Genomic DNA, 411,121 nt, shown 5'->3' with positions numbered 1-411,121 from the left:
CCCCCATTCCCAGCCAAGGTCCCCGGTCTGTGTTTCCCACTGTGATTAACGCTAATTAGTACCAATTACAAGTCAGATTAGATACGGCTTTTCTGGGGCAGATCTCTAATGAATGGAGCCATTGCAAACCTGGGGAGGGGACCTGCATGTGCACACGCACACCTCTCCTCCCACCGCTGGTGAGAGAACCCAGGAGTTCTGTTTCCTAGCCCTCCTGCTCTAACCATTAGACCCCACTCCCCTCCCAGAGCTGGTGAGAGAACCTGAGTCCTGACTATCCAGCTCCTGGGAGAGAAAAGTATCTTATGGTCAGCGGTGGGATAAGTGAGAGCCAAGACTCCTAGGTTGTATCCTGGACTGTGGTCCAGTGGGCTAGAGCAGGGGGGATGGGCGTCAGGACCACTGGATTTTATCCCCACTCTGAGCGAGAAGTCAGGTCTTGTGGTTGGAAGGGGCCCTTTGAGTCATCCTGCACTCTGGGTGTATTTCTGCCACATCATTGTCATGGGGACACAGTGACTAGTGTGACTAGTGTGAACCCTGCCCCAAATGTTCATCCTGGGGTGGGTGGGGTGAAGAAGTGGGAGCTCTGTCCCATCTGAGTCCATTGTCTATTCTCCCTAATCCCGCCCCCCACCTTTGGTGGCGGGGCCACACAACCATGAGACCTAACACCCCCCCCCCACACACACACACACACACACCTGGACTCCTAGGTTCTAATCCTGGCTTTGCCAGCAACTCTGGGCAAGTGGTTCCCCTCTAGGGCTAACTCTCCCTCCAGGTGTGTGTTCATGGCTGGGGAGATGGACCGTAGTGAGAGCTTCAAAGCTCCCAGATGGCAGAAAACCCCAGCCCTCTCCCCCCTGCATTTATTAACCTCCCTGTCACATTGTGGGGGGCCAGCTCTCCCTGTCACCTCCACTCCATGGGGCATAGCTGCCCCGCTCCCCTGGCTCCACTTCCGCTTGCCAGCCCTGACTGGGCTCATTGTCGCGGATCCCCCAGCCAGGGAACACGGGGGGCATTGTCCCCCGGGACAGGATGAGGTCATCGCAGCCATGCTGACAAAAGGGGGATTGTTGCCAATGGTCTTGTACCCCCCCTCCTGGTCTCATTCCCACAACACCATTGAAGCTGACACAGAGCCCCAGATCTGCTTAGCTACTGCCTCCCCCTTAGAGTCCCTGTGTTGGTTTTGAGCTGCTTTGCCTGGGCATTTTGCCTCATGTCAGCCATTGAATGGGAACACGCTGGGCATGGCAGGTCCCTTGGGAACTCAGAGCAGGCCCTTCACAGCCATTAAAATCAGTTATCTATGTGGCTACTTCAAATGCAAATGAGAGGAATGACTGTGGTGTGGTTAAGGTGCTGCATTGGGGTACAGGACATTTGGGCTCAATATCCATCTCTGCCACAAACTACCTATGTGACTCTGGACAAATCATTTTGGTCAAGATCCACAAAGGGACTCAGGTGTCTGCCTCTGTAGGTGCCTAAGTTCAACATTTAAGTGCCACTGACATTCCCAAAATCCCCACTCAGCTGCCACCTAACTCTACAGACAGTCACTAAGTCCTTATGTCACCCCACAGCTACTGAGAGCCCTTGTTCGTTCCTCAACTGCAGTGGGATTCTCAAACTTTACTAGATATTCCCCTGAGCAGGGTCCCATCCAGCAGGCGTGCTCAGAGCACACCTATCAGGCAGAGTGTGTGTAAAATAGCCAGGAGCTCAGTGGTCAGTGCACACGCCTGAGACGTGGGACACTCAGGTTCAGCTCGGTCTCCCACAACCCAGCAGATCACCCTGACCACTGGGCAACAGGTAGGCTTGGAAGGACAAGATTTTGATCAGCAAATATGGCCAGACATCGATTTCACCTACACACACAAACTTACAAAAATATTTCTATTGATAATAACTGCAATGTACAGACAGGTGAAGTAAGAGAAATGTGGCTTGAGAACTTAGAAGAGTTTGATTTAAGTATATTTACTTGGTATATTTGGACATGTGATGTTGACAATTGGTGTTTTAACAGTTATAAAGCTTTAACTTTTTGAAACCCAACGTCTGTTGCCATTAAATAATTATTGTCTAACCCCCCCACCCATTGTCTGATCTCTACGCATAATTTCCTGCAACTGTGAACACTTACATTGATTTTAAAAAAGCTTACAAATAAACATGGATATTATCTGTCAAACTTATATAGGAATTAGGCAGCAGAAGATGTATATATACGCATGCAAAAATCACACTCTGCCAAGCCTAGCTCTAGGATACTCTCGGATGGGTCTCTCTCTATCATTCTCTTCTGTTAAAGCTATTTCACTTTGAATAAATATTAAATATTTCTTGGAGCAGGGACCCAAACCTGCCTCATCCCAGGGGAGTAGCCTAACCACTAGGCTATTAGGTATGATGGAGTTTCTGTGCTTTTATTCAAGAAAGGAATATCCTGGCTTAGTTGCCTGGCTGCAGGAGAGGATTCGTGGCTGAGAATCCCAAGCAGAGGGAGGTGCGTAGAGGGCCAGCTCAATGGGAGTTAGGTGCCTAAGTATCTTTGTGAATCTGGTCCCTAAGCTCCCCCCGTTTCCTGTGCACTTCACTCCTTGCTAACTTAGATGGGTCCCTGCTCACCCTGCTGGCTTCTGAGAATTCCTGTCCTCTGCGCTTAACTCTCCCCATATAGTGCATGGATTCCCAACTCAAGGTTCAGGATGCCACTAGGCAGCAAGAGTTAGGCACTGCAACACTCAGCATATGTCCCTTATTGGGTCTAGCCCTTCAGTCTCTCTGTGCTTCCATTTCCCCATCTGTAAAATGGGATAATAATCTGTCCTTTGGACTGTAAACTCTTTAGGGCAGGAACAGACTCTCGCTGTGTGTCTGTGCAGTGCCTGGCAGAATAAGGCACTAATGTTGGCCTGGTCCATGAAGCACCTGGCACAATGAGGGCCCTGATCTTAGTCAGGTTCTGTGCAGCACCCACCACAACAAGGGCTTGATCTCGGTCAGGGTTTGTGCAGCGCCCACAAGGCCATGGTCTCAGCTGAGGCCTCTAGCTGCTACAATCACACAGGCAGTAATAAAGATGTTTACTTTTAAATTGAAGCCAGGAACTTCAAAGAGCAATGGGGCATTTGCAGGGCTCACCACAACCTCCAGAGTTCTCGTAATGAACAGTTTTACAAGAGGATTGGAAGGGACATAAACACTTGTGTTTCAGGGTTTAAGCCAGTCTCTATTAGGGGTTGGATCAAACCTTCATGAGGGCAGATTACTCTGTATCTGCCCACTGTGTGATTCTCACACCTTCCTCTGAATCATCTGGTTCTGGTCTCTGTCAGAGACAGGACATTGGACTTAAATGGGCCATGACTCTGATCCAGTCTGATTCCGACTGTTATGGGTGAGGTGAAAGATTGTTCAAACCAGTGGGTGTAAACACTGCCCTTCATTTGGGACACATGTAAAAGCAATTACACTCCTTTTCAGGTGGCTGAAATGGGTCAGGAAGGAATTTTACCCCCAATGCACAATTGGCCTGGTGTGTTCTAGGTTTGTTTGGCTTTTTTTGCATTCCTCTGAAGCATCAGGGATTGGAGACTGGACACTAGAGAGGGTAGGCCAGGCTCTGAGGTGGTTCAGAATCCAGTTAATCCTCTGTCTAGCTGCCTGGCTGCTTGCTCAGGATCTAGCTGATCATCAGATTTGGGGTCAGGGAGAAATTTCCCTCTAGTCAGATTGGCAGGGACCTTTGTGTTTTTTCACCTTTCTCTGCAGCATGGGTCACTGTGTGTGTGTGGGTCATCTGTCTTACCTCATCAATTCCCTGCCATCACTGGGCCCTCGGGCATAGGTGGCCGTTTGGTTTCTCCTGTTCTTTGCCTGCAGCACACAACCGTTTAGTTTCCTGAGGAGGACCGAAATGCTCTGGGCAAACTGAAGTCATTGGGCTCAATATAGGGGTAAGTGAGCAAAACTAAGTAGGAGGACTGATGGTCCCTTCTGTCCTTAAAACTGTATGAAACAATAGGGACCTCCACCCCAACCACAGGCATATGTCACATTCCCAAAACAAGGTGCATGTGGGCAGAGGTGTTTGATGGGTATCATTTTAGCAGAGGTGTGCATGAGAGAGAGAAGCTGAGAAGGATCAGAAAGCCAGGGGCTCAGCCTGGACAAGCAGGGAGAAAAGTCCAGTGACAGTGAGAGCTTTTTGGGTTAAGTGCTACCTGAAAGAGGCTTGGGACTGTGAGCAAAGAAACTGTCTCCAGTTTGATTCCTCCTGCGCTCAGGGAAGCAGGACTTCGTGCAATCTTTTTAGACAAACAGAACTGCACCAAAGATACCTGACTCCACTATCAATTTTTCCTCCAAACAAGAGATGGGGAAACAATTGATTTTCCAGTTTGCTGACCATTCTGAAAAATTGAAGACAACTAGGGTTGACTCGAACTGAAAGTTTTTCAAATTTGTCAGTGAATCAAAAAGTTGGGGAAAAAAATCCTGTTTCAATCAAACCATTTGGTTTCCAAACTTTATGCGTTCTCTGAATGTTGTTAAAATAAAATCAAAGTAAAGTTTGAAAGGACAAGTCATTTTGAACTGGAAAACCTGAAATTTTTCCTTTCAAAAATTACAACATATTTTGGATTTTTTTAAAAAAACAAAACAATTTGGCAAATTTGACACACATTCACAAAATTTTTCGGTCAACCTAAATCTGCATTTTTGGGCGCAATGTTTTGGCTGAAAAATGTTGCCCAGCTTCAATCCTAACTGACATTACCCTGAATTTTGGCTAACTGTGGAGGTCAGAAGGGAGTAATGCTACACTACACTCTATGCATGGAGGCAGCAGCTGAATTCCCTGGCATCTGCCCATTGCTACTTCCAGCTGGTGCATAGTCATTGAGGCCAGAGCAGCGTAAGGGAACAAAGAGGTGCTCAGCTGCCCAGTGAATCCTAACACTGGAGGGAAGCAGCCATGCAGGGAAGGGGGCCAGGTGGGGAAACAGAGGTTGATTTAACAGTTGTTGCCATTAGTGTCTGTTCCGCGCTGGGGATCCTGAATGAAGGTGGCGAGGTGGAAGCGGCTGAGGGGAGAGCCTTGGAGGGCTCCAGCAGGCTAGAGAAGCGTGAGGGCAGCACTGGGGATCATGGGAACCGTATGTGTTAGCGCAGCCAGGGAGCTGAAGTCCGTGTTCCAGCCCCCACCCTCTCATAGCGGGTCCTGAAGATCTGTTTTGGGGGCTAGGCGGCAGAAGAGCCCGACCTCAGGGGTTTACAGGCTTGTGCTGCCTTACAATGGGCAGCAAGTCAGCGGTGGGCTGGCGATAGAACCCAGGCGTCCTGGCTCCCAGCCCCCACTGCCCTCCCAGCGCTGGGACGGAACCCAGGCGTCCTGGCTCCCAGCCCCCACTGCCCTCCCAGCGCTGGGACGGAACCCAGGCGTCCTGGCTCCCAGCCCCCACTGCCCTCCCAGCGCTGGGACGGAACCCAGGCGTCCTGGCTCCCAGCGCTGGGACGGAACCCAGGCGTCCTGGCTCCCAGCCCCCACTGCCCTCCCAGCGCTGGGACGGAACCCAGGCGTCCTGGCTCCCAGCCCCCACTGCCCTCCCAGCGCTGGGACGGAACCCAGGCGTCCTGGCTCCCAGCCCCCACTGCCCTCCCAGCGCTGGGACGGAACCCAGGCGTTCTGGCTCCCAGCGCGGGGCAGTGGCTAGGCCCCCGTCCCGCAGAGGCCCCGCTGTCCCGGCCTAGCGCCAGGCGGCAGCGCAGAGCTCCACCCTTCTCGGCCAGCCCGCCTCCGCCACGGCGCCCAATAGCCGTGGCTGGGGGCGGGGCCCGGCCGTCGCCCCGCCTCCCCGGCGGGCGGGGCCGGGCAGCTGCTGCAGGAGGAGGCTGGAAAATGGCGGCGGGGGCCCAGAGTGTGAGTCTCTATGGCAACCGGTCCCCCTCCCCCCGCCCCGTGCAGGCCCTGCGCCTCCAGGAAGCTCCTTTGTCCCCTGCCCTGAGCGCCCCCTTCCCCATCAGCCTGGCCCCCCTAGTTCGCCCCCTTTATATCCCTTGCAGCCTCCACTGTTGCCCACCCGCAGCAAGTGACCCCCACACTAATGCCCCCGCCCCCTGTAGTAACTGCCCCCCTGCAGTATCTGCCCCCTTCCCCGGCAGCAACTTTTTCCCCCCGTGACAACTCTGCCCCGCACACACCGTTGTACCCTCCCCTGTGGCACCTGCACCCCCCCACCTCTTCCCCCCTGTTCCCGCCCCCCCACTGTCACCCATTCCCCCTCCCGCATCATGTCCCCCACTGGTGAGTGTACCCCCAGCCGCAGAGCCCTTTCTCTGGCAGGGCGTGGCTCTTCCGGGGTGGGCAGAGCTGTTGGCTCACACGCTGTGATTTACCCCTGTTCCCAACTGGCTGGTGAAAGCTAAAGTGATTTAATGGAAAAGGCCCTTTCAAGTTAGGGGGCCAAGCTGGACACACCTGGGGGGCTGGGCTTGGGGCCTAATCAGCACCCAGAAGTCCAAGGAGCTGTGGGTGCTCAGCACCTCTGGGCCTCTTGAGTCAGGCACCAAAAATCTCCAGCCACCTTTTGAGATTTGATCTTTAATTCCCATCTGACTATTTATTATTATGTGTATTACAATAGCGCCTAGAGGCCCCAACACATTGTGCTGGGTGCCGGATGGCCGTGCTGGACAGAGATCAGCCCCCCATTGTACCAGGCACTGTACAGACCTGTCTGAGACTGGAGCCCCCACTGTGGTGCTGCACAGACCCTGACCAAGAGTAAGGCCCTTTCATTGTGCTAAGTGTCACACAGGGAAATACAGTCCCTACCTGCAAAGTGCTTACAGTCTAAACAGACAGGAAAGATCATCCCCTCTTTTATAGACAGGGAAACTGAGGCCCAGAGAGACTGAATTACTTTCCCACACGGGGAGTCCAATGGCAGAGCCAGGAACTGAGCCCAGATCTCCTGGGTCCCAGTTCAGTGCTTCAATCTTGGGTGACATTGGGCAAGTCACTTCCTCTCTCTGTGCCTCAGTTTCCCCATTTGTAAAAAGGGGATAATGATGCTGACCTTCTTTGTAAAGTGCTTTGAGATCTACTGTTGAAAAGTGCTAGATAAGAGCTAGGGATTATTATTTAACCACAAGACCATCCAATGTTTAAATGATTGAAATCTTTCCTTTAACAGTCTTCCCTCTTATAAATTATTTCTATTGTGACCTGAATCAGTATCAGAGCCATGTGAACAGCATTCTTTGTTCATATGGGTGGGAGGCTGATCGGGTGTGTGTGTGGATATTCACCCAAAGAATCTAATTCTATTTGATTGTGTTGTGGGGGTTTTTAACGTCACAAAGACATTTATTACTGTGTTTGGTAAAACTTAAAAAAAAATTAAACAACACTCTGAATTTGGGCCTTAAACTCAGGGAATATTAATTTATATCCAGGTGTGGAGCAGAGTTTGTCATTTGGTCAAAGTAGCTTTGGTTATGTTGCATGCAGAGAAGTGCTTCTAGGCTGATCAGGGGAATGGAGAGCCAATTTTATGAGAGGAGACTGAAAGAGTTGGGCTTGTTTAACCTGACAAGATGAAGGCTGAGAGGGGATCTGGTTGCTCTCTATAAATATATCCATTCCGGAAGGGATCCCAGGGAGGGAGGAAGAACTATTGAAGCTAAAGGACAATGTTGGCACAAGAACCAATGGGGATAAACTGGGTAGGAATAAATTTTAGCTGGAAATGAGAAGAGGGTTTCTGCCCGTCAGAGGAGGGAGTTCTGGAGCAGCTGAGGGCAAACAACAAAACTAGTTTGAGCATGGAATTTGATAAATTTATGTCCGGGATTATATGATGGTGTTGCCTGCAGTAGCTGAGACTAGACTCAGTGACCCCACAGGTCCCTTCCAGGACTATGTCCTAGGTGTAATTGACTGATGCTGATTTTGTTGGTCCAGACTGAAGGGCTAAGAATCAGATTTTAAAAGAGATTTAGGTGCCTAAAGATGCAGATAGGTCCCCTGGTAGGATAGTGAAATCTGTCTAGGTGGTAAAATTGGGAGCTAGGTTAGACGCTTTTAACATGTGAGCTAACACTTTCTAATGCCATCCCTTTTATTCTAGTCCAGCAAGGCTTTGGTGTGAGGGATTCCAGGAGGGCAGTGTGGTCTAGTGGCCAGAGCACTGGACTGGGGGCTTGGGATACCAATGTTCTATTCCCAGCTCTACTACTGGCCTGCAGAGTCACCTTGGGTAAGTCTCTTTACTTCTCTATGCCTCAGTTTCCCCATCTGTAAAATGGTGAGAATGATACTGACCTTTTGTAAAGCACTTTGAGCTTTACAGAAGAAAGGTGCTGTAGAAGAGCTAGGGTTTATTAGCAGTATCAGCTATTCTGTATAAAGCAGTGGTTCTCAAACTTTTTTTTCCACGGACCCCTTGAAAATTGCTGCGGGTCTTGGTGGACAACTTAATGATCTTTCTAAATGTTGTTTGTACCGTTAGCTATTATAAAGCGCTTTGGATAAAAGCGCTCTATAAAAAAACCCTTAATAATAATAATTATTTTTTGTTTTACAAATAAAAGCACACAACTCATATTTTAATATCAGTAGTCTTACCTTTCTAATGTGATGGATGTGCCCTCTTTCCCCCGTTGCGGCAGCCCCCAGGCTGGGGCTGGGAAGCAGGGGGGCTCTCCCTCTCTCCCCTGCCGCAGCAGCCCCCAAGCTGGGGCTGGGAAGGAGCGGGGTCTCTACCCGGCAGCCACAGCCCTGGAGCTGGGGAAAGTTGCCTTTTGCTCTGGCCGCTGCAGCCCTGCACATCCCAAATTCCCCCCATCCTTCTCGTGTAGAAGCAGTTTATACTGAAAAAAAAGTATTTTTGCCAATATAGTTTATACCAGTTCCCCAAGTGAAATAATCTATTACAGCAAAAACTGCATCTTCGCCAGGGTTTTCGCTGGCACAACTGCGTCAGCAAAAACTCACACCCCTAGGCGTAGCTATGCCAGCAAAACTTCTAAGCATAGACCAGGTCTAGATGACCTAAAGTTTCTCATGCCTTTAAAATCTATGGATCCATGTTGTAGCTATATCCCAGCAGGCCTCATGCAGTTTGGCTGTACTACTGGGTGTTATGTTTGCCACTCACCCTGCTGAGGGTGCTCGAAAGCAATGGGATTCAACTGCTGGGGAACTCATATCTGTGGGCCACGTAACATTCTCTGTAGCCTGGGTTCAGTGTTCCTGATCTCTGGAGCTTGCAGTAATAAATGTGAGATTTCTGAGGCTGGATAAGGTGGTGAGGGCTGGAGGGAAGGCCCCCGCTCTCACGAGCAGGAGGATTGGCAGTTGCTATGGCACTGCAATAATGGCTTTTTGCTGAGTGCCAGTGCAGCCAGTAGGCGACCCGAGGTGTAGGATGTAGCAAAGAGATCTCCATGTTGGCAAACAGCCTGTCTAAAGTGGGCATGTTTGGATTGATGTAGCTAAGTGGATGTAAACCCCCAATGCACTGCTGCAAAATGCAGTTTACACTGGTCCCACTTACTCAGCTTCCAACCCTGACGTTCCACTGGTGCAGTGGGCATCATGAGGCATAAAATCCCCATGATAGAGAGAGTGTGCACAGAGGAGGCCCTTATGCAAGTAGCTGCGGGCATGCTCCAACAGAACAAGCAATCTACCAGGTGGATCACTGAGCTGTGTTGGTATTTCCATCCAAGGGCCGCCGTAGCTCTTCCATTGCATGCCCCTGTGTTTGGTAGTAAGGGCGCTCAGAATGGATCCCTGCTGGGTGCAGGCCAGCTGTGTAAATGCTCTGCCCCTCCTTTATGAAATAGGCCACAGAAGGTCTAGTCTGGGATATATCTACACTGATGGGCGGGCCCTGTGGCTGGGCTCTGGGAAGGAGGGGGTGCAGGTATCTGGGTTGGGAGGGCACTGCGGCTGGAGTCTGGAGGGGAGGGGGTTCGGGTGTATTGGTTGTGGGGGGAGGGCTCTGATGGGAAGGGGTTATGAGTGTCTGGCCCCTCCAGCTGGGCTCGGGGTGGTGCAGAGAAACAGGAACTGGGTTGTAGTAGGGGTTTCTTTAACTCTCTACTCCTGGGGGAATTTTTGTGTGTGTTTGTAATATTACAGACATATTTTCTGACAGGTATTTTGAAATAAATTTCCAAATAATTGAAACTGGCATGATTATGTAGTGTTATGTTGACAAATAAAATTTGCAGAATTTTAAAATATTGTGCACTGAATTTTTATTTTTTTGGTGCAGAATTTTTATTTTTTGACACAGAATTCCCCCAGGAGTAACGGTTAGTGGATGAGAACCAGGAGTCCTGATGCAGTCCCCCTCCTATGTTAACCTCTAGAGCACATTCCCCACTCAGCTGGGAATAGAAGCCAAGAGTCCTAACTCCTAGACCCCCTTCCCACTAGACCTCACTCCTCTCCCAGATCTGGGAAGAGAGCCCAGGTGTTCTTTCCAAGTCTCCTATGCTAACCACTAGAACCCACTTTGTTCCCAGAACTGGGAACCGAACCCAGGAGTCCTGGCTCACAGCCACCCTGGTTTAACCACCAGACCACCTACATTTCCATCATGTGGTAAATGCAAAATTATGGTTCCTCGATACTATATGCTACACAATTCTGTGCCCTGATCTCCAGTCCCTGGAGCTATTTCAGTGCTGCTTGCTTTTAGCAGCTTTCCATTCAAGTTGCTTTTTGGTGTGAAATTTTTGCTGCCTCAGTCCCTTCTGTTCTAAATTCCTGCTTTCCGCTCAGCTGTGGCCATTCTCTCTGGGATGCAACTTGCGAGGTCCGGGCAAGGAATGGATTGATAGTCAGAGCACTCTGTATACTACAAGATTACTGAGAAAACAAATGGACTTGTGTTTTCCCACTGCTTTGTCTGCTGGTTAAAAAATAGTTTGAACAGTGAATTCATAGCTGGATTGAGTCTTGTGAGGGTGTTTTGGCTGAAAGGGACCAGGGTTTCAAAATCAGCTCTGTACTCACAAATCAGCATTGTAATATTATCTCTTATTGCTACTACAGTAGTGCATAGAGTTCCCAGCTGAGGTCACAGCCCCATTGGGTTAGGGTTGCATAAGGGCTTGTCTGTATGCAAAAGCTGCACCCGTGTAGTTAAAGCAATCCAGGCTCTCTAGAGTGACTGGAGCTATATTTGTGCTGATTTCCTTAAGCGAAGGGGAATAAGCTATACTGGTGTAAGGCACTTTTATCCCAGTGTAACTGTGTCCACCCTAGGGGTTGAACACCGGTATCACTATATCAGTAAAGAAATCACTGCCTTAACCAACAGTGATATTGGTACAAAATCAATGTGTAGATCAGGAGTCCCTGACTTTGCTCTGGACCCCATTGTGCTAGGTACTGTACACACACATATCAAGAGCTTATCTAAATGAGAAATTGCTCTGATTATATTTAAGGTATGATGTTAAACCGTAGCAAATATCCACATTGGCCCTTTTATTTTTGGTTTAAAAGAGGTGTATTTTGGTTTAGTGTAGGGATACAATTTTCAAAAATGCCTAAGTCCCATTTTCAAAAGTGACTTAGGAGCCAAAGCCACATTGAAAGTCACTGAGGACTTGTTTACTTAGGGAAATTGACCATTGTAGCTCTACAGAGCACTAGACAGAATTCCCTGTGAGGATAGTTTATTCTGGAATAAAATCCCTTTCATTCTAGAATAGAGTGTCCACTTGGGGGAGTTATATTGGCATAACCACTATAGTGAAATAATTATTCCTCTGTAACTATGCTGGGAAATTTCTCTGTGTAGCTGAGCCCTTAGTACCTTCGTAGGGAGAAAATCCCAGGTACAAAAGGGCTCTTTAACCTAGCAGAGAAAGGCAGAACAAGAACCAATGGCTGAAAGTTAAAACCAGACGCATTCCAATTAGAAATAAAACACCAGTGTTTCACAGTGCAAGTGATTAAACATTGGAACAAACTCCCAAGGGAAGTGGTGGAGTCTCCATTTTTTGATGTCTGCGAATCCAGACTGGCTGCCTTTCTGGAAGATGCTCTAGTCAAACCCAAGTTATTTGGCTCAGTACAGGAGTAACAGGATGAAATTCTCTGGTGATCAGACTGGGTGATCTAATGGTCCTTCTGGCCTTAAAAAGTATTAATCTTTTATTCTCCCCTCCCCTCTGATTTGTTGGGAATTCTGGTCCAAAACTGGGGATCCAACTGTACAGGCAACTGGATAGGGATGTAAAGAAGCACTTTACCCCAGTCTTGCAACAAAGGAGTTAGCCTGGGTTCCTGTCCCGTGCAAGCATGACTTCCACCCTCCTGGGTTACACACGCACTGAACTTGGAGCCTCCAGAGTTCAAAGTATGAGCTCCTACAACTTGAGCCGAAGAACCAAGGCTCTGTAGCTGGCATTGTAACAGACTCATGCCCACCCACTGACCAGTGGGTTATACAGGCGTCTGTGTCCCTGCCGTGGGCAGAGAGCAGTGGTCTTTTTGTTAGCCTTCTACCTGCTTTGCAGGGGTTTTGATGAATGGGATGGATTACCCACTAGCTTGTCGAAGTGCTGGCTGTGTCCTCTGCAAAAATGGTGCAGTGTTCTGTCTGACAGCAAGGCCTCATCTAAGCATGAGAGAGGTTTGTGCCACTCCTTCGGCTACCATACCATGCGGTGTGCTGCCAAGGCAGAGGGCTGCAGCTGTGTGCTTTTTATCTTGCATGGGAATGACGCCACTGCTCTTAAGCAGCATCTTGAGCTAGGCCTCCTGAATTCTGTTTCTGACCCTGAGAGGAAGTACTGCCTAGTGATTAAAGCAAGGGCCCGGGAGCCAGTTCTGTTCCTGGCTCTGATAGAAAGCAATCTCTTGAGGTTATAAAGGGGGCTGTGGGAGCCAGGACTTGGGGGTTCCCTTTCTTGGCTCTGGGGGTGGAGTATTGTCTAGTGAAGGGGTTCTGGGAGCCAGGACTCCTGCGTTCTCTTTTTGGCTGCAGTGGTTAGAACAGTTCTTTTCCCAGCTCTCTCCTTGACTTGCAGTTTGACATTTGTTTGAGACACTTATTGTTGTACAAATCTCTGATTCATATCGCACATTGGTGGAAAATGGCAAATACATGTCTATCCTTGGGAAGCAGTGTTGCCAAGTGGCTAAAGTTCTGGATTGGGTCTTGAGAGACTGGTTCTGTTCCTGCTCTGCCACTGCCTAGCTGGGTGTCCTTGGGCAAGTCACGGCCCCACTCTGTGCCTCAGTTTCCCCACCTGTAAAATTCGGATAATAATACTGCTCTCCTCAGTAAAGGGCTTTGAGATCTGCTGATGAAAAGCATTACTAGAGAAGGGCTAAGGACTATTTGAGATGGGTTGAATCCAGGTCCAAACTCCTTCCTAAATTAGATCCAGTGGCACTTTGCCTTTACAATGGCGTCTTAAAAATGCGACCGCTTCAGCATATGAAAGTTCCTGGTGGTGTGACACTGCTCTGTCCAAAGAGTGGGGAATTAACTTTGTGAATTTAGTGTCAAACCACATCTGTTGTCACCAGTCTTTGTTACCTTTGGCAGCAGTGCTATCATGATAGGAATAGCCACAGCGGATCAGACCGGGGTACGTCTGGACCAGTATCCTGTCCTCTGCAGTAGCCGGTACCGTAAGCTTCAGAGGAAGATGCAAGAAGTTGGGAATAATTCCCCCACCCCACAGAAAATTTCTTCCTAACCCTTGTCAGCTAGAAGTCAGTTTATGCCTGAAATGTGAGAGTGGGAAGGATGGTTTTGTGGGCTGAGATTCAGGAGCTCTGCCGCTGACTCCTCATTTGAACTTGGGCAAATCATAGCCCTGCTCTGTGCCTCAGTTTCTCCATCTGTAAAATGGGATAATGACCCTGATTTCCTTTGTAATCCACTTAGATAATGCTCCTGCCACTCTCAAAGACGTTGGTGTTGTAAACATTTCTAAAGGAAGGATGGCTTTTTGAAGTGAAATGGCACTTAGGACATTCTCACCTAACTCTGCCCCTGTGAAGAGCAGTGCTTTTGTAGCTAAGGCACTGGACTGGGATTCACGAGATCTGGGTTCGATTCCCGGTTTTACCACAGACTCCCCATGACCTAGGGCAAGTCACTCCCCCCCTCTCTTGCCTCAGTTTCCCCATGTGTAAGATAGGGAGGATGGTACTTTCCTATCTCATAGGCCAGGGGCAGTTGTGAGTGACTATGAGATGCCCAGATATGATGCCGATGTGAGTAAGTAGATAGAACCTGAAGGGAATGCCAGGTAATTGTAATTGTCCTCATTGTTATTTATTATGCGTATTGTGGTTGTGCTATGGGCCAGCACCTCATTGCACTAGGCACTGTACAGACACAGATCAAAAAGCCTCATCCCTCCTTTCTTTCCAATAGGTCCAGTAGCAGTCATCAGGCTCTTTACATGAGTGGACTGTGACGTCTTAAAGTCACAAGTACCTGCCCTTTGGAAACTTCGTGCCTGGCATCTTCCCTCTGTTTGTTTTTGACACGGCTAATGGTGCAGAATGATTTAGTGGTCTCTGTGCAGTAACCAGCCAGATGGTGTTTTTGCTAACTGCACAAATAAACACGCAGGCTGTTGAGTAGGCGAAAAGGGTAGTGACTCTCCCTCACCTCCCCGACATTTACCCAAGGGCTGGATTGCAGGCTCAGCGCTTCAGCAAACACGTCTGGAAACAAATGCCAAGTGCAGGTGTTCTGCCAGCCATGCAGCAAGAGGCAGGTTCAGTGGTGCCCGCTGGAGGGGACAAGGGATGGATATCACATGAAAGGCACTTGCTGTTTTCCAGGAGGATTCACGTATACACCATGCAGTTATTTACAGCAGGGCAAAGCAGGGTGTAAATCGCTACCCGCTCGGACTGGGAGCTTTTCTTGCTCTGATTTCATTGGGTACATCTACACAGCAATTAAACACCAGCAGCTGGCCTGGGTCAGCTGACTTGGGCTCGCAAAGCTCAGGCTGTGGGGCTGTAAAATTGCTGTGTTGATGTTCGGATTCATGCCGGAGCCTGAGAGGGGGAGGGTCCCAGAGCCCAGGCTCCAGCCAAACCTGAATGCCTACACCGCAGTTTTTAGCCCGCAAGCCCAAGTCAGCTGACCTGGGCCAGCCGTGGCCAGTGCCCTGGGTCTTTTATTCCAGTGTAGATGTACCCATAGATTCCAAGGTCAGAAGGGCCCACTCTGATCATCTGGTCTGACCTACTGTATAACACAGCCCATAGGATTAATTCCTGATTGAACAGGAACAGATCTAGAGCACAGTGTAAGGGAGTGTGCAAAGTGCAGGGTATTGTTTCTGTTCACTTCAAAGAAGCAAAGTCAGACAAATGGTGGGAGAAAGGGAGACAGCCTGCAGAGCAATTAGAGGGATCACCATGGCATGCAGTCTATTAGTTATTATGGGTATTCAAGTAGCATCTAAGAGTCCCAGGGCCTCTGTTGTGTCAGGCATTGCACGGAACCCCCCGACTGATGTTGAGAACCCCCCACTATGCTGGCCGCTACACTGATACCTCCAGCTAAGATTGGAGACCTTGTTTTGCTTGGCACTGCACAGACCCCCTAGAATTATCTGGGCCATCCTGTTTACCCTTTTTAAAAATTGGTCCAACATGAGGTTTCTTCTGGTTTTCTGAAACTTCCCCAGTGCTCCTAGACTTATTGAAAATCAACATTAATGGTGCGGCAGGCTCCTCAGCCAGCTCTTTTAAAACCTTTGGATGCAACTTATCTGGTTCTGCTGATCTAAAAATGTCTAACTTTAGTAGCTTCTGTTTAACATCCTCCAGAGATACTAGTGGAACAGAAGGAGTGTTATCATCACCATGTGATATGAGTATATAATCTGTTTTTCCCTCCAATACAGAACAGAAATATTTATTCGGAACCACAGCCAATGGGAGCTGCGGGGTCAACACCTGCTGGCAGAGCTGCGGCTAGGCGGCTCTGCACGCTGCCTCCACCCCCAGGATCTGCCCCTGCAGCTCCTATTGGCCACAATTCCCGGCCAACGCGAGCTGCGGAGCCAGCGGTCAGGGCGGGGTGGGGCAGCACGCAGAGCCGCCTAGCTGAGTCTCTGCCTAGGAGCAGCAGGGTTGGGTTGCCCCTTGCGAGGAGCTGCCCGAGGTGAGCACTGCCCAGATACGGCACCCTGCACCCCCTCCCACTCCACAACTCGCTGCCCTGAGCCCCCTCCCGCACCCAAACTCCCTCCCAGAGCCTGTGCCCCACACCACTCCCGCACTCCGAACCCCTTGTGGCTGTTCCTCCGCCTAGGAGCAGCAGAGACATGTTGCCGCTTCCGGGGAGCCACGTGGAGCCCGGTAGGGAGCCTGCTGGCCCCGCACCAACCGGACTGTAAACCGGACTTTCAATGAAGATCAAAAATGCCAGTTTATAGAGCTTTCCGGTTGGTAAAGTGTAGGATAACACAGCTTTTACTATATTTTATTTTTTATAGCTGCCTTCACTTCCCTCCTAAACCAGATTGGTTTTCTAACCACCACAGTTCTGCCTCAGTTGTGAGATTGTGGCTTTTTGGGCATCAAGTGAGGTGTTTTTAAATGATTCCCAATTATCATTCACATTTTTTTGATTGCATTCTTTACCCAGATGTTTTGGCTCATAATTGTTTTCAGCTTTGTGAAATTGGCCTTGTTAAAACACCAAGTATGTATATTTATTCTGCCTGCGCTTTATAAATGTACCTAAGCTTGTACCATTCATTTTTATTTCTGTGATCAGTTCTTTATCTGTTAGGACAAGGTCTAATAAGAATTCCCTCGTGTTGGTTGCAACACTTCATGTTAGGAAATTTTCCTCTATACTGTTTAGAAGTACTGCGGATGTTTTAGTACTGGTAGCCTGAGACCTTCAGCATGTGTCACTCAAACTGAAGTCCCCCATGATCATGCAAGTTTTTGCCTTACACATAGTAGATTGGTGAGTACTGAGGCAGTCATCCTGTTCCCTAGTATGATTTGGTGGTCTGTAGCAGATACCGACCAATATCCATCTTCTACTTTATCTGTTAGGACATTGATCCATAAGCATTCAAAATAATTTTCTTCCACATTTTCAGTGACTCAGAAACAGGCAAAGCCATTTGTGACATAGAGTGCCACTCCCCCTCCCTTTCTGCCCACTCGATCCTTCCTAAATAGGTTATAACCATTGATTTTAACATTCCAATTATGTGAATCATCCCATCAGGTTTCAGTAATAGCAACTAGATCGAATTTATACCCACAAATGAACCATTCCAATTCCTCGTTTGTTACCCAGGCTCCTAGCATTGGCATATAGCAGGGGTGGGCAAACTTTTTGGCTTGAGGGCCACATTGGGGTTGCGGAACGGTATGGAGGGCCGGGTAGGGAAGGCTGTGCCTCCTCAAACAGCCTGACCCCCTCCCACTTCCCGCCCCCTGACTGCCCCCCTCAGAACCCCCGACCCATCCAACTCCCCCTGTTCCTTGTCCCCTGACCACCCCTCCCCGGGACCCCACACCCTATCCAACCCCCCAGCTCCCTCTCCCCGACTGTCCCGACCCCTATCCACACCCCTGCCCCCTGACAGGCCCCGCTGGGACTCCCACGCCTATCCAACCCCCACTGCTCCCTGTCCCCTGACTCCCCCCCGGGACCCCCATCCCTAACTGCCCCCCCAGGACCCCACCCCCATCCAACCCTCCTGTTCCCTGTCTCCTGACCGCCCCCCCCCGAACCTCTGCCCCATCCAACTGCCCCCTGTCCCCTGACTGCCCCCCCGGGGCCTCCTGCCCCTTATCAACCCCCCCCCCGCCCCCTTACCGTTACCATGCCACTCAGAGCAGCAGGACAGGCTTATTTGAAAGCCTGGGCGGTGGGCAGGTGCAAGCTGCGCTACCCGTGTGAAGGCATTGCTGCGGGGGAGGGGGGACAGCTGGGGAGGGGCCGGGGGCTAGCCTCCCTGGCCGAGAGCTCAGGGGCTGGGCAGGATGGTCCAGTGGGCCGGATGTGGCCCGCAGGCCGTACTTTGTCCACCCCTGCTATAGAGGCAATTCAAAAATTTCTTCTCCATGTCCTTTGGTTCCTTTATTTATTTTGTTTCCCCCATCTTGATTTTGTGCTGGGTGCTTATATCTTCCCTCTTTTTACCCTCCCCTTTTGTTATTAGTTTAACCCTGTGCTGACTGCTCAAGCCAGCCTGTCCTCAAAGAGATTGGTCCTCCTCCTACTGAGGTGGAGGCCATCCAAACTATACAGCTTCTCTCCCATAAAAGTTTGACCAACGTTCCACAAAACCAAAACCCTCCACCACTTACCTAGCCAGCGGTTCACTTCCTGAATCTTCCGCCTTCCTTCATTCATGGGAAGGAAGGATCTCAGAGAAGATAGCTTAGATTTTCTTTTTCTTCAGCACACTTCTGAGTTCCCTGAAGTCATCTGCTATATGCGAGATACCCTGTGACACAGTGTAATTAGTGCCTATATGAACTATCGCCAGGGGAACCTTGCCCGTCAACTTCAGAAGCCTATCCAATCTTAGAGTGACATGCAGCACATTGTCCTATTGTCTTCCAGTGCCTTGCAGAATGTTCTTTCAGTTCTTCTGAAAGAAGATGGAGTTGGGGGAGGATTGGGGGAGCCTTATGCCAGGCACTGCACAGACTGCTCCCCAGGTGGAGATCGGGGCCTCCCATTATGCTGAGTGCTGCACAGATACAGAGAATATATAATCTAAATAGACAAAAGGTGTGGGGGGAAACTGAGGCACAGAGCGGGGCGGTGACTTGCCCAAGGTTACTGAGCAGGTCAATGCCAGAGCTGAGAATAACTCAGGTGTTCTGAGTCCCAACCCAGATTCAACCTTCTTCTCTTCCTTCCCACCTGACTGAAGAAGACTGTGTTCTCACAATCATATGTCTCATATATGAAATGCAATTGAACACTTTGAGATTTGTTCCCCAGGGCACAGGACCGGCCCCAAATATCCTCCATCTCTGAGCTCTGCTTGTTACAGGAAGGGGCTTGTGGGGAATGCACCTACCTGTTAGACTGGGTGTGAAAAATTCCCCTATGCATAGGGTTGGCACCAGGTCTAGGCGTCATCCCCTAGCGCAGAGTCCTGCAGAAACACCAAAGGTGTGAGGGGCTGTTTGCTGGAGATCTGTTTTGACTAACATTCACAGGAGATCTAATCTGACTGGTTTATGGATAGCCAAGGTTAAGAACCCATCATCCCAGATGGCACGAGCAACCAGGCTTTATGCCTGGCACAGCAGTGTTATGTACAGGAATCCCTTTAAATAGGTTGTGTCCCCTCTAGTGGCGCTTACTGTGTTCTGGGTCTCATAACCCAGCCAAAGCAGCAGTGTGTTTAGGCTTTGACCATTATATAGAGTGAGCAAATGTGATTACTCTGCTTGAGCCCCATGCTTACAGTACCATAGCTGCTTGCATTATAACCTTTCTCCTCCTCCCCTTCCTGCTCCCAGGGTTAATGCTGAATATCATTTTGCAGCATCCCACATCCTTGGCAGGTCCCCTTCTCCCTAGTACAAAGGAAACAGGTGAGGACGAAAGGGAAACATCAACGGGATCTATGCTGTGCTGGCGACCCACAGCTGTTTCCTGGTGCTGTCACTTTCTGATATCCTGTCTAAATTCCCCTCTTTTCTTTCCTGAGCTGCCAGTGTCCCACTGCTCATGGAGGTTATTTTTAACTTCACAAGACTCAGAATTAAATTCCAGCTATGGGGCTGCCTCAGACTTGTGATGGGGTGGGGTGAGGGTGGATAGAGCCTGCGTGACTCTAAGGAGCTTTGGAAAGTCAAACAGACGGCAGCTCTGCTTTTATCTGTAATGGCAAAGAAATGACACCATTCATAACCTCCTTGACAGGCGGGTCTCAGACTGTACAATCCATGCTGCTAGTTGGAGACTCTATGTTTGTTTGGTATAGAAATACATCTGCCAAAACAAACCAGGCAGATAAGTTTGTATTACGCCGTGCTAATTTTCTGTCTCTCCAACGAGTGGCTACAGCTAGCTGGCTTGCTTTCAGAACGGGAAATCGTTATAAAAAAAGGCAGGAAAGCATTGATTCCTTTTCAGAGTTGGATATATGATGAGAAAGGGTCCTGGCTCAGTTACCATGGTGATGAATTTAACTGTTTGATGGGGATGCATATTGAAAAATTAAATTATTGTTATTACGGTCGTGCTGCACAGGTCCCACAGCTGGGATCATGTTATGCCAGGTGGTGTACAGGCTTCTGGCCAGGATCGGGGTCTCCTGTTTGTGTGTTGGGCACTGGCCAGTGTTGGGGACCCACATCATGCCAAGCACTGCACAGACCCTCTGACAGATCGAGGCCCCCATCATGCTGGGCGCTGCACAGAGTAGGAGACAGTCGCTGCCCTGTAGAGCTTACTGTCTAAACAGGCAAAGGAAAACTTGACAGAAGGTCGCTCACTTTGTTGCTTCTGTCAGCCGAGCTGATTGCACATATCAGAAGCTCCTTGCCTTCCTTTATTTGCAGCTCCCAAGCTACCTGGGTGCCACCTTTTCATCCCCCTCTATTTCAGGGACTCCCCACAACTCCCTCCACCCTTTCCCCCATGCCAGGGGCTCTGTGTGCCCCCTTTTCATCTTCCTCTGTGCCAAGGAGTCTGTGGGCCCCCATTCCCCACTCTCCCCATATCAGGGTCCCCCATTCTCTCTGTGCCCTACCTTCTCCTCTCCAGGATTATTTATTGAACCCAGACCTCCTGAGTTCTTGTCCAGCTAGTTAACAATAAGATCCTTCTCTAGCCCAGTGACTATGCACCATTTAAGTTCTATAGAGACGGATTCCGTGGTGCATAAGCCACACTCTGGACCTTTGCACAAGGGTAAATTTCACCCAAAGTGCATGCTGGGACATGGTTACAGTCCACGGCTGGAGTCTGCTGCATGGGTCAGTCCAGTCCCTTGCCTAAAGGCTGCAGTGGGAGGTTCTGGAGGTGAGACCTGGCTAGGTGTGAAGCAGACAATTGTCTTTGTTGATGTCTCACAAGGTTGTGTCTTGCAAGCAAACTGCGTTCCCCAGAGTTTGCACAAGCCATCGATTCTCAGACCATAAGGCCAGAAGGGACCACTGACCATCTAGTCTGACCTTCTGTATAACACAGGCCATACGCCAGCCCTGAATTAGTTCCTGTTGGAACTAGAGCGGATCTTACAGAAAAACATCTAGTTTTGAATGGAAAATTGCCAGTGATGGAGAATCCACCACAGCCCTTGTGAATTTGTTCCAATAGTTAATGACTCTCTCTGTTAAAAATGTTTGCCCTGTTTCCAGCCTGAATTTGTCTAGCTTCAACTTCCAGCCCTTGGATCTTCTTAGACCTTTGGCTGCTAGACTGAAGAGACCTTCATCTAATTTCTGTTCCCCACATAAGTCTTTATAAACTTATAAGCTCTTGGAGTCTCTGACTAGCAGGCCTGTTTCCAGCCCTTTAAGTCATTCTCCTTCGCCAGACCTGCAGTCAGTGCAGGGTTAACACATGCACGGCAGCACTCAAAACATTTGAGCCCAGGAAAGCTGCTGATCCCTCATTTCACAAAGCCCAACTCCCTCATTTGAAGCGTTTCACAATTCTCCTTCATGTGCTGCTAGCTCGGGTGATTAACGGGGTTTTTTATTTAACACTGGGTGGCCCGGCCGCTGTTTTGTTGAACAGCTGAGTGGGGGTGGGGTGGAAAGCTACGCTTGTAGCCTTTCAAAGAACCAAGAAAGCAGGATTCCATAAGGTGTAATTCACTGCGCTACATTGTTGCCCCAAATCACAGTCTGGGGTTTTCACTATCTTACTATTTATAATTTGGTCTTATTATTTATGGTAGACCCCCACTGAAATTAGAGCCCCTATTGTACCAGTTGCTGCACAGCCACCTCTCCCAACCCCCCCAAACCTGACTCCCAGCCCCCCTGCCCTAAGCAGTAGACCCCACTCCCGTCCCAGAGCTGGGGATAGAAGCCAGAAGTCATGACTCTCCATCCTGGACACTTACTACGAGGCAGTCCTTCCCTGGGCTGTCAGATCCATGCCAAGCTGCGTTCACAGGAAATTTTGCCTGTGAGAGGGAGAGGGGTCACTGCTGGGCCAGGGTCACCAGCACATGTGGAGGGCTTGGCAGAATGGCACAAACTGCCCTCCACCCCATCCTTCCAGCAGCTGCCGCACGAGGGTCTGGAATGCGACCGTCGTGTTATTCTTGGCCACTTATGACGTGAATGCCTGCCTGTTTGTTCTGGTCGGCAGAGTCTCCTTAACAGAAGCCTCACCCCCCCATCCCCCCGCTCTCCCCATGCTCTGAACACTGATCTCCCTGCACACTCTCCAAACTCACACTCCCATTTCCCCCTGCTCTGCACACTCATATATTAGCTCAGTGCCGCTTATCTCTGTCAGGGCATGCAGGCTCTGGCATCCCACAGCGTGTACCTCTGCTTCCATCCCCATGAGCTTGTCTTATCCTTGGCAAATTTCATTTCCCTCCAACGTTGAGCTGCAGTGAAATTAGCTGTGGGCCTTTCAGGGTTAAACCTTGGGAGCATGGGGGACACCGCCTCACACAGAGGGGAGCTGCCACTCTCCCTACCTCCTTCTTCCAAATCCTTATCCACTGGGAGAATCTGTAGCTGATATCCTGTTCTGGGCTCTGTCTTGGAGATAGAGGTTGGATAGGATCCATAGCCCAGCGAGGGAGCAGAGATCCAGCTTACAGAGAATGGAAATGACTAACACAAGCTCACTGAGCTGGGGATAGGACCCAGGTATCCTAATTCACAACCCTCCACTCTAACTCATTAGACCCCACTCCCGCTCCACAGCTCGGAATAGACCCCTGGAGTCCAGACTTCCAGGCCCCTGTGAACTGTGCAACACCCAAAAGTGTGCACCCTAAAGGCTCAAAAACCAGAATGCAATTTTTTTAAACACTGTCATGATTGTGAAGTCAATCTTGTGATTTTTGGTGCCTGGCTCATTATCTCTGGACCGCTCAGTGTTGGATACACTATGAAGGCAGGTGTTTGGATGCAGCCCAAGCATCAGCGCCCGGGCTGTGCACCAGTTTGGCAAGCAACAGTGGCTTGTCCGGTGAACAACATGTTTCCCAGCACTGCTTCTGCTTGGCTCCTGTGCTGACGGGAAGCGAGGCTGTTCCCTTGGGGATGCATGTGGGCTCTGGGTTCTGTGATGAATGTTCCCATCTATTGTTATTTGTTGTTGATGATTGTAGGCATCTTTCCCCCAGTTTATTCAGGAGGGGCAGCTGGGGTTCATAGATTCCATAGAGTTCAAGGTCAGAAAGGATCATGTAGTCTGACCTCCTGCGTAGTACAGGTCATTAAATTTCATCCATTTACCCCTGTATTGAGCTCAATTACTTTAGAAGAGTAAAGCATTTCAGTCCTCAAGAGACTAAACTATTGTGTGCCACAGGTAGAGACTGAGGGTCCCCCATTGCCTGAGGCCCCTTCAGTGGCAGGGACTTGATGAGGCCCCCAGCAGGCGACCTGCTCCCCATCCTGCAGAGGAAGGTGAAAACCCCCCAAGGTCCCTTCTAATCTGACATGGGGTCAGGTTAGGAATTTTCCCCAGATCTGGCAATCAGTTGGACCCGAGCATGGGATCAAAACACACCAGCCAGGCATCCAAGGCAAAGGATTCCCTGAACCACCTCAGAGCGTTGGTCCATCCCAGTAAGGATCCCAGCACCAGCTGTGGCCAGTCCCTGATGCTTCCGCGGAAGACAAACATACCAACCCAGAAGACAGATGGACACCGGGGATAAAATTAACCCCTGCAGGTGACCAGCTGAAACCCTGAAGCATGAGATTAGATTTGAGTCATTGGCTTAATGCAGAGCTGCGATTGCTAGGAGCGTGTTGTGGGCAATGTGGGGTTTTAGGCCTGATGCTACAATTGGGTAAAAATCCCTGCTTGACATCAGTGGGAGTTTTGCCAGAGCAAGGCCCCCAGTGTTGTCTGTCCACAAGACCCCCTTCCGTTCTGTATTTAAAACTTTGGGTGGGGGTGCAGGAGACTTGGGTTCAGTTGCCAGCTCTGCCACAGACTCCGTGCATGACCTTGGGCAAGTTACTGCCTCAGTTTTCCCATCTGTAAAACGGGGGGCATAACCCTTTTTTCACCTAGTCAGACTGTGAGCTCTTTAGGGCAGGGACTTCCTCTTTCTGTGTGCCTCTGTGGTCAGGAGGCCCTTTATGGTGATGGCAGCTCCTGATCTTGATGTGGGGGTGGGGGGCTGGTGCAGTAATAAATGAAAGGTGACATGGAAAGTTTTACTTTTTTTTTAATAGAAAATTGGGGGCTTTATTAAAATGTTTCCTGAAAAGCATCTGCCTCCTGTCAAAATACCAGCTGCCAAAAAGCCAAAATATTTACATTTGGAGATGCTTATGCTTCAGGTGCATCACTCCCCATTCTCTTCTGTGGGCTGGGGTCCTTGGTCAGAGTACATCTCCCATGATGCACCTGACCAGGGACTCCCATAGTGCCTTTCCAGGAGGAGAGACCACCATGCATCCTGGGAGATGTAGTCTGACCAGGAAGTCCAGCCCACAGAGCGTGGGAACATGAGGCACCTGAAATATAACTGCCATGGGGCGCTGCAGCAGCTCAGCAAGAAGGAAGACCATGGTGCATTATGGGAGATGTAGTGTGACCAGGGACAATAGCTGGGGCCAATGCACATTTTGAGTGAAGGCAGAGAGCTAGCACAAAGCCCCCGACACCAGGGCCCTGATCCTGCATTAACTTACGAAAGTGCATAACTTTACTACCACATGTAGACCCAACATGTGCATAAGTGTATGGAGGGTTGGTTCCCAGGTAAGCAGGGCTTAATTGGTGCCTGACCTCTTATTTGCCCCTCTTGGAAGTTTATCCTAGGCTGATAAATGACTAATGGCTCATTTCAAAGAGCCAGCACTTCATCAGTTGTTTCCATATGCTTTTCCAATATCCGTCTTTTTCTCCCCATCCTTACAGATCTGAATCACCTCCAGCTCTCTGCGTGCTGCTTTCTGGCTCTGAAAATGCCTCTGTCCATCCCCCACCTAGTCTGCCAGTGCTGCTTTCGGTGCAGAAGTGCCACACTGCGGGCATTTTCTACCACACTTTCAAACTGGTGAGTGAGTATAACGTGGTGTTGGGGCACCATCTCCTACTGTGTCTCTCTTTGAGTATCTCTTTTTTGGGTTATGCTGCCTTACTCTGCTTTTGGTGGAGGGATGAGAGTAAAGTGACATGCAGCATAACACAAGTCCTTCCCAGGGGCTGCACCTGTTTAACTAAAACCTGATTGGCTTGCAAAGACCCCAGCTAAATTAACAAGATTTATATCACAAACAAAAGGGCAATGGGAGAAGACAGTAAAAACATCAGTGTTTCATCCCCCATTGCCTGTGCAACTAACAACAGAAAGGGGCTTATGTCTGCAAGTTTATGGAGATGACATATACACAGCTGGGTAATGTTAGACACACATGCACACACGCCTGGTTTAGCATGTTACTAATGAATTACTGTTCTAGAGAGAAAGAGACTCACACATACACTCTGGATTGTGTGTGCATACACTTGCTCTCTTGCACACTCACACTGGGTTACTAATAAGTCTCTTCTTCAAGGAGGACCATCAGATTCATTCTCTTACCCATGCACTCGCTTGCTCAAACTATTACACATTCACTCACTAACTCATTTGTTCAGTTTCTTACCCCTACACTCACTTGCTCTTGCACATGCCCACACATGCATTCGCTCGCTCAGACACATACTCATTCACTTACACGTGTGTTCCCTCACAAATATTCACACATGCATTGGCTCACTTACTCACGTTTGCTTGCATTTGCTTATTCTGACCCACACGCTTGTTTACTCACTCTGACACATGAACTCATTTGCTTACACACACACACATACACAGAGGCCCTGACCACTGGGTTATTAATGAATCTTCTGCATCTCAAGAAGAACCGGTACGCACGCACACACACTCTCTCTCTCTCTCTCTCTCTCTCTCTCTCTCTCAAGTAGCATGATCCAGTTAGTTTCCCTGCTCCCTCGGAATGACCTTGCTCAATACCTATCACTTTGGAAATCCCAGAGCTGTATTTCTTTTTCCACCCAATATCAGCTCCATCTGTAAATGCCTCACACCAGTAGCCATGGCCCTGTCTGCCAGCCTAGCAACAAATAGCCCTGGCACTTTCTGCCAGAAGACAGGCCATGCCCTCTCCCACTGCTGTGCCCTGGGTAGTGATGGTGTGAAGGTGGCAGGGTGTCCTGAGACCCACAGCAGCGTGGGACATAGCCAGGGATGGTTTGGGTGAGAGGTATGTATATTTAGGCTAGGGTTTATGTACCCCTGGAAATTCATGGATGTTGGGTGTCTAATTACCGTAGGTTCGCTGGTATTGTTGGCAGGCCAGAGCTAAGCCCTGTAGGCTGAAGGGGTTCCTGAGTTGCAAATGCAGGCACTGGGAGATCAGTTGCAGGCTGTGTGTGTCAGAGACAGGTAGCCAGGGGAAAGAGTCTTGAATGGGACCCTGAGAGGGAGCAGAGATACAGAGCTTCTTGGGCACAGAGTCCATGGGAGGGGCAGACGTGGGGATTTTGTGGCAAGGAGCCAGTCTACTGTTGGTTGTATCTGCTGCATTCAGGACTTTGTGCCCTTTCTTTGCAAATAAGCCAGATTGCATCAATTATTATAATAATAATAAATCCCTAGCTCTTATCTAACTTTTCTTCTATTCATCTCAAAGTGCTTTGCACAGTCGATCAGTAGCATTATCCTCATTTTGCAGATGAGGAAACAGGCACAGGGAGTGGAAGTAACCCCACGGTTACTCAGCAGGCCCAGGGCAGAGCAGGGAATAGAACCCAGGTGTCCTGAGTCCCCACTCCAGTACTCTGTCCACTAGAACACACTGCCTCAGGTTCCAGAACAGACCGGACTTGTAGCATTGACTTCTCCTAACAGAAACAGCCCTGTGTGGCTCTGGAGAGTGGAGAAGCATTCGGACTGAAGGGGCAAGAGCATCAATCTTTACTATCTCATTCCAGTGTCCCCATCACCAGCAGTCTGGGGGGTTCCTGGCAGAGAGCCGTGGGCTCTGACCTCCCCTGTCCTCCCCATACAGTCCCTCTAGCACAGATGTATGGCGGCTGAGGGAAGCTTGCCATTCCACTGTCCCTGTGCCCCGGAGCTGTCAGTCCAGCCCCGGTGGCAGGTCTGTAGCCCGGATCCTACACCCTGCTTTGGCTGAATGAGGAAGGAATTGGAACTGGCTCAGAGAGATGAGCGTACCTGTACCTTCTTTCACCTAGGTCTGGCCTCAGCAATTACTATGACCTGCTGGGAATCAAGAAAGATGCCACCATGGAAGAGATCAAACAAGCCTTCTTCGCCAAGTCAAAGAAGGTACGGGATGTGACTCTTGCTATGCCAGTGTTTGTCATTGTGGGCCTGGCCTGGATAACAGGGTGTGAGAGCTGGCAAAGGCTGGGGAACTGCATCCTGGCACAGCACATGGCTGTTTTAGTGGTTAAGCTTAAGGCCCAGGAGTCAGGATGCCTGGCTTGACAAGGGGAGTGCTGGGAGTCAGTTTCTGTTCTGGCTCTGGGAGGGAGTGGGTTAGAGTAGTAATAAGAAGAATGACAGTAAAACCTTATCTAGCACTTTTCATCAATAAATCGGAGCTGGAAGTCAGAACTCCTGGGTTCTCTTCCCAGCTATGGGAGGGGTGTGGGCTTAATACATGGTACTGGTAGACCCTGGCCAGTTAAACAAACGGGGTATGGGGCTTCCCCACGTCTCCATCCTTCATCTAGCCCTTGGCGTCTCTGCTGCCAGTTCCCGTCAGCCACCAGAGCAAATAAATGATGATCGATTCTGCTTGGGATATTTGACCATCTGTGACCTCCGCTCCCACTACTAATGGGGCCCCTGTGTTACGCAAGCAGCAAATGGTACTGGGAATGCGGGAGCCTGTGCTGAGCTGGGGGAGGATCCCAGCCCAGCCAAGGCAATTGTCAACACCCCATCTGTTTGGAAATCACATGGAACTTCCTAGCAAAAGGAGGCCTGAAAAAACATTCCTCCTACCATTAACTCTTTATATCCTGATGTCTTTGAGCGTTAGATACATTTTGCCATTCCCCTTCCTCCCTGAAGAGGGCACTGCTGGGAAGGAAGTGTTTAGAGCAGGAGAGGGACCCTGTGTTGCATTCCCAAAGGGAAGAGGCAACATTTGAGTTGGGTTTTCCAATCTGGTGTAGAGTGAGTGAGTGAGTGTGTGTGCGTGTGTGCGTGCGTGCGTGCGTGCGTGCGTGCGCGCATGCATGTGAGAGAGAGAGAGAGACACCAAGAGACACAGAATAAGACTGGAATTAAGATGTAAATTTTTACCAGTGAGGGTAGTTAACCACTGGAACAACTCCCTAAGGGCTGTGGTGGATTCTCCATCGCTAGGAAAGTTTAAATCAAGATTGATGTTTTTCTAAATGATCTGCTCTTATTCAAGCAGATATTAATTCTGGGCCATCCTATGGGGCCTGTATTATAGAGGAGGTCAGATTAGATGATCACAGTGGTACCTTTTTGCCTTAAAAATCCATGAGTCTGCCACTTCCCATGGAAGTTTGTTCCAGTGGTTCGTCACCCTCCCTGTTAAAAATTTGTGCCTTTCTTATTGGAAATTGTCTGGCTTTAACTTCCAGCCATTAGTTCTTGTCCTGCCTCTCGCTGCTATGTTAAACAGCCCTTTAGTACCCAGGATTTCCTCTCCGTAAAGGTCCTTATATGCTGTAATCAAGTCTAGTCTTGATCTTTTTGATAAGTTAAACACATGAATCTCCTTAAGTCTGTCACTGTATGTTTTTTTTCCCTGCCCTCCAATCATTTTTGTGGCTCTTCTCCTCCGCCCTGCTCTGACGTCAGCCCAGTTCATTGTTAAGCCCCTCAAAGCGCCTCTGACCTTTCCTGTTAGAGGATGTGCAGACACTGCTCTAAAATATCCTCCTGTTTTGGGCACCAGCTATGGCTTTAACATTTGATGCCTGCTCCACTGCTCCCAGCTGGCCTAGGAATTTCCTCCTTGGCTATCATTCCCACACACACCTTGTGAACACTCAGCCCAGTTGTTAGCCAGTTCATCAGAGGAAATCTGGCTGAACCTTATCACAGCCGCTTGCATGCATTGTGTGTCCAGACGACACTTACAGCAAGTGTGTAAAGATCCGGCTGTGTTGGAGGGGCGGCTGTGTCTCAGCTGGATGTTAGCTTGAGAGTGTAGGCTCAAGCCTGAAGGCAAACATACACAGAGAGTCTATTTGGTATGTCTCTCTATCTATGGTGCTTATCTGGCCCTCATCCCCATAGCACCTGAGCACCTCCCAATGTCTCTCTCCCTATACCCTCCTGTAAGGCACGGCAGTGCTGTTATTCCCATTGTACAGTTGGGGAACCAAGGCACAGAGAAGCTAAGTGACTTGCTCAGGGTCACTCAGGGAGTCTGGGGCAGAGCAAGAATTGAACACAAGTCTCCTGAGTCCTAAAGCAGCGACTTAACCACCAGGCCATCCTTCCTGTGCTTGCTGCTTGTAGGTATTTAGGTCTCAATCCTGCACATTACTGAGAACTCTGGGCCCAGGACCATACAGAACTTAAGCCTATGCTTGCCTTTAAGTCCTGTGGTGTCCATTGGAACCACTCGTATGCTTAAGGTTGAGCATATGGTGTGGAAGCTGTCTGGGACAAGGACTGTCTTTGTTCTGTGTTTGTACAGCACTTGGAACAGTGGGGTCCTGGTCCATGACTAGGGCTCCTGGGTAGTGGCATTTAACGGGACTTCTGCTCCTAAATCAATTAGTTGGTTTCATAACTCCCACCCCATGGGTTTAAGAGGAGGGCCAGAACCCGCATGCTCTCTTATTTCTGTCAAAGTAGCCCCTGGTGAAGATTGTGGCACCCTTCATGTTGGGTGCTGCACGGAGCACCAGCTGAGATCAGGACCGCAGTCATGCTGGGCACTGCATGGATCCCCAGCTGAGATCGGGACCCCACTTGAGCCAGGTGCTGCATCGATCCTCAGCTGAGATGCGGACCTCAATTGTGCTGAGTGCTTCAAAGACCCAGAGTCGAGATCAGGGCCCGCAGTGTACCAGATTCTGCATGGATCCCTAGCTGAGATCAGAGCCCCAGTAGTGCTGTGTGTTGCATGGATCCCCAGCTCAGAATGGAACCCCCCTCGTGTTGGATAGTGCACAGACCCTCAGCCAAGATTTGAGCCCCAGTCTTACCAGGTGCTGTGCAGACACACAGTGAGACAGTCCCTGCCGCAAAGAACTTGACATTTAATGATACAAACCCGTGGGGGTCGGGGTGGGGAACTGAGCCATAGAGCAGAGAAGGAATTTGCCCAAGGTCCCACATCAAGTCAGCAGCAGAACTGGGATAGAACCCATCTTCCCTACACCCCTAGAGATGTAGCCGCCTCTGGGGTGGTACACAGCAGCTGTTGAACAGCACCACTCCACAGTAGCTGGGAATAGGAAGCTGCCAATTCTGAGTTGTCTACATGGCAAGTCCAGAAGAGTGGAATCTTAATTAGAAGAGGATGAGGTGACTGGTTTGTTTAATGTGAAATAACTGAGAGAAGATGTTAAGAAATAATAATAATGTAGTCATGCTCCTACAGAAATATGCTCTGCTTTGCCTCTAGCTGGGTGCCTTGTGTATTGTCATCAGGGCTGCTTTAACTGGTTGTTTATGGCTTTATTTCCCCCCCCCCCCCGAAAACACTTTTCCCAAAATAGAAAGTTACAAGTATACAAAGTAGAGCAAATGTGAGCTAAGCAAACCCGGCCAAGTTTTGTATTACATCCAATCTCTTGCCAAGCCACTGGGAAGAGGGGAGAGGAGGTAACTCTACAGGAAATAACCTTACAGTATTTTGATGTCCCCATCATTGTTGTAGGTTAAGACATTGAAAAGCGGCTAGTGATTTTTTCAGCACCCCAATTTAAGACACCTGAAAGGTACTAATATTCTAAATAAGACTGAGAATTGGAACTCTGAAGTTGAGGCCTTTTAAAGGTGGGACAGGGTCTGTCTCTTTGCTCAGTGTTTGTACAGTGCCTAGCGCAGTGGGGTCCTGCACTGGGGCTGGAACTTCTGGGTGCTGACTTTTCACTTGTGCTTCTAAGTCAATTAGTTGATTTAAAAAATCTCACCCCATTGTCCAGGGGCTACTTTGATGCAAATAAATAAGAGAGCAGGCTGGTTCTGGCCCCTTCCTTGAACCTCTGGGGTGGGATTTTTGAAACCAGCTAATTGACTTAAGAGCATCAGTCCAGTTAAAAATCAGTACGCAGAAGTCATCTAGAAAATCATGCTTTAGAAAATCTTGAACTTACTGTTTAATGCTTTGCAAATTTGTTGCTATGTATATTAAAGTAGGAATTTCAGGCCTCAGCTGAGATTTGGGCCTCCATTGTGTCAGGCACTGCACAGACCCTGACCAAGATCGGGGCGCCCATTGTGCCGGGTGCAGCACAGGTACAGAGCAAGAGACAATTTGAGTCCCAAATTGCTTACAGTCTAAGTGGACAAAGGGTCGGAGGGGAAACAGAGGCACAGACCTGAAAAGGGACTTGCCCAAGGTCCGGGGGAGATTTGGGGATAGAACCCAGGTGTCCTGAGTCCTAGGCCATGTGCCTCCCAAAAATACCTAAAGCACAAGACAGAAATGTATTCAGGATATTATTATTTATTATTTGTATTACCGTAGTGCCTAGGAGCCCCAGTCATTGTGCTAGACCATGTACAAACAGAACAAAAAAACAGTCCTTGCCCAAAGAGCTGACTGTCAAAGTAGCAATTCACACACAACTAGGGAATCTAGCTTGACATCTCCTTAGCATCGTGGTGTGTGGATGGCAGACAAGAAGCAGGTGAGCTCAGAATGCTACTATATAGAAATATTAGTGGCATGAGAACTGTTTGGCTTGGTCCTACCTGATTCCCAGCATAAACCCTTGTGTTGTAAGCAAATATCATCTGCTTTCAAGAGCTCAATCTGTTCAGCTTCTCAGAAAGATCAACAGGTGACTTATTATTGTATGTTGTATGTAAGTGCCTTCATGTGCAGAACATATCAGGTACTAAAGGGTCTTTAGTCTAGCACAGAAAGGCCAAATGAGAGCCAGTGGCTGGGAGCTAAAGCCAGGCACATTCCAATAAGCCACAGATTTTTAACAGTGAATGTGATTAACCACTGGAACAAGCTGCCAAAGGAAGTGGTGGATTCTCTATCTCTTAGTGGCATCAAATCCAGCCTGGCTGCCTTTCTGGAAGAGGCTTTCATCATACACAAGTGACTGTGCTCAATACCAGGGGAAGTGGGTGAATTTCTCTGGCTTGTGCTATCCAGAGGTCAGGCTAGGTGCTCTAATAGTCCCTTCCAGCCTTTGAACCTATGAGGCAACGCAGGCCCTTTGATGTGGCTGGAAGATGTTCCCCAGACCATTCTATGCATCCGATGAAGTGGGCTGTCGCCCACGAAAGCTTATGCTCAAATAAATTGGTTAGTCTCTAAGGTGCCACAAGTACTCCTTTTCTTTTTGCGGATACAGACTAACACAGCTGCTACTCTGAAAACTAATTCCTATGTTGTTTCTTCCTGGGGCTTCCATGTTAACAAGATGAGAAGATCCTGTCTCTGCCAGTATCTGGGGATGTATGTTGATTTTTAGGGGAGAGGGGGTGTGTGGTGGTGGCTTCTGAAGCAAAATACTTGTTTTAAACCTCCTCCAGCTTAATAAATATCAGGTCAAGGCCAGAGAATCCCTCAGGGATTCCTGCCTGCAGCCCAGAGACTCTGTTGGAGCTAGAGCATCATTTAGAAAGAGCTGCCCAACCTCGATTTCAGGACGTTGTGTCCCTTGGTACTGTTGTCCCTTGGCTCAAGCAGAAATATGCAGGACCTTGCTGGCGTGTTCTTGATAGGGGGAGAAGCATCTTTCATGATAATGGAGTGACTGATCCAGTACTCAATAATTTAATGAAAGGAGGGGAATATAATTAATGCCAATTAACGTGGGTTATGGAAAATAGATTCTGTCAAACTAACTTGATGTCTTTTCCTGCTGAGATTACAAGTTTGATTAATAAAGGTCATAGTGCCGACGTTATAGATTTCTGTCTGGCATTTGACTTGGTCCGGCACGACATTTTGATTAAAAAGCTCAAATGATACAAAATCAACATGGCACATATTAAAGGGATTAAAAGATAGCTAACTGATAGGTCTCAAAATGTAATTGTAAATAGTCAATCCTCACTGAGCGGGTGCAATCTGATGGGGTTGCACAGGGATCAGTTCTTGGCCCTAATCTATATACCATTTATCAATGACCTAGAAGAAAACATAAAATCATCACTGGTAAGGTTGGCAGATGACTCAAAGATTGGGGAGTGTTAAATGGTGAAGAGGACTGGTCACTGATAGAGCAACCTGGATCTCTTGGTAAGCAAAAGCTTGGTAAACTGGGCACAAACAAAGAATATGTATTTTAATGTAAAGCTATACATCAAGGAACAAAGAATGTAGGCCATATTTACAGGATGCGGGACTCTATCCTGGGAAGCAGTGACGCTGAAAAAGATTTGGGGGGTTGTGGCGTATAATCAGCTAAACATGAACTCCCAGTGTGATGCTGTGTCCAAAAGGGCTTAAGCAATCCTTGAATGTATGAACAGTAGAATCTCAAATAGGAGTAGGGAGGTTATCTTACTTCTGCATTTGGCACTGGTGTGGCTGCTGCTGGAAATCTGTGTCCAGTTCTGGTGTCCACAATTCAAGAAGGATGTTTATTAACTGGAGGAGGTTCAGAGAAGAGCCACAAGCATGATTAAAAGGGTTGGTAACCATGTCTTGTATTGATTGACTCAAGAAGCTTAATCTGTTCAGTTTAACAGAGATGGTTACTTGATCCATCTGTAAGTACCTACATGTGGGACAGAAATTTGATAATAAAGGGTTCTTCAGTCTAGCAGACAAAGGTCCAACAAAATCCAATGGCTGAAAGCTGAAGCTTTGACAAGTTCAGACAGAAAATAAGGCTCAGTTTTTTGCCAGTAAGGGTAATAAACCATTGGAACAGCTTCCCAAGGGCTGGTTGATGCTTCCTCACTGACAATTTGTAAATCAAGATTAGATGTTTTTCTAAAACATCTGCTGTGGTTCAACCAGGAATTAATTCAGGGCCTCCTGTTCTATACAGGAGGTCAGATTAGATGATCACAGTGGTCCCTTCTGGCCTTATTATCTATGAAACTGTGAGTCAGATATTTCTTTAATGCAAACCTGTATATTTACAAAGAATGTCACCAAGTCCTGTTTCCCTGTAGTCAGTAGAAATAAACAGTAGGAGGCAGTTTTCAAGCCTACCATTCCAGCCAGTCCATGCCCAAAAGAAGCACTCTCTCTTGGCTTCCTTTCAGAGTCGTAAGAATGGCCATACTGGGTCCATCTAGCCCAGTATCCTGTCTTCTGACAGTCGCTGATGCCTGATGCTTCAATGGAAATGAACAGAACAGGGGAATTTATCAAGTGATCCATCCACTGTCATCCAGTCCCAGCTTCTGGCAGTCAGAGGTTTAGGGACACCCAGAGCATGGGATTGTGTCCCTGACCATGTTGGCTAATAGCCATTGATGGGCCTGTCCTCCATGAATTTAATTAATTCTTTTTTGAACCTAGTTAGATTTTTGGCCTTCACAACATCCCCTGGCAACAAGTGCCACAGGCTGACTGTGCGTTGTGTGAAGAAGTACTTCCTTATGTTTGTTTTAAACCTGCTGCCTATTAATTTCATTGGGTGACCCCTGGTTCTTGTGTTATGGGAAGGGGTAAATAACACTTCCCTATTCACTTTCTCCACACCAGTCATGATTTTATAGACCTCAATCATATCCCCCCTGAGTCGTCTCTTTTTCAAGCTGAACAGACGTAGTCTTTTTATTCTCTCCTCAGATGGAAACTGTTCCATATCCTACCCATTTTTGTTGCCCTTCTCTGTACCTTTTTCAATTCTATTATATCTTTTTTGAGCTAGGGCGACCAGAACTGCACGCAGCATTCAGTGTGTGGATGTACCATGGATTTATATTGTGGCATTATGATATTTTCTGTTTTATTATCTATCCCTTTCCCAATGGTTCCTAACATGGTTAGCTTTTTTTATTGCTGCTGCACATTCAACAGATGTTTTCAGACAACTATTCACAGAGACTCCAAGATCTCTTTTTTTTCAGTGGTAGCTAATTTAGACCCCATCATTTTGTATGTATAATTGGGGTTATTTTTTCCAGTGCTCATTACTTTGCATTTATCAACATTGAATTTCATCTGCCATTTTGTTGCCCAATCATCCAGTTTTCTGAGATCCCTTTGTAACTCTTCACAGTCTGCTTTGGACTTAACTATCTTGAGTAGTTTTATATCATCTGCAAACTTTGCTGCCTCACTGTTTACCCCTTTTTCCAAATAATTTATGAATAAACTGAACAGCACTGATCCCAGTGCAGATCCTTCGTAGACCTGGTATCTACCTCTCTTCATTGTGAAAACTGACCATTTATTCCTACCCTTGTTTCCTATCTTTTAACCAGTTCTTCATCAGATGCATGCAGTCGAAAATACAGTAGGAAGATAGATAGATAGATAGATTAGATTAGATAGAGAACATGAAAAAATGGGTGTTGCCATACCCACTATAACAAGACTGATCAATTAAGGTGAGCTATTATCAGCAGGAGAAAAAAAACCAAAAACCTTTTGTAGTGATAATCAGGATGGCCCATCTCCAACAGTTGACAAGAAGGTGTGAGTAGCAACAGGGGGAAAAAATAAGCATGGGGAAATAGTTTTACTTTGTGTAATGACCCATCCACCCCCAGTCTTTATTCAAGGCTAATTTAGTGGTGTCCAGTTTGCAAATTAATTCCAATTCAGCAGTTTCTCTTTGGAGTCTGTTTTTGAAGTTTTTTTGTTGTAATATTGCAACTTTTAGGTCTGTAGTGGAGTGACCAGGGAGATTGAAGTGTTCTCCGACTGGTTTTTGAATGTTGTAATTCTTGACGTCTGATTTGTGTCCACCACTGCAACCTACTCTGTCATTCCTGTATATTTTATACCCTGGTATCACCATTCCACCAAGTTTTTGTGTTGCCTCTAATAGCAATATTCTCATTTAATTTTCATTTAATCTCAAGTTCACCCATCTCAGTATTTGGACTTCTTGCATTTGTATACAAGCACTTATAAATTTGGTCAATGTTTAGTTATTTGCCTTCATATGATGTAATTGAATGGGACTCTTTTTTCATTTGACTGTTTCTCTTCAGTGCCTCCCTGTACTTTATCAACTTCTACCGTCTCCTCTTTCCTAGGATATAAAGTATACCCTTTAATAAATCCTCCCCTAAGGGATGTGCCTATCTGAATCGTGTGCTCCTTCGCACCTGTCAGATTTTCCCCATCCCTTAGTTTAAAAACTCCTCTACAACCTTTTTAATTGTACATGCCAGAAATTTGGTTCTCTTTTGGTTTAGGTCAGGGGTGGCCAACCTGAGCCTGAGAAGGAACCAGAATTTACCAGTGTACATTGCCAAAGAGGCACAGTAATACGTCAGCAGCCCCACATCAGCTTCCGCCCACCACCCCTTTCCCAGCACCTCCCATCCACTGGCAGCCCCACCAATCAGCGCCTCCCCCTCTCTCTCTGCACCTCACGATCAGCTGTTTTAGGGTGTGCAGGAGGCTCTGGGGGAGGAAGGGGGGAGGAGTGAGGGCACAGCAGGCTCAGGGGAGGGGGCGGGAAGAGGTGGAGTGGGGGCAGGGCCCTTGGCAGAGCCAAGGGGAGAGCAGTGAGCACCTCCCAGCACACTGGAAAGTTGTCTGTAGCTCCAGCCCTGGAGTCGGTGCCTAAACAAGGAGCCGCATATTAACTTCTGAAGAGCCACATGTGGCTCCGGAGCCATAGGTTGACCACCCCTGGTTTAGGTGGAGCCCATCCTTCCTGTATAGGCTCCTTCTTCCCCGAAAGATTCCCCAATTTCTAATAAACCTAAATCCCTCTTCCAAAAAACGTTCTCTCATTCATGCATCGAGACCCTGTAGTACTACATGTCTAAATGGCCCTGCATTTCAGGGAATGCTACCATGTGCTTCTCTCCCTTGCTTCCTTTCTGATTCCTTTCACACACACTCAGATAGCTGTAACCAAACCAAGGCTCCAGCCCCCCTGTTTGCAATCAGTCTCCAGGGAAACCCCTCAAGCCACATGACTCAGCTTCTTCTCAGGCCTTCCCATGATGGTCCATGCCTTGGACAGTGGCTTCTATTGTTTCAGCTATCACTATACAAAGGGGCATTTAATTGCTCCCTCATTTAGCCTGAGTGAAAGGTGCTGGAATGCCCATCAGCTTTACCAGGATCTGTGATTGCGCAGAGATCAAAGACACACTTGCTGGCAGCCACCAGCACCCTCCATCATAACAGCACATCTCTGCAATGGTTAATTGCTCTCTCTGTTAAAAAAGATTTGCCCCAGTCTGAATTTTTCCAGCTTCAGCTCCCAGCCCTTGTATCTCATTCTGCCTTTGTCTGCTGATTGAAGAGCCCTCTGCTCTCAGAAAGCTCCTCTCCATGGAGGTGCTTATAGACCAGGGTCAACTCACCTCTTTATCTTCTCTTCAATAAGCTAAATAGATCAAACTCCTTCAGTTTCACTTCAAGGCAGGTTCTCCAGACCTGGAATCATTTGTACCCATTTTGTTCATGTCTGAAGGACCTGTGGGGCTGATTTTAATGCCCTGTGCCAGAGGAGGAGAATGGCTCAGATGTTAGGGAGACCTGGTTTCAAGCCCCTGCTCAGCCACAGACTCCCTGTGTGACCTTGTGCAAGTCACTTAGTAGCTCTGCGCCTCAGTTTCCCCATCTGTAAAATGGGGATAACAATCCTTCCTTTGTCTGTTTAGACAGTGAGCTCTTCAGGGCAGGGACTATCTCACAGTGTGCAGCACCCAGTATGACGGGAAGCCCCAATTCCGGGCTGGAGCCCTGTTTCTGGGCAAGGGTCTATGCAGTGCCTGGCACAATGGCAGGCTCAGTTCTAGTCAGGGTGTCTTGTGCAGCAGCCAGCACTGTGTGGTGCCCTGATCCCAGGCATCTGTGCATCGCCTGACATGATGGGAGCATCACAGAGGATTACGAGGATCAATATATTAAAGACTATGAAGCATTGAGATACTACAATAATGGGGTCATATAAATAGCTAGATTGGAGTGGTGATGCACTCAGAATTGCACGTGGGGGTGTGGGAGGGTTGCATTTGGGCCACCCAGCCCAGTGTGTGTCAAGATCTGCTGGTGAGGGGAGATCTCGTAGAGCATCAGTGTCTGCCTGTGGGCTGGCTGCAGCATCAGTGGAAACTAGTCTGCAATTGGGAAGCAGAGCCTCCTGGGAGTCTGTCCCTGCTCCAATCACTCATGTCTCTCTCAGTGCAGTCTTGACGGGATTCCCAGGCTGGGAGGTCTCTGCGATATGCTCTGCATTTAAAATTACTAGGAGCAGGATGACAGCAGGGAAGTGGGCATGGGCTAGGACACTGAGATTTTAAATGTCTGGTTGAAATGCACCCGGGGAAATCTCTCTGCGCAAAACAGGAGAGATGTGGGCTTGTGGGCAAGGCAGTGGAGTGGGGCTTAGAACACCGGGATTCAGTTCCAAACTCTTCCACAGACTCCCTGAGTGACCTTGGGGAATTCACTTCATCTCCCTGGGAATCAGTTTCTCCATGTGTAAAGTGGGGATAATGATCCTTCCTTTGTTTCGATTGAGAGCTCTTTGGAGCAGGGACTTCCTGTCACCCTGTGTCTGCACAGTGCCTGGCACAATGGGGGCCCTGATCTCAGTGAGGGTCTGCACAGTGTCTGGCACAATGGGTCCCTAATCTCAGTGGGGGTCTGCGAGATGCCTGGCACAATGGGGCCCTGATCTCATTTGGAGTCTGTGCAGCGCCTAGCACAATGGGGGCTCTGATTTTGGTGGGAGTCTATGCAGCACCTGGAGTGATGGGCCTTGATATCAGCCTGGTTTCTATTACTGTAATCATAACAGTCAACACGTTAAGCCAAGTATCCCATTGGAGCAAGGAGTTATATCCTCAGTCACCCACGTCAAAGGAGCACGCACACTGACACATCCCTGACCATCTGTGTACAGCTGTTTCTGTCCCCTCCATGTGTGCAGGAAGCAAGAGTTCAACCCTGGGGCCCAGCCTTTAACAAACTGCTTCCAAGCAGCACACAACTCTCCGGCCAGCAAGCAGTTGGAAGAAGCTCCCAGCTTCTTGGCAGGGCCAGGAGCAGCAGCCAGGAGGTCTGTAGGAGGCACATGAGCTAGGGACATGGTTTCAGGGCTCAGCTCCCTCACTACATGAGGAACTTCCTGGGAGCAGAGGGCAAAACACTTGGAGACTGGCCTGGAAATGTGGGGACTGCTCCTCAGCTGAGTTCTGTCTCTAGAGCTCTAGCTGAGGATCTCGCCCAAATGCTGTTGGAGAGTCCCTTCCCTCTGCCCCAGAGGGGGGCCATTCCCAAAGATCCTGATTACCTCCTACCAAATTATTCCACCCCACCTGCGCCTAGCAGTGATCTCCCCTCCAGCAGCTGTTGGTTTGCAGGGAAACTATGCAGTTTAGAATGTCGAGCATGTCCTCTATTTCTGCCCATTTTCAAGTGAAATAAACGTTGGGGGAATTTTTCGGTGGCCATTTTCCAATGTGGAAAGGGCTCATCTGTGCTGGGCATGTTTTGGGCACATCCAGCAGGGACTGTCTCATTGTTATTTATATGACAGCAGTGTTTAGAGGCTCTGACTGAGAGTGGGCCCGCTGTTGTGCCAGACCCCAGCTGAGATGGGGACCCACATTGTGTTGGGCCTGCCCAGATACCTAGTGAGAGAGATTCACTGCTTCAGACAGTTCATAGTCTAAATACACAAAGAATTAGTCTCCCTATTTTACAAGTGGGGAAAGTAAGGCACAGAGGTGATGTGACTTGCCCAGGGTCATGGGGAGTCTGTGGCAGAGCCGGAAATTGAACCCTGATCTCTTTACTCCCAGCTCGGTGTCTTACCCACAAGGCCTTTCCCATCCCTCCTGTGTTTCAGTTCTTTAATCCCTGTTCCGTTAGCATCTGGTGTTGCTTGGGCCTATGCGACAGGCCCTACTCGTCTGGGTGGTGCTGGTGTGGGAGGGCTGCTCTTAGCTCAACCACTCCTGATCAAGGAAACCACTGATTCCTTCGCTTCCGGTAGGAAACCTAAGCTGCCTCTCTGCCCAGCCTCCTGCGCAGCTGGGCCAGGGAATCTTTTCACAGCAGCTGCCTTCCAAGGTCCAAGTTGTGAAATGGTTGGTCCCAAAAAAGTGTGCCTCCCCTTCCTAAGAACACAGTTTGCCAGGAAGGAATGCTGTGGGTGTGCATGGGGGGGGGTGTGTGTATGTGTGTGTAAAGGACAAGAATGCTGTGGGGCTGGGGGAGGCATTCAGAGCAGATTGCCTTGGCACATGCATTAGCTAATGGGAGCTCCAGTCTCTGATGCAATCTCTGGGTACTATAGTCTGGGTACTATAGTCTGTTTTAGGATTTTCTCCTGCTTCACCGTCACCATCACATCTGGGTGCCTTCCACCTAAAATCAGTGTTGATAGCAAAGTCATGTCCTGTGAGTGACAATACTAACCTCACGTCCTCTCTCTTGGAATCCCTTCTAGGAACAGCCACGTGCCTTGTGCTATCCAGGCCCCACCTCAGGGAAGAGTTACGTATGTGGCCAGCTCCCGCCAACCCCGTCTCTGGCCTCCAACGCCAGGCCTGAGCTATTTGTTTGCAATTGCTGAGAGTTTGGCTGGCCGGCAGGGCCGCGTGCCTGGAGTGTTCTCCCTCTAGCCAAGCAGGGCTCCATTCGCTTGTTGCTCTAACACCGGGGAGGGGCGTGTGTCATAAACTGGCAAGAGTGAACACAGCGATGTTGAAATGTCTCTGGAGACAGCCAGCCTTTGATCAATCTTTAACTGAGCCCTTTCCCACTCCCTGTTTGACTTGGCCGCGGAGATGGTTAACATTGTGTTAGTTATTGGGGGCACATTCCTCTGCTCTATTACCTGCCTTTCCCTGACCCCAGCTGGGTGCCAGGCGGCCGACCTGCGGGAGCTTGTGGACTCATGCACACACACTCACCCTCATGCACTCTCACATGGGCAGCTCACACCCTTGCACACACTCATCCTCACATGCTCCCATGGGCACCTTGAACAGGCACTCTTGTGCACTCACGCTCGCATGGACACCCTTGTGCACACTCACAGCCCACTCTCTGCAGCATAGCACCCCTTAAAGCTGCACTGTGGCATTGGGGCCAGCACTGACTGCAAAGGGAGAGCGCTCTTACCCCAAACTTTCCTTGCATTAAACCCCAGTCTCCCATCCTGATACCAAACTAGGGTGACCAGATGTCCCAATTTTATAGGGACAGTTCTGATATTCGGGCTTCGTCTTATATAGGTTCCTATTACCCCCCCCACCCCCTGTTCCAATTTTTCATACTTACTATCTGGTCACACTGTACCAAACAGGCCCTGTGCTTTTCAGCATGATTGGCTGATACCCCAGTGGCATGGCTGCAGGGTGTGGTGTTTGGGCCGGAGGCTTTAACACTGACTCTCCTGCTACAGCATAGTGAATGAGCGTTAAGTCTCTGGCAAGCCATAGTGAACACGAGGACTGTAATCCCGCTCCTTAGAGGTTACCTAACACAGGAAATCTCCCTCAGCCAGGAGGGGAGCAGCACCCACTAATGTCCTGCAGAGCCCCTTGGGTCTGAGTATCTGTCCCCAATTGTGCCCACACATCTGTGGGACAGTAACCAAGCAGCTCATTGTCAGTAATCAGATGCCTGGGAGGCAGGGAAATACAGGTGGGGAAACCGAGGCATGGCTTTTCAAAAGCAGCGCATGTGCAACAGAGGCCAGATTGTCAAAGGAGCACTGTGAGGGGCTGAGGTCTCCTGAAGATCTATGCCTTGTTTAGGTGCCAACCTGAAAAGCTTGGGTCCAATGGTAGGTGCCAAACCATTGGAAATCCACCTCCAGAAATCCCTGCACCTAACCCGGGCTACTGCAGCACCAGCGTGGACTAGTTCCATTGGTGTGGCTACTTGCAGGAGGGTGTGACTAACCTGGGTTCCCAGACCCAGGTGCACTCTGCAGTGGAGATACACCCACAGCAGATCACTCCACATGGAGGCTGGAGCAGGGAAAGGAACCCAGGACTTGCAAGTCCCAGTTAGTGCCCTGCCCACCAGGTTGTGCTGCAGCTGCTAGCTTGCTCTGTCCCGTGAAGGGGAAGCAGGGAGGAGTTTAACCTGCTGCTTAGGAAGTGGCACTTTTGCAACCTTGGATGTAATAACAGGGAAGTGGGTCAGCCCTGGACCTTGGCAGCCTGGCTGTCAGGGGCAGCCTGCACAGTGCCCAGACTGCAGGGTGCCCCCTGCAGCTTCTCAGTTGGGCTGTAGGGGGCAGCCTTCCAATGCCCAGACTGTGGGGTGTCTCCTGCACCTTGGCAGATGGGCTGTAGGGGGCAGCCTTCCCAGAACCCAGGCTGTGGGAGGTATGTTCCAACGCAGCAAAGGGGGGCTTTCCTGAGCCTGAGGGTTCCTTCCCAAGGACTACAGAGCCCCACATCTGATGTTAACCCCAAGAAGGCACTGGGGCTGCACCACAGATGGGCTGCAGAGATGGGAGCCATGATGGCTTCTCATACGCCAAGGCCTTAGACCTGTGCTCTGAAACCTCAGCTGGAGCCCAAGTTAGAGACAGTGATATAGAAAGGCCTCTTTATTTGCTGCTTATTCCTATTAAACTACCTCAGGACTCCTGGGTTCTGTTCCTGGCTTTGGAAGAGGATTGGGTGGCTGGGAATCAGGACTCCTGAGTTTTAGTCCCAGCTCTCTCACTGACTCCCTGTATGACTTGGGGAAGTCCCATGGCCACTCCATGCCTCAGTTTCTCTATCTGTGGATTAGTGATCTCCCTCTCCGCATGCACTGAGACCCCTTGAATGGAGTGAGAGCTCTCTGACTGCTGTTTCTCTGCCACAGTCTGGGGAGGCCCTGGGTGGGGGAAACTGATCAGCAGTAGAATGCGCCAGGGACTGGTCTGCAGCGGCTCAGATGCAGGCGAAAGGGGAACAGCTGGAAGCAAAGGGGAGGAGAGGGACTGGCACCAGCAAAGCAGGGGAAGGTTCAGCTGCAGGCATTCAAGAACTCCCACTGCTCTAACCCAGCTGCCAGCAGAGCCACCCGCTGGCATGGACAAGCAAGGTGCCAGGCACCTGACTGTCATTCAGAGAATTGCATGCTGGGAGTCCTCCTGTTAGAGACAAAATCACTGTTGAACTCTGTAGCTGCACCTTGACCCAGTTCAGGTCTGTGGGCCTAGCCACCCTGCTCCCCTCTGCCAGCTGAGTCTCCTTGACAACCAGCAGAGGGTGCTCCAGCCAAACCCAGCACTGTTGGCATGCCGGGATGGATTACAGGCTTGGCCAGCCTGGAGCTGCCCATTAGCTGCGGGTATAAACATAGAGCAGCCTCAGAGAGCCCAGGTAGGCTCTTTCTGCATGTTTCTGTGGCACAAGGGCATGCAGCCCTGGTGCCACTCACTTTTTTATGGCTGCAGCACACTTTCACCAGAAGCCTGGCTGCACTTGTGCACCTGCTCACATTGTGCAAAGTGCTTCCACTGTGGCTGGGGTGTAGGTCACGCTTGCAGCTGTGCAAAGGTGCTGGCAAATCAGGCAAACATGAAACATGCTGCACTGCTGTAAAATATGGCCAGCGCTGGCGTGGCTCATGCTGGGGAGAGTTGCTTGGTCCATGAGGGGTTTGCACTGGTGCAAAAGTGCAAGCTAGGACAGATGAGCCGTGTGTGTGTGTGTGTGTGTGAATGTTGTGAGTGCGCATGCTCAGCATCCAGTGTGAGTACACATGCAGTGTGGATGTGCTTGCAGTGCGGGTGTCAAGTTCTATGTATGGTATGTATGCAGTGTGTGTGTGGTATACAGGATCCCCTCCAAGGCCATTCCCCATAACTGCATTGTGAAATGTTCTCATGGCTGTTGTGAATTGCCCTCCTGGCGGTCCAGTGTATGGAGTGATTGTGGTGCGTCGGCTGAGGGAGTTTGGAGGGGGGACAAGAGAGGGAAAGGCTCCAAACACCAAAGAAGTGAAGGAGCGTTCCAGTCCCATCTGGATCTGGGGAGCTCAGCCCTGGGACTGGTGATGGGGCTGGGTGCTAGTGGACTCCGAATCTGATCCATCAAGAGGGAGCCGCCCTCTCCCTGCCTGCCTGCCTGCCTGCCTGCCTGGGACAGTTAATGAGATGGGAAGGTCCATCTGTCGGCTCTGACCTGTTGCTTTGAAACAACAACCTCAAGGCTCCATTTCTTGCATCAAATCGTTTAACTAGCGAAAAACCCCTTAATGAGGATTTATAGGCTTGTCAGGCGCGCAGGGGTGTCTTAACTCCTTAACGTCTGCCAAATCTTTCCTCCTCCGTGCTCTAATGAGGTGGGGCCACGTGCATCAACTGGGAGCGGGGGGTGGTTGGAGTGCCCTGAGATGTGGCAAATAGCCAGCAGTGCAGATCTGTCCCCTCTGTCACCTAGATGTCCCAGTGGGGAGAAAGCAAAATGCTGGAGATGCCTGTTCTGTTCCCAGCTCTCTAGGAGGGAAGTGGGGTCTGGTGGTTACTGCAGCCGGCCTCGGAGTCAGGACTCGAGGGTTGTGTCTCTGGCTGTGAGAGGGGAGCGGGGGTCTAATGGTCAGGGTGGTGGAGGTTTGGGATTTAGGACTCCTGGGTTCTGTCTCTAGCTCTGGGAGGGGAGTAATGTCTAATGGTTACAGTGGTGGGGGCTGGGAGCCAGGATTCCTGGGTTCTATCCTCAGCTCTCAGAAGTGCAAACATCAGCTCTCTGACTTACGCTGGGGAGTTTGTTCTCTTAGGAAATTGATGATGTGAAGAGCTGGGGAAGGCAGAGTTTCATGCCTTTCTGTGCCAGGCTCTTCAAATGGGGCTGGGCAGTGAGGGACACTCACCCGCCACAACAATGGGCAACACTAGGGCATGGAGATGCTGCCAAAGAGACTGCCGCCACATCCTGAGTGGAAAGGCAAGATGTGGGGCATTTCCCACTCAGAAACCCCCAAAGGAGGTTGAACAGAGTCCCAGGTCAAATGCACTCCCATCACAGTCATCCCTAGGAGCACATGGTGCATGGCAAGGTCAGCTGGGCTGTAGCCTACTCTGGGTGGAGAACAGTAGCAAGGCACTGAGGCAAAGTCCTGCTCTTCCAGGGGGTGCACCCACGCTCAGGGACTGATTCTGCAAGGTGCTGAGAGCACCTGTGACTCCCAAAGGAAGCAACTGATGGCAAACTGACCATGGGAGGGACCTTGGTGGCCATGGCATGGCTGTTGGCCTTGCGCCACACCTGCGCAATGGATGTACCAATGCATCCTGGAGCTCCATCCATGCTTGCACTAATGCCTCCCATAATGCCCAGCTGTAGGAGCAGGAATGAGCTAGCCACAAGTAGCAGCTACTGTGGCAGTGATTCCTATCTCCACCAGCTCAGCCAAAGCTACAGGCTTGGCCCCCAGCCACCGGCACCCTTGCTGTGGACAGCAGCCGAGTGTGCATGCAACTTACAAGCATTGCAAATGGAAGCCACTGCAGAAGCAAGAGTGAGCTGCGAGAGAGATGGCGTAGGACAGCGTCCTCGAGTATGCCCCTCTGCTGGCAGTTCTGGGGCCAAAAGAAAATCCATCCTGGACGAAGGAGCTGCATTCTGTGCAGGCTTCATCACCCACAGTTCTGTGACTCCCAAGACACGCCACTCAACTGGGTCAGAGGGGGTGGTAGCCTCGTGCTTCCATTCTCCTCTATGGGCTGGATTCCTCAGCTCAACCACATCTCCCAGGGCACAGTGGGGGCCCCAATCTCAGTCAAGGTCTAGTGCCAGGCACAACAGGGCCCTGATCTCAGTGGGAGCCTTTAGGTACTACCACAAAACCTACAATAAAGGGGCTGTTTTGTCACTGATTTCAGCTGAAGCCGGATCAAGCCCTTAGCTTTTAAACAATAAAGCAAGCCTTTGAATCACCAATGAAATTGTACAAAACACCATGTCCATGATAATATTTTTGTGCCTGCAGAGTGTCTGTGGCTCACTTACAAACCCGCTCTCCAGAGCGATGCTGGCATCACTCAAGGGCTCAAAGAAAGATGTTCAGGGTGATAAGGGTCTGAAAATTGATGCTGTTATTTTTTCCTTTCGGAAGAAAAAAGGCCTCGTATTAATTCCAGCTGCATTAGGAATGGAAAAGGAGCTGTAATTCAGGCTGGGCAAAGAGTGTATCCGCTTTCTATGTGGGATCTGATTCCCATTTCCACCAGTTTGTTCCTTATTCCTGATTGCCCTCACACATATAGTGGGGTTCAGGGAGAAGCCTCTGGACAGGCTATTCTGTAACTATCTACTTTATTGTTGTTCATATTACAGTAGTGTCTACAGGGTCAGACAGAGATCAGTTCCCTGTGATGCTGGGCACTCCGCAGTCATGTAGTAAGACAGCCTCTGTTCCAAAGTCATTTACAGGTGAGGGGAAATGAAGCACAGAAAAGGGGACTGTCATACAGGGAGTCAATGGCAGAGCCAAGGATTGAAGCCAGGAGCCCTGATTCCAAGCCATCCTGCTCTACCAGGAGTAGAATCCAGGACCAGGAGTCCTGACTCCCTGCTCTAACCACTAGACTCCACTTCTCTGCCCAGAGCTGGGACTAGAAGACAGGTGTCCTGGCTCCTGCGCAGTTAATCACTTATAGCAAGCTGGTTCTGTTGTGGGAGGATCAGAGGGGAGTAATATCTAATGGTTAATCAGAGGATCAGATGGGCCCCTGTGAAGTCGTAGCATTTGAAGGTCGTTCCAGCTTCGGTATTTCTGGAAGGCAAGCCAGCAGCCCCTGCTTTATTTGTGTTGCTCTTCCTACTGCAGCTACTGCTTAGCAAAGCTTCCCTTCTGGACCATTAAGAAACCGGCTAGAATATCAGTAGCAGGCGTGACGCATGCCAGCCAATGGGATAGGCACAGTAGGTCAGAACCTGAGCTGGCTGCCAGGCAATCGTAGAATCATAGAAATGCAGGGCTGCAAGGGACCTCAAGGGTTACCTCGTCCATCTCTTCGTGCTGGGGCAGGACTAAGTAAACCTAGACCATCCCTGTCCAGCCTGTTCTAAAAATCCTCCAAGGACACAACTTCCCTAGCTAAGCTCTGTTCCAGTGCTTCACTAGAGAAAGTTTCTCCTAATAGCTCCCTTGCCGCAAGGTAAGCTGATTCTTTCGTGTCTTGCCCTCAGTATTTGAAGACTTATCATGGCCACCCTCAGCCTTCTCTTCCGTAGACTAAACATGCCCAGTACTTTCAATCTTTCCTTATAGGTTTTCTAAACCACTGATCATTTTTTATGCTCTCCTCTGGACACTCTCCAGTTTATTCACATCTTTCTTAAAGTGCAGTGCTGAAAACTGAACACGGTACTCCAGCTGAGGCCTCCCCAGTGGGGAGTAAAGCGGGACAGTTATATCCCATGTCTTACGTGTGACACTCCTGTTGATACATCCCAAAACGACGTTTGCCTTTTTCGCAACAGCGTCACATTGTCAACACATATTCAATTTGTGATCTGCTAGAACCCTCAGATCCTTTGCTGCAGTACTGCTTCCTAGCCAGTTATTCCCCGGTTTGTATTTGGGCATTTCCTTTTTCCTTCCCAAGTGTAGTACTTTGCCCTTGTTTTTATTGAATTTCATCTTCTTGATTTCACACTTATTCTGCAATCTATGAGTCAGGAGGGGGCCCCAATCTTGGTTGTAGTCTGTGCAACACCCAGCACAATGAGCCATATTCTGTCCAGGTCTATGCAGTGCCTAGTACAATGGGGCCCCCTGTCTCAGTCAGGGTCTGTGCAGCACTGTGCACAATGAAGGTCCTGATCTGGGGCAGAGTCTGTGCAGCATCCAGCATGACTGTGCCACGATCTTGGTCAGGATATGGGCAGCATTGGACACAGTGGGGGCCCCAGTCTCGGTTGGGGTCTGTGCAGCACCCCGCACAACAATCTCAGTTGGTGTCTGTGTAGCACCTGATAAAATGAGAGACCCAGTGCCAGTCAGGGTCTGTGCACAATGGGGGCCCTGGCCTTGGCTGGGGTCTGTGCAACGCCCAGCGTAATGGGGCCCCAATTTCAGCTGAGGTCTGTGCAGCACCTAGCACAGTGGGATACACATAATTTTAATAGAGTCTGGCTGCAAACTCTGCCTCTGCTGGGTCCCACTTATTTGAGTCTCCCAGCCTGAAGTGCAGGGATCCAAATTAGCCAGGATCCTCCTCTCCCATCTGGCCCGCCCTATGGAGCAGCCAGGACAGCCTCTCACTCATCCCAGATGCCATTACCCAGCAGGGAGGAGGCTCACCTCATGCCCCCCCTTCCCCAAGGCTGGCTCTTGTCACATGAGTGGAGAGCTGGGCAGCTAAGCTGAGCTCCAACCCACCCACTCCCCTGGATTGCAGCTCTGCCTAAGGCTTCCCATTACTAACCCATGCTGGGGCTGGGCTGGCTCCAAGCTCCAGAGCCAAAGCGGAGAGCAGGAGCCCAGTGAGTCAGCAGGAGCCAGAGCCCAACATCTGTGCCCCAGCTGTCGGGGGTAGGAGTCCTCAGAGAAGGATCCCTGCAGCCCCTGCTGTCTGCAGCCTGGACTACTCCCTGTGGCTCTTTGCAGAAGGGCATTTTGGGACAGGGCCAGCTGGGCCCATGACTCCTCAGGCCGAACCCTCCCCCTGTCTGTGGGAGCAGGCTGCATCTCACCAGTTCTGCCCCACTGCTTGGGCAGGGGAATGGCACATAGGGGAGCATCCTGCACTGGGTCCTGCTGTGGTGTCTCTTTCTGTGCTGGGCAGGGGAATGGCGTGTAGGGGATGATTCTTCCCGGGGGGATGGGCCCTGCTGCTGCTGGGGTGTCTGTCTCTTACCTCCCATGCCTCTGTGATAAATATTCCAATTTAGCCCCCCATGGAGGGATTTACCTTTGGAGAGAGCCCTATAGAACTGAAGTGGGGATAAGAGCTTCTATCTACAGGGGTTCTCTCTTTTCCTATTCAGCCCCAGTGGGTGGTTCCCGACCCCCTGTAGAAAAGGTCTGCTTCTTCGTTGTATCCTATCAGGTTCTAAAGGACCCTCTTGGCTTCACTCACAAGGGTTTTTCCATGAGGGACTCAGAGCAGCTCTTCCCTGTGCTATCAGATGGGGGGACATCAGTGATGTCTGGGCTGCAGAATCACAGCTCTCACCCTTTTAAATAGGGAGATGGCGTGAGCATCTCACCCTGGGGTGCTGTCAGAGCGACGAGCCAGGTGGAGAGTGGCATCAGAACCCCCCTCCACACTGAACAATGAGTCTCCCTGAGGACAGCAGTTCAAAAGGAAATTGACTGGGTCTGTCTGGAAAACGAGGATTCTCCATCGTAAAAAATGTCGTTGTTTTGACATCTGTTTCCATTCCAATATGGAACTAAACCGAAACCCTTCTCTGGTTTGAGAATGAGTCACCCCGGCATAGGCTTTCGGCTGAGACATTGGAGATCCAGGTTCAAGTCCTTGCTATATCTGATTCGAATCAGGGATTGAACCTCTGTCTCCCACATCCCAGCTGAGTGCTATCCTGGGGTGTGGCAGGGGAATGGCATGCAGGGGTGATGCTGCCCAGGGAAATGGGCCATGCTGGCGCATCTCTCTCTCTCTAAGACGAGAAATCCCATCCTGAGCCTGGAAAATCTTCCTGACTAAAGCTTCCTCAAAACTGATGCATTCCTGTCAAACGGTTTGGTTTTGGCGAGCTGGTGTTTTCCACAGAAAAATTCCTGAGCATCTCGACAGCTGGCTTGGCTAAACAGCTGGAAGGGGGAGCATGTTGGGATGCCTGGGACACAGCCTCACTGCTCTGGATTTCTCCATTTCCTATTGCTTAGCTCCATAGCCAAGAGGAGTGATATCAGTGAGGTCTGGCCAGGCCTGACTTGGGTCGTTTTGGAACAAAGATGATTGCTGGTCCGTGCCAGGTGATAAAACCTCCAATGGGGCTTTGGCTAGCCCTGTCCATCCCATCCTCCCGCCCCACTGCTGGATCAGCATCACAGTGCTCTGTAAAAGCTTAGGCAGCTGACTTGGGCGGGGGCTGGGAATGGAAGACAGCTGGGAGGGAAAAGTTAATACCGCTTTCTTGAGTCAACAGAGCAACAGCTTTGGAAGACCTCTCCCGAGAGGTATAGAGAGTAACAGAGTCATTTCTAGTATGGATCTGCTGGGAAAGGGTGGAGAGATTAAATTAATGCAGTAAAGACACGTTCAAAGCTCTCCCTTAGGAAGGAAAAATCAATGCCCAAATACAAAATGGGGAATAACCGGCCAGGCTGCAGTAATGTGGCAAAGGATCTGGGGGCTAGAGCAGATCACAAATTGAATTTGAGTCAACAATTTGATGCTGTTGTGGAAAAAGGCAAATATCGTTCTGGGGTGTTGTGACAGAGTGCTGAGGGCTGGCACTTAAGCCTGCACTCTGGTCACTGTTAGTACTAATTAGGTTCTCCTGGAGAAGGCCTAATTGGACAGAGGTATACCTGACTACCAGGCCAGATTGGGGCTGCTGAGTAAATACGCTGAGCAATTTACCCGTTCCCCAGGACACTGTAGAAAAGAGCACTGGAAGGAGTGCTCGGGGAAAGAGAAGGAGAGAAAGAGAAGGCTAGGGGAGCCTGACAATGAAAGTCGTCTTCTTTGAATAGTCTCCTTGTGGGTGCTCTGCTTCAGGGGCACTCACTCCCTTGTCCTTTAGTTGGAGATTTTTGGTAGCTCGGCCCGGTATGCGTCCTATGTTCCTTCACGCCCTGCTCAGAGGCTGTATAGGGCTGTGTGGGTGAACCACCCTCAGTTCCTTCTCAACCATCTTGGCCTGAGATGGAGCAGTCGCTTAGCCTTGTTACCCTTTATTGAAGGATTTAGAAAGACTTTCTCTTGATCCTCTTCCCCTTTGGGGAGGGAGACTTTCCCCTGCTACATACTGTTGCCCTGAGTTATGCCAGGCTCTCTGGGCTTCAAGTAGTGCTTCTCTTGCCAGGAGGCCCTCCTGGTCAGTGACAGGTATTCCCACTGTATCCGCTGCTTGGGAGAGCATCATCTCCCGCAAAAGTGTTCCCATGTGCGCCACTTTTAAGGGCAGGGTCATTAAAAATCAGGAGCTAAAACTGAGACTTATAATGAGGACTATGTTCTCCCAATCTGGTTTGAGCACCAGTGAATGCCACCCCCAAAGCCTTTTGGACCTCCCCAGTGGCCAGACTGGGATCCTTGGGCTGTATATCATCAGCAATTTTCCCATGCCCCTAGTCTCTCTCGTTGGGAATACAGGGGGAGACACTCCCCTACTCCAACTGTTCCGCTGTTACCTCAGACGAAAGAATCCTTTGAGAGGAGGAGGCCTGGTCAGATACAGAGGTTACTCCCCAAATAGATATTTCTTCATCTTTCCCAGATGAAGTGGTTATGCCTCCCCCACTGACTGTGGCTGATGACGTCTGACACTTGCAAGAGTTAATGAAGCACACTGCCGATTCCCTCCAGATTCCTTTGGAAATGGTCAGGGAATCACAACTACTCAGGTTGCCCTGCCCATTAATGAGGCCCTGTTGGATCCTGCAAAATCCATCTGGCAGAGCCCTGCGACAATTCTGCCAACGTGTAAATGGGCCTATAAGAAATATTACACACTGGCTAAAGATTCTATTCACCCATCCAACCCATCCCTGGTTGTGGAGGCAGTGAACAAACATGGCACACAACATCATGCAAAACCCACACCGTATGATAAGGACCAAAAATGCCTTGATCTATTCAGCAAAAAGACCTACTCATCCTCCACTCTTAAGTTTAGGATCCCAAACTATCAAGCTCTCATGGCTAAATACAGTAACTCAAATTATGCCAAATTTACCACCTTTATTGAGCATCTGCCGGCTGACCAGCATGAGCAGATTCAGGCTATTATTAAGAGGGGTCACCTGGTAGGTAGAACATTGATCTGCCTAAGAGACGTGACTATACATCAGCCTCCTCAAAATGAGGGCAGTTAGGACTGTCTGTATCCACTTCCTGCCTCTAGCCAGGAAGAAGTCCATAAAAATTCTCACAGACAACATAGTTTGCATGTTCAATCTCAACCACCAGGGAGGACTCAGGTCCCTTTGCCTTTGTGCCCAAGTGGTGAAGTTCTGGAATTGGTACATAACCAGTTCCATCCTTATTTTGGCCACTTACCTTAGGTTTGGCCATTTCCATCCAGAGACTCTCCAGGTGGATCTCTGACTGTATCCTATTGTGCTATAAATCTTCAGATATGCAGCCTCCTTCTAGGATGTTGGCCCATTCCACAAGATCCCTATCAGCTTCTATGACATTACTCAAGAATGTCCCTATTCTGGATCATTTGTAATGCTGCCATTTTGCTCTTCCATACATACCTTCTCCAAGCATTATGCAGTGGTCCAGTTTTTAGATCAGATGCTGCCATTGGAAATGCTGTGTTGTCTTCGGTCTTGGTCTCAACTCCGAAGACTATCTTCAGCTGGGGGTGCTGCTGCTGACCTCACCTGAACTGGAGCATCCATAGAGACACTATTGGAAGAAGGAGAGGTTACTCACCATGTGCAGTAACTGGAGTTCTTTGAGATGTGTGTCCCCATGGGTGCTCCACTGTCTGCCCTCCACTTTGGAGTGTCCTCTGGGGACTTTGTGGTAGAGAAGGAATTGAGGGCGGATTGTCCACACAGCCCTAAATAGCCTCTGAGTGGGCATGAGGAAGCACTGGGCACATGTACGGGCCAAACAGGCATTATTACCAAAAATCTCAGATTAAAGGCACAAGGGGGCACACATCTCAAAGAACTCCAGTTATTGCACAAGGCGACTAACCTCTCCTTCTGAGTAGACACACCTCACACACACACACCCTTTTGGAGAAGGGGTCAGAAAGTTGAGATACAATGTGTAAATTTGTGGAGACACTGCTGTGCATTGATGGAGGGATTAAAACACTAATCAACTACACAATTTACAAGCAAAAAGGTCTCTGTGTTTGTGGAAGAGGTGTGTTAACAGGAGTGGTGTATATAAGACATGGGAGGTAATTGTTCCACTCCACTCGGCACAAGTGAGGCCTCAGCTGGAGTACTGGGTACCACAGTTCTGGGTACCACAGTTTAAGAAAGGTGTGGACAAATTGAAGAGAGTCCAGAGTAGAGCAACAAAAGTGATCAGAGGTTTAGAAAACCTGACCTGTGAGTAAAGGTTAAAAGAATTGGGCATGTCTAGTCTGAAAAAGAGAAGACTGAGGAAGCACATGATAACAGTCTTCAGATGTGTACAAGGTTGTTATAAAGAGGATGGGGATCAGTTATTCTCCACATCCACCAAGGGCAGGACAAGAAAGAATCATCTTAGTTTGCAACAAGGGAGATTTAGGTTTGACATTAGGGAAAATTTTCTAACTCTAATACTAGTTAAACTCTGGAACATTTTACGTAGGGAGGTTGTGGAATCCTCTTCCCTGGAGGTTTTTAAGAACAGGTTAGACAAACACCATCCAGGGATGGTCTAGATCAGGGGTGGGCAAACTTTTGGGCCCGAGGGCCACACTGGGGTTGCAAAACTGTATGGAGGGCTGGGTAGGGAAGGCTGTGCCTCCCCAAACAGCCTGGCCCCCACCCCCTATCTGCCCCCTCCCACTTCCCCTGACTGCCCCCCTCAGAACTCCTGACCCATCCAAACCCCCTGCTACTTGTCCCCTGACTGTCCCCCTGGGACTCCCCACCCTTAACCCCCCCCCCGGGACCGCCCCTCATCCAACCCCCCTGCTCCCAGTCCCCCTACCCCTATTCACACACCCCTGACAGGCCCCCCGGGACCCCACACCTATCCAACCCCGCCCTGTTCACTGTCCCCTGACCCCATCCACACCTCCGCCCACTGACAGGCCCCCCAGGATCCCCACGCCTATCCAACCCCCCCGTCCCCTGACCACCCCCAATCCCCCGCAGAACCACGGCCTCATCCAACTGCTCCCTGTCCCCTGACTGCCCCCGAGACCCCCCTCCCCTTATCCAACCCCCCAGCCTCGGCCCCCTTACCATGCCGCTCAGAGCACCATGTCTGGCAGCCGCAGCTAGACACACTGCCGCGGGCCAGAAGTGGCCTGCGGACTGTAGTGTGTCCACCTCTGTTCTAGATATACATGGTCCTGCCTCAGCCCAGGGGGATGCACTAAATGGCCTCCTGAAGTATCTGCCAGCTCTATATTTCTATGATAACCTCACCGCTCTCACCAGCCTGCAAGAGACAGCTGGGTCCTAGCAGAGTCATGGAGAGAAAGCAGCATGGGGGATCAAGGACTGGAGAGCAGAGAAGTTCTTGAGGTCCAGTAGTCCCACTGCACTGAGTGCTGCCCAGGGCCTGTCGTTGTGCAGACCCATGACCAAGATTGGATTCCTTGTTGTGCCAGATCTCAGTTCCAGATCAGTCCCCCTTTCATGCGGGGCACTGTACAGACCCCAGACCAAGGTTGGGGCCTCTGTCTTGGTGGGTGCTGCATGGGTCCCAGACCAAGATTGGGGCTCCCTATCTTTCTGGGCACTGCACAGATACGCAATCGAAATCGAGGATCCTTGTCATGCCAGGTGCTTCACCAGCTCATAGCAAGATACATTCCATGCCCTGAAGGGCTGCCAGTCTAAATAGACAAAGGGTAGGAGGGGAAGCAACCTTCCCAAATTCAGTAATGGAGCTGGGAATAGCAGTCGGGTCTCCTGATTCCCAGTCCAGTGCCCCAACCACTCCACCCTGCTGCCTAGGTACCCTGATACCTTTTGCAGCCATCCCTAGAGAGAGACTGACTAAGTCCCGGAGCTCCTACTTATGCTAAGCTGGGAGGGTTCTAGGTTTAGAACACAACAGGGGCTGGCAGGCATGGATTCTGATGTTTGCGGAGTCACCAGTCAGTCCCAGTCTGTCCTCAGGAATGCCAGGTAGGGGCCAGGGTCTCATTGAAAGCACCTGTAAACTCCTCCATGTGTCTAGGGCTGCTTGCACAGTGTCTGAGGCCAAGGTGTCCCCTGGCCTTTCAGAATTGGGGCAAAGGGACTAGCGTTGCGGGGAGACACTGGTAGATTTCCAGCCAAGGCAAAGAAGCTTAAATCAAGAGTTGGTTGGAAAACACAATTCCATTCGGTGGGAAATTTCAAAATGTTGGAAAAAAATCAGTTCCAAATTGTAACAAAAAGCCAAAATTTCCAAACAAAAATGTTGATTGGGCAACATCAAAGTGTTTAGTTTCAAGAAGGTCAACATGTTTGCTTTGGGCTTTTATAGTCTATTAAACTATTAAATAGATAAACATAAATCTAATACAAGAAAAGGAGTGTTTTGACCCCTAACTGCACAGGGCTTGGATTTTAGCATGAGGGGAGTAGGCATTAGCAGGGGTGGCTGGGCCTCTCCATACCTGGGTTCGGTCCTTGCTCCACCACCAACTTACAATGTGATCTTGGATGAGTCTCTTCCCCTGTCCATGTGTCTCAACTGAGGCAGGTTTGGGAGACTGGATTCCCTGTGCTCTGAGATCTTTGCATGCAGGCAAGCAAAAGGTTAACCCAAAGAGGTGGCCATAGGCCATTGGCACGCTCCTGGGTCCAGCCTGGCCTGGCTGCTTGTACAGAGCAGGACCAAATCACAGCTCCCAGAGCAGACTCCTGGCCAGTGGGTAGCCGCCTGGATCCTCCACCCCTTCTCCTCTTCATCCCAAGCATGAAGTCAGCTGCTCTGATGAGTAGAGCTGACACGCCCAGCTGGCTGGGAGCAGGTCCCTGCACACCTGGGGATGGAGGAGTCTGCAGGAACAAAGGAGTCATCATCTGCTGGGGACGGAAATCGTTGGCTGTTAACTTTGAAAGTATCCAGCGCCCTTTCTTCCATCCAGTTAAAGGCAATTGCAGCCCTAACCGGGAGCACTGGGGCCTATGAGTCAGGAGTGAAAGCATCTCCATCCGCAGGCAGTGAGCCCAGAGGAAGGACCTTGGCCAGCGATGCTTGGACTCAGCTGAAGCTAGAGCAATTCAGACTAGAACTCAGGTGCCAGTTTGTACCAGTGAGGTAATTAACCAATGGAAGAACTTCCCTGGGGCTGTGGTGGATTCTCTATCACGTGCTGTGTTAGATCTGCTCTAATTCAACCAGGTATTAAGAACATAAGAACGGCCATACCGGGTCAGACCAAAGGTCCATACTGCCCAGTATCCTGTCTTCCTACAGTGGCCAATGCCAGGTGCCCCAGAGGGAGTGAACCTAGCAGGTAATGATCAAGTGATCTCTCTCCTGACATCCATCTCCACACTCTGACAAACAGAGGCTAGGGACACCATTCCTTACCCATCCTGGCTAACCTCCATGAATTTATCGAGTTCTCTTTTAAACCCTGTTATAGTCCTAGCCTTCACAACCTCCTCAGGCAAGGAGTTCCACAGGTTGACTGTGCGCTGAGTGAAGAAGAACTTCCTTTTATTTGTTTTAAACCTGCTGCCCATTAATTTCATTTGGTGGCCCCTACTTCTTATATTATGGGAACAAGTAAATAACTTTTCCTTGTTCACTTTCTCCACACCCACTCATGATTTTATATATCTCTATCATATCCCCCCTTAGTCTCCTCTTTTCCAAGCTGAAAAGTCCTAGCCTCGTTAATCTCTCCTCATATGGGACCTGTTCCAAACCCCTAATCATTTATTTGCCCTTTTCTGAACCTGTTCTAATGCCAGTATATCTTTTTTGAGATGAGGGGACCACATCTGTATGCAGTATTCAAGATGTGGGCATACCATGGATTTATATAAGGGCAATAAGATATTCTCTGTCTTATTCTCTATCCCCTTTTTAATGATTCCTAACATCCCGTTTGCTTTTTTGACTGTCACTGCACACTGTGTGGACGTCTTCAGAGAACTATCCACGATGACTCCAACATCTTTCTCCTGATTAGTTGTAGCTAAATTAGCTCCCATCGTATTGTATGTATAGTTGGGGTTATTTTTTCCAATGTGCATTACTTTTCATTTATCCACATTAAATTTCATTTGCCATTCTGTTGCCTAATCACTTAGTTTTGTGAGATCTTTTTGAAGTTCTTCTCAATCTGCTTTGGTCTTAACTATCTTGAGCAGATTAGTATCATCTGCAAACTTTGCCACCTCACTGTTTACCCCTTTCTCCAGATCATTTATGAATAAGTTGAATAGGATTGGTCCTAGGACTGACCGCTGGGGAACATCACTAGTTGTCCCTCTCCATTCTGAAAATTTACCATTTATTCCTACCCTTGGTTCCCTGTCTTTTAACCAGTTCTCAATCCATGAAAGGATCTTCCCTCTTATCCCATGATAATTTATGGAAGAGCCTTTGGTGGGGGACCTTGTCAAAGGCTTTCTGGAAATCTAAGTACACTATGTCCACTGGATCCCCCTTGTCCACATGTTCGTTGACTCCCTCAAAGAACTCTAATAGATTAGTAAGACATGATCTCCCTTTACAGAAACCATGTTGACTTTTGTGCAACAATTCATGTTCTTCTATGTGTTTGACAATTTTATTCTTTACTATTGTTTCAACTAATTTGCTTGGTACTGACATTAAAACTTACCAGCCTGTAATTGCCAGGATCACCTCTAGAGCCCTTCTTAAATATTGGCGTTACATTAGCTATCTTCCAGTCATTGGGTACAGTAGCGGATTTAAAGGACAGGTTAAAACCATAGTTAATAGTTCTGCAATTTCACATTTGAGTTCTTTCAGAACTCTTGGGTGAATGCTATCTGGTCCCGGTGACTTGTTACTGTTCAGTTTCTCAATTAATTCCAAAACCGCCTCTAGTAACACTTCAATCTGTGACAATTCCTCAGATTTGTCACCTACAAAAGATGGCTCAGGTTTGGGAATCTCCCTAACATCCTCAGCTGTGAAGACTGAAGCAAAAAATTCATTTAGTTTCTCTGCGATGACTTTATTGTCTTTAAGTGCTCCTTTTGTATCTCGATCATCCAGGGGCCCCACTGGTTGTTTAGCAGCCTTACTGCTTCTGATGTACTTAAAAAACATTTTGTTATTACCTTTTGAGTTTTTGGCTAGCTGTTCTTCAAACTCCTTTTTTGGCTTTTCTTATTACATTTTTACATTTAATTTGCCAGTGTTTATGCTCCTTTCTAATTACCTCATTAGGATTTGACTTCCACTTTTTAAAAGATGCCTTTTTATCTCTCACTGCTTCTTTTACATGGTTGTTAAGCCACGGTGGCTCTTTTTTAGTTCTTTTACTGTGTTTTTTAATTTGGGGTATACATTTAAGTTGAGCCTCTATTACAGTGTCTTTGAAAAGTGTCCATGCAGCTTGCAGGGATTTCACTCTAGTCACTGTACCTTTTAATTTCTGTTTAACGAACCTCCTCCTTTTTGCATAGTTCCCCTTTCTGAAATTAAATGCCACAGTGTTGGGCTGTTGAGGTGTTCTTCCCCCCACAGGAATGTTAAATGTTTTTATATTATGGTCACTATTTTCAAGCAGTCCTGTTATAGTTACCTCTTGGACTAGATCCTGCGCTCCACTCAGGACTAGATCGAGAGTTGCCTCTCCCCTTGTGGGTTCCTGTACCAGCCGCTCCAAGAAGCAGTCATTTAAAGCATCGAGAAATTTTGTCTCTGCATTTTGTCCTGAGGTGACATGTACCCAGTCAATTTGGGGATAATTGAAATCCCCCACTATTATTGAGTTCTTTATTTTGATAGCCTCTCTAATCTCCCTTAGCATTTCATCATCACTATCACTGTCCTGGTCAGGTGGTCGATAATAGATCCCTACTGTTATATTCTTATTAGAGCATGGAATTACTATCCATAGAGATTCTATGGAACATGTGGATTCATTTAAGAATTGTATTTCATTTGATTCTACATTTTCTTTCACATATAGTCCCAACATCCCCTCCGCACGACATGTTCTGTCCTTCCGATATATTTTGTACCCCAGAATGATTGTGTCCCATTGATTGTCCTCACTCCACCAGGTTTCTGTGGTGCCTATTATATCAATATCCTCCTTTAACACGAGGCACTCTAGTTCACCCATCTTATTATTTAGACTTCTAGCATTTGTGTACAAGCACTTCAAAAACTTGTCACTGTTTATTTGTCTGCCCTTTTCTGATGTGTCAGATTCTTTATGTGAATGTTTCTTGTCCAATCTGTCCCATACTTTATTCTCTTCCATCCTCTCCTCCTGACTAAAACCTAGAGAATCTCTATCAATAGACTCTCCTCTAAGAGAAGTCTCTGTCCGATCCACGTGCGCCTCTGCAGCAATTGGCTTTCCTCCATCGCTTAGTTTAAAAACTGCTCTGCAACCTTTTTAATGTTAAGTGCCAGCCGTCTGGATCCACTTTGGTTTAGGTGGAGCCCATCCTTCCTGTGTAGGCTCCCCTATCCCAAACGTTTCCCCAGTTCCTAATAGTTCAGGGACGTCCTGTGGCCTGTGAGATACAGGAATCAGACTAGCCTCTAGGGCACTCTAGTCCAGGCCCTGCTATCTCAGCCAGCCTGGCACAGAATCCTGGTCGCTCGTGTGCATACGTGCACATACCCACATGGCACATACCCACCCTTCTGCACAAGCATGCGCACATTCTTCTGTTAACAATTGTATTTCCCCTCCCCGGCCTAGTAAAGTACCTGTGGAGAAAGGTAGGCATGAGAGGCAGGGCACTGGGGTTCTACGCCTAGCTCTGGAAGGGACCCCCTCGTCTAACGACTCCCCAGGAGTCCTGACACCTACTTCAGTGCCCTGGGCACAAGGCCAGGCTGTCACACACACTGTGTCTCCTGACTGGGCCAGTGATGTTTGAAATGTGGCCTGAGAAAGACCCAATGAAACTCCTGTCACCAAACAAGTGCCCCCTGCAGTTTGCTCCTGGAGGGGTGGGGTGAAATGGGCTCTCCCTCTCCAGTCACCCGGGACCAACACACAAGCTGGCAGGTATACAAGCCTCTAGCCAGGCCCTTTGTGTGACCTCATGGCAGCATGGCCCCCAGGGTACTTGCGTCAAGCGGGGGCAGTGCAGGTCTAAGAGCGAGCGGCGGGGTCTTAACCAGGAGCCTATTTACATTCCAGGGGGATTTGCACCCCATAAACGTGAGCCATGGGCCAGCTCTGACGAGAGTGGGGTAGGCACGCAGTGTTGGGGGCAGGTTCTGTAGCTCTGTGTTCTCCTGAGCCTGCCGGCCTGGGCCCTAGGATTGGTTGTGGGGGACGGGACGAGATGTGTGTTGTGCGGAAACGGGGCAAATGTATGAGTGTGCACGTTGGGGATGCATGTGCAGGTGTGGGGTGCTTGCATGTGGTAGGGGAGGGGGGCGTGGTATGGGGGTGCATGAGTGTGCATAGGGGGCAGTCAGGCCTACACTAGCACTGCTTTGCCGTTGTGGCTGCCCTGGTGTACTAGGGCTCGTGTATATGGCCAGTTAGTGGACAGCTAGTGGGCGTACTGTAGATTCACACCCTGGCTGGCCCTGCACTGGCTTGCTGTGTAAGCCCCTCTGCTGGCTCCCTTGGGCTGGTAGATCCTCAGTCCGATGCTGTTGCCCAGGCCCTCACCCTCCCCTCTGTCTCTGTGTCCCCCAGCTGCACCCTGACAGCGACCCCAAAAACCCCGACCTGCACAGCCAGTTCGTCCAGCTGAATGAGGCCTACCGGGTGCTGAGCAAGGAGGGCAGCAGGAGGCTCTATGACAGCCAGCGGGCTTGGCACGCAGCCAGGCCCACCGCGGGCAGCAGCCCCAAGCACAGCCCCTTTGACTTCACAGACCTGGGACCCAGGCCTAGTACCAGGTAAGGGCACCAGGGCCATGGCACAGGGCACAGAGGTGATGCTGGGGTAAGGGATCAGAACCTGGTATCCCCCCACCTGTCAACGTGATTGACTGACTCTTCTCAACCTTCAGCCCTCACTACCCAGCTGCCCCTCCCACCATGTCTGCACCCCCTGATCCCACACTGGTTCTGAGCCAGTGAGGAGACCCAGGCTGGCTCCAAAGCCCAGGCTGTGTTGAGCCCCTGCTAATCCTGTGCAGGTTTGAGCTGAGAAGGGCCAGCACAGGGACCTCAGGACAGCGCAGAGGTGCTGGGAGCTGCAGCTGAAACGTGAGCAGCTGCCACTGACAAGCTGTTGAGCATCAAGCTGTCAGGAAGCTGCTAAACAGGAAAAGGCCACTTGGCCCATCCTGCCCTGGCCGCCCCCTCGCCCCATAACAGCTCGCCACTCAGTCTAACGATCTGGCTCTGTAGCTTGCTCCATCTGGGCCGCTGTCTCCATAACACAATGGAGACCAGCCCCCCGCAAGACTTGTTTGAGATATGGTAGCTCACTGTCCTCCCAGTGCTGGCTTAGACCAAGGGGCCCATTCAGCTCCATAACCCCCACCCCACAGATCAGACAAGGGGGCCCATCCAGCCTGGTAACCCCCACCCCCCAGATCAGACCAGGGGGCCCATCCAGCCCGCTAGCCCCCACCTCCGGGTCAGACCAGGGGGCTCATCCAGCCCAGTCACCCCCATAACCCCCGGATCTGACCAAGGGGCCCCTCTAGACCGGTATCCTGCCTGCCACCCTGGATCAGACTAATGGGTCCATCTAGCCACGTATCTGCCCCACCCCAGATGGGGAAATGGGGTCTGTGGACTGCAAGGCTGGGTTGGCTGCATTGGCTGCTGAGTCCCCTGCAGCGGCCCCAGGCCCCCCAGAAGGGCTGGCAGCTTGCCAGGATAGGGCCATCCCCACAGCTCACATGCCATCACGTAGGCATTGCTGGGGGGAGGTGTCAGGGGAGTGAGTGAGTGTGACCCCAGCAGACACTGTGAGGCGAGTGCTCCCAGCTGGCGCAGGGGTCCCCAGGCTGGGACATCCCTCTCTGCATCTCCCAGCCCTGGGAAGAGACCGTTCCAGAGGGGCTGCGTGTGCTGGGGCAGGGCCATTCTCTGGGGCAGCCCAGAACACCCTGGGCTCGTGGACCCTGCATGGAGGGGCAGGACGGCTGTGCTGAGTCTCACAGACCGCCAGAGCAAGGCAGCCCTATCAGCACTGCAAGGGACATGTGGCCCTGATACTCTGGGAATTTCATAGGTGACTGGTCCAACGGGCAGATAGAAGCCAAGAGTCCTGATTCCCGGCCCCCTGCCCTGATCCTGAGGCTCGATCCTTGGGAGACACCCCAGGAGTCCTGTCCAGGGCCAGCAGTCCCCTAGGGTCAGACCCTTGCCCCCAACACAGCCCGCATCAGTGCCCCTTTGTCTCCCAGCAGCCGAGGGCCCAACAAGAACATGCGCTACTGGGAGCAGTTCCGCACTCACCGCGCCGAGGCCTTCTCAGGCACCCAGGCCAAGCAGAGGCAACACTGGAACCGGAAGCTCTTTGGCTACTGCCTCCTCCTCATGCTGGCCAGCGTGGCCGCCCACTACGTGGCCTACAGGTAGTGGGGGCAAGGGGTTGGTGGGGCACTGTGTGACAGCCTGCCTGGGAGAAGGCTCGGGGCCTTCAGAGTTCAATCCTCTGCCCGAGGGCAGGGTCATCCCATGCACTACACGGTGTCCCCCACCAGAGCAGAATCATTGCTTCCAGGCAATTCCCCCGCCCCAGGAGGAAGGCTCACCAGGTCCCCAGGACTCTGGTCTTAGCAGTTCACTCCTCCACCCTTGGAAGAGACTGTTGCTCAGGCTAGCGTGCTCTCACTGTTAGGGGTCGTTCCCCAAGAGCCAATAGAAATGCCCCTTTCCCCAGATCGCCCTTTGAACTTCCCGCACCACTCTCTCTCTCAGTGCCTGGAGATAGTCCCTGGGCCCATACAGGGGGGCATGGGATCCACAGTGGGATGGGAGGAATGGGCTTCAGGGAAGGGGCAGCTGGTATGAAGTGTCCTTCCCAGGACCAGGATAGCCCCACCCCTCCATCCCAGGAATCCCGCCTCCACTGACTCCTGGCCCCACTCTGTGCCTCAGTTTCTCTCTCTGTATAATGGGGGATAACACCACTTGGCACTTCCACCCATAACCCTGGCATGGCAGATCAGCACCAGCATGCACCCTCAAGGTCCTAGCACTGACAGGGTTATAGAAAACTCAGCTGGGGTGGGGGGTTGTCCTGACCCTTACTCTGGTTGTGGGGTGAAGTCTTATCTCATTGCGTTTCCTAGAAGCCATCCAGTGCTGTCCTGACTGGCCTCTGGCCTGCTCTGTGCCATCCCAGCATGCCTCTGCGAGGAGACCCAGAGTCAAAGGGTCTGGAGTTGTGCTGCGTGGAGTGTGGTTGGGGGCCTCCGTGCCATCCCTGCGCCATAGTGTCCCCACCCCCACCAGCCCAAGCCCCCTCTAATCTCAGTATCTCCCCACCCACGCCCATTAGTGCAAGCCCCCCATGATCTCGGCCTCCCACTCACATCCCCACGGGCCCCCATGCCTCTCTCCATGATCTCAGACTCCCACATGGCCAGTGTCACTCTTCACATCTCCTACACATACACCAGCCCATGTCCCTCCCCCCACAATCTCAGCAGGACCCCTGGCACCCCAGCCCAGCTTCCCACTGTCCAGCGCAGCTGGGTGCACATCTGTAAGGCATTATATGTCTGAGCAGCTATTGCAGCGTAGCAAGCCAAGGGGTGTGGGGGCTGACAATGTGGTTTGTCATAACCCGAACACCAGTCAGGGCCCAGTCCCCTGGAGGAGCCAATGTCCCAGGGCATCTGCTGACACTTGGAGCAGCTCTCCCCGCACCCTCAAGGCATGGAGCTTATGCCAGCTGCCCTAGGGAGGCATCGGGGTCACCCTTCCCAAGAATGTGTATCCTGCCAGAAGTATCAGCAGCTGCCCAGGGCTTCCATCGGGGCCTTTTGTTTCTTATTAATGTTTTAGCACATTAGCGATTCCCACAATTGAACAGTGAACAGCTGCCAGGCTGGGGGCATGGCCTAGATCACCGCACTGAGGGCGCTAGATAACTGTATGGAGGGGGGGCAGTCTGGGAATCCAGGTCACTGTGCTTAGAGGCAGTCTGGGAATCCAGATCACAGCACTGGAAGGGGGCCAGTCTGAGAGTCTAGATCACAGTGCTGGAGGAGGTGCCAGTCTGGCAGTCTAGATCATGGCATTGGAGGGGTGCCAGTCTCGGGTGGTCCAGATCACAGTACTGAAGGGGGTACCAATCTTGGGGGTCTAGATCATAATGTGGGACAGTATGCCACCCTGGGAGGGTCTAGAACATAGTATTAGAGGGGATGCCAGTCTTTGGGCATCTAGCTCACAGCCCTGGGGGATGCCAGTCTTGGGGGGTCTAGATCACTGTTATTCACAGCCACCACGATGGGCACCCTTACTCAAGGCAGCCCCTTGCTGTTGGGTGTGAATTTAGTGCTGGCGGGATGGTGCCCAGTTCATGGGTTGAATGCAATGAGGACAGCAGCTCCAGCACCAGTTTCCCACCCCTCCCCACAGCCCTTCCTGGGTGTGGGCAAAGGGGATTCAGTCTATGCGGGGCCTGATCCCAGGATTCACGGCAGGCAGTGTGGGGGAATCAGAGCCTGGTGTGGGCTTTGCTCAGGCCTACCACGCACTCACCGGACTCGAAAGGATGTGAGTCGCAGTGAATGGGAGCACATACGCAGATAGCCATACGTACACAGAGAAAGCCACAGACATACAGTCATGTGCACTCCACCCACAGACTCCCTGGCATCCTGTGCATGGCACAGACTCCCTGGCATCCTGACTTCCAGCCCCACCTGTGCTCTAAGCCAGAGGTGGGCAAACTTTTTGGCCCGAGGGCCACATCAGGAATAGACATTGTATGGCGGGCCATGAATTCTCACAAAATTGGGGTTGGGGTGTGGGAGGGGGTGTGGGCTCTGGGGATGAGGAGTTTGGGGTGTAGAAGGGTACTCTAAGCTAGGACTAAGGGGTTTGGAGAGTGGGAGGGCGATCAGGGCTGGGGCAGGAGTGCGGGAAGGGGTGCAGGTTCTGGCTGGGGGTGTGGGTTCTGGGATGAAGGTGGGGATGAGAGGTTTGGGGTGCAGGAGGGTGCTCCGGGCTGGGATCGAGGGGTTTGGAGAGCGGGAGGGGGATCAGGGCTGGGGCAGGGGGTTGGGGTGTGGGGAGAGGCTCAGGAGTGGAGGCTCTGAGCAGCGCTTACCTCAAGCGGCTCCCGGAAGCAGTGGCATGTCCCTTATCTGGCTCCTACCCTGAGGCGCAGCCAGGCAGCTCTGCATACTGCCCCATCTGCAGGCACTGCCCATGCAGCTCCCATTGGAGGATGTAGGAGCCAGAGCGAGGCCATGCCGCAGCTTCTGGGAGCCGTGTGGTGCGGCTCCCGACCCTGTACCCCGGAGCAGGGCTGAGCCGCGTGGTCCAGCCCCCGACCCAGCGCCCCAGCTGGAGCAGGGCCGAGCCGCGTTGTGCAGCTCATGGGCCAGCTTAAAACGGCTTGCGGCCCGGATGCAGCCCACAGGCCGTAGTTTGCCCACTCCTGCTCTAAGCGCTAGACACCACTCCTCTTCCAGAGCTAGGAACAGAATCCCTGCATCATGACTCCAAGCCCATTCTGCTCTAACCACTAGGCATCATAGAGATGTAGACAGGAAGGAAGCTCAAGAGGTCATCAAGTCAAGCCCCCTAGACTGAGGCAGGACCAAGTAAACCTTGACCATCCCTGACAGGTGTTTATCCAACCAGTTCCTAAAAACTTCCAAAGATGGGGATTCTGCAACCTCTCTTGGAAGCTTGTTCTAGCTTAACTACCCTTAGAGTTAGAAAGCTCTTCCTACTGCCTATCCTAAATCTCCCTTGCTACAGATCAAGCCCATTACAGCTTGTCCTGCCTTCATGGGCCATGGAGAACAATTGATCCCTGTCCTCTTTGGAGCAGCCCTTAACATATTGGAGGACTGTTAGCAGGTCCCCTCAGTCTTTTCTCATGACTAAACAAGCCCAGTGTTTTTAACCTTTCCTCCTAAGTCAGGATTTCTAAACCTCTTAGCATTTTCATTGCTCTGCTCTGGACTCTCTCCAGTTTGCCCACATCTTTCCTAAAGTGTGGTGCCCAGAACCGGACACAGTTCTCCAGCTCAGGCCTCCTCAGTGCCAAATAGAGCAAGACAGTTACCACTCTCCCCACCCCCGTATCTTACATACAACACTGCTGTTAATACACCCCAGAATGATATTCCCTTTTTTTGGCAACAGCATCACACTGTTGATTTATATTCTGTTTGTAATCCACTGTCACCCCCAGATACTTTGCTGCAGTATGACCACCATCCAGTTCTTCTTCATTTTGTAGCTGGGCATTTCATTTTTCCTTCGTCTGTGCAGTGTTTTGCACTTGTCTTCATTGAATTTCATTCTGTTGATTTCAGATCAATTCTCCAATTTGTCAATGTTGTTTTGAATTCTAATCCCCCTCCCAGTTTTGGGTCATCCACAAATTTTATAATCATACTCTCCACTCCACTATCCGAGTCCTCACTCCCCTCCCAGAGCCAGGAATGGAACCCAGGAGTCTTGACACCCAGTCCTGCCTGCTGTGACCCACTGGACCCCACTCCCCTTCCAGAGCCAGGTGTCCTGACTCCCAGCTCTGCATTCTTTCCTGCAGCCCATGATGCCCAAATTGGGCATAGGTAGGGGTGCGTGAATCCCTGTGGTGGCCCGCTATGTGTCAAGGTCTTTCAGACCTAAGCAAGTGTGTTTCATTGAATTAGGCCTGATTAGGGTGTTAATCCTCCCCTTGGCAACAGGGATCAGAGCTGGGGAGGGTGTGCAGGCAGAATCAAAGCTAGTAGGGCTGGCAGCAGCAGTGCCCAGACTGGGAACTGGCACAGCCAAGCACTGTTAGATAGTAGGCAGCAGCCAAGCAAGACCCCTCAGGCAAGGAGACAGACATGGTTCTGTCAGGGAGGGAGACTTAGGTACATGGCCCGTGACATGAACCCCAGCAGGGCCACCATTGGGTCTGCTCCTGCACTCAGTTACACACTTGTAACATCAGCCACTCCAGCTTCCCAGCTGAATCCTCCAGGGGGTGGGGGGATGGAGGTAATTGACTCCCTGCATGGAGCATTCAGGAAAGGGGGGAGGGTCAGAGGGTCAGAGCAGGGGGGCTGGGCATCAGGACTCCTGGGTTCTGTCCCAGCAGTCTCTCTGGCCTCAAGCACATCACTGCTCGTCTGTGCCTGTTGGTTCTGCTAACCCATCAGTAGCTCTGCACTGCAGTCCGTGTTTTACCAAGTGTGTGTGTGTGCCTACTGGAATCGGTCTCTGGAGCCCAGCTGCGGGAGACCCAGCTGGAGCCTACCTGTGCCATTGGGTTAATGCTCTGCCGGTGGGTGGAAGGCAGAGGTTTGCTTGGCCTGTGTGTGCTCTGCCACCATTGTTCTGTGTCGCTCTATGTCAAGTACCCGCCTGTCTGTTTTGACATATGCTCCTACAACACAGACTGTTATTAAGATACCATGAAAGGGAGCCGAGCTACAGGATCAGACCCTGAGAGACCAGGAAACGGAGAATCCCCCTCTTCAGACCTTCCTCCCTGCTTCACACTCCCCAAGAGACTAAGGCAGGACTGATCCCTGCAGAAGCTTTGTCAGGTTTGCTTTAGCCCTGTCCCAGCTCTCTGGAGCCCGGACTCCCCTGGGTGAAGGGACTGTGCTGAGTGCACGCTCAGCACCGATGGACAAAGCACCGTGTGTTTGCGGGGGAGCCAGGGCACAGGGGAAGGGGCTGCGGCCTGCCTGATCAGGAGCTGGAACATTTCCCCCACCCCCATTTCCCTGTGATCCCAGGCTCCTGGCAAACAAGATCTGGTGCCATGTGTTAGGGAAATGGCACAAGAGGCAAGAGAGACTCGTCAGCCTGTCCCTGCTCCGGGAACTCGCACAGCAATCAGTGATGTGACATGCAGGCTTGGTACAACTCCCCCAGCCTCTGTGGAGGGCTCGGAGACATGCCGTGCATGCCAAGTGACTAGGAGCAGGGGAGGCACAGCAAGGGAATTGGCAGGAGTTGTGTCCGGGGTTGTGACAAGCCTTCAAATGGCTCACTGGAATGGGCCTAGCAAAATCCTGCTCTGTCAAATGGGAGAGGCACAGTCCTGCAGTTAAGGAGCAGGGCTGTGGCTCAGGACACCAGGGTTCTGTTCCTGGCTCTGCCACTGTCTCCTGGGTGACCTTGGGCAAGTCACGTCCCCCCTCCGGGCCTCAGCTTCCCCATCTGTAGAATGGGGATAATGATCCTTCCTTTGTCTATTTAGATAGTGAGCTCCTCAGGGCAGGGACTGTGCCTGTGTCTGAACAGCACCTGGCACAATGGAACCCTGATCTTGGTCGAGGCCTCTAAGCACTATCGTAGTGCAGATCATATTAACAGAGGGTATGAAAAGCATGCTAGCACTCAAAGGCCCCAGCTGAGATCGGGCCCTTATTGTGCCAGGTGCTAAAGAGAGATCAGGGCCCTGCTATGCTGGGTACTGCACAGATACACCATGAAAGACAATCCCTGATCCAGACAACTCACAGTCTAAACAGCCAAAGGGTGGGAGGGAAAACGGAGGCACCGAGATGTCCCAGAGCCAGGAATAGAACTCAGGAGTTCTGACTCAGACCCCCCTTTGGGCTTTAAACTCTCTGAAATGTCCCTGTGACTGGGTGAGGAACCCTTTAAACACGATTCTATGTGGCACTGTCTTTGCATTGTCAGTAACACACCTGTGTCACAGCGGGGGCGCACTGTCCTGAGCTCCATCCATTAGCATCTCCACATGAAGACAAAGAGGCACCTAGGTCTGTATAAGTACCTTCACAGGCAGAAACCCCAGTTCTTCAGCTCAGCAGACTTAGGCCTGGTAAGAACCAATGGATGGAAGTTCGGTTCTTCCTCAAGTAGATGCAGCCATGTATTCGCACCCAGCGCACCAGAGCTGGAGAATTTTGCCTAGCAGTACCTGTAGGGGCGGTGCTCACACCTTGTGGTCGTAGCCCTGAGTCTGGCTATATAAGGTGGTTCTGCCCTGACCCTCCTCAGTTCTTTCTCAGTGCCCGTGGCTGGCATCGGAGCTCTGTGTGATTATCACATTTGTCTGAGTGTTTTTTCTCTGTGTATATAGTTGTTAGATAGTTAGCTAGATCGTATTACTTACGTTAGAGTTAGTTAGATACTTATTGTCCTGTGGAATGCCCTCACCAGGGTTCAAGCCCTGACCATCGTGGGGGGAGGGGACGAATCCTAACAGCGATCCCCACACAAGGGGCTTGTGATGAGGCAAGAGACACACGCTCAAGAGAGATGCTCTGTTTGTAAGCTGATTATCAAAAGAACTCCGATGGCTAGAGACTTACCTCTGAAGCAGCACCTTCTCAAGCAGGCCCTGAGGCCTGTTTCAGTACTGAGGCCCGCATCTGATGGCGGTGACCTTTGGACTCAGTGAACAAGGTCGCTCCACGTTCCAGTGCTGGTGTTTCCCCCAAGGAGGAGCTGTTAGCCCTCTTCAGGGGCGCTGAGGAAGAAGTCCCATAAAACTAATTGGGACCATCCCAGGGTTTGTGGAGACTCTTCCTCCTTCTCTAAAAAAAGTACAGATTGACTCTGTACCACTGCCAGCATGTAGGAGATCTATCAGATCACTCTCCTGTATCGTGCTGAGACCACCAAGAGTCAATAACATTGACGCCGGTTCCGGGAGTGGAGCATCTGCTAAGTCTGGTACTGATAACATTAACCCTGTCACAGACCATATGCCGGTGGCATACCAGGCAGCAGCAGATTCACTCTCCCTATCTGTTCCAGACTCTCCACTCAACCAGCACTTTGCCAGGGCCATGGCCTCCACCTCATTGTTGACGCCGTCTGGTCACGTTGTAGAGAGACAGTGTCTGTAGACACAGCAGCCTGGTCCTTCTGCTCTGCAGACTATGGAGTTGAGGTCAGTGCCAGGCCTGGCCCCAAGGAGCATTAGTGCACCCCTCAGCACCGACATTGTTTTGTCGGCAGATCCTGCCTTCTACTTCAGTTCCTCCGCTGACCGCAGTACCAATGCCTTCCCCAGCACTGGGGGTGGGTGCCACATATTTGGTATAGGCTATGCTGATTCCTCGTTCCTCATCGGCATAGGAACCGCTTCCCAGTTGGGCTACAGACAAGTCCGTGTGCCCATCGGGACTGGCTCCACTGCTGTCACAGCCACCAGGGACTCTTCGGGATCTGTGTTGGTGTCCTCCTCCCAGTCTTCATTGCCTGATTGGTGCCAGAGACTGTTCTCGTAGCAATATCGGTACCAAGATCAACACTCTCTGCATAGTCGGGACAGGGACTCCTGGCCCAGTGCTAACTGGCCACCAGGGCTTTATCTGGACACACTGTGGCCTCCTGGTCCCAGAGATCACATTCTCCATCCTGCTCCAGAGCAAGATCACCGGTCCGCTTAGTGGCTAATGTTGGTGACCAACCACAAGCTCAAACAATGGTTGAGCCTCCTCCCTAGGGGCCTCCAGACTTGTCTCATCTGGGCCCAGCGGTTCAGGAACAGGATTTGTTCCTGGTGCACTTGACAGCTTGTCTTCTCCTGATGATTTGATGGTACCAGGTTCCTCTTCTCCTTTGGTGCCCGAGGATTTCAAGGCATACCAGGATCTTTTGTGGCATATGGTTGCTTCCTTAGGCATCCAGGCAGAATTTTTACAAGAGAATACACAGAAGTTGCTTGACATTCTCCGACCATCTGCTCTGAGGAGAGTAACCCTCCCTATTAATGACACTCTCCTGGAGCCTGCAAAGGCCCTCTGTAACATTCTGGCTTCAGTGCTGTCCACAACAGAGCATTCAGAGAAGCACTATTTTGTCCCTCAGCAAAGTTTTGAGGGTTACTATTCTTACGCAGTCTCTAATTCTCTTATTGTGACTGCAGCGAATGACAAGGCTTGGCAGGGTAGGTATAAATCTGCTCTCAAGGAAATGAAGTCAAAGAAGATAGATTTGATGGGGAGAAAGATTTATACCTCCTCTTCCCTGCAAATGTGTATCACAAACCAACAGGTATTGCTATCCAAATATGACTTTGTTAATCCAACGGCCATATCTAAATTTGCAGACAAGTTGCCAGCAGCCTCTAGAGAAGAGTTTATAGTTTTTGTGGCTGAAGGCTGTTCTGTGGCCAAGACATCTTTTCATTCAGTGTTGGACGCGGCAGATTCATCGGCCAGAATTATGGCCTCAGCTGTGACCATGTCTAGTTGGCAGCCGGTATCAAGTGGAGTACCCCAAGGGTCGGTCCTCGGGCCGGTTTTGTTCAATATCTTCATAAATGATCTGGAGGATGGTGTGGATTGCACCCTCAGCAAGTTTGCAGATGACACTAAACTGGGAGGAGGGTAGATACGCTGAGGGTAGGGATAGGATACAGAGGGCCCTAGACAAATTAGGAGATTGGGCCAAAAGAAATCTGATAAGGTTCAACAAGGACAAGTGCAGAGTCCTGCACTTAGGACGGAAGAATCCCATACACCGCTACAGACTAGGGACCGAATGGCTCGGCAGCTGTTCATCAGAAAAGGACCTAGGGGTTACAGTGGACAAGAAGCTGGATATGGGTCAACAGTGTGCCCTTGTTGCCAAGAAGGCCAATGGCATTTTGGGATGTATATGTAGGGGCATTGCCAGCAGATCGAGGGACATGATCGTTCCCCTCTATTCGACATTGGTGAGGCCTCACCTGGAGTACTGTGTCCAGTTTTGGGCCCCACACTACAAGAGGATGTGGAAAAATTGGAAGGAGTCCAGCGGAGGGCAACAAAAATGATTAGGGGTCTGGAACACATGACTTATGAGGAGAGGCTGAGGGAACTGGGATTGTTTAGTCTGCAGAAGAGAAGAATGAGGGGGGATTTGATAGCTGCTTTCAACTACCTGAAAGGGGGTTCCAAACAGGATGGATCTAGACTGTTCTCAGTGGTAGCTGATGACAGAAGGAAGAGTAATGGTCTCAAGTTGCAGTGTGGGAGGTTTAGGTTGGATATTAGGAAAAACTTTTTCACTAAGAGGGTGGTGAAGCACTGGAATGCGTTACCTAGGGAGGTGGTGGAATCTCCTTTCTTAGAGGTTTTTAAGGTCAGGCTTGACAAAGCCCTGGCTGGGATGATTTAGTTGGGGATTGGTCCTGCTTTGAGCAGGGGGTTGGACTAGATGACCTCCTGAGGTCCCTTCCAACCTTTCTATTCTATGATTCTATGAGGGTGTCATGGCTGCAAAGCTCAGGCATTGCTCCTGATGTGCAACAGAGTATTGAGGACCTGCCCTTTGATGGTCGGGTACTATTCTCAGACTGGACTGACGAGACTTTGCATTCTTTTAAAGATTCAAAAGCCACACTGCGCTCTTTAGGGTTGTATACTCCAGCAATCCAGAGGCACCATTCTGGCAGTCAGCAGCAGCAGTACCTCTCACAGTGCTTCATTGGGAAGTCCTTCTTTCCCCCAAGGCAACAGGGGTATCCCAGAAAGGGTCATAGATCCTGGAGGCAAAGACCTTCTGGTTCTCGTCCCAGCCAGTCGACTTGTGTCCCTCCCATGCCAGGGGAGGGTGAGGCTCGGCGGGGAGGTCTGGGTATGGGGCGGTCCGGATGCACAGGAGTTGGGCAGACAGGGGAGCAGCTCCCCGTACAGTGACCCCTCTCCCTGCAGCTGAGGAGTGATGAGGGAGAGTGCAGAGCTTCCTATAGCCAGGGAGGTTTCTGGGGGTAAGTCTGACCTGGACCTAGCCACTCATTGCAGAAGAAGAGGAAGCTCTGTCCTCCCCCAACCCAGCTGGAACTAGCAGCTGAGCCCGGTGCAGGGTAGGAACCACCAGTGAGGTCGTCCCCAGCCGGGTCCTCCCCACAGTGATTTACCTCTCCATTGGCTGCTCCAGGCACCCAAAATGATGTGCCCACACTGCTGGGGAGGAGAACATGACTGCTCTTGCGGCTTCCCTGCAGAAAACGATGGGAAATCTGCAAGGGACATGAATTCTGCATGTGCGCGGTGGCGCAGAATTCCCCTAGGAATAATGCAGGTGGTCCATTTTGCCAGATTGTGTCTTCACCCTCTCCAAATGTGGCTGAAGTCAGTCTTTCATCTGACCCATCATCCCTTGGACAAACTGATCTGATTTCCTCCGCTGATCTTGGATTCCTTATGGTGGTGAATAGTTCAGGACAACATATGCCAGGGTGTTCCTTTCACTCGGGCCCTAGCAACCAGGATGGTTGTCACTGACATCTCCTGGTAGACTGGGGAGCACATCTGGGGTCGCTGAAAGTTCAGGGCCTGTGGTTGAAACAGGAAGCTTCACCACATATCAACATCTTGGAGCTTCAGGCCACCACACTTTCCAAAATTACATTAAGGACGCAGTGGTTCACACACTCGCCGACAATATCACGATGATGTACTATGAGAACAGACACTGGGGAGCACACTCAAAAGGCCTGGTTCAGGATCAGGCTCTGGCGGTTTTGCACTGGGAGGAGCATTATTCCGGTGGCCAGTCATTTACCCAGGGTCCAGAATCAACTCACAAATCACCTCAGCAGGAATTTTCCCCTGTGACACAAATGGTCCCTGAGGCTCAGTGTCCTGTGGTCTGTCTTTGTAGCGTGTGGCATCCCAGCAATCGACTTGTTCCCCACGAGAGACAAGAAGAATGCCAGCTGTTTTGATCTCGAGGGTGTCTCAGCCTGGGCTCCCTGGCCCACACTTTGTGCCTGAATTGGTATTTGCCATTCCTGTATGCTTTCCCTCTGATTCTGATCATCCCACAGGTCATCATCAAACTGAAATTGGACTGTGCCACGCTTATCCTCATTGCTCTGGCCTGGCTGAGGCAAACTTCATTCTCCAACCTTCTTGCATTATCAAGTTGGCCTTCCATATCCCTTCCTTTCCATCCCAACTGCTTGACTCAGCATCACAGTCAGATTTTCCATCCTACACTCAGATCTCTCCATCTCATTGCATGGCTGCTCTGTGGTTAAATGAGGAGGAAGAACGAGGTTTGGAGGCTGTTTCTACTCAATAGAAGGAAGCTCTCTCTGTATGACTGATTTAGCCAAACGGACGTGTTTTTTAATATGATCATTGGCCTGCAGAGTTCAACCAAAGGTGGCTGGTATCCAGGACATCTTGGAGTATTTGTTACATCTTCAGTTGTCAGGTCTCCTACTTAACTCATTGAGGGTGCATCTGGCTGTGACTTCAGCGTTTCATCCACCCGTCCATGGGAGGTTGGTATTTTCTAATACCATGGTAACAAGATTCTTGAAAGGATCCTTTGTCTCTACTCACCATTGAGAGAACCAGTTCCTTTGTGGTACCTTAATATGGTCTTAGTGGCTCTGATGGGACATCCATTCAAGCCTCTGGCATCATCTTCTTTTTCTCTTTTGTGTCAAAAAACTGCATTCTTGGTGGCAATAACATCTGTGAGGAGAGGGTGAGAGTCGCAGGCTTTGATGTCAGAGTCTCCTTACACACACTCCTCCAAAGACAAAGTGACCTCGCAGCCGCACCCTACATTTTTATCTAAAGAGGTTTCTCAGTTTCATTTCAAGCAGGTGGTGTATTTACTTGTGTTCTTTCTTATGCCACATTCAACCCTGGTGGAGCAGCGTCTTCACATGGATGTCAGGCGATGTCTAGCATTCTACCTGCACAGGGCTAAACCTTTTCGTGCTTCGCTTCACCTGTTTGTGTTGTATGCAGACGGAAGGAAGGGACAAGCAATCGCTTCGCAGACGATCTCTAGGAGATAACTTCCTGTATCAGGACAGCATACGGCTGGCTGACTATGCCTCCACAAGGCTGTGAGCTCATTGTACAAGAGCACAGGCTGTGGTGATGACATTTTTAAGTGATGTTTCAGTATTGGTCATCTGCAGGACTGCCACTTGGTCATCTGGACATTCGCCTATGAAACATTATGCCGCTACCGCAGCATCCAGAGTAGATGTAAGCTTTGGGAAGGCAGTTCTGCAATCCTTGTTTAAAATAGATTCCAACCCCCACCTCATGCAAATCCTACTTGAGAGTCACCTTCTTGGAATACATGGTTGCATCTACTCGAAGAAGAAAACATGGTTACTTACTTGTGTTGTGAGTGTCCTTCGAGATGTGACACAGACGTGTATTCCACAGCCCACCTCCATCCCTTCTGCCTCGAACTCTATGCTCCTGACGTTCAGCGTGAAGGAAATGAGGGGGATCGGGGCGGCATTGCCTTATATAGCCAGAGGTGGGCTGCAGACATGAGGTACGAGTGCCCCCCTCAGGTACTGCTAGGCAAAATTCTCCGGCTCCAGTGTACTGGGCGTGCACACACCTATGTGGAATACACGTCCACGTCACATCTTCAAGAACAACAGTAACAACACAGGTAAGTAACTGCTTTGTCTCAGTGGACAACCAGTTGAACATGAGCTCCTGGTGTGATGCTGTTGCCAGAAGGGCCAATGCAATCCTTGGCTGGATAAACAGGGGAGTAGCGAGTAGGAGCAGGGAGGTGATTTTACCCCCATAGATGGCATTGGTGAGACCCATAGTGGAATGGTGCATCCAATCGTGGAGTGCACATTTTAAAAAGGACGTTGAAAAACTGTAGGAGGTGCAGAAAAGAGCCAGAGAAATGATCCGAGGGCTGGAGAAAATGCCTGACCGCGAGAGATCTGGGAAGCTCAATCCGTTTAGCTTCTCCAAAAGAAGATCAAGAGGTGATTTGATCAGTGTGTGTAAGCAGCTTCACAGGGAGAAAACACCAAGAATTAAAGGGCTCTTGAGCCTAGTGGAGAGAGACAGAGCAAGAACCAGTGGCTGGAAGTTAAAGCCAGAGACATTCTAATGAGAAACAAGGCACCAAGTTTTCACAGTGAGGGTGATTAACCATTGGAACAAACTCCCAAGAGAAGTGGGAGGGTAGATTCTCCATCTCAGTGGCTTCAAATCCAGCCTGGTGCTTTTCTGGAAGATGCCATAATCAGTCACAAGTAACTGGGCATAATCCTGGGGTAACTGGGTGACAGGCTGGACACTCTATACAAGATGTCAGGCCAGATGATTTGATTGTCCCTTGTGGCCTTAAACTCTGTGGCTCTCTCTAACAGTACCGAGCAGACACAAAGCTGTGGGGCTGAGGTGATCATTCGTGTGGATTGGGGTTTCTTTTTGCCTTTCCAGCTGGTCCCAGTTCAGTGTTGCTGCCCCTGGGACTGGCTCCCCTCTCTGGTTTACTCTTGTGAAGTTGTTATTGGTACTGGAGTAGCAAAGAGGCCAGAGTTCCATTGTGCATATACAGATGGACGGTCCCTGCCTCAAATTGCTCACAACCTGAGAGCTGCTCTCCAGGGCAAGTCTTGGATCAGTAAAGAAACAGAAATAGTTATATTGGGAATGTCCCCTCCAGCGCAGGACGTGGATCGGGGGATACCCCCTCCAGCACAGGACGTTGATCGGGGGACGTCCCCTCCAGTGCAGGATGTGAATCGGGGGACGCCCCCTGCAGCAGAGGACATGGATCGGGGGACACCCCCTCCAGCATAGGATGTGGATCATCGGATGCATCATCTGGCGCAGGACGTGGATCGGGGATGGCCCCTGCAGCGAAGGATGTGGATCGCGGGATGCCTCCTCCAGCACAAGAGGTAGATTGGAGGACGCCCCCTCCAGCACAGGACATAGATCAGAGGACACCCCCTCCAGCACAGGACGTGGTTTGGAGGACACCCACTCCAATGCAGGATGTAGATTGGGGGACACCCCCTCCAGCGCAAGATGTGGATCAGGGGATGCCTCCTCCAACGCAGGACATAGATTGGGGGATGCCCTCCCCCAGGCAGGGGGCAGATCAGGGGAGCCCCCCCCACACCTTCCCAGGGCAGGATGCTGCTAGAGTCTCTTTGTTCAGAGGAAGGGCCTGCACTGGGGTCACAGTGATTTCCCTGCAATGGTGCCAGTACCAGTCAAGTTAAAATGGTCTCCAGTCTGTATGCAGAGTAGCCCATTAGTACATGACAGCCAGACAGGGGAGTGTGAGCATCCGGGGGAGGCAGCTCCTCAGCTCCTCTTTACCCTGCTAGATTTGTCATCAGCAGTGGTAAGGTCAGAAGCGACCATGAGATCATCCAGTTTGGTGCCTACGTCTCGCAGGCCAGAGAATCACACCCAGTTACCCCAGCACTACACCTAGTGACTTGTGTCTATCTAAAGCATCTTCCAGTTCCCCCAGCCTCCTGCCCCGCTCTAACCCACTCCTACTTCCCTCCTGGTGCTGAGGTGGGCTGGGAGCCAGGACTCCTGGGTTCAGTGCCTTCCACACCCCAGCTGGGGAGGTAAATCCCCCCTGTCACCTCTGGCAAAGCAGCTCTTGCAAGCAGTGCGGTGCAGGGGGAGCAGAGGCCTGGCTGGGGGTGGGTGTCCTGCCCATCCCTCACACTGGGCACCCTGGTGCTCGTGCTGCAGACTAGGGTTACCATATGTCCGTATTTTCCCAGACATGTCCAGCTTTTTAGTTCTTAAATCACCATCCGGGAGGAATTTTTAAATATCTAAAAACATCTGGGAAAGTAGGGACGTATGGTAACCCTAGATGGGAGCTGCCGGAGCCACGGAGCGGGGCTTGCAGGCGCCGGCAGCATGCAGAAAGCCCTCTGCCCCCTCAACCCGACCTGACCCTTAGAGCCAGAGGGACTTTGGCGGGGGGCGAGGTGGGGAGTCCTGGCAGTGCTTAACTGGGGCGGCTCCCAGGAAGCAACCGACAGGTCCCTCTGGCTCCTAGGGTAGGGGCGGGGCAGGGCGGGGAGGAGGGCTCTGTGCCCGCCGCCGGTGCCTGCAAGCCCCGCCCCCCCGACCCGACCCAACCCTAGGAGCCAGAGGGATTTGCCGGATGCTTCCCGGGAGCCGCCCCAGGTAAGTACCGCCGGGACTCCCCACCTCACCCCCCGGCAGGTCCCTCTGGCTCCTAGGGTAGGGTCAGGCTCGGTCGTGGGGGGGCAGAGGGCTTTCTGCGTGCTGCCGGCACCTGCAAGCCCCACTCTGCGGCTCCGGCAGCTCCCATTGGCGCTATTCCCAGCCAATGGGAGCACGGAGCTCACGCTTGTGGCAGACACAGCACGTGGAGACCCCTCGGCTGCCCCTGATCCTAGGAGCCGAGGGACCTGTGGCAGGAGGGCTGAGTAGGCGAGCGGGCGGGGGGGAGTGAATAGTCGAGCGGCAAGGGAGCCAGTGGCTGGCGGGCAGGCGGGTGAGGGGGCGGGTGGCAAGCCAGAGGCAGGCAGGGGGGTGAAGAGGCCAGCAGCGGGCAGCAGGGGTTGAAGAGGCGAGCGGCGAGGGAGCCAGCGGCAGGTAGGCGGGCGGGGGTGAGGAGGTAAGCAGTGAGCCAGCGGCAGGCAGGGGTTCTCAGGGCGGGCATGGGGGTTTCTGGCAGGGGAGTGAGGAGATGAGTGGCAGTGGGAGGAGGCGAGCGGTGGGTGGGGGACTGAGGAGGGACACAGCAAGCCAGCGGTAGGTGAGGAGGGGTGAGGGGGTGGGGCTGGGTGGGGAGGGGGCGGGACCTGGGGTAGAGTGGGGGCGGAGCATGGGAGGAGCAGCGGTGGACTGTGGGCGGGGCTGACAGCACCCCAATGTGGAGTGTCCTCTTTTTTGAATGTTCAAATATGGTAACTCTACTGCAGACCCTGTTACATAAGGAGATGGCAGCTTCTAGGGGAAGGTCGGGGCTGTCGCTGGCCCCAGAATCGCTGAGTCAGTCCATCCCTGGCTTTTCACCCACTCACACCCCTTGCCCAGCGCCCAGTGCATAGAATCATAGAATCATAGAATATCGGGGTTGGAAGGGACCTCAGGAGGTCATCTAGTCCAACCCCCTGCTCAAAGCAGGACCAATCCCCAATTAAATCATCCCAGCCAGGGCTTTGTCAAGCCTGACCTTAAAAACTTCTAAGGCAGGAGATTCTACCACCTCCCTAGGTAACGCATTCCAGTGTTTCACCACCCTCTTAGTGAAAAAGTTTTTCCTAATATCCAATCTAAACCTCCCCCACTGCAACTTGAGACCATTACTCCTTGTCCTGTCCTCTTCTACCACTGAGAATAGTCTAGAACCATCCTCTCTGGAACCACCTCTCAGGTAGTTGAAAGCAGCTATCAAATCCCCCCTCATTCTTCTCTTCTGCAGACTAAACAATCCCAGTTCCCTCAGCCTCTCCTCATAAGTCATGTGTTCTAGACCCCTAATCATTTTTGTTGCCCTTCGTTGGACTCTCTCCAATTTATCCACATCCTTCTTGTAGTGCGGGGCCCAAAACTGGACACAGTACTCCAGATGAGGCCTCACCAATGTCGAATAGAGGGGAAGATCACGTCCCTCGATCTGCTCGCTATGCCCCTACTTATACATCCCAAAACGCCGTTGGCCTTCTTGGCAACAAGGGCACACTGCTGACTCATATCCAGCTTCTCGTCCACTGTCACCCCTAGGTCCTTTTCCGCAGAACTGCTGCCTAGTCATTCGGCCCCTAGTCTGTAGCGGTGCATTGGGTTCTTCCGTCCTAAGTGCAGGACCCTGCACTTATCCTTATTGAATCTCATCAGATTTCTTTTGGCCCAATCCTCCAATTTGTCTAGGTCCCTCTGTATCCTATCCCTGCCCTCCAGCGTATCTACCTCTCCTCCTAGTTTAGTATCATCCGCAAATTTGCTGAGAGTGCAATCCACACCATCCTCCAGATCATTTATGAAGATATTGAACAAAACCGGCCCCAGGACCGACCCCTGGGGCACTCCACTTGACACCGGCTGCCAACTAGACATGGAGCCATTGATCGCTACCCGTTGAGCCGACAATCTAGCCAACTTTCTACCCACCTAATAGTGCATTCATCCAGCCCGTACTTCTTTAACTTGCTGACAAGAATACTGTGGGAGACTGTGTCAAAAGCTTTGCTAAAGTCAAGAAACAATACATCCACTGCTTTCCCTTCATCCTCAGAACCAGAACCAGCAGTCCGCACCTCCAGCTGGCTGGGCCCAGCAAAGGGGACAGTGCCCTGGGGCACCCTGTCAGCCGGCACTGGGCAGCCAGCCCCAGCTGCCACTTCGGGCCTGGTCTCATGCACTCAGGCTTCAGCCTGGTAGAGCGCGGCCCGGAGCAGAGGGAAGGCGGGAGCACACCACACACACACACACCACACAGAGACATACACACCACACGCACACACACCCTGTTCAGACACACACTGCACACACACATACGTGCGGCACAGAGACACATCCCACACATGCACACACACTGCACAGACACACACCTGGCACACACACATTCTGCACCACACATGCACACTCATGCTCCACAGACACATGGATACACATACACACTGCGAGGACACACACACACGCTGCACAGCAGCGCACACACACTGCACTGAATAGTCGCACCATACACCCCACTCCTTGGAGATACACACACATCGTACAGGTTTCAGAGTAGCAGCCGTGTTAGTCTGTATCCGCAAAAAGAAAAGGAGGACTTGTGGCACCTTAGAGACTAACAAATTTATTTTAGCATAAGCTTTCATTAGCTACAGCTCCCTTCATCGGATGCAGAGACTCCCACAACACATCCACCATGAACACACAACACAGAGACAGACACACACACTCAATCCATATAGACACAGACCACACACAGATCTAGCCATCCGTCCCCAGTCATGCGGTTGCATTCATCTTTTGAACTCTCCATCCCCACCCGCCCCCATCCATCTCTCCACCCCTCGACACAGGAGGGTGCAGGGAAAGGTGTGTAACCCTGCCTTGTGTTCTCGGCAGGAAGCTGGAGGAGGTGCACACCAGCTTCATGGACAAGAAAGACAAGCTCATAACCAGCATCTACAATGAATCCAAGGAGCGGGCCAGGTTTGTACAGCTCCCCAAGCCCCTGCCTCAGTTTCCCTCTCCATACCTGGGGACAAGGATTCCTCTCCCAGAAGGTTTGTTGGTTGGGCTGGGATAAAGTGCTGCTGCCAGAACCCCTGGGGACCCTTCCCTATGTTCACCCCATGCTGGGGCCCCCTGCTCTCTGGGGCCTCTCCCCTCTTCACCCCATGTTCCCCCCCCATTGTCAGGGGAGTCTGCCCCCTCATTTAGCCCATGCTTCCCCTCACCCTCTGGGAAATCCCATCCCCCTCCTTCACCTCGTGGGTGTCCCCTGCCTTCTGGGAATCCCTCCCCTCTGTTCACCCATGTTGCCCCCCACCCTCCGGGGATCCCTCCCACCCAGTTTACTCCTTGCCAGCTTCCACCAACCTCCATTGGTGGAATCTCTCCCTCCATTCACTGCCTGCTGGCCCTCAGTGCCCTCTGGGCATTCCCCTTTCCCCCACCCCACATGCGCCCCAGCCATAGCAAGGGGAGCGATGAGTCACTAGCCAGGGGCCATCAGCTTGAATGGGTGGGTGCACGCTCACAAGCGCAGTGGAGGGTGTGGATGAATGTGTGTTAGTGTCCAACACCAGGTGCACTAGTGTGTTAGCGTCCGTGTGTGCCAGAACATGGGCAGATGACACATTGTGTGTGTTCACCAGCATGGGTTGGAGTGTGCCTGTGCCCTGGGACATTTGAACGAATGTGTTAGAGAATGGGCATGTGCACTAGTCCATGTGGTACTGGGCATGTGAACACAGACACAAACCTGTTCCAAGGAATGGAAAACCTGTCCTATGAAAGGAGACTCAAGGAGCTTGGCTTGTTTAGCCTAACCAAAAGAAGGTTGAGGGGAGATATGATTGCTCTCTCTAAATATATCAGAGGGATAAATACCAGAGAGGAATCACTTAAGCTCAGTACCAATGTGGACACAAGAACAAATGGATATAAACTGGTCACTGGGAAGTTTAGACTTGAAGGTTTCTAACCATCAGAGGAGTGAAGTTTTGGAATAGTCTTCCAAGGGAAGCAGTGGGGACAAAAGACCTATCTGGCTTTAAGGCTAAACTTGATAAGTTTATGGAGGAGATAGTATGATGGGATAACATGATTTTGGTGATTAATTGATCTTTAAATGTTCATGGTAAATAGGCCCAATGGCCTGTGATGGGATATTAGATGGGGTGGGATCTGAGTTACTACAGAGAATTCTTTCCTGGGTATCTGGCTGGTGAATCTTGCCCATATGCTCAGGGTTTAGCTGATCACCATATCTGGGATCAGGAAGGAATTTTCCTCCAGGGCAGATTGGAAGAGGCCCTGGGGGTTTTTCGCCTTCCTCTGCAGCATGGGGCACGGGTCACTTGCTGGAGGATTCTCTGCTCCTTGAAGTCTTTAAACCACGATTTGAGGACTTCAGTAGCTCAGACATAGGTGAGAGGTTTTTCGCAGGAGTGGGTGGGTGAGATTCTGTGGCCTGTGTTGTGCAGGAGGTCGGACTAGATGATCATAATGGTCCCTTCTGTCCTTAGTATCTACGAATCTATGTCTGCAGCTGTACAATAGCATGTACCCCCATGTTCTGGCACGTGTTTGCAAGTTAGTGTGCGCTTCATGCACTAGCATGTGTTCCATGCTCCCATGCAGTAGGTTGTCTTAGCATGTTACCCTGTGTGCCCCCAGGAACTAGCGTGTTAGCATCCTAGTGCATACGCATACCCATGCTTGAATGTGTACCTGCGCTTGCGTTAACGTGTGCATGTATGCACACGTGCATCTTAGAGCATGTGCATTCACATAGGTTAGTGCATGATGCTGAGCATCGCTGCCCCCCTCCCCACTGTCCCAAGTGTGACCCGGCCCCTGTGCCTCTCCTCCCACAGGGCCAATGGCTTCCAGAAGCAGCAGGAGCTCCTGCGCCAGAAACACGCCGAGTTCACAGAGCGCTACCGCATCCGGCACAGCGGGGACAGCGCCCAGAAGTGACAAGTGCTCTGGACAATATATGGGGGGGACTGTGTGTCACGGATGCTGTATGGGGAACACCTCACACACACACTTGTCCCCTCCCTTCAATAAATCACTGCCCATGGCCTTGGTGCCGTTAGTCTTCCTGGAGGGCTCCCACCACCGCTTCGGAGAGGGGGGCATGGGATTCGTCTGAGCTCTCCAGCTCCCAGCCTGCACTACCCAGTGTCACCACACGGGCTCTTGGAGCAGGGATGAGCCCCGGGGACCTCTCCTGTCCCCACTGCCCCTCCCTGTGGAAGTAGGAGTGCAGCAACCCCTCTGAACCAGCCGGGATCCCAGCGCGCAAACTTCTCTGCAGCAGTGTCCGGGAGGGCACTCTGGTACTGAGAGCTTCCTCACCGCAATGCCATGCCAGGCACTAGTCTCCATCCCTATGAGCTGGGGCCAGGGGCAGACACTGGGAGAGAGAGACTGCCTGGCACATATCCAGCCGCCACCAGCAGGAGCAGGGACCAGAGGAGCCAGTGTAGCCAGGACAGGGATCAGAGAGTTGAGGGGAGCACCTCCCCCCCCACCCCGCAGAGGCAGTTGCTTGGCCAAGCCTCTACACAGCCAGGGCTCTCGGCTGAATCCCCCCATCTGAGTGGGGCACTGGGAGTGCCAGGTGAGAGCTGTGCTGGTGGATTTGGGAGGGGTGGAGACACCAGAACCTGGGGGGGGGCAGGTGAACCACCCCAATGATAATTAGCCATGATTCCAGACTCTGCTCCACGCTCCCCAGGAAACAGCTAAACCCACAGGGCATCCAAAAGCCCCAGTGCCGGGGCAGCAGATAGAGCCCCAAGGGCTCCTGCACACCCCTGAATTCCCTTCTACATCCCTTTTTGTGTTCTTATATCCATCGATCGCCACCACACTCCTCCCTCTATCTCTCCATCCACAACCATACACAGCTCCCCATAGACACCTCTCTGTATCTGTCCATCCATGAATCCCCACACATCCCTATCTCATCCATTCCCCTTTTTCTCTCTGCTACTTCCGATGCCCCTTTGTGACTATCTGAGCATGATACGCACCCCAGGTCCTTGTGTGGGGTGCATGCAAAGGGACGAGTGGGGGGAGGATTCGGGAAACACACACACACACCGTGCTGGGCAGGTGCCAGATGGGGAGTGCGGCTTTGTGGCCTGTGCGTGAAGGAGTAATTCTGGCATTTCACACATAGTTTCCGTCCAGCACTCTCCGCTAATCCCCCGCCCGCGTCACAGCTTTACCCGCCACAGCCCGCACTGTGCCTGCTGGGAGGTAGGCTGCTGCATGGAGCTCCCTGCTGGGAGGGAGAGCCCCTTGGGGCTGTGAACTTCCCCACAGCAGTGCCCAGCCAGGATCTAGGAATTAGCAGGGAATTAACCCTTCTGGGTACAATAAGTGCCCAGTAAGGAAGTGCTCCCAAGCCCATCTCATGCCAGGCAACACTGTGAGCTGTGTATCCTCCCCATCAGCATGCTGCAGCCCACCCCAGGCACTCTGCTCTGCCCCCCTGCCCAGGATGGAGTTGGCATCAAATCTGCTTCCCCTGCAGTTGTGTAGCTGAGGAGTTTAGCTCTGGTGGTGCTGGGGACCAGAGCCCGAGGAGGAAGAGGCATTGATGGCATTTTCCATGACCCCTCTCCCATCTCCCATCCCAGCAATTCCACCCTGTAGGGGTGGGTCGTGGAAACCCATCTAACCCATCCCTGCCCCCTCACTCTGCCCTATTAGTCTCCCCTGCCCCGGGACCCCAGGTCAGATTCCTGAATTTCCCCGCCAGTGCACCTCATGCTACAGCAGGTCCCAGCAGCATGTGCTGGCTTCTCCTAATGGCTGGCGTAGGGGGCAGCTGGCTACCCAGCTCAACTCCTGCTCCACTGGCCAGAGATGGAATGGGTCCAATCTAGATGGGTGACTCCCCCTGCAAGCTCCCCATGGCCAGCAGCTCAGCTGCTCCTGCACCCCTGCAGGGGGCACTTCCCCAGCTGGGCTCAGCAGCCTCCGCCAGCCCAGCACCCTGAGCTGCCCCTGCACAGTGCTGGGCATGGGCACGTGGGCCACAGCTCAGCAACTGCTCAATCCTTCCCCAGCTACTCCTCCATCCTTCGAACCATCCCCAGTCATCCGTCCTCATCCACCCCTCCAATCACCCATCCATCATAGAATCATAGAATATCAGGGTTAGAAGGGACCTCAGGAGATCATCTAGTCTAACCCCCTTGCTCAAAGCAGGACCAGTCCCCAATTTTTGCCCCAGATCCCTAAATGGCCCCCTCAAGGATTGAACTCACAACCCTGGGTTTAGCAGGCCAATGCTCAAACCACTGAGCTATCCCTCCCCCTCCCTCACCCCTCCATCCTTCCAACCATCCCCACCCACCCATCCTCACCCCTCCCTCCTCACCCACCCCTGCATCCTTCCAACCATCCCCTCATCTGTCCTCACCCACCCCTCTATTCTTCCAACCATCCCCACCTCTCCATCCATCCCTACTCATCCATTCTCACCCACCCACCCTTCCTTTCCTCTTCCATCCCCATACCCCTCCACCCATCCCTCCCCACACACCCATCTACCCCTCCACCCTTTCCCCACTATCACCACTATCACCACAAGGGCTGTTCCCAGCATCCTCCACCCCGGGTGGGAGGCCAAGTACCATCCATTCCCCCTGCCAGCTCCCTCCTGCCTCCCTTCCCCTTCTCGCTGCCCATCACCCCTCTCCTGCTCCGCCCTGCTGCCCCCCGATCCCCCCGCGCTCCCTCCTCCCGCTGCCTGCCGCCTCCCTCGGGGCCGGGCTGGGCCGGGCTATCAGTCACTCCCTGGAGCCAGCCCCGCTCCCTCTCCCTGGCCGACCGCGGCCGCCTGGCTCACTCGGAGCCGCTCGCTCCTGCAGGCGCGCTGGCCCCGCGGGCTCCGATGCACCTGTAGCCGCCCCCGGCAGCGGGGCCCCCTGGGGCCGGTCAGTGCCCGGCCTGATCCGCGCGGGCGGGGCCCGGTCCTTGGATTTACCTCCCCACGGACTGCGGAGCGGGGCTCCTGCGCTGCCTTCGGGGGACTCCCAGGGCCGAGGGGTCCGTGCCCCGCATCCCGCCAACCCAGCGCTCGGAGCTACCATGCGAGTGCCCCGGACTGCGGGCGCTGCCGGAGGTAGGGGGCAGCTGCCGGCCAGGCGCCCTGGGCACCAGCGCTAGGGGACCGCCACACTCCGGCTTGGCACCATGAGAGCCCCGCGGGAGACCCTGCACCTCCTGCTGGCTACAGCCCTGCAGCTGATCGGCTGCGCAGCTAAGGTAGGGGGGTTGGGGGGAGCGGGGCACTGGGGGGCGGGGAGGGCTGGGGGGAGCGGGGCACTGGGGGCTCGGGGCAGGAGGGCACTGGGGAGAGCCGGGCACTGGGTGAGTCGAGCACTGGGGCCTGGGAGAGCGGGAAACTGGGGGAGCTGACACTGGGGGAGCCGGGCACGGGGGGCTCAGGGAGCCGGGCACTGGGGAAGGGACCTGGCCCTTTCTCCCGTATCAGTGGAGGACGCACTGTGGGGATGCCGTATCCCGGCAGGGGGAGGCACAGGGGGTCTCGCTGGGTTAGCGCCTCGTACTGGGAGAGGGGTGGGGGGAGCGCACCGTCTGGCCTTGCTGGGGGCCCCGGGCGGGAGCCAGCGCGCAGGCTGGGGACTTGTAGCGCCGGGGCTGAGCTGCAGTGTCCGGGGTAGCGCCCAAGACAGGGCGAACCAGGACAGACAAGCGCCCCTCGCCCGCCTGGGATTCCCCCTCTCCAGGGTCTCCCTAGCGGCCCAGCCCCTCCGGTTCCTGCAGGGATCCACCCCCTCTGCCTGGCTCCTGCTGCCCTGACCTCTGGAGCTGCCAAGATTCCACTCACCCCTGCCCCACCGTGCCCCTCCCCGCCCCTGAGCACGGGGGGAGGGGCTGGGCGCCAGGACTCCTGGGTTCTATTCCCAGCTCTGGGAGGGCAGCGGGATCTAGTGGATTGGGGGTGCGGGGCTAAAAGCCAGGACGCCTGGGTTCTATTCCTGCTCGGCCAATGACTCCTTGTGAGTGAGCTGTGGGGGTGGGTCCCCTTTCTGCCCTGCCCAGGACGGGACAGTTCCTCAGGCTCATCCAACCAAAGATTGTTCCACTGCCCCTAATCCCACACACACCAGGGGGAACTGTCCCTCCCAACTTCTCCCCCAGCTGCTGATTTGTTATTGTAGGGTCTCTTGGGGGTGTACCTAGTCTGACTGCCTGCAGGTTAGTGGAGCTTCTCTGGGTATGGGGGGGCGACAGTTATAAGAGGGGAAGGGGGTCTCTGAGGCTGGTGTGTAATGGAGTAGGGAGAAGGGGGGAGTGGGGTGGGAGCTCCCCCAGAGCTGGATGAAGGGGGAATGGGGCTCAAGCGAGCCTGGGGAGCCAGCCTTCCCCCCTCCCCACATTTCCTAGGACTCTGAGCCTGATTGCCTACATCTCCTCCTTTCCAGGCACCACAGCCCCAGACGAAGGGGACCCACCCGCTGGGGGAAGGTAAGAGACTGGGGTTAGATGCGGATTGGGGGGCTGCTGCCACAAGGCAGGGAGACGTGTTCGAGGATAGCAGTGCTGAGGGGGCACATTTGGGGGTTGTTGGGGGTACAGCACCTCACCCCAGAGGTGGCTGCATCTCAGTACTGGGTGAAGGATCCCTATATAATCAGCCCTCACACCCCACCCCAGAGGTGGCTGCATTCCGGTACCTGGCAAGAGCCTGCTGTGTCTGTGTGTGCAGGATGTCAATGGGCACACTGCGGGGGGCGGGGGGGAATGCCTTGGCCATGTCAGTTGCCATTGTCAGGGCATGCTGAGTCCTGGCACTGGCCCCCTCTGACCCCCGCAGTGATGCAGTGGATGGAGGTTTATAACCGCAGCTTCTGCCAGCCGAAGGAGATGCTGGTGCCCGTGAGCGAGGAGCACCCGGCCGAGGTGGAGCACCTGCTGGCACCCTCCTGCGTGCCCCTGCGTCGCTGCGCCGGGTGCTGCGCCGATGAGGGGCTGCAGTGCGTGCCTACCCGCATGCATGTGGTGGTGATGGAGGTAATGGGAGGGAGGGCAGGGGAGAGAGGAAGGTGGGTGAAGACCCAGGCACTGGCAATAGGGGAATGCCAGGAGTGGGCAGACAGCTGGGGGAGGGGAATGCCAGGAGTGGCCAGGCACTGGGGGGAGGAGAAAGCTGGGGTGGGAGGGAGCTGGGCGTCCGGGGTAGGTGAATGCCATGGGGTGGCCTAGGAGCCAGACACCAGGAGGAGGGGAATGCCAGAGGGCAGGGGGTAGCCAGGCACTGAGGGTGGGGAATGCCAGGGGATGGAAAGAGCAGGTATCGGGGATAGGGGAATGCCAGGGGCTGGGAAGAGCAGGTATCAGGAGTAGGGGAATGCCAGAGGGCAGGGGGGAGCTGAGGGGAGGTGTATGCTGGGGAGTTGGGCCTTGGCATCACCCTACATAAGGTGTGCTGATCCCCAATCCCTTGGCACTTGGTGCCCCCCTCCACTCACCCTTTCTTTGCCCCCCAGGTGATGAAAACCCGTTACCTGCATAGCCACCTGGGCCAGCTGGCCTTCGAGGAGCACAGTGCCTGCGAGTGCAGGTGAGGGGGGTGTTCATTGTTGAGAGTATGGGGGGCCTTGAGGGGGGTCCCAAAGCATCTCTGCACCCACAAGACTCAGTCTTCCCCAAGTTGTGACCCCACTGGTCCCAAGCTTAGCCAAAGCTTGAACACCCCACTGCAGCCAGTGACCCCCCCACACCTCAGGCAGGTGGCCCCACAGAGGCACATGGAGGGGCCGTGAGCTCTCCGGTTCCTAGGGTGACTGCTGTGGTCTTTCCCCCTTGGCACTGTACCACCCCCCCATTTCAGGGGGCACCCCTCCCTCCTCCTAGGGCATCGCACTGCCCCCCATGGGTTGATCCCCATTCGGGGGCGGGGGCAGTTCTCAGCAGACCTCATTTCCCTATTAACCTGGCGTCCCCTTTTTTCTTTTGCAGACCAAAGACAAATAGAAAAGTAAATCCAGAAAGGTAAGGACCCCCAGCGCCTCACCCTGCTGCTGGGAAAGGCCAGGGCAGGAGCAGACCGGAGCTTCTCCCACAGCCAGCGCTCCCACCCCATTTCCTACAGCGCCCCCTGCTGGCTGAGAGGGGAGCTCAGTCTGATTCTCTCCACAGGCCTGAGCAGCCCAAGGGGAAAAACAGCATTGGACGCAAACACAAAAGGAAGAGACCCCCTGAACGAGACTCCCCCTACCTGTATGTCCAGGGACCCTCACGCACCCTCCAGTCCCTGCATGTCCTCCACTTCCTTACTAACTCTGCTTGCACTGGGGGCATTGAACTGGGGTGAGCAGGGGGGATCAGGTCAATGCTCCCCACACCTTATGGGGGTTCACTTCTAACTGGGGGAGCCACATGCCCCCCACTCCTGTACCTCATGGGGGATCAAAGGAGGAGTGGACTACCCAGCCCAGCAGCATCAAAGCCCCCTCCGGAACCATGAGGGTTGGGGCAAAGGGGCTCCCCCCTCCCCTATGTGGAGACCCTCTTGAATTGGGGTGAGAGGGGGTGCTGTTCTATAGGGGTTCCCTATACACTCTTTCCTCCCCCCCCAGGCCCTTCTGCCCACCCTGCCCAGACAAACGGAGGCGCCAGGATCCCCAGACATGCCAGTGCCGCTGCCGGCGCAGGTCCCAGCACTGCCAGGCCCGGGGCTTGGAGCTCAATGAGCACTCATGCAGGTGAGACCCCCTGGCTCCCCCCACCTCCCTCCAGGCCAGAGACACCCCAAACTCCCTCATGGACCAGACAGACCCACTGACCTCCCAGTGGGCCAGAGACCTACCCGAACTCCTTCACGGACCAGGCAGATCCCCCAACCTCTGCCTCAAACAGAGACACCCCAAACTCCCTCATGGACCAGACAGACCCACTGACCTCCCAGTGGGCCAGAGATCTACCCGAACTCCTTCACGGACCAGGCAGATCCCCCAACCTCTGCCTCAAACAGAGACACCCCAAACTCCCTCATGGACCAGACAAATCCCCCAACCTCCCCCTGGACCAGAGACCTACCCAAACTCCTTCACGGACCAGACAGATTCCCACCTACATCTCCCCATGGGCCAGAGGCAGCCATGACCCCCCCTCATACAGACAGACCCCATCTCCCCTGTGGGCTGGAGATACCCCCTGAACTCCCCTCACAGGCCAAACAGACCCTCCCCAATTAGTGCTGCAGGATAGAGCCCCCAACTCCTCTCCCATCAGGCTTTGAGACAAGGGAGGTGCTTCTGGCTGGGGGAGTTGGGGGTCCTGGGGTTGGTGTCCCTGAACCTGCGTGGCCCCTCCAAGTGCCCTGAGCCACTCTGTTCTCCCCTGAGGTGTGAGAAGCTGCGCAGATGATCTGACGGGGGAGGGGGGTGACCTGGGACCAGCCTCTCCCCCCCCCAAGCCCAGCTCTGCATTGGAACCAGGACAAGACTCTGGCCCTGAGCGCCCCCTGCTGGAGAGGAGCACAAGGAAGACAAGCAAGGCTGCCCAGGAATGGACCTGATGAGAGGACTCCTGAGACCATGTCGGGGGTCAGACCCCGTTATCCACTGCCTGGACAGGACCTGTCAGGAGGGGCTGCATCTTGCACGGCCTCTCCTGGACTGGGGCAGCCGGATCCTGGGCCCCTCCAGGACTAGGGCAGATGGATTTCAGGGCCCCTCCAGGATTGGGGACCAGATCCTGTGATCCCTCCAGGATTCGGGCCCCCAGATTCCTTCAATGCCCACCAAGGCCACCCCAGCTCTGCTGGCCAGACTTTCATCCCCTCATCGTTATTTAAAGTTCCACACACACCCCTCACTGCCCTGCTCATCCCCAAGACCCTTTAATTTAATGCTTGCCCTCACCTTCCTCTCCATCCCCCCAGATCAAACCCCGTTTCCCTGCCAGAGCCAAGGGAGGCTGGGCACCAGCTCGAGGACCCTCCCAGGGCACGTCCTGCTGCTGTAACTGCCCGCACATTGGTATCCGGCTCCAAAGCTATTAAATGGATAAGACACGCCGGCCCACAGAGCTGTGAGCGCACGACCCCCACAAACACCTATAGGAGGTTGAGGGAGCATGCCCCACTCTCAGGACTTGCCGGATTGGACGGGGCTGCTGTTCTGTGGGGTGCCCTATATACTGCACCGGCTGGGGAGTGCCTCGCTGGAGGGGGTCCTCTGTTGTGTAGGGGAGCAGGGGTGGAGAGGGAATCCTTGGGGATTATTGGCCTTTCACCTTTGAGCTGGTGCCTTTGTTTATGCTCCACAAAAGTGTGGCAGCCTTTACACCCACGAGCTCTTCACCCCAGGGCTGAGGGCTCCTTCATGCTTCGTGTGTGTGGAAAAATTACTGCTCCATCCTAGAGGCGGCTGCATCTCAGCGCCAGGCAAGGGATCCCTATATAAAGAGCCTCGCCGCGGCGCCCCAGTCTAGAGGTGGCTGCATCTCAGCACGAGGTGAGGGATCCCTCTATACACAGCCCCTGCACCCCACCCCAGAGGTGGCTTCATCTTTGTACTGGGCAGGGGATTCCTGTCTGTACAAGTGCCATATTATGGAATCCTTTGGAAACACAAGGTGCTGGAAAAGCATGAGATGCAGTTGATGTTCTGTGTGGGGATACTGGAAAAACAGGTGGGCTGGGCAACAAGGGGCTGTGGGTCAGGATTGAGGGGCCTGGGCAGAGCTGTGGGGGTGGGGAGCCCAGAGCTGGGCTAGCAAGGGGCTGAGGGGCAGGGGCAGAGCCGTGGTGAGCCCAGGGCTGGGATAGCAGGAGGCTGTAGGTCAGCATTGAGACCCATCAGAGAACTGGATGGAGGGAATATGTGGGGGATTTCCTTCCTGGCTCTGGGGCCTGTCCCCCTCCCTTGGGAGCACGCAGAGCTGTCACTCTAGTGCCCAGCACCAGTGAATGGGCCGGTGCTGGCATTGCCCACAGAGACGTGCTGCACTTCATGACCAGGCAGCAGCTCTGGGAAAAAGGGAGGGGTGGATCCTGGCAGAGCCAGCACCTGCCTGTGTGAACCACATGTAACACAGGGATTGGGGGCAGCTCAGGGATAGCCCAGCTCCACTTGCCCCACCCCCTCACATCTTGTGCCCAAGAGCAGGCTTCCTAGGTACCAGGGGGAGGGGCAGGGATCAGGGCACATCATGCATCTACAAGGGGGAAGAGTGCAAGGGTGAGAGCTCCTGGGCTCTATCCCCAGCTCTCGGAGGGGAGTGGGGTCTAGTGGGTTAGAGCAGGAGGGGCTGAGAGCCAGGACACCAGGTTCACAGCTCTGCCTGTGCCACCTTGGCCTGTTCTCCCACTATATGTGCCACTCGCCCAGCCTGCCTCATCTGCCCTGGGCTTCTTCAGGTGCTGAAATGGCTCCTATTTCAGCAAAATGTGGGTCTAAACCTGCTTCCTGCATATTTGCACAGAGGAGGCAGGGTGCCCTCGCCACCCAGCAGGGGAAAATGAGGCACCCAGCTGGGGGAAGGATGGCCCAAAGTCTCACATGGATGGAGCTAGGGCTAGAGTTCAGGAGTTCTGACTCCCAGTTCCCCTGCTCTAACCACTGGACCCCACTCTCTGGCTCTGATGTGTTGATTCCAGCTGGATAAACTCCCAGGATCCAGTGGCTGGTCAGGAGGGGGATCTGAGGGCAAGCCTCTGCCCTCCCGCACATGCCATGGCCTCAGGGAGCCTGGGGGTGGTGGGGGCATGGCCTCTGGCTGATAAGGAGCCACACAGCCTGGCAGAGGGCCCATAGCTGAGCGCTCGCTGCCAATCTCTTATCAGTCCATGGCTGTGGCCTCCTGCTCTGGTGCACGTAAGCTGCTTGGGATCGGGGAGTGGGGGAACAGGCAGGGCCATAGCGCAGGTGCCATGAGGACCTGGGGTCCGGGGGCAAGGGGTCAGGAATCCTCAACAGGTGGGGTCTGACTCCAGAAACAGTGCAGCCTGGATGCCAGGGTCCCAAGCCAGGCAGGGGGCAGGGTCCTGGATGCCAGGGGCTCATGCCAGGCCAGAGGGGTGCTGTTGCCCTGACATGGGCTTCAAGCCAGACGGGGGTTCCAAGCCAGTCTGGGGGCAGGGCAGCCTGGACGCCAGGGTCCCAAGGCAGGATGGGAAGGTGTGAGGCAGGGAGTTGGGGAGGCAGGACTGCTTGTTTGTCCTGCACCCGCTGCCTCCAGACTTTGTCCCCACCCAGAAGCTCCAGGAAATGGCAGGGGGAGGGGTGGAGGGGCGACTTTGACCCCAGAGGCACTAAGTGCAACCTGAGACATAAACATCCCCCAGCCCTCCCAGCATCCCATGAGCAAGGGGGCAGAGAGAGATGGCACCGTGCCCCATTGGGGGTGGACTGGGAGCCAGGACTCCTGAGTTTTATCCTGGCTCTGGGAGGGGAGGAGAGTCTAGTGGTTGGGGACTCAGGACTCCTGGGTTCTATCCAGGACTCTGGAAGGGGTTGAAAACTGCCAGGGCACTGGGCTTCCCCCCACGGCTTCTGCCCAACTGATTTCCATTCTGGCCGCACTTTGGTCCCAGTCAGAGCCCTCAGGAAAGTCAATATTTGGAGAGTCCTGTGGGGGGCTTGGCTGGCTCCCCAGGCAGCTCCCTCTGACGCCCCTGAGACACAACCCCCCAGCCCCTGGCCAAGGCCAGTGGGGAAATGAGCCAGGGCCTAGGCATTGGCACTGCTGCAGATTGTACTCCATGCTGGGCAAGCAGGGGTGCCATGCAGCTGCCAGGGCACAGAAATAGAGGGCTACCCTCCACCCCAGCTGTGCCAGTGTTTCTCAATCCTGACCCACAGCCCCTTGCTAACCCAGCCCTGCCCTGCCACCCAGCTCTGCTCGTGCCCCTTGATCTTGACTCACAGCCCCCTGCTAACCCAACCCTGGGCTCCCCAACCTACACATCACTTGCCTCCTGAGGCAAGATCCATGAGTGAGGGGGACAGGGCTCAAGAGCCTTGGGATCAGAAACAAAGGGGGCTGGGGCAACAGCCCTTGGCAAATGGAAGAGGTCGCAAGCCAAAGCAGCAGTGTCCAAAGCCAGGACAGAGGTGTCATGACCCAGATGCCAGGGTCCAAAGGCAGGATGGTGTCATGGCTTGGATGCCCCAAAGCCAGGACAGGGGTATCATGACCTGGATGCCAGGATCTGAATTCAGGTTGGGGGTGGTGCAGCCCAGACAGAATGCTCTCCAGTAATACCCAGGGCCAGGGGAGGGTTGTGTTTGGCTTACGTCAGCTATAATTACCACCACCCTAGTTTGCAACTGGCACATAGCCATAGCAGGATACCTCAGATCTCATCTAATCACCCCATCTTCTGGCAAAATGCCCCCTGGGATTCCAGGAGGGAGCACACAGCCCTGCAGGCCCCAACGATGCCAGGGACAGAGCTGGATGGTGATGTTAACCCCTTTGCATCAGGGACCTCTCAGGGCAATAATAGGACTCCCCCCATAAACCCCTTGCCATCCTCTTACCACCCCAGTCAGCCACCCCCAACTGCCGCCCTGGGCACTGAGTGAATGGTGCCAACAGCCTCCCTGAGGCAGGAGAAGCATCAGATCCAGCCCCGTCACACCTGTACAACTAGCAAGCCGGGTGAGCACTTGGCACTGGAAAAGCAAAGGGAAAGGAAAAGATAAAGGGGGGGAACCCTCCCCTCCCACCAAGCCTGCTCCCTCCAGCGCTGTCATGGGGCACTGGCACCCCCTAGTGGGGATAATGGGCATGGCCATGTGGGGAAGGTGCCATCTCTCCTCTGGCCCTGGGACAGACTGACAGGGGGAGCCCCAAGTGTGTGGGGTGAGGGGGTCAGGAAGGGGGCCTTGGGGGGTCGCAGGAGCTGGGGCAGATCCTGGGAGATACTGATGGATGCCAGGGGTCACTAGAGATGGGGGTGCAGAGCGGGGGAAGGGCTGGGCCAAGGCAGGGGAACAAGGGTGGTGGGGGAGCTCTAGGGCTGGGAGGGCAGGGGTCGCCATGAGCCATCGGGGTCCTGGGGTCAGAGGTGGGCACTGGGGGGTCACATGGGGTCAGGGGTCACAGAGGGTCAAAGGACCATATAAGGTTATCTGAGGTCACAGAGCGTGTCCCTGAGGGGTGAACCCCGCCCAGAGCAGAAAGGACCCGCCCCCCATGGACGCCATTTTGCGCCGCCAGCAGCCAGATCGGAAGTGCGGTTGCCCCTGGTCACGTGACACGGAGCCGCGCTGTTCACGTGATGAGGAAGATGGCGGCTTCCGGCCCCGGCCAATCGGGAAGTGGGAGCTGTCGGCGGCTGCGCAGAGGGGTTTGGAGCAGGGTCTGGCGAGGAGGTGAGAGCGGGGGATGGGGGGTCCCGAGGGAGCCCAGGGGCGGGGGGCCCCAGCAGGGGACGTGGAGCCCCAAGAAAGCGGGGGTCCAGCGAGAGGGGCGAGGGGCCCGGAGAGGGAAGGCCCAGGTCATGGGGGTGCAGGGAGGGGGGACTCCCAGGGTCACGGCGGATTGAGGGGGGGTGAGCTGGGGGCTGGGGGGTCCCAGGAGTCTGGGGGTGCAGGGAGGGGGGACTCCCAGGGTCACGGCGGATTGAGGGGGCCTGGGGGAAGCCAGGAGTCTGTGAGGCAAGTGGGGCCCAAGCGGGATCTACCCCTGAGGAAAGGGCCGCAGAGGGTCCCAGTGGGGGGTGGCCAGGGAGAGGCAATCTGGATCCATAGGGAGTGGAGGCAGGGGGCCCGGGCAGGGGAGCAGGGCCCTGTTGAGGTTTGGGTGCCCCGCAGGCATATCAAGGGTTCCCCAGTGACTGAGGTGCCTCCCTGGGGTGCCCAGGACAGGTGGGTATCGAGGGGAACCCGTGGTGGAAGAGGGGAGAGCCCCACAGATCCTGACCAAGTGTGGATCCCCAGGGAGAAGCCAGCTCCTGCAGGGGGGCCTGGGGACATCTGGGTGCACAAGGTGAGGGACCCTGCAGGAGCTGGGGAGATGTGGGTCTGGGCCTGGGAGGCCACAAAAGGCGAGGAGGACCAAGGGGAGGCACAGATGTGGACCCTCCAGAAAGCGGGGGACAGAAGAGTTGGGCAGGGAGAGGGGAGGCATGAGGCACCCTAAGTGGGCAAAGGCAATGTGCATCGCATGGGGCCTGATATTGGGGGGAACTGCAAACGCACACTGTTAGGGGAGCAGATATCACTGGGGGGTGGGAATGGGGGGCACAGGTAGGGAGACCCCACTGAGGCGCATTGGGTGGGTGGGAATGGGGGGCACAGGTAGGGAGACCCCACTGAGGCACACTGGGGAGTGGGAAGGGGGATACAGATGGGGAAATCACATTGAGGAGAGCTAGACTAGGGGATGCAGGTGGGGAGACTTGGTGGACTTAGGGAGACCCCATCGTCCACAAGATTCTCTGGCTGGCACACCAGAGGGCAGTGGTGCTACTAGGGAAGGGAGAGGAGGAGAGGCTCCTTCAGCTGGAGGACAGGTAAGTGGGGCATCCAGAGGCTCCCAGACCGGGACGGGGGGGATCCGGACGGATGGACAACGCACCGCTGCATGCCTAGGGTAGGATCTGGAGGGGCGGGTAGCAGTATGAAGGACCAGTGGAGGGCTTAAAATATTTACAGCATGTCACTGTGTGTTTGAGTCGGGGGGGAGGGGGCATGGGGTGTGCAGAGGATTGGTTCAGGCCCAGGGCATGGGATGACAGCACCTTCCTTTCTAGGGGATGCTGGCTCTGAATTGGTCCCAGGGCAAGGGTACTGGATGGCTCAGGGGGAGGGAATAGGATATGGGGACTTTCCTCTTTAGGGGGGCTGGCTCCAATCCAGCTCAGTGGGGGGGACACACTGGTTGGGATTGAGGGCAAGTCTCTTGGTTTACCCCCACTATCTGGGTTCTTGTTGCATGTCCTTCCAGGATGCAGTTGAGCCAGGCCACAGCGCTACTCACACTCTGCCTGTCGGCGCTTTGCCAGCCAGCGTTGGGCACTGAGGGCAAGAGAAAACTGCAGATTGGTGTCAAGAAGCGGGTGGAGAACTGCCCCATCAAATCCCGCAAGGGAGATGTGCTGCACATGCATTACACCGTGAGTGCTACCCCATGGTAGGGAAGGGGGCAGTGCCAACCAGCTAGGGCCAGGGGGTCTGTATGCCAGCAGGCACGGGAGGCACCAGCTAGCCCAAGGTTCTGGGGCCAAGGAGAGACCTAGCCAGCCGACGTCACTGGTGCGCCATTAGTGCAGGGGAAAGGAAGGGCACAAGTATTTGCCAGTAGCTCCTGGGGCAATGTTTGTGTGTTGCAAGAAGGGAGTGTCTAGCTGGGGGCAGGCCCCTCCATCTCACCCCCTCCTTTCCCACAGGGCAAGCTAGAAGACGGGACCGAGTTTGACAGCAGCATCCCACGTGACCAGCCCTTCATCTTCTCGCTGGGGACGGGCCAAGTCATCAAAGGCTGGGACCAAGGCCTGCTTGGGTAACGTCCTGCCCTGCAAGTTGGGGGAGGGGGTGTTGAGAGCAGTCCCCCCACATTGAGCCTGGCCTCAGCTCAAGCTGTGGCTGGAATCACAGAGTGAGGGACCCAGGCGTCCAGCTCGTGGAGGGGCATGTGGCACAGTCCCCTTTAGCCTCTCTCCATATGTCACTTGGCCTCCCCCTTCTCTGGTGTTAATCACGTTTATTACAGTAGCCCCTGAGGACCCTCTGCTGTCCCAGGCACTGCACAGTCAGGACCGGCTGCAGCCCTGCCCTCCCCACCCAGCTCCTACTTGACCAGCGGGAGCCTTGGCATGGTTGTGCAGAGCGATCCATGCCCCAGCCTTTGTACAATCTTGGAGCATCCATTGCACTGTGCTACAGCCTAGAACCACCCCCTTTGACAAAGGGTGAAACCCGCTGCTCTGAGACGGGGCCCTTGGGCTCCAGCACCACCTCTTTCCCTGTGGCTGCCCAGCTACTGCCTGGTAGACACTTCATCCCTTTAGGGCGTGATGCAACCAACAGGGATTTGCAGCGACCCGGCACAGCCTTTCCAAAACAGGCAGGTGTTTATTAGTCAATTGGCCTCCATCGTTAAAGGGGCCATCTTAGAATGGAAAACAAAGCTGAAATATGAGTCCATGCTGGCAGCATCACCTGCCACTCTGGTCCAAAGCCTGGAGTCCCTCTGTCTCCCTACACTGAGTGCTGGCAGCTGAAATCTGATCACAGTGACCTCAGCCTCTTGGTGCCCAGGTGCCGCCCTGCTGTGTCTGGGTCTCCTTCTCCCTTGGCTGGTAGTTGTGGCCAGCCAGCAGGACTCCCAGTGTTTCTCCAGGGCTCCCTGCCTAGGGACAGTTCTTGATGCATCAGCCCCCCGCTAGAGAGACCAGCAGCTGTCCCTTCTCCCCTGCACTAGAGGGGAAAGTAACCCCTTCCCACCAGGGGGTGGCAATCCCAAATGGGTGGGGAAACTGAGTCACGACTATGGTTCATACGGATATGACCACAATTCCCACACTCTCCACATGCCTCCTGATCCTTAATTCAGACTTCACTCCACCTGCCCTGTTGGCAGTGATCTTCCTGATGCTGCCAGCCAGCCATCGATCGCTGGGGCTGTCCATTCTGTGTGACTTCACAGCAAAGAGATTAACAGCTTCTTCTCTTTGAAAATGGATGCCGCCTAGTCCTACTCTGGGTCAGCGGCAGAGCTGTAGACAAAACAGGAGTCCTGGCTTCCAGCCTCCGCTGCTCTAACCCACTAGACCCCACTCCCCTCCCAGAGCTGGGGATAGAATCCAGAAGTCCTGGGTTAGAACAGCCCCTTCTGTTCTAACCTCTAGACACGCTGAATATTATGCCATGGTGCTCCAGTTACGTTATTCAACTGTCAGTGGCCATAGCCAAGCTAGTACCACACGCTGTCCATCCCTAGCAGTGGTTACAGGTGGATACCTGGATTTATTTTTTCCCCATGGGGGGCGGATACACCACATAGCCCAATGAGCAGCAGCTCTTCTGACACTACTGTCTTCCCCACTATGACTGTCTCCTATGCTTCTCAACCAATCTTGGTTTTTAAGCCTATTGTCGTTTTGGTTTGGGCTGCCCTGTTTGCTTTTGGAGCCAGCAGTGGTTCACGGGGTGGATGAGCTTATAACCAAGAGCTGACTGACAGTGTGTAGCAAGCAGAAAATGGATTCTCATGCATGTAAGCCACCCTGGGTCAAGCAACAGGGTTGGTAGGGATTCCAAACCTGCCAGGGGGTGGTCAAGTGCCCCAAAAGTGATCCCCACTGGGGGAGGGTGGTATAGTGGTTAGAGCTGCTTAGATCGCTAGTTCTCAGAATGGGGCTAGCTCCTAGGTGCTACTGTAAGACAAACAGGGCCCTAGCCTAGGGCTCTGGAAGCCCTGGTTTCATTCGCTGCATGGGCAGGTCACTAGGTTTCTCCATCTGCAGGTGAGGATAATAGCTCTGCCCAGCCTCAGACCTGTCCTAAAGATTGAGGTGCCCAGACCCTGTGGGGATGGGGGCCAGAGCAGTACCGAAGATAGGTCTAGAACTGAGTCTTTCCTGCGCACTCATCCATCCCAAGGCCAGAAGAGCCCACGGTAACCATCTGGCCTGACCTCCTGTCCCAGGCCATTGGACTCATTCTGGCCGAACTAGAGCAGAGCTGTTAGAAGAACATCCCATCTTGATTTAACAGTTGCCATGATAGAGAATCCACAGCAGCCCTTGGGAAAGATGAGTCCGAGCAAGGGAAATTGGAGACTGGCAATCCCACTGATGCTCACACTCCAATTCCTGGGCTTAGAGGTCCAAATGCAGCCATTACACCATACACCTTCCCTGGATCAGCAGCAGGCTTTGAGCCCCTTCACCTTCAGATCCCCATGAGGCCCTTATTGATTGAGGTACAATGGAGGTGGTTGAACTCTGCCAGATTTCAGCATGTGCAATACATTCATTCTGTTAAATTCCTGCTATTTGTGTTACTAGGGTTAGCCAGCACTCTGTGCCAGTGGGGGATTTCTAGCTGTCATGTGCAGTTGAAGGTAGATAGTCCATTGACAATTTTGGCCTCAGACATTAGGAATCTGGGCAATATTGACTCTCCCATAAACTTGCCCATGATTCATTTTACCTGCACAGACGATCAGCGGCAGAGGTGCCCTGAGCTCTTTGCCATTGTGAAGTGGAGTTTTCCTGATGGCAGAGAAGGGTGTGGGGGTGACTTCCCCAAGATCCATAGAGTGAGTCAGTGGCAGGACCAAGAGTGGAATTCAGGAGTCCTGCCTCCCAGGCCCCTGCTCTAGCCCGCGAGACCCATTCCCCTCCCCCAGGAGTCCTGACTTTCATTCCCACGGCCCCCACACCTTACGCTAGCCCACAGGGCCCCACTCCCCTCCCAGAGCTGGGGGTAGAACCCAGGAGTCCTGCCTTCCAGCCTTAGCTTTTTGCCCCCGGAGAGGGCTCTGAGTGGTGGCGTAACAGGGAAGCTGCAGGGGTGATGTTTGCTGCAGTTGGGCTACAATAAGCAGATGATCCTGTCTTTGCTTCCTTAAAGGGGCTTTGTGGAGGGGAGCAGGGGGGGTCTGATGGAGAAGTCTGGCGCTGTTGACTCAGCAAGTCTCACTGCTGTCTCCTTTCAGGATGTGCGAGGGTGAAAAGAGGAAACTGGTGATTCCCTCCGAGCTGGGTAGGTAGCCAGGGATTGGACTGACCCCCTCTGCAGGGGGAGCGGGGTACAAGGCCTTTCTCCTCTAAGGGACACCAGCTCTGATCCAGTCCTAGCAGGCAGGGACCAATGATCAAACTGTTGGGTCTCTCTCCAGTTTCCACGTCTTGCTAAAGTCACCTGCCCAGAACCACCACCAGAGGGGGCTGTGGGTGGGAATTGAGGGGCATCAGTAGAGGTGGGAGCCTGGGGCTGGGATAGCAGGGGGCTGTGGGTCAGGACTGAGAGGCATCAGGATGTTCACTCCTAGGCCAGTCCCCTGTGGGAAAGCAGGTGGGGGGGAAGGAGGGGCACTGCTTTGGGTGCCCAACAGACACTGACATTTAGGGGAGGGTGCTCTTTGTGCCAGTCTGGCCTCTTTCCCATTGCTCAGCCCCTGCCCGAAACCTCTCCTCCTCCCAGGAGTAGTTGTGTGTCCATCCCATCCCCTCCATGCCCTGCCGCATTGGGGTGGGGGGTGGTGTCAGTTTCTTGCTTTAATTTTTCTCTGTTTCCTCCCAAGGCTACGGGGACCGAGGGGCTCCACCCAAGATCCCAGGTAAGGCCACCGTGTCCCCAATGTGCTTGGTCCCTGCCTGTCCCTTGGGGCAGTGGTGCCATCTGTGTGAACTGCCAACCCCTCAGATCTCCACAGCTTCCCTCCAGTCTCTCACTAGGGCAGCCCCTCCCCTATTGCTCCCCAGGCAGCAGGGCCCCTATCTGGCCATCGGGCGGTGAGGTCCTCCCCTGTTCCCCTCCCCCACAGCAACATAGGGTCCCCGGTGTGCAGAATGGCTGGGGGGTTCCTGCCTGGGTGGGGGAGGAGTGGGGCAGGATTGCATGATGCCCCCCTGACTTTGCCCTGCCCCCCTCCAGGTGGTGCAACACTGATCTTCGAGGTGGAGCTGCTGAAGATTGAGCGGCGACCGGAGCTGTAGGCAGGCGGCGTTGGCTGTGGGTGGGTGGGGAAGAGGTCTGGGGGGCCTGGGCTTGGTGGGGGGAAGGATGGTGTGTGCACACAGCCACACGGGGGAGCAGAGGGGTGTTCAAAGGAAATCCTGGAAGATCAAAAATAAAAGCACAGACTGGAGCTGCCCAGTGTGTGAGGGGAGTGGGTGCGGGGCAGTGCAAGCCCAGACCAAAGGAAATGGAGAGCTGGGGCTCCTGGGCGCAATCTCGGAGGGAAGCGGGGGCTCGTCAGAGCAGGGAGTCCAGGCTTCTGGGTTCTCCCCTGCCTCCAGGCAGGTGCTGTGAACCGTCCTGCCATGGAGCAGCACTGCCTGCCTTTGCCACATGGTGGCACCAGGTGCCTGGCAAGAGCTGGCAGCCCCTCCGCCTGTGACCCGCTCTCCCAGACAGGGGTGGGCGGGGCTGTGCCTGGGACAGCATGGGCAGGGCAGAAGGGAGGCCTAGGGCACTGGCAGTGGCTCCCAGAGGGCATTGGCTTGGAGCCGAGGAGCTGAGCTGGGGGCAGGCCTTGACCTGCTGCAGGCCAGCTTCAAAGGCAGAGCGGGCAACACGTGGGAACCAGCAGCAGTGACTCAGCCTGCTCCCAGTTCCACCCTGTGACACAGCAGCCGCACCCTGTGCTCACAAGGGCCCCGGGACAGGACAGCAGGGGCTGTGGGTCAGGAGCGAGGGGCACTGGCAGACCTGGGGTGGATTGCCCAAGGAGAGGAGGGAGGGGCAGTGCCAGGCCCATCTGGTCAGCCCCATCCTCCATTACTCAGCAGGGTGGATCGGGGAGCCAGCTGGGTTGCTGCTGGAGGGCAGGGAGCCGGGCTGGGGTGTGGTGGAGTGGAGGCTGCCAGCACACTCGTCCCCACCACAGTGGGGTGCTGGCCCCAGCCCTGTCCTGCCGGCTCCCAGCCGCCCGGTGACCTCAGGCCGGAAGCACGAAGTGCGGCTGCCGCCCGATTTGTTCCAGGAGCCAGGGACATTCTTTCCGTGCTGAGCTCAGCCCTGCCACGAGCGGGGGAGGGGAGGGACTCAGGCTGGCCTGGACGGAGCCTAACTGGCCTCCTGGGGCATGGACGTCACAGGGCCAGGGAGCCCCCCCGAGCACAGCCAGCCTGTTGCCAGTGCTGGGACCCCCCTTGTCACCTGGTTGCCACAGCAGCTGCCTCCCACGGGAGGGAGGGCCTGGGGAGTGCAGAGCTGGCAGTGGCTGTGCATGGGGAAGGAGAAGGGCTGCTCTGGGGGTGCGAGGTGGTACCATTGGCTGGCGCTGGGCACCCCAATGCTTGGCCAAGCCCCTGCGTGGGGCTCAGTTGGCCCTTCCTCTGCCTGTCTTTCCCAGGTGATTTGCAGATGCTGAGGGCTTCCCTTAGTACTGATGACCCCCATTCCCCATTAGCATCTTGGCTGGGCCTGCTGGCAGGAACAGTGTTACCCTGCTAGGGATCCCACCACCCCTGCTGGGAAAATGGGGCCCAGGCTAGACCTGCCCCCCATTCCCTTCTTCAAATGGGGGTATCCACCCACAGTCCCCCTGCTCCCATCAAACAATGCTTGGGAAAGGGGGTGGTCATCCCAAGACGGAAGCCCTGCTGATTCCCCTCCCACATAATGCCCTTCAGCCCCCCCACACTTGGGAGTGTCCCCCACACATGCACCAGTGCCTACTTATACCAGTGGGTCCCACCCTCTGGCCCCCAACCTGCCTGCAGCAGTTTCCCCCCTTGGTCCTGCACCCCCCAAACCACTCACCTTACCCCACTCCAGCCCCCCCCCATGCAGAACAGCAGCCCCCCCAACTCTCAAACTTTTATTAAATTCATATAAAAACACAACAGAAAATTCATGTAATAATTAAAAAATCCTTAAAAATATCAAATCATAACCCCCCTAGGGCCCCCCACTACCAAAAAAGAGGGGGCTCACATGGGGGTATTGCTAAGGAGCTGTCCAGCTGGCTAGTGATTATCAATGCGCTGGGGAGGTTAAGGAGGGGGGGCCCCTCCCTCTACACCCCCAAACTTTAGAGGGGTTCCCCCACTCCAGCCTGGTGCCATTGGTTGCTTTCCCCACTCCCTCAGCTGGAGGAGGTGGGTCTGAGGAGGTGGGGGGGTCATTTCTTCTGGGGGGTGCTGAGCTTCTGCATGCCTCGGATCTTGTCGAGCAGGTCCCCCACAAAAGCCTGGTGGGGAGGAAGAGGAGAAGGGTTACAGGGGGCAGGAGGGGAATGCCCTTTTCCTTTCTGATAGAGCGCTGGAGGACTCCCACCTACCCTGCTCTAACCCACTTGACCTTGCTCCCCTTCATAGACAGCCCCCACCCCCTCCCAGGCTGGTTCCTTCCCCCAGCTGCCCAGGATCCTCTAAGGATACAGCCCCACCCAGAGGTAGGTTTCAGAGGGCCCCAGAAACCAGCTCTGGAGAGGAAGCCCACACCCCAAAATGACAGGTGTGCAGGGGGGAACTGGAGAGGGAATAGCAGCTGCTGACACCCCCCCACCCCAGACTGATCAGAACAACTGCCGGGGGGGCGGGCCCAGAGCCATCCACCTCCCCTCCCACTGTCCAGGGGGCGGGTCCCAGTGTTTCTGGCTCCTGTGTGAGATGGAGGGGGACTTGTCACTCACCTCTGTGGGCTTGTAACAGTCAACCAGGAGCTCCTGGGGAAGGGAAAGAGAGGAGGGTCAGGGCTGAGAGGGGGCCTCCCATGGGGATCCACCTCTAGGTCCAGTTGCCACCCCCAACATAACAGTTCTTGCAGTGCAGCTATCCTGCCCTCCCCCCCCATCCCTGCCTCATGGTTCACACCAGGATCTCCTACCCCAGCTCCTCACCTTATATCCCCCTTCCTTGTAACTCCCAGCCCTGCTTCCTCCCCTGCCAGCTCCTGCCCCATGGCTTCCAAGACCCCACCACACCCTGTCCCTCGGGTTCCCTGCCTCCTCAGGCTGCATGATCCCCAGCCCTGTATCACAATCCCTCCCCTCCTAGGCCAGCTCCCCCCTCATCTCAACAAGCTGGCATGAAACCTCACCCCATGGGTGGCTACTACAGGCCCCTCCCTGCAGCCAGGTCAGTGCTGTCCCAGATTCTACCCCCACCAGGCTGGCTACCATCCCCTACAGTGTGGTGCTTTGCTGCCCCAATCTTTCCCCTCTAGCCTGGCACTCCACCAACCCCCTGCCACCATCCTAGGCACCTCACTAGTCCCAGCCCCACCGTGCACTCCCCCCCCACCCCCTGGACTGCCAGCTGAGCCCCACGGGAATGACAGCGTGCCCACTGGCAGGGGGACCCTGCTGCACCCCCTACCTTCACCCTGGCTCCCCGGGCATCATCGCTGCCCATGTCCAGCAGCTCATCTACATCAATCTCCAGCTCTGGGATCTCCTCCTCCTGGGGAAGGGGTGGAAATGATGTGGGGGGTTAGTGCACTGGGGTAGCCCCCCAACTAGTTACCTCCCCACAGACACAGCAAAGAACAGACCAGCCCCCACCTTGGACTGAGACTGAGCAGTGCATGCTGGGAGCAGTCACACCTACCCCCATCACCCAGCTTCCCCCCACCCACACTAAACCAGACTGGGAACCTGGGGGGTGGGGGGGATTAGCAGTTGGAAGAGTTTTAGCAGCACAACAGAAACGGCCTAATCAGGTCACCCGCCACTCCAGAAGCCAGGCTCAGACCTCCTCTCCCCCGCAAAAGAACCCCGACTAATCAGCTCCCTGGCTAATTATATTCAGAAGTTGGGCTCTCCCCCGCGGGGGGGCACGGCAGACACCAGTCTGAACAATAGATTCAGCCCCTCAAGCAGCTCCAGCTACTTACAGCCCCATTAGCCATCTCAGAGACAAGCTCCATATGGCGCATGGGGCCCTGTACAAACAGCCCTGGCACCTCCCCCCAGAGGTGGCTGCATCTCAGCCCCTGGGAGGGATCCCTGCGTGCGCCCCTCCCCCCAGCGCTGTGTGCAAGCGGGAGTCACCGAAATCCCCACGGAGATTTGGAAACAGGAAGCAAGTCAGCTGGAAGCCAGGGAATAGTCAGGCCGCCCTTCCCCCCACCGCTGCCCCACCCCCTGTTCTTGGGGGGAGCGTCCACATACACTAGCCTGTGCCCCCCCGTGGGGGGATTCCCCCACCAACATCAAAAACTGATTAATTCCAGCAACCCGCCCCCAAAGCTTCCCAAATGCCCTGGACCCCTCACCAAAGAGGACAGAGGCAAACGGGCGGGGTAATTCCCCCCCCCCGACAATTTAGGAATTAACTGTTTAGATTCCATCCAGCCCCACTGACTTTGGAAACGGGGGCAGGGTTGCCAGGCTGCCTGTTTGCCCCCCCTGAGACTTTAAAGCGGTTACCGCCTGCAAAGGAAATCCTTGGAACTAAGCAGCGTGAGAAACTTGGGGGAAGTTGGAGGACCCCCTCCCGCCCGAATACGGGGGGTTAGCAGCTGTCCAACCCGACCCCCAAATCCACCGGCTACAGAGCGAATCTGGGGGAGGGGGCGCGCAGGGTGAAGGTCGGAGTGGGATGGCGGCTCCCAGCTGGGGGTCACAATCATGTGACCGGGCGAGATCTGGGTTTTGGGGCCTGGAAGGGGTGTCCTCGGGCGAATGGGAGAGGGGACTCCCCTAGTTTGGCTGTGGGGGTGATAGGGAAGCTGGGGGCTCGGGGGTCCCTGGCAGGCAGAGATGGGGCTGTTCCAGGACCCGGGGGGACGGGGTACCTGGCAGTCGTACAGCTGCGTGAGCTGCTCCAGGATCCACTCCTCCAGGTTGAGCCGCTTGCGAAGCTCCTTGCGATCGTATTTCACCGTGACCTTCCCCTGGCGCCGGCCCGGCCCCTCCTCCTCCTCCTGGCCCGGCTCCCCCGGGGGGCTCTGGAAATACACGCGGGGGCTTGTGGCCCCCGCCCGGCCGCTCTCCGGGCTGCAAGGCGCTGCCATCCGCCGGACCGGGGACCCGAACCGGGTCAGAACGGGCTGCCCCCCGAACCGGGCCCACGTGGGCTCAGAACCTCCGGCTGCTGATCCCGGGAGCGGCTCTCAGGTGGATCCTGCGGATGCTGCCTCAGCCCAGACCCCGGCCCACGTGGGTCCAGAACCGAAGCCGCCTTCAGCTGCCGATACCGCGATGGAAGGAACCAGGTCCGCCTCCTGCCCTCGCGGGAACCAGAACCGGATCCTGCTATTACCGGCTCGGGGCTCTGCCTCCAAGGAACCAGGACCACGTGCAGTCTGGGCCAGATCCTTCTACGGCACGGAACCGGGCCCAGGCCGGAACCAGAACCGCCTTCAGCCTAGAACTAGGTGCTGGGTCGAGATTCACTTCTTGTCTGCACCGAATCAGGACCAAACACACATCCGTCCTGCCTGTTCTGGGACCACGTGCAAACCGAACTGAGGCCGATCCTCCTCCCGGACCCTAATTCGCTTCTTGCCAGAACCTAGTACGACCAGAACCGGGTCATGCTGCTGCCTTGGCCCGAACTGGGTCCGGATCCCCTCTTCTTCCTGGTGTTTGCGGGCCGGGATCAGAACCAGAATATGGAAAAGCCCCGTCTCCTGCTGGTACAGGATCCGCCCGGTGCTACCGCTATCGGGTCTTCTCAGCCCCAGTTCCTAGTACCGGCTCCGGCCAGCGCTGTCCTGGGTGCTAGGGCCGGGACCTCTGGGACTCACTCGCGCCAGCCGCAGTACCGGTTCCTCCCGGCTCCGGTTCGGTTCCGATCCGCTCCCCCCGACGGCCCCTTTGTCCCGCTGCTGCTGCTATGGCTCGCTCCTCGTCTCCCTCCCCCGCCCCCTCCCCGCCCCCTTAAAGGGGCCGCGTGTCTGTCTGTCTGTCCGTCCCCTCCCCCCGTCCTTCTGTCCGTCAACACCCTCCTCACGAGATGGGAAGGGAGGTCAGGCTGCGCCCCCGCCACCCATTGCAGGGTCTGTCTGTCAGTCCGTCGTTCCCTCACCTCTTGTGTCCGCCTGTCTGTCCGTCATTCCCCCCCCACACTGCAGGGGGTGGAGTGAGGTCAGCCTGCTCGGCCCCAACCCAGCGACTTTTTGTCCCATCCATGGTCTATTCCCCCCCGCCCGCCCCGGTCCCTCCGTCAACCCTCCCCCACGGGACAGGGAGCTCGGCCTACCCCTCCCTCTAACCCAAGGTCGATCGGCCTGTCTCTCTGCCCCCCCCCGTCTGTCCATCCCGGAGGTATCCCGCCCCTAAACTCCCTCCCCCCCCATACCCAGGGGCTGTCTGCTCCTTCCCCATGGGGTTCTGCCTGTCTGTCACAGACCTGGGGGCGGCGGGGGGGGGGGCGGATTCTGCCCTTCCCCTGCACATGCTGTGTGTCCAGGCCACAGGGTTTATTCTTGGTGGTTTCTTCCCTCCGCCCCCCGTTTGTCCATCCATTCCCCCATCTAATTCCCCCACCATATCTTGCCCCTCTCTGGCCTCTCCAGGGCATGCCCATTTGTCCTTCTGTCTCACAATGGGGGGGAGGGGGCATGTCTGTCTGTCCATAACAAAGGAGCTGTCAATTTGTCCAACCCCCCTGCCCCCTCCCCTAGCTGTCCCCACAGACAGCCGAGCTTCCCCCCTCATGTCCGTCCCCGTCTATGTCTCCATCCTTCCTGTTCTGCTGTGGGAAATCAGCGATGGTTGGGGAGGAGCAGCTCCCTGCAGCCTGGGAGATAGCAAGGAAGGAACCCCCCTTCCCATCTGGCTCAGACTGCAGTTTGTGAGGGGGTAGGGGATGGGGGGGCATTTGGAGAGGGACTAGGGTAGAGACAGTGAGAGCTGAGTGGCTGGGAAATCTAGTGATGGCTCCTCATGCTGGTGGGGCAGGGGGGCTGTGTACCCAACCCAAGCATCCCTGGCTTGGTGCTGAGATGCAGCCACCTCTGGGGTGGGGCATGGAGCTGTTTATACAGGGATCCCTTGCCTGGTGCTGAGATGCAGCCACCTCTGGGGTGGGACATGGAGCTGTTTATACAGGGATCCCTTGCCTGGTGCTGAGATGCAGCAGTCCCTGGAGAGGGCTGCAGGACCAAGGATCCCTTTGCCCCTGCTGAGCTGCAGCTAGTGCCACCTCTGGGGTGGGGCACAGGGGCAGTACAGACCAGTATTATGCTCCCTGCAGAGAAGTTAGTAGAGCTAGAGGTAAGGGGGAGAGGGCGGCGGGGGCGGATTTACAGGGGTGGAATGGAAAGGCCTGGAGGCCTGGGTTCACATTCCCCTTCTCACATGGAAAACTCGAGGGCGGGAGGGTGGGCTGGGGCATGTTTTCCTGCTTGCTAGCAACCACGCTGGGGTGTAGCCCCCCACCTGCCCAGGGGGCGGAGGAGCGGGTCAGCAGAAGGAGGGGTGATGGTAGAGACGTTTCAGCAGGGTTGGGGGGAGGCTGCTGTGGAGAGGGGATGCGGGGGTTGGGGGATAACGGGATACAAAGGGACAGCAGGAGCAGCGCTTCAGTAGGTTCCATCGCCCCCGCCCCAGTCCATGCACACACCCCCCCTGACCCCATTGGCAATTTGCGGGGCGGGGCCCTGGGGGGTGGGGACCTGGGGGCCGCTGTCCCTTTAAGAGCTGGCTCCCTGCGGCCGGCCTGGCCCAAGGCGTCGGGAAAACACGTGGCCGGGACTGAGTAACAGAGCCGCGATTCAGACGCTTCCTGGCCTGGCCAGGGCCCCGGAGCAAGCGCGGCAGCTGCGCCCGGCTGTGACACCCTCCGTGGCCTGATCCGAGCCTACCTCTGTGCCTGCGCCCGCAAGCGACTCTGCCAAAGGCAGCCCCCCTTGCACTCCTGTGGCTGGCATCACCTTGGGTGGTCCCCACAAGTCCCCCAGCTATCTGCTTCCTACCACACTCCCCCAGCATGATGCAGATCATACCCTTCCGGGCACCACGCTGGCACTGCCCGTGTGCCCAGGATGCTGGGGCAAGGGCACCGGTTAAATGCCCCCCGGGGGGGGGTCCCCAGTGTGGGGAGCTGGAAGCCAGGACTCCTGGGTTCTATCCTTGGCTCTGGGAGGGGAGTGAGGGTATCTCCTTGCAGCCCTTCAGTTCTGTTGTGTTTCAGGAAGGGGAGACGAGTGGGTAGAACGGAGCAGGGGCCTGAAAATCAATGTCTCCCCAGAGACGTCCCAGCCACCATGGTAATGGCTGGGGATGGTGGGTGCTACCCCACAATCTGCATCACGCAGCATCCAGGGTGCTGTGGATGCAGCTGTATCATAATCCAGTCCCATGCGCTATCCCCATGGGACAGACAGGGGCGTGTGGGGGGTGACTGCAGCAGATGGGTGCCGCTTGTGAGCAGGCACTAGGGGTCAGTGCAGCCTGCGGTGGTCCGATGCACTATCCCCATGCAACTATGAGCATGCTGGGTGTGTGCAGCAGCAATGCAGCCTATATGCATGCATTGGAGTCATGCAGCCTGCATCATTCCCATGCTGTGACCACATGCAGCTAGCACAGAGTTTGGGGCACATTGATGCAGCTATAATCATGCACTAGGGTCAATGCAGCCTTGCACGAGTCCTATGCAGCTGAGAGCCACAGAACAATGCACCATTCCATTGGACTGCCGCTGTGCAACAGGCGGGGAGGCCGTGCAGCACACGGATGCAGCCTCTGGGCATTAGTGGCAGGGCCACCTCTACTCTTCCCATGGGCTGTCCCCATACAGCAGGCAGGTGTTCGGGGCTGCATCCAGCCCATTGCCACAGCCTGTGAGTATGCACTAGGGTCGGTGCACACTGTTCCGCTGGCTCGTAGGGCCCTTGGGTGCAGGAAGCGCCGCGTGGCACCTGCGACGGGCTGAGATCCATTCATGGAGCCCGGGGTAGGTTTCAGGAACGTAAAGACTCAGGCACACAAAGGCTGCTCCCTGCGCGGGTGCGACGGTCTGCGGGGACACTGCCACCTGCTGGCTACTCGTGGAGTGGTCGCAGCCAGGACAAAAGGGAAATGGTATTCGCCCATAGATGGAAGGGGTGGAGCTGCTAGTCTGGATTGAGGGCCACTGGGAGAGGTGGGGTGGGGAGCCCAGGCCTGGGATAGCAGGGAGCTGTGGGTTGTGGCTGAGGGGCACCAGCAAAGCACAGGGCTTGGTAGCAGGCAGAGAGGAGTATCCAGATAGATACCTTGTAATTTGAGACCCAAACACTCTCTTTAGCTTACATCAGTACTGTGCTCCCTGCCCCCCATGGCTCCCACTCTGCCCCAGACCCAGGCGCTGCCCTTGGTTCCAGAGCTGCCCCCACAGCCTGTTTGCTCTCATTGCAAATTCCCCCAGCTCCACCCCCACCAGGTTCCTCAAGGCACAGCCCTCTCCCCCTTTTCCCCCTCCCCACATTATTTATTCCCCAGAAAGGCTGGCATGGGGCCCAGGGGAAGGAGCAGAGGCAGATGGGGCCTGGCAACAGGAATAGCCCCAAAGGGGCTCCGTACAGACAGAAAAGTATTGCCCATTTGTGGAAACTGCAGGGGGGGGGCAGGTGAGGCATTGCTGGAGTGGGGGGTTAGAGAGGGGTGTGCAATAGGCCCCCCTCCTGCTGCTCCCCACACTAGGCACTAGATGGCTAGATTTCCCTCACAGCATCCCAAGGACCCCAAGTGGCAGGTGCACGGAGGCGGGGGCCCTGCTGCCTGGGTCTGATCCCATCTCTGGTGAATCCTGTTCTCTCCCCATGCCTCTTTGTTTGCCATGCTGGAAACTTCCTTGGGATCCCCTTGCCTGATCCGGTGCTGGGGGGCGCTGTGCTGCAGGCAGCAGGGTGGGTGGGCTCAGTAGAGGGCTCTCTCTCCTTTGCAGTCAGTGCTGGCCGCTCTCCCCACATAATCAGTATTGGCCCATATGGGGGCTTAGGGGTCTGGAACTGGCTTGGGTCAAAGGCCTAGTTGATGGCAGTAGTCAACATCTTCCAGCTCAGTTCCCCAGCCCAGCACTGCTTGTGTCCCAGTGGAGTTTAGAGACCCTGAAAGAGAAAGAGAGGAGAAATACGGGGAATAGGAAAGGTGAGGGGGATGGGGGTACATGGGGTCCCTGGCAAGAAGGGAATGGGGGACCCTGGCATGGGGGGGAGAATGGGGGATTCTGGTATGGGAATAGGGGGCAAACAGAGTCCCAGGGAAGAGGGATGGGGTGGTGGGAAATGCAGTGAGTTCCTGATATAGAGGAGGATGGGTGCGTGGTGCCCAGGGAGCTTTGGGGATGGAGGGATTTGAGAAGCCTTATTGCGCTACACAGTGTCTGACCCTTTAGTATTAGCTGAGATCTAAAGCCCAGCTCCTGAATCATTAACCCCGGCATCAGGGGCACATCCCCACACAGTTCCCCCATTAAATCCCAGACTTCCCTACACTTTTACACACATCCCCAAACACCCCCTTTGGGCTGAATCCCTAGAGGGGCTATTCCAGTAGGGGGAAGTTGTTGGCGGGGGTTAGTTTATATGGAGTGTAGCTCCCCATCCCATTCCAGTGGTTCCCTACCAATCCATGCCCCATAGAATTAAAAGTGTTGTTTACATAGGACCTACAGGAAGTAGGGCCCAGTACAACTGGCATGGGGAGGGAGGGTGCTATTGCAAAGGAATGGATTTGGGGGATTGCAAGCCTGGGCTGGATATGGAGGTGGGGGCAATAGGAACCCACTTCTTCCCTTGCTGCTCTTTACATGATCCCAGCCCTCAGGAAGTTGAAAGTGAAGGCTGTATCCTCTCTGGCAGCTGGCCAAGCTGTCTTATGCAATGATCATGTTAAATATCTGACACTCTGCGGGGTGGGTTGGGGCGGAGCTGGGATGTGGACAGGAGTCCTCTGGGGGTCTCGGTAGGAGGCACTCTCCCCTCTCAGGCAGTGGTGACCCCAATATCCCCGCACCGTGTTGGGGGCGCTGTGCAAGCTCAATAGGGGGGCACGTTCCCCACGCAGTCAGTGTTGGCCCCAATGCCCCAGTTTGGCACTAGAGGGTGCTGTGCTGCAGGGATGAGAGCTGTAGTCTCATTGGAGCACCAGATGGTTTGTTATTGTAGGGTCTCTCTCCAGGCCCCACCTCTGGAAGGAGGTGGGGGAGGGGGAAGCCTTTCTGGAGGCTGGTACTTCTGTGATGCGCTTCCAGTCAATGTTCCTGAGCTAATAACGCTGCAAAACCTTCCCTCTGTTCCGGGGCGGCTGTCCCTTTAAGAAGTTGCCCCTCCCTAGGGAGGAAGAGGATATTTCTTCTCTCCCCCCCCCGCTCCTCCGCCAATCTCTTAAAGGGCCTGTCGCTCAGTCCTCGCAGTCTCTTAAAGGGCCAGCGCCCCACCCACCCCCATTCTCTGCCCCCTCCCTTTTCTTAAAGTGGCAGCACCCCCTCCGGAGGGGTTGGGGGCGGTGGCTGTTTCTTTAAGGCTCTCTTCGGCCAGCCCCACCCCCGCGCCTGTGCCCGCCCCTCCCGCAGCCCTTGCAGGAGAGGCCGAAGTAGCTAGGCTGGGTGTCCCGGGGCGCTGGGTGCAGCCATGGCCGGGGCGCGCCCGGGGGTCCACGCGCTGCAACTGGAGCCGCTGCGGGTCCCCGAGACCCTGATCCGGGGCAGCAAGTTCATCAAATGGGACGAGGTGAGTCGGGGGAGAAAGACACCCTCGCCTGTCCCAGGAGAGTCCTGTCCTGTCCCTTCCCGGGAGATCCCTGCACCCGCCCTCCAGGCCGGGAGACCCTTGCAGCCGGGGATTTCCCCCGGAGAGACCGCCCCCCAGCCCGGGAAACTACCTGCACCTGATTCCCCCCCCCCCCCCGCGGGAGATAGCCACACACACCACCCACGTCCCTCCCTCCACCTCTTGCTCCTGACCAGGGAGAGAGGTTTCCCACAGCCCCTGTATTCCTCCCAGCATCCCTCTGGAGAGTTCCCCTAGGCACTTCCCTCTCTGGAGGACAGATCTCCCCCTATGTACCTAGATCCCCCTGCACTCCCTTCCCCTGAAGAGGAGAGCCCCCATGCACCTCCTGTCTCCTTCCTGGGAAGTCCCCTGCGAGGAGGGAGATCCTCAACATCACTCCCACCAGGAGAAAGCCCCTCAATATCCTGAGGACCCCATATAGCAGCCTGGCAGTAGTGAGGGACATAGAGTGGGAGGAAATTATACTGGGGAGACATTTTGGGGGAGACACTCCCATCCTCCCCAGCCCCCAACGCAGCTGGTCTTTCTTGCCTCCCTCCTGCATCCCCTTTGGGGACAGTGCATTGCCATGTACCCCAGATCTACAGAGGGATTCCTCTGTGCCCCTTGTTTAGCTTCCTAATGCCCTGCTCAGGCATCCCAGACTCTGCCCTGTGCCCCCCAAAAGCCTCACTCAGCTACCCAAAATTGCCATACCTGCCCTCTGAAGCCCCCCTGCATTGTACTCCAAACTATCCAGTCGGCTTGCAAGGAAAGGACTCTGTTGAGCCCCCCCAAACTTCCTATCACTGCTGCCCCCTGGACCTTCAGATTTCTCTGCTTGACCCCTACGGACAGCCCCACCATTCACTCCCAGCACATACCCCCACACTTTGTACACCAGTTCCTTCCTGCATCCCTCCAGAGGGGGTCCACCGAGCCCCTGCATCCTAGGAAAGGGGAGGAATTTTGGGGAAGACCCCAGGCATGGGTGTAGTTTGATTTCTAATTTTGGGGGAAACTTCAGTTAGGCCAATGGGACTGCATGTGTGGGGGAGAATTTTGTGCCTGTCCTGAGGCTTGCAGTTTGGGGGGACAACACCCACCTGCTCCCTGACCCCAGGGCAGTGATAGGATCTCACTGGCTCCTCCTCCCCACACCAGCTAGATTCGCAATCTCAGGCCCAGCAATTCCCCAGTGGCTTGGAGCTCAGCCCCCAAAACCAAAGAAGGAAGTGGGAGGTGGAAAAGAGAGGACCCCATCAGGGGATAAAGATGTGGGGGGTAAGAGACCCCCATCTAGTGAGGCATAGAAACAGTCCTGACTATCCCTCCATCCTGACCCTCCTCCCTTTGCTATCCCAGCCCTGGGCTCCACCCAGCTCTGCAGGAGCCCCTCAGTCCTGACCTGTAGTCATCCCCCCACGGGTTGGTTTGATTGAGTTGAGCACTGCTTTGGAACCCTTAGTGACGGCAGCAAAGGGTCCCAGACACCTGGGTTCACATCTCCATGTGCATCTGTCCTCGTTATTGGGAGGTGGAAGAACAGCAGAGGTTATGCAGTTGAAGGTTAACCTCCCCTGCCTTGAGCACCCCACCCCGTAGCAGGGTGTCCCATTCACCCCTGACATCCTGGGGTGCCCAGCTCACACTGTAATTGGGTGTTGCCAGGGCAGATTCGGATGGTGTGAAGGAGGCTGAGAGCTGGCCTTATCCAAGCCCCCCCCACGCACACACGTGGGCTTAGTACTGAGGTGCAGCCGCCTCTGGGCTGGGACATGGCAGCAGGTTAGAAGCCCTTAGAGCCAGGACTGAGAAACCCCTTTTCCCTGGAGGACCAGATTTAGGGATGGAGGTGGGGAGGTGTCTCCTGATCCCAGCCCTCTTGTTCTCTGACTCCCCCTCCCCCAGCACTGGCATCCCCCCTTCTTTTTCGCTCTGGGATGTGAAATCCTAACTGTGTTTGCGCAGCTCAGAGAAACAAGCTCCTAGGTCCTTGGCCAAGCACTGCTCCACCCCCCAGCCACTTCCCGACTAGCTGTGAGTGTGGCCAGGCCAAGTCCACAAGGTGCCTCCCAGGGCTCCTCCCTCCCAGTGCCCCAGCTCTGCTGGTACCCCTCAGCCCCGATTCTCATCCCCCTGCAATCCCAGCCCTGGGCTCCCCCACCAAGCTTTGCTGGTGCCCCTGACCCGCAGCCCCTGCTCTCTCAGATGTGCAGCTGTGTCAGATCATGCCTTGTAAGTTCAAAGCTAGGCAGGTGCCAGGCAGTGCCGGGGACGGGTGGTACTAGGAAGGCTGGGGGGTTGGGCACTCCCTTTGCACCACTCTGGGGCAAAGTCCTGGGGCATGAGCAGCTTTGTGATACTGTTTTATTGCAGCTGAATCTGGGGTCTAAGGTCTTTCCCTTGTGAACAGGTGCTGTCTGAGCCCCCATCCCCTCAGCAAATGCTCCCGGCTGCATCCTCCGCTGGGAGGGGCCGGGCTGGAGCAGCTGGGAGCTCCCCCCACAGCCACCTCCTGCCCTGCTTCCTACAGTGCCCCCTGCTGGATGATTTTGGCCTGGAGTAGCCAAGAGCTCCCATTGTGTCCCAGTCTCTCTCTAGTCTGTTTTGGCTCTTGACTCCCCCTCCCCCGACTCTCTGCATTTAAGCCAGCAGCACAGAGGGGCCATTGACCAAGAAGCACATCAGGTCTCCATTGATTTCCTACCCCCCTTCACACTTGAACAATGCACTGCCTAGGGGGAATCCTGGCTCCTGGGGAGCCAGGATGGGAGCCAAGGGGCCTCTCCAAGCGAGAGGAGTTAATAACACCCACCATGTCCTCCCAGTGTCTGATCCCTGGGGTAGGGCTATAAGATGCTCTCATGTGGGGGAGGGAGACCTAGTTAGGTCTGGGGGAGTGCCCTGCCTTGCTGGGGGAGGGGTGACCTGGGATAGGTAGTGCTCTCTGCTTAGGATGCATTCACAGCTCCATATGGGGGGTGCCTGGGCTTGGAGAGGCCCTCACTGTGGATTGCCACCAGCACTGCAGGTCCTGGACCCCCAGACCAGGGTTCACCCACCCCCTGCTCATGGCTAATTTCCCCCCTCCCCCCCACACACTCTAGAACTCCCAGGCCAGGGCTCCCCCACCCTCTGCCCATGGCTAATTCCCCCCCACTAGAGCTTCCAGGCCAGGGCTCCCCTGTCCCCTCACCCGGCTGATAATCCCCATGTGCCCACCCCTGCCAGAAATACCTGCATGTAATAAGATCTGGGACTCCACAGAGCTGAGGGGCACTAAGCATCCGGAGGGATAGGCATGTGCAGGAAAGTCACCAGAGTAAGCTTTGGCCTCAAACCAGCCAAACTACATGGGGGGCAGTGGGTAGGGATTGAGGGGCATCAGCAGAGCTGGGGCCAGGGAATGGGGGAACCAAGGCCTGGGATAGCAGGGGGCTGTGAGTTGGGATTGAGGTGCACTGGCAGAGCTGGGGGGTGGATAGAGCCCAGGCCTGGGGTAGTTGGGGGCCATGGGTTGGGGTTGAGGGGCACCGGCAGAGCTATTTGGGGGAGGGAAGAGCCCAGGGCTGGGCTGGCAGGGTGGGTGCGGGTCAGGATCAGGAACAGAGCCAGTTGCACTGACACTCCTTCCTCTCTCTGCCCCCAGGAGCCAACAACCCAGACCCTGGTGACGCTGCGGGTTGACCCCTTGGGATTCTTCCTCTACTGGAACGCACCCCACATGGTAGGGCCCTGGCAGCACTTGTATCGCATGGCCTGAGCTGAGGCTGGTTTCTGCCTCCTCCCCCCCGCCCCCCCCACGTCCTCATCGAGCCCTGCTGAGATGACAGAGCCCGGAAACACATGGCACTTTCCCTGCCCTTATCGAGGTCAGCCAGGGAGCAAGACGGGAAAGGCCCCATGGCCGGAAACGTCTGTCAGCCATCCCCCACTTCTTCCCAGCCAGTCCTTCCTATGGCGCCCCCTGCTGACAGAGGCCAGCACTGGATGGGAGCACCCCCCACAGCTGGTGGTCCCACCCCATACCCCACAGTGCCCCCTGCTGGGACACGCTGGGGTTGCAATATCCAAGAGTTCAGCCAGCTTGCTGCTGCTCTCCTGGAGCTGGCCTAGGAGGCTGGGTCACTTGCTCACCAGGCCTGTTTAGCAGGAATTTGCTGGGGTGGTGCCAAGGGGCGGTCACCTGCCTGCCCCCTCCCTCGCCAGGTTCAGTTTGGGGGTGAGCCCTCCTTCCCCCAGTCTTGTCTCCCCAGCGTGCCCCACCCCCACACTCTGATTTATGGTGTTGATACATTCTTAGAAGGGGGTGGTACTTGCGGAGGGGGGGAGGGAGGCAGAGGGTTGGGGGTAGTGGGATGGGGTGGGGGAGAGAGTAGAGGTGGGAAGGGCAGAACTGGGGGGTGCTGAGTGGTGGGAGAGTCTAATTTGATTCAGTCTGCATTCCAGGTTCCCCCCCACCCTGGCCCTTCACTCTTGCTGCTCTCCGGCCCCTGTGTTGAATTACGTTGGTTTCCCAAGGGCTGGTTTCCCAAGGGCGGCTAGTTTTGAGACACCTCCTGGTGGCTGGCTGGGGGGTGGGGGGGGCTGCAGTACGTCCCCTCTGAAGGGACTGTGTGGAAATTCTTGTACTTCTCTCAGCTACAAAGGGTGGGCAGGTTCCAAGCTTTGCTGTAGTTTCTCCCCCCCACCCCGCACGCACGCCATGGGAGGGGATGTGGGGGAGAGCGTTTCTGGCTTGGCCCCTCTCCCTCTCTGCCCTTTCCCATGACCCTCCAGCACAGCCACCCAGGCCTCACACAGGAAATGCCCCCCCACTGCCGCCCGCACACCCCAAGGGGTGGGGCTGTCTCCCTCCTCCAGGCCCCAGATGGTCCGTCTCCTAAGCTTTCCTTACTCCTGGATCCACATAGCCCCCTAGCCTGTGTCATCCCCCCATTTTCTGTCCTAGTGTCCCTGCCCTCCTGTGCCGAGGGTGCGTACAGGATCGTGGAGGGAGGAGGAGATGCAGCAGGGATTCCCCCAGCAGCAGTTCCTTGGCAGCTGCTTTACATGTGGCTGGGATTGGTGCCCAGAGCCTGGACCGTTAGGCAGGAACTCCTCCCCACCCCACCTCTGGCACTGCTCCAGCTCTAAGGGGCATCTCCCCCCACCCCCCTTTTTGTCCCTGGCAGGAAGTTGACATCTTGGACATCAGCTCCATTCGAGACACGCGGACTGGGCGCTATGCCAGAATTCCAAAGGTGAGGGAGAGGCTCTGCCAGGACCTGCTGAGAGTGGGGGTGAAGAGACCGTACAATCACAAACTGGTGCCTGTAGCCCACCCTCCTCACATGCAGGGAGATGCCCTACGACAACAAAAGAGAGGGGATGGAGGGAGACTCTTCAATAATAAACTGGTGCATGCCGCCCCCTGCAAGGGAGACCCTACAATAAGGAACCTTGTCCTCCATTCCAGCTTCCCCATGGCCAGTGTGGGTTGGCTGGGGAGCCGAGTGATCCCTACCAAGCTCCACCCCCTCCCTCTTTAGGTTCCGGCCCCACCCTGAGCCCCAGTTAGGGAGCATCTGCAAATTCCTTCTCATGGGAAGAGAGCTTCCAGGACGGAGCTGGGAGAGTGAGGGGCAGGGTTAGGTCTAACACTCCCCTCACTTCTGTGGGGGAGCCATGCCTGATGTGGGAGAGGAATAGGGTGCCTGGGAGATCCTACCATAATGCACTGGGGGCCTAATCCTGGCCTGCGCTGGGAGACCTTACAAAACACAGCGGGGGCACGGCAGGGGAGCCGGGCACTGGCTCATGATCCCAGAGATGGCCTGGAGTGGGGGGTGGTTTTAACCCTGATTGGCTGAGCTGCCCAGTGCTGCTCCTCATAGGGGGCGGGGGGGGGGTGATGTTACAGCACTCTCTGCTGGCAGGCAGAGCATTACTGGCTCACACCATCCCCCTCAACCTATGGCAGGACCCCAAGTTGCGGGAGATGCTGGGATTGGGGGGCTCAGAGCCGCGGCCTGAGGAGAACCTGCTGACTGTGGTGCATGGCCCGGACCTTGTCAACATCAGCTTCCTGAACTTCATGGCAGTCCAGGAGGACGTGGCCAAGGTGGGTGCGTGGTGGGTGAGTGGCAGCTGGCAGGGGACCAAGGTTGGCAATAGCGAGGGGGAATGAATGGGGAGTGTTGCCAACTGTGGCGTGGGGGATGTTGGAGTGGGGGCTGACAGGGGTGGGTGGAAAAGGAGATACTGGGAATGGGGGGGCAGTTGAGTGCCTGGGGGAATGGAGGGAGATGTGGGTGAGGAGGGGGACTGGCCAGTGAGGGAAGATGAGTGGGGAGTAAGCAACGAGGCATGGGGGGGGCAGGACACGGGGGACAGTACGGGGTAGGGGGGAATGGAGGGGAGTCCATGGGGGAGGGGGTTGGCCTTGGAGACCGAGCAGGGTAATCAGCAATGTGTGAGAGATCCTGGAAATGGAGAAGGGTAGGGTAGTGGATGGCTGGGGGTTGTTGAGACTGGAGGGTGCGTCTCAGATGGGGTCAGGGCAGGGTGGTGCCTAGAAACTGTCCCATGGGAGTGCACCCTGTTGGCTCACTGATGGGTGGGGGAGAGGGCATCCTTGACACAGGGAGGAAGGGGGCAGCAGCCCTACAGTCTCTCATCTCTTTTCCCCCACACTGTTCCTTCCAGGTCTGGACTGAGGAGCTGTTCAAACTGGCTATGAACATTCTGGCCCAAAATGCGTCTCGCAACACCTTCCTGCAGAAAACGTACGTCTTCGCATTGGGCAAGGGGTCCCTATATAAATAGCTTGTGTGCCCTACTCTAGAGGTGGCTGCATCCCAGTACCAGGAAGGGGATTCCCATACGCAGCCCCAGAAGCATGTGCATCCCAACACTGGGCAAGGGATCTCTGTATAAACAGCTCGTGCACCCCACCCCAGAGCTGACTATGGTGAGTGGTGTCTGGCCAGGCTTTGCTGCTCTGTAACCTCTGTCTTGTTTCCATCCCTCAGCTACACCCGGCTCAAACTCCAGGTGAACCAGGAGAGCCGGATCCCAGTGAAGAAGTAAGTTTCCCGCCCTACCTCCTGCTCCCTTTACTGTAGTAGGGAGCAGCCAGGGCCCCACCAGGCCCATGGGTGTTGTTTCCAAACTCCCTGACTGAAGATGAGCTCTGCTGGTGCCCCTCAGTCCCGACTCACAGCCCCACTCCAACTACTGCTCTGCTGGTGCCCCTCAATCCTGACCCACAGCACCCCCCCCAAACACAACTTGAGCGCTGCTGGTGTCCCTCAGTCCCACCCCACAGCCTGCCCCTCCAACCCTTGCTCTGCTGGTGCCCCTTAGTCCGAACCGCAGGATTCCCGCTCTCCTGTCTCCCCAGCATCCTGAAGATGTTCTCGGCCGATAAGAAGCGTGTGGAGACAGCTCTGGAGTCCTGTGGCCTTAACTTCAATCGGGTACGTCCCTCCCCACCAGCCACCCGCCCCAGCTGCCTTGTGTCCCCCAGTGACTGACGTGCACCCTTGTTATTCCCCTCAGAGCGAGTCAATCAAGCCAGACGAGTTCACCCTGGAGATCTTTGAGCGCTTCCTGAACAAGCTCTGTCTGCGGCCTGACATTGACAAAATCCTGCTGGAGATGTGAGTGCCAGCCCCCCGGGGGTGCTGCTGGGAGGGTGGGCCCGTGTCTGGGGCATGACCTTGGGGCTGCAGCAGAGGGTCCACTGTCAGGAGCAGGGGGAAGTCTGGGAATCGGGGGCAGGGTGGAACCTGCTGAGGGTATCTGGAGAGGGTTCATTGTCTGGCGGGGTGGCACTGGGGATGTTGCAGGGGGTGGGGTTATGTGTGTTTGTGGGGTGAAGAAGGAAGGGTCCCAGCCACCAGGGAGGTTGGAGGAGGGGGGTTCAGCAGCTAACTGGGATGGCAGTGATCTGCCAAATGGGGGGTGCTGTGGGGGTGAGGTTGCCTGTGGAGGGTGTTGCCTGGTGGGTAACATCTCTGCCTCCCACAGTGGGGCGAAGGGGAAACCCTACCTGAGCCTGGATCAGCTGATGGATTTCATCAACCAGCGGCAGCGGGACCCACGGCTGAATGAGGTGCTATACCCCCCCCTTAGCTGTGCCCAGGTGCGCCAGCTGATCGACAAGTACGAGCCCAACCGCCAGTTCCTGGAGCGTGGTGAGCCCCGCGGGGGCGGGGGCGGGGAGAGCTAGTGGGGAGTGGCAGGGTTGGCGGGGAACCCTGGCACAGAGCTGAGGGAGACTGGGGAGGGGAATGGCAGTAGGGGGGTGGGAAGGACTGGGCACCCTGCTGTGGGCTGGTCATCCTCACTAACCTCCTGCCCCCCAGACCAGATGTCCATGGAGGGGTTCGGGCGCTACCTCGGGGGGGAGGAGAACAGCATCGTCCCCCCTGAAAAGCTGGACCTGAGCGACGACATGAGCCAGCCACTGAGCAGCTACTTCATCAACTCCTCCCACAACACCTACCTCACAGGTACGCGCCCCCCCCCCCAAAGCACTCCCCATTGACCCCTCCCACAACACCTACCTCACAGGTACGCCCCCCCCCAAAGCACTCCCCATCGACTCCTCCCACAACACCTACCTCACAGGTACGCCCCCCCCCAAAGCACTCCCCATCGACTCCTCCCACAACACCTACCTCACAGGTACGGCCTCCGCCCCCCCCAAAGCACTCCCCATCGACTCCTCCCACAACACCTACCTCACAGGTACGCCCCCTCCCCAAAGCACTCCCCATCGACTCCTCCCACAACACCTACCTCACAGGTACGCCCCCCCCCAAAGCACTCCCCATTGACCCCTCCCACAACACCTACCTCACAGGTACGCCCCCCCCCCCAAAGCACTCCCCATTGACCCCTCCCACAACACCTACCTCACAGGTACGGCCTCCGCCCCCCCCAAAGCACTCCCCATCGACTCCTCCCACAACACCTACCTCATGGGTACCCCCCCCCAAAGCACTCCCCATTGACTCCTCCCACAACACCTACCTCACAGGTACGCCCCCCCCCAAAGCACTCCCCATCGACCCCTCCCACACCACCTACCTCACAGGTACGGCCTCCGCCCCCCCCAAAGCACTCCCCATCGACCCCTCCCACACCACCTACCTCACAGGTACCCCCCCCCAAAGCACTCCCCATTGACTCCTCCCACAACACCTACCTCACAGGTACGCCCCCCCCCCAAAGCACTCCCCATTGACCCCTCCCACAACACCTACCTCACAGGTATGGCCTCCGCCCCCCCCCAAAGCACTCCCCATCGACTCCTCCCACAACACCTACCTCACAGGTACGCCCCCCCCCCCAAGCACTCCCCATCGACTCCTCCCACAACACCTACCTCACAGGTACGCGCCCCCCCCAAAGCACTCCCCATTGACCCCTCCCACAACACCTACCTCACAGGTACGGCCTCCGCCCCCAAAACCACTTCCCATCGACCCCTCCCACAACACCTACCTCACAGGTACGCCCCCCCCCAAAGCACTTCCCATCGACCCCTCCCACAACACCTACCTCACAGGTACGCCCCCCCCCCAAAGCACTCCCCATTGACTCCTCCCACAACACCTACCTCACAGGTACGCCCCCCCCCCCCAAAGCACTTCCCATCGACCCCTCCCACAACACCTACCTCACAGGTACGCCCCCCCCAAAGCACTCCCCATTGACTCCTCCCACAACACCTACCTCACAGGTACCCCCCCCCCAAAACCACTTCCCATCGACCCCTCCCACAACACCTACCTCACAGGTACGCCCCCCCCCCAAAGCACTCCCCATTGACTCCTCCCACAACACCTACCTCACAGGTATGCCCCCCCCCCAAAAAAAACCACTCCCCAGCGACTCCTCCCACAACACCTACCTCACAGGTACGGCCTCCGCCCCCAAAACCACTTCCCATCGACTCCTCCCACAACACCTACCTCACAGGTACGCCCCCCCCCAAAAAAAAACCACTCCCCATCGACCCCTCCCACAACACCTACCTCACAGGTACGGCCTACCCCCTCTCCCCCCAAACCACTCCCCATCGACCCCTCCCACAACACCTACCTCACAGGTACGGCCTACCCCCTATCCCCCCAAACCACTCCCCATCGACCCCTCCCCCAATACCTACCTCACAGGTACGGCCTCCCCCCCCCCAAACCACTTTCCATCGACCCCTCCCACAACACCTACCTCACAGGTACGGGGCCCCCAGACTTCCCTCCATCGACCCCTCCTTCACAGGTACGGGCAACCCCCATCAACCCCTCCCTCACAGATAGGGGTGTGGGTCCCCGAACCACCCCTCCATCAACTCCTCCCACAAAACCTACCTCACAGGTGCGGGGGGGCCCAAACTGCCCCCCCATCAACCCCTTCCACAACACCTACCTTGCAGGTATTGGGGAGGCTATCCCTTAGCACGCTCTGAGCTCTGCAACTGCCAAGATGGTCTGGGGGACCCCCGGCGTCCCTAGGGATGGCCCTAGCACATCCCCCCTCATAGACCCCTGTTCCTCCTCCCTGTGGTGGTAGTTGGCGGGGGAGGGGGGACAAGCATGCGAGGTGGGTGTGCACGTGGAAGGGTCTGGGGGTTGGGGATCAATGGGTTTGTGTTTGTGTTGTTTGGGTGGGGTCAGGGCTGTGTGCTGGGGGGTCTGTATATATGGACAGGGCGGGGATCTGTAAATTGAGTATGGGGTTTGCAGGGTCAGGACTGTGCGCTGAGGGTCCGTATGGGCGGGCTGGGGGTCTGTGAGTTGAGTATGAGGGTTGGGTGGGGGTCTGTGGCATGGGTGGGTTTACGGGGTCAGGGCTGTGTGCCGGGGGTCTGTATGTATGGGCGGGGGTCTGTGCGTTTGGAGTCTGGGAGGGTCAGGGCGTCCATGGGGTGCTGATGGCTGACACCTGTCCCTCCCTGCCCCAGCGGGCCAGCTGACGGGGAACTCCTCGGTGGAGATGTATCGCCAGGTGCTGCTGAGTGGCTGCCGCTGCATCGAACTTGACTGCTGGAAGGGGCGGCCCCAGGACGAAGAGCCCTTCATCACGCACGGCTTCACCATGACAACCGAGATCCCTTTCAAGGTGCTGACTGACGCACCCCTGGGACCCTCCCCTGCTCCCAGAGTTGTGGGGCTGGAGGGGCCACAAGAGGCCACCAAGTCCGGCCCCTTGTGCTGAAGCAGGACCAATAAACATCGACCCTCCCTGGCAGGAGTTTGCCCAACCGGTTCTTAAATACCTCCAGTGAAGGGGAGTCCAACCTCCCTGGGAGGCCTGTCCCAGAGCTGAGGTACCCTTAGAGTCCGACAGTTCTGTCTCGCATCTGGCCTAAATGTCCCTTGCTGCAGATCAAGTCCATTAGGGTCCTGCCTTCAGGGGTGATAGAGAACAATTGATCCCCATTCTCTTTATAGCAGCCCTTAACATATTGGAAGACTGTTAGCAGGTCCCCTCAGTCTTCTTTTCTCATGACTAAACAAGCCCAGTGTTTTTAACCTTTCCTCCTAGGTCAGGGTTTCTAAACCTTTTAGCATTCTTGTTGCTCACCTCTGGACTCTCCAATTTGTCCACATCTTTCCTGAAGTGTGATGCCCAGAACCGGACAACTGGACACAGTACTGCAGCTGAGGCTTCCCCAGTGCTGAGTAGAGTAGGGCGGTTACCTCCCATGTCATACATACGACATACCTGTTAATACCCCCTCCCCCCAAATTATATTAGCCTTTGTCACAATAGCATCATGTTGTTGACTCATTCGAATTGTGATTCACTATCAGCCCCAGCTCCGTCTCAGCTATACAATCATCTAGCCAGGTCTTCCCCATTTTGTAATTGTACATCTGATTTTAGTTTCCTAAGTGCAATACTCTGCACTTGTCTTTATTGAATTTCATCTCATTGATTTCAGACCTCTTCTCTAATTTGGCAAGGTCGTTCTGATTTCGAAGCCTGCCCTACAAAGTGCTTGCAATCCCTCCCAGCTTGGGGTCATCCGCACATGTTATGAGCACACTCTCCACTCTACTATCCAAGTCATTACTGAAAATGTGGAATGGTACTGGACCCAGGACTGACCCTTGGGCGAGCTGTGGGACCCCACTGGATACTACTTTCCTCTTTCTCCGCCCCCTCCCCGGTTTGACAGCAAACCATTGATAACTGTCCTTTGAGTAGGGCCTTTCATCCAGTTTGGAACCCCTCTGATAGTAATATAATCGAGACCACGTCTCCCTAATTTGCTTATGACAGCTTCACCAGGATTGTGACAATTCCATTAAGATACTAGGCCCCCCCCCCCCCAGTCCTGAGCTCCTGACCCATGGTCCCCTGATGTTCCGGTTCTGGACTCCCCCAGGTCTGCTGGTGCACTAAGTCCCAACCAGCAGCCCCTTGTTATGCCAGCCCTGACTCTGATCTCCCCCGGCTCTAGGAGGTGATTGAGGCCATTGCTGAAAGCGCTTTCAAGACCTCCCCGTTCCCTGTCATCCTGTCCTTTGAAAACCATGTTGATTCGTGAGTAATCCCCATGGCCCCCCACCAGTATTCCCATCCTGCTCCCTGGGGCATGTCCTGCTGGGAGAGGCTGGGGCTCCATAGTTCTAATGGCCCCTTCACTCTGCCCTCAGGGCCAAGCAGCAGGCAAAGATGGCCGAGTACTGCCGCAGCATCTTTGGCGATGCACTACTGATCGATCCCCTGGAGAAATACCCGGTGAGGTGGCTGAAGTGGGGGGCAAGGAAGGGGGTATCAGGCATGGGGGCAAGAAAGATGCATATCTAGGCATGGGGGTGAGGTACCAGGGGGAGAGGAGGAGGAGAGGTATCCAGGAATGGGGGATGGGGGGCAAGGAAGGGGGTATCAGGCATGGGGGCAAGAAAGAGGCATATCTAGGCATGGGGGTGAGGTACCAGGGGGAGAGGAGGAGGAGAGGTATCCAGGAATGGGGGATAGGGGGCAAGTGTATCAAGAAGCTGGAGGTCAGGGTTGTGGGTATTCGGGAGAGTGTGGGGAAGTGGGGGGAGGATTGGGGGGTGGATAAATGGGTCATGAATATCTGGGCATGGAGGAGCAGACAGGGTGTCTGGAGGAGGGAGTTGGGTCAGTGGAGTCTGGGGGGAGAGAATGGAGGTGTCCATAGGGTCTCCATCCCCCATGGCTGACTGGCCTTGTTCTAACCCTTGTCCCCCCCAGCTGCAACCAGGCGTGGTGCTGCCCAGCCCCCAGGAGCTGATGGGCCGCATCCTGGTGAAGAATAAGAAGCGGCGGCAGCGGCGGGCAAGCAAGGGCCCCGAGGGGAGCAGCATCCGCAAGCGCCTGCTGGAGTCCACCGTGAGCGATGCGGGGCCAGGCCTTGTGGATTTGCCCTCGCCCCCGCCGGGTACGTACCACTCCCCAGCCAGTGCGCCCCACCCCGCACAGGGTATGTAACCTGGATCTCCCGTACCCCTCCCCAGCCAGTGCGCCCCACCCCGCACAGGGTATGTAACCTGGATCTCCCGTACCCCTCCCCAGCCAGTGCGCCCCACCCCCCACAGGGTATGTAACCTGGATATCCCCCCCCCCCCCCCCGGCCAGTGCCACCCTCCCACAGGGTGTGTACCCTGGATCTAAGTTCCCTCTAAGTTGTGTGGCTGCACAGCTGCCTATTAAGCACCTCTCCCCAAGCCCCAGACCTGCCATGGCGCCCGTCCACCGGCCCCAGCCCAGCCCAGCCCAGCCCCGGACCTGCTGCCGTTGGGGGACAGGAGCCCTTCGTCTGGACCTGCTGCGGACGGGGGACAGGTGTCTCTCCCCTTCAGCCCAGATACTGCTGCGGGGAGAGAGAGCTGTGGGGGGAGTCTTCTATCCCCACTGTATCCCGGGGGAGCCCCACCCCAGAGCCCGCACACCCAGCCAGAACCCTCACTTCCCCCACACCCCAACCCTCTGCCCCAGCTCTGAGCCCCCTCCCACACTCTGAACTGCTTGGCTGCACCACATGAATTTTGTTATATGCACCAGTATGGAGGTGATATGTCACACATCATCTCCATATTGGTGCACATAACAAAATTCATTCCGCACATGGATGTAAAAAATGAGGGAGAGAGAAAAGACTGTCCTGGATCTGCCTCCACCGGGTACGTACCCCTCCTCAGCCAGTGCGCCCCACCCCTGACAGGGTATGTACCTTGGATCCGCCCCCCATTGGGTACATACCCCAAATCCGCCCTGGCTCCCATGGGGTATGTACCCCTTCCCAGCTAGTGCCAGCCTCGGCCAGGTACTTACCCACTGGATCTGCGCTCACTGCCCCCATGTCCAGTGCCACCCTCATTCTCCCTCCTGCCAAGCACCCTGGGCTTTGTACTTCCTTTCCCCACCAACCTCAGGGACACCTTGGGCGTAGACAAGCCTGGCCCCCATCACAGCTGATGAGAGAGGAATCAGGCAGTGCTTCCCTTCCAGGCTCTGGCCACGATCTCCCCTCTCCCTGCAACCATGCAGCATGTTCCCCGCCCATGGAGCTTTCCCCTTGTGGGTGGGGCAGGAATACGATACCCCCCATGGGTGCTGTGGGCCTGCCGTGGGGTCTGCACAGCAAAACATCCCTTCTAGATGTGGGGTCTGCCCTCCATTTCCTGTGTCACTGGGGAGCTGGGGGACAAGGTGCCCCCCCTCCACTCTGTGGTGCTCACACCCCTCCCCCTCCAGGCTCCCCTTATGTCGAGCAGCACAAGGGGGCCACCCCTCCGGTCATTGCCAATGGGGAGGAGAAGGCGCCACCGGAGAGACTGGCCAAGCTGGCAGAGCCCCGTAAATCCATTGGTGAGTGGGGAGGGAGGGAGGGAGGCATGTCCCATCACTAACATCCCCTCCCACCACATCAGAGCCCAGGGGGGTGTTGAGAGAAAGGGTCTGAGCGACGGGGCGCCTGTGTATGGAAGGGGACTGTAGTGGGGTTTGGGGCTAGGGCATTGGAGTGACAATCCCATGCAAGGCAATGTGGGGAGGCTGGGGGGCAGCGAGGTTGGGTCTCCCTGGTGGGGGGCAGGGGGTGGAGTGACTCTTGGGGGGGTTAAGGGTGAGTGTGTCTGATGGTCTGGGATCTCTAACGCTTCTCTCCCCCACCCCACCCCCAGACCGGGAAGCTGACAGCGAAGAGGAGGAGGAGGAAGAGCAGCCAGATCCCAAGAAGCCCACAACAGATGAGGTAAAGGGGGGCCATGGGGCTCCATTTCCAGGGGTTGCCCTGAGGGGGGGATCTCCCCTCCTGGCCCCTGCTTTGTAACATGGGTGGGGGGTTACTAGGTGGGGGTGACTAGGATGTGAGCAGCACTGAAATGGCAGATGTGGGTGGTCGATAGCCAGGTGTGCCTGCCCAGCCCCTGAACCTTTGCAGAGAGGACTTTACTTCTTGGGAAAGTGGCCTTGGGACCTGCAAGTTGGCTGCCCTGACCCTTCACCCCCACCCCGCACAGGGCACGGCCAGCAGTGAGGTGAATGCCACCGAAGAGATGTCCACACTGGTGAATTACATTGAACCCGTCAAATTCAAATCCTTCCAGGCCGCCAGCAGTGAGTGTGGGGGGCTGTCTGGGGGGGCAGAGAGGTGCGGGGCGCTGAGATCTGAGAGCCTGGGGGGTAGGAGCTCTTTTTATGCAGTGGGCTTGGTTGGGGGCAGAATGCTTGGGGAGTTATGTGGGGATAGGATTTGAGCGGCAAGGGGAGCGAGAGTGGAGGAGTGGGCAGGGATATCTGTGAGGATGGATGGGGTGTGATGGTCTAGGGGGAGGGGAATTTGAGGAGGGCTATCTGGTGGGGCTGTGGGGGAGGCAGGGCTGTCTGGGTGGGCTCAGTGGAGGGATGGGTGTTGCTGACCATGGAGGTGTGGCTGGGGGCTGATGCTGCTGGAAGGGGTTTCTCCACAGGGGGGCACTAATGCACTCGCCTTACCGCCCATAGAGCGGGACAAGTCCTTCGAGATGTCGTCCTTCGTGGAGACCAAGGGGCTGGAGCAGCTCACCAAGAGCCCCATGGAATTTGTCGAGTATCCTGCCGGGGGCAGTACTGGGGAGCAGGGAGCTGTGGTGGGGGTGTCGGGGAAGGCAGAGGTAGATTTGGTGGGGGGGGCAGGGAGCGGTGGGGGGATAGTGGGGCAGGCAGGAAAAGGGAAGGTTGGTTCATAGGAGATGTTGAGCTGCAGGGTAGGAGCAGGTGCTCCTGGGGGGGCTGTTGGCCACTGTCTCCCACTACTACCTTGACACCCCGCCATGCGCCCAGATACAACAAGAAGCAGCTAAGCCGCATCTACCCCAAGGGCACACGGGTCGACTCCTCCAATTACATGCCCCAGCTTTTCTGGAACGCTGGCTGCCAGATGGTGGCACTCAACTTCCAGTCCCTCGGTGAGGATCCCCCTCAGTCATGACCCGTAGCCCCCAGCTATCCCGCAGCTCTGCCAGTGCCTCTCAATCCCTGGTGCAGGGGGACCCCAGTGCGATTGGAGTCCCTGGGAGTCGTTACTGTGTCATGTTCCCTCAGCACCTCTCTCTTAGTGCCATTAATTTGGCACCCCCTCCCCCACTGAGGCTGTGCCAGTGTGTCGGGGTGGGGGTGAATGAGGAGTTCCCCATCCCAACTCTCTAGGGCTCCCCACAGTCTTTCAGTGCCCTGCCCCTAATCTCCACCTCCTCATGAGGGTCCTGTTACGCTCCAGACCTGCCAATGCAGCTGAACCTGGGCATGTTTGAGTACAACCGGCGCAGTGGGTACCTGCTGAAGCCCGAGTTCATGCGGCGTGAGGACAAGCCCTTTGACCCCTTCACTGAGAACATCGTGGATGGCATTGTGGCCAACATGGTCAAGGTCAAGGTGAGAGCTGGGGAGCTGATGCCAACCCATCCTGGTGGGCATGACGGGGGGATGGGGTGTATTGTGGGCACATGGGTGTGTGGGGCATGGGGGCAAGTGGGGCTGGAGCTTGTTGGGGGCACGTGGGCGTGTCAGCTGGGATCAGAGGTATGTGGGCGGTCACTAGTGACTCTGACCCCTTCTCTCTCTCCCTCTTCCACCCCCCCTCCCACAGATAATTTCGGGGCAGTTCTTGTCAGACAAGCGGGTGGGCATCTACGTGGAAGTAGACATGTTCGGTCTCCCCGTCGACACCAAGCGCAAGTTCCGGACGCGCCCGTCCCAGGGGAACTCCTTCAACCCCGTCTGGGATGAGGAGCCCTTCGTTTTCCCCAAGGTAAGGCTGCTGGAGCAGCAGTGGGAAGAGATGGGGGCAGCTGATAACACTGGGTGGGCAGGGCCGGAAGTGTGTCCAGCCTCTGCCCCAGCCCAGGTGTGGGTGATCTCCCTTCCTGTGGGTCCCAGGGGCAGCATCTAACACCTGCTTTGCTCCCCCAGGTGGTGCTGCCCACGCTGGCGTCCCTGCGCATTGCTGTCTTTGAGGAGGGGGGTAAATTTGTCGGGCACCGGATCCTGCCTGTCTCAGCCATCCGGTCTGGTAAGCGGAGCCGCCTGAGGTCCCTGCCCCCATCCCACCTGTCGCCAAGGCAATGGGGGGATGGGGGACGTGCTGGTTACCCCACAACCTCCCCCCATGAGCGCTAGACCTGGTCCCATCAAGCATTACTCTAGGCCTGTCACTGAGGCAATGGGGAAGGGATTTGTGAGATGTGAATTACCCAGAACCCCCTGCAGTGGTCCCCATCATGCACTTTTCCCAGTGCAAGCAGGGTGCAGGAGGTGCTGCGTTCCCCTGCTGTGCCCCATGATGCATTGCTCTTGCCCCCTACAGTTATTTCTGCCCCTACCCCCACCCTACCCCCAGTTCTGTCAGCTCTCCCCTCCTTAGGACCCTGTGGGCAGCCTTGTCCCCGTACCCTGTGGATGGTGATCTTGTCATGGGGTACTCCCTACCCAGCCCCCAACAATGGGGTGGCACAGTTCCCCCATAAACCCCAGGTGCTCCCCCCCATTTGGTCTGGTCTGACCCCTCCTCCCCCCCGTCTCTGTGACCTCCCGACCAGGGTACCACTACATCTGCCTGCGCAGTGAGAGCAACCAGCCTCTGAGCCTGCCCGCCCTGCTGGTCTACACAGAAGCCAATGACTATATCCCAGATGACCACCAGGGTATGGGGGACAGATGGGAGGGTGTTCTGCTGTGGGGCTGGCTGGAGGGGAGCTGGGGCTGATGAGGTGTCTCTGGAAGAGGGTGTCTATTTGGAGGGATGAAGGAGTGTGGCCTGGGATGTGGTGGGGGCGAGAGGGTAAACGGGGGGGGCTGTGGTGGGGACTTGGGTGGGAATTTCCCTCCCATGCATCTTTCAGCCTCCTATTTCTACCTCTTAGACTATGCAGAGGCCCTGATCAACCCCATTAAACACGTCAGCCTCATGGACCAGCGGGCAAAACAGCTGGTGGCACTGATTGGAGACAGTGAAGTGAGTGGGGGATGGGGGCCAATGGATCTGGGAGAGAGAGGGTGTGTGCAGTAGTGGCTCTGAGGGAGAAGCGGAATGGGGTAGCAGATGGGGGGTGCTTAGGGCTAGTTGGGGGGCAGTGGATCTGAGTCTGAGGATAATGGGGTACTGGTGAGGGGCGGGATCTCACTCCGTCTAGAGGTGTGGCTTGGTGGGGGCTCTAGGAAGGAGTCAACAAGCGTTTTGGTGGGCGGTGGATCTTGAGGACAGGTTGAGGGGAGCCCTCTGTCTCCCTCACTGAACCCATCCTCGAACCCCTCTCTTCCCCAGGAGAATTCAGAGAAGCCGCGGGAAACGTCTGGGAAGCAGCGAGCTGATGTGGTGGCCGAGCCCCCCACGGATTCCCGACAGCCGCCCACTGTCCTGCTGCCCCCTGCCGGCAGCCCTAGTGTCGCCAGCCCAGGCAAGGGGGATCCCTGAGTCCTGTCCCCATTGGAGGGCCGGGGTTATAAGCTGGGGGAGGCACCCTCTGCTGGGTAGGGCTTTCCTTTAATGTGGGGGAGGGAGCGTCCCCTATAAAGGGAGGGGTTCTCATAGGCTGCATGAGGATGGGGGGTTCTCCTGTGATGGGGAGTACAGAGTCATGGTGCAATGGAGCCAATCCCTGTGGCATGTGTGGGGTGCATAATGGGAGAGACCCCTGAGATCCAGTCCAGTCTTCAGAACTGTAGCCCTTTGTGGGGGCTGAAAGAGATTGGGATGAGTTTTCTCCTCATGCCTCCCCCTAACCACTGCCTCCTCCTCCCTGCAGGGCAAAGGGATGACCTCATTGCTAGCGTCCTCGCAGGTAAGGACTGCGCCCAAGCATGGGACACTGCCTCCCACTGACCCCACATCCCTCCGCTTGGGGGTGGTGGGAGGAGGCAGCTTTGTTGTTACCAGCCCCCTGTGCCCCTCCCCAGAGGCAGCTGCATCTCAGCACTGGCTTCCTGTGTATGCAGGGATTGGGGGATGCTGAGACCCTCCTTCCCTCACTCTGTTCCAGAGGTGGCTCCCCAGTCCCTGGAGGAGCTGCGGCAGCAAAAGGGCTACATCAAGCTGCTGAAGAAGCAGTACCGGGAGCTGAAGGAGCTACGCAAGAAGCACATGAAGAACATCTCCAGCCTCAACAAGAAGCAGAGCACCCAGGCTCACCAGCTGCACAGCGACAGCCTCCGGCGCCGCTCCCAAGTGGAACGGAGCCTGCGCCGTGGGCACCAGGAGTGAGTGGCTCCTCATGGCTCTGCTGGTGCCCTTCAGTCCTGACCTTCAGCCCTTACTACTGCCTCTCCCACAACCCCCTGTTATTCCAGCCCTAGGATTGCCCCCCGCAACTCTGCCCCTCAGTCCCCATCCGCAGCCCCCATTATCCCAGCTCTGCTGGTGCCCCTCAGTCCGACCCACAGCACCCACCGTGCTGACAGTCTCTGTCCCTTGCAGTGCCAACGGCTCACTGGAGGCACTGGAGCAGGACGTGTCTCGGCAGAAGCTGGAGCTGCAGGAGGGGCAGCTGCGGGGACTGCTGCAGCTGCGGGAAACCCAGCACCAGGTGGAGAGAGCCCGCAAAAAGGAGCACCTGCAACAGGTACCTAGGAGGACGGGCAGAGGAGCATCAGAATAAGGGGCAGCTGAAACAGGTGCCCTTCCGGAGGAGGGCACAGGGCAGCTCCCAAAGATCCCCTGCAACCGCGGGGGAACTACACATGGGTATCTGAGGAAGGGGCTCTGGAGCTGGGAGGGGAGGGGATGGGGGCGTGGAATGCAAGGGCAGCACTTTGGTGGGGGGCAGCGCAGGATTGCTAGCTGGGAGGAGAGTTTGGGGGAAGGGAGGGTGCCAGGGTCACGGATCTAACAGCAAATGCCCTGACACTGCTCGTGTCTGTCCCCACCCGACCTCCCACCCACAAGGCCCAGCAGCGGCTGCGGGAAATTGCCCAGGACTGCCAGGCTGCCCAGCTGAAGAGAGTCAAGGAGACCAGTGAGAGGTGGGTGCTGGGGGTGGGGGCAGGTGATGGCAGTTTCCCCAGGACACTGCTCCCCACAAGTCTGATAGATCTGTGCCCCTCCCCAGGGAGAAGAAGGAGCTGCAGAAAATCCTGGACCGCAAGCGGCACAACAGCATCACAGAGGCCAAATCCCGGGAGAAGCAGAAGAAAGATGTGTGAGTGGCAGGGGCAGGTGGGAGCTAGCGGCGTTGGGCTAGTGTGGACAGGAGGGGAGTGAGCTGCTGGGGGGGGGAAGGGGTTAGTGGGGGGCAGGGGCTAGGGGTGGAACAGGGAAGGAGGGAGCTAGCAGGGGTGGGGCCAGTGCTGGGGGAGGTCACATGTCTTGCCACTCCTGGGGCTGGGGCTGGGCTAGGGCTTTGGACCGCAGTGCACATGGGGGCAGTGGGGACGGGAGGCAATATGAATCCTGGGTCAGGGATCCCTGTGTCACTGGGGGATAGATGGGGCATACAGATCCCTGTGCTGGGAGGGCAGGGGGTATGTCCCAGCCAGTTCTGAGCGTGGTCAGGCTGGAGTTGACCCTTTGTGGGAAGGGGCTGTCCTGCTTGATGGTCTGTCTCTTCCTCCCCCATATCCCTGCAGGGAGCTGACCGAGATTAACAGGAGACACATCAACGAATCAGTGAATTCCATCCGCAGGGTGAGTGCCCCCCACGTTGCCTCGCTCTGCCTCCCACATTGACCATTCCGGGGGGAGAGAACAGCCAGCTGCCCCACTTGTGCTTCCGCAGACACATGGGATCCCTGTAAGATCTGGGCATTAGTGGGGGCAGCTCTCCTGCTAGTCCTGCCCCTCATTCGTTCCTCGGGCACTGACAGGCTCGCAGCACCCCTTTCCCTTGGTCTGCTCCCCCAGAAACGCTCTCTTGCCCCCTCTCTGCAGCTGGAGGAAGCCCAGAAGCGGCGCCAGGAGAAGCTTGTGGCAGGGCACCAGGAAATCCTACAGCAAATTGAAGAGGAGGAGCCCAGGGTGAGTGTGGAGGGGGTGGGACTGGTCATGCCAGGGGGTGTCTCCCATGGGCCCAGTTGCCCTAGCAGGGGAAACCCTGCGGGAGTGAGTGCCACAGGTGGGGGGCTGGTGCTGTTCTAGGGTCATCCCCCGGAGAGCCCTGGGTGCCTGCAGTGTGGGCCCATCATGCAGTGTAGAGGAGAGATTGTGCAGCTTCAGGCCCTAGTACAGTCGGGGGGGGGGTCTTTCCCACGGTGTCCCCCACCAACCCCCCTCTCCCCTCCCCTGCAGCTGGTGGAGGAGTTGCAGCGGGAGTGCGAGCTGGAGGCGCAGGCACTGCCCCAGGAGATCCGCTGCTTCCTCCAAGCTGAGCTGGAGGTGGGGGAGAGAAATGGGCACCCCCGGGCTGCCCCTCAGGAAGAGGAGGATGAGAGCACTGTGCTGTGAAGCAGCCGGGGGCCTGGCCCGGAGCTCCTGCTGCGGAGAACACCATGCTGGTTGACACGGCCTCCCCAGCCACTCCACGAGGGAGACCACTGCTGAGTCGTGGGGTCGCCCTGGCGCCTCCACATCCTCTGCAACCAGCATGTGCTGTGGGGGGAGAGGGAGGTGGCACTGTGCCCCCTCCGTGCACTGGGCCAGTGGGGCACACAGTTTCTGCTTTTGGCATGTTCTAAGAGGTGGGGGTGCAGGGGTGGGGGCTACATGGGGTGGGGCCACTGCAAATACACTAAGACACACACTTTTTTATACATTTTTACTTTTTTAATCAGCAACCCCCACCTTGATGCCTCTGGAGAGGCTGCCCCACAGATTATTCAGGGGGCTTGATGCTGCCAGGGGGCTGCCTCATTGTGAAGTGGGGGCTGTTCCCTGCCCTGACAACCCCCACCCAAAGATGAGATTGTGGGGGGGTAACCTGTTGTGCCCCCCCCCATGACCTGGGGCTGATCCTTGGGGGAACCTCAGAGCAGGATAAAAAGGGTTATTTTTATATAAAATCTTTTTTAATCCTATTTTTTACTGATTTGTATCTTTGTAGTTTTTTTGTGGGGTGGGGGGGGCAGCTGGGTGTGACACTACCTCCTTCCCCAGGGACAGATGTAACATAAGAGCCTTTTATTCTTCTACAGATTATTTTGTATTGGGGGAGTGGATAGGGGGTAAAATGCCCCTGACTAACTTTTTTCCTGGCTGTCTGTAATGTGGAATTTCAATAAATCTGCCTGCAGGGAGTGACTAGCCTCTTCTCTGGTGGGGGGAGTCCTGCCCACAGAGCAGCTCCCCCTGTGAACCCAAGGTGCAGTGTACCTGCTGTGGGCTGGGCTAAATCCCCCCCCACACACACAGCCCAGCAATGGGGGCGGGGGACCTGGGAAGGTTCTGTGGGTGGGAGGAGGTGTCATCCCCCTACACAGCTGCTGCTCTGCGACTCCCAGCTGGCACTTGGGAGTTTGAGAGGAGGGTCCCTCCCTGTTCAACTCCCCCACCCCCTTCACCAGGTTCACAGCCCACTGTAGTGCAGAGGTAAACACTGGTGCCTGGGTTGTCCCCCCAGCTAAGGGGCATGTCCCCGCTGGGCCAGCCCGTAGAGCTCTGCCAAAGGCCAAGGAATGTTGGTGCCTGTTGAAGCCAAAAGAAATGGCCCTCAGACCTGGTGAAGTGGCGGGAAAGGCCCCGTATCCCATCCCATGCTCCCCCAGCCAGTCCCCCCTGCCCTGAAGCACAAAGACACAACACTTTTAGTACAAAGTTTTATGTTTCTCTTTTTTTTTTTTTTTTCCCAAACAAATGAAAGATGCAGGCACTGGGGGTGTGACGGGGAAGGGGGAACTACTAGGAGCAGGAAACATTGGGGGTCTAACCAGCCAGCAACAGGCAGACACAGACGGACAGATGGACAAGTGCAAACACATATATTGACTCACAAATGCTAACAAAAGGCAGACGCCAGGACAAGAGACCATGCACCGGAAGGGGGGTATGGCTGCATCAGTTATCTCCACAGCCCAGTTCTCCGGGGAGGAATCTGGAGCGTGGGGCTCTGTTGTTGTTGTTAAATACAAAATAAAATATTCTTTTCTATCTTTTTAAATAAAATCAACAGAATAGAAATCTGGGCTCTGTATGGGATGGAATGGACAGGAGGGAATGAACCCCAATTTGTTGCTATTTTCATTAGCAAGACTTTGTGCTGTTTTGGAGGGCAATGGGGGTGACCCTAATATTGAATTTGGAGCCTTTTCCCCCACTGAGATCCCGGGGGTTGTCCCTTGTCCCAGTGAGAGTCCATTAATAATGGTGCTTTTGGGGGGGACACAAGATTCCCTGTGCTTGGGAGCAGGGAGGTTTAAAAACAAAGTGGACGAGAGAGAGACTGACCCTCTTTCCCCTGCCCCCTCTCCAATTTGTGTGCTGACCCTTGCAGCCCTGCGGGTGGGGCTGCTGCTGTGTGCCAGCCCCCGCTAACACAACCCCCCCCAACTATCCTGCCACCTACAGGCATAGTTACCCTCTCTTGTGTCCTTGCTACCTCATGGCATAAGTGGGGAAACAGCTGGTGGCAGGGGCTTGGGGCAGGAGGGGCTCTTGGGTGTGGATGGAATGACCTTTGACCCCAGCTAAATCCAAAATGCACTGGAGGGGACAGTCTACACTTGGAATGTCCTTTGTCCCCTTTTGAACTGAGTGGGGGCTGGGGATTTCCCCAGAGCTGGAAGGGTGTCAGGGTGGGGAAAGGGGACTACAGTTTGAGGGGGGGCAGGCAATGGGGGAGGTTGGAATGTCCTTTGCTCCTGCAGCAGCTGTAATGTCCCCTCACCCCCGAGCACTGAGCCGGGGGCATAGCCTCCCAGGGGTTGTGAGGGGCTTTCCCCAGAGCTGGTGGGTACTTCCCACCCCCAGCCAGAGGCCTCGCCTCCCAAGAACTGGGGCAGGACAGTTCTCCCCACCCAGAACTGAGGCTGGAGGGGGTCCCACCAGCCAGAGAATGGGGGTCTCCCCACCCCTCAGAAGCCCTGGATGTGGCAGTAAGCCTCCAGAGCAGCCAGCAGGATGTAGAGGAGCCAGAAACAGAAGAAGAGCAGGGCAGTGAGAATTTTGGGGGTGCGGGGACCCCCCAGCTCGCCCCCCACAGGTGCTCGGCGCCGGTACAGCAGTACAGCGATGCTCAGCAGGGCAAAGATAGTGAAAAGCGTGACGGAGAAGGCCAGCGTGCCCGGCGACACCACAAAGCGCTGGCCCTGGCTGGCCCAGTACCCGGCCGCAATGGTCCAGGCCACCCCTATGCCTAGGAAGACGTTGACTGCATTACTGCCCGTCACGTTGCCGATAGAGGCATCCGCGTATTGGTCCTGGATTGCCGCTGCCCGACTGGCAAAGGTGTCTGCAATGGAAGAGGGCAGGTTAGTGGGGAGGGGGACAGGCCAGAGTGAAGTGTTAATGGCGGGAGAGGAGCTGATGGGGGAGGACAGGGTGAAGCGTTAATGGGGGGAGGGGTTAATGGAGGCAAGACAGAGGGACAGCGATTAATAGGGTCAGGGGAAATAGAGTCAGTGAGGGTGCAGGGGGAGGGTTTGAGTGAGGCATGGGGGGTTACTGGGGCAGAGTTCAGTTAGATCATTGGAGGAGTGAGCAGAGGGGAAGAGAAAAGTTAGTGGGGGGGGTGATGCAGGGGGTGACATGGGGAAGGGAATTAGTACAGCACCCCACCCAATGCCTCATTCCCTACCACCCCCTGCTAACCAAGCATAGAACCCCCCGTCTGCCCCACTCCACCCCAAAACAGAGACCCCACCCCGCATGCAACACCCCCCTCCCACCACACATAACAAAATGGGGATTTTCTGTATTATTTTTATGAAGCCTATGTGTGCCTCAGTTTCCCTCTGCACTTTGCATTGTAACAAATAAGTGTAAGTCTCCTGCGAAGATAGTGCAGGAGGCATGAGATGTGGGTGTTGCCTGGCTAGATGGGTGGAACAAACAGGGCCATTAAACAGGCTGAAACCGACCCAAATCCATGAGCATCCCACAAGACAAAAAGATGCCCAAGGACTGAACCATCAACACCTAACACTCCGGGAAGACAGACAAGGGGGAGAGGGAGAGAGAGAGAGCGCCAGAGCTGCAGTCCAGCACAGCTTGGCTGTCCCATCAGATTTGACATGGGTAAGCTATGGCTTAACCCCTCCTCTGTGCTAACCTAGGTACTTTTAGCTGCTGTAGCAGCCAGGTGACTCATCGATGGGAACCCCATTTAGAAAAGGCTGCCTTTTCAGTGCCCGGGGAGCATTGCAACTGGAAAGGGGCACAGTCCAAGCCTCCTGCTGGCTTGCCTGGACCTGCTGCAGGAAGTCCCAGAGAGATACAGGGAAAGCTCTTGCCGAAAGGCCCAATCTCGGAGGCCACAGGCCTGCCCCGGTGGAGCTGTGGGTCCCTGGGGCCCAGCCTGCTAAAGAGGTCACTCCCAGGAGACTGGTTATAGGCTTGGGCCATAGCCCTGACTCCGTGACACCAGGCACAGAGCCCCTCGCCCCATGGAGCCCCTGTGTGGAGTCCCCCTGCCCCACTCACCAGGCACGGAGGTGCCAAGGGCCACGAAGACCACGGCAGTGACTGAGTCCTTGAGGCCGACGGTGCAGCCGAAGTGCGAGGCCAGGTCACCAGTGAGCGCAGTGAGCACCCCAATGAGCGCGATGGAGACAAGGAAGCAGGCCCAGCCCCCCCAGTACTCGGTGGGGGGCACGAAGGCAAAGAGAACCTTCCAGAACACCGTCAGGAAGTGCATGATGTAGTCGAAGCAGGACGGGAGCCGCTCCTCGCCTGTCTCGTCCTCGTCCTCATCCCCTGGCCGGGGGGGGAGAAGAGGTAAGAGTGGGATAACCCCCTGTACCCATTCCCACTGCCTCCCTGTAGCCCCCCAGTGCTCCTCACCCACCTCCTCATTGTGCCCTGGGGCAGGAGAGAATAGGGTCCCCCCAAGTCCTGCCCATCCCTGGGTGGGGTGCACTCCCCCAGCCTCTCCTCCTCCAGCCCCACCTCTTCGTACCAGCGCTGACCGTCACGGCACTGACGAATTGCTCCCTCCAGCTGCTGCTCCCCACAACCAGTGCCAAGTTGGTTTTCTTGATCAGTTTGTCCACAGTACTCTGTGTGTGGGGGGGAATAAAGAGGGCTGAGATGGTGGCAGGGCCATCTCTAGGGGGTGTGGGGCCTGGGACAAATCAGCCCCCGCCAGCTTGGGGGACCCGCTGTGCATCAGTGGCAGCCCCCACGCCCCTAGTTCCTGCGCTATGTCTTCCAGAATCGACCGCACTCGCCAATTGCACCAGCCCACAGGACCCCCCAAAGCGCGGGGCCCGGAGCAGTCGCCCTGGTTTGCCCTACCCAAGGGACAGCTCTGGCCCCAAGGCCCATTGTGGGAGCTATGGCAATATAGGGGCAGAGCGGAGCAAAGCCCAGAGCCGAGATGCTCAATGGGGGGAGGCTGGGAGCTGCAGGAAGATGTTGGGGGCTGGTGGTGTACCTAGGGAACCGCCCCCTCACACCTGGGCTCTATGTGTGCCCCTCAATGGCCTCCTGACTTGGGCAGCCTTGTGTGAGGTATGTGGGGGGCGGAAGGACTCCTGGGGTAAGAGAGCAACTGTCCCTGAGTCTGGTGCATCATCCCTCTGCGCCCCATTCTGCTGTGCCAGAAAGGGCACTGGAGCAGATAGCACGTGGGGGGCAGGTATGGAGTGTGGGAGATGTCCTCTGGGGAGGCTGGTGGACTTGGTCTCTGGCCCAGCTAAGCAGGGGAAGGGAGGCTGGTGGGGTGCCTGAGTGAGGGGGGCAGGAAAGGTTGCACGGGATGCTGTGGGGTCTGGGGGAATGGGGCAACTGGGACATTGGGGAGGGGTGGTGTAGGGTGGGGGGGGCAGAAGGGGCACATGGGGAGCCAGAGGGATGGGGCAGAGGGGGCACAGGTAGTGCATGGGGGAGGAGGGAAGGGACACACTTGGGCACTTACCTTGAACTCATAGGACTCCTCAATCACCACCTCAAGTTTGGGGTGTTCCCCAAGGCTGGGACACCCCATCTTGGCGATGGCGGTCCCCTCCTCCCCCTCAGTGGGGCGGTTCTCATTAGAGTCACCTGTGGTGAGAAGAGGCAGAGGGACTGTTAGTCTCTGGCTTCCCCCACCCCACTTCCCTGTGCTGCCCAGCGCCCCATCCACATTGCACCCCCCAGTACCATGGACTGTGCCCTCCCCCCCCGCCCCCCGTACCATGCCGCAGCCCCATCTCCAGCAGTTCAGGGGGCCCCAGCTCCAGGTGGAAATTCTTGTTTTTCTCATATTCCTCGTCATCGATTATTTTAATCTCGATGAATTTCCTAGAGGGAAAAATTGGGAGGCGAGGTGAGATGGGGGTGCTGGCTGTGGGGTACAGGGTGAGATTGGGGTGCTGGTTGTGGGGCACAGGGTGATAAGGCCACTGCATGTGAGGAGCAGGGGGTGCTCATCCTGGGCTGTCTGCTCCAACTGGAGCAGGTGAGGGTCTGGGGCCCCTGATTTGGGGTGGGTGACCTTGCCCCATAAGGAGGGGGTTGTGCTACCATCTTAGCTTGTACACAATCAGCCCGCTACCCAGGCTGCCCCCCCCCACTATCCCCTGCCCGCAGCTGGCATCAACTCAAAGCTAATTTGGGGCAGGTAATTACAAAAGGGAACAGCTGGGAACACCGCCCCTCTGCTCCCTTCCCCCAACCACCCACTGAGCCCCTCCACTGCGACACCTCCCTGCCCACCCATCACCCGCCCCTCAAACAGATCTCTGTCCCCCCTCATCGCTCCCCTCCCTTCCCACAAATGTCAAGCAGCAGGTTGGGGGTTAATGGATGCTGCAGAGCTGAGTGCGGGAGAGGGGGATCAGCCAATAGGCTTGGGCCATTTGGGGAGGCGGCTCCAGGCCCCACAATCCCATTGGCCTTTAACAGAGCACAGGGGAATCGGCTGCTTCACCCCATTATTGAACCGGGGAGTCCCCCCAGCTCTGCAGGTGCCCCTCGATCCCACCCTTCTTGCTCACCCAGCCCTAGGCTCCCCCCACAGCTCTGTGGTGCCCCTCAATCCCAGTCCCATGCTATCCCAGCTGCGGGCTCCCCCACACAGCTCTGTCTGTGCCCCTCAGTTCTACCCCACAGTCCACTGCCCTCCCAGCTCCGCTAGTCCCCCTCAGTCCTGATCCCCAGCCCCCTGCTATCCCAGCTGTGGGCTCCCTGCAAACCCCACCCCCCCGGATGTGGTCACTTGGGGATCAGGCCCTGGCAGCGCAGTCACTGGCTGTACCCGCCCCCCCACGCGCCATCTGTTCTGCTCTCTAATTATGAGCACAAAGGGCCCTTCGCTCTGGCGGTGCTGGGAGCAGCTGGGGCGGTGTGGGGGGAGAAGAGCAGAGGGGGAGCAAGGGAGGTTTATCTGCCAGCTGTAGGGATCTCAGCACAGAGCGTCTCACATCCTCAGCACAGCCTGTGCCCTCCCCATACACCCCAGCTGGCCCTAATGTTCTCCCTGATCTCCACTATCACTGACCCCCAATACAGAGCCCTAATATCCCCCACTCCGCACCCTTGGCCTGAGCTACCCCGCTGCAGGCCGGCGAGCTCCTGGGGCAGCCCATGGCTGCGCCCCATTGATTTGCACCCACCTCACCTGAGTGCTGGTGTGCTGGGCTCTGCTCCTGCCTGGGGGGCATGACCGCTTTCCCACCTGCTCACACTCACTGGTTCACCACCATCACATGCACGCCCCTCCCCCCTAATTGCACTGGTGAACAGGAGATCGAGGGCTCCCCCAACCCCTTGTCTGGGCTCATGTCTGGGGGGAAAGCTCACTGTTGCCATGGAGACACCGGGAGGGGTGAAGGGGGGGGGGAATTTATCCTTCTCTGAAATTAGTTTTCCATTTTCAGTGCAGTTGACTGAATTGGGGAGTGGGGTCGGGGGCAAGGGATGGAGGAGGGGAGCCCATGTACAGTGTGGGGAAGGGGACTCGGTGCCCCCTGCTTTCCATTTCACCTACCAGTTGCCCAAGGAGGTTGGGGTTGAACCCCTGGTATCTGGAGCTGCAAAGTAGCTGCAACAAACATCCCCTGCTCCCAGCTCTGCTGAAGTGAAGATGCTCACGCACCCCGCATGGGCTCCAGGCTCAGCCATTGGGGAGAATGGCTGCTCCAGCAATTGCCTCGTTCAGCCCCCTGCCAGTGCCCCTCCACACTGATGTGCAGCCCCCGGCTAGCCCAGCCTTGGGCTCTGCCCTCCAGCTCTGCTGGTGCTCCTCAGTCCCCATCCATGGCCCTCCTGTTATCCTTGGTTCCCTGCCAGATACCTGCTCCTCTGACCACCCCACACGCACCTTGTCCTTGACCCTCCTTTCCCTGGCCATTGTCCCCCTCACATACACATCAGGTGCCCTTCTCCCTGCTATCCAGCACCCTGATTGCCCCCTCAGCAGCTGTCCCCTCCTCCCACTGCTCCCCCAAAGCCCTGCTGCCTGATCCTTGTAACCTTCCCCAGCCCCGTTCTCCCTCACCTTGCTGTCCCTGCCCTTCCCGACCTTGCCCCTTTGTACCTGCTCCCCTTCGGCGCTCCCCCATCTCCCCCCTCCATGTCTCTCACGTGATCTCGTCGTTGAGGAACTCCACCTTGCCCTCGGCCTCCTCATAGTCCTCCCCAGCCTTTGCGGTACCCTCCACGGTGCGGTAGGGCAGGGCCACGCAGCCCCGGGCCCCTGAGGTGCGCAGCACCCGCACCCGCACGGCCCCCACGCTCTCGCTGACCCGCACCGAGGCGCCCTCAAAGGTGAAGATGCCGGCATGATCGTCGTCGAAGATGGTGACGGTGGCAGTGGCGGCGGGGCCCAGGCAGGCCTTGGGGGGCGGCTCAGCGCCCGGCTCGGCCCAGGCAGCCTGCACGTTGCTGAGGTGCACGCGGAAGTACTCGTCCTCCTCGAAGATGTCATCGTCGATGATGCCCACGCGGATCTCGCGCTGCGTCTCTCCCGGCTGGAAGAGCAGCGTGCCCTCGGCGTACTCGTAGTCCGAGCCGGCATTGGCCGTGCCGTCCTCGGTGCGGAAATCCACGCGCACGGCCATGCGGGCCACGTCGCCACCGCGCCGCTCCACCGTCAGCACCACGGCGCCGCAGTTCTCAAAGCACTGGTACAGCGCCGGCTCGAAGGTCACCCTGGTGAGCGAGTCGTCGTCCTCGGGGCGCACCTCCGGCAGACTCAGCGCCTTGCGCGCCTGGTCGGCTGCGTGCTTCTTCAGGATGTTGCCCGCTCCGATCATCATGCGGGTAGCCTGGATGCGGTAGAAGGCCCGGCTCTTTTGCTGCTGCACCAGCACATGGTAGTTCGCCATCTCAATCAGCTGCTCCATGTCCTTCTCTGGGTGCTTCTGCCGCAGGTCCCTCAGGGTGCGCGCCATGTCACGCCGGGCCTCCTCGTCCCCGTCCTTACCTGCCTCGCCCATTCCGCTGGCCTGGGCGCTGTCCAACTCCACCTCCAGCTTGGGGAGGGCTGCGTCGCCTTCTGTCTCAATGATCAGGCCCCGGGCCTTGTCGGCGCGGTACTTCTTCTGTATGTACCTGTAGAAGAGGAGGCGGCGGTCAGCCAGCCAGGCCTGCACCACGCAGATGGGGAAGAAGAGGAAAGTGAGCAGGCCTTCCCACACCTCCACCTCACCGGGGGAGAAGCAGGCCAGGATGAGGTAGAGCCAGATGTAGGCGAAGATGCTCCAGGCAGCCGTAACAAAGAAGACGCGCAGGTGCTTGATCCTGCGCGTCTCGCCCTCGGGCACCACGTGCACGCACACAGCGATGATGACAAACATGTTGAAGGCGGCACTGCCCACGATGGTGCTGGGCCCCATGTCGCCTGCCTGGAAGTTGTGGCCCACGATCTCGATGATGGAGAGCATGATCTCGGGCGCTGAGGAACCCAGCGCCATGAGCGTCAGGTTGGAGACTGTCTCGTTCCAGATGCGGATAGTGGTGGTGCTGGTCTCACCATTGGCCTTCTTCACAGTGATCTCCTTCTCCTGCGAGGTGATGACCTCGATGGAGGCCATGAAGCGGTCGGCAATGATGGACATGCCCAGGAACATGTAGATCATTGCCACGAAGTACACGATGGCCCGGGCCACCTTGTCGCCCACCGAGGGGTTCTGGGGTAGCCACACGGGCAGGATCACTCCCTCCTGGCACTCTGAGGCCTCCTGGCACAAGGTGCTGACATTAGCCCCATCCAGCGATGATGCTCCCTGGGTTGGACTCCTCAGCCCCTCCTCCACCTTGGCCTGGTGCAGCGGGAGGCTCAAGGCCAGGAGGAGGAAGAAGGTAGAGGCCCCAAGGTGGGACAGGTGAGGCATGGTGGGAGTAGGGGTGGGCAGGCAGGACCTGCAAGAGAGGAGGGGGCATAGTGAGGAATGAGGAAGACACACGGTACCTAGTGGGGCTGGTGGGGAGGAGGGCTGGGAGGTCATCCCCTTCCTTGTGGGCTGGAAGGGGATGGGTGCGGCTGCTTCCTTGTGACGTTGGGAGGATCTGGGGTAGAACGGATCTGACCCTTTAACACGGGAGGCCGCAAAACATACTGCATCCAGCTCAGCCTCCATTGCCCACTGCGTCTCCCTCCCCTCCTGGAGACAGGGCGTTGGTTAAAAACCCAGGAGTCCTCAGCTACTGGACCCACTCCCCTCCCAGGCTGGAAATGGAACCCAGGAGTCCTGGTTCCCAGTCCTCTCTGCTCTTTGAGTGCGGGAGGCAGGAGAGGGAGAGGAGAATGCTGGGAGCCAGGACTCCTGGGTTCTCTGACTCTGTGCCCCATGATCCATGCCAGTGGTTCAAGGCAGTGCTGGTAGCTGGTTCACAGGACCCATCTGTGCTCTATGGGTCAAGAGACAGCACCAGTCAGACATAAATGATGCTTGGGCCCAGTTGGGCACCACAGGGCTGGTGCTTGCCCCAGATGGCTACTGAGAGGAGGGGGGCCCCTCGTGCCCTTTCCAAGCCCTGCTGAGCACCAGCTGCCCCATCAGGCTGCATTAGGGGGCTCTAACCTCCCCGCCATGGGGCAGCAGGATTGTCCCCATGGCAGGGTCAGGGGGAGCAGTTGGGAGTGACCCCCTCAGCCAGTTTAGTATACAGAGCCCAAACCCACACCAGTGCCCGTCCAACCAGGTGCTGGCAGAGCTTGTGAATGTGGTGTGTGCCCCAACTCCAGCCCCTCACTCGGCCTGTGTCCATGTGGGGGGGGGGTGACTCCTTGGTCTTGGGGCTGGAGATACTGCAGGGGTTGACCCTTCCTCTGCTGAGTTTAATGGATTTTTAGGAGTCCCCATTAATTTGCTGAGGTGGTGAGGTTTGGTGTGGACACTCCCCTCCATCCCGGTGGGTGCCCACAGCTCAAGAACCCCCCATGCTGGCCCCCTCCTCCCCCCAAACTCCCCTCAGCTCACACTCCTCCCCTGTGCTGGTTCCTCACCCCCACAACCACACACCCCCCTGCATCAGCACCAACTGGGGACCCCCCAGAGATGGGGCTGGGGACCAGTGACTGGAGGAGCCCTCCACCCCGGGCCCTCCCTACCCCACTGAATGTCCCAGAAGCCCCCACTCTTCCTTGACTTCCATTCCTCCCACCCTATCCCCAGGGAGTTTGTGCCCCTTGCAATCCCCCATCCCATCCCCAGAGTCCCCCCCATTCCCGAGCTGCCTTCCTGTCCCTGCAGCCTGTGCCAGGCTGAGCTATACCAGTGATCTCCCCATGACTTGGGATACAGGGCGGGTGGGGGGACTGGGAGCACTTTACACCCTGCAACTCTCCTCTCTCCCAGTTTGGAGGTAGGAGCCTCCTCCCCATGAGGAGAGATGCCCTTTGCCAAGCGGGCTGCAGTCCTGCAAAACAACACACAGTGGGAAGGGGTTGCAATTCTCCCCAGGGTAACATTCTGCAAGCTAAATGTGGCCGTGCGAGGGTTGCACTAAGGGACAGTAAGGTGAGCAAGGAGAAACTCAAGTGAGTGTAGCAGGGTTTCACTTGTAGAGGGGTAAGTGTGCAAAGACTGTGCTGGTGAACATGCACAGGACCATCTTCCCAGGACCATCTTCCACAGACCTGGGGGCTAGGATTGCAGGAGTGGGTGGGGCTGGCTGGGGGGGGGGCACATGAACTTCACCTCAGACCATGCCAGGTGCCTCCATACTGAACTCTTTGGCAGGGGGGTGTCTCACCAGAGTGTGAACAGGACTGTGGAAGAGTATGCAAGGCACTGCTCTGGGTGCACGGGGGCCACGGGTGAGCATGCGAGGCGATGCATGGAGACCATGAGTGTGTGTGCAAGGCACTGCTCTGGGTGCATGGGGGCCATGCATGAGCATGCAAGGCACTGCTCTGGATGTGCAGGGATGTGGGAGCGTGTGCAAGGCACTGCTCCAGGGACCATGGATGACCATGCAAGGTGCTGCTCCAGGTGTGCAAGAGCTGTGGGTGAGCATGCAAGGCACTGCTCCAGGTGGGTCGTGGCTGTGACTGTGGGTTGTCAGTGTGTGACCCCATGCACGGGTGTGCACCATTAGTACAGGCCCAGGGTCCCTGTACATGCAGGGCTGGGTGGATACATGCACCATACTGTTGTGTGTTGCACATACATCCCCCATGCAAAATGTTGCCCATGCATCCCCTCCTGTCCGCCCATGCAAGGCACTGCATGCATGCCCCCATCCCCTCAGTGCAAGGCACTTTCCGTTTGCTGTCCAGTTCTCATGCATGACCCTAGGCCACCCCAGTACTGGGGATGGCAGGGGAGCAGGGGGCGGCGATTACCCTGCCCTCCAAGGGAGGAGATCACCTCCCTCACCAAACAGAAGACAGCTGAGCCCAAGCTGTTTCAGGCAACAGAATTTCCTGGAGAGCTGGGGGAGGGGAGAGCCCCAGGGGCAAGATGACAGCAATGTGGGGGGCAGTGAGACCCGGAGTAGAGACTCAGTGCGCCAGGTTGGGGGAGATGTGGGATGGCTCTGTAGAGGGGGAAGAGCCCCAGGTGGGGGGTCTTTGGGGGGGTAGGGGGAGCTCCCCAAGGTTGGAGGGGGAAGTTTGGTGGGGGGGAGCATCAGCTTTGGGGGGCAGTTCTATAGGGCAGGGGAGGGGCAACCCCCTGCTGTCTGGAATATTTTTTTTAAATCCACAAAAGCCAGAGTCAGGCCCCTGCAGCCCAGTACCATCTCTCCAACCCCCACCCCTCTTGGGGCCAGGTCTCCTGTGCCCCCAGCCCCCCATACCAAGACACACACAACACATCCCAGCAATCTCACCCCGCCCCTTCCCTCCCCCCCGCCCTCCCCCATGTGGCTGCCCTGGTGTCTGGGTCCTCCCCTTCCAGCAAGACAGCCCAGGAATGCAGAATTGGACACATGCAGACCAGCTCCCTCCATCCCCCCCAAATTTTACCTCTCCCAAATCCCCCCCCTTTTTTTTCTGTGCACCTTTCCTCGATTGGGGAGGAGCTGCAAATAAATTCAGGGGGATTAAAGATGTAAACGAGGCAGGATTCCCCAACACCCCCCACCCGGAACCCCCGGGGGGGATCTTCCCTGGGCATCAGTCAGGCAGGGGGAGCGGTCGCTTCCCCCCTCCCCCCAAGGCAGAGTCCACACACCTCCCGGCTCAGATCCATGGGAGGCAGCTTTCCCCCGCAACCCCTCTCCCCAAGCTCCCGCTTACCGGACTGTGGGGTCAGGTGGCAGCACCACCTCCCCTCTGGGGCGGGCTGCACAGACGCTCCCCCCGCCGCTGCTCAGATCTGTGGGGAGCAAAGGAGCGGACCCCCGTTAGCTGGCGTTCGAGGGGGCACAGGGCTGCTCCTGGAGTCACTGGTCCATCCGCAGCTGGGAGAGGAGGGGGGGTCTGCACGATCCCCTCCACACCCTGTGCCTCCGCCCCTTCCCGCAGAGCCCCCCAGCCGAGCTCCCCCCCGATCTGGGGGGGGCCGGGGTCCCCTCTGCCGCCAGGCTGCGGGCACCAGCAAAACGGCGGAGCGAACCCGACTGCTGGGGACAGGCTGAGGATGCTCCCGCTGGCAGCTTCATGCTCCACCCTGGCGAGGGATGGCTGGCTGGGGAGGGCACCGTGTGCAGCCTGCAATGGGGATGGGGGGGTGGGGGCTCCTAGCACGGCCAGCTAAGCCAGGAGGGGGCCCCCACTGCAAAACAGCAGCACACCCTCACCCTGCCGCCGGAACCGAGATGGGGGGGGGAGCTCAGTGGGCGGGGGTCCTCATACGCTTCATTGCAAACTAGTAAACCCGCACCCACGCCTGCAAGTCAGACACTGACGAAGGGAGGAGGAAACCTTCCAGCTGCGCCTCTGCTGCTCCCCGACCCCAGCTCCCTCCCCCCCAATCCCTCTCTTCCAGACCCTGCCCCCCCCAAGCTCCATCCTACAAACGCTCTTCGGCATATGTCCTCAGCCGCCAGTTCCCCCTCCAAACGCTTCCCCACCTGCCCTCAACCCCCTCTTGTTCTCCGGGGGATCCCCGAAACCCCTCTCCCAGCAGGGGGCGCTGTAGGGAGTGGTGGGAGAGCCGGCTGTGGGAGGAACTCCTGGCTTCTCCAGACCCGCCTCTTCCAGCAGGGGGCGCTGTAGGGAGTGGTGGGAGCGCTGGCTGTGGGGGGAGCTCCCAGTCACCCCCTTCCCTCTCCTATTCTGTAGTCCTGTCTGGCTGTTCCCCTCGTCGCATTCTTCAGACACCCCCATTGTCTGCGGCTCCCAGACGGAAGGGGAAAGAGTCCGTGTTCTTATCTGATCCCTTCCCCCCTGCTACTCCCCCATCTAGCCAGCTCCATTGCAAACCACCCTGGAGCTCCCAGCCCTCGTCCCACCCCAGTGAGTGGGGTGGGGAGGAGGGGGCATCTTCCTTCCTCTCCCCACTGTGAGGGAGGGGTCCCGGGAGTCCCCCTCTTCAGTGGGCGTTTTCCAGGGCAGGATTATGCCCCCATACAGGTTTGTGGCGGTACCGGTTGCGGGGGTGCCTCAGGTATATTCCTCTGCTAGATCCGGCGGGGGGGGGGGGGAATTTGGCCGATGGGGGCAGGTCAGCATTGAAATCTGGGGTTGCAGCGGGGGGGGGGGACTGAGAGGGGGCACAGGGTGGGAGATACAAGGCTGGAAGGTGAGGGGGTTCCATTGGGGGGTGAGGGAGATGTGGAGTGTGGAGGGGCTCCCAGGTGGGGGCTCCTAGGCAGTGGGGGAGGCGCTGTGGGGATCGGTATGAAGAAAGCTTCCGAGAGGGGGAAGGGGTTGCTGGACTATGGTTTCAAGCGAGGGTGCCCTCCTTGTGCTTGAGGGGCGTCTATGGGGTTAGGGGTCAGGTGTTGCTTTGGGGGTCTGAGATGGGATCTGGGGGCCGAGGGGACACTCAGGGCTGAGGGGTGGTAATGGGGTCTGGAGCTGAGTCATGCGTGGGGGGTCTCCCTTGGAGCGGGAGGTGATTATGGAGTCTAGGAGCGGATCGGGGTGGGGGGCGAGGGGGAGCGCTGGCTCGGGATTCATTCACTCCTGCGCCGCCCCTCACCCCATGCTGCTACTTCCAAACCAGCGTCCAGGCAGCGATGCGGGGCGTCCTCTGCTGGTCGTTGGCTGGTTCTGCACCCTGCAGGTTCATTCAGACTCCGCACCAGGGAGTCCAGTCCTGGCCCCCTAAGGAGAGCGAGGGCAGCAGATTGGGGGGGGACGGGAGGGGAGGCTCCCTTGGGGTTGGCAGGATGAAGGGGTCGGCGGGAAAGGGGTTCCCCGGGGTTGGGCAGGGAGGTAATGTGATCGGGAGGAGAGGGGACTACCGAAGGCGGGGGGGGGCAACAGGGAATAAGGGGTCCACTAGGACAAGGAAGGAGCAAGGGGCAGGGGCTCTTCTAGAGGCGGGATGGTAACATGGTCGGGGGGAAGGTTTGGGCAGGGGAGGGGGTTCACCCAGGGTCAAGGGAGGAAGGGGAAATAAAGAGTGGGGGTTCCATCTTCCACAGAAGATGAGGGTTTAATGTGACAGTGCTGGGGAAGGGGCAGTTCCCCAGGGTGAGGGCTGGTGGCTAACAGGGTAGGGTGGGGGGAAGATGTTGCCCATGGGATTGGGAGGTTAGCATGGTTGTTGTTGGGTCCTGGGGCTGGGGAGATTCTGCCCAGGTGTGGGGCTGAGTGCTGTGCTAGGTGCCCCCAATAAGGCAGAAGCTCTACCACAGCAGATGCCCACAGCAGAATGCACATGTCACAAATATGTTGCCATGGGTTGTCTGTTGACCTATAAGAACAGAGACATAGCAGGTGGCATGCAGGTAGAAACCATGCAGCAGTAAAAGCTCATAGTGCACATACTGAGCATGCACCCTGAGGTGCAGGCATGCAGTATGGGTACATGCATGCTGTTGTGCACCCTGGTTTATAGCTGAAGCGCAGGGATGCAGTGTGGGGTTGGTGCATGCACCATGCTCTCTGATTTATTACTAAGATGCAGGAGTGTAACATGGGGGTACATGTGTGCACCAAGGATTTATACAGGGGTGGAATGTGGGGTACATGCATTCACCCTTCATTATTTGTATTACTGTGGCACCTAGGTTTCAGAGTAACAGCCGTGTTAATCTGTATTCGCAAAAAGAAAAGGAGGACTTGTGGCACCTTAGAGACTAACCAATTTATTTGAGCATAAGCTTTCGTGAGCTTGATGTGAAGCTCACTTCACCGATGAAGTGAGCTGTAGCTCAGGAAAGCTTATGCTCAAATAAATTGGTTAATCTCTAAGGTGCCACAAGTCCTCCTTTTCTTTTTGTGGCACCTAGGAACCCTAGTCATGGACCAGGACCTCATTGTGCTAGGCACTGTACAACTGGAACAAAGACAGTCCCTGCCAAAGCCCTTCCAATCTGAACAGATGAATATAAACAGATGAGGGAGTACAAAGAAACAGAGGCAATATTGGCCAGCATGATAGCAGCGGTCTCAGCAAACTCTGCGCTCTGAATTATGCCCATGGGGCATGCTCTGTGTGCCACAATTTATAGCTAAGCCTTAGATACAGTATGGGATATATTCATGCACCTTTATACCCGAGGGACAGGGGGTGCAGTGTGGGGTACGCACATGCAGCATGCACCCCAATTTATACCAGGGTACAGTGTAAGGTACATACATACACCCTGATGTGTACCCAAGGCACAGGGATACAGCGTGGATACATGCATGCACCATGCAAACTGATTTATAGCTAAAAGGCAGGGGTGCAGCGTGGTGCACCCCGATTTATGCCTGGCCCGGAGGGGTGAAAAGTGGAGTATTAGCACCCCACTTTATTCGTGAGGCGCAGAAGTGCAGCGTGGGGTACGTGCATGCACGATGCAGCCGGGCAGATCTAAAGCCCCAGGGTTGCATGTGTGCACCCGGGGAAGCTGCATGACTGCAGCAGCGGACCCCGCCCTGGCCCCGCTAGACAGCAGCCGGACAGCTCCCTAGTGCGAGCGGCGCGCGCTCCCTCTTTCACTTCTTCCAGCCCTCGCACCAGGAGCTCCGCCCCCCGACGGGGATTGGAAGGTCCCGGCTCCGCCCCCTGGTCACGTGGGGGAAGTTGCGCCGGAGCCATGGAGGAGGCGGAGGCGGGGGTGTCGCTCGGGTGAGTGAGTGTGTGTGTGTTGGGGCAGCGCCCCGGGGGTCGCCGCCGCCGGCGGGGCGGCGCCTGGGCCGTGGGCGGCCGGACTCTGGAGGTGGGTGCACTGGCTCCCCGGGGCGAGGGCGGGGCAGGGTCAATAAGCGCATCCTCTCCACCTCGCACGGTGCGGATCTGCGCTGGCATCTCGTGCACCCTCGCGGTGCAGGCTAGGGCGAGTCCCGCATCCCCCTCGCGCGCTTGCGGCGGGCAGGTTCGTACGCATATCCCCGTGGATGCTCGTGGCGCAGACGTGCATGGGCGTCCCCTCCCTCTCGTGCAGGGTTGTAGCTCGGCTTTGCATGCACACGCCTTCTCTCCAGTCACTGCCCCGAAAGCGGCGGTGGCGTCCCTAACACCTGCATTTATTCCTCCCGTAGGCCCACGGAGCAGACTGTGCAACTGAACAGTGGAACCCGAATGCCCCTGCTTGGCATGGGCACTTTCCGCCTGCAAGGGGCTGAGCTCGTGTCCCAGTGTGTGGACGCTGCCCTAGCCCATGGCTACCGCTCCTTTGACACAGCTGCTGTCTATGGCAATGAGGCAGCGATTGGGCAGGCACTGGGTGCCCTGCTGCCCCATCATAGCCTAGCACGCTCTGACGTCTTCCTCACCACCAAGCTGGGTCCACGGGACCAGGGCAAGGTCGAAGCCGAGGCCGCCTGCCTGCGCAGTCTGGAGCAGCTGGCCTGTGGCTACCTGGATCTCTATCTCATCCACTGGCCAGGCACACAGGGCAAGCCCCAAGGGGACAAGGGCAACCGGGAGCGGCGCTGGGAGAGCTGGCGGGTGCTGGAGCAGATGTACCACGCTGGGCACCTGCGGGCGATAGGCGTTTCCAACTACACCCTGGGACACCTGCAGGAGCTGCTGGCCCACTGTCGGGTGCCGCCAGCTGTGCTGCAGGTGGAGTGCCACCCAGAGCTGCCCCAGCGGGAGCTGTGGGACTTCTGCCAGCAGCATGGCATCCATCTCCAGGCCTATGCCTCACTGGGCTGTGGGCAGCTGTTGGGGCGGGCAGAGGTAGGGCGGGTGGCGGAGCGCCAGGGACGTACCCCTGCCCAGGTTCTTCTACGCTGGGCCCTGCACCAGGGTGTGGGGGTGATCCCCAAGTCTGTCAACCCCACCCGCCTGGCTGAGAATGCCCAACTTTGGGGCTGGGACCTCAGCCCGGAGGACATGGCTGAGCTGGGGGCGATGGACTGCAGTAGGCACTACTGCTGGGACCCCAGTGGAGTGACATAAAGTGGAAGGTGCATGTGTGTGGGGGGAGGCATGGTCAGGTGCGTTGTTGGGGGTAAGCATGCGTGGCAGGGGGCAGTGTTGCAGGGGGGAGGGAAGATGGAAGGAACTCGGATGTGGTGGCAGGCACATGTGGCTGGAGAGGGTGGTGCTGCTACAGAAAAGGGACAGGGTAGCAGTTGTGTGTGGCCAGGGGAGGCGGTGCTGCAGGCAGGGGACAGGGTGGCAGGCATGCTTGGCTGGGGGGGCAGTGGTGCAGGAGGGGAACAGGCTGGCAGATGCGTGTGGCTGTGGCCGGGGGGGCTGGGGACACTGCAGGAGGGGAACTGGTTGGTAGGTGCATGTGGCAGGGGGTGGTACTAAACAAGGGGAGTGGGTAACAGGCGCGTGTGGCTGGAGGGTAGTGCTGTGGATGGGGGAGGCAGTGCTGCCGTGGGGAAGCGCAGTGGCAGGCGTGCATGGTTGCGGGGACGGTGTGGCTGGGGCGGGGAAGGCAGTGGGGAGCATAGGTGTCTGTGCCTAGGATTTGGAAGGGGGGCACCTGTGACGGTGGCTGTACCACCACAACAGAGATGCAATAAAAACTAATAAAGGTAGCCATAGAAAATACCTGTTTTTTATGACAGCTTCCCCGGATAGTGTAAAAAACCCAGCCTCTTTCCCCCTGTCCCCCCAGAGATATATGTCAGGAGTCACCCTATGGAGAGACAGGCAACTGCCTACCCCCAGGGTTGGGTAGGGGGGAGTTTGGGGGAATATGCTCCATACAGAGCTCCCCCACATCGCCCTCCTCCCAGGAGACACTGGCATCCTGCAGAGTTCGGTTCCATCACCCCAGCAGGGAGGCTGCAGTCACTTGGAGCTCCTAGGGGGGGCATCACGGGCAGGTCTGTGCCCCAACCAGGCCTGGAGGGTCTCTTTCCAGCTGTTCCCCTGGTGCATCTGGGATGTCGTGCCTGCACTCTTGGGGCGTGGAAGCACCTGGAGGGGGAGGGTGACAGTGAGAGCCCAGTGGGGACACCCCCCTGCAAGTGCCTCCTCCCATTGCAGATGCTGACCCTACATAGCAAGCCCTCCCATGAACACCCCCCACTGCTCCTCTGGCAGCCCCCCACCTCTACTGCCCTCCCTGATGCTCCCCCACTTTCTCCCTGCTCCCTCTGCAGTGCTCCATGCCTGCCCCTCCCTTGTGTGGGTGAGCCAACTGGCTGCCTCTCTGATGGGCACTGCATGCTGATGGCCCTGGCCAGGTGAGCAATGCCACCCCACCTAATCTGTGTGTGGGGGAGAGAAGGATGGACCCACCTCCAGTGGGTGCTGGAAGGGTTCCTCTGAGGTGAGTGAGGAAGTCTTTTTAGCTTCCCAAATCCTCCCCACCCCTGCCCCTCGGTCCCCAGCATCTTATGGGTCCCTCCCAATGCCAGCCACAGGTCTCTGGCTTGAGACCGGGGAGCCCATTGGGTTGGCAGTTTGAGTGCAACTGCCCCCCAGGGATTGTGCCCTCCTTTCTCCCCTGTTTCATCTTCCCATGGGGGTCATCCCCTCTCCATGTGCCCCCTGCCCCTTCTAAACACATCTCACCTGCAGCGCCACGTCAAACTCATCACTCATCCTGCGCAGCTCCCGCCCATAACGCATGGCAGCCCAGAGGATAGGGGGGGCTGAGCGTGAGCGTGCCCGGAATGCCCCACCTGGCTCATCCTGCACTTCTGGCTCCAGAGATGGGGGGTCTGACCCTATCCGGTTTCGCAGCTCTGGAGGGGCAGGGGGAAGAAATTGAGGGGTTGGAGTTCAGGGACTGATACACCCAAACACACCCACAAACCTGGAGGGGAAGGCTGGAAGCCCTGGCATTGGTGGGGAAGGGGCAATGCTTTGTGAGGATGGGGAATTCCCCCAGAAAGGTCTGGAAGCCCCACGTAGGGGATAGCTAGGAGAGGGGGACTCCCCCGAGCTGTGTGTTACAAGGGGCAGAAGCTCCTCCCCATGGAAAGATCTGTGACCCCATTGTGGACAATGCTCGGGGGTGGGAGGATGAGCATGCTGAGACTAGGGCTGCCCTCTCCAGTCCGCACGCGGAGGGGTCTCACCAGCTGTGGGGGTGCCTGGCTGCTTGGAGCCGGGCGTGTGTGCCTGCTGCGACTCCGGGGGAGCAGCCGACTCCTTCCCGCGCCCCGGGAACACCTCGTCCGGGAACTCCTGGATGCGAAACATGCTCAGGGGCGGGGCATGGCGCCCGGGCGCCGCGCTGCAAGAGAAGGCGGGGATGTCAAGGGGTGCATAGCCCCGGGCCCCTCACTCGGGAAAAAGGGCTCCCCGACATTACCCCCGGGACTGCCTGATCTCCCTGGGCCCCTCCGCACCCCGGGATCTACCCCCCCTCAGCACCTGGGATTCCCCTCTCCCACCCTCCTGGGGTTGTATCCCGTCCCACCTCCAGCCCCCCCAGTCTCCCCCTCAGCTCCTGGGATTTCCCTTCCCTCACTCACCCGCGGGGGGGGGGGGGGATGCTATCAATCAATCAATCCTTCCTATTTACACCCGGGATCGCGGACCCAGCCACAGTCACCCGGGCAATAGGGACTGACACCACCCGTGCCCAATCACAGATTCCCTACATCACGGGGGGAAGCTCTGCCCCCTAGTGACCTCAGTCGGCCCCGTCTCCCGCCCCGAGTTCATGAGGCTGCCGGCGCCAACCACCCCGTCAATCTCCCCGCGAGCGGGGCGCTAGGGTGGGGGCGCAGGGAAGTGCAGAGGCGGTGGCGGGCACTGGGCTGGGGGGAGTGACATGGCGGGTGCAAGGGTTCTGGGGGGCTGTTCAGGGGTCACTAGGGTGGGGGCGCTTCATTTGCCCGTAGCTAAGATGGCGGCAGGAAGTGGCGCTCTCGCCGACCTCACGTCTCGTTCTCTATGGCCGGGGCTCTTTCCGATTTGCCTCACGCCGCTTGCGCGGGGGGTGGAGCCGTCTCCAGCGTGGGGGTGGGGAAGGTTACGCACTTCGCGTAGCTAGTCGCTGCCGGCTGCTGTCATCGCCGCTGCCCCTGCTGAGGCTGCGGAACCCAGGCGTCCGAGGACTCTAAGGCGGGGGTCTCTTAGTGGGAGGCGGTGAGGGACCCTGGCGTCCGAGGACCCGGGGGAGGGAAAAGGGAGTGGGGGAGCGTTAGGGGACCCCCAAATTGGGGGTACTTTGAGGAACCCTTTGAAGAGGATACGCCATTGGAGTGGGTCGGGGGACCCAGGAGTCCGGGCACCTTCGTGCTGGGGCGCAGCGGGAGGGGAGCCCCTAAGTGAGGGCCCCCAGGCTGGGGAGGAGGAGTGGGGGACTCTGTAACCTGGAGACCCTGGTGTCTAGTGAGGCTGGGGAGGGAGCAGAGAAGAGCCCCATAGAACAAGGGGAGTATTAGGGTTGGGGGCATTCCCCTCACGCCCGGCAGGCCCAAGTCCTCCCTATCGCCCTTTAACCTGGGCTGCCCCCTCTCCCCCCATGAAGCAGCCTGAGCCTGTCGGGCCCCCCCTGGCCTCTCTTGCCCGAGGACTTTGCCCCTTCCTGTGGAGGAGGCTGTGATGTCCACAGCCGGTGCTGCTGTTGGGGAACTGTCGTGGGGGGGGGGGTGTCCAGGGTGGGCTGGACCCCCCCCTCCACATACATCCGCGGGAGCTGGTTCTCCCTCCCTACATGCTGGACTCAACACTTCAGAAAGGGAATTGATCTCTTGACACGCTGTTGTCCCAGACAGCAGCGGTACCCCCAGCCCAGGACACATTGTGCCCCCCCATAGCACTGGCACCCCCTGCTCAAGACAGACAGATTTCCCCTAGGGAAATACCCCAGGACAAGCTGTGCCCCCAGCAATAGCACCCCTGAGCCCAGGATAAACTGTTTCTCGCTGTAGTAGGGCATCCCCCTTGGCCCCTCAAACCCACTCTGCTACAATCCACATCCCCCTGGCACCTTTCTTTCTCCATACCAGCCTTGCTATATCCTCCCCTGGCTCTCAGGGGATGCTTCCCCTCATAGCCCTCTTCTAGCTGGGGTCCGCGCGCCCTCCCCTCAGAGAGACGGCTGGGCATGGAGCAAGCTGCCAGCAATCTGACGGTGATTGTGCCAGCCCAGCGCCTGACGCCAGCTTTCCCCCCGGCCGTCAAGCTGGGGCTCACGGCGCTGTACACAGCGCTGTACGCCCTGCTCTTCCTCTCAGTCTATGCCCAGCTGTGGCTGGTGCTGCTCTACCGGCACAAGAAGCTCAGCTATCAGACCGTCTTCCTCTTCCTCTGCCTGCTCTGGGCCACCCTCCGCACCACGCTCTTCTCCTTCTACTTCAAGAACACTCTCAAGGCCAACCAGCTGGGCCCCTTCCTCTACTGGCTGCTGTACTGCTGCCCTGTCTGCCTCCAGTTCTTCACCTTGACGCTCATGAACCTCTACTTTGCCCAGGTAATCGGGGGGGGGGGGGAGGGCGCGCTGCACTGCTCAGCCCTGTGAGTAAAAGCCATCAACTAAGGTTTCCGCACAACTTCACTTTTCCTTGCCTGGCACTTCCCAGAGCTGGGGATGGAATTCAGGAGTGCTGGCTGCCAACCCTTTCTCTAACCACCAAAACCCCACTCCTCTGCCAAAGCTGCGGACAGAACCCAGGAGTCCTGGCTCCCGGCTCTAGCCCGCTAGACCTAATTCCCCTCTCAGAGCTGAGGACAGAACCCAGTAATCCTGACTCCCAACCCCCTACCTGCTGTCTAACCCACTAGTCCCCACTCCCTTCATATGCTGCTTGCGTAAATATATGTGGAGGTGCCCAGACACCCCAGTGATGGGGTCATAGGAGTGTCCAGACTCCAGAGAGTTGTGTCCTGCTATGCTGAGTGCCTGGTCCCTGCCCCATGGAGAGGACTTCAGCATGGGCCAGAAGATCAGTTGGGGGGTTAGGGGGAGGGAGTGGAATGGAGGGAGGGGACTATTTGGCTATGGGGTTGAGGAATGGGAAACAGGGTCTTTCCCCTCTAGGGTGCACTTGCGCCAGTCTGTCCTAGACAGGGCAGGGAGGGGAGGAGAGAGGGGGAACTGGCTTGTTGAGAGGTGTGAGGAATGAGATATGGGACCTTTTGCCTCTAATGAAATCCTGGCATTAGTGGTGAGTCTTGTGGGGGATGAACAGGCCTCAGAGACCCAGCCTCTCTCCCTTTGGAGTGGAGGGGCTGCACATGGGGGGGTTGCTGCCATGCCCCCAATTTTTCCTGCATCCCTGCTGGCTCTGGTGCGCTCTGACCACAGCTGGGTCTGGCTTGTTGGGAGCTAGGGGGGTATGTTCTGTTTGTTGATGTTTTGCAACTCATCTCCCTTGGACTCTGCCTCCTCAGCCATGCTGCGCGGGGCATGCACTGGTGGAGGGGTGCCGTTTAGGCTGTGACCCTAACTCTGCCCCCGCTTCCCTAGGTGGTGTTCAAGGCTAAAGCTAAGTACCACCCGAACATGACCAAAGGGCTGTGAGTATCTCCCCACACTCCCCCCCGCCCCATATCCATGCGGTCACTTACAGGCCCTCCACGTCCCAAGCTGGGAATAGAACTCAGATGTCCTGCCACCCCCTCTCCACACTGGAACCCACTACACCCCCTCCCCTTCCAGACCCAGGGATAAAACCCAGAAATCACTCAGCTGAAATGGGGCCATCCCACCCCCAGCCTGATTCCGTCTCCCACATTCCCTGGTGCTGGTGGTTTTGGCCTAATGGGCATAGAGGCTCTATGCTCACCCCCCTTCCCTGGGCAGGGCTGGAACAAAGGCTGGTGGGGGGAGTGGGATTGGGCTGGCTCCCTGTGTGGGCACTTCCCCCCGCCCCAGTAGCATCCTCTGAGCCCAGCAGCAAAGCTTCTTAGGGGATTGAGCTGGGGGGAAGGAGAGGGAAGCTGGAGAGATGAGGGAGGGGCAGGGATGGGAGACTGTGGTGAGGAGGGGATCTGGGGAGAGTGGGAGGGGCAGGGAATGGAGTAGGAGAGCTGCACTGAGTGGGGCAGAGGGATCTGGGGAGGAGGGAGAGCTGTGCAGAGGGATCGGGTAAGGACGGGGCAGGGGAGCTGGTGGGGAGTGGAAGGGACCTGGCGGAGTGGATCTGCCCCCCCAGGGCAGGAGGGGAGCAGTACGTCTCTAGGCTGGCCCTCCAGTCTCAGTTTCTCCTGCAGGCTGGCTGTGCGGGGGGCCTGCCTGGGTGCCAGCCTGCTGTTCCTGGCAGTGAATGTGGCCTGTGCTTTTGTGGTGCGGATGGGGCGGGCCGAGCCCTGGGCCGTGGTGCTGACCCGTGTCCTCATCAACGACTCACTCTTCGTGCTGGGTGCGATCACCCTGGCACTCTGCCTCTGCCTCGTGGCTCGCGGCTCACCAAGCACGAGCCTCTACCTGCAGGCCAAGGTGGGACACATCCTTCTCCTCTAGGGAGCGCTGGCTCCAATCCAGCCCCAGAGCCGGGGCACTGGCTGACTCAGGGTTAGGGATGGTATACGGGGCCCTTTACCTCTCGGAGGCGCTGACTCCAATCTGACCCCAGGGTTGGGGGGAATGGGACATGGAGCTTACCTCTAGGGGGTGCCATCTGGCACTGGCCAGAGACCATGCTACCTGGGTGGGTTGGGGGGGGCCCACAGGCCTGATAGGAATCCTGTGGGAATGGGTTGGGGAGGTTGGGTCCCAGGTATGGTGCCTGCATCTGTCTCCCTCCCTCCCCAGGGCACCACAGTGTGCCAGACAGCAGCCATGGGTGGCACCATGGTGCTGCTGCACGCCAGCCGTGCCTGCTACAACCTGGTGGCTCTGGCGTTGAGTTCCCACACCCGACTGGACTCCTTCGACTACGACTGGTACAATGTTTCAGACCAGGTCAGTGCAGACAGGGAGGGGGTGGCACCGATGGAGAGGCGGGGGGGGCCTGCAAGGTGTTGCGGGGTGGAGGTGGCGGAGCCAGGGGAGTGAGTGGCTCCAGAGGGCTGGGGGGATGGTGCATGTGGGGGATAGTTGGGGGGAGGCTCCAGGACTTGGTGGAGGGTGTGGTTCAGGAAGGTTAGGTGACTCGGTGGGGCTGCCCTTCCATGGAGACTGGTGTCTCTAGCTCTTTGTTTGGGGGAGTTGGGCACAATCTCTCCCCACTGTTTGCTCTCTGTCCTTGGGGGGCAGCACCTCAGCCTTTCTGCAGAGCCTCATTTTGGCTGGTGAGGATTTAGGGGGCACCCAGGGCTGGTGGCCAGACCCCCAAAGGAATCTGAACTGTCTCCCGCAACCCCTCCAGGCGGATCTGATTACTGACCTGGGGGACCAAGGATACCTGGTCTTTGGCCTCATCCTCTTTGTGTGGGAGCTGCTGCCAACTGCCCTGCTGGTGGGCTTCTTCCGGGTGCACCGCCCTCCCCAGGACCTGGTGAGTGGGGCAGCGGGAGCACAGGATTGTGGGAGTGGAGCAGGGCCTGCTGGGTTAATTTTGGAGGAATAACTGGACACAGAGAATCAAGGATGTTTGCGTGACCCTGGCACTGTCTAGCTCTAACCAAGGTTTAATGGGGGTTTGAGTACAGAGACCTTGGTCTGCTCAGCCCCATGGCAGCCACCCCATTAAACACCCTCTGAACCTTGGGTGCCAAATACAGATAAGGGAGGCGAATCAGTGAAAGTGTTTGAAATGTGAAGAAGCCAGACTTGTAACTGCAGCCCTTGTGCCCGTTCCCCTCACGGGGGAGTTTCTGGAAGGGCAAAACCCGTCTGGCGGCCTCTGAGGTGCCAGTAAAGGTGTAATAATGCCCCGTGGTGGGGAGCAGAAATTAGTTCAGACAGGTTGGGCTGGTGTCATTGCTAAGGTCCCACTCTGGTCCCTAGAAAACAAAACAAGACAAACACACAATAGGAAATTAAAACTCCCGGCCAAGTGAGAAACGTGCCCTTTGTGGAGCCGACTTTCACCTGCAGCCTCTCTGCTGGAGAAACACAGGCTGGGCACAGGGCCCCCCCAGCTGCTCCGGGCTCCTCAGGCTACTGCTTTGAACTGCCTCTTTGGTCATAGGTGTGTGGCAGAGTTGCAAAATATGCAGTGTGGGCTGGCTAAGCCAGCCACTCATTAGACAGGAGGCATAAGGAGAGGGAGGGGAAAGAGAAGAAATAATGGGGGAGGGGGAGAGGAGAAGGACGCATGGGGTGGGGTGACAGTCTGTCTCCCAGGAGGTGTTTGGATTTAATAAAGCTGGTGGAGATGTCATCTGGGTCCGTCTTTTTCCCGGTCTGATGAAAGTATCTCCTAGGGTCAGGATGACAAAGGCCCAACGGTGTCATGGTGGATCCAGAGGTCCCAGGAGATGGGGGAGCAGCCAGCCTCTTCCTGGTCTCCTGTCTCAGTCCCTCGGTGTTATCAGCCTGTTTCTTCCGTCCCCAAAGTCTTTTCTTTGAAGGGCCCCAGAAGGGAGTGAGGGTCAGGACAGCCCAGCCCCTCGGTATTTTGTCCACCAGTTAGGCCTAATTTCCAACACACCCATTTTGGTCCCTTGATTTCTGGGCCGACAAGTCTTCTGTTTAGCAGCCCTTGTGTTAAATCTGTTGGCCTACTGCTCCGTTTGCTCCTTTCCCGTCAGCATTTTCTGGCCCCAGCTCTTGTGACGTGTTCTGAGCTTGCGCTCCCTTCTTGCAGTCAGGGTGGGTTTGCAGGTCCACTTGTTATGCCAGGCTGGGGAGGAGGAGGCGTAGCCTGCTGAGATGTCAGTTAGCAGCTTCTGGGGTCAGGAAGGGCCCACCCCCCACAGTGTGCCGCCCAGCAATGGGGGATTCCCCAACCCACTCCTCATGGCACAGTGTGCTGGCGCAATATAGGGGATCCTCCTCCTCTGTGGGGCAGGACTGTTACAGCACAACAGGTGGGGGGCAGGTCTGATAGGAGTGGGGGACCCCCACAAGGTGTCGCAGGCCTCAACCTGGTAGGGGGGATCTACACAGACACACACACCCTCACAGAACAGCCTTTGTCCTGTGGATCAGCCTGGTGGGTTGCAACCACCTGGGGAAGGGGGAGGGCTGTGAAGAGAAACCTGGCCTCCCCCCTCCAGTAATAGCCTCTCTCTTCTCTCCTCCGCCCCCCCGGCAGAGCGCCAATCACATCATCAATGGGCAGCTCGGGGGCTCCCGGTCCTACTTCTTCGACCACCCCGGGCAGTATGAGAACGAGGGGCCCCCCCGCAGGAAGGGAAGCAGGTAACCCCCCCCCAACTTTCCAGTCCCCCAGGCAGTGCCAGAGCGAGCCCCTCCCCAGGGAGAGCAGCAGGTAACACCCCCTGGGGGGGAGACTAAATGGGTGGGAAGGGAGCCCCAGGGTGGTCCTCCCTCCAATGGGGTTTAAGGCCCGTGGAGGAGAACTGACCCCCAATGGGGTCTCACTGCTGGGGTGCTGGAGCACTGCATGCTGGGAGCTAACCCCTCTGGATTTGTGCCTGCTGGGGCTCTGCATGGGGTGGGGTGGGGCAGATGGGGGGGACCCTGTTCTGGGGAGTGGGATGGGGGGGATGGTACTTTGGGGGTGGATCCCCCACCCCATGTAACTCCCCCCCTCTGCCTTGCAGCCTGGCAGGCCGACTGGGCAGCGGCAGCTGGTATGGAGCCATTGGCCGGACTGGGAGGGATCCGGACTGGCTGGGGGGGCAGCCCCCCACAACCCCCCTGCTCTTCTCCCAGGTCACTGTGCAGGCCAGCCACCACCACAGCCTCTACTCCACCCCGCAAACATAGGTGCGCCCCCCACCCCGTGCGTCACAGGAGGACGTTGGTGAAATGCGGGCACGAGGACTCGACAGTGTGGAGGGCGGTGGGATGTGTAGGGATGAGTTCAGAGTGCAGGAAGTGGAGGGAACCCAGCTCTGTGCACCCTCCAGCTGAACATTCCCCAACCAAACCGCGCCCCCGCCATTGCACAGGGATGGCTCTGGCACCACCCCACACGCTGCAGCCTCTGAGGGCGCAGGCCAGTTTGGGCAGGGATCCCAGTGTCCCCCCGTGGGACAAAGGAAGAATGGACTGTTTCCTCCCTCTGCCGCTGAATGTGCTGCAGCATTGCATGTCAGGAGTTCCCCCTCTGGATTCATGCCTACAGCTGAAACATCCCTGGGGGGTCACGCTGTCGTGGGGTGCCAGACTGTGGCTCAGGTGCCAGCTCGTGCCCTCCAATGCACGCCAGCTCCTGGCTTCTCCGAGAGCTCTCCCCAGCGCTGCCCTCGCATCCCAAGGCTTTGGTGCTGTCCTGTCCCTCCACCCCAGGCTCAATAAAAGGTTTGTGTTTGTGGCACAGCCTCTGTGTGTGGCTTTTGTGGGTGCGGGGAGCCAGAACTCCTTGGTGGTTCCCAGCTTGGGGAGAGTGGAGTCTAGTGAATAGAGTGGGTTGGGGCTGAGAGCCAAGACTCCTGGGTTCTGTTCCAAGTTCTGGGAGGGGGAGTGGTGTCTAGTGGTTGGAGTAGGGTGGGGGCTGGGAGCCAGGACTCCTGGGTTCTGTTCCAAGCTCTGCTACAGACTGCATGAGCTGCAGCAGGTAGTTTTCCCCGGCACCCCACCCCCCGTTGGCTGGCACAAGCAATGTGTGTGACTGGGCTACATGGCTACCCTCACTCCTTGGACTTTAAACCCCCATCCTGATGGGGTTAATCAGCAACCTGTCCCCACATTGGCCCAGCATAGGTGGTTGGGGTGGGGAAGAGAGCCATGCCCTGGCAACCCTCCCCACGTGGCTGGAGCTGCCTGTTAGTCTGGGAGGAGCATTGCCCCCAGAGCTGCCCTGTATTTATTCCATCTCAGCCCCCCTTTATATTGCCCATCCTAATCCTTTCTGCCTCTCGCCCTGCAGGAGTGGCACTGTTCCTCCTCCACCGCAGGGCAGGTGCTGTTACCCTGCCTGCCCCTGCTAATCCCTCCATAAGCTGATCCAATGCTAGAGCCAGCTCAGCCAGGCGCAGGGGTTAGAGGTCACTGAGGACCAGCTCTTGCCCTAGTTTCTTGGGTTCCGAGGCAAGCCCTGTCCCGGATACCTGGGTTCTCTGCCTGACTGAGGCCTGCCCCTTTCTCCATGTTTACCCCACACATTTTGGCAACGCCTAGATTGATGCAGTTGCAGCACTTGCAATGGGGGCTGGAAGCCTGGGCTCCTGGTTTCTATCTTGGCTCTTGGAGGGGAGAGGGTCATAACAGGTGTGCCTGGCCTTGATGTCTCAGAAAGCCAGCTTCGCCCCAAGCCCTCTGGGCCTAGCTGAACAAACACAGGCAGAACTCCCTCAGCTTCCTTGACCTTGCCCGTTGTTCCAGCAGCCTCTATAAAACCAGCTCCTCCTTATAACTGCTCCGGGCTGGCTTGCAGGGAGGCTAACAAGGCCTAGCTGCTTCTGAGCAGGGGTGGGGAGTGTGCTCTGCTGGGTTCAAGCAGGGAGCACTGGGAGGCAGGATGCCTGGGTTCCATTCTCTGCTTTCGGATGGGGTGGGGCAGCTGGTTGGAGTCATGCAATAAAAGCACAAGAGTGAAGGACAGGATGGGAAGGAAATCTTGTTTGCAAGGAAAACTGCTGAAGGGAGGGGGCGGGCTGGGGGCCTGGAATGGAGTCACCCCTATGAAAAACAGCACTTCCTGTGGCCCAGGGACCTGCAGCCCAGAATCCCCTGCTGAACCCCCGCCCCACTTCTTGTGGCCCACCGTCCCCCATCCCGCTCCCTGTGGCCCCCTGCCCTGTTCCCCACAGCACGCACCCACCCACCCGCCCTGCCCTGCCCTCTGAGGCCCAGCACCCCCTGCTGAGTCTTGCCCCCCACACTAACCAAGCCCTGCACCCTGCTCCTTATGGCCCAGCACTCCTTGCTGAGCCCCTGCCCCACTCCCTGCAGCCCAGTGCCCCCTGCCAAGTCCTGCCCTGCTCCCTATGGCCCAGCACCCCCCCAACCTGCTCCCTGTGACCCAGCACCTCCTGCTGAGCCCTGCCCCGCTGTCTATGGCCCATCACCCCTTGCCAACCCTCCGGTCCCAACTCCCTGAGGTCCAGCACCCCCTGCTGAACCCTGCCCTGCTCTCTACTGCCCAGCACCCTGCTCCTTATGGCCCAGTGCTCCCTGCCAAGCCCTACCCCGCTCCCTGGGGCCCAGCACCCCCTGTTGAGCCCCTGCCCTGCTCCCTGGGGCCCAGCACCCCCTGCTGAGCCCCTGCCCTGCTCCTTGCAGCCCAGCGCCGCCTGTTGAGCTCCTGCTCCACTCCCTGTGGCCCAGTGCCCCCCGCCAAGCCCTGCCCCGCTCCCTGCAGCCCAGCGCTCCTGGTGAGCCCCTGCCCCACTCCCTGTGGCCCAGTGCCCCCCGCCAAGCCCTACCCCACTCCCTGCAACCCAGTGCCTCCCCCCGCCCCTCGAGGCCTGCCCCACTCCCTGTGGCCGAGTGCCCTCTGCTGAGTCCCCGCCCCGCTCCCTGGGGCCCAGCGCCACCATCCCACCTCAGGCCTTGTTCCCTGTGGCCCAGTGCCCCCCACTGAGCCTGCTTCCTGCGGCCCAGTGCCCCCTACTGAGCCCCTACCCCACTTCTTGTGGCCCAGTGCCTCCTGCTGAGTGCCCGCCCTGCTCCCTACAGCCCAGCGCCCCCCACCTCTCTCCCTGCGGCCTGGCTGTCCTAACGCATCCCCACCCCGCTTCCTGCAGCCCATTGCCCCCTGACGTGTCCCCGCCCTGCTTCCTAAGGCCCAGCGCCCCCCACCCTTCTCCCTGCAGCCCAGCGCCCCCTAGTGCTCTGGCTCTCTCTGGGCTGTGATGCCTAATCCCTGCTAATCCCTGCTGCATCCTGGCAGTGTCTGTCCTTGGAGCAAGCAGCAGGGGCTGGAGGGGCCTGGCCCTGGGCAGAGGAGAGGGCGCCATGAGCTGGCCGGGCGAGACTTGGCAGGAGGGGCTGCCGGCACGGGCACTGCAGGGGGTGAGGGAGCTGGAGCAGCGCCTGGAGTGGGCCCACAAGGAGCGGCTCCAGAAGCAGGCACAGCTGGACACACTGGAGGCCGCGCTACACAAGCAGAGGCAGAAGGTATATGGGTGGCACCCACACCCATTCTCACCCTGCTGGGGGGTGGCACTCAGGGAGGGCAGCCTGTGGCTCCCAGCAGGCCAAGCACCACTATGGCTGAGTCAATGGCTGTGCTGCAGGGCATTCGCCCATGCCCCCTGAGCCAGCCAGTTCTCCCTGCCCTGGGCCAGAGCAGAGTTCGTGTCTCCATGCCCAGTTCATGCCCCCAGCCGGTGCACACACCTCTGGGCTGTGCACTCTTGGGCCTCTCCTCCTGGCCTTGCACACTCACACCCCATCCCTTGTAGCATGAGGAGGAGCGTGGCACATGGGCGCTGCTGGCCCGGGAGCGGCGGGACCTGGCTGAGGCCTGCGAGCAGCAGGAGCGTGAGCACCAGCAACTGAGCCGGGAGCTCCAGGCCAAGGGGACGCAGCTGAGCCAGCTGGAGGGGCAGCTGGGCCGGGCCGCTCAGCGCATTGAGGAGCTGGAGGAGGAGCTGCGGAGGTACCAGCTGGGGAATGGGAATGCCAGCGAGACGATGGGGGGTGTTAGAGGGCTGTGGTGCCTGGCACTGAGGGAGGGCACTGCCTGAGACAGGTCGGGGGACAGCACTAAGTGGGGTGCTGCCCAGGAGCAGGTGGAGGAAGTACACAGGGGTATCTAAAGGTCAGGGTTGGGTGTTGCCCAAGGGAAGGCGAGGGGATGTGTGGGTGCAGTAGGTGATATTGTTGGGGTAGGGATGGTATGATGTGGGGGTGGGGTGCCTGGGGAAAGGTGAGGGAATCTGGGAGGTACAGTGTTGGGATAGTGGTGGCAGGGGGCAGAGTGAGAGTGGGGGAGGGTGCCCAGGGGATGACGAGGGGCACCACGGGGAGTGGTTTGTGGTGTTGGGGTCGGGGAACACTGTGCAGGGTGCAGGATGGGGTTGAGTGAAGTAGTGTTGGGGTGAGGGGCACCAGGAGAGCTATGGGGCTGAGGGCACTGAGGCTGGGTATGAGGGGCCACTGGGCAAGCAGCACTAATCTCTCTCTGGGGTCCCCCAGGTGCCAGGCAGAGCTGGATAACCTGCGGTCAAGCACCCACCTGACCCATTGCTGGGCCCCCCGGAAGGAAGGTAAGGAGGGCAGAAAGGAGGGGGGCTCATTCCCATCCCAGGCTGATGGGGAATTAGAGCTTGTGACAGACTGTTGAGGAGGGGGTGGGGGGGGACAGTCGGATCCCCTTGGGGAGTTGATCATCGGCCCTGCAGAGCTGACCAGGTCTGTCTCCCCACAGGGGCTGAGCTGGGCACTTGGGAGCAAAACCCCAGGCTAGAGAACAGACCCCGAACACCCAGCATGAGAGTGAGTACAGAGGGTGCCCCTCAACCCCAACCTCCAGCCCCCACCTCCAGCTCGGCCAGTGTCCCTCAGTCCTGACTCCCAGCCCCAGGCTCCCCCACACCAGCTCTGCCAATGTTCCTCAATCCCAACCTGCAGCCCCCTGGTATCCCAGGCCTGAGTTCTCCCACCTTGATCTGCTGGTGCCCCTCACTCCTGAGCTGCAGCCCCTGCCCCATTCAACTTGGGTGCATTTAGTAAAGGCCCGTATCCCTCACCCCCATATCGCCCCTTCTCCAGTTGCAGCCCAGCAGCCCCAAGTTGGGGGAGGAGCAGCTCGTACATCGAGGGGCTGCCTGGCACAGTGTCCCTCCTGGTGGCCCTGCCCCCACAGAAGACAGTCAGAGGATCCCATCCCATAGGGAGGAACCTAGAGAGGAGAATTCAGGTAAAACTGCAATGAGGTTGGGAGAGACTTTTCATGCCCAACCTAGCTATGGCAGTTTCTCCTTGTAAGCAGGTCACCAAGCCCGCCAACCTGACCCTGCCCTCCCTATAGTGGGGATCAGGATGGGTCCTGGGAAGGGCTGGGGCAGGGGAGGGGCATTAGGGGAAACCCCCCTGTTCTCACCCCTGAGATCCAGGCTGATCTCCAGGTCCTGAGAGTTAAGCATTCTGGGTAACTTGGTTACACAGGGGCTGATGTCCAGTCTGGGGGGAATGCAGAGAACTGGTTGAGGACTGCAGGAGGAGCTGGGCTCAAGTCATATACAGGGGTGGGGAGGGTGCCATGTCCAGGGTCTGCACAGGAGAGAACTGGGGCTGGTGTCCAGTAATGGCTGGGGAGGGGGATGAGCCAAGGGCTGCGGCGGGGGTGGAAGGAATTAGACTCAAAGACTATGGGGCCAAGGCAGTCCTTGGTGCCAGTGGTGGAAGCCCACACGGCTCATGATGGTGGAGGAGGGCAATGGCTCCAGGCCATTGAGGGCAGTAGTGCCATTTCTCACCCCACCCTCTCCCCCGCAGGGCCGGGGCGCGGACCCCCTGACGTGGAGGCCTGGGAGTTGAGGGGGGGACTGCAGTCAGTGCAGCAGGAGTTGGCCCAGTGCACAGAGCAGCGTGACCAGGCAGTCGCTAAGGTGAGCATGGGAGAGTCGAGAGGGAAAATGGGTTAGCCTCATACTGAGTAGGAAGGGCCACTTGGGGGCTCATGGAACGGCTGCAGGGTGCAGTACCGCCTGCTGCTCCTAGGGGGCATGGAACTGCTGCAGGGTGCGGTACCTCTTGCTGCCACGGGGGAGGGGGGGCGCATGGAGATGTTGCAGGGTGCGGTACTGACTGATGCCACGAGGTGGGGCTCTAGTCCTTGGAGCACAGGGGCTGCGGGGATCAGAGTGGGGAGGCCTAGAGCAGAGGATGCAGGTCTCAGTGGCACTGTGCAGGCCCTCTCAGAGGTCCAGAGGGGCCCGGGCCACTTCCAGCTTTTGAGGCCCCTAGCTGTAATAAAAATAAAAAATGATGACACATGGTCTAATCTTGTCTCATCAGAACTGATATATTTTTATTAATATTTATGAACATTTTTTATTCTTTGATATGACAAAATCCATATCAGTTAACAAAAACATTATGTCTTTTACCAAATCACATCTCTTATTTGCTTAAATCTGCAGCTCTAAGCGGAGAGAGTGTGTCACATTTTGGTCTGATAGGGATGCGCATAAAAACAAGTTGCGAAACTTATCAAATGCCAAAAAATTAACAAGTGTCTAAATTTGAGGCCCACTTTGAGCTTGGGGCCCAGGCCAAATGGCCCTCCTGGCCCCCTCTCTGATTGGTCCTGGCGCTATGAGGGAGCCCTACAGGGGAGGGATCATGCCCCCAGTCATATTCCTGCTGCAGGTCCCCCCCCCCCCCCCAGCTGTGGTGAACAAGCAGGACACTGGTACTTCTGGAGGGGCTAGGTGAGGGATGTAGTCCTTGGGGTGTGTGTTGGTTCTCCATGGGTGGCACAGAGCCATTCAAGGACTTGCCCAAGTCTGACACGTTGTTCCCCCCAGGTGAGTGCCCTGGAACGGCGGGTGCAGCAGCTGTTGGAGGAGTTGAGAGGCCAGAGGCAGAGAGCAGGGGCCGCGCAGCGCCGCCTGGAGCAGCAAGAAAGGGAGCACCGGCAGGTGGGAGAATCCCTGCTGCGTGGCCCACCCCCTGCTACCCCCTTCTGCAGCACAATCCCCCCAACTTGGCATAGGCCCCTTATCCCATCCCCACCTCACAGTCCCTCCCCTGCACCTGGCACAACCCCTCCTTCCTAACAGTACCCTGCCACCCTCCTCCCCTCCCTTTGGCCCCTGACCCTACTGCACCAATCCCCCTTCTGTGCTACAGCCCCCACACTGCTGTGGCCAGCCACCCCCCCCCACACCCAAGTGCTTCCCCAGCCCAGAACAGCCTTAAAAGGGGGCCCGAGGCTGAGACCCTACTCACCACAGGGGGGCCCCTTGGATCCCCTCCACCCCCACTTGGGGCTCCAGTGGTTGTGATGATGCATATCACCCCATCTGTTGCAGGAGCTGGCAGAGCTGGAGAGGCACCATCGGGAAGTGCTGGAGCAGCAGGGTACCCGGTCGGATATCCCTGCACCCCTCCACTGCCCACCAAATAAGGTGAGGGGGGTGTTGGTGCCAAGGGACAGAAGGGTCCCAGCATCCTGTGGCAGGGAAAGGTCCATATCCCATTTCTCACCCTGCCCTATCACAGCCCACGTCACTCACACACCTGTCTTCAGCAGGGCCTGGGGGGATCGGAACGGGAGCGGCGCCCCCCAGGCTGTGTCCGGCGCAGCCTCATCACCTCCCGGCTGGAGCGGGTGCCTGAGAAACGAGGGACAGCTGGGAAGGTCAGAGGTGAGATGGGGGAGTGGGGTAAGGGCGAGGCTGGGGAGCAGAAGACAGGGCCTGGGGAAAGCAGGGGTCAGAGGTGGGGGGAGGAGGGGATGCTGAAAGGGGGGCAGTGGACAAGGTTGGATGTTTGGCCTGAGGCTGTGGCGGGGGTGGGGGCCCTGCAGGGGAGTAGGTGTATGGATGGGAGGGGTGGTGTCTGTGAGTATGGGGATTTTGAAGGGGGCTGGGTGTGTGTCTCAGGGACCATAGGGGGCCTCAGGGGAGGTCTGGGGGTCTCTCTGTACCCTGCACCAGCCCAGTGTGGGCCCAGGGGAGCCCCCTGGCACCTTGTCCCCCTAACCGCTCCCTCTCTGCTCTGTTTGTCTTTCCCCCAGGTTCCTCAGCACAGGGTCCCCGAGCCGTGGGCAAGCTGGTGCCCGGTGGGGAGCGGGGCCGGGAGCCAGAGCCCCCCCCAGAGCTGCAGGCCCTGAGGGCTGAGGTGTTGGGGCTGCGCCGGCGCCTGGCTGCCTCTGAGAGCCTGCGCAAGGGGCTGCTGGAAACCTGCTGGCAGCTGCGCCAAGGCGCCTGGGACCTGGCTGGGGAGCGCCGGGCCCTGGCCGAGATGCTGCCGGCCCAGGATGCCACCATGCAGCGCAAGGAGGCGGCCCAGGAGCTGCATGGGGCACCAGGGCCCAGCCCGGCCAAAGGGGAGGGGAGGGAACTGCAGGCCCTGGCTGTGGAGTTGGAGGCTCAGGTCTGGGGGGCACCAGGGCCCGGCCTGCCTCAGGGGGATGCTCAGGAGGTGGGAGAGCTGCAGGTGCTGCGGGGGGAGTTGAGGGCCCTGGCCCTGGGCAAGGCTGAGGCAGAGGCCCAGGCGGCCCAGGCCCAGGAGCGGCTGCGGCGGCTCCAGGAGACATTGGGGTTGCAGACAGAGCGGCTGGCACTGGCCTGTGAGGCCCAGAGCCAGCATGTGGCAGAGCTGCTGACTGAGGGGTATGAGCGGGAGCGGGAGCTGGAGTGCCTGGGCCAGGCGCTGGGGGAAGCGGGCCGGGTCCGCGGGCTGCTGGAGGCTGAGGTGGGGCACCTGCGGGTGCTGCTGGGTGGGGAGACGCCTCCCACCCCTCTCCCTGAGCCACCCCCCACAGTCCCAGAGCCTGGCCCCATTGAGCCAACCCCCACAGTCCCAAAGCCCAGTCCCGCTGAGCCGCCCCCCACAGTCCCAGAGTCCAGCCCCCCTGAGCCACCTGCCACCAGCTCCGCTGAGCCACCCCCCACAGTCCCAGAGCCCAGCCCCGCTGAGCCGCCCCCCACAGTCCCAGAGCCCGGCCCCGCTGAGCCGCCCCCCACAGTCCCAGAGCCCGGCCCCATTGAGCCGCCCCCCACAGTCCCAGAGCCCGGCCCCGCTGAGCAGCCCCCCACAGTCCCAGAGCCCGGCCCCGCTGAGCCGCCCCCCACAGTCCCAGAGCCCGGCCCCGCTGAGCCGCCCCCCACAGTCCCAGAGCCCGGCCCCGCTGAGCAGCCCCCCACAGTCCCAGAGCCCGGCCCCGCTGAGCAGCCCCCCACAGTCCCAGAGCCCGGCCCCGCTGAGCCGCCCCCCACAGTCCCAGAGCCCGGCCCCGCTGAGCCGCCCCCCACAGTCCCAGAGCCCGGCCCCGCTGAGCCGCCCCCCACAGTCCCAGAGCCCGGCCCCGCTGAGCCGCCCCCCACAGTCCCAGAGCCCGGCCCCGCTGAGCCGCCCCCCACAGTCCCAGAGCCCGGCCCCGCTGAGCCGCCCCCCACAGTCCCAGAGCCTGGCGCTGCTGAGCCGCCCCCCACAGTCCCAGAGTCCGGCCATGCTGAGCCGCCTGCCACCAGCTCCGCTGAGCTGCTCCCCACAGTCCCAGAGTCCAACCCTCCTGAGCCACCCCCCACAGACCCAGAGCCCAGCCCCCCTGAGTCACTCCCCACAGTCCCAGAGCCCAGCCCCCATGAGCTGCCTCCCACAGTCCCAGAGCCACTTACTGCCATCCCCTCTAAGCTGTCTCCCACAGCCCCAGAGTCTGGCCCCCCAAGGTTGGCCACCCCCACCCCTGCTGAGCTGCCCCTTCCCCCGGAGTTGCCTCTCAGTGCCCTGGAGTTGGCTGTGTTTAGCAGGATGTGGGATCCCTCCACAGACCTGCCCCTGCTGGCGGGGAAGCAGGCCTGGCACAGTGAGCGGGCACAGCTGCAGAATATCCTGTGGGAACTACAGAAGTCGACAGGCCAGGCTGGAGTGCAGGAGCAGGTGAGTGAACTTGGGGGAGGGCAGTTCTCCAAATTCCCTCCCCCATGCACCCCTGCCTGACCCAGGGCTTCCTTGCCCCATACCCCCAGCTCCTGTCCCAGGGTTCCCCTGCCCCATTCTCCCCAAACTTGGGTTCCCATACCCCCAACACGTGGCTGCGCCACCCCTTCCACAACACCTTTACTCTTTCTATGCCACAGCCCACCCCACCCCTTCCACCTTCCCAATGAGCCATCTGTCATCAGTGTCCTCCATCTTGGACCAAACTGGTCTCGGTGTCACCCCCCTCACCCCTTTGCCCCAGGGTCAGGCTGGGGTTCTCTGGGGCTGAACCCTGCTTACTGGGATAACAGGATCCGTCTCCTTTCTCTTCCCCCACCCCCGTCTCTTCCCAGCTGGAGGAGGTGCTGTCCCATCTGCTGCAGGAGAACCGGGCCCTGCAGGCTGAGCTGGCGCTGTGGCAATCTCATGCCCGAGAGGAATGTACCATGCCTGCCACTGGAGACGGACAGCATCAGGGGACCTCAGCCACCCCCACTGCAGCACCTCTAGGGGACAGAGGCCAGGGGGACCTTGCTTATGGTAAGGGGGGGACATGGAGTGTTGGCTCGTTTTGGGGGCTGAGATCAGGGCTTTTGCCCCAACTCTGCAAGGGAAGGGGGCTGCGCATCAATGGGGTGCACTGCCTTTCGGGAGGAGGGGTGGCACCTGCCTGCAGGTCGGGGGCAGGGGCCTGGGCAGTTGTGGGAATCATGGGGGGAGAGAGCCCTGGGTATTTGGGGAGGGTCACTGGAGAAAGGGGGGTCATGGGTGGAGGCTCAGGCATCAGAGGGTCATGGGAGCAGACCCCTAATCTGTATCCCCATCTCGCTTTCTCAGTTCTCCGGACTGCCTGGCCGGGGGCACAGGATGCCCAGACCCAGACGGAGGGGCCGGTGCCGGGCCAGCAGCACAGGGAGCTCATCTCGGCAGCCTTCGACCACACTCAGTATGAGCCCTATGGGCTGCCTGAGGTCGTCATGAAAGGTGCGTGGTGGGCGGCTGGACCAGGCACATAGTGTAGGCACTGCCCATGTCTGGGGGTGCTGATGTGTGGGGGGCAGTTCAGGGAGTTATGGAATGGGCAGCATTTGAGGGGCACTATGGGGCAGGTTATGGAGCAGAGGGGTTCAGGGAGGAGGTATGGGACAAGGGGAGCAGCAGACTGTCAGGGGTATGGAGTGGAGGAGATACAGAGCAGAGGGGTACAGGGCAGGGGAAGCCCCAATTTGGAAGGGTTAGTGCTAGGGGAGTAGGGGGAGGCATCCCAGATTATGCCTACATGAGAGTCTTATACACCCCCCGCCACCTGCAGCCAGTGACCGTGCCCAGGCTCGGCTAGGAATTCTTCCCCCCGCCCCCTCGCCGCCCCAGTTGATTTTCCATCCTGCTCAGCAGCTCTAAGCTCTGCAAGGAGGGGCAGGGGTGCAGTACTGATTCTGGCTCTGATCCCTCCCCATGCAGCTGCCCTTCCCCCCAGCAGGACATTGGAGCGAAAGTGGAGGGAGGGGGGACCACTAGCAGTGCTCCCAGCCCCCAGGGAGTGAGAGATTGGGATGGGGGCTCACTCCTAGCAGAGCTCAGCCCCCACATTACTCAGCCCCAATCTCACTCTGTGCCCCACCCACAGGTTTTGCCGACATCCCCTCCGGCCCCTTCTGCCCCTATGTCCTTCGGAGGGGGCTCCTGGGCAGCACTCCCTTGGCCCAGCTGGCACCCAAAGCTGAGCCGGAGGAGGATCCCGCTGAATCTGATATGGGCACCAGTGTCTGAGAGCATCTGCTGGGTGAGCAACCCCTGTATGCACCCCTGAGCTCCACCCCAGAGGCAGCTGCATCTTTGCATTGGGGGTGCCAATATGATGATTTCTGTGTTTCACATTCTTTTCCATTCTCTTTCCAGCTTGGGTGGCAGAAATGTGCCCCCCCGTCCCCCTCCCCCTGCTACAAAGATTCCTGAACTTGCCTGGAGCTCCCAGCTGCTATGTGGCACCTTATGGCTGAGAAGGGGAGTCCTTCCCCCATTCCCTTCACAGGCTGGACATGCGTAACCCTCTGGGATTTATTTTACAACTTGGCTTCCTTAAGGTGCTAAAAATTGTGGATACTACAGCTCAATGGGCTCAGAGCTGCTCAGTGCCCCCTCCCTGCACACAAGGAATGGGGCAGCTCAATGAATGGGGTTAATTGGAATCTCTGTCACCTCCCCCCCCCCACGCACACAGTTTGAAGGGAGTTAAGCCCTCTCTTCATGGCTCAGGGAATCAAAGGGCGGGTTGTGTCCACCCACCCAAAGTTTGGAGGAGCTACTGTGTTGAGTCATCCCCCTTGAGAGGTCCACAGCAGAAGTGCCTCAGAAAGGGGGTGGTGCAGTGCAGGGAATTTCCCCCTAGCCCCCAGCTCTGGGGTTTGTATGTAACTCTGTCTCCCCCGGCCCCAATAAAGTTCCTTGCCTCAGCTCCAGGCAGCTCCTGCCTGCATCTTTCCACCTTCGGGGGGTCTGGCAGCTGCATTGCTCCCAAGCTAGTCTGGGCTGGAGACACCCCATTCCTGTACAGGTCTCCAGCACTTCAGGGTGAGAGAGTGTTACATCAGCCCCCACACAGAACCCAGACATCTGCAGGCAGAGGGACAGTAGTGCCCCCACCCCATTCTGCAGGGGGGAAATGGGCACAGAGAAGGGACATGGAGCAGCTGAGAATTGAACCCAGGAGTCCTGCCACCTCCTCTGGGGCCAGGGAGGGAGCAGTGCAGCGGGACTTGGGGGGCTGCACCATCCCAGGGAACCCCCAGCAAGGGGAACCCCTCTATCCTAAAAAATCATCCCAGAATCCCATGGCAAAGGGATGTGTCCCCACCTCTGTCCCCCTGGGTACCCTATGCTGGTACCAGCCTGTCCCCTCTCTGTGCACTGCCCCCCTCCATGCTCCCCCCCCAAGGGTTAACAACCCCCCCCCATGCTATCTGCAGTTCCTGCAGCCTGAGGCTCCGGCTCCCTCTGGCTGTGGCTGGGTGGAGGGGGGGAGGCTCCTGGCAGCTCTTGGGCCAAGGGGGGGTGGGGGGAAGGCAGGCCAGCAGCTGCCCCATCCTGGGGGGGGGGGGGGGAAGGAGTGAGGGAGGGAGGAGGCTTCACCTGTCTGCTGGATCCCAGTGCAGGGAGGAGCCGCTGCTGCTGCTGCTGCTAGCGAGTGAGTGAGTGATACAGGGGGAGGGGGGGTGCTGGGGCGGGTACCACTCCATCCATCCATCCCCTTCCCCCGGAACCCTGGGCCCCACTGCCCACGCTGGGCAGGGAGACGGGGGCTGAGGGACCAACTGGGCTGGGCGACAGTGGCTTTATCTGGCGTGTGTCAAATGTGCAAGAGACGTGTGTGTGGTAGCCTGTGACATGTCAGACAGCCGGGGATGTGTGTGAGATGGGGTGGGATAGTGTGCGTGTGATACAATGTGTGATGCTGTGTGAGGCAGTCCAAGTACGAGATACAGACAGGAGAGAGGGGATGTGTGTTAGATGGGCTGTGACAGTGTGTGAGCTACAGTGTGTGACAGGGTGCGTGAGACAGTTCGTGTATGAGACACAGACATGGGGATGCATGTGAGAAGGGGTGAAACAGTGTGTGTGTGTGAAAGTGTCCATGTACTGGAGACAGGCACGGGGATGCATATCAGATGAGGTGGGACAATGTGTGTGTGATACGTGTGATGCTGTGTGAGACAGTCCAAGTACGAAAGACAGACATGGGGATGCGTGTAAATGGGGTGGGACAGTGTGTGTGTGATACAATGTGTGACAGAGTGTGAGAGACACGTTGTGTATGAGACACAGACACAGGGATGTGTGTGAGATGGGGTGTGACAGTGTGTGTGTGATACAATGTGTGATACGGGGGTGCATGAGAGGCACCATGTGTGTCTGTCACCCCCTGCTGGAGAGAATGAACCCAGCTCTCTGTGTGAAACAAGTGTGTCTAGGTGTGTGTGTGTACACCATAGAGGGCAACAGAGGGCCGTGTACATCACCCCCTACTGGCAGAGGTCAGGAATGCAGCAGCTGGGTGCTCCCCCTGCAGCTGGTGCTCCTGCCCCGCTCCCGACAGCCGTCCGCTGGGAGAGGCCGGGCATGGACGCTGGCTGGCTGGCGGCCCTGTGCAGTGCCAAGCCTGCGGTGGCGGCACCAGGGTTTGGCGGGGCAGAGCTAATTGAAAGCTCCCGTTAATTGGGCTCTGGCTGACAGGTTGGATGGGGGAGGGCTGGCACAGAGCCAGCTGTGCACCAGGCAACTCCCCCCCACCCCCCCGCATCCAACCGGGACTGGGAGGGGCCGGGAGACTCAGCCCCCCTCCGTCGCTCCCTGGAGCCCAGCTACTGTAGGGTCTGGCTCTGCACGGCACCCAGGTGAGTGAATGGGGCAGCCTTTCCCCCGGGGGGGGGAGGAGACCCCCGCGCCCAATGCAAGGGGGGGTATACAGTCCCTATGTGTGGGAACCCTGGTCCCGGGGTTAACTCCCCCAAGACCCTCCCCACCTGGGACCCCTGGGATTGGGGTTAACCCCTCCCTCCGACCCACCGCATGGCCCCCGGGGACTGGGGTTAACCCCCGCCCCCTGTGGGGCCCTGGCCCGGGATGGGGGGGGGTTCCCCCCGCCGCCTCCATGGCCATCTGAGCACACACCCGGCTGCTCCTGCCCCTTTAAGCTCAGCTCCTCCAGCGACAGCATCTCCTGGCAGCAGCCCCGGCGCCGTCTCATTGCCCTGCCCGCCCCGCCGGGTGCGCACTGCGCGCTGCTGCCCAGCTGGGGCCCGGCCGGGGGAGGCAGCAGAGCGCCCCCCTCCGGAGCTCCTTGGCCCGCCCCTCTGTCCGTGGGGGAGCGGGACGGGCTGGGCTTGCGGGGGGGGGACCCACTGGGCAGAGGTTCCGGCTCCGAGCGGCGCTGGGGGGATCCCAAGGGGAGGGGGGCCGAGCCGGGGTGTCAGTGCAGCTGCCCTCCCGCCGAGCACCGTAAGGTATGGAGTGGGGGAGGGGGTCTCGGCGTGATGCCCCCACTCCCTGTCACCCCCTTGCAATGAGCAACCTACCCTCCCCCCCACATGGGCACGCTGGGGTCTGAGGCAGAGCGGGGGGGTGGGGTGGACGGGGCGGCAGAGGGAATGGGGGATGGGAGGGTATCACAGTGGGAATGGAGGGGGTATATCCCCACACCCCTCCTCCCGCAGTATCATGGGCATTGGGGGGTATTTGGGAGAACTGAGGTTGCTCTGTATTATGGGGGTGGGGAAAAGGGGTGTCTCTTCTCACCCTGCCAAGCTCCATGGGGTATTTGGGGGTGGAGGATGGTAGGTCTTTGTGTGGTGGGGGTTGTTGGAGGAAGATGGGTGTGGCGCTGGGGAGTGGTCTCCCCCTGCAGTGAGCTACCCCCAGCCACACCACATGGTATTGGGGGGTGGGAGATGGCATAGGGGGACGTCTGTGCAGTGGGGGATATGGGGAATTGGCAGAAGGAGGGTGTCTTTTCTGGACTCTGCCTCTGTCCCCTCCCCCCAGAGAGCTACCCCCAAAGCCCTCTATGCATGGGGTATTGGGGTGGGGGCATGGGGGATATTGGGGATATGCGGGTGTAATGGGTGTCTCTATGCAGTAGGGACTATGGAGGGTAGGCATTTTGCCATACTCCTCCCATCCCCCACCCCAGTGAGCCACTTGCCCCAGAGCACCATGGGCTACTGGGTGTGGCATATTGAGTTGGGGTTTTCTAAGTAGGGGGTTTATTGGAGGGGGCAAAGGGAGCATATCAGGGTGGAAGCTTTGAGCAGTATTGGGTATAGTGGAGGGTCTCTGTGTAGTGGGGTTATTGGAGATATGGATGGGGTGTATCAGGGTAGGGACTATGAGGGTCTCTAAGCAGTAGGAGTTATGGGGGGTATGGGTGGAGTGTATTGGAGTGGGACCTATGGGGATCTCTATGCAGTGCGGGTTATTGGGGGTATGAGTAGGGTATATAGTGATATCAGGGGTGTACGGGAGTGTAATGGGGTCTCCGCAGTGGAGGTTAATGGGGTATGGGTGGGGGGCTATGGGTGGTATTGGGATGTAATGGGTGGTCTCTGCAGTGGGGGTGAGTGGATTATGGGTGGGGCATATTGGATGGGGGTATGGGTAGGGTGTATCAGAATAAGGGGGCCATGGGTAGTATTGGGGGTCTCTGCAACAGGGGCTATTGGTGTATGGGTGGGGCTTATTGCAGTGAGGGGCTGTGGGTGGTATTGAGATGTAATGGGGGACTCTGTGCAGTGGGGCTATTGGGTTATGGGTGGGGTGTATTAGGATGGGTGGTATTAGGGTGCAGTGGGGGTCTCTGCACTGGAGGTTATTGGGGTATGGGTGGTAATAGTGTGGCCTCCCCCCACACTCATCCCTGTCTCCTCCCTGCAGTGAGCTCCCCCCTGACCCCTGCAGCCCCCCACCCTACCGAGAACCATGGGACACTGCCTCTCTGCTACTCGTCTAAGGAGTCAATCCTGAGTGGGGTGGGGGTGGGGCAGACACCCCTTAGTGAGCGGGGCAGCGTGATGCGACGGGCTACGGTGCTGGCCCTGCTGACCGTGGTGCTTGCCTACCTGGTGAGTGGCGCCTTCGTCTTCCGCCTGCTGGAGCAGCCGCATGAGAGCCGCCAGCAGGAGGCACTGCAAGCTGCCCGTGAGCAGTTCCTGCAGAGATACCGCTGTGTGCCCAGCCAGGAGCTGGACGCGCTCATCCTGGTGAGATGGTGGGAGAGGGGCATGGAGGGGGCAGGTGTGGGGCATGGATGGGGTGGGTGTATGGGGGAAAGAGGGGAGCAGGGGTAGGGCATGGGGGAGGGGGTAGCAGGCATTGGCGGGGGGGGGGGATGGGAAGTGCTGTGGCCACCACTGAAAGTCCCCTTAGTTACAGCGCTGCCAGTTCCTAGAGAGAAAGAGGCTCTCACTCGCTCAGGGATGGTGCAGAGCCTCCAGCTTTTCCTAAAATCCTAATGAATTAATTCTGAGTCCCCCAGTCCAGAAATTAATTCTCCCCCCCATACATCTGCCCCCCTCCTCTTGCAGCTCCAGGGGCTTGTCACCCTTCCTCAGTTTGGGGGGAGCAGGGCTGGGTTCTCTCTCCTCTCCTGGGAAATGCTGTCCACTGCTCCTTCTCTCTCTCTCTCCTGCCCCCCCCAGCTGATATCTCTTGTGGGGGAGGGAGAGCATTACCTGCCTCCTGCAGAAGCCCTGATTGGCTGCCTTCCCAGGAGGTGGAGAAAGTGGGAGAAGGGCAGCCAATCACAGGGGCTTTTCACCCTCACCTTTGGGCCAGGCTGGAAAACACCTGAGACTGGCCAAAATCAGAGTTGTCAATGTGGGGAGGGGACGGTTGCAAGGGGTAGGTGGGGAGGGACAGTGCTGGAGGCATGGGAAGGGTGTGGGGGGCAGGTATCATTGGGGTGGGGCAGAAGCAGATGCAGGTTGGGGTGATTTGGGGGGCAATGGGGTGGGATGAGCCTGATGAGGGATTTCCAGGGGGAGATGGGGAGAGGAAGGAGAAAGAGGGGAGAGGTGGGGGACAGTCAAGTGTCTGGGTCAACAGCCGTGGGGCAGTCGGGAAAGGGTTGGCAAATATGTACTGGGAAAGCCAAGTTTGGGGGTAAGGATGTGGGGAGGGGGCAGCAGGAGCTGGTATTGGGTCCCCCCCATCATGCACTAGCATTAACTCTTTCCCGTCTCCCCCAGCATGTCAGAGATGCCATGGGTGCTGGCGCTGACCCCACAGCCAACAGCACCAATAGCACCAACTGGGACATGGGCAGCGCCTTCTTCTTCGCTGGCACCATCATCACCACCATCGGTACTGGCCCGGGGGGGGGGTGCTGTGGGTAGGTATTGAGGGCAGAGCTGGTGGGGGTGCTCAGGGCTGCGATAGCAGGGAGCTGCAGTTCAGGATTAAGGGGCAGCAGTTCTGCCCCCTCCCTGCTGACTCCATGCCCCTCCCCCAGGGTTCGGTAACACATCCCCCAAGACAGACGGGGGGCGTCTCTTCTGCATCTTCTACGCTCTGGTTGGGATCCCGCTCTTTGGGATGCTGCTGGCTGGGGTGGGCGACCACCTGGGCTTCTCACTGCGCCAGGCCATCAGTAAGGTGGAGGATGTCTTCCTGGTGAGTGCCCTCTGCGTCTCCATCCCCCTGCCCCTGCAGAGCCAGGGCCCATGTACCCAGCAGTTCCAGGGTCCCCAGTGCTTCCTCCTTTCCAATCCCTTATGTCCAGCAGCTATAGTGTCTTCCACTGTCTCCCTTGGTCTCCCAGCCTCCTGTGCTCCCCCAGCAGTCCCCCCACGTGCCCCCTGCACTCACTCTCCGGACTGTGTGCAGAGCAGGGCTGCTGCAGAGGAGGGGTCAGACAGTGGGTCAGGGAGCCTGGCTCTGCTCCCCTGCACTAGATCTCTCCCATTTGTGGGGCCAGCTTGGTTGGGGGCTCCTGTCCCAAGGGGCTCCCCAGTCTGTTTCCTCCCCCAACACTCTCTGCCCCCACCCCATGGGTTCCAGGGATTCCCTTCCCAGAGGTGGGGGGAGGGTCCTTTCCCTAGTTCCCCTCCTGGGTAGGGTGGCCACTTCCAAGGTGCAGAAAACCCAGCCTTTGGCTGCTCCACCACCTAACAAATCACAGCCCCTGGCTGTCACCCCATCAACCAATAACAAAGTCCGGTCCACGGGTCACACCACCACCAGAACCTGGCCACTGGCCATGCCCCCCATTAAGAAAAAGGGTCCTAGTGCCCATTACAGGTATTACTAGAATGTGTTAGGGAACCGTTTTACAAATCAAACAAACAACCGCCCCACAATCTGTATATTTGTATGTTATTTTATCATTTTTCTTACCTCATTCTAACACGGGCCACAATCCAAACTACAAGGCATGGATTGTAGAGTGCTTTAACATCCCAAGTGAAAAAACCCAGCACAGAAAATCTTCTACCTGGCAAAGCAGTACAAAACCCATCCAGGTGGCACCTCTGCTGCCAGGGGGCTGTGTGAGGGGGTGCAAAGGAGTGTGTGTTGGGAGGAATCAGTGCATGAGAGGGGCAAAGGGGTTGGTGTGTGTGGTGGGGGGTTCCCCTCTCGGGGGTCAGAGTGTGCATCGGAGCGGGGAGGGGGCTTTCCCCTGGTCCTCCCTTGATGCTGTCTCGTCCCCCCCAGAAATGGCAGGTGAGTCCCACCATTGTGCGAGTTCTCTCTGCCCTGCTCTTCATCCTCATTGGCTGCATCCTCTTCGTCACCATCCCCACCATTGTGTTCCAGCGAGTGGAGGGCTGGACCCTGCTGGAGTCTGTCTACTTTGTGGTCGTCACGCTGACTACCATCGGCTTTGGGGACTATGTGGCAGGTAGGCATGGGGGGGAGCTACATGGGGGAGGCTGTTGGTGGTGGGCAGGAGGGGGGCTCAGTGAAAGCTGGGCTTCACGGGGGACAAGGGAAGGGGTGGGGAGCCTAGTGTGTGTGTGGGCTAGTGTGAGAGAGCCCCTGGTGGGACAAACTGTGGGAGGTGTGGGGAGCGGGAGACAGGGAAGGTGGGTGGTGGGGTGTGATGTCCTAAGTGGAGCAGAGGATGTGGTACAAAAGCTAATTATAGCACGACTGCTCAGTAATAGCGACCATAATGTAATTAAATTTAGCATCTCTGTAGGGAGATAGTACACACACACACAAAAATCCCACTACAGTAACATTTAATTTTAAAAAGTGGAGCTACACAAAATGAGGACACTTGTTAGATGCAAATTAAAAGAAGCTGTCACAAGGGTAAAATGCCTGCAAGCAGCATGGGGACTATTTAAATACCCCATAATACAGGGTCATAGTGAATGTATACCCCAAATCAGAAAAGACAATACGAGGACCAAAAGAATACCACCATGGCTAAACAGCAGAATAATGGAGGCTGTTAGAAACAAAAAAGCACGCTTTAAACTTTGGAGATCAAATTCCAATGAGTTCCAACAAACTCAGGTTGGTTAAGGGTACAAGTGTAATAAGACAGGACAAGAAAGAACTTGAGAAGCAACTTGCTAAAGACGCAAAAACTAAGAGCAAGAATTTTTTAAAACACATCAGAAGCAGGAAGCATGTCAGATAGGCAGTGGGGCCAGACCACAAAGGTGTTAAAGGAGTACTCAAGGAAGACAAGGCCATTGCAGAGAAGCTAAAAGGATTCTTTGCATCAGTCTTCACTCCAGAGGATGTGGGGGAGATACCCCCATCAGAGCTATTCTTTTTGGGTGATACATCTGAAGTACTATTACACAGATGTGTCAGTGGAAGAGATTTTAGAACAAATTGATAATTAAACTGTAATAAATCACCAGGACCAGCTGGTATTCACCCAAGAGTTCTGGAGGAACTCAAACATGAACTGGCAGAACTACTAACTGTGGTCTGTAATCCGTCACTGAAACAAGCCTCTGTACCAGATGGCTGGAGGATCACTTAATGTAATGCCAATTTTTAAAAAAAGGCTCCAGAGGTGATCGTGGCAATTACAGGCCAGTGAGCCTGACTTCAGTACTGGGCAAACTAATAGAAACTATGGTAAAAAAACCTGAATTATCAGTTAACTCTGATAAACCCACTTTGTTGGAGAAGAGTCAACACAGCTTTTGTAAAGGGAAGTTGTGGCTCATGACTCTAAGAATTCTTTGAGGGGGGGTCAACAAGCATGTGGATAAGGGCGATCTAGTTGAAATAGTGTACTTGGATTTTCAGAAAGCCTTTGACAAGGTCTCTCACCAAAGTCTCTTAAGCAAAAAGGAGTCATGGGATTAGAGGGAAGGCTCTCTCATGGATCAGTAACTGGTTGAAAGATAGGAAGCAAAGGGTAGGAATAAATGGTCAGTTTTCAGAATGGAGAAAGGTAAATAGTGGGGTCCCCTGCAGACTGGGACCTGTGCTATTTAACATATTCACTAATGATCTAGAAAAGGGAGTGAAAAGTGAAATGGCAAAGTTTGCAGATGATAAAAATTTACTTAAGATAGTTGAGTCGAAAGCAGACTGCAAAGAGTTACAAAGGGATCTCACGAAACTGCATGAGTGGGCAAGAAAATGGGAGATGAAATTCAGCGTTGGTAAGTGCAAGGTAATGCACGCTGGGAAACATAATCTTAGCTACACATCCAAAATGATGAGGTTTAAATTAGATGTTGCCACTCAAGAATGAGATTTTGGAGTTATTGTGAGTAGTCCTCTGAAAACTTCAGCTCAATGCGCAGCAGTAGTCAGAAAGGCTAACAGAATGCTAGGAACCATTAGAAGAAGGATAGAAAATAAGACAGAAAATATTATTATACCACTATATAAATCCATGATGTGCCCACACCTTGAATGCTGTGTCCAGTTCTGGTTGTCTCATCTCCAAAAGGGTATATAGTGAAACTGGAAAACATTCAGAAAAGGACAGCAGAGGTGACCAAGGGTGTGGAATTACTTCCATATGAGGAGAGTCTAAAAAGACTAGGACGGTTCAGCTTAGAAAAGAGACAATCAAGGGGGAGTATGATGGAGGTCTACAGACTCGTGACTGGTGTAGAAAAATAGAGAAGTCTTATTTACCCCTTCCCACACTACCAAAACCAGGGGGTCACGGATTGAAATGAACAGGGAGCAAGTTTAATACACACGGGAGGAAATACTTCTTTGCACAGGGCACAGTCAACCTCTCATGAGATGTTGTGAAGGACAAAAGTATAACTGGGTTCAAAAACGAATTAGGTAAGTTCATGGAAAATAGGTCCATTGCTGGCTGTTGGCCACAATGGTCAGGGATGGATGTACCCCATGCTCAGGGCGATCTTAACCCTCCAACTGCCAGAAGCCAGGCGGGGAAGATGGGTGGATCTCTCCAAAGTGCCCTGTTCTGTACACTCTCCCTGAAGCTCTGGTATGGGCTGCTGTCGGAAGACAGGATACTGGGCTAGATGGACCATTGGCTGTTCTTTTGTGGCCTGGGGGCCTGGTACAGGGAAAGGAGGATAGGGAGGGGGCAGAGGGAAGCAGGTGGAAAGGGGCTGGCAGGAGGATTGGGGCAGTGGAGTGATGGGGGAGCGGGGTAGAGAGGGCACAGCTGGTGCAGCGCGGAGGTTGTGTGTGTTGGGGAGATGCTGAGACACTGCCCCCTCCCAGGTGATGGTATGGGGGATGACCACCCCTGGTACAAGCCCCTGGTCTGGTTCTGGATCCTGCTGGGCCTGGCCTACTTCGCCTCCATCCTCACCATGATTGGCAACTGGCTGCGAGTGCTGTCCCGTCGCACAAGGGCCGAGGTTGGTACCCCACACTTCCCCCCACCCCACCTCTCTGATCCCCTCACCCCTCAGACCCCCACATTGCCCCCATCCTGCCCCTTACCTTCCCACAGAAACCCACTATCCTGCCCCTCTGACTGCCCCCTTTTGCATCCTCTCATGGACCTCTGACAGACTCCCCTCTGCTGTGCTCCTCTGCCCCCCGCTTCCCTAACCCCCCTACTTTCTGCTATCCTGCCCCCATCCCTCTAGCTCCCGCTACAGAACCCCCACACTGTCTTGCCTCTCCGTCCCCCTTACTGCCTCCCCTTTGTATCCCCCCATGGACTCCCACTGTCTCCTCCTGACCCAGCACACGTGGGCTGACATGCGTCCTCTGCACCTCGCAACTGACCCCTCCCTCTGACCCCTCCCACAGCCCCTGCATCCCCCTGTGGACCCTGTCACTGCTCCACCCCACCCCCACAAGATACACCCACTGGTGGGTGCTGTCCTGGCACACACAGGCCATGTTCCCACCCTGCACAAACCCCCTAGCATGCACCCCCTCCAAAAGAGCCTCAACCCACATCCTGTACACATACCCCAGGGTGTGCCTACAGGTGAGGGGGTGGATGGGGGGTCAGCCTGATACCCCACCCCCAATCTAGCAGAGTGTGTGGGTGGGGAAGGAGTTGGGAGGGGTGGCTCATGTGGAGAGGGGGCATGTCAGTGGGAAGGGATGGGATGGGGAGGAGTAAGCATGTGGGGGGTCAGCGTGGAAGTGGAGGGGGGTCGGTAGAAGTGGAGGGGGGTCAGTGGAAGGACTTGGACAGGTTCCCTGACCCCCCCCCACTCTCCCCACAGACGGGGGTCTCACCCTGCATGCTGATGGGGGCTGGGGTGTATGTTGGGGGGGATCAGTGGAGGGATGTGGGCAGGGAGGTCAGTGGGGAGGCTCGGTGATGTATGCAGTGGGATCAGTGGGAGGTTTCCTTGCCTGTCCCTGATTCCCCTCTCAACCTACAGATGGGGGGCCTCACCGCTCAGGCTGCCAGCTGGACAGGGAATGTGACCGCCCAGCTACGGGTGACAGGCATGGGGCTGCCCGAGAAGCTTCAGAAGGTGGGAACGCTGAAGGGACACCCGCCCTCCCCTATGCCCCCGGAGCTTCCACCCACCATGCCTTCTCCCTCGCCTCGCCCGGAGCCCCCCTCTCCCAGCACCGCCCTACAGGTGGCACAGCTCAACGCCCACAACATGGCTGCTTCAGCGGGGGGCGGCTTGTGCCCTATAGACTACATGGGGGAGAACCTGGCCTTCATCGATGAGAGCTCCGACACCCAAAGCGAAGCACCCAGCGAAGGGAGGCTGCAGGCCAAGCGCCCCCGCCAACTCCGCCGCCTGCGTACCCGCCACACCCACGGCCAGCCCCCCGGCCTGCCCATGGACCTGCTGAGCCGCACTCGCCACAAGGGCGAGGCGGTCTAGAGGGGAGTGGAGCAACCCCAGCACGGAGACTGCCCCCCTGCAGCATGGTGCTACCTGTCCCCCCCAACAGCACGGAGACTGCCCCCTGGCCGTCAGCTGGGCCTACCTGTGGTACCAACTGGGCCCCCCTACACTGCCAGTGGGGGCCCCCCAACACAGACCTCCCTTCCCTCCTGGTACCAACTGGGCCACCCAGCATGGAGACATCCCATCCCCTTTGATGCCAACTGCCCCCCTGCTGCCAACTGCCAACCAAGCACTGAGACTGCCCCTCTCCCCTGGTACCAGCTGAGCACCCCTGTCACAGAGACACTCCATTCTCCATGGTCTCCTCAAGGTGCCAACTATCCCTCCCCAGCACCAGACCCTACCTACACCCAGCAAAGGGATTTGCCCCCATCCCCTTCCTGGTACCAGGAGACCCCCCAGTACAGGGAATCCCACTACACAGACACCTACCACCCCAGCTCACAGACTAACTTCCTCCCCTGGAGTGTCTGCGGGGCAGCTTGTGGGGGACACCCCCACCTCCCCTTAAATCTGTGCCTCATTTGCCTTGCAGGATGGATCCTTAACCCCCCCCAAAAAGGGGGCGGAAGGATCAACCTGCCAAATGATATTCTGAACCCCCAAACTCCTGGGAGGTGACCCCTCCCCAAATCAACTAGGGGGAGTTTATTGAACCAAACAAGGGGCTATGCTGTTCCCTGCTGCCTTCCTCCGTGCCGTAGGGAGTGGAGGTTTTCCACCCAGCGATCCCCCTGTGTGTCTGTTCTGTTGCCGCCCCCCCAATCCACACACACAAAGGTGCCTGTTTGACTCAGTTCGATGGATGATTTTTTGTTTTTGTTTTTTATTTTCCAGATTAAACCAAAATCTGAATGAGAGACACCGCATCCATGTGTCTGTCCAGGGTGGGGTGGCTGGCACAGTGCCTCAAAGAGGGGGTGCTCAGAAGGCACTAGCCCAGGAGGGGTGGGGGAGCATGGAAGAGATGTAGTGGGGTTCAGAGGCAAGGGGTTTGATGGGGGACAGGAACTGGGGGGGCAGTGCAGAAGGGGTGCTGGGAGTGGAAGTAAGTGGAGCACGATGGAGGTGAGGTCACAGAGTGGGGGGTGTCACCCTTCCCAGGGGTCTTCCAACCCAGGGGACATGTGCAAGGTGTGGTGTAGGGGATTGGGGACCTTGGGGGGTGAGTCTCCTCCTCCCCCAGCTCTGCTGGGGGCAATGAGGGATTCTGGGGTCCCTGGGATGGGATGTGGGGGCCTGGAGACCGTTGCCCAGCAGGATTCTCCTGTTGCCATGGCATCACCTCAGGGCACCACGGCGTCCTGGTCTGAGTGGAGTGTCTGTGAGTCCATCCTTTCCTTTGGGGGGGAGTGTGCATGATCATTGTGGTCTCTAACCCCCCCAAACTCCAGCTTCTCTCTGTGCCCCATAGTGGAAGGGTATAGGGGGGCACAAAGTAGGTGGGGGTCATGAGAGAGGGGGAGTGGAGGAGTAAATGGGGGGCAAAGGTGTGTGGCTGGGTTTGGCGGGTTAGCAGGTGTGTGTGGAGGGGTAGGCAGATGTCGGGAGGAGTGACCGAGCCGCAAGGGGCATGAAGGATGTGGGGACTCAACAGGAGTGCTGGGGTGGGTATGATTGGGTACCAAGGGCATGGGGGGGCTAAAAAGGGGTGGATTGGGTGGGGGCCGCTGGCTCTGACACTTCCTCTCCCCTTGGTGTCTCAGGCACTGAGCTCACCCAAGTCCCTGGGGCATCATGAAGAGTGGAGATGAGCCGGACACAGAGCAGGTAACAGGACATGTGAGGTGACACCCCCAAAATCCCTCGGGGGTGTGTGCAATGGAGGATGCAACATGGATGGGAAGGCATTTGGGGACACTATGTCTCAGTTTGGGGGGGCCTGTCGGGGCACTGGATCCTGATTTCAATGGCAGGTGCATCTGGGGCACTGGTCCTGGTTTCAAGGGCAGGAATCTGGGGGCATGAGGTCCCCATTCAGGAAGGGGCTCTGGGTCTCAATTTCAAGGATGGTATCTGGGAGAGCTGGGCCCCAATTCACAGAGGGGTGGCAGTGGCATCTGGGAGAGCTCCAGTCCTCTGGGTAACCCCCTTCCAGCAAAGGGGCTGTGAGGGAGGGGTACCCCATTAATGGCTTCCTGGTGCATTGCAGGGCAAGGCAGGAATGGAACTGGATGGCGAGATGGAATTGCGCCGATGGTGAGCACAGAGGATGCTGGGAATATCACCCCGAAGGTGTGGGGTACAGGGCTGCATGGTTCCCTGGGGGAGCCAGGATACCAAGTTAGCAGGGGAGGATACCGGACTAAACCCGGGGTGTGTGTGTGTGTGTGTGGTATCACCCTGTGGAAAATGTGGGAATTGCTGCCATATTTGTAAGAATAATAGGTATGACTCAGTTTCCCCATGCCCTTGGGATTGCCGTCCCATGGGTGGGAAGGGTTACTTTCCCCTCCAGGGCAGGGGAGACAGGACAGCTGCAGCTCTCTCTGGCTGGGGGTGGGTGCACCAACAAGAACTCTCCCTAGGAACAGAGCCCTGGAGTGAACCCGGGAGCCCCGAGGGGTGCACGTGGGCACCAAAGCCTTGTCTACTCAGGAGCTATTCCTCATTAATGATTCCTAACTCCATTTGTGGACACCCTAATTTCAGAATCAGAGTGCCTTATCTCAAATTATCCTAATCCAGATTAAACTAATCTGGAACAAGGCACTCTGCTCCTGGTCCAAGAGCATCCACATATGGAGTTAATCAGGAATAGTTAATCCACTTAAAATTCTCACCCTGCCTTAATCTGGAGGACTGTTTCCATGTAGGCACAGGGGCAGCTATCAGGTAATAATGCCTTATCCTGATGCCTTACCGGCAGAATGCTGTACAGAGAGAGACTGCAGGATTTAGTTGCTGTCATTTAACCAAGAGAAAGTGAAGAGGTAACTTGCTCCTAGTCTCTAGGCACCTGCCTGGAGAACAGACATGATAACAGAAGGTTCTTCAGTCTAGCAAAGGGCCACCAAAGTCCAGATTTGCCCTAGTTCAAATGGGAATTAATTCAGGGCAGCCCTATGGCCCGTGGTGCCGGAGGTCAGACTGGACAATCACACTGGGGCCTTATGAGCAACGAATGTTCGTGTAAGAACAAATGGGGGATAACCTGGCCAGGAATCCACTGAGGCTGAATGTGAGGAGAAGGTTTGTGACCAGCAGAGGAGGGAGGGTCTGGAGCAACCTCCCAGTAGGAGGAATGGTTGGCAAATGCCCCAACCGGCCTGAGGATGGAGCTAGGTAAATTTCCAACCAAGATCCTATAACAGGTTGGCTGCAAGAGCAAGGCTGGGACTCAGTGGCCCAGCCCTATGTTCCTAAATTGCTGGATTAGGAATCTGGCTGCCCAGGCGGGGGGGCAGAGAGCGAGGCTCTGGTGGGGAAAGGAGGAGGAGGCAGAAGTAGAGTAGGTAGTTTCCAGCATGGACTCCGGGCTGAGCCTGGCTTTCTGTGCTGCGCTAAGGACCCTGCGATGCTGGAACCCAGGGGACTGGTAAACACTGGCTTGCTCTGAACAGGCTGCACTGGGTTGCTTGCAGGACGCTGAACTCAGGGGAACCACTGGGGAGATACAGAGACACATGGGGCGCTGGAGAGCCCAGGGCCCTGCCTAGGCATGCTGGAGTAGGGGTGCTCACTCTAACCCCATGGCCTGGCATTCCTGGACATGCTTGCCAGCACAGTGCACCCTGGTAAATCTGTGATGCTTCCGCTAAGCCCTGCCTCTCTCCTCAGTTCTGCGTGGAGCCTCTCCCGTGACCCCAGCACTGCCCAGGAGGTAGGGATGGGACTGGGGTGTGTGGAGGGGGGAGGAGTGGGCTTAGTTAGTGTCTCGGAGGCACCCAATCCCCTACAATGCCATCCCTGTATTAGGGGGAGGCTAATACTGGGGATCCCTGTATGGTGCCAATACTGATGTGGGGTGCTGGCAGGTGTCACTGCAGAGTGGGGGGACAGAGACTGGGGTTCTTGGGGGGTCACCACAGTGTTGGGAGAGGGACTGGGGCTCTCTGGGGTGTCACTGAAAGGGATGCAGCTGAATCCGCTTTAACCCACTCTGTTGTTGCAGGAGAAGGTGCTGGAACAGGGGCAACAGATGGTGGATGCTGCTGAGGGGTAAGAGTGGGGTGGTGGAGTTGGCATCTGGGCCTCTCCACCTCTAGTGACTGTGGGTGGAGGGACAGAGTTGGGGGGGGGTTAATATGTAATACTGGATCCATGGGGCAATTGTCCTCTGGGGGACATGGCTGGGTTGGGGGAGGTCACAACTAGACTGGGGCATGCCCAGGAGTCAGGGACCCATGGGGGGCAGACAGCTCAGCCCCATTGGGTGGGGGTTGATCTGCCATGTGGGGCAGCAGCAGCCTCTCCATCCTGGCTCTCTACCTGCCCCGGGGATGCTGCTTTCCCCATTCCATCCCCCCACTGGCTCCATGCCCCCACAGGGGACTCCGCTCTCATGCCCCTAATGGAATCCACCCCCCCTCACAGAAGCTTTTAGCTGATCAGTGCTAAAGGAATTTCCACTCCAGCCCCCGGCCCCGCCCCCGAACACAGCCTGGCCTGGAGCTGGGGGAGGGAGATACCGGATTGGACGGGCCCACAGGTCTGCTCCTGGGCAGGGAGAGGGGAAGACAGGATACTGCGCTAGATGGGCCCATTGGTCTGATGCGGGGAGGGGCGGGGGATACTATCCTCTCACCAGGATGCCCTCCCCACCCGCAGGTCACCTGGGGGCACTTCCCCTCCACCCCACAATGACCCAGAAGAACCAGACAGTGCCTGTCAGGAGGTAGGAGGGCTGGGGGGTAGTGGGATTTGGGCATCTGACCTGCACACTCCCCCACTCCAAGGAAGGGGCTGCCTGTGGGGGAGAGGGTGGGAAAGGAAGCCGCCTCTTAGATGCAAAGCCACAGGAGGAGGGGAAGGCCTGGAGACAGAGTTAGGAGGTATCTGGGCTCTAAAGGGATTCCTCCCACCAGGAACCCGGGCCTGTCGCTGAAGCCTTAGAGAGCTCAGACCATCTCTCCCAGCTGGAGTCACGCACCACCCTCTCAGGTGAGTCTCAGGGGGAGGAATCCCTGTGTAAACAGCCCCCACTCTCCACCCCAGAGGTGGCTGCATCTCAGCACCACACAAGGGATACCTGTGTGCTTTTGGATCTGTGGTGGGTTGGGGTTATAGACTGAGCCCCCCCTGCTACCTTCAGCTCAGCCACTCTGCCCCCTCAGGCATGGGCAGCACTGTGTGGACCATGGGGTGTCACATCAGCCACTGGAGACTGGCACACCAGCAGGGTTACCACGTTGACCAGCTGACACAGGTGGATACAGCCGGACTCCCCATCTTGGATCTGTAGGTACTCTTACTGTTCCTTTGGGAGGAGCCTTATTATTTGTCAGACCCTGGGCTCAGCATTTCACCAGGGCAAGTCCAGTGGCTCTACCCCCAGGGCTGGGCCTCTGGGCTCCAGCACCCTGTGAGGCTCCACGGCTGGTCCCAACAAGTTCAGACTCCTGGCAGAGCCTTTGCTCCTTGGGAGTGACACGGCTGGGAGGATCTGCAGGGACCCCGCGCAGCCTGCTCCGAGCAAGCCAGTGAGTCCCCTGGAATCCAGTATTACAAAGCCCCTGGTAGGATGTGGAAGCTAAGTTTAACCCAGAGAACCTGGGAACAGCTTGGCCTGGCCCTCCCGCAGGCCTCCTCCCCTTCACCTCTCAGCTCTCTCTGCATGGGGAGTATCATGGTTCCTTCCCCACTCTGAACTCTAGGGTACAGATGTGGGGACCTGCATGAAAACCCCCTAAGCTTATTTTTACCAGCTTAGGTTAAAACTTCTCCAAGGTACAAACTATTTTACCTTTTGCCCTTAGACTTTATTGCTGCCGCCACCAAGCATCTAACAAATATATAACAGGGAAAGAGCCCGCTTGGAAATGTCTTTTCCCCCCAAAATCCTCCCCAAACCCTACACCTCCTTTCCTGGGGAAGGCGTGATAAAAATCCTCACCAATTTGCATAGGTGAACACAGACCCAAACCCTTGGATCTTAAGAACAATGAAAAGCAATCAGGTTCTTAGAAGAAGAATTTTAGTTGAAGAAAAAAAGTAAAAGAATCACCTCTGTAAAATCAGGATGGTAAATAGCTTACAGGGTAATCAGATTCAAAACATAGAGACTCCCTCTAGGCAATACCTTAAGTTACAAAAAGACACAAAAACAGGAATATACATTCCCTTCAGCACAGCTTATTTTATCAGCCATTTAAACAAAACAGATCTAGCTAGATTGCTTACTAAGTTCTAAGACTCTATTCCTGTTCTGTCCCCGGCAAAAGCATCACACAGACAAAAAGAAAAGGAGTACTTATGGCACCTTAGAGACTAACCAATTTATTTAAGCATGAGCTTTCGTGAGCTACAGCTCACTTCATCAGATGCATGCCGTGGAAACTGCAGCAGACTTTATATATACACTAAGTCATTGTGCTAATGACTAATTGGCTAAGTCATTATGCAAGGTAGCCTATTTCCTCTTGTTTTTTCCTACCCCCCCCCCGATGTTCTGGTTTAACTTGGATTTAAACTTGGAGAGTGGTCAGTTTGGATGAGCTATTACCAGCAGGAGAGTGAGTTTGTGTGTGTGGTTTTTGGGAGGGGGGTGAGAGAACCTGGATTTGTGCAGGAAATGGCCCAACTTTATTATCATGCACATTGTGTAAAGAGTTGTCACTTTGGATGGGCTATCACCAGCAGGAGAGTGAATTTGTGTGGGGGGGTGGAGGGTGAGAGAACCTGGATTTGTGCTGGAAATGGCCCACCTGATGATCACTTTAGATAAGCTATTACCAGCTGGACAGTGGGGTGGGAGGAGGTATTTTTTCATATTCTCTGTGTGTATATATAAAGTCTGCTGCAGTTTCCACGGCATGCATCTGATGAAGTGAGCTGTAGCTCACGAAAGCTCATGCTCAAATAAATTGGTTAGTCTCTAAGGTGCCACAAGTACTCCTTTTCTTTTTGCGATTACAGACTAACACGGCTGTTACTCTGAAACCTATCACACAGACAGAGACCCCCTTTGTTTCTCCCCACCTCCAGCTTTGAAAGTATCTTGTCTCCTCATTGGTCATTTTGGTCAGGTGCCAGAGAGGTTATCCTAGCTTCTTAACCCTTTACAGGTGAAAGGGTTTTTCCTCTGGCCAGGAGGGATTTTAAAGGTGTTCACCCTTCCCTTTACATTTATGACAGGGAGGAAGCCCAGGATAGCTAGAGTGGGGCTAGCTAGGAAGCAGGGATGGGGGCATGGCATTGAATGGTCTTAGGCAGTCAGGGTGGATGCAGGGTGGGGGTGGGAAGCAGGGGGCATTGGGTGGTCCCAGGCAGTCAGGATGGGGTGCTGGGTGGGGGGCATTGGGTGGTCCCAGGCAGTCAGGATGGAGTGCAAGATGGATGTGGGGGGCAAGGGGGTATAGGGTGGTCCCAGGCAATCACGGTGGGGTGCAGGGGTAGGGACATTGGGTGATCCCAGACAGTCAGGGTCGGGGTGCCGGGTGGATGTGGGGGGCAGGGGGCATAGAATGGTCCTAGGCAATCACAGTGTGGTACAAGGTGGGGGTGGGCAGCAGGGGGCATTGGGTGGTCCCAGGCAGTCAGGGTGGGGTGCAGGGTGGGCATGACAGTGTTTGCTCCCATCTCACGCTCTCCTCTCCTCCTCAATGGTCCAGAATGAATCTTACAAGCACCGGCTGAGGAAACATGAGCAGGATTGCAAAGCAGCTGTGAGTCTGTCCCCCACACTCCATGGTTTATGGGGCCCTTCTCTCCCCTCCGATGGTATGCCCCCACCCTGCCCAGACCTGAGCCTCCTGCCAGCTCCCTCACATCTCACCTGAGCCCTGACCCACTCAGTGCACCTGCCCCCAGCCTCCTCTGACTACCTCTCAGTACCCCTACCCTGAGACCCTAGAGTGTCCCCCACAATCTCCCTGACCCCCCATGATGGCCTGTCTTCCAGCCTTGATTACCCCAGGCCCTCCTGATGCCCTCTTATGGGGCTCCCTCCCACTGAGTCAGTCCCCCCATGTGATCCCCCATCACCTCTGATGCTTCAGTTTGGGGCCCTCATGGGGAACTCCAGCCTAGGCATGTCTCATGATCCCCTGAGTTCCCTCCATTCACCCCCAGGGAACACACACAAAGTTAACTGCCCCACCCGAGTTCTATGTTAATGCGGAAGGGGCCTCTTTGCAGTGCCCTCCCCCAGTCTCAGGGCACCACTAAGAACTGAGACTCTCATCATGTGGATGAGTGCTTGGAAATCCCCCCAGAGAGGGTCAGGGCTGCAGGGAATCACCACCTGGACACTGAGTTCCCCCACTCCAAAGGGGGATACCCCCTCCCAGATCTGAGAGCCTCCAGTGGTAAAGCCAGCCCCTCCCACCACAGGTGCCCCTGCCCCTCCTGGGGCTGATGGAGGAGGAGGTGCTGGCGACCTTAACAGAGACCCTGAAAGGTGAGGGGGGCAAGGGTGACGGGCGGGGGGTAAAGCTGGGGATGTCAGCTCAGCGGGGAATGGGATCCCAACCCTAGCCAGCACAGTGTAATGCAGCAGGGTGACACCATGCAACCTACCAATGCAGCATGGCAGCCCAATGGAATCACCCAGTGCAACCCAATACAGCACTATGTGACCTCTCTGTGCCAGGTGGCACACCCCCAGCAACACCAAGCAACCATCCATGCCGTGTGACACCCCCCCCGCCCCACAGTGTAACACCACACAACCACGCTGCGTCGGGTCAAACAGTACGATCACACTGTGCTGCGTGAGCCCCCTGGCGCAACATAATGCGACTCAACAACGTTATACCACATGACCCACCCCTCCACGTGGCAATGCAACAACACTGGGCAGCACAACACAGTGCTGTGGAGTGACAATGTCCAGAATCCAAGCCTGTCCAACCCTCCCCCCAGTTCCAGGACCCTGACTCCTTCCCTTAGCCAATCAGCATATGATGTGCAATGCCAGCCGATAGATGGGAAACCCTGCCAAGAGCAGGCCCAAGGGTTACATAAAGCTTGCCATAAAACACTGGGGAGTGGGGGAGTGAAGGTGGCTTCCCAGCATGGGGCTAACTCCTTATAGGGCAGGGAGGGGGTGAGCCTGTGATGCAGCTACTTGTGCCCACTAGGTGGAGCCCTTGCACCTACAGTGCCCCCCTCCTTCCCTATGGCAGGTCCTTAGGGCAGGGTGGACTGTGAGCCAGTGTTGATCACCAGTTTTTTCTCCCAGATTACCGGCGGCATCTGGGAGCAAGGCACCCACTCACTCACCAGACGGAGCAGCGCATAGAGCAACTGAGGCAGCAGCTGGGCGCCAGGAGCCCTGGGTCAGGAGGGGTGGTTCAGACGGTCCACACCCCATGAGCCCCCAAACTCCCCTGCATCCCACCCCGTCACCCCCAATTCCTGACCTTGGCACTTCACTCTCTCACACCAATGCCTGACCTCTGACTATCCTAATGCATGACCCCATCTCTCTCCCAAGCACCTGACCGCCCCTCACCCCATCCCAGAATGAGATTTGGAACTTTGTAGACAAAATTAAAATGGATCTCTCCTTTGCTCGGACCCGTTGCCTCCTGGAGAGCAGAACGAGGTGGGCTGTGCTGTAGGGAGCGGGCTTGGAACTCAGGAGGGGACACTCCCTGGCAGCCAGTGCTAACCCCAATGCTGTAGGACAGCTCTAGGGAGTCGAGGGAGTCGTTGTATGGGGGGAGGTGTTTGGTAAGGGATGTTCTGCTTGGACCGCGGTCCCTATATAAATAACCCCACCCCAGAGGTAGCTGCCTCCTAGGCTCCTTCCCCTGGCTCTGTTATGAACAGGGTCAAGTCCACACACATACATACATGGGGGCTGCATGGGAGCTAGAGAGCTGGGATACTAGGGAGGGGGAAAGCAGGTCCAGTTATCAGGGGGGTAAGGGGACACTGTGGGTCAGGACTGAGGGGCACTAGCAGAGCTGGGGCAAGGAGACTGGGTCAGGATTGAGGGGCATTAACAGCTGTGGGGGAAGGGCTAGGACAGTGGAGCGGAAGCTGCAGGTGCTAGGCCATTCCCTAGCACCCACTCTGCTATGTTTGCAAGGTGTTTTTTAAATCCTCAGTCCCCTCCACACACCCCCACCTAGACACCAAAACTCTGCCACCTGTTGGCCTTAGGTGAGAAGGGCAACCTCACTCCCCCAGCTCCCTGTACCAGATAGGGCTTCCCCCAAATCAGACACAACAGACAAAGGCTTTCAAGTTGTGCCAGGGGCATAAGGGTTGCAATGGGCCTGCTAGTGAGTGGGGATGAAGGGCTGTGAGCAGCCCCTAAGCCTGTGGGGAACCCTGGCGCTCTCTTTTCTCGCATTCGTGTTCCATTGTAAAGCCCTCTGCAGAGGCTAGAATTTGCTCAGATTTTAGGAGTCCCCTGTGAACTGAGTTTGTTGCTTCTTGGCTTGGTCTCCTCTACCTTCCTTATCCCATAAACCCAGCAAAAATATGTCTGGGAGGGGGGCAGGTCAGGACTGAGGGGCATTAGCAGAGCTGGCTTGGGCCGGGCTGAGATGGCAGGCGTCTCTGGGGATGATGGGGCCCTGATCTCAGTTGTGGGTCTGTGCAGTGCCCAACAAGCTTGGTCCCTAGTATAACAATATTGTGATAACATTGCTATGGCAGGATGTGCTGTTCAAACAGTCTTACTGCAAGCAGTGTTCAGTCTTGAAGATTTGCTTCCTTGTTAGTTTTGTAATGTTCATTCATTTGGGACGTAGCTGTTGCAAGCAGCTAGAGTTTGCTTCCTGCCTTTCTCTCTCTAACTGGAGACCTCCCTGGGACCCAGGCATTAGTGTTCTGTCTGAGATCTCTGAGAGAAAAGATCATCCTCTGTGCAGTTTGCAACCACCTCTCTTTCAGGACTGGTGCATCTAGTGTAAATAAACAGCTGATACTAAGAAAATCTCCACATACATTATAAGGGACCCCTATGATTATCTAATCGGGCCTACTACATAACAGGCCATAGGATGGCCATGATTAATTCCCATTGGGACTAGAAAAGAGCTTAGAGAAGAAACATCCCATCTTGATTTAAAATTTGCCAGTGATGGAGAATCCATCACAATTCTTGGTAAGTTGTTCCAATGGTTAATTACTTCACTATTAAAAAATTGGTCCTTATTTCCTCTCTGAATTTGTCTAGCTTCAACTTCCAGCCCTTGGCTTGTGTTAGACCTTTGGCTGCTAGATGGAAGAGTGCATTATTAAAGGCTTTTTTCCCCATGTAGGTACTTATAGATTGGGATCAAGTCACCCCTTAACCTTCTCTTTCTTCAACTAAACAGATTAAGCTCCAGGAGTCTCTTGTTATAAGGCATGTTTCCTTTATGATTCTTCTGGCTGATAACTGTGTTTAGGCCCTTCTAAATCAGTTTATCATCCAGCAAAAATCCAGTTCTTTTAACGTTGTCTCTGCTTACTCTGCAGTCTGGTCCTTGTGTTGGGACCTTGCTTTAAGTGACAGCAACCAGGAGATGCTCTGCAGCTGTGTCCCATTGATCTGAGGCTCCTGAAAGCATTGATTGGCTTGCTGGTGAAATTCTCAGGCACTGCTAACCCTAGAGCTTTGTTGTTCACGTGTGCCAGCATCTTAATTAAAACTGGTTCCCTCTCCTTTTATATTCAATGGGCTAGTGGGAAGGGTTGGGGGAGCAGGCCATGGGATTGTGGGTGTGTGTAACTAATACAGTGATGCCTACCTGGGTTTGCAGAGGGCCTGACCAGTGCTCTGAGAGGGAGGAACTACTGACCAGGGGATGAATAGCAACACAAAGTTGTTGTGGTAGAGTTGTGATGGCAGGGGAGATGTTGGGAAGTGATCCTGGTTCCATGTATCTGTGGCTGCGATAGGTGTTGGGTCACTGGAGGGACCCTGAATCAGAGCTGAGAGAACACTTCACAGAATTTGACACACTACCATCTCTGGGCAGCTCCGACCATGGGACCAGGATGGCACCTGCTGGGGTACAGGGACAGTTACCTGGTTACCAGGAAGATACAGTCTTGGTTACTGGGGAGATGAGAGAATGGTTACCTAGTTACAGAGGGGATGGTTACAGCAGGCCACTGTTGTAGTTACCGGGGGGGTGGGGTGGGGGAATGATTACCTAGGTAGCAGGAGGGACACAGTTACCTGGTTACCAGGAGGATATCATGTTGGTCACAGGAATCACAGGGATGCCTGTCCTGCCTGGTTACAGTGTTAACAGGCAGTCCCCTGTGATGTCAGCGATGATACCCCAAACCTTTCACCAGATACTTGGGGGGAATTGCTGGAGCCCCATCCCAGAGGGAACATGGAGTAGGTATGGAGGGAGCATGGACCCCAAAGAGTGGAGGGGCTCTGTAACAGGTGTAAGAGGCAGCATGGTCTAGTGAGGAGTCAGGACTCCTAGGTTCTATCTCTGGCTCTGGGCAGGAGCAGCATCTAGTCAAGAGCAGGGGGACATTGTTGGAAATGCTTCTCCCAGTGGGTGTGGAGTGACTGCCCAGTCCCCGCACCTCTTTGTGAACCCTTTTCCTCATGCCCTGGTGTTTGCCTCACCACCAAGGGGCAGAGTTAATGGCCCCTTCCCTTGGGTTTGGGAGTGGTGGGTAGGTGGCAGTTCCCAGCACCATGAGAATGGCATTTTTTACCTTGGCAAAATGTATCTAGAGGGGAACAGGGTGGGGCCAGGACGTGGGGTGGGTGGGCAGAGCCAAGACATGAGGGCAGGAGGGAGCAAGGCCTGGACCAATGAGGAGGAGGCATGGCCTGGTCGGGCACCATCTGCCATTTAACTGGGTGTGTGTGGCTCTTCCTAAGCAGGGCACACGTATCAGTTCACTTGCTGTAGCTGCACTGAGTGGGCCCTAGGAGCTTGCCCACCTGGTGACCCCCACTGCTCAGTCCTGCACCAGTAGGTGCCACAGGGATCCCCAAGGCATCTCCCCTGTGCCCAGTATGGCCCAGTCCCAGCTGAGGGCATCATTAGTCCTGAGTTCTCTGACCTGACACACACACAGACCCAGGAGTCCTGATTCCCAGGAGCAATATAGGCAGGGACAAGGAGAGGGGAGTGGGTTCTCTAAACACCATTGTCAGAGCTGGGGATAGAACCCAGGAGTCCTGACTTGTAGCCCCCTGCTCTAACCTGCTGCTCACCCCCCACTCCCTGAAGTTCTGGGGACTTTCCAAACCAGTTTAGCACGGTGTGGACAAGGCTGAAGGTCAAAGAGAACCTCCCACTCCCCATCTGGCTGGGACAGTGCCTGTCTGCGGGTTCACCTTGTGATTAGCCAACTGTCCCTGCTCAGAGTCAGGGATGCTTCTACCAAACCAGGAGCCCCATACAGGCACAAAGGGCATGCCAGGGCTCCTGGGTTCTATCCCTAGCTCTGCCCCTGACCTTAGTCTATTTAGACTGGAATCTTTTCGGGGCTGTGTGTCTGTACAGTGTCCGGCATGAGGCGGGGCCCCCGTCTGGGTCAGGGTCTATGCAGCAGCACCCAGTGTAATGGCCCCAGGGGGCTGAGTGGGTGGGGTAGGCAGAGTGGGATGTGGAGTTCTGATGAGTACAGTCAGTCGCTAAGAGTCTGGGAAGGCCCCAGGCAACCTTCCAGTGCATGGGAAGTCAGGTCACACCTGTGTTTACAACTAACCTGCAGCCTTAACCTGCCAGCTGGGTTAGCAGGGGTGGCTGCTACACACACGCAGCACTGGCCCTCAATCCCAACCCACAGCCTGCTGCTATCCCAGCTGGAGCTCCCCTCCAGCACTGCCGGTGCCCCTCAGTCCTGACCCACAGCCCCCTGCTACCCTAGCCCTGGCCTCCTCCCCAACTTCCAGCCTCTCAATCCCAACCTGCAGCCACCTAGTGGGCTGGTTGGATCTGCCCTGGGGAATTAATACTAATGACACTTAATGAAGGGCCATTTGTTTGGCCATGTCAGGCAGAGGTGGGTAAATGAGTCCCATGTGACTTGGGGGTGGGAGTGACAGCTGGGCCCCCCTCAGGGGCTCAAAGTGACCTTCAAAGACCTTCAGTTGCTAAGGCCAGGAGGAGGCTAGTTTGGCTGGGCAGATACCAGGAATGCAAACTGTGGTGGGTTAGACCAGGAGGGCTAGGCAGTTAGGATGTTCCCCAGCTCTGCCTCTGACTTGCTGTGTAACCTTGGGGGCACATCTCTTCCCTACTCTGTGCCTCAGTTTCCCCCTTTGGCCACGGGAGATCATGCCCTGACCTGACTCTCACAGGGTGGACAGGGCTGGTTCCTGAAGATTCAGGGATAAATGTGTGGGCTTTTGAGATCATCAGGTGAGTAGGGCAGAGGGGGTCTCCTCAACTCTCAGGGTGTGCCCCCCAGCAGGACTCCCCCTTCCCCTAGTACATTCCCTGAATGGTTTGGCCTGGGCACAGAGTCTCCTTAGGGTCACTCCAATCTGGGGAAGTGTGGGAGACACTGTCCCATCTACCTGCTCCCAGGAGTCTCGCCACCTGCCCATTAAGTGAGAGCCCCCCCGCAGTGTGGTCTAAGCTGCCCCTTATTTATTTCCCCTTTCCTCCTGCTATATGCCACCCCATGAACCTCCCACCACCTAAAATCAACCCCATGATCCTACAGCCCCCCCAACTTGCTGCCCATGGAGATGCCTCAATCATTTCCACCCACAGCAGGCTGAATTGTCCCCCCAGGATTCCCCAGACCCCCCCCAGCACCAAATTAACAGCCCTTCATTGCGCCCCTCAGATCTGTAACCACTCTATGAGCCCACAGACCAGCCCCTTACCCACATTGACCCCCATGATCCCCCAGACCAGCCCCTTACCCCCATTGACCCCCATGATCCCCCTACCCCCATTGACCCCCATGATCCCCCAGACCAGCCCCCTACCCCCATTGACCCCCATGATCCCCCTACCCACATTGACCCCCATGATCCCCCAGACCAGCCCCCTACCCCCATTGACCCCCATGATCCCTCTACCCACATTGACCCCCATGATCTCCCAGACCAGCCCCTTACCCACATTGACCCCCATGATCCCCCAGACCAGCCCCTTACCCCCATTGACCCCCATGATCCCCCTACCCCCATTGACCCCCATGATCCCCCAGACCAGCCCCCTACCCCCATTGACCCCCATGATCCCCCTACCCACATTGACCCCCATGATCCCCCAGACCAGCCCCCTGTCCCCATAAGCCCCCCCGTTAATTCCCTGAATGCCCCCAACAGGTCCGTGCCCCGCCCCTCTGACTCCTCACAGCCCAGGCCCCCGGCCGGCGCTAGCTCGGTGGGGGCAGCGAGGTCGGAAGTGAAGGGCCGAGCGCGTGCAGCCCGGCCCCGCCCCACTGCTGCATATTCATGAGGCGCCGCCCCGCCCCTTCCATTTGTCAGCTGGGAGCCCAGGAGGAAGTGCGCCGCGATGTCCTTTTGTGTCCTACACTCGGAGCGCAGCGCAGCGAGCCGGGCTGAGCCCGCGCCCATGGCCCGGCCGGCCCCCCGCGTCCCGGGCCACTGAGCCCCGCCCGGCCCGGACACGCCACGCCGGGCCCCAAGGTCAGTGCGGGATCGGGGCAGGGGGGCCCCCACCCGGCCCATGTGACTCCCGCTCCGCAGCGGGGGCTTGGGCGCGCACGGAGACAGACGGACGCTGCAGGGACAGACAGTCACGGGGCGGGACTCGAGGGGACACAGTGGGAACAGGCGGACGGACAGACGGAGGCACAGACAGACTTGGGGACGTGGGCGCTCCTGGGACCAGACAGACATACAGGGGGCTGCCCAGTCGGACACGGACAGACTGACAGACGCGCACACATGGCCAGCGGGGACAGAGCTGACCAGCCAGGCACACATGGAGACTCAGGGGGTGGACCCCTGGGGAAACGCGGACACCTGGACAGACATGGAGACTTGCAGGGAGGTGAGCAGCTGTATCCTGGTGCCAGAGCGTGTGTCTGTGTCAGTGACCATGTGTCAGTCACACAATCTCCTGCCAGGACATGGCATCTCATGCCCCCCTGCTGCCTGGGGCCTGGTGTGTGGGTATGTGTGGAGTAACGGGAAGAGGGAGGGAAATGGTAGGTGTCAAACTGCCCCTGCCCCCCACACTCAGGGCTCCATGACCAGTCAAGCCAGAATCTTCCCGGGTCAAAGGTCACAGTCCTGAATTGGCCCAAGGCCTGACCCTGAAGGGGGGAGTGTGTGTACAGAAACAGTAGGGGTGAGCTAGTCTGGGATTAGAATGGGGAGGCTGGGGAATTCTCCCCCACACTATGAATCCAAAACCCCCCACCCACACTGCCCGTCCAGCACATGATGGGGCCAGAAACCATCCACCTAGATGATGGGTAATGTCATATACTGGGACTCCCTTTGACTGGGAGCAGGACGTGGTGTCACCCCTCCCATACACACCAGAATGCCTCCTGGTGTACGTTCCTATGGTCCATTGCATCCCCTGAGGGGCAGGAGGAAGAAAGTTTGACCAACTTTTCTATCTCTGTTCTGCTGATGGGAGGGAGGTTACTGGGGGAAGGGTATGCATGTGTGGGGTAGGATGTAGTGGCAGGGTAAGGATTGGAGTGCAGGGGGAAGGAGGGTGAATGGGTTGGGAGGGTGGGGTGAAATGGGGGTACTTGGAGGGGGTACCAGTCTTCCCCCAGTGGCTGTCCCAGATGTCTGGGTTCCAGTTCCCAGGGGCTGGGAGTGCCTTAGGGCTCCAGGTTAGTCCCGGGGCGGGGGGGTTGGGTCGGTATTGGGGGTGTGCAGGGAGAAGGGGAGTGCATGGATAGTGGGGTGCAGAGCAAGGGTGGAGGTTGGGGGACTGCAGAGGGGGAAGAGTGCAGGAGGATAGAGGACAGTCTTCTGTAAGCACAATGGGGCATGATGGAGGGTCCAGACCCCATTTCCCCTCCGCCTGCTCTTGCGTAACTCCCCCCCCGCCGTGGGACATTAGGAAAGAGACAAGACGGGACAAAGGTCGGGGGTGGGGAACATGGGGACAGACATAGTAACAGACACGGCTGACATGCCTAGAATGCTCTTGGGGACTGGGATGCCATGTATGGACACAGTGGGGAGCACACTGACATGGGGCTAACACACATGGACATGGCCCCTTCCTCCTCTGCCCCAGCTGGACTAAAGGTGGCCTCTAGCATTCATTCCTGGCCCAGTCCGTGCCATCCCGGACACCTGGGTTCCATTCCTGATCCCAATTTCTCCCCCTCCTCATGGGCTGGGAGTGCTGCCAGATAAGTCCCACTGTGAGGGAGGAGGGATGTGGGTGCTGGGCTTGCCTATGTGTGTTTGCAAGGGAGGGTACAGCCCTGCAGGGCTACGACCCCTCCCTGACCCAACTGGCTCCATCGGAAGAGTGCCCTGCCTGGGTCCGTAGGTGGGGAGCACAGGCAGTTCAGCCATGCCTCCCATCCCCCGAATCCCAGCGGATCCCGGCTCCTCAGAGGCCCCCTGCCCAGAAACTGCTCCAGAGCCTGGCTCTGAGTCAAGCAGGGTGGGTGGGGGAGTGCCCGGCGGGGTGAGCCCTGGAGAGTATCTTTGGGGTAGGGGTTCTGAGCCCTAGTGAGTGGGGGTGAGTGTGTTGGGGAGGGGGAGCTGTCTGAGCTGTGGCCTCCAGACTAATCCCTCTGCCATGACCCTTATCTGCCTCCTGCAGCCTGGGTTGACTTGAGCCCTGGAGAGGGGGTTAATTCCTGTACCAGAGCTGGGGAGAGAGCACAGAGCTAAGGCTATTTCTGCTTCTGGATTGTTGGTACCAACTTTTGCCATCCCAGAGACCCCCCCGCTTGCATGCCCCCTAACAGCTCCCCGCAAGCAAACACACACACAGCTCCCCGTACCCGCCCCCAGCCTGTGATCAGAGTCTCTCTCTGTGACCTTGAGCCTGTCACATGCCCGACCCTGAGATACTGGAGCTGGCATTGGGAGGGGGAGGGAGTGTGCTGAACATCTGGGAAGAGGCCCCTAGGTTGGGGGGGGGAATCCCGGGCAGGGGTACCCAGCTCTGGGGGTCACAGCTCTGACATCAGAGCCAGCAGTATGGGACTGAATCTCCCCCTGGCAGCTATCCCAGGGGAGTGACCGGGATGTGGAAATGAACCTGGGTGCCTGGGATGGCAGTGCAGGGCACTCGACCCTAGGGAGCTCCCACAGCGTCCTGGCAGAGTGTAAAAGGGCAGGGATTGGGCAGTCCAGATGTGGGGGAGGAGTGTCTGACTGCCCCCCCAACCTCTCCTCTCCCACATGGATCACCCCCTGCAGGCCACCCCAGCCATGTCGTCTCGGGATCACCGAGCCGAGTTCTTCATCAAGACTGAGCCGGCCTCCCCGGACAGCCTGGCCCAGCGCAGCCCCAGCGGCTCCTCCGATGCCAGTGGTCCTCCCCATGACCCCGAGCCGGGGGCACTGACCCGCCGGCGCCATGACAACAACCCTGATGAAGCCTTGCCCCGGGGCAAGTATGTGCTAAGCTCCCTGCCCAAGCGTCTGTGCCTGGTGTGCGGGGACGTGGCCTCGGGATATCACTATGGAGTGGCCTCCTGTGAGGCCTGCAAAGCCTTCTTCAAGCGCACTATACAAGGTAACCCCCTGCACCCCCCCAGCCTAGGGGGCCCCGCAGTCCTGATCCACAGGCCCTGCTGACCCAGCCCCAGGCCCCTCCTCCGCTGATCGTTGCTGCGTGGATGGGTGGTGGCTCCCTACCCTTCAGTGCACTTGGAATTGGGTCCCAGTTTCCCAAAGAGGGCCCGTCACGCACCCCTGCCCCTGTCTCAGCTTTCCAAATGCTGGGTGATTGGCTCAAGGGAGAGGAACAGCTCCAGGTGGCTGCCCCAGGGCTCCCTGCTCATGGCGTTTGGTGATTTTCCCTGGTGGGCAGGGGAATTTGATTTTGCTGAAATTGTTTTATTTTTCCCTTGGGAAAATTGAGATGAAATCTCTTGAGGTTGGGGGACTGCAGTGGAGCTTGAGTGGAGCCCAATTGACTCCACCACCCTCAGCTGCTGCAGTGCCTCTTGGGAGCTGTAATTCAGATGCCTTGCACTCCCCATTCTCCTGTAGGCTGGGTTTCCCAACAGGACTACATCTCCCATGATGCACCGTGGTCTCCCTTCCTGAGCCTCCCCAGTGCCTGCTAGGAGCTGTAGTGCAGGTGTTTCATGGGGTGGTTCTCCTCCCTGGGCTGGGCTACATTTCGCACGGTGCACAGCGGTCTTCCATCTCCTCCTAGCTGCATTGTGGGAGATGTAACCCAGGAGCTTGCAGCATTAATGGGGAGGGTTGCTTCTGCTTTGTGGGTGGGTGGCCCTGGCCTCCCACTTCCTTGGGACTACATCACCTCTCCCGTTTCTCCTCCAGCTCTCAGTGGTTTGGCCGCACCTCATTGCATGCCCCTACTTCCCCAACTCTCCTCCCAGCACAGGCTCAGCCCCATCTCCTCTCTCCCCCAGGATTTTCCCCACCACCACTTCAGCTCATCTCCTTCCTCCATGTTCCCCCACATCTTTGGTCTTGGCCCCTGTCTCCCCCCGAACCAGGTCTCAGCCCCGTCTCACCCTGCTCTTCCCCCAGGCAGTATCGAGTACAGCTGCCCGGCCAGTAACGAGTGCGAGATCACCAAGCGGCGCCGCAAAGCCTGCCAGGCCTGTCGGTTCACCAAGTGCCTGCGCGTCGGCATGCTCAAGGAAGGTACGGGGGGTGGAGGGACACGGTGGGGGCTGGGGGGAGAGCACAGTGGTTCTGGGGGGTTGCAGGGAAGGAGCTGGGGCGTTGGCAGGGGGAATTGGGTGGGAACTTGGGGAGGGGAAAAGAGCTGGGAGGGATTAGAGAGCTGCTGGGGGGGGCAGTGGTTGGTGAGCTGGGAGGCAGGTGTGGGAGGCAGGATATGGGAGGGTCAGGAAGCCAGGGTAATGTCAGGGGGAACCATCAGGAGAACCCTGGGGGGAAAACAGCCCCTCAGTTCCCCCCTGCTGTTATGAGAGCAAATTGGTCCCCTTGGAAATAGGGGAATGGGCAGGATGGGTGGGGAAAAAGGAGGGTTTTGGGGGTGCATTCTGACCCCACGTCTTCTGCTCTGCCCCCTAGGGGTGCGGCTGGACCGGGTGCGAGGGGGACGCCAGAAATACAAGCGCCGCCCTGAGGTGGATGGGGCCCCATTCCCCAACACCTTTGCCACCCCCCAGATTGCCACAGCGAACAGCAAGAAACCAGGTGAGTGGAGTGAGGCTGTGGGTCAGGATTAAGAGGCAGAGCCGGGGGGCGGAGGGGGAAGCCCAAGGCTGAGGTAGTAGGGGCCTATGGGTCAGGACTGTGGGGTATGGGCAGATCTGGGAGGGGGAGGAGCCCAGGTGTGATAGGGTGCGAGAGGGGGATGGGGTGCTGGGGGATCTCCTCTCACATTGCCCCCTCTCTGCAGCTCCCATTAACCCCATGGTGTCCCATCTGCTGGTGGCGGAGCCTGAGAAGCTGTACGCAATGCCCGACCCAGCGCTGCCCGATGGGCCCCTCCGTGCCACTAGCGCCCTGTGTGACCTGGCTGACCGCGAGATCGTCGTCATCATTGGCTGGGCCAAGAACATCCCAGGTGGGGCCTCACCCCCCCTGCAGCATTCTTTATGACCCCCATCTCCCACCCAGCCTGTCCCCTTGGCCCCATCCCCATGTGCTGCCCCTCCCACAGTGCTCCCCTCCTCACCCTTTCTCCCTCACCCCCCGCAGATTCCTGCTACAGGGTGCCCAGCCCTGCTCCCCCGTTCCCATCCCCAACCTTCAGCTCTGCTTCCTCATCCCTGTTCCCTTCCCAGCCCCCTAACTCCTGTCTCCCCCTTGCCCCCAGCCCTGCCCCCCTGCAGGGTTCCCAGCCCGCACTGCCCCCTAACTCCCGTCTCTCCCCCGCAGGGTTCCCGGCGCTGTCGCTGGCCGATCAGATGAGTGTGCTGCAGAGCGCCTGGCTGGAGGTGCTGGTGCTGGGTGTGGCCTGGCGTTCGCTCCCCTGCGAGGACGAGGTGGTCTTTGCCGAGGACTTTGCGCTGGACGAGGAGGGGGCACGTGCGGCAGGGCTCTGGGAGCTGAGCGCCGCCCTCCTGCAGCTGGTGCGCAAGTACCGCGCCCTGCGGCTGGAGCGCGAGGAGTATGTGCTGCTCAAGGCCCTGGCACTTGCCAACTCAGGTGGGTCCTGCCCTATGGGGGGCTTGGGGTGGGGGCAGTTCTCTGCACCTGGCTTTCATCTCCCCTGGGCTGGGATCGGCCCTCCTCCCCCCACAGCTGCCTGCTTCCCCCCAGGCTCTGCCTGCCACAGCTCCCTCCTTGACTCCCACCCCAGACTTCACTGAAGGACGTGGTGGCCTTGGCCCCACCATAGTTTCCCTGCCCCTCTGACTTGGTGCTCAGCAGTGACATGGCAGACTCCTGCTCTAACCCTGTATGATTCCCCCCCAAGTGCACATCAGCAACATCGGCCATACCCCCCCCCACCCCCCGGGTCTCCCCAGACTCGGTGCATAGTGTTCCCGCCCAGGCTGGGTGCACATCAGCAACATTGGCCACGCCGCCCCTCTAACCCCCATGGTCTCCCCTGGCCCCCAGACTCGGTGCACATCGAGGACATGGCCGCGGTGCAGCGGCTGCGGGACGTGCTGCACGAGGCCCTGCTGGAGTACGAGGGCAGCCGACGGCCAGAGGAGCCGCGCCGGGCGGGGAAGCTGCTGCTAACGCTACCCCTGCTGCGCCAGACGGCCGCCCGCGCCCTGCACCACTTCTATGGCATCAAGCTGGGAGGGAAGGTGCCCATGCACAAGCTCTTTCTCGAGATGCTGGAAGCCATGATGGACTGAGGACCCTCCCCGCCTTCCCCTCCCCGCCATGTGGGGGGGGCAGAGGCATGGACCGGGGTGAGGGGCTTGGGGACAGCCACACAGACCTGGGGCAGGGAGGCAGCCACATAGATGCGGAAGATGGGCAGGGTGGGAGGGGGACAGACACACTGGAGACACACAAACGAGAGGAGTAGGGATGGGCGGGGCTGGGGACAGACACACGGACATTGGGGTACCAGGTTGCTGGGGGGACAGACACAGACGCTCTGGCTGGGGGACAGGGGGGATGCATGGGGACAGTAAGGCAGATAGGGGAAGGGGAGGATTGGACTGATGTGGCTCAGGGGAGCTGCAGCATGGCCACAGGGCTGGGGAATGGGCATGCTGGAGACGGACCGGGGGACACTGGTGGGAGGGGACAGAGTGACACGGGGACCCAGCCCCCCATATGCACTGGAAGCCATATTCTAAGTTATTAGCTGGGGGGAGGGATTTAGTAGCAGGGGGAGAAGAACCAGGGCCTCCAGTGGAAGCCATAATGGACCTGAACAGCACAAAGCTGGACTGCAGGGGAGAGTGTGTTAACCCTACATGCGCAGACCTGGCCTGGGGGGGTCCCTGCTTGTCCCTGGCTCAGAGCAGGGGAAACCCCCAGCGGAGGGGTGCTTGCCCAGCAGCCAGTGTGTGCTGGGGCTGGAGGTAGCTTGGCACTGGAGGGGTCAGTTAGGTGGGGAGGGCAGTAGCAGGGGCAGCTGATTCTCACTGAAGGGGGGTGTCCCCCTCCTCACTGAGTCCATGGTGGGTGTCCCCCTCCTCACTGAGTCTCAGAACTCTCTGCTTAGAGGAGAAAGTATGTGTGGAGGAGAATAACCCCCCATCCCAAAGTGGGACGCCCTGAGGCCTCCCAGCCCCTGCCCCCGAGTGGGGTGAGGGGTTTACAATGTCCCTTCAAGCAATAAATGAACAAACTATGTTTGCACTTGGTGGGGGGAGGGGAACCCTATGAGGGTCCCTTGGCTCAGGTCTGGGAGATCCCTGTAGTTGGGATACCTTAGATAAGGAGGGTTGTGGGGGTCCCCTGTAATTCAGGGGAGGGGAGTGTGTGTGGGTCTCTTAGATTGGAGGGGGGTATATTCTTCTGTCCTGGGAAGAGAATTGAGTTTTGCGGGGTGATAAGCCCATACGTTGCCTTGAAACATGGGGGAGGGTGCTTGAGCCAGGGACTTCCAGTTGGGTTTTCCAAGGAACATCCAGTGGGGTGACATAAGTGGGGGTGAGGGGAACTTAGCAGCAGGGTCTGGGAACCTCCACTGAGTGCTGGTCTCTTCCCCCCCACCCCACCCCCCAAAAAACCCCTGGATGGTGGAAAGTCTGGAGGGGGTGGGAGTCTGACTAGGGGAGCCTCTGCTGGGGGGTGTGGGGGGGTGCTTAGACAGAAGCCTGGAATTGTGGGAGGGGGAGCACAGCACTGTGATAGGGTAGCTGTACAGATAGGAAGAGGGGTTTCAAAGGCATGGCCATATTGGGGGGTCCTAGGGATAGGAACAGAGGCCAGTATCCCCTCCACCCACCCTCAAATTTCCCTTGCCCTTCTGCTGCCCATAGCAATAAGCCCCCCCTTTCCCTTGGGGTGGGGGTGAAGATGCTGAGAAACATGTACATAGCAATATATCAGACTGTATATTTCTTGCAGGAGAATACGTGACCCCTTCATCTCTGCTCCCCTTGGAGGGGTGCACCCTCAGTCCCCCCATTTCTATAATGAGTGGGGTGACGTGGAGGAGGTTTGTATTAAATTATGTATGTGTATATATTATAAATACCTCTATTTTGTGTATAGGTGCTATACACACACATACATAGAGCTATATTCCAGAGCCAGAATAAACCATGGAGATCTCAGCCTGTGTCCATAGTCTTCCTTCCTAGCAGTTACGAAGGAGAAAGAGCATTGTCTACTTGTTCTGTGTTTGTTCAGCACCTGTCCCAATGGGGGCCTTGATCTTGCCTGGGAGTCTGAGCAGTGCCTGGCCCAATGGAGGACCTGCTTCAGGACTAAGTCTCCTAAGTACTACTTTCAGAGTAACAGCCGTGTTAGTCTGTATTTGCAAAAAGAAAAGGAGTACTTGTGGCACCTTAGAGACTAACCAATTTATTTGAGCATAAGCTTTCGTGAGCTACAGCTCACTTCACCTCACAAAGTTAAACCCTGGATTTGTGCTGGAAATGGCCCACCTTGATTATCATACACATTGTAAGGAGAGTGATCACTTTACATAAGCTATTATCAGCAGGAGAGTGGGGTGGGGGGAGAGAAAACCTTTTGTAGTGATAATCACCCATTTTTTCATGGTTTGTGTGTATAAAAACATCTTTTGTATTTTCCAAAGTATGCATCCGATGAAGTCAGCTGTAGCTCACGAAAGCTTATGCTCAAATAAATTGGTTAGTCTCTAAGGTGCCACAAGTACTCCTTTTTCTAAAAAGAAAAGGAGTACTTGTGGCACCTTAGAGACTAACCAATTTATTAGAGCATAAACTTTCATGAGCTACAGCTCACTTCCTCAGATGCATATCATGGAAACTGCAGCAGGCTTTATATATACACAGAGAATATGAAACAATACCTACTCCCACCCCACTGTCCTGCTGGTAATAGCGAATACAGACTAACACGGCTGTTACTCTGAATCCTTTTTCTAAGTACTACTGCAATCTAAATAACTGTACACAAGGAAAGTGAGTACGGTGCAAGGTGTGGCAGGCCAGTGTTCGGATAGACCAAGGGCTAACTAGGGATGGGGACTGGATTAGAATAAAAGGGCACCAGCACAAGTGTGGTTGGGGGTAGCCAAGGGCTAGGATGGCAGAGTGCTGCAGGTTGTGATTGAGGGGCACAAGCAGGTGAGGGGGAACAGGTAATGGATGACACGCCCCATGCTAGGCTCCACCTCACCGGTTTATTTATACGCAAACCAAAGGAGCACCGAATGTCTTCTACTCCCTGTAGAACCCTCCCTCCCCCGCCACACCCTCCCAGCTTAGGGACTCCCTCCCCCACCCCAACCTTCCCAGCTTGGCCATCCTGGCCCTTCACGTCTCCTCCTCGCTCAACAGCATGTTGGGGATGCCCTTGGTGATAGGGAACTCCCGGCCAGAATCAGGGCACTTCAGGATCCCCTCCATCACTTCCACCTATGCAGGGGAGGAAGAAACACAGGTCAGCTGCAGCCTAAAGACAGAGGGATGGGCTGTGCCCTGGCCCTGCCCCATAATGCTGTCAGGGAGGGATGGAACTTCCCCAGAGCACCAGCCCTCCCTTCTCGGTTTTATTTGTTTATTAGGGGTAGGGGTATTTTGCTGCAGTCACTCTTAGCAGCTGGGGAAAAGGCAGGATGAGCCACAGAAGCAAAAGGATCCTGTGAGCCCAGTGCCAGGGCATCTGCTGGACTCTCAGCCCCACAAGAGTGGATTCCAACTTGCAGCTAGAGCAAGGGGAGAATCCCCCACCATCAACACACTCTCACTGCTTGAGGGAGCCCCCGCAATGTCTACATTGGAACATGAGCAGCAACAGAGGTCCCCCACACTGGGGGATCCCCAATGTCTCTGTGGACTGATAAGTCCCTGGTGTCTTGTGGACCTGTGTGGATAAGGACCTGTGTTTGTAACATGGACCCCGTCATACAACCTCCGCCACAGGTTTGTGGTGCCTGGGAGACGGTGCCCAGCACCAGACAAGGAGCTGGTGGGGGGCTGTGGACATAGATGGGGGGGTTTCTCACCTCCAGCAGCACGTGATGCACCTTCCTCAGGAAGTCCTCATTGTTCTCGTACTCAGGGGGCAGCTGGTGGGGCAGGTCCGACAGATGGCCCAGCTGTAGGGAGAGGGAGATGAATGTCACAATGCTTGACCCCAGAAGAGAGACTTTGCTCTGATTGACCCAGACACTCCCTAAAGCCACTTCCCTCTCCAATCCCCACTGTGTCAATCCACGTTGCCCATCTCCTGCCATGACAGCACTCTGGCCCTATGCCTAGGGGCCCCAGCACCCAGGGTGAGCCCCTCCCCCTGCCAAACTCCACCCACCCATGCCCTGGACGCGGCCAGCCCCTCCCCCCATACTCACGCTCTCCGCAGCCTCCACCAGGGCCCCCCACTCCACCTTGGGGATCATCCGCGCCACGAACTCCTGGTTGAAATCCACGTTATTCACTTTCACCTCGGTGGCCTGCGGGGAGGGGGAGGGTCAGTCCGGCTAGACACGGCGGGGGCGGGACCCCCATGGCGGGAGGAAATCAGCCCTACGACGCCCAGACCCAGCGCGGGGGCAGCCCAGGGGGCAGGGTTATGTGGCCTTCTGGTTGCGGGGGGGGGGCGGGAATCGCTGTTACCTGGATACGGAGGGGGAAACCCCCCCCGGGCCGCACCCCCCGCACATGCGAGGTCAGCATGTTGTGCGTCAGCAGCTTCATCCTCGCGCCGCTCCCGGTGTCACAGCCCACCTGCGGAAGCGGTGGGAAGCCAATACTCAGCGACTTCCGGTTCAATTTCCCCCCCCCCCCCCACACACACACTATTTCCGGATGCGATGTGCCTACTCAAAGGCGGTTGACAGGGAAACACGGTCCCGAACCTGAGGGTTCCGGGGAGATCCGGAGACAGGGTGCCGGTGTCCGTTGCTCCCCTGGTGCCCCCGCCCCAATGAGGAGGAGAGGAGAATTAGACGCGAAACTAAGGAGTTGATACATGCCAATAGTAGGGAAATCACAAGCAGATTATATTTAAATTAAGAAAATATGTGCAAAAAGCAGGAGAAAAACACATTAATCACACCTTATATGTTAATTGTATGCAAATTCAGCGTGCAAACCGCTTGTAATGTCGCCCTGCCAATCAAAATCAAGCTGTATGTAAAGCTGTGTGCAAACCGGCCATGCCAATGAACCACCAATGATATGCAAATGTGATGCAAACCAACCTGTGGGTTGCGGCGCATGGGCGTTCCAGTCCACCCCAAGGTTGGGAGGTCCCCCAGGCCTTTTCCATGGCAACTGTCATTCAGGCGGTCTCCATGGTGACCGCGTGGCGGGGTGTGGCGGGGCTGGGGCTGTTGCGGGCGGGGCGCCCCCCCGGGCCTCCCAGCTCCGAGCCGAGAGGAACCCGGAGGCGCTTCGGTGTCCGAGCAGCTGCCATGGCGCCCGTCAAGGTGAGTCCGGGCGGGGCGGTGAGCGGGACCCCCCAGGGGCCCTCAACCATCCAACCTGCCCCGCCCCTAGCTGGGGACCCCCCCCCCACACACACACACTCAGCCCCAGCGAGCCCCGGCGCAGGGAGCTGGAGAGCCCGATCCCAGGGAGCCCCCTTAAATCAGCCCCCAGCTGGGCCCCGGGGCAGACAACAGGGGCCCCCGAATGGAGGCTCCTGGACAAGCCCCCCTCCAAAATCGGGGCCCCTAGCAGGGCTCCTCCTGGCAGCTCCCCTCTCCAGCTGGGGCCCTGGGCTAGAGAAGAGCCCCCGCCCCTTGGTTTAGCCCCCGATGCCTCCCCCCAACTGGGACCCTTGAAACCTGAGACCATGCCCCCGGTCCCTGAAGCTTGGAGGGTCACTACCCCCTTGTAGGGCCCCCCAGGGCTCTGCCTCACAAGGGAGGGAGTAAACTCAGAGGGGCGGGGGGATGGGGTTGGAACAAGGGAGGCACTGAGCTCCCAACTCCCTCCAAATCTAGAGGGGCAGGGAGAGGTTGGGAGTAGAAAGGGCTGATTTGGGGGGGTGAGTTTAAGGCAGGCTGGGGAAGGGTGAGCAGGGGTGGGGTTGAGAGTTGGAGGAGGAGTTAGGCTGTAGAGGGGGGAGCTAGGTTATGGGGTGAGATGGGAAGCAGGAGATGGGGGTTGGGAGGTAGGTGGGGTCAGAGGGAGCTGGATTGTGGGGGACGGGAAACGGGGTAGAGGCTGGGGGTGTGAGCTGGGGATGCTGGGTTAGTGGTAAGGGAGTAGTGGGAGGCAGGGGTAGGATGCAGGGAAGATGGGGATTGGTTGGGGTTGTGGGAGCTGGGTTGTGGGGGGAGGAGGAGCAGGCCGGGGAGGGAGGATGGTTGGTTGTGAAGGGGGGTACACAGCAGCCCAGAAAGTTGGGGCTGTGGGCATGGCAGGCAGGGAACTGCAGGAGGTGTCCAACTCATGGGCTTGAGTAATCAGTTTGGAAACTCCAAAGTAGGAGTGCTGAATCACTGAGTCTCTCTCCTGTGGAGCTCCCCTCACAGATTGTAGTTACAACACCCGCCCCAGACACAATTGAGGGGGGCACACAGGGCTCTCCTGCTCCCCAGCTATGCAGAGGCTCATCTCAGGCTTTATGCATCAGCTGGAGGCTTGTCTTTGCCCCCTCCTAGTGCTGGGGATGGGGGTTTCAAGGCAGGAAGCTGGCTAGGTGACTGGGAAGGGAGACCCCCCCCACTCATTAGTCAGCTGCTTGAGGCCCCCATCTGCATCTGTTCTGGTCATGCCCTGTTGGCACTGGGGCAGGGGTGGGGGGGTTGTAGCTGGGGCAAGAGGAACCAGCTCCCAGGTGGAATTCTAGAGCTGAGGTAGCCCCTCCCCCTGCATTGGGGGGGTGGGACAGAGGCCCTGTGGGGGTCTGGCATAGACTTGACCTGGGCAAGGGGACTTGGCTAGGCCTCCCCCAGCTCTCACCCCCTGTGCCCGCAGGTCGGAGACAAGCTGCCCAGTGTGGAGGTGTATGAGGGGGACCCCGGCACCAAGGTGGATGTGGCCGCACTCTTCAAGGGCAAGAAAGGGATTCTCTTCGGGGTGCCTGGTGCCTTCACCCCTGGCTGCTCCAAGGTGAGGCATGGAGACCTCCTCCCCTCTGCAGTGCGTCCTTCCTCTCCCCCCACTACCCTACCCATTTTAGAACACACACACCAACTCCAGAGCATCCCCCCCAACTTTGCAACCCCTATCCTAGAGCACCCTCCCCCATGCTAGAATGGCCCCTCACATGCCCTGTTCCCTGAAACCCCCCATCCCAGAGTTCACTCACTCCCCTCCTCAGAGTATCCCCCACCCCACCCAGCTCCCCAGAATTCATCCACCAGAGCATCCCTTCCACCATCCGATCCCTGGGGCAAGGGAGCCACAGTGTGGACTGGAAAAGGGACACATTTGTGAGCTCTGTGTGTCCTTGCATGCCGGGGCTGCCCAGCTCCCTCCTTGGATCCCTGGGCTGGTGTCTGATGCTCCACCTCCCCCACCCAGCATGTTAAGGAACTAATGCTCTTCCTACCCCCCTCAGACCCACTTGCCAGGCTACGTGGAGCAGGCGGGGGCGCTGAAGGCCAAGGGCGTGGAGCTGATCGCCTGCCTGGCTGTGAACGATGTCTTCGTCATGAGCGAGTGGGGCAAGGCCCATGGGGCCCAGGGCAAGGTGAGCCAGGGAGAGAGCGGGGCAAGGCCCCTGGGGCCCAGGGCAAGGGGAGTGAAGGGAGGGTAAGGCGGGGGAGTGTGTGTGTGTGTGTGTGTGTGTGTGTGGAGGGAGGGGGGTCGAGCTATTGCACCCAGGGTGAGGGGTCCACACAGCCCAGGGGAATGTGGAGAATCCCAGGGACCATAGGAAGGGGAATGCAGAAGGTGGGACTAGGGGACCCAGGGCAGGGGGAGTGAGCGGGGGTCGAGGCCCAGGGCAGTGTCCTTATAGGGGGTTTATGGTGCTGAGCCTTAGAGAAAGGGGAGGAGTCTTCTCTCCTCAACTCAGCAGCACCCTAACCCCAAGGCTGCAGGAGCCCTGCCCCCACCCCTGCAGGGAGTGGGTGACTTCCAGGCAGCAGTGAGCACTTCCCTTCCTCGTAGGAGCTGTTGGTTATGCAAGGGGGCATCTGTAGGTTGTGTAACTTCAGGAGTGGGTGTGGCCCTTGCCACTCCTACCCTGCTGCCACCTCACAGGTGCCTCGTCACTGGTTCCCTAACCCTTTCCCCCTCCCCCCTCAGGTGTCGATGCTGGCTGACCCCACCGGAGCCTTTGGAAAGGTAACGCCCCACCCCCCCAACCCATGCCCAGCTGGGGGTATCCTCCTCGTGGATCAGGATCAGTCCCAGTCTCTACCTACCCACATGTCTGTGTATCAGTCCTTGGTCCTTCCCCTCCTAACCAGCTCGACAGCCCAGAATCAGGGCCCCTACCCTCTGGCCAGTCCTCTTTCCCACCCCACCATGTGCCTGTCCCCTCCTCTGCTCCTCCCCTACCCACTGTGTCAGATCCAGCTCTGGGACAGTGGGGGATGGGGCAGTGGAACCCCATCCCCTATTAGAGGCATCCAGGATTCTGTCCCTCCAGTGCCACCTCCCTGACACCGACAACAGGGGCTGGGTTGGGGTCAAAGGGCATCTGAGGACCAGGCAGCTCCAGAGGTGAAGGGTCTTTTGTGGAGGGCAGTTCCTCGGCTGTGTCATCTGCCTTGGGGTGGGACCCTGTCTGACCCCCCCCCTTGCTTTCCCTTTCTCCCCTAGGCTACGGAGCTGCTGCTGGACAAGGAGCCCCTGCGTGACCTCTTTGGGACCAACCGCTGCAAAAGGTAAAGCAGTGGGCTCCCTACCCCCCCAGCAGCCTCTGGGGATACCCCCCCGGGGGAGAGCTGGGGTTCCCTGTCTGTACAGGCGAGGGATAGGCATGGGGATGAGTGTTAGGAGCTCAGAGGGGAGAGGATGCACCCCTGCAGCTACAACTATGGGCCTCTGGGGTATCCCCTTTGCTGGGGTGGGGAAGGAAATGAAGTCCTCCTCTCCATCTCCATGGGAAAACCTGGGAGAGGTAAAGCCCCCCTGGCTATATCCCCACATTGATACCCCCAACCCTCCCTTCTCCATGATGGGGGCAGGGGCCACTAGGAGATGTGGGAGGGAGCCCTGGCTCTGTCCTCACACTGAATCCCCAATCTCCCCCCTGGGTTCTCCATGGTGGTGGACGATAGGGTGGGGAGTCCTGGAGGGATGAGAGGGGAACCCCTGGAGGGCAGGGGAGGGGGAGCCCCCAATGTGTTCTCACCCTGACCCCTCCCAGGTTTTCTGTGGTGGAGGCTGGCACGGCGGGAGGGGAGCCTGGCACTCACACCCCCATCTATCTCAGGTTCTCCATGGTGCTGGAGGATGGCGTGGTGAAGGCTCTCAACGTGGAGGAGGATGGAACAGGGCTGACCTGCAGCCTGGCCAACCACATTCTGTCTCAGCTCTGAGCACCAGCATGCCAGGGTCCCTCCTGCTGCTGCTTCCCCCTGCCCCCCCCCTCGTCCCCCGCCCGCCCTAGGAGCGGGGCAGCGCAGCATCCTTTCCCAGCATGATATGATGGTCTCCCTCCTGCGGGAGGGGGGGCTGTGCTCTTGCTGCTACTCCTGCTGTCATGGGTTTGGCCTCTAGGGGGCACTCGTGCCCTGGTGGTGGTGTACTGCCCCACCATGCTGTGTATCAACCTGGAATAAATGGCTCTTGCCAGCCCTGCCTGCTGTGTCTCTGCTGGGGGTGTGGGGGAGGGGGAAGCTATAGACAGGGCGGGGGGAAAGCAAGGGAGTGATCCAGACCCCAGTTTTATCCTGCTCAGCCCTCCTGCCCATGCTTCCTGCACATCGTCTGTGTCCGCCCCCCCCCCCCCCGCATCTCATAATCCTCTCTTGAGTGCAGAATAAACAGCCGGGGGGGGGGGGGGTCAGGGGCTACACAAGCAGAGGTAGATTGCTCCAGTGTGTGGGGAGTGTCTGTGCCCTAGAGATGGGGTGGGGGAGATCTCTGGGAGCGTTGCTGAATCAAGAGGGGAGGGTTCCTGCTGCTGTGATTTCCCTGCCACGGGTGGGTGGTCATAGGACATCCCCCTCCCCTGGGGTGCCTCTCCCCAGGGTCTCTGATTTGCTGAGCTGGGGCTGGCACTGGGTCCCCCTGGAGTCTCGCTCTCCCCTAGCCCTGGGTCAGAGGGTCACAAGATCTAGGCTAGGCCCCCTGGACTTGAAGTGGGGAATGGGACTCAGCACCTCCCGCCCCTGCCCCAAAGCAGGACCCCACTGACCACTCCTAAGCAGGATCTCTGGTGTGGGCCCCAGCATGGCCACAAGGGGGCGCTTGTGCTCCAGCAAACCCCAAGCTGGTCCCATGTTTGGTGTGAGGGGGAAAGGGGCGGAGGGATCTTGGAAATTACCCGTCCTGTGCTAGAATTCTCTCCCTGCAATGCCCTGGCTCCACTCCCCTATGTCTACCCAGGCCAGGAACCCTGACTACTCCCAGCTCTCCACCTCCCCCAGAGTGAGAACACCGGCCTCTTTCCCCCTCAGGCCAGGAACCCCAACTTCCCCCACCCCTCTAGCCCATGAGATCCAGCCCCCTACTTTTCCCAGAGTGGGAGGCTTGAGATTCTTACCCCTGCCCCATGTTCAGGCCTCCCTACCTTCCGACCCCAAGGGCAGGAGCCCAGGTTTCTTCCCCCACCCATTGGCTGTGCAGGGGGTCCTGGCTCCTTCCCAGAAATGAAATCTGAGCCAGGACAATGCACAATGTTGGGGGCAGCTTTCCCACTGCTCACAGCAGCAGGGGGCACAGGTTGTTCACCTGCGGCTGCACTGCCACCAGCATGGGGAGCAGATTTGCCTCTGACCTAAAATAATTTATGAGGTGTATTATGGGTCCAAGTTCAGAGCCCTTGTCAGGCTGGGTGCTGCACAGACCCCTGCCCCCCAACCAAGAGTGGGCCCCCACCCATTGAGCCAGCCACTGCAGACATATAAGGAGCAGGATGTGAATCAGTTGGAGACCCATCCCCTTGAATTGGGGGTTCAGAGCAAGCCCCCCCAACCTAGCAGCATTGGGGTACTGGGAAATAGAGCAGAGAGACTCTTGGGGGGCTATTAAGTGGGGTTTAGGAGAAAGGGGCTCAGTGGTGGGATCTGAGAGCCATGTCCTGGAGGGCTGCTGTGTTGCTCCCCCCATCACAAGGATGTGGGGTGCTGAAAGGCAGTACAGCTGTCACCTACGGGGCACAGTGGGTCTCCCCACCACTGGATGATGGCAGGATCTGACCAGGAACGATGCCTATAGGTTTATACTGGGGAGAGGTGGTGGTGTCGAGGGGGTCCACCACACACACTCTCGATTAAGGAAAGGAGCCAGTCCTGCCCTGACATGGTTGGGAGAGTGGTGCCCATCACCTCCACTCTAGGTTTGCTCCATGGCTGTTGATTGTTGTGGCCCTTCCTCCAGGGCAGGGCCGCAGTTGGAATCAAGATGCTGGGCTAGATGGGCCCAAGGGGCTGATCTGGAGGGGGTGAAGCAGGATACTGATCTAGATGGGTCTGATCTCAGCAGGAGTCGGATGAGATACTGGCCAGATGGGCCTATGGATCTGATCTAGAGTAGGGGAAAGGTGGGATACTGGGGTAGATGGGCCAATTGGGAGAGGTCCCCAATTCCCCCCAAGCTGGGGGTGGGGAGAGACCTACCGGCAGCTTTCAGGGGGTTTCCCTCCTCCCACCCACAGCAGGTCTGCTGTGGGTGCTGGTTTCCTGGCGTCCGTGCAGGCCCCCCCCACTCCCCAGCCGCTCCCCACCCTCTGATTGCGGAAGTTCCTCTTTGCGCAGCGCAGAAAACCAGAGCAGGGGGAGCCTGGCTGGGGTGGGGGGGAGCGGACGCACCTGTGTGCAGGGGCCCTCTTTGTGGGACCCGCACCAACCACAGAGACCCAAGCAGAGGATGGATGGGGACGGGCGTGCCTTGGAGAGCCTGGGGGTCTTTGTCTCAGGTCCCCTTGTCACATGGGTGAGTGTTGCTGGGAGAGGGGCGCTGTGTCTCTCTGGGGAGGGATGGGAGCCGTTTCCTGGGCAGAGCTGTGCCCCTTGGGGGAGAGGGAGCAATGCCCTTGCGGGGAGCTGTGCCGAGGCAGGGATAGAACCGTACAGAATCCTGCCCTCCCACACCCTGCTGAGCCACCCGCAATTGGGACACTGTACCTGCCCCTCTAGCAATGGGGTGGAGAGGGGGCTGGGGTGAGGAGGGAGGGGATCAGGGGTTGGGGGTTAAATGAGATGAGGTGGAGGAAGCTGGAAAAGTTGGGGTGAATGGGCGCTTGGGGTGAGCTGGGGGGTTAGAAGTGAGTTGAGGGTTTGGGCTGAGGTGGGGGTGGTCTGTGGGGAGAGGGAGGAAGGACCCATCCCCAAGGCTGGTGTGGGGGAGGCACGAGCCCCAGAAGGGCTGGGGCCCTCCCCGACACCCTGGCCCTGACACCCTGGGCTGGGCCCGGCCTCCCACAGACAGCTTGGAAACGGGCGTGGGGGAGGGAAGCACATCCTGTGTGCACTGTGAGGGGCAGGGCAGGAGCCTCCATAGGACCCCTGGCTTGTAGGGGTGGGGACCTTGGGCCCGGGGGGAGAGTGAGCAGGGACCCCCTGGAGTGGGGGCACTGGTGTCAGGCCCTGCCAGGCCCAGGTCAGGGAGGGGCAATAACAGCGCTGCCTGTCTCTGCTCCCCAGGTGCGGACGCTGGAGAACCTGGTGCCCCTGGGGTGGATGCAGGACGAACCCCAAAGCCCCAGTGCCCCAGACAGGCAGGCGAGGGCCCGGGAGTATTTCCTGCACCTGGTAGATGGAGCCTTCCTCACCCAAGTCATGGGGCTGATGTGAGTGATGGGCAGTGAGGAAGGGGGAACGTAGGTGGGGCCCAGCTGGGAGGCAGTGGGGGGTTTGGGCTTTATTGTGGGGCTCAGCTGGGGGGCCATGAGGAGGGTCTGGGCTCTGTTGGTGGGACCAGCTGGGCAGGCAGTGGGGGACCTAGGCTGTGTTGGGAGGGCTTCTGGGCCGTGTTGGGGGGCCCAGCAGGGGAGCAGTGGGGGGACTCTCAACTGTGCTTGAGGGGCCCAAATGGGGGGCCCAGGCTGTGTTGTACGGCCCATTCCTTTTATTCCCCTCAGCAGAGACCCGACCTCTTGGCGTGCCCGGCCACCCCAGAGCCAGCAGGGTGACGAGAGGCTGCGACTCCAGACCCTACATGCCCTGCTGCAGCAGCTTCGTGCTTTCTACCAGGTGGGGGTGCTGAGATGGGGGGCAGCACGCCCAGGGAGTGAACCTCTGTCCCCTGGGGCGTGGAGTGGCTGGGGGTCTGAGGAGCACGCTTGGGTCTGCCTCACCCCCTTCTGCCTGCCTACACTTGTGCTCTCATATGTGCACGCTTGTGTCTCTGCCGGCAGTGCACTTTCACATGCTCGCATTTGCACACTTGTGTCTGTGCACACTCATGCTCTCGTGTTTGTGGGCCTGCTGCCCCAGCTACGTGCACAGGGAGCTGTTCCTCTCTCACCTCTGTAATGTGCAATCCACAGGGGCAGGCAGGAAGGGGAAGTGGTTAGCATCTGTGCAGCTCCTGACACACAGCTGAGGGAGTCACTCACCCAATAGTGACACTCAGGGAGCTCCTCCAGGGGGTATGGGGCAGACGCAGGGGGAATCCCCCTCCTGAACCCCTCCCAGTAGTCAAAGCTTCTTGACACCCAACCTCTGATCTTTGACCTTTGCAGGATGATCTGCAGCAGCTGATTCTAATGACTCCCCCTAATGTGCAGCTTCTCGCCAGAGACCCCCTGACAGGTAACTGTTTGGAGGGGCAGTACCGGACTCAATGGACCCATAGGTCTGGTCCTTTCTGAGGAGCTGGAGAGGTGGGATGCTGGGCGGGATGGGCCCAGGGTCTAATCCCCTGGAGGGGGGGAAGGGGTCTGTCTCTGGCCGTATTCAACCTTCCCTCCCACTGTCTTAGAGCAGGGCATCGAGGAGATGCGGAAGCTGCTGCTGCTGCTGCTGGGGGCTGCCGTGCAGGTACGTGGAGGGTATAGGGGTAGGGGAGGAGGGTCTGTGCAGCCAGCACTACCTGGTGTCTCCCTGTGCCCCCCAGTAGCGCCTCTGGCTGGCTGGGACGTAGAGCAGCCTTCAATGGGGACTATGGGTTAATGCAAATTTCCTCCCAGGGTTAGGGGTATCATGGATTTCAAGGCCAGAAGAGCCCACTGTGATCATTCAGTCTGGCCTCCTGTCTAGCACAGGCCAGAGGCTGGCCCTGAAACAATTCCTGGTTGAACTTACCGAGCAGATCTTACAGAACAACATCCAGTCATGGTCAGGGCCTACCCTCAACCAAATGTTGCCCCAGGCAAGGAGCAACTTCGCCCTTCTTTTGTTAAACTTTTGGGTGCCACTAGTCCTCCTTTTCTTTTTGCGAATACAGACTAACATGGCTGCTACTCTGAAACCTGTTATTTTTTACTGCATTTGTAGCCCATTTAATGACTTTGATGCATGATTTGCATGCATGATTTATCCCTGTCATATAAGAGGATCAGTTTGCACACTAGAATCTGTAAAGCTGTATTTATTCATGCCATATATAAGCAAATAAAAAATAATAATTTCTTCTAAATTTACAGTAGCTTTTTAATTTTAAGAATAACTGAAGTGTACTAACATCAAGAAATTGAACTGTGCCCCAACATTGGGAGGACCAGTATTAAATAGGGTTCCAGCAGGTGACAGGCTTAGAATTTTAACCCTCGCCCTTTAGTTCAAAAGGTCACTTCTCTTGCCTTCATTTGTCCAAACCTTTCTTTGATGGACACTCAAGTAGTGTCAACGAGTGAGCAAAAAAACCTCCCTCTTGAATTTTTCTTCTGAGTTTCCCATCACCTCATCTCTGCCCTCATAACCAGACTGTCACTTCTTCTAATGAATACGAGTTTTCTTGAAGACAGGCTCAACTCCTAAGTTTTCTGCCATTTCTTTGGCAGCAGTGATGGCATCTTCAAATCCATTGTCTCTGTCGACCACGACGAAATCAAGGAAGATTCTTGTCAAAGTAGTACCATTTCAATGTCCATCGACTGAGTTTGCAATGCCTTGCTTACAACGTTTGCTTGGAACAGGATATTGTGCCAAACTACAGTTGAGACCAGCAATTGGAAGTCAGTGATCTGGTTTGCCAGGCTTTGCTCCTCGTGTCAGATTCCAGCCTTGGCTTTACTCAACTGCACCAGCTCCATGAGGGTGTTGTAAACCTCAGTCACTTGGTACCTCACTGGCCTTACACTGTCAATGCGGCTCTCTCAGAGAATGTCACTTAGCAGCTTCACGGTCAGATTTGTAACATTGTCTGTGAGGATCTTCCACCTGATAGTTGGTGCTGAAAAGAGGACATATATCCTTTGCAGTGCTCCAAAGAGAGAGACTGAATCTAAAGAAGATGACACTGCATCTGACACAACCAGGTTGAGCCACAAGGCACAAAGAAAGCTCTTGGATTCAGTGCAAGGATCCTTGCGTGGACACCACAGTTTCTTCCCTTCACCTTCGTGCCGTTGTCACAATATCACAGCTGGGCTCTGACTTCACTTCAATTCCTTCTTATATTTCAGACTGACTGACTGGTAACACCCCGCCCCTTGTACGCCCACGAGGGCAGGGCTGACAGCATTCTTGGAGAGTCGAGGAAAATGAATCCACAGACAGAATATCTGAAACATTTTACTTCAAACATTCTATTTTCCCTTTTGTCGCTAACAACAAAAACAGCCCCCCAAGCCCGGTGCCCCCCAAGCCCAGCACCCTAGGCAGTCACCTGCCCCTAAATCAGGCCCTGGTTGTGGTTTAAACATTGTCAGTGATGGAGAATCCACCATAGCCCTTGGCAAGTTGTCCCCATAGTTAATTCCCCTCACTGGCACAAATTTACACCTTATTTCCAGTCTGAATTTGTCCAGCTTCAATTTCCTGCCACTGGACCATGCTAGACCTTTGGCTGCTAGGTTGAAGAGCCCTTTATTAAATATGTGTTCCCCATGTAGGAACCTCTAGACTGGGATCAAGTCACCCGTCAACCTTCTCTTTGTTAAGCTGAATAGATTGAGCTCCTTGAGTCTCTCACTATGGCACGTTTACTAGTCTCTTAATCGTTCTCGTGGCTCTTCTGTGAGCCCTCTCCAGTTTTTTAACATCCTTCTGGAATTTTTAGCACCCAATCTTGAGGCAGGAGTCCAGTAGCGGTCGTAACCAGGGCATCCCGGGGTGAGGGGGAACGGTGGGGCTCAGGTCCATAGCAGCCCTCAGAGGTACCCTGAGAAAGAGAGAGAGACTGACAGATACTGACAGCTGTTTCTTTGTCACCCCACATCCCTCCACTCTCTGTGCCTCCTCCCCTTCCTTGAACTCCTCCCACTCTATGCTGCCTCTCCTCCCCTGCACCTCATCTCTCCACCCCCCCATGCACCCCATTCTCTGCTCATCCCCCTGCACCTCACCCCCTGTGCTGCCCCATACCCGCTCCCTCCACAGTGTGAGCGGAAGGCAGAGATCATTGAACGGATCCAGGGGCTGGACATTGAGACCCAGACTGCGCTGGCCAGTGCCATCCAGGAGGTAAGAACACCCACTGTGGGCATGACCTTTTCTTCTGATCCTTGTGGCTAGGTCCCCCCACCTGATCCCCAAGGGACAGTCACCAGGTGGCACCCCATCGGGCAGCACCAGGCTGCACTTTCCCAGATGCAGGGGCTTGAGGGATAATGGGGGAGCTATAGACAGGGAGGCTGTAGCACTTGGGCAAGGGGCTGGCCTTGGCAAGACTGCTGTGCGAAGAGCTGCTGTGTAAGGGCTGTGAGGTGTTGGCCTTTGAGAACTGTGGGAAGGGGAGGCCATGTGAGGACATGAGGAATGTGCCGGGGCAGACGTGTGATGGGAGGCCGTGTGAGGAGCTGACGTGCAAGGGGAGGCCATGTGAGGAGCTGGCATGTGAGGGGAGGATGTGTGAGGAGATGGCGTGCGAGGGGAGGCCATGTTAGGAGCTGACATGCAAGGAGAGTCCATGTGAGGAGCTGGCGTGCAAGGGGAGGCCATGAGGCATATGCCGAGGCGGACATGTGAGGGGAGACCTGTGAGGGGAGGCTATGTGAGGAGCTGATGTGCGAGGGAATGCTGTATGAGGAGCTGACGTGCGAGGGAAGGCCATGAGGCATGTGCCAGGGGCAGGCGTGCAGGGCTTGTGACATGTTGCTCTTGTGTTGCAGGTGACACAGGACCCAGGGGTGGTGCTGAGCCTACAGTGGGGGGCGCTGGCTGAGCTGCACCCCCTGGAGCTGACACGGGTCCTGCAGGATCTGTCCTCCCGGCTGCGGGGCCTGGTGCAGGAGCGGGATGCAAGTGCGGAGGTGAGGGGGGCCCTCAGGCATATTCCTGCCACTCCCAGCCCTCCCTGTGCTCCTCCCCGCACTGCAGCCATCCACCTCTCTGTGGGTTTTCCCATCCACTGCTCCCTGGGTTCCCCTCACCCCCCGAGGCTCTGATACCCGTTCCCCCTCATGCAGTCTCCTTGAGCTCTCCCCTTCCCTCTGCCCCCCTCAAATTCCCCTTGTGCTGCCTCCCACTCTCCCCTCCCCCTTCCACTGTTCCCTGGACATTTCCCACCCCCACCCATTCTTCCTACCCCATCTAACCCAGCTGTCTTGCAGAGGCTGTGGGAGCTGCAGCAGGAGCGAGAGTTGTCGTCCCCCCATGGCCCGCTGCCCCCCGAGGGGCCCTGGGACAATCGCCAGCACCTCAGGGTGCAACTGGCTGACGCCCGGGGCCAGGCTCGGCGCCTGCGGCAGGAACTGTGAGTTGGGGGAGGGCACTGATGGGGTGGTTCTGGGATGGGAGGGCAGTGGGTGTAGGTCCTAGGGGCATTAGGGGGCACAGAGGACAAGAGGAGGATCCTGAGATGGGGGGGTTCTAGTGAGAAGGGGTCCTCAAGGGGATTGGGAATAGGTGTGAGGGATGTACCTGGGGATCTCCGTGTGTGTGTGTGGGGAGGCCGTGGGGGTATCCCTGATGTACCCTCCTGGGGGCTCTGATCTCCTTTCCCCTCCACCCAGGGAGGAGAAGGCCGAGGAGCTGCTGGATCAGCACCAGGAGCTGCAGGAGCTGGAGGCTGAGCTGAGGAGGCTGCGACAGGAGGTACCAACACCCCCACCGCCCCAGTGCCCTGGGCCCTGACCCTGTTCCCCCTGACTCTGTGCCCTGACCCTGTTCTCCCCACCCTCAATGCCCCAGGCTCTAACCTAGCGCCTCTTCCCCCCAGCACCGGGCGGTGGCGGGGGAGGCGCGCCTGGCGGGCCTGTACCGGGATGAGCTGGATGCCATGCGGGAGAAGGCGGCCCGGGCTGAGCGCCTGCAGGGGGAGCTCTCGGCCCTGAGGGAGCGACTGCCTGCCTTGGAGCGGTGCCGGGGGAAGCTGGAGGTGAGGGGGCATGGGGTGGAGGAGGCACAGGGGATGTGGGGAGTGTCATGGATCCACAGGATCAGGGCTATGCCCCCAGCTTTGGAACAGTCTCTTGGAGGAACCCCACTCCACTCTCCCTTCAGGGCAGGCTGCCTGCTGAGACTGACCCTCTGGGGCTCCAGCCGCTCTGCCCCATGCTGTGAAGAGTCCAGCTGAGGCAGGCTCCTGGTGGAGACTTGCCCACTGTGAAGGGGTTAATGCAGTGACACCAAACCACACAGAGAAAGGAAAGTAATGCCTAGTGCCATGTGGTCAGCCCAGAGCCCAGCCAGGCTGCAGCCACGCTCTCTGACTTCCTCCTTAGTCAGTCCCAGGGGAGAGCACCCAGCCCGTCTCCCCCATCCCCCCAGTCCTCTGGGCACCAGCTGGGGTCTCTAGAAATCCAGAGTCACGAGTTTGTCTTGTCTCTCTGGCCCCTCTGTTGATTGGGTGAGTTTCAACCAGTTCTTTAACAGCTCTTCACAGGGAGGTGAGACACGCCCCTCATCACCATGTCTCTAGTCTGCCCTGAGAGCAAACTTAATCCCTCCCCCGCCAACCCTGGAACAGAGAGGGGAAATTGAGGCACACATAGGATTCATAAAAAATACTACAAAATTCCTAGTTTGTCACAAAGGCAGTGGGGGGCTCTGGGTTAGTGGGGGTGATAGTGAGGGGCTAGTGGGGACCAGTGGGGGAGGGGAATGGGGCAGTACTTCTTGTCAGGAGGAGTCGGGGGATGGAGGGCTGTAAGGGGCTCAGGAGGCCAGTGTGGGTTTCTCAGCAGGAGGAGTGGGGGAGGGAAACAGAGGGGATCTGTGTGACAGTTCTTCGGGTACCCAGGACTGTGAATCACCTTGTTACCCCCTGCCTCTAGCGAGAGGGAATCTTGCCCAGTTGGGTGTCAGCTCCCTACCCCCACCAGCCTGTCAGCCCCCACGCACTCTCCTCTGGGCTGTGCCTGTCTTTGCCTTGCAGGGTAACTATAGGTGCACCCCAGTCCTTCCTCTGTGATACCCCACCCGATGCTGGCTACTCACAGAAATCCCAGCTCCTCTGCCCCCAAAGGAGCAGTGCACCCCAGCTGACTAGTTTTACTTTAAATCACTGCTCCTGTAAACCTCACACTTATAATAAAACCCAGGTAGGTTTTGTTAAGCAAGAGCAGAGATCCCACCAGAAATGAGAGGGAAGGAAACAAATAGTTACAATACAAAACAAAATCATAAAATGCTCACCAACCCTTTCCTAGCTAAAGAAGTAGGTCTCCCCCCTGACCCCCATCCCTCCACCCCCCAAAAAGGTTCAGTCTGTTGCAGAGCTGGCTGGCTTCACAGGAACCAGGATCCAAACTTTCATGAGAAACACCCCACTCCATCAGATGTTTCCTCTGTGAATAGAAAAGGAGTACTTGTGGCACCTTAGAGACTAACAAATATATTTGAACATAAGCTTTCGTGAGCTACAACTCACTTCATCAGATGCATGTAGTGGAAAATACAGTGGGTAGATTTGATAGACACAGAGAACATGAAACAATGGGTGTTACCATACAGACTGTAACAAGAGTGATCAGGTAAGGTGAGCTATTACCAGCAGGAGAGCAGGGAGGGACGGGATGGGGACCTTTTGTAGTGATAATCAAGGTGGGCCATTTCCAGCAGTTGACAAGAACGTGTGAGGAACAGTAGAGGGGGAAATAAATATGGGGAAATAGTTTTACTTTGTGTAATGACACATCCACTCCCAGTCTTTATTCAAGCCTAAGTTAATTGTATCCAGTTTGCAAATTAATTCCAATTCAGCAGTCTCTTGTTGGAGTCTGGTTTTGAAGTTTTTTTGTTGAAGAATTGCCACTTTTAGGTCTGTAATCGAGTGACCAAAGAGATTGAAGTGTTCTCCAACTGGTTTTTGAATGTTATAATTCTTGACGTCTGATTTGTGTCCATTTATTCTTTTATGTAGAGACTGTCCAGTCTGGCCAATGTACATGGCAGAGGGGCATTGCTGGCACATGATGGCATATATCACGTTGGTAGATGCGCAGGTGAATGAGCTTCTGATAGTGTTGCTGATGTGATTAGATCCTATGATGGTGTCTCCTGAACAGATATGTGGACACAGTTGGCAATGGGCTTTGTTGCAAAGATAGGTTCCTGGGTTAGTGGTTTTGTTGTGTGGTGAGTATTTGCTTCAGGTTGGGGGGCTGTCCGTAAGCAAGGACTGGCCTGTCTCCCAAGATCTGTGAGAGTGATGGGTCATCCTTCAGGATAGTTTGTAGATCCTTGATGATGCATTGGAGAGATTTTAGTTGGGGGCTGAAGGTGATGGCTAGTTCTGTTATTTTCTTTGTTGGGCCTGTCCTGTAGTAGGTAACTTCTGGGTACTCTTCTGGCTCTGGCAATCTGTTTTTTCACTTCAGCAGGTGGGTATTGTAGTTGTAAGAATGCTTGATAGAGATCTTGTAGGTGTTTGTCTCTGTCTGAGGGGTTGGAGGAAATGCGGTTGTATCGCAGAGCTTGGCTGTAGACGATGGATCGTGTGGTGTGGTCAGGGTGAAAGCTGGAGGCATGTAGGTAGGAATAGCGGTCAGTAGGTTTCCGGTATAGGGTGGTGTTTATGGGACCATTGTTTATTAGCACTGTAGTGTCCAGGAAGTGGATCTCTTGTGTGGACTGGACCAGGCTGAGGTTGATGGTGGGATGGAAATTGTTGAAATCATGGTGGAATTCCTCAAGGGTTTCTTTTCCATGGGTCCAGATGATGAAGATGTCATCAATATAGCGCAAGTAGAGTAGGGGTATTAGGGGACGAGAGCTGAGGAAGCGTTGTTCTAAGTCAGCCATAAAAATGTTGGCATACTGTGGGGCCATGAGGGTATTCATAGCAGTGCCGCTGATTTGAAGGTATACATTGTCCCCAAATGTGAAATAGTTATGGGTGAGGACAAAGTCACAAAGTTCAGCCACCAGGTTTGCTGTGACATTATCGGGGATACTGTTCCTGATGGCTTGTAGTCCATCTTTGTGTGGAATGTTGGTGTAGAGGGCTTCTACATCCATAGTGGCCGGGATGGTGTTTTCAGGAAGATCACCGATGGATTGTAGTTTCCTCAGGAAGTCAGTGGTGTCTCAAAGATAGCTGGGAGTGCTAGTAGTGTAGGGCCTGAGGAGGGAGTCTACATAGCCAGACAATCCTGCTGTCAGGGTGCCAATGCCTGAGATGATGGGGTGTCCAGGATTTCAAGGTTTATGGATCTTGGGTAGCAGATAGAATACCCCCAGTCGGAGTTGTAGGGGTGTGTCTGTGCGGATTTGTTCTTGTGCTTTTTCAGGGAGTTTCTTGAGCAGATGGTGTAGTTTCTTTTGGTAACCCTCAGTGGGATCAGAGGGTAATGGCTTGTAGAAAGTGGTGTTGGAGAGCTGCCGAGCAGCCTCTTGTTCATATTCCGACCTATTCATGATGACAACAGCACCTCCTTTGTCAGTCTTTTCGATTATGATGTCAGAGTTGTTTCTGAGGCTGTGGATGGCATTGTGTTCTGCACAGCTGAGGTTATGGGGCAAGTGATGCTGCTTTTCCAAAATTTCTGCCCGTGCACGTCGGCGGAAGCAATATATGTAGAAGTCCAGTCTGTTGTTTTGACCTTCAGGAGGAGTCCACCCAGAATCCTTCTTTTTGTAGTGTTGGTAGGAAGGTCTCTGTGGGTTAGTATGTTGTTCAGAGGTGTGTTGGAAATATTCCTTGAGTCAGAGACATCAAAAATAGGATTCTAGGTCATTATAGAACTGTATCATGTTCGTGGGGGTGGAGGGGCAGAAGGAGAGGCCCCGAGACAGGACAGATTCTTCTGCTGGGCTAAGAGTATAGTTGGATAGATTAACAATATTGCTGGGTGGGTTAAGGGAACCACTGTTGTGGACCCTTGTGGCATGTAGTAGTTTAGATAGTTTAGTGTCCTTTTTCTTTTGTAGAGAATCAAAGTGTGTGTTGTCTAGTTTTTGTAAAGTCCAACCACGAGGAAGTGTGTGTGGAAGGTTGTTTTTTTATGAGAGTATCCAGTTTTGAGAGCTCATTCTTAATCTTTCCCTGTTTGCTGTAGAGGATGTTGATTAGGTGGTTCTGCAGTTTCTTTGAGAGTGTGTGGCACAAGCTGTCAGCATGGTCTGTGTGGTATGTAGACTGTAAAGGATGGCTCCAGGGCACCTCTCCCTATTCTGTGTGATACTGAAACAGTCTTGTCTCTATTCCTAGATAGGGCCGTCCCTGTCTGTTGTAATGGTCTGTCTTTGCCTCCAAGTGGTTTCCGTTGTTTGCAGTTGGCTCTGATGGTTTTCTATTGCTAGACTTGGAGGAGCTGAGGGACGGAGGGGGACTGTGTGGTGGTCAGTGGGTCTCGAGGGGGGGGGGGGCTCTGATGGGGCCCTGTCCCTGACAGGAGGAGGTGTGGGCCAGGGGATCTCGGGAGCTCTGACCGGGCTCTCTCCCTGGCAGGAGGAGCGGGCCTTCTCCCAGGCCCTGCTGGACAGCAAGGCCCAGCTGGAGGGGCAGCTGGAATCTGCTCGCGCCCGAGCCCAGCACCTGTCCCAGTTCGAGAAGGAGAATCTACTGCTGCGGAGTCAGTTAGATCAAGTTGAGGAGGTGAGACCCCCAACGGGCCCCCTGCACCCTCTCCACAGTGCCCCTACGGTCCCCTGTGCACACAGCCTGTCCTGTTACCAGGCTAAATGCTCACTGCCCCTCGCTGGGCTTTCCCCAAGTGACCCCCACAGGTGCCAGCTGGGATCCCGTGATTCACCCCTCTCAGAGCAGCTCCTGGGGACAGCCACGGGTCAGCCAGCAGGTCTCTGTGTCTCAGTCAGGCCGTCAGCCTTGTCCCTGGCAGTCTGGCCGGCCTCTCCCAGCTCACCCAAACCTCTCCCTGCTCTAGAGACTTGTCAGGGGGGAGGTCAGGGCTCCTTTGACACCAGGCTTAGCCTTGGGAAGAGGAACACTCCCCGGGCCAGCCGAGGGAACTGGTCCCCATTGCCATTGTTCCCATCACTCCTTTGAAGCTGGTACCTGAGAGGCTCTTTTCTGTGGCTCAGTTTGCCCTGCGCTGCTCTGTTCTAGCTCTGTGCACTCGGGCAGGCAGCAAGACTCAAGAGAAACCCAGTGACCCAGAGCCCTCCGAATAAAGGCTACAGACCTTTTCCCCAGTCTGTCACACACCCCGTGGCACCCCTGCTGGGAGAGGCTGGGCTGGAGTAGCAGGGACCTTCCCCCACAAGCAGTGCTCCTGCCCTGCTCTTTACAGCACCTGCTGCTGGGAGAAGCCGGGCTGGAGTAGCTCTCCCCACAGCTAGTGCTCCTGACCCTCCCTATGGTGCCCCTTGTAGGACTCTCTCAGAAGTGTAGGGCAGCCCCTATGTTAACAGTCTCTGTGTCATGGATTCACAGGGTCTGGTCTATGTCCCAGCCTTTATCCTGTCTCCTGGGGTTACCCCTCTATTGTGCTGGACCCCAGGGATCTATACTGTTCTGCTGGGGCAGGCCTGTGGCCTCCATGACTCCAAAACTGGGCCTTTGGGCTCCAGCTACCCCTGTGTCCCTCCGTGGCTCCCTGCAGCGAGTCCAGCTGAGCTGTCCTCCCGCAAGAGACTTTTCCCCCATCAGGGCGCAATGCTCCTTAGGCTTGGCCTCCACTGAAAAGCTAACTCGACCCAGCAGCGTGGCTCAGGGCACCCCCTGAGAGACGCAGTGAAGCTGAGCTAACTCCTAGCGTAGACAGGAGAATTCTTTTGCTGACCTAGCTACCACCTCTTGGGGAGGTGAATTAACTAATGGGATGGGAGAGTCCCTCCGCTCGCTCGGCAGGGTCCGCTCTGAAGCGCTGCAGCTGTGCCACTGAAATGTGTCAAGTGTGGACAAGGCCTCAGTCAGCAACGGCAGCAACACCAGGCGACTGGTTCAAAACCTTTGTTCATCACCTGGTCAGAAGTCTTGGGGTTAGCGTGAGAGAGGCCGGCTCCGGGCAGAGTTCCTGCTTTGCTGGGCCCCGGCCCCTGCTTCCCCTGAGCTCCGTCCGCCCTCTCCCTGTCCTCTTTGTCTGCCAGGGCCAGGGGTGCCGCCATGTGGCTGTGAACCCCGCTCTTCCTCACCCTGCTTCCCGACACCTCTCGTCTTTGCTCTCCGACACAGCCCTGCCACGTTCCCTCAGCTGCCTCTGCAGCCTGGAGTCTGCTGATGCAGCCCAGCCTGGACCCAGACCCTCGTGCCTCCTGTTCCGTGCCAGGAGAAGCATTGTAGCCCCTCTGCAACCAGTGGGCAACAGTACCAAGGCTGAGGGGGAGACGTAATAAGGCTATTACAGAAAACTCCCGCATGGGTCTCTCTCTGCCCCCAGGAGCAGGAGCGGGAGCGTCAGCGGCTGGAGGAGCTGCAGCAGGAGAAGGTGTTGCTGGAGGGGGAGCTGAGGCAGAATCTGGGGGTGCCCCAGCACCTGTCCTGGGAAGAGGAGCAGGAGCCCAGTGAGGCTCCCAATGGTGAGTGCCTCCTTCTCCCCTTTCCCCCAGGCCCCCCAGCTGTCCCCTCCCGGCTCATTGATGTGACACTGTCTCCCCCCAGACCCTGCTGAGACTCCCAAGTCCCTGAGCTATGAGGTGACCGAGGTGACATCCAGCCGCCTACTAGCGCTGGAGCGGGAGAACCAGGAGCTGCGCCGGAGGCTGCAGGAGGCACTAGAGGCCCCGGGAGAACCCAGGAGTCCGGGCCTTGAGCAGAAGAATAAGGCCCTCAGCAAAGAGGTGAGGGAGATGGGGCTCCTAGAAGAGAATCCAAGGCCCTGTCTGTCCCACCTCTCAGCCAGCCAGTCCCCTGGCCCTGGGGCTGGATTGGAGCTGGCATCCCCCAGAAGGGAAAGACCCTGTGTCCCATTCCTTAACCAGGGGCTATCTGGTGAGGAGTCGAGTATGTGTCGGGGGGGTGTCTCCATGTTGTTTTTTGGGGATAGGAAGGGTTGTGTGTGCGGGGGAAGGCTGTATGTGGGGATTTGAAGGGTGGGATCTCTCTGTGGGGAAGCCTTGTGGAGGGGTCTGTGTGTTGGGGAAGGATAGAGAAGGGGAGTCTGCTAGGTTTTAGTGGAAGGGTGGTCTCTGGGGGGGGCTGTGTGTTGGAGAGGGTGGAGGAAGAGGCATCTGTGGAGGAGGCTGTGGTGCGGGGGACGGGGATAGGTTGTTTCTGTGAGGGAGTGATGGGAGATGGTGTGTTTCTGTGGAGGGGTCAGTGGAAGGGGGAGGGGTGCCTCGGCGGGGGGGGTCTCTGTGTGTTGGGGTACAGGGAGAGAGGGTGTCTCCATGGGAGGTGTCTGTGGGGTGAGGAGAGGGCTGTCTCCATACCGGCCCAGTCCTCCCTCAACCTCCAGTTGCCTGGCACAGGTGCAGCGGCTGGGGGCAGAGCTGGAAGCCCAGCGGGCCCGGAGCTGCCAGGAGCGGGAGGAGCTGAGTGCCGCCCTGCTGGGGGAGAAGGAGCAGCTGGAGCGGGAGCTGCGCAGCTTGCAGGAGCAGCGGCACTGCCAGGTGGGGCACGGTGCCCGGCGGGGAGGGCAGGGCATGGTGTGCAAGGGATTGTCATTTGGGGCAGTAGAGGGGCGCTGCAGGGAAGGCAACAGGCCCTGGCGTGCCCCTAGCGTGGTGCCCCCACATGGCTGCAGGCAGCATGAAGGGGTCAGTCCCATTGCCTGGTGCCTGAGTGGCTGGAGGAGTGGGTGGGCAGGGTGGGAATCCCGTCACCCTGCTGCCAGCCTGTCTCCCATTAGAGGAGACCAATGCCATGGCAGAGCACGGGGACAGGGGATTGGCTGCAGGTTGTCACAGATTGACAGGGCTGTTACACCCCAGCCTTTACGCAGTCTCCCAGCAGTGCCAGTGACCCCTTTAGTGCACCAGACCCCAGAGCAGCCATGCAGCCTCAGCAACTCCGGGTCTGGGCCTTTGGGTGCCAGCCCCCCTGCTCCGCCCGTGAGTTCCCCCCACCAGTGCACCTGCGACCAGACTGCCATGGAGACTCTTCCTTCTCCGGGAGTGACACGCCCAGAGAGGATCTGCAACGAGGTCGGGCAGCCTGGCCAGGTCAAGGGAGCATTGATTAGTCACCTGGGATCCAGCATCGCAGGGTCCTCAGGCCGGCCTGGGAGCCCAGGCTTCTGCCAGAGCCCATGTTAGTGGGAGCCAGGACCCCAGCATGTCCTGCTGTCCTGAGACCCAGCTTTGCTCTCTGCCCCTTCAGGGAACTGTGACACTGCAGTCATGGGGGGGTGATTGCTGCTCGTGCAGACCTAGTGGAGCTAGCTTCAATCTGGCTGGCTTGGACCCCAGAGCAGTGAAGCTGCAGGAGCATGGGCTAGCGCCTGAGTAATGACCAGGGTTTCAGGCAGATGTGGGCAGTTGTCTGGTCTGGAAGCAGAGAACACCAGCCATGCCTCGCCCCCTTTCCCCTCAGGAATAGCAACACCAAGCCTGTGGGAGCAGAGTCCTACACAGGGATCATAACCCTATTACCAAAACTGCCCTTCTTTGGGTGGGGCTGGCTCATATGGCTTAGGCCAGGAGGACACAATGGTAGGCAGGAGGCTCAAAGGCAGCCTGGACCCCTGGGATCAGCCTGGGGCAGGGCCCTCCTCTTGAGTTCCCACCACAAGGGGCAGGAGGCACCCTGGGCTGGTGGAGGCAATAGAGGGCATCCCTCAGTACATCCAGTTGCTATGCTATTGCTGGAGGCGGGCTAGGGCACAGGGCAGCTTGGGGGGCAGTGAATCCTGCTGAATTGTCCCTGGTACCAATGCCAGGTTTGTCTCTGTCCAGATCAGATGCAATCCTGCGTCATGTCTGGGGGCAGCATTTATGTGGGGGGTTGATTCCTGCCTTCCTAGGCATTGGGCAAGGGAACCAAGGGGGGCTCAGGCACGTGGCTGTGGATTTGGGAATCTAGGGTGCCCCTGACCAGCTCTGTTCCCCTTCCCCCCAGCAGGAGTCTCTGCAGAGCCAGGGGGACCCAGGCGCCTGGGCCCAGGAGCAGCAGGAGGCACTGGCAGAGAGTGGGCGCCGGCTGTGCCAGGTAGAGGAGCAGGCATCCAGCCTGCAGGAGGCCTTGCGCCGGCTGGAGGCCACTCACGCCAAGGCCCTGGAGGGGCTGACGGCCTCCCAGGAGGCCCGGGGGCGCCTGGAGCAGGAGTTGCTGAGGCTGCGGCAGGAGCTGGAGCAGCAGCGCCTGGAGGCCCTGCTTCTGGGGCAGCTGGAGGCCGAGGCCCAGGCGCTGGAGAAGGAGCGGGAGGCGTTACGGGCAGAGTTGAGCCAAGCCGAGCGGGAGCTGGTGGAGACCCGGGGCTATCTGGAGGCGGAGCGGCAGCGGGCTGGGCGCCAGGCTGAACAGGCGCGGGAGGCCGCGGAGGAGTTACGGGCGTCCGAGCGCGAGCTGGGCACCCTGCAGCGCGGGCTGGAGCAACACAAGGCGGCCCTGACCCAGCTGGAGGGCGAGCGAGGGGCGCTGGAGGCGGTGCTGAGCCAGGCCGAGAGAGAGCGCCGGGCACTGGACAAGGAGACCCGGCGTCTGCGGGCCCAGACCCAGGCCCAAGAGGAAGCACTGGCAGAACAGGGCCGCCGGGCCGCCCAGCTGGAGGCCCAGAGCCGGCTGCAGGCGCTGGAGTTGGGCGGGCTGAGAGAGAGAGTGCAGCGGCTGCGGGAGCTGGAGCAGGAGAGCAAGGGGCTGCGCGAGCAGCTGGCAGCTGAGCGCAAGGCCGCAGCCGCTCTGCGGGAGGTGATGGGGGCATCAGGGGCAGGGAGCGCCAGGGCTGTAAGGAGTGGGAGTGGGGGGAGCTCCTGGCTACTCCCCCCTGGCCTCTCCCAGCAGGGGGCGCTGTGGGGAGCAGGGCTGTGGGGGGCACCCTGCAGGTGACAGTGGGGACAGGGAATGGCGATGGAAGCCCACCCCAGTGGTCAGGGTCCTGGTTGGGGTAGTGGAGGCAGGAAGGGGGGGCCACGGGTGCCCCACTCAGTGCTCAGAGTTTTGCTTGTTCCTGCAGGAGCTGCTGGGCGAGAAGGTGAAGGGGCAGGAGCGGGAGGCTGACCTGGTGCGGCTGCGGGAGCAGCTGGAGCGGAGGGAGGAGGAGCAGCGCCTCCTGGAGGAGCAGCAGGGCACCCAGCAGAGGTAGGCATCTGCAGGAGGCCCATACCCACACTTGGGATCTTGGGAGACGAGAGACAAGATGGTTGGGGGGCAGGGATCTTGGGGGGATGGAGGGGGTGGGGGAATAGGTGTCTTGGGGGGATAGACAGGTGAGGTTTGGGGGATAAGGGTCTGGGGGGCTGGGTGGAGGGATTATGGGGAGAGGGCTGTATAGGGGGCAGGGGATCTGGACAGGGGAATGGGGGGCAGCGATCTCAGGGAGGGGGTGGCTGGTCATGGGGGCTAGGAGGCAAGGATTTCAGGGAGGGGGAGGCTGGTCATGGGGGAGGCTGCGGGGCAGGGATCTCAGGGAGGGGGCGACTGGTAGTGGGGCGTGGGGGGCAGGGATCTCAGGGATGGGGTGGCTAGTCATGGGGGCTGGGGGGCAGGGATCTCGGGGAGGGGGCGGCTGGTCATGGGGGAGCTAGAGGGCAGAGATCTGGGGAGGGGGAGGCTGGTTGTGTGGGTTGGGGGGCAGGGATCTTGGGGAGGGGGCAGCTGGTCGTGGGGCAGGGATCTTGGGGAGGGGGCGGCTGGTCGTGTGGGAGCTGGGGGGCAGGGATCCTAGGGAGGGGACAGCTGGTCATGGGGGAGCTGGGGGGCAGGGATCTCAGGGAGGGGCTGGCGCAGTTTCCAGGGGCTCCTGGGTGTAATGTGCCCCCCTCTCGTCCTAGCCAATACCAGAGCCTGGAGCAGCGGCTGGAGTCGTCCTTCAGGGAGATGCTGGCTCTGAAGGAGGAGAAGATCGGCGCCCTCCGCAGCCGGGTGGAGGAACTGCTCGCCCTCAATCAGCACCTGGGGAAAGAGCTGTGCCAGGTGAGACACCACCCCCAGCGCCCTCTGCTGGGAGAGGCCGGGGCTGCAGTAGTCATGAGCTCCCTCCTACTCCCTTTCATCCCCTCCCTTGTTCTCTATGTCCAGGTGAAGAGCAGCCCTGGGGCCCACCCACCCGAGGCTCTGGGGGCCGTGGAGCAGGGCCAGGGGGACCCCGAGCCGACGCTGGGGCTTCGGGCTGAGTTGGAGAGTGACACCCTGAGCAAGCATCTCATCGAGGTGGAGCGCAGCGTAAGTCCAGCACAGGGGGTGTTTTTGGGGGCCTTTCCTTTGGGGTGGGGCGGGATGGGGGCTGGAATCTGGTGCTCTCTGGTTCCCTCTGCCTTTGGGGTGAGGCAGGGAAGGGGGCTGAGATGGGAGGCCCCTCAGGGAGGCTGGGCAGGGCCGGGAGATGGAGGGAAGGGACTGTGCCCCTTGATAGACTCCGTGGGGCTACAGATTCCTGTCCCCTCCCCTTAGCAGGGGCAGAGATTGTGGGGCTGGAGGCCCCTGAGGGGAGCTGGGGACCCCCCATCACTTGCTGATGCTTCCCTCACAGAACGCGGCGCTGCTGGCAGAGAAAGAGGCTCTGATGGGGCGGCTGGGGCAGCTGGAGTCGCAGCTGGGTGCCCTGCAGGGGGAGCTGCTGAGCCTGCAGGGGCAGAGCGGAGGCCTGCGGGAGGAGACTGGGCGGCTGCAGGCCCAGTGTGGGGCCCTCCAGGTGAGACAGCCCGTCTGAACCTCCCAACCCCACGTTGTCCCTCTCACAGAGCCCAGTGTGGGGCCCTCCATTGAGTCAGAGTTTAAGGCCAGAAGGGACCCCCAGATCATCTAGTCTGACAAGTCATCCCAAATAAACCCAACCAGAGCCCTCAGGAGCCCTGCCTGTTGTGAGCCCCAGACAGAGAACAGGGGAGGCTGAGGGACCCCCAGTACCCTGCACTGGCAGGGAATCGCTTCAATGAGCCATGCCCAGCTGATCCCAGCAGGCGACCCACGCCCCATGCTGCATGGGGAGGTGAAAACATCCCAAGGTCCCTGCCAATCTGACCTGGGGGAAATTCCTTCACACCCCCCAGTCTGGTGATCAGTTGAACCCTGAGCATCTGGGCAAGACCCACCAGCCAGGCAGCTAGATAAAAGCTTCTCTGGACCAGCTCAGAGCCTGGCCCACCCTGCCTGGTGTCCCGTCTCAACTTGCGGCAGATCTCAGATATTTCAGAGGATAATGAAAAAAACAAACCAACCCAGAATTACTTTTGGTGAAAAAAACCCTTCCTGACCCTGCAGGTGCCCAGCTGAAGCCCTGAAGCATAATTAGGAACATAAGACATAAACCAGGAGTGACCCGCAGGGCTGCCGAGCCCTGCCCTCCTCCGCCATAAACAACCCCATCGTGTAATCCCACTCACAAATGTCTCAAGTTCTGTCTTAAGACTAGCTGGGTGTTTTGCCCCCCACAATTCCTCTGGGGAGGCTGTTCTAGAACCTCCCTCCTCTGATGGGTAGAAACCTTCTCATTGCCAGCCTCTGGGTATGGCTGTGCCACAGGCTATCCTAGCATAGCTCTGCCAGCAGCCTCCGAGGGCAGACTCAGCCTGCATTGACAGCAGGGGCTTTCTGTCGGAATAGGAACATCGCCTCCCCGAACGACGGAAGCTGTGTCAATGGAAGCCCTCTTCTGTCCCCAGAGCTGTCTGCACTGGGGGGAGGAAGGGAGGTGTCACATCTGACTGATGTTGATAGAACTTTTCTGTGTAGACCAGGCCTCCTTTGATTCCTGGCCAGTTTGTCCCCATTTGTTGTTGTGCCAATATTCTCCTTTAGCTTCAGTAGCTTTTCTCCCTCCCTGGGGTTAAACCCACCTGGTGTATTTATAGAGAGCAACCAGATCCCCTCTCAGCCTTCGCCTGGCCAGGCTAAACAGGCTGAGCTCGCTCAGACTCCTCTCGTAAGATCAGTTCTCCGCTCCCCTGATCAGCCTGAGAGCCCTTCTCTGCACCGGGCCGGTTTGGATCCCTTGTTCCTGAACACAGGTGACAAGAACTGCACACGGTGTTCCCGCTGAGCTCTTCCCAGTGCCCCACCCAGGGGCATTAATGCTTCCCTATCACCCCTGGAAATCCCTCACCGGATCCAGCCTAGGATTGCATTGGCCTTTTTTGTGGCTCATGGCATCCTGCGATCAACCCATACCCTAGGGCTTCTCTTGCCTTCTGTTGCTTTCAGGAGATGAGCCCCCAGTCTAGAGGAAATATTAGACCCTAGTGGCATGACCTTGCATTTTACACAATTTCATCCCATGTCTGTCACTCTGGCCCCCAAGGTTTATCCAGTTCTTTCTGTGTAATATTTCGCTCCTCTGTATGGCCGATGGCTCCCAACTCTGTTGTCCTCAGCAGACTTCGTTCACACCCGTCTTTTGGGCTAAGGTCATTAATGAAAATATTAAACGGGATCGGGATCAGGCCCAAGATTGATCCTTGATTCCCTGGCAATTTCCCTCCTGTCTGCAGCTCAGCCTTCTGTACAGCCTCTCATCTTCTCTCCTTTAGCCAGGTCCCTGGGGAGACATCGGCCCTCTGAATTCCCCTGTCCCCCACTCCCCTTACCCCCAGATCCAGTGTGGGCCCTCCAGGTAAGATACTAACCCTCTAAACGCCACTGCCCCACAAGCAGGCCCAGTGTGGAGCCCCCAGGTGAGACACTGCACCCCCTGGATGCCCCTTGCTCCCCCAAGCCCTCCTGCCCCAACCCCAGATCCAGTGCGGGACCCTCCAGGTGGCTCCCCCTCCCTCTCTCGCTCCCCTGCATGGTCTCTTTTGTCCTTCCCCACCCCGTGTCTCTCATTGCCCCCTCCCCTGGCAGGTGGAGCAAGCGGCGCTGCGCTCCCAGAAGGCAGCCCTGGAGGCCCGGGCGTCGGAGCTGCGGGAGCGACTGGCAGGGCTGGAGGCTGAGGGGCGGGCGGCCCGGCAGGAGAGGGATGAGTGGCGCGGGCGCCACGAAGGGCTGGTGCGCAACCATGACAAGCTGGCGCTGCTGCACGAGCGCCAGGGTGCTGAGCTGGAGGGGCTGCTGGGCAAGCAGGCCGGCCTCAAGGGGGCCCTGCGGGCTCTGGAGCAGGAGCACCGAGAGCTGCAGGACAGGTAACTGGAAGGGGCTGGGGGGCACCAGGCCAGGGAACCCCCAGGGCAGGAGTTGGGGGCACATGGCTGTGACAGGCCAGGTAACCCCAGGGGCAAGGGGAGCTGCAGGGCCAGGAAAGCCTGGGGAGGCGCGGCTGAGAGTGCACAAGGAGGCAGCAGGCCACTTAACCCTACGGGAGGCGTCTCAGATCTCTGGGGGGCCTGGACCCTCAGCCTATCTACAGCCCCTCTGGGAGGTTCTGTTATGTGCCAGATCCTGGGCTTAGCATTTCACCAGGCCGAGTCCATAGCTCGACATGCCCAGGGCTGGGGCTCCTGGCTCCAGCACCCCTCTGGCTCTCCAGCCAGTCCCACTAAGTTCTTGTCAGCAAGTTAAGGAAGTATGGGCTGGATGAATGCACTATTAGGTGGGTAGAAAGCTGGCTAGATTGTCGGGCTCAACAGGTAGCGATCAATGGCTCCATGTCTAGTTGGCAGCCGGTATCAAGTGGAGTGCCCCAAGGGTCGGTCCTGGGGCCGGTTTTGTTCAATATCTTCATAAATGATCTGGAGGATGGTGTGGATTGCACTCTCAGCAAATTTGCGGATGATACTAAACTGGGAGGAGTGGTAGATACGCTGGAGGGGAGGGATAGGATAGAGAAGGACCTAGACAAATTGGAGGATTGGGCCAAAAGAAATCTGATGAGATTCAATAAGGATAAGTGCAGGGTCCTGCACTTAGGACGGAAGAATCCAATGCACCGCTACAGACTAGGGCCGAATGGCTCGGCAGCAGTTCTGCGGAAAAGGACCTAGGGGTGACAGTGGACGAGAAGCTGGATATGAGTCAGCAGTGTGCCCTTGTTGCCAAGAAGGCCAATGGCATTTTGGGATGTATAAGTAGGGGCATAGCGAGCAGATCGAGGGACGTGATCGTTCCCCTCTATTCGACATTGGTGAGGCCTCATCTGGAGTACTATGTCCAGTTTTGGGCCCCACACTACAAGAAGGATGTGGATAAATTGGAGAGAGTCCAGCGAAGGGCAACAAAAATGATTAGGGGTCTAGAACACATGACTTATGAGGAGAGGCTGAGGGAGCTGGGATTGTTTAGTTTGCAGAAGAGAAGAATGAGGGGGGATTTGATAGCTGCTTTCAACTACCTGAAAGGGGGTTCCAAAGAGGATGGCTCTAGACTGTTCTCAATGGTAGCAGATGACAGAACGAGGAGTAATGGTCTCAAGTTGCAGTGGGGGAGGTTTAGTTTGGATATTAGGAAAAACTTTTTCACTAAGAGGGTGGTGAAACACTGGAATGCGTTACCTAGGGAGGTGGTAGAATCTCCTTCCTTAGAGGTTTTTAAGGTCAGGCTTGACAAAGCCCTGGCTGGGATGATTTAACTGGGAATTGGTCCTGCTTCGAGCAGGGGGTTGGACTAGATGACCTTCTGGGGTCCCTTCCAACCCTGATATTCTATGATTCTATGAGTTCAGAGGAGCTTTACTCTGCCAGGGAGCCAGGCACCCGGGGGGGATATGCAGCGACCCTGCTCAGCCTGTTACAAGCAAGGTTTATTAATCCCCTGGAATCCAGCATTACAGAGCCCCTGGTAGGATGGGGAAGCCCAGCTTAACCCAGAGAGCCCCGGAACAGCCTGGCTGGGCCCTCCCCTCTCAGCATGGGGAGGACTTGCTCGGGCGGATTAGCTGCTGAGACGTACTGGTGACTGCACTGATCGCAGATCTCTGCGACTGGGGGTGAAGTACGGAACTGTCAGGGGAGCTCCGCAGGGGTCCCCCACCGAACGCCAAAGGGGCTGGGAGCCCATCCAGGAGGTTTGGACTCGGGCTGCTCTACACTTAAAAATGAGATCGACCCAACTGCTAGGAAAAGTTCAGGTCTGTGAAAAATGTCATGCCCTGAGCACTGGAGTTAGGTCGCCCCCACCCCCGGCATAGACACGGCAAGTCAATGGAAGAAAGTTTCCGTTGGCCTAGCTACCGCCTCTTGGCGAGCTGGATTAATGACAGCATCGAAAAACCCTTCTGTGGATGTAGGAAGTACCACAGCCCAGCGCTGCAACAGCACAGCTGGAGTGTAGACGTGGCCTGAGCGAGGTCGGCCTGGTTAACCCCCTCTGCAGATGCAGCGGGGCTGAGAGAAGAAGTCTGTCGCTACCACCTCTTGAGGGGTGGACGTACTGCAGCGATGGAAACCCCCTTCCCAACTCCTGGTGTGCTCCCAGCTGGAGTGTGCAGCCTGCCCTGGCTCGCGGCGGTCCCCATTGCTTCTCTGGGGCCCTCCGGGTATCTGGGTCGATTACATCCGCTTTTGGATCACGTACCTGGCTTAGCCCAGACAGGCCTCGGTGGCTCACAACTGTCCCTTCTCCCTCTGCCTTAAAGAACTGGCCACTCACTAGGCGGGAAGGTTTGAATACCAAGTCAGTGGGGAAACCGAGTCACTCATGTGTCATACAACTCTAACAGTAATTCCTACATTTGTCACGGCAGGTAACCCTGGAAGAGGGATTGGGGGGCACAATGGGGGTGGCAAGCCAGTTAACCCCCACGGGGATGGGGCCCGGGGAGCTGCAGGGCAGGTGACTGCAGGGTGTCATGGGGGGCATCCTGTGGGGGTAAGCGAATGTGGGGGCAGCAGGGCAGGTGACTGTGGAGGGGACACCGGGCAGGGCTGCAAGGCAGGTAACCATGGTGGAGTAGCAGGGGTTAGTGAGGCAACCTCCTGGGGGGGTCTCTCACCCCTTTCTCTCCCCCTCCAGGCAGAGCCATCTGGTGGCACAGCAGGCCGGGCTGGAGCAGCGGGAGACAGCCCTGCGGGGGGAGCGGGAGCGGCTGGAGGGGGCTGAGCGGGAACACCGGCAGCTGGGGGAACAGCACGCCCGGCTGCAGGACGAGTATGCACGGTAACCACGGCGGGGACCGGGATATGGGAGACAGGGGAGGCCTGCACGTTGGGGTGGGGGGGTCCCTAGCATATGGGGGACTGGGACGTGGGGGGAGTGGGAAGTCTGTGGGTTGTGGGGGGAGCGGGAGATGGGGGCCAGCATCGGGGGCAGTGCGTGGGCTTCCCCTGGGAGTGCCCCACTGACCCCTCGCCCTGCGCAGGGTGCAGGCGGTGCTGGCAGCGGCCGAGCGAGCGCAGGAAGAGCAGCAAGGGGAGCTGCGGGGCCTGCGGGGCCGGCTGACGGGACTGCAGCTGGAGCAGGCTCGGCTGGAGGCCGAGGGCACCGCCCTGCGGGAGCAGAACCACCAGCTGGAGGTGGCGCTGGGCCGGCTCGGAGACCAGTGTGAGGTGCGCAACCCCCAAGCCTGCCTGCGGTACCCCCGCTCCCCAGCCTGAACCCCCCCCGTAGGCCCCCCCAGAAACCAGAGCGAGGTGTGCAGCCCCCAACCCTGCCCGCGGTATCCCTGCCCCCCTCATGGCATCCCTACTGGGGAGCAGAGTGAGGTGTAGAACCCACTACCCCCAATTCCACCCCTGGTACCTCCCAGCCCCATTCCGCCAGCCTGAACCCCACCATTGTATCCTACCCAGAGACTAGTGCAAGATGTGCAGCCCCTGACCTCCCCCAACCCCATCCCCCAGTCTGACCCCACCAAGAACACACACACTGCCCGATACCTTTCTCTTCCCAGCCCAGCTTTCCCCCACTACGCCCCCCGTTGGAGACCAATGCAGACCCCCTGATACCGCCAGACCTCTACCCCGGTAGCCACCTGCCACAGATCCACAGCCCCGGCGCTCTGAAACAGTCTCTGGGAGGACCCCTTCAGTGTGTCAGCTCCTGAGGGTCACACTCTCACTAGGGCAGGGCTCTTGGCTTCACCACCTCCTGGGGCCAAACCTTGGAGCCTTCAGCACCCCTGGGTCACGCTGCAAGCTCCCTTCAGCAAGTCCACCTGAACTGGGCACCTGAGGGAGACTTACACACCCGAAGGGAGCAGCGAACCCCCGACCTCCTTAACCTGGAGTCCCTCAGCCAGCGCGTCACAGCAGGAGGGTTTATTAGGTGCATGGAACACAGCCTAGAAAGTCCTTCGTTAACACAAAGAACAGAAAGTTACAACCAAGACCTTCTGGGACTGTCCAGAGCCCTCTGCCCCCCATCTTTAGTCACAATCACCCACACTTAACAACCCCACCTGGCCCCTCCCCAGTCCTTTGTCCTCTTTCCTGGCAATCACTGTCATCTGGCCCTCCTTAGTCCTTCTTCCTTCAGCTGGTCACACCTGCTGGCTTCCTAATGGGGGGGGGCATCCATGGTCGTTAGTCGCCAGGTGCCAAATGTCCAGCTAATTGGACTGGCCTTTGTCTGCTGGGACTCTCCATGGGCATTGGGCCCAGACCCCAGGCATCAGACACGCCTATATCTCTGGGTCTCTGCAAGGAGTAAACCATCTTTTCCTTCCATCTAGTTAACCAGGCACCACATAGGGGAAACTGAGGCATGCACACTATTCATCCCAATGATTGTGAAAAATTCGCACTCCATCACACCACCCACAGCCCAGCTCCCCCTGCTCCAAGCAAACAATGGGAGCTGGTCCTCCATTGAACCCCCTGATCAGAGAGTGCTTTCCCCATTCTGCACCTCCAGCCCCCACTCCCTCTGTGAGGGGGAGCCCAGAGGGGCATGGCCTGTCCTATTCATAACTCTGCTGCCCCCCAGCTCCTGGCCCAGCTGAAGGGGAACCAGGAGGAGGAGAACCGACACCTGCTGCAGGAGATCCAGAAACTGAGCCAGGAGAACCGCACCCTGCTGGAGCGCAGCATGGAGAGCCGGGAGCAGTATCACTCGGAGCAGCGCCAACACCTGTGAGTGCCCCCCTTGGGCCAGCGCGGGAGGTGTGCAGGGAGGGGGCAGATTGGTGAGGCTGGCTGGGGGTGTCGGGGGCACAGGGCAGTCCGGCTGTGGAGTACAGCGGGCAGGGAGGTCACCCCCAGATTCAGATGCTGTCCTGTGCTCACCCCCCAGGGATAAGCTGAACGAGCTGCGCCGGGAGAAACAGAAGCTGGTGGAGAAGATAATGGACCAGTACCGAGTACTGGAGCCAGCGCTGCCCAAGAGCAAGTGAGTGTGTCCACCCCCCAGGGCTGGCCCCAGCCACGGACCCCGCAGGGACCAGCCCTGGCCAAGGGAATCTCCTAGGGCTAGCCACGGACCCTCCAGCTGCCATGGACTTCCACACCTGCCCCCTCGCCTGGGAACCTTCTCTGCCACCCTGGGCCCCCCATCCCCTGAAACAGACTGAGCCACCAACCCTCCAAAGCTGGCCCCAGCCAGGGGACCCCCCCCTTTTTCCTCAAACTAGGGATATACCTCCCAGAGCCTAGGACTCCCCCCCGCCCCCCAGGGCCAGCCTGAGCCAGGGACCCTCCCTGACAGTTGACCTGAGTGCCCCTGCATGGGTCAGTGTTGGGGGGGTGGAATCTCCCAGGATGCGTGTGGGGGACTGGCCTAGGCCCCCCAGCTCCTGCCCGTAAGCATGAGACCCTCCCGCTTCCTCCACCCCGCAGGAAGAGCAGCAACTGGATCGCGGACAAGATGAAGAAGCTGATGAAGCCGCGGCGCGAGCCCTCGCGGGAACAGCAGCGCCCCCTGGCTGAGGGGGCCAATAGCATTGAGAACCTGCCGGGACTTGGACAGGATGGACGCGCACCTGATGGGGGTGAGTGTCCAGGACCCTCCACCTCGTGGGGTGTGGGGAGGAGAGATCAGGACAGGGGATGGGACCCAGGCATCCACGACGGCCATGCAGTGCTTGCAGCCCTCGGGATGAGAAGAGATTGGGACAGGGGATGGGACCCAGGCATCCGGGATGGCCCCTCAGTGCTCCCAGCCCCTAGGGATGGGGGAAAACCAGGCCAGGGATGGGACCCAGGCATCTGGGATGGCAGTGCAAGGTGCTCCCACGCAGGACTCACCATCCCCTGCCCCACTAAGCCCAGCTTTGCCCACAGACTCCAGCGCCCCTGCTTCACCTGTGCCCCTGCGCAAGGCCAGCAGCATGCTGAGCCTGCCCGACACCCAGAGGCTGAACCTGCGGCTAAATCGGCGCAAGCTGAGCTCCCGCGTCCTGGTCAGCGAGTCCTTCGGGCCTGGGGACGCCACCCCCCGGCAGCGCTTCCGCCAGCGCCAGCGCCCACTTGCCTTCCTGGGGGGCTCCCGCGAGGAGGCCGCTGTCTCCTGGGAGGCCCAGGAGGGGCAGAGACTCCCCAGTGCTGGCAGTGAGGAGAGAGGTGAGGTGTCATCCCCGGATGTGGGGATACAGAGAGAGATTGTGGGGGCAGGGACTGGGGAAGACTTTACTCCAGATATCGGGTGTTGTCCCTAAGTTATGGGGGCATCCCCCCAGATGGGGGCAGGGACTGGGGGGCATCATCTTTGGATAAGAGGGGACATTGGGGGTGTCACCCCCAGATGGGGGCAGGGACTGGTTGGGGGTGTCACTCCCAGAGAGAGAGATTCTCCCCCAACAACCAGAAGAGAGGCGGGAGGAAGAGTGGGGGTCAGGGAGGGGATCTCCTCTGGAGTGGGGGGGGGTCCAGTTGGAGCACGGCAGGGGATCCAGAGAGCTGAGATCGACTGGGGGCTTGGGGCAGGTGTAACTGGGGGTCCTGTCTCTGCCCAGGGCTACTGCAAGGGAAGGAGAAGGCACCGCTCTCGCCCCAGCTCAGTCAGTGAGCCCAGCACAGCCCCGCCTGGATGGCAGCGACGCAGGGAACTGAACCAGGAAGGGGTCTTGCTGCAACCCCAGCTCCCAGGATCCTCCTGCAACATGCCAGGGGCACAGAGAATTGGCTCTGCCTCCCCACCCCCCATCTCAGCCCCTTATCCCTTCCACCCCACAGGGACTCCTGCCCTGACACTGGCTCAGGATTTGTATTGTTTTTCTATAATTTATTAGAAATAAAATGTATTATTTATCGTCCCATCTGCTGCTGTCATTCCACCCCGCCCCACATCATGCCAGCTCCCACCCCTTCACTCGCCCCCATGCCCCCTCCATTTCCTCCCCTTGCCCCTCCCCACCGCCTTGCCCATTCTCCCCCGCCTCCCCCCAGGCACTGATGGGAGAGAAGGGGTTTCCTCCCAGCCCTCCCCCACATCGCTCTTGCGCCACCAGTTCCTTCCGCTCTCATGGTTACACCACTTTCACAACCACAGTCCAGGAGCCCTTTCTGCCCCCTTCAGCTCTGCCCTCCCCCCCGCTCTGCACCACCTCCCCACTACACCTCCTGCTCTGCACCACCTCCCCACTGCATCCTCCCACACCGCCACTGCACCCCCGCTCTGCACCACCTCCCCTCTGCACCACCTCTCCACTGCATCCTCCCACACCCCCACTGCACCCCCGCTCTGCACCACCTCCCCACTGCATCCTCCCACACCCCCACTGCACCCCCGCTCTGCACCACCTCCCCACTGCATCCTCCCTCCTCTCCACTGCACACCCTGCTCTGCACCACCTCCCCTCTGCACCACCTCCCCACTGCATCCTCCCTCCTCTCCACTGCACACCCTGCTCTGCACCACCTCCCCACTGCATCCTCCCACACCCCCACTGCACCCCCGCTCTGCACCACCTCCCCACTGCATCCTCCCACACCCCCACTGCACCCCCGCTCTGCACCACCTCCCCACTGCATCCTCCCACACCCCCACTGCACCCCCGCTCTGCACCACCTCCCCACTGCATCCTCCCTCCTCTCCACTGCACACCCTGCTCTGCACCACCTCCCCTCTGCACCACCTCCCCACTGCATCCTCCCTCCTCTCCACTGCACACCCTGCTCTGCACCACCTCCCCACTGCATCCTCCCACACCCCCACTGCACCCCCGCTCTGTACCACCTCCCCTCTGCACCACCTCCCCACTCCCCACTGCACCCCCTGCTCTGTACCACCTCCCCACTGCACCCCCTGCCTTGCACCATGTCCCCCACCTCCCCTCTGCACTTCAAGCTCTGCAGCACCTCCCCCACCTCCCAACTGCACCCCCCTTCTGCACTACATCTCCCCCACCAGCTCTGCACCTCCCACTCTGCACTACCTCCCCTTCCTCCCCACTCCATCTCCCGCTCTGCACCACCTCCCTCACCTCCCCACTGCACCCCAACCTGCTCTGCATCACCTCCCCACTACACCCCCCCACTCTGCACCACCTCCCCTGCCTCCCCACTGCATCCCTCCACCAGCTCCACCCCCCCCCGCCCCGCCCCGCTCTGTTCCACACCTCCACCCCCAACCGAATCCCTCTATGGGGCAGGCAGGTGGGGGAATCCAAGTTTGCGGGGGAGCTCACATTGGGACCCTACCCTTTTCAGGTTTGTCCGTGGGAGGGGGGTGCAGGAGGGTCCTCAGGAAGGTGTGTGTGGACCTTGGGGGGGTCTGTTGGTTCTGCCCTTGGTCAAGGGGTTTGGGATCATGGGGGGTTCCCTATGGAGGGTGCGGGGGGATCTGTCGGTCCCTCCCCAGGGCTGGGGGTGCAGGATCCTGGGGGGTTCCCTATAGGGAGTGTGGGGGGTCAGTTGGTCCCTCCCCAGGACAGGGAGTGTGGGATCCTAAGGGATTTCCTGGGGGGGGTGCAGGGAGCATGTCCTCAGGGGAGTGTATGGGGAGGTCTCTCTCTACCTTCTTGGGGCAGGGGGTATGGGAACCAAGGGGTTCCCTATAGGGGTTGGGAGGCCCACAGCAAGTGTGGGGTCGGTCTGTCCCTCCCCAGAGTTGAGCGGCATAGAGGGGCCTGTCAGTCCTTCCCTGGGGCGGGGCAGGATCCATAGGGGTTCCCTATGGGATGCAGGGGGGTCCACAGGAGTACAGGATCTGGGAGTTCCCTATGGCGGTGCAGGGGATCCCCTGTGGACCCGTGTGTCCGGTCCCTCCCCAGGGTCTGGGTGACAGGATGGGGGGGGGGGTGGTTATCACTGGGTCACCTGTGGGGTGATTTGTCTGGGGTGAGGGACCTGAGGGGGGGTCGTCTATTGGTCCCTCCCCGGGGAGGGGATGCGGGATCACTATGAGGGGTGAAGGGGGTCTGTCGGTCCCTCCCTGGGGCAGGATCAGGGGGGTTCCTTATGGGGATCTGGGGGTCCCGGGGGGTGTGGATCCTGGGGTGGGCGTCCTGTGGCGTGCGGGGGGGTCCGTCTGTTCCTTCCCCTGGCGAGGGTGCGGGACCGTGGGCCCCCGGAGGCGCGGGGGGTCTGTCGGTCCCTCCCCGGGGCGGTCCCTGCGCTCAGCTCCCCGCTCGCTGTCACATTCCTGCCGCCTGAGTCAGGCCCGGAGGCGGCGGTGGCACCAGGAAGCGCCGGGCCCGGGCCATGTAACCGAGCCGAGCCGAGCAGATCCCGGCCCGGCGCGGCTATGGGGGACGGGGCAGAGGAGGAGACGGTGGAGCTGCCGCTCACGGACGGTACTGGGCGGGGAGCGGGCCCGGCGGGGCGCAGGGGCCGGGAGGGGGGCATCGTGTCGGGGTGCCTGGAGGGCTTGGTGCGCAGGTTAGGGGCCGTTCCTGGTCTCGGGGGAAGGAGGGCAGGTCCCGGGAGTAGCGGAGGATGGGGGGGGGTGCTGCAGTTCCGGGGTGCAGGGAATCGGGTGCAGTGCCGGGGTGCAGGGAGAAGGCGGGGGTGGCGGGTGCAATGTGGCGGGTGCAGGGAGAAGGAGGAGGTGGCGGGTGCAGTGCCGGGAGAAGGAGGGGGTGGCGGGTGCAGTGCCGGGGTGCAGGGAGAAGGAGGGGGTGGCGGGTGCAATGTGGCGGGTGCGGTGCCGGGGTGCAGGGACAAGGGGGGGTGCAGTCCAGACGTGCAGAGAGTCAGGTTCAGTGCTAGAGTATAGGGAGAAAGAGGGGGTGGCGGGGTGCAGGGAGGAGAGTGCAGTGCTGGGGTGCAGGGAGAAGGAGGGGGTGGGGAGTGCAGTTCAGGGTCGCAGGGGGCCATTGGTTTGAACTGTGCATGTCCCCTGGGACCTTTGGGGGTGCAGGGCCCCTGGTGGCAGTTGTTGGGGGTAGGGTGGCTATTCGGGGAGAAGAAGTGCAGAGCCATGGGGAGGTGGCCCTGCCCCTCTTCTCCCTACAGACCTATCACACCCCCCATCAGTGCAGGCTCAGTCCCGTGGGTGGGCAGCAGCAACAGGGGAGCGGGGGTGGGGATTAGTCATTGCACCCCCCTTCCCCAGGGACTGGCAGCTTGGAGGGCTCACGAGCTGGAGGCGTATGAGACACAGCCTGCTGGGGGAGTGGGGGTGGCCAGGGACATGGGCAATAAGGCCGGGTGCTACCTGGGTGTGTGTGTGACATGGACAGAGGGATAGGGCCTGTGTGGGGGATGGATGCTAGCCGGGGTGTGTGTGACACAGGCAATGGGGTAGGGGCTGCATCAAGGGCAGGCTGCCTCACCCACCCAAAGCTGGGCACTGGGCTCTCATCCACCACTGGTTCCAGACTCATGCCTAACCTGCCCCGAGCTGGGTCCTGCTGCAAGAAAGCTCACACTGCCTGCCTGGGCACTAGGGTCTCTTGCATGGCAGCCCCGGGGTGGTGCCTGTTTAAACCCATGGGAAGCCCCTGTCCTGAGTGGGTGGGGGATGGACAGGGGGCACTCACCATTCTGGGCTCGGGCAGCCTCCCATCCGGAGTCCTGGAGCCTTTGCAATGGAGGAGAGAGCGAGAGTGGTGGTGCCAGGTGGCCATCCTGGTACCTGCCACTCGGTGCCAGCTGAGTAGGGTCGCATGGGTGGATTGGGACCTCCCAGGACATGTGAGGGGTTGAGGGGAAGGAGCAGAAGCCTCCTTCTAGCTGCCAGGAACTTGGAGGGGCAGAGTAGTACACCCGCAGCCCTGTGGGGAACCTGGGGGAGCGGGACAGGTATGGTGGGGGGACGTAGGGAGATATGGCCAGAGTTGGCGGGGTGTTGTTAAGCAGGTGATCTCACCCCAAGCTCCTCCCAGCTGCAAGCTTCCTGTTTCCCCACTGCACCCTGAACTCTGTGCCGCCCTTCATAGAAGGTTGTGGAGTGCCTCTCACCTTGCCATCCCTATGGACGGAAGGTGATGTCTCTCTGGGCACTTCATACCCCTGCCCTACACATTTGCCACCAGACCTAGATGCCCCCTCGATCCTGGGAACCCTCTTTGGGGCAGAGGAAAGTGGCATCTAGGATTCCCACTAGGCAGCACCACAGGGATGTGGGGGGATGAGTCAGTGTCTCCACCTGGAAATGGAGGGGTGATCCCTCCCAATTAACCCCACCCTGGCTTGGTCCCAGGGTGTCTGTGGGGATGGGAGTTGCTGGCCCAGCCCCTTGGCACCAAAACCTGCTGTGAGTCACCAGCAGGAAACGGGGGCTCCTCCTCACTGCACCCTGACCCCACCCATCCCTGGGGGAGAGGCTGAGGCAGGGGGTGGGGGCTGAGGTGCAGCAGGATGCGGGGGTAAGGCAGGGACATTTAGAGGGGGATGGGCCTGAGCTGGGTGTGGGCATAGGTGGGGGTTTGGGATGAGGTGAGAAGACAAGGCAGGGAGTATGGGCCTGCGGCATGGGATGAGGGAGTGAGGTGTGTGGACCTGTGGGCTGGGATAGTGTGGGAGGAGGTGAAGGGCAAGGTTTGTGGTGAGCCGGTGGGGAAGGGTGGCACGGGGCCCCAGGCTGGCTTTGACCCCCCATCCGCATAATCTTGTCTCTGTGGCAGCAAACCTGACTGGCCATGAAGAGAAGGTTGGCATGGAGAACTTTGAACTGCTCAAGGTGCTGGGAACTGGAGGTGAGTGGGGGACACTGGGGGGCTGTGCCATGGAGAGGGGCACTGGAGATGCACTGGGGGGCTGTGACCCCATTCCTCCTCCCAATGGGATGGCGCCCTCCCCATCAATCCCCTCTCCCCCCAGCCTGTAGGAAGGTCCCCTGCTTCCCTGAGCCTGCTGCTCCCATCCCCACTTCCTGGGTCCCATCGTCTCCCCAGTCTCCTGGGATCCTCCTGATGTCCCCCTCTGGGCTCCCAGCCTACAGGAAGATCCTCTGATGCCCCTTTGTATCCCCCAGCCTACGGAAAAGTGTTCCTGGTGCGCAAGATGACAGGCCACGACATGGGGAAGCTGTATGCAATGAAAGTGCTGCGCAAGGCTGCCATTGTGCAGAAGGCCAAGACCACGGAGCACACACGCACTGAGCGGGCCGTGCTGGAGCATGTGCGGGCATCGCCCTTCCTAGTGACTCTGCACTATGCCTTCCAGACTGGCTCCAAGCTGCACCTCATCCTGGGTATGGGGGACCCCTGGGAGGGGGCAGGGGAGGGTGGGACGCTGGGACCCAGGGGATGGGGTGTGGCAGATGCCAGGGTGCAGAGGTGGATCCAAAGGAATGGGGAGGGTAGGATAATGGGACCCAGCAGGTGGGGGAGCAGGGAGACTCTAGGGTGGGGCAGTAGGTGGAGCTGGAGAAAGACCAGTGTTGTTTTCCACAGCAATATTCGATGAAAACAGAGGGGGAAATGGTTTTTGCCTAACTTTTCCAGGGGAAAATTTTCAAGTTTTTCAGCAGGAATTAAAAAACAGAACTATTATGATAGAGAAGTACTGCTGCCATGTCTGATGGGAGTTGTAGTTCAGATACCTCGCACTCCTATCCTTTATGTACAGTGCAGCCTGGTTGGACTACATCTCCCATGGTGCACCAGGCCATGGGCTTCTGACACACCGCTTAGTGCCGCCAAATGGGGGGAAACTATGATGCATTATGGGAGATGTAGTCTGTCCAGGGAGCTTAGCCTATAGAGGAGAATGGGGTGTATGAGGCAGCTGACCTACAGCTCCCATGAGGCGCTCAAGCCACGCTGCAGGGGGAGGCTGTGGTGCATTGTGGGAGATGTGGTTCAACCAAGGAACTTGGTGTGCATCTCCCAGGATGCACCACAGCCAGGGGCTCATGACACTACCAGTGCTGGGGGGAGAGGGCCAGGACTATGGTGCATCATGGGAGATGTATGGTGGATCATTTGTTTTTTTGATAAAAAATCAAAAATTTCTGACAGACACAGGCTTTTGGGGAAAATTTCCCTTTTAACCCCACCACCTCCCCAAGTTTTCCTGGGGGAGAGGCAGTGAGGGTGGAGCGATAGGGGAGGCATATGGCACCCTCCCGTGCCATGGGGTGTGAGGGAATCCAGACCAAACTGAGAGGGGGAGGGGACCTGGCTGTGGGTGCTGGGTTCTCACTCCCTGTCCTCCCCCACCCCCCGGCCCTGCAGACTACGTGAGTGGGGGGGAGCTCTTCACCCATCTGTACCAGCGCGACCATTTCACGGAGGAGGAGGTGCGGATCTATGCCGGGGAGATCGTGCTGGCATTGGAGCATCTGCACAAGGTGGGGGGATATGCCTAGGGGATGGGGCAGGAGGGAGCAGAACGGGCATCCACTTTCCAGGGGGTGCATGTTCTGGGAGGATGGGAAATATCTGGAGAGGATACTCCAGAGACCAGGTAGACTGTTCTGCTATGGAGGGGCTCTGAGGGGCCGTGCCACAGGGAATATGGGGGGTGCTGTCCTGTAGGGAGTTCCTAGGGGGCTCTTGGACCATGCTGGAGGTGCTATGTGGGTGCTGTGCTGTAGGGGTTCCTGGGGGGCTCTCGGGCCGTGCTGCAGGGGCTATGGCGGTCCTGTCCTGTCGGAGTTCCTGGGGGATTGTCGGGCCGTGCCACAGGGGCTATGGGGGTGCTGTCCTGTAAGGGTTCCTGGGGGGCTCTTGGGCCATGCCGCAAGGGCTGTGGGGGTGCTGTTCTGTAGGGGTTCCTGGGGGCCTCTTGGTGCCATGGGGGTTCTGTACTGTTAGGGGTCTCTGGGGGGCTCTTGAGTCATGACATAGGTTCTACGGGGTTGCTGTCCTGCAGGGGTTCCTGGGAGGCTCTCCGTCCATGCCACAGGGTCTATGGGGGTGCTCTCCTGTAGGGGTTCCTGGGGCCTCTCGGTGCCGTGGGGGCTATGGGGGTACTGTCCTATAGGGGTTCCTGGGGGGCTCTTGGGCCATGCCATGGGGACTATGGGTGTGCTGTCCTGTAGGCGTTCTTGGAGGATGGCACTCCAGGTTGGAGGGGCACTGAGGAGCCATGTTGCGGGTGGATGTGGGGGATGCAGGCTTTGGGGAATGCCTGTTCTGAGCCTGTGCTCATTTGCAGCTGGGCATCATCTACCGGGATGTGAAGCTGGAGAACATCCTGCTGGACAGCGAAGGGCACGTGGTGCTCACTGACTTTGGCCTCAGCAAGGAGTTCCTCACCGAGGAGGTCAGACATCCACACCCTGCCCCCGATGATTCCCCCCCATAGCCACCCCTGGGGACCTCAATATCCTGCCCCGGGGACTCCTCCCCCATCCCCTCACCCTGCCCCCTGGGAATCCCCCAATATCCTTCCCCTAGAGAGCCCCCACATTCTGCCTCCAGAAATTTGCCCCTCCCCACAGGGATCTCCCTGCCTTCACTCTGTGCCCCTCTCCCATCTTTCTGATGAAAAGCAGGGAACAGAGAGTCTCTTTGCTTCCCAAGGGGGTGTCTCTTTGCTCTGCCCCCTCCACCAGTCACTGGTGTTTGGGGCCTGGGAGGAGGTGCAGCCTCTCTTCCTTGTGGGGGCTCCATAGCGGGGACCTTGGCACTGAGCCCCCACATTCTTCTCACCCCTCTCCCACAGAAAGATCGCACCTTCTCCTTCTGCGGCACCATCGAGTACATGGCCCCCGAGATCATCCGCAGCAAGTCAGGGCATGGCAAGGTGAGTTGGGGGAGGGTTGGGGGAAGGGCGTAATGAATGGGAGGGCATGGTGGGGGAGAGGAGTATGACGAGGGAGCCAGGGGTTCCATAGGGAGCATAGTGATGTGGGAGAAGGGGGTGGGAGAAGTGAGGGGCATGGCAAGATGAGGGGAATGGGAGGAAAGGCATGGCTGGGGGGGGGTACTGTAAGGTCGGAGGGAGTGGCAAAGAGCCATGAGGGAGCAGGAGGGGGGTGAATTGAGCGGGCGGGGGGAGCTGGGTTTGGCAGGCAAATGGGGGGCTGGCTGGCAGGGTGTATCAGCCTGTCACTCCCACCCCAGCAGCAGTGTCGGGAGGGTTGGGGGGGGCTGTCTACTGGGAGGAGGGTGTCATTCCAGGTTCACTGCCCCCTCCCTAGCAGTGGGAGGTGGGGTCAGTCTTGGGGGGTTCCTGGCTCATCACCACCCCTCTCCCACACAGTCTGTTGACTGGTGGAGCCTGGGGATCCTGATGTTTGAGCTGCTGACGGGGGCCTCGCCCTTTACACTGGAGGGGGAGAAGAACACGCAGGCCGAGGTGTCCAGGTGAGGAGGCTGCTGGGTAATGGGGTGCAGGGAGGGGGATTGTCAGGAGTCAGGGGGATAAAGTGGAGGGGGGTTTGGAGAGGCTGCTGGGTGATGGGGCGTGGGTAAGGGGGATTGGCAGGGGCAGCTGGGAAATGGGGGCGTAGAGGGGGCTTGGCAGGGGCTGCTGGGTAATGAGAGGTGGGGAGGGGGGATTGGCAGGGGCGGCTGGGTACCGGGGAGGGGGAATTGGCAGGGGCGGCTGGGTAATGGGAGGTGGGGAGGGGGGCTTGGCAGGGGCTGCTGGGTAACGGAGCTGTCTGTGCCACAGACGCATCCTCAAGTGCCAGCCCCCATTCCCAACTGTCATTGGCCCCGTGGCACGCGACCTGCTGCAGAAGCTGCTGTGCAAGGACCCCAAGAAACGCCTGGGCTCGGGGCCCAGTGGGGCCCAGGACATCAAGGAGCACCCCTTCTTCAAGGTGAGGGGAGAGAGGGACACCTTCACCCTGACCGCAGCCCACTCTCACGTGGCTCGAGACCCTCAGGAGGGCTCCCCACCACCTGGGCACAACCCCCTTTCCTAGCAGGGTCCCCCAAGTGCAGCCCCCTCAGGTAGGGATCCTTGCCTCCTCTCCACAGCTCCTACACCCCGGGCAGGGACCCCCTCACCTTTACCCCCTTGTCCCAGGAGAGGCCCTACATAGAGCCCCCTCACCTACTGCCCCTGTCACCAGGGCCCCCTGGCCATGCCCCCCCCCCCATCGCTTAGGTCGGCCAGGGATCCCCGCACAGCCCTCGCACACCTGGGAAAGAGCCTCGTGTGCACCCCCAGCCATGGTGCCCTCCAGTCCCCCCTGGCAGGTCTCCCCACCCACAACATGCAGCCCCCCCCAGCGATGTTCCTCCCTACCAGCCACACACACAGCTCCCCGTGGACATGGCTAGCGCCCCACATCCTAGAGGTGGTCTTGGGGGAGTGAGACCCAGTGCGCCCCCCCTCTCAGCTAGACTCTGGCCCTGTGCTGGACCCTCCCCCCCATTAGACCCCTTTCCCCACTCACCTCCCCCTCATGCTGACCCTCATGTTCCCCTAGGGCCTGGACTGGGTGGAATTGGCCGCGCGGCGGGTGAAGGCTCCGTTCAAACCCATCGTCCGCAGCGAGCTGGACGTGCGCAACTTTGCCGAGGAGTTCACCCGCCTGGAGCCCGTGTACTCGCCCGCCGGGACCCCACCCAACCTGGACCGCGTCTTCCAGGTGAGAGACACACGCCCCCTGCTGGGGTCCCCCAGCTTCCTGTGCGCTCGCCTGCTGGAACCCCCCCATCCTGGACTGACTCTTCCCAGGTTCCCCCAACCCCCCCGCTTCGGGTGTACTTGTCCATGGGAGGCCCCCACCCCAACCTGGACCACGTCTTCCAGATGAGCCCCCCGCTGACGTTTCCCCAACACCTGCCCTCTCACTTGCTCACCCATCAGCACCCCCCGTCCCAAACTTGGACCACGTCTTCCAGGTGAGTCCCTCACTGAGGTTCCCCCAACACCCGCCCTCTCGTATGCTCACCCATCACCACCCCCCAACCTAGACCAGGTCTTCCAGGTGAGACCCCTGCCCTGCTATCCCCTTCCCCTGCCAGCTTCGCGTGTGTGGCCGCTGAGCTCTGTGCCCTGGCAGAGGGCACTGGTTCCTGAATCCCCTGCTCTTGCTGACAAGAGTGGGGGTGCTCTCTGGTGTGTGTGTGTGTGGAATCTCCTGCACCCGCCAGACCCACGAGGGGCTGGGGGGGGGGGTCTCCATTGGGTGCTGTAGCCATGGAGATGTCTGCAGGCTCCCTGCCACCGCCTCAGTCTTATCTCTCCCTCCCACCTTCTTTCAGGGCTACTCCTTCATCGCTCCTTCCATCCTGTTCAACCACAATGCCATCACCACGGATGTGCTGGACCTGGCGCTGAGTGGGGAGCGCCCGGGCAGTGCTGCCGTGGCACGCAGTGCCATGATGAAGGTAGGGGAGCCCCCTGAGCGACTGGGGCTTGATGGGAGTGGCAGGGGCTGCTGGGTAATTGGTGAGGGAGGGGCCTTAGCGGGAGCAGGATTCCTCATCAGGGTCCCTGTGGGGAGAAGGGGGGATCCCTCCCCAGCAGTGGGCACCGCTGATGCTCCCCGCTTCCTTCCCCAGGACTCTCCGTTCTTCCAGCTCTATGACCTGGACCTGAAGGAGGCAGCCCTGGGCGAGGGGAGCTTCTCGGTGTGTCGCCAATGCCAGCAGCGCCAGAGTGGCACCGAGTTCGCCGTCAAGATCATCAGCAAGAGGTGGGGGTGCTCCCCTGGCAACCCCCCCATGCTCCAGCTGCTATGGCAACCAACCCCCCCACTCCCACGGGAACACCCCCACTCCTGCTCCTATAACAACTCTCGAGGTGCCTCCTCAGACTCACCCCTCGCTCCGGACTTTGCCCCCACCATCGCTGACCCCTCAGGCTCTCCATTGTCCTCCATCACCCTTTATGGGACCCTCCCAACACCTCCAGATTCCCCCCTTTAGCCACCAGACACCCCCCTCACAATCCCCTGCTGCCTTCCCCCCCCCCCCCATCATCTCCCTTCCCCGAACACTCCTCTCACCCCCTTGCTGTCCCCTTTCACCACAACTACCTCCTCCGGGTCCTTCCATTCCCCCATCCCGCAGTGCAGTTCTCCGGAGCCTCAGCTAACGTCTCTCTCCCTGCTGCCCCCAGGATGGAGGTGAACACCCAGAGGGAGGTGATGGCTTTGCAGCTGTGTGAGTCTCACCCGAACATCGTCAAACTACACGAGGTTCATCATGACAAGGTACCCCCTTCCCCGTCAGCACTCCCTGGGACTAGCACTCCCCTTCTTCCCTGGGCATCTACAGCCCCCATGCCCCACCACAGAGGTGGCTGCATCTCAGTGCTGGGCGAGGGATCCTTGTGAAACTAGCCCCTGTACCCCACCCGAGAGGCAGCTGCATCTTAGTGGTGGCAGTGTCTCTGTGTCGCGGGATCCCCCTCTGCTCAGTGACACCCCCCCCTTCTCCCCGGGCAGTATCATACGTACCTGGTGATGGAGCTGCTGCGGGGGGGTGAGCTCCTTGACCGCATCAAGAAGAAGCAGCATTTCAGTGAGTCAGAGGCCAGTCAGATCATGCGCAGCCTGGTGTCAGCTGTCAGCTTCATGCATGACGTCGGCGTGGTGCACCGGGACCTCAAACCTGAGGTATGGGGGGAATGGGAAGGCAGGGCCTCAGGAGGTTGGGTGCATGACTAGGGTAAAATGTTGGGGGATCAGGGCCTTGGGGGATTGGGGTGTAGGGCCTGGAGGACCATGGAATCAGGGTGCAGGGCCTTGGGTTTTGTGGTGTGGCGCTTGGGAGATTTGGGAATAGGGGTGTGGGGTCTGGGCGATCGGGATCCTGGGGTTTTGGGGTGCAGGTCCTGGGGGTGGGTGCTCTGCCCCAGGAGCTCAAGGCCCCATCCTCCTGCTGTTCCCCAGAACATCCTGTATGCTGATGAGTCAGAGGGTGCCCCAGTGAAGGTGATTGACTTCGGCTTTGCCCGCCTGCGCCCCTCGGGCTCACAGCCCATGCAGACGCCTTGCTTCACGCTGCAATATGCCGCTCCCGAACTCTTCACTGATGAGGGCTATGATGAGTCCTGCGACCTCTGGAGCCTCGGTGTCATCCTGGTATGCATAGGGGGGAGGCCAGCATTGAGTACAAAAGCACCCCAGATCCCTACAGGGAGGGAGCATTACGATCCCAGGGCTCTGGAAGGGTCCCAGTCTCCCCGCTGCCGCTGTATAAGCACTGTGCGCTCCACCCCAGAGGTGAATGATTTCAGCAGGACTGAACAATATAACCACATGGTGGCACTCCTCCCGCCCTGCCTGCCCATGGAGTCCTGTGGGGAGGAAGGGAAGTGTTGACAGCTTTGTTCCATGTCCTGCTACCTGAGCAAGTCTGACTTCCTGCCCTCCAGAGGAGAGGAAGGATAAAGGCGTTTGATTCCAGGGTCAGGGTGGGAGATCCTTTTGGGATCCAGGAAGTGGGCGGGCGAAGCCTGTCCACTGCTAAAGGATCCCCACCCAACCTAAGAGGGGGATACACAGGACCTGGATACCAAATAAATCCGGGGGACAAGTAATGAAATAACAGGGATAGGAGTGCGGTCAAAGGGTCAAACAAAGGGAACCGGACGGGAACACTGAGCAGAGAATCCCGGACAGCGTCCACTGCTCCTCGAAGGTGTCAAGGGAGTCAATGGACGCCGTCCAGAGGAACTCTGCCTGGATACGTGAACAGACCGAGGATTGGAAATAGGCCCCACAGTCACAGGAGACTCCATCGGCCAACCTTCTCACTCTGGTTTTATGGATGGCCATTTTAACTAGGGCCAGGAAGAGGTTGACCAGGAGATCCCGTGACTTTGTGGGGCCATAGATAGGTGAGAGGAGGAAATAAAGGGTTAATCCTCCCCTCCCACTAGGGTCAAAGAATAGGCTCCCAAGGCTTGACTTTGGCTCCGCCCACAATTATAATCCTGTCCACACATGGAGGCCCCCCTCTTCTCCCACCACTCCTGGGAACGGCATCAGGCCCCCCTGGGCTTCTCTGAGGAATTCCTTTGCTTGGGGGGGGGAGGGGGGTCCTGTGAGGGTTTTCCAGGTTTTCCCCCAAACCAGGATGCCTAGAAACTGATTTTTTTAGAACAGAAGCTGCCGCTCTGCTGCAGTCACGTGACTCCAAGAGCTGGTGCACCGCGCACTGGGCCGTTAGTGCCAAGCCCGACACCCACCCTGACTCTGGAGTAACAGTACTGTATCCTGAAGAGCTGTTGGGCCTTGAGGGGTGTTAGTGAGGGCGTGTTGCTGGTGGGGCTACTCCAGGGCAAGGGGAAGGGAAATGCCTGAAAGCAGAAGTCTCTACTGGGGAGTCCCTGTGTCTCAGCCACTTCCACAATCTCGGTTCCTCTCTGAGCCATTAGAATGGAAAAAGCAAATGCTTAGCCCTGTGCCATGCTTGTGGGTTGGCGGTGTCTGGGGCTGCGGGATCACCCCCTTCCCAGGGGAGCTGGGGGATCACTCCCCTTGGGGAAGCTTGCTGATATTTGCCCTGAGTCAGCTTCACCCAGACTGTCTGGTAACACCCCTACTCCACTGTCTCTCGCCCCACCCCCCAGTACACCATGCTGTCCGGACAGGTGCCTTTCCAGAGCAGCCAGGAGGGCGGCGCGTTAACCCATGCGGCTGAGATCATGCACAAGATCAAGGAGGGGCAGTTCTCACTGGAGGGTGAGGCCTGGAGGGGGGTCTCCGAGGAGGCCAAAGAGCTGGTCAGAGGTGAGGAGTGTGGCATGAAATAAAGGGTCAATATATAGGACTCTGTTCCAAGCGCTGGGGGAGTGGGAATCTGTGGGTCTGGTGTACCCCTCACCCCACCTCAGATGGAAGTGGTGCTGTTGGGCTTGGGAAACCCCTCTCCCAAGAGGTGGGGGAGGTGGCATGTGTGAATCTGGGAATTTCATGTAATAGCTTTGTATTAAGTTTCTGTATCATTGTGGGCCAGGGATTATGTAACTCCATGGGGGAGGGGGAACCACAGCCCTCCAGGATCAAAGAATAGGGGGGGCGGGGCAGGGGTCATTAGGCAAATTCACTCACCCTAGAAAGGTCCCTCCCCCTGGAGAGGCTGCAAAGATTGGTTCAGATGGGATTCTCCAGAGACCAACAGACCAAGAGGAGACATTTGGATAAACAGCCCGAGTTTAAATGGACTCGGAGCTGCTTTATGATCCAGCAAATGGGCAGACCTTTCTGTCCGAGGGGGGGCCCAATCCTTCCTGGGAAGGGTTGGAAGCACAGGTGCCAACTTTTCCCAGTGCTGGTGGGTGCTCGCGCCCCCTGACCCCGCCCTGACTCCACCCCTGCCCTGCCCCCATTCCAACCCCTTTCCCAAAGTCCCTGCCCCAACCCCGCCCCCTCCATGCCCCTATTGGACCCCTCCCAAATCCCCGCCTCCTCCCTTGAGTGTGCCACATTCCCCTTTCTCCCCCCTCCCTCCCTCCTTCCCTCGCCACCGCAAAACAGCTGTTTTGAGGTGCAAGCGCTGGGAGCCAGGAGGAGAAGCAGGACATGGCAGTGCGCTCAGAGGAGGAGCTGGAGCGGAGGTGGAGGTGAGCTGGGGCGGGGCGGGGAGCTGCCAGTGGGTGCAGAGCACCCACCAATTTTTCCCCATAGGTGTTCCAGCCCCGGAGCACCCACGGAGTCGGCGCCTGTGGTTGGAAGGACTTTAGCCTGCTGAGGCCCCGGTTAGACAGGCTCTCTGTGAAGCCTTTAGCAGGGGGTAGGAACTGTCATATGCTTTCACCTTTAGAATAAATGTGCTTGCTTAGAAAGAGCTGTGCCATAACTTGGGACTGCTGGCAATCGCAGTTGGTCACAGATATGGCCATCACTGTCACAGTATATGGGGCTGGGGTATTGCTCCCCCCAGGGGAAGGGCTGGTGAAGTGCCATCCTGCTCATGCCAACCCCCACATCACTAAGCCATGGGTGTGTTCTCCTTCCCCTGCTCCAGGGCTGCTGACTGTGGACCCTTCCAAGCGGCTGAAGATGTCGACATTGCGCTACAGCGAGTGGCTGCAGGACGGCAGTGCCCTCTCCTCCACCCCGCTCATGACCCCTGACATCCTGGAGTCCTCAGGGCCCGCCGTGCGCTCAGGGGTCAACGCTGCCTTCATGGTGAGGGGGGGGGGGGTCTGGCGCATGGCCATGAGAGAGCAAGGGTGGTGGTGGAGGAGGAGGCGGCCTTGGTTGGGGGCCGGGGGACTGGCTGAGTCTCCCTCATGTTGGGTCTGGCTCTTAGGCAGGGGCGTGGGGATGGGTTGAGGCTTTGCGGGAGGATAGTGTCAGGCAGGAAGAGGTGAGGGTCTGAATAGGTTGGGTGGGGATGGGAAATAGGCCATATGGGGTGGGGGTGGTGGTGGGGGGGGGGGGGAACAGACCAGGTCAGGGAGAAGTTTGGCGGGTGAATCTTGGGTCTCATCCTGTCCCCCACCCCCAATATCTTGCCCCCCAGGCCTTCAACAAGGGCAAGCGCGAGGGCTTCTTCCTGAAGAGTGTGGAGAACGCCCCTCTAGCCAAGCGCCGCAAGCTCAAGATGTCGAGCACAGGGGCCGAGGCCCGGCGCAGCTCCTCGTCGTCCTCCTCTGGCTCCTCCTCAGCACTCCCCGCCCGGCCCCCGCGTCCCAAACCACCTGGCCGCCGCCACAACCCCCCCTCGTAGCGCCTGTGGGGCAGGGATGGGGGGCTATTTATTGTCTCTGTTGCTTGTGGGGGAGAATGTGGGCGGGTATCTCATTTGGGTTTTTTTAGGGGGGGATGAGCCTCTTTTGGGGGCATTTTGCCCCCCCCCCATGTGGACACGTTTTTTCGTTCATCTTATTTTTGTTTTTTTCATTTTGATTTAAACCTGGAGGTTGCCCTGTGTATGTCTGGGGGTCATAGGGGGTTGTCTCAGTGTGACAGAAATGTGAAGTCCCCTAGGAGCTAAAGTGGGAATGGTTTTTGGGTTGACAGGAAAGTGGGGCAGCCCTGGGGTGATTATGGGTGGTGTTCTGTGGGGCAGGTGTGGGGGCCATAGGGCAAGGAGGTGTCTCTGGGGTGGATGCACATGTCTGTGGAGCAGTTCTAAGAGACATACTCTCCTTGGCTTCCAGGTCAGACTAGGGTCCATTTCTGCCACTGACAGTTCAGGGTTGCCCCACCCCACCCCGTGGAAGTCTGTACCCACTGTTGCAGAAGAAGGGGCAGCTGTTCCCTACAGGGGAGGGAGATCCTGTGAGTACTGCCTCCGCCACCCCTTAAGATCTGAGGGCAGGTCCCTTCAGCCAGGCTCTGGGGCTGGAATGAGAAGTGAGGGTCAGACGGGTAGGGTCACCTTAAAGAGAGGGTGGGGGGTGCTGGATCTATATTTTATTTCTTTTAATCCTTTCTTTGGGGGGGCGGGCAGGTGGCATAGGGCACCATCTCCTCTCAGGGCTGCATGGTGGGGGAGAGCCCCGAACAGGGGGCCAGACCCAGGTGATGTCTCCACCAATGTCTTCCCCCATCTCCCAGGGCCATTGTTAATCTGATACTCCTGCTGTGGGGCAATGGGGCAGGACCCCCATTGAGCAATGGCGCACATGGGAGGGAGGTGAACAGTACCCTATGTTTAGTCCCTGCAATGTGGGAGCTAGAATTGCACCTCCTGGATAAGATTGGGGTGGGGGGAGAGGGAGAAGGGAAGAGTTTTTTTATTGAGACAGAAATTTCTATCTATTTTTAAACTAAGAATGTTGGGGGTGGGTGTGTGGGGTGGTCTCAGAGTACGGGGGGTTGGACTAGATGACCTCCTGAGGTCCCTTCCAACCCTGATATTCTATGATTCTACAGCCCCCGCCCCTTCCCCAGCTGGGAGTGAGGCTAAAGAAAGCCACCACCCAAGCAAATTAAACCCTAGACCATCCCTTCAGAGCAAGCTGGGTGAAGGGGAAGCACGGCCATAAAAAGCTTAGGGAGAGGGGCTCGTTTAGACTTGGGGGTGAGGTGGGGGACTGAATCAGTCACTTTAAGGGGTGTTTGTGCAATCGGCTCCTCCAAAGATTGTGGGGGGTGGGGGAAAGGAGGACAGGCCCATGGGGGGTGGGGAGTCAGAGGCAAGAATGGGGAAGAGGGGGCTTGGGTTCATCCCACTTCCTGGGTGCTGCCATCCTTTGTGTTCCTCTCTCCCTCCACCCCCTTTTTAGGTGTGCGGGAAGGGCTGGCTAGTGTCTGTTCCCGCAGCTGCCCCCCCCCGTCTTTCCGACACCCCCACCCCCCGTGGGGGTTGGGTAGGACGTGGGGCTCTCTGAGCACCCCCCCCCTCGGTTGGGATCAGCTAAGAGTCGGGGCTGAGGGATTTCGGGATGCGAGCAGCTGCACGGAGACGGGAGGGGCGGGAGAGCATGACGTGAGATGGGGGGGGCAGCTCCTGTAGCCCCGCCCAGGGGGCCGTCTCTTATCCGTCTGAGCGAACCACCTGTATTTTGTATTTGAGAATAAAACGCCTCTGACGCCACCGAGTCTGTGCGGGTGCGGGAGCTCTACGCCTTGGGCTGCCGCTGGGCGTGACGGGAAACAGCGCCCACCTCAAGCCCCTGCAGGCGCCGGAGCGGCCCGCTCCCGGACCCGCTGCTGGACGGCGGGAAGCCACCCCGCCCGGCTGCGAACGTAGCCACGTGCCCGCCAGCCGCGGCGTTTCTGCGGGCGTCACCGCCTATTAGTACGTCCGTGGGGCGGGGTCGCTTCTCATTGGTTCCGACAGTGGCCAATGGGGTGAGAGAGGTCAGTACAAATGCAGCTGAAGGCCTCTCCGGGAAGGTTGGCGCGGAGCTCTGGAGTTGGGCGTGATTCGCCGGGCCAGCGCTGTTCCTTGCACCCAGGCATAGGTGTGCTACTCTCCTCAAGCCTTTGAAGAAGGCCTATGCTGGGGGAAAGGAGGAGCGTGCCAGCCCACTATCCACAGGCCAGCTTACTGGCTACTGCCTCTCATCTGGCATGGCAGAATCAACTGTTCCCTAGTGTAGTTACTGCAGGCAGCCTTAGCAGGGCTAGCTGCAGCTGTCCTTTAGGACAGTGACTGATTCTGGATAGTAGGCTATTGTGACACAGCAGGACTTCAACCGTGTAGCCTAACACTACCTGCAGTAACGAATGTGCCACCAAACTGGCCTGGGGATAGTGTATATTGAAGCTTCTATCGAGACAGTGCAATGTTGAGAACAGAATTAGGGGTACTGGTCTAAGAGGTGTACAGTCTAATATATAAATAGCCTATTTCACAAGTCTGAGAAGTTCTTTTCAGTAGTACCAGTGGGTCTCAACAGTACACCAGCTTCACTATACACTAGGCAGCGTTAGCAGGAGTTTAAGCTACACCTTGGAGAATCACTCGGCTAGATTCCTAAAAAGAATTGCATCAAGCCCCTATCACTGCACCATCTAGATAGGAACCTGTTTTAAACTGGGATGCAGGGGAACAAGACTCCTAAAAGGAGTACATTGTGGAGGGGGAAAAAAAAGCACAACCTTCTTTGCATAGCCTAATGGGTAGGATGTTCCCTTAGACTCTAGGAGACACCTGTTCAGGTCTTGACCCAGCAATTTACATGAGGTCATATTAACTTTTTACTGCTGCTGTACCTGCCTTGCCCTAGGGTGACCCTAGCACACACCACCCCCTTGCTTTATATAGCACCAAGCCCCCCAGGGTCCTCCAACTGAGTTGTGCACCGAACATGCTGAGGCAGCACGTGGAATAGGAACCACACAGAGAGACTTTATTGAAAATAAAACCTTACATCATCTGGAATGGAACCGAAGCATCCCCAGAAGCCAATATGGATGGGGGGGAGGAAGGGGAGAAGGAAAGGAATTGGAGATTAAGGGGGGGTGAATATTAAGCAGTTAAGAAATTAACAGTCAGTCACAATATCCAACATACGCAAACATGTCCAGGAAGGCAACAGTGGCTAGTCAAAGAGACAAGTCAGCTGCCCTGCCACAGTCCATGAGCATTCAGGTGAGATGCTGAATATGGGAGGGAAGGGGAAGAATTGCCAGATGCAAAACAGTTTGCAGAGCTAGCCAGCAGCCAGGGGCCTGCTCCACCAAGCCACTTAGGGGGAAGCAGGCCATAGGCCCTGCTGGGCTCCTGTCCCTGTGGTGCCCAGCATACAAGCACACATTGCAGAGGAGGTGAAAGCATGCACTGTCCTCAAAGGAGAGCAGCTGCTGCTGACAGGATGGCACCAGGGACAGGGCAGGGGTGACATGTGGCAGCAGTAGGAAGAGTCCATCCAGTCTGTACAGGTGAGGGGGATGTCCTACCAGAGCCTACTTAGCTGTCATCATCTGTACAAACTCTGCAAAACAAAGGCACAGGGTCAGAGAGCAGCTGACAAGCCTGATTCACCCCACTTCTGCCTTCTCTCAGGGAGAAACCATACCCCCACCAAGGCTGCAGTTGGAGGTGCCCTGTTGGGTCTCCCATTCCCTGGAGTTAACAGCATTTGTGACATTTCCAAGCCCCTTCACCAGGCTATGCCTGTCCCAATGCAAGAGTAAGAAAGCAGCAGACCCGGGAAGAGAACCCAGGGATCCTGACTCCCAGACCCATCCTACCCACTGCATTGGAGAGTCCTTAAGGGAGCAAGTGCCCTCTCCAAAGTGGTACTATCCTGAGCAGCAGCCGTGCCCTTTGGACAGTCAGTGCAAGCTGCCCTGCCTCCCTCACCTTCATAGTTGACCTGTCCATCACCATCGATGTCAGCTTCCCGGATCATCTCATCCACCTCCTCATCTGTCAGCTTCTCACCCAGATTGGTCATGACGTGGCGCAGCTCGGCCGCACTGATATACCCATTCCCATCCTGGGGGGCGGGGGGGCAGGCACCATGTCAGGCAAGGGAGCCACAGGGCTGCCCCCAGTTAGCACAAGCACCACAGGGACCCCACCCTGTCAGCCTCAGCACAGGCCCTGGGGAGGGGAAAGCAGGTAGACCGCACAGGTAGACCGCACAGGCAGTCCCCACCCCCAACCACCTATCTCAGGTAACTGATGACTCTCCAGCCCCCAACCCCATGTGGAAGGGGGAGGTATCCAGTTGTGAAGCACATGCACACAGGAAGGAGTACTGGACTCAGCTGTCCCTGCAGGGAGGAGTTTCACCCAGCTGCTATTTTGGAGCTCCTGGGGAGAAAACGGGGGGCACGCACAGCCACCAGGGATAAGGGGGATGAAGCCCCACTGCCTCACCTTGTCAAACACCCGGAAGGCCTCACGGATCTCCTCCTCGCTGTCTGTATCCTTCATCTTCCTTGCCATCATGGTTAGGAACTCAGGGAAGTCAATGGTGCCATTCCCTTGTGCAGGGGAAGAGGCCATTAATGCTGGGCCTAACTAACATTGGGTTGGGTGACCTGCACAGCCCCCACCCCCAGCATCCAATACCCTCCCTCCCACAAATCCAGACACCCAAATACTGGCAGGGAGCTCTGGAGAATTCACTGAAACACCCTCTTCTCTCCAATGATGGGCCTGTCTTGAGGGGATTCCTCTTCACCCCCTCTGCAGAGATGTGGGGAGCCTAGAAACAAACTCCAGAGCTCTGTAGTTTGGGCAGGGGACTGGCCTACAAACCTTGGGTTAACCCTCTGGGTTTAACTCAGGTACAACCACCACACTGGAACAGGGACAGGCAGCTCTCCATGGGGCCTGCATCTCTTTGGGATGCAGAAGTGACAGGCCCTAGGATGAGGCGATTCTCAGTTCAGTCATGAGTGACCTTCAGCTGTGTGAGCAGGGTAGTTAACAGCAGCACCCACACAGGAGGGATAGTGCCAGGGGTTGGGATTGGGTGTATCACACAGAGACATTGGGCTAGAAGGGGCCTCCTGAGTCATCAAGCCCAGGCCCTGCTATCACAGGCAGGCCCATCAAAATCTCAATCAGAAACATATCAATGTTTGCTCCTATTGGGAGGCTGTTCCAGAAATTCACTCTTAGCTTCAATAGCTCTTCGCCTTCCTTGGGGTTTCCTCTCTGATATATTTACAGAGAACAATCAGATCCACCCCCCCACTCTCCAAGCTTCATCTGGCCAAGCTATACAAACCCAGCTCTTCCGGTCTCCTCTCCATTCCCCTGATCAGCCTAGAAACCCTTCTCTCAGTCCCTAGCCCAGAGCTCATAATCTAAACAGACAAAGAATGGTAAGGGAAACTGAGGCACAGAGAAGGAAAAAGAATTCTCCAAGCTCATAGCCAAGAACAAAACACAGGAGTCCTGCCTCCCAGCTCTGATCACTCCCCCCCGCACCCCACTGCCGCCAGTGCAATGGCTGTGTTCCCACTCCCCACCCATCTCACAGTTCCCTCTCACCATCAGCATCCACCTCATTGATCATGTCCTGCAACTCTGCCTCAGTGGGGTTCTGCCCTAGGGACCTCATGACAGTACCCAGCTCCTTGGTGGTAATGGTGCCATCCCCATCCTTGTCGAAAAGAGAGAAGGCTTCCTTGAATTCTGCCGGGAGAGAGGAGAGAAATCAGTACCCAGGGGGGCCTGCCACAGGGTCCCTTCTCCCTGCAGTGCCCTCCCTCCCCCCAGCACCCTGGGCAAAGAGGCGCCTGGGCCTGACCATACTGTGAAGGACCAGGTCCCCCATATCAAGGAGAATTTGGGGGCAGCAGAATGAAGGGGTGTCTCACCTGCGATCTGTTCCTCCGTCAGCTGGTCTGCCTGCAAGAGGAGACAGAGAGTTATTGTTCTGACTGTCTGACACCCTCCCCCCAGCCATGCCCTATACCCCATTGCCCCCCGGGCCATCTGCCCCCCGGCACAGCCTCACCCCCCTCCCACCCAATCTCTTAGGGGAAGAGACGCTGCCCTTCCCCCCAGCCACCCCGGAGTCCCCACCCCGCCCACCTCCCGCAAGACGCAGCATGGCTGCTGTCTCCAACTGCCCCTCAACTGCCCGCTCCCGGCTGGCCAATGGGGAGGGACCCTACTAGCGCCAGTCTGAGGCCTAGACCCTTCCCCCCAGCAGTGCCCCCCGCCCCCCCAACACTCAGGGACAGGCTCCCCACCCCCCACTGCTCTCTCCTTGCACGCCCCCTGCCGCCCCCAGTTCCCAGCGCCCCCTTGCTCCGCCACCCGCGGCCAGGGAGCCCCAGCAGCGCCCCCCCACGAGCCCCCCTTCTTGCCATGGCGGCGGCGGCGGCGGCGGCGGGGGGCTGGTGCTACGACCGCTCAGTTCCCCGTGGTCTCCGGCTCCCTCCGCCCGGGCCGCGCCGCGCCACCCAGATCCCTCCGCCCGCAACCAGTCCCGGACCCAGCAGTGGCCTTCCGTTGCGTTTTGCGCCGACCCCTTTAAATACCGCCCGCGCGGCACGGCCACGTGACCCACCTGCCCCGAGCCCATTGGCCTGCTCCCACCTGCAATGCGTCAGGGAGGCCGCTTAAAGGGGAAGGCGGCGGCGGGGCCGGCGTTCGGCCGACAGAAAGCGGCCAGGGTGGGTTAAAGAGGACGGGTACTGAAGAGCAGGTGGATTTAAAGGCGAGGTGGTATATTAAAGGAGAAGGCGTAAACTGCCCCTAGGGAGCTGTGGGGCCTCACCACCCTGAAACACTAGCACCCAGCATTGCCCAGTGCCACTGCCTCTTCTTCCAAGCGCCTGGCGCTGGGGGGCAGCCCTTGAGAGGTGGGCCCAGCATACACCCCCCACTCCTTCCCAAAAAAACAGCTGCCCAGGCAGGACCCCAGGGGGCCTGGCACAACCCCTGGAGATGGAATCACCCCCCTTTTCACACCCGGGGGGCCTGGCACAGGGCTGCCAGCTCAGCTGCTCCTCCCCCCTGTAAAGGGAGCAATCTGGGATAGGTCTCCACACCTGGGGCACAGCCAAGGTTGGGGGGAACCCATCCCCACTAACAAACAGCACCAGGCAGCAGCCCCATGCTAGGCAGATTGCTCCAGGGCAGCACCCAGACCCATGAATTTCAGAGTCCAGAGATCTGCTCCCCAGCTACGCAGTGATCACTGCAGGGGGGAGAAAAGGGGTCCTCCCAGTGCAGGTAGGAACCTGGGGCAGTAGAAGAGATAGCCAGTGAGGATGAAGGGCAGGGGGTCCTCATCTCTCCCTCCGCCCCCCTTAAGGCATGATGCAGCCACAGGGAAAACAAGGAGGCAGTGGGGCACTTGAAGCATAGGGGGCAAGTGCCAGGACCACGCTAAAGGAAGAGACAAGCCCGAATCACTAAGCAGAGCCTTTTATTATTTCTATGCTGATCCCAGCAGCACTCAGGAGGAGCCCAGCACAAAGCCATCCATCCCGCGCCCAAACATCTGTCCCATTTCACACACAGCACTGGCCATTACAACATGGGAAGAGGTAGAGAGGAAGAGGAGGAGAGATAGAGACAGACCCTTGGTCCTGATCAGTCATCCCCACTTATCCCATCATACAGGGCACCCAAAGGAGAGGGTGACCCCAAGGGGGGGGGGGGGGAATGACAGCAGGGGAGGGCCAGCCCCTCAGGAGCTGGAATGACTTTGTGGGAGGGTGAAGCTGCAGCCAGTGGGGCCTGAACCCTTTGGTCCCTAAAACTAGTTGCTCCCCCACCATGGGGAAACATGCCATAGAGCCCAGTCCTCACCCCAGCTCAGATTTCCCCTAGCATCCCTGAGGATGGTGCCAAAGTGAGGCTAGCAGGAATTCGGGCACACTGAGCACCGGCCCCCCTCCCCCAGCCAGCCCTGTGGGGTATATCAGGACAGACATCTAGGACTCGGGAGAGCAGAACCTAAGGGCCTTCTTTACCTTATGGCTCCAGCTCCCCCCTCCTGCCCCAAGGCCTCAGTGCGGCCCCTGGGGGTGTTAGTAGGACTCACATGAGCAATACCCCTCCCTGGAACATGGGAGGCCCTGGCCTGCAGGGGAGGCCCTCTCCCCTAGGCTACATAGGGAAAATGCAGCAGCAACCCCTCAGAGGACTCCAATGTCAGGTCCTTCAGGGCCAGCTGCCCCTCCTGGCGCTGGGGGTCAGTGCTGAGCTCCACAGTGGCCTCGGGAGGCAGGAGAGAGTGGGAGATGGTGACAGTGCTTTGCGTGCCAGCAAAGTTGAGGACCACCAGAAAGCGTTTGTTCTGGTCCCAGCTGCGCAGGTAGACACAGACATCTGGCACCAGCCTGGGCAGCATCATGAATTCCCCATGCAGCAGTGAGCGCTCCTTGCCTCGCAGCTCGCTCAGGTGCCGGAACAGGGAGAGCAGTGAGGAGCTGTTCCCACTCTGTGCCTGGGGAGGGAGACATGGGATTAGTGCACAGGTTCTCAAAATAAAATTTTGGTGACCTCAGAGAGCAGCCACCAACTCTTGCAGGTGGCTGCTCTGTCAATTTTTCCTAAAATATGTAATTAACTTTAGGAAAAACAAATAAAAACAAATACATATGCACACAAACAAATGAGAGTGATTTGGACATGTCTATGTAGAGTGTTTTTGCAGACTCAAAAATACAAATAATGTTCAGTTGTGTCTATTCTTTACTAAACCTAAACAAAACAGAAATGCAAATAAAGGTGTTTGGCACATTCTTTTGATTGCCCAGCTAGCAAGTCTACTGCTGTGAAAAGTGATACTTGTATGTTTGTTAATATCACTTTTCACAGAAGACTTACTCAGCTCCCAGCAAGTCCGAGAACAAGTTAAGCCCTGGATAGGGTCCAGGGGAGGTGGTGGGGGACAGAGCCTAACGCTGCACAGCCGGGGGTCAGGGAAATGGGGGTGGGTGGCATGCCCGGGACTGGGGCCAGGGCCTGCCATTGTGCAGCCGGACACCAGAGAAGGCAGCAGGGGGCCAAGGGCAATGGGGGAGGGGTAGACCCAAGGTCAGAGCCTGAAGCCCTGCCCCCTCCATGGCTGGAGCTTGGGGGCCAGAGCAGAGCCTACCTCTGTGCAGCTGGAGCCAGTTGCCTGCCACCCCAGGGCTGAAGCCAGACCCTCTCCATCCCCAGAAGGTGGGGGGCTGTCTGCTCCTCCAGCATTTGCATCCTCAGAGTGGGGTAGAGTCCAAACCCTGCTGGTGGCCCCAGAGAAGGAGTCGCTGCTTTGTCTGCCCCCCACCCGCCAAAACAACAACACTGCCCAGGAGGCTGTGGCTGAAAGAAAAGCCCCTGGTGGCCAAAGTGGCAGCATTTGAAAAACGCTGGGTTAGCGCGAGGCAGACAGTGCCCTCCCCCAGCTCTGCGCCCATCTAAGCGCACCCTCTCACACCACCCAGGTTCCTCCCCAAAGCTCTACTTGCCCTCCTGCCCTCACCTCCACAGTGATGTTGCTGCCGCTGCTGTCCCCACCTTGAGGAGAAAACTTTGAGGAGAAGCCAAAGTTGGCTGAATTATTCCACTGCATGCGGGATACGCCGGACTGGGGAAGTGACGGACATGGTTACAGGGAGTTGCACAGCTGGCTGCCCATCCCTTCTTGCACCAACACACCCCACTCCTTCCCCACCCAGGAGCTGAACAAACTTCCCCATCCCCTCCCGCATCTGCACCAGCATCTTCGGGGACTTCACTCCCCCCCACCCCATCACCTTAACTAACCTTCCTAGGCCTCCCCCCCACACCTCCTCCAGAGGGATCCCCCAGCCCCACACTGCCCCTACCTGTCCAGGCAGCTCCTGCAGCCCGATTTCATCCCCGTAGTTAGTGAAGGGCGTCCCTGGCAGCGTGAAAAGTAGCATGTGATACAGCCGCAGCAACCGCTCCTTCACAAGAGAGGCCATGTGCCTCGTCCGTGGGCCCCCCACCTGCAGAGACAGCAAAGATGCAGTGTCGGCATGTCACAGGGGGCGGGAGGTGGACTTATCCCCAGCTCTGGGAGGGGATGGGGGCTAGTAGTCATATTCCTGGCCTATCCTTCTTGAGCAGCCAACACAGAATGGACCCACACACTTTGTGGCACACATCTGTTGGGGCTCAGCTCCTGCCCTTTCTCCAAAAGGGAGCCCACTCTGAGCACTGGGAGCTATGATACAGATGTGGGGGCTTAGCATGAGGATCCTGTGGGGGTAGGGGTGGGGTCCGTGCCCCTCCTCCAATTCCAAGAGCTGGGGAAACAGAGTGAGGTGCGGGGGGGAGGGCAGCACTCACACTCCAGCTGGGCCACTTCTCTCCAGCAGCCTGGATGTACGCTCTGATCGCGTTTTCCACCTTCTGCCCAGTGGGCTCCAGCTCTAGCCCCAGCAGATATGGGCTGACCAGAAGGTCAGCACTGGTCTCATTCAGCAGGGAGAAGATCTGCCGGGAATCCTGCTGGCCCGTCCAGGCGATCAGCACCCTGGGGAGAAGGGAGTCAGGGTACAGTGAGCGCCAGGGTCAGTAGTGAAGTGCTAGGAATGGGAAGTCGGGTGTGGGAGGCAGGGGTGGGGCAGGGTGCAGAGTCTGAAGATGGATAGGAATTTTCTAGAGGATGGGGGAGCTATGGGTGCTTGAGGGGGGGTTGGCACCAGGAGAGCAGAGAGATGTCCAAGGTAGGGAGCCTGGAAGGTGGGCCTATTCAAGAGGGCGGGCATCCCAGGGGGGCAGCCAGTCAACCACCATCACAAAAGGGTCAGAACCATTTGGTGGGGGCTTGGTACCCACCTGGCATTGCCATCAGAACTGTACTGGCTGGTGAGGTTCTTCCACTCCCCCAGAAGCTGAGAGTCCTACAGGAGAAAAAGACCTGTGATACAGTCACCCCCCCATATTACCTCCCACCCCACAACCCTCACCCCCAACACACAGACAAGCCAGTCACTTACATTGAGCTGCTCCACTCCCTCAATCTGGATCCCTGCCACGCCAAGCTCCAGCCAGAACTTCAGCGCCGCCTGCCCAGAGAGTGTGTGTGTGAAGCATCAGCACCTGGCATGCCCCACAGCCAACAACCCAGCATTTTCCCACCAACTGACAGTCCCCAGCCCCCAACACCAGTGTAGCCAACACCTCCTCCCTGCAGGTCTCCATACCCCTAGCCCCCCCACATGAGACACCCAGACAGTGGTCCCAGCTGCTTCCCCCAAAATAGTGAGGATTCAGGGGAAGTGGCAAACCAGGCCCAGACAGATCCCCATGGAGGATCTGAGAGAGAGCAGGACACCCTCTCCCCCAGAACATAGCCTTAAGGTTAGATTGCCTGCTCCCCAGGATGCCCCCTATTGGAGCACACCCTCACCTTCATTTTAGACTGGAAATCACTGTTGTGGGGGGTCTCCAGGCTGAACCAGGACATCTTGCCACGGTAATTGGGGGTCAGGTCCAGGATGACCTTGAGACCTAGGGAGAAAGGGAGGTCAAGTGTACATCCTGGGGCAGGGAGAGCTCGCCTCCCCAAACACCCCATATCCCATTCCCCACCACCCATCCTGGGGCCAGATCAGGTCCAGCACCCCCAGGGGAAAAGGCCCCATATGGGGACACTTTCTTACTCTTCTTCTTGGCGGCCTCCAGCAGCTTGGCAACGGTCTCCTTGGTGCCGAGCCTGGGGTCCACTGTCTGCAGGTCCGTGCTAGTCAGGTTGTCAGGGGTGTTAATATGTATGGGCCCAATTACCAGCCCCTTCACCTTCAGGGAGCTCAGGTAATCGATGCGCTGCTCCACTCCTGGGAGGAGAACAGACAAGGGGGGAGGGATCAGAGGTTGGCAGCTCCCCCAGTCCCACATAATCCCCTCCCCGTCCCAGGCAAAGGCTGTCCCCATAGCCCCTGCCTCTTGCCCACATTACCCCACCCCTTCAGGTGAAGGATACTCCCCCAATCCCCTTTCCTCCCCTACCCAGAATGAAACCTTTAACCCAGCCAATCCCCTCAGTTCACATTTCCCTCCATGCATTATGGGACCTTTAACCCCGGCGGCTCCCCACCCCATCTCAGGACCTTTAACCCCAACTCCCTTCCCCTCCCCCCCACGGGACCTTAACCCCAACTCCCCTCCCCCACCCTTCACTCAGCTTCCCCTCCCCCCCCAACAGCTGAGTCAGCTCAGGCTGGGCTGACGTCAAAGCTGATGAAACAAAGCCCACTGGTTGCTGCTGCCAACCGGCTAGAACTGGCTGGGAGCAACTCTGCCAACCCCTCTCATCAGGCGCGGGCAGGCAGCCAGCACCGGCTGCCAGTCACCTGCTAGGAGCACATGGGGGACAGATTGTATGGGACATCCTGTCCTGGGGGGGGGGGGGGGAGAAGTGTTCCCACCCCCATAAGCCCCCCCAGATAGGGAAAACTGGGGGAGGGGGTCACCCCAGCAACACCTGGGCTCCAGTTTGTGCCAAGGCAACCAAACCCCAATAGTCAACCGGATTTCTTGCCAACCCCCAGCCGCTACCCCCACCACTACCCCAAACCTCTCTCTTTTCCCACCCATAACACCCTCTTCTCCCCACACACCAGTGTCATCCCGTCCCAACCCCCTCCTGGTTTAATCCCCAGCTCTGGGAAGGAAGTGGGGTCTACTGGGTTATGAGGGGGGGGCAGAGGAGAAAGCCGGGTGAAGAGATGGCCAGGACTCCTGGGTTCTATCCCCAACTTAAAGGGGAGTGGGGTCTAGTGAGTTGGGGGGCTGAGAATCAGGACTCACCTGCTAAGTCCCCAACTCCATCGCCATTCGAGTCCTGGAAGGCCTCCAGTGCCTGGATGCGGTAAATACCCCCCTTGTGCCACCACTCTTGGGGAGGCAGCTCCTTGCAGCGGGGAGCCTGGACGATGATGACGATGGCCCCTGCCAGCATGCCCAGCCAACCCAGCCAGAAGAGGATGAGCAGTGCCCAGCGGGTGCGCACCCACCCTGGAGTGCTCGCTACCTGCAGCAGCTCCTCCTTGGAGAGCCCCGTGAACTTGGTGCCAGCATCTGCCTCGCCATCCTCCTTGGACACCTTCACCATCCCGTTCTTCTCGCCCAGGGTGCCCAAGGCCGGGGAGGAGGGGGAGCCTGTCATGGGCTGCTTCTCTGGCTCCATTTCGTTCAACTCCACCTCCTTCATATCCACCTCTGTGTCCTGGCTCATGATGCCTGGCTAGATGCCACCGGGTATCGCTAGGGCCTGCGGTTAAGGGAGAGACGCAGCGCTTTGTGCCCCGGGCAGAGCACTCTCCACCACCTGGCCCCTGAGCATAGCCCTCCCCACAGGCACAGATTCCCCCCCACACCTGCCTGAGCCCCCTTTCTTAGCCCTGTGCCGTGATTCAGCCGCAGCCATGCTGCCTTCTCACCTCGTGCCCCCCTGCTCGCCCCCTCCCCACAGCCCCGTGCGCGCTGGTAGGTACCCAGCCCGTGCGCCTAGGGTGCAGCGCTAGAGCACGCCGTCCCCATGCGCCCAGCACACCACGACGGATCATACCCAGCGTACCTGACTGACTCCTCTGGCTATGAGACGGGCGCTCCGCCTTAGCCGGCACTGATATATCCCGATCCGCCTCCGCGACCCGCCCCTCGCCTGGTTTAAGGTGGAGACAGTTAATTACTGCGTGTTACCATGAATTAACGGCCTGGAGAAGTGGAGAGAATCCTGCTTGCTACAGAGCTGGGGGGAGGGGGATTATGAGAAATTAGGGGCTATGGAGAGAGCAGTGCCCAAAGGAGTGAGGGGTCTGTACCTGCTACAAGGCCCTAGATGGCGAAGGATAGGACAAGGAGGAGTTACCACTCCATGGGAAGTTTGGTGAGGAGATGAGAATGGAAGAGTTTCCAACTGGGGATAAACAGAATGTAAGAGAGCGATTTGGACTGGGTGGTTCCCTATGGGGTGTGTGTGTAACTTGGCTTGAAGAGAATAGGCTCATGGGGGTGTCTAATAGTTAAAGCTGGGAGGCTGGGTGTCAGGACACCACTTTACCACCAGCATTCTATCCCCAACTCTGGCAGGAGTGGAATCTAGTGGTTAAAGCAGGGGAGTGGAGGCAAGATTCTGGGGGTCTAATCCCAGCTCTGCTGACTCACTGTGTGGCTGGACAAGTCCTTTTCCTTTAGTGTGCCTCAATTTCCCTGTCTACTCTTGGCTTAGTCTGTCCCTTGGAGCTGAGCCTTCTTGCTGAGAAATAACCCTGTCTCACTGGGATGGGAAGGGGACAGAGATCAGTGTTTGGGAAACCTTGTACATCAAAGGCCAGGAACCCGAGGAGCAGGGAAGGGATCACAGTTGGGAACCCTAAGGAGCAAGGGTTCCCAGACCTTGGGAGACAGGCCAGTCCTCGCTTACAGACAGTCCCCCAACCTGAAGCAAATACTCACCAGCAACTACACACCACACCACAGAAACACTAACCCAGGAACCAATCCTTGTAGCAAACCTCGTTGCCTACTCTGTCCCCATATCTACTCTAGCGACACCATCAGAGGACCCAACCACATCAGCCACACCATCAAAGGCTCATTCACCTGCACGTCTACTAATGTGATATATGCCATCATGTGCCAGCAATGCCCCTCTGCCGTGTACATTGGCCAAACCGGACAGTCCCTTCGTAAAAGAATAAATGGACACAAATCAGACATCAGGAATGGTAACATACAAAAGCCAGTGGGAGAACACTTCAATCTTCATGGACATTCTATAACAGATTTGAAAGTAGCTATACTTGAACAAAAGAAACTTCAGAAACAGACTTCAAAGAGAAACAGCAGAACTAAAATTCATTTGCAAATTTACCACCATTAATTTGGGCTTGAATAGGGACTGGGAGTGGCTGGCTCATTACAGAAGCAGCTTTGCCTCTCCTGGAATTCACACCTCCTCATCTATTGTTGGGAGTGGACTACATCCACCCTGATCAAATTGCCCCGATCAACACTGGTTCTCCACTTGTGAAGTAACGCCCTTCTCTTCAGGTTTCAGAGTAACAGCCGTGTTAGTCTGTATTCGCAAAAAGAAAAGGAGTACTTGTGGCACCTTAGAGACTAACCAATTTATTTGAGCATGAGCTTCCCTTCTCTTCAGGGGTCAGTACAGTATATTTATGTTTGCATCTGTAATTTTCACTCCATGCATCTGAAGAAGTGGGGTTTTTACTCACTAAAGCTTATGCTCAAATAAATCTGTTAGTCTTTAAGGTGCCACCGGACTCCTTGTTGTTTCTAAGGGGGAAGGATAGATCAAAGGCTAGGAAGTGGTGGAGACTGGGATCAGAGTCTGGGAACACCATGGGGGGGACCCACAATCAAAGGCTGGAAATCCAGCCCCTTCCCTCCGGCCCTGGCAATCACAAGAAACACTTGATTGTTCCCTGTTTCAGTTCTGTCACCAGTGAGGAAGCTCTGTGGTGGAAAACCACCCCCTCCACCACCTACACACAAGGGCCTAAGGGCTTCTTGAAGGGGCTGCAGCAGCCCGTCTCATTTTCTGACCCTCCTGAGAAGCCCCAAGGTCTGAATGGCCCCATGCACTGTTGGGAATATGTGACCAACTCCCCCACCCCAACCCTGGGGGGGGGGTGGGATCTGGGGGAGATGCACTCCTTTACCCCTCCCCCAAGCTAACAAGCCTCCTCCCCAAATAACCTCTCAGGGGCCAATGACCCCTAGTGCTCCCCGCTAACCTCCCAGCGCCATCCCAGCTAATCCAACCCCCTACCCAGCTAACACCACAAAAGGTTAAATACAGATCTGCTCTTATCTGTGGGCTTCCCACCCACCAGCAAATACTCCCAACTGCCTCCTGGTCCTGGAACACCCTACATGGAATCTAGTTGTCAGTTACATCTGAATGGCACTGGGCAGGGCTTCTGGGGCTGATCTGACCATGGAGAGACAGAGTGCCCCTGTCTCCCCATGGAAAGGGTCTCCCCAAAACACACACTGGGCAGGGGTGTTAGTGGGGAGCTTGCCAGGCCACTACTCTGTGCTGGGCACCCATAGAAGATACTGTATGTAGCAGCTGGCACCAAACTGCCCCCCACTCTAGCACTGAATTTGCCCGGGGGTGGAACAGGAATAGGTTCGAGCCCCAATGCCAGAGCTGAGGCACTGATCCCCACATACCTGGAGCTCCAGCTCTGTCACTGTAAGCAGGAATGCCTGACTCAGCAAAACAGACCAGGAGCCACACCCACCAAACATGGCCTATAGCCAGGCAAGGGCTGTAATCAAGTGCCAGTCACACAAGCTGTAACCAGAGACCAGTGCATCTACCTCCTTCCATGAGCAATCTCCCTGACCTGACCAGCCCCCTGCCTCTCTCAGCACCCCCTCAGCCTCCACACGCTATGTATATACCCCCTCATTTACCCCCACACTTGTGCCCCCTGGCCTCACCCCACTCTGTGCCCCCCCTTTTCTGCCATATTATGTGCTACCTGGCCTCCCCCATGCTGTATGTGCCCCCCAACATCTCCCACATTGTGCACACACCCCTTTGATGCTGCCATTCTGTATGCACCCCTGGCGTCCCCCATGTTGTATGTGCCCCCCAACATCTCCCACATTGTGCACACACCCCTTTGATACTGCCACTCTGTGTGCACCCCTGGCCTCCTCCATGCTGTACACACACAGTCCTTGCTCCTAATCTCCTCCCCCACCACACAACCCCCACTACCACCTATGCCCCTTGTCCTGCCATGTGCACGCACCTCCAGTTCTCCCCTCACACCCCAACACACACACACAGTCAAAACCTGGAGAAGGCTCCCACATTGTCATGTTGCGGCTTGAATTCTCCTGAAGCCTAGGGCATGGAAGGGACAGGGAGGAAAACAGCAGGCGCCAAGATGCTGCTCCAGAGCCACAAATGGATCCCACATGCTTCTTGCCCCATGTTGCCAGCCAGTCCGGGTGGCGCCAGGAATGGGAGAAGAATTCACAGCCCCAGGGAAAGTCTGGGCCCTGGCAGAGTCCTGGGATTCCAGCTCAGCCATCTTGGGAGAAGAATTACACAAAATGGCTGCCAGCAGCCTCTTTGTACCATTCCCGCCTTGGCAGCCATCTTTGTGTTTCCATCCATCCCCCAATAGGGTGACCAAATAGCAAATGTGAAATATTGGGACAGGGGGTTGGGGGGATAATAGGAACCTATATAAGAAAAAGACCCCAAAATCAGGACTATCCCTATAAAATCGGGACATCTGGTCATCCTACCCCCCAATAGCCATTGCATCCTGTCGGGCAGCCATCTTTGTGTCTCCCCTATCAGCAGCCCTCATCCTCCCTGGCAGCCATCATGTGCCAATCTCTCCTGGCAGCCATCTCTGTGTTATCACCCCAACAGCCATCACCCCTTGCCTGGCAGTCATCTTTGTTTTCGGCATCTTAGTGCTGCCCCCTGGGCCTGCGATGACTGAGAAAGGGGCACCCCCCACTCCTACACCAACCGGTGCCAGGGTTGCACTGTAGGGAAGCATCAGGATTGGGTGTCATTTCCTAAGAGGCCATGCCTGGGGGCCACAGGCAGAGCTAAGGGGGCACCTTCCCTGCGTGGGTCTCTGGGCTGGGGCAGAAGAAGCAGGCTTCATGGAAGCCCCAGCTCTGCTGACCTCAGCCCTGCTCAGACAAAGTGAAGGGGATACATCCCCCCTGACACACTGCATTTCCTCAGGGCGTCAGGGCTGGGGAGTCAGGACTGCAAAACCCTCAGCTTGGGGTTATGGGAGGCTCTTACGGGTCCTGCCCTAACCTGGGGGTTTCAGCCTGAATGACTAGAGTCTGTTCAGCCGCACACACCCCCACACTCCCCTTATTCCCAGTGCTCCAGCTTCTACTGCCCAGCTCCAGAATACTCCAGTGTCCACTGATCCCCAGTTCCCCCATACATCCAGCCTTCAGTGACCCCTACTGCCCATCCCAGCCACCAGTGACCTCCACTCTTCCACTCCCAGTATCCCCACATCACCCAGCCTCTGGTGTCCCCCATCATCCATTGCAGCCCTTGCTGATAGCACCCCCACTGCCTACAGTGTCTAGCCCCTATCACGCCTCCAGCCCCATTGGTCTCCATGTCCCTCTTCACCCATCGGTGCCCCATCACCCCATCAATCCCCAGTCTTCCCCTCACCAGCCCCCAGTCTCCTCTACTGACACTCTCTCCACCTATTGCCCCTCCTCCAACCCTGTTTATCCCACAGACCATGCGTGCTCCTGGCAGAAGCCTCTTCCCCCAGTTGTTGTTGCTGCTCGAACAGGAGCTGTTTGTGGTTATTTAATGAGGCCAGTCCAAGCCCTGGGCTCCTGCCAGGCCAGTTCAAGGGGAAGGGAGGGGCTCAGCTGTTTGTTGTTGTAGCATGTTTTGCAGCTGGAGTGTCCTTTCTGTGCCCTGCTGGAGAGACGCAGATAGAATTCCCTACACCCGACCTGCTCAGCCTTTCTCTCCTAGAGCCTAGGTTCTACACCCCCCTCCAGCCTAACTCCCCCAGTTTCCCCCTGCCCAACCCAGAACCCCACCTAGACTCACAATAACCCAGCCTCAGACCTCCAGGTCCACCTCCAGCCCTGGTCCCCACCACCAGCCCTAAGTCATGTCCCCCTCCTCTGGCCCAGACGGATTTCCCCCTCCACACACAATTCACACCCCCAACCCAGATCCAGGAAAATGCAGAGCCCCAAACCCACATGTAAATGACCCATATGGTGCAGGAAAGAGGGGTGAATTTAGGGGAGGCCATGCCCTGCTCCCCACCATCTCTTCCCCTCAAATTCTGCAGCTGGGCACCGAGGGATGGGATGGTTCAGGAACCCCCTGTCCTGCCAAAAGACAGGGAGTTCTAGGAATCAGAGGAAGGAGTGGGGAGCCCAGGAATCCCTTCTCCCCCTCTGCCTGGCTGGGCTCCAAAGCAGGGATGTAAACAAGGCTATAATCATAGGGAGCATGGCTGGGAACAAGCCATCCAGGGCTAGGGCCATCCCTACAGGGATTAGTGAGTCACTGCTGTCCCCAATGCCCCAGGTGACCAAAGGGCACGGTGCTGCAGAAAGCGGGATGGGAGCTCAGCAGGAGGAACTCTCCCCTCACTGTGGGCGCCCAAGGCCCCACGGTGGTGCTAGGAGCACTGTGCTCCTGGCAGCACCATCTTTAAGTTCTGCAATAAAATCCAGGTCCTTGTCTCTCATTTTTGTTGTTATTATTATTATTTATTTGCATTCTAGTAGGGCCCTAACTGAATTTGGTGCAAGGTTAGGGCACTGTCACATGGGGATCCTGGAGAAAACCTGACTGAGATCAGGGACTCCTGTTATACCGGTTGTTGCACAGATGATGACTAAGATTGGGGGCCCCATCACCTTGGGTGCAGCACAGCCACATGGTGACAGTCCCTGCTCTGAAGAGCTCACAGTCAAACTAGAGAAAGGGTGGGAGGGGAAACTAAGGCACAAAGTGCGGGAAGGGATTCTCTCAAAGTTAGTTGCAGAGCAAGGAATAGAAGCCAGCTATCCTGGGTCTCAGTACAGTGCCCCACCCTCTGGGCCGCCTGTGACCCTAGACACCTTGCTCCTCTCCTTCTCCCTCCCCATGGCAGGTACCTCCAGTATGTTGGAAGGGCCATGGCATTGTTCTGAATGCACAGGTGTTCCCCATGCAGTTCATGAATTGCACAATGTCCCTGAGACTTCTGCTGCCCCTCCCAAGCTCTCCCCTTCTTGGGGGTTTAATAGCAGGGTCTCTCTCAGAACACTGGGGCCACTAGCCTGGATCAGAGTCAAGGTCCATCTATCCCAGTATCCTGTCTTGGACAGTGGCTGGCATGAGATACTTCACAGGAGGGCGCAAGAAACCCAGCAGTTACAGACTCCACGCTCCTCCCAGAGCTAGGCATAGAATCATAGCATCATAGAATACCAGGGTTGGAAGGGACCTCAGGAGGTCATCTAGTCCAACCCCCTGCTCAAAGCAGGACCAATCCCCAACTAAATCATCCCAGCCAGGGCTTTGTCAAGCCTGACCTTAAAAACTTCTAAGGAAGGAGATTCCACCACCTCCCTAGGTAACGCATTCCAGTGCTTCACCACCCTCCTAGTGAAAAAAGCTTTTCCTAATATCCAACCTAAACCTCCCCCACTGCAACTTGAGACCATTACTCTTCCTTCTGTCATCTGCTACCACTGAGAACAGTCTAGATCCATCCTCTTTGGAACCCCCTGTCAGGTAGTTGAAAGCAACTATCAAATCCCCCCTCATTCTTCTCTTCCGCAGACTAAACAATCCCAGTTCCCTCAGCCTCTCCTCATAAGTCATGTGTTCCAGTCCCCTAATAATTTTTGTTGCCCTCCGCTGGACTCCTTCCAATTTTTCCACATCCTTCCTGTAGTGTGGGGCCCAAAACTGGACACAGTACGCCAGGTGAAGCCTCACCAATGTTGAATAGAGGGGAACGATCACATCCCTCGATCTGCTGGCAATGCCCCTACATGTACATCCCAAAATGCCACTAGCCTTCTTGGCAACAAGGGCACACTGTTGACTGATATTCAGCTTCTTGTCCACTGTAACCCCTAGGTCTTTTTCTGCAGAACCCAGGAGTCCTGACTCCCAGTCCCCTCAACTCACTAGATTACCTGCCGCTCCCAGAATAGTGAACAGAACCCAGGAGTCCTGCCTCTCAGCTGGGATCCCTGAACTCCCCTCAGTCCCATCTCTGCTGGGGCCCATACAAGTATCACATCTGTCCCACCCCCATCACAGTTACTACAGTGACTATATGGAGGGGGCAGGGCCTCACTCTGGAACCCCCCACCCTTGCCATGTTCTGGAACCGGGTTAGTCACCGCAGTAACAGATGGGGGCGGGGCAATCAGGTAGGCACCATGCTGGGGGCCCACCAGCGCTCCATGTTCACCAACGCCTGCATCAGCCCCTCCCTGGACCCCAGCGACCGGGCACCTGGCACCCTCTACCAGAAGAAGGGAAGGGTGCACCTGCTAGGGCTGCTCTCAGGTTCTCGTCCCCAAGAGGTAACTCCTGGTACCCCTCTTCCCCACTGTGTACTGGCTTCCCCCACTCTTGGGGGACCCAACATCTAAACTCTAACTTCATCATCCTGCTGTTGGGAACTCCCCCAAGGGGCAAACACCAGGGGGAAATTGTTGGGTTGGGGTTAGTTTTCTTAGGGTCTCCTTAACTGGCGCATCTCTCTCTCCCTCACTATCCTGGGTAGGTGTTTGTAGAGACACCACTGGCTAAGGAGCAAGGGAGTGGGAGTCAGGACACTCTACTCCCAGCTTTGGGAGGAGTGGGGGCTAGTGGAATAGGGAGCTTTGCGCCAGGACCTCCTAGAGGGGAAACGCCCCATGTCCCATTCCCTGCCGCCCTGAGCCAGCCAGTCTCCCTGGGGAAAAGCTGGGTCTCTCCTGCCTTTGCTCTGTGGTTTCAGGAGGAGGTTTTAAATTCTGGTGACGGAATCGTGGTCTTGATGAGGAAAGGGAAGAGGAAGGGGTCACCCAGAGGCCCCCCCTCAGGGAGAAGAGTCAGCCTAGCCCCACATTGCAAGATGCAGGAGCCATGTGTGAGTGACAGCTCTGACGGAGACCAGGACTCAGCCCCATCTGCAGGGAGGTGAGTAGGTTGCATGGGATCCTTATGGCCATTGGGACAAACTCATCCTTGCTGCAGCTCCACGGAGATTATATTAGTAGCACCTGGATGTGCTGACTGAGATCAGCACCTGTTTAGGGGAAGGTGCTGCACAGATCCCAAGACCAGGGCCACAGTTGTGCCGGGCGCTGCACAGACCCTGATCAATATCAGGGCTCCTATTCTGGTGAGTGCTGCACAGACCCCCCACCCATCCCAGATCAGGGGCCCTCACTGTCCCAGGTGCTGCACAGACCCTGACCAAGATTGGGGCTCCCACTGCACTGGACACTGCTCAGACACACAGTGAGAGACAGTCCCAGCTCCAAAGAGCTCACAGTCTAAACAGACAAAGGGAGCGGAGTGTGCTCTACTGGGTTAGAGTGGGGAGGGAGTGGCTAGGAGTCTGTTGCCAGCTCAGAGGGACAGTATATGATATCTCCTGTAGATGGACCCACTGGTCTCGTCTAGAGTGGCATGGTAGGGATGGTGATACTAAACTAGATGAGCCCTTTAGATCTGATCTGGGGGCTACCAGGTTAGATGGCCCCGTTGCTCTTACCTTACACTTATCATCTCCTCTCCTTCCCACCACCAGGCAGAGAGACGTTCCTGAGGACGCCCTTTCCTCCAAGCCAGCTCCCTCCTGCACCCCTAATCCCTTGCCTCACAGTCCCCGCCCCTCCTTCCCCTTCCAGTGGATGTGGGAGGAATTCTCACTCAATGGTCGCGCCCTCCTCCCAGCCCCTTCCCTGGACAAGGCCAAGAAGGGGGAGCTCCGCAGAGCCCCCAACAACTCCCCCCGTGAGAGTGTCCGCCCAACGGTGATAGGTTTGCAGGGGCGTGTAGACCAACGGGCTGGCAGTTCACAGAAGTGCAGCAGCGCTGAGCGGGGTAGGATCAAGCAAGCACCCCATCCCTCCCCCAGCACCCTCTCCTCACTGTATTGGAAGATGGAGGCCCGGAGCGAGGCCCGCAAACGCCAGCTCCAGGAAGAGCGGAGGCACTGGCTCCAGCTAGCTCAGCAGCTGTTGAGTCTGGAAGAGGCTGTGTCCTCCCCAGCCTGGGAGGCGGTCACCTCCGCCCAGCAGCTCCGGGCCAGGCTGAGAGCTGAGGCCCTGTGCCTGGCCACAGAGCCCCAGGACCCAAGCCCCAGGGGGCACAGAAGGAAGGGCAGGGGACTGGCCCCCAAAGACAAGACCCGGTTCCAGCCCATCATCAACCAGACCATCCCTGATTTTGAGACACTTCACAAGAAGTTCCAGGAGCAGCTGGAGAAGAGGAAAGTGAGAGGTGAGCCAAGGAGATGGATGCAATTGCTTTTGGGGTAGGGTGAGGAAGCCGCTCATACAGAACCCCTTGCCTGGTACTGAGATGGAGCTGCCTCTGAGGTGGGGCTGTTTATACAGGAATCCCTGGGGTGGGGCACAGGGGCTGTTTATACAGAGACCCCTCCCTTGGTGCTGAGATGCAGCTGCTTCTGGGGTGGAGCAGTGCAGCTGATGGGGGAGGGGTTCTGGGACCCTCCATTAATGCTTTCTGTGTCCCCCTCTTAGCCAAGCTGACCATCTGCAAACCCTTCCACCTCCATGCGGCCAGCAGCTCTCAGCACCAGCCTGGGGACGAGCTTAGAGACTGGGAGCAGCAACAGCTGCGCCAGCTCTGGAGCTTCCACTGTGGGTCCCAGTCCTGCTCAGAGTTTGACCCCCTGGCCTCGGTGCCACGCACCAGAGCCTCTGACAAACGGCAGGAGGCCACCAGGTATGGACAGTGCCCTTCAATCCATTCCCAGCTAAACCAGTCCTGGCCTCCCCACCCCCCTCCATCTCTGCTGCAGCCCCTCTGCTATTCCATCCCTAGCTCTGCTAGTACCCCTCAATCCTGACCAAGAGCGAGGGTGGCCACTCACACGTTCCCGGAATACCGAACATTCCAGTGCTACTGGGAATCGCATGAGCACACCTCCACCAGTGTCACACGAGGGACACCATTTTGAAGAGCATGCCGGATGGGGGACTAATGTTAGGAAGGCAGGACTGTCTGTCTTAAAAGCAGACAGCTGGCCTGCCTACCTAAAGCCCCCTGCTATCCCAGCCCTGGGTTCCAGCCCTCTCTGCCCCCGGCTCTGCCCCTCAATCCTGACCCGCAGCCCCCTGCTATCCCAGCCAGGGATTCCCCCCAGCCAGGGGACCTGGAACAATTTTTATAGATGCCACCTGGCTGAGCCTTCTCCTTTGCTCCTGGTGCAGGCTATTGCTGTTGGAGTGGGAGCGGCGGGAGCAGCAGGAGAAGAGGCGAGCAGAGCAGTGCCGGGTCAAGCAGCAGCAGGTGCAGAGGGAAGTGGCCAAGTGCCTGGCAGCCTACAGTCCCCCGGGCAGTTTGGCCCAGACCACGCAAAGGAAGAGGGAAGAGCTGAGGTAAGGGAGAGAGAAAGAAGGAGTAGCCTGGTGTGAGAGAGAGAGGAGTGTGGAAACCACCACATGGTGCTGCTGGTGCCTCTCTATCCCAACCCTCAGCCCCCTGCTAGCCCAGCCCAGGGCTCCCGCAAGCTCTGCTGGCACCCCTTAAATCTGACCCATGGCTCCTTACCCTCTCTTATAGGAATTAATTGTCAGTAGATAGGGCAGAGGACGGGTGCTCAGAACACCTGAGTTCTGTTCCTACCTCTACCACTGTACTTCAGCAAGTCCCTTTTTCCACTCTGGACCTCAGTTTGTTCTCTTCCCCTTGTCTGTTTCGAATGGGAGCTCGCTGGGGCAGGGACTGGCTCTCACTGGGAGGCTGTCTACAGTGCACTTAGGAGGTGTGATTGCTGAACATGCAGAAATACCTGAACTACCTTTGATCCAGGTAGCATGCTAACAATAGCTGTGTAGCCGTGGCAGCACAGATTAGCAGCCAAGTACAATCCCACCCAGAACCCTGCGTATGTTTGTACTCTGGTAGCTAGCCTGTTCCACCATCTGTGCGGCCATGACTGCACTTCTATTTTTAGCATGCTAGCTGGATTACAGCTAGCTCAGGAATGGCTACATATTCTGCAGTCACACTTCCCAGTTGCATAGTAGACAGACCCTGCATGTCTGTGCAACACCTGGTATAACAGGGGCCACGATCTTAGTCAGGGCCTCTAGATACCAATACACCTAATAATAATGATCTAGAGAACACTTTTACTTATGTGTATCTTTTCTCACATAAGTGGCCTTCTTGAAACCAGTGGGCTTGATAAAATACTAATAATTAATTGTAATAATGGTTCGTAATATAGATACGCAATAATTACATATTGATTATAATCAATAATGATTTAAAATAATGTATTAATAAATTTAATAAAAATGTATGGTTATTAACAGTGATCAATATGAAATCAACATGCATAATTATCAGTGGTAGCCTATAGTAATTCAGTAATAAATAATATTGATTTATTTTAATGTAATGCTATTAATGGTGATCAATATTAATTTAATTGTTTTGCAACAGTTCATAGTAATGTAGTTCATTTTAAACATTAGTGATTACTAGAAATTTAGTGTTAAATTTAGTGTTCCTGTCATTGTAGCAAATCTACCTCTCTGAGAGGTGGTGGCTAGGTCAGTGGAAGAATTCTTCCATCGAACTAGTGTTGTCTCCACTGGGGGTTCAGTCGGCTTAACTTCGTCACTCAGGGGTGTGGATTTTTCACACCCTTGAGCGACGTAGCTTTGTCTGCTGTAGTCCAGCCCTAAGTCTACAGAAGCACTCTTGTATCAGTATAGTTGTGTCTACACCAGAAGTGTTGCTGGCATAGCTATGTCAGCCAGGGAGTGTGAGGTTTTTCGCACTCCTAGTCAACACAGCTATGACGGCAAAACTTTGCCCTGGTCTACACTAGGACTTTAGGTCAAATTTAGCAGTGTTAAATCGATGTAAACCTGCACCCGTCCACACAATGAAGCCCTTTATTTCGACTTAAAGGGCTCTTAAAATCGATTTCCTTACTCCACCCCTGACAAGTGGATTAGCGCTTAAATCGATGTTGCTGGCTCGAATTTGGGGTACTGTGGACACAATTCGATGGTATTGGCCTCCGGGAGCTATCCCAGAGTGCTCCATAGTGACCGCTCTGGACAGCATTCTCAACTCAGATGCACTGGCCAGGTAGACAGGAAAAGAACCTCGAACTTTTGAATCTCATTTCCTGTTTGGCCAACGTGACAAGCTGCAGGTGACCATGCAGAGCTCATCAGCACAGGTGACCATGATGGAGTCCCAGAATCGCAAAAGAGCTCCAGCATGGACCGAACGGGAGGTACGGGATCTGATCGCTGTTTGGGGAGAGGAATCTGTGCTATCAGAACTCCGTTCCAGTTTTCGAAATGCCAAAACCTTTGTCAAAATCTCCCAGGGCATGAAGGACAGAGGCCATAACAGGGACCCGAAGCAGTGCCGCATGAAACTGAAGGAGCTGAGGCAAGCCTACCAGAAAACCAGAGAGGCGAACGGCCGCTCCGGGTCAGAGCCCCAAACATGCCGCTTCTATGATGAGCTGCCTGCCATTTTAGCGGGTTCAGCCACCACTACCCCAGCCATGTTGTTTGACTCCTTCAATGGAGATGGAGGCAATACGGAAGCAGGTTTTGGGGACGAAGAAGATGATGATGATGATGATGATGAGGTTGTAGATAGCTCACAGCAAGCAAGCGGAGAAACCGGTTTTCCTGACAGCCAGGAACTGTTTCTCACCCTGGACCTGGAGCCAGTACCCCCCGAACCCACCCAAGGCTGCCTTCTGGACCCAGCAGGCGGAGAAGGGACCTCTGGTGAGTGTACCTTTTAAAATACTATACATGGTTTAAAAGCAAGCATGTGAAAGGATTACTTTGCCCTGGCATTCGCGGTTCTCCTAGATGTAGTCCTAAAGCCTTTGCAAAAGGTTTCTGGGGAGGGCAGCCTTATTGCATCCTTCATGGTAGGACACTTTACCACTCCAGGCCAGTAACACGTTCTCGGGAATCATTGTAGAACAAAGCATTGCAGTGTATGTTTGCTGGCATTCAAACAACATCCGTTCTTTATCTCTCTGTGTTATCCTCAGGAGAGTGAGATATAATTCATGGTCACCTGGTTGAAATAGAGTGCTTTTCTTCAGGGGACACTCAGAGGAGCCCATTCCTGCTGGGCTGTTTGCCTGTGGCTATCAGAAATGTTCCCCGCTGTTAGCCACAGGGAGGGGGGAAGGTTGAGGGGGTAGTCACGTGGTGGGGGGAGGCAAAATGCGACCTTGTAACAAAAGCACATGTGCTATGTATGTAATGTTAACAGCAAGGTTTACCCTGAAAGAGTGTAGCCACTGTTTTATAAAATGTGTCTTTAAATACCACTGTCCCTTTTTTTTTCTCCACCAGCTGCATGTGTTTCAATGATCACAGGATCTTCTCCTTCCCAGAGGCTAGTGAAGCTTAGAAAGAAAAAAAAACGCACTCGCGATGAAATGTTCTCCGAGCTCATGCTGTCCTCCCACACTGACAGAGCACAGATGAATGCGTGGAGGCAAATAATGTCAGAGTGCAGGAAAGCACAAAATGACCGGGAGGAGAAGTGGCGGGCTGAAGAGAGTAAGTGGCGGGCTGAAGAGAGTAAGTGGCAGGCTGAAGAGAGGGCTGAAGCTCAAATGTGGCGGCAGTGTGATGAGAGGAGGCAGGATTCAATGCTGAGGCTCCAGTATGCTCCAGTGTATGGTTGAGCTGCAGCAAAGGCAGCTGGAGCACAGACTGCCACTGCAGCCCCTCTGTAACCAACCGCCCTCCTCCCCAAGTTCCATAGCCTCCACACCCAGACGCCCAAGAACGTGGTGGGAGGGCCTCCGGCCAACCAGCCACTCCACCACAGAGGATTGCCCAAAAAAAAGAAGGCTGTCATTCAATAAATTTTAAAGTTGTAAACTTTTAAAGTGCTGTGCTTAAAGTGCTGTGTGGCATTTTCCTTCCCTCCTCCACCACCCCTCCTGGGCTACCTTGGTAGTCATCTCCCTATTTGTGTGATGAATGAATAAAGAATGCATGAATGTGAAGCAACAATGACTTTATTGCCTCTGCAAGCGGTGATTGAAGGGAGGAGGGGCGGGTGGTTAGCTTACAGGGAAGTAGAGTGAACCAAGGGGCGGGGGGTTTCATCAAGGAGAAACAAACAGAACTTTCACACCGTAGCCTGGCCAGTCATGAAACTGGTTTTCAAAGCTTCTCTGATGCGTACCGCGCCCTCCTGTGCTCTTCTAACCGCCCTGGTGTCTGGCTGCGCGTAACCAGCAGCCAGGCGATTTGCCTCAACCTCCCACCCCGCCATAAACGTCTCCCCCTTACTCTCACAGATATTGTGGAGCAGACAGCAAGGAGTAATAACAGTGGGAATATTGGTTTCGCTGAGGTCTAAGCGAGTCAGTAAACTGCGCCAGCGCGCCTTTAAACGTCCAAATGCACATTCTACCACCATTCTGCACTTCCTCAGCCTGTAGTTGAACAGCTCCTGACTACTGTCCAGGCTGCCTGTGTACGGCTTCATGAGCCATGGCATTAAGGGGTAGGCTGGGTCCCCAAGGATACATATAGGCATTTCAACATCCCCAACAGTTATTTTCTGGTCTGGGAATAAAGTCCCTTCCTGCACCTTTTGAAACAGACCAGAGTTCCTGAAGATGCGAGCGTCATGCACCTTTCCCGGCCATCCCACGTTGATGTTGGTGAAATGTCCCTTGTGATCCACCAGAGCTTGCAGCACTATCGAAAAGTACCCCTTGCGGTTTATGTACTCGGCGGCTTGGTGCTCCGGTGCCAAGATAGGGATATGGGTGCTGTCTATGGCCCCACCACAGTTAGGGAATCCCATTGCAGCAAAGCCATCCACTAATACCTGCACATTTCCCAGGGTCACTATCCTTGATATCAGCAGATCTTTGATTGCGTGGGCTACTTGCATCACAGCAGCCCCCACAGTAGATTTGCCCACTCCAAATTGATTCCCAACTGACCGGTAGCTGTCTGGCGTTGCAAGTTTCCACAGGGCTATCGCCACTCGCTTCTCAACTGTGAGGGCTGCTCTCATCTTGGTATTCATGCGCCTCAGGGCAGGGGAAAGCAAGTCACAAAGTTCCATGAAAGTGCCCTTACGCATGCAAAAGTTTCGCAGCCACTGGGAATCGTCCCAGACCTGCAACACTATGCGGTCCCACCAGTCTGTGCTTGTTTCCCGAGCCCAGAATCGGTGTTCCACAGCATGAACCTGCCCCATTAGCACCATGATGCATGCATTGGCAGGGCCCATGCTTTCAGAGAAATCTGTGTCCATGTCCTGATCACTCACGTGACCGCGCTGACGTCGCCTCCTCGCCCGGTATCACTTTGCCAGGTTCCGGTGCTGCATATACTGCTGGATAATGCGTGTGGTGTTTAATGTGCTCCTAATTGCCAAAGTGAGCTGAGCGGCCTCCATGCTTGCCTTGGTATGGCGTCCGCACAGAAAAAAGGCGCGGAACGATTGTCTGCCGTTGCTCTGACGCAGGGAGGGGCGACTGAGGACACGGCTTACAGGGTTGGCTTCAGGGAGCTAAAATCAACAAAGGGGGTGTCTTTACATCAAGGAGTATTTCAGGCAGGACTTCACGGAGGGTTCCAATAAGAAATGTTGCACCTAAGTTATCGTGCTTATTGGAACAAGGAGGTTAGCCTGGCCTCTGATTGATACATGGCTAGATTTACCTCGCTGCACCTTCTCTGTGAGTGACTGCAGTGTGACCTAGAAGAATAAGTCCCCTAGACGGGGAGGGGGGGAAGCAAATGAGTACAAAACAAATCTGGTCTATTTCTTGTTTTGATCCACTCCATCTATCTTTTACATCTTTGGCTGGCAGCAGACGGTGCAGAAGGACTGCATGCCATCCACATCTCATGGCTGCTCGGCAGAAGATGGTACAGTACGACTGCTAGCGATCCTCATCTCTTGCCTGCCTGGCAGAAGATGGTACAGTACAACTGCTAGCAATCCGTATCGCCTGCCTGCTCACCATAAGACGGTTCAACAGGACTGACTGCAGGACTAAAGAGAATGACCTGGTCAAGTCACTCCAAATTTAGTCCCTGCGCCCATGTCTGCCCAGGCGCTCCCAGCCGACGTGGCCAGGAGCACCTCGGACATGACGAGGATGACTACCAGTCATACTGCACCGTCTGCTGCCAGAAGGCAATGGGTTGCTGCTACTGTGTAGCAATGTCGTACCGCGTCTGCCAGCACCCAGGAGACATAGGGTGACGGTTACCTGAGCGGGCTCCATGCTTGCCGTGGTATGGCGTCTGCACAGGTAACTCAGGAAAAAAGGCACGAAATGATTGTCTGCCCTTGCTTTCATGGAGGGAGGGAGGGAACGGGGGCCTGACGATATGTACCCAGAACCACCCGCGACAATGTTTTAGCCCCATCAGAGTGCTCCATTGTGACTGCTCTGGACAGCACTCTCAGATGCCCGATTGTTTGCCGTTGCTCTGACGCAGGGAGGGGCGACTGAGGACACGGCTTACAGGGTTGGCTTCAGGGAGCTAAAATCAACAAAGGGGATGTCTTTACATCAAGGAGTATTTCAGGCAGGACTTCACGGAGGGTTCCAATAGGAAATGGTGCACCTAAGTTATCGTTCTCATTGGAACAGGAAGGTTAGCCTGGCCTCTGATTGATACATGGCTAGATTTACCTCGCTGCACCTTCTCTGTGAGTGACTGCAGTGTGACCTAGAAGAATGAGTCCCCTAGACGGGGGAGGGGGGGAATTAAATGAATACAGAACAAATCTGGTCTATTTCTTGTTTTGATCCACTCCATCTATCTTTTACATCTTTGGCTGGCAGCAGATGGTGCAGAAGGACTGCATGCCATCCACATCTCATGGCTGCTCGGCAGAAGATGGTACAGTACGACTGCTAGCCATCCTCATCTCTTGCCTGCCTGGCAGAAGATGGTACAGTACGACTGCTAGCAATCCGTATCGCCTGCCTGCTCACCATAAGACGGTTCAATAGGACTGACTGCAGGACTAAAGAGAATGACCTGGTCAAGTCACTCCAAATTTAGTCCCTGCGCCCATGTCTGCCCAGGCGCTCCCAGCCGACGTGGCCAGGAGCACCTCGGACACGACGATGACGGCTACCAGTCGTACTGTACCGTCTGCTGCCACAAGGCAAGGGGTTGCTGCTACTGTGTAGCAAAGCCGTACCGCGTCTGCCAGCACCCAGGAGTCATAGGGTGATGGTTACCTGAGCGGGCTCCATGCTTGCCATGGTATGGCGTCTGCACAGGTAACTCAGGAAAAAAGGCGCGAAACGATTGTCTGCCCTTGCTTTCATGGAGGGAGGGAGGGAACGGGGGCCTGATGATATGTACCCAGAACCACCCGTGACAATGTTTTAGCCCCATCAGGCATTGGGATCTCAACCCAGAATTCCAATGGGCAGCTGAGACTGCGGGAACTGTGGGATAGCTATCCACAGTGCAACGCTCCGGAAGTCGACTCTAGCCTCGGTACTGTGGAAGCGCTCCGCCGAGTTAATGCACTTAATGCACTTAGAGCATTTTCTGTGGGGACACACACTCGAATATATAAAACCGATTTCTAAAAAACCGACTTCTATAAATTCGACCTTATTCCGTAGTGTAGACATACCCTTTGTAGTGTAAAGTAAGCCACACACACACACATGTGGTCCATGCCTAACCAAAACCATCTGCCCACATTGTTCCAATCCCTGGGCAAGCCTTTGTTGTACTGGGAGTGGTGCTTTACTGTCTCTCACTGCTATCTTAAATAAAGGGCAGCAGCCACCCTCACCAGCCTCAATGACATTTCACACACACACCCCACACACTAATATTCAATTATTAATTCATCACAGTGTTCACTCCGCTTGCGTGTTACATCCTTTCCCCCATCCTGTGTCTGTCTGATCTATGTAGGCTGTAAACTTTTCTGGGCAGGGACCATCTGCTACTTTGTGTTAGATGAGTGCTTTGCAAAATGGGGCCCGACCTTGATTGGCCCTTAGGCATTGCCATAATAAACTATTATTATTATGAATAATAATAATAACAACAATACTACTAATACTAATTAATAATAACAACATTAATCAATTGCCACTAGTATTTATTAATTGTTAATAGTGATATTAACCCGGTGTCTATCAATGATCATTATTAACATAATATTTATGAACCATAGAAATTAATATTTTACCATTCATAATAGAATAGTAATATTTAATATTTATGAATGATCAATATTTAATATTAACACTAAAATTAATATTGTACTCTATGACTGGAGAATTGCTAATATAGTTCCTATTATTAAGAAAGGGAAAAAGAAACTATAGGACTGTTAGTTTGACCTCAATTATATGCAAGGTCTTGGAACAAATTTTGAAAGAGAAAAGTAGTTAAGGACATAGAGGTGAATGGTCATTGGGATAAAATACAACATGGCTTAGAAAAGGTAGAAAATACCAGACCAATCTGATCTCCTTCTTTGAGAAGATAACTGATCTTTTAGACAAAGGAAATGCAGTAGAGCTAATCTACCTGGATTTCAGTAAGGCATCTGATACAGTTTCACATGGGAAATTATTAATTAAATTGGAGAAGATGAAGATTAATATGAGACTTGAAAGGCGGATAAGGAGCTGCTTAAAGGGGAGTCTACAACAGGTCATACTGAAAGGTGAACTGTCAGGCTGGAGGGAAGTTACTAGTGGATTTCCCCAGGGATCAGTCTTGGGACCAGTCTTATTTAAAATTATTACTGACTGTGGCACAAAAAGTGAGAGTGTGCTAACAAAATTTGCGTATGACACAAAATTGGGAGGTATTGCCAAAACCAAGGAGGACCGGAATATCAGACGAAAAGATCTGAATGACCTTGTACACCAGAGTAATCGAAAAGGGATGAAATTTAATTGTGCAAAGTGCAAGGTCATGCATTTAGGGACTAACAACAAGATTTTTTGCTATAAACTAGGGATTTATCAGTTGGAAGCAACAGAAGCAGGGCCGGATTGACCTTCTGTGGGCCTGGCGCCAAACATATTTGTGGGCCCCCATTGAGGCAATGGAGCATGGTGCTGGGAGGTCAGTCCCCAGACTGAGGGACTAGCCAGGGGCATGGCATGGCAGGGGTGGCCCTGCTCTGCCCAGCCCAGTGCAAGGGCACTATTTATGAACCAGCAGTTGCCAGATGCACAGTGGCCCTGTGGTGCCAGCATGCGCCTTCCCCTCGGGGGTGAGCCCAAGCCACGCCACAGAGCCCCCCGCCCAACACCCCCCCGACTCCCTATGACCAGAGTCCCTCCGGACCCACTATGCCCAGCGCCCCTCACAGACCTCCCCCAGAAATGCACAGCACTCTGCACAACACCACCCCTGCCCAGCACTCCCCTGCCCACAGCCCCAGCACAACTGCCCAGCACCCTCCACAGAACCCCCACTCCCTGTTGCCCGAACACACACATCTTCCCCCCCCCTCGCAGCCCAGCACCTGCCCCCCCACTCAGACTCCCCAGAGACCCACTCCCCCATGCCCTGCCTCCCAGCTGCACTCACCGGCCCTGCTGGGAGCGGACTGTGTCTGCTGGGCTGAGCCGGCATCGCAGCCAGGGCTGGTCCCGGAGCCGGGAATCACTCTGTCCCTTCAGGAGTGGTGCGGTCAGCCAGGCCAAGGCCTGCCCCAGCCAGGCTCCCTCAAGACGCATTTGCCTGGAGGGGCCCAGCCAAGCCCCCACACTGTCCACCCCCTTCCTCCCCCAGGCGGAGACTGGCCAGGCTCCTGCACCAGCCCCAGGCAGCTCAGCTCCGGGGATACAGGCGGGGCCCCACTGGCCTAGAGCCAGAGATGCACTGGGGTCCTGCCAGGTGGCAGAGAAGAGCAGGGGTTGGGGCCAGGGGACGTAGAGGAGTCCTCGGCCAGCCGGCAGGCAGGCAGGCTGAGAGGAGCAAGTGGTGGCGGGGGTGGGGAGGGAGCCAGCAGGCAGGTGGGGTCTTGGGGTACAGTGCAAGCGGAGCAGGCCGGGGCCCCTTCTGAGCATGGACCCAGCTCCATGGAGCCACTGGTGCCATTGTAAACCTGGCACTGGACAGAGGAGGAGAAAAATCCTGGGTATATTGGTTGATCGCAGGATGACTATGAGCTATCAGCGTGATGTGGTCGTGAAACAGGCTAATGCAATCCTAGGAAGCATCAGACTAGATATTTCCAGTAGAGACAGGAAAGTGTTAGTACCATTATACAAAGTACTGGTGCTACCTCATCTGGGATACTGTGTGCAATTCTGGTCTTCCGTGTTGAAGAAAGATGAATTCAAAGTGGAACAGGTACGGAGAAGGGCTACTAGGATGAGCCAAAGAATGGAAAACCTACATTATGAGAGGGAAATCAAAGACCTTGGCTTGTTTAGCCTAACCAAAAGAAGGCCGAGGGAGATATGATTGCTCTCTACAAATACATCAGAGGGATAAATACCAGGGAGGGAGAAGAGTTATTTAAGTTAAGCACCAATGTGGACACAAGAACAAATGGATGTAAACTGACCATCAACAAGTTTAGGCTTGAAATTAGGTGAAGGTTTCTAACCATCAGAGGAGTTTGTTTGTCAGAGGGTGGAGATGGATGGCAGGGGAGAGATCACTTATGTTCTTATGAGTGAAGCTCTGGATCAGCCTTCCTAGGGGAGCAGTGGGGACAGAATATCTAACTGGCTTCAAGACTGATCTTGATAATTTTATGGAAGGGATAGTATGATGGGACTGCCTACAATGGCATGTGGCCCATCTGTGACTGCCAGTAGCAAAAATCCCCAACGGCTGGAGATGAGACACTCGAAGGGGAGAGCTCAGAGTTAGTACAGAGAATTCTTTCCCAGGTATCTGCTTGGCGAGTCTTGCCCATTTACTCAGGGTCTAACTGATTGCCATATTTGGGGTTGGAAAGGAATTTCCCCCCGGGTCAGATTGGCAAAGACCTTGGGTGGTTTTCACCTTCCTCTGCAGCGTGGGGCATAGTTCACTTGCAGGTTTAAACTAGTTGAAATGGTGAATTCTCTGTACTTGAAGTCTCTAAACCATGATTTGAGGACTTCAGTAACTCAACCAGAGATTAAGCATCTATTACAGGAGTGAGGTTCTGTGGCCTGCCATGTGCAGGAGGTCAGACTAGATGATCACGATAGTCCCTTCTGACCTTAAAATCTATGAGTCTATAATTATTAATATAGATATTTAGTATTTATGAATATGTATCTTAATTTAATATTAACTGCTTTAGTGAATATATTCATATTCTTGATAGTGATATTATTTATGAATATAAATCATGATTCATATAATATTTTTAAACATAGTCGCTAGTGTTGGGAACACTGGGGCATGGCCACTAGGTAACTCGAGGGGATGGAAGACCACGAGTGTCGATGAAGCCCCCTCGCACTAGGCCCCGGTGTCCTTGGCCCCCCCCTCCTGCCTGGAGGCACTCGCAGCAGCTCTGCGTGCTAGGCCCAAGTGTCCTTGCCCCCCCCCCCCCCCCCCGCCTGGAGGCACACACAGCAGTTATGCTGAGAATCTGCAACAGTATGTTGCAGAGTCAGACTGCCTGAAACTAAGCAAGGCCAAACAGGGGAGATATGGAAGAACAATGCTGAATAAAGCAGCTTTATGTATAGTTTAACAAATGATACAGAGAATCAGGGAACTAGCTGGGAACTGGATTGGCTGGCTATATGGATACTTGGGGCAGCTTGCTATTGGATAAGTATGCTGGGAAAAAGGATGTATAAAAGCCTGTGTAACTTCCTGCTCTGTGTACAGGATTTGAGATTCAAATCTCCCTGTACCTTTTTGAAGCTTCAAATAAACTTTTCTGCTTCTCCACCCCGTTGTGATTATTGGGTGTAGCACACCGGGTAACGAACCAACTCAAGCTGTTGTTCAGCCTCTCGGCACTGGGTGCCGGCAACACTAGTATTAATTTATTGTTTGCTGTGTTTTGTAGCCATGTTGATCTCAGGATATGAGAGAGACAAGCTGGGTGAAGTAACCAACAGAATTTGGTCCATTAAAAAATATTACATCACCTAGCTTGTCTCTCTCAGTATTAATTTAGTAATTGTTAATAGTGATATTAACTTAGTATTCAGGAACTACTGATATTTTAACATTTATTAACAATAGTAATTTATATTTAGTAATTAGTAGTGGTGAGTAATATTTAGTATTTATGAATGATCAACATTAATTTAATATTTATTAACATGACAATATATTTTAGTATTCAGTGCATACTCTTGGGTAGAGTACTGGACTGGGACTTAGGAGACCTGAGTTCTATTCATGGCTCTGCAAGTGGCCTGCTGGGTGACCTTGAGGAAGCCACTTCACCTTTCTGTGCCTCAGTTTCTCCATCTGTAAAATGGGGATAACGATACTGACCTCCCTTATAAAGCACTTTGAGATCTACTGCTGAAAAGTACTATAGAAAAGCTAAGTATCTATTTGTATTCTCCTTCGTTTTGTCCCATCACTCAGGGTCAGCAGTTCTTGTCCTTCATCTCCAAGCGTTCTTGTCAAGTGGGTCTTCCAAGCTGACAAAAACCTTTTCATGTCCTCCTTCAGCATCTCTAACCATCTTTTTCTAGCTCTTCCTTGTGGTCTTTGTCCTGTGACTAGTAGTTCTTGTCTCTGGCTACCATATCCCACATCTCGTCGTCTCACATGACCCAGCCATCTCAGTTGATACTCCCTCAGCTTTTCTGTGATGGTGGCTACCTGCATCATGGTTTGTACTGTTTCACTGCATAGCCTATTAGCTCTCATCTTACTCAGTGTCCACCTGTAATAAGTTTGGATATTTCCCCAAAAATCTTGTTAGTATTGTTACCGTTGGTTTGGTCGTTGTCTTACCTCCATAGAATCCTTAAATCTCAGACTAACTTCCCTATCCACAAGCCTCCACCACTTTATCCGTTGTCCCACAAGTCATCTTCTGTCTTTTAATAGTAACTAATATTTAGTATTTATGAATGATTGATATTAATTTAGTATTTATGAACAGTACTAAACAATATTTTGATATCTTAAAAGAGAATATTAATTTGTAGTTATGGATATCAATCAATATTAATTTAATATTTGTTAAAAACATTAAGAACATAAGAACAGCCATACTGGGTTAGACCAGAGGTCCATGTAGCCCAGTATCCTGTCTTCTGAAAGTAGTCAATCCCAGGTGCCCCAGAGGGAATGAATAGAACAGGTAATCATCAAATGATCCATCCCCTGTCGCCCATTCCCAGCTTCTGGCAAACAAAGGCTACGGATACCATCCCTGCCCATCCTGGCTAATAGTCATTGATGGACCTGTCCTCCATGAACTTATCTAGTTCTTTTTAGAATCCTGTCATAGTCTTGGCCTTCACAACATCCTCTGGCAAAGAGTTCCACAGGTTGACTGCGTTGTGTGAAGAAATACTACCTTTTGTTTGTTTTAAACCGGCTGCCTTATGAGAAGGAGTAAATAACACTTCCTTATTTATTTTCTCCACACCAGTCATGATTTTATAGGTCTCTTTCATATCTCCCCTTAGTCGTCTCTTTTCCAAGCTGAAAAGTCCCAGTCTTATTAATTTCTCCTCATATGGAAGCTGTTCCATACCCGTAATCATTTTTGTTGCCCTTTTCTGCACCTTTTTCAATTCCAATATATCTTTGTTGAAATGGGGCGACCACATCTATACGCAATATTCAAGATGTGGGTCTACCATGAATTTATATAGAAGCAATATGATATTTTCTGTCTTGTTATCTATCCCTTTCTTAATGGTTCCCAACATTCTGTTAGCTTTTTTGATGGCTGCTGCATATTGAGTGGATGTTTTCAGAGAACTATTCACAATGACTCCAAGACCTCTTTCTTGAGTGGTAACAGCTAATTTAGACCCCACCATTTTATATGTATAGTTGGGATTATGTTTTCCAATGTGCATTACTTTGCATATATCAATATTGAATTTCCTCTGCCATTTTGTTGTCTAGTCACTCAGTTTTGTTAGATCCCTTTGTAACTCTTCACAGTCTGCTTTGGACTTAACTATCTTGAGTAGTTTTGTATCATCTGCAAATTTTGCCACTTCACTGTTTACCCCTTTTTCCAGATCATTTATGAATATGTTGAATGGGACTGGGCCCAGTACAGACCCCTGGGGGACACCACTATTTACCTCTCTCCATTCTGAAAACTGACTGTTTATTCCTACCCTTTGTTTCCTATCTTTTAACCAGTTACTGATCCATGGGGGATCTTCCCTCTTATCCCATGACAGTTTATTTTGCTTAAGAGCGTTTGGTAGGGGGCCTCGTCAAAGGCTTTCTAAAAATCTAAGTGCACTATATCCACTGGACCCCCTTTGTCCACATGCTTGTTGATCCCCTCAAAGAATTCTAATAGATTGGTGAGGCATGATTTCCCTCTACAAAAAACATGTTGACGCTTCCCCAACAAATTATGTTAATTTATGTGTCTGACAATTCTGTTCTTTACTATAGTTTTCCCGGTACTGAAGTCCGGCTTACCGGCCTGTAATTGCTGGGGTCACCTCTGGATCCCTTTTTAAAAATTGGTGTCACATTAGCTATCCTCCAGTCATTTGGTACAGAAGCTGATTTAAATGATAGGTTACATACCACAGTTAGTAGTTCGGCAATTTCATATTTGAGTTCCTTCAGAACTCTTGGGTGAATATATCTGGTCCTTAATTTATCAATTTGTTCTAAAACCTCCTCTAATGACACCTTAATCTGGGACAATTCCTCAGATTTGTCACCTAAAAAGAATGGCTCAGGTTTGGGTATCTCCCTCACATCTTCAGCCGTGAAGACTGATCCAAAGAATTCATTTAGTTTCTTCACCAATGGCCTTCTCGTCCTTGAGTATTCCTTTAGCATTAATATTAATTGAATAATTTATAATAGTGATTAATATTTTAGTATTAATTATTATCAATAGTATTTAATCTTTGTTATATAATATAGCTATATTAATTATTAATAACAGTGATCAGTAGCTATTTAGTATTTATTATTGTTATTAACCACTAGGTGTCGCTGGTTCCCCACAAAATCCTGCTCCTATCCTGGCTGGGTCTTAGGGTGAATGGGACCCAAAAGTGTGTGGGGGTGTGTGTGTAAAAATTAGGAGTTAAAAAAACACACATACAAAAACCAAGAGTGAGAGACTGTCAGCATGGAAACATCTGGTAAAGATACACCCTGGTCATGCTGACACGCATCACAAATGCACCCCGATAACCAGACTCCCCCAACACACCATCACTCAGACATCTGCTACATTCAGACACCCCAGCTACACCCAGACACACTATCTCCCCGCCGACACCCAGACATGCCGACTTCTACAACAACACCTCTCATCCCCCGCAATACTCAGACATAACAACACCTAAACATCAGCCTAATACATGGACACTCAGACAGTCTGACACCTCCCTCTGTTATCCTCCCTTGACACCCCAACACCCAGACACACTGATTTCCGCATTGACAACCAGAGACACTGACACACACACATTCTGACACCTCCCAGTTCCAGACAAACAGACACCCCTCTCTAATTCGTCTGCACACACTAACTCCCAGACACTTTGATCACCACCAACGTCCAGGCATACTAACATTCAGATTCTCTCCTAACACACTGACACCCAGACACCCCAACACCCCTCAACATCCAGGCAACCTGACACACACACCCCAACATCCAGACATACTGACTTCCACAAACACTCACGACACCCCCCAACACACACACCCTGAACACCCTGACACACGAACATGCAGACACACTGACACCAAGACATAAACCCTACATACAGACATACCCCCGCACAATGCCCAGACACACACATACTACACACAACTACACCTACACAGACACAAACACACTTGGATACACATCCACACTTAGGGTGACCAGATGACAAGAACAAAATATCGGGACACATGGGGGGGTAGCCACAGGCTTACCCCCCCCCCCCCATCAGGGCCGGCTCTAGTTTTTTTGCAGCCCCAAGCAACAACAACAAAAAGCCGGAGTGCCACCAAAGCAAAATATTGGGACAAATGGGGCAAACAACTATATATCAGGACGTCTGGTCACCCTATCCACACTCTACACACCACACGGACACCAACAGTGACACACACAAAGACCTCTGAGGCCTCCTGGGCCCAGACATTGCAGCGAGTGCTGGGCTGAAACTGGGGAGCCATGTGACTGGGGCAAGTGTTAAATGACCTAAGTGAAAAGGGAAGATTTGAGATAAGCTTGATAGGCATATTTCAGATTCAAATCCAAACCCAAAGATTCTGCAGGATCACCCAGCGCCCCCACCCTCACCCAGGCCCTATAGAGCCTCCAGATCTCTCATACCCTATAGATCTCCCACAATTTCCCAGACTTCACAGAGCCTCTTGCATCTCCCAGCCCCAATGGCCCAGCCCCTATATATCCCCTGGTTCTCCCAGGCCCTATAGTTCCCCCTGGATCCTCCAACTCTACTGGACCAGATCCTAAAGGACCTGGAGCGCAGGTGTTGGGATTGGGGGATCCGTTCTGATCCTGGTGGGCGGTAATATTCCCCCAGTGCAGCCAATGCCCTGGGGCAGAGGATCCAGTAGATCCCTGAGCATCCTTGTGAATGGGCACTGAAGGGGGGGCAGTGATTGAGGGTGGGATTCTCTGCAGTCACTTTCTCTGTGCTGTTGCTCTAGGAGGCTGGAGCAGCAGCGCATGGCAGAGTATGATGCCCAGCTGCGGGAGATCCAAGAGAGGGTGGAGAGCCGGCCCTACCTCTTTGAGCGTGTCATGCAGGTGAGAGAGGAGTGGGGGCTAGTGGGTTAGAGCAGGGGAAGGAGGCTGGGAGTCAGGACTCCTGGGTTTCATCTCTGGCTCTGGGAGGGGAGTGGGGTCTAATGGTTAGAGAAGGGGGAACTGGCACCCAGGACTCCTCAGTTCTATCTTGAGATCTGGGAGGGGAGTCTAGTGGTTAGAGCGGGGAGGCTGGGAGCCAGGATGCCTGGGTTCTATTCCTGGTTCTGAACGCCCCCATTGCTCTCTTGGCTAACGGAGATCCCCATTAGCTCAGCTAGAAGAGGTTTGAGTGTGGGCAGTGAGGTGGGCAGTCTGAGCCCAGCTCCGTTCTGTGTGTGATTCGAATGATGTCCCTGCCTCTCGCCCCACAGACCAACGCCCGCCTGGCTGTGGAGCGGCGCTTCTCCCAGGTGCTGGCAGCGCTGGGCATCGATGAGGGGCTGCTGTGGAGACATTCAGGGCGCCTGGCCAAGGGCAACACTGCCAGGACAGCTGGAAGAGCCACACAGAGGCGATCACGGAGCATCTCCTAGACCAGGTGCTGGATATCCCCCATGGATCCCGCTGTCCTGGGCCCTATACATCCCCCTGTCCCTATAGATCCGTGCTGGATCCCACTGCCCCAGGTCTGATAGAGTCTCCCTGGATTCCACAGCTCTGAGCCCTATAGATCTCACTGCCTTGGATCCTATAGCTCACCATCTGGCTGTCCCAGACCCAAGCACTATGGATCACCTGGATGCTGGGTACTCCAGGCTCTATAGATCCAGCTGGATCTTCCATTTTCCTTTGTCCAGGGTCGATAGCTCTCCCAGCACAGGGCCTTCTGAACCTCCTGGGTCATCCAGCCCTCTCAGGACTCCTAGGTTCTATTCCCACCTCTGGGAGGGGAGGGGGAATCTAGTGGTTCCTTTGGTTCATGTCCTGCTAACAGGTTGCAGCTGAACAAGAGGCTAGAGTCTCCTCTGGACTCTCTGGACACCGCCTGAAAATAACCCCGGCTGGAACGGAGAAGGGTCACATACAGCTCCCTGCATTAGAGATGCAAAGTACCAGCAAATAAATGAGTCTTTGAGAGCAGAGTTTGCTTTTTTCTTACTGGAATTACTGCACCAAATCGAGCAGGGGGCGTGCTGAACCGGAAACCAAGACAGCCAGGACTCCTGTGTTCTATGCCTGGCTTTGGAAGGAGGATGTGGCCCAGTAGTTAGAGGAGGGCAGGAGGCTGGGAGTTATTATTATTGTTATTTTTATTACTATTTTTATTGTTATTTAGTATCAGCTAGAGGCCTTGGCTGAGATGGAGGCCCTTGTAGTGCTGGGTGCTGCACAGACCCTGACTGAGATTTGGGCCCCCGTTTTGCAGTCCGCTGCATAGACCCCCCCAGTGAGATTGGGGCCCCCACTGTGCCAGGCAATGCACAGACCCTGACCAAGCTTGTGGCCCCCATTATGCTGGATGCTGCATAGACTCCAACTGAGATTGGGTGCCCCATTTTGCCTGGTGCTGCGCAGACACAATGAGAAAGAGTCCCTGCCCCGATGAACTCACAGTCTATAGTTTTCAGGGTTAATGCCTCACTGAGAAGCGTGGAGCAGCTCCCCCTTCCTGGAGCAATCAGCTCAGGCTCTGTGCAGACTCAGGCAGCTGTTGCTGCATTGGTAATACTGGGATTGTGGGGTGCTGTTCGGTGGCAACCATGGGATCATGGATGGGATGGTGCCTGGCAGATTAAATTAAAAACAGTAGGGGGATCGTGGGAAATCCATTTTAGGGACAGTAAAAACATCAAATATGTTGCCAGGGGGTTGGGAGCGCCCAAGTCCGGAGAGACAGAACCCTAGTATCATGGAGCACGGCTGAAGAAAACATGGCCTGGGGGAGGAAAGAGTACAGCCGTGCTGCATCCACTGGGATGGGGCAAAGGAAGCTGTCAGTCCTGGTGTTGCCCCCAGCCCCAGATCCCCTCAACCCTGTATCCTCCTACAGCCCATGTTCCCCTCACCTTCCAGCCCTGAGTCCCCCACAACCTTAGATTCTCCCCTCCACTCCCCACAACCCCAGACACCCAACAGCCCTAGTTTCTCTCCCGCACAGCCCAGCTCCCCTCACCTCCCCCCTCCACTTGAGACAGCCCTAGATCCCCTCTTACCTGCAGGCTTCCTTGCCTCTCCCTACCTAGGCAGCTGCCTGCTTCCCAAACCTCTGTTCAAGCTCGTCTAACATTTCTCTCCCCTCACCCCTACTTAGCTCTGTCTTTCCCCGGCTCCCCAGGGACTGACCTCTCTCCCCTCCTCCCCCGCCCCGCGTCCAGGTGAGAGGCATTGAATCTGGGGAACAGGGCTGGGAGTGGGAGAGCATCCAGATCCCGGGTCTTGGCTGGAGCACACCTGCCTCCCCGCTGATCGTTTAAAGAGCCCCAGCCCCGTCCCAGCCCCGCTTGGACACAGGACTCCTGGGTTCTAGGCTCGGCTCTGGGAGAGGACTGGGGGCTAGTGGGTTAGAACAGGAGGGACTGTGAGTCAGGATTCCTAGGTTCTATTCCCAGGTCTGGGAGGAGGGGGGGCCTCGTGGGATAGAGCAGGAGGGACTGGGAACCAGGACCCCCCGCTGCCCTCCCTGTACCAAATGGGGGGTGAGAAGCAGGACTGGCGATACGAACGAACGGCTAGAAACCGGTTTGTACTGACCCCACTGCTGCTGCGTGGCTCTCTGAGCTTAATGTCCCTCCCCTCCGCCCTTATTCTCATTGCACTATCCCAGTTGCTTCCTCCCCCTCCCGGACTCTGCACCTGCCTCAAGGTAAGAGCAGATCCTTGCCCCACCCACTGAAAGCTGAGACCAGCTCCTCTTCAGAAGGGACGATCAGCTCCCAGCTCTAGGGGCAAAGTGAGGTCTAGTAGCTAGAGCAGGGGGCTGGGAACCAGGACTCCTGGGTTCTATCCTGGCTCTGGAAGGGGAATAGAGACTAGTGGCTACAGCAGAGAGGCTCAAACCCCAAACTCTGTCACTGCTGCCCCTCCAATCTCCAAGCTTCTGGTTCCAGCTCTCTACTGGATATAAAGAGACAAACCCACATGGGTGAAATGCTCTGAGAACTAAGTCAAGCAGAAGTGCCATGTAAATACCAAAAAGGGCAGAGGTGCGTGTATGGGGGTACCTGAAATACCTTGGGGGGGCTGAACGGGTGTGGGCGGGTAGCTGAATGGCCATGGATATCTGTCAGGGTTTGGGGGAGAGTAGATACCTGGAGGGGTTGTCAGGGTGCATGTGGGGGTACCTGAAACATGGGATTGTCTGTGTGGGGGTGCCTGATACATCCTGGGGGACTGTAAAGGTGTGTGTGCGTGTGCAGGGGGTAGTTGAATGGCCATTGGGGGCTGTTGGTGTGTGTGTGAGACAGGTACCTGGAAAGTCCTGCTGCACTGTGGGGTGTCTGTGGGAGGGGGTAGCTGATCAGGTATTAGGGGCGTGTGTGGGGGGGTAGTTGAGCTGTGGGAGGCTGTTGGGGGTGTGTGGTGGTACAGGGAGGTGCCGTCTAACCCCTTCCCTTCCTTGCCCCACAGCACCCCCCCCCCCATACACACCATGAAGCTCCGCTACATCAAAGCTTATGTCTGGCTCTCCTGCGTCTTTGTCGCCAATGTGATAGTCTACACTGTAGTGATGCTCTCAAGGAGGCCACTCGGTCTGCAGGCTTCAGGGAGATCAGCCTTCGTTGGGGGCCATTTGAGGCTGTGGCAGCACAGGGACCTCCATGGCCTTCCCCTCTGGAACTTGTTGATGCTCTACATGGACCAGCTGGACAACCCCATACTGAGGAATGCCACAGCCCAGTTCAATCTCACGCTGCCAGGGACGTGTGGAGAGAGCTTCCATGAAGCCTCCCAGAGGTTGACAGATTTCTCCTCCTACCCCAGCCACCTCCAGGCTTTTGTCCTCTCCATGCACTGCAGGGACTACCCACTGCTAGTTGGGCCAGCAGATGATGAGGCCTGCCCAAATGGGACACAACTGCTGGTGGCTGTTAAGTCCCAGTTGGCCAACTTTGACCGACGTCAAGCCATCCGGCAGACATGGGGCCGAACTGGGCTGGTCAGGAACGTGACAGTGCAGACGCTCTTCCTGTTGGGCAGGCAAGGCTCAGGGGATGGGCATCCGGATCTGGAGGCACTTCTGGAGCTGGAGAGGCGGAAAAACAGCGATCTCCTGCTTTGGGACTTCCAGGATACTTTCTACAATCTCAGCCTAAAGGACATCCTGTTCCTAGGGTGGTTGCAGGGCCACTGCCCCAGCGTGGAGTTGATCTTCCTTGGGGGGGATGATGTCTTTCTTAGGGTGGACACCCTGGTGGCTTACGCTGGGAGCCTTGACGCTGTCACTCGCCGGGGCCTCTTTGCTGGCCATGTCATCCAGGATGCTGCCCCAGTCCATGACTGCAAACACAAGTACTATATCCCTGAGTCCTTCTATCAGGGCACCTACCCACCCTATGTGGGGGGTGGAGGGATCCTTTGCTCACGGGATGTGGCTGCCCGGCTCTACGAGGCTTCGTGCCACTTGCCCCTCTTCCCTATCAACAACATCTACCTGGGGATCTGCCTGAGAGAGCTGGCGCTGGTGCCACAGAACCACCCTGGTTTTTGGACCTTCAGCATGAAGGCTGAGGGACAGGAGGACTTTTGTGCTTACAAGGAACTCATCCTGGTGGATCACAGGACACCCCAGGATATCATCCGGCTGTGGCGAGGCCTGCATGACCCTGCTTTGGCCTGCTAGGCCCCATGGTGGTGGCCATGTTGATTGTCTACTTTTCTTTGGTGGCCATCTGTTTTCTAGCTTTCCTTGGTGGACATCTTGGCTGACTGGTTGGCCAGTGTTCTTTGGAGACTATCTTTGCCTCCTGGAGGATATTTCCCCTACACCTCCCTCATGCAGACACCAAGAACTGCTGCTACTCTGGAGGCTTGGCTCTGAATCCAAGGCTGCCATCTTAGTCCTTGACAGCTGGCCACAGTGCTGCTGCTTAGCCCATCGGGGACCACCCCACAGTGCCTCCTGCTGACTAAGCAGAGATTGAGTTCCTCGTGCAGACCAGATACATAGCCAGAGAAGGCTGGGGATGCTGCTGCTGCCGCCATGCTTGAGGGATGAACAGCTCAGTAGGGGGCACTGTCTCCTCACAGTAAGTGCTCCCCCCTATGCCCAGGGGGTTCTTTGCTGCAGGGAGCAGGATGGGGGGGCTGTAGGGGGTGCTCTCCTGTCACAGTCAGTGCTGATCCCAGCATGGAACTAGGGGCTGTTGTACTTAAGTGGTGCATAGACTTAGCAGAGGGGTGAATCAGAGGGAGACAGCTGTCTCAGCTGTAAAATTTGGATTTAGACTATTGAGTTGCAACTAAAAGGGTCATTTTTAAATGCAGTTCATTGGTAACATGCAGAAATCCTCTCATTTTGTTCTTGGCTCCTCCTGCATTCAGAGAAGCAGGGCTTTGTACATTTCTTATAAATAAACAATATTGCATCAAAGAAATACCGGAGTATCAGCAATTTCTCCTCTTCACTGGAACATCCCCAGAGTCCTGAAATTTGACTAGCTGCTTGGGTCGAAAACACAACACAAACTGTACATGGTGCTTCTTGCTGCAGGTAAAATATGCTACCCAAATAACTACAGCACTGTCCATGAATTGTGCTGGCTGCAATGTATTGCATGTCTGTGTGTCGTTGCCTCCTGCTGGACAGAATCAGGCTGGTGGGGAGTGTTTTCTCTGACCCTACTATTGCCTGATCTATGGCTGTTCTATAGCGACACCAAAGATACAATGATCAGGGACTGTAAGACCCAGGAAGGCTGGCCTTGTCTTTAAGGCACAGAGCTGGGATCCAGGAGATCTTGCTTCCATTCCCAGCTCTGCTACAGCCTTCCTGTGTGACCTCGTGCAACTCACTTCATCTGTCTGGGCTTCAGTTTACCCATCTACAAAGCAGGTCTAATAATCCTTCCTTTGTCTAGTTAGACTGTGAGCTCTTCAGGGCAGAGGCTGTCTCTCAGTGCTTGTCTCGAGGCCTGACATGACGGGGGCCCTGAGTCAGGACTCCTGGTTTCTGTCCCTATTCCTGCCATTATGACTGTAGCCAGCTTGCTTCCTCTGTATTCCTCATTTTGCCTGTACCAAGGGTTAATTTATGAACAAGCTTTGAGCTTCCTTGGCAGCAAGAGGCTGGAGAAGGGGAGCGGGACAAGCAGCAGAGCCCTGGGCAGTCACAGGAATGTTATCTGATCATGCTGAGAGCTGCAATTTCACCCCCTAAGCTCCTGTTTACATCTCTCCCATTGCACTCTGGTTATGAACCAGCAAAGAAGTTGAGAGCAGCTCCTTCATACCTGGCCAGGAGCCAGGATAATGCCATGAAATAACCCTCTGCGTAGCGGAAAAAAGAAGCTGAACTGGAAATACAAGATCAGACGTCAAGGACCCTTGGGGAAATGCTATCTTCTCCCCCCTCCCCCCCTGCTGTGCCAGTGGAAGTGGGGTCTAGTGGTTAGAGAAGGGGAGGCTAGGGGTGATGGTCAGGACTCCTGGGTTCTATCCCCAGATCTGGGAAGGGAGTGGGTTCTAGTGGGCTAGAGCAGTGGGGGGAGCTGGGGTTCAGGATTCTTGGGTTCTAACCCCAACTGTGGGAGGGGAGTAGGGTTTAGTATGTTAGAGCAGGGGTTCCCAAACCTTTTACTCAAGTGACCCACCAACTGCATTTTGTCTTTTTTTTTTTTTAGCAACATGTGTAGGTCCAAATTCATGCCATCCCCCTCCCCAATCGTAGGTCAGCATTCTTCTCCTCCTCCTCCTCCATGCTACACAGACAGGGAGGGGACCCACCACTTACAGCAGCACCCTCTGGCCAGTGCCACAACCCTAATCCCAGCCCAGTGCAGAGGGGAGGTTGCAGGGGAAGGGAGCTGGAGAGCAAGTCTGCTCTGCACTGACCCTGCAGCAGCAGCAGCTCCTGTCCCATGGTGCTGGGCCCAGTTCCCCAACCTGGTGCGTGGAGTTGCAGCACCACTCAGCTTTGGCCCAGAATGGCCAGAGCAGGGAGTTGGGACAGCCCTGCAGGACACTTTGGAGCTGCCTCTGTGGAGTGAGTGCAAGGCAGGCTCTCTTTCTAACCCCCTTACCCTGCTGGGACCTCCCATCCACACCAGGCCCATGACTCATCTACAACCTTCTCACAACCCACTGATTGGGACACTAGGTTAGTGCAGGGTATATTAGGTACCAGGACTTCTATTCCCAGCTGAGGGAGGAGTTGGGTCTAGTGACAAGAACAGCTCAGGACTGCGAGTTAGGACTCCTGGGTTTTATTCTCAGCTCTGGGATAGGAGTGTGGTCTAGTGGCTAGAGAAGGGCAGGATGGGGGTAGGGAGCTGACTACCAGAACACCTGGATCCTCTGATTTGTCCCTGATTCGTCTTTGTCCCTGATTTTCTGTGTGATCTTGAGGCAAGTCTGTCTTAGTTATCTGGCCCCCATCATGATCGGATCTGCACCTCCCCATGCCTCAGTTTCCCTGTGGCATGGAGATGATATTTCTGCCTCCTTGGAGAAAAGGAATGTGATACAGTTACCTAATATCTGCACAGCCCTTGGGGCCTGCTGTATTCCTATTCCTCCTGTCAGTTTTTCCAGCGGCTTAGCCCTTACTCCTATTAACTGCCACCAGGATCTACAGCTCTGCATTGCTGACTCCATCTCTGCCAGGATGCCACCTCATTGCACAGAAAGCCTCCTACCGCACCCAAGAAAGAAGTATCTGCTTATTTTTAGGGATCAGAATGATTTAAGAGGTAGCCAGGGGCTTAATTCAAATATTTATATAGGGCTGCTTTGGCTGGCAGTATTTAAAGAAACAAACCGGGCCCTAAACTAAAATATTTATACTGGTCACTATCCTAAGGCTCAAGTGTAAGTAGCAGGGAGGCTGCAGAAATGTTGCACCAGGCTAGGATTGTGTCAGTTTTCACAAGCTAAGGTGGTGGTGACTCAGTAGGGGCACTCATTGGGGATGAACTGATTTCCCCCCTGTGATATGTCCCCTGATACAGAAGGGTGTATGGGGCATAGCATCCCTTCCACATAGGAGGGGAGGGAATGAGTCTTCTCCCCACCACTTCCAATGGTATTTCCCCCTGTGTATACAGAAGGGTATATGGTTTTGTCAGAGTTCCGTCCCCACTCTGAACTCTGGGGTACAGTTGTGGGGACCCGCATGAAAGACCCCTCCCCCCCACAAGCTTATTTCTACCAGCTTAGGTTAAAAACTTCCCCAAGGCACAAATTCTTCCTTGGATGGTATTGTTGCTCCCACCAAGTGAGTAAGACAAAGATTCAGGAAAAGGACCACTTGGAGTTCCTGTTTCCCCAAATTTCAGAGTAACAGCCGTGTTAGTCTGTATTCGCAAAAAGAAAAGGAGTACTTGTGGCACCTTAGAGACTAACCAATTTATTTGAGCATAAGCTTAAGTGAAAGCTTATGCTCAAATAAATTGGTTAGTCTCTAAGGTGCCACAAGTACTCCTTTTCTTTTTGTTTCCCCAAAATATCCCCCTAAGTCCCTCCATCCCCTTTCCTGGGGAGGCTTGAGAATAATATACCAACCAAACAGGTAAACAAGGTGAGCACAGACCGGACACTAAAAACCAATTAGGTTCTTAAAAGCAGAACTTTATAATAAAGAAAAAAGTAAAAGAAGCACCTCTGTAAAATCAGGATGGAAAGTAATTTTACAGGGTAATAAGATTTAAAACACAGAGGATTCCCCTCTAGGCAAAACTTCAAAGTTACAAAAAACAAGGAATAAACCTCCATCTTACCATAGGGAAAATTCACAAGCCAGAACAAAAGATAATCTAATGCATTTCCTTGCTTTACTTACAATTTTTGTAATTTTAGATGCTTATTTCAGGTAGGGCTTTAGGAGAGGGTTTTTTTTCTGCCTGGTCCCTCTCTCTGTCCCAAGACAGCACAACAGAGAGAGCATAAACGAAACCTCCCCCCACAGATTTGAAAGGATCTTCTTCCTTTATTGGTCCTTTTGGTCAGGTGCCAACCAGGTTATTTGAGCGTCTTAACCCCTCACAGGTAAAGGAGGGATTTTATACTACCCGTAGCTGTATGGTTATGACACGCCTCCCCCAGATCACAGACTGTGTTGGACAGCCTGCTCCACACTGGCTGTGATTTCTTCCTGGAGCTGTGTCAATGGAGTGGTATCCCCGTTTGGTCCGTCCTGGGGTGGCTGAGAACATCGGCGCGAAGCTAGTGAACAGCTCCTTGATCTGCTGTTACTGCATACGTCTGAGGGTCACTGAGAGGTTCACCTCTAAAACGCCACCGTCACTTTTTCCTTTGTAGTAGACACCTTCAGGCCACTCAGCGTCATCTCCTCCCTGGGTTGTAAACTGACTAACCTTTAATTCTCTGGAATAAAAGGGCTTTAGAGAATTAAAATGGTACGCTTTAGGTTTGTGGTGGGGGATGCTATGAGATAGTTAACCACTCCCAGGCGCTCTTAGACCGTAAATGGCCCGTCCCATGACGCTTCCATCTTATAGGCCTGGAGCACCTTCAAGACCATGACCTGGTCCCCTACTTTGAAGGAACGCTCTCTGGCATGTTTATCATACCAGGCCTTTTGCTCTTCCTGAGCATCTTTTAGGTTTTCACTAGCTAGGGCTAAAGAGTCTCGGAGGGTGTTTTGCAGGTTGTTTACAAAGTCCAGTATGTTAGTTCCTGGAGAAGGTGTAAACCCCTCCCATTGCAGCTTCACCAACTGTAATGGCCCTTAACCTCGCAGCCATACACAAGTTCAAATGGTGAAAACCCTAAACTGGGATGTGGTACAGCCCTGTAGGCAAAGAGCAACTGCTGCAACACTAGGTCCCAATCATTGGAGTGCTCATTTACAAATTTACATATCATGGCCCCCAAAGTTCCATTAAACTTCTCCACCAGGCCATTTGTTTGATGGTGGTAAGGGGTGGCAACCAAGTGGTTCACCCCATGAGCTTCCCACAGGCTTTTCATGGTCCCTGTCAGGAAATTAGTTCCCGAATCCATAAGGGTGTCAGAGAGCCAACCTACCCTGGCAAAAATGTCTGTTAATGCGTGGCACACACTTTTAGCCCTGGTGTTGCTTAGAGCTACTGCTTCCGGCCATTGGGTGGCAAAATCCATGAAAGTCAGTATGTACTGCTTTCCTCTGGGTGACTTTATCAGAAAAGGACCCAGAACAGCCACAGCTACTCGCTGAAAGGGAACCTCAATTATGGGAAAGCTGGAGAGGGGCTTTGACCTGGTCTTGGGGTTTTCCCACTCTTTGATACACCTCACAAGACTAGACATAAGTAGGAACGTCCTTGCCCATTCCCTCCCAGTGGAAGGACTTCCCCAAACAGTCTTTGGATCTGTTCATCCCAGCATGGCCACTAGGATGATCGTGGGCTAAGCTCAAGAGCTTTACCCGGAACTTAGTTGGAATACCAACTCCTCTTTGAGCATGCCAGTCTTCCTGGTGCCCACCAGAAAGAGTTTCCTTGTACAAAAGTCCTTTTTCTACAACAAACCGGGATCGATTAGAATAGCTGAGAGGCGATGGGTTGCTCCATGCTGCCGTCCAAGCTCCCTGGAGGCTTTCATCTGCTTCCTGCTTGGCCTGGAACTGTTCCCTTGATGCTGGAGACATCAGTTCCTCACGGGATTGTGGACTTGGTCCTTCTGGAAGCGATGCAGGTGATGGGGCTGGTTCTGTTGACTATGAACCGCTTTTTGCTCGTGCACTATGGGGTATTTCAGGCTCTGGCTGAGCCTCTTGTGTCGGTTTATCTGCTGCTGCCAGGACAGGCTTGGTGGTGCCTTCTGGCTTTGGAATTGTAGACGGGGTTGCAAGCACTGGACTCAGTGCTGGCTGCTCCACCCATTCCGGTTCTGGGACTGGTTCTGGTTGGGTCTCTGTGACTGGATCCACTACGGCTGTTGCAGTCATTGGCAGGGGATCTGGTTCTACCACCTCAGTTTGGGTCTCTGGTAACACAGATGGAGCCCTTGTAGAAGGCTCAGGAACAGAGCTAGGTGTGACAGCTCGCTTAGCCTGGCTGTGGGTGACTGTTCCCACATGGTTGGCCAAGTCTTCCCCAAGCAGCATGGGAATGGGATAATCATCATAGACTGCAAAAGTCCACGTTCCTGACCAGCCCTTGAACTGGACAGGCAACTTGGCTGTAGGCAAGTTTAAAGAGTTGGACACGAAGGGTTGAATTGTCACTTGAGCCTCTGGGTTGATGAATTTGGGGTCCACTAAGGATTGGTGGATAGCTGACACCTGTGCTCCAGTGTCCCTCCACGTGATAACCTTCTTCCCACCCACACTCACAGTTTCCTTTCACTCTGAGGGTACCTGGGAGGGATCTGGGCTTGGGGACCTTTGGTGTGATTCCAGTGTAATGAACTGCAATCTATTGGGGTTCTTGGGGCAGTTGGCCTTTACATGCCCCAGCTCGTTACATTTAAAACATTGCCCAGCTGACTGGTCACTGGGGCGAGGTGGGTTGCTAGAGACTGGTGTGGTGGGACGATAAGGTGTTTGGGGTTTCCTTGGGAAGTAGGTGGGGCCTTGGGCTGCATCTGGTAGTAGGGTGTTTTCTCGGGTTGCCCCTTCTGATATCTGCTCCAACTGCTACTAGCTTTCTTCTTTTCCGTCACCTCCACCCATTTGGTTCCGATCTGCCCCGCCTCGATTACAGTTTTGGGCTTCCCATCTAGGATGTACCTTTCTATTTCCTCAGGAATACCCTCTAAGAATTGCTCCATTTGCATGAGGAGAGACAGATCTTCCAGAGATCTAATGCTTGCTCCTGATAACCAGGCATCCCAATTTTTGACGATGTGGTAGGCGTGTTGGGAAAATGCCATGTCTGGTTTCCTCCTGAGGGCTCTGAACCACCAACGGGCCTGCTCGGGTGTTAGCCCCATTCTAATTCTGGCCTTTTAAAAAAAAAAAAAAAGTTCGTAGCTGTTCATGTGTTCTTTAGGCATTTCAGCTGCCACCTCTGCTAAGGGTCCACTGAGCTGCGGCCTCAGCTCCACCATATACTGGTCTGTAGCGATGCTGTATACAAGGCAGGCCCTTTTGAAATTTTTCTAAGAAGGCCTCTGTATCATTGCCTACCTTGTAGGTGGGGAATTTTTTGGAATGGAGAGCAGAACCTGGAGAAGGATTGTTAGGGTTATCTGGTAGACCCAGCTTAGCCCTTTCCAGATCTAAGCGCTTCAGCTCTAACTCCGTAACCAAGTGTTTCGCCTCTGCCTCAAAGCGTTTCGTCTCCATTTCTGTCTCCAAGCGTTTTCCCTGTTTCCTCTCCTCTGCTTCCAACTCCAAGTGCTTTAAGGCCATCTGTCTTTCATGTTCTTTCTCTCTCTCTTCAGCTTCCAATCTGGCTAATTCTAGTTTCTTTTGGACCTCACTTTCTGTCATCCTAGCCTTCCTGCACTTAGCCTAGCTTAACCCGAGAGTTAGAAAGAAAAGGAAAAAAAACCAAAAAACCCCCAGCTTGTGGATTCCCTTGCTGAAAGTTATCTCCTCTACCTCCAGGCAGAGAAAAAAACAACTCCAGCTGCTCTCAGCTTAAAAAAAAAAGTGTCCTTTTAAAAAACAAACAAAAAAACCTCCCTGGTTTTCAGTCAGCCAAAAGAAAAAATGTTTTTAAAATCCTGAGGTCTGTGCTTCTGGTTCAAAATGATCCCACCTCGCTGCCACCATGTCAGGGTTCCCTCACCAAATGAACTCTGGGGTACAGATGGGGGGGGGCCCACATGTAAGCTTATTTCTACCAGCTTAGATTAAAAACTTCCCCAAGGCACAAATTCTTCCTTGTCCTTGGACAGTATTGCTGCCCCCACCAAGTGAGTTAGACAAAGATTCACGAAAAGGACCACTTGGAGTTCCTGTTTCCTCAAAATATCCCCCCAAGTCCATTCACCCCCTTTTCTGGGGAGGTTTGAGAATAATATACCAACCAAATAGGTAAACAAGGTGAGCACAGACCAGACCCTTGGGTTTTTAGGACACTAAAATCCAATTAGGTTTCCTTGCTTGACTTACAATTTTTGTAATTTTAGATGCTTATTGCAGGTAGGGTTTTAGGAGAGGTTTTTTTTTTGTTTTTTTTTCCTGCCTGGTCCCTCTCTCTGTCCCAAAAGAACACAACAAAGAGAGCACAAACAAAACCTCCCCCCACAGATTTGAAAGGATCTTCTTCCCTTACTGGTACTTTTGGTCAGGTGCCAACCAGGTTATTTGAGCTTCTTAACCCCTCACAGATAAAGGAGGGATTGCATGGTTATGACAGGCTTATACTTTCCCTTCCAGTGGGTGGGTGATGTTTCTTTTCCCCACTCCCAATGGGGTTTCTCCCTGTATATAGATATATTTATAAAGCAGAGAAGGAGTATTTAGTACAAACCATTCCCAATCCCTGCTGAGGTGTGGAGAAGAAATTGTACAACTAACCCCACCCCCAGCACAATAGTATGTTCCCCTGTTAGGAGGGAAGGACCTTCATGGTCCATATAATTGGTGGCCAACTTTTTTGCCAATTGTGGCACAATAGGAACTTATAACATACCAAAATGTCACTTTATTACTAAAGTGTCTAAAACAGTGGTTTTCTACTTATGATCTGTGGATCTCTTGGGGTCTGCAGAATATGTCTTAAGATTTCCAAAGGGGTCTGCACCTGCATTTGAAATTTTTTAGAGGTCCACAAATAAAAAAAGGTTGAAAACCACTGGTCTAAAAATGATTACACTTAATTACAGTATTTCCTATAATGTAATTAATGCAGAATAAAACTAACCATGATCTGGGTGTCATGGTAGCCGTCTAGAGGTGTTTCTGAATGTCCCTTCTTGTCCATAATGTCATCAATCCCTGGGTTCAGCTTTGTTGATGCTAGTACATCTAAGTCACTGAGTTGGGAATCTGTGACCTCGGAATGATATTTGCTTTTAATAAATCTCCTCTCTCAAAATGACTGTCCACAAATAGAAAAGGAGGACTTGTGGCACCTTAGAGACTAACCAATTTATTTGAGCATAAGCTTTCGTGAGCTACAGCTACAGTATGCATCCGATGAAGTGAGCTGTAGCTCACGAAAGCTTATGCTCAAATAAATTGGTTAGTCTCTAAGGTGCCACAAGTACTCCTTTTCTTTTTGCGAATACAGACTAACACGGCTGCTACTCTGAAACCTGTCCACAAATATACATTGATCCAAGTCTGCCCACATAGCGAATGAAGGGCAAGGTCATTTATCTGAGGAAAATCTCCTTTAGGGAAAAATTTCCAGAATGTTATCATGTCTTGGTTCACTGGAGATGTACAGAATTCTTTGAATTTATTCTCAAACTCAGAATTAATATATTAGTTAAAGAATTTCTAACTGTAAATTTGAAGGGTAATTATCAATATCCATATACAAAACAGTGAAAGGACTAGTAAAAAGAGCCATGGTGTACTTATCAACCTTAAAATCCTCTCAAATGACTCTAACAGTGAAAAGAAAAGGAGTACTTGTGGCACCTCAGAGACTAACCAATTTATTTGAGCATAAGCTTTTGTGAGCTACAGCTCACTTCATTGGATGCATCCTTAAGCTCAAATAAATTGGTTACTCTCTAAGGTGCCACAAGTACTCCTTTTCTTTTTGCAAATACAGACTAACACGGCTGCTACTCTGAAATCTAACAGTGAAGAAACTGCATTGTGGTGTTTCTCATAATTTATACCCAGTCATTCTCAGTTCTTAACTGATGCAAATAAATAAAGTGGTCCAAATTATTGGGACAAATTGTTTTGAAAGAGTCACAGTTTTTTATATAAAAGAGGCAACTAGATTGAACAGTGTATCAAAGAGACAAATCCTTCCCCTATACAGGTGTTGAGATGAAACACAATATCGAAAAGGAAAGCCAGATCACTTATCTGGTCCTTGCTTTTAATAAGCTTGCAATTGTCAACGAGTTCATTCCTCTTTTCCAAAAACTTTAGCACTGGTTCTCTTTGTTTCCCAAACCTTTTGAGATCATTTCCCTTTAACAGCCAATGAACACTCCAGTGGAGCACCAACTCTCCCTGCAAAGGTGATCTAGTGGGATATTTTGTGTTAATTTCAGCATAGGCTTATGTAAAATGCCACTGAAAATCAAACTTTTTCCATACAGCTGTAGTGTTGCATACCACACTATAGGTTTAGACTCTTTCCCTTCTATAAACAAGAACGAGTTTTCCCAAGCCAGGTTAAATTCTCTCCATGCAATGGCATTGTTGCCGTTTGGTTTGGATGTCGTGGGCCTACTAAACAACACGGTAAGTAGCCAGCTGTACATGGCCTAAAGGCACGTCTGAAGCAGCTCACAGAGCCATTAGAAACCATGAGATCAATCATAGAATCATAGAATATCAGGGTTGGAAGGGACCTCAGGAGGTCATCTAGTCCAACCCCCTGCTCAAAGCAGGACCAATCCCCAATTTTTGCCCCAGATCCCTAAATGGCCCCCTCAAGGATTGAACTCACAACCCTGGGTTTAGTAGGCCAATGCTCAAACCACTGAGCTATCCCTCCCCCCCTCAACTATGCAGTACAAACATTCAAATTAACAACAAGTTGACTGAGCCCCTGCTAAAAAGAAATACTGCATAGTTTTTAATTTACCTTCTTATCTTTAAGGCTTTAGGGTTCACACAGGGAAGGGTGACACCTTCCCCCGCCCCCAGGGAAAGGTCACACACACACACACACATAGAATATCAGGGTTGGAAGGGACCTCAGGAGGTCATCTAGTCCAACCCCCTGCTCAAAGCAGGGCCAATCCCAATTTTTGCCCCCAATCCCTAAATGGCCCCCCCTCAAGGATTGAACTCACAACCCTGAGTTTAGCAGGCCAATGCTCAACCACTGAGCTATCCCTCCCCCACAAATTAACAGCCTGAAAATGGCTTCTGTGAAGCATAGTATCTAAGTACTGAGTAGCTGGAGCCTGTCTGGAAAGCTGGTGTCATAGAATCATAGAATATCAGGGTTGGAAGGGACCTCAGGAGATCATCTAGTCCAACCCCCCCTGCTCAAAGCAGGACCAATCCCCAATTTTTGCCCCAGATTTCCAAATGGCCCCCTCAAGGATTGAACTCACAACCCACGGTTTAGCAGGCCAGTGCTCAAACCACTGAGCTATCCTGGGCCTGGGCTCTATGGGGCACCATGGTCCAGTGTGTCCTGCCTCTGGCTCTGTACAGCCGCTGGCGGTGCCCTACTCACCCCCCTCTAACCGAAGGCCTTTGTTTGGTGGCTCATTTTTATAATTCTTCGCCACTTCGCCTCAACCCGCAGTGTCCGCACCTGGCAGCTCTGCGCCATAGGGCTGCCCCCCAGCCCGTGCCCCTCGGCTCCCCTGGGAAGAAATATGCCACCGCCCCCTCCAATGGTAATGGCACATCCCCGTTGCCTAGGGGCAAAGGTCAGCCAGCTGCAGCAACTTCCGGAAAGTAGGAAGTGTGTAGTGGTGACCCGGAGCTAGTAGCCTTGTAAACAGGAAGTGAGGTGTAAAGAACCCGGAATTCGAATGCTTGGAAACAGGAAGTGACATAAACCAGAAGTGGCGTGTAGACAAGCAGGAAGTGGGCTGTAAATTACCCGGAAGTAGTGCGGAATGAACCCCAACTTGTGGGTAATGACCCGGAAGCACAGTGGCGCCAACCCCGGAAGCTTCGCGTCGCGCCGGTGCCATTTTGCGTCTCCATGGGCTCCTCGAAGAAGCACCGGGAGCGGGGGGAGACCGGGGGCCCTGGGGGCTCTGAGGAGCAGCAGCAACCACCGCAACAACTTCAGCCGGCGCCCGCCGCCCCCTCGTCCTCGTCCCGGCATCGGGAGCACAAGAAGCACAAGCACCGGAGCGGCGGGTCCGGCGAGCGGCGGGGGAAGCGCAGCCGGAGCCGCGGGGAGCGGAGCAGCCGGCGGAGTGGGGGAGAGGAGGCGGCCTCGGCGGCCCGGGGTAGCCATGGCCGGGCTGGGGACAGGGGCGCCCAGGAGGCTGAGGGGACCAGGCGGATCAAGCGGGAGAAGCGCGACGAGGGATACGAGGCAGGTCAGAGCCCGGGGGGTGGTATGAGGGGAGGGACCCGGGGGGCTGAGCGGGAGGCTCTAGGACGAGCGGCCCGAGAGCCAGAGAAGAGTTTGAGGGGAGAGGACCGGGGTTCGGGGAAGGGGTCCAAAGGGAGAAGGTGGGAGTCAGAGGCGGAGTCACTGGTGGCTAAGAATGGAAGGGCTGAGGAGGTCAGAGGGAAAGGAATGTGGGGGTGTCCTGTGGGGTGCCCTGTGGGGTAGTCTATGGGAGTGGGGTGTGGCTATGAGATATGGAGGGAGAGGGGCTATGGTGATATGGAGTCTGTGCGGTCGAGGGGGAGGGATTGGTGTGGCTAATGAGGTAAGGGAATGGACAGAGTTTATTAGGTTTTATTAGTGCTCTGGGGTGGCAGGTGTCTTTGGATGTTTAGAGGTGGTTATGGGGGGGTGTTGGGTTGACTATGAGGGTTTATGGTGGGGATTGGCTGCTAGCGGAGAAGTTATGGGGGTCAGGTGTTGGGAAGGGGCTAGGTGAGGGATCAGAGTGCGTGTTTGTCCTTCTGTGTTGTGGCACTGGGTCATTAACTTTAGAGGTCAGAGGGCATGAATTTTTTATGGGGTAGAGATGTGGAGTTATAGTCTCTGATGGGTGAGGGAGATATGACACGTCTCATGGGTTGGAGGAGGCAGCAGCTGCAGGTGCTGTCCTGGAGGAGGTGGTGGGGGATGAGGTTTAGGGAAGGCATGACTTGCTGATTTATTGGGTGGTGGGGGGTGTTTGATGGAGAAGGGGCATGAAAGATCAGAGTAAAGCAAGGAGTAAGCTCATCGCCTGTCCTGGGGAGTGAGCATGCATGTGTTTGTAATTGCTCATAAAGGGGTTCTGAAAGGTTTTTGGAGCAGATGAGCTCAGGATAGACCTTTTGTGAAGGGACTTCCTTGGTTGATCATGAGACATCTATGTATAAAGTGCCCCGAAAAGGTGTCTTAATACATAACTCTATACGATAACTGTGTGGCCTGTGATCTGGATAGACACACTTTCTGGCTACATCTGTCTAGCACCCTGTTTTATGGTACCATATTCTGTCATGACATGGTATCTAGCCATTGACCTCACTGACACTCCACAATAGTGCGAGCTGGAGTCTGTTCTGTTTCATCGACAGAATAACTAGCTTGGCTCCCTCTGTGGGATCTTTATTCCAGCTGATGGGCAAAGCCAAAGGAACCAAGTTAAATTTTCAGGTCCCTGTAAGGGGTGTGTGTGTTCACAGCACTTTTCGCTATAAAAAGCATATCTTAGCTGGGTGGTGGTCTTTGGCATGTGCTAAGCAGGAAGTCAGACCAGTTGGTCAGAGTGGACCCTTCTGGCCTTAAAATCTATGAAAACGAGGTCTGTTACTTTTGTCTTGTTTACAAACATCTCCCTGACTTATCTCTAAACAGCTGCCAGCTCAAAGGCTAGCTCGGGGGATGCTTCTCTCAGCATTGAAGAGACCAAGTAAGTGAGATGCTATATCTAATGTAATTACGTGCTCACCCTCCCCACCACTTCTCATTGTGTCTGAGCACCAAATGCATTTATTCCATCCTGTGAGGTTGGACGATACTTTTATCCCCGTTTTACAGGTGGGGAAACTGAGACCCTGAAAGGGTAAGTGGCATTAATTTTGTGTGTGGGAAATGTGGGGTCTGTAATTTATTTCTCTAATTAGTTGGTGCTGAAAATGCAGAGGCCCCCCTGGCTCTTTTTGGGATCTGGAAAGAAATGAATGGGGAGTTGGTCTGAGATTCACAAAGATGACTCTGAATCTGAAATCTTCACAGCCCATCAGACATTGCTTAGGGCATGACCAAGGCTCTGCCATCCTGTCTGTCATGCCGTTTGCTGGAATGTTTACCTTGTTGTGTTTCTGTAATCTTTTTTTATGAGGGAAGGCAGCATGGCCTAGTGGGCAGGACACTGGACTAGAAACTTGGGAGATCTTGGGTTGCCTTGGCAGGAGTTAAAGCTCCTGCCAGCAGAGCTCTCAAGGTCACTGGATACATAGCTTTCCGACTGTCAAGGTGCAGTCCGTAGGGAAGGCATAGTGGATTTGTATGCCTAATTTCCTCTAATGAGAACTCAGCAGCCATGCCTCAGCCTTGGATTTTATCACTTGTGTTCCAGTAGTGCCCAGGAACCACAGTCATGAACCAAGACCACATTGTGCTAGCCAGTGTGCAAACATAGAAGAAAGCTTAGGTACTTATCTGCCTCCCCCAATTCCTGTAGCTTCCTAATCATTGATAGATATATCCTCACAACTCCCCTGTGAGGTGGTGAAGTGCTATTATCCCCGTTTTACAGATGGACTGATTTTTCCGATGTCACACAGGACGGGGATGGAATTGAACCCAGGTGTCCTTAGTCCCACACTAATGCCTGAACCACTGGAGAATCTTTTCTCTGTGCTCTAAATGAGTCCTGCTCTTGTAGGATCTGTGTATTTCTGATGGTTATGCCACATAACCCCATCTTTCTTTCTATCTGCAGTAAACTCCGAGCTAAACTTGGGCTGAAGCCTTTGGAAGTCAATACCATCAAAAAGGGTAAGTTTGGCTTTCACCTTAATTAAAACAAAAACCCAAACCTTGTGTTTGGTCTGAAACCACTTTGTACTTGTTAAGGCTTTAACATCCCTTTGTAGGAATGGCACAAAAATGTGGGGTCTCTGGTATTTTGCTATCTTAGTGTTCCCCCGCTTTGATGTGTTGTGGTTGGGGTTTTTGCTGGAGGGTCCTTGTTCCTGTGCCCCACTCTTCATCTCTCATCAGTTCCCTGCCATCGCAGGGCCTGTGGGTATTGGGGTTGCCCAAGTCTCTCCTGTTCCCTGCAAGGGGCACATAAGTGTCTTCTGAGGACTGAAATGTTTTGGTGTAACAAGTCACTGGGTTCAATATAGGGGTATTTGGCTGAAATTCTCTGACATGTGCCTTACAGGAGGCCAGACTAGATGACTAATGGTCCCTTCTGGCCTTAAACTTTCTGAACTCATTAAATATTTTTCTCTTAGGCTCTTTGTATTGCAGTAGCACCCAAGAAGCCCCAGTTACAGACCAAGACTGCATTGTGCTGGGCGCTGTACAAACACTGTTTTTGTGTGTACTTATCTGGCCCCTATCTCTGTAGCATTTGAGCCCCTCAGCCTTTAATGTGTTTATCCACAGAGCTCCCTGGAGTGGTAGACAATACTAATACCGTGTTGTACAGATGAAGAAATGAAAGACAGAGGCCATGTCTGTGCTAGGAGCACTATACCACTATAAGAATATCTGTATACTATGCCGGTGAAGCATGTGACTGAGTAGTTAGTACTGGCTTTGCTCAGGTTGAGTAACCTTATTCCCACAAAGCAAAACTCCTCAAAGTGCAGATTTTCTGTATAGCTACACCTACACTAGAGGCGGGCAGTTGTCTGCTCTGCTCTTGTCAGTCACACCTAATCTGACCCCTGGCTGACAGAAGTCTGTAGTGTAGATGTGAAGTCTGTAGTGTAGACATGGCCTAAGTGATTTGTCTGGGGTCACACAGGGAGTCTGTGACACAGCAGGGACTCGAACCTGGGTCTGTCCTGCAAGATGAGGGCTGGCTGGAAGTCTCTCCAGATTCCATCTGAATTCTCCTCTTCATCCAGGCAGCAAGATGCTCTGGTTGGGCTGTTCAGAAGCACTCAGTGTTGGCCTGACAACCCCCCATGGAAGCCCATAGGAGCAGGATTAAGGCAGTGCTCAGTGGTTCTGAAAATTCTGCCCTCTGTCAGCTGAGGTCCCTGGGGACTCCATCCCGGCATGCATTTCTGCACTAGGCATGGTGGCAGGGCAAACAGAACTGGAGGGTGTAGGAGGGCTCAGTGGCTATAGCGCCCCTTCCTAGTAGAGAAGAGCAGGTCTTGGCGGTGGTGTTTATGGAGGCTGCTGGACACAGACAGACCCCGTGGTTCTCCTGGTCTCTCCGATGCCTAGGCTGTGCTGTGTGGCGTCACCACACAGTGTCTGCCTACGGACTGTCCTGGGCCAAGCACGCTGAAACATGCCGACACCCTGCTGAGCAGTCGGTTAGAGCATGGTGGTCTCCTTCCTCCCCTGGACCCAACGCCTGCCAGTTCCCACTGCTGCTCCTTCCACAGGGAGCAGGGCTCTGGCCCTGGCCAAGGGGAAGAGACATCAGGTCCATCCCATGATCAGATGTGGTAAGACTCCTCCCATGCCCTCTCCCAGCTGATCAAGGCACTCAGTTGATCCCTGTGCTGTTCTTTTCTCCTGCCAAGCACTAACAGGAGGAATGCAAGTGGCGAGGGGGGCAGTAACATACTTGCCTGACTCCTCCTGCTGCAGCTCCTCTGTCTTGTGTGTTTTCCTCTGCAGAAGTGGGCAGTAAGGAGGACCCTGTGGCAGCTGAGGTGATCAACCCCATTGTGCTGAAGCAGAGGGAGGAGATCCGGGAGAAGCTAGCAGCTGCTAAGGAGAAGCGGCTCCTCAACCAGAAATTAGGGTAAACCCCCACCCTATTTGCTTTGTATGTACTTGGTCCCATTACTGTTGAGTGTGATGCAGTGTCAGCACCCACTGCTCATTGCTCTGACCCCAAGCTTTATACAAATATAAGGATGTAACTGTTAGGCAACAAGGATTGAACCTGGGATGTCTGGCTCTAACAGCCTGAGCTAATGACTACTTTGCTCAAGATGTGTCATTGAGTAAGGCACACATTTTTACTAGTGAGGATAATTAACCCTTGGAACAACTGACCAAGAGCTATGGTGGGTTCTCTGTCACTGGCTGTCTTTTTCTAAGAGATCTGCTCTAGTTCAAGTAGGAGTTACATCAGGGCAGTCCTATGGCCTGTGTTATACTGTGGTCAGACTAGATGATTCCATACTAGGGCCCTTCTGGCCGGAAGTAGCCTGCAGAACTCATTATCATGGGATATTAAGGTTGAGAATTTAGCTGGATTCCAAACGGAATTGGATGTTTCTATGGAGAAGAAGAGTATTCAGTGTAGTTAATATAGTCAGTTCTGGAATGGGGAAACTGAGTCACTGGGTAGCTCCAGTGACTGACTTAAGGTCACACAAGAAGTCTGGTAGAGTTGCGAATGGAACCCAGGTCTCCCAAGTCCTGGGCTAGTGCCCTGACAACTGAACCATCCTTTCCTTCTCTCCCTCTTCCATCCCTCTCTAAAACATGGGTCTGCATTGACCAGAATTTGAACCCAGATCTCCTATGGGGCAGACACAAGAATTCTACCACTGAACTACCAGTGCTTTTCCTGAGGACAGGAAAGACATTTGAGCTCCTGGTCATTTCAAGGATCCAGAGGGCTCCAAGGAGGATGAGGCGGTGGTGGGGAGCTCTCCAAGGCAGAACAGCCTTCTTTCCTGCTAGCTTCTTCCTCTGTTTCCCCGCTTTCAGGAAAATCAAGTCTCTGGGAGAGGATGACCCCTGGCTGGATGACACCGCTGCCTGGATCGAGAGGAGCCGGAAACTGCAGGTTGAGAAGGAGCTGGCTGAGAAGAGGGTTAGTGTAGTCCTGGAGTCTCAGGAGCTTCTGGGCTGCATGGGTGCCTCGTTGGGAACACTAGCACTATGTGTGACATGTACCCAGCTGCCCTTGTCTTCAATCCAGTAGTAAAGCATGTTCCATCCCTGTCCCAGCAGTTGGTGCCATCTGCCCTGCTCTCAGCTGTGCCAGCTCTTGGGTTGCCGCTGCAATAAGGAACTAAGGCTGTAATTCGCCGCATGTGGCAGAGTGTTGCATGGTGGTTGGTATTCTGGGCCGGCTGATGCGAGAGCATACGTTTGCTGGCCTGGGACTGCATGCAAGGGGGTGTTGTGTTGGACTGGGGCTGTGCTGATGGCTTGTTGTATGCTTTGGAAGTAATACTCTTCAGCTTAGCCAGCTCCTATTGAGCTATGAGCTTGCTACAGAGGTTGGAAGGTGTAGACAGCAGCCAGACTTAGCCCTTGTGTTGTTTAGGTGTATTATGGTAGTGCCTACAGACCCCAGCCAGGAGGGAGGCATCATGCCAGGCACTGTGCAGGTCCCCAAACAATATCAAGGAACCAGACATAGAGAAAGTGATAGGGTACAAATGGATTAAATGGCAAGGTTGGGCCAGGAGTTCTGGTTCTCTCCCCCATGCATGCCTGTTCTGACTACTAGACCATGTTCAGTGGGTAATAGAAACCAGGAGTCCTAATGCCTTGCACCCCAGCTCTAACCGTTAGACTCTACACCCTCCCAGTGCTGGGAACGTATATGGCCTGGCTCCCAGCCCTTCCCCCAACTTTTGGCCACTAGACCAAGTTTTTGAGGGTCAGGCCTGGTGGGGCTGGGAGCAGGGCTGCAGCTTGTGGGGTGGCGGACAGGGCTAAGTGGGCTGACGCTGGGCGTGGGGCTGGAGCCAGGAACAGGACTGAGCTGGGAGCGGAGCCGCAGTTGGGCTGTGGTGGGGGCCAGCAGCTGGGCCCGTGGTCAGGTGTGTCTCTGTTCCTGGCCTTGCCCCCACCCTCAGCCCTCGGAACTGAGCTGTGGCCGAGGCTGGGGGCTGTTCCAGGGCTGGAATCAGAGCTGTGCCAAGGCTGGGGATGGGAGCCGGGGATGCGGCTCTGGGTGGGACTGAAGCAGAATGGGGAGGGGCTGGGTGGTGCTCCCTCCCCGCCCCTGTGGGGGCTGGCCCACGCCCAGCTGCTCCCACCAGGATGGTTCTCCACACCCCTCTAGGGGGGCGCGCCCCACACTTTGAGGAGCTCTGCATTAGACCCTATATCTTAATACGTCCTATATGACTGTGATTAATTTTAAAAGCATCAGAATTGTTTCTATTTTGTTAAATTCAGGCTAAACTCCTTGAAGAGATGGACCAGGAATTCGGCATCAGCAGTCTTGTGGAAGAGGAGTTTGGGCAGAAGAAGAAGGTGAGAGCAACCTGGAGGTCCTGGCAGAGTGCAAATACCTCAGCAGTACCTAGGGACCAACAACGACCAGGGCCCCATTGTACTAGACCCTGTACAAACAGTCCCTGCCCCAAGGATCTTACATGCTAAATGGTGGGGACAGATACAGCTGGGGGAAAGGTGTAGTATGCAGAAGCAGAGTGAACAATGCCATGGCCACAAACCGCATGATAGCTGTTCCTGGGAGGGGAAAGGAAATGGGGAGAGGGGGCAGGGTAGGGAGGGTATGAGGGGAAGCTGTGAAGCAAGTCTGAAGTGAAGAGACAGAAGGGAGCAGGGTGGAGCAAACCCCAGTCAGTGCAGGGCAGAGAAGTTCCTTCAGATCAGTACAAAATAGTGTACTATTTTGCTCCTTCCAGTTTCAGTCTCTGGCTGGCTTCTCCCTGCAGTTTCTTGCTCTATAGCGTATGTGGCTGATGGGTGGGGAGTGCTGCATGGATCCTAGTGCCCCCAGAAAGAGAAGGGGTCTCCTGCACACCTCTGGAGTGTGCTGGCAAGGAGGGCTGGCCATGTTTGCTTATTGAAATGCAGTAGTATTGATGTCTCCATTTTCACAATGGCTTTCCCGGAGACTATCCAGGACTCCATGTGCTATGGCACTGATCCATGCCAGAGTTGCTCCCTTACCTCAATGCGACTCTGTTGATTTCACTAGTGTTGCAGTTACTCTCTAGCGTGAACTGGGCCATGAGTGCTACAGTGGTGGCTTCCCCATGCAGCCTGGCGTTGCTCTAGGGTAGAAACTGAAGGTCCCCCACTTCCAGGCATCTGATCTGAAACCTGCATCTCTAGCCTCTGTACAAAGCTGAAACCATACAATGCTTGGCTGCTGGATCTTGTGTCCAGTTCTGGTGTGCACCAATCCAGAAGGACATTGATAAACCAGGGAGGGTGCAGAGAAGAGCCACGAGCATTATTAAAGGATTGGAAACTGCCTTAGAGTGAGACACACCAGAAGCTCAATCAAGTTAACTTAACAAAAAGAAGGTTATCAGTAGCCATTTGATCCCAGTCTGTAAGGACCTACATAGGAGACAGAAATTTGTCTGCTAGTTTGAAGAGCTCTCCATTATCAAAGATTTGACAAGAGCGAATGGCTGGAGGCTGAAGCTAGACAAATTCAGACTGGAAATAAGCACATTTTTCCCAGTGAGAGGAGGTAACCGTTGGAAGAATTTCCCAAGGGCTGTGGTGCATTCTCCATCTGTTAGGGTTCCCTCCCCGCTCTGAACTCTAGGGTGCAGATGTGGGGACCCACATGAAAGCCCCCTAAGCTTATTTCTACTAGCTTAGGTTAAAAACTTCTCCAAGGCACAAATCCTTTGTCCTTGGACGGTACGCTGCCACCACCAAGTGATTTAGACAAAAAATCAGGGAAAGGGCCACTTGGAATTCCTGTTTCCCCCAAAATATCTCCCCAAGCCCTACACCCCTTCCTGGGAAGGCTTGAGAATAATATACCAACCAAATAGGTAAACCAGATTCTTAAAAAACAGAACTTTATTATAAAGAAAAAAAAAAAGTAAAAGATGCACCTCTGTAAAATCAGGATGGAAGGTAACTTTACAGGGCAATCAGATTCAAACACAGAGGATTCCCCTCTAGGTAAAACTTTTAAAGTTACAAAAAACAGGGATAAACCTCTCGCTTAATACAGGGGAAAATTCACAACTTGAAAACAAAAGGTAATCTAACATGTCCTGGGAGGAGGAATTTTCTGACCTGGTGCTTCTCTGCTTCCCAAGAGAACAAAAAACAAAGAGCGCAACACCCCCCATCTCATCCCCCCCCACCGATTTGAAAGTATCTTCTTTCCCCATTGGTCTTTTTGGTCAGGTGCCAACCAGGTTATTAGAGCTTCTTAACCCCTTACAGGTAAGGAGGAATTCTAGGCTACCCTTAGCTGTATGGTTATGAAACCATCACTGGCAATTTTTATATCAAGGTTGGATGTTTTTCTAGTATATCTGCTCCGATTCAACCAGGAATTAATTCAGGGCTGTCGTATGGCCTGTGTTGCATGGGAGGTCAGACAACATGATCACAGTGACCTCTTCTGGCTCTGTAATCTCTCTAATGACTCTACTGCCCTCTGGGGGACGGGTGGCTGTGCCTGAGTTCTGGCTTGGCATTCATGCCTTCTCCTCCCAAGCTGACTTCCTTCAGCCTGATGCCTCCTGTTGGATTTTCCTCTATCTCCAGGATCACTACAGCTCCCGGGATCTGCAGGGCCTGACGGTGGAACACACCATTGATTCGTTTGAGGAAGGAAAGACCGTTATTCTGACCCTCAAAGACAAAGGTAACCAAAGGGACTTCCCTTGCACCCCTCAGCATGGGAGTGGGGTAATGATTATTCTGGTGGAGAGCAGGGCTGCCTGTATTGAGACAACATGGCTACCACTAGGGCTTTCCCCACTCCCTGCTCCCCTGCTATAAAATCTGAATTTATTTTCTGACCTGTCTAAATCCCTAGGGGGGGGGGGAAAGCTGTTAGTGGAATTGCTCACAAGTTCTACACACAGATTATGTACTGGTAGAACTGTGTGTGTGTGATATATCAACCAATACAGTTACACTGGGTGCTGCACAGATCCTACCCTCAAGTAATCCCTGCCTCAGAGAGCTCACAGTCTAAACAGGCAAAGGATGGGAGGGGGAACTGAGGCACAGAGAGGCCCTTGCCCAAGGTCACCTGGCGGGGAATAGAACCCAAATCTCCAACTCACAATCCAGCACCCTCCCCTCTAGGCTGCACTGCCTCTATTCACTGAATGGAGATAATGGTGGATATTCTGGAATCTGGGCAGCACGGGGCAGGTTTTGTACAGGTTTCAGAAGGCAGAACTCCATCAAACTCAGTGTTACACCCACTGTGAAAGAAGCCCTTTGACTGGGGAATGCATTTATTAGCATACTGCCTGCCCTCAGTACAGCAGGCCCTGAGCCACTAATGATTCGCTGCAGTTTCCCATAATCATATTGGAAGTGGGAGGGAGGGTGGCCTAGGGGATAGAGCAGGATGACCGAAAAAAGTCAGGGGTTATTTAGACAGGCAGCTCTCTGGGGCTGGGACTGTCTTTTTGTTCTGTTTGTATAGTACCTAGCACAAGGGGTCCTGGTCCGTGACTAGAGCTCCTGGGCACTACCATGGGTGCTGCCACTGACTGAACTCTGGCAAGTCACTTAGATGTGATGGGGCTCTGTTTCCCTCTTTGGAGCCTCTCTGGGGCGTGGTGGGGGATTAAATGCCAGATGTAAAGCATCTTGCAAAGCTAGAGGAGAGGGAAGTCCTCTTGTTCCTGCTGGCCAACTGAAGCCCTTGAACGTAGCGGGCAATGAATAGATTGACAGTCCGTGGTCGTTAGCTACAGTGCTGGGAGCACTGTGGCTGGGGCCGAGCCAGGGCTGTATGGTAACCCAGTGGTGATGGTATCTTGTCTCCCAGGTGTCCTTCAGGAGGAGGACGATGTCCTGGTGAACGTCAATATAGTGGACAAGGAGAAAGCTAAGAAGAATGTGGAACTGCGGAAGAAGAAGCCGGAGTACAGGCCCTATGAGGAGGAGGAGAGTGTGGATGACATGGCGATTGTAAGAGCAGCACAGGATACAAGGGCAGGCTGCACTGGTTCTCAGGCCGCCTCCTGTAGTTTAAAATGGGCCCAGGTTCCTCGGTGGGGGGGTGTGTGTGTGTGCGTGCGTGCCCATGTGCTTGGAGTCACTGGGCTAAAGGTAGCCGTGAAATGTGGTCATAGGTGACCTAGATTCCCAAAGCAACCTCCTTTAATCAAGCAACTAGCAAACCCCCTGTGATTGGTGGCTGTGACTTAACACTGTTCTCTAACCTCCTTCAATCCAGGCCCAGGGGCATCAGTGTTCTTGGGTTACAGCAGTACGGTGGTTTTAAACGGCCATGCCGTTAGCGTGCAGAGCATTTCCTGGCCTGCCTGGGAAGACTCCTTCATGTAGGTTAGTCCGAGCACTGACCTACTCAGTGGGTGTATTCCTGGCTGGCAACAGAGGCTGGGACTATGGACTAGCTTTGTCCATAGGGATTGCAGTTCAAAACCTGATCCTGAGAGGTGTGGAGAATCTGCCTGGAGTGGGGAAGGGCATTATAGTCGGTGCTGTGACTCGTTTCTCTGCCCAAAAGTGCGGTGCGGGGGCTCCCACTGCAGGCTCTGTGACCTGCCTCATAGCTGAAATCTGGGGGTGGGGGGGCCCTGGTGGTGGCAGGCAATGCTCCAGACGTGGAATAATCTAAATAGTGCTCTCTTAATGGCTTCAAATTCAGACTGATGCCTTACTGGGAGAGGCTTTCGCCAAATGCCAGGTATTGGGTTAAATACAGGGGGAAATGGATGAAACTGTCTGGCCTGTGATAGACAGGAGTCAGAGTAGATGCTCTAATGGTCCCTTCAGGCCTTAAACTCTATAGATCTATGAAAAGTGGAGAGGTGCCATGGTTTGTTTAAGCGGGAGGTGGGTTGTTTGTGGGATTGGAGGTGGTGCAGACCAAGGAAGGCAGAGAACATGAACTGGAGCGTGGGAGGGAGTTAGAGAAAACAGCCAATCAGCAGGGGGCAGGGCATATTGAGTGAAAGCCCGAACGAGCAGTGGTGGGGAAGACATGGGCAGCTCATGAGCCGCAAACCTGTTGTTCTGATTCCCGTCTTGCATCCCTGCTGGAATGCCTTATGCTGCCTGACCCTGGAAGGTCTCTGTGCTGGAGGCTCACGTGCTGTCTCTCCCCCAGTACAAACACAAGAACGTCCTGTCTAAGTATGATGAGGAGATCGAAGGGGAGAAGAAGAAATCCTTCAAGCTGGACTCGGGCGGCATGGCAGATGGCTCATGGGAGCGGGAGCTGCAGCAGGTTCGCGATAGTCTGCGCAGCCAGGCCCAGAGCCTAGACATGCCTGGTCTGCACCTGGCCTCAGAGTACTTCACCCCAGAGGAGATGGTAAGGAGGCCTCCTGCAGTAGCACCTGCTACTCGTTTATTCCGGGATCCAGGTCCCTATTGCAGTAGTGGGATGTGGGGCAAGCCAGGCTCTGACTTGGTCCACCTAATCCTCTCTCTAGTTGCCAGGCTGATGGGCTTTGCCAGGCGCTCAGGGTCCAGCTGATGGCCAGATTTGGGATCGGGAAGGAATTAGACCAAGGTCAGATTGGCAGGGACCGTAGGGGTTTTCACCTCCCTCTGCAGCATGGGGCAGAGGTCATCTGCTGGGCATGTCTTACCTCATCTATTCCCTGCTGCTGCAGGGGCCTGTACTAGATGATCTTTAAACTCTGTGAAGCTGTGGCTAATGCTATTATGTCTGTTACAATAGCGCTTGGAGGGGGATTGTCTTGGGTGCTGCAAAGCACCCCCTGACTGAGATCAGGACCCCACTGTGCACCAGGCAATGCACAGAGCCCCCAAACTGAGACAGGACCCCTCCCATGCACAGAGAGACAGTCCCTGCCCCAGAGAGCTCAGTCTGATTAGACAAAAGATGGGGCTGAGGCATAGAGGAGATGGGACTGACCCCAAGGTTAGTGGCAGAGTTGGGAATAGAGCCCAGGAGTCCTGGCTCCCAATCCCATGATAGTGCTGCCTCTCATATACAGAGAATGTTTGCAAAGGGGTGTTGGATTCTTACCTTGTCTTACAAGACCAGACTACCTGTGGACTGGTGGGACTGGAGTGGAGCGCTGGGCTCTAGCCACCCCCTGGCCTGGTGTGTTAAAGACAGTGCCTTGTCCCAGTTGCTCGTGTGTGTATTAGGGAGTGGCACCATGGGGCATGCGCCTGGACTTGTGGTTCTAGGTACAGATGCTGGGGGCGTGGAGCCACAGGTGCTCCTGGGTAGATGTGTGAGGGGGTGGTTGGCAAGGTGCTGGGCCCTGGGTGCTCATGGGGATTGCAGACAAGGTGCTACACACCAGGTCAGGACCATGCTGTGTGGATGAGGGATAGAGGCTGTGCCTCACTGACCCGTTTGGTCTCTCCCATGCAGAACATCACCTTCAAGAAGACCAAACGGCGGGTGAAGAAGCTGCGGAAGAAGGAGAAGCCAGTGAAAGCTGATGATCTGCTGCCCCTGGGCAATGAGACAAAGCAGAGCGACTTTGGCTCCCGGTAACCGGGGGGGGGCAGGGGAGTCCAGTCCTGTGGGTGGAGAGACCAAGAGGGCTGTGCGGGATTGGTTCACGTGCTAACCAAGTTCTCTCTCCCCACAGGTTAAGGGGCCGAGGGAGGAGGGCTCACAGGAAGAAGGAGGAGGAGGAGGAAGGGGACATGGAAGAGATTGTGAACCAGCCTGCAGACCTGCCATCCCAGTCGGATGACACCCGGGTAGAGAACATGGAAATCAGCAGCGATGGTGAGGGGCTGGGACCCAGGACTCCAGGGTTCTTTCCCCTGCTCTAGGAGGAGAGTGGGGTCTAGTGGGTTAGAGGAGTTTTTCTCAACTGGTCTGTGGACTGATGCCAGTCCCTGAGATCTCCCTGACAGTTTAGGAAGGCAGCAAAGCCAGTCTCTGGTATCAAAGTTGAGAAGCACTGGGTTAGTGTGTCGGGCCCTGGAGCCTGGTTCTTACCCAGCAGCCTCCAGTGTCTGGCCTGATGCTCCCCGCAGGACCCCACCCTGCTGAAGCAAAGGCCCTTGGGATGCTCGTTGCTGTTGTTGACTCCATGCCCCTATGTTTCTTTCCCCGCAGAGGAGGCTGAGAAAGTGCCCAAATCCCCAGTTGCCTTGGAGGAGGACGAGGCGGAGCAGGAGCTGCAGAAGCAGCTGGAGAAGGGCCGTAAGCTCCGGCAGATGCAGCAACTGAAGGAGAGTGGGGAGAAGGTGAGGAGGCCTGGTCCACAGGTGGAATCAGGGTGGGGGGCTTTGATGATGGTCTGGGAGGCCATCTGAGTGCTACTGTCATAACCATATGGAATAGAATGGAATCAGAGAGAGAGACCAGGAATCCTGGCTCCTAATGTGGGCCCCCTGACTGGAGACTACTCCCCTCCCAGAGCTGGGCTGGGAACCTAGGAATCATTAACCCTGTGACAGGTTTCGTCGGTCCTCCTAGCCCTTAAGGGGCGATGGAGGGCTATGGTCCCACTGGCAGGCCTTAGTCACACCTTTCGGGCACTGGGGAATTAGCGGGAAAGGAGCGCTGGCACGAGTCTGCAGCGCGCCCCTCAGGCTGGTTGGCCGGGGTAGGGGAACGCAGGCCCACCCAGCTCCACTGCGTTCCAGCCCAGGGCCCTGACAGTGGCGGGGGCTGAAGGTCCCGCTGCTCGGTCAGCGGGGGGCCATCCGCGCCCGCTGACCAAACACCCCCACCCCACGGTGCAGTTCTGCCCCCGGGCTACTTCCTCCCCGGTCTCTCAAGTGGGTCTCTCCGGTCCCTCCAGCTCGTCTGGGTATTCCGCTGCTGGCAGCTCCAGCTCCCCCTCTGTGTCGGACTCAGCTGGCCCGGGCTACAGCTGGGCCCCTCCAGGTCCTCTGGGTACTCAGCGGCTGGCAGTCCTGGTCGCCACAGGCTTTCCTCCCGTTCAGGTTCCTCCTGGCCCAGGGCCTCCCCTGGATCGGCAGCAGGATCGCAAGGGAGCAGCCTGTGTCTGTCTCCCTCTCTGGTGCTCTCCTCACTGGGCAAAGGGCCCTGCCCTTTGTACTTCCTGTCCCACCCCTCCCCTTCCGGGGATTGGCATAAACTTGGTCTGGCCCCGCCCACTCAGGCTGAGAGGGTGGCTCTTTACCCTCTGGTTCGGAGAGAAGCCACCCTGGCTCCCTACAAATCCCTAGACCCCACTTCCCTCCTAGAGCCAGGGAGAGGATTCTGGGGTGACCCTGTTCTATGGATGGATGCATTTGGCCTCCATGCTCCTTGACTGAACCCGCCATCCCAGAAGGGAGCATGTGGTGCCCAGTCACACCCTTCCCCTGAGCACAGGTCCAGCTGCCCTGCTGGGGCTGCCCTGACTCTGGGGGCTCCTAGTGATCCTTGGTTCAGTGCGCAAGCCCCCAGCCTCATTAGCGCCCAGCTGCTGTCTAACCCAGCCCTCTTGCTCCTGAAGCAGGTCACTGAGATAGTCAAGAAACTGGAGACCCGCCGTAGCCGGGAGGACGACGAGGAGCTAGAGAGGAAAGGAGCGATAGTCTTCAATGCGACCTCGGAGTTCTGCCGCACACTGGGCGAGATCCCCACTTATGGGCTGGCCGGCAACCGCGAGGACCAGGAGGAGCTCATGGTGCGGCTTCCTGGGGATTCCTCCCCTTGCCCCAGAGTGGGCTGGGATGAAAGGAACCTGCCCTAGACAGAGGGGCATCAGCAGAACTAGCAGGAGCAGAGGGCTGTGGGTCAAAATTATGGGACACCGCCAGAGTGAGGTGGGGGAGAAGAGCCCAGGACGGTGATAGTAGCCGGCTGTGGGTTGAGACTGATCGGCACCAGCACAACTGGGTGGGTTCGGGGAGAGCCCAGGGCGGGGATAGTAATGCGTTGGGGGTTGATTCAGATATGTTGCCATGGTGCCTTATGGGAACTGTGATCCAGGTATGTCATGCTCCCATTTTCCTTTATGGGCTGGGGTTCCTGGACAGACTGAAGTTCCCATTCTACATCAGGGTCTTTCCTCTGGTGCAGAACAGCACTACATCGTGGGAGTTTTTGGCCATGGAGCGTCCTGGCATATGGAGTCTGACCTATAAAGGAAAATGGGCAAGTGAAACAACCAAACTACCACTCCCAGGAGGCACTGCGGTGGCAGAAGTGCTTCTGTTTTGGGGCTCTTTGGCCAGCCCTAGCTGGGAGCATGGAGCTGCATTGCATGTTGTGGCACATGTTCTGCAGTGATCCCAGCCCCACTAAGCCACCCAGCTGGGGGCCCCCATGCTGATGCCCCGGGTGGCCTCTCTTCTGCTTTCAGGACTTTGAAAGGGATGATGAGAGGTCAGGAAATGGAGGCTCAGACTCTGATGGTGAAGAAAACATCGGCTGGAGCACGGTCAACCTAGATGAGGAGAAACAGCAGCAGGATGTGAGTACAATTTGGGGAAGGGGTGTGTGGGCGGTGACAGGTGTCACTGCATTCATAGCTTCCCCGACATGCGTTTTCCCCCCCCCCCCCGCCTCCAGTGAACACAATGAACCCTGCGGGGTTGTCAGTCAGGATTGAGGGGCACTGGCAGAGCTGTGGGAGGGGAGCCCAGGGCTGGCATAGCAGGGGACTCTTTAAACAGATGAGTCCAAAGCCCTGAACCCTGTCTTCCCCCTTTGCAGTTCTCAGCATCCTCTACCACCATCCTGGATGAGGAGCCCATAGTGAACCGGGGCCTAGCTGCTGCCCTCTTGCTTTGCCAGAACAAAGGTAAGTGGGGAGCTCAGGATGAGCCCCCTATCCCAGAATCCTCTTGGGTTCCCATGCTTGCCTGCTGTGCTACATACAGATGACCTCTCCCTGTTCACAGCAGGGCCCAACTCCTCTCTGAAAACCCTCCCTGGTACTTAGTGACCAGAGTGAACTTTGTTTAAATTGTAGTAAGGCAAGATCTACAGAGATCGCAGCCCCTGTCATGCTGGGCGCTGTGCAGTCAATGAGGCAGTCCCCGACCTGGAGAGCTCAGCCTAAACAAAGGGTGGGAGGGTGACTGCTCCCTGTTCACAGCAGGGCCCAACTCCTCTCTGAAAACCCTCCCTGGTACTTAGTGACCGGAGTGAACTTTGTTTAAATTGTAGTAAGGCAAGATCTACAGAGATCGCAGCCCCTGTCATGCTGGGCGCTGTGCAGTCAATGAGGCAGTCCCCGACCTGGAGAGCTCAGCCTAAACAAAGGGTGGGAGGGTGTCACGGAGTCCCCGGGCGATGCTCTGGAACTGCTCCCTACTAAACCAGTCAGGACTCTGTGAAACCAGTGTCCTTTCTGTGAGCAGACTGTCTTCAGGACACACAGCTCACACAACTTCCACCTTCCTGGGTCTGACCTCGGAGCATTCAGCATCCTCTGTCCCTCCGTACGCTTCCCACCGCGAGTCCGCCCAGGCGGGGTCCTGGGGAAGCCAGAGGGTCCTGCACCCTAACTTCGCAGTCAGACATGACTCTCAGCCAGCCAGTAAAACAGAAGGTTTATTAGATGACAGGAACATGGTCTAAAACAGAGCTTGTAGGTGCAGAGAACAGGACCCCTCAGCTGGGTCCATTCTGGGGGGCAGTGAGCCAGACAACCAGGTCTGGCACTTCACTCCATATCCCCAGCCAGCCCCAAACTGAAACTATCTCCAGCCCCACCTCCTCTGGGCTTTGTCCCTTTCCTGGGCCAGGAGGTCACCTGATTCCTTTGTTCTCCAACCCTTTAGCTCTCACCTTGCAGGGGGGAAGGGCCCAGGCCATCAGTTGCCAGGAAACAGGGTGTTGGCCATTCTCTGTGTCCAGACCCCTGCACATACCTGCCCTCTAGGGCTCTGCCATGATCATACACCCTTATCCCACCACCTAGATACTTAAGAACTGCACAGGGGAAACTGAGGCACCCCCACACTATTCAGAGGAAACATTAAGAACAGTCCCGTTTCGTCACCGAGGGGGACAGAGCCCCTGAGAGGGGAACTGAAGTGCCCAAGGTGTGTCAGAGCTAGGAATAGAGCCTAGGAGTCCTGAGTCCCAGTCTACTGCCCTGCCCACTAGGCCATGCTGCCCCTGAAAGCCCTTTCTCCCTGTGTGATCCAGCAGCTCTGAGATCTCTGGGGCTGGTGTTTATGGTGAGGGGGAAGCTTCCCAGAGCACTTAGTGCCCCTGGGCAGGGCCTGATCCATGCCTCTTCTGCTCACTGCAGGCCTGCTGGAGACGACAGTGCAGAAAGTGGCCAGGGTGAAGGCGCCCAACAAGTCGCTACCCTCAGCCGTGTACTGCATTGAGGATAAGATGTAAGTGGCCTTGTGGGGCAGGTGAAGCCCCGGGGTAGATCATCAGTAGCTGAAATCGGATCTGCCACCTCTGGGTCTTGGCACCTGGGCCTCTTGCCTGAGTTAAAGCCCCACTGTGCTAGCCATGGCTGTAGCACTTGCCACCACAAGAGGGGCATGGAGTGAGTGCCATAAGATCTGTTGCCAGAATAGGTGTTGGCAGTGTCCTGCCCCATGGCTGGTTCCCCTAACCCCAGAAGGATGCCGACGGTCACGCAGCGGAGACTGGCAGCAAGGAGGCAGTTGTTGTGCTGGTGGTTTGGGTGATGTGGACACTGGTCATGCACTCCCAGTAACACCCATAACCCTTATTGTAGACCTGGGCCTAGGTCTCGTGCCACTGAAAGGCCGAGTGCCTAGGGATCATTAGTGGCCAGAGGGCTAAGAGCCCTGGTTTCGCATCTCATTCAAGACAGAAACCCCCTAGTGCTACGCTGGGGCAAGCACTGACTGCAAGGGGAGAGCGCCCTCTAGCATCACATTGGGATCAGCAGTGACTGCGCGGAGAGCAGCCATCTGCCCCGCCACTGAAATAACCTTCTGGGTTGGGCTCCCGCAGGGCCATTGATGACAAGTACAGCCGGCGGGAGGAGTACCGGGGCTTCACCCAGGACTTCAAGGAAAAGGATGGCTACAAGCCTGACGTCAAGATTGAATATGTGGATGAGACGGGTCGCAAGCTCACCCCAAAGGAGGTAGTGGGTGGGGGCGCCCGGGGTAGGGGGTGGGCAGTGCTGATGCATCCATGTCTTTCCCCTCCATTTCCCCCATGGGAAGCGGCTGTGATGGTGAAAAGAGGTTTTTTTCTCGGGGGGTGGGGGGTGGGAGAGGGTTGGCTGGGAGCTGTGATAGTGAAGGGGGAGTTCTGTGGCGGGGATCCCTTGCTCTCCCTACTGTCACAGACAGATGGGGAAGGGCGCTGGGGGTTTCCCAGCCCTGGTGCTGTGTGGAGCGGGTGGCAGGAGGCTCCTAGGTGGGGCTGTGTGACAATCAGTGCTGACCCCCACTCTGTGCACTTTGTCCCCAGGCGTTCCGGCAGCTCTCTCACCGCTTCCATGGGAAGGGCTCCGGGAAGATGAAGACAGAGAGGAGGATGAAGAAGCTGGACGAGGAGGCGGTGAGTGGGTGACATGACTGGAGTTCCCCATGGGCAGAGCCTGTAGGATGCTGAAAGAGGGGTGGGGGCAGGTCCAGCTTCATCCTGTTGGCCAAGCAGTCAGGCATGGATGGGAAACCTGAGGAGAGCCCAGGGGGACACAGGAGCAGCATAGGGTGGGTGCTCTCCCACTGTGGTCGGTGTTGGCTCCTGTGCCTGTGTGGCACTAAGGGGTGCTGTGCTGATTATTTGCAGTCATCAATGGTTGTGCTCTGGCCTCAGAGTCTGGCTGTTAAGCCTGGGGTCCTGGCCAAATCACTCTTCAGGTTAACCATCTCCTCTACTTCCCCCTGCTGTTTAAACTGGAATAGGGGAGTTCTTCCTTTGCTGTGTGAGGGACTGATAAGACCCTACACCTCCGTGGTGGCTGTGTCTCAGCACTGGGTGCAGGTGGGATGGGATGGGATGGGCTGTTAGCCTGGGATCACAGTTGAGTTGGTGAAAGTCTGCAAGGGGCTGTACTGACTCAGGCTCTCCTCTCTCTCAGCTGCTGAAGAAGATGAGCTCCAGCGACACGCCCCTGGGCACGGTAGCGCTGCTGCAGGAGAAGCAGAAGGCCCAGAAGACCCCCTACATTGTGCTAAGCGGCAGTGGCAAGAGCATGAATGCGTAAGTACCCTGTCCTCTCAGCCATCATAGGGTTGGTCTGTCTGACCTCCCCAGTGCTGGGAAGCCGGGGCCTGGGGCAGGTGGTCTGGAGGGGAGCATAGGACATGGTTCTCCCAAGTCTAGTGGGGCTAATATAGGAGTGCATGGCCTCTTTTGTAGCTGTAACCCCTGTTAGTGATGACCTCTTCCCCCTGGCCTGAGTGGTCCTGGTCCTTCACTCATGTCCCCTCTCTCATTGCTTCAACAGAAACACCATCACCAAGTGAGCTGCTAGCACTGATCCTGGAAGCAGATGCCGTCTGCCTGTCACTTCCTATCTGATCTGACCATGTGCATCCTGGGTTCTGATGGTGGGGAGTCTCTACTCTCCCGGGGGCAACGGTCCAGTCCTGCTCCACCCTCACCATGTACCTACAAGTTGTGAAGTCAAGGGGGGAGGACTTCCCATGGCAGTGCTTCCCTCTAGTGGCTTCCACCTCTCAGCATCTGCTGGGGTGGTGTCCCTCTGCCCCATGCCACAGGGGACTCCTGCCTGTGCCTAAGTAAGATGCTGGGGTGCAGTTAAACTCTCCCTTCAACTCTTGATGTCTTGGATGCAAGACAGGCTGACCTGCCCTCGCCCCCACAGGCGGGGGCAGGGCTGTGTATATAGTTAAGAAACTGTGACTCTTGGCACCAAAACCTTGTTTTTGTATTGATGTCAAACCAAATCACCCATTAAAAGCACCAATTCCTGTCTGGGAGCTGGGGCCTGTTCTTGCCCGTACGGAGATACTTGTTCCTAGGGTGTGGGTCTGTAAGCCTGGGGGACTGGACCTGGCTCTTGCTGTGTTTGTACAGCACCTAGCACCACAGAGCCCCGCCCCATGACTGAAGCTCCCAAGTACTACCCAGATCAACTTCCTAGTCCCAGGGAGGCCTGACCTGTCTCTGCAGAGCATCTGGTTCTATTGGACAGGGTGACTGTGCTGTACTGCTCACCAGCACTGCAGTGGGGGGGAGGAGTGTCTTGGCTGTGGCCTATCCATGTCCTGACCCAGGAGAGAGCTGGAGGAGCAGCCATGGGCTGGTAGCTGGCCTATATCCTCCCTCTGCACAGATCAGTGTGGGTAGCAGTGAGCTCAACCTGCTCTCCCCATAGCCCAGAACCTGCCCCTGCATACCAGCTGGCCCACTACAGCCAGAGCTGGCTTGGGACCAGGCTCTCATTCTTGTCTTGTGCAGTTTCAAATCAACCCACCTGGGTGCCTGTGGGAAAATCTTTATTGAATAAGGCAGAGGGGAGACTGCTTATTACACAGCAATAGTATCTAGGACACACAGCACCCAGTGCTTTGCCCAAGGAGCCTGCGTTAGAGCAGAGGGCACAGTCCCATCCACCATTTAAAAGGGGCTGATAAGAGATGCTGAAGCTGGGCTGCTCCATCTTAGATGAGGCCTCCCAGCTGCTATAACTCTAACTTTACTCCTCCCCAGCCCCCTCTCTACAGCTTCAAGCAGCGCTGCGACCTAGAACTCCATTTCCCTTTGCCCCAAGGAGCACTGCCACTCTTCCCCCGGAGTGGGCTGGGTGAAGAGTGAAATAACCATGCATTGGGCACAACAGGCCCAGCACCCTCGTCTCTGGTGAGCCGGATGCTGCAGCAACTCATGGCTCAGACAGCAGAGGTGATGGAGGGAAGAAATGTGTCCCCAGCAGAGGGCAGCACTGAGGCAGTTCCAAGCCAGCTGGAGCATTCACCAGGCTGGTGGGTGTGAGTTCAGCCCCAGAAGGCAGTCTCCTTCCCGCTGCATCAGGCTCCTCATGCTGAGGTGTTTAGGAGGCTAGAAGATCGGGTTTCCTGCCCTGGGTCACTATTTTTCTTCCTCATCCCGGTCGCTGGCCACCGTTGCCGCCTCCTCACTGTCGTCCTCGCTCTCTGTGCAGCTGTAGTGCAGTCTGTTCGTGTTCACAAACAGGTCACTGTCGTCGTCCGAGTCCTCTTCCCCGGAGGAGCGAGCAGCCGTTTGCTCCCCTTCCCTGCTGCACAAAGGGGTGGCTGTCAGTTCTAGGCCTGTGGCCCTAGCAGTCACCTGGCTTCCTCCTTGGGGCAGCTGCCCACTGATCAGGGCACTAGCCTAAGACTGGAGACCTGGGTTACCTAGGACTGGAAGGGACCTTCTGGACCAGTGAGCCCCAACATTGCTATTGCAGCCACCCTGTCGTAGAATCCCAGTCAGACCCTTATCCAGCTCCCTCTGTAAACTCATTGGGCTGTTTGCCCCCATCCCCTGGGGAGACTTTGCCAGAATCTCCCTCTGAGGGGCTGAAACGTAATTGAGAAGCAGTCCCCCTCCTTTCACACTCACCTGGCCTCAGAGCTGGGCTGACTTTCTGCAGTGTCAGAGAAGGCCTCAGGCCTGTGGGGAAAAAGGCATGAGATGACAGAGCAGCCCTGGCTTTGAGACAATGGCTTGGAACAGGATGCTGGGCTTTTCCCCTCTCGGGAGGGCTGCAGGGAATGGGAGGGAATTGCCTCTCCACTCCAGCCCCTGCCCATGGCAGGGGACTGCTTCAGCCAACACAGCCCCTGCTGTGCAAAAGAGGCCAGAAATAACCCCAGCACAGACCTGTTTTCCTACCAACACAACAAACAAACTACTTTGCTACAAAATCCAAACTTGTGGAAAAATCTCATTTGACTAAGTTTTTCCCAGTTTGCCAGTTAAACTAGAATCTGAGATTTTGTTTTTTGGCCAAGTTAGTTTTCAAAAGTGGTGGTGTTTTTTTTTTTTAGAAACTCTATCCCCTACCTTCCTCATGTTAAGATCAGGTGGCCAGAAAAGGGATCATCTAATCTGACTCCTGTATAACAGACTCTAGGACTGCCCTGAATTAATTTCTGTTCAAACTACATCAAGTCTTTCCAAATCACGTCTGAGCTGGATTTAAAAATTGCCAGCACTGATGAATCCACCACAGCCTTTGGTCAGTTGTTCCAATGAACCCTCTTCTTTCCAATCTGAATGTGTCTAACTTCAATTTCCAGCCATTGGCTCTTGTACAATGTTTGTCTGCGAGATTGTAGAGCACACTGTCAAATTTCTGTTCCCCATGCAGGTACATATAGACTGCTCAACTCACCCCTTAAACTAAGGTTGAGCTCTGTGGAGTCTGTCACCAATCCTTATATTCTTGTGGCTCTTCTCTGACCCCTCTCAAATTTATCAATGTTCTTCTTGAGACTACACCCTGGGATCCCAGCAACAGTCACACCTGCCCCAAACTGATTATAAACAGCATGTGCTCTCTGCCACCAAAGCAATGAGCCCCCTGCTGGAGAACTACTCCCCCATCCATCTGTACCCAGTGCCCATGGAGATAACCCCCCTAAGCTAACTGCTCTGCTTCTATTCCTACAGCTCATGAGTGGTGGGAATCAACCCTCAGCCCTAGGCTGAGAACTGACGCCCAAATTGAGCAGTGAGAGAAACTAGGCCTTGGGACAGCTTATCCAGGACTGGGGTGGATTCTCCATTACGGTGACCTGGGGCACTAGCCAAGCATGGGGCAGAGCAGGGTTCAGTTCCTGGTTTTGCCACTGCCTTCGGGCGTGTTGCTTGGTGCATCTTGTGCCTCAGTCTCCTCATCTCTAAAACGGGGCTAGAGGTGCTGGGATTCCATGCTGAGTGTCATGAGTACGTCTATGTCAGGGAGGCTGAGGGTTTTGTAAATTCTCTAACACTGGCCCACTTTGTTCAGACGGGGGAAGATGTCCTGCAGGCTCCTCTTCCTACAAGATGGGCCTTGCTCATGACAGCCCAGGCCACAATCCCAGCAGGGCAAGTGACACATGGGCACTGCTGGGGGGAAGCAGCAAGGCTCAGGGAGGGATGTAAAGAGCAGAAGGGTGGAGCTGATGAAATCTCAGCCTCAGTAGGCACACTCAGGCCTGGGCCAATCCCTCAGCTTGGGATAACTCTTTTCTCCATCACCTTGGTGACAGAGGGGCAAGAGCAGGGTGTCTGGGAGCTCATGGCTCATCACACAAGCATGCACCTTCCCCCCGCCTCCAACTCCTACCAGAGCCCTTCTTTCTTTAGGTACTGCACATGGTCCTTGTACAACACAAAGTTGATCTCAGCCTTCACCTTCTCGCCCTCTTCGATGGGGTCCACCAGCAGAAAGTCACCTGTAATGGTAGAGGGACAGCGTGGAGAGTTTGGCTGGTTTAGGAGATGGGGAATGGGATACAGGGCCTTTCCCCTCTAGGGGGTGCCAGCTCTCATCTAGCCCCAGAGTGGGGTGATGGGGGGACAGGTGAGCAGGGAATGGGACACAGAGCTGCTTCCTCTCTTGAGGTGAAAACTCCAATCTGTGCCCAGGGGAGGTGGGATATGGGGCCTTTCCTCTCAAGGGGTGCCATGAACCCCGCTGCACTGTACTCACCTCGTTTGATCCAGATGTTCTTGCGGAATTTTGTGGGCATGCTCACTAAGAATCTGGTTCCCTCAGCCGTTTCCACCTCATGGAGGTTGTTTCCTGGGGTCCCCAGGACCTGGTGGAAGGAACAAGAGGGATTAACCACAGGAGCTGCTTCCCAAGGGAGTGGATTCTCCAGCATTTAGCACCTACAGATCAGGGCCTGTCTCACAGTGACACTCTAGTTCAACCACCAGAGCTAGGCTAGATGCAGGAATGGCTGAGGGGGGTATTCCATAGCCTGACTTATGCAGGAGTTCAGACTAGATGATCAGGCTCCAATTTTGGCCTTGAAATCTACTGCCCACATAGGGCTTTTAAATGGCTTACACTCTGCCTTGCCCATAACACTCACAGCAAGACAATGACTGCCTGAAGCATGGGACTGGACTGCAGGGAGTAGGAAGGGATTTTCTTCCCCAATGCACAATTAGACAGATGTATTTGGGGGTTTTCTTGCCTTCCTCTGAAGCATGAAGCTCACCAGTGTTTAAGGGATATGATTAAGGGCAGGGAAGTGCTGAGATGAGACATGCCCAGATGCTCCCTGCAAGCAACCCACACCCCATGATGCAAAGGAAAGTGAAAACCCTCAAGGTCCCAGTGGAGCCCAGCTAAGCAGCGTTGCTCCCTCTCTCACCCGGACAATCTGCTGTTGAGGAGACGGCACCACGTACTCCTCCAACACCTCTTTCACCACATGCTTGCGTTTGGTTGCTTGGGACATCCTGGTGCGTTAGCCCTCGGGGACAGGATCCCTGCAGGGTGTGTGAAGTGCAGAATGTCTGGAAGGCTATAAGGAGAGAAGGAACAGTAGAGGGAGAAGAGCCTTGTTGCGTCTTCCCAAGATCAAATAAGCTTCTAAAGGCAACGAGTCCCCCAGTGAGAAGGGCACAGGACTGGCAGCCAGGAAATCTGAGTTCTATTGCAAGCTCTGCTGCTGACTTTGGGCAAGTCCCTTTGCCACTCAGTGCCTCAGTTTTCCCTCTCTCTCCCACAACCCAGACCCTTTGCCTAGATAGGGTACAAGCTCTGTGGGGCAGGGGCTGCTTCTCACTAAGTGTCTGTGTACGCCTGGCATGATGGCATCAGGGTCTGTACAGCACCCAGGCCACGTAGGCACAGAGTGCCTGCCAGCCCATTAACTGAGATCAGGGCCCCATTGTGTCAGGCACTGTAGAGACACACAGTGAGAGACAGTCCCTGCCCTGAGGAGCTTGCAGTCTAAATAGACGAAGGGCAGGAGAAAATGAAGCACAGTGAGAAGGGTCATGGAGGGGGCAGAACGGAACCCAGGCAGCCCTGGGTCCCTTGCTATCGCCTTGCCCATTAGACCACACCGCCTATCCATCAAGGATGTCCCTTTGATCCTAGGTTATCAGGAAAGGTTACTAGAGGTGCCCCATCTACCTTCTCTACTCCCCCTAGGATGGGGCAGAGATTGTCTGCTCTCCCAGGAAGCCAGCAGCACCACTACCTGCAAGGTACCTGTTTGGGGGACAAAGAAAGGCTGTACGACTCTGATAGTAGAGGATCCAGCGCTGAATTCAGTCCTCGAGGCATCCACCAGCACTGGACACACTGGAAGAGGAACAAAGACAACTCTGTGGCTCATCGAAATGGATGGGGACTCCCTCACTCAGGGAATGAGGCAGCTCCAAGATTCCTCCACTCTACCGGAAAATTCCAGGCCAGGCTCCACACATTGTCTCCTGTAGTGTTGTAATAATTCTACTGAGAACAGTTTAGCCACGAATCTCAAAGTGCTTTACCACAAGGAGGTCAGGATCATCAATAGTGAACTGAGGCACAGGGAGAGGAAGGGACAACACAGGCAAACAGTGGGAGGTGAAACTGAGGCAGAGATGGAGCACAACAGGGAACAGATCCCAGGCATCTTGAGTGCCAATTAAGTACACTGTCCCACTGGGCCATGGAAAGATTGCCAGCAATTCTGCTGATGATTGCAGGAGTGAGGTTAATTCTTCAGGGCTGAATCAGCTTCCCAGATAAAAATCTCATCCACATCAGAGAATGAAGCAAAGACCCCACAGAGATCATGGAAACCAAGAAGAGATTGACCCAGCCAGTTTGTGCCATAACCTTGTTATTGTTTCCTTGCAGTCAGAGACAGATGAGTGGGGTCGAGTGAATGAATCACCTCTGTGACTCAGTTTCCCTCACCTAAAAAGATGGGGATAATTCCTCCATTATCAGTCCGTGCTGAGATTCATTCCAGCCTTGCCCTAAGCATTCGACCCCCCCGCCCGAGCTGGGATGGAACCCAGGAGTCCTACCCTCGCCCCCATCGCAGACATTAGTCCCAGCTGATTCTCCAACCCCCCGCCCCCGAGATGCGAGGGCCGGGTCCTCTCCAGGGCTACTGCATGTCACGGGGGTGGGTGCGGGGGAGCTCCTTCCCCTGCGCGGGGTGTATGACCCCGAACACCCCTTGCGGGCGGGGGGTTTCCTGTTCCCCAAACACCCGCGGGGGCTGGACTGGTGTGAGCGCCTCTGCCGCCGCCGCCCCCCTGGAGCCTCCCGCCCTACCTCTCTCCACATGGGGGGACTGAGTTGCGTCCACCGCTTCCGCCTCCCGAGCCTCCCCCAGCCCTTCCCCGCCCCACTTCCGGGGGTACCGCTCTGACCTGCTTCCGGGCGCCTCCGCGCCCTGCCCTGGTATCCCCTGGTCCCCTCCCGGGCCCCAGCGCCGTCCCCGGGGCCCGCTAACGCACGGGGCAGCCCGGGGGCGTTATTATGGGATGGAAGGGTTGCTACGGGCCATCCCCAGCGACAATCAGGCGGTGTCAGAGGCTGGCCCCCGCCCATTGGTTACTGCTGGGGTACCATCGAGTTTTCAACTGGCTAGAGTGGCGATTCTGAACTCTGTGGTTCCAAGTGTGGCTGGAGAGTCCCTGCGAGGGCGCCAGGGCTGTCAGCACTCATAGAGCGGATGTAGCCGAGAGAGACCCTGTACTCTATGGTTAAAAGTGTGGATGGATCGCCACTGGAAGGGCTGTCGGGCATTATAGAGCGCCGCCTACTCTCGATGGTTATATGGGGCGCGAAGAGGCGCGCGGCCCGGCGTGGCCTGGAAGAGGAAGTGGTGGGTGCGCAGGCGCGGCGGGTGGCCGGTTGGGCGGGAGCGGCGGCGGCTGAGGCGCTGCAGCAGCGAGTGGAGCCGGTGAGTCGTTGCGGCGCCGGGCGGGGGCCTCGGGCCGGGTGAAGGCGGCGGGGCGGGGCGGGGCGGTGTCTGTGGCGGAGCCTGAGGGCGCAGGGGAAGGAGGAGCTGAGGGATGGGCGCGGGGGCGGGCGGAGACGCTGCTGCTGAGGCGCGGGGTATAGGGTGGGGCTGGGTGTCTCTGTGGGGGTGGGTGTGTTAGGGAGAAGAGGGGTGAGGTTGGAGTGTTTGGGGCTGGGGGAGGGGGGCGGTTCTCTGTAAGGATTGGTGGGGCTGACGGTTCCTGGGGGGAGGGCTGGCCCTATCCATAGGGGAGGGTGCTCTCTATAGAGCAGTAGTTTCCAACCTTTTTAAGTACAAGATGGCTTCTTGAATTTAGCGCAACCTGTGATCTACCCCGCTCTTTCCCCAAGGCCCCACCCCGCTCACTCCATCCCCCCTCCTTCTGTTGCTCGCTCCCGCCACCCTCACTCGCTTTCACTGTGCTGGGGCAGGGGGTTGGGGTGCCGCAGGGGGTGCGGGCTCTGGGCTGGGGCCGAGGGGTTTGCAGTGTGGGAGGGGGCTCTGGGCTGAGTCTGGGTCAGGGGGTTGGGGTTCAGGAGTGGGTGAGGGGTGTGAGCTCTGGGAGGGGGTGAGGGGTGCAGGAGAGGTTTGGGGTACTGGCTCCATGAGGGGTTTCAGGGCTGGGGCAGGGGGTTGGGGTGCTGGAGGGAGTATGGGGGTGCTGGCTCCAGGAGTGGGCTGGGGTGCAGCTCCTGCTGGACGGCATGTACCTCAGGCAGTAGGGCTAAGGCAGGCTCCCCTCCTGGAAGCTGTTGGCATGTCCCTGCACAGTAGCCCCTGGATGGGGGGCATGGCTAGTAGCTCTGTGTGCTGCCCATCTCTGCAGACGCTGCCCTTGCAGCTCCCATTGGCTGCAGTTCCCATTCCCGGCCAATGGGAGCTGCAGGGGCGGTGCTTGCAGGCAGGAATGGTGTGCGGAGACCCCCTGACCCCACCCTGCCCCTGCAGGGACCTGTCAGCCACTTCTGGGAGTGGTGCGGGGCTGGGGCAGGTAGGGAGCCTGCCTTAGCCCCGCTGCACCCCCAAATTTTTAGCAGCTGGATATGGCAATCGACTGGCAGAGTCAATCGCGATCTGCTGGTTGGTGACCACTGCTATAGAGGGTGAGGCTTGGGAGCTCTGTGAGGGTGGCTGGGCTGATGGTATCTGGGGGAGGGTTGAGTTAGTGCTAATGATAATCCTTACTTAGCTCTTATCGTTAGTAGATCTCAAGAGATTTGTAAAGGAGGGTCAGTATCATCCTCCATTTTACAGATGTGGAAACTGAGGCACAGAGTTGAAGTGAAGCCCTGGGTCAGTAGCTGAGCTGGGAATAGAACCTGTCATAAATATAAAGGGAAGGGTAAACACCTTTAAATCCCTCCTGGCCAGAGGAAAAACCCTTTAACCTGTAAAGGGTTAAGAACCTAAGACAACCTCACTGGCACCTGACCAAAATGACCAATGGGGAGACCAGATACTTTCAAAGCTGGAGGTGGGGGAAACAAAGGGTTCTGTCTGTGTTGCTTTTGCTGGGACCAGAGCAGGAATGCAGGTCAGAACTCCTGTAAAGGGTTAATAAGCAATCTAGTTAGATATGTGTTAGATTCTGATTTGTTTAAATGGCTGATAAAATAAGTTGTGCTGAACGGAATGTATATTCCTGTTTTTGTGTCTTTTTGTAATTTAAGGTTTTGCCTAGAGGGATTCTCTATGTTTTGAATCTGATTACCCTGTAAGGTATTTACCATCCTGATTTTACAGAGGTGATTCTTTTTCTTCAATTAAAATTCTTCTTTTAAGAACCTGATTGCTTTTCATTGTTCTTAAGATCCAAGGGTTTGGGTCTGTGTTCACCTATGCAAATTGGTGATGATTTTTATCAAGCTTTCCCCAGGAAAGGGGGTGTAGGGCTTTGGGGGGATTTTGGGGGGAAAGACGTTTCCAAGTGGGCTCTTTCCCGGTTATATTTGTTAGACGCTTGGTAGTGGCATCAGTAAAGTCCAGGGACAAAAGGTAAAATAGTTTGTACCTTGGGGAAGTTTTAACCTAAGCTGGTAAAAATAAGCTTAGGGGGTTTTTCATGCGGGTCCCCACATCTGTACCCTAGAGTTCAAAGTGGGGAAGGAACCTTGACAGAACCCAAGTCTTTTGAGTCTAGTTTAGTGCTCTACCCACTAGACTACATTGTGGGGAAGGGAGGGGTACAGTGCAGGTGTCTGAAATTGTTTTTTTTGTAGAGGACAGTGCTCAGATTGTTGGGCAGATGTGGTGAGTTAGGGAGAGGAGGATCTCTGGTGGTGAGAGAGGGGTTGGGGTATAGTGGGTGTGTCTGTGAAGGCTGGGAGTGTCTAGTGATGGGTGGTATCTGTTGGGGCTGGAAGTGTCTGGCTATTGGCAGGATTGGGATGGGAGCGAACAATGGAAGGTGTTTCTGAATGGGTGGAGAGAGGATCTGAGGGGTGGATCTGGGAGGAGAGAGGTGGGGCTGAGGGTGTCTGGAGAAGGGAGGGAGGGGGTCTTTCTGGTGAAGGAAGGGTGAGGGTGTGTGTAGGGGAGGATGCATCTGGTGAGGATAGGCCAAGAGCAGGATCTCTAAAAGAGCTTAGGGTGTCTGGAGAAAAGGTGTCTTTTGGGAGGCAGGGGGTACAGAATCGGAGCAAGGGGCTTGTTGGTATTTGGAGGCAAGGAGGGGCGGAGGGTGCATGTGGAAGGGAGGGAGTTATCTCTGAGGTTGGGCGCTCTGCAGAAAGCGGGGAATTCAGGGGCCTTTGGTGGGACTGTCACAGATAGACAGGTCCAGTGCCCTTTACAGCCTTGGAATAGTCCCTGGAACGACCCCTTTAGTGTGTTGACCCCTTTAGGGTCATGCTCTCTTGCTGGGGTAAGCCCTGTGGCTTCACCGCTTCCTGGGACTGAACCTCAGAGCCTTTAATACCCCTGCTAACTCTGTGAGCTTCCCTCAGTGAGTCCACTCAAATTGGACATCTGGGGAACACTTACACACCCAAAGGGAGCAATGCAGCCCTGACTTTCTGACTTTGGAGTGACTCAGCCAGTGTTAAAACAGAAGGATTTATTAGACTACTCAAGGAGCTGACTGAGGAGATATCTGAGCCATGAGTGATTATCTTCAAAAAGTCATGTAAGACTAGAGAGATTCCAGAGGACTGGAAAATGACACTATATTTGCCTATCTATAAAAAGGGAAATAAGGACAACCCAGAGAATTACAGACCAGTCAGCTTAATTTCAGTACTCGGAAAGATAATGGAGCAAATAATTAAGCAATCATTGTGCAAACACTTAGGTCAGGGGTGGGCTAACTATGGCCTGTGGGCCAGATCCAGCCCACCAGCCATTTTAATCCAGCCCTCGAGCTCCCGCTCGGGAGCAGGGTCTGTTACTTTCCCCACTCTGGTGCTCTAGTCAGGGAGCAGGGTCAGGGGCCGCTCCATGTGGCTCCTGGAAGCAGCAGCATGGCCCCCTCCAGTTCTCCAGCCTTGGAGCAGGGTTGGGGCCATGCCACGCGACTCCCGGAAGCAGCAGCATGGCCCCCCCCTATGTGTAGGGGCAGCCAGGGGCCTCTGCTCTGCATGCTGCCCCCACCCCAAGCACCGCCCCTGCAGCTCCCATTGGCCGAAAACCTCATCCAGTGGGAACTTTCTGGGGTCGGTGCCTGCGGGCAGGGCCATGTGTAGAGCTGCCTGGCTGCGCCTAGCATAGGAGCTGGAGCGGGAACATGCCACTGTTTCCCGGAGCTGCTTGAGGTAAGTGCCACCCGGAGCCTGCACCCCTGCCCCAGCCCTGATCTCCCTCCTGCCTTCCAGACCCCTCAATCCCAGCCCGGAGCACCCTCCTACATCTCAAACTTCTCATCCTCAGCCCCACCCCAGAGCCTGCACCCCTAGCCGGTGCCCTCACCCCTTCCTGCACCCTAACTCCAATTTTGTGAGCATTCATGGCCTGCCGTACAATTTCTATTCCCTGATGTGGCCCTCAGGCCAAAAAGTTTGCCCACGCCTGACCTAGATGATAATGATAAGTAGTGGTCAGGATGGATTTGTCAAGAGCATATTAAGTCAAACCAACCTAATATCTTTCTTTGACAGGGTAACAAGCCTTGTGGATAGAGGGGAAGCCGTAGATGTGGTATGTCTTGACTTTTAGTAAGGCTTTTGATACTGTCTCGCGTGACCTTCTCATAAATAGACTAGGGAAATACAACCTACGTGGAGCTACTATAAAGTGGGTACATAACTGGTTGGAAAACTGTTCCCAGAGTAGCTATCAGTAGGGCTATCAAGTGCTTAAACAAATTAATTGTGCTTAATAATAGAAAACCATTTATTTAAATATTTTTGTATGTTTTCTACCTTTTCAAATGTATTGATTTCAATTACAACACAATATAAAGTGTACAGTGCTTACTTTATATTTGATTACAAATATTTCCACTGTAAAAAACAAAAATAGTATTTTTCAGTTCACCTCATACAAGTACTGTAGTGCAATCTCTTTATCATGAAAGTTTAACTTCCAAATGTCAAATTGTGTACAAAAACCCCCTGCATTCAAAAATAAAACAATGTCAAACTTTAGAGCCTATAAGTCCACTCAGTCTTATTTCTTCTTGTTCGGGCAATCACTCAGACAAACAAGTTTGTTTACATTTGCAGGAGATAATGCTGTCCACTTCTTGTTCACAATGTCACCTGAAAATGAGAACAGGCATTTGCACAGCACTGTTGTAGCCAGTGTCGCAAGATATTTATGTACCAGATGTGTTAAAGATTCATCTGTCCCTTCATGCTTCAACTGCCATTACAGAGGACATGCATCCATGCTGATGATGGGTTCTGCTCTATAGCAATCCAAAGCAGTACAGACTGACCCATGTTCATTTTCTTCATCTGAGTTAGTTGCCACCAGCAGAAGATTGATTTTCTTTTTTGGGTTCTGTAATTTCCACATCAGAGAGTTGCTCTTTTAAGACTTCTTGAAAGCATTCTCCACACCTCATACCTCTCAGATTTTGGAGGGCACTTCAGATTTTTAAATCTTGGGTCGACTGCTGTAGCTATCTTTAGAAATCTCACATTGGTACCTTCTTTGCGTATTGTCAAATCTGCAGCGAAAGTGTTCTTAAAATGAATGTGTGCTGAGTCATCTTCTGAGACTACATGAAATATATGGCAGAATGTGGGTAAAACAGAGCCGGAGATATACAATTCTCCTTCAAGGAATTCAGTCACAAATTTAATTAACACCTGATTTTTTTAATGAGCGTCATCAGCATGGAAGCATGTCCTCTGGAATGGTGGCCGAAGCATGAAGGAACATACAAATGTTTAGCATATCTGACATGTAAATACCTTGCAATGCTGGCTACAAAAGTCCCATGTGAATGCCTATTCTCACTTTCTGGTGACATTGTAAATAAGAAATGGGCAGCATTATTTCCTGTAAATGTAAACAAACTTGATTGTCTTAGTGATTGGCTGAACAAGAAGTAGGACTGAGTGGATTTGTAGGCTCTAAAGTTTTACATTTTGTTTTTGAGTGCAGTTATATAACAAAAACTACATTTCTAAGTTGCACTTTCATAATAGAGATTACACTACAGTACTTGTATGAGGTGAATAGAAAAATACTATTTCTTTATAATTTTTACAAGTGCAAATAGTTGTAATGAAAAATAATATAAAGTGAGCACTGTACACTTTGTATTCTGTGTTGTAATTGAAATCAATATATTTGAAAATCTAGAAAAAACATAGAAAAATATTTAATTTCACTTGCTATGTTATTTAACAGTGTGATTAAAATGGCAATTAGTTGCGATTAATTTTTTTGAGTTAATCATGCGAGTTAACTGTGATTAATCAACAGCCCCAGTTATCAGTGGTTCACAGTCAAACTGGAAGGACATATCAAGTGGGGTCCCACAGGGATCAGTTCTGGATTCAGTTCTGTTCAATATCTTCATCGGAGATTTAGATAATGGCGCAGAGTACACTTATAAAGTTTGTGGACCATACTAAGTTGGGAGCGGTTGCAAGTGCTTTGGAGGATAGAATTAAAATTCAAAATGATCTCAACAAACTGGAGAAATGGTCTGAAGTAAATAGGATGTAATTCCATAATGACTAATATAAAATACTCCACTTAGGAAGGAACAATCAGTTGCATGCATACAAAATGGGAAATGACTAGGGAGGAGTTCTGCAGAAAGGCATCTGGGGGGTCATAGTGGATCACAAGCTAAATATGAGTCAATGGTTGTAACACTGTTCCAAAAAAAGCAAACATCATTTTGGGATGTAATAGCAGTAGTGTTGTAAGCAAGACACAAGAACTAATTCTTCTGCTCTACTCCGCACTGAGTATTGTATCCAGTTCTGGGCACCGCATTTCAGGAAAGATGTGGACAAATTGGAGAAAGTCCAGAGAAGAGCAACAAAAATTATTCAAGGTCTAGAAAACATGACCTATGAGGGAAGATTGAAAAAATTGGGTTTGTTTAGTCTGGAGAAGAGAAGTCTGAGAGCAGAAATAATGAAAATTTTCAAATACATAAAAAGTTGTTAAAAGGAGGGAGAAAATTTGTTCTCCTTAACCCCTGAGGATAGGACAAGAAGCAATAGGCTTAAATTGCAGCAAGGGTGGTTTAGGTTGGACATTAGGAAAAAAATTCCTAACTGTCAAGGTGGTTAAACACTGGAATCAATTGCCTAGGGAGGTTGTGGAATCTCCATCATTGGAGATTTTTAAGAGAAGGTTACACAGGCACCTGTCAGGGGTGGTCTAGATAACACTTAGTCCTGCCTTGAGTGCAGGGGACTGGATTCGATGACCTCTCGAGGTCCTTTCCAGTCCTATGATTCTATTAGATGTCTGGAACATAGCTTAGAAAGTCCTCTGTTTGCTGTAACTTTCTATTCTCTATGCTAAGTCCATCTGGGTCAGTCCAGAGCTCTCTCTGATCCCCCTTGAGACCCAGTCCAGAAGTCAAGAGCTTGCTTCCAGGAGCCCATGCTTAACAAACATCAAAGGCCCCTCTCCGTCTTTTGTTCTTGTTCCTGGGCAGACTTTGTCATCTGGTCTCCTCAGGCCTTTGTTCTCCAGCTGCTCACAACTGGCTGGTTTCCTGAAGAGGGTGGGACCCCTTCATTGGTTGCTAGGCGCCAAATGGCGGGGCAGTTGTAATGGCCATTGTCTGTTGGGGCTATCCATGGGCATGGAGCCCCACTGGCCCCAGACAGTCAGGCCTCAGTCATACCTGTATCTCTAGGCCTCTGCAAAGAGCAAACGACCCTTTCCCCCCACCTAGTTAACCAGGCACCACATAGGAAAACTGAGGTACACACAATATTCACACAAAATGTTATGAAAAATTCCCACTCCATCACAGGGGGTCTCTAGGGAAGGCTGAGGAGGAGAATGAGGCTGAAGGTATCTGGATGGGGCTTAGTATTGTGACAGGAACAGTGGAGCGGCTTTGCAGGATTAGGTTATGGAGGAGTTGGGGTATCTGCATGGGAGGTTGGAGGGGTCTGCTGAAGGAGGTTGGGATCTAGTGGGTGGGAAATCTGGAAGCGGAATGATGCTGGAGAATTTGGGGGATGATGCTGGAGAATTTGGGGGGTTGTTGGAAGTGGGGAGAGGTGATCTCAGGAGAATTGGGGTTGGGACAAATGCATGGGGACTGGTCTGGAAGCACTCAGGTGTTGGATAGGTTTCAGAGTAGCAGCCGTGTTAGTCTGTATTCGCAAAAAGAAAAGGAGGACTTGTGGCACCTTAGAGACTAACCAATTTATTAGAGCATAAGCTTTCGTGAGCTACAGCTCACTTCCTCAGATGCATATCGTGGAAACAATAGGTTTTGTTGCTTGGGGCAAGAGCCCTGGAAGACGGTCAGCGGAGAAGTGGGCTGAGACTCCTGGGGGGAGGAGTTGGTCCTGGGACATCAGTCTTCCTTCCCATCCCTTAAAGCTTCTAACTAAAACCATAATGTGTCCAGTCCTCCCTCTGCTTGTGAGGTGTGGATAGGGAAGTTGACTAGGAAACATGCCTCAAGAAAAATCTTTGCTCCGTGTAAAGTCCAAGGCTATCATTCTCTCCTCCTGTCAGATCAGAGTGTGATAGACTTGAGTTACAAGACTAGGAACTTGGTTAATTCCTGATCTGGGAATTCCCTCTCCAGTGGACAGAAAATATAAAGCGGGGAACAGCTTTAAGTACAAATAACCATTTTTTGTACTGTTGACTACTTTTGTTGACCACGTACCAGAAGCTCTTTATTACTGCCTTAACTATGTGTTGGCACCATGTGTTCTGCTCCTGGCCTCTTGGTAGATGAGTCCATTTCCAGTGGCTTCATTTGTTCTCATTAGTTTGCAGTTATCTTGTTTACCCGTGTAAACACTCAATTAAGTGAGCTAACACTGTGGGTGACTAGTTCAAATATTAATGTAAGAATCCTGGGTAAAATTTGACACTAGCCGTCAGGTATCTTGGAAGCTATTTTTATTAGCTTCTTCTCGGAAAAATAAAATTCCACACTTTATGAAACAGATTTCTCTCCCCTGCCCCTGTGATTCAGGGCTTGTTTATTTTAAGTAAGTAATTTACAATTGCTACAACTACCCTAGGAAACTAAAAATAAAATTGAAATACTTCATTCTGTCTCATTATTGCAGCTGAGAGCTGTGATAAAGGTGTTAGGCTTCCTACAACTAAATAATGTTTTTATATTGCAGTAGTGATCAAAGGTGCTGCTGTGGCAGGCTCTGTACACAGACCATTCTTGGCTCATATTCCAATCTTCCTTAGTATTTTCTTTAAGGCTAAAAGGGACCATTATGTCCATTCTGACCTCCTGCATAATGCCAGCCATAGAATTTCACCTAATTACCTCTGTATTGAGCCCATTCACTTCCCTCAGTTACATTCAGACTGGCCTGCATGACAGAGGAGATATATATAGAACTGGTATATACATCCCCTCTTCTATATATAGCGTTGGGCACTAGCCATGCAGTTTATAGCTAGTCTGAAAGTGATCTGTGTGCCTGAGCAGTGTTCTCAGAGGTTTGGCTGATGATGAATCCGAACTGTGGTCTCTCTCATCTGTGGAAGACCTGTTAAAATCTGAGATCACAACTATAAAGGACTTTTGTGGGCATCTGTTCACAACGGAACTGCTGGAATCTTAATATGATTAGTAGGGTCTTGTAAATAGTAAGTACCAGCACTTGTTTCTGTCCTCACTTAAAACTTAGAGTGGATAAGATCTTTCATTTTGCACCAAAATATAGTTCATACGTATTCAAGTCCCCAAATCCTGACGGAGTGGGTGCAGCTAACTTTGATCTCTGGTGCAGCAGGATTCAGGGCTCTGTGGCGCATGCCTCTTATTACAGTTTATACTGACCTCTGTCTTTCTCTTCTTTTAGATCAAGCACCAGCCAGTATGTCGTCCACCTCCCAGAAGCACCGGGACTTTGTGGCTGAGCCCATGGGGGAGAAGCCCGTGGGAACTCTGGCCGGAATTGGGGATGTTCTTGGAAAGAAGCTGGCGGACAAAGGCTTTGACAAGGTCTCTGGAGACATTTTTTTTTTTTTTTGGGCACAGCTCTCTCTGTGTCTTTAGAGGGGTGGAGTTCATAAAAATCAGCTGTGGTCAGTGGCTTGAGTGAAACCATGTGGGAAATTGGGGCTTGAAATTGACCCACTAGCAATTTTGGAGCATCTTGGATAACTCCAAGGGACAAAAGATCCTCTTAAATCACGTGCCAACACAGGGCACCTTCTCCCTGTGATGTTCCTGTCACAAGGGGAGCTGGCCCTTTAAGGGGATTATGGCTCTTCTAGATGTAGCCCACCTCCCCTAGTGGAGAGAAGGGATAGTTAGATGCTGGGGGAGCATGGGACTTAGAACCAGACTTGTTGAGAATGGGTAGGAAGGCAGCCTGAATTCAGGGAGAGCAGATGTGGGAGTGAGTGCTCCATTAAAGAGCAGGCAGAATATCCAAGGAGGAGGCCTAGGCTGTTCTCCAAAGGTCGTAGGTGGGCCTGGGGTAGATGGGAGGGAGAAGAGGCTGCTAGAAAAACCGCAGCAGGGATGGGACTAAGAGGGGGGTGGGCAAGCTATGGCCCCTCAGGACTTTGGATCCGGCCCGCAGGATTGCCACCCCTATGGCGCTGTGGACTCCGCGCCGCTCTGGGAAGTGGCCGGCACCATGTCCCTGCGGCCCCTGAGGAACGGGGGGGGGCAGAGGGCTGACCATGCTGTCCTTGCCTGTGGGTACCTCCCCTGAATTCCCATTGGCCGGGAATGGGGAACTGTGGCCAATGGGAGCTTCGGGGGAGGTACCCACAAGTAAGGGCAGTGTGCTCAGCCCTCTGCCCCTCTCTCCCCCAGGGGCTGCAGGGATGTGGTGCGGGCCGCTTCCTGGAGTGGTGCGGGGCCAGGGCAGGCAGGCAGGGAGCCTGCCCTGGTCCTGGTGTGTGCTGCTCCCACCCCGGAGCCGCTCCAGGTAAGCAGTGCCAGATTGGCGCCTGCACCCTCCTGCACCCCAACTCCCTGCCCAGAGCCCCCTGCTGCACCTCACACCCTTCCTGCACCCCTGCCCTGAGCCCCCTCCTGCACTATGCACCCACTCCTGCACCCCAACCCCCTTCCCTGAGCCCCCTCGTACACCCCGCACTCCTCCTCTGCCCCAGCCCCTTGCCCTGAGCCCCTTTCTGCAGAGCGCACCCCTTCCTGCACCCCTTCCCACACCCCAACCCCCTGCCCCAGCCCTACATTCATGGCCCTGCATGCAGTTTCCCAACCCAGATGTGGCCCTTAGTCCAGGGGTGGGCAAACTTTTTGGCCCAAGAACCTCTGCGTCAAGGGTGTGAGCCAACTAGGAAGGCTTGGTGGGGGAGAGATCTGGAGTTTGAACTCTACATTAATAAACGAGACTCCTGAAAAGGAAAGGATTAGTGAGAAAACATCTGCTGTCTGAGATCTGATGAACTAGAGAAGGGGAAACTGAGGTTGGGCCAAAAACCACATTGGGCAAGCCCTGCTGTAGTAACAAGGTAAGAAATGGGACAAGTGACAATCTGCCTTAACCAGCATCTTCCTTAAAAAATCACTGTCTCACACTTGCAGGATTGCCCAGGCACTCAGATTTGGAAGAGCAAGCCTGACCACAGCCTAATCCCTGTGATCTCTTCAGAGGTTCTAAAGCCCTTAATTCCCCTTTCATCGGAATTGATATGCCTCATAATTGTCATAAATACAAAAGCTCCAGGCAATCAATTCTCCAGACCCCTTGTTTTAAAATATTCAGCTGCCCTCTGGTGTGGAATCCCTTGGATGTGGAAGGAAATCCTTTCATGCACTGTCACCTTGAGTTGTAGAGATCAGAGATCCCAGCTGCTGTGGTTTGGGTGAATGCAAGACTTTTATTTCTACCTTGCTAAATGTGCCCCCTAGAGGTCACCCTGAATAATGGCTCTAGATGTTCACAACTAACACCAGAGTGCAGTGGCCTGGAACTCAGGCCTGGGTTCAACTCCACCTGAGCCACAGACTTCCTATGTGACCTTGGGCAAATCCACGCTTAAGCTTCATTGGCCTAGCTGTGTCAGAGAGGGGTGTGACTTTTTTGCTGACAGCTAGGTTGGAAAAGTATAGAGGCTGTTACACCTGCAAGAGGACTGTTCTGCCAGTACGCAGCTTATCCTGGGAGGGTTTGCTGTTAGCTGTGTTGCCAAATCTTAAGTTTAGACAAGGCCTTAACTCACTCTGTGCCTCAGTTCCCTGTCTGTAAAACAGGGATAATGCTCCCATCATTCACTTTCCTGCGAGGTTAAAGCCCATTGATCTGTGAGGTGCTCAGCTGCAAGTTGTTAGTATTGAGATTGCTCTATGGGACAGTGTAAAAGCTGTTCAGCTATCACTCACCCTTTAGAAACCAATCAGTGGGCAACCTGGGGCTGTCCTCTCCTCTCCTCCATTTAGCAGCGGGTTTTGTGTGTATTTTTAACTATCAGTTGTGATACCCTTTCCTTTCTGTGCTCAGGCATATGTGGTACTTGGACAATTCCTGGTTCTGAAGAAAGATGAAGAACTCTTCCGGGAATGGCTGAAAGACACGTGTGGAGCCAACGCCAAGCAATCCAGAGACTGTTCTGGCTGCCTGCGGGAGTGGTGCGACGCCTTCTTGTGAATGTTGGCTATTGTTGCCTCCGCACCAGCAGTCACTATTATGGCTTTCATAGTTAGCAGGGAAAAAAAAATCTTCCCAACCCTTCCACTTTGTACCCAAATCAAAGGGCAGAATGGAATTAATAATTTATGGAAACCCTGTGGCATTTAGAATGTCTATTTACATGGCTCTCATTTCTAGCCAGAAAGAAAATAATTGTCCCTGGAACCTGCTGTTAGTGTAACTAACCAGATTTCTTCTGGGGAAAGAGAGGGTAATGTTCTATTCTACACCTTTGTTAGATCTTTGTTTTGAATTTTATAGATACAGGGTTCCTCACTGTTTCAGACCAGCTAACTCCTAAAGCCTTAATAATCCACATGCTTGTAAAGGGGAGCGTTTTCATTGTCTTAATTCGAACTCTTATTGATATGCGGCTTGCTCACTGTTAGTTTAAAAAAAAGTTGTGGTTTTAAGCTTATTCTGGCTTATTTCTGGAGCAGTTATTTGAGGACCCTCCAGATTGTTTTATGCCACTTGGCTTTCTTTGGAAAAGTAACAGTGGAAGAAAACATTGTAACATTTTTTTAAAACAATAAAAATCAGCTGTGTTAATATTCCGGAGCTGCTCTTGGTTTAACTTGTTTACTAGGGGATCTGGGAGGTGGTGGAGCAGTTGTAGATGGGGTGTTCGTTGCAGAAGGGCATAGCACTATGAAGTTGGGGCACATTCTCTTGGAGACTTAGATCTGGGCTGGAGAGCAGGCTGCTGGGAGCTGTTGTTGAAAATCTAGTCTGAGCCTGTGAAGGACCTCTGTCCCGTTTACATTTCCCTGAGTTTTTAGAGGTACTGGCCGTTTAAGACAGTGTTTCTAGCCTTTCAGTTCAGCTCCAACTCTCCTTAAATCCTTATGTCGCCTGGCAGCAGGACCCTAGGGAGTCAGGTCTTCCTCCAGCTTGTGGAGTGCAAGAGAAGGGATACCTGTTCTGGCTGGCAGGTTTCCCCCAGCAGTGTTACCCTAGTCCTTGGGGTTTCTGGTCCAGCGTGTTGGGCAACTTCCTCCCAGTTTGCTGCCTGACGCAAGGTAGTCCTCAGCCTCTCAGACAGCTGTGCTCCCTGCCTGGGATGCAGCCCATATCCAAATGTTGCTGGTCACCCACTTAACTGGAGATGGGGAGATAGCTATTCTGCCCCTTAACCCCTTAGTGGCTGTGACAATGGGGTTTATATACCCCATCACAGAAGGCTTGTCCCATTTTTGAGGGGGGCAGGCTGTGAACCAGTAACTTGCCACACTTCATCTGGTGGTAGCAATGGTAAAAGCCAAAATAGTACTGAAAGGACTCGCATTCCACTGTCATCTAAGCCTGCTTCGAGCTGTCACATCTCCCTATGGTTGAATATTACACTGGGAATGCACATTCCAGATGTGGACAAATTCCGTGGGGCAGAAAAATCTTATCACAGGAAAGTGTCTTGGCAGCCAAGAGCCACCTATTGTATTGGGAAGACTGGCAGAAGCTCTGGCCAACATCATCACTTCTGCTCTGCAGGTGCTCAATCCTCAGATGGTGAGGGTGGGTTCTGGTACCTAAGGTAGTTCAGACAGCTCATGTAGGGGACAGGATTAGAACTTAAAACTACCTTGACAAATTAAAGAATTTGTCTGAAATCAAGACAAAAGTAAAGACAAGTGCAAAGTGTGCTTAGAAAGTCAAAACCAAATGAACCAATGCATGATGGGGAAGAGCCGGCTAGGTGGTTGTACTGCTGAAAAGGATCTAGAGATGAGCGGATTACAAATTGGACATGAGTCAACAATGTGATTAAGCTGCAAAAAAGTCTTAATATTCTGGGGTGTGTTAGCAGGAGTAATGTAAGTAAAATATGGGAGGCAATTGTCCTGCTCTACTTAGCACTGAGGAATCTTAGGAAAGATGTGGACAAACTGGAGAGAGAGGCCCAAGGCTTAGAAAACCTATGAGGAAAGGTTAAAAAAAACTAGGAATGTTTAGTTTTTTGGTGTTTTTTTTTTTTTTTTTTAAGCAGGGGACTGTAATCAAGCACTGAGAGGGAATCTCAGCTAGCTGTAGCCATGTAGGGCTCATGACACATAGCGGAAGTGGGGCTCATTCTGGTCCCTAGAAGGAAGCAGCCTTTAGGGGTGTAGGTAGGATGCTTAGGGCCCCTGGAGTATAGAGCCTGGAGGGGATCCACGTAGGGTGGGGGACAGCAGCGCGTGAAGGGAATGGATGGGTGGGGCTCAGTGCCCCACAGTGGAGTCCCCCTAGCTGCCTAGAGGGGGCGGGCCCGTCTCTATGGCAGCGGACGCCCCGCCCCGCAGCCCATATGTGGGCCCCACGCGGAGGCGGCGCTCATTCCGCGGCCGGGATGCTGCTGTCACTGGGGCTAGTCGGGCTCCTGCTGCCCGCGGCGCTGGGGGCTGCTCCGGGAGCCGGGGCGCTGCGGGAGCTGGAGGCTGCCCGGGACCCTGCGGCCCTGGAGGCGGCTCGCTTCGCCCTGGAGAGCTGCAGCGGAGCAGCGCGGGGGGCCGGCCCGGCTGGGGACCATCCGGCGGGTGCAGGCCCAGGTGAGGGGCCGGGTGGAACGCGGTGTGTGTGCCGGGCCAGGGCCGGACCGGGGGTATCCGGCAGCCTGGCTGGGGATGGGGAGAACGGACTGTGGTTCGTGTTTGCAGTCACGCACCGGGTGATGAGAGCCAGGCTGGGGAGGGATCTGGTCTGTGCTGCGGTGCAGGGCTGTAAGCTGCGTCGTAAGGCCACGGCGTCGGCTGCGCAGGGGACTGGACTGGACAGGGTACAGGGCAGAGTGGCTGGGGTATGAGTTATGTAGACCAGGGAAAGGCTGGGACATATGGGCTGGAGTATTGTGTACAAGGACTAGTGGGGTCTGGCCTGGGTTATATGGACTGCGGTGGGGGTCACAGTGTGTGTTATATGGCTAAAGGCTCTGGCTTGAGTTGTAGACTTGCGGGTATACACATTGATCATACAGGGCAAAGGGGTATATTGGGTTACATGGACGGGGATACCGGGCAAAGGGGCTGGGGGGCATGGACTGGGATAGAGGATTTGGCAATGACAAAAGGAATAGGGATTGCCGACTCATACCTGGGCCTGGTCTGTGCTAGAAAATTAGGTCATCTTAACTACGTGGGTCAGGGGTGTGACAAATCCATGCCCTAAGTCTCTGTGTAGACCGCGCTAGGTCGACAGAAGAATTCTTCCATCAACCTAGCTACCGCTTCTCGGGGAGGTGGATTACATGCACCAATGGGAGAACCCCATCGGCGTAGGTAGCGTCTACACTGAAGTGCTACAGTGGCGCATCTGCGCTGCTGTCATGTTTTAAATGTAGACAAGCCCTGAGATATATGGATCCTTGGGGTTGTAGTTGATATGCTGGGGTATAGCCTGGGCTATAAGAGGGTATAGCCTGGGGATAAAGACTAGAATATACAGTAAAAGTACTAGCAGTGTCGTTTGAGTTATATGGACTGAGTTAGAGGTTCTAGACAGGTGTACAGGGCAAATGGACTGTGGCAGATGGAAATTGGGTTATATGGACTAGATAAGGGGCTGTGAACTAGATTATGTGAACTGGGGCCATAAACTGGGTTATGTGGATTGGGAGGAATTACTAATTTGTATGATTACTTATGTGTGTTTCTAAGGGCAGTTACCACCCTGTGAATCTGACTTTCCTTCTTAGTACAGTAACGGGAAGGAAACAATTAGAACCTCTGTAGAGAGAGTAACAGATTTGTGAGCAAAAGGTTTATAAAGAATCATCCTGGCCAGATAAATGTGGTCGTTTCTGTAGCTAAACAAATGGACACATGGAGAATCCTGCCGTAGGTTGGAATGTTACGAAAACACTTGCTGCAGTCTCTCGCAACATCCTAATTGAAAAATTAATTCACTTTGGCTGGGATCAGAGCACAGTCATGTGTGCTAGACATTCTCTAAGAGACTAAAGAGATAAACAGGAAGGTGTTCGAGTTGGGGAGGTGCCTAATTAGTACCATAGGGCATGGCTCTATTTAACTTGATGATTCAGGAGAAATAGCACATGAACGAAATTTGCAGAAGATTCTAATAGTGGGATCAGCTGGAAATACTGTTGAGAACTGAAATAATACAAAACACTCATTCATGTTAGAAAAATGAGCTTTTTCATGGAGATCTGCAGCTAACATGTGAGAGGAAAATTAGTCTGAAACGCAGATACTCTAATGGAGGGAGAACTGATCTGATGCATCAGGCAGTCTTTTCAGTTGAGATAGGAAAGTATGAATGCCATTGTACAAGACACTGGCAAGGCGTCATCTGGAATGCCTTGTTCCATTTTGTTCTGGTCACTCATGTTCAACAAAGATGAATTCAGATTGGCCTGGTACAGAGAAGGGCTCCCAGGCTGATGATCAGGGGCATGGAAAGCTGATTTTATGAGTGGAGACTGAAAGAGCTTGGATTAGTTTAGCCTGACCAGGCAAAGGCTGAGAGGGGATCTGTTGCTCTGTCTAGGTACAGTGGGGGAAACTCCACAGAGGGAGAAGAGCTATTGAAGCTAAAGGACAATGTTGGCAGAAGAACAAATTGGGATAAACTGGCCAGGAATCAACTGAGGCTGGAAATGAGAAGAAGGTTTGTGCCCATCAGAGGAGGGAGAGTCTGGAATACCTCCCCATAGAAGCAGTGCAGGGCAAACAACCCAGCTAGTTTGAGGATGGTGCTGGATAAGTTTTGGACTGGATTCAATGATGGGGCGTTGCCTGCAATAGTGGGGACTGGACTTGATAACCCAGGAGGTCCCTTCCAGTCCTACGTTTCTATTGACTTAAAAGCTGATAAAAGAAAATACATGTTTCACACACCCTGTTGTGACCCTTTGGAACTACTTGCCTCAGGAAGTCATTGATGTCAAGAACTTAGCAAGATTCAGAAAGGGATTGGCCATTTATATGGATATCAGGAATATTCATTTGTCCTACATAATGATAATTTTGGAAGGGATATAAAACCCTGTGCTTCAGGGCTTAAGCCGATCTCTGTTAGAGACCAGGGTGAGAGCTAATGGAGTGAGGGGACGTTATCCCATATCTTCATACTGTGGGGTTCTTGTGCCTTCCTCTGAAGCACGTGGCACTGGCCACTGTCAGAAACAGGATTTTAACTAGACAGACTTTGGGTCTGATCCAGTCTGGTGCAAGTTTCTCTTTCAGGATAGCCCTGGGGAGACACCCCGCACATCCCCTGCAATCTTGCACTCCATTCTCGGTCCCTCAGCGCCAGAGGCATCCCATTCCAGGGCAGAGAGGGCATAGCATCCTGGGACGGTGCAGGAGCCTGTCTGGCACTAGGTATAACATATGCTTTGCTTCCCATGTCCCCTTGTGACAGTAGCTAGTGTGCAGAGAGCGCCAGCCGCATCCTCTGGGGGCTGGGAGCAGAGTCAGTGCGGAGCCCTCACTCCAGCTCTACCCTGACTGGTGCGGGAGATATTCTCAAGGGTCAGTTTACTTCTATGCCAGGGCTCCTAGGAGCTCCACTAATACAAATACTACCTTTAAGAACTTTTTGCAGTGCCAGAGTGGCGTGACTGAGGAGTCAGACCCGCTAGTCTGGATTTGTAACCAGCAGGAATTAACTAACGTAATTAACAATATGTTGAATCTTTCTACTTAAGAAGTCCTGTAGAAGAGTACGTGATTAACCCTTCCAGATGCTGGTAAATAAGAAGATGCAATAATTTATCCACACCCTTTGCACATTACAAATAAACCAGTTATCGGAACCCAAAATAGGGCAAAGCGTTCTAAGCTTACAGGAGACTTGAGAGGTGAGGAAACCCTATTCGGGTATGTCTGCACTGCAGGGGGAGGTGTAACTCCCAGCCCAGGCAGACGTGCACAGGCTAGCTCTGATTGAGCGAGCGTGCCATAAATAGCAGTGTGCCAGGGGGCACAGGCTGTGGTTTGGGCTAGCCGCCCAAATCCAATCCTGTTGGAGATCCTAGGTATGTACTCAAGCGGTGGCTTGGACTAGCAACTTGGGTACGTTCCTAGGATCTCAGATGGGATTGCACTCTGGTGGCTAGCCACTTTTAGCATGCTAGGGCACATACACCTACCCCCACTGGGAATTACACCTCCCAGCTGCAGTGTTGACACACCCTTAGAACTTGCTAATGGACCGTCATGTGCCCCTGTCAGTCGCAGCTAGGCCAGTAAAGGACTATCTTCTGGAGATAACCTAGTTACCATCTTTACATCCCTACTGTGTTGGTTTCCATTCCATTTTACTTACGCCTTTGCGTTACTGCTGGGAACAATGAGGAACAGAGGAGGCAGTTTCACTCTTGTTTCTAGTCAATTTCACTTTTCAAGTTTGGCTAGCATATTGGAGGTCTGTCTAAAAATTACATTCCAATTCAACCACACGTTATTGGGCTGGATGCAGGAATCGCTGGGTGAAATTCTCTGTCCTGTGTCAGGCTCCTGCCTGATCACAGTGATCCCCTTCTGGCTTAAAATCTGCAAATTTAGCACAGGTCTACCCTCAAACTTCAGACCAGTTCTGGGAGATCTTTAGTTTTATAAAGAACTGCTTCTGGTAGATTACTTTCTGATTGCATGTTACCTCTGTATGTAGCATTGATGAGACCAGTATGGGAGTAATTTGTCCAATTGTGGGGGCCACATTTTAGAAAGAATGTTGAAAAATTGAGAGGATGTAGAGAAGAGGGCTGGGAAAAAAATGCCTGACAGTGAGAAACTTAAAGAGTGCCACCCGTTTAGCTTCTCAAAATGATCAAAAGGTGACTTGATCCTGGTGTGAAAGTACCTTCACAGGGAGAAAATCCTGGGTACTAAAGGGCTCTTTAGTGGAGAAAGGCAGAACAAAAACCAGTGGCTGGAAGTTAAAACCAGACACATAGCAATTAAAAATAAGATGCAAATTTTTACCAATTAGGGATTAACCCTCGGAACAAACTCTCAAGGGAAGTGGTGGATTCCCCATCTCTTGATGCCTGAGAGTGCAGACCTGACTGCCTTTCTGGAAGGTGCGTTAGCTGAACACGAGTTATTGGGCTTAACACAGGGGTGACTGTGTGATATTCTCTGAATTGTGCTATACAGGAGTTCAGAGTAGATAATCTAATGGTCCCGGTCTGGCTTTGCAAAATGATGAAAATGCTTTATATTCACCTGTATAATAAATAAGCTATGAAATCTGAACCCAAGTTTGTCCCAACAAGATCCCTGTAGCATCCCATGCTGTAGAGATGAGCCAGAACTTGGCTGTAATGAATATAGAGGGGAATCTTTATCAAGGCTGCCGGACACAGGCAAACCCTGGTGTTCTGTCTTTCACCAGTTCCCCATTTATTGTCACTGCATGCTAAGTTCTAGGCTGGGGTCTGCAGTAATGGAGCAGATGGTGCCATGCTCTGCCTACCTGAGAACTGTGCTCTGCTTGCAGGTGGTGAATGGGATCAAGTACTATCTGGATGTGACCCTGCTGAAGTCACCATGCAGCCAGTATGGATTCACAAACCAAGATGCCGCCATCTGTGAAAATTCAGTGGAGCCGGAGCAAATAGTAAGGACCAGGTGCTGGGTTGTGGTTTTGTTTTGGGTCTGTCACAGCTCCATCCGCTTGGCGCTACACCCCCAGCTTCGGCACAGCCTCTTGGAGGAACCACCTCAGTGTACCAGATCCCCAACGGGGGCGGGGGGGGGTGTCTCACCGCCTCCAGCACTCCTGTTTCCTGCTGTAATCTCTCTTCAGTGAGTCCGGCTGAGAGAGACTCCTGGTAGAGACTCGTTAATATACCTCGCCCAGCCTTTGCAGCGACACTCAAACAGTGTTGTCAAAACAGTCGGGTTTATTAGTCAGCTGGAACACCACGTAGGTCGTCCTTAGGTTAGCACAGAGAAATGAAGGTCAAAGACTAGTCCCGGTCCATTCTGGCCAGCACAGAGCCCAGCAAGCTGTAGCGAACTCTCTCTCTGTCTGATGTCCTTGATTAGCTCCAAGGTGAGAGCCCAGACTCCATCCAGAAGCCAGTTCCTATCCCCCCACCTTCCCAGTCCTTTGTTCTGGAGCTGGGGTGATCTTGCTCAGTTTTCCTGCTGAGAGGTGAGGAAATCCATCTCCCTCTGGGTCATTGGTTATTAGGTGTCAGTGTCCTGGTAACTGGATTTGCCACTGGCTTCTCGGATTCTCAGTTGATATGGGGTCATCCTCGGCCAGTCCTTTTTAATGACCCATTCAGGCTTAGACAGACAGTCCTTCCCTCTCTCCCCCCCCGCCCCCCCCGGGCAGCCATACAAAATGTAGAGGAAACTGAGGCACACATAGGGGCCTTAAATATATTGCAGAAAAATCCTGTTTCATCACAAGGTCCACTTAATCAGATCCACCCACTCTTAATAGGTCAATTAAACTGGTGTGACTCTAATGTCACATCACTGACCTCTGTGGGATTACGGCCAGATTCTGATCTCTGTGCACCAGGATAAGTGTGTATTCAGCTCGCTGATTTTCATGGGGTGATTGTGGATTTACACTGATATCACAGGTTTCAGAGTAACAGCCGTGTTAGTCTGTATTCGCAAAAAGAAAAGGAGTACTTGTGGCACCTTAGAGACTAACCAATTTATTTGAGCATAAGCTTTCGTGAGCTACAGCTCACTTCATCGGATGCATCACGAAAGCTTATGCTCAAATAAATTGGTTAGTCTCTAAGGTGCCACAAGTACTCCTGTTCTTTTTACTGATATCACAGAGAGCAGAATCTGGGCAGAGATATTATGAATCACTGCCTTTCTCCTTCCCCCTGTAACTCCAGGAGGGTCACATCTCCAACTGGGTAGGAGCCCAAAGGATACACTTAATTTGCATTAAATGGAACAGGTATGATGGTATGGCTAATGGTACTGCAGCTCCCAGCATACCTTGCTTCATCTTGATTCAAGTGGAGGGCACTTATTGTTGAGCATGGCATCCTGGGATCTGTAGTCTTTGAGGCTCTGTTTTAAGAGAAGGCAGACAGTTACGATCCCAGTGAGTGGACACATTGGGAGGTCTCATCTGGGATGTGGGGTGGTGTTTAGGGATTGGACTTTTCCAATTCCTGATGGGGATTCTAGAAAGGGATGTTGTTCCCAAAGCATGATGGGGGCAGAACTCTGTGGGTGCCACCCCCGCTCCCCCACCACCTATGTCCTGTGCATATGCCACTCTTACAGGCAAACACATTCCTTCGGGTCAGAGTGGGAGAACTGGAGAAACTGGGGGGGGCTTCGTAGCAGTGGCAGGATAGAACTAGATCTTCCTATTTCAAAAGCAGCATCACTACTGCTTGTTCTCTAGGAGAATTGCTCCTGGTGTTTACAGAAGGGGGGCTAAGACACACAGCTGATTGTCTTCTACTGGTTGAAATCAGAAGCAAGGGCACATGTGTATGTACATGCAAACCAGCGCCAGTTTCTTCAAGTATTAAAATGGGGTGTCAAAAGCAGGCAGTGGAGCTGAGGCTCTGGGAGATGGCTCTGAAACTAAACAGGGACGTTACTAACACAGAACCCAGGAGTCCGGTTACATTGTAAGCAACCTGCTGGTCTGTGTTTGTCCTGTGTCAGACTCTCCAGTCATTGTCCCATGAGCCAGGCCTCTGTCTGCTGAATCCTCTCATTCGTTGTCTTGTGACCTGGCATTAACCCAAACACGCTGTAACTAGAGGATCTTTTCATAGCTTTCATTAGTGGAGGATCAGCTGAGTAACTCGGGTGCAGCCTGTTGGCTGGAAGGAGAGGGCTGTGGAGTGAGAAGTGATTCTGCTCTTCTCTGGCATCCTTTCAGCTGAGAGTCTCAGAGCATTTTACAAATAAGTTAAGACACATGCACCCCATCCAAGAGTTAGGGAAACACTGGCCCCATTTTACAGAGTACAGCTGAGGGGCTTCCCCAGCATCATGTTAGGAGCAGAAGTAAGAGTAGAACCCAGGAGTCCTGACTCTCCTGGCCCTTCTGTTCTAACCCAACAGACCCCACCGTCCTCCCAGAGTCAGGAACAGAATCCACCACCACCATCACCATTCCCTGCCAGTCCACTCATCCCTGCTGCCTCCGGGCAGGTTTCTGTACTGTTCATTTATGAAATTCTGAGGCAAGGCCTGTTTTTCTCTCTGTCTCCTGGAAGTCTTGTCACTTTGAGGTCTGGAGTCAGCCATGGATGAACAGGAAGAGGCTGGTGAAGCAGGAATGTCGTCCAGCTGGTATGGCGGGTCTGCATGGGTGTCATCCCTTTAAAGGATCCTGACTAGAATGTAAACAAGAGCATTAAGTCTGGAATCAAAGCCACACCCCTCCACCACCTGCACATGGCCACTTGCCCTGTATTTCCAGTGTGGAAGGAGCTGGTTATGAAAGCTTTAATCCACTTCTGGCCATTAAAGAGTCCTTTGGCACTTTCCCAAATAGCTGGCTGTTAATCCAGTCTCCTGGCCAGACTCCAGCTCGGGTGCTTCCACTCTGTTGACCTAAATTCCCCCCTTGTGGATTCCATCAGCTGTCCTGTCCTCCCCACCTCACCTGCTCCGTAGCATTGCTGTGCGCTATTGCAGAGCTGCCTTATCTCATCCCAGAAGTGGCTGCATATCAGTGATCCCTGCATTGGTGAGACCACTCCTGGGACACTGCATCCAGATTGGCTGACGAACTGTGAAAAAGATGGTGACAGCTTTGGAAAGGGTTCAGAGAAGAGTCACAATATTCATCCGTTCTAAGGCCGGAAGGAACCACTGTGAGCATCTAGTCTGACCTCCTGCATAACACAGGCCATAGGCCAGCCCTGAATTAATTCCTGGCTGAACTAGAGCAGAGCTTTAGAATAACATCCCATCTTGATTTAAACATTCCTAGTGGTGGAGGATCTACCCCAGCCCTTGGTCTGTTGTTCTGATGACTAATTCCCCTCATGGGTAAAAATGTGATTCTCATTTCCAGTCTGAATTTGTCCAGCTTCTGGCTTCAATGATTCCAGTTCTGGAAAACCTGCCTGGAGTTAGAGACTAAGGCCTGCTGTAGACTCCCGTTTTGTCCTGGTATAGCTGTACCAGTTAGTGATTCTGTGTAACATAGACAATGTTTCACTAACCTAGTGATATCTACCCAGCCCTAGTGTGGATGCCGTTTCCTAGGGTAAAGGAGCTTTTACCAGAACAGCTTATTCCCCTTCCTGTACTGGAATAGCTGTACTGACATAAGCACATCTATCCCAGTATAACTGCATGCACATGGAGAGGGTTGTACCACATTAACTAGAGTGGTATAGTTAAAGCAATACAAGTTTTGTGCATAGACTGAGCTTCTTAGAGCCTTAAAGAGGAAGATGTGAGTTGAACTCAGGCTGTAAGCGTGTCCCCAGGGAGGAGAGTTTGGAGAGCAGAGGGCTCATCATCAGTTCAGCAGAGAGAGGCAGATTGAGACCCAAAGGCTGAGAACTGAAGCTGGACAAGTTCAGGCTAGCAACGAGGTACATATTTTTAACAGGGTGGGGTTTAACTGTTGGAACAACTGTCCAAGTGATGAAGAATCCAACCTGTCCCTGCGAGTTTTTAGGGGTTGGGTGCATCTCTAAATCTATGCTCTAGCTCAGCCACCAGATATGAGCTCCAGGCAGGAAGGGCTGTCGGAGGTCCTCTGGCCTAGGCTATGCAGGAGGTCAGAGTGGATGACCACAATGGTCCCATCTGGCCTTCCAATCTGGGAATCTAGAACAGTGAATGTGCCCTCCAGTGGCTACCAACAGGATAAGGGACCTGCTACTGCTGCTAGCCAAGGGAGATCTCCTTTAGCACAAGCAATAGAGGCTGTTGGGCAGGGGTGGCCAACCTGAGCCTGAGAAGGAGCCAGACTTTACCAATGTACATTGCCAAAGAGCCACAGTAATATGTCAGCAGCCCCGCATCGGCTGCTCCGCTCCCAGCGCCTCTCGCCCACCGGCTGCCCTGCCGATCAGCGCCTCCCCCTCCCTCCCTCCCCACACCTCCCAATCAGCTGTTCTGTGGCGTGCAGGAGGCTCGCGGGGGGGGGGGGGGGAGCAAGGGCATGGCAGGCCAAGGGGAGGGGGCGGAAAGGGGTGGAGTGGGGGCAGGGCCTGTGGCAGGGCCAGGGGTTGAGCAGTGAGCACCGCCCGGCACACTGGAAAATTGGCGTCTGTAGCTCCAGCCCCGGAGTTGATGCCTAGACAAGGAGCCGCATATTAACTTCTGAAGAGCCGCATGTGGCTCCGGAGTCCCAGGTTGGCCACCCCTGCTGTTGGGCGTGAAGAAGATGGGCACTGGCCCTCATTCTCCCAAGGCATGAGATCTATACACTAACTGTGTCGGGGCTACCTGCAACGCTTGCTACTGCCTCCTCTTGTGTTTAGAGCCATCAGAGAAGGTCCAAAGTGCAGCCCCCCTGGAGCCAGAGGAGCCGGCTCATGCAAAGACACCAGAAGAGCCAGTTCGCTTGGAGGCCCTTTCCCAGGTGGGTGGCTGGCTGCCTCACTCCTCCTCCTCTCTAGCCCAGTTTGCCCTGTCCCTTGAGGGGCCCCAGTCTCTGTTCTAGTGATGGTAACTCATGTGGGGAGAGTGTGTTGGGCTGGAATTAGGACACATGAGGCCTCTTGCTCCCAGGGTAGGGCAGGGGGTGTGGCCTGGATTAGGGGGGTATGTCACCTGGGGCGGGGGTACTCCTCTGGGTTGCATTTCTCCAGTCCCCTCCCGTGATATGCTGCTTCGTACCTTCCCCCATGCCACTGCCCTGGCCTCTGGCCCCACCCCCCTTGCCACCCTGCCCCTATGCTGTGCCTCAGCATGGCACCTCCTCTGGTTACCAGCCCTAAGGCTGACCTCCTGCAATGCTCCAGAGACAGACCTGCTGCAGGAGGAGACTGAGAATGAGTCTATAGCACCCCCTACAGCCAGGCACTCACCTGGCCTTGGCAGATGGCACATCTTCCAGCATCAGCCTCTCAGATACCACCTCCAGCCTTCCAGGTCTCTAAGTTGCTTGCTTCTGTGTCCCTAGAATGCATCCGTCCAGCTGATCTCACTGTTCAAAGACTTCCTGACCACCTACAAGAAGAGCTACAAGGATGAAAGAGGTGAGCCCCAGGTGCTGGCATATCTCTTGGGCCCCCATCCCACCACCTTTCCAGAATCCTGCGAGCCAGCTCCCATCACCCTTTCAGCTCTTCCCACCTTAGAATCCTTTGCACTGGCTCCTGCAACACGGCAGGGAGCCCCCTCTATCTTGGACACACTCCCTCTCTCACAATGACTCTGACTCCCTGGGTCTGTTGTCCTGTTTAGAAACCAAGAGGCGTTTGCAGATCTTTGCGGAGAACCTGGAAAAGGCTCGGACGATCCAGGAGCTGGACCAGGGCACGGCCGAGTACGGAGTCACCAAGTTCAGCGACCTGACGGGTGAGAGGGGTGATGGCTTTGCACTCAGTATGTCCATGGAGCCCTGGCAGCACACCCTATAGGAAAGCGCTAGGAGCTCCCCGCTCTCTACGCCTGGGGCCAGGGCTGGAGTAGCTGGGAGCTCTCCCCACAGCCAGCGCTCCTGCCCCACTCTCTGCAGTGCCCCCTGCCAGGGGAGATCATAGGCAAGTACCCTGGGCTTCCTGAGTCCTGGGCGTTTCTCCAGAGCTGCCCTCTGTCTCATTTCAGAGGAGGAATTTCGCTCCCTGTACCTGAATCCGCTGCTGGCTAAACTCCCGGCCCGGCCCATGAAACCGGCTGCCATCCCCAGCGACCAGCCTCCTGCCGAATGGGACTGGCGGGAGCGTGGGGCCGTCACTGACGTCAAGGACCAGGTGGGTTTCCATGGCTACATTAATCCGCCACCCCGACAGCCGCAGCTGCAGAGCTTAGGCCAACATAACCTGCTGTGGCACTCTGTCTCCCGCTAGTGGCTAGACCAGGTATAGCGGCTGAGGCAGCTAATGCCTCTGAGCTAATGTAACTGGTTTAGAACAAGCTGTCGAGGCTCAGGGAGGTAGATACAGAGGTTGCAGGTTTGATCCCTGCATGCGACCCTTCCAGGTATGTCATGTCACCAGTGCTAATATAGCTGTCTCTGTCTCATCCCAAAGTGCACTGCTGCGAGAGGCCAGGCTCTGTGGATGAGGGGAAAGCGGTGGACGGGTTGTTCCTTGACTTTAGCAAAGCTTTTGACATGGTCTCCCACAGTATTCTTGCCAGCAAGTTAAAGAAGTATGGGCTGGATGAATGGACTATAAGGTGGATAGAAAGTTGGCAAGATTGTCGGGCTCAACGGATAGCGATCAATGGCTCCATGTCTAGTCGGCAGCTGGTATCAGGTGGACTGCCCCAAGGGTCGGTCCTGGGGCCGGTTTTGTGCAATATCTTCATTAATGACCTGAAGGATGGCGTGGATTGCACCCTCAGCAAGTTTGCAGATGACACTAAACTGGGAGGAGAGGTAGATACGCTGGAGGGTAGGGATCGGATACAGAGGGCCCTAGACAAATTAGAGGATTGGGCTAAAAGAAATCTGATGAGGTTCAACAAGGACAAGTGCAGAGTCCTGCACTTAGGACGGAAGAATCCAATGCACCGCTACAGACTAGGGACCAAATGGCTCGGCAGCAGTTTTGCAGAAAAGGACCTAGGGGTTACAGTGGACGAGAAACTGGATATGAGTCAACAGTGTGCCCTTGTTGCCAAGAAGGCCAATGGCATTTTGGGAAGTATACGTAGGGGCATTGCCAGCAGATCGAGAGACGTGATCTTTCCCCTGTATTCGACATTGCTGAGGCCTCATCTGGAGTACTGTGTCCAGTTTTGGGCCCCACACTACAAGAAGGATATGGAAAAATTGGAAAGAGTCCAGTGGAGGGCAACAAAAATGATTAGGGGACTGGAAGACATGACTTATGAGGAGAGGCTGAGGGAACTGGGATTGTTTAGTCTGCGGAAGAGAAGAATGAGGGAGGATTTGATAGTTGCTTTACCTGAAAGGGGGTTCCAAAGAGGATGGCTCTAGACTGTTCTCAGTGGTAGCTGATGACAGAACAAGGAGTAATGGTCTCAAGTTGCAGTGGGGGAGGTTTAGGTTGGATATTAGGAAAAACTTTTTCACTAGGAGGGTGGTGAAACACTGGAATGCGTTACCTAGGGAGGTGGTGGAATCTCCTTCCTTAGATATTTTTAAGGTCAGGCTTGACAAAGCCCTGGCTGGGATGATTTAGTTGGGGATTGGTCCTGCTTTGAGCAGGTGGTTGGACTAGATGACCTCCTGAGGTCCCTTCCAACCCTTCTATTCTATGATTCTATGACTGGAGTAGCTGGGGGTTTCCCTGCAGTCAGCATTCCCGCACCATTTCCTGATGGGGTTTGGGAGGGTCTGAGGGTTTGCGACATTGTCGTGTCACTCGTGGGCCATCATCTGTCTGGCCTTGTGTTTCCAGGGTATGTGCGGCTCCTGCTGGGCTTTCTCTGTCACCGGCAACGTGGAAGGACAGTGGTTCCTGCGCCGTGGGTCTCTCGTCTCACTCTCGGAGCAGGGTATGTGGCTGGCACTTGTGGCGTAGGAGCCAGAGCTGGACTGTGACACATATAAGGGGGATCCCTTATCCAGGGCCCTGTGGCTCTCCCAGCCTGCACTGCCCAGTGTTGCCACATGGGGAGCTCCCAGAGTCCTGGGCTGTTTAGCCAGGAGAGGGAGCGCATCGCATGGCTGGTGCCCCAGAGAGCCTGACCAATTCCCAGGCTTTCTGGACCTAGCTGGTTTCCCGGAGATGATGGCTCTTCGGAAATTCCTGTTAAGAGTCGATCCTTGCACCAGAGTGAAGAACCCAAACTTGCTTTGAGGAGAAGGGCGGTTGGTTGCTGGGTTCCTCCTCCCACTCCTTATTGGGGGTGGGGATTAGGAGGTGGGAGCTAATCCCCCTTCAGTGCCCTGATCTCCCCAGAGGTGTTTGCAGCTTCCTCTGTGATTTCAGCACTGTCAGCAAACCTGACTAGGTCTGGGTTGGTGGTAGAGCCAGGCAGCCCCAGTCAAAAGCGGGGGACCCTGTCGTGTTGAGCTCTACACAAGACCCTGACTGAAGTCGCTCCGTGCCCCCGGTGCTGGACAGACACACAGTGAGACAGTCGCTGCCCTGCAGAGCTTCCATTCTAACTAGACCAGGGTGAGGGCGAAAATGTGCACAGAGGGGGGAAGGAGCTTGCCGCAGGTCAGTGGCAGGGCTGGGAATAGAACCCAGGTGTCCTGACTCCCTAGTCCAGTGGCCCACGCTACCTGCTGAACACCTGTGGTGGAAAGAGATGTGGAGGAGCCAACAGGGGGTGGGGACAGCTTTGCAGCCAGCAAAGCTTTGGGAGACCCTAACAGAGCCTCGGGAGTGGCTCCAGCTGGCCACGAGCATCCCAGCTGCGAGGCTGTTCCCTGGGGGGATGGGAGCCTGAGAGCCTCGGGTCGGTAAGAGGCCGGTCTCTCTCCCTGCAGAGCTGGTGGACTGCGATGGACTGGACCATGCCTGCGGAGGGGGACTGCCTTCCAATGCGTATGAGGCCATTGAGCGGCTAGGTGAGTTCAGGACCATCCAGGCCCAATGCAGGGAGGTCAAGGCCTCATCCTGACTGGGGCAAATAGGAGAAGCTCAAGGGTTGGGCGGTTAAGGAAGATGAGCAGTTGTTACTAGCTGAGGTAAAATAGAATAGCAGGGTTGGAACTGAGGGGCATTGGCCGGGCTGTATGCGGGGGAAACCTGGGGCTGCGGTAGTAGGGGGCTGCGGGTCGGGATTGAAGGGCATTGGCTGGGCTGTGGGTGGGGGTGATGGGGAGCCTAGGGCTGGGGTTGGAGGGGGCTGCGGGTCAGGATTGAGGGGCGTCACAGAGCTTTTCCAGATCCCCGTAGTCTTGTACAAGCCCCAGGCAAGTTCCCTGCGGCAGGATCTGTCTCTTAGCCCCTGGCATTATTAACCCTCCCTTCCCGGGGATCGCTCCTTCCAGGTGGCCTGGAGACAGAGGGTGACTATAGCTACGAGGGCCACAAGCAGAGCTGCAGCTTCTCCGCCACCAAGGTGGCTGTCTACATCAACAGCTCTGTGGAGATCTCCCGCGACGAGACTGGTGAGTCTGGGTTCCTCTTACTGCCTCTGCTCTGCCTCCTAACTCCAGTCACTGGGGCCTGGTATGGGGAGGGAGGGAGACTCGGAGCTGCCTGTGGAAAAGACCTGCCCTTCCACACAGCTTTGTGTCTTAGGGTAGATTGGGACCCTGTGTTGTTTCAGGAGCTATCCAGAACTCCCAGGCGAGATCTTCCCCCACGTCATGCCAGGCGCTGCACAGACAGTCCCTGCCCTAAAGAGTGTGGGAGGGGAAAGGCGGGCACAGAGCGGGGAAGGGCGTTGTCCAGAGTCACGCAGCCTGCGTGTGCCAGAGGCCCAGAGAGACCTGGCTGCAAGGAGCAAAGGGAACCTCATGAGCCATGTGAGGCCGAGACCCCTTGGAGGCTGTTGATGCCTGGCGGATTGTGCCTCTCTGCCCCCTTCCCAGTCAGCTCTGCGATAGACCCAGCGCCCCTGCCACAGCCCAAACTCACCTGTCCTGTCTGTTCCAGAGATCGCGGCGTGGCTGGCGAAGAATGGACCCATCTCCATTGCACTCAATGCTTTCGCTATGCAGGTGAGCAGATGCTTCGGGGCAGAGCCACCTGCTCCCACATCCTTATAGACTGGGTGGGATTGCAGTGGAGTTCAGACTCGCTGGTTTGTTACAGCCTGGCGCGGGCAGGCGGGGATGCAGCATGTGCCTCCGATAAAGAGCTGTGTGAAGGCCCTGAGGCTGCTGACATGTCCTACCCTGGCCCTGGGGCTCTCAGAATGAGGGGTTAAAACCTGGGACCTGAGTTCTAGCTGAAGTCAGGTGGTATTGGATCCAGTGGGATGCCAGAGAGTGAGCATTCAGCTGGGGGGCTCTCCCTTTGCAGTCAGTACTGCCCCAATACCTGGGCTTGGCACTAGGTGGTGCTGTTATACAGGGCAAGGACTCAGTAAGGGGCACTCCGCATCCCAGAGGTGGTCAGCACTGGACAAGGGATCCCTGTATTACAAAGCCCTGTGCTCCACCCTAAGGGCAGCTACATCTCGGTGGCATTGTAGGGATCTGTGCAGTTAGCTCACTAATGTTATGTTCCTCATCTCCCTCCCCTTCAGTTCTACAGGAGGGGGGTCTCCCACCCCTTCAGGCTCCTTTGCAACCCATGGATGATTGACCACGCGGTGCTGCTGGTGGGGTATGGGACACGTAAGTGACGCTAGTCTGGAATCCACAGGAGGGCCCCCCACGCCTCGGGGACGTTGATTCCCTAGGCTCCCTTAAACCTAATGAGCCACCTTGAGCACCATCCTGTTTCCCTCCAGGACTGGCCTTGCTGGCCCTTCCTCCATACTGTCCAGCCTAGAGCAGGTAGTTCTCATTGCCACCAGCATGTGTCACTGTTGAGCCAAGTCCCTGCTGCTCCCAGCTCTCTCTCATGGATTTGTACTGACCAGAGGCACAGAGATGGGAGGTGGCTAGCTCAAAGGCATAGTGAGTCTGGCAGAATCAGAGAGAAACCCTGGTGTCCTGGCGCCCAGCTCTGCTCTAACCACTAGACCCTACTCCCCTCCCAGAGGTGGGGATAGAACCCAAGAGTCTGGGTACTACTAAGACCAGTTTCTATAATCTACAGAATCCCCCTTGCTATAAAAGTGGAAGCTGACAGCAGGGGCTCAGGCAGTGCTGGCTAATGCTGCAACACCCCCTAGCAGCCTGAGCTCTGCCCCAGCCATGTATCAGGAACTGTCCAGCCCCCTCTCCTCAAGCTTAGCCTTCATGATGGACCTTTCTACCTTCCAGGTGACCGCACCCCCTTCTGGGCCATCAAAAACAGCTGGGGCAAGGACTGGGGCGAGCAGGTGAGTCCAGTAAGAAGCAGCTGGTGCCCATGCTGTGGGTGTGGGCTGGGATAGAGACTGCTTGGGCCACCTGGCTTTGTTCCTCTACTCCCAATCCGTCTCCCCTACACTGGCTGCCTGGCTTTCCCATCCTTCCCCCAGCCCCATCTCCTGGGAGGGGAGGCTAGGCATCCTCCCAGGAGCAGCTCATGCTGCCCTCCCTCTGTTTTCTCCCACGTTTCCAGCCTGGCCTAGTTCCCCAGTATCATCTCTGGCAGCAGAGAGCCAGGGCTGGGCAGCGGTGGATAGAAAAGGGGATCTTCCTCAGGGCTGCTGGACACAGACCAGTCCTTGTGGTTCTCCTGGGATTCCCAGCCTGCACCTCCCAGTCTTGCCACAGGGAGGTGCACAAAGCTAAGCCACAATGAGCAGGTGCTGGGTGAATTAGGCCTGGAGTAGTGGCTTGCTGGCTGATGGGAACGCACCAACCCCTCTTTTTTTCCTTTTCCAGGGCTACTACTACCTGTACCGGGGCAGCAGAGCCTGCGGGATGAACACCATGTGCAGCTCAGCTGTGGTGGACTAGACACTGCAGGACCTCCCCCACCCCACCTCCCTGTGAATCCCCTCCTCTGTGTCTCACTACCCTGCCCCCAGTCACTGCCCCAGCCCCCCTGCACCAGCCGTGCTAGGGCCTGCTAGCTTCCCTAGAGCATAGGAGAGGGACTTGAGAAGGGGGAAGGGCCCTGGCTAAGCTGGGGGAGATGCCACAGTGTGGAAACGCAAAGGGGCCGGGGAGAGACTTGACTTGGGGCTGGCTGATCAGCAGGATGGGGGAGGCTGTGCCATGCCACCAGGGGGCGCTCATGCATGCATCTTGAGCCCAGAAGGGAGCCCTCTGCCCTGGAAAATGCCACCCAGAAAGAGCTGGGCTAGGATTTCCACTGCAGAATTTGTCCTTATGGGCCATCTCCCAGGGCTGCATCTTTGCAAGCTCTCCCACTGCTGAGGCTCCTGCCCCCCCCCCCCCCACCACCACCCGCTGAGGTGAGTGGGACAGACTTCGTGGAGTGAAAGGCCACCTAGAGTGGGCTGCTGGTGGCACTGGAGCTGCTGCCCAATCTATGCTACAGTCCCTTGGGCCTCCTCCAGCCATGGGTTTGTGCAATATCCTGGAACGGTGTGCCACTCATCTCGTGTTCCTCCCCCTGCCCCACTGAGCTGGAACCAGGGGTCTTGGCTCCCAACACGAGGACTGCTTTTCAACCCACGCTCTGGAGGCAGCTCGCTTTCTCCTGGCAGAGAAATGTTCCCCACCTGGTTTGCTTTCGTTGGTGGATTCAACACAGTCCCTGCAAGCTGTGCCTGTTCCCATCTGGGGGGGAGGCACTCTGAAAAGCTGGAAACCCTAATTTCCATATGCCATCCCTGGCCCTAATTCTGATACACTGCCCCTGGCTGGAGCTGCTGCTTCTCTCTGGAACAGGAGCTGGGCCTGCTGGTTTCCATTTTTCTAGCCTGCCTGGCTGGGTCTATTACAGGGAAACACTAAGGATTATGCTAAAGATGGGGCATTAAGCCCATGAAACTGACCAGTCTCTAGATTCTGCACCCCTCCCCGCCAAAACCATTTTTGCTCCTGTCTCATGTCTTGGGGCAGGGGTTTCAAAAGCTTCAATTTTGGGGGTGGGACCTTGAAGGAGCCTGGGTTTACAAAGGACAGGCCCTTGAGTCACACTCCCACCCAGCTGTGGCTTTTGGAAAACATTAATTGCGGTGCCCCAAATTCTCCTGGCTCTCAGAGAAATGGAGGCTGCTTTGCAGGAGGGTAGACTAAACTGCAGGAGACAGCCAGGTTCGGCCCTAGACCAAGCCTGCCCCTAAATCCAGCCCTGGGTACAGCCAGCTACTGTTTAGCTGAGATTTCCTCCCCTGGCTCTCCTTTCACTGCCAGGTGGGCAGTCCTCCCTCTGGGCTCCCCTTACAGGGCAGAGCGGAAGAAAAGCTCCCTTAAATTCCAGAGCTCAGTCCTGGCACCAGCTTGCACGTGAGCAGGGCTGGTCAGCCAGGAAATCTCTCTTGGAGGCAGCAGTTCTCTGGGAGGGTGGGGGAAGGGAGCTTGGAGCACTGCATGCTGGGAGTTATAGTCCACCCACGTCACACACGTGCTGTATTTTTCAGGTTTCAGAGTAGCAGCCGTGTTAGTCTGTATCCGCAAAAAGAACAGGAGGACTTGGGGCACCTTTTTCAGCCACTCTGGTGTTGTAATTTGGCTCTGAGCGAAGAGAATCCAGCTTTCCTTTAATGCCAGACTGGCTTTCCCAGGCTCCCAGACAGGAGCGTTAATATCCTGCCTGGAGCTGGTCAGAAAATATTTGATTTTTTTCAGTGGAAAGGTGTGATTTTTTAATTTTTTTTCAAGAACGCAAAAAAAAAATTGATTCTGAAAAGCTGCCAAGCTGGGATCCTTGCATCTCCCATGATGCATTGTAGTCTCCCCTCTTGCTGGCTAACCCCAGTGCCTCATGGGAGTTGTAGTTTAGGTGCTTCTTGTGCCCATTCTCTGCAGGCTGGGATCCTTACTCAGGCTAACCTCCCATGTTACACTGTGCTCTCCCCTTTTGGGGAGGCAAAGGTGGTGTGTCATGGGAGATGTAGTCTGGGGAGCACAGTCCGTAAGGGGGAATAGGGACACGAAGCATCTGAACTGCACTCCACTGTGGCGTTGTGGTAGCCTGTGGGAACTGGAATATTTAATTGCCAAACTATTTTGATTGCCGGGTGTTTGGTTTTTTTGACACAGAAACAAAAACAATCTAGATTTTTTTTTCCACCAAAACCAGATCGTTTTCACGAAATATTCCTTTCGGTGAAAACGTAATTTCCTTCAGGAAAACCAGGTAGGTCAGACAATTTTTGCCCAACCTATATGCTGCCTCCACTGCAGCCTTGTCCCTTCCCACGCAGGGGGTGGGCAGGTGCAGTCTACACTAGGCCTCCTGGCTTCTGCTGCCAGCTCTGCTGCTGCCAATCTGCGTGGTCTGTGGGCAAGTCCCTTCTCCTTATCTGTACAGCAAACATGGGCTATACCCCCTCCCCCTCCCCGGGGTGCAAATTCATATAGGAAGCCCTTTGTTCAGGCAAAGTGTTATTGTCAGAGTAGGTGATCAAAGTTGGGGAAGATGGGGGGGGGGAAGCTCTGTGGCTCCCTATATCTCCTGCCCCTCGCCCCAAGCACTGGTGTAAGTCCACAGTAGGATATGGTCGAGTAGGCCTAGCTGTGATCTCGCTGCTAAAACCGTTCCATTACATTTGATTCTTTCCGTTTCGCAGAGCCGCACGTAGCACAGGTTGGGGGCTCTGAATGAACGCTGCTAGAGGCTCGCTGCAGTATTTCCCCTCCGGGGGCTCCATGGTCAAACGCACTTTGAAAGTGGATTTGCACAAGGCAAGGGGGCAGTAGCCTTTTGTGATTCTGCTTTATGCCTGCCCGGGAAGGATCTAGTCCTCCCAGTGTGTTACTGAGTGACTGGGCTTTTAGTGCCATCATCACCAGCCCAGATCTCTCCTAAGCAATAAAGAAAAGCCTGCAGGTTGTTGGGTTTTTTCCCCCTCCATTCTGGAAACTCAGGACTGAATTAGCTGATCGGGGTTCTGGCTCACGGACTGAAATGGCACAGAAAGGGGGCTAGAGTTCTGATCCTTTGTGGGACTGAACCCCTGCTTAAAAGAACGGGCACTTGTCCCAGATAGACCACAGCAAGGAAGCTGCATGTACAGGTAGGACAACAGTTCAGCGCACCATGGCCTACCTCCCAGACGTGGGAGGAACAACGGGCTGCGGTTTGTTAAGCACTTTGCTTTTGGAGGATGCTGTTACAAGCAGAGGAGCAAGGAGGGGGTGTGTGAGAGGCTTTTTGGTGGCAAAGTTGGATTTTCCCCCTTGTCGTTTGCATGGAGAAAAATTCTGCTGGTTTTGTAACAGAAAAATGCGAAGGGCTGTTCTCTGTGCCCGATCTGTGCACCTGGAGGAGAGGGAGGCCAGGCTGGGCCTGCCACAGAGCAGTTGTAGCAGGAGCTCAGAGCAATGCTGTAGGGTTTGATGTTCCTTGATCTGCGTTGTACACTAATAATAAATGATGAACCCAGTGCCTGAGCTGCATTTTCTGTCTGGGGCCGCAGGACTCCCTCCCCCCCAAAACAGTAAAGTTGCAAAGCAGCACCCCTAAGTGGACTTACCATGGGCAAGGTGGAAGTGAAGTGAAATTGAGGGCACCTCCCTCCCTTAGACCACTATGATCACCCAGTCTGACCCTAGGCCTGCCCTGAAGTGATTCCTGGTTGAACTATAGCACGTACTTCAGACAAAAATCCAAGCTTGATTTAAAAATGGCCAGAGAATCTACCCCACGCCCTGGGAGGTTGTTCCAATGGTTAATTCCCCCCACTACTAACAATTATTTCCAGTCTGTTTTGTGTCTAGGTTCAGCTTCTAGCCCTTGGAGCTTTTAAAGGTACAGCAGTTTTCACTCCCGCTCCCACCAGTGCAGAGGGATTTGAACCCATCCGTGGTAGTACTGGAAGCCACTAAACTATCCTTAATCTACGGGGCCAGGAGAAATACTTTTCCCACATGCCATTATTCTTGGGAACTCATGGCTACAAGATACCAAGGCCAAGTAATGGGATTCAGAAAGGGAGTGGACGGTTCTGTGGGTAACAAGAACATGCGAGTTCCAGTAGATTTAACACATTTTGAAGTGGGTTGGATCTCAAGCTGACGGCTTTGGGCCATGAACCACCAGCCTCTAAATTATCCCATCACTGCTGCAGCTCAACTATTGGTGACAGGCTACTGGGTACAAACCTCAACGTAAATGCCTTGCCCTAGAGTGACTGACTCCAGGGAGTTACTGGGGATGTTCACACCAGCACGTGCCCGTTGGCGCTGCTGCAGCAGGCCTGGACCAAGGGCTCACATCAGTTGAGCCCCATCAGTGGAGTAACAGCAGGGCAAATTGACATGAGTGGGCGCACGGCCTGGGTATGTGATGCTTGCAAATGCCAGATCCCAGGGTGGTTTGGGGGGAAATGTTCGGTGACTGGTTTCTAGCCTTGCCCCCTCCCCCCCGTACTGTGAGTGTGTGAAGTGCCCAGAGTCTCACAGGAGACACTGAAGGACAAGTGTGTGTCCTGAGTGTGTGTGTGGGGAGGGGAGGGGAGGGGTTTTTTGGAGCCATGCAAATAGTGCTGGGAATTTGGACACAAGTGTGTGGGGGGAGGGTAAGAGGCAGATGGAGCAATAAAAAATAACCAGCCACTGAGCCGACCATGGTGAGATGCTGCAGTAAAGTGGTTTATTGCTGCTAGTGAAGCAGGTCCAAGACCCAGCAGTAACGGAAAGAGCCCAGAGGCTTCAGTTTTGCCATTAAACAGGGATTAGAAGTCAGTGGGGAAGCAGAGGAATTGGTTGAATTCTTCTGATCCCAGTTTGGATTCAAGACACTGATCTCCGCCACGTGCTGGGAATAAGGCTGGGGGAATAAAGAAAAGAAGTGCGAAAGGGAGCTGGTCTGTGTCCTGCGAAGTTTTGATGGTGGAGCAGACGTTTTGGCTCATGGTCATCTTGGCGTGAGCTAGAGCAGGGCTCAGTGACTGACCGAGTTGCATTGCTGACCTATCTGTGTCCTCTTGAGCCAGGGCTGAGACCAGATCTGGAACTCACAGCGCACTTTCTAGGGGTGGAATGAAGCACATTAGAATGGGCGTGACTCTCAGAGGGGTGTCCAGTAAAACCCAGCTGTCCTCTTCCCCCCAGCCTTACACCATAACTGTGGGCAAGTCATGTAGCTCCGATCCTCAGTTTCCCCACTCATAAAAAGGAAGGGGGTGTGAAGCTAAAGTCATCACTGTGTGTGCAGTGGGGAGATGCTATGGATGTGTGGGGCATCAAAATACAGAGCTAACAGAGCTCAGTGTCCAGTACATCTACACCCCTGTATTTCATGTGTTTATCCTCACACCCACCCCGGGCGGCAGGGCAGTGCTACTAGTCCCAGTCTACAGATGGGGAATCCAAGGCACAGAGAGAGGAAGCGACTGGCTCGGGCTCACACGGGGAGTCTGGCAGAGCAGGGAATAAAACCCAGCTTCCCTGGGCTTCAGATAAGTGACCTCCCCATCCTCGTGACTCTGCCATGCCCAGCAGTTCCTGGCCCCTACCCAGGATCAGCTCCCAGCTCAGGCAATGCCAGGTTTTAACCTCCCTCCCATTCTGTGCCCAGCAACTCCTGCTATTTCCCCTCCAGTTTGATACACAAAGAGCCGGCTACTACTGGAGGTGGATTGGGCTGGGAAAGCAGCAAGGGCAAGAACAGCAAAGGGCTCCAGGCTACCTCCCTCTGCACCACATCAAGCAAATCCCCCACCCCCTTCTGCGCCTTCTCCAAGGCCAGCAGAGGTTGGTTGGTTGCAATCCAGGCTCGCAATAGATTCTGGCTGAGCTGCCTCCTGGCCCCACCGCAGTGTGGAATTGGGGCAGGACTGGGCCCTGCTATTTAGGAGTGGATGATGATAACTTTATGGTTTTACATGGTTTAGCCCCAATGGAAAGATTTCCCTTTGCTCTGTTGTTCTCAAAAGCAGCACCCTGCAGAGAGCGGAGCCAGCAGCCAGAGCAACAGTGAGTGTGAGCCCCATCCTGGTCTGGGCCCCTCTTCCCCCTCCCACCGCTTGTCCAGTTAGATGGGAAGGGCTTTGTCATAGGGAGTGTCCGTCAGCTGGGCTCTACCCAGTGCCTGGCATGAGGGGACTCCCCATCCCGATCTCACTGGTGGGGATGTGGCTTTAAATAATTGTCTCAGAAAATCAATTCTTGGCAAACCAAACTGGTGCCTCAAACCCAGGAGCCGAACCCCGAATAGGTCCAGTCCCGTCCTCTCACCTTCTGTTGGGGCGGGGGCGGCAGGGGGCACTTGCTGAGATCCACGGGTTCACCCTGGTTTTTCCTGCACAGTGTCCCCACCAGCTCCATGGTCAGATGTAGCATGAACCCAGACACGACCTGCAGGGAGATTGAGGAGCCCGGCCTGGCGATGAGTCCCTGCATGACCCCCAAGTCCTGCCTCCCACCCCTGAATACCAGGAAACACGTGGGGCTGAGCTCTGAACCTCCCCATTGCCACACGCTGCCCCTTAGGCTGTGTCCAAGCTAGGGCAGTTGTGGGGGGGGAGGCGGAGTCAGTCTGTCCCACCCGGGCTATGATCTGGGTTCAAAGCCCTTTGCAGGCATCAGGGGATTTGCTCCCAGTGCCCCAGGGGGCATTAATGCCCATCCTCGTGTCACAGAGCAAGGAGCAGGGAGTGAGGGGAGAGGGCAAAGTTAGCCAAAGGGCCTCCCACTGGGCGGCTCAGCTGGGGAATCCTTGGGCTGGGTTTTCAGTGGTGTTGGGGCAGCAGGACACCTAGGTGCCAGCCTCATTGCCCATCCTCACTGCGGGTCCAAACTATACATCTCCTTCCCCTTGCCCTCCCCCCCCCGGTCCACGCCTCACCAGATCCCTTCCACCCACACTCTGCAGCCTTACCCACCCCAGCTCTGAGCCCTGGATCCCAGCTCCACCAGACCCCTCATCTGGGGTTGCACCCACAGCACCTACACCTTTACCCCCCCTCACTTGCTCCCTTTAACACCTGCATCCACTCACCTGTCTCTGGGCGCTCAGCACCTGCAGCCCCTGGCTGTAGTAGGGGCTCTTACTGCGCTGGTTGTAGGTCTGTTCAGCTGCATGAGCCGCCTGCTGGACTTCTGGGTCTGACACTGGCACATTCTGCAGCCCCCCAGCAATAGGGGTCCCCAGAGTGAGGGGAACCCCCAGGAGGAGCAGGAAGCACAACCAGGGACCTGCCACTGCTGCAGGGAATGCCATGGCTGAGAATGGCCAGAGCTGGGGATGGGATGCTAAGATATAGGCATGGAGCCCCACCCCCCTGGGATGGCCCCACCCACATGGGATAGAAAAATTCCACCGTACATTACATAAGACCCAAGTATAGATGGGAAATAAACCCCCAGGGCTTGATTCAGCCACTAAGGGCCAGGGGAAAGGGACCTTTATGGGGCAGGTCATCCCAGAATTCCCCCTTACGTGGGGCATTTCTGGCACCTTCCTCTGAAGCAACTGGCAATGGCCACTGTCATAGACGCAATGCCAGGTTACATGGGCCCATTGGTCTAAATGAATGTGGCCAGTCTTAGTAGAGCACTGCCCGCCGTAGAGAGCCCCACCCACGGCACATGGAGAAACATCCCCTCACAGGGAGCCCCGCTAGCTGACAGATGGAGCCCTTCCCCTTGGAGGGGGCCCTGCCTCAGAGAAAAAGGCCAGGCCTCAGCTCCATTCCCCTGTTGGTCCGCTAGTAGTTGGGCAATGGGCACCAACTGATCTTTTTGCTTGTCCCAAATCCATAGTATTTATGGACAAGGGAGGGACGGGCGCAAAGAGACTGGTCGCCAGTGACTCTCATTCAGTGTTGTCTGCCGTGGCCTCTGTTACGTTCTCCTCGATCTGCAGGCTTGGCCATAGGGCCTGTGTCCCGGTTGGAGTCAGAGAGGTGAGGGTCAGACAGAATCCACCTGGGCTCCCCTGGCATGGTGCTGTCCCCACTGAAAGGTGGTGGTGTCCCAGAGCACATGCTATGTCCCTAAGCTGTACCCCCTCCTTCACTTTCTTTTTAATGACTGGTCAGGCCTAACCTCCCTCACTTGTGGTCAGGTTTATTCATGCCCAGTTTTGCCCCGTTCCCCGTGAGGATTTGGGGGATCTGTCTGTACAGCTTATGAATTCTGGTTCATATTATGGAATGGCTCTTATGAAAACTGCTGTACCATGAACGCCGGTCCCGATGCGTAACCCTTTGCCCTCCCAGCTGGAGAGAGAGCAGGTCTTGCCCACGCTGCGGACAATGGAGAGTTCTTAGCTTTGATCACAGAATAGTTATGCTAATGAGTGGGCACCCGAGGGGAAACTGCTTGTACCCATCGTCTCTGAGGGGAGGGGGTTTAGGGGCCGTGAGTTGTTACCAAACCAGAGAGCAAAGGAAGCCAGGTGTTGGGAGGGGGTATGTAGAGAGAGTCACATGGGGAAGTTGAGGTGTGACCCACAGGATGTCTGTCAGGGGGAAGGAATGGGAGGGTCAGACTGGCCAAGGGAGGCATGCTGGGGAAGATGCCTCCATGAGGAGAAGCAGCCCTGAATGTAGGGCTGCATGAGGCGGGGGACTCCACCTGCCTGCCTGGACACAGATGATCTCCCAAGGCCCCCAGTGGGGGGCTTGCACAGGGCTTTGGGGCTAGGAGGTTTGTTGTGTCCTGTTGGGTCTGGGCTCTTTGTGCTCTGTCTGTTAAGCAGACAAGAGCCACGGGGTGAGAGACTGGGCAAAGCGTGTGCGTGTTAAACAGCTGCCACGGGCCTCCTGAGAGAGCTAAACGGTACCCAGGAGGCTCCCACCTCAGGTTGGGTCCTGGGACAGAGCAGACTGAAGGGTCCGTGCTGTACAGGCCATAGTTGAATTGCGGCCTGAGTAACTGTGGTTGGCCAAATGTCCATGTTGGCGTTACTGAGAAATGCTTGAAGCAGCTTTTTGGGCTGCAGGACAAAAGGTTATTAGGCTGAGGTCACTGTCCCCACCTTTTCACGTACACAGTGTCAGTAACTCAGTGTCATGAGGATGTGCCGAAATGACCCATCGTGTAATACTGATGGGCATTCAGTACATGCAGAGCATTAAGACACTTATGTCTGGCTTAAGCAGAAGTGTGTTACCAACTCCTCCTCATGTGGGCTGCTCACATGTCCTGCTTACAAAGACAATATCTCTGTATGATCACCAAAGGGTTTTGCACAAAATGACCCCTTCAGGCTGGAATCTTCTACTATGACCTCCGATGGAAATACCAACTTGTTGGTGCAGATGAGCTCAAGTCAACATGCTAGAATCTCCAGCATTGCCGCCCCAAATGTTCAAAACTCATGAGCCAGGCTCACCAAAAATCACGAAATTGTTTTTATATAATCTCATGATTTTAAAGCCAATCTATGTGGGGTTCTTTTTATTTGCCTTCTGTTTTCAGGTGCACGGGGGGGCACATTTTGAAGCTTTTGATACAGCCACGAGGGCTAGAAACTTATTTTTCTTTAAGAATGAAGGTGAAGTCATCACATCGCCACTTGACTCCAGGAGCTGGGGCTTTAAGGAAAACAATAATTATCATGAGACTCATGGCAAAATCATGAATTGGCAACATTGAATCTCTAACTAGACCAGGGTGGTCCCAAAGGTGGAGCAAGGGGACAGAGACACCCACAGAAGATGTCAACCTTGTGGAAGGAAAGGGGGGATTCTCTCACACCCGTTGCACCTGAAGTCCTTCCCTGGACCAGCCATTCAGAGAAGACGTGAAGAAATCTGACCCTCAGCTAACCGCAGCCTGAAGCTACAACTTAGGGCCGGTCTGCACTTAAAATGCTGATCGGTGCAGTTGCACCGATGCAGCCGTTCCACTGTAGCATTATAATGAAGACGCTCCTATGCTGACCGGAGAGAGCTTTCCCATTGGCGTCGTTAATCACCTCCCCGAGAGGCAGTGCCTGTGTTGATGGGAGAAACTCTCTTGCAGACATAATGCTGTCTACACGGGGGTTAGGTTGGTGTAACTACGTCACTCGGGAGTGTGGATTTTTCAGTAGTTAGGTCTGCAGGGTAGACCAGAACTAAGGCTATGTCTACACTTAAAACACAATAGCAGCATAGCTATGCCACTGCGGTGCTTCAGTGTAGACACTTCCTCTGCCGATGGGAAGGGTTCTCCCATTGGCATAGGTAATCCAGCTCCCTGAGAGGCAGTAGCTAGGTGGATGGAAGAATTCTCCTGTTGAGCTAGGGCGGTCTAAACTGGGGGTTAGGTTGGCTTCACTATGCTGCTCAGGGGTGTGGATTTCTCACACCCCTCAGCGATATAGCTGGGTTGACCTACCTTTTTAGAGTGGACCAGGCCTTAGGCATACAGCGACTTCACTAATGTGCTACAACTTCATCTGTGCAGGTGCGCCCATGCAGGGCTTTCAGTGTAGCCCTGCCCTTGGAGTTACACTTTCTTAAAACAAAGGCAAGAGTTGGCTTTAGTGTTTAGCAGCCTCTTAGCCCAGTTGAGTAGGTTCACAGAAAGGCGTTCCTGTTCTCCCTTAGGTTTCCTGGGAAGTGCTGAAGTAATTCTTGTGGTTACGTTCTACATGGACATAATGACTCATTGTAGTGATTGATGAGCTAGAGAAATTGAATAATTGATTTACTAACTGAATTTCAATTGTAACCTTGCATTGCCTTGAGTTCTATTTGGATCAGTTTAGGGAAATTAGATGTAAGCAGGTTCTAAATGAATTCTTCCCTGACAGCTAGCTGGGAGAGGGAGAGACTTCCAGAGCAAACTGTATTTACATGAACACACCTACTCTGCTTAGATATCCAGCAGATAGAGTGGCGTTGCTCAAAATAATCAACTTTGGCTGGTGTTGGCTTACAAATCACTTTAGTGCTGAATGCAGGGGTAGTGAAATGTTGTTACCAAAGTTGTTGGCATTATTGTATGAATACAGGAAAGCAGGACTGCTTAACCTGTCCCAAATGAGGGGGTCACCCTCAGCTGAAAGAACCTCATTAAGCCAGGGGCTTGTATACCAGGGCCCTGTGAACATAAGGGGCGGGGGGTGAGGAGAGATATCTTAGCAGGTAGTGTAGATGGTCCCCAAGGGTCCTTCCCCCTACTGTTCAAAGAAAGAACTAAATAGGCTTCATTAGGAGCCTCTTTGTTATTTTAAATGCTCTATCAGGGCTGAAATCAGTTGTGGTTGGACTGTATTTCTGCCTACCCTGTAAAGAGCTGAAAATTACAAAGAGACTGATGTGAAAAGGTTATAGCAAAGAGGCATGTGGCAGCAGAAGGTGACTGACAGCTGGTGAACGAGCAGCTGATGAGGTACTGAGGAACTATGGCTGGTGGGATGGACAGCGGGGAGGAACCACGGCTGGCGGGGCAACCCGGCGGTGAGGAGCAGTGGCTGGCGGGGTGGCCAGAGGACGCAGTGAGCGGCCAGTGGGAGAGCTGGCAGAGAGCTGCAGTGAGCAAGTGCCCAAGCAGTGGAGCAAGTAAGGTGCCTCCTTGCCCCCTTCCACCTAGGGTGGAAGGTGAACTCTGCAGATGCACCTCTGAACTCTGGGTCTGCACTGACTAAGGACAGCAAATGTGAGGGGGTGCAGAGAAGGGTCAGGTAGGTTAAAGGGATGTTTGGGTTGCTTTACTTAAGACCCTGAGGGGAAAAGGATGCTGCCCACCCTACTTGGGGGTGGGTCTTTTACTCATGGTTTATGTTTATGAACACTGTTTGTGGTGTTTTCCCAAATTAACACCGAATTACTTCCCTCCTTTTATTAAAAGTTTCTTTTCTATGCTCAGACTCTGTGCTTGCGAGAGGGGAAGTTTTGCCTCTCCGAGGCGCCCGCGGTGGTGTGTCATTATCCCAGGTTACTGGGTAGGGGCTCGATCTGGTTCTGTGTTGTATTGATGGAAAGGAACCCCTAGATATTGAACCCAGCCCTGGTTGCTGCTGGCTCCACCTGGCAGAAGGGTTACACAGAAGTGAATTAGGCTTTTGTCAACATTGGCACTTGTTAAAAGTTTTGTAATTCACGGGTGTGAAAAACACACACCCCTGAACGACAAAAGTTGTAATGACGAAAAGCGCCAGTTTCGACAGTGCTTCGTCCACGGGAGATGCTCTCCCGGCCATGAAGCTACCGCCCCTCGTTGGGGGTGGTTTCATTTTGTCATCAGGAGAGGGAGGGCAGGCTGGGCTTGCCACAGAGCAGTCGTAGCAGGAGCTCAGAGCAATGCTGTAGGGTTTGATGTGCCTTGATCTGGGTTCTACACTAATAATAAATGACGAACCCAGTGCCTGAGCTGCATTTTCTGTCTGGGGCCGCAGACCCGCCCCCAAACAAGGGGGTGCTGCTTTGCAGCTTTAAAGTGGACTTTCCATGGGTAAGGAGGAAGTGAAGTGAAATTGAGGGCACCTCCCTCCCTTAGACTCCTCAGCTATGCTCACCCCATCAGTTCCAAGACCTATTTCTCTGCCTGCTTTTATAGAGTCACAGACTGTGAGGCCAGCAGGGCCCACTGTGATCACCCAGTCTGACCTCCTGTGTCACAGGCCCTAGGCCTGCCCTGAAGTGATTCCTGGTTGAACTACAGCACGTACTTCAGACAAAAATCCAAGCCTGATTTAACAATGGCCAGAGAATCTACCCCACGCCCTGGGAGGTTGTTCCAATGGTTAATTCCCCCCACTACTAACAATTATTTCCAGTCTGTTTTGTGTCTAGGTTCAACTTCCAGCCCTTGGAGCTTTTAAAGGTACAGCAGCTCCCACCAGTGCAGAGGGATTTGAACCCATCTGTGGTAGTACTGGAAGCCACTAAACTATCCTTAATCTACGGGGCCAGGAGAAATACTTTTCCCACATGCCATTATCCTTGGGAACTCATGGCTACAAGATCCTAAGGCCAAGTAATTGGATTCAGAAAGGGAGTGGACGGTTCAGTGGTTAACTCGAACATGCGAGTTCCAGTAGATTTAACACATTTCAAAGTGGGTTGGATCTCAAGCTGACGGCTTTGGGCCATGAACCCCCAGCCTCTAAATCAGTGGTTCCCAATCTTGGGATGCTGCTTGTGCAGGGAAAGCCCCTGGGAGGCTGGGCCAGTTTGTTTACACGCTGCGTCGGCGAGTTCGGCCAATCACGGCTCCCACTGGCTGCGGTTCATCGCTGCAGGCCAATGGGGGCTGCGGGAAGGGCGGCCGGCACGTTCCTAGGCCCGTGCCACGTCTCACAGCCCCCACTGGCCAAGAACAGCGAACTGCGGCCAGTGGGAGCCACGATCGGCTGAACCTGCCAACACAGCAGGTAAACAAACCGGCCCAGCCGCCAGGGGCTTTCCCTGCACAAGCGAGGTCCCAAGTTGGGAAACACTGCTCTAAATTATCCCATCACTGCTGCAGCTCAACTATTGGTGACAGGCTACTAGGCACAAACCTCAACGTAAATGCCTTGCCCTAGAGTGACTGACTCCAGGAAGTTACTGGGGACGTTCACACCAGCGCGTGCCCATTGGTGCGGCTGCACTAGGGGCTCACACCAGTCGAGCCCCATCAGTTGGGTAACAGCAGGGCAAAATGACACGAGTGGGCGCATGGACTGGGCATGTTGTGCTTGCAAATGCCAGATCCCAGGGGGGTTAAGGGGAAATGTTCGGTGACTGGCTTCTAGCCTTGGCCCCTGTGTGAGTGTGTGAAGTGCCCAGAACCTTACAGGAGACATTGAAGGACAAGGCCTGTGGGGGAGGGGAAGGAGGGAGGGAGGGTTTTTTGGAGCCATGCAAATCGTGCTGGGAATTTGGACATAAGTGTGTGGGGGGAGGGTAGGAGGTGGATGGAGCAATGAAAAATAACCAGCCATTGAGCCAACCATGGTGAGATGCTGCAGTAAAATGGTTTATTGCTGCTAGTGAAGCAGGTCCAAGACCCAGCAGTAACGGAAAGAGCCCAGAGGCTTCAGTTATGTCATTAAACAGGGATTAGAAATCGGTGGGGAAGCAGAGGAATTGGTTGATTTCTAGCCCCAGTTTGGATTCAAGACACTGAGCTCCTGCCATGTGCTGGGAATAAGGTGGAGCTGAGAGTAGAGAAAAGAAGTGCAAGAGGGAGCCGGTCTGTCTCCTGTGAAGCTTTGTTGGTGGAGCCGATGTTGTGTTCACAGACATCTTGGCATTAGCAAGGACAGGGCTCAGTGACTGCCCGAATTGCAGCGAAAGTCTGTCTGTGTCCTATTGAGCCAGGGCTGAGACCAGATCTGGAACTCACAGCGCACTTTCTGGGGGTGGAATGAAGCACATTAGAATGGGCGTGACTCTCAGAGGGGTGTCCAGTAAAACCCAGCTGTCCTCTTCCCCCCAGCCTTACACCATAACTGTGGGCAAGTCATGTAGCTCCGATCCTCAGTTTCCCCACTCGTAAAAAGGAAGGGGGTGTGAAGCTAAAGTCATCACTGTGTGTGCAGTGGGGAGATGCTATGGATGTGTGGGGCATCAAAATACAGAGCTAACAGAGCTCAGTGTCCGGTACATCTACACCCCTGTATTTCATGTGTTTATCCTCACACCCACCCCGGGCGGCAGGGCAGTGCTACTAGTCCCAGTCTACAGATGGGGAACCCAAGGCACAGAGAGAGGAAGCGACTGGCTCAGGCTCACACGGGGAGTCTGGCAGATCAGGGAATAAAACCCAGCTTCCCTGGGCCTCAGATAAGTGACCTCCCCACTCCCCATCCTTGTGACTCTGCCATGCCCAGCAGTTCCTGGCCCCTACCCCAGGATCATCTCCCAGCTCAGGCAATGCCAGGTTTTAACCTCCCTCCCATTCTGTGCCCAGCAACTCCTGCTATTTCCCCTCCAGTTTGATACACAAAGAGCCGGCTACTACTGGAGGTGGATTGGGCTGGGAAAGCAGCAAGGGCAAGAACAGCAAAGGGCTCCAGGCTACCTCCTCTGCACCACATCAAGCAAATCCTCCACCCCCTTCTGCGCCTTCTCCAAGGCCAGCAGAGGTTGGTTGGTTGCAATCCAGGCTCGCAATAGATTCTGGCTGAGTTGCCTCCTGCCCCCACCGCAGTGTGGAATTGGGGCAGGACTGGGCCCTGCTATTTAGGAGTGGATGATGATAACTTTATGGTTTTACAGGGTTTAGCCCCAATGGAAACGTTTCCCTTTGCTCTGTTGTTCTCGAAAGCAGCACCCTGCAGAGAAGAAAAGGAGGACGGCTGCTACTCTGAACCCTGCAGAGAGCGGACCCCGGAGCCCGCAGCCAGAGCAACAGTGAGTGTGAGCCCCACCCTAGTCTGGGCCCCTCTTCCCCCTCCACCGCTTGACCAGTTAGATGGGAAGGGCTTTGTCATAGGGAGTGTCCGTCAGCTGGTATCCACCCAGTGCCTGGCATGAGGGGACTCCCCGTCCCGATCTCACTGGTGGGGATGTGGCTTTAAATAATTGTCTCAGAAAATCAATTCTTGGCAAACCAAACTGGTGCCTCAAACCCAGGAGCCAAACTCCTAATAGGTCCAGTCCCGTCCTCTCACCTTCTGTTGGGGCGGGGGCGGCAGGGGGCACTTGCTGAGATCCACGGGTTCACCCTGGTTTTTCCTGCACAGTGTCCCCACCAGCTCCATGGTCAGATGTAGCATGAACCCAGACACGACCTGCAGGGAGATTGAGGAGCCCGGCCTGGCAATGAGTCCCTGCATGACCCCCAAGTCCTGCCTCCCACCCCTGAATACCAGGAAACACGTGGGGCTGAGCTCTGAACCTCCCCATTGCCACACGCTGCCCCTTAGGCCGTGTCCAAACTAGGGCAGTTGCGGCGGGGAAGAGGGGGTCAGTAACCCGGGCTATGATCTGGGTTCAAAGCCCTTTGCAGGCATCAGGGGATTTGCTCCCAGTGCCCCAGGGGGCATTAACGCCCATCCTCATGTCACAGAGCAAGGAGCAGGGAGTGAGAGGAAAGGGCAATGTTAGCCAAAGGGCCTCCTGTTGGGGGGCTCAGCTGGGGAAGCGTTGGGCTGGGTTTTCGGTGGTGCTGGGGCAGCGGGACACCTAGGTGTCAGCCTCATTGCCCATCCTCACTGCAGGTCCAAACTATACATCCTCTTCCCCCAGATCCAAGCCCTACCAGATCCCTTCCACCTGCACTCTGCAGCCTTACTGCAACTCTGCCCCCCTGGATCCCAGCTCCACCAGACCCCTCATTTGGGGCTGCACCCACACCCTTAACCCCGTCACCTGCCCCCTGTAACACCTGCATCCACTCACCTGTCTCTGGGCGCTCAGCACCTGCAGCACCTGGCTGTAGTACATGCAATTATTGCGGTCGTTGAAGGTCTTTACGGCTACTTGTGCAGCCTTCTGGACTTCTGGGTCTGACACCGGCACATTCTGCTTCCCCCCCAAAAGAGTGGCCCCCAGAGTGAGGGGAACCCCCAGGAGGAGCAGGAAGCACAGCCAGGGACCTGCCACTGCTGCAGGGAATGCCATGGCTGAGAATGGCCAGAGCTGGGGAAGGAGTGCTAAGATATAGGCACGGGGCCCCATACCCTGGGATGGCCCCACCCATATGGGGAGGAGCCGTGCTCCTGATGGCTGCACCCCCATGGGGTAGAAAAATTCCATCCTACATTAGATAAGACTCAAGTATAGATGGAAAATAAACCCTCAGGGTTCGATCCAGCCACTAATGGCCAGGGGAAAAGGGCCTTTAGGGGGCAGGTCATCCTAGCATTCTGCATTAGATGGGGCATTTCTTGCACCTTCCTCTGAAGCAAATGGCAATGGTCACTGTCATTGATAGTATGCCAGGCTAGATGGGCCCATTGGTCTAAATGCATGTGGCCAGTTCTAGGAGAGCCCTGCCCGCAGTAGAGAGCCCCACCCACAGCAGATGGAGAAACATCCCCTAACAGGGAGCCCTGTTGCGGACGGATGGAGCCCTGCCCATTGTGGAGTACCCTGCCCCAAAGAAAAGGCCTTCTTGATGACTGGGAAACCCATCTGTGACAGTCTACACTATTGTGGTTGCCACTTCTACAAACTTATGACAAATCTTAATGAGATTATCTGATACAAAGTATGGTTTGTGAGGTATCATTTGAAAAGCGCTGGTCTGCTAAATCTTGTCCTGTTAATATGTGTGTGTCACCATTGTATGTGGCGTTATGAATTTGGCTCTATGTTTGTTACTGAAACACCTAAGTCTGGGGAACACCCACAGTGGCTACAAAGGGGAGACCAACACCCAGCCAGGTGTGAAGCGACTATCCCCAGCCATTCACCAGCTGGGGAGCTGTAAACAAGAGATTTACGATTCACCTGAAAGACACTTGCTCCAGCACATACATCCCTGGGGCTGCCTGGCTCCGGGACTCAGCAAGGACTTTTCTGGTAAAAATGGTCAGGATATAAATCGTGGGTGGAATGGACCCCTAAGCACCTGTCTTCCCCCATCTTGACCGATGGCAACGAGACACTTGAAAGACTTAGCACACAGGCTGGATTCTTCCCAACCTGGGCCTAATATCCCCAGTTCAAAGAACTATAAAACTGCCTTCAACATGCGGGAGAGTGAGAAAAGCTGTTTGTTGCAAATCGTACTTGATAAAGTTTAGGATTTCGAATGCACATTTACTTTTATTTCTTATACAACCAATTCTGATCTTTATGCCTACCACTTAAAATCTATCTTTCTCTAAGATAGATTCTCAGCTGAGAGAGCATTCATTCAACTCAGTTGGGTATGTCTTTGCATGCTGATGGCTGTGTGTGGCTTGCACCTGGAGTGGCGTGCTGTTTGCATAGCACAGCAGTGTAAAAGACACTCTGAGCTGGAGAATTCAGGGGCACAGCAATTCAACAGTCCAGATTGTACCCAGGAGTATGCCAAACCCTCCCCCCCAAGTTGTACACCTGGAGTTGTCCCCGCCCCTGACGGGAAGCGCCCCCAGGTATTGGGATTCCTTTCAAAACCTTTTTTCCACTTGGCCCTTTCTCAAGAACTCAGTTCAGCGTCAGTCTTTGTCACTCAGGTATCTTTATTTGGCACTGGGCAATACTACGGTGAGTTGATCAGCCTGAAACACAGGGAATGGCTGCAGGGTACATCACAGCTCCAAAGGTACATAGAAGCCATCTCCCTTCATCTACATAACACATTTCATTGCATTTACTATACATTGCATCACCCATTTTGGGATTGCCTTGGTTACTTTGTAGGAACCAATCCCTGTGCAGCATGTGCTGTCCACAGTTTGGCTTGTGGCTGTGCTAAACAGAGGGCAGGGGCTGGGTGTGTCTCCCCCTTCCAGTTGCCCCCCAAATCCTTAGGACTCTGGCTAATGATGCTATCACAGATCCTAGCCAGTTCCTCTTCCTGGCCACCCTCTAGGATGGCTGTGAGGGGAACCTGAGCTTCTGTGCTCTGGATCCCCTGGTGGGGTGTTAAACTTCTGAAGCCTGAATGGAGTCCTGCCACTGCCCAGATCCTGGGGTCCCTGGGCCATTTGCAGGGCGCAGACCTTCTGACTGGCACCCCCTCCAAGTGCTGGAACCCGCTGTCCAGCGTCCCGGGCCTTGTGGGCGCAGCACTGACCCTTCAGACTCCCCAGGATTGAAATACGCCTGCCAGAGGGGAGCTGGCCCTCTCCAGGGTTCAGTGGCTCACACAAGGGGGAATGAGGCAACTCAGGCTCACCTCGTCCTAATGAACTCACTGAGGAACAGGGAGGCCACTAATTGTACAGTCGAACACCTCTCTGCTCTTTTATATTTAATCATGTAAAGCAATAAACACAAGAGGCATGTCCCTGCCTCAGTGTCCGCCTCATTCCAGGTTGTGCCCTGGACTGGGGTCTGCATCCCTTGGGCTGTCCAGGGTCCTGGGGGGGCCAGCTGGGCTCAGGAAAGCAGACATGGCCCCTCCCTGCCTCATGAGGCTGCTGCATGCTGAGTGATCGCTCCCTGCTGGATCCAAGAGCAGAGCCGACTAGCTTCTGCCCTTCTAAGACCTTCAGCCCCTTGAGTCAGGTGTCCCCTTGGCCAGCTTCCCCGCATGAGCACAAACTTCTGCCAGGTGACTTTTGTCGCCAAGGTGACCTCCCCCTGCTAAACCAGTTCTCCTGGGAGGGACCAGTCTTTTGCCTGGAGTGACTGGATTTCCAGGCTGGAACTTAGTCACCTGCCCTCTATTGTTGTTCGTTTGCCACCAGCTGTTGGAATCGCCACCTGTCCTGGCGGCAAACAGACCAGAGAGAGGGCAAAACGCTGCCCCTTTGAAGTGGTTTGCAGCCTGGCACAGGGGGGTCATAATCTCACACTGAAAGGTGACATTGTACCAATGTGTTCCCGCTGCATCACAGGTGCCTGGAACGTTCCCTGAAATTTGGGAATTGAGTGGATGTGGCACCCCAAAGTTACTGTGGCACAGGCCAACAGTGAAATGCCATCAACTCTCTCATGACTGGCTATTTTCCACACCCTCTCCCCAATCAGCTCCTGACTCAGTCTCCCAGCTCCAGGCATGAAACTCCCTCCTCTACCCCTCCGAGCCTCTTAGTTATCCTCTGATTCGCTACACGAAGAGCTGGGCTAGGCTGGGAGAGCTGCTTGGGAAAGTGCTGCTGGAGGAGAAAGGAAAACGTTTCTATTAGATTTAAATCCTGTCCCAGTGCTGCCCTCCGGCGTGAGGGGCTCAGTCTGACACACAGGACCCAGTGCCATGTAATAAAGCCACCTCTGCTTGTGTACACGGGGGGCAAAGGGAAGGAGGATTTGCTTGGGGTGGCTCAGGGTGACACCAACTGATCCCTTTGCCATTGTTGCCCTTGAGGCTCTGCCCAGCCTCATCTAATTAGGCCACATGAAAGAATTTTGGGGACCGTTGAGCTATGAAAAATGGACCCCCAGCCCTTCCTCAAAGCATCCCTGCCCCACACTGACCCCCCAAGTGCCCCTCTTGCCCCACCCCACACAGACCCACAATTGCCCCTCTCCCCACCCCACACAGATCCCCAAATGCCCCTCTCTCCCCACCCCACACAGATTCCTCAATTGCCCCCCATCCCCATATAAGGAGTGTGCTTGCACCTGGAAAAGAACGTGAACCAGTCACTCCTTGATCTGCACAAGCTGGCAACTGACAAGAATGACCCTCATTTGTGTGGCTTCATTGAAACCTCATATCTCAACAGTCCTTCACCAGCCCCCACTTATCCTGACAGTCCACACACACACCCCAGCAGCCCTGACACACATCCCCTTTGCCATTGTTGCCCTTGAGACTCTGCCCAGCCTCATCTAACTAGGCCACATGAAAGAATTTTGGGGACCGGCGAGCTATGAAAAATGGACCCCCAGCCCTGAGCTAGATGGACCTTTGGTCTGACCCAGTATGGCCACTCTTATGTTCTTATGTTCATAGACCAGAGTGCTATGCCCACCCACCCTTGAATTACATATAGGGCGACACTGATATATCCCAACCTTGCACCCCAGAAATGTACTGGCTTGTGCTGTTCGTAAATTAGTTCACCATTCCATCAAAGGGAAATGGATATGCACCAGCCTTTCTAAACTGAGTAGATTCCCCAAACACGCCAGCCAAAACCACATTGGTTTGGATTAAATGGAAAACAGATTTATTAACTACAGAAAGCTAGATTTTAAGAGCTTAAGTGGTATTGGCATAGATTATCAGAATTGGTTACAAAAGGAAATAAAATGGCAAAACCGCAAGCTAAATCCTAAACTTTACCAAGTTTATAATTCTAAAAGTAAAAGGATTTCTCTCACCCAAAAAGAAAAGGAGTACTTGTGGCACCTTACAGACTTACCAATTTATTTGAGCATGAGCTTTCGTGAGCTACAGCTCACTTCATCAGATGTATGCCGTGGAAACTGCAGCAGACTTTATATATACACAGAGAATATGAAAAAATACCTCCTCCCACCCCACTGTCCTGCTGGTAATAGCTTATCTAAAGTGATCATCAGGTGGGCCATTTCCAGCACAAATCCAGGTTTTCTCACCCTCCACCCTCCCACACAAATTCACTCTCCTGCTGGTGATAGCCCATCCAAAGTGACAACTCTTTACACAATGTACATACACATTGTGTAAAGAGTTGTCACTTTCGATGGGCTATCACCAGCAGGAGAGTGAATTTGTGTGGGAGGGTGGAGGGTGAGAAAACCTGGATTTGTGCTGGAAATGGCCCACCTGATGATCACTTTAGATAAGCTATTACCAGCTGGACAATGGGGTAGGAGGAGGTATTTTTTCATATTCTCTGTGTATATATAAAGTCTGCTGCAGTTTCCACGGCATACATCTGATGAAGTGAGCTGTAGCTCACGAAAGCTCATGCTCAAATAAATTGGTTAGTTTCTAAGGTGCCACAAGTACTCCTTTTCTTTTTGCGAATACAGACTAACACGGCTGTTACTCTGAAATCTCTCACCCAAAACTTCCTAGCCATTCATGCTAAATAGGATGCCTTCTAGTTAGGACCAGCCACTCCTAAAGTCCCCCCAATGAAGTTTGTCTTATTTCCTTGAGTAGAGAGGAGAGGGGAGAGGCAGGCGAGGGGATGATGGCATTGTTCCTCATTTATACCCTTCTCCAGGCGCTGAAATAATCCTATCTGTGTCATGGGGTCAGCCAGCCCCATGGTGTATGTGCTGAAGGGACTGTCTTTCTTGTGAATTGTAAATCTCTTGTTTACATCTTCCCTGCTGCTGATAGTCGCTTAACACCTGGCTGGGTGTTGGTCACCCCTTTGTTGCCACTAGTCTGTGGGCGTTTCCCAGATGCACATGTGTCAGTAACAAACATAGCAAAATCACATAATTCTGTATACAAAGATGAGAGACACATTTCAACAGGACAGTAATGGTCAACACATTACAGCTTTTCAAATGGTACCTCACAAGGCATACTTTGTACAGAATAGATCATAACTATATACAAGTGGTGAATATGGGGTCCAGGGTGTTGTTCTGAGGTACAGTATATCACCAGGGGTTAATTCCTCTCCTGGATCAGGGCACTGGGAAGGAGTCACGTAGGCAGCTGGTGTATTGTCTGGTATGAATGGACTATTGAGGACTGTCAACTTATGATTCATAGATTTCAAGGCCAGAAAGCACCATTGTGATCATCCAGTGACTCTAGCCTGACCTCCTGTATACCGCAGGCCACAAAATTTCCCTGAATTAATTCCTGTCAGAACTAGTGGATCTTTCAGTAAAACTTCCAGTCTTGATTTAACCATTGCCAGCAATGGAGACTCCTCCACAGGCCTTGGTCAGTTGTTCTCATTGGTTAATTGTTCTCATTGGTTCAAATGTGCACCTGATTCACAGTCTGAATTTGTCTCGCTTCAGCTTCCAGCCATTGGATCTTGTTAGATCTTTGTCCGCTAGATTGAGGAGACCTTTATTATCAAATTTCTCTAGGTCCTTCTAGTCTGGGATCAAGTCCCTCTTCACCTTCTCTTGGCTAAGCTAAACAGATTGCGATCCTGGAGTCTCTCTCGGAAAAAATCTGCCTTATAATCCTTCTCATGGCCCTTCTCTGAGCCCTCTCCAATTAACCCTTGATGTGAAGGAAGTTACCAGACAGATCCAACAGAGGATCCAGGCCGGGCATGAACTGTTAAAGGCTGCTGACCAAGGGAGGCAGAACATGGGAAAATAGCCTGACGGGACCTTGAAACAGGCTGGTGGTGTGAGTAGATTGGGGTACATTTGCCACGGCCCAGTGCGGAGGGAGATTTCAAACCTGTCTTGAGTGAGAGAGGCAGGTGAGGCTGCTGGCAAGGACAGGTAGGCAAGCTGAGGATACTGAATTCCAGGGCCCAGATCCCCAAAGGGGTTTAGGTACCTAACTCCTACTGGGACTGAGGATCTGAGCTCAGGTGACTAATCAGTGGTGGCTTGTTTGGAAAAGGCTGTCCTGTGTCATTGCAAAGGTCTGCCGGCTGCCTAGCTCCCAAAGAGGCACGTCTCAGACGGCGGGAAACTGACTTGGCCCCACGGGCAGAACTATGGTGAGAAACAGAGCTGTGCCCCTTCCCCCGGCCTCACTGCTCTGCCTGGTCGTGCCCCAACAGCTGCGAGCCCTCTGCACCGTCCACGTCAACATCTCTGTGCTGTTATTCTGCAGCTGGGCCTGCAGGGCCCCTTCTTCCCACAGGCGAAGGAGATCCAGATCCTCTTTCCTGGGCCGGACAGCAGCACGAGGCTTAGCTGGCGTTTAGCGAAGAGCCAGGCCTGAGGGCTGGGCTGTTATACCAATAAAATAAAAACCAGCAGGATCTTATTAAAGGGGAAAAGGCAAAATACCACATTTCTTGTGAATACAGAAAGAATCATAGTAAGCAGTTAGTTATAGCTATAACATTCCATTCAATTTCATATTTATTCACACATTCAGTCACACACACACACACACAGGTTCTGCCAGGTGAGCTTGCAGGAAGAGCAGCGTTTCATGAACACACGGGGGACATTAGAATGGGAGGGGGCTTCCAGTCACTGGGACTCCTGGGCAGGGATGCAAGTAACTTAAGGGACTTACCAGTACGCAGGGTGGCTGGGGTCCTGAGCAAGGTGGGAGGGCGGCTCAACTGGTGATTTAAAGGGCCAGGGGCTTCTGCTGTTGCCAGGAGGACCGGCTCTCACCGGAACGCTGGACCGGACCGGCTTACTTTCACCTCTGCTCCTGGGCAGCAGAGTTCAACCTGGGACCAGAGCGGTCACTGTCACGGGGAGAGAGGCACTGGCACAAGAGGATTATTTTTACTGGTACCGATAAGGCAGCGTCCACACCAGACCAGATCTCTCCTAAGCAATAAAGAAAAGCTGCAGTTTGTTTTTTCCGCTGTGGATGCTCGGGGGTTAATTATTAACAGATCGGGGCTCAAGGGCTGAAATGGCACAGAAAGGAGTCTGGGGCTCTGATCCTTCATGGGACTGAGCCCCCACTTACAAGATCAGTTAATTATCTCCAGTAGACCACAGCAAGGAAGCTGTATGTGCAGGTAGGTGGGAAGCTCAGCTCATCAGGGCCAACCTCCCGGGCCCATGAGGGGCAATGGGCTAAGGTTTGTTAAGCACTTTGCTTTTGGAAGATGCTGTTGCGAGCTTAGGAGCGAGGAGGTTAGTGGGGGAATTGGGGCGGGGCAAAGTTGGATTCTTCCCTCAGTAGTTTTCTTGGAGCAAAATTTTGCAGGTACTTGTAACCGAAAAAGGCCCAGGGCCGTTCTCTTTGCCATAGAACGTCCGTCCGGGATCTGTGCGCCTGAAGGAGGCGGGTTGCAGGCTGGGCTTAGGAAAGAGCAGTTCTGGAAAGAGCTCAGAGCGATGCTGTAGGGTTTAATGTGCCTTGATCTGGGTTCTACACTATTTCTGTCTTGTGCAGCAGACTCCCCCGCCTCAAACAAATAAGAGCTGCTTAGGACTTTAAAGCGGACTTTTCAGAGATAAGGAGAAAGCTAGGTGAATTGAGGGCATTTCATTCCTTAGACTCTTTTCAAGACTTCAGACAAACTCCCCACATTTAGTTCCATGATTCCTTTCTGTACCCACTTTTACAGATGTATAGGCTGCAAGGCCAGAAGGGCCCACTGTGATCATCTAGTCTGACCTCCTGATAGCACAGGCCATAAGATGGCCCTGAATTAATTCCTGGTGGAACCAGAGCAGATCTCTGGAACCAGAGCAGATCTCTTATGTCTACACTACGAAATTAGGTCGAATTTATAGAAGTCGGTTTTTTTGAAATCGGTTTTATATATTCGAGTGTGTGTGTCCCCACAGAAAATGCTCTAAGTGCATTAAGTGCATTAACTCGGCGGAGCGCTTCCACAGTACCGAGGCAAGCGTCGACTTCCGGAGCGTTGCACTGTGGGTAGCTATCCCACAGTTCCCGCAGTCTCCGCTGCCCATTGGAATTCTGGGTTGATATCCCAATGCCTGATGGGGCTAAAACATTGTCGCGGGTGGTTCTGGGTACATATCGTCAGGACCCCGTTCCCACCCTCCCTCCCCCCGTGAAAGCAAGGGCAGACAATCATTTCGCGCCTTTTTTGTCTGCTGCCAGCCAAAGATGTAAAGGATAGATGGAGTGGGTCAGAACAAGAAATAGACCAGATTTGTTTTGTACTCATTTTCCTCCTCCCCTGTCTAGATCACACTGCAGTCAGTCACAGAGAAGGCGCAGCGAGGTTAATCTAGCCATGTATCAATCAGAGGCCAGGCTAACCTCCTTGTTCCAATAACAACGATAACTTTGGTGCACCATTTCTTATTGGAACCCTCCGTGCAGTCCTGCCTGAAATACTCCTTGATGTACAGGCACACCCTTTGTTGATTTTAGCTCCCTGAAGCCAACCCTGTAAGCCGTGTCCTCAGTCGCCCCTCCCTCCGTCAGAGCAACGGCAGACAATCGTTCCGTGCCTTTTTTCTGTGCGGACGCCATACCAAGGCAAGCATGGAGGCCGCTGAGCTCATTTTGGCAATTAGGAGCACATCAACCACCACACGCATTATCCAGCAGTATATGCAGCACCAGAACATGGCAACGCGATACCGGGCGAGGAGGCGACGTCAGCGCGGTCCCGTGAGTGATCAGGACATGGACACAGATTTCTCTGAAAGCATGGGCCCTGCCAATGCATGCATCATGGTGCTAATGGGGCAGGTTCATGCTGTGGAACGCCGATTCTGGGCTCGGGAAACAAGCACAGACTGGTGGGACCGCATAGTGTTGCAGGTCTGGGACGATTCCCAGTGGCTGCGAAACTTTCGCATGCGTAAGGGCACTTTCATGGAACTTTGTGACTTGCTTTCCCCTGCCCTGAAGCGCATGAATACCAGGATGAGAGCAGCCCTCACAGTTGAGAAGCGAGTGGCGATAGCCCTGTGGAAGCTTGCAACGCCAGACAGCTACCGGTCAGTTGGGAATCAATTTGGAGTGGGCAAATCTACTGTGGGGGCTGCTGTGATGCAAGTAGCTCACGCAATCAAAGATCTGCTGATATCAAGGGTAGTGACCCTGGGAAATGTGCAGGTCATAGTGGATGGCTTTGCTGCAATGGGATTCCCTAACTGTGGTGGGGCTATAGACGGAACCCATATCCCTATCTTGGCACCGGAGCACCAAGCCGCCGAGTACATAAACCGCAAGGGGTACTTTTCGATAGTGCTGCAAGCTCTGGTGGATCACAAGGGACGTTTCACCAACATCAACGTGGGATGGCCGGGAAAGGTGCATGACGCTCGCATCTTCAGGAACTCTGGTCTGTTTCAAAAGCTGCAGGAAGGGACTTTCTTCCCAGACCAGAAAATAACTGTTGGGGATGTTGAAATGCCTATATGTATCCTTGGGGACCCAGCCTACCCCTTAATGCCATGGCTCATGAAGCCGTACACAGGCAGCCTGGACAGTGGTCAGGAGCTGTTCAACTACAGGCTGAGCAAGTGCAGAATGGTGGTAGAATGTGCATTTGGATGTTTAAAGGCGCGCTGGCGCAGTTTACTGACTCGCTTAGACCTCAGCAAAACCAATATTCCCACTGTTATTACTGCTTGCTGTGTGCTCCACAATATCTGTGAGAGTAAGGGGGAGACGTTTATGGCGGGGTGGGAGGTTGAGGCAAATCGCCTAGCTGCTGGTTACGCGCAGCCAGACACCAGGGCGGTTAGAAGAGCTCAGGAGGGCGCAGTACGCATCAGAGAAGCTTTGAAAACCAGTTTCATGACTGGCCAGGCTACAGTGTGAAAGTTCTGTTTGTTTCTCCTTGATGAAACCCCCACCCCTTGGTTCACTCTACTTCCCTGTAAGCTAACCACCCTCCCCTCCTCCCTTTAATCACCGCTTGCAGAGGCAATAAAGTCATTGCTGCTTCACAGTCATGCATTCGTTATTCATTCATCACACAAATAGGGAGATGACTACCAAGGTATCCCAGGAGGGGTGGTGGAGGAGGGAAGGAAAATGCCACACAGCACTTTAAGCACAGCACTTTAAAAGTTTACAACTTTAAAATTTATTGAATGACAGCCTTCTTTTTTTTGGGCAATCCTCTGTTGTGGAGTGGCTGGTTGGCTGGAGGCCCCCCCACCGCGTTCTTGGGCATCTGGGTGTGGAGGCTATGGAACTTGGGGAGGAGGGCGGTTGGTTACAGAGGGGCAGCAGTGGCAGTCTGTGCTCCAGCTGCCTTTGCTGCAGCTCAACCATACACTGGAGCATTCTGGTTTGGTCCTGCAGCAGCCTCAGCATTGAATCCTGCCTCCTCTCATCACGCTGCCGCCACATTTGAGCTTCAGCCCTGTCTTCAGCCCGCCACTTACTCTCTTCAGCCCGCCACTTACTCTCTTCAGCCCTCAACCTCTCCTCCCGGTCATTTTGTGCTTTCCTGCACTCTGACATTATTTGCCTCCACGCATTCGTCTGTGCTCTGTCAGTGTGGGAGGACAGCATGAGCTCGGAGAACATTTCATCGCGAGTGCGTTTTTTTTTCTTTCTAAGCTTCACTAGCCTCTGGGAAGGAGAAGATCCTGTGATCATTGAAACACATGCAGCTGGTGGAGAAAAAAAAAGGGACAGCGGTATTTAAAAAGACACATTTTATAAAACAGTCGCTACACTCTTTCAGGGTAAACCTTGCTGTTAACATTACATACATAGCACATGTGCTTTCGTTACAAGGTCGCATTTTGCCTCCTCCCACCGCGTGACTACCCCCTCAACCTTCCCCCCTCCCTGTGGCTAACAGCGGGGAACATTTCTGTTCAGCCACAGGCAAACAGCCCAGCAGGAATGGGCTATACTGAGTGTCCCTGAAGAAAAGCACCCTATTTCAACCAGGTGACCATGAATTATATCTCATTCTCCTGAGGATAACACAGAGAGAGAAAGAACGGATTTTGGTTGAATGCCAGCAAACATACACTGCAATGCTTTGTTCTACAGTGATTCCCGAGTATGTGTTACTGGCCTGGAGTGATAAAGTGTCCTACCATGAAGGACGAAATAAGGCTGCCCTCCCCAGAAACCTTTTGCAAAGGCTTTAGGACTACATCTAGGAGAACCGCAAATGCCAGGGCAAAGTAATCCTTTCACATGCTTGCTTTTAAACCATGTATAGCATTTTAAAAGGTACACTCACCAGAGGTCCCTTCTCCGCCTGCTGGGTCCAGGAGGCAGCCTTGGGTGGGTTCGGGGGGTACTGGCTCCAGGTCTAGGGTGAGAAACAGTTCCTGGCTGTCAGGAAAACCGGTTTCTCCGCTTGCTTGCTGTGAGCTATCTACAACCTCCTCCTCATCATCATCTTCTTCGTCCCCAAAACCTGCTTCCGTATTGCCTCCATCTCCATTGAAGGAGTCAAACAACACGGCTGGGGTAGTGGTGGCTGAACCCCCTAAAATGGCATGCAGCTCATCATAGAAGCGGCATGTTTGGGGCTCTGACCCAGAGCGGCTGTTCGCCTCTCTGGTTTTCTGGTAGGCTTGCCTCAGCTCCTTCAGTTTCACGCGGCACTGCTTCGGGTCCCTGTTATGGCCTCTGTCCTTCATGCCCTGGGAGATTTTCACAAAGGTTTTGGCATTTCGAAAACTGGAACGGAGTTCTGATAGCATGGATTCCTCTCCCCAAACAGCGATCAGATCCCGTACCTCCCGTTCGGTCCATGCTGGAGCTCTTTTGCGATTCTGGGACTCCATCATGGTCACCTGTGCTGATGAGCTCTGCATGGTCACCTGCAGCTTGCCACGCTGGCCAAACAGGAAATGAGATTCAAAAGTTCGCGGTTCTTTTCCTGTCTACCTGGCCAGTGCATCTGAGTTGAGAGTGCTGTCCAGAGCGGTCAGAATGGAGCACTCTGGGCTAGCTCCTGGAGGCCAATACCATCGAATTGTGTCCACAGTACCCCAAATTCGAGCTGGGAACGTCGATTTAAGCGCTAATCCACTTGTCAGGGGTGGAGTAAGGAAATTGATTTTAAGAGCCCTTTAAGTCGAAATAAAGGGCTTCACTGTGTGGACGGGTGCAGGTTTAAATCGATTTAACGTTGCTAAATTCGACCTAAAGTCCTAGTGTAGACCAGGGCTTAGAGAAAGATCCCATCTTCATTTACAATTTGCCAGTGATAGAGAATCCACCCCAGTCCTTGGGAAGCTGTTCCAGTGGTTAATTACCCTCACAGTTAAGAATTTGCACCTTATTTCCAGTC

At 55.3% G+C, this 411,121-nt stretch overlaps 26 protein-coding genes, 1 long non-coding RNA gene and 2 pseudogenes across 43 annotated transcripts; 19 read left to right on the top strand and 10 right to left on the bottom strand.

Annotated features, from left to right (window-relative positions):
* Positions 1-18,475: 18,475 nt before the first annotated feature.
* On the bottom strand, positions 18,476-22,315 carry LOC311523152. Its single transcript, XR_014712278.1, has 3 exons — positions 22,114-22,315; positions 19,105-19,182; positions 18,476-18,519 (listed from the first exon to the last, which is right to left on the bottom strand). It is a non-coding gene; the product is annotated as an uncharacterized lncRNA (long non-coding RNA).
* Positions 22,316-24,757: 2,442 nt separating this feature from the next.
* On the top strand, positions 24,758-83,588 carry DNAJC4 (DnaJ heat shock protein family (Hsp40) member C4). 3 transcript variants are annotated; one of them, XM_084632886.1, is made up of 7 exons: positions 24,758-24,959; positions 25,119-25,257; positions 27,465-27,558; positions 61,141-61,346; positions 62,813-62,983; positions 81,405-81,487; positions 83,380-83,588. In XM_084632886.1, the coding sequence occupies exons 1-6, from the start codon at positions 24,941-24,943 to the stop codon at positions 81,451-81,453; spliced, it is 678 nt and encodes a 225-aa protein (XP_084489012.1). In that variant the 5' UTR covers positions 24,758-24,940; the 3' UTR covers positions 81,454-81,487; positions 83,380-83,588. The 3 variants fall into 3 exon arrangements, with proteins under 3 accessions (XP_084489012.1, XP_084489010.1, XP_084489011.1); XM_084632884.1 differs by having other exon boundaries at positions 24,775-24,959; positions 81,401-81,487; XM_084632885.1 differs by having other exon boundaries at positions 24,776-24,959; positions 62,816-62,983; positions 81,401-81,487.
* A 2,421-nt stretch (positions 83,589-86,009) lies between these two features.
* Positions 86,010-91,708, top strand: VEGFB (vascular endothelial growth factor B). Its single transcript, XM_084633852.1, is given in 9 exon segments — positions 86,010-86,794; positions 87,979-88,021; positions 88,371-88,567; positions 89,044-89,117; positions 89,516-89,548; positions 89,696-89,776; positions 90,136-90,261; positions 91,443-91,468; positions 91,471-91,708. Coding segments are annotated over 9 exon segments (744 nt in total). The 5' UTR covers positions 86,010-86,722; the 3' UTR covers positions 91,563-91,708.
* Positions 91,709-95,689: 3,981 nt separating this feature from the next.
* On the top strand, positions 95,690-102,331 carry FKBP2 (FKBP prolyl isomerase 2). 3 transcript variants are annotated; one of them, XM_084633497.1, is made up of 6 exons: positions 95,690-95,883; positions 97,460-97,628; positions 97,902-98,014; positions 101,177-101,223; positions 101,765-101,800; positions 102,118-102,331. In XM_084633497.1, exons 1-6 carry the CDS (start codon positions 95,705-95,707, stop codon positions 102,177-102,179), a joined length of 606 nt encoding a protein of 201 aa, XP_084489623.1. In that variant the 5' UTR covers positions 95,690-95,704; the 3' UTR covers positions 102,180-102,331. The 3 variants fall into 3 exon arrangements, with proteins under 3 accessions (XP_084489623.1, XP_084489625.1, XP_084489624.1); XM_084633499.1 differs by lacking the exon at positions 95,690-95,883 and adding an exon at positions 96,229-96,499; XM_084633498.1 differs by lacking the exon at positions 95,690-95,883 and adding an exon at positions 96,871-97,025.
* A 1,664-nt stretch (positions 102,332-103,995) lies between these two features.
* Positions 103,996-107,999, bottom strand: PPP1R14B (protein phosphatase 1 regulatory inhibitor subunit 14B). Its single transcript, XM_084633500.1, has 4 exons — positions 106,930-107,999; positions 105,510-105,593; positions 104,825-104,857; positions 103,996-104,380 (listed from the first exon to the last, which is right to left on the bottom strand). The coding sequence occupies exons 1-4, from the start codon at positions 107,146-107,148 to the stop codon at positions 104,312-104,314; spliced, it is 405 nt and encodes a 134-aa protein (XP_084489626.1). The 5' UTR covers positions 107,149-107,999; the 3' UTR covers positions 103,996-104,311.
* Positions 108,000-113,614: 5,615 nt separating this feature from the next.
* Positions 113,615-137,077, top strand: PLCB3 (phospholipase C beta 3). Its single transcript, XM_084632882.1, has 33 exons — positions 113,615-113,796; positions 117,491-117,568; positions 119,016-119,084; positions 119,804-119,944; positions 120,529-120,608; positions 120,855-120,908; positions 121,226-121,301; positions 121,384-121,484; positions 121,855-122,021; positions 122,193-122,339; positions 124,799-124,956; positions 126,305-126,387; positions 126,501-126,585; positions 127,066-127,252; positions 128,569-128,682; positions 128,997-129,067; positions 129,336-129,432; positions 129,820-129,904; positions 130,138-130,262; positions 130,574-130,728; positions 130,943-131,104; positions 131,266-131,365; positions 131,892-131,996; positions 132,216-132,307; positions 132,617-132,749; positions 133,098-133,133; positions 133,332-133,548; positions 133,766-133,910; positions 134,234-134,310; positions 134,397-134,486; positions 134,914-134,971; positions 135,215-135,301; positions 135,572-137,077. The coding sequence occupies exons 1-33, from the start codon at positions 113,698-113,700 to the stop codon at positions 135,725-135,727; spliced, it is 3,630 nt and encodes a 1,209-aa protein (XP_084489008.1). The 5' UTR covers positions 113,615-113,697; the 3' UTR covers positions 135,728-137,077.
* A 141-nt stretch (positions 137,078-137,218) lies between these two features.
* LOC311523149 (sodium/calcium exchanger 1-like) lies at positions 137,219-149,554 on the bottom strand. Its single transcript, XM_084632883.1, has 7 exons — positions 149,043-149,554; positions 143,939-145,717; positions 141,549-141,655; positions 141,291-141,415; positions 140,331-140,430; positions 139,856-140,128; positions 137,219-138,665 (listed from the first exon to the last, which is right to left on the bottom strand). Exons 2-7 carry the CDS (start codon positions 145,687-145,689, stop codon positions 138,289-138,291), a joined length of 2,733 nt encoding a protein of 910 aa, XP_084489009.1. The 5' UTR covers positions 145,690-145,717; positions 149,043-149,554; the 3' UTR covers positions 137,219-138,288.
* A 3,266-nt stretch (positions 149,555-152,820) lies between these two features.
* Positions 152,821-154,847, top strand: LOC311523819 (glyoxal reductase-like). Its single transcript, XM_084634233.1, has 2 exons — positions 152,821-152,976; positions 153,390-154,847. The coding sequence occupies exons 1-2, from the start codon at positions 152,945-152,947 to the stop codon at positions 154,252-154,254; spliced, it is 897 nt and encodes a 298-aa protein (XP_084490359.1). The 5' UTR covers positions 152,821-152,944; the 3' UTR covers positions 154,255-154,847.
* On the bottom strand, positions 154,846-157,177 carry BAD (BCL2 associated agonist of cell death). Its single transcript, XM_084634234.1, has 4 exons — positions 157,148-157,177; positions 156,342-156,499; positions 155,833-156,005; positions 154,846-155,232 (listed from the first exon to the last, which is right to left on the bottom strand). Exons 2-4 carry the CDS (start codon positions 156,463-156,465, stop codon positions 155,104-155,106), a joined length of 426 nt encoding a protein of 141 aa, XP_084490360.1. The 5' UTR covers positions 156,466-156,499; positions 157,148-157,177; the 3' UTR covers positions 154,846-155,103.
* Positions 157,178-157,227: 50 nt separating this feature from the next.
* Positions 157,228-164,549, top strand: GPR137 (G protein-coupled receptor 137). Of its 2 annotated transcripts, XM_084634231.1 has the most exons (7): positions 157,233-158,689; positions 159,686-159,735; positions 160,432-160,657; positions 160,973-161,122; positions 161,529-161,657; positions 163,362-163,468; positions 163,834-164,549. In XM_084634231.1, exons 1-7 carry the CDS (start codon positions 158,324-158,326, stop codon positions 163,997-163,999), a joined length of 1,194 nt encoding a protein of 397 aa, XP_084490357.1. In that variant the 5' UTR covers positions 157,233-158,323; the 3' UTR covers positions 164,000-164,549. The 2 variants fall into 2 exon arrangements, with proteins under 2 accessions (XP_084490358.1, XP_084490357.1); XM_084634232.1 differs by lacking the exons at positions 163,362-163,468; positions 163,834-164,549 and adding an exon at positions 162,529-163,355 and having other exon boundaries at positions 157,228-158,689.
* A 2,585-nt stretch (positions 164,550-167,134) lies between these two features.
* On the top strand, positions 167,135-173,550 carry LOC311524216 (uncharacterized protein; the record flags this gene model as incomplete). Its single annotated transcript, XM_084635094.1, has 11 exons — positions 167,135-167,296; positions 167,584-167,780; positions 168,320-168,390; positions 168,552-168,619; positions 168,896-169,043; positions 169,622-169,734; positions 170,656-170,769; positions 171,163-171,258; positions 171,384-171,498; positions 171,870-173,409; positions 173,505-173,550. The coding sequence occupies 11 exons, from the start codon at positions 167,135-167,137 to the stop codon at positions 173,548-173,550; spliced, it is 2,670 nt and encodes an 889-aa protein (XP_084491220.1).
* Positions 173,314-176,204, top strand: LOC311523978 (uncharacterized protein). The gene is made up of 5 exons (XM_084634618.1): positions 173,314-173,737; positions 174,133-174,319; positions 174,617-174,763; positions 175,407-175,562; positions 175,679-176,204. The coding sequence occupies exons 1-4, from the start codon at positions 173,609-173,611 to the stop codon at positions 175,547-175,549; spliced, it is 606 nt and encodes a 201-aa protein (XP_084490744.1). The 5' UTR covers positions 173,314-173,608; the 3' UTR covers positions 175,550-175,562; positions 175,679-176,204.
* A 1,810-nt stretch (positions 176,205-178,014) lies between these two features.
* Positions 178,015-188,441, top strand: KCNK4 (potassium two pore domain channel subfamily K member 4; the record flags this gene model as incomplete). The annotated part of the gene is given in 8 exon segments (XM_084634617.1): positions 178,015-178,054; positions 178,057-178,170; positions 180,206-180,531; positions 181,519-181,633; positions 181,782-181,942; positions 182,984-183,170; positions 185,963-186,102; positions 187,093-188,441. Coding segments are annotated over 8 exon segments (1,545 nt in total). The 3' UTR covers positions 187,555-188,441.
* Positions 188,442-189,299: 858 nt separating this feature from the next.
* Positions 189,300-203,090, top strand: CATSPERZ (catsper channel auxiliary subunit zeta). Its single transcript, XM_084633695.1, has 11 exons — positions 189,300-189,351; positions 189,734-189,780; positions 191,362-191,404; positions 191,696-191,742; positions 192,352-192,418; positions 192,609-192,684; positions 192,858-192,949; positions 195,354-195,407; positions 196,075-196,141; positions 196,925-197,021; positions 202,955-203,090. Exons 1-11 carry the CDS (start codon positions 189,319-189,321, stop codon positions 203,085-203,087), a joined length of 756 nt encoding a protein of 251 aa, XP_084489821.1. The 5' UTR covers positions 189,300-189,318; the 3' UTR covers positions 203,088-203,090.
* Positions 203,091-203,136: 46 nt separating this feature from the next.
* ESRRA (estrogen related receptor alpha) lies at positions 203,137-211,458 on the top strand. Of its 3 annotated transcripts, XR_014712366.1 has the most exons (8): positions 203,356-203,645; positions 206,006-206,324; positions 207,314-207,430; positions 207,827-207,952; positions 208,158-208,325; positions 208,640-208,909; positions 209,327-209,631; positions 211,250-211,458. XR_014712366.1 is itself a non-coding variant. In XM_084633694.1 (7 exons), the coding sequence occupies exons 2-7, from the start codon at positions 206,018-206,020 to the stop codon at positions 209,572-209,574; spliced, it is 1,236 nt and encodes a 411-aa protein (XP_084489820.1). In that variant the 5' UTR covers positions 203,137-203,278; positions 206,006-206,017; the 3' UTR covers positions 209,575-211,458. The 3 variants fall into 3 exon arrangements, 2 of the variants coding, with proteins under 2 accessions (XP_084489820.1, XP_084489819.1); XM_084633694.1 differs by lacking the exon at positions 203,356-203,645 and adding an exon at positions 203,137-203,278 and having other exon boundaries at positions 209,327-211,458; XM_084633693.1 differs by having other exon boundaries at positions 209,327-211,458.
* A 1,134-nt stretch (positions 211,459-212,592) lies between these two features.
* TRMT112 (tRNA methyltransferase activator subunit 11-2) lies at positions 212,593-214,107 on the bottom strand. Its single transcript, XM_084634277.1, has 4 exons — positions 213,952-214,107; positions 213,687-213,788; positions 213,342-213,434; positions 212,593-212,751 (listed from the first exon to the last, which is right to left on the bottom strand). The coding sequence occupies exons 1-4, from the start codon at positions 214,030-214,032 to the stop codon at positions 212,650-212,652; spliced, it is 378 nt and encodes a 125-aa protein (XP_084490403.1). The 5' UTR covers positions 214,033-214,107; the 3' UTR covers positions 212,593-212,649.
* A 450-nt stretch (positions 214,108-214,557) lies between these two features.
* PRDX5 (peroxiredoxin 5) lies at positions 214,558-219,045 on the top strand. Its single transcript, XM_084634981.1, has 6 exons — positions 214,558-214,766; positions 216,265-216,399; positions 216,851-216,982; positions 217,543-217,581; positions 218,062-218,126; positions 218,678-219,045. Exons 1-6 carry the CDS (start codon positions 214,605-214,607, stop codon positions 218,781-218,783), a joined length of 639 nt encoding a protein of 212 aa, XP_084491107.1. The 5' UTR covers positions 214,558-214,604; the 3' UTR covers positions 218,784-219,045.
* A 218-nt stretch (positions 219,046-219,263) lies between these two features.
* On the top strand, positions 219,264-248,893 carry CCDC88B (coiled-coil domain containing 88B). 2 transcript variants are annotated; one of them, XM_084634230.1, is made up of 27 exons: positions 219,264-221,343; positions 222,054-222,199; positions 222,494-222,602; positions 223,094-223,163; positions 223,333-223,391; positions 225,894-225,977; positions 226,625-226,765; positions 227,066-227,208; positions 227,468-227,549; positions 227,674-227,832; positions 232,348-232,494; positions 234,239-234,377; positions 234,460-234,638; positions 235,269-235,409; positions 236,860-237,645; positions 237,911-238,035; positions 238,728-238,869; positions 238,975-239,118; positions 239,426-239,587; positions 241,735-242,012; positions 244,777-244,920; positions 245,123-245,309; positions 246,688-246,833; positions 246,994-247,089; positions 247,536-247,687; positions 247,980-248,258; positions 248,651-248,893. In XM_084634230.1, the coding sequence occupies exons 1-27, from the start codon at positions 220,969-220,971 to the stop codon at positions 248,701-248,703; spliced, it is 4,668 nt and encodes a 1,555-aa protein (XP_084490356.1). In that variant the 5' UTR covers positions 219,264-220,968; the 3' UTR covers positions 248,704-248,893. The 2 variants fall into 2 exon arrangements, with proteins under 2 accessions (XP_084490356.1, XP_084490355.1); XM_084634229.1 differs by having other exon boundaries at positions 222,491-222,602.
* Positions 248,894-251,247: 2,354 nt separating this feature from the next.
* Positions 251,248-266,434, top strand: RPS6KA4 (ribosomal protein S6 kinase A4). The gene is made up of 17 exons (XM_084634735.1): positions 251,248-251,431; positions 253,706-253,777; positions 254,056-254,274; positions 255,260-255,375; positions 256,185-256,292; positions 256,695-256,775; positions 257,235-257,338; positions 257,649-257,799; positions 258,415-258,576; positions 259,196-259,321; positions 259,496-259,629; positions 260,055-260,148; positions 260,383-260,553; positions 260,830-261,021; positions 262,515-262,674; positions 263,912-264,075; positions 264,413-266,434. Exons 1-17 carry the CDS (start codon positions 251,383-251,385, stop codon positions 264,617-264,619), a joined length of 2,310 nt encoding a protein of 769 aa, XP_084490861.1. The 5' UTR covers positions 251,248-251,382; the 3' UTR covers positions 264,620-266,434.
* Positions 266,435-267,674: 1,240 nt separating this feature from the next.
* LOC311524032 (calmodulin-1) lies at positions 267,675-271,280 on the bottom strand. The gene is made up of 6 exons (XM_084634736.1): positions 271,123-271,280; positions 270,628-270,658; positions 270,299-270,442; positions 269,174-269,280; positions 268,652-268,787; positions 267,675-268,280 (listed from the first exon to the last, which is right to left on the bottom strand). The coding sequence occupies exons 1-6, from the start codon at positions 271,123-271,125 to the stop codon at positions 268,252-268,254; spliced, it is 450 nt and encodes a 149-aa protein (XP_084490862.1). The 5' UTR covers positions 271,126-271,280; the 3' UTR covers positions 267,675-268,251.
* An 892-nt stretch (positions 271,281-272,172) lies between these two features.
* Positions 272,173-278,399, bottom strand: SLC3A2 (solute carrier family 3 member 2). Its single transcript, XM_084633496.1, has 10 exons — positions 278,307-278,399; positions 277,538-278,000; positions 276,391-276,564; positions 276,138-276,238; positions 275,725-275,793; positions 275,564-275,628; positions 275,072-275,258; positions 274,585-274,728; positions 274,239-274,343; positions 272,173-273,215 (listed from the first exon to the last, which is right to left on the bottom strand). Exons 2-10 carry the CDS (start codon positions 277,962-277,964, stop codon positions 272,871-272,873), a joined length of 1,617 nt encoding a protein of 538 aa, XP_084489622.1. The 5' UTR covers positions 277,965-278,000; positions 278,307-278,399; the 3' UTR covers positions 272,173-272,870.
* Positions 278,400-285,685: 7,286 nt separating this feature from the next.
* Positions 285,686-306,455, top strand: TSGA10IP (testis specific 10 interacting protein; the record flags this gene model as incomplete). Its single annotated transcript, XM_084635093.1, has 7 exons — positions 285,686-285,832; positions 287,150-287,744; positions 288,008-288,212; positions 288,701-288,868; positions 305,306-305,405; positions 305,777-305,943; positions 306,340-306,455. The coding sequence occupies 6 exons, from the start codon at positions 285,686-285,688 to the stop codon at positions 305,936-305,938; spliced, it is 1,377 nt and encodes a 458-aa protein (XP_084491219.1). The 3' UTR covers positions 305,939-305,943; positions 306,340-306,455.
* Positions 306,456-308,170: 1,715 nt separating this feature from the next.
* On the top strand, positions 308,171-310,939 carry LOC311524113 (N-acetyllactosaminide beta-1,3-N-acetylglucosaminyltransferase 2 pseudogene; annotated as a pseudogene). Of its 2 annotated transcripts, none has more exons than XR_014714700.1 (2): positions 308,171-308,208; positions 308,973-310,939. The product of XR_014714700.1 is annotated as an N-acetyllactosaminide beta-1,3-N-acetylglucosaminyltransferase 2 pseudogene (transcript). The 2 variants fall into 2 exon arrangements; XR_014714702.1 differs by lacking the exon at positions 308,171-308,208 and adding an exon at positions 308,245-308,548.
* An 11,288-nt stretch (positions 310,940-322,227) lies between these two features.
* Positions 322,228-343,036, top strand: SART1 (spliceosome associated factor 1, recruiter of U4/U6.U5 tri-snRNP). 2 transcript variants are annotated; one of them, XM_084634604.1, is made up of 20 exons: positions 322,228-322,604; positions 324,032-324,086; positions 325,122-325,177; positions 326,993-327,119; positions 328,040-328,145; positions 329,468-329,545; positions 331,787-331,886; positions 333,033-333,175; positions 334,341-334,547; positions 335,589-335,710; positions 335,812-335,954; positions 336,291-336,421; positions 337,648-337,818; positions 338,497-338,607; positions 338,850-338,937; positions 340,399-340,489; positions 341,088-341,223; positions 341,556-341,645; positions 342,172-342,293; positions 342,541-343,036. In XM_084634604.1, exons 1-20 carry the CDS (start codon positions 322,259-322,261, stop codon positions 342,557-342,559), a joined length of 2,442 nt encoding a protein of 813 aa, XP_084490730.1. In that variant the 5' UTR covers positions 322,228-322,258; the 3' UTR covers positions 342,560-343,036. The 2 variants fall into 2 exon arrangements, with proteins under 2 accessions (XP_084490730.1, XP_084490729.1); XM_084634603.1 differs by having other exon boundaries at positions 337,645-337,818.
* Positions 343,037-343,538: 502 nt separating this feature from the next.
* On the bottom strand, positions 343,539-349,536 carry EIF1AD (eukaryotic translation initiation factor 1A domain containing). Of its 5 annotated transcripts, none has more exons than XM_084634606.1 (7): positions 349,404-349,536; positions 348,244-348,336; positions 347,396-347,548; positions 346,723-346,831; positions 346,357-346,465; positions 344,643-344,693; positions 343,539-344,316 (listed from the first exon to the last, which is right to left on the bottom strand). In XM_084634606.1, the coding sequence occupies exons 3-7, from the start codon at positions 347,480-347,482 to the stop codon at positions 344,148-344,150; spliced, it is 525 nt and encodes a 174-aa protein (XP_084490732.1). In that variant the 5' UTR covers positions 347,483-347,548; positions 348,244-348,336; positions 349,404-349,536; the 3' UTR covers positions 343,539-344,147. The 5 variants fall into 5 exon arrangements, with proteins under 5 accessions (XP_084490732.1, XP_084490731.1, XP_084490735.1 ...); XM_084634605.1 differs by lacking the exon at positions 349,404-349,536 and adding an exon at positions 349,306-349,379; XM_084634609.1 differs by lacking the exon at positions 349,404-349,536 and adding an exon at positions 349,306-349,379 and having other exon boundaries at positions 343,539-344,313.
* Positions 349,537-349,795: 259 nt separating this feature from the next.
* Positions 349,796-362,804, top strand: BANF1 (barrier to autointegration nuclear assembly factor 1). Its single transcript, XM_084634616.1, has 3 exons — positions 349,796-349,939; positions 359,437-359,579; positions 362,059-362,804. Exons 2-3 carry the CDS (start codon positions 359,454-359,456, stop codon positions 362,203-362,205), a joined length of 273 nt encoding a protein of 90 aa, XP_084490742.1. The 5' UTR covers positions 349,796-349,939; positions 359,437-359,453; the 3' UTR covers positions 362,206-362,804.
* Positions 362,805-364,545: 1,741 nt separating this feature from the next.
* CTSF (cathepsin F) lies at positions 364,546-385,325 on the top strand. The gene is given in 15 exon segments (XM_084634980.1): positions 364,546-364,710; positions 364,712-364,775; positions 369,691-369,810; positions 372,416-372,491; positions 374,648-374,748; positions 375,292-375,367; positions 375,576-375,689; positions 375,939-376,084; positions 377,702-377,798; positions 378,742-378,822; positions 379,249-379,368; positions 379,859-379,923; positions 380,454-380,544; positions 381,139-381,197; positions 381,688-385,325. Coding segments are annotated over 15 exon segments (1,419 nt in total). The 5' UTR covers positions 364,546-364,576; the 3' UTR covers positions 381,763-385,325.
* A 1,217-nt stretch (positions 385,326-386,542) lies between these two features.
* Positions 386,543-389,104, bottom strand: LOC311524214 (cystatin-like; the record flags this gene model as incomplete). The annotated part of the gene is made up of 4 exons (XM_084635092.1): positions 386,543-386,710; positions 386,837-386,911; positions 388,120-388,239; positions 388,883-389,104. 4 exons carry the CDS (start codon positions 389,102-389,104, stop codon positions 386,543-386,545), a joined length of 585 nt encoding a protein of 194 aa, XP_084491218.1.
* Positions 389,105-395,893: 6,789 nt separating this feature from the next.
* On the bottom strand, positions 395,894-398,372 carry LOC311524213 (cystatin-1 pseudogene; annotated as a pseudogene). The gene is made up of 3 exons (XR_014714699.1): positions 398,151-398,372; positions 397,421-397,540; positions 395,894-396,160 (listed from the first exon to the last, which is right to left on the bottom strand). The product of XR_014714699.1 is annotated as a cystatin-1 pseudogene (transcript).
* Positions 398,373-411,121: the final 12,749 nt, after the last annotated feature.

The sequence above is a fragment of the Lepidochelys olivacea genome, assembly GCF_965140295.1.
Source record: "Lepidochelys olivacea isolate rLepOli2 genome assembly, chromosome: 7".
NCBI classification, from domain to species: Eukaryota; Metazoa; Chordata; order Testudines; family Cheloniidae; genus Lepidochelys; species Lepidochelys olivacea.
The sequence above is the reverse complement of the archived record's forward strand: the minus strand, read 5'-3'. Positions and strand labels throughout refer to the sequence as shown.

Excerpts from the sequence above, each read along its gene's own strand:
- DNAJC4 (XM_084632884.1), top strand. Across the intron at positions 25,258-27,464 it reads TCTACCACACTTTCAAACTG|GTCTGGCCTCAGCAATTACT; the intron begins GTGAGTGAGTAT and ends TCTTTCACCTAG. Across the intron at positions 62,984-81,400 it reads GCCCACTACGTGGCCTACAG|GAAGCTGGAGGAGGTGCACA; the intron begins GTAGTGGGGGCA and ends TGTTCTCGGCAG.
- FKBP2 (XM_084633497.1), top strand. The coding sequence starts at position 95,705 with ATGGACGCCATTTTGCGCCGCCAGCAGCCAGATCGGAAGTGCGGTTGC. Across the intron at positions 101,224-101,764 it reads GGTGATTCCCTCCGAGCTGG|GCTACGGGGACCGAGGGGCT; the intron begins GTAGGTAGCCAG and ends TTTCCTCCCAAG. Across the intron at positions 101,801-102,117 it reads GGCTCCACCCAAGATCCCAG|GTGGTGCAACACTGATCTTC; the intron begins GTAAGGCCACCG and ends GCCCCCCTCCAG.
- PPP1R14B (XM_084633500.1), bottom strand. The coding sequence starts at position 107,148 with ATGGCAGCGCCTTGCAGCCCGGAGAGCGGCCGGGCGGGGGCCACAAGC. Across the intron at positions 104,858-105,509 it reads CCCGGGGAGCCAGGGTGAAG|GAGCTCCTGGTTGACTGTTA; the intron begins GTAGGGGGTGCA and ends TCCCTTCCCCAG. Across the intron at positions 104,381-104,824 it reads ACTGTTACAAGCCCACAGAG|GCTTTTGTGGGGGACCTGCT; the intron begins GTGAGTGACAAG and ends CCTCCCCACCAG.
- PLCB3 (XM_084632882.1), top strand. The coding sequence starts at position 113,698 with ATGGCCGGGGCGCGCCCGGGGGTCCACGCGCTGCAACTGGAGCCGCTG. Across the intron at positions 130,263-130,573 it reads ACTCAACTTCCAGTCCCTCG|ACCTGCCAATGCAGCTGAAC; the intron begins GTGAGGATCCCC and ends GTTACGCTCCAG. Across the intron at positions 134,311-134,396 it reads GTCAAGGAGACCAGTGAGAG|GGAGAAGAAGGAGCTGCAGA; the intron begins GTGGGTGCTGGG and ends GCCCCTCCCCAG.
- LOC311523149 (XM_084632883.1), bottom strand. The coding sequence starts at position 145,689 with ATGCCTCACCTGTCCCACCTTGGGGCCTCTACCTTCTTCCTCCTCCTG. Across the intron at positions 141,416-141,548 it reads GGAGATGGGGCTGCGGCATG|GTGACTCTAATGAGAACCGC; the intron begins GTACGGGGGGCG and ends TTCTCACCACAG. Across the intron at positions 140,129-140,330 it reads TGCCGTGACGGTCAGCGCTG|GGGATGAGGACGAGGACGAG; the intron begins GTACGAAGAGGT and ends CCCCCCGGCCAG.
- LOC311523819 (XM_084634233.1), top strand. The coding sequence starts at position 152,945 with ATGGAGGAGGCGGAGGCGGGGGTGTCGCTCGG. Across the intron at positions 152,977-153,389 it reads GAGGCGGGGGTGTCGCTCGG|GCCCACGGAGCAGACTGTGC; the intron begins GTGAGTGAGTGT and ends TTCCTCCCGTAG.
- BAD (XM_084634234.1), bottom strand. The coding sequence starts at position 156,465 with ATGTTTCGCATCCAGGAGTTCCCGGACGAGGTGTTCCCGGGGCGCGGG. Across the intron at positions 156,006-156,341 it reads GCCAGGCACCCCCACAGCTG|AGCTGCGAAACCGGATAGGG; the intron begins GTGAGACCCCTC and ends CTGCCCCTCCAG. Across the intron at positions 155,233-155,832 it reads AGTTTGACGTGGCGCTGCAG|GTGCTTCCACGCCCCAAGAG; the intron begins GTGAGATGTGTT and ends CTCCCCCTCCAG.
- GPR137 (XM_084634231.1), top strand. The coding sequence starts at position 158,324 with ATGGAGCAAGCTGCCAGCAATCTGACGGTGATTGTGCCAGCCCAGCGC. Across the intron at positions 161,123-161,528 it reads GGTACAATGTTTCAGACCAG|GCGGATCTGATTACTGACCT; the intron begins GTCAGTGCAGAC and ends CAACCCCTCCAG. Across the intron at positions 163,469-163,833 it reads CCCCGCAGGAAGGGAAGCAG|CCTGGCAGGCCGACTGGGCA; the intron begins GTAACCCCCCCC and ends TCTGCCTTGCAG.
- LOC311523978 (XM_084634618.1), top strand. The coding sequence starts at position 173,609 with ATGTGGGATCCCTCCACAGACCTGCCCCTGCTGGCGGGGAAGCAGGCC. Across the intron at positions 174,320-174,616 it reads CCAGGGGGACCTTGCTTATG|TTCTCCGGACTGCCTGGCCG; the intron begins GTAAGGGGGGGA and ends TCGCTTTCTCAG. Across the intron at positions 174,764-175,406 it reads GCCTGAGGTCGTCATGAAAG|GTTTTGCCGACATCCCCTCC; the intron begins GTGCGTGGTGGG and ends CCCCACCCACAG.
- CATSPERZ (XM_084633695.1), top strand. The coding sequence starts at position 189,319 with ATGAAGAGTGGAGATGAGCCGGACACAGAGCAG. Across the intron at positions 191,743-192,351 it reads ATGGTGGATGCTGCTGAGGG|GTCACCTGGGGGCACTTCCC; the intron begins GTAAGAGTGGGG and ends CCCCACCCGCAG. Across the intron at positions 196,142-196,924 it reads CTTAACAGAGACCCTGAAAG|ATTACCGGCGGCATCTGGGA; the intron begins GTGAGGGGGGCA and ends TTTTTCTCCCAG.
- ESRRA (XM_084633693.1), top strand. The coding sequence starts at position 203,577 with ATGGAGACTCAGGGGGTGGACCCCTGGGGAAACGCGGACACCTGGACA. Across the intron at positions 203,646-206,005 it reads ACATGGAGACTTGCAGGGAG|GCCACCCCAGCCATGTCGTC; the intron begins GTGAGCAGCTGT and ends CACCCCCTGCAG. Across the intron at positions 208,910-209,326 it reads CCTGGCACTTGCCAACTCAG|ACTCGGTGCACATCGAGGAC; the intron begins GTGGGTCCTGCC and ends CCTGGCCCCCAG.
- TRMT112 (XM_084634277.1), bottom strand. The coding sequence starts at position 214,032 with ATGAAGCTGCTGACGCACAACATGCTGACCTCGCATGTGCGGGGGGTG. Across the intron at positions 213,789-213,951 it reads GTTTCCCCCTCCGTATCCAG|GCCACCGAGGTGAAAGTGAA; the intron begins GTAACAGCGATT and ends CCCTCCCCGCAG. Across the intron at positions 213,435-213,686 it reads TGGTGGAGGCTGCGGAGAGC|CTGGGCCATCTGTCGGACCT; the intron begins GTGAGTATGGGG and ends CTCTCCCTACAG.
- PRDX5 (XM_084634981.1), top strand. The coding sequence starts at position 214,605 with ATGGCAACTGTCATTCAGGCGGTCTCCATGGTGACCGCGTGGCGGGGT. Across the intron at positions 214,767-216,264 it reads CTGCCATGGCGCCCGTCAAG|GTCGGAGACAAGCTGCCCAG; the intron begins GTGAGTCCGGGC and ends CTGTGCCCGCAG. Across the intron at positions 216,983-217,542 it reads CCCATGGGGCCCAGGGCAAG|GTGTCGATGCTGGCTGACCC; the intron begins GTGAGCCAGGGA and ends CTCCCCCCTCAG.
- CCDC88B (XM_084634229.1), top strand. The coding sequence starts at position 220,969 with ATGGGCCAATTGGGAGAGGTCCCCAATTCCCCCCAAGCTGGGGGTGGG. Across the intron at positions 225,978-226,624 it reads TGGCCAGTGCCATCCAGGAG|GTGACACAGGACCCAGGGGT; the intron begins GTAAGAACACCC and ends CTTGTGTTGCAG. Across the intron at positions 238,870-238,974 it reads TGGGGAAAGAGCTGTGCCAG|GTGAAGAGCAGCCCTGGGGC; the intron begins GTGAGACACCAC and ends CTCTATGTCCAG.
- RPS6KA4 (XM_084634735.1), top strand. The coding sequence starts at position 251,383 with ATGGGGGACGGGGCAGAGGAGGAGACGGTGGAGCTGCCGCTCACGGAC. Across the intron at positions 256,293-256,694 it reads AGGAGTTCCTCACCGAGGAG|AAAGATCGCACCTTCTCCTT; the intron begins GTCAGACATCCA and ends CCTCTCCCACAG. Across the intron at positions 264,076-264,412 it reads GGGTCAACGCTGCCTTCATG|GCCTTCAACAAGGGCAAGCG; the intron begins GTGAGGGGGGGG and ends CTTGCCCCCCAG.
- LOC311524032 (XM_084634736.1), bottom strand. Across the intron at positions 268,788-269,173 it reads CCTTCCGGGTGTTTGACAAG|GATGGGAATGGGTATATCAG; the intron begins GTGAGGCAGTGG and ends CCCGCCCCCCAG. Across the intron at positions 268,281-268,651 it reads TGGACAGGTCAACTATGAAG|AGTTTGTACAGATGATGACA; the intron begins GTGAGGGAGGCA and ends TTTGTTTTGCAG.
- SLC3A2 (XM_084633496.1), bottom strand. The coding sequence starts at position 277,964 with ATGAGCCAGGACACAGAGGTGGATATGAAGGAGGTGGAGTTGAACGAA. Across the intron at positions 275,794-276,137 it reads ATTTCCAGTCTAAAATGAAG|GCGGCGCTGAAGTTCTGGCT; the intron begins GTGAGGGTGTGC and ends CTCTCTGGGCAG. Across the intron at positions 273,216-274,238 it reads GCAGCAACATCACTGTGGAG|GCACAGAGTGGGAACAGCTC; the intron begins GTGAGGGCAGGA and ends CTCCCTCCCCAG.
- SART1 (XM_084634603.1), top strand. The coding sequence starts at position 322,259 with ATGGGCTCCTCGAAGAAGCACCGGGAGCGGGGGGAGACCGGGGGCCCT. Across the intron at positions 328,146-329,467 it reads AGGAGCTGGCTGAGAAGAGG|GCTAAACTCCTTGAAGAGAT; the intron begins GTTAGTGTAGTC and ends TGTTAAATTCAG. Across the intron at positions 338,938-340,398 it reads CTTGCTTTGCCAGAACAAAG|GCCTGCTGGAGACGACAGTG; the intron begins GTAAGTGGGGAG and ends TGCTCACTGCAG.
- EIF1AD (XM_084634606.1), bottom strand. The coding sequence starts at position 347,482 with ATGTCCCAAGCAACCAAACGCAAGCATGTGGTGAAAGAGGTGTTGGAG. Across the intron at positions 346,466-346,722 it reads GAACATCTGGATCAAACGAG|GTGACTTTCTGCTGGTGGAC; the intron begins GTGAGTACAGTG and ends CTACCATTACAG. Across the intron at positions 344,317-344,642 it reads CAGCCCAGCTCTGAGGCCAG|CAGGGAAGGGGAGCAAACGG; the intron begins GTGAGTGTGAAA and ends CCCTTTGTGCAG.
- BANF1 (XM_084634616.1), top strand. The coding sequence starts at position 359,454 with ATGTCGTCCACCTCCCAGAAGCACCGGGACTTTGTGGCTGAGCCCATG. Across the intron at positions 359,580-362,058 it reads CGGACAAAGGCTTTGACAAG|GCATATGTGGTACTTGGACA; the intron begins GTCTCTGGAGAC and ends TTCTGTGCTCAG.